We start from the raw sequence: 576,716 nt of genomic DNA, 5'->3' as shown, positions 1-576,716 counted from the left end.
AAATTAGTAATATATCAATTTAAAGGATGGGAATAAAGTTTAGAGTCAATCAAACACACTTTTTTAGTAGAGAAATATATATATTTACATAGAAAGAGGGACAAATGAGGAGGAAAGAGGGACAGAGGGACAGGGCTCCCAAAGAGGGACTGTCCTTCCGAAAAAAGGGACAGTTGGGAGCTATGTATGTTATCGAAAGTTTATATAGTTTACACAGCATATCTATCTGCATACAGCTTCAACAGTGTATGAATATTTATTCCTGTGATACAATGAGGGCAGCAATGTTCTGTTAGTCACATTGTCACAGGCTGAGAGCTGGAGATGCTATCAGCTTACCTGTGAGTAAATTCAGTCCCCTCTCCTCCTTCCTCCTCCCCTCTGCCTCTGAAATCAATGGCTAGTAACACCTCGCCCTCCACCTGCCTAGACTGAGCTCCTATAAGCCCTTGCTACTGTCTGAAAATGCCAAGGGAAAGTGAAAAGCTGTAGGCGAGGCTTGTTTAGTTTATAGGGAATTAGAGTATTAACCACTTCTCTACCACAGGGTTTTTCACCTAAAAACCACAGCAATTTTCACATTTAAGGGAGGCAAGGGTTAATGGGCTTAATGGGGGTATAATTTATTTAAAAAAAAACCTCACTGATGCTGATCAGTCACTAATGCTGTGTTAGTTATCTGAGATCCTCTCACGAGTGATCTCAGTAACTGTAACAGCATAGAGACTGATGCAATGTTTACACACATTCTGCATGAATGAGCACTGTCATTGGCTTTGTGAACACATGTTCACATCAGCCAATCATGGACCAGCGGGTGCCCGACGCGTATGCACATCCGCGTGCACGCGGACGCGAATGCGATCGCGCACAGCAGCAAAATAAACAGGAGTTGCCTATCTACGCCCCTGTGACTCAGGTGAAGTTTAAAGGGACGTAGATAAGCGTGGCAGAGGTTGTTAAGTGGTTAAAACAAAACAAAAAAAGCATTTGGCTTCAGGAATGCTCTATAAACTATATGAAAGGAACACAATTATGCAGTGAGTAAAAGTGTATGTCGGATCTACTTTAAGCAGTACATTATCCAGCCACTCGAAACCAAGGACATTGGTTAGACATTGGATATTGGTTGAACTTGAAACGTACTCTTTTTCATTTATGTTATCCAATAAATGGTATCATCCTGATTAAAAATGTCCTGTTTCTAGCTACTGTGGCCCATATGCAATTCCACTTTTCTCCTACATTTTCTCCTTGGAGATAATTTTTCATCTTCTATTTAAAATAATTTTCCAACACTTTATCAACTGAAAAATTACTAAAAAATAGGTTAAAAAATACTATCAAAATTATCTTGAGTGTTTTCTTGCTTGCCGGTGGCTTAAACGGCATTTTATTGACAAATTGAAAAATATCATCTAGGAGAAAACTCAGGTGAAAAAAGTGAATTGCATATGGGCCTGTGAGTCAAAACTACGAGGGAAATCCGTAAGGTTTACAGAGACTGCTAATTGGGCTTGAATAATTCAAAACTACCACTCTGTATTAGATTTGAAATTAATGTTTCATTATATATTATTTTATAGTGATAACATTGTCATAGAAATAAAGGGAATTTTTAAATGTATTGTTTATATTAGTAGAGCTAAAAGTGGTAACTGGATCATTCTGAAATGGAAAGACGCCAAACCTGAATGGCTTATGTGGGCCCATTTGTCTTGGACCAAAATAAAAAGTGTTGTTGTGTGACACAATGGGACTATACTCCCCTGTGTGTTTGATGCCCCCATTTTATTTACCGTAAGTATTCATTAATTATAAAAGGACTCACTTTGTTACTTATCATGCCACTTCATCTTTAATCAAACAATACTTCTGTTTTGAAGTTAGGCCAAGTAGTGTCCATGACTACGCAATTCACCTATTAGTAGTATTAGTAGTAGTGTGACTCAGCTTAGTTATTACATTGATAAATCATATTCAAACTATCACATTTAATTTATCTAGACATGTATGTAGTGTATTAAAATATAGCCTCCCAAGGTAGGGAACATGTTTTCTGAAGTAGTTTGCTTTGCTGTTGTAGGTTTGGGAACCGGAGCTCCACAACTACATAGCCAGTGGCAGTGACCAGAGAATTTCGGGAGGGTTGGTGTACATTTCATTTAGATTGCCATATTTAGCTATCTAAATATATTCTCATGGAAAAAAGAGCCAAAGCTGCTGGCACTGCAGTGGTTGGTGCGGTAGTTGTGACAGGATGGCAGTGTGGACAACCTGTTACTTCAGCAGTATACCCAAGCGTGCTCAGGATATGACAAGCAGTCTATGTAGGTAAAAAGAGAAAAGAAAGCCAGCACTGCTGATAACTGCTTTAATCCAATTGTGGCCTCCCGCAGCCTCCGTAGAAGCGCTCACAACGTGAAAGAGCTGTAAGGCTTCAGTGCCCAGCACCCACCGCCACTAAACTTTGAAACATCTCCTGGTATGTGAAATTTCGACTTTGCACATAGCTTGTTTGCACATGTGATGTATTGACACAATTGGATTAAAGCAGTTATCAGCAGTGCCGACTTAATTTTCTCTTTTTGCCTAAATATATTATCCTTTTCCTTAAATTTCCCTCTCTCTCCAGGAACACGTCATACTAAATGTTTTATTTCTTGCTTTGTGCCATTGCTGTAATTTCAGTTCATTCATTTACATGAAAAATGTTTTTATGGGTTTTTTTTTTGTTCTATCTGTGTACACGGCATAGAACTGACAGCAGAGTGGGAGGTTCTTCCTTTGCACATAGACATCACCTGACCACACCCACCTCCTCTCCCAGCTCTCTCCTGTGGTGAAAAGGGAGGAATTAAGCAGAGTCAGCTCTGTGTTCGCAGGAAAAGACAGGCTGGTGCTTCTCCCAATTCCTCAGTGACTACTTCCTGTGGGTGAAGGGGGAGGGGGAGAAGATTGGACGGGTCAGGAAATTTCTCCGTCTATTCAAACAATATCAGACATTAGCACAGGAAGTCATCTTTGCAAGCTCTGCAAAAAAATGAATAACGCAAAAATGATTTATGAGCGATACAAAAAATGTATATATCAAGTATAGTATCTCAGTATATTAACCACTTCACCACTGAGGGGTTTTACCCCCTGACCACCAGAGCAATTTTCACCTTTCAGCGCTCCTTCCATTCATTCGTCTATAACTTTATTATTACTTATCCCAATGAAATGAACTATATCTTGTTTTTTTTGCCACCAATTAGGCTTTCTTTAGGTGGGACATTATGCCAAGAATTATTTTATTCTAAATGTGTTTTAATGGGGAAATAGGAAAAAATGTGGGAAAAAATTATTATTTTTCAGTTTTCGGCCATTATAGTTTTTAAATAAAGCATGCTACTGTAATTCAAACCCATGAAATGTATTAACCCATTTGTCCCGGTTATAAAACCATTTAAATTATGTCCCTATCACAATATTTGGCGACAATATTTTATTTGGAAATAAAGGTGCATTTTTTTCAGTTTTGCATCCATCCCTAATTACAAGCCCGCAGTTTATAAAGTAACAGTGTTATACCCTCTTGACATAAATATTTAAAAAGTTCAGTCCCTAAGGTAACTATTTATGTTTTTTTTTTTAATTGTATTTTTTTTTTTTAATTACAAAAAAAAAATAAAAAAAAATTGGGGAGTGTGGGAGGTAATGAGTTAATTTATTGTGTAATTGTAATGTTTGTATATGTAAAATGCTTTTAGGGTGTAGTTTACTATTTGGCCACAAGATGGCCACAGAGTGTTTGTTTACATGCGACCTGTAAGCGTGCGGAAGGACGCTTACAGGAAGCAGTAGGAGGCTGGGAGACGCACAATGATCTCGCTGTTTCTGAAAGAAGCAGCAGATCATTGCGGGGGCTAGATCAACGAACGGGAATGGATTTTCCCGTTCATTGATCTCCGGGCAAGCGGGCGGCGGCGTGCACGAGCGGCGGGTGCGCACGCACGAGCGGCGGGAGCGCGGACAGCGGCGGTAGCGCGGAAGGTACGGATTTCTCCGTCCCTGGTTTTTTAGGAGGGAAAAAAGGGGCGGAGAAATTCGTATCGCTGGGGGTAAAGTGGTTAAATACTGACATATTTCACACTATATGTCTTAAAAAAAAAACACAAGCCTGAACTAACTGCTAGAGATTGGTTTTAAGAAAGAACTGTAAAAAATGAACTATACAATTATTTGACATACTCTTTGTATGTATACGTGGCCAAAAATATGATCTTAATATTCTCATCAATTCACAATTTATGGCAATTTTTGGGGGTTAAACAAGATAGAAATGTAAAACACATGTTTTCCATATCTGTTTTCCTTCACTCAGACTCCATGAGTTGGGAATGAATGAGTTGGAAATTAAAATCATACTTCTGGCCCATTAACATACATTGTTGTGCAAGGCAAAGACATTGGAAGCATTTTATTTGTGCAAATTTTCAACTAAAAATGTACATCTCAGAACTCCAGTAAACATAAAAAATGATCTGTTAGCAAGGAAGAGGCAAAGCAAGGCACCACTTCAATAAAATCCCTCCCCAGCTTCTTCAGAGACAGAATATCTGCCTTTGAAGAAGCTGGTTTAACCAGCGAAACGGCTGTCAGGCACTAGAATACCCCCACTGCTTTGTACCTGATCCCTTAACCGGAATAAAGGGATTTTATTGAAGCGGTGCCCCGCTTTGTCTCTTCCTTGCTAACAGATGTTCACAGTCGTTTGGAGTGCACGCTTCTTGTCTCTGCTCCGGTGGTTCAGCCCTGCTGCATCTGGTGCCTGGTATCGTTCCTCTCTCTTATTAACCATAAAAAATGAGCAGAATTGAACCCGTGAGATTAGGATCAATCACTGTTTGGAGTATTACCACCAACATAGCATCCTGGCAGGTGAATAGATGAGGTGATTGCCTGGGGAAACTCACCTAAGAAATGGCCTTTTCAGGGATATAGGTACAGACTAGGAGTGTGTACACACGCCCATTTTTTTCCAAAAATATTTTATGTGCATTTTTATGAGAAAAGGTTCCATTACATGTTTGCAGACGATATCAAGGCGATTACCCGTCATGTACAATATCTCTTGCAGTCTATTTGACGTACAATTGCAGAAACATCAATTCTCACATATAATTGCCCCACAAAATCAATCAATAATGACAATATTCACTGAATATCAAGGTTTAAAAGCTTGATTGGTCAGTTTTACAACTTTGGTGTACTATAAGGGGCAAGCCATAATATTTTTAATACTTTTAACAGATTGTGTAGGTAAGCTCTTATACTACATTGAAGAGGTAAGACTGGATAATCAAAACTGAATGTGTATACTTGACTTAAAGAGAATCTGTACTCTGAAATTCTTACAATAAAAAGCATACCATTCTATTCATTATGTGCTCCTGGTCCCCTCTGTGCTGTTTCTGCCATTCTCTGCTGCAAACCTGGCTTGTAATTGCCAGTTTTAGGCAGTGTTTACAAACAAACTAACCAGCTTCTAATAGGCTCAGCTAAGCAGAGTGTGTTAGTCACACAGAGCCTGCAGGGGGTGTGTACAGCTTCTAGCTAATCACAAGCAGCCCTGCACATTCCAGTCTGACTGCCTCAGCCTGACTGTGCCGACTATAGAGAGAAGATTAGATCATATAACAGAGATAACACAGCTACTGTGCAATTAGGAAAAGCTGCAGTAAGCCAGACCACATTAGAAAAGGCATAGGAACTTATAGCATAGAAGAAATAAAGATAAACAATTTGTTACAGAGTCTCTTTAAAGAGGAACTCCAGTGAAAATAATGTAATAAAAAAGTGCTTCATTTTTACAATAATTATGTATAAATGATTTAGTCAGTGTTTGCTCATTGTAAAATCTTTCCTCTCCCTGATTTACATTCTGACATTTATTACATGGTGACATTTTTACTGTGGGCAGGTTATGTAGCTGCTGCTAGCTGTTTTGGCTGTTAGAGACAGCTATAAACAGCTAATTTCTGTCTGTGAACCTTGTTACATTGTAACAAACTGCCAAAAGTACAGCAGTCCTCAGAGCTTCTTGTGGGAGGTGTTTCAGCACAAAATCAGTCATACAGCGCCCCCTGATGGTTTGTTTGTGAAAAGCAATATATTTCTCATGTAAAAGGGGGTATCAGCTACTGATTGGGATAAAGTTCAATTCTTGGTTGGAGTTTCTCTTTAAGTATGTCTGCTCTTCTTCCTCTTCAGATAAAGTATTGAACATTATCACATTATCACATCCTTTCCTTCATGTTGATTGGAGTCATCACTTGGTAAACCAAACCAGCTATGCTGTAACAGTTTCTCAGAGCCCTCTCAATTATCCATTGCTCTAGAGCAGGGATCTCAAACTCAATTTACCTGGGGGGCCGCAGGAGGCAAAGTCAGGATGAGGCTGGGCCGCATTAGGAATTTCACAATCGCGGCGCATCGCCGCCTCTGCCCGCCCCTCTCACTCTTCCTTCACAGAGAGTGGCGGGGAGAGGCGGCGATCCGTGCAGCGATTGACGTCAGGAGGGGCAGAGCTGAAGCTGAAAGCTCTGCCCCTTCCAGGAATGCCGGTGGATTGCCCCCCGGGCGATTTGGGGGCTCTGCAGCCCTCGTTTAGCGGCGGGATGTGGCGGATTACTTGGGAGCACTGAAGCGAACTATAAGGAAGCTTTTGCTGGGGAGGGCCACAAAATATTGTATCGAGGGCCGCAAATGGCCCACGGGCCGCGAGTTTGAGACCCCTGCTCTAGAGTGTTGGTGGGATTTGTCAGGAGAATGAGCAGAACAAGATGGCACCTGTAATTCAGATTGCCTTTTTAGAAATGGCCTTTTGGGGTATCAGCACAGACTATGTCTGTCTTCTCTTCATCCTCCTCCTTCACCATGGATAAAAATAAAAGGTGAATGTTAGATCTTCCTTCTCTCCTTCACATTGGTTAGAGTCATTACTTGATGAACCAAGGAATCATTACTTGATGGACAAACAAGTTATGCTGAAAAAGAGAACCCAAGCAATTTTTGTCTGCTTTGTAATAGTATGAGCATAGCATACTTGTATTACGTGAATAGACCAGATAAAGTACTTCCAATGATCAAATCCTATTAGAGATATGGGGCCACATTCTCCTACAATTGAAATAATTTAACAGGGTGGGTGATTCTGCAATCCTGACATGGATTCAGTAAAATGTTTGCAATTACTGTATTTAATGTATGACCATAAGATGCACCTAGGTTTAGAAGACAAAAACCAGGGTGAAAAAAAGATATACTAAACCTGGCCCCCTTGTACCTCTTGGGTCTCCCTGTGTCCTCCACTCACCCTTGTGTCCTTCTCTATGCCCCTTTGTGTCCCCCTTGTGTCCTCCTATACGCCCCTTTTTGTCCCCTGGTGTCCTCCATTTGTCCCCTTGTGTCCTCCTCTGCATGGGCACAGCACAGGGAGTCCCTGACATAGTGGCGGGTTGAAGGTTCGTATTGGCAGGCATTCACAAGTCAGACAGCTCCCTGCATTTAAATTGTAAAATGCAGTGACTTTTCTCCCCTGCTTTTGGGGGAGAAAAAGTTAGTTTTATAGTCCAAAAAATAGAGTATGTGACAAGAGATAGCAAACGTATGTAAATCCTACAGGTAAATAGAGAGGATTGCTAAGAATCAAGTTAATGAGATGTTGCGTGACTGCAGTCATATGCAACCTGGATTGGATTTTAAAAAGTTTTAGCTGTGAGGTGTATATTTGCTATTGCTATTTCTCTAATCTTCCAGCAAGACTTGCTATGGCCTGATTTAATGCATTTTAGAATATTTTTAGACTATGCTTGCAGGATGGCTTATGTTCTTTGAAGATCTTCAGCCCTGTTGAATATTAGTGAATCAGTTGCACAGACAGAGGCGCTGAGCTTTGCACCAGACCTGTATGAGCACATGCTCCATTTTTTGAAGCAGAAGATGCCTGCAAAACGCGTTGCACTTGCACTTTTTGAAGTATACAAATAAATCCTTGTTGTTTTGAATATATACAAAAGTCTCTTTGTGTGTCTGCTTGGAGGAGGTAAGTGTACTAATGGAGGAGGTAAATGTACTAACATTTTTAGTACATTTTATTCTTTTGGTGCCTCTGTTTGCATATACATTTCCTGTATCCACACTTGGTGGAGGGGTGATGCCCCATATTTCCTATCTACAGAGAGTGATTTCTTAATCCTGAGTGGGGACAGGTCTAATCTCCCCACCTACTGATATAGTGGTTACCTGGATGGTAACCCTTGTTTGTGACTATATCTGCATGTTCACCTTACATATCCATTCTACCAATACATACTACACTAGTGTATATTGGGCTCTCTGTGTCTCCAGCTTTGTGTTTCTTTACAAGACGCACAGTATGGTGGATGTATATATTCCAAGAACCTTATCACTGTATGTCATAACAGTAATATATGGAAATATTCAGTCAGTGACTACATATTCCATATATTCAATAATGAACTGACAAATGCAACAGGTAATTGTAAAGTGGCTAAGGGTTTGCCAGCATCCCGAAAAAGGATGAAAATGTTGATAATGACCCACAGCAAAAAAAAAAAAAAAAAAAAATGGCTGCTAAGGCAACCTGCCATGTGTGTAGCCTTTTCAAAATGGGAGTTACTAGCCTTCCATGCTGATGTTTTAATTCTGTCACTTCAGAGTCATACATCTGCAATAAGCCTTCACCCAATGACATCAAAGCCAACTCAGGAAAGTCAGATTCAGAACACCTGCTGTAACGATCGGTGTCAGCTCGCAGAGAGAATCTGATTATTGGTGATCTGCAGTATCACCAAGAATACAGATCTATACCTGATTATGGATGATCTGCAGAATCACCAATAATACAGATATAGTGCTAACCTCTGGACACCTCTAAATAAGTATATAGTGAGTGTTTGGTGTAACAGTATGACTTTGAGTAACCCACCTGAAGAGCAGGTGGCCCTAGGCAGTACAGGAAGTACTGCTATAGAGAGTACAGAAACCTTCCAGCAGCCTGAGACTCTCCAAGGGGTGGAGTCAGGCTGAAGGTAGGAAGGACACGAGAGTGAGTGACACCTGGAGGTGGATGTCACTGACTGATCTGGGGACTATCTCTTTAGTGGAGAGAGATAGCTCTCGAGGTCGGGCAAGCCAGGTCGGCAACACACGGACAGACAAAGTACAAAAGACAGAAGGCTGATTCGGTATCCAGGGCAGGCAGGGTTTGGCAACGGTATATCAGATATGCGTGGTACCGAATCAGAAAGCAGAGGGATAGTCAGGAAAGCAACAGGTCATAACAAATATCAAACTGTCTTGGGTGTGAGGTCCATGGTCTCTACACCCTGGAACTAGTCTGATGTATAACAGAATGATAACACAAGTTCCCTAGTCTTGGGTGTGAGGTCCGTGGTCTCTACACCCTGGAACTAGTCTGATGTATAACAGAATAATAACACAAGTTCCCTAGTCTTGGGTGTGAGGTCCGTGGTCTCTACACCCTGGAACTAGTCTGAAGTATAACAGAATAATAACACAAGTTCCCTAGTCTTGGGTGTGAGGTCCGTGGTCTCTACACCCTGGAACTAGTCTGAAGTATAACAGAATAATAACACAAGTTCCCTAGTCTTGGGTGTGAAGTCCGTGGTCTCTACACCCTGGAACTAGTCTGAAGTATAACAAAATAATAACACAAGTAATCTGGCTCAGTGTAAATTCCCAGGTCCTCCTGGTTCAAACACACTGTAGGATCTTACTAAGGTCTGAGTGCTTCCACGTAGTGATCGCAACGGCAGACAATTTGAGAGTGGCCAGCAGTAACCATATATAGAGCAGTGCTCTCTGGCGCCACCCTAAAGTGATCAACCAATGGTTACCAGCTCTGAGGTCAGGTGACCGGCCTGGTCAGCTGATCCCCCCTTGGCCATCATAAAACTTCTGCCTTTCAGCGCGCGCGCGTGTATTCCTAAACCTATGTGAACTAACAGGCTCAGCCACCCCAGCTGCACGCGCTAGACGCGGAACCAGCCGCCTCGCTATCAATACATGCGGCGGCTTTTCCGCGTTCTGCCATGTCACTAAATGCACGCTTCCACATGCAGACCGCTGCGTTGGACGCGGAATCAGCCGCCTTGCTGCTAGTACACGTGGCAGCTTTTCCGCGTTTTCTCACAGTACCCCCCCCTGAGGAGTGGACTCCGGACCTCTCCTACCCGGCTTCCCAGGATGCAGGTTATGGAATTCCCTTTTTAACTCCTCTGCGTGCATACGACAGTCTGGCATCCAAGTTCTTTCCTCTATGCCATACCCCTTCCAGTGAACTAAATACTGCACAGAGTTCTGCACAAGCCGTGAGTCCAGAATCTTCTCAATTTCATACTCAGGTTGGTCATCAATCAACACTGGGGGGGGGGGGGGGGGAGTGGAATCCACGTGCACTGCCGGCTTGAGCAGGGACACATGAAATGATCTCACACCTCGCATGCTGGTAGGGAGATCAATGGCATAAGTGACATTATTGATTTTCCTGGTCACTGGAAAAGGACCCACAAATCTAGGGCCTAACTTGGGAGACAGTTGTTTTAGAGCCAAATGTCGTGTGGACACCCAGACCAGGTCTCCTGGAAGAAATTCCCATTCTATGGAACGTCTCTTGTCAGCCTGTTTTTTCTGGTTCTGAAAAGCTCTCCCCAGATTTCTTTCAATTTGACCCAGTCGGTTTGTGCATCAGCAACATAACACCTTAGAAATTGTTCCAGAGACTGATTCGTTCTTTCGGTCTGGCCATTGGTCTGTGGGTGGTAGCCTGATGAGAAAGAAAGCTCCATGTCTAACTGATGGCAGAATGCCCTCCAAAACTTAGAAACAAATTGGACTCCCCGATCTGACACTATATTTTCTGGAATGCCATGCAGCCCGGAAAATATGCTGGATGAAGAGATCGGCCAATTCCTGGGCCGAGGGGAGTCCTTTCAGGGGGACAAAATAGGCCATCTTACTGATTCGATCGACTACCACCCAAATAACCGTCATGCCCTCAGACCTGGGGAGTTCGCCCACAAAATCCATGGACAAATGGGTCCATGGTTCACTCGGGACTGGCAGAGGCTGCAATGTTCCAACAGGTGCCTGACGGTAGGGTTTGCTCCTAGCACACACTGCACATTCCCTCACATACTCCTTGCAGTCAGTTCCCAATGATGGCCACCAAGTACATCTAGCAATGAGATCTTGAGTTCTGGTGGCCCCAGGATGCCCAGCATTCTTGTGGGAATGGAACAGCTGCAATATTTGTAAGCGGAAAGGCAATGGTACAAACATGACCCCGTCAGGCTTCCCCTCTGGTACATCTTGTTGGAACGGACCCAACGTGACAGTCCAGTCTTTCCAGGTCTCAGTGGCTGCCAGAACCATCTTTTGAGGAACAATGGTTTCTGGGTCTGAGGGCTGTGCTGTCTCGGGCTCAAAACATCTGGATAAGGCATCAGCCTTGATGTTCTTACTACCAGGGGTATACGTGATTACAAATCTGATTCTTGAGAAAAATAATGACCACCGGGCCTGTCGGGGGCTAAGTCTCTTAGCGCCTTCAATGTACTCCAATTCTTGTGGTCAGTGTAGACAGTAATAGTATGTTCTGCTCCTTCTAGCCAATGCCGCCATTCCTCAAAAGCCAATTTGATGGCTAGAAGTTCCCTATTGCCTATATCGTAGTTTTTCTCTGCGGGTGAAAACCTATGGGAGAAATAGGCACAAGGATGCAGTTTTCCTTGCAAACCAGAACGCTGAGACAGCACAGCCCCTACCCCTACCTCTGAGGCATCTACCTCCACGATAAAGGGAAAGGTAATGTCAACATGTCTCAGTATGGGTGCAGAACAGAACAGTTTCTTCAGGGTGGAGAAAGCAGCATGGGCCTCAGGGGACCAGTGGTGAGTATCTGCCCCTTTTTTGGTGAGACTGGTGATAGGTGAAATCATTGTAGAGTACCCCTTTATGAACCTCCTATAGTAGTTGACGAACCCCAGGAATCTCTGGAGAGCTTTCAGCCCCACAGGTTGGGGCCACTCCAAGACAGCTGAAACTTTTCCAGGGTTCATAGAGAGGCCAGAGGTCGAAATTATGTACCCCAGAAAGGCGACAGAGGTCACTTCGAAAATGCACTTCTCCAATTTAGCATACAGCATATTTTGTCTTAACTTTCATAACACAAACTTAACATGCTTTCTGTGTTCTGAGAGGTTGGACGAGAAAATTAGGATGTCGTCTAAATACACCAAGACGAATTTGCCCAATACCTCTCTGAACACCTCATTAATCAGCTCTTGGAAGACGGCAGGGGCGTTACACAACCTGAAGGGCATCACTAGGTACTCGTAATGCCCATCGGGCGTGTTAAAGGCCGTCTTCCATTCATCACCGTCCCTGATACGCACAAGGTTGTATGCACCCCTTAAATCCAGCTTCGAGAAAATCTTAGCATTGGTGACCTGGGTAAACAAATCGTCTATCAAGGGCAGAGGATAACGATTCTTTACTGTAATTTTATTTAAGCCCCGATAATCAATGCATGGACGGAGGCCTCCATCCTTCTTTTTCACAAAAAAAGAACCCGGCCCCTGCTGGAGACCAAGAAGGACGAATAAAACCCTTAGCTAAATTTTCTCGGATGTATTCTTGCATGGCTAATTTCTCTGGCCCAGATAAATTATAGAGATGACCTCTAGGGGTCATACAACCAGATCTGAGATCAATGGGGCAATCAAAAGGACGGTGTGGGGGAAGTTTATCGGCTGACTTAGGACAAAGCACGTCCGCAAATTCTGAATACTGATCTGGCAATCCCTCCATGTGAATGTTGGTTTCACCCAAGGTTACCTTCGCTAGACAATGATGATAACAATGGGTAGACCAGCTCGTTAGCTGACCTGTGGCCCAATTGATCTGAGGCGAGTGAAGTTGTAACCATGGCATACCAAGAATGATCGTGGAGGTTGTCATTCGCAACACTAGAAACTGTAAATTCTCTTTATGTAACACCCCTACTGTAACCCTTGGTGGTTACTCTGCAGGGGGCAGTCATCCACTGCAGTGACCAGAATCTGTTGCTTTAATGGGGAAATTGGAATCCCCAATTTCTTAGCAAATTTATAATCCATAAAGTTGACTGCTGAGCCAGAGTCAATGAAGGCTATATCCTTCCAGGATATAGTACAAGGAAGGATCAAACGTTTATCATCTAGAGGTAATGACTGCGCGCCTAGGGTATTACCTCCGACTACACCTAGGCGGCAGCGTTTCCAGACTTCTTGGGACAATTCTGCACTTTATGACCCCCCTCTGCACAGTTTAGACAGAGCTGCTCTGTTTCTCTGCGCCTCCGTTCCACCCGGGACAATCTTGATTGACCAATCTGCATTGGTTCTGGTGGAGGCGAAGCGAGTGTAGATGAAACAGATGGAGGCGCAGTGTAGGACACATATCTCACATTGTTCCTACCCCGAGTCTGCCTTTGGTAACGTAAGCGACGGTCAATCCTGATGGCCGATGAAATGGCCTCATTGATAGACTTTGGCTCAGGATGACCCAGCATAAGATCAGAAACTGCGTCTGACAAGCCTGACAAAAAGCAGTCTAGAAGAGCGAATGAGTCCCATCTAGCTGACACTGGCCATTTCCTGAACTCTGCAGCATAGTTGTCTACCGGACCCTTGCCCTGCCGCAGTGTCTTGAGCTTCTGTTCAGCGGTAGAGGCAATATCCGGATCATCATAAATTATAGCCATAGCTTTAAAGAATTCTTCCACCGAAGTTAGGGCTGGATGCTGCCCTAAGATTATATGCCCAAGTCTGGGAATCCCCTGACAACAAGGTCTTAATAAAGGTTACTCTCTGTGCCATGGTTCCTGACGAATTAGGCCTTAACTCAAAGTATGACAACACTCTATTTCTAAAATTCCGGAAGTCAGATCTGTGACCAGAAAACCTTTCAGGTACAGGCATGCGTATGTCTGTGCTAGGAGGAGATCGCACTGTGTTTACAGCCATCTGATAGACTTGTACAGTCCCAGACAAAGCGTTAATTTGGGTCTGGTGACTGTCCAGCACTCGGGTGTAATTCTCCACCGTAGTGGTGAGTGCATCAAGACGGCTGCCGAGTGCGTCCATTTGGGTTTGGTCTGCTGTTCTGTAACGATCGGTGTCAGCTTGCAGAGAGAATCTGATTATTGGTGATCTGCAGTATCACCAAGAATACAGATATATACCTGATTATGGATGATCTGCAGAATCACCAATAATACAGATATGGTGCTAACCTCTGGACACCTCTAAATAAGTATATAGTGAGTGTTTGGTGTAACAGTATGACTTTGAGTAACCCACCTGAAGAGCAGGTGGCCCTAGGCAGTACAGGAAGTACTGCTATAGAGAATACAGAAACCTTCCAGCAGCCTGAGACTCTCCAAGGGGTGGAGTCAGGCTGAAGGTAGGAAGGACACGAGAGTGAGTGACACCTGGAGGTGGATGTCACTGACTGATCTGGGGGCTATCTCTTTAGTGGAGAGAGATAGCTCTCGAGGTCGGGCAAGCCAGGTCGGCAACACACGGACAGACAAAGTACAAACGACAGAAGGCTGATTTGGTATCCAGGGCAGGCAGGGTTTGGAAACGGTATATCAGATATGCGTGGTACCGAATCAGAAAGCAGAGGGATAGTCAGGAAAGCAACAGGTCATAACAAATATCAAACAATGCCTAGTCTTGGGTGTGAGGTCCGTTGTCTCTACACCCTGGAACTAGTCTGATGTATAACAGAATAATAACACAAGTTCCCTAGTCTTGGGTGTGAGGTCCGTGGTCTCTACACCCTGGAACTAGTCTAAAGTATGACAGAATAATAACACAAGTTCCCTAGTCTTGGGTGTGAGGTCCGTGGTCTCTACACCCTGGAACTAGTCTGAAGTATAACAGAATATTAACACAAGTTCCCTAGTCTTGGGTGTGAGGTCCGTGGTCTCTACACCCTGGAACTAGTCTGAAGTATAACAGAATAATAACACAAGTAATCTGGCTCAGTGTAAATTCCCAGGTCCTTCTGGTTCAAACACACTGTAGAATCTGACTAAGGTCTGAGTGCTTCCAGGTAGTAATCGCAACGGCAGACAATTTGAGAGTGGCCAGCAGTAACCATATATAGAGCAGTGCTCTCTGGCGCCGCCCTAAAGTGATCAACCAATGGTTACCAGCTCTGAGGTCAGCTGACCGGCCTGGTCAGCTGATCCCCACTTGGCCATCATAAAAGTTCTGCCTTTCAGCGCGCGCGCGTGTATTCCTAAACCTATGTGAACTAACAGGCTCAGCCACCCCAGCTGCACGCTGCTGAGTGAAAACCGCCGCGCTGGACGCGGAATCAGCCGCCTTGCTGCTAGTACACGTGGCGGCTTTTCCGCGTTTTCTCACACCTGCTCTGCATACTTTGCTCTGGGTCCGTGTCTCAAAGTAGTAGAAGCAGAGGATCAGTAGTCTGACTCCACTGGCTGCATGCTTGTTGTGGGGAAATGACTCAAAAACAACTAAAGCCCAAAGCACACCATGACAGTCAGGCAACTGCAATTGTTTATAAGGGAATAAATATGGATGAATATGGCAGCCTCTAAATTTATCCCACTTCAGGTTCCATTTAAAGTGAGTCTGAAGAGCGTCCTATAGAGCCTTCCCATTCCTCCTATGGTGCCTGCGTTCCAGCACTGGATCTCCCGTTAACAGTCGCTAACTGATTTGTCGGAGACTCCTCCTTTCCGCTGCTGTGGAAGGCTTCGGCATCTTCGGGAGCCCAGTGCTCCTGAAAACAGGCCGCTCCGTACTCACGCATGCCCAGTAAGGACAGGCACCAAAGATCGCTGAAGCCTCCCACAGCCGCAGAAGTGAGCAGTCTACGACCCATGGGTTAGAGACTGGTAACGGGGGATCCAGCACTGGAACACGGGCACCGTAGGAGAAACAGGAAGGCTCTATAGGACCCAGAGCTTTCCCTCTCCTTAGGTATCTGTTTTTGTTCTTTGGAGTTTTTTTACTTACGCTTCAGACTCACTTTAAAACTGGCTAATAGATCTGCAAGAAAAAATTGTAGACTAGAAGCAGCTGGGTGGCTAGAGCTGGGGCAACTTGGGACGAGTGGAAAACAACTGCATCTACAGCATACAGCCTGTAAGCACATTCCCAGCCCAGTGTGCTTACAGGTTTCCATATTCCATATGCAGGGATCCCACTTTTTGATGTAGAGCAAGCTTCCTTCTCAATTGTTAACTCTTTACTTACATGTACAGCAGCACTCCAGTTTCATTTCCCACCTCCAATGTGTAACAGCCTCCCACTGATTCCATGTGCATTTCTTTTCATGTGGAACCTTCTATGTACAGACCTCCAGGTGCCCTCTTTTTTATTTGATCAGCAATATTCACCTGAGTATACTACCTGGCCTATCCTAATTAATGCTTCATGCTGATTCTAAATTAATATTCTCTGCATGTATTTTTACAGTATCTTGCTTCTACGAACTAATGCTGTGTTGGAACCATGTGTTTGACAGATTGACAAGTCTCTTGACTATTTCAAATTTATTTGATATCATATCCGCATTTATTAACCACCTTTGATGTGTATTATGAGTGTAGATTTGTGAGTGATGAGTGTATGAGAGTTGTACGGACAGGGGGGTTGGCCACTCCAATTTCATATTTTTTTGAATATTATTAGTTTTTATTATGAATAAAGTTAATTAATAAAGGTTTTTAAGAATAGTAAACATTGATTGTGTTTATTGACAAGTACACCCCTCTTCTTTCACCTTCCTCATACTTTTGGTCTCTTTTATGTGCTGTTCATGTTTGCCATTTCCCTCCCATGTACTGCCTGCCTATGTGCAGCCCTATATAAATATGCAGCTATCCCCCTTTACCATGCATAATACTGCTACCCTCCACCCTATGTGCAAAACCTTCCCTTGGCTATGACCATTATAGCCTTGCAGAAGTACATCATTGACAACAGATTTAGTAGCATGAGAGCAGAGCTGAAAGGCAGCTCACATGCCAGCACCCTGTAGGTGTTCTTATACATTCTGTTCCATCAGAAAAAAATGAAAACAAGAAATATTAGTATGAATGCTGAGTGCACCTGTTTCCTGTTGGTGATGGTGAAGTACTTGTATGTTTATAAAAATAATACCGTGTGGTGCATATTTGCTCTAGCAGTGTTTTTAGTGTGTACATAAGGAAATTCTAGCATATAGTTATCAATCACAGCTAATGCCTGCAGTGTTCTGCGTGAAGCTGTCTACACTGTAGTGCTGAAGTCTACAGCACAATACTGCATTGCTTAGTCTTGCTTTCCTGGATTATTGCCAAGAATAGAGATTAATGAGTGTGCTGCCACTGGATTTAAACCGTGAGACCTAGCCCAATGCACAGGAAATGGCACCATCGCTTTCCATTTATCTCAACTCCCATGCATGGCAGGATACTTAGTATACATTTATGTAGTGAAGAAATGTAATGTGAGCTGGGCGAACAGGCAATGCCCTACTAGCTTATACATTTTCTTTTAATGGGTAATTTCCTATTTACTTTTTTTTTCTGCTTGAGGCTTTTTTTCCTGCATACTATTATGTGACCTTTGCTTCAAAAACTAAGTAGTACATTAATTAAAGGACAGCTCTGGCAGAACCCCCTGGTTCTTGCATCTGAACTGCTCAAATTCACAATTTCATAAAGGAACATGGCTTTTGGGGAACAAGATACTTTTTATATTCTTTACAGACCTTCAAGTATCTTAACATGGGGCAAGAATTCAAATATCGGCAATATGTGAAACACTTGTCCTTCTCATCAGCTGTGTTTAGAGGCATTTCAGCATCGGCCCTGAGAATTACTGTATATGTTGTATAATTGGGGCCATTTTTTTTGTGTTTTTGATCGCAACCCTACAATAATCTTTTATGTGTTTAGCCTGTCTTGTGCGAGGAAGGTGGTTGGCTTATTTAAAAGAAAATCACAACAAGAACAGTGCCCCACCTAACAAAATAATAACACTATTAAAGGGTCTACAGTAAGGAGATCTAGAACCAACTAGAAATTTTGCAGTGGACTTAAAGTAACCTAATGGCCATAGGAATCCGCAGGAGGGGACAAGGGGGGTAATTTCTCCCACTCCCCCCCCCCCCATACTCACACAGCTGAATCTGGCAAAATTTTGCTGTAGACTGCAGTGCCGTGGGAGAAAAGACTTGTGAGATTGACTCTCTCCCTGGGTTGCGCTTGTGCCCGCCAACCCACTTCCAGAAGTTGCAGTCAACAGAGCTTTGATTGATCGCCACAACCATTTTTTGTGGCGTGACTTTTCTACGGACGCCTCTTTTAAAGCCCCTTTACTGAAAAAGCATTGAGTTTGTAGCATTACTTTTCAGAAAATAAAGCATCTACAGTTAATAACTGAAAAGCAGCACCTTGAATGAAGTGTGTTAAACAACACAGATCATTCATTTATACTCTTGTAAGGTGGTTTAAATCCATAGCCCATAACAAAAATATCATTTTGACTGCAAAATCAATTTCTCTAACATTTTATTGCAGGCCCTTACTTTTCAACAGTCCCTCCTCTTCCAGGGTTCTTCAGCTATTCCTGAAATCCAACATGGAGTGCCAGGACCATGTTCTTCATCAACAGAAGCAGAGATTCCAAAGTGTGCTCCCTCCCAAATTGTGCTCATTCCAGTAGCGGTAGAAAATGCAGACGCGCATCTGGAAGGGTACAGGCATGGCATGTGCCCCAAGCGACCTCCCTCTTCAAACAACAGGGGGGCGCAGTGCTGCTGACAGCATTCCTGAGTCTAAGGGAGTAATAATCATCCAGCAGCCTGACCGTCTCAGTCTTTGTCATATATCTACATTAGAAGCTATTGAGGGGTGAGCTCCGAACTTTTCCCTCTCTCCCTACCACAGATCATGTCTCAATCCCCTGAGATAGCAGCAGATGATTTTGGTCTGGAGGTTACAGGATCTCCCATTCATTCCCATCTCTGGCATTCACACATTCCTCAGCCTTATCTCAATGTGCTGCTTACTTACTTTTATTTTTGACACTCTCTGCACTTTAACCATTATTCTGCTGGTATCTCTGTGGCCAGTTTTAACAACTTCTCTATTCTGTCTTGTACAGTGTACCTCAATAGTTAAAATGCTTTATATTTCTAGCTCAGTATCTACTGATATGTAATAGGTTGTCAGGCTTTTATTATGTTATAATCGTCACTGCAAATGTTTCATTGCTTTCATTCATATGAGAGTGGTGGCTGCCATATTTATTTCCTTTTAAACAAATACCAGTTGCATAGAAATCCTGCTGATCTTTCCGGTCACTAGGGTCTAAATCACACACCTGAAACAAGCATGCAGCTAATCTTGTCAGATGTGTCATAGACATTTGATCTGCATGCTTGTTCAGGGTCTATGGCTAAGGCAGGGATTACACTTGTCTTTCAGTTTTCAGCTTGCCTTTTTCTGCGTACATTTTCTGCACACCAAGTATGTTTCTATGCAGAAAAACACATGTGGTTTTTTTCACAACAGCTAATGTAATTGTTACAGAAAACTGACAAAATTAGCAGAATTATCATGCAGAATGTCAGTTTTTTTTCTGTGCAAGAAAAACACATTAAGTGTGAACTAGCCCTTTGATTAACATGACTTCTTCTGTGCAAAAAAAGTGCCTGAAAACAGTCAAGTATGTTCCCTGCCTTAAAATATTAGAGGCAGAGGATTAGAAGGAAAGCCCAATTTATTTCATAGTGACTGTTACATTCTGGTATTTGTGTGTGCGCATGTGTTCTTTTTGCATGAAGGGGCTACCCTGTCCAAAAAGGTTAGACAGGATGCTGTTGATTTTAGGTGTGTGTGTGTGTGTGTGTGTGTGTGTGTGTGTGTGTGTGTGTGTGTGTGTGTGTGTGTGTGTGCACACGTGTGTGTGTGTGTGTGCGCGTGAGGGGGGGGAGGGGCGCAATTTTAGTATTTGCCATGGGTGCTATCTTACCTAGATATGCCACTGAGAAAATGTGCCCCCAGTATTAAGATTAAGAAAGTCTGTGCATAGAGAAACTGTGATTGGCTGCACAATAACATGTGACCAGTAGCTTTTGGGTGTATTAACTTTGTATTAAAAAATGTAATTTTACCTTGTAAACTGTTTGCCTGATGAAGGAGAGGGGATGATAACCCGAGGAAACGCATTGCAAGTTTGTCCTAAATAAACTATTCTACTCACACGCAGCATAACCTGCAATGATTCCTGGCATTCATACCATTAGCAGTCCCATGCTAACTTCAATGCTCTCACAAAGCTAGCCTTAACTCCATTCATGTACCTAGATTTGAGGTACAAGAAGGACCATCAGGATGACCTATCCAGGATCTCGCATGGACAGTGGACATCTACCCTTATGTCAAGTCCTGGGCAGAGAGGGACACAACCTCATATGCTGGGTCACCTGTATGGATTTACTAGCTTACAGATCAAGTGAGAACATTCGGCAGCCAGTTGCCGTGTGTGCAAACAATACCTCACAGTGTGCGGTCAATTTTGGTCTTTTTCTATTATTCCAGCCATACTATGGAACATAGAGCCTCTTGTGCCTTGGACCAGCCATGCACATTCCACTATCAGCTGTTCCATCCCCCCTTCTCTGCCACTGCTCTTCATAGACATAACATAACCAAGCAACCATTATTTGCCCATCTTGTTTATGTATGATTCCTCTATTTGTTTTCCATGAGAGCTATTACAATATACTGCATGTGGAGTTTCATTTCTTATCCCCATTATCTAAAAAATGTCAGCAAACTACCAACAGAGATCTTGGTCTCTCAGACAAGCTTAAAGTGGACCTGAACTCACAACTTCCTCTCTTCTCTAAAAAATACACAACAGCGTAATAACCTATAAAGAAAAACATTTATTTGCTACAGCTGATACAAATCCTGCAATACATCTGCAGTTTGGCTACTTCCTGCTTTCATGGAAGCAAAGTAGAAAAAGATGGTCCGCACCGATGTCTCCACAATCAATAATTTATTCAGGATATATCCTAGTACAGTTGAAAGCCATAGCTGACATGTTTCAGACTGTAGGTCCTTAATCATTTGCCACCATATGATTATGGACCTATGGTCCGAAACATGTCAGCTATGTGCTTTCAACTGTACTAGGATATGTCCTGAATAAATTATTGATTGTGGAGATATCGGTGCGGACCATCTTTTTTCTACTTTGGTTCTGCTGGGCCTGGTTGCCTTTGTTCCAGCACTGTCCCACATTGTACAGTGAAGTGGGAAACCTTGCCTTTTTCATGAATGCAGACATGTTGTTAACACCTTGTATTTATCAGTTAACTCTCTGCCGTGGCAGTCAGCTGACACAGCTAAGGGATCAAATTACAACTTGTGTTTATTCACAGATGAGGGGGAATTAGACAGGCGTAACTCTCTAAATACATACAAGGTGCATTTCTCTATGTTCTCCTTCTGTCCTGTGCAAGAGTTCAGGTCCACTTTAACACTAACTATGTCCCTTGGCTATAAGACTAGCTTTTCCATTTCTGCTATGCTAACAAATGTCCTTATGTCCTTATGCTAACAAATGTCCTTATGCTAACAAATGTCCTTATGCTAACAAATGTCTTTATGTCCTTATGCTAACAAATGTCTTTATGTCCTTATGCTAACAAATGTCCTTAACACTATTTATTTCACCTAACCCTAGCACTTTAAATCCCTACAACTAATCTACCATCTGAACTAAATTAGCATAAAGCTTCTATTTGATCCTAAAAACACACCTGACACTGTCTGTTAATAAATCAAAAGTCTAATGGTGCCCATACACGATACAATAAAAACATTTGATTTTACCGTTTATTCGATCAAATCAAATGAAAGTTGAAAATATTTTTTTCCTGATCAAGAAATTCGAACGATTATCCCGTTTTTTCGAGAAAAATCTGATTGGACGTGCTGGAAAAATCTTTATATTCGATCTAATGGAACAATCGAACTGAATTATCTAATCAAAAAAAAAAAAAAGGAAAAATTGTACCATGTATGGGCACCTTTAGTCTAACAGCAGGCCCTGATTTCATAACAATAGTTAAATTATGAGGATGGGAAGTTATTAAAATGATGTCTGCTGTGCCAATAAGAACGCATTGCCTCTAATGTCTTTAATTGAATTTGAATATCAGAATAATGAATAAATGAGCCAAATGAGACTCCAGAACTACTAGTAGGAGGTCTCTAAACATCAATACTATATATTATATGTAATGAAATATGCCTTTTTTATCAGATGCTGGATTCCACGTGCTTACAGCCTCAAAACATGATTTGGATTTCTAAGAGCTAAGTTTTTACTAATGCAAGGGAACACTCATCAGACCAGAAATGGAAATACAGAGGGATCTATTAATTCAGACATATGTGTGAATGAGTAAGCCAAGCTGCAGACCTATACTGTAACTCTGCCTAATGCTTTCCAGTCTATGACCTTGTAAAAAAAGCATTTAAAATGAATCATTGTTTAAAATGTCAATTGCAATGGCACATTTGCAAGTAAAATGGAGCCAAGGAAGGAAAAGCTGGATTCATACCATGTGTAATAGTCATTAATCTACCAATGAATATAGTTGTCTACAAGTTGTTTCAAGGTATAAAGATGAGTTACAATGAAAAACAGAGTTTCAGCATCAATGTGAATATTTTGTAACATAACAAAGATCAATTTACAAAATGCAGTAGCCCACAGCAGTCATGTAGAGAACTTCTAGGCTTTTTGCATTTGCTGTTTCCCTTAATTGCCCTTCAGACTGCCGACTGCCGGTTCCCGAGGCAATTGGCTCTCCCTTCTCGGCCTTTTGGCTAAGATCAAGTGTAGTTTTTGTTCTGCTAGAGGGGACCTTTGGGGGACCTGGAGGGATGGCACAGTGGCAGTGTGTCCCGCCTAGTCATAATTCCCAGAGGCTGGTGGAATGGATCTATACCATGGTCGAGGCTGAATGGCTGAGGGCTTTGCTTAGGCGTACTGCCCCTGGAAGTGGCGCTCCAGGTGCACCTGAAAAAACCTGAGATGTGGCAGATCTCAGGCGGAAGAAGGGTGCTTTGGTCTGTACTGCCCATATGCATCGCCAACTAACGCAGCTCCCCGGCCTTTTGGCTAGGGAGAGTGCGGAATTTTTATCACTCCGGCCGCAAGGCCGGGGCCAGCTTGCTGGCACCGGGGACTTCGGTTCCCACCCGGCTCCCTCTCGGGGGAGCCACCCGGACCATGTGGACACGGTTGCCACATGGCCAGGCCCTTTGGGTAACCACTGGGCGCAGTAGGGGTCCTCCTCGGAGGACCCCAGGATCCTCCAACCCCTCGGGTGTTGGAGGATGCCACCCCCTGAGCCGAAGGCAAAGGGGGAAGGTTCCCTTCGGGGAACAACCGGAAGGGCCCTGCTGCATTGTGGGGCCCGTGGCTACTCATGCACGTTTTGTGGGGGTGCTTTAGGGCACTCACGCTTTTTCCGTGCATGGGGCTAATAGCCTTGCTTACCCGGGACCTCTGTTGCATGCAACAGGGGCCAAGAAAGCTTAAAAAAAAAAAAAAAAATTGGCTCTCCCTCTCACTTGTACTGATCCAGTTAGTCCACTACTTGTTTCCCTTGGTGATGAGCACAGGCGGGTGTAGCACACGCACTATGTTGATCAGAGGCTGCAGACTAACATTTACATAATTCTGGCACATCTGGTGCCAGCATCCACGTAAGCATACTGTAGTATGGGCACAAGTGGTTCATTAATAGGAGTTTTGGTAACAAACTTTCTTTCTTGGCTTCTTACTCACAACCTTTTACTAATGCTTAGGATGACTGTGTATAATAAATGAACACTAGTTTATTAATCTTGTCAATATACAAAATGCTACACTTGTACAGGAATTACTTTTAATATATTTTAACTACAAATTTGTTAGTAATAATGTATTACAAGAGTAACATCAGTTTATCCCACAGAGTCCTGTGCTAAATGTCACTGTGGTATATATCTGAAATCTGATGAAATTCCACCAAATATGAAATAATAATACCTACCATAAGTGATCTCAACTTAGGAAAAGTAATTCATAGGGAATTTTAATCTAGAAGAAATATGCATCATATATCTATGTGTACACATGCATTATACATTTTACAGTTTTCTCTCATAGCCTTCCATGAATAGATAGACCACTGGTGTGCACAGTGAATGCTGTGGAACTGTGTTCGGATGTGCAAGACCAGTGTGCGTGAGCTCCTATTCATTGCAATAGACAAAGTGAAATTCGTCAGTTTACACCTTGTGCGCAATTGCAATCTTTGCTTGTCCTTTCTATGGCTGAAATAATTAGGCTTTCTACAGTACACTGTGTCTGAGACTTTAACTTTGACTTAATGTGTTATATGACAGCAGAGTTGAGAAGAGTCATTTTTATGATTGTCTGAAAGAGGCACCTTCCACCTTGCATAACAATGTGATTTGGTTATGGTGACCCGGGTCGGATTTATTTCCTGATTTGTTTAAAGGGAGGCTGCCTGTTTTTAATACCCTCAATATGCAGAAAATTACTTTTGCAGAAATGACATGTGCACTTTAATTATTTTTTTGATTGGCTGGCTCAAAGATGTATAAGTCGTGTTTGAATTTGAAAAGGCTGTGTTGTGCTGTCAAGTAGCCTTCAGTAGATTCCAGCATATCTGAACAGAAGTTTTCCAATTAGTGCAGTTTCTCCGAAAGAAACATGAAAAGCATCCCACTGACATGTTGGCTCCTACTGTATGACTCCACTAGTTGGTAGCTTTTGCACTACCGCATGGGGTGTCTTTTGTCTACAGTTTGGCCCAAATTTCATGGTTAAATTTACACATTAAGTAGTCTTGTCTGGAACTAAAATGATAAGATTAGAATAAATAAATATGTAAATATGTTTGGTCTAAGATATAATACACATGAAGTTGAATTTTACATGTTCAATGTCTGATCATTCTTTTTCAAGGATTAAATTATACAGGTGATATCAGATGCAAGACGTCGTAAAATGGATTCCTATGGACTGGAAGATCCCAAATTCAGTCTAAAATTGTACAAATAAAACAGAATATTCCCACACAATTGCAGTCTAAAAGCAGTACTTGAATTGTATGATAAAGGCTTCAGTCCATTCTCTGAAAACAGGAAATGGCTATACAGATTAACTACCAATTCACTTCCTCACAGGATCTTGACTAGTGTTAATCTAGACATCTGTGCATTTAGTCTCTGTTGTCATAAATCTGTTATGGAACCATATTTTGCTCCTCCAGTAATGCCTTATATTCCGCACTGCGGGAAATGACTGTATCAATACCATAAAATCTGGATGAATAGTAACGCCTGGGTCTTATACATCCATAGAGCACATATTTTCCTGCATATAATAATATTTATTTACAATAATAATCTATGTTGTATACTTTTTAAGCTGCCATTATTACCTAGTCTGAGAATATGACTTTGCCTTTCTAGTACATAAACAATTAAACTGATTTAAACTGACAGCAAGTTTTATCTTAATAGAAATCATTGGTTACTAACATACCAAATTGTTTTTGCTTTCAGTTTTTGATAACTTCATTCATTCTCTCCATTGTTCATTACAAATGTTTGCTTTCCTAAAACTGAAAGTATTTGTGATAATTCAGGTTGGAGTTAGCTCTGAGATGTCTCCCAGTGCATCACTGCTGAAATATGCAAATTAACCATTGTTGTCCTTAGAAGCTAAACACACCTCCAGATGCAATGATGTGTCAGCTGTTAATTGTACAGAGCCACAATAATCCAACATGCATACAGACTGTTTCAGACTGGTTGGTCTTCATCAGTGCATGGCATGGATTAATGTGGCTCTGTGGAGTAGGACTTGAAACCCCCAGAGGTACAGACTAACCAGCAAGCTCATGGTGAACCAGAACTCATTGGAGTGTGTAAGATGCTACAATGGTCCTAATTGTTCATTACATTTCATATATTTCTTCATCACGTTGTCATTAACCTTGATCTTTAAAGGAAAAATATTCTTTCAAATATTTAAAAGTATATACTATATGAAGTTCTAGTATACTAATTATATTAAAATAATACCTAAGGGTGTAAAGGTTAGGCACCACCAGGTAGGGTCTTAGGGTTAGGCATTGGTAGAGGGAGGGATCTGTGTGAGAGTAGGGTTAGGTTTAGCCATAGTAAAGTATCAGTAAATATTACCAATATTATATCATGGAAATTCAGTAGCAGGATATCACTAATTTTAGCAAGATTTTACTAGCGGCAAACCCTGCACCCTTTTTTCCAGGCATCATTTTTTTCTTGTATGCAACAATATGTACTGATTTATGAGGCTAAAGGGGGCCATACACTAGCCGACCAACCAACCAATCGACCATCCAATTAGATTATTATAATCAAATTGGATGAAAATTGGTGCTGCCAAGTGCATGCCGGACCGACAAAGCGACCAATTTTGGGACAGAAATTGACCGCAAGATTGCGCATGCTGGAAAAATCCAGGCCAAAGTTGGTTGGTCAGGTGAGCGGCGCTACGGCGGCCGAATTGCGAACAAGCGACGAGGCAATGAAATCCCCACTTCTGCAATGTATAAATGTATGTAGTGTAGTGCATTTATACATTACCTGTCCGGTGTCAGCCTCCACGCGGTTTCCGTCCATCTCGCTGGGTTCCGCATACACGCCACACAGCGGCACATAGTGTCTGATGTCAGACGCTATGTGCCGCTAGCGTGTATGCGGCTGTTACCCGGCGAGATGGACGGACACCGTGCGGAAGCTGCTACAGGACAGGTAATGTATAAGTGCACTACACTGCATACATTTATACATTTTGTTGGCAGCAGCCGGGTGGACGCAGCGGGCTCAGCCGATTCCCTAATGATTTCATGCTGAAATCGAACGGGAATCGGCCTGTAGTGTATGGGCAGATTCGACTAGAGACAAATTTATCTCTAATCAGATTCGATTAAAGATAAATTTGTCTCTTGGTCGAATCTGCCCATAATCGTTCTAATGTATGGCCACCTTAAAAGAAGTATCGTGCCTTTTCCCAACTAATACAGTATAAAATAGTAACATGAAAGATTTGATAGTAACATTTTGTTAAATCCTTGTAATGTCCACATTAGACTGACTTTGGGGGAATAGCTTTTATTTCCAAAGAAAAAAAAATGTTTTCTTTAAAAACCCAACTTCAGTTTAAAAATGTCTGTTTGCATTACATAATTAAGAGAAAGGCTTTTTGGGGCTTTTGCTTTTTGTTCACCAATTTTTATTGACACATTATAGTACACAGAGGTTTTTTACTGCTGCCCAATACTTATTGTTCTACTGTGAACTTCTATCTCGAGATTTCTATTGTTACCATCACTTCCTATTCCAGTACCACCCATGGCTCATATGAGAGGAAATGTAGGAACCAAACAAGCAACACGTCTATTTTTTTTCACGAAAATTATTCATAGGAAAATAGACATCATTTAGAAAAGCAAAGTAATCACCATTTTGTGTTAATGTATATTTGTCTCCTTTTAATTCTAGTTAGTATTTTTTGTTGTTGTTGTTGTTGTTGTCCTTGTTGTTTTTACATATACCAAGATTATAAAACACAGCACTTCTCAGATGTAAGATATACCCGTATTTTGCGGCGTATAAGACGCTCCGGCATATAGGACGCACCCATGTTTAGAGGGCAAAAATCAGGGAAAAAAATAATCGAAACCTGGTCTGGAGCGTCTATATATCAGGAGCATCTTGTACATGTCCTCCCCCAAATGGTGTCCTCCTATGTTCCTCATGTGTCCCCATGTGTCCTCCTGTATGCCCCATGTCTCCCCCTGTATGCCCCATGTCTCCTCCCTGTGTCCTCTGGTGTGACCCCCTTGTCCTTCCGTGTCCTGGACTCCCCTGTGTCCTCCTGTTAGACCGCTGTGCCCTCCTGTCAGCCCCCTGTGTGTTCCTGTCAGCCCCCTGTGTGTTCCTGTCAGCCCCGTGTCCTCCTGGCAGCCCCCTGTGTCCTCCTGGCAGCCCCCTGTGTCCTCCTGGCAGCCCCCTGTGTCCTCCTGGCAGCTCCTGGCAGCCCCCTGTGTCCTCCTGGCAGCCCCCTGTGTCCTCCTGGCAGCCCCCTGTGTCCTCCTGGCAGCCCCCTGTGTCCTCCTGTCAGCCCCCTGTGTCCTCCTGGCAGCCCCCTTTGTCCTCCTGGCAGCCCCCTGTGTCCTCCTGGCAGCCCCCTGTGTCCTCCTGGCAGCCCCCTGTGTCCTCCTGGCAGCCCCCCGTGTGTTCCTGTCAGCCCCCTGTGTGTTCCTGTCAGCCCCCTGTGTGTTCCTGTCAGCCCCCTGTGTGTTCCTGTCAGCCCCCTGTGTCCTCCTGGCAGCCCCCTGTGTCCTCCTGGCAGCCCCCTGTGTCCTCCTGGCAGCCCCCGTGTCCTCCTGGCAGCCCCCTGTGCCCGTTTGGCATCCCCCGTGTCCCCGCTGTGCCTGGCTCGTGTCCCTGCCTGCGCGTCTCCTCCCCCCCCCCTTGTGTCTCTGTGGCCCCCCCAGTGCAGCGGCGGCAGCAACAGCTTACCTCCACCATCTTGCCCGCGGCGAATCAAGACATCTGGCTTCTCCGTGCGGCTTCCTCTAGTGTCGGGCATCTAATGACGCGTCATCAATGACGCGTCATTAGATGCCCGACACTAGAGGAAGCCGCACGGAGAAGCCGGATGTCTTCAATCGGCGCGGGCAAGATGGAGGAGGTAAGCTGTTGCCACTGCTCGCACGGGGGGGCCACAGAGACACAAGGGGGAGGGAGGAGACGCATCAGGGGGGAAGCCAGGCACAGCGGGGACAAAGGCAGGGAATCCCCGATGGCGGCGGGTTGGCGGTTCGTATCGGCGGGCGTTCGTAAGTCGGGGATTCCCTGCCTTTGCCGTATAAGACGCAGGGATTTTTTCTCCCCACTTTTTGGGGAGAAAAAGTGCGTCTTATACGGCGCCAAATACGGTACATTCTATATATGCTAGGGTGGTTTTAAACATAAATGTACATACAGGAAACCACATCTGTCATTGTTATCTGTTTAATGTAATCTGTTGATGTTTGATGTTACCTGTTTTGTATGTAATCTCAACAGTTTTGAAATCTGTATTTTTCTTGGCAATTTTGATTTATTCTTCAACCATTGAGACTTTCCCAGAGAGATGGCCAGAGAGTTGCCATCAGAGGGCGACATTATTGTTCCACGGCATGGGTCGTATATGGACTGAAATACCCATGTGGGCTCATGTACGTTGGTGAGACCACTAGACCTGTTAGAACCCGAATACAGGAACATAAACGGGCAGTTACTAAATATGCAGAAGGGGAACGCAAGAATTATGATACGTCTGTGGACAGACATTTTTTTGAAGCGGGTCACAATGCCGCACAGTTGCGATGGTGTGTATTAGAAGCTGTGAATCCCTCCAACAGAGGGGGAAATTTAGAAAAATTGTTGAAGCAGAAAGAGGCAAGATGGATTTACTCTCTGGATGTAGTGGCCCCTAGAGGCATGAATGAAAGGCTGCCTCTTAAGTGTTTTTTATAGGGATCGTGCAATGTGATTTCTAGTGTATCTATTTATGATTACAGCAGGTATTGATATATTGTTATAACCACATGTTTTTTCCACAGGTGGTTCTATGGCAGTCCTTTTTCGGAAGTGCCAGGAGTACGGTCAGTTATTGATGTATTTTTATTGGTAGCCGTGAAGGAGTGCCAAATGACCACTTCATTTTATACACTTTTGAGAACTGGGACTTAAGAGTTAATCAGCTCCATGGGAGGAGCAAAGATGGGTGTGGTGCTCACATTAGAATGTGTATATATATATGTGCATTTGTACACTTCATTGCTGTTTAACACCTGAGGAAGGTTTATCCGTAACATGTAGTGTTTTTGTCCACTCAATACAGCAATAATTTTGCAGCCAGTGGTGTGCCGTCTCTTTTTCGTCCTTCCATCTTCATACCTGTGGTGTCTCTGTGACCTGGCGACATGTGTGCAACATCCTGGCAGGTAACAGGGACGGGAAGACGGAGGTAAAGTGCCTTCTGGACAAGTGAAAATGCTATGCTGTGCGCACTTTGGATGAAAGGCATGTGTGGGTGACCTCTTGTACGGCTAGTTGGGGGGTTTGGGGATACAGACAGTAAGTAAAACTGCTCATTTGGAGAGGGGGGTGATAACTTACAGCCGCTCTGCTGGATGCCTGAGTGTAAGATGAAAAGTGTACCGCGCAAATGGGGAGAGAAGCAAAGCATAAGTATGAAGCAATAATCTCGGAAAGAAGTAGTAAATGTACAAGAGTCAAAAGAAAAGTAATTAGCTGAAAGGAAAATCATGCAGCCACAATGGTTTAGAACAAACTGTGAGAGTTTGAGTCACCAATGTTATACAGCACTAAGAGCTAGTTATAAAAACTGTAAACACATATGCAGTCTATTTTTCACTTAAATATGGTTCAAAAACTGTTCATTATCCTACCTAGCTCTCCTCCTAGTAGTTCTCACTACCAAGTCTGTGCCCCTGCTCTCTCCAATCCCCAGTCACTCACAAGCAGCTGCTCCCTGATTTTCATCCCTCCCTTCAGTGACTGGGAGGTGGGGGCAGAGTAGTGCAGAACAGAGCACAGGCAGGCAGACTAAAATACAGCCTTTTCTGTCCGAGGGGTTAACTTACAGAGCCGCTCTGCTTCTTATCAGCAAGTGCAGATAGCTCTGTCATTTTCCCGCCAGCCGCTCCTGCGTGTGATCTCTGGCAGGAAATATCGCTCATGCGTGTGATCTCTGGCAGGAAATATTGGGAGGAGGACGAACAGCGAACAGCGTCTTCAGCACACATGTTGGGCACACACGGGCCCCTTAAGAGGGCGGGCCCAGTCACCACGGCGACCGCTGCGACCGCAGGCCCTACACCAGTGTATAGCTTCCTGTCCTCACTCTGGTTTGCTTCCTCTAGTATCCCGTGCAGCATTCCGAACTGGCCACTAAAGTTCCAGGCTTATTGTCAAGTGACCACAGTAAGCTTGGCGCTCTAGTGGCCTGTTCAGAAGCTGTACAGGACACTAGAAGAAGCAAGCTTGAGCAGGGACAGGTATTTATACATTCTAAAGCATGCTTGTACGAGCACTCTGCTCCCTTCGGTGCTTACAAATATGTGTTTTGCATGGGGTAGGGGCAGGACCGGGCCGAGGCAGAGGGGAGAGAGGCTCCAGCCTCAGGGTGCAGTGTAGGAGGGGGCACACAACTCACTCAGCTATCATTCCCCTATTGTGTTTGAAGCAGAGAGAAATAAGAAAAGGGATACATAGCAGTGACTACAAGCCAGATAACTAGAGATTAAGGTGTTGGGGGCCCTGGGGAGCCTCCTAGTCTAATAGCAATCAATGTGTGATGCTGGGATGGGGGGCGCACTTTGGTGTCTCAGCCTTGGGGGCTGGAGGACCTTGTCCCAGCTCTGGGTAAGGGGGGTTATTCGGCAGGTCATAGCTTTTGGTCTATTGTTTAGAACAAACATGGGGGGGGGGGGGGGTTGCCGCATGTGCAGGAGGGCTTATCCATGTATATATACAGTATTTATTTTCTAATTCTTTCATCTCTTTCTTAAGATGCCATGTTCATTTTATTCATCAACTCATCTGCTGTGGTACTGTTTGTAAAATTGTTCTGAATTGGATTCAAACACAACCAAAAAGCCTTGCTAGCTTCCAGAGATGGTCAGTGATATGCAAATAATCTAAACTTGCATGCAAATTGTACGCAGCATGCGATTGGACTAATAAGACTCGCTTCCTGCTGATAAATATTGCTCCAGTTTTAAATTGCATCCAATAAGCCTTAAATCTGCATGCAAGTTAAAATTATTTGAATCTCATTAACCATCACTGCTAGGTACAGTACAGGAAGTTCCATTAGCAGCCATCTATTAACAGGCACTCTAAACACAGAAATGAACAAACATTTTGCCTTAACCCTCCTGGCGATTACCCCGAGCTACACTCGGGGTAGCCACTGCAGAGGATTTCTCTTTGAATTAAATTTGCTTTATCCTTTGTAGCTAGCACTTCGCTAGCTACCATTGACCCCCAAGTCCCTCCGCTCTTGTTTGATCGCCCCCGCCGTTATACGAACCCCCCCAGATCCCACAATGGCGCAGCCTCTCCAATCAGCTCCAGGCTTCGCTACGGGGAGGATCAGAATTGCACATGACGTCATGACGTTGATGACGTCAGGTCCGATCAACGCCATAGCGACGACTGAAGCTCATTGGGGAGGTTGCGTCTCTCGCGGGATTGCGGCTAGGTAACGTATAGCGGCAGCGTTCGGGGGGGGGGGGGGGGATCAGAAGGGTGTGGGGAGGGGACAATGGTAGCAAGCTTAGTGCTAGCTACAAAGGGTAAAACAACTTTAATTCAAAAAATCCCTCTCGCGGATGCAGCCTCAGAAACTGCGTACCGCCAGGAGGGTTAAGAAAGCAGCCACTCAGTCTTATTTCTTTTCAAATGCAATACAAAAGTCAGTCCATTTATTTGCTATTAAACTGCTAATTGCCTGCATTACTAATGTCCAATCTTCAATAATCCCTTCAGTAAGGGCTGTTTCACATTGGTATTTTCAAGCCTAACAGATCTGGTAAAGCGGATCCGGTCGCCGCTTCACTGGATCCATAAGACTTGATCACACTGGCTAACAGATCAGTGACAACGGATCTGATCACCGATCGATCGGATCTGTTTCACTCTGTTGCCACTCCAATAAACGCAGATTGTGCGGAATGGATCTGTTCGAAGGGACGGATGTTAAAGGTTCCATAGGTTAACATTGGATCTTTTTGCATCCTTTCCATTTGTACAGTATCTGTTCCGTTCTGGGTACGGACCGTTTTTTTTTTAACGCAGGTATGAAACAGAGCAGACAGTTTTTTTCTCATAGCCCCTTAATTTGTACAGGACCCTTATCAGTTCGGTGCCTCTACAAAGTGCCGCTCTGAAATATTGCCTCAGGTCACATCATGGTAGAACTGCCTCTGGACGCCCCTAGCAGACAGCCACAAAAAGAACGTTTGTCCACAAAAGCACTTTCCAAATACTCCACCTTATAATAACCCAACAGCAGAAAACACACACAAAAAGTAAATTACAACTAGAAGCCTATTATAATGATCCAGATGCACTGTGCGTCTCTTAGCAGCATGTTATCTGGCCTCTATGGAATTTCTGAACATTTAATTGTTCCAAAGCATCCACACAAACACACAGAAACTTCTCACTAAGTCTTTTGGGTCAGAGATGATGAAGTCATAGGTCTGGGTAGAAGGCGGAAGCTAGGGATGTGTGGCTTTTACGAGACATTCTTGATATGTGAGGCATCTTACAGCCTTCCTTTTTGGTCTATGCACAGCATTGTACCCATGTGGCCTGTTCTATCCTACTAGTTAGAGATGTCCCGAACAGTTCGCACGCAAACTTATTCACGCAAACAACGCGGGTTCGCGTTCACATCGGATCACAAACTTTATGCGGGTTCGACCCACCCCCTATACTACATCATTGGTTAAACTTTGACCCTCTACATCACAGTCATCAGGCACATGTGAGCGCACATTGTTTTACATACCAGTCCGTGCATACCTTTTACTGCACCTGTGTGACCGACCGCATGCTGTTTTATATACCAGTCCGTGCATACCTTTCACTGCACCTGTGTGACCGACCGCATGCTGTTTTATATACCAGTCCGTGCATACCTTTTCTCTGCACCTGTGCGACCGCACTCTGTTTTATAAACCAGTCTGTGCATACCTTTCACTGCACCTGTGTGACCGCACACTGTTTTATATACCAGTCCGTGCATACCTTTCACTGCACCTGTGTGACCGACCGCACGCTGTTTTATATACCAGTCCTTGCAAACCTTTTCACTGCACCTGTGTGACCGCGCGCTGTTTTATATACCAGTCCATGCATACCTTTCACTGCACCTGTGTGGCCGCACGCTGTTTTATATACCAGTCCGTGCATACCTTTTCACTGCACCTGTGTGACCGCACGCTGTTTTATATACCAGTCCGTGCATACCTTTTCACTGCACCTGTGTGACCGCACGCTGTTTTATATACCAGTCCGTGCAAACCTTTTCACTGCACCTGTGTGACCGCACGCTGTTCTATATACCAGTCTGTGCATACCTTTCACTGCACCTGTGTGACCGCACACTGTTTTATATACCAGTCCGTGCATACCTTTTCACTGCACCTGTGTGACCGCACGCTGTTTTATATACCAGTCCGTGTATATCTTTCAATGTACCTGTGTGACCGCACGCTGTTTTATATACCAGTCCGTGCATACCTTTCACTGTACCTGTGTGACCGCACGTTGTTTTATATACCAGTCCGTGCATACCTTTTCACTGCACCTGTGTGACCGCACACTGTTTTATATACCAGTCTGTGCATACCTTTTCACTGCACCTGTGTGACCGCACGCTGTTTTACATACCAGTCCGTGCATACCTTTTCACTGCACCTGTGTGACCGCACGCTGTTTTATATACCAGTCCGTGCATACCTTTCACTGCACCTGTGTGACCGCACGCTGTTTTATATACCAGTCCGTGCATACCTTTCACTGCACCAGGGCCGTATCTCTTAAGAGGCACCCGTGGGCCGGTGCCATGGGCGGCCCCTCGGGGGGGGGGGGGCGCCCACCTGTTAGCTACATATTTTTTTTATTAATATTTTTTTTCTTTTAAAAATTGTAATGAGAAAAAAAAAAGTTGCCTGCCGAGGGAGGATGGGGGGGGGGGGGGGGGGTATTGTCTGCGGCAGAGCGCACAACCACATGGAGGGGAACTCGCCCCCCCCCCGCCTACTTCTACATTGGGATAGCCCAGCACGTCATCCCCTAGCCGCATTCGACTCTTCATTGCGGCTCTTTAGTGAGCCGGACTTCCCATCCAGCTAGAGACGAGTCTCTGCCAGAGAGTCTCTAGCAGGCTGCTCCTGCGACTCATGAGTTGACTCATGAGTCAAAGATTGCTGGCCTAGAATCTAGGGCAGCAATCTTTGATTCATGAGTCGACTCATGGAAGCAGCCAGAGCGAGCAGCCTGCTAGAGACTCTCTGAATAGCGTGGGGAACGGCTCTCCTCTCTGAAGGCTCAATTTGCGGTGGGGGCAGGGCGCCACGAACGGGAGCAGGACCAGAGGGGGGACGACCTATTTTTTGTTCTCCTTGGGCCCCCCCTCCTGTCACCATGCCCCTCCATAGCGCTGTGCTGTGGATGAGAAACCACGCTGCAGCGGAGCCCAGAGCCAGGGAAAGTGAGTGTGAAGCTGTTTGTAATGCAGCAGCAGCGCCATGGAGGATCAGGGTGGCAGGAGGGGGACCCCCGATGTGCCTCATAGAAGCCTCCCCCCCCTGGAGATACCTTAAACCCCACAGTAGCAGCCCCCCCTGGAGATACCTTCCCTCCCACCAACCCACTCCACAGTAGCACCCCCCCTCCCCCCACTGGAGATAACTTCCCTCCCACCAACCCACTCCACAGTAGCAGCCCCCTCCCCTGGAGATACCTTCCCTCCCACCCATCCCACAGTAGCAGCAGCCCCCCCCTGGAGATACCTTAAACCCCACAGTAGCAGCCCCCCCCTGGAGATACCTTCCCTCCCACCAACCCACCCCACAGTAGCAGCCCCCCCTGGAGATACCTTCCCTCCCACCAACCCACCCCACAGTAGCAGCCCCCCCCTGGAGATACCTTCCCTCCCACCAACCCACCCCACAGTAGTAGCCCCCCCCCTGGAGATACCTTCCCTCCCACCAACCCACCCCACAGTAGCAGCCCCCCCCTGGAGATACCTTCTCTTCCACCCATGCCACAGTAGCAGCCCCCCCCCCGGAGATAACTTCCCTCCCACCAACCCACCCTACAGTAGCAGCCCCCCCCCCCTGGAGATACCTTCCCACCCACCCATCCCACAGTAGCAGCAGCCCCCCCCCCTGGAGATACCTTAAACCCCACAGTAGCAGCCCCCCCCTGGAGATACCTTCCCTCCCACCAACCCACCCCACAGTAGCAGCCCCCCCCCCCCTGGAGATACCTTCCCACCCACCCATCCCACAGTAGCAGCCTCCCCCCCCCCGGAGATACCTTAAACCCCACAGTAGCAGCCCCCCCTGGAGATACCTTCCCTCCCACCAACCCACCCCACAGTAGCAGCCCCCCCCACTGGAGATAACTTCCCTCCCACCAACCCACCCCACAGTAGCAGCCCCCTCCCCTGGAGATACCTTCCCTCCCACCCATCCCACAGTAGCAGCAGCCCCCCCCCCCCTGGAGATACCTTAAACCCCACAGTAGCAGCCCCCCCCTGGAGATACCTTCCCTCCCACCAACCCACCCCACAGTAGCAGCCCCCCCCTGGAGATACCTTCCCTCCCACCAACCCACCCCACAGTAGCAGCCCCTCCGGAGATACCTTCCCTCCCACCAACCCACCCCACAGTAGCAGCCCCCCCCCCCCTGGAGATACCTTCCCTCCCACCAACCCACCCCACAGTAGCAGCCCCTCCCCCTGGAGATACCTTCCCTCCCACCAACCCACCCCACAGTAGCAGCCCCCCCTGGAGATAACTTCCCTCCCACCCATGCCACAGCAGCCCCCCCCCCCTGGAGATAACTTCCCTCCCACTAACCCACCCTACAGTAGCAGCCCCCCCCTGGAGATACCTTCCCACCCATCCCACAGTAGCAGCAGACCCCCCTCCCTGGAGATACCTTCCCTCCCACCAACCCACCCCACAGTAGCAGACCCCCCTCCCCCCACTGGAGATAACTTCCCTCCCACCAACCCACCCCACAGTAGCAGCCCCCTCCCCTGGAGATACCTTCCCTCCCACCCATCCCACAGTAGCAGCAGCCCCCCCCCCCTGGAGATACCTTAAACCCCACAGTAGCAGCCCCCCCCTGGAGATAGCTTCCCTCCCACCAACCCACCCCACAGTAGCAGCCCCCCCTGGAGATACCTTCCCTCCCACCCATGCCACAGTAGCAGCAGCCCCCCCCCCCCGGAGATAACTTCCCTCCCACCAACCCACCCTACAGTAGCAGCCCCCCCCCCCCCTGGAGATACCTTCCCACCCACCCATCCCACAGTAGCAGCAGCCCCCCCCTGGAGATACCTTAAACCCCACAGTAGCAGCCCCCCCCCCTGGAGATACCTTCCCTCCCACCAACCCACCCCACAGTAGCAGCCCCCCCCTGGAGATACCTTCCCACCCACCCATCCCACAGTAGCCGCCTCCCCCTCCCCTTGAGACACCTTAAACCCCACAGTAGCAGCCCCCCCTGGAGATACCTTCCCTCCCACCAACCCACCCCAAAGTAGCAGCCCCCCCCCCACTGGAGATAACTTCCCTCCCACCAACCCACCCCACAGTAGCAGCCCCCTCCCCTGGAGATACCTTCCCTCCCACCCATCCCACAGTAGCAGCAGCCCCCCCCCCCCCTGGAGATACCTTAAACCCCACAGTAGCAGCCCCCCCCCCCTGGAGATACCTTCCCTCCCACCAACCCACCTCACAGTAGCAGCCCCCCCCCCCCCGGAGATACCTTCCCTCCCACCAACCCACCCCACAGTAGCAGCCCCCCCTGGAGATACCTTCCCTCCCACCAACCCACCCCACAGTAGCAGCCCCCCCCCCCCGGAGATACCTTCCCTCCCACCAACCTATCCCACAGTAGCAGCCCCCCACCCCTGGAGATACCTTCCCTCCCACCAACCCACCCCACAGTAGCAGCCCCCCCCTGGAGATACCTTCCCTCCCACCCATGCCACAGTAGCAGCAGCCCCCCCCACTGGAGATAGCTTCCCTCCCACCAACCCACCCTACAGTAGCAGCCCCCCCCTGGAGATACCTTCCCACCCATCCCACAGTAGCAGCAGCCCCCCCCCTGGAGATACCTTCCCTCCCACCAACCCACCCCACAGTAGCAGCCCCCCCCTGGAGATACCTTCCCTCCCACCAACCCACCCCACAGTAGCAGCCCCCCCCTGGAGATACCTTCCCTCCCACCAACCCACCCCACAGTAGCAGCCCCCACCCTGGAGATACCTTCCCTCCCACCAACCCACCCCACAGTAGCAGCCCCCCCCCCCTGGAGATACCTTCCCTCTCACCCATGCCACAGTAGCAGCAGCCCCCCCCCCCACTGGAGATAGCTTCCCTCCCACCAACCCACCCTACAGTAGCAGCCCCCTCCCCTGGAGATACCTTCCCTCCCACCCATCCCACAGTAGCAGCAGCCCCCCCCCCTGGAGATACCATCCCTACCAACCACTCCCCACCCCCCACAGTAGCAGCACAGCAGCAGCCCCCTCCTTGGAAATATTCTCCCAACACCCCACAGCAGCAGCCCCCCCCTGGAGATACCTTCCCTCTCACCCACCCCACAGTAGCAGCTGCAACCCCCTTGGGGATACCTTCCCTCCCACCCATCCCACAGTAGCAGCAGCCCCCCCCCCTGGAGATACCTTACCTCCCACCCACCCCACAGTAGCAGCAGCAGCCCCCCCCCTTGGAGATATTCTCCCACCACCCCACAGCAGCAGCCTGGCCCCCCGGAGATACCTTCCCTCCCACCCACCCCACAGTAGCAGCTGCAACCCCCTTGGGGATACCTTCCCTCTCACCCACCCCACAGGAGCAGCTGCAACCCCCTTGCGGATACCTTCCCTCTCACCCACCCCACAGTAGCAGCTGCAACCCCCTTGGGGATACCTTCCCTCTCACCCACCCCACAGTAGCAGCTGCAACCCCCTTGCGGATACCTTCCCTCTCACCCACCCCACAGTAGCAGCTGCAACCCCCTTGCGGATACCTTCCCTCTCACCCACCCCACAGTAGCAGCTGCAACCCCCTTGCGGATACCTTCCCTCTCACCCACCCCATAGTAGCAGCAGCAGCCCCCCCTTGGAGATATTCTCCCAACACCCCACAGCAGCAGCCCCACCCCCCCTGGAGATACCTTCCCTCCCACCCACCCCACAGTAGCAGCAGCAGCCCCCCCTTGGAGATACCCACCCCACAGCAGCCCATTGAAGATACCCACTCCACAGCAGCCCCTTGGAGTTTCTCTGACCCCAGTACTAGGAGGAAGCAGTGTGGGATGGAGAGAGCAAGACTGCTGCTCCCGGGGACCTGTCCTGAGGCTGGCTGAGCCTCACTAAGGTAAAAAAAGAAACGGTAACTATTATTTTCTGCTGAAATGCTGCCCACATTGCGATTATTTTATGGTGATATGATGCCCACATTGCGATTATTTTATGGTGATATGATGCCCACATTGCGATTATTTTATGGTGATATGATGCCCACATTGCGATTATTTTATGGTGATATGATGCCCACATTGCGATTATTTTATGGTGAAATGATGCCCACATTGCGATTATTTGATGGTGAAATTCTGCCCACATTGCGATTATTTTATGGTGAAATGATGCCCACATTGCGATTATTTGATGGTGAAATTCTGCCCACATTGCGATTATTTTATGGTGAAATGATGCCCACATTGCGATTATTTGATGGTGAAATTCTGCCCACATTGTGATTATTTTATGGTGATATGATGCCCACATTGCGATTATTTGATAGTGAAATGATGCCCACATTGCGATTATTTTATGTTGAAATTCTGCCCACATTGCGATTATTTGATGGTGAAATGATGCCCACATTGCGATTATTTTATGTTGAAATTCTGCCCACATTGCGATTATTTTATGGTGAAACGTTGCTCCATTATGATTATTTGGCACCTATGGGGGGGCCCCATCCAAATTTTCGCAAGGCGGCCCAGTGATTTCTAGTTACGCCCCTGACTACTACCTAAGCTGGGGATACCTATAGACCTGGCTACTTATACTGTACTTATACTAATTATTTATATAGCGCCAACATATTATGCAGCGCTGTACAGAGTATTTTGCCTTGTCACTAGCTGTCCCTCAGAGGGGCTCACAATCTAATCCCTACCATAGTCATATGTGTATGTATGTATCGTAGTCTAGGGCCAATTTGTAGGGGGAAGCCAATTAACTTATCTGTATGTTTTTGGAATGTGGGAGGAAACCGGAGTGTCTGAAGGAAGCCCACACAGACACAGGGAGAACATACAAACTCCTTGCAGATGTTGACCTGGCAGGGATTGGAGCCCAGCGCTGCAAGGCGTGAGCGCTAACCACTACACCACCGTGCTGCCATACTACTGTACTATATTTTACTGCCATCTTCAGCAGTACTTCACAGAGTACGTAGTCATGTCACTGACTATCCTCTGAGGAGCTTACAATCTAATCCTGCCATAGTCTAATGTCCCACCATATCATTATGTAGTTATATAGCACTGACATCTTCTGCAGCACATTACAGAGTACACAGTCATGTCACTGTCCTCAGAGGAGCTCACAATCTAATCCCTACCATAGTCATAGTGTAATGTCCTACCATATTATTATTATTATTATTATTATTATTATGTATTTATATAGCAGTGACATCATCTGCAGCACTTTACAGAGTACATAGCCATGTCACTGACTGTCCTCAGAGGAGCTCACACTCTAATCCTACCATAGTCATAGTCTAATGTCCTACCATATTATTATTATGTATTTATATAGCACTGACATCTTCTGCAGCACTTTACAGAGTACATAGTCATGTCACTGACTGTCCTCAGAGGAGCTCACAGTCTAATCCTATCATAGTCATAGTCTAATGTCCTACCATATTATTATTATGTATTTATATAGCTCTGACATCTTCTGCAGCACATTACAGAGTACATAGTCATGTCACTGACTGTCCTCAGAGGAGCTCACAATCTAATCCTACCATAGTCATAGTCTAATGTCCTACCATATTATCATGTATTTATATAGCACTGACATCTTCTGCAGCACTTTGCAGAGAACGTAGTCATGTTACTGACTTTTCCCAGGGGAGCTCACAATCTAATACCTACCACTATTTTGTGCGAGAGAACACTGGCTGTGTGTTTTTTTGGGGGGTGGGAACATCTCCTACTTGCTTTTTTAGGGTCACTTTACTCATACCCGGGGAGAAAACATGGCCGAACCGACTTTGGGCTCCCACCCACTTTAATTGCTCCCACCCACTGTATGTTATGGACACGCCCACTGCATTCTGTGGACACGCCCATTTTATGCTGCGGCGCCATAGGTTTGGGGTGCCTAGGGGAGCCCAAACCCTAAATACAGCCCTGCACTGCACCTGTGTGACTGCACACTGTTTAATATACCAGTCCGTGCATACCTTTCACTGCACCTGTGTGACCGCATGCTGTTTTATATAGCAGTCACTGCATACATTTCACTGCATCTGTGTGACTGCACATTGTATTAGTCAAGTCGGTGCATACCTTTCACTTCATCCCCCCCCAATATGGACAAAACAACAGGCAGAGTCAGAGCCAGAGGCAGGCTACTCGGCAGGTCTCTTCGAGGTCGTGCTGTCATGATTTCGTGCGGCCCTCGACCAAAGAACAGTGTTCAGAAAAAGGCACGTGCCATCAACCCCCAATATTGTCAGGACGTAGTTGACTTTTTAACACAGAACACCTCATCTTCCTCATCTTCCGCATGGAAGCGTGACATATCTTCCTCCTCCTGCTTTGATTCTGGCACCCCACTTAACACTCAGTCGGCAGCCATCACCAGAATCAGAATCAGAATCAGAATCCTTTATTTCGCCAAGCATAACAGGGTTATACTCGGAATTGGATTTGGCACGATACATCGCTCAAAAAAAAGAAAGAAGACATACATAAAGGGTACACAGCATGCAGGAACATCAGCAGAGGAACAACGATAACCATTTACAGTGTTCGTTCAGGACAGATCATCCTGTGGTTCCTGTCCGCCCTCAGATCCTGTCTTACGTAGAGTTAGTCAGACTTGGGGGACGGACAGATCAGTTCAGCAGTGTCACAGCTCGGATCGTGATCCGTGATGGGGTTGTAGTGCTGATGGGAGTATTTGGAGGGAGTTTAGGAGGCTGACAGCTGAGGGGAAGAATGCATTCATGTGCCTCGCAGTCCTTGTTGAGATGGCCCGAAGCCTCCGGCCCAATGGGAGCAGGTTAAAGTAGCGGTTTCCTGGGTGGGAACGGTCGTTTGCGATCCTCAGTGCCCTAGATTGCAGCCTTGAGTTGTGAAGGTGGGCAAGTGAGGGGAGGGGTCTCCCAATAATCCTCTCCGCTACCCTGATGACCCTCTGCAGTTTGCACTTGTCGTTATCATTGGCGCCGTTATGCCAGACCAGGATGGAGGAGCAGAGAATCGATTCAATGGTGGCGGTGTTGAAGCTTGTTAGGACCTCCTGGGCCATGCCGAATTTCCGCAGTTGGCGTAGGAAGTAGAGCCTCTGCTGGGCTTTCCGCTGGATAGCAGTGATGTTGTCTCTCCAGCTGAGGTCATTGGAGATGGTGGTCCCCAAAAGACGAGCGCATGTTACTCTCGCAACTTCCATGCCGTCGATGAAGAGGGGAGGTGGGGTGGAAGCAGCCTTCCTGAAGTCTATGATCAGCTCAACAGTTTTTGTTGTGTTTAGCACTAGACTGTTCATCTTACACCACTGGCAGATTCTCTCCACCTGCTGACAGTACTCCTGGACATTATCCTTGGTGACCAGGCCGACAATGGTGGTGTCATCGGCGAACTTTATGACTTTAACAGAGTCTGCCTCGGATCTGCAGTTGTTCGTGTAGAGGGAGAACAGCAGTGGTGACAGGACACAGCCCTGTGGTGCGCCAGTGTTTGTCGTCACTACCCCTGAGTGGATATTGCCCAACTTGACGACTTGTGTCCTGTTGGTGAGAAAGTCTGTGATCCACAGGCGTAGGCCGGGATGGACACCAAGTGCAGTTAGATCATCCTGGAGGATGCGTGGGCAGATGGTATTAAAAGCCGAGCTAAAGTCCAGGAGTAGTATTCTGGCATACACATCTGTTTTGTCAAGGTGATCATAGATGAGCTCCAGGCATATGTTTATGGCATCGTCCGTGGACCTGTTTGCCCTGTAGGCGAACTGGTAGGGGTCGAGGAGGGGCAGGGTGGAGAGTTTCAGGATGGATAGGACCACACGCTCCAGGGTTTTCATTATGACGGACGTCAGTGCCACAGGTCTGAAGTTGTTAAGGTCGGAAACACCCTGCTTCTTGGGGACCGGTATGATAGTGGACTTTTTGAAGCATGCAGGGACCTTGCCTTTCTTTAGTGACCTGGAAAAGATGGAGAAGAGGACGGGAGCAAGTTGCTGAGAGCAGGTTTTCAGGCAGACAGGGGACACGCCATCGGGGCCAGAGGCTTTCCTGGTGTTAAGTGATGACAGGAGGCGCAGGACCTCGGTCTCTTCCACCACCAAGGGGGGGAGTTGGTCTGTGGCTTCGTTTGTAGGGCCCGGAGGGGGAGTGGTTGTTGTTAGGTGCTTCCCAGGTGTTGCCTGACCCTCAAACCTGCAGTAGAATTTACTAAGATCCTCCGCTAGTCCAGTGCTGGGTGGTGCCTGTTGGGGGGGAGGCTTGTAGTTTGTGGCAGCCTTTAGCCCTTTCCATACAGCCCGTGGGTCATTTGAGCGCAGGTTGTGCCGCAACTTCTCAGCGTACTCCTTTTTGGCGGCTTTCAGTTCTCGCTTAAGGTCGTTTCTCGCCCTCCTGTAATCCTCTTGGTTGCCGGATCTGTGTGCCGCCTCTTTGTGCCTCCGCAGTTGCCGTAGTTTGTTGGAGAACCACGGCTTGTTATTCGGGTAGACGTTGAAGGACCTGGATGGTACACAGGAGTCCTCACAGAACCTGATGTATGAGGCAACGTTATCTGCCCAATCGTCCAAGTTTGGCGCTTCCAGGGCCTTCCAGTCTGTGCAGTCAAAACAGGCCTGGAGTCAGAGTTTGGCCTCGTCTGACCACACTTTGGTGTACTTGAGGGTTGGTTTTGCCGATTCCAGACGCCTCCTGTAAGTTGGGATGAGATGTATGATACAGTGGTCTGAGGAGCCAAGAGCCGCTCCTGGCACCACCTTGTATGCATCTTTAAGTGCCGTGTAGCAGTGGTCGAGGGTGTTCGGGCCCCTGGTGGGGCATGCTACATGTTGATGATAGCGTGGCAACTCCTGGCGAAGGTTGGCCCTGTTAAAATCGCCCATGACGATGAACAGAGAGTCTGGGAGGGACGTCTCCCACTGTGAGATGGTCTCGCTGAGGGCCCGCAGGGCGGATTTGGCCTCAGCATCTGGGGGTATGTACACTCCGACCAGGACATAAGAGGAAAACTCCCTTGGCGAGTATGTCGGTCTGCAGTTTATGAGTAGTAGTTCAAGGTCAGGGGAGCACTTCCTGGCGAGCACTGCCGTGGTGGGGCACCATGAGGAGCTGATGTAAAAACAGATGCCACCACCCCTTTTTTTCCCAGAGAGAGCCGGGTCACGGTCCGCTCGGATAAGGTTAAAGCCAGGGAGATGGAGGGCAATCTCAGGGATGTCCTCGTGTAGCCATGTTTCTGTGAAACAGAGGGCCGGAGTGTTTACGCCAAGATCCCTCCTGTCGCAGAGAAGGCGCAGTTCATCAAGTTTGTTGGGGAGGGGGCGGACATTTGCCAGGAGGATTGCGGGGATGGCTGATCGCAGGCCTTTCTTCTGTAGCCTCACGCGGGCGCCCGCACGACAGCCCCTCCGACGCTGACTTACTCGTGATCCAGCCTCAGAAGCCAGTAATTCCTGGATGTCCTTCCAGACCCGGTCGGACAGGAGACTGTCCTCGGGGGACAGGGGGCTGCGTTTATCCCACTCAAGGAGCTGCTCCCTGGTGTGTGTGATGAGCTTGGCAGGTGACATAGATGGGCCATGGCTCAACACTTGAAGGCGAGGGGTGGTAGGTGACCAGCGAGGGGTGACAGAGCATGGCATTCCTCAAAGAGCAGAGGTGAGTGTGCACGGGTCGTCGGGCGGACCAGACAACAGCCCCAGGTACAGAGTTCAGCAGAGCTACAGAGATCAGCAGAGTCCAGCAGCAAGGGGGGGGGGGCTCGGCATAGCAAGAGTTAGTGGCTACTGGCAGGCAGGGGGAACAGCATGTGTGAGGGGTCAGGAAAAAGCAGCCAACAGTGGGGCAACATAGCAGCAAGCAGAGGAGAGGGTGCGTGCAGGACCTTACCCTGGCTGAGCATCAGGCTGTGGGAATGAGGGTCCCGAGGTCAGGAGTACACTGATGGTCGAGCATCGGTGGGTCCAGGTGTCCAGTCCAGGTGTGGATCTGTTTCCCGAAGGTGCCAGCCTGAGTGCAGCTGAGGTGTGTGGTGTGTGGGCCCTCCACTTGCTGGCGTGCAGGCCCTGCCTCCACGTGTAGGGCAGAGTGGCATCCGCTGGAGTTTGCCTGGAGATACAACTCCTATGGTCCTGAGTGGAGGAGGCCGATTTCACGCTGGGGGTCTGTTTTGGCCGCTAAAGCCACTCGTGGTGGCTGGAGGTTGCTGCTGCGGCGATCCTCCGCGCCGGAGAGAGTTCCACGTGGGTGGCCAGGGCTCCGGGGAGCTGTGCGTGCCGTGCGGCAGCAAGGAGGGACAGCGGGCGGCTGCGGCGATCCTGTGAGAGGAGTCCGCACCTGAGAGAATACCACGTGGGTGGCCAGAGATCCGGGGAGCCGTGCGTGCTTTGCTGCAGCAAGGAGGGACAGCGGCGCTGCGGCGATCCTGCAGGGGGTGTCCGCACCGGAGAGAGTTCCACGTGGCCAGAGATCCGGGGAGCCGTGCGGCAATGAGGAAGGACAGCAGGCAGAGCGGAGTAGTACGGATTGGGGAGCAGTACAGATCAGGATGCAGCCCAGGCTGGTAGCGGATGGATCGCTCCGTTCTTCTGTCGCTGAAAAGAGCCGGCTTCTCCACGTGTGTGGCCCAACAGTTCAGGCCGCATCGGACAGCTTGGTGGATCGTGGCCGCTGGCGAGCTAGTGGCGGGACCGCTACCACTGATCCGGGTTGGAGCCTTCCCTGCCTGCGGGGCTGCTGAGGCGGACGGTTGGACGGGCGGCCAGTGTCAGGTAGGCTTCAGGGGGGTCCGGCAGATCGTGGCCGCTGGCGGAGCTTGGCGGCGGGCCCGCTACCGCTGGTGGGGGTGGCCCAGGCAAACGGATCTAAAACAGATCTAAAGTAGCTGGCTGTCTGAACTACTAATACTATCCTAAACTTATACTATCTAAATTAATCTAAAAACTGTCTAAAAACTACCTAAAAACACTAAAGTAGAAAAGAAAGTTGCGGAGCTCTTGTGTGCCGTGGCTGCTAGTACAGCGCCATCATTCAAGGGCTCAGGGGTGTGGACATTTTTTGTTTTTTGTGTGTTTGGCTCAGATGAGAGCAATGCCATCTGTACTCTCTGCCACTGAAAATTGAGCCGTGGAAAGACCAAGACCCACGTAGGGACAACTACCTTACGAAGGCACATAATGAAAAAGCACAAACTGCAATGGGATGACCACCTGAGGAAAAGCAGCATACAAAAGCAAAGCCACACACCGCAGTGGAAGATATCAGGCCGCAATTATTTCTCAAAAAAGGCGATACCCAAACTGTACTGTGATGTTGAAAGGCAAGTGGTGCCATGTCTGGCACACAGCATTGGGTCAAGGGTCCATCTAACCACGGATGCCTGGTCTGCAAAGCACAGTCAGGCCTGCCCGAAGACTAAGTCCGTCCCCACACACAGCATCTTTGCCTGCACGCCGTGGGACTGCCTGCCCCAAGACTAAGTCGGTCCCCACATAGCATCTCTGCCTGCAGGCCGCTTGACTGCCTTCTCCGCCACCACCAACAGGGTCCAGGACTCCAGGTGGATTCCTGAATTTTTAAGACCGCTGCTAGCATAATAATGTTTTCTGGTGCGTGTACATGCCTGCCTAATTTTTCTGGCTGCACTGCGGCTGCAACAACAAAACAAAATGCATGTACATGTGTCAATTCCCCTTCGTGATCGTTACCTTGCCGCGGTGAAGGGGCTTGCATATCACAATGAAGAAATGACCGGCTATATGAGTGTGTTGGGGGGCACACCTGACCCAAGATAATAAGGTTGTTGCTTCATTGTGGACAGACCAAATTCGATCAGCTGGACACTCCGTCACTGTTGTTCTGTCATTGAGCTACCTCAGCCCGACCATATGGGCTTGAAAACCGCCATCTCCTGCACTCTCGCCATGGTGCGCACCATTCCATTCATGGCCATCACTACACAAACAGCTGTTTGCGGTGCGTTACACAGTGAGTTTAGTCTGTCAGTGTGAAACAGTACACTAATTACACTCCCTGATTGATGTATACACACGCAAGATGTTTTAAAGCACTTTATGTCTCCAATTTAGCAATGCAATGTGATTTCTGCCCTTAAAACCCTGCTGTGCATCAAATCCGGATTTTTCCCCAGGACTTTTGGCGTGTATCCCACTCTGTCATGCCCACCTCCAGGTGTTAGAACTCTTGAAACATCTTTTCCATCACTTTTGTGGCCGAAATTAGTGTTTGTAGTTTTGAACTTTCGCCTGCCCATTGAAGTCTATTGCGGTTCATGATGTTCGCCGGTTCGCAAATTTTTTTGCGTTCGCAACATCTCTACTCCTAGTACAGAGAGACAAATGGACATCTTAAAAAAAACCCATGGCAATCACAAGCCTAAAGTCCTGTACATAGTTATGAGGACTGATGTCTATAAGGATTGAGACTCAATCGCCGATGCCTGGTGCTGTACAGATGTGTCACTACCTTGCACAGAGGTGTCACTAGATTTTAGGTGACTTCAATTACTGTTAAGAAGCCAAGCTCAAAATTATTTTCCTGCTTTTTCCCAACTGCTAATTATAATTTTACTTTATATGCAAATACTATGTTGCGAGTCAGCATAAAAAAGCCAAGTTTGAATTCATGGATATACGTTACTCTATGGGTGGTCTGTAGTCCTACAGTCTAGAAAGTATAGTTTACTTTACACAAATTTGCAAATGTATCTCATTTGGTTCTTTTCCAAATGTATCTGGCACAGCACACAACACTTTGGAGAAAAGTAACGTACTGTATTCCTAGGTCCACTGGAGCATAAATTATTGACCTTAAGATAAATATCACATTAAAAATGTATATTAATAATGCTGTTCATCGTAAGTAATTAAGCTGAATGAGTTAACCATTTGTTTAAAAGTCCTTGTAATAGAAAAATAATTTCTGATTCAATTAAAAAATTCACAATTTGTGTGTGAAAAAACAGGATTAATAGTTCTGCTGGAGAAAGTAACTCCTATATAGTTCCTACAAACGCGTGTATCAAAAAAGGGCGCCTGGAAAAAATGGCAAGGGATATAGCCGAAATTATAAGTTGTAATTAAAAACAATATTTTTCGTTTATAGCTTATAAACAAAAATATAGTGCTAAATCGGTTCAATAAACGGAAATGAAACGTCAAAATACCGTCTATAACAACAAACGAATTCGGAAATGAAACGTCAAATAGCGTCTATAACAAAAAACGATATTTACACTTGTATTAAGCATAGTAATACAATGGTAGATTTTACAGGTATTTTACTGCAATTATACCTAACTGTAGGCTCTCCCTATCCCTAACCCCTAGACCCCCCCTCCGCCCCCCTTTGTGTAAATATACATAATTTAATAAATTGTGTATATTACAAATATTGTACTGTAACTATACCTATCCCTACTCTCACACAGAACCCTCCCTGTACCTATCCCTAACCCCTAGACCCCCCTGGTGGTACCTAACCCTAACCACCCCCCTGGTGGTGTATATTGTACTGTAACTATACCTAACCCTACTCTCACACAGAACCCTCCCTGTACCTATCTCTAACCCCTAGACCCCCCCTAGTGGTGCCTAACCCTAGCCACCCTCCCTGGTGGTGCCTAACCCTAAGACCCCCTTGGTGGTGCCTAACCCTAAGACCCCCCTGGTGGTGCCTAACCCTAACCACCCCCTGGTGGTGCTTAACCCTGAGACCTCCCCTGGTGGTGCCTAACCCTAAGACCCCTCTGGTGGTGCCTAATCCTAAAACCTCCCTGGTGGTGCCTAATCCTAAAACCTCCCTGGTGGTGCCTAACCCTAAATCTCCCCTGGTGGTGCCTAACACTAACCATCCCCCTAGTCGTGCCTAACCCTAACCATCCCCCTGGTCATGCCTAACTAACTCTTACCTTCCCCACTGCCCAAACACCCTTACACACATATAAACAATAATATATTTAATCCTTAAAATACTTCACTATAAATAACATGAATAGATTAATTTATATATTTGTAATAGAATAAATAGCGTTAAAATCACGTACACATTAATAATATTATAAATAGAAAAAGGTATACATATATAATTGAATAGGTAGCCTTACAACCACGTCCGCATTACAAATCTTAAAATAACGGTAATATTAAGAGCGATATATTAGAAAACTATAATCAACGCATTATAATTGTAAAAACCATAGTTAATACCAAAAGCGATGTATTTCCAATAGAACAAGGTGTAAACGATATTTAAGCATTATACGTATGTAAACCAATTTTAAATGATAAAATAAGTGTAAACGATAATTTACTTGTTACAGCCCTGAAAGCGAAATTTAAAAACTGAGAAATAAGTAAAAGCTCCTATAAGCGAAATTTAAAAACGAAAAAATAAGTAAACCACAACGTTAAAACGAACTTGTAAACGGTATTTGTAATAAACCTTATTCTGTAAACGAAAACTTTTGTTAACACGATCCCTGCAACCTCTATTTCTCGGGCGCCCTTTTTTCCTGTCGGGCGCCCAATAGCCGATATTTTGCATTGCTGTCTATGGCGGCGCCCTTTTTGTCCATTAGCCATATGTGCCCTTTTTTACTGGCCTGCCTACAAACAGCCATTGGTAATATTATTGGGCAGAATGACATATGACTATGGTAGGGATTAGATTGTGAGCCCCTCAGAGGGAAAGTTAAGTGACAAGACAATATACCCTGTACAGTGCTGCAGAAGATGTCTGCACTATATACAGTAAATACAAAATAATAATACTACAATGCATGGCCAACTTCATTATTTAAACCCATTCACACTTAATTGTGTTCATGTGGGTAAGCACATCTGTTTTACAGTATTAAAATGCATTTGAAGTACATTCCTTTATACTCTATGTGGTTGGTTAAAGTGGACCGGAGGTGCAAAAAAACTGATTAGATAAACAATTGTATCTATCCTCCTACTCCTGAAAATGCCTTTTTTAGTATCTTACAGTTTTATTTTAACTACCTTAAGACCGCTCCACGTCCATGGGCATGCCCGCGGCGGCAGCCCCAGGAGCGCCTAACCCTTGGCTTCAAGTCCTGGGGCTGCAGTTTGCAGGAGATCGCACGCAGGATGTGCACAAATCTCTTGCTTGGTGGCGGAGCTACGCTCCGCCTTTCAGTTTCGCCACTCGGAAGACTGTTAGACGGCATAATCGCCATCTATTTACATGTACGGTAGCAGCGCTGTACTGGGGACAGCCATGTGACACAGCTGTCCCCTCCATAGGCTGGGCAGTGATCGGCTGTCATAGGCTGAAGCCTATGACAGCTGATCACCCTGATTGGCTGGCAAGGGGAGGGAGGGAGCAGGGGAAAATAAATTTTTAAAAAAGCAACATTTATTAAAAAATAAATAAAATAAATATTTATAAAAAAAATAAACACTGTGGAGCGATCAGACCCCACCAACAGAGTGCTCTGTTGGTGGGGGTGGGGGGGGAAGGGGGAGGGAATCACTCGTGTGCTCTGTTGCGTGGCCCTGTAGCTTGGCCTTAAAGGGGGTGTAGCACTGTGGTCCTGGAGTGGTTAAAGTGAACCCGAGGTGAGAGTTATATGGAGCTGTCATATTTATTTCCTTTTAAGCAATACCAGTTGCCTGGCAGTCCTGATCCTGTGTCACTAATACTTTCAGCCATAGAACCTGAACAAGCATGCAGCAGATCAGGTGTTTCTGACATATTGTCAGATCTGACAAGATTAGCTGCATGCTTGTTTCCAGTGTACTTCAAACACTACTGCAGCCAAATAGATCAGCATGACTGTCAGGCAACTGGTATTGTTTAAAAGGAAACAAATATGGCAGCCTCCATATCAATCTCACCTCAGGTTCACTTTAAGTTTAAAAATGGTCTTAACTGAATGATGCAGTCTTTTACACATTTGGAAAGCGTTCTAAGCCAAAATATATGAACTATTGACCTTTTTTATTTACACCCTGCATCAATGAGGATCAAGCTATAGTCAGCCTAGGTCCTGACTGGACGGAAACAGTTACTTGCATTCCTAAATGTTTAACTCTTTCAGGCAGAAAATAAAGAAATGAACACAACTTTGTTATTTGTATGCTTGGCACTGTACACACATGTCTATCTTATCATGTCCTTTGTCACCACAGGTACACTTTAACTATTTACCCTGCAGCCTAGTGCAATTTTTAAAATAGGATTTACTACTTTTTGAGTTGGAGAAGAATAGTGGTACACCATTAATTCAGGAGCGATGGAAGCATGACTATAGCTTTGTACACATGTACAAAGCTGGGATTGGAACTAAATCCCTCAGGTGTAGATTAGAGGGCTGAGCTCTGTATAGACACATTGCTAGCCTGCAGGCTAGAGTTGCTATGCACAGGGTAGGCGAACAGTACCCTAGGGCTGCACTCGGCCAAGACAATCCGCCGCACTGAACTTTCACCAACACATTAAAAGGGAATTTGGGGCTACTGAACACATGCTACATTCTCTGCAAAAGTGGCCTCAACTTGCTGCCTCGGCCAAGAACCAAGTGCGTATACAAGGTTTAAAGGTAGCTAGCTAGCAGTCCACTATAATATCAATATATCATATATAATGATATAATATATAAGAAAGTATCCAAGATAGTCAGCAAATGAACAAGCACATTTTTGTGTTGCACCACTTAGTTTTAGTCAGTGTACTAGATTAAAAAAGGAACTTAATTTCGATGACATACATATTCTGATCCAAAGCAAGCACCATACATTATGACTATACGTTTGTTTATTTTAAAATCTTGGAATACAGTATTCAGACCATTTAACCACTTAAGCCAGAAGGGTTGTTTATTTTTTGCATCTGAGCAACTTTACCTCCAAATCATTTTCCAATAACTTTATCACTACTCATCACAATCAATTGGCCTATATCTTGTTTTTGCTGCCACCAATTAAGCTTTCTTTGGGTGATACATTTTGCTAAGAATTATTTTATTCTAAATCCATTTTAACAGGAATATTAAGAAATGGAAAAAAATCATTATTTCTCAGTTTTTGGCCATTATAGTTTGAAATTAATACATGCTACTGTAACTAAAACCCATGTATTTTATTTGCCTATTTGTCCTGCTTATTACACCATTTAAATGATGTCCCTATCACAATGTTTTTTTATTTAGAAATAAAGGTGAATTTTTTTAATTTGTGTCATCATTATTTACAAGCCCATAATTAAAAAAAATATATATTAATATACTCCTTTGACATGCATATTTAAAAAGTTCAGACCCTTAGGCAACTATTTATGTTTTTTTTTTTTTTTTATTGTAATTTTTTTAATTTTTTTTGTATAAAAAAATATTATGTTAGTAATTTTTGGTGTGGGAGGTAAACAGCTAATTTTAAGTGTAAAAAAGTATTTATTTATTAAAAAATGGATGTGTGTGTAGTTTTACTATTTGGCTACAAGATGGCCACAGTGAAAAAGTCCTGGAAGCGTGATTGCATGCTTCCAGGAAGAAGAATGAAGACAGGGAACTTTTTTAAATTCTGAAAAATGGCAGCGTCTCATGAGACGCCGTTGGCTTTTCTGCAGGGGGCTTCGATCAATTAAAGGGATCTATAATCCCTTTCATTGATCGCTGGGCTAACGGCCGGCGGCGGGAGCGCATGCAGGAGTGTGCGTGGCTCATGGGAGTGCGTGCAGCCCAACTGGACAAGAATGTTTGTCCAGTTGGGCTTAAGTGGTTAAAACATATTTGTTGTCCTGCATTGTATGAACGATATATCACCTCCGAAATCCGACCATAAACAGTTAAAAAAAGGCATTATAGTGGGAAACCCAGGTTTCAAAATACAGAGTGCTTCAGTGACTTAGGGTCGGTTCCAATTCAGTAGGTTTTCTACAGTGCAGCGACAAACATGCGAACCAATCCACTGTTAAAAATAGCTTGTTCTTATACTAGCTATTTTAGATTGATCTGTGTTGTAGTATACGCAAGGCAAAGTCCCATCCTGCTGCATTTTTCCAGACAAGGCATACGCAGCAGATGCAGACAGAGACAATGCAAGCTTATGCGAACGTATGGTATCCGTACCCACTACGATCTTTACTGCATCCGGTCCGTCATCTTTTTCTGTCTTTTCTGTCAACTTCTGCTTTCATTTGTCACCTTCTTCTGTGATCTTCTGCCTTCATCTGTGGTGGTCACCACTGCTGTTCAGGTCAACAATGCTGACAAGCACTTAAATACAAATGGGAGACTCAGTAAAAGCCTATTAAGCTGCTGGGGCTCCCTACTGGACATTAAACAGACCAATAGGAATCCTTGACGAATCCTCTTTGTCTGTTTCATGTCGAATAGGGAGCCCCAGCAGTTTAATAGGCGTTTGTTGGGGCTCCCAATTGTATTGCAGTGCTTGTTGTCAATGGCAACCTGAGCAGCAGCGACCTGAGTGGTGGAGGTGGAACAAAAGTGGCACAGAGGAAGTATTCATGATGGAGTACAAAAAAAAAAGATGAGATGGACTACGTGACTTATCTGGACAGATCTGCTGTAGTGCTCTTTTGCTGCAGAAAGTGAAGCCGGCACCATCCAAATCAATTTAATGCTCTTTTATTTGATATTAATGCATAGTATCAAGACAAATATAGCAATTATCCAGTGCGACGTTTCAAAGCTACCGCCTCTTTATCGAACTATTGCTGCATCATATACACAAACATGGTTTCCATGTACATTTATATAGGGTATGTAGAAGCTTTCCAGAGGCGCCAATAGAATAAAAGTCACTTAAACGAGCCTTAAACCGATGGGGCAGTGGTGGGCCTATCCCATCCATGCAGACAAAGCAAACAAAGGAAGGACTGTGGCATCAACAGTCAAACAACAATTTATTTATTATTATTATTATTATTATTTAGTATTTATATAGCGCCGTCTATATTGTGTAGTGTATGTATTGTAGTCTAGGGCCAATTTAGGGGGGAAACCAATTAACTTATCTGTATGTTTTTGGGATGTGGGAGGAAACCGTGAGTGCGCAATTGAGCGCAGGGCAATTGATTTTATGTCAAAGATTTATGCTATGTTTGATTTTACTTTTTTATGAGGTATTGGAATTAAAACCTTTGGATTTCATCTGTTGCTGAGTCGTTGGTTGTTGAACCCAAGCTTTAGACCCACCTGGATTTGAGGTGGTCTACGTTTGGTGAGCGTACATCTTTTAAGGGATCCTGTGGATTATTGGCACTTGCAGTGGAGCACTGACGGAGCACATACCGCACATTTTTTTGGGTGTCTCAGTATGATGTTAATTTATCAGTAATACACTATGTGCAGTTTTTCTTGATTCACAGGTGGCACACTACAACAAGAGGAGCGCTGTCTCAGTAAAATTACAATAGACTTTAAAGTGGACTTGATAGATAGCGAACACTCTGAAACTCAACATAGTATGTGAAGTGAGAACCAGTGGGCGCAGTTTGCTATAATTGTATTATAGTATAAATAAATTGTTGTTTGACTGTTGATGCCACAGTCCTTCCTTTGTTTGCTTTGTCTGCATGGATGGGATAGGCCCACCACTGCCCTATCGGTTTTAAGCTCGTTTAAGTGACTTTTATTCTATTGGCGCCTCTGGAAAGCTTCTACATATTGCTAAGTCTACCCTTGGTGGAGGGTTGTACCCATCTTCTTCCCATCTACAGAGAGCGACTTTTAATCCTGAGTGGGGTCAGGTTAATCTCCCCACCTGCCTTCACAGTGGTTGCCCAATGGTAACCCTGGTTTGTGAGTATAAAATTGTTATATTACTTATTATTAATTATCATCTATATAATATCACACTATTGGGCTCTTGGTGTCCCCCCTCCCTTTATTTATATAGGGTAAATCATCAGTGGATAGCCAATCATTCCAAACCTGTTAGGTTTGTCAAAATGGGTGTATGGGGGTGGGAGTGCACCGATACACTGATTGGGTCCCGTGTATCGGTGCACTCCCACCCCCACACACCCATTTTGACTCACCTCCGCCGCCCGGCTAGCCCATTCTACTCCTCCGCTCCCTCAAGCAGGCCGCAGCAAGCGGACCTGATGGGGAACTGTCAGAGTGACGCTTTGCGCATAAACGGCTGCAAGGTGACGTCAGCTGCAGGACCCAGCCACAGCCGCTCGTCACCAGATGTAAGGCGGGGAGGCGGTGGTGGCCAATAGAGGAGAACCTAATCATTGCTGCCTTTACTGGGAGCAACCTATCGTTTGTTTTGGCTGAAAATTAGTATATGTGAATTAACAAAGCACACATGGTCATATAGCGTAAGTATAGTCAACATCCATATAAGCAGAAGGCAGACATGGAAGAAGGGAGATGAAAGCGACTAACTGACCCAGCTGCTAATCAGTCATCGGGACACAGACCATGAGTGACATAAAGTAAAAAATAACAAGTGAAAACAAATATATATAAAGGAAAGGCTGGGTACAATGGATACTGGAGACAGTTCAAGTGAATGGAATTAAATCAAGTTCTCTGTTAAGTCCACGAGGCTCCATTGTGTCCAGCCTTTTGATCCAAAATGCCTCTCTACACAGTAGCTTTTTATTATGGTCCCCACCCCGCGTGAGGGTGGCCACTTGTTCTATTACCATAAATCTCAACTGGCTCACACTGTGTTTTGCCTGGGTAAAGTGATACGCGACCGCCTGATCAACCAATTGTTCTCTGATTGCATGTTTGTGCGACGACAATCGTTTTTTTTTTACTTCTGCGTTGTTTGACGGATATATAGTAGTCCACAAGGACATTTAAGTGCATATACACAAGTGTGAAACCCCCTAATTTTACATAAAACCTCGGTAGGGATGACATATTTCATCCCCCTTAGGGCCCGTTTCCACTGTAGCGTTACGAAATCGCCGGCGAATCACTGCAGGCAAATCGCATGCGGGTGCGATTCCGCATGCGTTTTTTGCCGCGATTTCGCATGCGATTTCGCATAGGTAAGGCTGTATGCGATTTTAACCATGTCACTGCCTGTGTGAATTAACATGGGTACCTATGCGAAATCGCATGCGAAATCGCGGCAAAAAACGCATGGGGAAAACGCATGCGATTTCCCTATTAAATACATTGTGTGCGATTCGCCTGCATTCCACACGCAGGCGAATTCTGAGGCCCCTACCCTGCAGATTTTTTCTGCACAGAAAAACGTGCGGGGAAACGCACAAGTGGAAACAGTCCCATCCACTTCTACTGACTGTGCGGATCCGCATGCGTTGCCCGCATGCGGATTCGCGATAGTGGAAACGGGCCCTACATCACTGAACTATAGTGGACATAAATGTGCAATACAATGCCTTTACAATGCAATAAATGTCTATTCTAAAGTACATGATGAAAAGCTGTTGCTAAAGTGAATGAAATAATTACTTTCAAACCATATCAAATGTAATTAACAATTAGCACTAATCTAAAAAAAATGGGTGCTAATTATTCTCAAAATAGATCATTGTTTGGAATAGCATATATAAAGAAGTGGTCTATACATTACCCGATCCACTAGTCAAAATGTAAGTATTCTTTGATTTTTGGTATGCATGAGGACAATGCAATGAAGTGGTGGGGCTCAATTTGTATTTCAGTATCCAAGACTAGCTTTCTCAGGAACTACAAGCAGATTTTTGAACATCCATCTAAGGAAAGCATATGTAATGTCACACACTATGACCTGGGAGCACACAAAGGTAGGATGGCAGAAATATACACATGCAGTACAGCAGGGGCGTAACTAGAAATCACTGGGCCCCCCTGCGAATATTTGGATGGGGCCCCCCCCCATAGGTGCCAAATAATCGTAATGAGGCAGCATTTCACTGTAAATTAATTGTAAAGTGGGCAGCATTTTACCAGACAATCGTAATGTGGGCCAGAAAATCGTAATGTGGGCAGAGTTCACCAGAAAATCGTAATGTGGGCCTTTAGAAAATCATAATGTGGGCAGAGTTCACCAGAAAATCGTAATGTGGGCACCAGTCACCAGAAAATAGTAATGTGAGCAGCAGTCACCAGAAAATTGTAACGTGGGCAGCATTCACCAGACAATCGTAATGTGGGCAGCGTTCACCAGAATATCGTAATGTGGGACAGAAAATCGTAATGTGGGCAGAGTTCACCAGAAAATTGTAACATGGACAGCATTCACCAGACAATCGTAACTTGGGCAGTGTTCACCAGAAAATCGTAATGTGGGCCAGATAATCGTAATGTGGGCAGCGTTCACCAGAAAATCGTAACGTGGACAGCATTCACCAGACAATCGTAACGTGGGCAGTGTTCACCAGAAAATCGTAATGTGGGCCAGAAAATCGTAATGTGGGCAGAGTTCACCAGAAAATCGCAATGTGGGCAGCAGTCACCAGAAAATCGCCATGTGGGCAGCAGTCACCAGAAAATTGCAATGTGGGCATCAGTCACCAGAAAATCCTAATGTGGGCAGCAGTCACCAGAATATCGTAATGTGGGCAGCAGTCACCAGAAAATCCTAATGTGGGCAGCAGTCAGTCACCAGAATGTCGTAATGTGGGCAGCAGACACCAGAAAATCCTAATGTGGGCAGCAGTCACCAGAAAATCCTTATGTGGGCAGCAGTCACCAGAAAAATCGCAATGTGGGCAGCAGTCACCAGAAAATCGCAATGTGGGCAGCAGTCACCAGAAAATCCTAATGTGGGCAGCATACACCAGAAAATCGTAATGTGGGCAGCAGACACCAGAAAATCGCAATGTGGGCAGCAGACACCTGAAAATCGCAATGTGGGCAGCAGACACCTGAAAATCGCAATGTGGGCAGCAGACACCTGAAAATCGTAATGTGGGCAGCAGACACCTGAAAATCGTAATGTGGGCAGCAGACACCTGAAAATCGTAATGAGGGCAGCAGACACCTGAAAATCGCAATGTGGGCAGCAGTGACCAGAAAATCGCAATGTGGGCAGCAGTGACCAGAAAATCGTAATGTGGGCAGCAGACACCTGAAAATCACAATGTGGGCAGCAGACACCTGAAAATCGTAATGTGGGCAGCAGACACCAGAAAATCGCAATGTGGGCAGCAGACACCAGAAAATCGCAATGTGGGCAGCAGACACCAGAAAATCCTAATGTGGGCAGCAGACACCTGAAAATCGTAATGTGGGCAGCAGACACCTGAAAATCGTAATGTGGGCAGCAGACACCTGAAAATCGTAATGTGGGCAGCAGACACCAGAAAATCATAATGTGGGCAGCAGACACCAGAAAATCGCAATGTGGGCAGCAGTGACCAGAAAATCGCAATGTGGGCAGCAGTGACCAGAAAATCGTAATGTGGGCAGCAGACACCAGAAAATCGCAATGTGGGCAGCAGACACCAGAAAATCGCAATGTGGGCAGCAGTGACCAGAAAATCGCAATGTGGGCAGCAGTGACCAGAAAATCGTAATGTGGGCAGCAGACACCAGAAAATCGCCATGTGGGCAGCAGACACCAGAAAATCGCAATGTGGGCAGCAGTGACCAGAAAATCGTAATGTGGGCAGCAGACACCAGAAAATCATAATGTGGGCAGCAGACACCAGAAAATCGCAATGTGGGCAGCAGACACCTGAAAATCACAATGTGGGCAGCAGTGACCAGAAAATCATAATGTGGGCAGCAGACACCAGAAAATCATAATGTGGGCAGCAGACACCAGAAAATCGCAATGTGGGCAGCAGACACCTGAAAATCACAATGTGGGCAGCAGTGACCAGAAAATCATAATGTGGGCAGCAGACACCTAAAAATCACAATGTGGGCAGCAGTGACCAGAAAATCACAATGTGGGCAGCAGACACCTGAAAATCGTAATGTGGGCAGCAGACACTAGAAAATCATAATGTGTGCAGCAGACACCTGAAAATCACAATGTAGGCAGCAGACACTAGAAAAAAAAATGCACCTGTGAAAAAAAAACAATTCACTTACCTGACAGAAGTCTTCTCCTCTCCCGGCATCTGGCTCGCAGCTCCCCGAGTCCTCCTGCAGCACATCTCCCGCGCTGACAGGCAGAGTGCAGGGCTACGGCAAGATGGCTGCCGAAGCCCTGTACTAGAGACACAAATAGTCTCCAGTGTAGGGCTTCTTCGGCGGCCATCTTGCCGTAGCCCTGCTCTGCCTGCCGGAGACTATGCAGGCTGCTGGTGGAGCGGGGCTGCGGGGAATGAACTGGCGCAGCGTCTATTAGACGCTGCGGCCAGTTGAGCACCTTGCTGGGGGGTCCAGAGCAGCGCTCCCCCCACGCACAGTGAGCGGGCCCCAGAGCAGCCCCGGGCGGCCGGGCCCCCCTGCGGCTGAGAGAGTCGCATCCCCGGTAGGTACGCCGGTGGTGACAGCCTTTCCTCCTCCGGGCCCCTGACTTGCTAGGGGCCCCCCTGCAACTGCAGGGGCTGCAGGGTCTATTCCTACGCCCCTGCAGTACAGGTAACTATGACAAACGATATGTATATTATTCTACATACAAGTGGGAGATGACTTGTGGTGGAGGACTTATGATGGATGGCACAGTGAATGATCAGACTTGCTAAAGGGTCCTGGTGGCCCAGAAACCTTAGCTTTTTGTTTAGTAGATTAAACAACACCATTACTGCCAGAAGTGTCTGTTTTTGGAATTTGTACTTCGTCTTGCCTAACTCAGCTATAAACCTTTCTGGTCTTTGAAGAGGTCTGAATGTGCATTACGCCTTATTATTGGACTACCTCTCAACATTCTCCCGCTCCCCCCACCACACGCACACCTTAGCAAGGATGGCCACCATTCCACCCCTCTTCCACACAGCAAGTTCGGCCACTTCTGCTGCCTTCTTTCCTACACATACCAAGAGCATAAGCCCTTACCCCATCCTATACTGTACATGTAAATGTAAATGGTTCTGCCGCCATGACAAGTACTGCCACTATTCAATCCTACTTCCCTCCTTCCCCCCATTTGACAAGTATACCACCCTCCATGTGCAGCTACAGCAGCCCCCCTTCCAATTCAGAGTAATACACAACAAGGTAAGTGTATAACTTGCTCTGGTGCCAGAGTTCCTCTTCTGTGCAGCCACCACTTCTGCTTTTCTGGGTCCTCTCTCATGTCATGTTGCATTATTTTTAGTCAATTTCTGCCCATTGTAAAATCCTTTTGCTCTCTCTGATTTACATTCTGAAATTTATCACTGATGGTGACATCTTAAAGTGGTCTGAAAGCCAGCATTTCTACTTTGCTCTAAAATATTCCTCACAGCTTGAAAGCTACTATCCCAGAAAAAACTTCTAGCAAAACATCACTGAAATTGTTAAATAAAGCACTTTCTTATGCTATTCAGCTTCAAATCCGCATCCAAACTGGAGATAACAGTATATTTTTTACTTGTTAAACACAAATGTTTCAACACTGGAATGTAAACAAACACTCTCTGAGAAGCTGTCTCTGCTTCAGGCACACACAGTGTTCAGAATAGCTCATTAGAAGATTTAATAATAATAAGAATAATATATAATAAAAAGCAATTATAATACAAGCAGAATAAAATGCAACGCCAGCTTTCAGGGTAAGAAAAACTACACTTTGGAAACTTGTAATTTGTAAACAGACAATATTACGTGTGCATAAAATCAAATATGATAACTGTATGAGTAATAAAAAGTAGGAAAACACATTTTTATTGAGTGTTATGTCAGAGTTTCAGACCACTTTAAGATCTGCCAGGTGATCTGTATGGAATGTTTAATACTGAGAGTTCTATTCAATTCCCACAGTGCAACGAGGTTCACGGACAGCACACTGTGGGAGGGGTTTCACCACAATTTTAGCCATGCAGACCTCCCTGCACACAGACCCCCTGATGATCTATTCGAGAAAAGATAAAGATTTCTTGTGGGAAAGGGGGTATCAGGCCATCGGCTACTGATTGGGATGAAGTGCAATCCTTGGTTAAAGTTCCTCTTTAAGGGATTTAACAGATGGCTACAGGGGTAATGCAGAATGGGGGAGAGGGAAACTGAGCCCCACCTTGTAGCTCTGAGGGTGCTGTTCCTCCTGCAGTTATACCATTGTCATGACAAACACAATCTTTCATAAAAGACTACAAGCAGTAATAATGTTGAGGAACGTAGACTAGTATGCAGGAAAAAGAAAAACTAGTGAGTGTGCCACAAAGGTGAGATGATGTAAATCAGAACATGTTCAGGCTCACATAATATTAAAGAGAAACTCCAACCAAGAATTGAACTTTATCCCAATCAGTAGCTGATACCCCCTTTTACATGAGAAATAGAATGATTTTCACAAACAGACCATCAGGGGGCGTTGTGTGACTAATTTTGTGCTGAAACCCCTCCCACAAGAGGCTCTGAATACCGCGGTACTCTGGGCAAACTGCCACAATGTAACAATGTTCACAGACAGGAAATGGCTGTTTAAAGCTGTCTGTAAAGCCAGAGCAGCTAGAAACAGCTACATAACTTGCCCACCGTAACAATGTCACCATGTAATACATGTCAGAATGTGAATCTGGGAGAGGAAAGATTTTACAATGAGCAAACACTGACTAAATCATTTATACATAATTATTGTAAAAATGTAGCACTTTTTTTTACTACATTATTTTCACTGGAGTTCCTCTTTAAGCAACCAAATCTCTCCAGTTCATATCCTGCACAGTAAAATATCTGCTATTTGCTTTAGCAAACACATTCCTACAGCGACAGATCTAGAGGTTTTATGTGGCTTGCGCCTTTAGCATTGCTTTTTCCTGTGCTTGTTCCAAATATAATAACAAGTGCTTAAAAGCAGCCAGGAATAAAGGCTTTTTAACAACCACTTGTAGATGGACTTAGTATAATGTATCACTAAAAACTCTTGCCGGGATCTGTCAAGTAAATTAGAGATTACCTTCATATATGTTTGCACTCTATAGGGAACTGATACTTTTAATTCACCATGAACAGGGAGCAATGACATATATAAATATAAAGGATGAACCAAAAGCATTACTTTATGAGAATGACATAGTTTCACATAAAGTTGCTCATAAAATCAATATATTTTCCCCTCCCAAGGAAACAGTTTGTTTCAGCAAAATATATGTGTTTGTGTCCCACACATCTGATGAGGATGAAAACGACATTGTATATTGCTGCACATTGCAGCCCACACAGTATTTTACACTATTTTTCTTGGTTAAAGAGAGAGGTAAGAGCAGACCATGTTTCTTCCATCTTACCCAGCTTTCAAGCTTTTCAGGTCTCTCAATCCAACTGCTTCACAGAGGCCCAAATACACATGGCAGAACATAGTGCAAAGCATTCCGTTTGTTTACTTCATTATTTGTCAAGGAAGCTGCTACAATTGAACAATATAGTAAAACAAATGTATAGTTAAGGTATTTATGCTAGAATGCTGCTTAATGGAGCTGCTGACTTTAGGAAAAAGTCGCCCTGTGTAATACAATATAACTATGGAAAGATGGATATTTTAAAGCTCTCTTTCTCCTCTTTCTGACGACCCCTAAATCGTCGCCCTACACCTTTTTGTTTTCTCTATTTTCGCAATTGAAATCGCAGCCGCTGCAATTTCAATCGCCAAAATAGCGAAAACTAAAAGGCGTAGGGTGGTGGTTTATATATCATTGGAAAGAGGAGAAAGAGGGCTTTAAAATGATATGCATCTTTCCATAGTTTTTGCACTGCTCGGAGTCCCTTTAAGCCTAACAAAAAAGAATTAGAATCAGCACGACAGCCAGACAATTTGCAAAAGTAAATAAATCTGTCAGCCTCCATATCCCTCTTAGTTCAGGTGTACTTTAAAGTGATCCTTAAAGAGACACTGAAGCGGAAAAAAAAATTATGATATTATGATTTGTATGTGTAGTACAGCTAAGAAATAAAACATTAAGATCAGATACATCAGTCTAATTGTTTCCAGTACAGGATGATTTAAGAAACTCCAGTTGTTATCTCTATACAAAAAAGCCATTAAGCTCTACGACTTTCAAAGTCGTGGAGAGGGCTGTTATCTGACTTTTATTATCTCAACTGTTAGTTAAAATTTTACTTTTCCTCTGCCAGAGGAGAGGTCATTAGTTCACAGACTGTTCTGAAAGAATCATTTTGAATGCTGAGTGTTGTGTAATCTGCACATATTAGAGAATGATGCAATGTTAGAAAAAACACTATATACCTGAAAATAAAAATATGAGAATATTTTCTTTGCTGCTAATCTTCTAGTAATTATTCGTAGTACACAACCAATTCATGATATCATATATTTTTTTTCACTTCAGTGTCTCTTTAAGCCTTAAAAAAGTCCTCAAGTCCTGTTAACTCCTTGTCCTCCATTAAGGCTAGTATTCCCTCAGGGAATTCAGAGTTTGTCAGCATGGAGCTTGTCATCTCCTAAGCAATATCAGCTCACAAAGCCCATAACACTGGGCAGAGTCTGCAAAGCCTTTCCAACCTTTGAAAAGCACCCTTGCCCAATCTTATGGCCAAGGGACCCACCCCTCACCTACAGAAGAGCTTCCCCCAAGCCCTATTAACTTTGACTGAGGCGTTACACCTGCTATTGCTGAAATTCTGTCTTGTCCCCATTTTTATTGCCTGATGAAGCGGGCTGGGCCTGCGAAACGCGTTGCACTGTTTTGGGGTACTAATTAATAAATGTGACTACTATTCAGACAGTCTTTCGTGTCTGCTTTATGGAGGTAAGTCCACCACTTCCTCCCAGCAAATTTTAAAGTTTTTATCCACTTTTATCCTGCTGGCGCCTCTGTTCTCCTACTGCAATACCGTGTCCACCCCTGGTGGAGGGGTGATCTACCCTCTTTCGCATCTACAGAGAGCGACTTCTTATCCCTGAGTGAGGACAGGTCTAATCTCCTCACCTGCCTATACAGTGGTTGCCTGTGTGGTAACCCATGTTTGTGAGTATAATTTTCTCACGATAACCTTTACTTCATTTATGCTTAACATACTACACTATATTGGGCTCTCGGTTTCTCTACTCTTTACCTATTAACTTTGTGTTCGCCATGCAAAAGGAGGAAAACAAAGCCACCTCCCCTTCCTTTACAGAGCTTTCTAGTCCAATGTGATGGATAGGGTGCCCATTTCCACCTCAGTGTCCAAGAGATGTGGGGTAACAAGCCAAATGTATGTGGGAGTAGGGCTGATGTAGACTTGTAGTCAAAATATGTGTGTGCCAACATTAATAATAAGGACTCCCAGCTGTCTGCCACCTCACAGGTAAAGCGGTAGAAAGGTTCACCTTAGGTCTGTATCACCCGTTCTTCTGTATTTGTGTGGCGGAGCGGAAGTCATGTAAGTCTATGGTGACGCACGTATTTTAAAATGACCGCTGCAAGTTTTATGCATCGTGCATGCGCGGAAGCAACTTTAGGCAATACGCTCCCGCGCACGTGATCACTTCGGCCACAGGAAGTGAGTGTCACTTCCTTTTTGGCCGGGTGCCAGACAGGGATTACCGCCTACTAACATGGTAATCCTCGAAGGCCTGTATTTGGCGGTGCAGTTCCACCCATGGGCCGCACCGCTACCGCCAATCCGCAGTGTGAAGCCAGCCTCAATCTCACCTGTCATGAGAAAACAACAATTAGAACAGTACAGCAGAAAACATGTCATCTGTTTACTATGCAAGAATGTCATTTCCACTGGAATTGTATTCTGTGTGGTAGTTTCTATCATACCAAAAATACAATTTTACTTCGCAGTCTTATATATCCTGCTCTATACTGCCTGTAAACCAACCAACTTGCTTTACAAGTGAACGCCGCCTATTATTTTACTATTGTAGATGGCTTAAAGGTTATTTTGTTACAGTTTAGATTGTTTTCGTGTACGTTCCCATAAATCATGTTTCCAGACTTGTTGGTTAGACAGTCAGACAGTGGTTGAATTGTACTCTATAAAATGGATGAGATGACGATTTAAAAAGAGCATAATCCACTTTTTATTTCTTTAAGAGGGTATCAGCCTAGGAGTAATATGTGTGGTTTTATTTGTATCCATTCACACTGCAAGATTAGAAAGAAGCTATTTTTCTTCCTTTTTATATAGAGTAAAGCTATTTTTCCTTTTTATAGAATATTTTAGTAGCTTATTGCCTTTCACCCAATGTAAGCAGGCATATGTCTGAGGAAAAAGCCACATCTGTAATTGGCATAAGTATAACAGTACATAACAATGGTAATAATGACTGAAAAGAAATGCTTTTGTTTTTACTACTTTTTTTGAGGGGGAAAAAAATAATATTTTCATTTTTTTTATTTTATTTATTTTGGGGGGCAAAAATGCAGTCAAAGTAAGATTGAAATAGAAAAATGTTCTTTATTTTTCTCTGTTTTTTCAGGATGGCAAATGACCTGAAATTACCAGTAATAGCTGTAGAAATTCATTGCAAATAGTCACAAAACAATCTCGGCAAAGACAGTAGGAAATATAAACCCAAAACTGGGAAGAAAATTAACATGCGCCAAAAACCAATACCCCAATAAAACTAGGTAACTTTTAGTGAGGTATAGATGATTTTTGGTCCATGTCAGTATGTCTTTCAGCTTTGGACCTTCTCAAGCCCCAAAGATAGTGGAGGTGAGAAGATTCCGCATATTCAAAGCAGTGACATTATGTTTTACTAGGAAAACTAAATGGATCTTTTATATAGTGTGCAATATGTCCTCCTAATTTGTGAGGAAGATCATGTTTTATCCACATTATTCTATATAACACCATGATCTTATCAAGTGAGAGAGAATATTGTACAATATGTGAAAGGTGCAAGTCTACTTCACCATATAGCATCACTTTCCCCAAAAAAGTAGAAGGTAACACTGTACACCATCAGTAAGGTCCATCTCAATTTATTGATATATTATAATGGTCACATAAACCTATGTGGGAACATGATACATTACATGAAGATCTAATTGCTTCCCCAAGAAATGTTATGAGGCACTCGTGCTTGGAAATATAATGTATGATGCGTACAGTACACAAGGGGCTTGATTCACAAAGCTGCGCTAACTGTTAGTGCAGCTGTGAAAACCCTTTAGTGCCCCTTAAGTAACTCTGCGCGCATTACTGGCCGCGCAGAACTACTTCGCGCACAGCCCCGCTCAGTGCGCGCACACTGCTGTGCGCCTGTATTGAACCAGTAACGCGTAAAAATGTATGTGTTAATGTTCCTGCACTAGCGGGAATGCGTAAAAATGTACGCAATGTGGCCCGCCGACCTCCGAGGTCGGCAAGCTGCCAGCGGGGGACTGGAGCAGCAGTGAGTGACTAGGAGGGCACAGGATGGCTGCATGGGGCTGGTAGAAGCCCCAGGTAAGTGAAACACATATTTTTATTAAGCTTGAACCATTCCCTTTATGCAATGCCAGACCAAACCTGGAATACATTGTTCTCCATCTCATGCCCACAGAACACCAATAGGAACAAGAAAAGAAATCTCCAAACATCACAGAATCACTGACTCCAGGAGATAATAAAAACAAAAACAATAACAGGAGGCATAAATATGTAAATACATTTGGTGACCATAAAATGTCCCTATGTTGCTGCTCATGTGGCCACTATACTAAAACCACTTTCATAATTTTTTTGTCATTGCAATATCTTTTTAAGTGATATGCTTACTATTTAATCATGAGTAAGAATGTGTCATGTTCAATGTTAGACAATATGACAACTACCACTCACCCGTTTTAAGGCTGACATTTTATAGTCTTGTCTAACCACTATCAATTAACACTTTATCCTCAACAGGGCCGGATTTCTGGCAAGGCCACATAGGCCATGGCCTAGGGCACAAGAATTTTAGGGGCGTCTCAGTGAGAGGGCAGTAAAGCTGTTCTATGCAGCCATCCCTATCTACAAAGACAGCTTTAACCTTTGAACTCTCTGTCCTGTACTTGTGTCGTCCCTGCAAGACCTGTAAGCTCTATCCTGCAGGTACACTTCAGCCTAACTCTCATGGTGACACAATGGGTCCATCATTAACGAGATGGCAAACATAACGGTTCTTAAGGAAAACATAATTTATAATCTATACGCGTATTAATAAAATAGTTATTGTCTGTGACATCCAATGATGGAAAGTAAGGAGAATTCTCATTGGGGCACACAGAGATAACAACCATACAGATGGTATAGTTGGCCTTGGGCGGTAAAAAGTACAAATCCGGCCCTGATCCTCAAGTGTCTTCTCCTTAAAACAGAGCCCAGATGTCGCTACTTCATTCTTTGAACCTCTTTAAAGGATAGAAAAATGAAAAGATGTAGCTTATAAGTTAAATATCTCCACCTACAAATGTATTTCTAGCCTTGGTAGTGTCTGTAGAAGAGTGGGTTATTTTCCAAATTAGCTTAACATCACAATGTCATATTAATCTTTAAAGACTGACCAGCCCTTACCGGGAAGAAATCTGTTTTCACAGGTTTTCAGTAAAGAACAACAGCAGATACAGATCCATAAATCTCACAGTGCAGAAACGCAGACTGAGGTACTGTCAGGCTTTCCTTCCTCCTGTTTGTATAGTCTGGCTCTGTGGTAACTGTGGAGATGGCAAGACGTTTGAGAATTCCTTACTGTACTTTTGCTTGTGGTTTTATTAGGATATACAATACCTCCAGGAAAAAAGCTTCAGTAAAACAGATCAACTTTCCTGGTGTCCACTCTGAAAAATAAAACAAATTGTCTATCTTCTCACTGCAAAAACAGCAATTACTACGCTTTATATAGCATGGCATTTGTTTAAAATGTTTAAATACATAAGTCACCCTTCCATGAATTGGGGGGATATGTCTGCTTTGTCTGCAGTATTTCCAGGAGAATATCAACCAATGTGCCATATAGCAGAAAAGTCTCCATACATTATATAAAATGTTGTCTGTTTAGCCTCTACTCAAACAAAATATATACTTTATATTCAGGATAAAAATACTAAGCGCGTCATCAAATATCTGGATAATCTCTTTCATTTCTGCATGGATCATCCAATAAACATTGTCTCATGGTAAATATAAGATGAAAAAATGATCTGAGGGAGGGTTACACCCATGCTGCCGTCAGCTTTAATGTGCTTTACTTGTGCATCACATCGCGTTCCAAGATGCGTCATGTCACTACCATGCTTCCTCCTTCAACCCGGAAGGAGAAAACATGGTAGTGATGTGAACGTGATATTGAATGCGACGTGGGACGCAATTGAAGCACATTAAAGCTGACAGTAGCATGGGTAAGTTAACCCACCCTCTTCCACCCCCTTAGGTGCTCAAATTAACGTTTAGAATCCAAGTGATTTTGAGTAGGTAGCTACTCGAAATCAATTCAGAGCTCATCCCTGTTAATAAACACCTTAAATTTTGGTTGGCCAATCACTGACAAATTTTACCACCTCAATGAAGTATGAGGATCAACAGATATTGAATAAAATGAGCAGATTGTGTAGGTAAACCGTCATTCTACATGGAGGTGGTTAAGTTGGTCAATGATTGGCCAATCAGAATTGAAAGTGTGTACCAGACTTAAAGGACATACGTTGTGAACATTTAAATCTGTTTTTTCATTACCTGGGGCTTCTTCCAGCAACTAGAAGTTTTCTACACTTGACCTTTACTACTCCTAAGATGCTGAGTATTTTTTTGCAGTACTTGACAAACATTTTTTGCAGTACTTGACAAATGTTCGAGGGTGTGTATTGTTGCCCACGATGTCTATGAGTTGTTGAGTTAGAAAACCTGATCAAGGCGCTAAATGAGCAGCTCGAGAAACTGAGATCCATTGATAATATGGAGAAGAGCCTTGTTCTCACTGAACAAGTATTGTAATTAATAAAATAAAATAAATTTACTCAGTTCAGGTTGCCTTTAACAAGCTCAGGGACTCGCTAAGACCGGTAGACTGGGAGTGTAAATTACAGGGCATGGATACTGAAAGTAAGCGCCAAACTTTTAAACAGGTTCTTAAAGAGAACCCAAGGTGTGTTTGTCAATCATATTAGGACACAGAGGCATGTTCTGTGTACATGCCCTTCTATTGTGCCTCTAGAGCCCCCGGGCTCTGCTGTCGCCCATTAAAAAGCGCCAGGCTAGCGACACGCAGACTGTCACTAGCCTGCTATTTACCTCAGCCTGTCACTCAACGACGCTCCCCCACCTCCTGTATTACACGGCTCCCTTGCCAGTGATTTGACAAACACGCCTCAAGTTCTCTTTAATGACTATTGTAGAATGTACATACCTTATGGAAATAAAAATTCTAGATCTGAAAAAAGGCCAGTATGGATAAATAATACTGTTTTAGACATGATTAAGTGTAAAAGGAATGCCTTTAGTACCCTAAAGAATGAGGGGATTGCATATGCACTAAAGAATTATAGGGAATGTAACAAAAACAGCAAAAAAGACTTGCAAAACTGGAAGCAGAAATAAAAGTGGCTAGTGATATAAAGTCAAATCGCAAAAAGTTTTACAAATATATAAACTCTAAAAGAAAGAACCTAGGGTCGTTCACGCTTGGTTAAAAAAACTTATCCGTGGCTCCGCTTTATGGCGCGGATCAAAACCCGAGCCATGGACACCAGTGTTTAAAATAGCGGCCGTCTTCACACACTTTAAAAAGCAGATGCATGGGATCCATTTTGAAAAACTGAATGGAGAGTGTGGATTTGCATGTTTTTCACGGACCCCGGATACACGGAGGGGTAGTGAAAGGCTACACAAAAACGAATCTCCCTCTACACAGAGAACTTTTGCACACAAAACAGAGGCAAAAAACGGATTGCCTACTGCCTTCTCCTCCCCTCAAAATCATCTCTTATCCAATAGAAACACACATGAAGAAAGGACATTCTTTTAAACGGATTGGAAATAAATGCTACAAAAGGACATTATTTTGAAAAATTGATCAGTTTTGCATCAATTTTTAAAAAAACTGATCCGTTTGAAACGGAACTGATCAGCAGCTGGACAAGTGTGGATCGAGCCGTAGAGAATATAGGACTTTAACAAGATCAGGCAGGAAGCTTGATTGTGGAGGACCAAGCTAAAACAGAAATTTTAAATGCTTGCTTTGTTTCTGTCTTTACCAAGGTGATGCCTTTAGCTCATAATATGGCCCTGGGTTGTTCCCAATCTATTTCATTCAGCATGAATTGCTGATTCCAAACACAGAAATAAGATTAAGATAGACAAGGCACCTGGCCCAGATGGCATCCACCCAGGGGTATTAAAGGAGTTAAGATCAGTTATCGATAAGCCACTTTGGCCTCAATTCACTAAGCTTATCTCCTGTCTTTAATAACGTTTATAGAGTTATCACCATGGTGATGAGGTATGTAGTATTCAGGAAACATTTTACCTCAGGCAAACCGAAAGTTAACTCTTCTGTCTTTAAGTTAACTCTTCAAGCCTCAAAATAACTCCACAATTCTAAAGTTAAAGTCAGGCTGTTAATTAACTGTGTGTAAAAATAACTACAGAGAAGGCAACTTAACTACAGAGGAGGTAACTTAACTACAGAGGAGGTAACTTAAGGAATGAAGATAACTCTCTCACTGTGCAGTGGCAAGTTTACTCTTGCTTTATTATCTCCAGCATGATGTTAGTGAATTGAGGCCATTATCTTATTTCTGTGATTCTCTTTCAAGTGGGTCAGTTCCTTATGACTGGTGTACAGCTGATGTTTTCCCCTTATTCAAGAAAGGGAAAAAAATCAGAGCCAGGAAACTATAGACCTGTAAGCTTAACATCAGGTGTGTGTAAATTGTTTGCAGTGATCCTACGGGATGCTATACAAAATAATGAAGCACAGAATAATCTTATTTCAATTTGACAGCATGGTTTTGCTAAGAACAGGTCCTGTATCACCAACATGCTCAGCTTTTATGAAGTGGTGAATGAAAATTTAGATCTTACGAAAGTTATAGATGTACTTTACTTGGGCTAGATATCACCCCTAGATAAAAAATAAATAAAGAGAGATTATTCATTTGATATCTTTTTGTGACTCAACCCCTATGTGACATCCTTGTGCCTATTTCAGAAATGTGTGAATGCAGATTTCTGATATGTGCTGTGAAATGGTTGCAGATGTGATAGTTTTTGTGACTTTACTATATGTAATAAACATTCTCCCAGTTATTTTAGGAATGTGCACAAACACAGACCACCTACTTGGTTCAAATATTGGAGGCTGTTTAAGTGTGGCTGTAAGTACTGCAGATATTATGTTTTCCAAAAGGTTACAACTACTGTATCTTCTTCTACTAATAATAACTGCTTTGAAATCACCAAATATATTATGGAGCAATATATGTTTTCACATTCTGGGTACAGTATTTACTTATAGTGTGTAGGTTGTACAAGAAGGCCTTTTCAGATAAGAACTGCAGTGCATTTCTGCATATTATGTTGAGTGGCTTTTACTCACCTTTCCACTCTCTCTTCTTTCCAGTCTCTTAATGCTTTGCCCAACAGCATAGTGGAAACACCTCTGGATTTCCATTCCATACTGTTTGTATTTGTTATTTTATGCACCCCAGCGCCTAGTTTGTCTGTCCTTGTGGACTCATTATTCTTTGTTTTCCTTCATCTCCATTTTCTCTTTTGGCTAAGACAACAGTATTATGACTGTTTGTATACAGCTTCACCTTTATATTGTTCTCTATTTACAATCATGTATCTACTTTAAATTATTCAGGATTAGACTGGCTCTAGCATTTTGACTTGCAGATATGTACATTTTTGTTCACTGTATTATGACTATATCTTGTATGGAAGGTGTTGCTTGTTTGTTGCATATAGTCAGATAGTTTGGTTAAAAAAAAGACTTTTGTCCATCAAGAACAACCAAATTGTAAGCTAATAGTAAGGCCCAGACCAGGTTTTAAATATAGTTGCCCTTTTGTGTTGTGGCCTTTTCACAGATGCCCTAGAATGGTATGCACAGATTTTCAGTGCTGGCACCCCCCACTTCATTGACAAGGGCTTGTCGAAGGAACACAGTCACACTTTACAGACGCAAATAGTTAGCGCCTGCACAGTATCACAGAGTCGACTGGGCTTTTTTCGCTGAGCTCAAGCACTCTTGCTCAGACTCGAGCCATCCTGCCGAAGCATGGACAAAAGCTTTCCGAGGGTCCTGGCAAGAAGCAGTGGTCTGTAGGAGGACATGGGAAGCCTCTGGAGGATTCAGAGGCTTCCCTCTACCAAGTAAAGTATATGAATTTTTTCCCTCAGTGAAAGTTATAGGTTTACTTTACAGTGAACCTGAAGGGAAAAGGGGCCCCTAGGGGGTACATACCTCGGCCACTGGATCCTAAAGAAGCTTCCCCCATCCTCCTCATCGACCCTGATCCAGCGATGGGACCCCAGAAAGTTCACTTGTTGCCACTTCACGTAGGCACACTAGCGACTCCACTGTGCAGGCATGAGCGGACTTGATCAGGCTCGGCTATTTCCAACGGAGCAAGAGCGGGAAGCGGGTAATGTTCCTGCATGCAGCGATGAATGTTATTATTATTGTTGATGTTTATTTTAGGGTGTCATCCACAGAGGTAGTTAATCAGCTCTGCTGAGACACTAATTACCTCACCTGTGAATGTTTGTGGTTTTCTGCAACACATGTACTATTGTTGGGCCTTGAGGACAGGGTTGGGGAACTCTGTTCTACAATGCAAAAATGAAAACTGCTTAAACTGACATTTTCACAGTGATGAAACCAGTACATTTTCTCTTTAAAGGAAACCTGTAAGGACTTTAAAAAAAAAAAGAGTTTCTACCAGCCCCCTGCAGATGTCCTGTGCCCGCACCGAGACAAAACGATTCTCCGGTCCCCTGCCGCGGCTCAGTTTCGTACTCGGCAGCTGAGTTTGTCGCCGGCCACTGCGCCTACGCAGCGCTGGCCGCGTGCGTCCTCGTTAGCGCTCCCTTCACCAGCTGCAACCTGCGCAGGCACAGTACAAGGTTTTCTCGTACTGTGCCTGCACAGGATGTGAACAAGGATGTGCACAGCCAGGGCCACGCAGGCGTAGTGGCCGTCAACTTGCAAGTCATCAATAACGAAACTGAGCCACGGTAGGGGACTGGAGGATCGTTTTGTCTCGGTGCAGGCGCAGGACGTCTGCAGGGGGCTGGTAGAAGCCCCAGGCAAGTGAAACTCTTTTTTTTAAGTCCTTGCAGGTGTTCTTCAAGGTATGAGTGTCATGCATGTGAATTGGATGATTTATTGAAGTTGCACCACTTTTACTTCTATGGCAGTTTTTACCATATATTCAAAAGGAGCACCTCCTTTCGTGTTTCTTAAAGAAAAAGTTATTATTTGCAGTGTTTTACTTTGTGAATGTGCTCTGTAAAATCTTGTTGAATATGGTGCGTTTCTATATCTTCTGTTTGCATCCCCCTTAGGCATTTGTTTCCAAGCCTGTTTTTATTTTTGTGGACAGCAGAAAGAGCCAGAGACTGCTTGTCATTCTGCTCAGCAGGGGATGTTAATTGTCTTGTTTCCCTAAGCTTAAAGGCACTAGGGCAATTTAAACTATCCATCCTATTATGCTCCCTATTAACAGAATGTAGTGGTACCATGCAATATTTAATGAAGAGCAAAAAAGGCAGACTATGACTTCAGCACACAGAACGACTAGACATAATTGTATGCAAATTTAGGCTAAAAGCTGTGTGGCTATTTTGGATGAAACAAGCAGATTTATCTAGACTAAAATATGTGGACTGAATTTGTATTCTGGGAGAGACTAGAACTGTATTTTGCTGCTTAACTGCAAGTGCAGATTTTGCTAAACTCACCCTAATGTCTCCTGATAGTCAGGACTGGATTAAAACTATACAGGGCCCCAAGCAGAGCAATAAATGTAGCCACCTGTAACGATCGGTGTAACACAGAGAGGGTCTGATCATTGGTGATCTGCAGTATCACCAAAAATGTAGATATATACCTGTTTATTGATAATCTGCAGTATCACCGATAATCAGATATATTACTAACCTCTGGACACCTGAGTGATATGAGTGTTTGGTGCAACAGTAATACTTTGAGGACAATATCTGGAGGACAGGTACAAAGGCAGTAAGGAATACTGCACTAGAGAACGAGTACCTTTCAGCAGCCTGTGAATCTCCCGCAGGGAGGAGTCAGGCTGGGAGAAGGAAGGACCAGAGCGTGAGCGACACCAATAGGAGGATGTCACTGACTGATCTGTGAACTATCTCTTAACTGGGGAGATATTTCTCAAGGTCGGGCAAGCCAGGTCGGCAACACACGGACATACAAAGTACAAAGACAGGAGGCTGATTCGGTAATCCTAAGGCACGCAGGGTTTGGCAACAGAGTATCAGATATAGCGAAGTACCGAATCAGTGAACAGAAGAGTGGTCAGGAAAGCAGTAAGTCATAACAGATAATAAACAATGCCTAGTCTTGGGTGTGAGCTCCGTGATCATCAACACCCTGGAACGAGTCTGACATATAACAGAATGATAACACAAGTCCCTAGTCTTGGGTGTGAGGTCCGTGATCATCAACACCCTGGAACTAGTCTGAAGTATAACAGAATGGTAACACAGATTCTGACAAAAAGGTCTGAGTGCTTCCACGTAGTGATCGCAACGGCAGACAACCAGTGAATGACCAGCACCCGGTATATATAGCACAGCGCTCTCCAGCGCCTCCCCTAAGTGCTGGACCAATGGGAACTGGTTGAATCATCAGCTGACCGGCTTGATCAGCTGACTCCCTTCTGGCTGTCATAAAATGTCTGCCACTCAGCGCGCGCGCGCGTCCTTCTGAACCTGTGTGGACTATCAGTCCCAGCCACACCAGACATGTGTTGTGTACCACCCGCCGCGCTGGACGCGGAACCAGCTGCACCTCTATCAGGGCATGCGGCGGTTTCTCCGCGTTTAGCCATACTGGCAGAAGTAGGCCTACGCGTGCAAACCGCCGCATTAGATGCGGAATCAGCCGCCTTGTTCTGAGCACACGCGGCGGCTTTTCCGTGTTTTCTCACAGTCCCCCCCCCCTGAGGAGTGGACTCCGGACAGCTCCTACCCGGTTTCTCAGGATGTAGGGCGTGGAACTCCCTCTTTAATTCATCCGCATGCATGCGGCAATCAGGTACCCATGTTCTTTCCTCAATGCCATAACCCTTCCAGTGAACCAAATACTGTATTGAGTTCTGTACAATACGTGAGTCCAAAATCTTTTCCACTTCATACTCAGGTTGGTTATCCACCATCACAGGGGGAGGAGGAGTGGAATCTACATGCACTGCTGGCTTAAGCAGGGATACATGGAATGATCTCACACCACGCATACTGGCAGGAAGATCAATGGCATAAGTAACTGAGTGTTGATTTTCCTGGTTACTGGGAAAGGACCCACAAATCTGGGTCCTAGCTTGGGTGAAGGCTGTTTTAGAGCCAAATGACGAGTGGACACCCAGACCAAGTCTCCTGGCCGGAACTTCCACTCTATGGAACTTTTCTTGTCAGCTTGACCTTTCTGACTCTGAAAAGCCTTCTCTAGATTCTTTTTCACAATTCCCCAAATGTTTTTAAATGACTTTTGCCAAGCCTCCAGAGCTGGAAACGGAGTAGAAGCTACTGGCAATGGGGAGAACCTAGGCAACCTTCCTGTTACCACCTGGAATGGAGAGAATCCAGAAGAAGAGCTTTTCAAATTATTGTGTGCAAATTCTGCAAACGGCAAGAACTTGACCCAATCAGTCTGTGCCTCCGCAACATAACACCTTAGAAACTGTTCCAGAGATTGATTAATTCTCTCGGTCTGACCATTGGTCTGTGGGTGGTAGCCCGACGAAAACGAAAGTTCCATGCCCAACTGATGACAGAATGCCCTCCAAAATTTAGAAACAAATTGGACTCCCCGATCTGACACTATATTTTCCGGAATGCCATGTAGCCGGAAGATATGCAGGATGAAGAGATCGGCCAACTCCTAGGCCGAGGGGAGTCCTTTCAGGGGCACGAAATGGGCCATTTTACTGAATCTGTCGATTACCACCCAAATGACCGACATGCCCTCAGACTTCGGGAGTTCGCCCACAAAATCCATGGACAAATGGGTCCATGGTTCACTCGGGGTGGGTAAAGGCTGCAATGTTCCCACAGGTGCCTGATGGGAGGGTTTACTTCTTGCACACACTGCACATTCTCTCACATTCTCCTTGCAGTCAGTTGCCAATGAAGGCCACCATGCACACCTAGCAACAAGGTCCTGTGTTCTAATGGCACCAGAATGTCCAGCATTTTTGTGGGAGTGGAACATCTGCAATATCTGGAGGCGAAATGGCAACGGTACAAACATGACCCCTTCAGGCTTTCCTTCAGGGACATCCTGATGGAAGGGACTTAAAGTTTCAGTCCAGTTCCGCCAGGTCTCTGTGGCTGCCAACACCACTTTCTGTGGGAGAATAGTCTCTGGGTCTGAGGGTTGTGCTGTCTCTGGCTCAAAACATCTGGATAAAGCGTCTGGTTTAATGTTTTTACTACCCGGGGTATACGTAATTATAAATCTGAATCTCGAGAAAAACAGTGACCACCGAGCCTGTCGGGGACTCAATCTCTTGGCCCCCTCGATGTATTCCAAATTTTTGTGATCAGTGTAAACTGTAATCATATGTTCTGCTCCTTCTAGCCAATGATGCCATTCTTCAAAGGCCAATTTAATGGCTAGGAGCTCCCTGTTGCCTATATCGTAGTTTTTCTCTGTGGGTGAAAATCTACGAGAGAAATAGGCACACGGGTGTAACCTTCCCTGCAACCAAGAACGCTGAGACAGCACAGCCCCTACCCCAACCTCTGAGGCATCTACCTCCACAATAAAGGGATAGGAGATGTCTACGTGTCTCAAAATGGGTGCAGTACAAAACAATTCCTTCAGGGTGGAGAAAGCAGCAAGAGCTTCGGAGGACCAGTGGTTAATATCTGCCCCTTTCTTTGTGAGGTTGGTGAAGGGTGCGATGACTGTGGAGCACCCCTTTATGAACCTTCTATAGTAGTTAGCGAACCCTAAGAATCTCTGGAGAGCCTTCAGTCCCACCGGCTGAGGCCATTCCAGAACAGCAGAGACCTTGGCAGGGTCCATAGAAAGGCCCGAGGTAGAAATTATGTACCCCAGAAAGGTGACAGATGTTACCTCAAAAATGCATTTCTCCAACTTGGCATATAACATGTTTTGTCTTAGCTTGCGCAACACAAACCTGACATGATCCCTATGCTCTGAGAGGTTGGCTGAGAAGATTAGTATATCATCCAAATATACCAGGACAAATTTGCCTAAAACCTCTCTGAACACCTCATTAATGAGCTCCTGAAAGACGGCCGGCGCGTTACACAACCTGAAGGGCATCACCAGGTACTCGTAATGCCCATCGGGTGTGTTAAAGGCCGTCTTCCATTCATCACCCTCTCTGATCCGTACCAGGTTGTATGCACCCCGCAAATCCAACTTTGAGAAAATGTTAGCATTGGTGACCTGAGTAAATAAATCGTCTATCAAAGGCAATGGATAGCGATTTTTTACTGTGATTTTATTCAGGCCCCGATAATCAATGCACGGCCGAAGGCCTCCGTCTTTTTTCTTTACGAAAAAGAAACCTGCTCCAGCAGGCGACCGGGAAGGGCGAATGAACCCTTTAGCTAAGTTTTCACGGATATATTCCTGCATGGCCAACTTTTCAGGCCCAGATAAATTGTAGAGATGACCTCTAGGGGGCATACAACCAGACCGGAGATCAATAGGACAATCGAAAGGGCGGTGTGGAGGAAGTTTATCGGCCGACTTAGGACAAAACACGTCTGCAAACTCAGAATACTGATCTGGCAATCCTTCCACGTGAATCTTGGTCTCACCCAAAGTTACCTTCGCTAAACAATGATGAAAACAATGGGAAGACCAGCTCGTTAGCTGACCAGTGGCCCAATTAATCTGAGGTGAGTGAAGTTGTAACCAAGGCATGCCAAGAATGATCGTGGAGGTTGTCATTCGTAACACAAAAAAAAAACAAATTTTCTCTATGCAACACCCCGACAGTGACTCCCACTTCTGGAGTCCGTGACAGAGGACTGTTACCCTGCAGAGGGGAATCATCTACTGCAGTAACCTGAATCTGTGGTTTTACCGGGGTGACCGGAATACCCAACTTTTTTGCAAATTCATAATCCATAAAATTAGCCGCTGAGCCCGAGTCAATGAAGGCTTCAGTGACTTCAGACCTATCTTCCCACGCAATAGTACAGGGAAGAAGCAAACTTTTATCATTTAGGGGTAAAAATTTCATGCCTAGGGTATTACCCCCGACTACACCTAGGCAGTACCGTTTCCCGACTTCTTAGGGCAATTCTGCACTCTATGACCCCCCTCTGCACAATAAAGACAGAGATGCTCTGATATTCTGCGTTTCCGCTTCACTTGAGACAACTTTGACCGACCAATCTGCATTGGCTCCGGTGGAGGTGAAGCGGGTGGAGGTGGAGTCACTGGGGGTGCAGCGTGGGACACCATTCTCACATGGTTTTTACCCCGGGTCTGTCTCTGATAGCGCAGCCGGCGATCTATCCTGATGGCCGATGAAATGGCCTCATCGATGGACTTAGGTTCAGGCTGAATTAACATAAGATTGGAGACCTCGTCTGACAACCCTGATAAAAAACAATCTAAAAGGGCAAATGTGTCCCACCTGGCCGATACTGACCATCTCCTAAATTCAGCAGCATAATCTTCAACCGGACTCTTGCCTTGAAGTAAAAGTTTGAGCTTCCGCTCAGAAGTCGAAGCAATGTCCGGGTCATCGTAATTTATAGCCATAGCTTTAAAAAATTCCTCTACAGAGGTTAGGGCCTGGTGACTGGTGGTAAGGCTTTACGCCCAGGTCTGATAATCGCCTGATAACAAGGTTTTAATAAAGGTAACCCTTTGGGCCATAGTTCTTGAAGAATTAGATCTTAACTCAAAGTATGACAACACTCTACTTCTAAAATTTCGAAAGTCAGATCTGTGACCAGAAAATTTTTCAGGTACAGGCATACGTATATCTGTGCTAGGAGGAGATCGCACTTCCTTCACCGCCGTCTGGAGGGTTTGTATAGATCCAGACAAAGCGTCAATTAATGTCTGGTGGCTGCCCAGCACTATATTGATGTTTTCCACCGAAGTGGTAAGTGTGCCCAGACGGCTGGTGAGTGCGTCCATTTGCATTTGGTCTGCCGTTCTGTAACGATCGGTGTAACACAGAGAGGGTCTGATCATTGGTGATCTGCAGTATCACCAAAAATGCAGATATATACCTGTTTATTGATGATCTGTAGTATCACCGATAATCAGATATATTACTAACCTCTGGACACCTGAGTAATATGAATGTTTGGTGCAACAGTAATACTTTGAGGACAATATCTGGAGGACAGGTACAAAGGCAGTAAGGAATACTGCACTAGAGAACGAGTACCTTTCAGCAGCCTGAGAATCTCTCGCAGGGAGGAGTCAGGCTGGGAGAAGGAAGGACCAGAGCGTGAGCGACACCAATAGGAGGATGTCACTGACTGATCTGTGAACTATCTCTTAACTGGGGAGATAGTTCTCAAGGTCGGGCAAGCCAGGTCGGCAACACACGGACATACAAAGTACAAAGACAGGAGGCTGATTCGGTAATCCTAAGGCACGCAGGGTTTGGCAACAGAGTATCAGATATAGCAAAGTACTGAATCAGTGAACAGAAGAGTGGTCAGGAAAGCAGTAAGTCATAACAGATAATAAACAATGCCTAGTCTTGGGTGTGAGCTCCGTGATCATCAACACCCTGGAACTAGTCTGACATATAACAGAATGATAACACAAGTCCCTAGTCTTGGGTGTGAGGTCCGTGATCATCAACACCCTGGAACTAGTCTGAAGTATAACAGAATGATAACACAAGTCCCTAGTCTTGGGTGTGAGGTCCGTGATCATCAACACCCTGGAACTAGTCTGAAGTATAACAGAATGGTAACACAAGTCCCTAATCTTGGGTGTGAGGTCCGTGATCATCAACACCCTGGAACTAGTCTGAAGTATTAATTACAACAGAGAGAAAATGTGTGCATCAACCAAGTGAACCTGACAAATCTGGCTTTGCAAATTTGGCCTATTGGCTAATCATGAGACATTGCTCATGCAAATATGCATTTGCTTTCGCATGCCTAAATATGCAGGGTCAAAAACCAAAAACCGCAAAACAATTGCCCTGCGGGAATTAGTTCATGCTACATAGCACTATCCAGGGGCGCCACGAGGAGGCTTCCCATTGCCCCCATACAACCGGGGGGCCGCGGGGGTCCCAGGCTCTCTCACCGCCTGGAACCCACACAGCGGCACCTCGAAGGTGGGGTCGTCTGCGCTACCCAGCCTCCTCCTCCGGGGTGTCGCTGTGGTCCCTAGGCAGTGAGAGAGCCTGGGGCCCCGCAGCCCCCCCCCCCCGGTTGTATGGGGGCAATGGGAAGCCTCCCCGAGGCGCTCCTGAAAAGTGCTGTATAGCATGAACTAATTCCCGCAGGGCAACCGCTTCGCGGTATTGGTTTTTGACCCTGCAAAGTTTGGCATGCGTACATTTTCTTGTGATTGAGCATATTTGCATTCTGACCTTTGGAGGCAGGTGGTGGATGGCTTGCTCTAGGAGTGGGCTGTCTGTGCCTGTCCCCCCCCCCCCTTCTGGAGTGATGTGTGTGAGCCAGCCCTGAGCCCCACAGCTCGGAGTGACCCATGCGTCACTCCTTTCCCATGCAGTGCCCCAAATCGATGCGCAGCAGCAGAACGCAATGGACGTTGAGGTAAGTGCCTGTTTTTAAATTTTTGGGAGATGGGTGCGGATGGCCCCCCCGGCACCGGCCACGCTTGGGGGGGTCGTCTGCGCTACCCAGCCTCCTCCTCCGGGGTGTCGCTGTGGTCCCTAGGCAGTGAGAGAGCCTGGGGCCCCGCAGCCCCCCCGGTTGTATGGGGCAATGGGAAGCCTCCCCGAGGCGCTCCTGGATAGTGCTGTATAGCATGAACTAATTCCCGCAGGGCAACCGCTTCGCGGTATTGGTTTTTGACCCTGCAAAGTTTGGCATGCGAAAGCAGATGCATTTCTGCGTGAGCATGTCTCATGGTAAGCCATTTTAGCCAGATTTGCACAGCTAGACTTGAAAGGGTTAAGCTTGGTGTTGAGCACGCATACATTTTCTTGTGATTGAGCTAGTCTGAAGTATAACAGAATGGTAACACAAGTCCCTAATCTTGGGTGTGAGGTCCGTGATCATCAACACCCTGGAACTAGTCTGAAGTATAACAGAATGGTAACACAGATTCTGACAAAAAGGTCTGAGTGCTTCCACGTAGTGATCGCAACGGCAGACAACCAGTGAATGACCAGCACCGGTATATATAGCACAGCGCTCTCCAGCGCCTCCCCTAAGTGCTGGACCAATGGGAACAGGTTGAATCGTCAGCTGACCAGCTTGGTCAGCTGACTCCCTTCTGGCTGTCATAAAATTTCTGCCTCTCAGTGCGCGCGCGCGTCCTTCTGAACCTGTGTGGACTATCAGTCCCAGCCACACCAGACATGTGTTGTGTACCACCCGCCGCGCTGGACGCAGAACCAGCCGCACCGCTATCAGAGCATGCGGCGGTTTCTCCGCGTTTAGCCATACTGGCAGAAGTAGGCCTACGCGTGCAAACCGCCGCGTTAGATGCGGAATCAGCCGCCTTGTTCTGAGCACACGCTGCGACTTTTCCGCGTTTTCTCACGCCACCCTGTTGTCTCCCCGGTACAGATAACTTCATATCACCCAGTAAAGAAAGCCAGATAGCCCCCCACAGCACAGGTAGTCAGATGAACCCCCAAGTACAGGTAACCAAGGCCAAATTCCCCCCAACCAGTGTCTGACCTCCAGGTTCCTGCATCATATCTTCAGCTTTCTCTATTTCTTTTGCCTAGTGTTCAGTCTTCATGGCTGCAGCCAATGACTCTCATCATGTGGCTGTCTGGAACCTACCAATGGGTCACATGATGAGAGGCCCTGGCTGCAGCAATGGAGAATGGACGCTAAACAACGTTAAAAAGAACCTGGAGAGGTAATAGGCCCTTTTTTCTGCTCCACTAGTACTCAGCAGTTTCCGATTAATGACTAAGCAATCTATAGGGGGTCTCCCACTGGGCTCCATAAGACCAGCGTTGCTAAACGGCCAGTGCACGGGAGCAGCTGACAGACTATGAATTCTCCACCTTTAGCCTCCTGTCTCAAACAGCCTTAAAGGTGTAGACAGCTGAGGGAGTTCTGGGTTGTTATCGGTCTAGCCATTGAGCAGAATTGCCACTAACCAATTAACAACATTTTTATCAAATGTATCCATTTTGTGAAACTAGCATTATAATGGAGACTCAATCAGACTAAACATCTAATCAATCGCAAACCAAATTTAAATGTTATTTTCTTTGTTGATCATAAAATAATTGTGCTAAATGTAGCTATACACTATGGGTTTTTTTTCTCAAAAAGTGTAGAAAAGGATATTAGAGGTGGTTCTAGAGATGATAAATTGCTAAGAAAAAAAGCTACTATGATTGCCCGGACCAATGCCTTGGGGAGCTGGGATTGAATGACAGGCATAAAGTTACGTATTTTTTTAAATTAAGGTCTTCCTGGGATTTAAATGGTATTAATATAATGTCCTTTTATCCATAGGGTGGGATCGCCCCATTGCACATGTATTCAATGGAGGCAGGTAGGAGGAGTGGTATGCCCTGTGTGGCCTGAGCAGGCGTTGAAACATGAAAGAGCTGTTTTCAAAGTCTTAAACTGCACAAGTGTATAAGGCTCCCGGCCACAGGCGGACGATCGAGAGAGGTGTGCGGACAGGCCCACGCATGCGCAGAAGCCTGCAACCACAGCTGTGGTCAGGGATCTTTCAGGGGGACAGCGGCACCCTAGAGGGCAGCAGAACTGGACCAAATAGACTTCTGGGGATGGGAAAAAAAACAGATAAGTAAAGCTTAACTTTTCTCTTTCAGCGCAAATCTCCTCTAACTATTGTAGCTGACAGGCTGAGGTGACCTCAGAACAAATTAGGCTAAAATGTGTTCAGTTATGCCTGTTGTCTGAATAACGCAGACGTCACCAGTAGCAAAGCAGAAACAATGCCGAAACAACAGACAGCATGAATCAGCTGAAAGAATGACTGTTACAATACACATTTGTACCTACCGGTATGAGCCTGATGTACAAACCACCAGTAATATTAGGTATGTAGGTAGTGCACTGAATCTTTGCCTTTACTAATGCAATGAGAGTACCAAACGTTGTGTTATTTGCGCTACCCATGGTACATGGGAAGCACAGTACATGGTAACATACATTAAGCAAGTATCCTAACACATGTTACCATAGCAATACTCACATTACCCATGTACCGTGGATCATGCTAACTGCTCAATGTACTGTACGATTCTGACATTAGCACTGGTAATACTATCTGGTTATGGCAATATTACTGGTGAAATGTGCATCAGTCCCGGGGCGTAACTATATGGGAGCTGCCCCTGTGATCGCGGGAGGGCCCAGAGCTGTGGGGGACCCCAACTAATAATCTTCTCTTCCTCCAATACAGGGGAACATCCTTTAGATCAGGTGTTTGTGGCTACACTTGCTATGGGTGTGAAGATCATGATGGCCATACTTGTTTTATGACTCTTGGGAGATGGGCCCCAAGGCTGTGAATGGGAGGCAAGGGAAAGGGTATGAACATTGGGGGCGGAGGGGTGGGGGGCTAGGAAAGATTACAAGTTGTCAAAGCAAGTCATCCAGATCTATGTCACTGTGATGCACATAGACACTGAGAAGACAAGATAAGAAGAGAGTCTACCGACCGCATATAATTTGTGTCATCTTTACTTTGCTCTGTCTTTCTGTAGCAGAGATGGTTCACTCCACACATAATTAAAATATGCAAAAAGATTTAACAATAGTTTAGGCTGTATCACTGGAATGCTGTATTACTGTAATGCAAATGCATCTTTAAAGGATACCACAACTGACATGTGGCATAATGAGATAGACATGGGTATGTACAGTGCCTAGCACACAAATAACTATGCTGTGTTCCTTTTTTTCTTTCTCTGCCTGAAATAGGTAAATATCAGGTATGCAAGTGGCTGACTCAGTCCTGACTCAGACAGGAAGTGACTACAGTGTGACCCTCACTGATAAGAAATTCCCCCTTTTTTATCTCTTTCTTGCTCTCAGAAGCCATTTTCTGCTAGGAAAGTGTTTTATAGTTGGAATTTCTTATCAGTGAAGGTCACACTGTAGTCACTTCCTGTCTGAGTCAGGACTGAGTCAGCCACTTACATACCTGATATTTACCTCTTTCAGGCAGAGAAAGAAAAAAAGAAACACAGCATAGTTATTTGTGTGTTAGGCACTGTACATACCCATGTCTATCTCATTATGCCACATGTCAGTTGTGGTATCCTTTAACAGGTGACCTGTGCATCATTACAATGACAGTGGTTTAATTACTTGCACCAGCTAGACAAAACTCATATTTCATTTTTTAACTTGAACTATAAAAATGTCAACTTGAATTGCTGTGAACAACATAGAAATTTTCTTTTCTCCAGATGTTATAGATGAGGACCATATGCTATTAGTCACTAAACTAAGAGAAACACAGAAATACAAAAAAAAAGTCTGACCATGATCAGCAGTCCAGTGGTAACGTACACCAGTATGAGTGGGGCAAGTACAAAGGAGTATCCATTTACACTAGCTGTCATAAGAGGAAAACAATGGCCTTTCTAGCTGACCCTTTTCCTACTCAAATGCTTAGTTATTTTCCATTATAATTACCCACCTACACTTACCACTCAGACACCATCTTAACTACATAGTGACCGCTTCACGCTGATGGGTATCAGGTCCTGGGACAGTGTTTTGCTGGCGATCCCCAGCAGTCTGTGCGGCCCCCCTCCGTCATCAGCCCGCCAGCCAATTAGCAGCTCTGGCAGGCTTTAAAATTAAGATCTGCCCTATAGAATTAGTATTATAGAGGTTGTTAAGTAAACAACCTGTATTATACTGGCTGCCTCCTCCTCTGGTGGTCCCTTTGCTCGATCGACCACCAGAGAGGATAGCAGCCCTGCGAGTATACACACACACGTTTTTAGTAACCTGACCCCCCAGATCGCCTCAGATACCCCTCTGATCAGCCCCCCCAGTGATTGCTTTTACCTGCTCTCCTCCCCCTAAGCACCGATCTAGGTTTTCATGGTGAGGCATACACCAGCAGTACAGCACATCCTGGACTTGCAACGAGTACTGCCGTATCACTTGGTGAAGTGGCAAGCACCAGCATGGCAGTTGAAACTGGTTCGGTGGCACATGCAGTAAGACCCCAGTCGCAGCCTCCAGAAACACGGGCCCATAGTACCCCTAGACTACCAGAGGTGCTGGCAAACCCTGATTGGAAGTCCCCTGATTCCGCCACACCCATAGTGCCCCCTTACACCACCCAGTCTGGAGTCCAGGTGGAGACAGATCATCTAGGATTGGCCTAGACCTTTTTTTATCTGTTCTACACCGAGGATCTCTATGACTTAGTCGTGGCAGAGACCAACCGTTACGCCACACAATATATCACTGCCTATCCGAGAAGCTACTATGCCCAGCCTTTTCGGTGGAAACAACTCCAAGTTTCCAAATTAAAAAATTTTTTTGAGCCTTCTCCTCAACATAGGTCTAACTATTAATACATCACATTCCCATGTACTCTGCTGCCATGTCCAGGGCATGGTTTAAGAACATCCTGCACTTTCTGCACTTCAATGACAACACAACCTGTCATCCAAGAGGCCACTCTGCTTAGGACCGGCTCCACAAAATTCGGCCCCTCATAGACCACCTGTCATCCAAATTTGCAGATGCTTACACCCCCGAACAGAACATCTGCATAGACAAGTCTCTGATACATTTTACCTGGCGCCTTGGCATTAAGCAGTACATCCCAAGCAAGCGCGCCCGGTATGGGGTCAAGCTGTATAAGCTCTTTGAAAGGGCCACAGGCTATATATATCCTTTTAGGGTCTATGAGGGAAAAGATTCAAAATTGGAGTTGGATAGGTGCCCTGACTACCTGGGGTGCAGTGGTAAGATTGTGTGGGACCTGGTGTCACCCTTGTTCCAGAAAGGGTACCATTTATATGTGGACAACTACTACACAAGCGTGGCCCTCTATCAGCATTTACAGATAGTCGGAATTCGCTGCTGTGGCATAGTGCAGCCTAGTCGGCGGGGCTTCCGCCAACGGCTCACTAGTACCCAACTTGCACGGGGGGAGAGGGCTGCCTTGTGTAACAAAGACCTGCTCGCGGTGAAACGGAAGGACAAGAGGGACGTTTACCTTCTGTCCACCATTCACGCAGACACGACAGTCCAAATTCAACGAGCAACTAACGTTGCTGAAAAACCCCTTGCCTTCCCCGACTATAACCTTAACATGGGAAGGGTGGACGCCAACGACCAGATGGTGGCTCCCTATTTGGTTTCCCACAGAACTAGACGCTGGTATAAGAAAGTGTCTGTTTATTTGATTCAATTGGCAATTTACAACAGTTTTGTTCTCTACAGTAAGGCTGGGAGAACAGGATCCTTCCTTGAAAAGAGATCGTTTTGGAACTCCTGTATCCAGGAGGGGCCGTGTCCCAACCCCCAGATGTAGTTAGCCGGCTACATGAAAGACACTATGCCTATGTATTTCCAGGTACCCCATCTCACCGTTCCCCAAGAAAACGTTGCTGTGTCTGCAGCAGGGCTGGAATAAGGCGTGACACCACTGTTTATTGTCCCACCTGTCCTGACCAGCCTGCCCTATGCATAGTAGAGTGTCTTCAGAAGTGCCACTCACAGGTACACTATTAGAGTAGGGAACGCGAGACACAGTAGTAGGCACACAAAGGTCACTCAAGGCTCTTTCACACTGGCACAATGCATTGCAGCAAGTTGCCTATAGAAAGTCCCAATTTGCGGTACCCACCACGCTGGAAGTTGTTGACTTAATGCTAGTGCATACCTACGTTACTGCGCGGCTGCTGCTGTGATTTGCGTCAGCCTGGAAGTCATGTTAGTCTATGGCGATGCAAAGATTACTTCCTACTTGGCCGAATGCCAGACAGGGAATACCATGTACTAACGCGGTATTCCCTGAAGGTCTGTTTTTGGCGATGCCATACGGCGGGCGCGACCCACCGGATATGCCAATATGCAGTGTGAAACCAGACATCAGTTTTCGAGAGACCCAAATACACAGGACTGCCAGAAACCTCTCCTTTCACTTGGGACAAAGTGCATAGTGTACTTCGCCACATCTCTATGCGATATGCGCTTTCCACACTGTCCCATGGGGAAGGCGAAGTTTGTCCTCGGAAGGTAAGTAAAAAAAAAAAAAATAGGTAAGAAAAAAAGTTAAAAGTTCCAAATGTTAATGTTTGGCTAAAAAGGTTCAATAAAGTTTATCAAAGTTAATGTTAATGTTAATGAATTTATTGCATCGCTGCTTGCTTGTTTTTTGTTTTTTTGGGGTTTTTTTCTATCTCTTTTTCCATCCTTTCCCCTTCCAGGTGGACCATGCGACCGACCGATCGACCAACCAGCTGCAGCACTGATGGTGCATCCTGAAAGAAGCATTGCGCGTGTGTCAGATTACACACGAGTCGGTGCATGCAGCGCTGCAGGACGAAATTTCTCCTCCCCAGTAAGATACGTTTGCCAAGGCATATGAGCTGAGGGGTCTTGCTTTGCTTTGGCAAGCACTTTGTATCAAAATTGGCAACGTTTTTTTCATCCACATCGATCGATGTGAATGGATTAATCGGGCTTGCCAGGGCATACGAGCAGAGTGGGTTTGGAACAGTTTGGGCGGTGTTCCTATGTCCTTCAAAAGCCATGCCCCTCCTTTTTTCAAAATTTTGGCACATATGTTTTCATCCACATTGATCAATGCGAATGAGAGAATCTTTGCCTTTCATTTTTCCTTTTATGGAAAAATGGGGCCCTTTGCACAGCTAGGCTGCAAAAACGTGTCACATATGTGGTATCACCGTACTCAGAAGTAGTTTAATGTGTTTTGGGGTTTCTTTCCACACATACCCATGCTGGGTGGGGGCAATATCTCTGTAAATGACAACTTTGTGTAAAAAAAAATCAAAAAGATTATAAATTTACAGATATTCACACACACAGGATGGGTATGTGTGAAAAGACACACCAAAACACATTATACTACTTCTTCTGAGTACAGCAATACCACATGTGTGACACTTTTTTGCAGCCTAGTCTGCGTGTGAATACGTGTGTGTGTAACTAGTGAATAGTTTGCATTGTGCAGTGTTGCATATTCAGAGGCACTTACTCAAATCCATTCACAAGATGGGAAAAAAGAAATTGACTATAGCCAGTTGCATAAGAGTGTGTACCTTTAAGCAGTTGCGTAGCTAGAAGTGACTGGGCCCCATAGCAATTTGTTTTATGCCTCCCCCCCCCCCACACACACGGTAAATTATATGCCCCCCCCACACACACACACACACACACACACACACACACACACACATTAAAGGAAATATCACATTAATATTATTGTGGCCAGTTACTTACCTGGGGCTCCTTCCTGCCCCCTGAAGTCCTTCTGGTCCCTCACTGTCATTCTGTGCTGCTCTGTTCCCCCTCCAACTGCTGCATGCAAGGCCCCGTGCCACGCACTTCCCCTATTGGGCTTCCGTGGCTAGGAGCATTCTGCTCTTGCACAACTAAAATTGCTAAAAATTGAGCAGAGCGCTCCTGGAAACAGGGAAGCAATCAAAGAGGTACACGGCTGCACAGCCGGCGACTGGCTGAGCTTTCAGAGGGGGACAGCGGAGGAACGGAGCAGCATGGAATGATGGCGTAGGAGCAGGAGGACTTCAGGAGCTGTAAGAAGCCTCAGGTAAGAACCTGGCCACATTAATATTCACAAGCAATACTGAAGTGAATTTCAAATAAAGAAAACAGATACTTATAGAGACTTCCCGTTCCTCTCCACTCGTTGTAGCGCTGTCACCCTCCGTTAGTGGCCACTGAAGGCTTCGGGAGCCTGAGTGCTCCCAAAGACGGGCAGCTCCATACTGCGCATGCGTGAGCATGCTCATCTGCACACTCGGCAGTATGGAGCCACCCATCTTCAAGAGCACTCAGGGTCCTGAAGTTTCCAGTATCAGCAGATTGTAACGGAAGTACCTTTCAGGTCGCGGCTTAGCTTCTGATTGGTGGAAGCACATGGAGGCGGGCAGCGGTGGGGACAGAGGCGGGGGAGCGCGCAATTATTGACAGGCTGCAGGTAAATAGAAGGCTAGTGACAAGGAGATTGTTGCTAGTCTGGCACTTTTTTCAGGGGGGGGGGGGCACAGCAGACCGTGGGGGGGGGGACTAGAGGCAGCAATACAGGGACACAAAGGCATGTAATTATGCACAGGACATGCCTCTGTGTTCTCTTAAGATTTAAAATACCCGCCTCGGGCTCTCTTTAAAAGATGAACAATATTGCTACAAGCTGAAAAATGATTAATCTATCAAACTGCACCCGAAAGCAGAGTAAACATCTATATTGCTCAATATCAAGTTATTTGTAAAGCTATGGCTGGATGCACACATCTTGGTTATATATTTAAGGTACAAAGTACATTCAACTGTGTAAACATATGTTAGAACCTTTTGTCAGTTCTACTAATTGAACAGGTCATGATATATAGATGAGTGATGCATCTAATGTGCCTTTTGTTTTTACAATTTAGGAAACAGCAATTTGTAATTAGTCCTTCTCTCTGGCTCCTTTGCTTTCTTTCTGCATAACGTTCCACAAAAGCAGAAACATCTGTCCCTCCTCCTTCAATCAGCGCTTGCCTTGAGTCCCAGATCCACTAGCAGTATCAGTTACATTCAGTAGACCTCGTTTCTAGGTCTGATTAATTGCTTACCATGCCCACACCCTTAAGGCATCTCACTTCCATCTATGTGTATGGAATTCAATTAAAAAAATTTGCCTTTATTAGTTTGACTTACTTGGCCTAGCCACTGTTACAGCATACTCAGAGGCTTCAATCTATGAATTAAATGATTTACCTGCATACATCTTTAGGCTAAATCAATTTAGGGTCAGATCATTCCTATTTTGTAACTATAGATGCCAACATATGAAACACCATTGTGCACTGACCCTCTGTAATAGTCTATACATCTGAAGGTCTTCTGAGCTTGTCATAACAAATAGTGTTTGCTTTGATGATGAAAATACAATTTCTTGGGGTTAACAATTACCGGTTTTATTAATGAGGTTAATTATTACAACATATTTTACATTGTAGAAAATTATATTTTAGTCAATGTTAAAATGTCATATAACACTTATTTTTCAGTTTACATGTATTTTAATAAGTTGTAGCTCCAGTATGTTATAGACTTCATATATTATGTACTGAACTGCTGACCTTATGATTATAATAATAACAATATAAACCACATCATCATCCTCATTCTGGGAGTAGGAAACCAATTCTGAATGATTTGCTATGGATTGTTATCGTTGCTCATTGTGTTGCCTTATTATTCAATGTTGTTAATTAACGCAGATGAAAATAAAAGCAATGCGTCCTCTGCACACAAACAAATAACACAATGAGCAGTTGCCCTAAAGGAAATCATATGTTTTATCCTTTCTAGTCTGATCCTGCTGAGTCAAGAAGCTCCTACTGCTGAATTCCTGTGTCAGGGGTCAGAAAGCGTCCAATGGTCACTCCTGCTGTGCCTCAGTACAGAAGACAAAGACAAATACAAACTTGTGTAAAAAAAGAAAGAAATAAACCACCAGTCCATGACATCTATTTTCCAGTAAAAAGTAGTGACTATATAACAGAGAAAGATAGGTAGTACTAGCAAATAACTACAAAATAAACCATCCTCACTCAGTTAATTTAAAAGGTTAAAAGTATAAGTTAGCCAATAAATGGTAAGTGAGCTGAGAACCTCATTCACACAAGAAATATTTACCTTTTCCCAAATAGATCATCAGGGAAGTTTCTGTGGTTAAGAATGTGGTGAAACCCATCCCACAGTGTAATGTCAGGATCATGGCCCTGACAGAGTCCTGTCTGTGAACCTCATTGCACTGTGGGAAAAATGATGGCTGTTTCCAACTGCCAAGCAAGTCTATATATATATATATATATATATATATATATATATATATATATATATATATGTATATATATATGTACCAGAGGTTGTAGCACACCAGGGCCTCCATTCACTAAAGCGTGCTAAGTGATAGCACGCCAGTGAAAAGGCACTTAGGACCAGTGCTGCTCAAGTACCCCTTTTCAAAATCCGAATTGAATTCGTATCGGATATCCGAATCCAAACTTTTTGGTATCCGAGTAAACTCGGATATCCAAACCCAATATCCTGGATATTCGGCCGGATTCGGATATCCGGATAGAAAACCGAAAGTGACCTGAAAATGGCTAAAAATGCTTCCAAAAGTCTCTTCAAATGGCAAAAAACCCCTTCGGAGGTCTCTCTCTCTCTCTCTCTTTCAGGGATTTTTGCCATGAAGGTGATTTTGGCTTCTGCTCGGATACCTGAACAAACTATCCACCCGGATTTCGGATTTCAGATGGGAAATCCGAGTTTGCTCAGATAGTGCTATTCAGATTTTAAAAAAATATCCGAATTGCTATTCAAAGTTCGGATAGTGGAAAAAGTTTGGATTATCTGGGTAGTTCCGATAGCTGAATATTGAATGAGCACCACTGCTTAGGACGTGAAAACGTGCTCTTCACACCCATATATGCGCACAAGCATTAGCGCGCGCCAAGGTTAGCACTGCGCGTGTAACGTTGCACCATCCACGTGCAAAATAGCCTGATAAGCGTACTTTGCAAGCGGACGTGCAATGTTTCGCGCGCACCGGTACAACATTTCATGCACACCGCACAGCACTAACCTTTGCGTGCAATCGGTAACTGCTATGCCCGTGCAAACTACTTAGCACCCTAGTTTGCACGTGCAAAGCTTTTAGGCGTGTTAACTATATTAGCACCCTTTAGTGAATCGAGGCCCAGCTCTCTTCATTATGGAGCAAATCAAATTTTGTTTACAGCAACAGTTTTGGCCATCCCTCCCTGGCCTTTATCAAGCTGTTGATAGCTTGAAAAAGGCCAGGGATGGCCGAGACTGTTGCTGTGAACAAAATTTGATGTGCTCCATAATTTGCTCCATAATAAAGAGAGCTGGTGTGCTGCAACCCTTTGTACTTTTGTTTATATTGGTGGACGTGAGGATCCCACCTGATGCGTGTACCCACCTATGTGTGCAGTGGTGCTGCCGTGTCCATGTGGAATATACATATATATATACATACATATATACACATATATATATATATATATACATATATACATATATATATTGTGGAGATATATTGAGGTGCTGATGATATTAGGGAGTACAGAAACCTATTCTATCATTTTTATGTCTGCTGTATATCTTTCAGAGGTGGAGGTCAGCCAGTATGACTTGAAGATAGTGGCAGCTAGCTTCATGGACTAGTAATGTGATTGTGTGTGGTGTCAATAGACAGACAAAGGGAACCTCATTACCTGTTTCTGGCTGTCCAGAGGAACTGTACGCTGTGATCTTTTGTATTGATGTAGACAGCTGCCATTGTCTTCAGTAAATGGACCAGTCCCCTTCAATGGGCAAGGAAGTGGGTATTGTCTTGACCATAGGAAATGCTTTGAGTTTCTGCTAATGGGATTATCTGCCTGGCTTTTTGAACTCAGGAGACGGCCCATTGTCTCAATACACAAAGCAAGCCTAGGCAGGAAAAGTCTAACACATGTCAACTTGTGGTGAAGAAACACTATTTCACTGTGAGGAAATTAAATTATTGGAGGAAGTCTTTTCATGTATGTGGGCTATAGTACATTTTTTGTGGATGTTAGATCTCTAGAAATCCAATTATGACTGAGGATGTAATTAAAACCTAGTTCCTCCCCTCCCCAAGGAAGTTGCAGCCTCCAGGCATGGCTCAGAGTATAAAAAGCAGAGGCAGAAGCCTAGTGGCTATCTGCTCTTGGAGTTAGCGCATAGCTAGAGTTGATCTCGACTTCTGGTCGAACAAGCGGCATGCTCCTGCCGACAACGTTGAGATCTTCAAGTTGGTAACGTTTTTTTTAATCCCCATTTTTATTTTACGCAAATATCCGTGTGTGTTATCTTTGTAACTTTTATCTTGTAACTATTTTTACTTTGTTTTTTGTAATCTTTTGTATATATTAAGTTCTGCATTGTTCTATGTTTTTCTGGAATATTAAATTATTATTTAATAAGCTTGACTTCTGCCGTACTAAACTAACACTCATAGCCTAGAAGAGACTGCAGTGTAACCGTGTATAAGTTCATGCCTAATTGTACGCTTGAGCAACACTACCGTATGAAATTGTAATTGCATTGTGTGTGGGGGCGTTTGTCATACGTTGGCCTAAGTGCGCAGCTGACCCAACGTACGAACAACGCCAGTGCGAGTAGCGGCAGCAGAGTGGCTAACAGTATCGTTCGGAACGACTGTTAGTGGGTCTTTGCTTCACAACAGTGTAAGATTGCAACTGTGTGTGTGTGGGTGCGTGGCGTTCCCGTATTCGGCCTAAGCGCAAAGCTGACCCAAATACGAAAACGCGGAGTGTGCGCTGAGGACTCGACAGCAGAGTGGAAGTGTCTAGCGAACAGCTAGTGGTGGCAGTGGAAAGTGTTTGAGGGGTTCCAGCCTTGTTTGTAGCTTAAATAAGGCTGTTCCCCGCTTAATCTGGTCAAACCCGCAGTCGGGAACCGTATACGCAGGCGTGCCGCGGGCTGGTTCCTGACATAATTGGCTGGCAGTGGTGGGAACGTTTAGTACATTAGTACGCAGTTTAGCTAAAGGCTGGAAGCTTGCTAGAAGCAACTAGCCTACAGAAGTCTACTCAGTGCAGAATCTATATACGTTTTTTTTGTTCAAAGATACACACGTGGTATTTTGCTTTCCCTTCCCCCCTTTTTTTCTTCTTATTTTTTGCAACACGATGGCTCAGAAAGCATCCAGCTATGCAAGGCAAAACAAAGAGATGCTACTCAACCTGTGTGAGCACAGAGGCATCGAGACGGCGAGCGGCCAGACGAAGGAGCAGTTGGTTCGTGCGCTCGAGGAGTATGAAGCAGAGCGAGCCCGTGCTTCAACGTCAGCGGATGCAGCTCACGACACGCCAGAGGAGGAATCGCTCCCGCCACAGAATGCGAGTGGAGACGATGTCCTGGATGATCCACCGAACACGGAGATGACATCTCTGGAAGCTGATCTACAGCTACTGAACTCGGCTGATCCTGAACTGTGCCTAAAGCTGATCCTACTGCAACGACAGGCAGAGGAGGGGAGAGCTGAACGGCGACGCCAGGCCGAGAGTGAAAGACGCCAGGCCGAGAGTGAAAGACGCCAAGCAGAGGAGGGGAGAGCTGAACGGCAACAGCAGCTGGAGCTGGCTAAACTTCAGCAGCAGAACCGGTCTGCTGGACCCGCAGAACGCGAAGGTGAGAGAGTCCACAGAATCCCCCTGGATAAGTTCCCTGCTATGGACAAGGACTCTGACATCGACACTTTCCTACAGGGGTTTGAAAGGACTTGTCGGCAGTATGGGGTGCCCCGTGAGCAGTGGGCAAGATATCTCACACCAGGGCTCAGAGGCAAGGCCCTGGAGGCGTTTGTGAGTCTCCCCCAGGAAGAAGAAACAGACTTTGAGGCAATTAAGAAAGCCATCATTGCGCGATACCACCTCACGCCAGAGGTGTATCGCAAACGTTTCAGGACAGTGCAGCAAGGTCCAAATGACAGCTACCTGGATCATGCTTGCAACCTGCGCACTGCCTTCCAGCAGTGGCTAAAAGGACTGTCAGTTAAAACCTTGGATGCCCTGCAGGAGCTGATGATAAAAGACCAGTTCCTACACACCTGTCCTGTTGAGGTCCGGCTGTTTGTGCTGGATCGAGAACCAAAGACAGTGGATAAGGCTGCGGAAATGGCTGATGCCTACACCGCCCATAGAGCACCTGAGTCCCGGAGGACTACTACGCCCAGCTGGAGAGGAGAACAGATTGCTAAACCTGTTTCACCCAGCACCCAGAGGAGGCAAGCACCGCTGTCTCCTGGATTCAAGCAACCTGACACTCGGAAATGCTTTGTATGTGACAGGGTGGGTCATATCAGCACGACTTGCCCAGAGAGGAAGAGGGAGGCCCCAAAATCCAGTGAGGCCTCAAACCCCAGTGAAGTCCCAACGGCTTTGTGTGCTACCAGGAATGCTACTGGCTATGCAGAGAATCTGCAGCTTGTCACGGTTGGGGGTACAATTGCCACTGGGCTGAGAGACACTGGAGCAGAAGTGACTCTCATACATCCCCAGCTTGTGAACCCGGAGCAGTACATACCTGGGAAAATGATTGCTGTCCGAGGAATTGGGGGTGTCACCCCAGCCATACCCACCGCCTTGGTCCACCTGAATTGGGGGGCCGGCAGCGGATTGAAAGAAGTTGGGGTAACAGACAAAATCCCCACCAACGTTTTGCTGGGTACTGACCTGGGACGGTTAGTGACCCGGTATGAGCCTACTCCAAAACCCGTGGAGCCCGCTTCCCCAGCAGAAGTTCAGGACTCTTGCAAGGTACTGTTTGATAATGCTGGGCAAGTGGGGAGTGCTGGTGAGGCCCCAGGGGCTATGGACTGTGTACTAGGAGCCAGCCCTAGTGATTCTCCAGTGCCTAGGCCTGGAGTGGGACATGTTGATACAAGGAATGCAGAACCGGATGATGTCATTTATGACGCACGGACTATCGATGCAATCGATGCTGGAACTGTTGATGCTACGGGTGAAGGGCTGAGTAGCAATGGGTGTAATGCTGCAGATAATGTTGATGTTTTATGTGATGTCCCAAATGACAATATATGTAGGGCTGATAATGCTGATGTCATATGTGTTGTGCTACATAATGCTGTGTGTCATGTGGACACTCCGTCAGCTGCAGGAGTAACCAGCGGCGCTCGCTGGGCTGCAGCAGGTGGACTGTCCACTGAAGGGGCAGATGGCACCAGGCCAGATCCTTCCCCTTCAGATGGTTTCAAGACCGAAGGTGATGTGGTTTATGATATGGGTAAGGTGGGCGCTCCCTCGGCTGCCGTGGTAACCCGCAGCGCTAGCGAGTCTACAGCAGAGGGACTGTCCACTGAAGTGACAAATGTTGCTGGGTCAGCAACATCCACTTCGGAACCTGGCTCTCAGGGCCCAGCAGTCTCTCCGTCTGCAGCCTTCCTAGAATGTGTGACAGGCAGCACTGAGCTCTCCGGGGCTGTTCGATTTGACAGCAGCCTGGAAGAGCTCAGGGGGCTAGCCAGCAGGTCACCAGCTGGGAGGGGCGGGCTGAGAGGGTTCTGGGAAGTTATTCCCTCGGAGTTGTCCGAAGTGGAGGAGGCAGCCCGGCAGAGAATCGTTCCCCAAAGGGACCGAGAGATAGCTCCTGCCACTATAGAGAAAGTGCGTGTAGCGACGGTTGGAACCCTCCCCCAACTGCAGCACTGTCTCTATGGTCGCGAATTCACGGTCGTCACTGACCCACATTCCCCTGGTTGGTTACGTCAGGTTGCCAAGGGCAACGACACATTGCAGCAACCTGACCTAGCTTTCCAGTCGTGTAGCTTGGAGCTAACTGACAGGTGGGGAACCCTCCTGAGGATGCTAAAGGGTTACCCCACCCGGCCAGGCCGTCAATGTAGGCTATGGCAGGATGATTCGTTAGAATCACCTGCCAGCGCTATCCGGAAGGGGAGCAATCATGGGAATGCTGATGGGCTGTCCCGTCAAGCAGAACCAACAGTGTAGGTGCAGGCAGGATGAACTGGGAAGATCATCTGCCTTGCACCAAGTTAACGGCGGAGGTGTGGAGATATATTGAGGTGCTGATGATATTAGGGAGTACAGAAACCTATTCTATCATTTTTATGTCTGCTGTATATCTTTCAGAGGTGGAGGTCAGCCAGTATGACTTGAAGATAGTGGCAGCTAGCTTCATGGACTAGTAATGTGATTGTGTGTGGTGTCAATAGACAGACAAAGGGAACCTCATTACCTGTTTCTGGCTGTCCAGAGGAACTGTACGCTGTGATCTTTTGTATTGATGTAGACAGCTGCCATTGTCTTCAGTGAATGGACCAGTCCCCTTCAATGGGCAAGGAAGTGGGTATTGTCTTGACCATAGGAAATGCTTTGAGTTTCTGCTAATGGGATTATCTGCCTGGCTTTTTGAACTCAGGAGACGGTCCATTGTCTCAATACACAAAGCAAGCCTAGGCAGGAAAAGTCTAACACATGTCAACTTGTGGTGAAGAAACACTATTTCACTGTGAGGAAATTAAATTATTGGAGGAAGTCTTTTCATGTATGTGGGCTATAGTACATTTTTTGTGGATGTTAGATCTCTAGAAATCCAATTATGACTGAGGATGTAATTAAAACCTAGTTCCTCCCCTCCCCAAGGAAGTTGCAGCCTCCAGGCATGGCTCAGAGTATAAAAAGCAGAGGCAGAAGCCTAGTGGCTATCTGCTCTTGGAGTTAGCGCATAGCTAGAGTTGATCTCGACTTCTGGTCGAACAAGCGGCATGCTCCTGCCGACAACGTTGAGACCTTCAAGTTGGTAACGTTTTTTTTAATCCCCATTTTTATTTTACGCAAATATCCGTGTGTGTTATCTTTGTAACTTTTATCTTGTAACTATTTTTACTTTGTTTTTTGTAATCTTTTGTATATATTAAGTTCTGCATTGTTCTATGTTTTTCTGGAATATTAAATTATTATTTAATAAGCTTGACTTCTGCCGTACTAAACTAACACTCATAGCCTAGAAGAGACTGCAGTGTAACCGTGTATAAGTTCATGCCTAATTGTACGCTTGAGCAACACTACCGTATGAAATTGTAATTGCATTGTGTGTGGGGGCGTTTGTCATACGTTGGCCTAAGCGCGCAGCTGACCCAACGTACGAACAATGCCAGTGCGAGTAGCGACAGCAGAGTGGCTAATAGTATCGTTCGGAACGACTGTTAGTGGGTCTTTGCTTCACGACAGTGTAAGATTGCAACTGTGTGTGTGTGTGGGTGCGTGGCGTTCCCGTATTCGGCCTAAGCGCAAAGCTGACCCAAATACGAAAACGCGGAGTGCGTGCTGAGGACTCGACAGCAGAGTGGAAGTGTCTAGCGAACAGCTAGTGGTGGCAGTGGGAAGTGTTTGAGGGGTTCCAGCCTTGTTTGTAGCTTAAATAAGGCTGTTCCCCGCTTAATCTGGTCAAACCCGCAGTCGGGAACCGTATACGCAAGCGTGCCGCGGGCCGGTTCCTGACATATATATATATGTATGTGTACACAAACACACACAATGTGTATATATATATATATATATATATATATATATATATATACACTGTATGTATATATGTATACACATACACACACCTTCTACTATCATTCAGTATAGTTCTTCTTTAAGAAGAAATCAAGAGAAAGGTTAGTGTTTGGGATCACTGAAAGGGTTAATAATTGACTTAGGGGTAGATGTGAGATGGAAGTAAGGAGGAGGTCCAGGTTCGTGTTAGGCAGAGAAATAAGGTAATTGGCTTTGGGGACAGGGAAGGAGGTGAGGAACACAGAAAAGTACCGGTAACAGGAGAGATCGGTGATAGTTTGCAGAATCCTGCATCCAGGTAAGGAGGAGGAAGTCAGCACTGAGGTTATACATACACACTTCAGTGAATTGTTATTAAATGGCATGTACTGTTATCCTCCAGCAATACTTGAATCAAGGTTCCTTTCAGGAAATCATCTTTCCACATATAGGGCTTGATTCACAAAGCGGTGCAAACTGTTTAGCATAGGTGTGATAAACAGTTAGCACGTGAAGTGCCGTTCGCGGACTTTTGCGCGCGCAATTTGCCGCGATTCGTGGCAAATTGCGCGCTCAAAAGTCTGCGATTGCGCGAGTCGCGGCACTTTGCGCGCGCAAAAGTCCGCGAATGGCACTTCACGTGCTAACTGTTTAGCACACCTGTGCTAAACAGTTTGCACCGCTTTGTGAATCAGGCCCATAGTATAAGATTTAGCAAGACAATCACTTAGGTGCAGAATGGAACCCAATGTCTTATTGTGGTTATAAGGACGGTCAAGATCTGGATCATTTGCTGCAAATGTCATAACATACACTTGTGTAAGCTTGCATTAGACAAGTCACTTACTTCTGAATGGTTAAGCTACACCTAAAACCACTTCAGATTCCACTTGCGAGGAACACGCTACAGGCAATTGACTTTTAAATGCCTGTTTATCACTTCCATTTTATGGAAATGAATGATATGTTTAAAACAGCAAAACATTCCCATTGTCAAGAAATGTGTTTGATCTGTATAAAACATGATAACCTACTTTATCATCACGACATCTGTTAGTAAGCAAGTCTTGCCAATGCAGAACAGAGGGAAAATGTAACTGTTTATTACCTTCAAAAGTAAAAACACAACCACTTTACTGCAATTCTTTCACTTTGCATAACATGAAATGAGTTATAATAATAACAGTCTAGATAAAGTGTTTGTTGCAGACACCCATGATGGATAGATCAAATCTGCAGTTAACTTTGAACCTTTACTTAAAAATTGTTAGAAGAAAAAACATTTTATGTAAGTCTTATATGAAAAAGTCTTATATGTAAGTCTTATATGAAAAAAATGTAAATCAAAATATGTAGCTGAATATGGGTATATAAATTGTAACAAGATGCATACTGTTTATGTTTAAGGCAAAATCAATATAATTAGATTTCCAGTACACAGGGATTAGTGGCTGCGTAGTTTAGATGGGAGCCAGTCAGTAGACACTGGCGACAGTCTACCGCAGGCCCTTGAGGGGTCCAGTTTACTAAGATTTTGCTAAGTTAGAGATAAGTGGAGAGCATAAGTGATGTGCCAGATCTGGCTTGGATTTAGAAAAGGCTCTTCTTGCGGGGTTCATACATGTGACTGTCATTGTACATTCACTTATCTTTCAGCAACACTGATAAAACATAATAAACCACCTAATACCAGAACATTTTTGATAAGCCTAGGCCAAGTTTGCAGGACTATTAATAGTCTCCTTTGATCTCCAGCTTGAGAGATTCTCAGTAAATAATGCCCACTAAGTGAGAAATTGAATGTGGCCATGTTAGTGTTTGGAGGGTAAAATAGCCCATGAGAGTTTCAATAACACGCACATTTTAAAATGGGATAAAACTCTGACATAAAATTCAATGAAAACGTGTTTTCCCACTTTTCATTATCCATACAGTTATCATATTTGCTTTTGTGCACAAGTAATGCTGCCTGTTTACTAGTTTCCAATGTCCATGATAATACAACATGCCACATTCGCTATTAAGTAGGGGATGCATTCATACAAGATATAAAGCACTCTGCTTCTATACCAACCCTCCTCATCTTTAGGGTCACTGCATATACCTTCTCTTTCCCTATTCGCTGGGCTCAGTGGCCCTTGAGTGACACCCTGCCATGGCCCTAATGGAAGTCCTCAGCCACTCACTAATCCAGGCATCTCCTGGATTACCAGTACTGGAGTCCAACTCCCTCCAGCACCTCAGCAGCTTCTCTGCTGCACACACACTTGGCACTTTCCCTGCTGCACAGCCCTTCATGGACTTAATAGCTGCAGCCTCTTATGCAAATGCAGCAGGTGAGTTTATTAACCCTGCCTCTGCCAAACTCATGCTTGGACTTGGAGCAGTGGCCATGTAAGGCCCACCCTTCTACCAATACACGCCAATCCGTGAATCTTTTCCTCCAAACCTTACACTACATATATTTAACAGCCATAACCTAAAGTCTGGCCACTTCTGGTTCTGCGTAATGGCCTGCTTATGCACAATATGCAAAGGAGCTTCGTGTTAAATTACATTTTAGGACCATGGCTGACCAAAATGGGAAATGACAGGATCTGGCCATAACACATATATATATATATATATATATATATATATATATATATATATATATATATATATATATATACATACACAGGATCTTGTCAAAAAATTAGCATATTGTGATAAAGTTCATTATTTTCTGTAATGTACTGATAAAATAGATTCAAATACACACAACTGAAGTAGTTCAAGCCTTTTATTGTTTTAATGGTGATGATTGTGGCATACAGCTCATGAAAACCCAAATTTCCTATCTCAAAAAATTTGCATATTTCATCCGACCAATAAAAGAAAAGTGTTTTTAAAACAAAAAAGTCAACCTTCAAATAATTATGTTCAGTTATGCACAATACTTGCTCGGGAATCCTTTTGCAGAAATGACAGCTTCAATACGGCGTGGCATGGAGACAATCAGCCTGTGGCACTGCTCAGGTGTTATGGAGGCCCAGGATGCTTCGATAGCGGCCTTAAGCTCATCCAGAGTGTTGGGTCTTGCGTCTCTCAACTTTCTCTTCACAATATCCCACAGATTCTCTATGGGGTTCAGGTCAGGAGAGTTGGCAGGCCAATTGAGCACAGTAATACCATGGTCAGTAAACCATTTACCAGTAGTTTTGGCACTGTGAGCAGGTGCCAGGTCGTGCTGACCTGGCACCTGCTCAGGTCAGCTTCATCTCCATAAAGCTTTTCAGCAGATGGAAGCATGAACCCACCCACTTTTGAACCAGAAACAGCGGCAGAAGCCCCTGACCTGGGCTACAGAGAAGCAGCACTGGACTGTTGCTCAGTGGTCCAAAGTACTTTTTTTGGGATGAAAGCAACTTTTACATGTCATTCGGAATTCAAGGTGCCAGAGTCTGGAGGAAGACTGGTGAGAGGGAAATGCCAAAATGCCTGAAGTCCAGTGTCAAGTACCCACAGTCAGTGATGGTCTGGGGTGCCATGTCAGCTGCTGGTGTTGGTCCACTGTGTTTTATCAAGGGCAGGGTCAATGCAGCTAGCTATCAGGAGATTTTGGATAACTTCATGCTTCCATCTGCTGAAAAGCTTTATGGAGATGAAGATTTCATTTTTCAGCACGACCTGGCACCTTCTCAAAGTGCCAAAACCACCGGTAAATGGTTTACTGACCATGGTATTACTGTGCTCAATTGGCCTGCCAACTCTCCTGACCTGAACCCCATAGAGAATCTGTGGGATATTGTGAAGAGAAAGTTGAGAGACGCAAGACCAAACACTCTGGATGAGCTTAAGGCCGCTATCTAAGCATCCTGGGCCTTGATAACACCTGAGCAGTGCCACAGGCTGATTTCCTCCATGCCACGCCGCATTGAAGCAGTCATTTCTGCAAAAGGATTCCCAACCAAGTATTGAGTGCATAACTGAACATAATTATTTGAAGGTTGACTTTTTTTGTTTTAAAAACACTTTTCTTTTATTGGTCGGATGAAATATGCTAATTTTTTGAGATTTGGGTTTTCATGAGCTGTATACCAAAATCATCAATATTAAAACAATAAAAGGCTTGAACTACTTCAGTTGTGTGTATTTGAATCTAAAATATATGAAAGTCTAATGTTTATCAGTACATTACAGAAAATAATGAACTTTAGCACATTATGCTAATTTTTTGAGAAGATCCTGTATATATACAGTATATATATATATATATATATATATATATATATATATATATATATATATATACTGTATATATAGAAAGAGAGAGTGGGGGAGAGAAGCCCAGGCCGCCACTTTTAACATTCCCAGCCCTGTATTGCTTCCCTGATGGTCTAGTAGCACTTTCCTGTCTATATACAGTTGCCCTGGTAGTCTAGGGGCCCACTTCCTTCTCCATATGACTTTCCTGATGGTCTAGTGTCTCACCTGATCTAGTGCTGGGTGACACTGAACTGGGTCTCCCATCTGATTCATCCTCCAGCAGATGCAGCTTGCTGCAAGCACAGGTGGCTGGATGGCAGATCCGTTGGAACACCCGGTGCAGTCATCCAGCACTGAATCAGGTAAGACTGTTCTTGAAGAATCTCCTCTGCCACTATTCTATTAGTGGATGTAGGGAGAGAAACACTAGACCACCAGGAAAGCTATATGGAGAGGACTATGGGCCACTAGACAACCAGAGGAGCTATATGGAGGAGGGAAGGGGCCACTAAACAACCAGATAAGTTATATGGGGAAAGAGGGGGGCCATTACACTACCAAGAAAACCATATGGAAGAGGAAGGGGGGGGGGGGCACTAGATTACTAGAAAAGCTATATGGATGGAGGCGGGAAGAGGGCTACTAGACCACCAGAGAAGGGATATGTAGCTGAAAATGTTAAAAGTAGCCTTGGTTTCTACCCTAAGTTTACACTCTAGCCAAACTATTTCTTCAAGGAAAATTTAAATACATCAGTTTATATCCAGATAGATTCATATTAAAGTATGTATGGCAATGACCAGGACTTGACTATCAGTTCCAGATTGGCAGCAGTGAACAGAGAGACCATTTAGCAAAAATCTTGAGTCACTTTAACAAAGTGACAGAAGGTTTTAAATGACATTTCCAGCCTTTCATTAGTGTTGGTGTTTGAATTTGGCAATATGAGGTTCAGAAGCACATGCATTCAGTACCATTTCAGCATGGAACCGCAGGACAGGTGTATTTCCCTTAACTCTGATACTTTCTTCTTCCACCTTTGAAAGAGGAAGTTTCGGAGTTAAATGAAATGGCGATGAATATGTGAGTTCAGGTTCCGAATCACGTATTGCCAAATTTGAACCAACAGTGCCTTACATATGTACAGTATCTACAGATTTCAGTGTGGATGCATTAGTTGAACTCATGCCTAACACGCAAGCTGTCATATACTCACTGCCACTCCAACAACAAATAACATTTGTAAGGCGCTTTTCTCCCGTAGGTCTCAAAGCGCATAAACATGGCTCAGACCAATAATTGGTTGATTGGAAAGTCATGATATAGATGAATAATTCTATAAGTCTGGAAATGCCAGGTTCCACCTTGCTCTGATCCAGTCTTTTCAGTGCTTACGCCATGCTGCTGGCCATCTTCTTCCAGGACAATTTTACTCCTCCAGTGTTCCATCCCAGCAGATGAATGATGCTGATCACTGACTTGGCCTCATAAAAATCTCTGCATTTCCGGGCATCCGGGCACCACTAACTGATTTGACACAGTGCAACAGCTATGTTGGAAGTGGTAAAACAGACATTGTACCCATCAACAAACATAATGTAACATTCTGTAGAGATGCAGCTGCGGGCAGTCAGGGTGCCCCCGCAGCTGCTTCGGTTTCCCTGTCGGGCGTTTCTCCTGTCCCTCCGGCATCTAGCACGGCGAGGAGGGGATTGTCAGTGGCTCATAGGGTGGCTTTGTCGCGCGCACAGACAGGACCTTTATGCGGGGAGGAGGCGCATCAGCTGACCTGCTGGTCGGCTGACGTCAGAGGAGACTCTCGGCAGTTCTGATTGGCTGATGGGTGTGGGCGTGGCCAAGGGGTCTCCACCGCTTCTTAAGCCTCCGAGAATCACTTGCAAACTGTCTGCTGTTGCGAATGCTTTGTGTGAGCACTCAGACCTTAGATGGTTCCGGTGTGCTTTGATCTGGGAGGAAACCAGGGATTTCACACAAGACTAGGAATTATTACTACTGTTATTATTGCTTGCTTACCTGTGTATGACTCTGGCCCTCTTCTGACTACTCTTACGCTAAACGATTCTGTACTTTAGCCCATCTGATCCTGTTGCTGACTCTGCCTGAAATATCTCTATCCTTTTGTCTGCCGATTTTGTACTGTATCCTCCTGTCTGTTGCCGAACCGATCTGTCTGACCACTCCACTCACCAGTGAGCCCTTAACACTGGTGAGGTTCATTACTGATAGTACCCACCAGCTCCTCTGGTGAGGTTCTGCCAAAACTAATCAGTATACTGTTGCACCAAGCACTATACACTTGCAATTACCTTGTTAGCTATACTTGCATTATTGGTGATTCTGCAGATCACCATATAATCAGGTATAGTGTCTGATTTATTGGTGATACTGCAGATCACACAATAACCAGACTTCTGTTTGCTACACCAATCGTTACACATAACAATTAAACTACAAAACACACACAATTTTTGTAACATTTGTCAGATGTTTATAGTTATTTTTTTCCTGAAAAATAAGCTCCCATGGACATTAAAATCCAACTTTGTTTTTAAGAAGATTACAGCCATAAACCAAGCAATCCAGGAGACTCCGTTCTGAAAAGTGACTTTTCTTCCACAGGCTTTTATTATTTTCCATTGAAAAAGAGTAGTAGATTGAAGCTGGATAATATTTTCCAATTATTAGTGATTTCATTTCCAGTTAAATCTGTTGCTTTTAGTCATGCCAAGTTTTCTGGAGACCACTGGTCCTTGTAATATGAGAAATACTGGCATAGACAGAGGGCTGCGGGGAAAATACAAGCTGAAGGCTCACGATATTCTGTGCCATGCATATTTCTATAATGAAAAGGTAGCATGCAACAAAACCTCAAACTGGGGTCACAGGAAGTAGCTGAGAAATTATAGTAATTAATTCAGAGAATAATATTCTGCTCATAAATTTTCTCTTACTTAAACTGCTAATCTGGTAATTAATATGTTGAATATTTGTTGACCACTAATACTATCCTTTGTCAAATGGATGCCCTTGTTTATTAATTTTACTATATTTATTTTAAAATTGTATACATTGTTCTCAGTGAACTTCCCCACAAAGCTGGAAAGTTCAACACAAAAAAAAATCTTTATTGGAAGTTCAAAGCGGGATTCTGGTTAACTTTCCAACATTGACTCACAGTACTATAGCAGTGTCAATGAAACTGCTATGGGTGTTCTTACAGAATGTTTATTTAACAAATATAGAATTTCACTCATTCAAACCTGGACTAAATTTTTCTTGACTTTTCTTGTTTAAAAAAAAAAAAATTCTTGACTTGAACCGGTTTCTGTGATATTTTGTATCTGTCTAGAGCCCTGATTCACCAAACTGTGGCAAGATTGCCGTGTGCAGGCAGTAATACCACTTCCCCCGTGGTACTAAAGCCATAGAAGCACCACCCATTAACTGCTGGGGAAGCACTGCCCATCAACCTAATAGCATAACACACGTGGAAACCTCTGAAGGCCTCTTAACAGTTTAAAGAGTCTCTAATTCCCAATTGCCTGCAGTGCATTCCCCACAATACTAGATTCCATGCAGGTTTTTGCAGAACAGAATTTGCTGATTTTACTCAGCTCTATATTTTACACAGAGAATGTAAAAATATAGCTTGCATTGCTATTTAAACATATTGCTATTTGACTGTCAAAACATGCACAGCCAACTGCAAACTGAAGAGAAAGATCATTTTAATTACTTTAATGTACAAAATAACTTTCAACCACTTATGTATGCTATTGAATGTTTATTTAACAAATGAAGAATTTGGCTCAGTAAAACCTGGACTAATTTTATTTTACTTGAACCAGTCTCTGTCATATTTTGTATTTCTTTAGGGCCTTGATTCACTGAAACTGTGGTAAGACTGGTGTGCGCAGGGAGTGCATGGCAATTTTACCACTACTAAAGCTGAAGGAGTGCTGCCTGTTAACCTATTAGTGCCCTATTAGGCGTAGCTAGGCTTTTCAGTACCCGGGGACAAAGACAGTTTTCGCAACCCCCTCTGGACAAATTTGGCATGGCCATACATCAGACTGTGGGTGGGGTCATGGGTGGAGCCAAATGTAAAAATGCGGTTTAGATAGCCCGATAAGCCCCCTTCCTCCGTTTAGATAGCCAAATGTGACCCCCTTTAGGTAGCCAGATGTGCTTCCATTCTCCTCATTTAGATATCCAGAGGTACCCCCTATAGTTAGCTAGATGTACCCCCCGTTGTTCTGCTGCTGTAAACACTTCTGCACCCCTCTGCAGAGGGGGAGGGAGAGAAGCAGGGGCACTTCGGCAACCAGAGAGCTGCATCTCACTCACTTGGGGGTGCGTTGACCATGCTCTGAGCCCCCTTACAGTGCTGCGCCTGGGGACATGTGTCTCCCCTTGCCCATCCATAGCTACGCCTCTGTTAGTGCCATGAGCATTATTGTGCAATAACATAGCAACATGCGATTTATCCAAATAACGCGAGTGATGCTATTAGGTTAGCAGGCGATACACCCATGACGTGAAGAGGCACAAATTTACATTATAGCATCTTCAGTTATCTGTCATAGCCCCTCCTGCAGCATTAAATAAGCACTGTTAAAGTATGCTGGACAAGACAAAAACCTCCAACGCATAATGCTTTAGTTCAGGCCACTGATCATATTACCCAGTAATCTATTGGGTCTTCTGATGTTATAAAGTCAAGCACACTTGTCGATGATAGTCAGTCAGATACCATCATGTCTATGTACTCCTTGGTGACTGACTGATGCTTTTGGTATTGAAAGAATGTCTACCAACATCCAAGAAATCAGCACATTGGGCAATGCCAGTTCTACTGCTTCTTGCACTGCCACCTGCTGTCTGCTGGTGGATTGGTGACACTTCAGCGGGCTGTACCTGGGGAAGGGGGCACCCTGGCCACCTACAGGGGAGGGGGACCATGGCCACCTACGTGGGAAAGGGCAACCTGGCCACCTACATGGGAGGGGGCACCCTGGCTATCTATATGGGAAGGGGCTGCCTGGCTTCCTATATGGGAGAGGGCACCCTGGATACTTGTATACAAGGGCAGAGGGAGGAGGCACTTTAGCTACCTAAATACTGTGGGTAAGGTTGGGGCACTCTGGCTAACTATATACTCCTCATTCAGCTCTTATAGCAGGAGTAATACATGGTGGTAAGCTAGTTGTTGTCAAAACTGTTATTATTTATTTTTAATAAGGTCTTGCCATAGGCATTGCAAAACATGGACATACATAATAACAAGTGACTCCCATTACCAATATACACTAGCAATGGTGTGGTCTTAAGTTCTTCCTCTTCTTCATACTCTTCTTCCATGTCCTTACAATTGCTCTCTCTTCATTAGGCAAAATAATCTCCTCAACATTCTTCTCTTCCTCAGGCAGGGAACACACTTGACTTTCAGTTTTCCGCGCGCGTTTTTCTGCATACTTCTTCTGCACACTAAGTGTGTTTCCATGCAGGAAAACGCACGCGTTTTTTCACAGCAGCTGATGTAATTGATACAGAAAACTGCCAAAATGTGCAGAATCAGGATGCAGAATGTCAGGTTTTTTTCTGCGCGCGAACAACACAGTAAGTGTGTACTAGCACATTGATTAACATGAGTTCTCAGTTTTTCTGTGCAGAAAACGCGTACGAAAACAAACAGTCAAGTGTGTTCCCTGCCTCAACCATCACCTCAATTACTCTTCCACTATTTCCTTGGGTGCAGATTGCCTTCTGGAGATCCTGCCAATCTCAGTTGCCTACAGTTACTCATAATCTTTATGAAGGCACATGCATGAGATAGGCTTGTTTTAGTGCATCTACGAGGAGCTTGCTACCCGCACAACTCAGAAAATTCCGATTGTGAGCTTGCATGGGGTCAAACAAATGTCCACTTAATTTTTTTCTAGACTGAAATACAGCCTGACAGTGTTTTGACTATATTACAAGGTATCTCAGGATATATTTGATTGGGGTATTTGTGGTCTCTGCCAATGTGCAAACATTGTGAAAGAGGAATTAGCAGCAGAGGAGGTGGATGTGGCAATGCAAGAGGAGTAGGATACATCAGGAGGTAGACCAAGATGAACTAACAGATGAAAATCTCATAACCAGTCCAATCAGATTGACGAAAGCAATACAATTTTCAGATTGATCCCATCAATCTCATTAGATCGGTTAGGAGATTTTTTTTTTTGTATGTTAGTGGTCCTAAATAACGATCGGTCGGCGAATTGTTTTATTAGTGGCTACCTTTAGTCTCTGTAACCTGGTTAGGAGTTATTATTATTATTGATTTATAAAGCACCAACATATTCCGTGGCGCTGAGTTACATCCTTTCCTGTGCCATTACAGCCCATTTGTAATAAATAGTGTGTGTCAGTTCATTGCTCTCTTGTTACATTAGTAGATGAATTAAATGTATGTTCCCTTTAACCTTATAGCAGCCAAATAATGTGAAACTTTATTTGGCTGCAAGGCCACATTTTTCCTGCTGCTGTGGAAATGTGCCTTCCCCAGCCTGACAGGCTAGACAGGGTATGCTGAGTGGGCAACAGTGTGCATTTATAGTTCCCTGCCCGGATAGCTGGATCAGCTTCTTCTTCCTCCACCACGGCTGCAATGTAACCCCGACATGTCTTCTGGAGTCCGATCACATGATATGACATGTATGTTATTAGGGTATATTACTGTTATTTTTGCAACTGAGACCTTGTAATTATTGATATAGTATAAAGAAAATAAAATGTGAGGGTTTTATCTACATTAGCACATTTTATTTTAAAACTATAATAGCTGAAAACTGTGAAATAATGAATCGTTTTCATTTTGTTTTCTTGTTATTACTTTTAAAATGCATATAAATTAATTCTTAGCAAAAAAAAAAAAAGTACCACCACCCAAACATAATTTGTGGTAAAAAAAAAAAAAGAAAACAACCAATGCATAGATCATTTTGGTGTGATAAGCAGCAATAAAGGTTTGGGCAAATGATTGGGAGGGGAGTGATGTAAGAAAATTGATCTGGTTTTTAAGGGGAAATAACCTGTGGTTAATCCTCCCTGGCCTCTCCTCGTTAAGATATTGTGCTCCTACTGGAAACTATGGGGGTGTGGCAAAATAAGATCACTCATTGCCAAATGACCACTGTTGGTCCACTGGCTACACAGCAAACATACAGTTGTCAAGAGGATTGTTTAGGCAAGATCTAGGACTTGGAATTATGTCTAAAGATACATTTGTGGGACTTGCAACAAATCAAAGATAAAAAATGAAGTATGCAGATCATGCAGGAGGATAGAGGACAATCTTACAGCAATCTGTGCATCAAAAGCACAGTATATCAAAAAATGACAAATAATAAATAGACTACTGAATTTAAGCCGGGCCAAGTGGAACGCAATAATGTCCTATTTTTGTGAAAGTAGATAGACTTAAAATTCCTTAAGAATCCAGAATCCTTCTTTACTGCTTGTTTGGCTATTTGGTGGGGAGTACTTGGGATATTGACATTGTGCACTCAGTATGAATTACACTGAAACAAACACCCTTTTCCAGTTGTGAATTGACAACGTTGCTTCCTATTATTTCCTTTTAAATTCTAGTGTCACTTGTGAAACAGTTAAAAAGGCAAAGAAGGTTAATCTACCAACACATTCCATCCTTGATTCAGCTTGACTGATACAGTAGCATAGAAGTAGCAGTGCTGATTAATTTTAAGTACCACAGTCATGTGTAATTAGGATTAACAGCTGAAAACTCAGTTAACATTGTCAAAAGACTGAAAGGGAAAATTCAATGAAAACAGATAAAACAGTACTTATGACTTATGGAGGTTTTCACGGCTATCTGCTATCATGGACCATCAGTCAAAAGTGATCATTTCTACTCTTATATGAAAGTTGGGTTGCTATGTATTTTGTTGTACAGTACAACAATTTTTGGCAACACAGTTTTCACTAAACTAGAAATTAAAGTTGGCAGGCCATAAAGTTTTACCACTAAATATTATTTTACAGTTAATATGAAGAAATAATAGGACTGGCCTCATACGTTTGTAAGGTTGCAGTGAAAACAGGGTAAACGTAATTTATAGTTATTCTCATTCCCGGTTCTAGATCTTTTGCTGCCTGAGGCAAACTTGTGAGAATGCGCCCACATTTTCACTCTCAGTATAAGCAGGTAGCCAGGTATAGTTACCCCCAGTATAGGTAGCCAGTATAGTTGCCCCAGTATAGGTAGCTAGTATAGTTGCCCCAGTATAAGTACCTAGTATAGTTGCCCCCTGTATAGGTAGTATAGTTGCTCCCAGTATAGGTAGTTAGTATAGTTGCCCCCAGTATAGTTGCCTTAGCATAAGTAACCACAGTGGTGTAGCTAGATTACGGGGCCCCATAGCAAAACTTGTTGTAGGCACTCTCAGTTGTAGGCACTCTTAAGCAATGCCACCTGCCTCTATCCTATGGATATGAGTAAATTGGGCAATTTACACTCTCACGCAGTCAACGCTGCATATAGCCCATGTACATAATCATAGGGTGGAGGAACACAAGAAAGTTAATGGTGAACACATCAAGTACCACCTGGGCCCACTCTGCTCCCGGGCCCCATTGCTACGCCCTTGAGTAGCTAGTATAGTTGCCCCGACTATAGCTAGTATAGTTGCCCCCACTAGTATAATTGTTCCCAGTATATAGGTAGGTAGTATAGTTGCCCCCACTAAAGGTAGTATCATTGCCCCCTGTATATAGGTAGTATAGTTGCCCCCACTATTGGTATTACAGTTGCCCCCAGTATATACAGTAGGTAGCATAGTTGGCCCCACTTTAGGTAGTATAGTTGCACCCAGTAAATAGGTAGTATAGTTGCCCCCACTATAGGTAGTATAGTTGCATTCAGTATATAAGTTGTATAGTTGCCTTCAGTATATAGGTTATTCAGGTAGGTGGCCAGCCTGCTCCCTCCTCCACTTCCTCCCTCCCCACGGCCGCCTTTTTGAGCCGGTGGTCACTTCCTATGCTAGTCCCTTGTCCCATTGTCATAGAAGTGTCAGAGCAGCGTGACCTGGCTGTTGTGTGCAGAGGAAGGGCGCTGCATTCACCATAAGAGCCTGTTTCCACTACACACAGATTGGACATAGAATTGATGCAGGAAAACTGACTCCAATGAATGCCTATTGCCCTGTTTCCACAAAACACAATTTTTCTGATGCAGATTTTCCCATAGGCATTCATTGGAGTCAGTTTATCTGCATCCAATCTGCGTGTAGTGGAAACAGGCCGTAATTGTGCCAGTCAGATTTGAATCCACTACCTGTCACAAGCTCAACCCCTCATTGCATAACTGCATTGAAGTAGCAGAAGAATATTGTACCGTGTAAAGGTGGCCACACACGATACAATAAAATGATCAGAAAAAATCTAAAGCTTTTTTTTCATTCGACTGAAAAATCCGATCGGATTTCCTGTTTTCTTCGATTTTTATCGATCTGGAATGCCAGATATTTTTCTTCAATCTTTTTAAAGATTGTATGGTGTGTGTTAGATTGTCAATTAATACACACACCTTAGTCATTTTCTCAGAGTTTCCAATCATTTTTATCATAATTGGGGAAAAATTGAACATAGGTGTGTGGTACATTGGTCAGATTTTTTAAATGTTACAATCAGTCAGAAAAATTGATTGCAATTCTTAAATTGAACAAATATTTTAAAAATTGAATGGTGTGTGGCCACCTTTAGCCATGTTTTAAATCAGGTTGATACCATTTACTGGCTAACTTTAAAGAAAAAGAGTAAGCTTTTGGCAGTGCAGTTTCTAGGTTAAATTTCTCCCAGGGCGAGTGTCAAAAAATACGCCCCCCTTTCTTTCATCCAACCTTACCTGGAGCTTCCTCCAGCCCCTGGCGGCCTATGTGCCCCTCACCGCAGCTCCGCTCCCGGTGTCCCCTCTGTAGCAGCAACCAACCTGACATTGTATGCGGCTTCTGCGCCTGCATGCTCCCATAGCCTGGAACATTCTGCACAGGCGAATACTTTTGCAGCTGCGCACTTGTGCAGGCACCACCGATGCTGTAATAGAGAAGACCCCAGGACACTGGCTGGGAGCAAAGCTGCGGCGAGGGTCACATAGGCTGCAAGGGGCTGGACAATGGGTGCTGGGCACAGAGATGTTCTCCTCCCCAGTATGTGCTTACAACCCCCCACACACACAATGGGTGCTGCTGGGCTCAACTCTCCCTCCCCCACACACACAATAGGTGCGACTCAACCCCCCCTCCCCCCACACAATGGGTGCTGCTGGGCTCAACCCCCTCACACACACAATAGGTGCTGCTGGGCTCAACTCCCCCTCCCCCCCACACACACAATGGGTGCTGCTGGGCTTAACAAATAATTCCCCCCCCCCCTGCAGATTTGTATACAGCAGCAGCCCTTCAGTCTCACCTGCTCCAGGGCCAGGCTGCAATTATCAGTGTCTCTCTTCTCCATCCTCCGTGTGGCCCCTCCTTCTAGTGCTGCGTTCTAGGCTGGGCTTAACCTCCCCCGGATGAATTGTATGCAGCAGCAGTTGCAGCGCTTCAGTCTGACCTGCTCCAGACTGCAATGATCAGCCTCTCTCTCCATCCTCCGCGCGCCTGCTTTTTCTCTATACGCCTGTAATCACGTGGTATGCAGAAGAATCAGGAAATGGGGAACGAGCGGCCACCGCAGAGAACGGAGAAGAGGTGCTGATTATTGAAGAGTGGAGCCTGTGCGTCACCTCGGCAGCCGACTGGGGACACAGGACTCTGCTTACTAATTCGGCCAGCAGCCCATAAAGCGGGGGAAGAGGCAGCCTGGGGGGGGGGGGGGGGGGAGCCTCCGGCCAGTCCGCGCATGGCTGCCATCACCCCTGCCCATCTTTCACCCCCCCCCCCTCATCCTCAGCACGCTAGTGGACGTCAGAGCGGAATTAGAAAGCCGCTGGACGCCCAGGAGGAATGTGGGAAGGATGGTGATCGCGCTGGTGTACCTGCACTGCGCGTCACCTGTTCAGCTGCTCCCAGCAGTGTCCTCCATCCTGCGTCCCTCTTCCTTCACCTGCTGGCCTGCGCTCAGTGCAGTCGCACGGCCTGCACGGTGGTAGAAACGGCCCTGGTTTTTGGCTACCAAGCCTTATTCCTGTAGATTGACAAAGTATTAGAACACACAACTTACTGGTATATGAATTTGAACACCAGATGGAGGTACACAAATTTTCTTGCATAACTGCCTCATCAGCATACAATTACAAGTGTGCATTGAAAGTGTAACATATAGCAGTGGGTAGGATTAAACATGTCTCTGTTTAATTCGTAGGCTGTTTAGCCAAACAGGTAGTAATGTCCTGGATTCAATAGCTCCCATGTTCCAAAGGAAGGAAACAGTGGTTTGTTCTGGCCTCTGTAGGACAACTAGAGCAGCCAAAATGCAATAAAATGGCATCGGAAACTCACATCATGTCTAATGCTATTTAAAAACAAAGGTAGAAGTATGTACACGGGTTGGGAGGCGCATTAAATGAAGCTTGGATGGCAAAATGGCTTTATAGGGTCCCTTAATCTTGCTCAAAATACAAATACATTTTTAAAGAATTGGCAGTTTTTGCTTGCAGTCTGAACATCAGAAGGTAGTAGTTTCGCAAGTGGTATAAGCTGTGCATTAGTCTGCTCCCCAAAATCCACTTGCTTCAACACTGGCAGTGGGAAGAAGGATGGATCTTCGTAACAAAACACTATCCAGGCTTCAGAGTAGTGAGAGTGGGCCACTGGAGGGGCTTTCTACTGCATACAAATGGCTATTCCAGGCCATATAAAGACAAAGCAAAGGTTCCATTGTGTAATAATGGCTATCATTGCTGACACTGATTTGTAGTATGGAGGATCTAAAACCATGGCAAAGGCATCTTACATGGTGTCTTCCCAAAAAATGAAAAAGGCTTTCAGAAGAATCAGAGGTGAGGCAGAAGGCTTTGGTAACACTAGCATCAATAAGATTTTGTCCATGCATTTTCTGATGCAGACAGTGCATGGTGAGTTGCATTATAAGGGCAAGATCACACTCGGCACTTTACCCTAATCGTGTTCACGAATGAGAATCAAAGCGTGATTATCACCATGTAACGCGTTATGGCAATCGCAAACACTGCAGGCGATCAGCAAAGCGCTGCAAAAGCGCTAAGTGTGAACCAGCCCTTACATGGATGTTGGTGGCGACAAAACAATACAACACGAAGAGAAATTGCGAGTGTTATGCGGAAAAATGTGCATATTACATTATATCGCCCAAGCGCGGGAATGCATACTGTACTACAGGGCCGAATTTTCCATAAGGCACTGTAGGCACGTGCCTATAGGCTCCTGATGATGGAAAGGCAGCCCACTCCTCTCCTTCAGCGCCTAACTCCCCCCTTCCCTATGCAGAGTACTCTTGGTATTCCACTGATGAGATCTCCCTTTAGTCAGAGGCACCTCTAGCTACTTAACCACCCTGGCGTTCTGATTAAATCGCCAGGGTGGCTGCGGGAGGGTTTTTTTAAATTAAAAAAAAACTATTTCATGCAGCCAACTGAAAGTTGGCTGCATGAAAGCCCACTAGAGGGCGCTCCGGAGGCGTTCTTCCGATCGCCTCTGGCGCCCAGAATAAACAAGGAAGGCCGCAATGAGCGGCCTTCCTTGTTTTGCTTACATCGTCGCCATAGCGACGAGCGGAGTGACGTCATCGAAGTCAACCGACGTCCTGACGTCAGTCGCCTCCGATCCAGCCCTTAGCGCTGGCCGGAACTTTTTGTTCCGGCTACGCTGGGCTCAGGCGGCTGGGGGGACCCTCTTTCGCCGCTGCTCGCGGCGGATCGCCGCAGAGCGGCGGCGATCAGGCAGCACACGCGGCTGGCAAAGTGCCGGCTGCGTGTGCTGCTTTTTATTTGACGAAAATCGGCCCAGCAGGGCCTGAGCGGCAGCCTCTGGCGGTGTTGGACGAGCTGAGCTCGTCCAGACCGCTCAGCAGGTTAATACTGAGGTTCCTCGAGCTATCGAATATTTTGGGGAACCTCTAGCTACTTAATATTGAGGGTTCTTCTGGCTACCTAATACTAAAGGGCCCCTCTAGCTGCCTAGTATGGGCAAGGGAAGTAACTGAGAAGTGACAGCTGAGACAGCCAGCACACTTGCGGTGCAGTTTGGTGGGGAGTTATAGGTTAATGGAGGAGGACATCTGTGCCTATAGGCTCCTGTGATGTAAATCTCGACCTGCTATATTGTGAATGGTAATATTAAATTCTATGTACTTTCATGTTACCATGCAGCACTGCACATAGTGTAAATGAGCCCTAAGAGTGCACTTCCTAAAAAAAAATTGAACTTTAGCTCTTTGGCAAAAGTGTTTGGGCAAGTCTTTCCAATGTGAATCAGCCAGTGATATATGCAGAGGATTTGCGCACAATTGATTTTTTCTTGATTCAGTAAAAATGGCAAGAATGGGCATTTTTTATTCTACTTTCCTGTGAATACTTTTTTATGGGAATCTTAATCCAGTGATTGACTGGAATGGTTATTATGAGAGCAGTTGATAGATGCGCTTTGCTACTTTTCTTTCTGTCATTTTTATTTCTCTCTGTGTCTCTCTTATCACACATTGGGCTTGATTCACTAAACCGTGATAACTCATATGATGGCCGTTTTTATGTTTGCGCACGGTCGCGAATTTTTGCGCGGAACCGCAAATTTTCATATGAAAATTCACGATCGCGCGCAAACGGCCGTGATATGAGTTATCACGGTTTAGTAAATCAAGCCCATTGTGCATACCACTGCTCATTTTTTAATATGTTTTTGGAGCTACCGCCTGCAGCCAACAGTGATGTTTGCAAATAAAAAGGAAAAAAGCTTAAGGGTCTTTTTCACACTTCATCTATTGTGCTCCTTTGGTATTATTAATATGATCACATCGCTACATGATGCAATGATATTCCTACGTTCACATTGAGTGTGGTGGGGCAGGTCCCATCAGGGTAATGTACAGTATGCTGTGTGTTTACCAGACGTGTGCATTTACAGCAGCAGTAAAGCATACTTTCATTGTACTGTATGTTTCACTGTAAAACCTAATGCATGGTGCAACTTTTCAGCACTGTTGCATTGCTATGCTATTGCAAGGCAAGATGCACAGTGTGGAAGGACCCTCTGTGGGCGTTATTTCCTATTCATTTCCTCAGAACTGATTTTAGCCCTATAACACCAATAAGCTAATGTAGCGACTGGAGGATGGTCCCATATGGGCCCCTCAGGCCCAAGGTCTCTGGTGCAGTCCAATCCTCAGTATGCCCTTCTAAGTAAGTATTGTTATCTCTATAATCATTAAGATTTCATAGATATTCATAATATACAAGAAAAAACCTTATCAGTAGGATACGATCTCAACTGGATTTTTATCTATATGAACTCAATAGGATCTCCCTCTGTATTTTCGTATTTTTTTCTGTAAATTGCAATGGAACATACATAAAAAAGTGTGTAGGGGAAATTGGGCAATTGGTGAAGCCACTAGCAGAATATTGGCAATACTGCTGATATTCTACTATTGGGTGCTGGATAATTATGATAATACAATACTGGGAATTTTACTGTTACTGATATTCTATTATCACTTTACCTAACCTTCCTCTTACACTAACCCTCCCTCTACCTAATCCTAAAGGTGCCCATACATGGTACAATTTTTCAGATTTTTTCCGATTACATAATTTAGTTTGATTATTCCGTTACATCGAATATAAAGATTTTTCCAGCATGTCCGATCAGATTTTTCTAGAAAAAAATGCATAATCGTTCGAATTTCTTGATCGAAAAAAAATTATTTTCGACTTTCATTTAATTTGATCATTTAAATCGAATAAGCGAGAAAATCGAAAGGTTTTTATTGTACCGTGTATGGGCACCATCTAAATGATCAAATCGAATGAAAGTTGAAAATATTTTTTTTTCTACCAAGAAATTTGAACGATTATCCCGTTTTTTTCGAGAAAAATCTGATTGGACATGCTGGAAAAATCTTTATATTCGATCTAATGAAATAATCGAACTAAATTATATAATCGAAAAAAAAAGAAAAATTGTACCATGTATGGCCACCTTTACACTGATCTCCCCTTACGTTCTCCCAACACTAATTCGGTAACACACATCTGCCACCACTATCTAAGATGCAATCTCCACTGATTTTGGTCTCTACATCTCCCCGGCTACATTTGTTGTCTCCCAGGCCTATATTACCCCCTGAGCGATGCTATAGTCACAATTAGGCCCGGTTCACATTAGCGTTGAAAAGCGGACTGTAATCGTAACTAATACTGTACAAATGGAACAGATCTTATGTTAACCTATGGAACCGTTCACATGCGTCCATTCGTACGGATCTGTTGCATACATTCCACTGAACAGAACGCAACTTTGCACCAATTTTTCCGGACTGCTGTGCCCAGCAGCCCAGAAACAGAAGATTCTTCACACTAATGAAGAAATGGACTATTCTAAGGCCAAAATCCACTGGAGGTGGAGGTATGGGGGGATGTGGGGACGCTCCACTAGGGGTGGGGGTCTGGGGGATGTGAGGACTTTAGACATCTGAGTAGGTGGGTAAGGGAGGGATTGTTTCTTACCCAAGCCTTCCGTCTCTTCCCGTTCACATCATGTGACAACTACTCTTCCTGGTAGTCACGTGACACGACGTGAAGTGGAAGAGATGGAAGCTTGGGTAAGAAACCCTCCCTCACCCGCTCAGCAGACTGGAGTGGCAACGGATCCAATCGACCGGTGATCCTATCTGTTTTTACTGATCCGTTTGCCAATGTGGACCAAGCCATATGGATCCGGAGAAAGCGGAGACCAGATCCACTTTACTGGATCCGTTTGGCTTAAAAATACAGTGTGAACCGGGCCTAAGTATTGTGTCTATGCAGCAACCAAGTTTCCGCGTACGTTAAAAAGGGGCGCTGGGAAAAAAGGGCGCCGGGTTTTTAACGATAAGCAGGGATAACGTTTAAAATTGTATTGTACTGTATTTCGTTTAAAATTAATGTTTTTTAAAGTTATAAATCATTAAATAATGTGCATTAAATCGGCAATAGTAAAAACGTTAATCTTTCGTTTAAATAGTGAAACGTATAATAACGTTTAAAAAAAGAATTACTAAGTAACCCTCCCTGTACCTACCCCTAACCCCTAGACCCCCCTGTTAGTGCCTAAACCTAAGACCCCCCTGTTGGTGCCTAAACCTAAGACCCCCCTGTTAGTGCCTAAACCTAAGACCCCCCTGTTGGTGCCTAAACCTAAGACCCCCCTGTTGGTGCCTAAACCTAAGACCCCCCCTGTTGGTGCCTAAACCTAAAACCCCCTGTTGGTGCCTAAACCTAAGACCCCCCTGTTGGTGCCTAAACCTAAGACCCCCCTGTTGGTTTTTCCGTTTAAAAATAATGTAAAAAAAAAAAAAAGTACTGTTTTTCGTTTAAAAATAATGTTTGGAAAAAAATATTGTACTGTTTTTCGTTTAAAAATAATATTTAAAATGTATAAATCATTAAATAATGTGTAATCATGAGAAACAGTAATAAAACATTAAGTCTCCGGGCGCCGCTTTTAAAACGTTAGTTTTCTCCGGCGCCCTTTTTTCCTATCGGGCGCCCATTAAACGATATTTATTATAGGAGTGAATGGCGGCGCCCGATTTGTCCACTAGCCTCAGGCGCCCGAATTTACTGTTTCCCAAGTTTCCTTTTGTTCAGAGACTCCCAAGTTTCCCACATCGCTCAATGGGATCTTCTACAGAAAAAGGACACTTTTAGTAAAACGAAAACAAATGTTTACGTTTCATTTCCCTTAATTAAAAGTGTTTGTTATGTATATGTATAAACTCTCTTGATAACAAAGACAAGATATTTATAAACAGTTCATTCCTTTAATATCTTTCAAGAGTACAGTACATAAAACGCTGAATCTTCAGAGGCTGAACAGTGAAATGCAGGCTCAGAAGAAAGCATTCTGTACTAGTACTGCTGAGAAAGATTCCTCTAATCTGAATTCAGGGTGTAGTTTTAAAACTGGGCTATATGAGCTGTGCTACGTCTGAACTTGGACGTCTTCCAGAGAGCCAGGTTATAAATCTTGCGGGGCGCTTCTGGAATTCCCAGACCCCTCTTCTTCAGAATGGTCACCTTGACCTGGCCAGCAGGGTCACGGCTGCACACAGCCAGAGGAAGGGAGAGCTCTTCCCAGCAGTCCATACCTCAACTTTCAGGGGAATTTCATTTCTTCCCTCTCTTCCATTGTTTTAATTGGGATCTGATGCTAGAAAAGCTCCTGGGGGTATTGCAGGAGTGAGGTAATACGGAGGGAAGGGAAGGAATCATGCCTGACGTGAGGGCTGGGAGGAGTTGTAGGAGGACTGCGGGCTGCTGATCCTCCCTCATTTGTCTACAGGGTATGGATGATGTTGGGACTGTACAGTGATGGTTATGTAGTGGATGTGTGTGCTTATCATAGCTGCCTATATCAGCGCCCACATAACTGTTTTCTGCCTCAGGAGAACAGAGCAACAAGTGAGGCTGCTGTGCCCTGCTTCATACTGTGGATGTATCATGATGATGAAGACTAGTTCTCTGTGACTGCAGACACAGCAAAGTGCTGTAAAATCTCTCCATGGAGCAACTCTGTCTGCCTGCCCATCTCCCCTCCTGTGGATTATAATGTCAGGGATCTCTCTGTATCTATTCACTGCCATCTGGAATCTACAGAAGAGCGTGCAGGGAAAGAGCTGCTAAGCATTGTTCCCTAATTCTCTTCACTCCTCTGGTGACCCTGCTGCCTATGGAGGGGTCCTGCCTGGCGGCTCGGCTGTGCCCAGTGGAAATGCTGTGTGATTGGGAGATGAGAGCATGAAGTCTCCAGGATGGGAGCGAACAATGGCAAGTACGGCAGTGAGGGTGAGTGACACTGCCCAGATTACTCAGACCTGAGGAAGGGAGGAGGGGGTGTAGCTGTCTTCCTTACTTCACTATTGTTTCACACAATCACTGCTGCTGATATGGCTTATACTACGTCACATCAAACTTTTCTGTTACAGGAAAGGTTTCCTATTGTCCCATGAACGTCTGCATAAACCAGCATAGACTGTTGGGGGAGGATAGAGCAGCAGTGTGCAAACCTGGAAATGGTTTAAAAATGATACTTTTATTATTCCAGAATCATATTAAAGTTGAAATTGGGGTTAGACAATGGTATGGTCACTGAGTGTGTGGTAAGGAATAGACAGTGAGGTCCTCTGAAGGATAGGCAGGGTTCACAGTTATCAGTGTGGAAACTGTAAGGGCTGGAACCCACAAGAGCGTTTTTTTAAGCATTTTGGCAGCGCTGCGATACGCTAGCGTTTTGCCAAAACGCTCAGCTGATGTTAATGGATGGGGCAACTTCCACAGGAGCGTTTGCGTTTCTGGGAAACCTGCAGCATTTTGGGAGCGTTAGCGCTTCAATGTAAAGTATTGAAACGCTAGCAGAAACGCTCAGCAAAACCTAAACTGAGCGGTTTTGCTAGCGTTTTGCGGTTCAGCACACTGTAACAAAATTAAAAATAATTCACAGGACCAATCAGGATAAAAACGCGAAACGCAAAACGCTACACAACCGCTGAGCAAAAAAATACACTGTTGCAAAACGCGACCGAAAACGTGCATGAATCCGCTTGCAAACCGCTCAGACAAAACGCTAGTGGTTGCGTTTTGCGTTTGCGGATTTCAGTGGGTTCCAGGCCTAAACGTTTTGTCGCACACACATTTCTGGCCACTGTCTGCGTTTGCATTTGTTTGCTTATTCTTCTAGTGTAGCTAATGAAAGCCCATGAGAATTAGCAGACGGTGTGCAAATGTCTGCTGCTTCTTTACGCATGCATAAATGTGTACGCAATTTCAATAATTTTTTTGTGAATTTCCATTGACTTATTGTATGTGTGGCAAACAGGTTTTCACAAATTTGCAATTCACATACAATTTTAGATAGGTGTGAACCCTTCCTGAGTAATAGAAGTTATTCAATGTACTTTTGTAAAGCACCATGGAAAGTATAAGCACTATATAAATGCATAACAATAACTTGTTTCTTGAACAAACTCCACATAACAGGATTTGGTTGGTATGCAAGGCATCAGTGAGTGATGAGCAGTTTGGGAGTGATTGTCATGCTGGAACAGTGCTGGTGTTTAGGGGAGCTGGCTGGTTGGCTGTTGTTAGCACTGCCAAGGTGCTTGTCCAATGGGACTGAGCTCACAGCACTACGTTTTAGTCTCAGGAAAGTCTCTAAAGGCTTGTTTTCTGGAGTATACGTGTGGAAAGAAACAGCTACTATAAAGCATACTTAAAACATATGTATACATAGCATTATATATAGTTTTATACTGCTCTGGTGTTTCTGGAGATCAGGATTTGGGAGAAATGTTGAAAGTGGTTAGCGCTAGACACTATTTGCATGGAGTTTGTATGATTTATCTGGTCACTCTGGTTTCCTCCCTCACCCCAAAAACATACTTATAAGTTCACGTGTTCCCTCTGCTGCACATTTTGCCTTAAACTATTATAGGGCCATAGACTATGACTATGGTAGGGTTTTAGATTGTGAGCTCCTCTGAGAGACATCTAAAGACATGTAATCTCTAAAGAGCTATGAAAAATATCAGCGTTCTAAAAATACAAATTGCTAATGATTGTTATAAAGTGTCCAGATGTTAGTCTTGCTCTGGAAACTTTTTGGAAATTGTGAGTGTGGCCAAAGTGGATATGTGCCTTCTATGTGCCTCCACCATAAACATAGTAAAAACGGGAAGTACCCTTATATGTCACCCACCCTCCTCCGCAGTGGAGCGGGCACCGTAGCACTGATCTCTGGCAACGTACACAGTAGCATCCTTTGAGTACACTTGGTATTTGGCAGTTCCTCTACTTCTGTAAATATGGTTGAATGCAAAATACTGTTTAAAGCTTAAATAAAAAAAGGTTTTGTAGTATTATGAACAATGTTCAAGACTGCAATGGTTGCAATTATTGTTTTCCACCTTCTACAGAGAGCAACTTTTTAGCCTGAGTGGGGACAGGCCTAATATACACTTAATATAATAAGTGCTTTAAGTGGTTGCCTGAACCCGGCAACCCATACTTGTGAGTATATTTCTATTTGCTGCTACCTTGGCATTTCTTTATCATCAATAATACACTATTGGGGGCTCTCGATTGTGGTTTTCCTTTCTTTTACAATGTTCAAGACTGAGCTGTCATATTATTTTTTATTGGACTTTATGAACCCTAAGGCCAGGTCCTGAAAAAAGAAGTTGCAGGGACAAGTCTCCAGGCCCAGTACTGCATAGGTTGCTGTACTTCAGCTGCTGGCATCCACATAGGAGAGAACACCCCTTCAGGCTGCTGATAGAACATATGTGCCCAATGTGATCATCAACTTATCGCAGAGTTATCTCCAGTATTTATATACTTCAGTGTTCTCAATTTTTGACAGTAGACTGCACTCTGATTTTCTGTTATAATTGTTCTGTTTGACTTTACATTGGCTTTATTTTTTGTTTAACTGCTTCTTTCCAGTAGCCTTTGGACGGTAGACAAAATAAAAAATACCAGTGGTCTAAATGTATTTGTGGGCTGGTAGATGTATCTCACTGATAAGCATTTCTTTGACATCTGTTCCGCTGGGTGCAGGAAGAATTGCACTGATGCAGCAGAAGCCACCAGGGGGTGCATATGCAAAGAGCGCTGCTTAATCTCCACCTCCTGCTTATGTCACATGGTGTGTAAAACAAAAATCAGTCTGTTTACATTTTTTGAGGATCACTGTAGTGGCCATGTGGCTGCTTTATCCAGTCCCTCTGCAATGCTGGAGAGCTGGCATGCTCCAGGCTTGAGAAGGGAATCTTAATGACATAGTGATCCCAGTGGGCAGCTGATAGCAAATTCTGATCCTCAAAAAAGTAAATATAATTTTTTACACTCAGCTGTGACACAGTGAGTGTTTGGGATTGCCACTTTGACAGGTAGCTGTTACCATAGATTGGGGTGGAATAATGTTTTTGTTTTTCAAAAGAATGATAATAAAGAGCATGTTACTTTAATTCATAGTGTGACTAAACATTTACTACATTTACCTGCAAGAATTAGTTTAGTTATGCAAAAATATTATATTGTGAACCTAACGATGGCCATACATGGTGTGGTGAAATGTGCGATCGATCTGAATGATCTTATATGGTGGTCTTACCAAAACAATATAAGTGAATGATTTGTTAAATTAAATGAATGAATGCAAATCAAATTAAGCAGGTTCATATCTTTACACAATCTGAAGACAATGAACAATCTTTTGACAACACAAGATTAGGTAAAACCTGTGGAGATCGATGAAGTGGTTTGCTGCTCCTAATTTGAGTGGTGCTGTGCTGACCTAATAAAACTTTCATATTGATCTGTCTTTTAGATTGTTTTGCGTGGCCACCATTTAGCAATGTTTAGGGCTGGTTCAGACGGACGTTTGGAGGCGTTGCGTTTGCTGGCGTCGCGTTCAGCAGCGTTCGTGTGCGTTTGGATGCGGTCGCGTTTTTTCTTCCCCTAGGGGGACATTAGCCGTCGCGGTTAACCTCCCCTGGAAGCTACATGTAGCTTCCAGGGGCTCCTTGAACGCCAGGGAAAATCGGGACCCAAACGCCGCGTTTGTGTAAACGCGCTTGAAAGCTTGGTACAAACGCTCCCATTCACTTGAATGGGAGCGTTTAACACCAAGCCCTGAACGCTGGCTGTAAACGCTCTGCAAGCGTCCGTCTGAACCAGCCCTAAAGGACCTAAAGAAGTGAAATCAAAGTCAACTGTAATCTACATTTTTAATAGATTAAATGTTCCTGAGCACTCTCAATCAATTTTCAATTGAAATAGCAATTGAACATCTGATTGATATTTCTGACAACATCTGATCTAAATAGAGTGGTGCACTATCAATCTTTTAATCAGGGACCTATGAATAGTTTCCCTTGTCAAGCATATGTTGTACAGTATTGTTCGTGCAGTATGTGAATAAATTGTTTGTTTCTCAAGTGACAGCTTCAAGTCCATTTTTGAGTGGCTGGTCCACCACCGCCACCCGAATGTTTTAAACATTTTAATATTTTTTATCCTGTTGGCGCCTCTGTACATCTATTATTATGTTGTACAGTGTGTGTCTACCTTAAAATGTACCTGAGATCGGAGGACTAGAAAAATATGATCCATACCTGGTGCTTCCTCCAGCCCCTTCCAGGCTGATTCCTCTCTCGCCATCCTCCTGCACCGCATGGATCCTCCGCAATTCGGCCTGTTAAAGGATACCCGAACTGACATGTGATATGATGAGATAGACATGTGTATGTACTGTGCCTAGCACACAAATAACTATGCTGTGCTCCTTTTTTTTCTTTTTCTGCCTGAAAGAGTTAAATATCAGGCATGCAAGTGGCTGACTCATTCCTGACTCAGACAGGAAGTGACTACAGTGTGAGCCTCACTGATAAGAAATTTCAACTATAAAACACTTTCCTATCAGAAAATGGCTTCTGAGAGCAAGAAAGAGGTAAAAAAGGTGAATTTCTTATCAGTGAGGGTCACACTGTAGTCACTTCCTGTCTGAGTCAGGACTGAGTCAGCCACTTGCATACCTGATATTTAACTCTTTCAGGCAGAGAAAGAAAAAAAAGGAACCCAGCATAGTTATTTGTGTTCTGTACATACACATGTCTATCTCATTATGTCACATGTCAGTTCGGGTATCCTTTAAAGAGTAACTGTCAGGCTGCAGAAGCTAATTTAAACCTCTATTCTCCTGTGTTAAACAGTTTAGAAGGAAGCCAAAAAGGCATTAGTGAAGATAAAAATCTCAGTTACCTTTGATGTGTGCTTATCAGCAAAGCTGTTATAGACCCAAGAGGACGCAAGCCGCATACTAAACTGCAAAGCATTCTGGGGCCCTCCCCTCAGCTGCTAATGAGACGTTACAGCAGCTTTTAATCAGTCCAGCGCGTAGCACTGATAAATCTCCGGGCAGAGTACACTGCAGGAGTCAGCTATTGTTCCTAGCCACATGGCTCATTAATATTCACTGCACACTGTGTTATTCAGTACGAGCTTTTCTGTGATCAGAAAGTAGGCAGGACATGACGACACATTTGACAGAAAAACATGGAGCCTGCCATGAGCTGTCAGGAGCATCTTTCTCTGCATATACTATATACAAATTCTGTGAAATCCAAACGTGGACAGTGAAATGCATATGTAATGTAAGTACAGCCAATCTTTAGCTACTGATATATGTGTTTATTTTCTCTGAGACCTTATACCTAACAGCTCCTCTTTAAGTCCTTCAGTCGGGGCCAGTCAGTGCAAGCGCAATCAGGCTGTGTGTGCTCCCCCGTCATGCTCCCGTGGCCAGGAGTGTTATGCAGGCGCAGGGTGCTCCAGGTGATGGAAGTGGAATGGGGGTGCGCGAGGCCAGGGGGCGCCTACAGACTGAAGGACTTCCCGGGCAGAATTAATATTTACTTGGGTAACGCATAAACTAGCCAATCACGCCAAGCTCAACCTTTCTTGCATTAGTTTGATAGTTTGTAATAGGGTTTGTCAAAGATCTATTCTATTTTTTTTAACTTTTTCAGTTTGCAATAATATACTGTATCTTTATTATAGCAAATAGTGAATATATGCATGTACCTGGTATGCTGTATAAAGGCACAAGAGACAGAGATCCAGACATTTTTGAGGTAGAGATGCAAGGCAGGCCATGTGTGGCCTGTTGATGCTCATTTGTTATTTTCCTTCCAATTTTTTTAAGTATAGATCATCTATTAGTGGTACTACCTGTATGTTTTTTTCTTTTTCCTTGCGTTTCCTGAGTCCACATTGTGTTCCTGAATGTACCAAGAGATTTGAGACACTATTCATCCAAGCAGGAGGAGGATTTCAGGTCTGTGAGATCTCTGAAGACTCTCCTAGCTCAGTGCAATCTACGAAATGTGTTTGGACAGTTGGTGACCGTGCCAGGTCAATATGGTTTTCTGTTTGATAATCTGGAGTGGTCTTCATGCATCTCCCTCTTCATAGCACCAATAGGAATGCTTGACCATTTTAAGAGCTCATGTTGGTGGGAAAGCCATCATTCCGATCAAGCAAGCATGCACCCATATTCACTTTTGTGCTTATGATGAATGAAGCTTAAATATATTCTGTTTGTGTGTAGAAATAATTGCTCACTTCTCCATCTCTCACCCCCCCCCCCCTTCCCCAATACTTATTCTGTATATTCAAAAGCACATTTATTTCCTCTTCAAAACAAATGTTTACAATTATGAATCATTTTCACATGGAGCATTCTGAATCTTGGGGTTTGGATTCAATTCATTTCTGGGGTAATTTAGAGAATAATTCATTATGACATTAAACAATACAGACTTGTTTGCCTGTATGATATCAACAGACACCTTAAATACTGCAAGCCCTTGCAACAGTCTTCCTCATCCCATGGTTCACATATATTTTTAGGAAAACATTTTCTACAGCATTTAGATAGCTGGGTGTGTTTTCATTCCTATCCTCAACATAACAGTGAATCTCTGTTGAATTTTGGTTGCTGTTACAAACTCCTGCATTTTCCCTCCTTTATTAATGCATGATGCCCAAAGTCCAGAAACCCGCTCATGGTTTTGTGTTTCTACCCAATTCAATGCCGTGGTTTATTTAAGAGAATCTGTACTGTCCGATTTGTACAATAGAAAACATACCGATCAAGTCACTGTGATCTCCTGGATCCCTCTTTGCTGTTTCCACCACTCCCCGCCACGATCCTGGCTTTTAATCGCCAGTTTTAGGCAGTGTTTAAAAACAAAAAACATGGCCGCTAACCAGGAAGTGATGTATGGATAAATATATATATATATATATAAATATATATATATATATATATATATATATATATATATATATATATATATATCATGTTACAGTATACTACAAGTTTTTATTACATAGTTGTCATGATCGCTGCTGCAGCAGGTATTGCTGGAAGTAGTAGTGCTGCAGCTCAGGCAGTTCTGATCTCTTTCCATGCAAGCTGCATAGCTTTGTCTGCCTTTCCCTGCTGTCAGCTTGTGACTGATTATCATTCACCTGTGTGGGAATCTGCATGTCTGCTCCCATTGGATGACCTCAGTATAAAGATCTGCTTCCTGCAGGACTCCTCGGGTTTTCATAGCTTCAGTTTAAGCCTGTCTTGCTGTCGCTTCAGCCCCCGATCGTGTTTCTTGTTCTAAAGATACTTTGCTGGTCTTTGCATCATATATTGGTTCATTGCCAATATATATGCATACCAGCACGTTTATTATTTTCCTTGTATTCGTGTTACGTTGATACATCAGTGTCGCTGATGTATACGTACACGAACTGTTTATATCCTGTGTGCAGTTAGTCAGCTTTCCAGCACGTTTTGGTAGGTTGCGCGTACCGTGATCACCCGTGCTGAGGTAGTTACCCTGCTCCTGGTTCTGTTTGTGGATTGCGTTCATCTCTGCGAAGAGATAACGAATCCTTCTGAATCCTGTTCTGTTACTGTTTGTGGATTGCGTTCATCTCTGCAAAGAGATTACGAATCCTTCTGAATCCTGTTCTGTTACCATTTGTGGATTGCGTTCATCTCTGCGAAGAGATAGCAAATCCTTCTGAGTCATGTTCCCTGTATTGCTCCAGTCTAAGTCAGTGTTCCTGCTTATGTCATATATCGGTTCATTGCCGATATATACATATGTTAGTCAGACGTTACAAATAGTTTCATTGATAGCTGTAATTGTAATACGCTAGGAAAACATACTTATTGTATTTTTGTCTGTGTTACGTTCATCTATCTTGATCCTGCTATTTCCTGACTATCCTGTCCTGTCTTTGTGAGGCACGCCATCGCTGCAAACGCATTGGCTGCCTCATTCCAGTCTGTCTTGTTGTGGACGCTTGCTGTCACTAAGTAGCGGCTAGCTAGCAAGCGTTCATTCTGTCTACCTGTCCTGATCTCCTCAGTTCTGGTTTATGCGCTCAGCGCTACCTTGCGCTGAGACGTTATCGCAAAAGTATTGTTTGTGGCTGTCGGATCTGCACCTGCTCTGTGCGCCACAATCTCCTTTTGGAGTCAGTCCTCCACTATACTAGGGATAGCCTGTTTCCTTGTGCTAGTGTGTGTACCTCCTCCACGTCAGCTCATGCGTTGCATGCTGACTGTGGAGAATACACCACCAAGCCTTACAATAGTGAAGTATCTACACTCCAGTCTGGGATTCTCAGAGTTTCTCAGCATGTGACAGGCAGCTCCCTCCCCCTTCAGCCTCACAGACAAGCTAAAACTGAGAGCAGAGACACTGTCTGTGAGAAATAAACAAAGCACACAGAGCCTGGAGGGGGCGTGCAGTGGGTGTGCATAACTGGTATTCATTACAACAGAAACAGCCCATTCCTCCCTGGGTCGACAAAGTTTGACAAAGAAAAGAAGATTAGATATAGTACAGAGACAGTGCAACTAGAAAAGGCTGCAGTAATCCAGATCACATTAGAACAGCTATAGGAACGTATAGGGTAGAAGAAATGAGGCTGAAAATTTTGCTATAGAGTCTCTTTAATGCTGTCTCCTGCAAATAAGCAGATGTTTGCTTTGCAAAGGTTATGTGAACCCCCATATAGTTCCTCTGATGTAAATTCACAGCTTCTGCAGACACAGTTAGTCCTTTAGCCGAGGCACTGTTCCTAACACTTAAATTGAATTCACAGTAGACCGCAGCCAAAATATGGACAGCCACAATGAACCCAATGTATGAACCATTGTGACTTTCCAGTTGTTTTCATGGTGTCCATTGTAACAGAAATGTTATTGCATACTATCTATTACATGTCCAATTTCCCTCTGTTATTCAGAAAAGTCATGTAGGAAGGCAGTTTGCATTCACCACAACAGACATGTTCAAGTGTCTCTGAACATAAAATTACAGGTAATACTTAAGAAATTAGAATATAATGTAAAAGTCCATTTATTTCAGTAATTCAACTTAACAGGTGAAACTAATATATGAAAAAGAAACCCTCTGCAGGTATTTTAGATTAACCAATTAAGCCTTTGGACATAGCTGCTACATCCAAAAGGCTGCTGCTGCACACTCCTGCAGTCAATCGCGCACCTGTGTGCTCCCGTGCTGCCGCACGGTGGTAAATATCTCAACAGATGTCAGTAAATGTCAATTCATAAAGCCTACAACTTGCGGTAAAGCCACTAAAAAATACTGTCTGCTTTGAAGTGGTGAAAAAAATGCAGAGTCTGTGTGAGGAGATTGTGCTGGGAGCCATGACTCATAAGCAGAAGCAGTGAGTGCTGTGACTGACAGGAGCAGAAAGCCAATAAAAACAGCCCCTGTTCTCCTGCAAGTCTGGAATGATGGAATCTGATAGGACACGCAGCCTTCTCGGGCAGGACAACCTTTCAAACCCCCCAGGCAGCAGCAGAGCGATCGGACCAAAACAGGCTTCCCCTAAATACCTTCGGCTGTTTAACCTCCTGGTTTCCGGTTTGAAGATGTGTAGAAACTAGTGGGGAAAATCACCTAAGCATGGCATGTGTAAAGTTTCTTGGATGTTCCTCTAAGCTGTGTCAATTAAATAGAATGTTAAAGAAAACCTGAACTGAAAATTAAAAGTCAAACTAACCATACACAAGTCATACTTCCCTCCTGTGCAGTCTACTCCTCAATCTCCTTCTCCTTTCCCGCGTCCTGTTTGTCCACTGTGATCAAGGGAATTCTCTGTCCTCCATTTTGAAAATGGTCATTTACCCCATAACCGCTTTCTGGTCAGCACACTGTTAAACTGTCATATCACCCACTTGAGCCATAGGAAAACATAGACATTACTTGGTACATCAGTTGTCCTCTCAGCTATAACTGACAGCAACTGATAAATAACTGACAGCAACTGATATATTTTAGTTCTGACAAAATGTTGTCAGAACTCGAAGCGATCACTGTCAGAAGAAAATGGTGAGCTTCTGAGAGGAACTAATAGCAAGGTAACTATATAATGTTCATTTGAAGTTACCTCCTGTTTATTTTAAATAATTTTACTCAGTACGGGTTCCCTTTAAGAAAGACGAATAGCTTCAGAGCAGATTCAGAGCAAGCAGAGGCAGTATAATAAAACTTAATGAGACCCCTTACACGGCCTTATATAAAGATACTTTCTACCATGAGGTATAAACTGCTCTGAGTTCAACTATTTAGAGGTCTTCATGACAGACCCAGTCTATGGCCATTGGCCATTGTTCACGACAGACCCAGTCTATGGCCATTGGCCACTGACAAACCAAGTTTTATATGTATATTTCTGGATGCAGATTTGATGTACGGATCTTTACTTTTGGTCCTAAGATGAGCAATTATTGTATGGTAATTTCCTTTTTAAGGTTTTCTTTTTAAGGTTTTATGAGTTCCCTGTTTTTATGCTCCTCCCCCTTCCCCTCTTTTTTGTTTTTGTTTCAGTTGTTCCTGATTGTATGTGCTTTTTTGTTTTTTGTTTCAGTTGCTCCTGATTGTATGTGTTTTGCCTGAGGAAGCGGGCTTGGGTCCCGTGAAACGCGTCGCAAACTTATTGTTATTGTTGGAGTACTAAATTGATTAAATTTACATTGCTAACCATTATAGTGGTCCTTTTTGTTGGAGATAGGCAGGTCCACCACTGCCACTCACAATTTTAATTGATTTTAATTGGTACTTTTTTATTCTATTGGCGCCTCTGTTTTTTCTCATTACGTGATATCCACCTGGTGGATGGGTGTGGACACCCTTTTCTTTTTCTACGCAGAGAGCGACTTCTTAACCTGAGCGGGGACAGGTTTAATCTCCCCGTCTGTGATACTAGTGGTTGCCTGGTCCGGCAACCTACACTTGTGAGTATAACTTACTACTATTAGTCATACGATTTAAACCTACAATAATACACTATTGGGGGCTCTCGTTTTCTCTCCCCTTTTTTCTCTTCTATAATAAAACTTGTACATCTAAGGGATGACGGGATCACTCGCAATGCCCTCACTGCACGGAACAGCTGGTAACAACACAGAGACACTCCACTCTGCTCTGCTGTTACCGCTAAGGTTTTTGTCAATGGGCGTCGGTATTTAACAGAACTTCTACCGCACCTGCGAACATTTTTATGAATTGGCACACAAAAGTCTAAAATCCCGAATGCAGTATTTTCCTGACTAGATTTTTTTTTCCGCACAACCTTTTATGAATCGACCCCGAAGTGTGAAAAGACCCTCACACTGGCTAGTATAAGTAGCAAATCCTCTTAATTTCGTAAAAAGAATTGCTCAGCTCTGTTAGCCTAGATTTGCCTCAGATTCACCCAGTGCCTTCATTTGCATTCTCCAGTTAGGTTTGTAAACACCAGCTAATGCTGCCAATTAATTCACATAAGCAGGTCTGCTTGGTAAATATAGCAGTGTTGTTGGAGCAATTTGTCTTTGCATGCATTTCAGTAACAGTAGAAGCTCCTCAGTAAACTGATATCTGATATTTTCTACTATGTAGAGTGCATTGCTCTGTCTTCCTCAGGATCATTATACTACTATTCATTAATTTCATTTCCAAATTTGGAGAAAGGAACTGTATTTCAGTGGGCTAGGAGCAGCATAAAAGGCAAGGCTGTGCCAAAAAGTGTTTCTGAGGTGATTATGTATCCCACAATTCCTAAATATAATGCACAGATCCTGCCTGCATTCCTTCCAGGCTGCGATAGACAAAACCCCTGGAGAGGGAGAGTGGAAGTAATGTTTTCCAGCTGCTTTGTAAATGCTACCAATGTCATTTCTACATGCATTTCTAGGGGATCAAATGGACGTTTCGCTTTCTAGGAGGGGGTGTTTTGGATGAGCTGCAGAAAATATAATTTGAGCATTTAGAAAGCTTTTATTTATCCCTTTATGAAGTAAAAATACATTAGTATTACCTTTATTCTTTTGTACCGAGGTACCTGATTATTTCGCCGTTAGAGATACAGTATTATGGTACCTTCTTTTCTTTCTTCGGTTTTGGTCACTTAATGTTTATTAGATCATATTTATAGCCAGATCAGGCTTTAAGCTTATGAGAAGAGGATTGTAGAGAAAGAGGCAATGCATAGAAGCCCAGAGGAAACTCACAAATCGTGGAGAACACATAAACTCTATGCAGATACGTTCCTGGTATCAACCTTGTCCCTGGTTTCTACCAAGCACCCATCCATAGCAGATCAGATTCCATCAGTAGTCTGATCTAATATCATCAGTGCTGCTGAAACTAGCTTTGTACTACTCCGTGCAGCACAAAGTAATGTGTCCACCGATCAAGTACTGCTGCTACGTATGTGACCACCCCACGTTACAAAGAACTGTATTCTGGGCACCAAATATTATTTTTTCTAAAAACATTAAAAAATGTATTGAAAATGTCAGAAGTGAATAGAAATCACAACTCCAGTGAAATACCAAGTACTTTCTGCCACTGGGCACCAACTATTATTAAAGAGGCACTAAAGAGAAAAAATAATAATTATGATGATTGTTATGTGTAGTACAGCTAAGAAATAAAACATTAGGAGCAGAGACATAAGTCGAATATTGTTTCCAGTACTGGTAGAGTTAAGCAACTCCTGTTGTTATCTATGCAAAAAAAAACATTGAGCTCCATGACGAAAGTCGCTGAGAGCTCTGTCTTCTGAAGCTTGTTATCTCAACTGTCAGTCACTGTATTTTCTTTTTCTCTCCAGAGGACAGATCGATATTTCACAAGACTACTCTGTAAAATCATTTAGAATGCTGAGTAGCGTGTAAACGGCAAATATTAGAGAATGATGCAATGTTATAAAAAAAAACTATATAACTGAAAATAAAAAAATCTGAATATTTTCTTTGCTACTAATCTTCTAGTAGTTATCCGTACTACACTACTAAACAATTAATTATATCATTTTTTTTTCGCTTCAGTGCCTCTTTAATCTTCAAATGAATCATAGCAGATCATTACAAGGATTTTTAAGATAAATTCAGTCATCATTGTGAATGCCCACAAATACATTTTTTAACGTCTCAAGGCTTCTTTGGGTTTATTACAAAAGCCTATTGTATTCAGCAATTTTCAGAAACTCTTGCTATAGTCTGATGTGTCCCAGGAGAGGGATGAAAACTGAAGTGAGTGCAGGCTCCCATTCCTGTATTTTACCTTCAGTAAATCTTATTATATTTTCAATGTGGAGCAACCCAAGAAAAAAAGGCATAAACTTCCCAATGTGCATTTTGCGTGAGAAGTCACACAGGGCAGAGGAGATAAAGATGGCCGAAGTGAAATCTCATTACTGATCTGCCAATGTCCAAATATAATGATGATAAGATAATGAGGCCGGTGGCCAAACTGGTGCGTGATGCCAAACTGACACTGTTTAAGTTGCTACTTTTTGTACCTTGCCTGAGGAAGCGGCGATTGACCTACAAAACATGTTGCAGATTTTATTAGAGTAAGAAATAGATGTTCTATATGTTTTATGATACACTAGTAAAAAGGCCCGCCTGTTAAAAAACAGGCGCTAGAACACAACCGCTACCCCCCGCAATGCACGCACATACGCGTCCTGCTTGCTCGTTCCCCACCACTGTCTGAAGTATATGCACACAGGGAGCTGCTTGCTTGGCAGTTGGAAAAAGCTGTCATTTCCCACAATGCAATGAGAACCACTGTGAACCACACACAGCAAACTGTCAGATCCTGCCCTGTGTCCTAACTGCCCTGGCTGCACACATGCTCAATACAAAAAAGCCAGGGACACACAACCATTCAGTTGATGACGCAGGGACACTTGCATTTTATTATATATGCATTACTGTTGTGTCATCTGTGGGGAGGTAGTCCACCAGTACTCACCATGTTTAAGCTGTTCTTAATATACTTTATACTACTTTGGCATCTCTGTATATACAAAATCACTGATTATGCATGTTACTTAAAGCGGACCCAAACCAAACTTTTTTTTTAATTTAAAATATTTAGTTGCACCACTCTGACAAATACAAAGATAAATAAACACTCCTTCAAACCTATGATAATTTTAGTGCATGCTTTTCACTCTTTTCATAACTAGGGTTATACAGGTGGCAGCCATTAGCAATTCCTCCATTGCCGGACACCATCTACTCCACCAGTTTGCCGGAAAAATCCCGGCAATTTGAAAGGAAGGGAGGGGTTCCTCCAATAAATGTAAAATATTTTATATTTGTCATCATGCAGCCGAAAAAAGGCTGCTATTTATTATTATAATTTAGAAAATAGATTTTATTTCTGAAATCTTGTATTTTTAATTTGGGTCCACTTTAAAGAGGAACTCCAGCCTAAACAAACATACTGTCATTAAAGAGAACCTGTACTGAGTAAAAATATTTAAAATAAACACATGAGGTAACTTCAAATGAACATTACATAGTTACCTTGCCATCAGTTCCTCTCAGAAGCTCACCATTTTCTTCTGACAATAATCCCTTCCAGTACTGACAATATTTTGTCAGATCTGAAATATATCAGTTGCTGTCAATAAAATATCAGTTGCTGTCAGTTATAGCTGAGAGGAAAACTGATGTACCAGGTAATGTCCATGTTTCCCTATGGCTCAAGTGGGCGATGTTACAGTTTAACTGTGTGCTGACCAGAAAGCTGTTATGGGTAATGACCATTTTCAAAATGGAGGACGGAAAATTCCCTTGATCACAGTGAACAAACATGACGCGGGACAGGAGAAAGACACTGAGGAGTAGACTACATGGAAGGTAAGTATGACTTGTGTATGCTTATTTTGACTTAATTTTCAGTTCAGGTTTTCTTTAAGTTACATTAGTTATGTGTGAGACAGTGCAAGGAAGCAGCCGCCTCTTCTCAGCGTGAGGCGGCTGCTTCCATAAACAATATGTCGGAGCGCGGAGGAGCAGCCGCCTCTGCCCAGTGTGAGGCGGCTGCTTCCATGCAGGGCATGGCGGAGCACGGAGAAACCGCCGCGGTGGATGCGGCGGTTAGCACGCAGGGCCCCCGTGCTGATACACCGCAGAGCGGTGTTAGTGTGGCTGGGACACGTAGTCCCTCTAGGTTTAGAATGACGCGCGCGCGCACACTGAGGCAGAGCATATATGACAGTCAGAAGTGAGTCAGCTGACCAGGCTGGTCAGCTGACTCTGACTCCACTCCTCATTGGTCCAGCACTTAGGGAGGTGCTGGAGAGTGGCCTGTGTATATATACTGCCGGCTGTTCAGTTGCTGGTTGTCTGGCGTTGCGAACACAACGTGGGAGCACTCAGACCCTTAGTCAGATCCTTAAGTGTGTCGGGACCAGCTGGAGCTGTAATCCTACACTTAGCTAGATTCTGTTGATAGCTAAAGTACTAGTTTGATTGTGATTATCTGTTATGACCCTTTGCCTGCCTGACTATCCTCCTGAACTCTGATCTTGTACCCTGCCATTCTGATACTCTGTTGCCGAACCCCGGCTCGTTCTTAGACTCTGCTTCTGCCTCCTGATTTTGTACCTCGATATATATATCTGATACCCTGTTGCCGAACCCTGCCTGTACCTTAGACTCCGCCTCTGTCTTTTGAATCTGTGCTTTATCTGTCCGTGTGTTTACGACCTGGCTTGTCCGACCTCGAGAACCGACCTTACTATTAGAGGCGGTTCCTCGTCCTGTTAGTGACACTTCCTCCAGAGTGTCATTCTCAGATATCCTTCCTACTCTCAGCCTGACTCCTCCCGCTTTGGAGAGTTCAGGACTTCGTGAAGGAATCCGTGCAGTACTCCTTACTGCTCTGAGGCCTAGTCCTCTAAGTGTTACTGTTACACCAAACACTACACTCTTCTCGGGTGTACAGTGGTTAGCTGGTATATCGGATTATCGGTGATACTGCAGATCACTTATAATCTAGTATATATCTGTATTCCCAGTGATACTGCAGATCACCGGTAATCAGATCCTCTCTGTGCTCCACCGTTCGTTACAGAACGCCAGACCCAAAACAAAATGGACGCACGCACTGGTCCTCTGGGGGAACTTGCCACTTCGGTGGAGAATGTCAATCGGGTGCTGGGTGAACACAAAGCATTGATTGAGGCTCTGTCAGGGTCGGTACAAACCCTCCAGACGTCAGTGGATGAGGTGCGATCCCCTCCTAGTGTGGACATCCGTATGCCCGTTCCTGAACAGGTTTCTGGCCACAGATCTGACTTCCGCAATTTTAGAAGTAGAGTGCTATCATATTTTGAACTGAGACCACGATCCTCGGGTACTGAGGCCCAGAGAGTCACGTTTATCAAAACTTTACTGTCCGGTGACTCCCAGACCTGGGCGTATAGCCTGCCCCCCGGAGACACAGCCCTGACCTCTGTAGAGGAATTTTTTAAAGCCATGGCAGTGATTTACGATGACCCAGACCTTGCCGCGACCTCTGAGCGGAAGCTCAAGCTTTTACGGCAAGGCAAGGGTCCAGTCGAAGATTATGCGGCCGAATTTGGAAGGTGGTCAGTTACGGCCAGGTGGGACACCTATGCCCTGTTAGACCGCTTTCTCTCTGGGTTATCGGATGAGGTTTCCGACTTGATGTTGAGCCAGCCCGAACCCAAGACAGTCGATGAGGCCATTTCATCGGCCATCCGAATTGACTGCAGACTGCGCCATCAGAGACAGACTAGGGGCAGTCAGCGTGTTAGGTTAACACCTTCGGCTGCACCTCTAGTCACTGCATCTTCTTCTGTCTCATCTTCTCCAGTCTTGCCTCCTCCTGAGCCGATGCAGATCGGTCGCTCGAAGTTGACCCAGGTGGAGCGAAGACGGAGAATGACTGAACAGCTATGTCTGTATTGTGGTGAAGGGGGGCATAGGGTACGAAATTGCCCCAACAAGCCGGGAAACGAGCTTGCCTAGGAGTAGTGGGGGGTGACATCCTAGGCACACAATTCTCACCCCTTAAGGAAAAAAAGTTTCTTCTCCCTTGTACCATTACATGGGAGAATAAGTCTGTAGCCACTGAGGCTTTTATTGATTCTGGTTCAGCGGCTAATTTTATGAACCATGAATTTGCTCAGAAATTGGGTATTCCTCTCACACCCGTGACACCTTTCATTCAAGTCACGGCAGTGGACGATTCTCCCCTGCAACGGAATCGTCCCCTCACAGACTCCAGAGGTGAAGGTCACTATAGGGGTACTGCATGAGGAACACCTACAGTTTTTTGTTTTACACATGTCCACCTCCACTATTATCCTAGGCATGCCGTGGTTACAGATTCATTCACCACAAATAGATTGGGCCACTGGTCAGTTAACAGCCTGGTCACCCCACTGTTTCCAACAATGTTTAGGGAACCTGACCTTGGGGCAAACCAGGGTTCAGGTGGAGGGTGTACTAGAACCGTACTCTGAATATTCTGACGTGTTCTGTCCCAAAGCCGCTGATAAATTGCCCCCACATAGCCCTTTCGACTTTCCCATTGATCTCCGTTCAGGTTGTATGCCCCCCCGGGGTCATTTGTACAATTTTTCTGGGCCCGAAAAATTGGCCATGCAAGAATATATCCGTGAGAATTTTGCCAAGGGCTTCATTCGCCCATCGCGGTCACCTGCCGGGACAGGGTTCTTTTTTGTTAAAAAGAAAGACGGAGGCTTGCGACCCTGCATTGATTACCGTGGCCTGAATAAGATTACCGTGAAGAATCGCTATCCGTTACCACTGATAGATGATTTATTCACACAGGTCACGAGAGCTAAGATCTTCTCGAAGTTGGATCTGAGGGGTGCATATAACCTGGTCCGCATTAGAAAGGGCGATGAGTGGAAGACGGCCTTCAACACACCCGACGGGCATTACGAGTACTTAGTGATGCCCTTCGGGTTGTGTAATGCGCCAGCCGTCTTCCAAGAGTTAATTAATGAGGTATTCAGAGAGGTGTTAGGCAGATTTGTTCTGGTGTACCTAGACGATATTCTGATCTACTCCGACAACCTCTCTGAACACAGGATCCATGTCAAATTTGTGCTGAACAAACTGAGACAAAATATGCTGTACGCCAAGTTGGAAAAGTGTATTTTTGAGGTGACATCCGTCACGTTTCTGGGGTATGTGATTTCTACCTCGGGTTTGTCTATGGATCCTGCTAAAGTCACAGCTGTCCTGGAATGGCCGCAACCTGTGGGCCTGAAAGCCCTCCAGAGATTCCTGGGCTTTGCAAATTACTATAGGAGGTTTATAAAAGGGTACTCCACGATCATTGCACCCCTTACCAGTCTCACAAAAAGGGGGCAGATACTACCCACTGGTCTCCTGAGGCTCAGAATGCATTTTTTACTTTGAAGGAATTGTTTTGTTCCGCACCAATCCTGAGACATGTTGACACCTCTTATCCTTTCATTGTTGAGGTTGATGCCTCGGAGGTCGGGGTAGGGGCTGTGCTGTCTCAGCGGTCAGGGTTACAGGGAAGACTACACCCTTGTGCTTACTTTTCTCGTAGGTTCTCTCCAGCAGAGAGGAACTACGATATAGGCAACAGAGAGCTCCTGGCCATTAAATTGGCCTTTGAAGAGTGGCGTCACTGGCTAGAAGGAGCAGAGCACACAATCACGGTTTTCACGGACCACAAGAATTTAGAATACATCGAGGGAGCTAAGAGATTAAGTCCCCGTCAGGCCCGATGGTCTTTATTCTTTACGAGGTTCAGATTCATAATTACTTACACTCCAGGCAGCAAAAACATTAAGGCAGCCGCTTTATCCAGGTGCTTTGAGCCAGAGACAGCACAGCCCTCCGTCCCTGAGACCATTGTTCCACAGAAATTGGTGCTGGCCGCAACCGATACTTGGGAAGACTGGAAGGAGAAGTTAAGCCCCTTCCAGCAGGACACCCCAGAAGGGAAGCCTGAAGGGGTTATGTTCATTCTCCTGCCCTTCCGTCTCCAGATATTAGCATGCGGACGAATTAAAGAATGAGTTTCACGCCTTACATCCCGAGAAGCCTGGTTTGAGCTGTCCGGAGTCCACTCCTCGGGGGGGATACTGTGAGACAGCGCAAGGAAGCAGCCGCCTCTTCTCAGCGTGAGGCGGCTGCTTCCGTAAACAACATGTCGGAGCGCGGAGGAGCAGCCGCCTCTGCCCAGTGTGAGGCGGCTGCTTCCATGCAGGGCATGGCGGAGCACGGAGAAACCGCCGCGGTGTTAGTGTGGCTGGGACACGTAGTCCCTCTAGGTTTAGAATGACGCGCGCCCGCACTGAGGCAGGGCATATATGACAGTCAGAAGTGAGTCAGCTGACCAGGCTGGTCAGCTGACTCTGACTCCACTCCTCATTGGTCCAGCACTTAGGGAGGTGCTGGAGAGTGGCCTGTGTATATATACTGCCGGCTGTTCAGTTGCTGGTTGTCTGGCGTTGCGAACACAACGTGGGAGCACTCAGACCCTTAGTCAGATCCTTAAGTGTGCCGGGACCAGCTGGAGCTGTAATCCTACACTTAGCTAGATTCTGTTGATAGCTAAAGTACTAGTTTGATTGTGATTATCTGTTATGACCCTTTGCCTGCCTGACTATCCTCCTGAACTCTGATCTTGTACCCTGCCATTCTGATACTCTGTTGCCGAACCCCGGCTCGTTCTTAGACTCTGCTTCTGCCTCCTGATTTTGTACCTCGATATATATCTGATACCCTGTTGCCGAACCCTGCCTGTACCTTAGACTCCGCCTCTGTCTTTTGAATCTGTGCTTTATATGTCCGTGTGTTTACGACCTGGCTTGTCCGACCTCGAGAACCGACCTTACTATTAGAGGCGGTTCCTCGTCCTGTTAGTGACACTTCCTCCAGAGTGTCACTCTCAGATATCCTTCCTACTCTCAGCCTGACTCCTCCCGCTTTGGAGAGTTCAGGACTTCGGAAGGAATCCGTGCAGTACTCCTTACTGCTCTGAGGCCTAGTCCTCTAAGTGTTACTGTTACACCAAACACTACACTCTTCTCGGGTGTACAGAGGTTAGCTGGTATATCGGATTATCGGTGATACTGCAGATCACTTATAATCTGGTATATTTCTGTATTCCTAGTGATACTGCAGATCACCGGTAATCAGATCCTCTCTGTGCTCCACCGTTCATTACATTATGTTAATTAAAATAGATAGGTAATATAATCTCTTACCCACCCTGTTTTAAAAGAACAGGCAAATGTTTGATTTCATGAGGGCAGCCATCGTTTTGGTTGAAAGGAGGTGACGGTGACAGGGAGCATGAGACACAGTTCCAACTGTCCTGTGTGCTGATCTCCCCTCCCAGTTGCTAGACAACGTGAATAACAACATAGGAAATCCCATCAGGCTTTGCACAGCATCAGGGAAATACCGCCCAGCAGTTTTCTTTGATGGGTGGAGCTTAGCTAAAAATGCAGCTAAAAATGATGCTTTGGTAAGAAAAACAAAGTTCTGATGCTGTGAAACTGTTAAAGAAACACCAAGCCTTTTCAGTTCTGCTGAGTACATTTTTAGTCCGGAGGTTCACTTTACTAAAGTTGAAACTTTTATGACTTTATTTTGTGCTACACAAATTACCATGTTTTCATTAGTAATACAGAACGCACTGTTCCTTGTAAACAAAACATACTTTTTCTAAGTTTAGAATATCTCAAACCATTATCCTGTACCACATAAATGATGCTAAAACAATACATGGATTTTATAGAGCATTGAGCAGTACATACTGTATTACGGTAGCGACATGCCTACTGTATGAGTGTCTTCAACATCATTTTGACATGAGAATACCTGATAGCTTTGAGGAGTACAGCAAAGCAATCCAACCAGTAAAATTACACAGTTCAATTTATGGCATAGGTACCTGCATCTAATCTAGAGAAATGTACAGAGCAAACTGCTTGTATTTTAGGGTGAGGCTCTGTAATTGATCTTTAATAAGAGACACTGAAGCGAAAAAAAAATTATGATCTAATGATTTGTATGTGTAGTACAGCTAAGAAAAAAAACATTAGCAGCAGAGACACAAGTCTAATATTGTCTCCAGTAAAGGAAGAGCTAATGCTGGGCATACACGAGTCGACCCGGCGGCTCGATTAGCCGCCGGATCGACTCCCGCCTCGTCCCCGCTCATCCCAGCGGGCGGCCGGATCGATTCCCGCTCGTCCTCGCGGGTGCTCCTTCTCTTCTGCTCGATTCCCCGCTATTGTCCGCCCGCGGGGATCGAGCGGGTTATCGATCCAGCAGGTCATCGGACCTGTCGGAAATTATCAATCGAGCCATCAGCTGCTCGATTGATAAGGGCGCATCGGCCCGTGCATGCCTAGGATAAGAAACTCCAGTTGTTATCTATGCAAATTAGCCATTCAGCTCCACGACTTTCAAAGTCGCAGAGAACTCTGCCAGACACTTGAGATAATAAGCTTTAAATGTATCTTTTTTTTCCTCTGCTGGGAAGAATTTTCCAGAGCAGGCTAGTGAACTTTTGAACCCATTTAGAATGCGGAGTAGTGTCTAAACTGCAAATATTAGAGAATGATGCAATGTTATAAAAAACACAATATAACTGAAAATAAAAATATTAGAATATTTTCTTTGCTACTAAAATTCTAGTAATTATCCGTATTACACAACCAATTCCTTATATCATAATTTTTTTTTCGCTTCAGTGTCTCTTTTTAACCAGTCAGGTTCAGGTTGTTCGATTGTCAGATTTCTGATCAGCCTGTTTTGCACTACACCACACTTAGACAAGGATGTTACTTGTATCCCGAAGTCCTGGTACCAGATTGCTGCATTTTTGTTTGCGTTGGGAAAACAATCTCAGCTGAATAACATTTTCATTGGTTATTTCATAAATTATTTAGGAATGGAAAGTGGTTGTTCCATTGATGAAACATCCTGACCCATGCACAGAAGCGGGAGAGAGAACAGTATACATCGCACTTACATGATTTACATTGAGTATTGATGATGCTTTCTAAGACGATGGATGATATAGAGCAGGGGTCCCCAAACAATTTGGGTCGAGGGCCGAGTCAACCTACTTCAGACTGCTGGGGGGCCGGAGTATACATAACATAATGTAGAAGTCTTTGTGCACCAGACAGTGAAGTATACCCAGGTGACAAGCTGCAGTCCAATTTCAACCCAAATAACTGTGTAATTGGACAATAGTGTCACCTGATGTGGAATTTGATTGAAAATCAGCGAATTACTGCTTTTTGGCTTCATTCTATATGCAGACCACTAATATTTAAAACTGTAGCTGCATCTATAATACATTTTGTGTGAAGGGGGGCCGGTAAAAAAGCCTGAGGGGGCCACATTTGGCCCACGGGCCTTAATTTGAGGACCACTGATATAGAGGATGAATGATTGGATTAAACTGCTAGTGGTAAAATCGTCCATTTGACATTCTGATTATTTGAACAGTAAATACTTTGGGCTTGATTCACTAAACCGTGATAACTCATATTACGGCCGTTTTCATGCGCATTTTCACGTTTGCGCGTGATCGCAAATTTTTGTATGCAATTGCATTAAAATTTGCGTGCAAAAACTCTAAATTGCGCGCACAAATTCACGATCGCGCGCAAATGCGAAAATTCATGCAGAAACTGCCGTGATATGAATTATCACGGTTTAGTGAATCAAGCCCTTTTTGTGAAATGGCTGTCTACTGTGTATGGCCACCAGAACTCCAGGTAAAGCTATTTTTAGTTTAGGTTACCACTATCTGTGTCTGCCTAGGAGGAATGATTTCCTTACACATCCAGTCATGTCTTGCCCCCCCCCCCCCCCCCCCCCCGACCATGTCCGTAAAAACCTCACTGATGTCACACCGGCAAAGATGTTGTTTCTGTGCCCTTGAGAGATTTTGTATCACTTCCTGTGTTGTGATCCAACCACTGGGACAGGAAGTAAACAGACACCCCCCCCATTCAAGGCACTGATAGTAGCAATAACCCTTCTTCTTTTGTCATAATCAAAGTGGGCGCGCTGATGCGTACCTGGCACACATTGATTATAACAAGACGGTAGCGTAGTCACGGTGCTGACCCAGCATACAGCGCACATTATGCAACCAGCGCCGACCATGTTAGGATACAGGTTTACAGGTGAACGGAGGTGGACACAGCCACAAGGGAGGTGCGGTAAGAGGCTGAACACTCCGATACACTAGTATACTGTTCTATTTTATACTCCTCAAAAATATAAGCTTTTCCTGAAAATAAGCCTTGGCAAGACAATGTCTTATTTTTAAAGGGAACCTAAACTGAGAGGGATATGGTTATTTCCTTTTAAACAATACCAGTTTCCTGGCAGTCCTACTGATTTCTTTGGCTATACAGTAGTAGTGGCTGAATTACACACCTGAAACAAGTATGTAGCTAATCCAGTCTGACTTCAGTCAGAGCACCTGATCTACATGCTTGTTCAGGGGCTGTGGCTAAAAGTATCAGAGACACAGGAGCAGTAGGAGAGTCGGGCAACTGGTATTATTTTAAAAGGAAAAATCCATATCCTCCTCAGTTTAGGTTCCCTTTAAGAAAACACATTAATAATATATCTTTTTTCACCCCTTGGTATAGGAGGAAAAGCTCTGTGATATACAGAGTGCAGTATAGTTCTTGTTTACATGTCAGGACTCAGGAGACTTTAATCATAGCTCCCAACTGTCCCTTTTTCGGAGGGACAGTCCCTCTTTGGGAGCCCTGTCCCTCTGTCCCTTTTTCACCCTCATTTGTCCCTCTTTCAGGACTTTGTCCCTCTTTCTATATAAATATGTATATTAATATGCTAAAAATGTGTTTAATTGACTCTAAACTTTATTTCCATCCTTTAAATTGATATATTAATCATTTTAAAATGTTACTATGAAGGAAAATTAACCAAGATAGAAAGGACCCGTGTGGTTTGAATTATAAAACAACATATTTTTCTTATGAAATCTTTATGGTATGCGTGACTAGGGGTGTGACAAGGGGTGTGACAGGGGCATGGCTTAAGTGTCCCTTTTTCTCATCTCAAAGAGTTGGGAGGTATGCTTTAATATTAAACGCAGGATCTGTGTCTCCAAAGATAGTGGTGATCATTCATCTAGAGGACTGTTTTGATCATCTTGAGGACAGTTGGCAAGTGACCACATGACTCAACTGTCTGCACACAGGACAAGAAATCCTAGGCAGAATTGTAACCGAAACAAAGCTAGATAACATGTGGTTTGGATCCCAAGAAAACTGTAATTCCCATTTGGCTGACATATGAATTTGAAGAACATAGTGAATGGAAGAGATACGGTTGCTGAGGTTCCTCTTTATAGTATGTAATTTCTTATGGAAAACAGACCTAGTGGCACGCGTTGTTTACAAGAGTGACTACATTTTTTGCAGTAATGAATATGAATGAAGAATATCTGTTTATAGGACAGATGTATCACCAAGATTCTAGCTAGTGAAACTGAAGCAGCACAGCTTAAAATCATGTAAGGAGTTAGACTATTAGGGCCCATTCACACTTGAGCGTTTTGCTGGCGATTTCGGCAAAATGCTCAAACATTAGCGCTTTTGAAAGCGCTAGTGTAATTAAACCCTATGGGCCCGTTCTTACTTGGGCGATTAGCGCTAATTGCCGCAAATCGGCCAAAATCGCGAAACGCAAACGCGTCCCCTGCATTTTCAGGTGATTTCCCCAGCGATCGCATTTCAGTGCTATAGAAGTGCTAAACGCGATCGCTGAAAAATCGCCGCAGTGTTCAGTGATTTTTCCACTGAAAATAAATCACGCAAAACGCCGGCGCTGTGCTTTCAAGTGTGAATGGGCCCTTACAGCAAACCTGAAGTGACCTGAAAAGAAAGCCTTATATACTCATCTAAGATGAGGGAAGGCTCTGGATCCGATAGAGTCTTCCCGGCTCTCTCTGCCTCCTTGTTCCCCAGCTGTCCCCCATTCAAAATTGGTGCCTTCAGGACTCCGCAGAAGTTTTTCATCTTCAAAAGTACTCAGGGAAACAAGTACTTCTGAAAGCTTCCCAAAGAGAGTTGAAGATGTATTTGACCTACAGGTCGCATAATTTCACCAGGAGGGCAGCACTGGAATGAGGAGATGGAGAGAGGAAAAAACAGACCGTGTAGGAGGCTCAAACTGCTGCAGTATAAACCAACCATGGAGTCAACTAGTCCACACCTGGATCCACACAAGGTGCAGGAATCAACAGCAGCAAGGAAGAAATGACTGGATAAATGCAATTATAGTACTATTTTATTGTACCATAGCACCTAACGATGATGGAGAGAGGACCAGGAAGTCTCTATGGTATCCAGAGCATTCCCTCTTCTTAAGTGAGTATCTAAGTCTTGTTTTCCCTGCTTCAGGGTTGCTTTAAAGGGATACTTAAGCCATGGATAAAAAAAACAGTTTTACTCACCTGGGGCTTCTACCAGCCCCCTGCAGCTATCCCGTGCCCTCACAGTCACTTGCGGATCCTCCTGTCCCACGCCGCCAGCTAGTTTCCTTTCACCAACAAGTCTGGCCATGCATAGCCTTCTTCACATTCCCGTCCGCAATAGCTATTGGCCAAGCCTGTGCAGGCGCAGCAAGCCTGTCGGTGGAGACGAAACTAGCTAGCGCCGGGGGACAGGAAGATCTGTGAGTGACTGCGAGGGCACTGGATGGCTGCAGGGGGCTGGGAGAAGCCCCAGGAAAGTAAAGTTGATTTTTTTATCCATGGCTTAAGTATTCCTTTAAGCTTGTGACTGGTGTATTGAAGTGATAAATATAGTGTTGGACAGTTATATCAGATGTAGGACTCAACTATACTGACCAATACTGAAACAACAGTAGTAAGGAAACTCAACAACTTAGCTAATCGAAGTTGGGTCAAGCAAGTAAACATGGCCCCTTATTGAATTCACTTTATCTCCTAAGTTTTCTCCTAAGAGATAATCTTCTGTTTAAAACAGCTTTACAATACTCTGCAACTGAAAAAGTACCAAAAAGTAGGTGAAAAAGTACTGTCAAAATTCTGAGTATTTTTTTTGCTTGCTGGTGGATTAAAAGGCAGCCCATATGCAATTCACTTTTTCTCCAGAGTTTTCTCCTAGGTGATATTTTCACAACTTCTCATAAAATGCTCTTTAACCCTCCTGGCGGTTTGTCAAAATCCGCCAGGGGGCAGTAAATACGTTTTTAAAAAAAAAAATTTTTTTTTTTTTATGTAGCGAGACGAGGTCTCGCTACATGATAGCCGCTGCTGAGCGGCATCCCCCTAGCCCCTCCGATCGCCGCCGGCGATCGGAGATCAGGAGATCCCGTTCAAAGAACGGGATCTCCTGGAGGGCTTCCCCCGTCGCCATGGCGACGGGGCGGGATGATGTAACCGACGTCATCGTTGTCGTGACGTCAAAGGGGACTCCGATCCACCCCACGGCGCTGCCTGGCACTGATTGGCCAGGCAGCGCACGGGGTCTAGGGGGGGGGGGTGGCTGCGGCGACGCGTATAGCGGCGGATCGGCGGGTAGCGGCGGCGATCGGGCACTGCACGCAGCTAGCAAAGTGCTAGCTGCGTGCAGCAAAAAAAAATTATGCAAATCGGCCCAGCGGGGCCTGAGCGGTGCCTCCCGGCGGCATAGCCCGTGCTCAGCACGGGCTTACCGCCAGGGAGGTTAAACCACTGTGCTGTGCTGAGGAAGCTGCTTGAATGTATGGCAAAATATCTTATGGGTTACTCAAGAAGTCCAAAGCCACACATTTAACATATGGAGCTGTACTATCATTTGCATTATTTGGATGTTTAAGAACTTCAGATGTGTCTATAAGCTATTGCTACCTCTCTTGTGAGAGCTCCAGGGCTCACTGTCATGTGGCCACAGTGAAGATTCCAGTGCTGCCATGAGGAGCTAGAAGCTGCAGGGGAGATGTGAAGGCTAGTGTTGGTGTCAGGAGACTTAGCTATAACTAACAAATCATGCAGTGGTGTAGCTAAGGAGTTAAGGTAGCCATACACTGGTTGATAGCCACCAGATCAACCAACAGATAGAATCTATCTCTGATCGAATCTGATCAGAGAGGGATCTATTGGCTGACCATACACTGTACACAGATTTTGAATCGATTTAAGCATGAAATTGATTAAAAACCCGTGGAGCTGCCGCCTGCCTGTCCTTATTCCGGCTCCCCCGGCCAGCATCGGTAATCTCACATGTCAGCTGGTGCAGGTCCCTGGGTCAGTGCTGTCACTTCTTCAGGCGTCCTCCTCCATGTCCTCTTCACTTCCTGTCCCATCCTGTGACAAGCGGAAGTTCAAACAGTAGAGTGAACTTCGGCTTGTCACAGGACAGGACAGGAAGTGAAGAGGACATGGAGGAGAAGGCCAGGCAGAAGAAGCAACAGCATGGATGTCAGGGACTTGCACCAGCAAACAGGAGATATTATTGCTGCTGCTATGCTGGGTCAGCTGTTGACAAATCGAATGCCACTAGTAACACACTCCTGACCCGCCGGCGATCGAGCAATATTTTCTGCCTGGACCGATCGACTGAATCGACCCGTGTCAGATCAATTGATATGGAGCACCAAATCCTGCCAAGGGCATTCACAGTATTGGAGAGATGTAAGCTGTCAGGAACTGGCCCCACAGCAAGCCTGCAGTTCCTGATGAGGGTTTTGACCCAAAATCGAGAGGAGGAGCCGCCTTATTGAAGCTAACACAAAGCTGTCGCCCCTCAACCACACTAGCAGTTGTCTGGGATGATACTGGCTAGACACTACGACAATTCCTACCTTGCTGTCGAGCAGCTTGCACACAGGCTGGCATTTTACGTATTTTGCCTTCAGGCTAAAGTACGAGAACGCCACACCACACAATGCAATCTCACACGGTAGCAATGAAGAATCCGAGCATACAATCAGGCACTGAACTTGTGATACATTTAAACTGCAGTCTCTCTCTAAGACATGTAAATCTCTGCTTAGTACTCAAAAGACTAGCTTATTAAATAAAGATTTAATATTCCCAAAAAGTGGAACAGGACAGAAAGAAATACATACAAAGATACTTACAAAAAAAAAAGTAAAAAGGTACAAAGACACACACAAGACAATTTGTTTATCAAAATAAAAAGGGAACAAAACAGAAATCAAACATTACCAGTGTAAAGGTCCAAACTTGTTTTTGTGGGAAAGACGCAGCTGATCAGAAATTAGGGTAGACCTAGGTCTTGCTACCTCCTGGGTGACTATAATTTCTAAATCGTGCAGCGGTTTCTAATAGACCGAAGTCTGCCCTGGGGCTACCCAAACGCCGCCTCCCAAAAATAATCTAATTTCCTACTATTATATAACAAAAGTTTGTCAAGATCTCTGGTAAAATCCAGCGTGCTGCTACATGCAAATGTAAGAGTTTGAGCCTCTCAACAGCAGTTTACTCTAGACAGTCCAGTTGTGTATTGGGACTATAGGGTAACTGAATGGGTAGCTGTGTAGATGTCAGGCTTAGCTGTCCTGGTAGGGAGACTTCAAAGGGATGCAAACACTCACTTCGTTTACTTCTGACATCATACAGACAGTTCCCCATACAACAAGTTAAATAAAATGGCTGCTATATCATTTATTTATTTTTTTATAAAAGTATTTATGTAACGCTGACCTATTACGCAGCACTGTACAGAGTATATTGCAATGTCACTAACTGTCCCTCAGAGGGGCTCACAATCTAATCACTACCATAGTCATATGTCTATGTATGTATAGTGTAGTGCAGGGGTGCCCAATAGGTCGATCGCGATCTACCAGTAGATCGCAACCGCCTATTTGGTATGGGCTCGTCACATTAAATTTTGCGGCCGGCAGCTGCGCGTCTCATCAGATTCTGCTGCCGGCCGCTGGCCAATCGGAAGGCAGGGTAGAGGCAGTGCAGCTGGAGAGGAGGAAGTCGCAACATCATAGCTGGGGGCGGCTCTGGGCACAATGCATCCATGCACGCTGCCTGCCGCCCCCTTCGCCCGCTGGAGCGTTCCTTCAGTCGCCCATCTGCACTAAAGGCCCCTACACCTAGCTATCGATACTGAAGGTACCTAACTACACTATACCTGGCTACCTATACTGAAGGCCCCTACACCTAGCTATACATACTGAAGGCACCTAACTACACTATACCTGGCTACCTATACTGAAGGCCCCTACACCTACCTATATATACTGAAGGCGCCTACACCGAACTATGCTATACCTGGCTACCTATACTGAAGGCCCCTACACCTAGCTATCTATACTGAAGGCACCTACACCGAACTATGCTATACCTGGCTACCTATACTAAAGGCCCCTACACCTAGCTATCTATACTGAAGGCGCCTACACCGAACTATGCTATACCTGGCTACCTATACTAAAGGCCCCTAAACCTAGCTATCTATACTGAAGGCATCTACACCGAACTATGCTATACCTGCCTACCTATACTGAAGGCCCCTACACCTATTTATCTATACTGAAGGCACCTATACCTATCTACCTATACTGAAGGCACTTATACCTATCTACCTATACTGAAGGCACTTATACCTAGCTACCTAAATGTTGGTAGATCTGGACTCTGCAAATTTTAAAGTAGCTGTATAGCCGAAAAGTGTGGGCACCCCTAATGTAGTGCATGTATCACAGTCTAGGGCCAAATTTTTTTTTTGTACGGGGAAGCCAATTAACTTATCTGTATGTTTTTGGGATAACATACAAACACCTTGGAGTTATTGACCTGGCTGGGATTTGAACCAGGGACCCAGCGTTGCAAGGCAAGAGTGCTAACTGATACGCCACCGTGCTGCATCATACAATATCACATAAGTGGCTGGACATGAATGTTTGTTAACCTCTATTCAAAACACGTATAGCGGTGTTCATTACCAACACATCAGCAATGGGGAAACTAATATAGCAGTTAAAAGAGGACCCCTGGTTGGTTAGCTGTCTATTCTATGGGCCATGGTGCGCAGGACTGTGGAGTTGGAGTTGGAGCAATTTTGGGTACCTGGAGTCGGAGTTGGTGGTTTCATAAATTGAGGAGTCGGATGATTTCTCTACCAAATCCACAGCCCTGGTAAGTATTAGACTAAGGAGTCGGAGTTGAGGCGTCGGAGCCATTTTAGGTACCTGGAGTCGGAGTTGGTGGTTTCATAAACTGAGGAATCGAATTTGGAGTCGGATGATTTATGTACCGACTCCACAGCCCTGCTGGTGCGGCCATAACCTCTGCATCTCCTTTTGCTAGTCCGCTGCAGACATGCTTCCAATTTTGCACATTAGGAGAACCTGCACATTAGCTGAATCTGCAACTTGACCCTCAAACAAGTCAATCCCAAACTTATAGCACTGATTTTTGTTTGTTTGTTTTTTAATTCAACAGATCTTTATTTATTTATGACTTAAAGGACAACTGTAGTGAAAGGTATATGGAGGCTGCCATATTTGTTTGCTTTTAAACAATACCATATGCCTGGCAGCTCTGCTGCTCTATTTGTCTGCAGTCATGTCTGAATTAGACCAGAAACAAGCATGCAGCTAATCTTGTCAGATCTGACAATAATGTCACCTGATATGCTGCATGCTTGTTCAAGGTCTTTGCAAAAAAGTATTAGAGGCAACAGGGAAGCCAGGCAAGTAGTATTCCTTAAAAGGAGGTAAATGTGGCAGCCTCTATATACCTTTCACTACAGTTTTCCTTTCATGCTAGGAACACACTATACAATTTTCTGGCAGATTTACCTGCCAAATCGATTATTTCCAACATGTCCAATCTGAATGTAGATTGATTTTTGATTAAAAAAAGGATTGGAAAATCGATCGAAATTCAGATGGGACTTGTTGGAAATAATCGATCTGGCAGGTAAATCTGCCAGAAAATTGTATGTTGTGTGCCTAGCATTAGATATCCAGCAGAGAAATAATGCAGCAAAAAAGGATAATCCTTTATTTGTGTAAACCTTGCTGATAATGAAGAGTTCATTAGAGATTCATGTCTCTTACATTCCATGCCCTAGATACTCGCTCTGCCTTTTAAATAGCTGGCACCACTTCACTCCCAGACCCAGACCAAACTTTATTCTCCAGACCTTCACTGCATATTGTTCCTAACACATAAAATACAAATAAACCTATTACTACTGTAGATCACTGTGAGTGCACTAGGTAAAATATGCTGAATACACTGTGTGCCCTGTAGTAAATTGATGTCTGCTGTCCTATTACTATGCAGTACTTACCGTACTTTTTGGAAAAGTCTAATCACCTTTTAATTCTGTTGTTAAAAGTAGTTAGTGTTTGCTGTTATTTCCTGTGATGTACACTGCTTTCTTCATCAACTGACTAAAGTTTTGATTAGTTCATAAAGACTTGTAGCACTATGTACCTGCAATGCAGGCAACTGAGAAGCATCAGGCCCCGAAAAATCAGTGGAATACTGAAATGGGCTTTTTTTTAACCTACTATGAGAAACTGTTGGCAGTTTTGGATGAGCTGTATCTTGTAACACTCATTCAGATATAACGCTCTGCTGGTTTCAATATTCAAATTAAATATCAGTTAAAAGCGTTACCACACTTTGGTGTTTATGATTAAATATTCAATTTCCGTAACAAGGAAGTAGAATATTATTTTGGTAATTTTGCTACCTAATATTAGTTGAAGCTGCATAGAATTCAGATATTGAAGTACAGTATTTGTAGAATATTACTCACTAATTTTCTTTTTCTTCTAACGACTCTTCTTGATTGCTAGTCCTTTTGAGAATTAGTGTGTGTGTGTATTTGATGGTGTTTCCTGAGCAGGATTGGTTCTGTATACACTATTCAATCCAAAAATCTGGCTTTTAATTTAATTTTAGCTTAATGGTTTTAGATTTACAAACCGCAAGATAGCAAAATTGTTGTGTTTACCTATTTTTATCCTTGTGTCCTTTTGAATGAAATAAGTTGACTGTGTATCTGTCTTTGAGCTTTCAATAAACATATTGGGTGTATGCACTAAACTGCTTGTGCAAACTGCTGCTCTATTATTGTACCCTGACAGACAGGCTTTGTATGACACTCATGACACTCACTGGGAGCCATCTCCCGCTCCCCTCTGTCCCATCTACACCCCACATTCATTACGCAGGGGCAGTGAAAAGTGTGGGGGATTACGAGGCAGCTCAGGAACATACCCATTCTAGCATTCTGATGGGAAAAGATGTGAGTGGCAGCTTGACCACACCTCCCCCCTTCCAGCATGCAGCAGTTCCCTACCTGAGAGCAGGGCCGGATTTGTACTTTTTACCGCCCTAGGCCAACTTTCACCAGCCGCCCCATGACCCACAGCACCCCACACACCACCCCCAGTATGACCTATATCCACCCCCTGCCCTGCACCAGGAAATAATTTTTTATTATGGAAATAATATTTTAAAGCTCTTGTACCTACTCTTAGTTATGTCTTTCCCTTCTAGTGATGCATCAGCCACATAAATGCACCTGATCTGTGCAGCTTTTCATTGGATTCTGTAGTGAGAGCGGTATGTGGAGGCTGCATTATTTATTTCCTTGCAATATCAGTTGCCTGGCTGTCCTACTTATCCTCTGCATTTAATACATTTAGCCACAGACCCCGAACAAGCATCATCAGATCAGGTGTTTCTGACATTGTCAGATCTGACAAGATTAGCTGCATGCTTGTATCTGGTCTGATTCAGACACTACTGCAGCCAAAGAAATCAGCAGGGCTGCCAGGCAACTGGTACTGTTTAACTTTAAAAGCAAATAAATATGACAGCTTACATATATCTCTCACTTCAGTTGAACTTTAACATAGTCAGTCACTGTGACGTCAACCTGTTCTGGCCAGATCAGGTCCATTTATGTGACTGATGCGTTACTAGGAAGGAGGAGGTGGGGAGGAGTGGTAGTGTGCTTGGCACTCTTGTACAATCAGACTGAGGAATCAGCCAGGTAGCTATTGGTTTATATTGAGATACATATACCACTTTAAATTTAAAGCGGAACTGAAGATAATAAAAAAAAAAAAAGTTTCACTTACCTGGGCCTTTTGCAAGCCCCCAGCAGCCGTCCTGTCCCGCGCCAGTCCTCCACGCTCCTCTGTTCCCCTCCGCTGCTCCGTTTCGTTCCTAGACTTGTAAGTCGAGGGGCCATTGCGCCTGTGCAGCCCTGCCAAGAGTATCATTTATTACCCGTTCCTGTCTGCAATAGCGCTATTGCGCACTGGAATAGGAAGGAGGATACGCAAGGCCAGAGCCGCGCAGGCACAGTGGGCCGAGGGCGAAACCAAAAGTAGCTGGCGGCGGGAGAACGGAGGATCGCAGAGGACCGGTGCATGACAGGACGGCTGCTGGTGGCTTGCAGAAGCCTCAGGTAAGTGAAACTGTTTCTTTTGCTACTATCTACTATCTTGAGCTCCACTTTAAGCTACGTACCCACAATACAAATTTTTGAACAATTTTTCTAGCCACTATTTTTTTGCGCAACAAGCGATCATTTCTGTGAGCTTGCATCGTAGGTGCATGATCAGGGAAAACAACGCTTTGCGACGCACGGTGATAATGATCGTCAGATCTTGAATATATACCCGACAAGACAACTCCCATGCAAAGTGGAGCGATCGTTTGAACTCTCGTTCAAGCCCATCGCGTGACATTGTATGTTCCCACGGGAAGGAAGATAAACCGGAGACCGCTTGTTGGCCGAGTAGAATCGCTAATCGTTCTCCGATCTATCTAGCAGTGAGTACAGGGCTTGAGAACACCTTGTCTGCGTGTTATACTGCAGAGATCAGACAGGACAACAGCTTAGACCAGAACTTCAGAAAACAGACAGACTCTACCCTGAGTCCCGGGAACTGCTCCCCCTCCTCCTTCCCTCGCATCCCCCCCAGCATTCCGCACAAGCAGGCCGAAAATTCATTACACACATTCTTACCCACACAGAGGCAGTCAGGTTGTAGTGATGATCCATTTGCACAGTGAGTGTCCCTCTGAGCAGTGGCTGTATGATTAGCCTGGGGATGCATTTTAAGATAGCAGCGGCGCTGGGGCAGACATGTCTGTGATCATGTGACACACAGACAGATAAAGGACACCTGGCTGGCAGGGAAGATCCTGGTGTGGTGGGGACACCGTACAACATCAACTGCTGCACAGAGGAGCAAAGTGTGCACAGCACTGGGGACATGGAGGAGCCTTGGAAGCCTGAGGACCAGACCAATCCCCATGCAGTCTCCCTGGCACTGGCTGCCGATTCCCACCTTGATCATGGGCGCAGGCTGACAGGCAAGTAAAAGCGCGCCCAGACGTTCAGAGCAGCATCCACACTTGCTGCTGTTGCCTCCAGCATTGTTCCAGCCTCGCTGGTTTGCTTGACCGTCATCTCCCCGCCCCTTGAAGTTTCACACGTGGAGGAAGAAGATCTGCTGTTAGATTACGAGTCAGTCAGCGCTGTGTTCCTCGGTCTCCAATTTCCCGGGTATCCTCTCCACTGACCTGCTCAGCTCCTCCCCTCAGTGTCAGAGTGAAGGAAAGGGGCGGGAGTGCATTGCATGCATGAGAGAAGCGAGGAGAAAGAAATCCGTTCTGCCCAGAGAAGCAATTAAGAAACAGCTGATCTTCGAGAGCTGCAGCACCGCCCCAGCCTTAGCTCCACCCTAGTCCCAGGCCTCGGTGGCCTGCTCACAAATCCGGCCCTGCCTGAGAGAGTGCAAATCCCAGCTCCGCTGTGCTGGGTGCAGGTCACATGACTCAGTTGCTCATAGGAATTCCAGGTAATACATATATATTTCCATCTTCATCACTGCAGACCTAAAACACACAGCGAAAGGTTCTATGCTATCATTAGTCACATGATGCAGAGTAACCAGTGCTGGGAGATTACATATAGAAATTGCTGCATTTAATTTGAGTTGGTTTAGCAATTCTTTGTACTGTTTCACTCCGTATATAAATAGCACTTATTCAAGGTACCGGACGAATAACAGGAGCCCAGTATTTAAGGCTTCTTAAAAAACTGGCTTTCAACTTTTACATTGCCCTACTGACTCTTTGGCAAGACAGACTGGCTGCTGAAGTCCATATTAATTTGTCTATTCAGACCTATACATTCACTCACATCTTTAACAATGTTTTATAACTAGGCTCCTTAGAGTTTTATGGTATATTGTTTAGTGCTAGAAATTACTTATCACTGTATAAGGGCCAGTTCTTACTATGGCCCATATTTTATTACCGTGACTTTTCTCCAAAGAGACAGAAATGGATTAAAATGTAATGGGGTCCTAGGCAAGGTAGTTGATTTAGCGCCACCTTGTGGTCCTTTTGGTAATCTGAAATAATGAAAGGCCAGAGAAGGTGGCCGGTGGGCCCCTTGACACCCAGTAGATCTCAGGCACCTTCCTATGTTGCTTGGTGGGTGATCCTGCTCTGCAAATAGATATTTTCAAACCTTACCAATAAAAAAACCGTGAAGCTTCAATCAAAGGAGAAATTATTGAAAAGAAGTGTTGAAAAGTTATTTCTTAGGAAAGATGAAAAATTATTTCCTGCGAGAAAACTCAGTAGAAAAGTTATTTAGATAAGACATTGTTCAGCACACAGCACAAAGATGACAGCAGGGAGTGCAGAGGGGACCCATTATATTAACCTCCTTAGCGGTAACCCTGTGTGTGACACGGGGTAAGCCGCCGGAGGGTGCCGCTCAGGCCCTGCTGGGCCGATTTACATAACTTTTTTTTTCAAACACGCAGCTAGCACTTTGCTAGCTGCGTGTTTGGTCTGATCGCCGCTGCCTGCCGCCGATGCGCCGCTACCCGCCTGCGGATACAGGGCCCCCCCCGCATACCCCTTGCGCAGCCTGGCCAATCGCCGCCAGGCTGCACTATGGGGTGGATCGGGACTCCCTGTGACGTCACGACGTCGATGATGTCACGCCGTTCGTAGCCATGGCGACGGGGGAAGCCATCAAGGAAATCCCGTTCAGAACGGGATTTCCTTATCGGCAAGCGGCGCCGGCGGCGATCGGAACGTACGGGGGGATGCCGCAGGGAGGGGGGAAGCATGTAACTAGCGCTGGGCTAGCTACATGCTAAAAAAAATAAATAAAAAAAGGTGAAAAAAACCCTCCCGCAGCCGCGGGAATTAAACCGCCAGGGGGGGTTAAAGCAGCTCTGTGACCCATATCAACTGAAATAAAACAAACATATTACCTGGTTTCTGATGTTCTCTGTACTTCATCCTTCTTGTTTTTGGCTCTCTCCACCACTGTATTTTAGTAATAAAATCATTATTTTCTTTAATCTTCCTCTCCCAAAATTGCCGCGACTCCAGAAATACTTAGTTCACGTGCTTAATGTATCACTGCAAATTCAGTAGCAAGTATTACAGTAAGTGCACCCGCATAACGTTCCAATAGCTGTTGTGGTACCGTACATCACGGTGGCTATATGGTGCTGCACTTGGAAGCTCTCCCTCTGTGCTGCCAGCACCGCGACACACAGGCACGAGTCGGGTGCTGAAGGAGCGTGCACAGAGAGAAAAGCCTTGCGTAATGACGTGCAGGGGCTGGCAGTGGGCAGAAAAGTGGAGGATCGGCATGTAAATCACTACTTCTTCCTGCCAAATTATTCAACTTCTAGGACAAAAAATTACTTGGCACCGCAGGACGGGGAGCAGTGGATGCAGGACAAGGAGCAGTGCAGGGACGGGTATGTAAATTTAAAAAGAACATTTGCATTAAAGGAATACTATCGATACCCAAGTGTTCTAAAATGACAATGTGCAAATAATGTCTAAGTAGCTGTGTAAACATTTTCCTACTTTTCATTTTAAATATCAGAGGCAAAAGCTGTAATTTATTGGGGGTAGGATTTAGCTATATTGGGACAAATCAATTGCAGAAGGGGTGTCTGCTTCAATGCACAGCCAGTGTTGCATATCAGACTACAGAAAGCAAATATCAAACATATCAAACTCTGAAAGCAAAAACAGTATGAAAAGCTGTGACAATTAATTACATTTCCTTTGCTCTCTTCAGACACGTCAGTCAGAAACACAGGACACAGGATCTGCAGCTGTTGGGAGCTCTCTTCTCTGTCACACACAGAGCTACACATAGAGTTAACTGATTAAGTGTGAGGGGAATTTCCCCTCTCCTCATGGCTCAGTCAGCCGTCAGTTTTGGCGTCAGTAAACTTTGAAAGTATTTTGCCAACAGTAAACAAAGAAGTTGCTACTAAAATGTATACACCAGTACTTAGCAGCACTTCCCAAACAATTCCTGTGTCAATTGAAAAAAATATGTGAATCGATAGTATTTCTTTAAGTAATTTTTCATTCTTTAACCACTTTACCCCCCCGCGGTACGAATTTCTCCTTCCATTTTTCCCCCCCTAAAAAACCAGGGACGGTGAAATCCGTACCTTCCGCGCTACTGCCGCTGTCCGCGCTCCCGCCGCTCGTGCACGCCGCCGCCCGCTCGCCCGGAGATCAATGAACGGAAAAATCCATTCCCATTCGTTGATCTAACCCCCCGCAATGATCTGCTGCTTCTTTGAGAAACAGCGCGATCATTGTGATTTACCCAGCCTCGTACTGCTTCCTGTAAGAGTCCTTCCGGACGCTTACAGGTCGCATGTAAACAAACACACTGTGGCCATCTTGTGGTCAAATAGTAAAACTACACCCTAAAGCATTTTACATATACAAACACATTAGTTTTACACAATAAATTAATTAATTACCTCCCACACTCGCCAATTTTTTTTTTTGTAATAAAAAAAAAAGATACAATGAAAAAAAACCATAAATAGTTACCTTAGGGACTGAACTTTTTAAATATTTATGTCAAGAGGGTATAACACTGTTACTTTATAAACTACGGGCTTATAATTAGGGATGGATGCCAAACTGAAAAAATGCACCTTTATTTCCAAATAAAATATTGGCGCCAAACATTGTGATAGGGACATAATTTAAACGGTTTTATAACCGGGACAAATGGGCAAATACATTTCATGGGTTTTAATTACAGTAGCTTGCATTATTTAAAAACTATAACGGCCGAAAACTGAAAAATAATAATTTTTTCACACATTTTTTCCTATTTTCCCATTAAAACACATTTAGAATAAAATAGTTCTTGGCATAATGTCCCACCTAAAGAAATCCTAATTGGGGGCGAAAAAAACAAGATATAGTTCATTTCATTGCGATAAGTTATAATAAAGTTATAGACCAATGAATGGAAGGAGCGCTGAAAGGTGAAAATTGCTCTGGTGTTCAAGGGGTAAAACCCCTCAGTGGTGAAGTGGTTAAAAGGCTAAAGAACGTTTACACTCAAGGCTGCTGCAGCACAGAATACACTGCTGAAAGCAATTTGTGTGCAGCAGGCATGTTGCCATCCATCATATAACAATGGCTGCACTGTTCTGCATCTGAAAAGACATACATTGCATTAAATTGCAAAACAATGCACATGTCTAGTGAGAATGTGTCCTATACGCAGTGTTCCCCAACCCTGTCCTCAAGGCCCACCAATAGTGCATGTTTTGTGGAAATCCACACAGGTAGTTAATCAGCGCTGCTGAGGCGCTAAGGGCTCTTTCACACCAGAGCCCGTTTTCTGCAGTGTAACGCAAAGTCCAAACTTTGCATTAACCAAGGTAAAATGAAAGTCCATAGACACTGCGTTTCGGTGCGTTGTGGTTCGATGCACCAAGGAGCTTTAACTGTCGGGAGCCAACATTTTGCCGTCGGGTAAATTAATAGCTACAGCCGCTGATTGCGTTGCACCGCAAAATCCCGATGACACGCTGCAGGCTATTCAACGCGTGCAGCAGAACAGCTCTTGCACGCATTGTTAGATGTGAAAGAGCCCTAATTACCTCACTTGTGAATGTTTCTGCATTCACAAGTGAATGTGAATCTTTTCTGCAAAACATGCACTGTTGGGCCTAGAGCAGGGGTGCCCATTAGGTAGACACGATCTACTGGTAGATCGCGAAGGACTTTATGCTCCTAAAATTGTACATAGGTAGATCATTTTGACTTGCTAATTCTGTAAAGTAGATCATAGGCTGAAAAAGTGTGGGCACCTCTGGCCTAGAGGATAGGGGTGGGGAACTGTGCTATACAGGACTGAGATGATAAGTTTCTTGTATTTCTTTTATTATTAGATAGAGGCTGGGTTATAAGAAATCTGAATTCAATTTATAGTAACTCTAACAAAATAGACTTCATTTAGGGTGTGTGTCTTATTTGTATAAAGCACAACATGACCGTTTGAGTTGACGTTCCTTAACCACTTCCAGACCACGGTAATTGAAATCTACACTATTTGTGGCTGCTTATTACTGCCAGGGCATAGATTTCAATTACGGGACCTGCCACTACCGCCGGTTGTACCGCTTACTCATCACCGCAGGCCCCTTGCTCTGCCGTCGCTATAATGGCAGAGCTGTGTGAGCCGGCCAGGAGCTGATTTCATTGGTTCCTGACCCCGTGGTCACTGTAAGCCAATCTCTCAAGGGCCTACAGCGATGGATGAACGGCGAGAGCGGCGGGTCTGTGCGGCAATTTCATCAGTAGGAGCTGTTTTTTTGGCACCAGCAGTCTCCGGTCCTTAAAGTGAACCAGAGATAAAAATAAAGTAATGAGATAAACAATTGGATCTGTCCTTCTACTCCTAAACATGACTTTTAGATATCTCAAGGTTTTATTTTATGTATAAACATTTTACAAAGCAGATTTAATGTTTCATAGTCTCTGCTCAATAGTCCCAGAGTGAAAATCCATGAACTATTTACCTTTTTATCTTTTCCACTAACAGTAAAAAGCCCAGGTATCTGTTTAGGAAAGTGTTTTATAGTTGTAATTTGTTATCAGTGAGTCCTGACTGGAGAAAAACTGTCAGTTCCATAGCTTATTATAAACTCTTTCAGGCAGAGAAAAAAGAAAAGGAGCACAGCATAAGTGTCTGTATGCCTGTCACTGTATATGCACATGTCTATCTCATCATGTCACACGTCCACTCTGGTACACTTTAAAGGGCCAGAGACTGATGGTACGCAAGTGGTTAATGTATGTGCATTGTCCTTCATTGTCAGTATTGGAAGTTACAGCAGTGATGTTTAGTGTTTATTATTCTTTATAACATGATTTTGCATAATAGAAATGGAAACTTTGCAAACTGTATGCCCAGATCTTTTATTTAACTGCCATTTGTTTATATGATGCTCAGTTTGCAGTTATTTTTGTGTCATCTTCTGCTAAACCAGAAATACAGTAGCTGTAGTAATTAATTGTAATCCCACATCACAAGCCCAACCAGTGTGAAAATATGTGAGCATGTGTAGATCCAGCTAAATAACAAAGGAAAAAAATCCGGATCTCAGAGCCAAATAACTCCCAGAAAATTTCCATTCTCACTAAGATTTTGCTATAAGCATGTATAAGTTCTACACTTTTTTTTCTTTTTAATGTTATTAAAAATCACCTTTCCATTTTATTTTGCATGTTTTCTGAAACTGACTGTAAGCACAAACGCTCCTACTTTCTGGAATCTGTACTCTATGTTTATAGTGAGTGTGAAGCCGAAAAAAAAAAAAAAGAAAAGTCAGATACTTACTTACAGAAAGGGAAGGGTCTGGATCCCACAGAACCGTCCTTGGCCTCTCTTGCTCCCCTCGTTCCAGCATTGTCACCCCCGTTGTGTGTACTGGACCATTTGGATTGGTTTAGAGTTAAAGCGGACCTGAAGATGTTAAAAAAAAAGTTTCCCTTACCTGGGCTTCTGCCAGCACCTGCAGCCATCCTGTGCCCATGCTGGGACCAAACGATCCTCCGTTCCCCCGCCGCGGCTGAATTTCTGAACCGCCGACTTAGAAGGCAAGGTCCGCTACGCCTGCATCCTTGTACACACTCCCAAGGGCAGGAGCGTCCTGCACAGGCATAGGACGAGAAAATCTCTGCTGCGTCTGCGCACTATGCTCAAGGCGATGGGAGCGTTAACAAGGACGTGTGCGGCCAGGGCCGTGCAGGCGCAGTGGCCATCGACTGGCAGAAGGGAAAGTAAGTCGCGGCGTGGGAACAGAGGATAATTTTGAAATGGCGTGGGCACAGGTCAGCTGCAGGGGGCTGGCAGAAGCTTCAGGTAAGTGAAACTCTTTTTTTTTACATCTTCAGGTCCGTGTCAAGGCTCATACACACGTACCAACAATCTATCCAACTATCTTCCACTTGTCTGTTGAAAGATAATTTGGGTGTGTGTACGGCTGGCAAACAACCATATGACTAAAGGTGGGTACACACATCAGATAAAAGTCTTTGGAAAATGAAAGATCACAGACCAATTTTACCCCCTTTTTATGTATTATGAGCGCATACTCTACACCAGGGGTGCCCAATAGTTTGATTGCGATCTACCAGTAGATCACGACCGCTTATTTGGTAGATCGCGCCGTTCAGCCGCGCCATGTTAAATTTTGCGGCCGGCAGCTGTCAGATTCTGCTGCCGGCCACTAGCCAATTAGAAGTCAGAGGAGTAGAGAGGCGGTACAGCGGAGGACGCCGCGACGTCATAGTTGGGGGCGGCGCTGGGCACAATGCATCAATGCATGCTGCCCCCCGCCCCCTTCGCCCACCGGACTGTTCATTTAGCAGCCCATCTGCACTCTAGGCATCGCGGGTGAAATAGGGGAGACTAGGAGGAGCCCCAGACACCAGAAATGGAGGGAGTTAAGTGGCACCTACACCTAACTACACTATACCTGGCTAACTATCCTGAAGGCACCTACACCTAACTACACTATACCTGGCTAACTATAATGAAGGCACCTACACCTAACTACACTATACCTGGCTAACTATACTGAAGGCACCTACACCTAACTACACTACACCTGGCTAACTATAATGAAGGCACCTACACCTAACTACACTATACCTGGCTAACTATATTGAAGGTCCCTAAGCCTAACTACACTATACCTGGCTAACTATACTGAAGGCACCTACACCTCACTACACTATACCTGGCTAACTATACTGAAGGCACCTACACCTAACTACACTATACCTGGCTAACTATACTGAAGGCACCTACACCTAACTACACTATACCTGGCTAACTATACTGAAGGCACCTACACCTAACTACACTATACCTGGCTAACTATACTGAAGGCACCTACACCTAACTACACTATACCTGGCTACCTATACTGAAGGCACCTACACCTAACTACACTATACTTGACTAACTATATTGAAGGCCCCTACACCTAACTGCACTATACCTGGCTAACTATACTGAAGGCCCCTACACCTAACTACACTATACCTGGCTAACTATACTGAAGCCCCCTAAGCCTAACTATACTATACCTGGCTAACTATACTGAAGGCACCTACACCTAGCCATCTGTACTAAAGGCACCTATACCTAGCTATACTATACCTGGCTTCCTATACTGAAGGCCCCTACTGCACCTAGCTAGCTGTACTGAAGGCACCTATACCTAACTATACTATACCCGGCTACCTATACTGAAGGCCCCTATACCTAGCTATCTATACTTCAGTCACCTATACCTATCTACCTATACTGAAGGCAGATACACCTAGCTACCTAAATGTTGGTAGATCTCCTGGACTTGGCAAATTTTAAAGTAGCTCGCGAGCCAAAAAAGTGTGGGCACCCATGCTCTACACAGTCTATTCTATTGAGCTGAACTCCCCATCAGATAAAAATCTTTGCAAGATGCTGTACACAAAGATGCTGTACACATGCAACAGATCAGTATCTGCAAAAGATCCGTTCCTGCAAAATGCATTTATAGTCTATGATATCTGCAGATCTCATACACACCTTGTTTAACAGACATTCATATGCAGATCAGACAATCATCTGCAGATCCAAAGATCCATCCTGGTGGATCTGATCTGCAGATGATTGTCCGTTAAACAAGGTGTGTATGAGATCTGCAGATATCATAGACTATGAATTCATTTTGCAAAAACTGATCTTTTGCAGGAATTGATCTTTTGCAGATACTGATCTGTTGCATGTGTACAGCATCTTTGTGTACAGCATCTTGCAAAGATTTTTATCTGATGGGGAGTTCAGCTCAATAGAATAGACTGTGTAGAGTATGGCTCTCATACTACATGGAAGGGGGTAAAATTGGTCTGTGATCTTTCATTTTCCAAAGACTTTTATCTGATGTGTGTACCCACCTTAACTGATAACTGTTTGTTTGCCAATCCAACCGGCCCAACTATCATGCAGGTTGGAACGTGTGTACAAGTCTTTTGAACAACTTTGTTGCTTTTAAAATGCGGCCATGTTGTGCAGTTTGACATCTAGCTTGCACGCATAGTATTTAATTGAGTTGATTGTTTAGTTGGTTGGCACGTATGTCCGTACCTGTCGTGTAAACAACTTGTTGTGTGGTTGGTCATGTTGTGCTGTTGGTTCTGCATTAAGTTGGACGTGTGTATGAGCCTTTAGATGTCAATGGGCCTGATTCACAAAGCGGTGCAAAGTGTTTGCACGCCAGTGAAAAGCCCTTTATCACGCCTAAACTCAGTTTAGGCATGATAAGAAGAAACTCGCGCGAATTTTCCGCGCAATCGCGCGGCGCACGGTGCAGCGCGCGCAATGCGCCCATTAAACCCTATGGGCGCTGCGCGCGGAGTTGCGCGATTGCACTTTGCGCGCGAAAAAGAGCACAAAACGGTGCTAACTCAGTGGTGCTAAGCTTATCACGCCTAAAGTCTTTTAGGCGTGATAACTAGTGATGGGCGAACATCTGGATGTTCGGGTTCGGTGTGGTTCGGCCGAACCCAACCCGAACATGTCCCTTTGGGGCCCCCTATAGGGTCCCAGCATAAAGGGAGAGCATGCCCCGAGCACGGGGGGGGTCGGAAATGCCCCCCTCCCCGCTAAGCTCTCCCTTCTGCTGGACCCTATAAAATTAAATCTAAGTCCCCCGAAGGTACCTTGCAGGCTGGCAGGAGGAGGGCAGGAAGCGGGCAGCCAGAGAGCATAGGCGCTAGTACCATCTGATACTTCCGCCCTCTCTCTGACGCACTTCCTGTTTACATTTGTAAGTCACATCAAGAGAGAGCAGAAGTACCGCGATGACGTGTACGAGGGTACGCGTCATCTACATGATGACACGTACCCTCGTATGCGTCATCGCGGTACTTCTGCTCTCTCTTGACATGACTTACAAATGTAAACAGGAAGTGCGTCAAAGAGAGGGCGGAAGTATCAGATGGTACTAGCGCCTATGCTCTCCGGCTGCCCGCTTCCTGCCCTCCTCCTGCCAGCCTGCAAGGTACCTTCGGGGGACTTAGATTTAATTTTATAGGGTCCAGCAGAAGGGAGAGCTTAGCGGGGAGGGGTGGGGGGCATTTCCGACTCACCCCCCCCGCGCTCGGGGCATGCACTCCCTTTATGCTGGGACCCTATAGGGGGCTATGTTCGGCCGAACAAAGAAGGCCTGTTCGGGTTCGGGCATGAGGTGTTCGGGGGGTGCCGAACCGAACCCGAACAGGCCAAAATCCGGGCGAACCCGAACAGTGGCGAACACTGTTCGCCCATCACTAGTGATAACTGAGTTATCACCGCTTTGTGAATCAGGCCCAATGTGTCTTTCTCGTCATACCAACTCTGCAACCCAAACAGTTACTATAGAGGAAGTACTTCCTCTAGCCTGTCCTGACATGCCATGCCTAATACAGAGACTGAATATTTCTTATGATGCTATTATTATGCTACGGGCCCAGTTTCCACTAGAGGCAGTGCGATGTGGCTACATAGCCGCATCGCACCGCGGTGTCCAGATCGCAGTATTCGACAATAGAACAGCTTCTATTGTGTGCATTGCATGTGGAGCGATCCAAGAATCTGCAGCATGCTGCAGATTCTTGCACAACCACATCCGCACGCAGCCACCCGCCGTTCCCTCCATATACTTTCGCATCGGGAGATGTGGAAGTGATGCGATGCAGCTAGGTAGCCACAATCGCATCACTTGTCAGTGGAAACAGGCCCTAAGTGTGGCCCAATTCACAGTTCCAACTTGAAACTGACAGGTTGCGGAAAGCATCCTCAGCCGCTGTGCATTTATGGGTTTCCATGTCTGTTCACAGTGAAATATGGACCTCCCTGTGGAGTTGTAGTTATGGCAGTTTTAGCCAGTCTGTTAGCAACTGACAGTTGTTTGCAAACATACATGGTTTTCTGGGTTTTTCCTTTAAAGCCGCATCTACACGAGTAGTTGCGGCCGCGATGCTGCTTATCAATCGAGCCGCTGATGCGGCTCGATTGATAAGATCCGACAGGACGGATCTCCGTACAGCCGATTCCCTGCTCGATCCCCGCGAGGGGACAATGGCAGGGAATCGTGCGGGAGATAAGCGGCGCCGGCGGGGACGAGCGGGCACGAGCGGGGAATCGAATGCGGCGCACGCGCGGCGAGCGGGGACGCGGCGGGCACGCGGAAGAGGCGATCCGGCGGCTAATCGAGCCGCCGGATCGCTACTGTGTCCCTCCGTGTAGATGGGGCTTAAAGAGAAACTCCAACCTAGAATTGAACTTTATCCCAATCAGTAGCTGATACCCCCTTTTACATGAGAAATATAATGATTTTCACAAACAGGCCATCAGGGGGCGCTGTGTGACTGATTTTGTGCTGAAACCCCTCCCACAAGAAGCTCTGAGTACCGCGGTACTCTGGGCAAACTGCCACAATGTAACAAGGTTCACAGACAGGAAATGGCTGTTTACAGCTGTCTGCAACAGCCAAAACAGCTAGGAGCAGCTACATAACCTGCCCACAGTAAAAATGTCACCATGCAATAAATGTCAGAATGTAAATCGGGGAGAGGAAAGATTTTACAATGAACAAACACTGACTAAATCATTTATACATAATTATGGTAAAAATGAAGCACTTTTTTTACTACATTATTTTCACTGGAGTTCCTCTTTAAAGGACAACTGTAGCAAGACAGATATGGAGGCTGCCATAGTTATTACCTTTTAAGCAATTACAGTTGCCTGGATATCCTGCTAATCCTCTGCCTCTAGTACTTTTAGCCATAGACCCTGAACAAGCATGCAGCATATCAGGTGTTTCTGACATCATTGTCATATCTGACTGAATTAGCTGCATGCTTGTTTCCGGTGTTATTCAGACACTACTGCAGCCAAATAGACCAACAGGGCTTCCAGGCAACCTGTATTATTTAAAAGGAAATAAACATGGCAGCCTCCACACTCTTCTCAAGTCAGGTGTCCTTTAACACTAATGTGAACTGTGAACCCAGCTTAAGTGGAGGGCTCTCTAGTTGTAGTGCTGGCTCGTTGGGTAACTAGCTTATCTACCATTTTAAGGTCAAACTTATATACACCACTGCTTGTATCAGTTTAAGAAGAGCTTTAATATTCTAAAATGAATGTATATTTTAGTTAATAGTGTGCAGAAGATTAATTGATAATGTTAGTACTTGAAGTTCCAAGGTAATGTGTAGTAAAAGATCCTGTTTCAGCCGGATATGAGCGTAGGAGTTTCCTTTCCTGAAGTGACCTTTGTGTGTTTGCTAACTGGAAGAACTTCAGACATCAATGACCATTAGATCAGACACTGATAAAACTAGCATTATTGTGTCTAGCATGTTAGTCCCTCACCCTGCTCATAAACACTAATTGCCATTAGAAGTCAATAAAAAATTAATGAGGAGTGGTTTTGCATTGTTTCCCATATGACCATTGTTAAGTGCACAATAGTAAACTGAGTCATTGCACCTAAAACCGTGTACTGGCCCTTCCTCCTAATATTTATTGGCACTTTATGGAACAACTTGTACCATGTCTATCTGTAGCCACTAAAATAGTGCAATATTGTTTTCTAACAACTATGCAATTACAGAAGTGAGAGGGGATGCAGCCTTGATGGCTGGTGGAACATTTTGTGGTCCCTCTCACTGTAAACAGTTGACCTGGGTAAGGCTGCGTGAAGGAGTGAGATGAACCAAAATCACTGGCTTGTCAAGACAGTTTTGGAATTTTTCTTAATGGTGAAATTGATATAATATAACAAGCTTTTAAAGCATCCACACATTTTATACTTGAACTCTAATTAATACAAGTAAAAAATATTTGCCAATCAAAAGGAGATATATGCGGTTGGCACCAGTTGCTGGCTGACAGAAGACACAATGTGGTCGCTCCCAGTTAGTAGCCGTGCTCACAATCCAGATTAACGTCCATAAGATAGTAGAAGAAAAAATGGAGCACCAGCTCTTGCTATTAGGGTTTATTTGCGTTCACATAGGCATTACAGGTAACCAGTGAGTGAGGGTAAAGGTACCGGCCTCACTCACAGGCCGGTACCTTTACCCTCACTCACTGGTTACCTGTAATGCCTATGTGAACGCAAATATACCCTAATAGCAAGAGCTGGTGCTCCATTTTTTTTTCTACTATCTTATGGATAAAAAATATTTGCATCTCTTCATGTCTGTTTGTTATTTCAACAATTTGATAAAACAAAAAAAAATGCTTAGTGAATGCAGTAATGGCAGCAAGCAGATAAATATGAAGAGTCCACAGCAATAACTATGTGTTACAAAAACAGAAATGTTAGCTGTTTACAAATTTACCAACTTTCTATAGAGTAAAGAAAGGTACCTGTGAGATCTTATTAATGTTCGAGTCATGTTTGGGAAATTCCTCCTGAATCCTGAATCCCTGCTTTAGTGACAAACAGAACTCTGAAACAGTTGCGCTGCTTTTAGCAGTTTGGAAATAGGTTAGCATTAGCACATCCTCGAGGTTTCTGTTGTTGCTCATATGGGCAGTGAGATATATTTCCTCATATCATGGTGTTGGTGACGGGGCAATTGACACAAGAAAGTGAGAATTCTTTCCAAAAAGTACAACCAGAAATAAAACCTCACTAATGTACAACTTCTTCCATGTCATAAATTATGACACTATGGCGAAAAATTGCAAAATATAAAATATGTGCAAAAACTGACAAATAAGAAGTACGTTTTATCCAGAGTAAAATGAGCCATAAATTACTTTTCTCCTATGTTGCTGTCACTTACAGTAGGTAGTAGAAATCTGACAGAAGCAACAGGTTTTGGAGTAGTCCATCTCTTCATAGGGGATTCTCAGCAAGGCTTTTACTCTTTATAAAGTTATTCCCTAAAAAAGATTTAAACAATGATGCTGGCCAGTTTCCCTGCTCGCTACACAATTTTTTGGCAGTTGGACAGAGCAACTGCCATTCACTAAGTGCTTTTTGAAAATAAATAAATCCCTGAGAATCCCCCCATGAAGAGATGGACTAGCCCAAAACCTGTCACTTCTGTTAGATTTGTACTGCCTACTGTAAGTGACAGCAACATAGGAGAAAAGTAATTTATGGCTCATTTTACTCCAGAAAAAAACGTACTTCTTATTTGTTTATGTTTACACATATTTTAAATTTTACAATTTTTGCCATAGTGCCCCTTTAACTGCATTACAGTACCACCCGGAAGGTGCTCAGTGAGCAGCAGATTGGCCATTGAGCCCATAGTGCAGCCGACCTTATAAAAGATTATACACACCATTCAAAATTCCAGACATAACAGAAGGATGACTCTATGCAAATGTGGGACAAGTGCTGCATTCCAGAGCAAGAACACCATGGATCTCTCTTCAACACTTGCCGCCCCATTTCCCCAAATGCCACCATTAAATACAGTAGATTTGCCAAACTACTTTGTTTTTCCTGTCTGTTGAAAACTCAGAGACTCTCTTGATAAGTTAGCTGGCAGAAGAATGATTACATTCATTAGTCAGGATGGAATGAGCAATGGGAATAGGGTATGTGCTAGAAGCATGGACATACTGTATCTAAGAGCAGGAAAATTACAGTTATCTAGAAATATATGAATCACTATGATATGTTCTGAGTAATTTTCTGAAAGATATAAGAAAAAAAGAACACTAAAGATTACCTAGGCCTAGATAAAATCAGATTGCTTCGCTTTGGTTTGAAGAATTTCTCCCATTTGCAGGTATCTCATTAGCTGTGTTGTCTTTAAACAAAGCCTAAATAAACAGGAAGCTCTTTCTCTTACGCATCATTATGCACAGGAAATAGTTGCATAAATTTGACTTGGATATTGTAATTGTGTTACATTCTTTATTCCTGGGGTTAACGGAAAGCACATCATGCTGGCTAGTGAGGCAAAACACTGGGAAAGCCAAGTTTTTCTCTTTGTTGATGCACTGGACATGTGGTTACAACTAAGGATGAACGAAAAGGCCTCTGACAGTCTTGTGAAAATTTCCTGGAACTTTGGGTGGTACCGCAAATTTTCAGCAAATCTATTTTACGAATTCCATTAAATTCAATTGGCTGTTAATAGCAAAGCATGTTAGAAGCACCAAATTTGCTTGGCAATGACATGTGCAGGAGAACAGTGGCAACAAGGGGAAAAGTGTGGTTTTCCAGAAAATAGCAGTTATAGTGACAACAGATAATTAGGAATTTTGTGTGATTGATAGCATACAGAAGACAGTGGAGAAATTAGGTCATGGAATTGTCTGGAACAACTAAAGAAATAAACAATATTTTTTTGCAATTGCCTGCTGCAAATCACTATTGGTGCAAGGATATGCAACAGGTCTGGAACAATTAAAGAAATGATCAGACAATATTTTTTATGCAACTGAGAGTTGAAATCAGTGTTGGTGCAAGGATTTGTAACAGGTAACTGTCTGGAACAATACAAAAAGAACCAAATAATATTTTTTATACACCTGTCAGAGGTATAATGTATGGGATGCAAGTTTGTGGAACATTGAAACCCGCAATATGTTACAGTTAGTGAAATGTCACAATGGAATGAATGAAATGTCAGTCAAGAATTAAATTGCATTCCACTGGATCTCCCTAAATTTATGTTGGGGGATCGCAACAGCAGTGGAGGCACTCCACTCCTAATACCACTAAATAGTTCAAAACAAGTTGCGCCTCTGCATCCATTTGCCTCCAAAGTAGAGTATAGTGGGACACCCAGCAAGTAATCAAACGTTGCACAGTGGCAAGTACTGCCAGTAAACTGCAACAGTAAACACCTCGTGTTGCACTCCAGCAGGACCACCACAATCTGTAGGAAACAGTCCACTCCAGAGATTACCTCCAAACATTTATTTACAATATGGCAAGCACTTATTCAGGCATGCGGGCACAGGACAGGAAGCCTCCAGTGTGCCTCCATATAGTATAATCACACTAGGGTATTTCGGTGACAACAGGCTCCCTTAGAGTTAGGGCCCAGGGACAGCCAGATCTCCCGCTTTTCTTATACGTATGCCAGTGAGTGTCTCTAGCAGGAATTGTACCAGGAAACCAGCACTGCACTTACTGCCCAGCCACAGTGCTCCCATGTGAGTGGGGTCACCTTTCAAGCTTATATATATAATGGGTGCCACCCTGTCTCTCATTTGCCATCTCATCTCATCTGCCATCATCTTGTCTGATCAGATTTCATGAAGTTGTACAATGCTGAGCAATACCTTCTATTTGACATGCTTATTTTCTAGAATGCCTGCATTGTATTAAATACAATGAAATACACAGTTTACTATATGCCATGCTTAAATAATCAAATATCCTCTGAGTGTTCAAGCAATAACATTGTCAAATTTAAACAAAAACAAAATTGACTTCAGATGTTATAGCTACAACTAAAATGTGAAGATTACACCCACGTCTCTCTCTATGGCCATTTTTCAGTTCACCTTTTTTCATACGTTTTCTCCTGGGTGATATTTTCCCTACTTATCAATAAAATGCTGCCAGCAAACAAGAAAATATTCAGAATAATGTTGACACTACTTTTTTTGACATTACGTTTTACCGTTTTAGGAGACATCATTTCATCTTCTGCTTAAAATAACTTTTCAGCACTCTGAAACTAAAAATGTACCAAAGTAGGTGAAAAAGCACTGACAAAATTACACACTGTCAAATAAATTAAATAAAGGCCAAATGATGAAAACAATATTTCCTAGTAGAAAACTTAGTAGAAAAAGTGAATAGGATCAGGCCTTCACTTCTGACTCTAAACCAAAGTCAATATTCTATGGCCCACTATATGCAATTCACTTTTTCTCCTGAGTTTTCTCCTAGGTGTTATTTTCACACCTTGCCATAAAATGCCTATTAAACCACCATCAAGCAAGAAAATGCTCAAAATAATTTAGTACTCTTTCAATGGTAAAACATTATTTTAAAGAGTTTAAAAGAATTATCTACTATTAGATAATTCAGAAGAAAAAGTTGTATATGGGCCCCTGGGTCATATCCTATTAATTTTTCTCCTGGGAGTAAAAGTGAATTGAATAAGGGCCTATATGTCCAGTTATCACCAAAAACTATCCTTAGTGACACCACTTAGTGACGCCACTAATTTGGAAGGGAAGTTCGGTTTTGGCCACTCCTCTCAAACTACCGTCAGGGATGGAGTGCAAGGAGGCTGGTATTCGAAGGGCATGGAACCAAACATGAATTTGCTCTTGCTGTGAGGATACCACAGTCTCCCTCTGTGATGTATTGGGTTAGCTGTGCTTAGAAAGTGGATCTCATGCCTTTTTTTCTTTATTTTGTTTGGCAAAGATATTTTTAAAGTCTTTCCCTGTAATATAAGAGAAGTACTTTTTCAATGCGCAATTTCTCATTTTTACCTGACACTCCCCATGCATGTAACTGTATGTTTGAAATGAACACTATATAACATCACTTGGCTGCTTTGTTTTTCTTTATTAAAAAATATTAAAGCCATTGGTTCAAAATGGTGTGGCAGGAGGCCTAGTGGATAGCACTTTGCAGCATTAGGGTTCCTGGTTCAAATCTAGTTTAGAACATTATCTACATAGAGTTTGTGTGTTTCCTCATGTTTGCATGGGTTTCCTCCTACACCTCAAAAACATACAAGTAAGCTACAATAAGAGATTAAAAAATACGCTGACTGGTGCTCTTCTTATTAATGAATATTACTGTAAGAGTAGGTTCACACTTGTATTAAAAACGTATCCGTGGCTTGGTTTTTAGGCCCAGATCAAAAACGCCATGCATAGCAATTTTAAAAATAGCAGCCGTCTTCATTCTGCTGCATTCTGGGGGACCTGTTTTCAAAACCTGAACGGAGGGTCCGGATATGCATGATTTTCACGGACCCCGGATACACAAAGGGGTAGTAAAAATCAATGGCAAAACGGATCTTCATCCACACAGGCGCATTTGGACACAGAAACAGATCAGTTTCTGTGTCCCAGCCTGTGGGAGGGGGCTACTATGCTGGAGGGGGTAGCAGCCAGGGCAGGGGTGACAGCGGGTGGCGGGGAGAAGGGTCGCCCCCCCTCACCTGGGTTTCCCGTCCCCGCTCCCCCTCCAGCTATTTGTGCAAAATTTGTTAAAATATAATGTCTGCAGCGAGTGGGGAAGATTACCTTTTCTCTACTTCCACCCAGGCCCGGATTTCTGCAAAGGCCGCAAAGGCCATGGCCTAGGGCGATAAAATCAGATAAGATCAGAAGGGCGGCAGGACTTGGAGAGAGAAGAGGTCATATGTCAAAGTAAATCATCTCCTCTGTTCCCGCAGCGCAGCCAGCCAGCGCCCTGTTCTGCACTAATAGATGAATTCCAGAGTTCCCCAATCCCTGCACCTCTCACTTCCTGATGTGTTATAACAATCAGGATCAATCATAACTGTCACCTGATGATCCAATTATTTATATGATCGACATACAGTACACGTGGATGTGAGAAATACCAGGGATTTACATTACAAAGCAGATAAAACTAAGTTCCGCTGAGTTCTAATGCAGGCATTCACAAACATTTCTGCTAGTTTCTTTGCCTTCTTTTTTACAGCTGTGACACTGACCCCAGCAGTTGTAAATTACACTTTCTTATCTAGGCCTAATTTATTGCTTTTTTTTCTTCCTAGCCAGTGATCTCGACTCTGCTTAAGTTAACTCTTTCCTGACTCATTTTCTGTCCTTCAGCTCCGACCATCTATGAGAACTGCTGCAGCCTGGAATAAAAATGCTGCATGCTTTCCTTCCATTGCTATACTGTCACTGTCACCTGAGCTGTTACTACCTCTATGCTAGTGTGTTTGGTTTGGCATCCTTCTGCTTTCCTGTAGCAGTAGAACATTGTACCATCTTAGCCATCAGCAAATGCAGAGAGTTTTGAATCAGGATGATACCATTTATTGGCTTAAAAGAAAAAGAGTAATCGTTCTGCTAATAAACCTTCTTCAGACTTTGTTCCTGTATACTGCCAATATGTTAGAGCACACCACCATATGTACATTCAGCATTCAAAAGAGATACGTAGATTTTTCAGCAAATATAAATAAATGTCATTCAGATGCTTTAAAGTGGAGCTGAACTCTTGCACAGGACAGAACTGAAACAGAAATGCACCATGTATGTATTTAGAGAGCCTTTCAAATTCTTCCACATCTGTGTCTAATCACAAACTTGATATATTCCCTGTGTCACCTGACTGCCACAGCATATAATCTTATTTTAAAGCACAAGATGTTAATATATTTGCTTCCATGAAAGTAGGAATTAGACACACTGTCTATTTATTGCAGGATTTGTATCAGCTGTAACAAAGAAATGTTTTTTCTTTAACCACTTCAGCCTACAGCTTCGAAAATCTTATGCATCCGAGCAATGTTCACCTCCCATTCATTCGCTAATAACTTTATCGCTACTTATCAAAATTAATTGATCTATATCTCGTTTTTTCCGCCACTTATTAGGCTTTCTTTAGGTAGTACATTTTGCTAAGAGCCACTTTACTGTAAATACATTTTAACAGGAAGATTAAGATAGAAATGGAAAAAAATCATTATTTCTCAGTTTTTGGCCATTATAGTTTAAAATTAATACATTGTACAGTAATTAAAACCCATGCATTTTATGTGCCCATTTGTCCCGCTTATTACACCATTTAAATTACATCCCTATCACAATTTATGGCGCCGATATTTTATTTAGAAATAAAGGTGCATTTTTTCAATTTGCGTCCATCACTATTTACAAGCTTATAATTTTAAAAAATTTAATAAGATACTCTCTTGACATGTATATTTAAAAAGTTCAGACCCTTAGGTAACTATTTATGTAGTTTTTTTTTTTTTAATTGTAATTTTTTTTTTTTTTTTTTTTTAATACAAAAATGTATTTGGGTAATTTTAGTTTGGGAGGTAAATAGCCAATTTTAGATGTAATGTAATGTATTTTTTTATTCAATACAGGTATGTGGGTGCAGTTTACTATTTGGCCACAAGATGGCCACATTCAAAAAATTCCTAGATGCGACCGATGTCGCATCTAGGAACTAAAAAGAAGAGAAGAAGTTTCCTGGGGGCAGAAATACCACGCTCTCTGATGAGAAAGCGTCGGTATTTCTGCCGGGGACTTAGATCGGTGAATGGAAATTATATTCCCATTCACTGATCGGGGGGGCAGCGGGAGGCAGCGGGAGCGCGCGCGGGCGCGCGCCCGATCGCGCACACCACACGGCTGCAGCACCACTGCCTATCTGGACGGATATATGCGTCCAGATATAGCGAAGTGGTTAAAGGTTATTATATTGTTGCGTATCTTTTTAGAGCAGAGAGGAAGTTCTGAGTTCAGGTCCACACTAATTACAACCAAACATCCAAAGTGGGTCTTGACAGGATGTTTGCTACTTACCTGTTCTCTGTTTTGGATGGGCTTCTCTCCATTGCTCTGCCCTGCCACCTGTTTGTGGTTCCGACTGCAGCCAGTCGCACAGAGGACAAAGAAGCAGTGCATGCTCTGGCCACTCGCGCTCCCTGTAATTTCTCGCTCCTGCCCAGATGTGCACAGCAACCGAGGCCAGTATAGTGTTATGCATTCTTGACGAGTACCAATCATACATCAGCGTCATTTCTCAAGTATGCATGCCCAGAACACAATCGGCTGCTGTGCACATTCGAGCAGGAGCGCAAATTTCCATTGTGAGAGGACAGAGCATCCACTGATTCTTTGTTCAATGAGGGGCACAGCAGCACAACTGAAATAAGCCCATTCAAACCAGTGATCGCTAGTCAGATAGTTGGACAGAATGTTTTTTGGTGGTGGTGGCGGGGGGGGGGGGTGCTTGGTGACAGCAGGCCTAGGGCACTGGTAAGTACAAATCCGGCCCTGCTTCCACCGCTTGCCTGTCACTTCCTGCAATGCTTCCCTCCGAAGTATAGAGGGCGACATGGCAGGAATTCGAGCAGCAAGCTGTGGAACACAAAGAGAGGAGGTAAGCATCTCCACTCGCTGACAATACTATATTTTAACAATTTGCGCAAATAGCTGTAGGGTAGCGAGGATGGGGGACCCAGGTGAGGGAGCGGGACGACAGGGAGGGGGACATTTTTTTTTACCAAACCAGATCTGTTTTAAACGGATCCAATCTATGCACAGACAAGTGTGGACCTACTCTCAGGGCCCTTTTCCACTAGCGCGTTTGCGCTAGCTGAATCGCAAAACCGCAAACCGCTAGCGATTTTACAATCGCTACGGTTTGCTTTTTAACATAGGAATCGCGGTAGGTCATTTCCACTACCGCGATTCGTTTTTTACTTGATCGCGATCGCGACTTTTGCCGCGATTTTGCTATGCAGTGCATAGCATAGCAAAATCGCGGCCGCAAACGTCGGGGAAACGGCGGAATTGCGATTCAGCAATCGCTAGCGTTCAGCGCGAACGCTAGCGACTGCTAGAGGAAAAGGGCCCTAATACTTTCCAAATATTGCAAAATAGAAAAAAAATAAAGGATGGCACTCCTCTCTGTCCCTAGTATTTTTATAACAAGCTCAGGAACAGACACACAGTGATTTCCTATGCAACAACAATAAGCACCCATAAATTATATGCGCCCTGTCAGTCCAGCAAAAACATCAGACCAGATGTGACACAAGGGTCTTAACCTAGTAAAGGACAACAAAGGAAAGGAAAAGAAAAGAAAGGGCAACTGTCCTCTGTAGAGTGTAGAGCACCATTCTTTACTTGTTATATGATACAAATAAATACGCGAGCCATTTCGCTTAACCACTTGCCGACCCGGGCTTTCTGCACTGATCGGTGCTGCGTGGGCTCTCCAGCCCGCAGCACCGATCAGGAGTGAGCCAGGGCGATCAGACTACCCCCCTTTTTTCCCCACTAGGGGGATGTCCTGCTGGGGGGGTCTGATCGCCGCCGGCTCTGTTCGTTTGGCGGGGGGGCTCCTCAAAGCCCCCCTCCGCAGCCATTTTCCGCCTCCGTCCCCCTCCGGCATTTCCCTTCCTCCTATGGGCAGCGCAGGACGGAGATCCGTCCTGCGCCGCCTACAACAGATGCCGGCGAATGAGAATGCGGCGATCCCCGGCCAATCAGAGGCCGGGGATCGCCGATCTGCCTTACGCAGCAGCGCCGTATGATGTAAACAGCGGGGATTTCTTCCCCGCCTGTTTACATTTTCCCGGCGAGCTGCGATCGGCGGCTCTCCGGCTGTTCACGGAGACACCCTCCATGAACTGACATGGAAAGGCCGCTCGTTTCCATGGTAACCCGCAGACGACCAGTTTACGCCAATCGGCGTTAGCTGGTCGTCAAGAGGTTAAAGGAGTATTGCTGAGAGATATATATGGCCTCAATTCACTAAGCTTTATCAAACACTTTCTCAAACGTTTGATAATCTACCTCATGGGTAAAATCTAATTTTGAATTCGCTAAGGTGGTATATATTTATTGAATGTTTTATCGATAAAAAATTCAATAAATCTATAACACCTTAGTGAACACAGAATTAGATTTTACCCATGAGGTAAATTATCAAACGTTTGAGAAAGTGTTTGCTAAAGCTTAGTGAATTTAGGCCATAGGGTTCACATGTGGTTGTTGGAGGAGCTGGGTGGCCACATCTAAAAAGCTTACAATGTGAGCTGGAAGCACTCTGATTTTGCAGGTCCATTACTTTGTGATACTATCCAACAGATGATATAATAGTAGTTACTTCTGACTTTGCTGTGCAAGTGAGTAGGTGCTATGCTGCTTTAAGAGTCATTATTTCCCCTTTTTTGCAGATTTTTTTTAAATACTTTTCTCCTTAAAACTTGATTTAAGATCAGTTTTTATTCCTGCATTGTTAAGTGATACCAGCTTCTAACATTACTGGCAGGTATAGCTTTGAGGGGAAGCATGGCTTTATAGCCTAACAGTCTGAGTAAAATGACGTACAGACCCATTAATATTTCCTTTGTGCCATAAAAGCCATACACAAAAGTCTAGGACAACTGCAAACAATTTAGGCCCTTAATATGTACCCTTACATTTACCGAAGAATATTATAAATTGCTGGTCCCTTTCCCTGTGTTTTGTGCTCTGCATACATTTATTTTTTTCCCATTTCTCTTTGATCTGTTATTAATATTTTCGAAGACAAGTTTTCATTTATCATTATTCTGTATTATCATGTAATTGTTCCTTAAAGCGCTTGTTTCATGTGGGTAAGATGATACTACTTGTGACTTACAGTATGTTGCTGTTTTTTTTTTTGTTTTTTTTTAATACTTATTTTTTACTGTTTGTTTCCTGTGTTGTGCTTACTAGCTTGCAATGGGACATTAAGGGGTTTGCTTTTATTAAAAAAATTAGTGACTGTAGTAATGATTAAAAAAGCCAAAGGCATTCAGGTATACATGTACTCAATGAATAGACTTTCTTCTACCAGTGTCAGTTTTGCAATTCTTAAAGGGACTCTGAGCAGTGCAGAAACTATGGAAAGATGCACATCATTTTAAAGCTATCTTTCTTCTCTTTCCAATGATATATAAACCACCACCCTACGCCTTTTAGTTTTCGCTATTTTCGCGATTGAATTTGCAGCGGCCGCTATTTCGATCGCGAAAATAGAGAAAACTAAAAGGCATAGGGCAACGATTTAGGTGTCGTCAGAAAGAGGAGAAAGAGAGCTTTAAAATGATATCCATCTTTTTATAGTTATATTGTATTACACAGGGCGACTTTTTGTCAAAGTCAGCAGCTGCATTCAGCAGAATGGAGCTGCTGACACTGGGGAAAGTGTCGTCCTCTGTAATACAATATAACTATGGCTTGATGGATATCATTTTAAAGCTCTCTTTCTCCTCTTTCTGACGACACCTAAATCGTTGCCCTACACCTTTTAGTTTTCTCTATTTTCGCGATCGAAATCGCGTCCGCGGCTATTTCAATCGCGAAAATAGCGAAAACTAAAAGACGTAGGGTGGTGGTTTATATATCATTGGAAAGAGGAGAAAGAGAGCTTTAAAATGATATGCATCTTTCCATAGTTTCTGCACTGCTCGGAGTCCCTTTAAAGCAGAAAAATGGTAAAACACTGTTAGGTGTACTATAAATAAATTGGCTTGTTAACATGGAGAGCCCGATTTACAAAGATTATCCAGACCAGAGATCACTAGAGGACATAAATGATCCTGCCAATCGCGCCCATAGTCATTAACCCATTAGGAGCCACATATAGCAAATGCTGGGCCGATATTTTTTTGGGGGCCTCTGGAGAAGTGGGCCTTCCCGATCCTGTCAGGTTGTGCAGAGTCACGTGGGGAGTGACCATATTCAAATGTCCCAATGGATGGATCGCCATTTCCTGTCCTCTGCTGGTGGGGCTTCAAAGGTGACATCCTCTTCGAAGTTCCAATCACATGATATGACATGTGATCGTAACCCAGGGGATGGTGTCTCTTCCATCACCCCTCTTCCATCTACCGGGCAGCGATGCACCACTGACACCAACCCATGAGTTATGATCACATGTCATATGTGATCAAAACTCTGAAGAGTATGCCAGGAGTGCAGCTCCGCCGGTGAATGAAGAGGAGACGCTAATCCAGCCGTCCGGAACAGGTAATTATAAAGAAACTCCCTGCATAGCTGCATTAGACAGTTAAACAGCAGATGTACTTAGGAGACACCCTGGCTTGCATTATCTGTCTCAAGATAATGTGCGCAGGGCTGCTAATAGGTTAAACCCCAGTTCCAGGAAGGGTGTTTACTTTAGCTTTAGATATGAGTTGGTCATTCTTTGGACTATAACATATTAGCTCTCGGTTGTCTGATAACCAAATTCATAGCCAAAGTAGTGTGCATTTAGGATCAAACCATATTCAGTATTTTGCAGGTCATGTGACTAATTTTCCTAATTTTTATCTTTGGCCAAAAACTAAAATCCTTCAGCAGAGTATAATTATGTATTCAATATAAAATATACACATGCTGGTCTAATGCTGGGAATACACGGTTTGTTTCTGGCGCTCGATTCTCCTCTCGATCGTTTTTGCCGCTAGATTCTGCAGTTGATTCTCTGATCTTTTGCTCGTTTTTCTTATCTTTTTCCATTCACTTCTATCAGAAATCAAGCGGCGAAAGGATCGAAAGGGAGATCGGACATGTCGGAAATGATCTATCGAACCATCTAATCACCTCAAAAACGAACCGTGTATTCCCAGCATTAGCATCCTAGCAACTAAATAGTTACAGTGAACTCCAGCTTATCTCTTCAACAAGTTTAGGGCCCGTTTCCACTATCGCGAATCCGCATGCGTTGCCCGCATGCGGATTCGCACAGTCAGTACAAGTGGATGGGACTGTTTCCACTTGTGCGTTTCCCCGCACGTTTTTCTGTGCAGGAAAAATCTGCAGGGTGGGGCCCTCAGAATTCGCCTGCGTGTGGAATGCAGGCAAATCGCACGCAATGTATTTAATAGGGAAATCGCATGCGTTTTTTGCGCGATTTCGCATGCGATTTCGCATAGGTATTAATGTTAATTTACACAGGCAGTGACATGGTTAATTTCGCATACAGCCTTACCAAAGCGAAATCGCATGCGAAATCGCGGCAAAAAACGCATGCGGAATCGCACCCGCATGCGATTTGCCTGTGGTGATTCGCCGGCGATTCCGCAACGCTATAGTGGAAACGGGCCCTTAGTCATTCAAAGTATAGATAAGACTTCCCATCACTGATCAGGCTGGAAGAGGGCAGGATAGGAAGCAATGCAGATGAAGGAAGTAAGCCTCTGCCTCTGTGCTAATGTATGCTCTTCATGCATATCTACTGCTTTTGAAGGACACTGGCACAGAATATATTAGCACACCTTCCATACACAGGTAAGCAGCTCTGCTTTTGTTGTACTTATTGTCGACTTTGTATACTAACTAGATCCTATTAAAAAAAACTGAGAGCCTTAGGTGGATAGGAGTGGACTGAGGTTTATTCACCCCCTATTTCTTCCCAAATCAGCTGTGCAGTCGGGACAGAGCAGAAGAATGCAAGTCACTTTTTGTGATGCAACTTCTGCTAATCAGCAGGATAATAAAATCTGACACTCTTCTGATAACCACCACAGCATTGGCACCATTCTCAATGTGATGCCCAGATTTCCACTGTTAACAGACCTAAAGAAGAATTAAGAAGTCAGGATAGTAATGATATTCCCTCTCATCCTTCCAATGTATGCTCTCCTCTTCCCTGATCCATAACACTCAATTACTGCTACTAGTCACACTCTGTGCACTGTTTTCCTAGATATCTTTCAACAGTTATCCTACTAAGCCCTGTTGCGTCCCCACTATGGGTTTTTCTCACTACCTATCCATGTGACCTCCACGGATATACAATGAATCCTTTTATTCTTAATGACAGAAATTGAGAGGCAACAATTAAAAACTCCGTAAAAAATACAAAAAAAAAAATTGTTTCATTTATTGCTTCCTAAGTCCCTGTATTGGAAAAGAAATGAAGGGATATTCTCCGAGATGGAGGCAAAGACAACAATAAAAACCCTGAAGAGGTTCTATCTCCTTTCCACATTATCTTAAACTAAAATACATTTTTTTCTAGCATTTACCTGTAAAACTGTCCATCATTAGTAGTGGTAAACAAAAAATTCTTGTTATATGCTAATTAGCTTTATCTAAGATTGCAAGTTGAGGCTAGCAAGTTACTAAAGAATACTACTGGTTAACTGGATCAGCTGCTGGAAGCAGTGATTTGATAATTACAACTTCTTGCTTTTGTTTGTGGATGAGTAAAATGTTAGAACTTTTAAGGGTATTTTAAGGGTATTAATAGCTGTACTCGCATCCACGGAGTACATCTCCTAGACATGCATCGTAGCACACGGGACCCTTCCAGGAATTAGAAATGTCAGCAGAACCTGCCGGTTGGGTTCAGAAGATTGCACATGTTGTACAGGCCGGGGCCAGAGGAGCAGAGCCCCAAGGTAAGTAATGGTGGTCCCTCCAACCTCCATTTTAATGCTCAATTAGCTTTAAGAACCTTTGTAAATCAAGCCTAACTAGTGCCATCTATGTAGTGATGGCATAATTTTATATTTTTTTTGTACTATAATAGCGCCTTATAATAATGTTTTAGTGCTTTCTTTTACATTTCACCGTACTCTCAAACATGGTTTGGAAGTTGCAATGTTTATAGACTCATTGACAATGGCTGTGGTACTGTTATGATCATGTCTGCAGCGTTTACTGCTGGCTGCAGTGGTATTGCAACCCAAGCAGTTCTGATGTCATTACATGCATTTTCTTGCATAGTTTGGTTTGCACTTAAACTAGTTGCTGATTCCATCTGCAGTCGCTCTGAAGTTAATGACAGTTTAATATGCTTTTGTGTAAACAAACATTGTCTGCTGCAATGGAGGGGCAATCCCTTTCCTGCAGGCTGCATATCATTGTCTGCCTTTTCCTGCTGTCAGCCTGTGATTAATTACCATTCACTTGTGTGGGAATCTGCAGGTCTGCTCCCATTGGATGACCTCAGTATAAAGAACTGCTTCCTGCAATGCTTGATGGGCTACCATAGTCTCAGATTCTGTCTGTTACTCTGCTCGTGCCCCACCTCGTTCCTAGTCCGTGTGGACTGCGCTGACTCCTGCGAAGGAGTCAGCGAGTCCTCCTAGTTCTGCTCTTGTTCTAGAAGTTGTTACTCTGCTTGTCTTGTGTCATATATTGGTTCATCGCCAATATATACGCATACTTGCGCATTTTGTTATTTTCCTTGTATTCGTGTTACGTTGATACATCAGTGTCGCTGATATATACGTACACGAACTGTTTATTTCCTGTGTTCAGTTAGTCAGCCTTTCAGCACGTTTTGGTGGTTGCGCGTATCGTGATCACCCGTGCTGAGTTAGTATCCTGCTCCTGGTCCTGTTTGTGGATTGCATTCATCTCTACGAGGAGATAACGAATCCTTCTGAGTCCTGTTCCCTGTATTGCTCCAGTGCTAGTCAGTGTTCCTGCTTATGTCATATATCGGTTCATTGCCGATATATACATATGTTAGTCAGACGTTACAAATAGTTTCATTGATAGCTGTAATTGTAATACGCTAGGAAAACATACTTATTGTATATTTGTCTGTGTTACGTTCATCTATCTTGATCCTGCTATTTCCTGACTATCCTGTCCTGTCTTTGTGAGGCACGCCATCGCTGCAAACGCATTGGCTGCCTCATTCCAGTCTGTCTTGTTGTGGACGCTTGCTGTCACTAAGTAGTGGCTAGTTAAGCAAGCGTTCATTCTGTCTACCTGCCCTGATCTCCTCAGTTCTGGTTTATGCGCTCAGCGCTACTTTGCGCTGGGACGTTATCACGAAAGTATTGTTTGTGGCTGTTCGGATCTGCACTGGCTCTGTGCGCCACAATCTCCTATCGGAGTCAGTCCTCTCCTCCACTAAACTGGGGATATCCTGATTCCTTGTGCTGGTGTGTGTACCTCCTTCCCGTCAGCTTATGCATCACGTGCTGACCGTGGAGAATACACCCCCAAGCCTAACATTATGGTAGCCCCATTACCAATCCCCATTGTGGGGGGGGGGGGGGGGGTTACCAGCAAAAATGACACTGTTTGTTATGGTTCCTGTTCCTTTAAGAAATTTGAGAAACTTAATTCTGAAACAGAAAATGAGTTTTTTTCTGAATGTACCAGGTTTTTGGCCAATCCTGAGCTCCAGGCTACTCCTGTTTCAACGTGGGCCCCCCAGTTAATTTATGTTTTGTTTAAGGGAAATTTGTTCCAGTGGGCGTACGATGTCTTGGATCATACTAATTTGAAAGAAAGACCACTGGAATTTCTAGCGTTTGTGATCCATAACTGGCTGCGCAAAACCGATTTGCCTAGCCCTTTTGATAAGCTCCTGGCAGCTTGTCAATCAGCTGCTCCTTCTACTGCCTACAAAAATAATCAGCAAGCAGATAATTGTTCTGATAACTTTTCTTCTGCTTTGAATAAATCACCTAAGGCAGCAGGGTCTAAAGCCAAACGTAAACGCTCCAAAAGAAAAGCGTTACAATCAGTGGAGTCGTTGCCCTTAGCGACTGCGCATCAGATCTGTAATGAGACTCCGCCATTAGCAGATAATGAAATTCAGTCACCATTCAGGGGAGTCAAATGGACCTATGAAACTACTAATGAACTTTCATTGCTAGCCAGGGAAAATAAAAGTTCTTGTTTAAATGAATTATCTGAATATGATTATGAAGATATATTACAGAGTATTGAACAGATCAATTCATTCGTGCAGCAAGGGAAATTTGCATACACTACAGTTCAACACTTGCTACAGGTATTGGAGATCCTTAGGAATAAGAAATCGGCCAATCACCTGCTAAATAACCCAATGTATGTTTCTGCCACTAACACATTTGCAAACTATGATCAGCCTGAATTCTCAGCTGTTAAATATGCATGGGATCCTCCATTTGAGAAAGGAGAGATGGAAGCCCTGGTCTATGAATGGAAGAAAGATGCAAGTTCATTTTGTCAGTTTTACAGTGCAAAAAGTGAATTAGTATTGAATGCATGCATTAAGTCGGCTTATAACCTAATAAAGACTGGTGTGTGTGGGTATGACTTTGTGGCTCCATTGATTGATGTGTGGAGAATGATTTTGGACGATTTTTATGCGATTCAATCAGTTGATACCAGGGAAGACAAACTGTCAATTGGAGATTGTTCCACTTCCTCAGTTCCTGAGGACTCGCCTGCTTCAGCACCCTTGGCTGATTCAGCGAGTGATTCAGAGCTCTTTTTGTGTGAAATTGAAGTTCCTGTAATTCCACCCTGTACCATGGATAACTCAGTGTTACTTCCCAGTAAGACAGAAATTACTAATACTTCCTTAACCTTGCCCTGCACAAATTTCTCAGCAGAGGACCCAGAGGTCCTGTTGACTTCTGAGTCCAGCCTAGCCAGTACTCATGAGTCTTTGTTCAGTGAAACAGACATTAGAAAACCGTTGCCTGCCTCTGCAAACACTTCTGTAGAATTTACCTGTGTTAATAAAGTTCAACTCCTGCCTGATCCAGCAGATGCCAATAGATGTACTACATTAGTTTCTGAGTCCCAGCAATCCTGTCTAGAAACCTCAGAACCCCAGCATCTGAATTTCCCAATTTTACAATGGAATCGTGATTCAGATGCACAAACATTGTGTCTTGATCTTCCTGTCTCTACACCTCGCTCTAGTTTCGTGAATGGCTCAGAGCATCTGCTATGTGAACCTGAAATCGTAGAATTATTACCTTGTTCAGAAAATGTTCCAGTAAATTTGCCCTGTACCATGAATTGTGCAGTAGATCTTCCCAATGAAGCTCAGCTCACAGAATCATTATGCTGTCCAGCAGGTGCTTCCAAGGTTTTGCCCTGCGATATGGCCTGTTCAGTGATCCTGTCCAGTGAAGCTGTGGTCGCAGAGTCTTATGCTTCACCCAGTACTTTGGATACTTCAGATCCTCTAGTAGAGGAGTCTGAGACACTGCTTACTTCAGTGGGTGTTGCAGTAGTATTCACTTGTTTAGCAGCTGTTTTGGAATTACAGTCTGCTCTAATAAAACTTGATGAATCTCTGCCCAGTGAAGCAGAAGCTATTGAAACATTGTCTTTGTCAGCAAGCGTTTTTGATACCTTGCCCTGTACACAGTCTGATTTAGCTAAAGATGTTGAGTCCCTCTCTGATATCACAGTAGTCAGGGAACTTCAGCCCTGTCCTCTGAATGTTTCAGAAGTATTGCCTTGTAACATGGATAATTCTGACTCGCTGGAAAAAATAATAGAAATCTCAGAATTTCAGTCCGGGTTAATGAGTGTTTCTGAAACCCAGCCCTGTATCCTGGAAAATTCTGGTTCTCTGGCCGGTGTGGCAGAAGTTCCAGAGTCCCCTTCCTGTCCAGTGAGTTCCTCAGTTTTGCCTAGTTCAGTGGGGATTGCTGCAATACTGACTTGTTTTGCAGCCCTTCATGAGCTCCAATCCAGTGTATTTGATGAGTCTCTGTCTAGTCCGGAAGAAGTTATGGGAACCCTGTCTAGTTCGGTGCATACATCAGAAGATTTGTCCTGTCTTGTAAATGCCCCTGAACATGGTTTGTTAATAACCTTGCTGGAATCAGAGACATTTAAGTCTGATCCTACATTTTTTAGTGAGAATCCAGTAACTGTGAAGTCTAGTCATGATGATTTTTTTTTGCCCAGTCCTGGTCTCGGTCCTATCTTGACTGACTTTGAGGTTCGCAGTTCCTTGACATGCCCAGAAGTCTCTCTTGTGCTGGTGTGCCCAGATGTGCTTCGTATGCCAGAGGGCCCAAGTGTGTCTGTGTTAGCGTGCTTACATGCTTCCCTAGTGGAGACATGTTCTGATGTTGCCAGTTGGCCTGCATGCCCGGAGATGGTTCTGGTCCCTAAAAGCCCTGATCTTGATGTTTGTCCTTGTGACCCTGACTCTAGAGTTGCCCTGGGTTCCATAGGGGTTCTTGATAGTTCTCCATGTGAGCCTAAGGAGCGTTCTGACCTGTGGGGATCTCTTTGGAGCTTCCAAGTGTTCTGGGAGATCTCTGAGGAAACTTGTCCTGGTACCTTGGACTGGTTCAACAGTGGGTTTTGTGTTGGTAAGGACAGTTCCGGTGGGCATTGCAAAGGCTTTGGCGTTTTTGGACAGTCCCTGGAAGGCGGTGGGTATCGCTCAGAGAGTTTCTGGTTTTTTTTTTCTGGAAGTCGTGGTTCTGATGGGTATCACACTGAGGCTTGTAGTGCTGACGGGCATGGTTCTGTAGGTTCTGGTTCTGATGGGTCCAGTCTTGTGGGGACTGATTCTGGAATTTGGTCTTGCCGGGCTGTCCCGGTCATCATGAATTATCAGTCAGATTGTTTTGTTGGGAATTTTAGTTTTGAAAAGCGTCTGGTATCCGCTTTTAAGGGGGGGGGGGGGTAATGTTATGATCATGTCTGCAGCGTTTACTGCTGGCTGCAGTGGTATTGCAACCCAAGCAGTTCTGATGTCATTACATGCATTTTCTTGCATAGTTTGGTTTGCACTTAAACTAGTTGCTGATTCCATCTGCAGTCGCTCTGAAGTTAATGACAGTTTAATATGCTTTTGTGTAAACAAACATTGTCTGCTGCAATGGAGGGGCAATCCCTTTCCTGCAGGCTGCATATCATTGTCTGCCTTTTCCTGCTGTCAGCCTGTGATTAATTACCATTCACTTGTGTGGGAATCTGCAGGTCTGCTCCCATTGGATGACCTCAGTATAAAGAACTGCTTCCTGCAATGCTTGATGGGCTACCATAGTCTCAGATTCTGTCTGTTACTCTGCTCGTGCCCCACCTCGTTCCTAGTCCGTGTGGACTGCGCTGACTCCTGCGAAGGGGTCAGCGAGTCCTCCTAGTTCTGCTCTTGTTCTAGAAGTTGTTACTCTGCTTGTCTTGTGTCATATATTGGTTCATCGCCAATATATACGCATACTTGTGCATTTTGCTATTTTTCTTGTGTTCGTGTTACGTTGATACATCAGTGTCGCTGATATATACGTACACAAACTGTTTATTTCCTGTGTTCAGTTAGTCAGCCTTTCAGCACGTTTTGGTGGTTGCGCGTATCGTGATCACCCGTGCTGAGTTAGTATCCTGCTCCTGGTCCTGTTTGTGGATTGCGTTCATCTCTGCGAGGAGATAACGAATCCTTCTGAGTCCTGTTCCCTGTATTGCTCCAGTGCTAGTCAGTGTTCCTGCTTATGTCATATATCGGTTCATTGCCGATATATACATATGTTAGTCAGACGTTACAAATAGTTTCATTGATAGCTGTAATTGTAATACGCTAGGAAAACATACTTATTGTATATTTGTCTGTGTTACGTTCATCTATCTTGATCCTGCTATTTCCTGACTATCCTGTCCTGTCTTTGTGAGGCACGCCATCGCTGCAAACGCATTGGCTGCCTCATTCCAGTCTGTCTTGTTGTGGACGCTTGCTGTCACTAAGTAGTGGCTAGTTAAGCAAGCGTTCATTCTGTCTACCTGCCCTGATCTCCTCAGTTCTGGTTTATGCGCTCAGCGCTACTTTGCGCTGGGACGTTATCACGAAAGTATTGTTTGTGGCTGTTCGGATCTGCACCGGCTCTGTGCGCCACAATCTCCTATCGGAGTCAGTCCTCTCCTCCACTAAACTGGGGATATCCTGATTCCTTGTGCTGGTGTGTGTACCTCCTTCCCGTCAGCTTATGCATCACGTGCTGACCGTGGAGAATACACCCCCAAGCCTAATAGGTACAAAAAAAGTGTACACTTCTCTTCAGTACCATTGCATGGGGATCCTTTTTACTAAAACATTGACATACACGCTGCCAGTGAACTATATAACTAGCTATCTGTTCCCGGCAGCAGAGATTTTAGTAGAATGTAGTAAATTATTCAGGATACCCACTTTTACTGTAATTTTGGTTTCAGTACCAGAAACACTTCCTATGTCTATATATTGCTGTATATCAAATATTGTAGCCCACCCTCCCAATGGTGTTTGCCTAGGCTGATTAGCTGTGCGGAACCCCCAACAGAACGCTATTTTTTATTTTATTTTTGTTATTTTCAATACAGTTCCACTTCAACAGTGAGATTAGCGCTACAGTTTGACTGCAGTCTGACTGCTGAAAAACTCTTATTTAGAGCCTTGGATTCTTAACCATAAGGGCCTATTTCCACTAGTTCTGCATCAGTTTTTCTGCATCTGCGTGTAGTTGAAACTGGCCCTTACCATGTGAAAAAATGGGAAACACAGCCTAGTTGTAAGCAGGATTAGGACTGTACATACTCATGTTTATTTCCTCATGTTACAAGACTTACAGGTTCCCTTTAACAGCAAGCAAGGCACAAATAGATGGTCTGGGTCTGGACAGCCACTGTTGAAGGAAACGACTGGCAAAGGGCCTCCACCTGACCAAGTGGTTAAACAAGGGTTATACATGGATAAAAGACAAGCTTTTCAGTGGAGTACTTTCACGGGGCTAGGAAAACATTTGTTCCTGGAGTCAGACTTTAAGTCCTGATTCAGATATGAATGTTAATGGTGTTGGCAAAGAATTGCTTGTAAAACATTGTAAGAGCTGAATATACTACGTAGTGTTTTGTGGTTACCTTATCTTGTCAGTGATGTTCTGCAGTTCTCATGAAATCATCTGGCAATAAATACAGTAAGTTCAGCATTTTACATTATAGAGCCTTGAGGGAAATGGCAAAATGTATAAAAACCTATAAAAGGTACTGATAGGGCCAGGGTGATGTAGTACCAATTATCTACTATTTTTCTGTACAGCACTGGCATAGATGCAAACAGGGATGAAGACCGTTTACTTTCACATTCTTATTATTGATTATGGAATTCAGCTTTCCAAATACAAGCACAAACTATTAGAGCAGAGGTAGCAGTTCAGTAGTGAAGTCAAGGATCCAGTATTGAAATAAATATACTGTAGATACATATCTAAGGTAGTAGTGTGATGAGCAGCACCTTCTGCATCTACACCACACTACTGCAGCAATCTGCTGGCCAGTGGTGAAGGGGGTCTGTGGAAGTACATCAGATGCAAATGTTTTTCATAATTTTAGGATGGTCTGAACTGTGTACTAAGGGAAGATCAGTATTCCAAAATCCTGGAGGAAAGGAAGCCTTTGTCTTGTGTATTTATAAATGGCTAAGCATTTGTACTCCATATGCATGTGTTGAAACCTATTCTGAAGTCTGACCTGGGTACTAGAGTCTCTAACTGTAAAATTATTAGGGCTAGAAGATAGGTAGAATTCAGTTTAATAGTACAGTAAAACCTTGGATTGAGAGTAACTTGGTTTGAGAGCGCTTTGCAATACAAGTGAACATTTTTGTGAAATTTTGACATGATATACAAGTGACGGCATGATATAAAAGCAAAAAACAGTACGGTATACATGCATCAGATCATCACACCTGAGTGATGCTGGTTCTCCCTTTGGCACTGCAGGATTCCACTTAATTGTGCTTAATCTGAGTGTAGGGACTGTGCAAAGTCACATTTCCCTGAAATCCTCAAAAGTGACTGTCATTGGATATGTTCCTTGTTAAAGCCATACAACATAAAAAGGTTGAGGCGAGCCAACAGATGGCAATAATTTTGTTAGTTATAGTGAAAGGCTTGTTGACATTTTTATTTTACACTATTTTACTATAACTGCTTTTGGATTGTGGAACGAATCAACTGGGTTTCCATTAATCCTGATTGAGGAAATTTGCTTTGATATAAGAGTGCTTTGGATTACAAGCATGTTCCTGGAACGAATTATGCTTGCAAACCAGGGTTCCACTGTAAAGTCAAATGAGCAGTATGTGCATTGTTTAGATAAGATCTGTGCATGTAGACTGTCACTTCTGTCCCCCATAATTATGGAAACCAGATAGAAATGTGTGCTAGAAAGGTGTGATCGCCGCTTGGAGACTGTTACATGGCGAAACTATTTACATTGTACAGCGCTGCGATCTACGGCAGCGATGTACTGGGTACAGCCGTGACACTCGGCTTTCCCCCTGGGAGGCTTAGAGAGCGATCGGCTCTCATAGGCTGGTGTCTATGAGAGCTGATCACTGGGAATGGCTGCCGGGGAGAGGTATAATAAACTAAATTAAATAATGGTATGAATTATTGGAAAAAAAATGTATTAAAAAAACCCGACAGCCTGCAGCAGTTATCATAGCCCACCAACAGAAAGGTCTGTTGGTGGGCAGAAAGGGGGGGGGAATCACTTATATGCTGAGTTTTACAGCCCTGCAGCGAGCTCTTGAAGCTGCAGTGGCCTTTAGTGTGAAAAATAGCCTGGTCACTAGGGGGGGTTTAAGCCTACGGTCCTTAAAGGGAAGGTTCAGGGACAGTTAAAAAAAAATAAAAATCCAAATCCACTTACCTGGGGCTTCCTCCAGCCCGTGGCAGGCAGAAGGTGCCCTCGGCGTCGCTCCACAGGCTCCCGGTGGTCTCCGGTGGCCGACCCGACCTGGCCAGGCCGGCGGCCAGGTCGGGCCTCTTCTGCGCTCCATTGTGAAGAACTACTGAGCCTGCGCAGTACAGCCCGGAGGACGTCCGATGACATCAGCGCGCCGGCGTGGAACGCACAATGGAGCGCAGAAGAGGCCCGACCTGGCCGCCGGCCTGGCCAGGTCGGGTCGGCCACCGGAGGGGACCGGGAGCCTGCGGAGCGGCGCCGAGGACACCTCCTGCCTGCCACGGGCTGGAGGAAGCCCCAGGTAAGTGGATTTGGATTTTTATTTTTTTGTTAACTGTCCCTGAACCTTCCCTTTAAGTGGTTAAACTACTCTCAGAATATCCTTATTCTGATAATCTGCTCCTCATAATAGTCAGCTGTGTATCACATGAATGAGGGTCTGAGCAATCCATAGCTTTTTCAGAAACTCTGAGATGTCTTGGGTAACGCTTGCTGCAGTGCCATAAACTGAAATGTAAAACATAGCCTAAGTTGTCGTCCAAATTTTTTAAGTAAGATTTGACAGTTATTGAACTAAGCAGCATAATTATAGTGACCATGAAGGGCAGCTTCTCCCTCTCCTGCAGAGTAGTGCAGTGGAGTACTTTAATATTTACCTCCTTCAGTGCTTCTTCAGGTCAGCCGCACGCTTTATACTGAATACCTCTAGCTCTCAGCATATGTCACGTGATCGGGAGCTGGAGGTGTGCAAGCATAAAGTGACTGGCAAGTACCGTATTTTTCAGAATATAAGACGCTCCTGCATATAAGATGCACCTAAATTTAGAGAGCAAAAATCAGGGGAAAAAAATAAATTAAACCTAGGTGCATCTATGGTGCAGGGGCGTCTTATGGACCTTTAACCCCCCCAAAACTATCTCTAGCTAAGCTACACTGCCCATCTACACTAAATCCTGCTACACTACACTTCACTTACCCCTGCTGCACCCACCAACACTTTACTTCACTAACCCCTGCTACCACCACCAACTACACTTCCCTAAATGACCCTTGCATCCAACCCAAACTACACTACACTTCACTAACTAACCCCTGCATCCAACCCAAACTTCGCTACACTTCCCTAACTGACCCCTGCATCCAACCCAAACTACACTACACTTCACTAACTAACCCCTTCATCCAACCCAAACTACACTACACTTCACTAACTAACCCCTGCATCCAACCCAAACTTCACTACACTTCACACCCTTGCAGCATCTCACCTGATCCTGTCACCGCGATCCTCCCTCTGACCGCCATCACCGAGGGTCTCAGCAGCCGTCATCCAAGGGTCCCAGGCTCCCAGCAGCAGTCCTCGTGAATCCCAGGCTCCCAGCAGCCGTCATCGAGGGGTGGGTCATCCAGCCTTTCCATCCAGGATCCCTGCTTGTGTGTCCCAGCCGCCTGATGATCTTTGTTGCAGTCTCCTACGCAGACTGCAGCCTTTCGGTAAACACGCGCTGCCCGCCGACATCCTCCATATTAACTGCGTCCTCTTCTTAGTTACAGTGCCTCCTTCTGTGTGATGAGCGGCGCACGTGCGCCGGGGTCACGCATGACGTCATGCTTGACCCCGGCGCACATGCGCCGCTCGTCACACAGAAGGGGGCACTGTAACTAAGAAGAGGACGCCGTTACTATGGAGGATGTCGGCGGGGCGGCAGAGCGTTTACCGAAAGGCTGCAGTCTGCATAGGAGACTGCAGCGAAGATCATCCGACGGCTGGGACACACAAGCAGGGATCCTGGATGGGAAGGCTGGATGAGCCTCGACAACGCTGCTGGGAGCTGCGGATGATGGCTGGAAGAGAGGATCGCGGTGGCAGGATCCGGTAAGTATGTTATGGGGCCAAAATACTGTACCTTTACAATATAAGATGCACCCACTTTTTCCCCCTAGTTTTGGGGAAGAAAAAGTGCGTCTTATATTCCGAAAAATACGGTAGAACACGAGAGACACCGATGCTGCATTAGAGCAGGTGAATGTTGCACTATTCTGCTGTGCTGGGGGGAGGGGGGTAGGAGGTGTATAGGTATGTGTTTGTTTTACCAGCCACACAGGAGGATTGCATTCAAGAAGGGAACCTCATTCTAATTATCCTGGGGGTGTTTAATGGGTGGTTGCTGTAACCCAGCTCAGACTGGCAGTGTTTCAACCAAAAAAACTGCCTTTCAGGTGCTCCTTTAGACAGGAGGGCAGTGTGCCATAATTCTTTTACTGCTTACAATGATGCACATTTGAAACTCAACACATGAAATGGCAAGGCGGGCCTGATTCGACCCACAGGCCTTGATTTAGACACCTGTGAAATAAACACATCAAGTCCTTAGGCCAAACAATAAACACGTAAATCTGTTAAATGATGTCATCTGTATATGTCTTGAAATAAAGATCTATTTCTCCTTGAGATAATCCAAAATCAGATTCATGAAGGATGCATTGGCCAAATTACCAATACTGCACTGTGAATCCGTCAAGAGAATTCTTTTTCAACCTGATATTGTTGCTCTCTACCAGTCTACAAACATTCCAAAATTAATTGGCTAGCAATTTTTTCCACAGTTTCAGATTCTTGTTACTTCACCATTAGGCGAGTCTATCAATCTGTCAATAAAAGGGTTTGTCTATGTGAAGAGTAGAGTAAAGGTGCCCATACACTCGTCAGATTGGCAGCAGACAGATAAGAAATGCATCTGATGATCTATCTGATGCGTTTTTAGAACATTTTTTACCAGAATAGAATTCCAATAGATTTCAGTTTGAAATCTGTTGAAATTCGATCTGATGGCATTTTTTTGCCATCAGATTTCCATTAAGGCCAATGCAAACTGATAAGCAATCTCATCAGATCGACCTAAATTTTCCACCCTGCAAGTTCGATGGAAATCCATCGAAATCGATCGAAATCGGCCGTCGATCGGTCGATTGGCCAACCGATTTGCGATCGATCGATCGATCGATCGACCGCGATCGATCGGTCGGCCAGAAAATCGGCTGAGTGTATGGGCTGCTTTAGAGTAAGATTCTTTCTGTAGTTTATTATTACTGTCTGTGTTCCCGGCAAACTTGCTTATGTATGTGCTGATCTCTGCTTGAAATTAGTTAGAATATCATCTTCTTCACTGCTTCTAAAGCCTTCCTTTCTCTTTTGTTTATTTGCACACCTTATTACCTCTGTTCAGTGCTTATAAGCACTTCTGCAGGTATGGAGCACGGGACTCCTGCTGCCATATACAAGTATTTTTCCACTATTTTAAAACAAGGATAAATCTAGAAAGCCATTATATTATATTACTGATCAATGCCTCATTTAAAAAAAAATGAATCACAATTAATATAAGTATGCTGTCATTTTGACTTATGCCAGACTGGGTGTATTCTTTGCAAATGCCTTCTGAATAAAATATAGGAAAAGACAGGAAAGGGCCTATTGGACCTTCATTCTGTTTTAAGTCCTGCTGGGCTAAACCTAGGGGTGCTTTACTGTTTTAAAGTGTGCCTGAGATGGGGCAGGAGAAAAAATGTATTCATACCTAGGGCTTCCTCCAGCCCCATCCAGGCTGATCTCTCCCTCACCGTCCTCCACTGCCTGCTGGATCCTCTGCTACAGTCCTGGTAACTTGGGCAAGTGGGTGCAGACACAGTGCGGCTGCGTGTGCTTCCCCGTCGCACTCCCACGGCCAGGAGCATTCTGCGCAGTAGTACTGCAGAGGTGTAGGACATTCCTGTCGACGGAAGTGCGAAGGGGAGAGCGCGCTGCTGGGCCACAAATGAGCAGTAAGCCCCGATTCCTGAAGTTACCGGGCCAGATTGCGGCAGCTGCAGGCAGCGGAGGAGGACGGCGAGGGACTGATCAGGCCGAAGAGGCCTGGTGGTAGCCCCAGGTATGTATAAAACTTTTGTTATCCCTCATCTCAGGTTTACTTTAAGAAAGCTGTTCTTATAAATGTAAAGGTGTGAGTCTTTAAAGAGAACCCGAGGTGGGAATTACTTTTACTATTGGGGCACAGAGGCTGGTTGTGCGCACTAAGACCAGCCTCTGTTGCCCCATCGTGTGCCTCCATGTCCCCCCTGCTCGCCGCTATACCCCCCGCATTGCTGGCTGTGTCGCCAGCTCAATGTTTACCTTGCGCTGTCAGTCAGCGCCGCTCCTCCGCCTCCTCCGCATCGGCGCCACCCGCCGCGTCACTTCCCTCCTATCAGCGGGAGGGAAGGGACACGGGCGGGTGCGCCGATGCGGAGGAGGCAGGGGAGCAGCGCTGACTGACAGCGCAAGGTAAACATTGAGCTGGCGACACGCTGCGTGTCGCCAGCAATGCGGGGGGTATAGCGGCGAGCAGGGGGGACATGGAGGCACACGATGGGGCAACAGAGGCTGGTCTTAGTGCGCACAACCAGCCTCTGTGCCCCAATAGTAAAAGTAATTCCCACCTCGGGTTCTCTTTAAAGTCTTTAAAGTCTGTTGTAGCCATCAAGAGGTGACACCCTTGAAAACATGGAACCTATCTTGGATTTCTTTTTGCGTGGCGCCTCCCCATATTGCATTAATAGTTACTAGATTGACTTAGAACATGTATGTAATTGAGACTTGTTAGAGGGATGCTAAAGAAGAATTACCTACGCTGATACTCTTCTGATTGAAGCCCTCTGTCTGATTTTAGGCCTTTTCAGTTACACCTTGAAAAACTTGTTGATTTACTCTGCTTGAAAAGTTTTAATATGACCAGATGGAGTCTAAGTATGACCATCATCAGTCCAAGCACATACAGCTTCCGTAATAGCTGGGAATTTTCACTTGACAGCCAGAAATGCCTTAGAAATGTCTTAGGAATTGCCAGTAAAATCTGTATTTGTTGCAACCTCGAGTTGTTTTACTTTCATCCTGGAAATCATTCTTAGATGACCTGTGTTATCTCAGATATGAAAAGTATAGCTATTCATTGAACCTTCAATATTACTGGTAATATTAGCCAAAATTAGAATTTGTATTACAAAGATCTAGAATTGTCTGTTACAGAGGAACTCCAAATAATTATGTTTAAATGAATAAGTCAGTGTTTGCCCATTGTAAAATCTTTCCTCTCCCTGACTTACATTCTGACATTTATCACATGGCGACATTTTTACTGCTGGCAGGTGATGTCAGTGGAAGTAGCTACTGCGTACTTTTTTGGCAGTTGGAAACAGTTTCCCACAATGCAACAAGGCTCCCACAGTGTGATGTCAGCACCATGGTCCTGACATCACACTGTGGGAGGGGTTTCAACACAATATAAGCCATACAGAGCCCCCTGATGATTTGTTTGAGAAATGGGAAAGGGGATATCCGCTACTGATTGGGATGAAGTTCATTCCTTGGTTACGGTTTCTCTTTAAACTAGCATTCTCTCACACCATTTGCTACGTGAAAGTGGCATGACCACATGATTGCCACGATCAATGTCCCAATTAGAGCATAATATAAAAAGATGTTTGCATTGTTCTTCCCCACCCAGCACCACATGCACACACCCCATCTAAATTATCCTTGCTATTAATTTGGCTTCAGTCTTTTTTGGTTTTCTGAGTGAAGTTATGATAGGTACAAACAATGAGATTTTCTAGCTGATTTACTGCCAGATTGATTATTTCCTGCATGTTCGATCTGATTTGCGATTGATTTTCCAACTGATTTTTCATTCACTTCTATGGAAAATCAGTCGGAAATCAGCTAGAACATGTTGGAAATATCCAATCTGACAGTAAATCTGCCAGAAAATCTCATTGTGTGTACCTAGCATTAGAGTTTCAGCTGTGCATAGCCATTTGGTTCGGTGATTCCGGTTTCACAGGCAGAGGTTCACCATGATAGCTAGTCAGCTGATATTTTACAAACAGGCAGGTTACATATTTATCTCACTATAGATTCATTTTAATATTGTTTTTGGTACAATCAGAAACAATTATTGTTGGCACGGTTTCATTTCTTTCTGTACATTTTTCCTTTGTTTCAACAGAGAAATGCCTTAACATTTTGTAAGTATTTTGGTATTTTAATATCTTTTTATGAGACTTTTTTGGCAGATGCGTATCAGAGTGCTGAAGACGTATAAATGGGCTAGCTGTTGTACTCTGTGGAAATTACCAGGAATTGAGATTTTACATACTATATTAAGTGTATTCATGCCAAGTTTTCAAGACACTAACTTGACATCATTGGGAGGTGTTTACAGGCTGTGCTTTACATTATAGTACTATACTAAAGCTAAATACCTATTATAGATTTCTTCAATAGCAATTGGCTGACCAAGATCCAACTTGGCGGACTGCTGCAGCAGCAATTGCAGACATTGTGAGACGCCTGTACAGAAAGCAGACTCTCTGACAAAACTATTGTTTTAGGTTATAAAAGTCTACCATGTATGTGTATGTACATGGTATAAGTCACAGTATAGGAACTGAATTCAACTTCATTTAGCAACCCTGAACAGCATAATGGCTCTGATTGTGACACCAGAGTCCCAGGTTCAATTCCAGGTCCTAGACACAATATGTTGGGAGTTAACATGAGTATGTTAAATGTATATTAACTGATTTCCCATAGAAAACTGACTATAGACTATGGCAGGGAGATTATGGTGTTGATTCACTAAACAACATTACAATTGTTGTGTGTAGTGCACTGCAATGTTACCATAGCCTATGCAAGGAACATGACATGCATTCGTTGTTTAAGGTACTTAACACAAGTTGTGGTGTGTGTGCAACACATTATATTGTTGGCATAGACAATGGTAAAATTGCTGTGTGTATTCTATACAAATAAAATTTCATGTTGTTTAGTGAATCAAATCCTATGACTGGAGTGTACACACGCAAGTACTCACACACACACTGGTGGCCACTGCTTTCTTTAGCTGCCATGCTCTTTGAATCCTATATAAATGCCTTGTCTATGTTAGCTCATTCGAATTTAGCTCATTTGCTGAGGCCTGCATACCTCTGTCTGCTGTTCTTTTTTTCTATAATCATGCCTTAGCTGGTAAGTGAATGTAGTAACTGTGTGTATCTATACAAAGCCAACACAGGCTTGTAAATCACAAAAGTCAAATCAGTCTGTCTCATTAGCTGTGCATCTGCTGTAACCATGCAAATGAAGCACTGTTTTGCTCTATTGTTTTAGTTTCTGGTGTGAATTGCTCTCATTTCTGCATGCTACTGGCTTTTAAACTTTAAAATGTACTTGAAGTTGGTAAAAAAAAATCTGTTAAAGTGTCCACCATCTTGTCATAAGGCTAGAAAGCATACAATTATACAGCATGGCAAACCAGATCTCCTTCGTTACCTGTCCCCAGTGAGCGCACACGTGTGATGCCATTTTCCCCTCCGCATGCCGATATCATCTTTGCTTGGATTCACAGTGGGGAAGATGGGTGAACAGTGACGTCACCCTTTGAATGTATTGGAGAGATAAGGAAGGAGATCCATGTTGCCATGTGCAGTTGTGCACAGCCTCTAAAACATTTAGGTATCAGGTGACTAAACAGGAAACAGGAGAATGCTGTGATTGACGAGGACAAGGTTGTGGCTCAGTGTGGGCACACTACATGTTTAACATGCTGACACGTTTGGTTCAGTAGTTTTTGACCCTCTTAAGGTACACCCTAAGGCATACATGTCAAACTCCGGCCCGCGGGCCAAATATGGCCCTCAATTGGTTTCCACACTTTGCATTTTGTTTGGCCTACTCTAGACCACCAGGGAAACTGGTGAAAAAGGTGAAGCCCTAGAACACCAGGGAAGCCATTTGGGGGAATTAGGGGGAAAGCACTAGGGAACTGTATAGGGTAGGTTGGGGGCCATTAGACACCAGGGAACTTTATAAGGTGGCCAGTAGACATTGAGGTTGGCCCGCGACTAGGTCCCAGTGTTCAATTTCGGCCCACTTTGTATTTGAGTTTGACACCCCTGCCCTAAGAGGAGAACTCAAGGCTGAAAAAGATAATGGAGTGTCTTGTTGTATCCTAAAAGTGGAGCTTCAAATCCAATTCAGTGTGGATAAATTAAAGACCCCTTATTTGCTATTTTGATCTACCGAGTCTGTGTTTGTGCTTTAGACTGCATTTATAGCCATTTGTTTTAATTTAACTGAAAAGACAACTATAAAAAAAACAAACCAAGATAAGGCAAACACTCCATGGCCCGTATGCAATTCACTTTTTCTCCTGAGTTTTCTCCTAGGTGATATTTTCACACCTTGCCACAAAATTCAAACTGCAACTGTTTTCCTGCCTCTTTATCCTCCTATCATGTGTTCACTGGAATGCTGTTTTCACCACATGGCAGTGTAGAGATGGAAAACAGGGGCGCCCATACTTTTTTGTCCCGAGGACCGATTTCCAGTGTGGATTGTTCCTGGAGGGGGGGGGGGGGGAGCAGACGGCGTAGAGTAGGGAAGGTATGTGAGAGTAAAGTTGCGGGAGGTGAATGTAGGTTATAGAAGGGGATAAAAGTGGGAGTTGTCAGGGCTTTTGTATATCGTCCAAATGAGATAGCAGAGTTATTCTTACAATGCAAGCAGAGTTTTTCTTACATTTCTGCGGTCTGCGGGCCTGGCTTCGCATCTCACACTCTCTTTCATCCAGATCAGCATGCACCAAGCATCACTAGTTGTGCTGTCGTCCTTTCACAGCCTTTCACTGTGCTGCACATTCCTTTTATGTCTCCTGATCCAGCTAAAAACAGCCTTCCGGACCGGTAGTGGGCCGCGGATTGGGGACCCCGATTTAATAGATCCCTTTAAACTTCTCTATTGGGGAATACAAGTGTCCAGGTTTGTAAGGGATTCTTTTGGTGGCAAATGTGTCTTACATTGCCAATGGACAAGTGCACTTTTGGTAAAAGCTTGTTTAAAAGGCCAAAACATGGTCAGAGAAAGAGATTGTAGAAATTATATGGTAACTTTATGCAAATGTTACAGCATCAAAATGGACTGATTAAAAACAGTGTTTGATGCATTTGATGTTTTTGATTTGTGTGAATTCAGGTTGCAAAAAATGCACAAAATCGCCATACTATTTGCATCAACTGAGAATTATTTGGATCTCATTGACTATCTCTACACAGGAAGGGGAGTGAGAGCTCTGAGCGTGCAATGTTTTTGTAACACATACTGGCCAGATTGCTTAGCATTCTTATCATACCCTATGTATCTGGGGTTAGGGCTTCCTGCCATCACAGGTGTAGACTTGTGGAGGAAAAATTCTGAGTTCTGCTACTCAGTAAAGCACTTTTGATCTCCGCTGTCTTCAAAATGACGCCATGGTTATTTAGAACATGTTTGATCACACTAGCTTTAACTCATAGACTTGCTGCACCACTAATGTCAAAAGGATGAGTTTTGTAACTCTGGAGAGTATGCAAAAATTGACCTAGAGCATGGTGTCTAAAGGAGTTATCAGGCAATATGACCAAAATAAGCGCTACTTACCCAGGGCTTCCTCCAGCCCCAAGCTCCCAGCACGACCCTTGCCGCAGCTCTCCCCACAGCCGTTCGGCGCAGCTCTATCCCGGTCCCCGGCGATGACGTCAGGCCGACCTCCAGAACTACGGTGCCTGCGCAGTCCGCTCCGGTCAATGTGTCGGTGATTGACAGCGCCGCTCACGCAGGTGCAGTACAGGCTGACCTGGAGGTCGGCCTGACATCATCGCCGGGGACAAGGACGGAGCTGCAGCGAATGGCTGACTGCAAAACTGCGGCGAGGCACGTGCTGGTAGCTTGGGGCTGGAGGAAGCCCAGGGTAAGTAGCACTTATTTTGGTCATATTGCCTGATAACTCCTTTAAGGCCTTTACTCACCGGAAGATGGATCACGTAAACCACAGGGACTAGACCCGACTAACAAGTGTTCCCTGATCCATATTCCTACCCGCGGGAACATGCAATGGCACACAATAGGCGTGAATGAGAGTTCAAACTATTGTGGCACTTTGCACAGGAGTTATCAGGGATCTTAAAGATCCAATACGCTGTGAAGGATGTAATCACTGTGTTGCAAAACATCATTGGTTTAATCGCATATACTTACCCACATTGCGGAAACGATCACCAGTTGCACAAAAATTTGCTAGACACTGGAAAAATCGCTTGAAAAATTACATTGTATATACATAGCTTAAAGGGATACTGTAAGGGGGTCAAGGGAAAATTAGTTGAACTTACCCGGGGCTTCTAATGGTCCCCCGCAGACATCCTGTGTCCGTGCAGCCAGTCACCGATGCTCCGGCCCCGCCTCCAGTTCACTTCTGGAATTTCTGACTTTAAAGTCAGAAAACCACTGCGCCTGCGTTGCCATGTCCTCGATCCCGCTGATGTCACCAAGAGCGCACAGCGCTGGCCCAGTATGGTCTGTGTCTGCGCAGTACACTCCTGGTGACATCAGCGGGAGCGAGGACACGGCAACGCAGGCGCAGTGGTTTTCTGACTTTAAAGTCAGAAATTCCAGAAGTGAACTGGAGGCGGGGCGGAGCATCAGTGACTGGCTGCACGGACACAGAATGTCTGTGGGGGACCATTAGATGCCCCGGGTAAGTTCAGCTCATTTTCCCCCGACCCCCCTACAGTATCCCTTTAAGTCTTGATCAAGGCTGCATGCAGATCTGTACTTATACCTACTGATTCATTTTAGGCTTCAGCTATCAGACAGGCTTCAACTACTCTTAAAATCATCTGTTGCAGTTTGTCTGGCCTTGGTTATACCCCAAAACAGAATGGCCTTGTTTGGAGAGTCTCACATAATTCTGAATTGTTTGGAGACACTTTGATAGCTTCAGTACCTCTGCATCTGGGTTGGGGCTACTTGGGTCTAATTTGAAAGTAACACACATAATTTTTCTGTTTTCTTGCAGAGTAGAGTCGCTATGGTCAGCATTTTTGGTCTGTTTCATATTTAGTCAGTTTGGAATATCTCAGTTAAAAGCTGTGTAGAAGCCTTCTTTATACCTGTGTGAGTCCATCAGCTGCTTGCGCCCAAACATACGCCCTCACATACAAATCCCCAACACAGTCATACTTCTGCATTTACGACCAGTTAGGGTTCATGTACTGTTCAACATGAATACTATGTTTCCCACAGGGATTTGCAATCCCTATTTTGTGTATTTATATATACCATGTCTAAAAGGACCATATGTAAACAAAGAAAATCATTACATATTGATTTATTGACACGCTAACTGCAATAGCACTTACATTAGAATGTAAAGCTTTTGATATAGCTAATTTACAGTTTATTGTGTTTGTTTAGTAACTTAAAAACCTGTTTAGATTCACTGAAATGTTTAAAAAGAAACTATCGTCTTGGCCTTGGGCCTGGCTGCAGATGTTTTCAGTGTTTTTTTATTTTATGTCATAAGTTTCCAAGACTTCAGATCTGGGCATTTTGACAACCCTTTAGTGCCAGGTATCTAGAGGCGTCTGAAAGGCAGCTTAACAGTGAGATTCATCATACATTACAGACAAAATTAAGGTTGCTAGATAAAAAAAATGTAGCACAAACCATTGCATTGTCTGTCTCTTGGGCTCATCTTGGCATTAGTGCTGCACAGGCTATAGGAAACGGACAGTCCATATGTACAAGTCTCTACACATTTTGGTAATTAATATACTGGTAATAACTTCTGTGGAAGAAACGCAGGAGGAAGTTCTTAGCATTTGATCTGGTTCCACTTCATCCATCTTTACTTGCACATCAAAAACAATACAGAGGAACTGAGTTGAAAAATGAATGTAAAACACTTCTCAAATGGTTTAGAAATGCTTGAAAACATTTACAAAATTATTTCATTTGTCCAAATGACGGCATTGCGTTGCTGTTACAAGCTTGTGAGCGGTTTACAGCCAGGAAAAAGGAGGCTTGGTTCACGCTAGTGGTAGCGTATTCCTATAGTAACTTGCATGACATCTGCAGACTGCTGTACTTCCTGGCAAAATAAATACTGTACATATTAACTGGGTTGCAGATTGGGATTGGCACCAAACAGATGCAGTCTAAATTTACAAATCAAGAACAGAAGAAAAGACTACGGAAATAAAGAACCAGATTATATTGCTAAATTGTTTTGGGGTTTTTTTTTCTCAAACAATTTTTATTGCTATTTAACAGGCAGAAATACAGAAAGTGCCAATGACAAGGTAATGTACAGGGAGGGCCATTTATATGTATACACCTTAATAAAATGGGAATGGTTGGTGATATTACTTCCTGTTTGTGGCACATTAGTATATGTGAGGGGGAAAACTTTTCAAGATGGGAGGTGATCATGGCGGCCATTTTGAAGTCGGCCACTTTGAATCAACTTTTGTTTTTTCAATAAGAATAGGGTCATGTGACACATCAAACTTATTGGGAATTTCACAAGAAAAACAATGGTGCTTGGTTTTAACAGGGCTGTGGAGTCGGAGTCGGGGCAATTTTGGGCACCTGGAGTTGGAGTCGGAGTCGTTGATTGCATAAACTGAGGAGTCGGGAGTCGGATAATTTTTGTACAAAATCCACAGCCCTGTTAAGTATTAGACTAAGGAGTCAGAGTCGAGGAGTCGGAGAGTCGGAGTTGGAGTCGGAGTCGTGGTTTCATAAACCGAGAAGTTTGAGTCGGAAGATTTTTGTACCGACTCCACAGCCCTGGGTTTTAACGTAACTTTATTCTTTCATGGGTTATTTACAAGTTTCTCTTTATTTACAGCCATTGACATGTCGCCAAAGTCAACACGTTGAGGAGCGGATAGACATTGTGTTGATGTCTGGTGAACACAGTAACCGGGTCATTGCAGCAGATTTCAGTGCAAGACACCCTATCAGGCCACCCATCTCCCATGCTACAGTTAGCAAATTGCTTGCTAAGTTTCGTAAAACTAGGTTCAGTGTTGGATTTGCCAAAATGTGGATGCATGAAATCTGTCATGAATGAAGAAACATCAGTGGCTGTCCTAGCTTCATTCAGCAAGAGCCCATAGCGTAGCATTCGCCACATGTCACTGGAGAGTGGCATTAGTTGAACATTCCCTTAGCTACTCACAAATGGCACCCTTACAAACTCCAACTACTGCAGCATCTCAACGAGGATGACCCAGATCAGCGCACTGAATTTGCAGAATGGGCAAAACAAAAATTGAAACAGGACCCTCAGTTTACGCAGAAGTTTTTGTTCAGTGATGAGGCAAACTTTTATGTAAATGGTGAAGTTAACAAACAAAACCACCGCTATTGGTCTGACACTAACCCACATTGGATAGATCCCTCCAAGACTGTTGGAACAAAAATATTGATGGTATGGTGTGGTATATGGGGTACAAAGATAGTGAGGCCATTCTTCATCAATAGAAACCTCAAGGCCACTGGATATGTGAAATTGCTACATGATGATGTGTTTCCCTCTTTATGCACTGAAGCTGGCACGTTCCCTGAGTTTTTCCAGCAAGATGGTGCACCACCACATTATAGGTGTCAGATCAGAGCATTCCTAGATAAACAGTTTCCTGGAAAGTGGATTGGTCATCGTGGGCTAGTTGAATCGCCCCCAAGGTCTCCTGATTTGAACCCCTTAGACTTTTATCTTTGGGGTCATCTGAAGGCAATTGTCTATGCTGTGAAGATATGAGATGTGCAGCACCTGAAAATGCGGATACTGGAAGCCTGTGCTAGCATTTCTGCTGTGGTGTTGCTATCAGTGTGTGAAGAGTGGGGGAAGAGGAGAACAACATTTATTTTCGCTCCTCAACATGTTGACTTCGGCGACATGTCAATGGCTGTAAATAAAGAGAAACTTGTAAATAACTCATGAAAGAATAAAGTTACGTTAAAACCAAGCACACCATTGTTTTTCTTGTGAAATTCCCAATAAGTTTGATGTGTCACATGACCCTCTTCCTATTGAAAAAACAAAAGTTGGATTCAAAATGGCCAACTTCAAAATAGCTGCCATGGTCACCACCCATCTTGAAAAGTTTCCCCCCTCTCATATACTAATGTGCCACAAACAGGAAGTTAACATCACCAACCATTCCCATTTGTTAAGGTGTATCCATATAAATGGCCCACCCTGTACAATCAAAAAGTAGTTTTGTGAGAGTTTGGCAGGTTGTGCAGTTTCATAGCTAAAAACGTAACAATTAGAACCCCCCCCCCCTTCCATGCCCCTACCCCCAATGCTCTGTTTTAATAAAATGCTGTAAAAACCTTTGTGCTGTTTTCATTAAAAACGTTTACAATGTCTGTATTTTGTTTACTGTTATCTCTTTAGGGTCTATTCAGGTATCCTTTAATCTGTCCATTGTATAAAGGGGAACGCCACACTTTTTACTTCTCTGAACTAATTTGTTCACCATGGCCCCAGGATTTTAGGGCTTTTATTAACAAGATGATTCTGAAGCAGTATTTTTAGCTGCTTCAATCCTGGCTGTGTTCTTCTTTTTCATTATTTGAATGTTTTTGTATTTTCTTGCAAAGAGGTATTTAGCATAGTAGTTTGCATAGAGGAACATAATAATAACATTGAGAACATACTAGTCGGTGGAAAAAAAAATCACAAAATAATCACTCTTCCACCATCGCTACACTCAGCTGTGTCAGATCTCTAAATGTCAGATAAGCATTATTGTTCTATATTGTTCTCCCCACTGCGGGCTGCTGCTCACCAGCCTGCTGCGTGTCCACTGCTTGTTTTCCCACCTAAAGATTTTTTTTTGTTGCCCTTTCCTAATGTCCACATCTCTGAAATGTTTCCAGTCCTTGTAATCCTCAGGGGTAAATGGAAAATCTTGCTAGGAGACCTACTGAGAACTATCCACTCCTCCCTACAGCGATGCTATGCTAATCTGAAAAGGAAACCCCTGTATAGGCATCCTTGCATCATGGTTCATTGATCAGGACCAATGAGACCCTTTGATTGCTGAAAATCCCTATTGGACAGATCAGTGGATAGGGAAATCTTGTGGGAAAGCAAAAAATGTTTTTGCCAGAGCTTCCTTTTCAAACCAGTATAGTGGCGGGGCAGCTGGTCATCCCTGGGGTCGTGTCAAGCAAGATTCACCCGAGAACCACAATGATTTAAGCTGCTCCTTAGGCCCCATTTCCACTGGAGCCGAATCGCAACAGTTTCCCGTACACTATTTTGGATGCAGAAACACTGCCTATTGAAATCAATGGCTGCAAACGAATCAGGTGCGGACAAATAGAAATGCTGCTTGCTGCAGTTTTTTGCAGAATGCATTTTGAATGCCCATGCATGCATGGCACGGCTATAGCAATTTGGATTGCATCAGCACTTGTCCCACGTCCATTTCGGAAACGGATGTGGCAAGCAGGGGAAACCTGCCCTAAGACTTTGATTAGAATAACTGACTAGAAGAAAAACACATTTTCTTCTTTAATAAAAAAAAATGTTATTTTTTTTAATTAAAGTTTTTTTTTTCCCTCTGTGACAATCAGCTGAACAGTAAGGCTAGATTTTCCACTCCTACATTACACGGGTGAAATAATATCTCAAAGTTAGTAAAGAGGCTTGAGTATAGCTGCCTAACCCATTTCCAGATCGCGAAACACATAAATCCTCCATTAGTTCTTCCTCAAAACGAAATGGACTTGTGCCGAATATCTGTAGGGTATTGTTCATTGCATCATTCAACAGTCATTATAAGCATAGTGTCTCCCCTCATTAAGTAAACATAAATACAACTGAACTCATTTTCACAGACACAAGTAAATAATTTACTATTCTCGTCTGCCCAAAGACTTGACATAACTAAACTATTTACACAAAAGCTAGAGTCACATCATTTGTAAAATGTCTGCTTACATTCTCCATTTGAACAAATAAGAGAATTAAATGCCAGTGGACTATATTTGGTTTGTCACGATCATGTTGCTTACTTTATACCATTAAGCACTATTGTCTAATTTTCCAGCGCATGCTGTACTTCTCCCAAAACACTCCTGGTGATTATTAATGGTGTACGGTTGAGGAGGTGTGAGGTATAGCTCTCTTTTACATTATGACAGCATCTTTTAAAAATGTTTGCAGATGCATCTATTGAAGATACTCGCAAATGTGCTGGAGCTTATAAACTCTCCGCATAGGCTTTTTAGTCTGTGTTTCTGGCTCAGAATCAATATGATATGATCTTATAGGATATGCTTTTTCAGTTGACTTCAAAGAATTTTACCATAATGTAATGTGCAGAATGAAATAATAAGGAATTGAACAAAAATAAAATATACAATTAAGAAACATAGTGTACTTTAAGATGCATGATTTGACAATGTATGTTTTTATTATGGGAGACTTATCTTCTACAGGTTTTTCTCAGGATAATTTCATACGTTGTAGCTCCATTTAATTTTGGGTGGAGTGGAAAAGGGTTAGGTCTTCTGGCAGACTATCTTTGGCCTTTAAGATATTTCTGCAGATAACTACAGGGACACATAAAACCATTGATATTTGTAGTGCAAAAATAGCTGTAATGGGTGATTTATTTTTTGTTTCTGCTGGGTATCCATTCAGTAGATTGCCCTTACTTCTGGGCCACCAAGAACAGTTAAGGCTAAATCTCTCCAGTGAGGGTCACAGAAAAAAAGTGATTATTTGACAGATTTCAACTCTTACTAATCTGTGCAAAAATGGAAATAAACTGTTTTGGCTAAGTTGTATTCTGATGTAGCATTTACAAGTTACTTCCTTGTCTTTCTTTGTCTTTATAAATACAGTTATATCAGTACAATGAAGGTAACTTAACCAGAAGCACATTTACCATTTTGTTGCTATATTGCAGACTCTTCACATTTGCCTATCTGCATAGTTACATAGTTACATAGTTATTTTGGTTGAAAAAAGACATACGTCCATCGAGTTCAACCAGTACAAAGTACAATTCCAGCCCGTCCCCCACATACCTCTGTTGATCCAGAGGAAGGCGAAAAAACCCCCACAAGGCATGGTCCAATTATCCCCAAAAGGGAAAAATTCCTTCATGACTCCAGATGGCAATCAGATAAAATCCCTGGATCAACATCATTAGGCATAACCTAGTAATTGTAGCCATGGATGTCTTTCAACGCAAGGAAAGCATCTAAGCCCCCTTTAAATGCAGGTATAGAGTTTGCCATAACGACTTCCTGTGGCAATGCATTCCACATCTTAAAGGGGAACTGATAGAGAGGTATATGGAGGCTGTCATGTTTATTTCCTTTTAGACAATACCAGTTGCCTGGCAGCCCTGCTGATCCTCTGCCTCTAATACTATTATCCATAGCCCCTGAACAAGCATGCAGCAGATCAGGTGTTTCAGTGGTTCAGACTTATAAGTCTTATCTGACAAGACTAGCTGCATGCTTGTTTCTGTTTTTAATCAGATACTACTGCAGAGAAATAGACCAGCGGGGCTGCCAGGCAACTGGTATCGATTAAAAGGAAATAAACATGACAGCCTCCATATACCTCTCTCTTCAGTTCCCCTTTAATCACTCTTACTGTAAAGAACCCTTTCCTAAATAAATGGCTAAAACGTTTTTCCTCCATGCGCAGATCATGTCCTCTAGTCCTTTGAGAAGGCCTAGGGACAAAAAGCTCATCCGCCAAGCTATTATATTGCCCTCTGATGTATTTATACATGTTAATTAGATCTCCTCTAAGGCGTTTTTTCTCTAGACTAAATAAACCCAGTTTATCTAACCTTTCTTGGTAAGCGAGACCTTCCATCCCACGTATCAATTTTGTAGCTCGTCTCTGCACCTGCTCTAAAACTGTAATATCTTTTTTGTAATGTGGTGCCCAGAACTGAATTCCATATTCCAGATGTGGCCTTACTAGAGAGTTAAACAGGGGCAATATTATGCTAGCTTCTCGAGTTTTTATTTCCCTTTTAATGCATCCCAAAATTTTGTTCGCTTTAGCTGCAGCGGCTTGGCATTGAGTACGATTATTTAACTTGTTGTCGATGAGTACTCCTAAGTCCTTCTCCAAGTTTGATGTCCCCAACTGTATCCCATTTATTTTGTATGGTGCTAGACCATTGGTACGACCAAAATGCATGACTTTACATTTGTCAACAATGAACTTCATCTGCCATGTATGTGCCCATATAGCCATCCTATCCAGATCCTGTTGCAATATGATACTATCTTCCTGAGAGTTGATGATTCTGCACAATTTTGTATCATCTGCAAAAATAGCAACATTGCTCACTACTGCATCTACTAGGTCATTAATAAATAAATTGAAGAGCACTGGACCCAGTACAGACCCCTGTGGGACCCCACTGCTAACAGTCTCCCATTTTGAGTACGATCCATTGACCACAACTCTTTGTTTTCTGTCCATTAGCCAGTTCCCTATCCATGCACACAAACTCTTCCCCAGTCCTTGCATCCTCAACTTTTGCACCAGACTTCTGTGGGGAACAGTGTCGAAGGCCTTTGCAAAGTCCAAGTATATCATATCTACAGCATTCCCAATATCCATATTAGCATTCACTACCTCATAAAAGCTGAGCATGTTAGTCAAACAGGACCTGTCTTTAGTAAACCCATGTTGATGCTGAGAAATAAGATTATTTTCTACTATGAAGTCATGTATAGTATCTCTTAGTAACCCCTCAAATAGTTTGCATACAACTGATGTTAAGCTTACAGGTCTATAATTTCCTGGATCTGATTTTTTGCCCTTCTTAAATAATGGGAAAACGTGGGCTGTACGCCAATCCACTGGGACTCTGCCAGTTGCAAGAGAGTCACAAAAGATAAGATAAAGGGGCTTAGCTATAACTGAACTTAATTATCTTAGGACCCGAGGATGCATGCCATCCGGGCCAGGTGCCTTGTCTATTTTTAATTTATTTAGTCTTGCCTTTACTTCTTCCTGCGTTAAAGGGACACTTAAGTCAAACAAAAAAAATGAGTTTTACTCACCTGGGGCTTCCAATAGCCCGCTGCAGCTGTCCGGTGCTCTCGCCATCTCCCTCCGATCCTCCTGGCCCCACCGGCAGCCACTTCCTGTTTCGGTGACAGGAGCTGACAGGCTGGGGACGTGAGTGATTCTTCGCGTTCCTGGCCACAATAGCGCCATCTATGCTGCTATAGCATATATCATATACCATATAGCAGCATAGAGGGTGTTAATGTGTCTGGGAACGCGAAGAATCACTCGCGTCCCCAGCCTGTCAGCTCCTGTCACCGAAACAGGAAGTGGCTGCCGGCGGGGCCAGAAGGATCGGAGGGAGACGGCGAGGGCACCGGACAGCTGCAGGGGTCTATTAGAAGCCCTAGGTGAGTAACACTCATTTTTTTTGTTTGACTTAAATGTCCCTTTAAGTATTTAATATTACAGTTAGAAGATTGAGACTCTTCTGCCCTCTTCATTTTATCCCTAACCTTTCTATTCATCCATAGAGGCCTTTTTTTATTCCTAGACATTTTGTTTCCATATGGGATATACATACTACAATATTGATTGAGAATAAGTTTAAAAGCTTGCCATTTCCCTTCAGTGTCCTCCCCTTGTAGTACATTATCCCAGTTCACCAAACGTAGTGCCTGCCTAATTTGATTGAACTTTGCTTTTCTAATATTCATAGTTTTAGTGGCCCCGCTGCCCCGTGGCCTATCAGTCACCAGATCAAACGTTATCATGTTGTGATCACTATTTCCCAAATGTTCTTGAACCTGCACATTTGATACATTATCTGGTCTATTAGAAATGATCAGATCCAGCAACGCATTCCCCCTAGTTGGTTCCGTTACCATTTGAGTCAAGTAATTGTCCTGTAGTGCTGCCAGAAATCTGCTGCTTTTACCAGAATGGGTAGTCTCAATACCCCAGTCAATGTCTGGAAAGTTGAAGTCGCCCATAATTATGACCTCATTTTTACTTGCAGCTTTTTCAATCTGCTGTAGTAATCGCAGTTCTGCAGCTTCATTAATAAGGGGTGGTCTGTAGCATACCCCAATAAGCAATTGGCAACTTTTATTTCCACCATGAATATTTACCCAAACGGACTGCGCTTTGCAGAACCTTAAATGCACACCTCCAAAGGAAGAAGCAGGGACGATGCTTAATTTACATACATGTTTGTTAAGCAGCAAACCCCACCCATGAAAAAGATCTCTGAATTAAAGTTTTTTTTGCTCTGAGGTGGATGCGATTAGGAGTTGGTGCCATAAGCATTGCAGTTAACTGTTAGTTTTATAACCCAATACACAGTCTACGTTTTTGGTCATTGTAAATGCCTCAATGTAAAGCATAACAGGCAGTTCACATCAGAGGTAAAAATAAATAGAATATGCAGCTTCCTCTATTTCCTCTATCTCCTCCTTTATGATATCACTCTGTGGAGCAGGTGTTTCCTCTAAGGCAAAGGGCGGAGGAAACACTTGTATGATCTTAATTCTCCTTCACAGGCTCCCAGCTAAACACCACAAAAATATCATTTTCAAAGAAAACATTTATTTTAATTGCATTCCTTGCATGGAAAGTATTTGTCAGTCACTTTGATTCCATTCTTTAACTTAAAAGGAAACTGAAGGGGTGGAAAGAATGGAGCTGACATTTTTGGTGAAGATGCAGACTTCTAGGGTCGCCATTTTTTTTTTTAAAGATTCTTTATTTTTAGAACAATTTTTAAAGAGTAACAGAAAATAGTAGCTGTTCACAGTATCTTCAATATGCAATACAAACGTCTCACAAAACAAGGGAAAAGAATACAGTTTACACGGCCAACCAGTGCCGTGAAGAAACGTCCATACCTGTAAAGAAATCTAGCTATAGGTAAAGAAAGCAGTACCCAAAGAACACCAAGACTAAAAGTATATCCATGGCCGGGGCCAAAGGGGATCTTTTTTAATAGCTAACTGAGTAGAGGTGGGATGCTTTAGTCATAGGCATATGACAGTTTAAACGTTATGCTAATGACCAGACTGAGGACCATGAAGATAGTGATAGTAAGGGGGACTCAGGGCCCAGAGGGATAATTTCCCTGAGTCACAACCCAACTTTATTGCTATAGTGCAATCTGGGAGCATATACACAATTCTCCATCCAGGGTGAACCCGAGACACCGCTTGTTCCGTAGATACTTCATTTATATACCTTTACCCAGAGAGGGTATAAGAGATAGAAAACAGTAAAGGACAGTATAGTATAGAAAAGAGGGAATAAGAAAGGAAAAGAAAGCAGAAAAAGATTAGTAATCCAGAGAATGGTGCTCAGGGAGGTGGGCATGAAGGCTGCTAATGTATGGAGAGAACTAGTGTCCCATCCATGGAACTATTTGTTGTGTCTTCTCAACGCTCTCATCAGGGGGAGAAATCAATACACTGCTCAGATTCAAGAGTCTAGGCCATCAAGTGTTTAAAGTCATCAGACTCCTCATACTCATGCCAAGGCGCCCAGGTACGACTAAATTGTTCGTCACGTTTGTGCATTGTTTGTGTAATAGATAGCGGAGATACCGCCACAGAGGCAAGCGGCATGGCGGCTATCTCCGCGTATCAGCCGTCCGCCTCTGCCGCGCAGTTACATGCTGCTGCTCTGCCTGGTCTTTCTATTGCACATAGATTGAGGGCTACGCGCGCGCCAGGCAACAGGACCTTTATGCGAATAGAAGGGGAGTCAGCTGATCTGCCAAGTCAGCTGACTTCAACGGTACTTTGGATTGGCTGAGTGATGGGGGCGGCGCTGCGGGGCATCTCTGTATATATAGTACTAGTCTGTCAGTTGCCCCGTGTCTGCTGTTGCGAATGCTAACGTGTTAGCGCTCAGACCCCAGTCAGATCCCAAAGTGTGCTAGAACCAGCTGGAGCTGGGGATCCACACTTAGCCAGATTCTGTTGATAGCTTAAAGTACTAATTGCATTGTATTATCTGTTATGACCTTCTGCTTCCTTTGACTATCCTCCTGCTTGTTGATTCTGTACCTTTGCCCATCTGATTCCAGTTGCCGACTCTGCCTGAACGTGACACTGAATAAACCTTCTGTCTTTGTACTTTATCTGTCCGTACATTGCCTACTCTGCTTGTCTGACCTTCCTGTCCTCACCGGTGGGCCTAGCCACTGGTGAGGGATCTCTAGTAGCTTTCACCTACTCCTCAGGTGAAGCTCAGCTGCAGCACTGTCTGTAACACCTGCTCCTCAGGTGTCCACTAGCTGCAGTATAGTATTAATCACCTGCTCCTCAGGTGATCAGCCTTTGCAGCACTGTCTGTAACACCTGCTCCTCAGGTGTCCACTAGCTGCAGTATAGTCTTAATCACCTGCATCTCAGGTGATCAGCCTTTGCAGCACTGTCTGTAACACCTGCTCCTCAGGTGTCCACTAGCTGCAGTATAGTCTTAATCACCTGCTCCTCAGGTGATCAGCCTTAGCAGCACTGTCTGTAACACCTGCTCCTCAGGTGTCCACTGGCTGCAGTATAGTCTTAATCGCCTGCTCCTCAGGTGATCATCCTTGCAGCACAGTCAGTGGTCCCTGCTCCTCAAGTGTCCACTGGCTGCAGTACAGTCTGAATCACCTGCTCCTCAGGTGATCATTGGCTGCAGTACTGTCTGAGTCACCCGCTCTTCGGGAGATCTCCTCTTACTCTTTACTGTTGCACCAAACACTATCTCACATTGGTTGTCCTGTGTCTGGCTATACTAGCACTAGGTGATTCTGCAGATCACCATTAATCAGAAAATATGTTTTGCTGACACCAATCGTTACAGATTGTGTAAGGTTTTCCATCAACTTAATATGTTGGATCTCTCTAATCCACTCTGCCACAGGTGGAGTCTGAGTCGATTTCCAATGGCAGGCGATGATCAGCCTCGCCACATTTATCATATGTTTAGAGAGAGATTTCTTATATTTACCAAGCCGTCTTGGGGTGTTCTGCAAAAGATAGTATGATGGGTCATCTGATGGGTCAACTCCCGTGACCTTTGAGATAATCATTTTAGCCGTGTCCCAGAAGGGGATCAACCTTGGGCAATCCCAGAAGTAGTGAACTATGGTACCCCTATGAGATAAGCAGCACCAGCATTGAGGGCTTGAGGATAGAAACATTCTTTGTAATCTATCAGGCGTCAGTAAGTTATAACCAGACTCTTGCAATTTAGCTGAAATAGAAGATTTCTGCGATAAGATAAGAATCTTACGCCACTGGTCATCAGAGAAAGTTTTATGTAACGCCTGCTCCCATCTCAGCCTCAAGGCGTTGGCCATACTTGGTTTAAAAACAAGCAAGGAGTACAGCTGCAATATCTCCCTCGTTACAAAGCCCTCACCATTACATAATCTTTCGAACTGGGTAAGATTCCTAGCTAGAGAACCTCTAGGGGCCAGGCCAAGGACATAATGTTTAAATTGTAGATATGACCAGTGGTCAAGTGCTGGGGCTTGTAAGCGAGTGTGTAAGGTTGAGATATCCAGCCACTCACCATTGTCCAGCAAGTAAAATGCCCTCAGCCGAAGGGGTCCCCTCCAATGTCTGTATGCCTTATTGTTTGTACCCAAGGGGAATCCAGGTGTAACATCTGCAACTATGGCGGCCGCGGACACGCAGGGTATACCCGCAGCCGCTTTTGTTCCCTGTTCTCAGGCCTCATCCGTTCCGTCGGCATCTAGCACGCCGGGAACGGTACTGTCTCGTGCTCATAGGGTCGCTGTATCGCGCAGTGACCCTATGAGCACGAGACAGGGCGCGTGCAGAGACAGGACCTTTATGCTGGAAGAAGGCGCGTCAGCTGACCTGCCGGACGGCTGATGTCAGAGGTGACTCACGCCGCTCGGATTGGCTGATTAGCAAGGGGCGCGGCTGTGAGCTCTCCTCGGCTTCTTAAGCCTTCACTGGTCATTTGCAACTTGTCCGCTGTTGCGAATACACTCGTGTTAGCGCTCAGACCTTAGACTAGTATCCGGTGTGCTTTGATCTGGGAGGAAACCAGGGATTTCACACAAGACTAGGACTATTATTATATTGTATTACTGATTACCTGTGTATGATTCTGGCTATACCCTGACCTTGCTATTGCTCATCGATTCTGTACTTCTGCCTATCTGACCTTAGTTGCTGAACCTCTGCCTGATAACTCACTACTCTTCTGCCTCACGTTTCTGTACTGTATTCGCCTCTCAGTTGCCAAACCTTGCCTGTCTGACCTCTCTACTCACCAGTGGGCCCTTGCCACTGGTGAGGTGCTCTTTTGATTAAATACCCACCAGCTCCTCTGGTGAGGTTTAGTTTAAATTACACAGCTCCTGTGACTGATAGTACCTTACCAGCTCCTCTGGTAAGGTCTAGTTAAACTATTCAGTCGCTTGTGCTGATAGTACCTTACCAGCTCCCCTGGTAAGGTTTAGCCAAACTTTGTTATCACTCTTATTGTTAGTTCTTTACCAGCTCCTCTGGTAAAACCTATTATTTATACTACTGTTGTTGCAGCTAGTATCCACCAGCTCCCCTGGTGAGGGCTAGCACTGTTATTGCAGCTAGTACCCACCAGCTCCCCTGGTGAGGGCTAGCACTGTTGTTTCAGATAGTACTCACCAGCTTCTCTGGTGAGATCTATCCATTAAATCTACTGTTGCACCAAACACTTTACACCTCTGTTCCTCAGCCGTCTATACTTGCATTATTGGTGATACTGCAGATCACCACATAATCGGGTATAGAGTCTGTATTATTATTTATTTATTTATTTATTGTATTTATAAAGCACCAACATATTACGCAGCGCTGAACATTAATTTAGGTTACAGACAATATTTAGGGGTGACATACAGCCATATGACAATACAGGAATACAAGAAAACCAAATTACACAGCACAGTATGAGTACCAGGTAATGCTTAGTCAGTCACTGGATGGAGCATGGAGATTAGTCAAGTTAGGTTCACTCCGATGCATAGCATGTGTTCACAGTAATGGAGGTGCATGATCAGGTGGACACAAAAGGAGGAGGACCCTGCCCAAAGGCTTACAATCTAGAGGGAGATTATTGGTGATTCTGCAGATCACACAATAATCAGACGTCTGTGTGCTACACCAATCGTTACACCAGGGTTGTCTAGTAATTAGATCATTGGGGAGGGCCATGGGGAGAGGTGGAGAGAGTCATTGAGCCTAAGAAAAAGGCTCACTGTGTCACCTATCAGAGGGTGCAAAGTGCCCAGAGAGGAGGCAAGTCTTTCTACCCAGGGTAAATGCTGCAATTGGGAGCCGGCTATGTCTTTCTCCATCTCTACCCACCACTTAAATTGACCATGTCGGTGCCAGTCCACAATGCGTAATAGAACTGCGGCAGCGTGATATAATGCCATATCAGGCACCGCCAATCCACCCATGCTCTTTGGTTGTGTAATCAGAGCGTGCTTAAGTCTAGGTGCTTTACCTCGCCAGATGAACCTTCTGAAGCACATTCTGATTTCCTTGAAAAAGGAAGCAGGGGCTTGCATTGGCAATGTCTGGAATATGTAGAGGAACCGGGTGAGCACATTCATCTTAATGATATTAACTCTACCAAACCATGTGAATTTGGCCACGTCGCATCTCTTAAGGTCCTATTTAATCTTAGTTAGTAGAGGGGCATAGTTGAGGGAGAAGAGTTCGGAGGGGTTGCTCGAAATTTTGGAGCCTAGATATGTAATAGCCTTAGTTGCCCATTTAAAAGCGAAGTTGTTTTCTAGTTGTGATTGTTGAAGGGGGCTCAGACCTACGTTTAGTGCTTTGCATTTTTCGTAGTTTATCCTAAGGCTTGCCAAATTGCCATGTGATGAGAATTCCTGCACTAAGTTAGGGACTGAGATATGAGGGTTGGTGATAAAGAAAAGAAGATCATCAGCATAAGCTGCCACCTTATGCTGAGAGGTGGGAAATTATAAGCCCGAGGTGTAAGGATTGGCCGGGATAGTGCAAAGCAGCCGTTCTAGGGAAAGGGCAAAAATAAAAGGAGATGGGGCTCCCCTGTCACGTACCATTATAAATATGTAAGGGTTCATAGAGTTCACCATTAATCTTTATCCTGGCAGACGGTACCTTATATAGCGCCATGCTGTGTGTGATCATGGGCTGTGGGAGTCCAATATGACCCAGAGTTCCCTCTATAAATTCCCACCGGACACGATCGAAGGCCTTCTCCGCATCCGTAGATAGTAGCATCATTGGTGAGGCCCTTGATCGTGCCCAGTGCATTGCCGACAGAGTCCTCAGGGTATTATCCCTGGCCTCTCTCGTTGGAATGAATCCCACTTGATCATAGTATATCAATTGAGATATAAAGGGGGATAAGTGATTCGCTAAGATCTTAGCATAGGCCTTAAGATCAATATTAAGCAGTGAAATGGGCCTATAGTTTGCACAGGAGAAGGGATCCTTACCGGTTTTATGGATTACAGTAATGTGAGAGGACAGCATGTCATCTGGGAAGGTCGAGGGGGTGTCCGGGTCGGTCAGGGAATTCAAGGCTTTAAGTAGAGGGGATTGTAGTGTGGGCAGGTACAACTTATAATAATCAAGTGCAAAGCCGTCAGGCCCTGGGGCCTTACCTGTAGGGATCTGTGAAAAGGCCAACTGTAATTCTGTCAATGAGATGGGCTCTCCTAGCTCCTCCAGCTCTGTTTCAGGAATAGAGGGCATCCCTGATTTTTGAATGTATTCCCGTATATGCTGCGGTAGAGAAAGGTCTGCTTGCTTATGGGCACGATCATATATAACATATAACTTTTCATAGAAGCCTTTAAATATACGTGCTATTGATTGGGATTTATGGCGCTTTCTTGAGCTAGCGTTGTTAATATGCGAGATGTAATTTGTCGCCTGCTGAATACGGAGTGCCCGTGCCAGAAGACGCCCACACTTATTGCTCAACTCGTAATAATGCTGCTGGCATCTAGAAGCTGCATAGCGTGCTTTAAAGAACAAGAGAGCTTTAAGCTTTTCACTTTCAGCAGTAAGTACGGTTAGGTCCGTATCCAACAGTGAGCCCTGATGCAAAAGTTGCAGCCTGTGTATCCCCCTAAGAGAGTTTCCAATGGCTTAATTTCTTTCGCGTTTGATTCTGCGACCTTCCTTGATCAGTACCACCCGAATGACACACTTGCGGGCAGCCCATACAGGCATCGGGGAGACCCCCTCCACAATGTTAGTCTCAAAGTAATTTGTTAGAGCCGTTTTCACTCTAGTCAAGTCGCCAGGTGTATGGGCTTCGTCTGCCCTCCCAATATTTCTAGCGACACCGAAACCGCCGAGTGATCCGACAGCACTCTTGGAACTACTTCTGCACTTGACACTCGCGGGATCAAGTTATGTGAAACTAAGATATGATCTATGCAAGAGTAAGTTCCATGGAGAGCAGAATAGAATGTGTACTCTCTGCCTGTCGGGTCCCGGATCAGCCATATATCCACAAGTTGTCTAGCTCTCAGAGCCAGTTTACATTTCAGGAGGATTCTATGGGGGATATCCGATCTGCCTATAGAAGTGTCAAGTGAGGGTTTTAGTGCCACATTCATGTTTCCACCCAGGACTGGGCTCCCCTCAGCAAAAACATCCTGCTCATTTAGACATTTTCCAGAAAGGTGTGCTGTCCCATATTAGGAGCATCGTAAGAATCAAAAGTAAACATTTGGTTATTGATCAGGCCCTTAACTAGGAGATAGTGTTCATCAGTGTCAGAGCTCTGTTGGATTTGCGACATGCACACCTTTTTAGAAAACAGGATGGCAACCCCCTTTGTTTTTGAGTCTGGGGCACTGCTGTAATATGCCAAGGGAAAGTACTTATTATCTAATCTAGGGTGTTCTGTTCCCTTAAGATGGGTTTCCTGTAGAAACAACACATGGGCACTAGATCTCCTCATCTCAGCTAACCGTGATGACCTCTTCTCTGGTTTGTTTAGCCCCCCTTATATTGAGTGTTCTAACATTAAGTGATGCCATCAGCTCCTGAAGAAAGATCAAATAGGTCTAGCCCCCATGCCCGGGCCTCCACACCAGCCTCCAGGAAAGAAAGGAGAAGAGAGAAAGGATTAGGAAAGAACATAGAAAGAGCAAGAAAAAAGAGAAGAAAAAGAAGAGAATACCTCCATTGGTGCAACTCTCGTGGAGAAAATCTCCCAGGTTGCACCACTCCAGTTAGGCCAGCCCTCTCCTTCAAATTTGAAGAGAGGAGGGTAAATATAACGCACTGGCCCAGTAGGGAAAGGGAAAGGAAAAAAAACACGTAACCGTAACCTCCTAGAGCTCCCGTCTCCCATGGTCTACACATCAGCAAAAAAATAGTGGTTGTTCACTCCATTCTCTTTCCCAATATCATTCTAGCATCATAACAACAATGGCTCACTTACATAATTTCATCATATTATAGTGCAAGTCCCTCAGAGGTATGCTCCTCCACCCCCTCCGCCCAATTTTTCCCGCCCTCCAACCCTAAAATTCCCCATGCATATTATACTCATTCCCCCTTCAATTCTGCGTTTTGGTGGGGTCGGTTGAATCATGGTGCTCCAAAGATCCCATGACATTGGAGTAAAAGTCCACGGTGAAAATGTGCTTGGGTCAACTCTGTGTACAACTAATGACAAAAGTATATCACTGAGTAAAGCACGTTACGGTGAATTATTAAGGAAGAGAAAAGTATTTAAGCAAAGAACCAAAGGATAAGTCCGATAGTCAGCTACTAGCAAACCCTTTAGGCATCAGCATCAGGGGGAAATCTGTGATCACAACAGCGGCATGGGGAGGGGGGATGCACAGTCTGCTGCTAAATGGGAGGAAGGGGTCACACATCAGGTTCATCACAGTAAGAACGTAGGGATGTTAAGGGTACTTCTATCATGCATCTCTGGAAGGGGAGCCTCTCGATCTTCGCTCACGCTGAGGGAGGGCATACTCCAACGAGTCCGGGTCCCATTCAGGCACAGAGACTGGCAAGATCACAAGGGTATTAAAGAAATTTGCTAGGTCTCTGGGATGCTTAAGAGTAGCCGAATGGGAACCCAAAGTGGCGTATAGTTGAAATGGAAAGCCCCACTTGTGCTCCGCTGCAGCCTGGTGTAGAGCCTGCAGGATAGGTTTCAAAGCCCGCCTTTGTGCCAGGGTTGATGGCGCCAGGTCTTGATAGAAGGATATAGTGGTGTCATCTAAATCATACGACCCCACCGATCTGGCTGCAGACATGACAGCTTCCTTTAGAGGGAAATTGTGGATTCTGCAAATTACATCCCTCGGGGGGTCAGCTCCCTTGGGCATTGCACGCAGGGCGCAGGGTGCTCTGTCCAGCTTGACTGGAGTACCCACTGGTCTGTCGAGTAATCCATTAAAGATGGCCTGCAGGGTTGCCGGAAGGTCGTCAGCTCTGGTGGCTTCAGGAAGACCGCGCACTATCACATTATTTCTTCGGCTCCTATTTTGTAAATCCTTGATCTGAGAGCACATCTGGCTTTGCCGGAGCTCCATCTTGTCCCTGTTGTCTTTAAGGGCCACGATTTCAGTTTTGAGCGCTGTCACATCGGCTTCTACACTGCTTATCCTCTGTGTCGCAGAAGTTATGTCCGCTCTCAGCACGGCTATCTCCTCCCTCGTAGATGCTGTTGCATGTCAGCTTTCATGGGCATGTCCCTCAGATAAGTCCATAGCTCTTCCATTGCACGTGCCTTCCCCGAGGAGCCAGGAGAACTTGCAGGAGAGGCGCCCAAGGCCTGGGTGTTGGTCTTCTTGGATGTCGTGCTTCGGGTGACTCTGGGGGATAAATAGTTGTCTAACGACTCTCTTGCTCATCTAGGGGTCTTGCTGCAGGATGTTTAACCACGGGAGCGATTTCCCATACCATACCGGGTAGAGAAGGAGCGATTTAACGGGAGTATAGATTATGAAAAAGCTACATGTGGTCGGAAGCTCTTCTACTTCACGTCCTCACACGGCCATGCACCGCACGTACCCATGTCGCAAGATTGCGGAAACGATCTCTCGTCGTGCAAAAAAACACAGGCCATCTGAAAAATTGCGCAAATATTTATGCTATGGATACGAGTCTTTAGAGCGCAAGACAGATGGAAGAAACTGTGCATCATCATTAGTACTTAGTGTCTGTGACCACTGATATGTAATGCCTGTGATGAAATATGTAAGGATGGGCAGGAGATACAAGCGACGCTTGAGCGGAGTATGGAACTAGTTGATGTTGCAGAGATCAAAAATTAAGAACATTCTGGAAACTTTCAATGTTCATGTTAAACAAAAATGTATAATTTTACTTTCATCAAAATTCGCAAGTACGATTTTGATCACATTTGCGCTTAGCTGAGTATATATGCTAAAATTTAAGGGCATGAATGCGAAAATACAAATTCACCAAATGCTTTGAAGTCAATGGATATGAAAAAAAACACATTTTCACACAGTTGAATATTAAAACTGACAAAAAATAAAATCTTCCTTGAACTCACCATACTCCTAACAGAATATCTTGGAGTGTTGTCTTTCTAAAATGGGGTCACTTTTGGGGTTCCTAAACTGCCCTGGCATTTTAGGGGCCCTAAACCGTGAGGAGTAGTCTGGAAACCAAATGCCTCAACATGACCTGTGAAATCCTAAAGGTACTCATAGGACTTTGGGCCCCTTAGCGCACCTAGGCTGCAAAAAAGTGTCACACATGTGGTATCGTCGTACTCAGGAGAAGTAGTATAATGTGTTTTGGGGTGTATTTTTACACATACCCATGCTGGGTGGGAGAAATATCGCTGTAAATGGATAATTGTGTGTAAAAAAATCAAAAAATTGTCATTTACCTGGAATTTTAGCACCTCATGAAACATGACAGGTGCTCAGAAAAGTCAGCGATGCTTCAAACTGGGGAAATTCACTTTTTGCACCATAGTTTGTAAACGCTATAACTTTTACCCAAACAAAAAAAATCCAATAAGTGTCTATTTATTGATCAAAGACATGTAGCACAATAAATTTAGACAAAAATGTATATAGAAATGTTACTTTATTTGAAAAATGTCAGCACAGAAAGTAAAAAAAAAAATCCTCCGGGAGGATTTTCTCCGCCGCCGTGGGACCGAGGAGGACGAGGGAAGCCTCAATAGAATCCGGAGGCTTCCCCACCTGAGGTGAGTAGCCCCCAGGGGAGTTTTTTTCATTACAGATTTTCTTTAAGGGGTTTCAAGACTGCAGTCCTTAACCACTTCGCGTCCCTGGGGTTTTCCCCCTAAAAATTCCAAGCAATTTTCAACATTTCACATGCTTCAGCACTTATCACACATAAATGATCTATACCTTGTTTTTTTCCCCACCAATGAGGATTTCTTTGGGTGGTACATTTTGCATGTATTTTAAAAGGAATAAGGAGAATAAAAAAATGAAAAAGTCATTATTTCTCAGTTTTCAACACTCACGGTTTGAAAATAAAAAGTTTTACTGTTTTACTGTAGATCAAACCCACACATTTTATTTGCCCATGTGTCCTGTTTATTTCAACAATTAATTTATGATCCTAGTACAATGTATGGCAACAATATATTATTTGTAAATAAAGGTGTATTTTGTAAATTTTTTTGCATTGCAGTTTATTAGTAATCACAAGCTGTATTTGCTGAAATAACTAATATACGCTGAAGGCATACATATATTAAAAAAACTAAGCCCATTTATTAGCTCCCACCACCGTAGTTAGCCAGATGTGCCCCTCCCCCTCCATAGATAGCCAGGTGTGCCCCTTTAATCCCCCATCCCCCATAGATAGCCAAGTGTGCCCCTTTTATCTCCACCCAGTAGAGATAGCCAGATGTGCCCCTTATTAGCCCCTCCACTATATAAAAAGGCCAGATATGCCCCTCTGTTAGCCAGATATGCCCCTTTATACCACACCATTGTCAGCTAGGTGTCCCCTTTGTTCTCCCCCCTCCAATAGACAGCCAGATGTACCCATCTAAAAACAAGGAACACCAAGAGCCCCAATAGTGTAATATATACTGGTAAATGGTTATTAAATAGAGTAAATATTAATACTCACAAACCAGGGTTACCATTAGGCAACCACTGTAAAGGCAGGTGGGGAGATTTTCCTGACCCCACTCAGGAATAAGAAGTCACTCTCTGTAGATGAGAAAAAAGGGGGTTCAACCCTCCACCCAGGGTGGACTCAATATTATGCAGGAGAACAGAGGCGCCAAAAGGATAAAAGGGGCCATATGCAATTCTCTATTTCACCTGAGTTTTCACCTAGGAGATAATTTTTCATCTTTGATTTTAAATAACTTTCCAATACTTTTCAACTAAAAAAGTATCAAAAAGTTGGTGAAAAAGTACTATCAAAATTATTTTAATCATTTTCTTGCCTTCTGGGGGCTTAAAAGGCATTTTATTGACAAGTTTAAAAATATAACCTAGGAGAAAACACAGGTGAAAAAGTGAATTGCATATGGCCCTAGGAAGCTAAATGAGCTTAAAAACCAAATTCTTGGTAAATAGAGGAGGTAGTGGTGGACTTACCTCCTCCAAGTAGACACACAACGACTGTAGTAAAGACAGTCAATATATTTTATTTATGAACTCCAAATATGCAACGCGTTTCGCAGGATTGATCCCGCTTCATCAGGCAATAACAACGGAGCAATAGCATATGTGGTCAGTAGAAGAGCCAGGCACCTCTGTGAGGACAGAGGTGCCTGGCTCTTCTACTGACCACATATGCTATTGCTCCATTTTTATTGCCTGATGAAGCGGGATCAATCCTGCGAAACGCGTTGCATATTTGGAGTTCATAAAAAAAATATATTGACTGTCTTTACTACAGTCGTTGTGTGTCTACTTGGAGGAGGTAAGTCCACCACTACCTCCTCTATTTACCAAGAATTTGGTTTTTAAGCTCATTTAGCTTCCTTTTATCCTTTTGGCGCCTTTGTTCCCCTGCATAAGATGTACCCATCTATTCCCCCCACCAGCCAGGTGTGCCCCTTTAACCCCCTCCCCCCCCCCCCCAGTATAGCCAGATGTGCCTCCATTAGCCCCGTCCCCATATAGAACGCTACATGTCCCTTTGACCCCACCCCCCAAAAAAATTGCCAGATGGGCTGCTTAATTCCCCCTTCCCCCATAGATAGCCAGATGTCCTGCATTATTCCCCCCTCCCCATAGATAGCCAGACCCTTTGCGCCCCCCATAGATAGCCAAGTGTGCCTCAGCCCCCCCCCCCCCGCCCTATAGATAGCCATGTGTCACCCTTTTGTGCCACCCCCCCAGATAGCCATGTGTGGCAAAATGCTAACCCCCCCAACCCTCCCTCTCTTCTTCCCCCATGCTGCAATCGAGGATTAGCATGTAAACAGCTCACCTCGCCTCGTTCCAGCGTGCGATCAGCCTCCCCTCCGTGCAGTACCGCTGCCTGTGTCATTATGCCGAACGGATCAGGTCCCGCGCTTGATGACGTCATAAAGCCGGGACCCGATCCGTTCGGCATAATGACACAGGCAGCGGTACTGCACGGAGGGGAGGCTGATCGCATGCTGGAACGAGGCGAGGTGAGCTGTATTGCACGGAGGGGAGGCTGATTGCATGCTGGAACGAGGTGAGGTATGTTGTTTTCATGCTAATCCTGCATTGCAGTATGGGGGAAAAAGGGGGGGGGTGCTCAAATACACAGGATCGAGCGGGGGGTGGGAGGAATGGACCCACGGGAGGGAATCCTTAATTAGTGTAGTTAGAGAGAGGGGGGTAAATGAGCCCAGGCGCGTGCCAGCACAAACGCTGTGCTCATTAAAGTGAAGTAACTTATATTCACATCGTGTGGCTTTCATGAGCCACTTACAACGACGTGAATATACTGTAGTTAGGACGTGAACTGGTTAAGTGGTTAATGGGCAAGTCAGCGGAACACCCATGTCATCTGTGTGTAGGTGGGCTGAGTAACCTTTCTCCTTCCCTGACCTGCCTATTGATATCCATATAAGTCTACTGATACACTACGCTGGAAAAAGGAATAAGTGAAGAGCTGAAGGAAAGTAGAAGAAGAGACGCATGCCTATCAGTTTGTGCTATTACAATGGGCACACTCCTCTAGCAGTGGTAAACTCTAGCTTTGAAAAGTTGGCCATAACTCAAATGTCCACTCTTTTGCGTTTAACTTTCTTTGATTACGGGAAACATAGACTGTTCATCTTTTTTTGCGTTCATGAGATGGTGAGGATAAATAGAGCAAATGTGCAACTTGTTTTTGGAAATTATCCATTCTCTTTATATATCATGCATTGTTACTTTGTATCCAAGTATTGTGTTTGCGGGTACTTGTGCTCAGGGCCTGTTCAGACTGAACGTGTTTCCAGCCGCGTTTTGGAAACGCATGCAGGAGGCCGACACGCACGACATCAGACATTGCATAGAGTGCACTGTCTGATGTTCACACTGCATGCGTTCCGGACCTGTGCGGTCCGGGAACGCATGCTGCACGCAGATTTAGCAAAAACGCGCGGCTGTCCCATTCACTTTTCAGTGATGGGATCAGCCACGCAACACATACAAACGTGGATGGCGTGTGTTCGTACGAGTTGCGTTCCGCATGAGTGGCCATCCGTGTTTGTAATGTGAACCTCCTACTTTCCTAATTTTTTACACCGCTAAGACTTTTTATTGTGAACGTATTTCCTATTCTGAAGAGTCACGTACTGCTTGCTATAAGTATTTTAAACATTTAAGAAAAGTGTATGATTTAATGTGTAGCACAATCATTTTTTTAGCTATTCACATTTTTATCATTTGTTTTGTGCTACAGGCAGACAATAATAAGCATTGGAAAGTTACTTCTATGCATGGCATGCATGTTTTCAATTATCATTAAGAATTATAAGTCATGGACCTAAAGCCATACAGTGCAATACGATCATCCACTGTGAATATCTGCACATATGCTTGTCATTTAAATTGAACTTTGGGCCAAATCTGATCTGCATACTAGGATATATTGTGTGGCAACGTAACTTAAACTTGTTTAGCTTAAAGGGAACCTGGTATGTTAAAAAATATGTTTGAAATTACAAAAAAACGTGGTGTGATAGAAACTAAATTATTTGACTTCTGCATGTAAAATTAACCTGCAAAGTATATTGGAAGAACCCAGAAACACACTGATCATTTCCACTATCTTTATTGTGGGCATCAGCATCTCTGCAGTGAATTAGGAAACAGTGTATAGTGCCCATAATCAGATCCCCAGGCATAACCATTAGAGAAAAGGGCAGGGATGCTCATAATTATACTGAAATAAATGTAAACATCAGATAAGATTTAATGTATAACTAACAGTGTATCTGGGAACTTTATCCTCTCATTTTCACAATATTTTAAGAAGATATAATTAATCCCAAGCAATCTATTTGCTGCTAAAATTCCCCCCAAATAATTGTCACCTACTTTATAATACAAGATTTTACCAATTTATGCCACCATAGAACTGAACTATGCAAAGAGTGGTATCATTTTTCCCCCACATATTACTATTTTATAGAGCTGGTCTTTTTTAATTTATTTCTTCTCAATATTGAAACTTTTCCATTTCAGTTTTATTGTGATCAGATCCCATGCATGGCCTCTTTAACTCCGACTGAAGGGAAGGCATGGCTTTTACCACAGTGTCTTTCTAAAAAGAAAATGGAAGCCAAGCACTATACTTTGAAAAAGTGCTTCCTTATTTTGATCTGCAGTATAATCAACAAAAAGGTTTATCCTGACGCTTTGAAGTCACAGTTAATCACCAACTGCGCCTGGCTGTCGGGTTCTTTGGATCCCACGCACCCACCTGCTATATTTATACACTGTTTGTTGGTGTTTATACAGCGGATCAAATTAAAGAAGAAACTTCTTCAAGGTACATTTTGCCACTTTCATTGTCTTTCAAAGACATATTGTTACTTCTACACTGTCTGCAAAGTTGTATGTTCACATTCTAATAAGTGGGAGGAGGCTAACTGTGAATAGCTGGAAACTTTAGGATGCCTCCTCCCACCAATTTGAGCTTGTTCCCCTAGCTAAGGGTCTCTCCTGTGTTATTAGATCTGGAGGGTTATGTTTGATTTTTACGGAGTGCCTCATCATACTGCAAAGAAGATTCCTCTATATCCACATGGAGACTTAATTCTCCCCATGCCTGTTACAGTAGTTGACTACACTATGTTTGCGCTCCTGGTTTCTCTTCCTTTTTTCTTATTCAGTGTCTGGTGTTTATCCTTTGAATTTCATTCACCAGATACACCCAATGTGCACCTTCCAGCTGTCCAGTTACATTTAGAGTTATTTGTATAAACCCTGAGTAGCCCACCTCCAGGCAGTTAAGACAGACCTGTACCCTGAGGTGATTTCCTCTTACCCATTACATAGCTGTTACATCCCCTAACCTCCCCCAGTACATTAGTCAATGGGAGGCATGAGTGTTGAGGTTAGGGAGGAGTTGGCTGATCAGCTCTGAATTGTCTCTGAGTGACTTTGGGCTTCAAAGTCCAGCTAGGTCTCGAGTAGAAAAAAAACTGTCACTTGCATACCTGAATGTTAACTCTTTCAGGCAGAAAAAAGGAACCCAGCCTAGTTATTTGTATGCTTGGCACTGTACATACACATGTCTATCTCATCATGTCACATGTCACTTCAGGTACACGTTCGGTATTTATACCCAAAACCAACTACCCAGGCAGTGCATGGGAGCAGCTGACAGGAAATTAATTCACCACCTGCAGTCTACTATGTGAGAGAGGCCTAAAGCTGATATCTTCCTAGTATTGATGTACCACCTTTTAATTATTAATAGCAAATCAGATTAATTTTCTAATTTTAAGAGTTATGTAAAAAAAAATCACATTTTGGATACTTGTAGTCCATAATTATTAAAAATGCCTTGGTTTTTCAAACTTTAAAGCCCCACTATGTCTGCATATCTTTCTAGGTAGTTACTCTCTAAACATGGATGTTTTCAGATAGGAAAAGAGGTAGGAGACCATTATAATGGGAGCAGTCTACATCTGTCAGTGAACTTGTGTTCTGCATAGGACAAAGCAGTAATGAGTATATGGCTGTTGGAATATTGAAGAGGATGGACTCTGACTTTGAAGCATTGTCAGTATCTGTTTTTACATACGTCAAATAGAGAGCTGGCAATATCCAATGCAGCCTAAGGTACCGTGCTTGTATAAGCTGTTTATGCACTTTGATGGTGTTTTGTGTAGTTGCTGGACTGTGCTGATGTCAGGTGATATCATCAATGATATTTTGATAAATTTAGAATGGATTAATGGCCTGATGTTTTCATCCAGTTTTGATCTATAAAATAGAGTTTTAATAACTTTCTATGTGCCACCTTAGCAGTACTGTATTCCCTTTTTCATTGTATCTCTTTTGGTATTGAATAGTGAAGCTCAGTCCATGTATATTTTTTATCTCTAGTTTCAAATAGCTTATTCACAACCCCAGATTGTAGAAATGAACATAAACAGCTAAGTGTATATAAATTGAATAATATCAAAACATTTATTCGACCATGCTACAGAAAAGATTAATGCCAACAAATGACCTGTGAAATATAGCATGCTTACTGAACCGTGACGTTATAAACTTCTACAAAAGGAATTGCTGAGCTGTACATACTTCTCCGCAATGTATTTACACACTTACATAAGCTTTAAAGTATGCTAAAAAGGAAAGATACTCTTTTAATATGCTGTATAAATCACCTGTATCTCTTTATCTTGTGGGTATTCCATAGCGTGTAGGTTTATACATGGCATGATGTTGTAGAGTAATAAAGAAAAGCATGATTAGAGATTTGTATTTGTCCTGTCCACTATCAGAATGAAGCATAGCAGACAAACCACAAAGAATGCTTAGCTGGAACAGCAGGCTAAGGAGGCTCCAAACAGCATTCCTATGATTTCAGACTTTTTGAGATCACAAAACATTCCACAATTTTATTATGCAAGTCAGATAATGGAAGAGACATTCAAATCTTACTTGAACTATTTATCGCCAAAATGCACTTGTTGTTTAACGTATGACTGTAAAAAGAGTGAGCAGAAGTAGCTAAACAAATGAAAAGATACATGTCAGAGGTTATTTACAGTGAATGCAGCACAGAAAAATAATAACTTGTTCTGGGGAGACAGGCCAAAGCAGGCAATTTAGGAGCTTTGCTTGCCTGGTAGATTGGGTACCACTGTAAGTCTTATGCAAATAGTAGCTATGGCAGTGCCTATGGGGTTATTCTGGCACTAGAGGCACATGACAGCTACAGGGGCGGTGGTACGCTGAGCAAGTTGCAGCTGCTATAGTGAGCAGTGGAGGCATGTTTTGCAGCTAGACTGTCAGGCATTGCAGCTATAGGTAGCTGCAGTGGAAAGGCACCAGGTGAATTGTGGCTATGGACAGCATCTTCGCTTCAGGAGAGTAGGATTGTGGCAGTGAGTTTGGCTTTAGTGTTAGGTGTTGGAAGGGGGGAAGTTAGTGTTAGATGCAGGAAGGGAGAGAATAATGTTAGGTGTAGGTAACATTAACCTCCTTCTATCTGTTTTGACAGCACTATACTTTACAGTATATGTGTGTGTCCATGCAGTGTGACATTTTTTCCCTAGAAATGCCCCATGTTATCACTCCCACATTCTCCTGGGCACCAGAGGTGAAGAAGAACCCCCTGTTCATAACAAGGGTGCTCTGTAAATGGAGTCTCCAGAATTCTGCAGAATACTCCCTAAAGTAGTGGAGAATATGGGCTGGTATTGCTCAGAGAGAAGAGCCCCATACTTGTGGACGCCCTGGGGAATACTAGCCTGCATGGCTTACCAAGGGGTTAGTAAGGCTTGGGGGATAGTGATGTATGCTCTTTTGATATGTAGATTTTTTTAAATATACATTGATGAAATGTTTTATACCTTTTTACCTGCCAAAAGTTAGTATATATTTAAATATATATTTTCACAGCAACCTTGTGTGTTCTTTATCTGGTAATTACTGCAGCTGTGGCTGGCTACACTGCGGTGATCTTAGTGAATTCCCATAAGGTGGGCCACATGCATATTGTGCTGCCATCTTGTTTTGTAAATGCACAGTTGCTCGTTTTTGGCTATCACTTATCTACTTTTACTTAATGAAGCACCTGCCACCTGTTCTAATGTAAATTGTTTTATCAGGCAAAATCACAAAAATTGGGCACAGCAGGTTTTTTGTAGGCCACAAGATTGTCTTTTGTAGGAGTCTGTCTCTAATGTGAAGTATTCAGGCTTTGTTAAAACTGTTGAAGCAACTAAGCACTTGTTCACTGTGAAATTTTTACACATGATCTCCATCCTCTGGGAGTAAAAAATGATGTATGTTATGCCTGTGAAGTCAACTGACATAAGAATTCAGAACATTTTTACTCAACACATCAGAGTTCTTGTAGATTAATGTCACACACATGTCTGTCTTCATTGCGCCATTAACTCACTAAATGGACCATTCATCCAGGCATTGTATGACTTCTTAATAAGCAGACTTTTGACCTCAAGTTACACTTTTGTGTGTGGCTTTTTTTATCTGTTAATGTTATTTTGAGAGAATAAAGCTTTAACTTTAGTTCTGTTAGGATGTGGAACGGTACAGTCTCTTTCAGGTTTTATTGCTGTCAGCATCCCTGCTGGAGAGAATTTTCCTTACTTGCTGTACAAATGTGTACATCTTCTTAACAGGAAAGGAGACAGCAATGCACAAAGAAACCTTTTACAGATCTGGGAAGAGGTGTAAACCGTGCATAGCTTGTATTCTGGGGGAATCCTGGCACATTGTTCTCCTTCTGACTAAAGACACAGTGACAAGGGGCCATATGCAGTTCCTAAACTCACAAGTGTTAAGCACTGGTGAGTCTTAAAATCAGGTGATGGGACTATGCCTGATTCAACTGTTAATAAGATCCAGTCATTAAGAAATAACATGCTTGCCTTGCGAGTTTTTTTCCCCATATGCAATTTTCACTTTTATGCTGCTGGGAAGCAATTTCCAAATTTTTCACACACAACACCTTTCCACTATAGCTTACTGCAATTCCCCCTGACGCTCAGCTGCAGTATAGCTGAGCACCCACACTTATTGTCTTTCATGCTACGGGAAGATATGTCCAAATTACTCACACTACACCTTTCCACTATTCAAGTGGCATAGCTAAGGAGCTGTGGGCCCCGATGCAAGTTTTACAATGGGGCCCCCAAGCACTCTATACATAACAATTGATATGGCGCACCAAAACCTGCCAATGGCAACTACAGTGTCAGAGGTGCAAGAAGGGGATGGGGAACAGTGTGTTGATGATTACTACTATTCAAAGTATCTATAGAAGTGATTATTTTGAGCTCAGGACCAATAGAGAGCCAATACTGCAGTTGAGGGAGGGCCCTTCGGGGCCCCTCTGGCCCAAGGGCCCTGATGCAGTCGCAACCTCTGCAACCCCTATTGCTATGCAACTGCCACTATTAGTTATTACAATCCCACGTGGCACTCAGCTGCAGTATTGCTGAGCACCCACACTTAATATCTTTCATGCTACGGGAAGATATGCCCAAATTACTCACACTTCACCTTTCCACTATTAGTTATTACAATCCCCCTGGCGCTCAGCTACAGTATAACCGAGCACCCACACGTATTGTCTTTCATGCTACGGGAAGATATGCCCAAATTACTCACACTTCACCTTTCCACTATTAGTTATTACAATCCCCCTGGCGCTCAGCTACAGTATAACCGAGCACCCACACGTATTGTCTTTCATGCTACTGGAAAGATATGCCCAAATTACTCACACTTCACCTTTCTACTGTTATTTATTACAAATCCCCCCTGGCTCTCAGCTGCAGTATAGCCGAGCACCCACACGTATTGTCTTTCATGCTACTGGAAGATATGCCCAAATTACTCGCTCTACACCTTTCCACTGTTATATATTACAAATCCCCCCTGGCGCTCAGCTGCAGTATAGCTGAGCACCCACACTTAGGGCTTGATTCACAAGAGGGTGCTAACATAGTTAGCAGGCCTAAAAGCTGTGATTGTGCAAACTAGGGCGCTAAGTAGTTTGCACATCCAAAGCTGTTACTGATCGCACGTTAAGTTGGTGCACCCGAAACGTTGCACCGGTGCATGCGAAACGTCGCACCGGTGCGCGTGAAACGTCGCACCGTTTGCATGTAAAATAGCTTTTCAGCGTTTCAATGTTTCACATGCAGCGCTAACCTTTGCTCGCCCAAACACTTGCGTGTATATTAGCACCTGAAGCGGCCGTTTTTGCGTCCTTTTCACTGGCGTGGTAACACTTAGCACCCTTTAGTGAATCAAGGCCTTAATGTCTTTCTTGCTACCGGGAAGATATGCCCAAATTACTCACACTACACCTTTCCACTGTTATTTATTACAAATCCCCCCTGGCGCTCAGCTACAGTATACGGTAACTGAGCACCCACACTTAATGTCTTTCATGCTACCGGGAAGTGATAACCAAATAACTTATGCTATACCTTTCCACTATTAGTTATTACAGTTCCCCCCTGGCACTCAGCTGCAGTATATAGCCAAGCACCCATCCCACACTAAACCTCTATGCACTCTCTATCTCCAGCGCACTACAGTGCTCTGCTCCTAATCTGAGCATTTATAAACCTGGTCAAAACCTCCTCAGGCTGACAGTTTATTTTTTAGTTTTACTGCAAAGAAAAATGAATTGCAGTGGCATGCGAATGATGTCATGCGGTGGGCAAAATAAGAGGAACAATGCTCTCGGCCAGCGATCGGCCAACTCAATCCACCTGGCAGATTGCTGGCCGAGGTGTCAAGGGATACCATGTACATGGTAGATTTAAACTATTTAAGGCCTCCTCTGCCAAGTTTAATCCAGCATGTGTTTTGGGCTTTACGGTTATCACTCCAATCTCATCAGCAAGTGTCACATTAACAAGTGTCAACTACATATAGCAGCTATTGCAAAACAGTAACTAGAGGACTCAGGCAGTGTGTCTGCGTAATACAGCATGATAAAATATATGACATGTGCCCGTTTTTGGGTTTTGGAGACATATTTTCATTGGGTATCTTTACTTCGTTCAGTGCTTCTTTATTGTAGTCAGTTCTACAGCAAATACAAAGCACATTCCACCTATGCTAAACTAGATTTTTCTTCATTAATTCCAGTGGTTTTGACTTTTCTTTTTGTTTTACATTTTAGGCAAAGGCAGCTCAAGCATCTCATCCGACGTGAGTTCAAGTACAGATCACACACCGACTAAAGCCCTGAAGAATGTGGCTACTAGTGAAGGTACACATCTGGTCCTCATAACTATATGCTTCTGTCAGCCCCATTAGCAAAGACCTTGCTCTCTCTATACTGGCAGCGGGCTGCTGTTTTGCTCATTAAAATGGATATCTAAAGAATGTATCTAAATTGTTTATTTTGACTCACAGTTCTGATAATAAAATTGCTACCCTAGTGAGGATCCACTTATTAACATTCTGTGATAGTCCTCATTAGGACTGGCTTCTTTACCGTAGCATTGCTTTATTCTGATTTTGCTGCAAAAGTTAGGACATTTTGCTTTTTAAGTGTTATGTAAATAATCATTAGAGATGATCAAATCCCAAATAGGTTATTTCTTTAGATCAGCCACAGTACTGGAGAAGTAATGACCCTACAGTGTTTGTATTTTTTTATCTTTTATAAACTGTGTTTTGGTATAAAAAGGGAAACCTCTTGCAAGGTGCCCAAAGCAACAGCCTGATAATTCGGATATCAGTGGTGTAAATTGACAAGGTTTGAAGAGACCCTGCTCCCAGGAGATACATTTTTATTACATCTACAAAATCATTTTTTAACAACTTGCAAGTAAAAAAAAGTACTAAAAAACAGGTCAAAGGAGGCCATACACTAACGGATAGATGGTAACTACTACACACTACATACTACATAGTAATTAATAGTTGTAGATGATTGGCTATGAGGTAAGTTTTAGGCACTTACCAGGAGGGTTGGAGTTCAGGTTTAGGTGGGGGGTGCTCAGTTAGGCATCTACAGTGGAGGGTTCAAGTGAGAACTGGTGTTGAGTACTGTATAGTAAAATATTGGTAATCTAAATTACTGACATTTTACTACTAGTGGCACCACTCAGTGTCCAACTCATGCACTGTCTTTAGGTTACAGGATTATCATCAAAAGGTCAGAACTTAAACAAGCCCTTTTGCAGCAGCACGTTTGGTGCTTTTTGCATAGCCGAATGGTGAAATAAAGAGTCCTATCACCATGCTTTTCCATATTTTTTTGTGTTGTCAAATAAGCTGTATTAAATTAAAACAGCTACGGAGACATTCCAGACTTCGGAAGTACTTTTGTAATCTTGGGGACTTTCGGAACTGCAGGAACTCCTAAATAGGACATTCTGCAGAGGGTAAAGTGAGTAAAACTACATCTTACTTTACTCCTGAACCTGCTTCCCATTGTGAATTCCCTCTATGCTGAGAATGCATATTTTTCCTATTTAAGCTCTTTCTGTTTACTACCAAACACTCAGGTCTTTTTTACATTAGGTAATAGTGACCCAGGAGCACAGAGGATACAGTACAGACATAAGGACATTTACTCATCCCCCCCCCCCCCCCCCCTCTATCAAAGGAATACAGAACATCCTTAAGACAGTGTGTCTCCTCAGTTTCTTTTTTAAAGACTTTTGGAATTTTGGAAAAATAGCTGCATGGAAGAGAGCCAGCTCACTGGCTGATTCACAATGGCTCACAGCCAATCTCTGTTTAAAACAATTCAAGAATGTTATTTGTTTAAATTTTTTTTGCCTTTGCTGTCCCCACTTCCCTTTCTCCATTAGTGCTGTGCTGGCATAGAAAAGGATGAAATCATTTTATAGTGACCTTTTAAGTACCTCCACTAACAAGCCAAAACCCTACATAGTGAATTACTGGTTACATTGTTGCTGTCACTATAGGATGTATTTACAGCCTGATTGATTGTGTCTAACATTCATGTAACCCGAGACTCTGATGAAGCTGCCATAGGTAGAAAGAAAACCCTAATTGTAGGATTACTAGATTGCTATATGTAAAAAGTAGACAGTAAAGATAAACACCCTTATGGGTTTCTTCTGATGAAACATTCCTTGTTGCCCTGGAACCACACAATTCTGTAGAAAATACAGAATGCTGAGATTTGTCAGCAACATGACATTCCGTGTATTAACTCCTCCACTTGCTGAAGCATGTACATTCTGTTGAAATATCAGTAAACCTCTGGGCAGTCCTGGTTTTAGTCAGACTGTCATAACCTGAAGGTCCTAAAAGAGGGAAGGCTTGGCAATAATAGGCAAGTACCAACAACATGCCACTTTGCTAGGAAAGGGAGGGAGAGGTCTTATGTTGGGTCACAATTGTTATACGTAGGAGGGTCTTCTGGGACCTGTACATAAGGGTTTCATGGTAGCTGCACTTGTTTTGGCATAAGAAAAGGATTGGTAGTCTGTTAGTGGCCAGACTTGTAAAAGAGGGACTGTAAGAATTTCCCAATGGCCACTAGTTATAAGGGCCAGGGTTCCTAAATTATTTTTGTTGATAACAATGGCCACACTATTGGTGAGGCCATGATTTGGGGGGCATGAGGTAAGGTGAGGTAAGGTCAAAGTAGCTGCTCTTGTTCTATGATACCTGGCAGATCGGGCTCTCTGGCCTTTGAGTTGTACAAATCCAGAGAAATGGGGAACCACTGAAGTTTTACTGGGGGGTTCCATAGTTTGTAGTTATGCCATTTGTCCTACTGCAAATGATGAGAGCCAGTCAGTGGAATATACTGTATATAAGAATGGATATAGTAAACTAAACATAGAATACTACTTCAACAGCACCTCCCTGGGCAGCACTGTATTGATTATGAAGTATAGTTGTGCTAAACATTGATGAAAAATGAACATTCTTGTTCACATGTTTGTGATGGGGCTCCTCTCTTTAGGGGTGTGCCAGACACCCAACTACACCCTCTGGGGGCCTGGTTGACTGGGGTGTGTCCCCTTACCCAGGCCATTCCCACCTCCCATAGGTAGCTGCAAAAGGTTGGAGGAGGAAGCCCAGCCATTTCTCCTTCAATAGTTAGCTGTAGGAGGACAATTATGTTTCTGCCAAACTGCCTCCCATAGAATACTGCAAGTTGGGACGTTTGTGATAGCTTGGGTCACATTTTCTTCCAGTGAACAATAAGGGATGCTAAGGGTTGCTGTGATGTTGCAGCACCTTATCTCCTCCAGGGAGGAAATCAACAAAAGAGTGCAGCCTAGCCTACCATACCATGAAGTTTAACCACTTCACCCCCATGCTTACGAATTTCTCCGTCCCTTTTTCCAATCTTTAACCCCCAGGGACGAAGAAATCCGTACTTTCCGCGCTCCCGCCGCTGCCCGCGCTCCCGCTCGCTCTAGCGCGCACTCCCACGGGTAAACACGCCGCCCGGAGATCAATGAACGGGAAAATCCATTCCCGTTCATTGATCTAAGCCCCACAATGATCCGCTGCTTTCCGCTGCTTTCTCCGAAAGCAGCACGATCATTGTGGGAAAAAAAAAACTTTCTCAGCCTCCTAGTACTCCCTGCAAGCGTCCGGAAGGACGCTTGCAGGTCGCATTAAATAAAAAGTTACTGTTGCCATCTTGTGGCCAAATAGTGAAACTACACCCTAAAACATTTTTTACATACAAATAAATCAGTTTTACACAAAAAATTAACTCCTTACCTCCCACACTCCCCAATTTTTTTTTTTTTGTAATTAAAAAAAAAAAAATTACAATTGAAAAAAATACATAAATAGTTACCTTAGGGACTGAACTTTTTAAATATTTATGTCAAGAGGGTATAACACTGTTACTTTATAAACTATGGGCTTGTAATTAGGGATGGACGCAAAACTGAAAAAAAATGCACCTTTATTTCCAGTTAAAATATTGGCACCAAACATTGTGATAGGGGCATAATTTAAACGGTTTTATAACCGGGACAAATACATTTCATGGGTTTTAATTACAGTAGCATGCATTATTTAAAAACTATAAAATAATAAATTTTTTCCCACATGTTTTCCTATTTTCCCATTAAAACACATTTAGAATAAAATAATTCTTGGCATAATGTCCCACCTAAAGAAAGCCTAATTGGTGGCGAAAAAAACAAAACAAGATATAGTTCATTTCATTGTGATAAGTAATTATAAAGTTATAGACCAATGAATGGAAGGAGCGCTGAAAGGTGAAAATTGCTCTGGTGGTCAAGGGGTAAAACCCCTCAGTTAGGAAGTGGTTAAAGATTAATCCAGCTGGTATGGAACAGATATATAACAAATACGGTAAGAGGTCTTATATCACTTATACCATAGAGAGACATTAACCTTATTTTTATACACCACTTACTTTTTGGTCAGTTTTATGTTTCAACATTTAGGATGGCATAAGAGATGTTTGCTTTGTCCATTAAGATGCATCTTGAGGTGGTTATACCTTTTCAGCCACAATCTCTTATCTAAAGTATGGCCTAGCCTAAATCAGTGATACCACTTTTCTGTGATGCCTTCTATTCAGAAAATGTAATTTATTGATGACCATGACCAATCTCAAAGTACACTATAGTAAAATATATCCTCATTTACAATTTGCAATGGGCCAGTTGTGAAAGCCAAATTAACAAGGGTCATCTGTGAGACCTTGCTGGAGATGCCCTACTTCTACCTAAGCTCCTTTGACAAAGTACCTCATCTCATTTGAGCATTAACAGGAATTCTCTTCAGAATTACAGGATTTAGGTGCTAGCACAGAAGATCATTTTGCTTATTGCTTAATTTGAAGCTGTGGCATATTTAACCAAGATTAACTTAATAGATATACTCTACATACATCAGATTACATTCCACACACAGCACAGTTTTAACAACAGGCCGAAAGCTTTAAACCAAGTGCCAGGGAAGGATATCAAAATCAAATGAATTCTCTCCAGGGACGCATGCATTAATACCATCAAGCTATTATTTTACTTGTCTAGGGTAGAGCAGGATATATTTTCAGTACATTTAGGCCTTGCAGATTTTCTACATCAGTACCACTATATGATAAGAGAACAAAAAGGTACATGATCTGTGTAGTGGCAGATAAAGAATGTTTATCCTGAGGATCACATTGCAGGCATTGAATTGTAAGGAGCGCAGAGGATTTATTAGTGTTATCTTAGCTCCGGCATCAGTGCTTATGCACGTTACGGAAGTGCTGCTGCCCAGCAGCACAGTCGGGAAGTATTTCAGAATCAAATAAATGTAACCTAAGTATAATGTTTGTAGATGTCAAGCTGTTTCATGTTTTTTCCTGATCTTCCATGCTGGGGAGAAAGCAAGAAAATTAACACAGACTTATGCAACAGTGCATATTTGTGTGTTTAGAACTAAGATTTGTGTTTTGTTTTTGCAATGGTCTTTTTATCAAGCACAACGGCACTTATAAGTGTACATACGCTATTATAGCGCCATGCCTGTGAGTAAACACGGTAAGTCCATGGAGATATAAATACTCCATAAACAACATTGCTGCTGATCTGTCCTTTTAGACAGGCGTACGTTAAAAAGGGGCGCTGGGAAAAAAGGGCGCCGGGTTTTTAACGATAAGCATGGATAACGTTTAAAAATGTATTGTACTGTATTTCGTTTAAAATTAATGTTTTTTAAAGTTATAAATCATTAAATAATGTGCATTAAATCGGCAATTGTAAAAACGTTAATCTTTCGTTTAAATACTGAAACGTATAATAACGTTAAAAAAAAAAAATTACTAAGTAACCCTCCCTGTACCTACCCCTAACCCCTAGACCCCCCTGTTGATGCCTAAACCTAAGACCCCCCCTGTTGGTGCCTAAGTAACCCTCCCTGTACCTACCCCTAACCCCTAGACCCCCCTGTTAGTGCCTAAACCTAAGACCCCCCTGTTGGTGCCTAAACCTAAGACCCCCCTGTTGGTGCCTAAACCTAAGACCCCCCTGTTGGTGCCTAAACCTAAGACCCCCCTGTTGGTGCCTAAACCTAAGACCCCCCTGTTGGTGCCTAAACCTAAGACCCCCCTTTTGGTGCCTAAACCTAAGACCCCCTGTTGGTGCCTAAACCTAAGACCCCCCCTGTTGGTGCCTAAACCTAAGACCCCCCTGTTGGTGCCTAAACCTAAGACCCCCCTGTTGGTTTTTTCGTTTAAAAATAATGTAAAAAAAAATGTACTGTTTTTTGTTTAAAAATAATGTTTGAAAAAAATATTGTACTGTTTTTCGTTTAAAAATAATATTTAAAAATGTATAAATCATTAAATAATGTGTAATCATGAGAAGCAGTAATAAAACATTAAGTCTCCGGGCGCCGCTTTTAAAACGTTATTTTTCACCGGCGCCCTTTTTTCCTATCGGGCGCCCATTAAACGATATTTATTATAGGAGTGAATGGCGGCGCCCGATTTGTCCACTAGCCTCAGGCGCCCGAATTTACTGTTTCCCTTTTAGGCTGCCTCCTGCTGGCTTGATGCTAAAGGCCAACTCTTCATCTGCCATCCATTAGTTGATGCTAATGGAAAAGCTGAACTACTAGTGTGGTACTGCTGGATGCAATGCAGTATTATCTGACCATGCAGTCACACTTTTGGTAGAGAAACTGTCTGAAATCAGTCAGGCTGCATTTCCACTTGTGCGGTGGGAATCGTCGCGGGAAAAATTTGCATGCGGATGCAAATTTCGCATGCGGGTCTATGCGAATTTTCATGCGAATTCGCATGGATGACGATGTATGCGAATTTAACCATGGCAGTGCTGGTGTGATTTTTCCATTGTTTCTATGCGAATTTGCATGAAAATTCGCATACCCAAACCGCATGCGAATTTCCTATTAAATACATTGTATGCGATTAGCATAGCGGTATGCGGTATGCGAATTCTGATGGCTCTGCCATGCGATTTTTTTTTTGCACAGAAAAACGCAAAGGAATCCTGACAAGTGGAAACAGTCCCATTCACTTGTATTGCTATGCGTATTTGCATGCGAAAAACGCATGCGAATTCACGATAGTGGAAATGGGTCCTCAAAGTAATTTCAGCAAATACGTTGTGAGCAATAGAGTTTCAGAAGATTCTATCAAAGTGATCGAATTAGCTTGAAAAATCCATGTGTATGTTTAGCTTTAAGGGAAAGTGAAAATAAATGTATGAAATAATACATTGTATGTGTAGTACAGCTAAGAAATAGTTGAAAAGAACTAAGTTTCATATTGTTTCCAGTACAGGTTAAGAAACTTCAGTTGTTATCTATGGAAAAGAGCTTCTCTGAGCTCGTGGACCCAACTTGGGTCTGATACAATGCCATTTTCTGGAGCACTTATACATAAAAGAAACAATGACAGACAGCTTCAGAGAAGGTTTTACTGCAGGGAAGTTCAAAGAGTCATTAGCTCTGCTTTGTTTCATAGTTTAAAATACAGAGTGTAGTTTGTAAACTGCAAATATTAGAGAATGATGCAAAGTTAAAAAAATAAAAAGCTATATAACTGAAAATACAAATGAGACTCTTTTATTTGCTACTAAAGTTCTATAAATTATCCGTACTACACATACAATTTGTTATATCATAAGTTTTTTACATTTAACTTTCTTTTTAAGAGGACAGACTGCCTCCCCCCCCCCCCCCATCCACCATCCACTATCGTATCTAAAAGTAGAAATGCCAGTTTATTTATGTTGTACAGCACTGTGATTTACAGTAGCACTGTACTGGGGACAGCCCTGTCACTCGGCTTTCCCTGGAGCAGCTCACAGAGCAATCGTTCTCATAGGCTGATGCCTATGAGAGGCGATCTCCTGTGATTGGTTGTCGGGGGGGAGGGTGGGAGGGAAAATTTAAAGACAAATAAAAAATTTTAATACATTAAATTAACAATAAAATTAATTACAAAAAAAAAGAAAGAAATGTTACAGCAGCAATCAGATGCCGCCAACAGAAAGCTCTGTGGCAAGAAAAGGAAGTAAACTTAATTTGTGTGCTAAGTTGTATGGCTCTGCAGTGAGCTGTTAGAGCTGCAGAGCACTGAATTGTAAAAAAAATAGCCTGGTCACTAGGGGGGTGTTAGCCTGCAGTCGTTAAAGCGGACCCAAACCAAACATTTTTTTAATTCAGAATATTTAGTTGCACCACTCTGACACAAGCTGAGATCATCTCCCCTGTGACCTCATCAGTAGCAGCCTGTGTTTTGTTTTTGTTTTTTTATCTCCTCCACCAGTCTAACGGATTCTGTCCCGGCAATATGAAAAGAAGGGAAGGGTTCCTCCAATAAATGTAAAATATTTTATATTTGGCAGCTGAAAAAAGGTTGCTATTTATTATTATAAGTTAGAAAATAGATTTTATTTCTGAAATCTTGTATTTTTAATTTGGGTCCACTTTAAGTGGTTAAATAGCAGTATGACATGATAGAACTGTTGTTGTTTTTTTTTAGCTATTTATTGGTACCATTTTTCTTATAGGTTTATGCCATTAACCGATTTAATTTTTACAGTCTGAATGAATATCAGTGTTTTAAGTTAAACATTATAATACACTTTTAGTAACACTAAATTGTTAAATAGTGGTATAACTGTTTTTTTCCTCCAATGAAAGAGGAGATTATTCAAAAAATGCAAATGCATGAAAAAGGCAATTGCATATAAAAAAGCAGAAAGCACGTGGCAGAAACTCATAGTTTTCTGCACAGACAGGTCTGCTCCAAGCTATGCCCATCAGTGATACAAACTTGGTAGTACAATCTTACCACTTCTAGGTAATATGAAGGACTACTTCTGGTATCCATTCAATGTATATTCTCTCTGTTTACCCTTATACTGCTTAGATTTGGTAAGATTGTACAATCCAGATTCTTTTATTAGTGGGCACCTTTACTCACTACAAACATATGCTAACCACCTTTCTGCTAGGCAGTGAACAAAATAATATCACAATACTTGTCAGTGCCACCACCAGCTGCTGCCTCTAAACACAAAACATTCATTTATGTTTTACAAAAAAAAAATTAAATATTTATTTTGGTCAAAACTGATATGTGCCACTACACATACAGTATAAAAGAGAACAAAGATCAGAACCCAATAAGTTCCCTTTTATATAATGCTGTGGGCATTTGCACTTCCCCATAGTAAAAATGTCTAGTGACAGTCAGTATTTCAGAGGCAGGCAACATATTGGCTCCATAACCACAAGGCTGAAAAATAGAAGCTTACTAAGGCTGAGCTGGGAGAATATAAAAAGTATCAGTACAGATCTCTTCACGCCTTGCAATTCCATGTACTTTCTAATATTTTACAGTATTCTTAACTTGTAAAATATTATCTTAACTTCTAATTACTATAATAGACCTGGATTTCTAAATCTTTGACAGTAACAAATTACTGTTACTGGCACATTTGCCCAGGAAGAGCCATTACGATATAATTAATCTCACTTGCTGAACCAAAGGGAGCCAGATGGTCTAGTGCTGGACTTGACCTCTAGACTGCACACTAGTTATAATCACTAGTTTACTATTGTTAATACTCTTATCAGTCTTGCTCTTCTGGAGAAGCCCATTAGGTTAATTAAGGTAGGACCTAAAATTAAAATGTAGTGCAATTAGATGCTGCCATGAAGGAAAGGATTCTCACAGCCTTTATTATCTATCTCAGTGTCAGCTGTGTACAGCTCACAGCCTTTAACATCTAGCGTTACCTAGCGACATCAGGGTGATGATAATGCAGGCAGAATTAGGCACCTTCATATACACATATACTTGGTGTAGCCTAGTGTCAGTGTTTATGCTTATGGAGTCATACAGATCAGGAAGCAGACAGAGCTATTGCCAATTATCACTTGAGGAAAACAGATATAGTGGGTTCTATAACTGCCTGAGTAATTGCTTCCCATGCCACAGTTGTTAAATTGTTTAAAAATCTTATGTAAATTGCATGGACACATTTAGTTGTACACCAAACATAGTACATAGAAAACGTGGCACCCGGCGTGGGGTATCAAAATCAGATTGCTCCAACCATAGGCAATAAAATTAGTATCTCACCTGTCTTCTCCTTTAAATCAAGCCCTAATGAGATGTGCTCATAGTAGCAAGGAGCGAAGAAATAAACATAGTTGTTTGCAAAGAAGATGCAGACTGGGCACTGTCTCACCGTTAGTTAATTGCATCCATATATATTACAGCCATCAAAATCTTCTTCAAATGTTCATCCATATGTGCATCGGCCGGTCAGTGGAGTGGCAGGTGGAATGAGGTGGGTGCAGGGGTGAAAGGACTGGCACTCTTGCACCCACCTCATTCCCCCTGCCTCTCCACTGACCACCTGATGCACATGCGTATGTATGTTTGGAGTACATTTTGATGGCTATAATGATGATGGAAGCAATAAACTAATGGTGAGACAGTGCCCAGTCTGTGTCTTCGTTGCAAACACACTTAGGTGTGAGTGTGACTGCTTGCATCATCATATGCCCCCTGCATTTTAAAGCACTATGGTGTGGAAAAGCCAACCCCATTGATGTAGACCTTAGCCCCAAAATTTCTCCAGCTATCCTATCATTTCCAGTCTTGTTTTTGGGCCAGTGCTGTGATGAAATTGTGAATTGCAGGAGAGGCAGTGGAACAAGTATTTGATTTTTTTACTCAGAAAGCTATAAGATTCCTGGCTATTTGGGAGGTTTGTGAACATGCTTGCGGGCAGGTTTAGGTATCTGTGTTTGAAAGTGAGCCTGTAGTGAGTCCATGCACAGGAAAACTCTGACATATCCAGAAACACAATTGTCTCCTGAAAGCCCACATGCTATTTCTTACGTTAAATGTATTTTATTTTCTTTAATGCTGGGAATACACGGCTCGATTAAGAGCCATTTAGATGGCTTGATTGATAATTTCCGTCACGTCCGATCTCCCTCCCGATCATTTCCGCGCTCAATTCTGAACGGGAGACAATGGAAAAAAATAAGAAAAACGAACAAAAGATAAGAGAATCGAGCGCAGAATCAGGCGCGGAATCGAGCGCAAAAATCGAGCATTAGAAAGCCAAATCACACTGAAAGTGAAACTATAGCTCAAATCAGCTTGCTCCCATGTCATTACTGCTCATCCCCACCCTTCTGACTGTCTCAACCTAGACAGCATGAGTCATCAAAAGAGAGTGGTGAGGAGTGATTGTGTGGAAGATAGCAGCAGTCAGGCTAGACTAAGCTACATTTCAATTACACTGCATTTTTGATGTGACTGTATAGCGGGAAGGAGTGACTATCAGACTAAACTAAACAGCCATTGTAGCTTCATAAAACAGTTGTGTTTCAGGGTATACCGGATAATTTGTATGCATGGACTCATTACAGTGTCTTTTAATACAAGCCACAATGTGGGCAGCCACCTCATCTCTCCTGTGGCATGGTGGCATAGTGGATAACACTCTGGCCCTGTAGTGCTAGAGTTTTAGATTCAAACCTCTGCCAGGACACTTTTATGTTCTCCCCATGTATGTGTGAGCTATCATCATGTGGGAAATCCTTTTTTTTTCCCCCACATTTAAAAAACATACTGGTAAGTTAATGTTCACCTAAAAATGGCCTTAAGGTGCCCATACATGGTACAATTTTTCATTTTTTTTCGATTAGATAATAATTTAGTTCGATTATTCCGTTAGATCGAATATAAAGATTTTTCCAGCATGTCAGATCAGATTTTTTTTCGAAAAAAACAGGATAATCGTTCGAATTTCTTGATCGAAAAAAAAAAATATTTTCTACTTTCATTCGATTCGATCATTTAGATCGAAAAAATGGGAAAATCAAACGTTTTTATTGTATCATGTATGGGCACCATTAGACTACATTAGGAATGTTGGACCATGACACAATAGGAATTACATTGTGAGCTCCTCTGAGGGACAGTCTGTGACATAGCCATGCACTCTGTAAAGAGCTGTGGATGATGTCAGAGTTACATAAATGCATAATAACAACATAATAACAGGTTATGCGTCTGAGGAAGGACGGAAGTCCGTAACATGTAATGCAGTGCTTTGCTCCATAATACACAGCAACAGTTTTGCAGCCAATTGTGTGACGTCTCTTTTTCATTTGTTTATATAAATGCATAATAACAATGTCTGCTTCAACAGAGAGCCCCAGCTGACTAATGTCAAGCAACAAAACATCCATGAGGCAAGTCTGAAAACTGTTCAGTTATTTTTAATTTTTTTTGCGATAATTGGTATGTAGTAGAGCTTGACAGGTTTCTGAATTACAACAGTCTGTACAAATTTCTAAGAATAAATTTATATACACATCTGCCATTGTGGTGAGGATATTGCAGTTCTTATAAGTTGCTCAGCTATTCTTTGCAGAATGGGTGAATTCCTCATTATCTGTGTGTGGCCCCTACAAAATATTTTTAGATTTAATTGTTTTACTTTTTATTTCAAGGGAGATTTATTGTCACCTGAGAATGATTCATGTTAGACAGTTAACAGTCTAGCAATAAAACTTTGCAATGTAAATAACCTGAAAGAATTATTGCAGAGACATTTTTTTCTTTAAAATAGTATATAAGTTCTTGGGAGGTTATTGGGTCATATTCACAGTCTACTGCCATAAATACTGCGTATAATTTACTAGTGGGCTGCAGAGAATCATGGGAGTTGTCTTATAACAGTGGACCACTGTATCTGTCCTATTCTTACAGAGTACAGAGATTTATGAGCAGCAGTAAATATGGCATGCAGATATCCAATTTACTGTTGATTGGCCCTGATCATAGTGCTGCAGGCTTTGTGGGAGGTAGTCTTGCTCTTGTGTCTCACAACAATGATATAAATAGCTCAGTAATCACTGTGGATATCTGATATGCCAAATGGGACACATTCAGATGTCAAAACTATGTGCGAAATTTGATTTGGCTTATTGCCACATGCCATAACAATCTATTTATCTACTATTCTCATTAAAAATTAATTCAGATATGTTACAGTTTAACAAGTAAACATAAAGTGCTCAAAGACTGTTTACCCTCTTCAGGAACCATATTTGCAGCTTTTGTTTTGTGATTGTCTATACTGTATATAGGGCAGCAATTTGTCAAGCACATCTCCAGGCAGATGGGGATTTCTTGAGAAAGAAACAGTGGGAAGAAGTAAAGAGGCTGTGGGTGGCATCGCCTCATGGAGAAACTGTGCAAAGTGGCACCTAATTAAAGTAATTATTGACAAATTGTTGCGTAAAGCACAGCAAAACCTAAAGTTTAAAAAGTTGTAGAAAGGTGCAAGTCCTCTTTCACATGAAAGCCTGAACTGCGCACTTTGCATGCAGTTCAGCTTCCAATCTGCCTGCCACCGAGCGCCTTTAAGCTGCAAATGGACTTTTAATGCTTTACTACACTTGAAGCAGGTTGGAATTCTGCTGAGCTCTACTTGTGGTGCTGGCCACAAAGAGTTTCTCAGCAATAGAGAGAGAAAGGGGATGGAATCGGGTGAACTACCCTGCTGAGAAAATAATTTCCACTCTTCTAGCAGCACCGTATTTTGGGAATAGATCTCTGACTCATGTGGCTGACTTTTATTCTAGAATTGCTGCATCAGAGTAATGGCGTAGAGCCCTGTTCACTGTTACTACTTTTTGCAGTAATTATTTTGAAAGGAGAGTGGATGAGCTTCCCGAGCTGAGCTGCTCAGTTTCCTGCTCACGTCACTCCTCAATGTGTAATAAAGCATTCCTTTCCACACCCACCCCACACACCAGGCTGCACCATAAGTACGTTTGCTTCATAATCACATGATACAGGTCACCAAAGAATTCTTTCCAAGGACAGCCACTGTCAGAGAGAGGTGTAAGAAGAGGAAAAGAAATGGTTTGTTAAAGGACAACTATCAATAAAAAAAGTGTTTTGTTTTTTTAAAACACTCTGCATAAGCATTCACATTACCATTAGTGCTAGAAGCACTTTATTTATTGTCTGGATGATTTTACAGCAGAGAGGCAGAGCTGTGTGAGGAAAGAATTTAGAGAAAGTACTTGTGGTAATGTGTGCCCTAACATACAGCATTTAAAGAAAAAGTTGCTTTAATCAAAAGATGTCCTTTAATTATTAACACTATTCAAAGCTATATAGTGGTGATCTTTCCCTCTGCAGCACTAATAAAGAGTTAATGCAGCAACTTGATGAAGGCCCCGTGTGGACTCAAGGGGCTCTGGTGTAGGTTTAACCTCTGCATCCCCTGTTCTTATGCCACCTGTAAAAGCCATGTATACTTTTCAAAACTGTGCCCTGCTTCCAACAACAAACCATTTTATAATGCTCTTTTATTTAACCCTTTACACTAGGCTGGTTGTGGGAAAGGTTTATTGCTTTGTACACAGTGAGCAGCTACAGGGAGGTAAAAGAGATGAGGTGAGCGAGGTCAGGTGATCAGCTCTGTGCATATATGGAAAGATTAGCTGGTACGTGGTGCCAGCAATGGTAAAATAAGGGGAGGAGTTTGGACTACAACCAGTGACATAGACAGACCGTCTAATAAAACTGACCTGTCATCTCAACAGGAAATAAAAGTACAGAACCCAGCAAACAAGCATGGCTGAGATTTTTATGAACTAGTGTTGTGCTATCGCAGTTACATACTGTACAGCTACCATAGCAAGACTTAATAAATATAGAAAAGGCTGCATTTATTCAAATAAAATGATCTCAGTGTGAGTGCCTGCATAAAAATGCAATCACGTAACTGCTAATTTACAAACATTGCAGCATTTCCCATTCTCTACTGTTGCTTTTGTAATTTCTGGAAATGTTTGGGGATCACTGGAGTTGCCTTACTAAATCAGCCACTCAGTGTAAAGAATGTTAAAAGTTTTAGCACCTTCTAACTTTAAAAAGAATCTCAATTGAAAAAATGTTATATAAATAAACATATCAGCCTGTTCGGCGACATCTCTCTATGACATTTTCGCCACTCTCTCTGCTGCAATATTGGCGATAAAATAACAGTTTTATAAACTGTTTTGTAAACAGTAAAGATGGCCGCCGAAACAGGAAGTATACTGAAAAGAAAAAGGATGTATACTGCCTTATGTTTGCATGACAAGTTTTTATTATTACACAGTGAATGCAGCCTTCAGATGTTATGTGCAAGTTTAGAAAAAGTTTTACCTTCTGCCTCTGCAGCTCTGTGCAGCTGAAGCGTGACAAGAATCCTCAGACTCCTTTATAAACACAGCTGTTTCTTCTTAGCTAGTAGTCTGGGCTCTGCACTTGTGTCTGGGTAACAAATTGTCAGCATGTGCCAGGCAGCTACCTCCTCCCACAGCCTCACAGACACAGCTGAGACTGAGAGCAGGGACCTGTTTATGAGTGAGAAATAAAGCACACAGGAGTGCGCCTGCAGGGGGCGTGCATAATTTGTCCCTATCACAGCAGAGGCAGCTCCTTCCTCTCTGGGCTGACAAAGCTTGACAAAGAATAGAAGATAAGATATATTAGAGAGACAGTGCAACTAGAAAAGGCTGCAGTAAGCCAGATCACATTAGAACAGGTATAGGAACTTGTAGGATAGGAGAAATAAGGCTGAAAATGTTGTTAGAGTCTCTTTAAAGGTCAAGAAATCTTTAAAATGTATGAACTCAGATATTATTGTTAACTAGTGACCAATCCAGTAGAGCTTAATGGCATTTTTCTGTACGTTAAACGTTTCTCTCTTATTTTAGTACTCAGCAAATAATTGTATGTCTCCCCAAGTCACAAGTAGATTTACAGCTCACCTTAAAATATTAACTGTAAAGTAATAAAGTAAGATGCAAAGGAGAAAAGAAAAAAACTTGGACTGCAAAGTACTGACACTAAAATGCAAGGATTACCTGCAAGACTTCTTGTGAAAGTTATTTGTAGTCATACGTGTGAGTTGTTATCCAGAGAGGGATAATAGAAAACCCAAAGTGATCCTAAATCTTAAAGAATGACACCAAACACTTAATTATTCTACCAGTGAGCAAGTTATAGGCGTGTAGAACAGCCACTGCTCTTGCAATTACATGAGCACAGTTGTGAAATGTATTTTAATGTTAAATTAATGTTAACAATCATTTAGAACAGAGATTGAATGATCCAAACCAGTATTGGCTACAATTGCAAATCCATGTCTTTGTTGGAAGGATGAGTGCTGATTCCCTTCCAGCATACTGAAACTAAAGCTGAAATTAAAAGACTGTCTCACTGCAAGATGTGTTCTGGTAAAATGCACTAAAATGTTAAAGCCAAATAACATTAATCTAGAGAAAAAGTCTTGCAAGTGATTCTTTCTACATGTTATAAGATTTAAAGGATACGTGTATTTATTGTGTACACTGCCCTATATGATGACATGGACCCACATGTGAGAGTGCTGGGGATGTAGTCGCTGATAGTGGAGTTTATTTATACAACAGTTATATGTGGGCCAGCTCACGCAGCAAAAGAAAACACATCTCTTCCATACTTTGCCCTCCCACCTCACTCCCTCTTCTAATACTAGTGTAGGGAGTTGGACCTTTTCCTCAGCACGTGTCACATACTCCTCCCTGCCTGGCTGCGTAGTCCAGTCACACTTTACAGGTGAGAATAAATGATGGCAGGAGACCAAGCAGAGGTTTAAAGGAAGGAGGCAGTGATAGTGGACCTTCCCTGGATAGACTGTGCCCTCATTACAAAGAGCCTTTCATTGGCAAAGACCTGGACAGTCTGTGCCTACAATCAACCTTGGGCCCTTTTCCACTAGCAATCGCAATCACAAACGCCAGTGATTGCGATTTTTCATTAATTTTGTTATGCGATTGCAATTTTCATTTGCATTGCATTATCCCTCTGAAAATCGATCCAGAAAGCGATTGCAATTTGCGATTTACAAATCGAATCACTGTAGTGGAAAATACTTCTCATGATTTCTATCATAAAAGTAGCAACCCTAGCAATTTAAAAATCACTAGCAATTCGCGATTTTGCGATTCAGCTGTGTAGTGAAAAAGGGCCCTCATGTGCTGTCATTGGTCTCTAGTAAATAGATATCCTGTATGCTTAACCGCTTGCCGCCCGCGTCACGCCAGTAGGCGTGGCCGCGGCGGCAGCCCCAGGACCAGCTAACGCCAATTGGCGTAAAGTCCTGGGGCAGCAGTTTACGGGAGATCGCGCGCACAATGCGCGCGCATCTCCCGCTTGGTGGGCGGAGCCGAGCTCCGCCTTCAGTCTCTGAGCGGCGATTGCCGCTCGGGAGACTGTTACACGGCGAAACCGCCGTGTATTTACATGTGCAGCGCTGCGATCAGCAGCAGCGCTGCACTGGGGACAGCCGTGTGACACGGCTGTCCCCATGGGGGACAAGAGAGCGATCGGCTCTCATAGGCAGAAGCCTATGACAGCCGATCGCCGTGATTGGCCGGCTGGGGGGAGGGAGGGGATTTAGAAAAAAAAAATAAAAGAAAATGTCCAAAAATATTTTTAAAAAAAACAAACAAATATTTATTAAAAAAAAAATAAACACAGGGGGGGCGATCAGACCTCACCAACAGAGAGCTCTGTTGGTGGGGAGAAAAGGGGGGGAGATCACTTGTGTGCAGAGGTATACGGCCCTGCAGCTTGGCCTTAAAGCTGCAGTGGCCAATTAATGTAAAATTAGGCTGGTCACTAGGGGGGTTTACCACCATGGTCCTCAAGAGGTTAAGGGCCTTTTTCCACTACCCTGCAATTTGCAATTTGATTCTGATCACAAATCGCAAGGTATATTAACCATTTATGCCTCCAGGACGTAGTACCTACGTCCAGGAGGCCATGTGCGCGTCCGCGCGCTCCCGCGGCCGATCGCGCGCGTGCACGCGCACTCCCGGCAGCGGATTCGGTAGCCCAGGAATCAATGTATCGGGCTATGGTGCCCGATCACTGATTCCTCTCCCCCGCTGAAAAAGCAACAGCTTCTCTCGGAAGCTACGCTTTTTCTGAAGCTATGTCACTCTAAGCGTACATTGTACGCTTAGAGTGACGTCATGTAAACAAACTCAAGATTGCCATCTTGTGGCCAAAAAGTAAAACTACAAGTAAAGGTAAAAAAACATTACAATACACAAATATTTCCCCAAATAAAACACTATTTATATCCCACCCTCCCAAAAATGCCCACATAAAATGTTTAATAAAAAAAATAAAAAACATTACTATTAAAAAAACAAACAAACAAGTAAATATTTACCTAAGGGTCTAAACTTTTTAAATATCTATGTAAAGATGAAATATTTCTCTCTATTTTTTTTTTTATAAGCTTGTAAATAGTGATGGATGCAAAACGGGAAAAATGCTCTTTTATTTCCAAATAAAATATTGTCGCCATACATTGTGATAGGGACATAATTTAAACGGTGAAATAACCGGGACATATGGGCAAATACAATACATGGGTTTTAATTATGGAGGCATGTTTTATTTTAAAACTATAATGGCTGAAAACTGACAAATAATGAATTTTTTCATTTTTTTTTTCTTATTCTTACTGTTAAAATGCATTTACAGTAATGTAGCTCTTAGCAAAATGTACCCCCCCCCCCCCAAAGAAAGCCTAATTGGTGCGGAAAAAACAAGATATAGATCAGTTCATTGTGATAAGTAGTGATAAAGTTATAGGCTAATGAAGGGGAGGTGAACATTGCTCAGATGCATAAAGTGAAAACGACTGAAGGCTGAACTGGTTAAACTAATGGAAACTGCAACAGCAATTTCCATTAGTGCGATCCGATTGCAATGAGATTTTGGTCAAAGCGCAATCGTCGTCCTGCTGCGTTTTGCATGCGATTGAGCTATACTATAATGAGTATAGTAGCTCAATCGCAATTGCATGGTGGAAATGGAAACGTGAACGCGATCGCATTTCATAGTGGAAAAGAGCCCTAAGGATGTTTGTAATGTCTTTTGAATGGAAAGGTTGCATTCTCAGTGATGTCACTAGCCTCCAATAAATAGATGAGATGTGTGCAAAAGTGCTCAAAGTGCCCCAGGTCTATTAAAACACCAGCAATACCCCTGCTTTGGGAACAGTTGTTAATTCAGCTAACCAATAGATTCATTGGGACAGCTGTTACCGAGTGTGTGCATGAAGCTTAATGGTCAATTGAGCATACAGTATAGCAATCATTTTTAATCTTTGCTCTTAGCTTTTATATTTTATGATGTCATATAACATAGACAATACTGTAATACAGCAAAGCAAGAAATAATGAAAGCACAAAAGAGGGAAGGAAGGAGAGAAAAGCATAGAAAGGGTGACACGATTGTTTAGAACATATGAATTTACAGTATTTTTTCAACTGGATTTGGCAACTGATGACTGCCGGGACAACTTTAAAAATACAGGCCTGACACTACTGAGGGAAAATGTGATCTGCTGAGTTGGATTTTCTTGGCTGATAACTATACCTAACACTTCCCTCCCCCCACTCTTGTAAATATTATGCCAAACTGTTTAGTAGCTGAGTCACCAGCGTTTGCTATCTTCAATGCGGAGGTCTGTGAGATCTTGCCTCATTTATCACAGCAGTTTTGCATGCATGCTCTGAGTAATTGTCTTAAAGAGCATCATTCTAACAATATTTGTGAACAATATTTTGTACTGATAAATGGAACTGAACTGAGTTCAGTAAATAAACATCTTTTACTTCTTTAGTTGTACTTGAGATTACAAAGGTTTTACCAACTGTAGTTATGTTTGCTTGAAATTTCATACAAAATGATTCCACTATCCATTAAAAAAGACAATTAAGAGACAGCATCTGGAGTAAATTGTTTAGTAAATATGATTTTTACTAATGTTTCATTAGTTTCACTTGTATTGCTTCATCAGAAAGAATTTGAATCTGTCAACTTCGTGTCTGCTCCAATTATTATAACACTATTATAACTTTTAGTAAATCCCTTGATATCTAGCATCTTAGTCAGCTACATTTCTTCGGCATGTGAACTCAAGCCAGTCACTAGAACTAATCGTTCTACCAGATGGTTCCTTTTTCAGGATTTTTAATGTAGATATTTTTCTTTAGTCCCTTGAGGAACAGCCAGAGCAGATGAGATGTAAAATCTTGCTCAGGAACATAAAGTAGTGCCGTGCTAAGTGCTAACACAGTCACACCATCCTCCATGACCAACCTGAAGCTTTATCTCCTGGACTGCAAAAGGCTCTGTAGTGTTTTGTATCAGTGATGAAGCAATCTGCAGTGGCAGTCCTTCCATTAAAAGGCTTTCAATACAATTGATTTTTTTATTTTGTGAATGATATTATAATGAACTGTATTCTGCATAGTGAATGTTTGCAGAACACAGAGGTATTAATAATGAACCTGAAACAATGAAGAGCTTAATTGGTATAATAATAGCACCTACCACCCCACAGTTATGTTAATCAGATCATTATGCATATGCTAACTGGGGCCCTGATCCATATTTTAGGAAATACTCGGCTATCTTGAATGGTTTGACTTAAAGTTCAATTACAGTTTTTGTCTCGTGCCTCCCATCATGCAACTGGTAGCTGTGTGTAATAATTTCATTAAAAAACAGCGTGCTTGGCGTGTTTCTAGTGTGCCTTCTCCACCAAATAGTGCTCTAGCCACCTGCCTTGTTTGCCTATGCCTAAAAGCATATCAGCATATAGTACAGTCTCTCTCTGCCCGTGGCCATTGAGGAGTTTTATTAATAGAATGATCTATTCACAATAATTATGTTAGTGAATACAGTCAAATACACATAACAAGAGTACCATTTCCCTTTATAAAAATACCAATTAATAGGAGCCCACCATAATTAAATACAGGAATCACTATACAACCTATAATAGCGTTAAACCATTATATACATTACAGGGGTTGCTCAGGCATTGAGCTATATACATTTCTTTGAATGTACAAAACACAGAGCCCTCTTTTTCTATGTGGTATGGAAACTACACATAAAAAAAAAATAGCATCCGGGTGGTGTCATTGAATCCAGGCCATGAAGATGTCAGAAACATTAATATATTAGCAACCCTTGTATATAATGGAATGAAAATCAGCAAGCTGATGTGAATTCTTCATGTCTTCCTAAAGGTCATCCACTAGAGAAAAGACCCCAGAAATGCTGTATGATATGATTATTATTTTTGATCTATATAGCACCAACATCTTCCCTGGTGCTTTGATATGGTGTGGGTTCTCCATATTTATGGAGTGTATGAAGGATTCACTGGTACTGGTGAAAGCTGAAGTGCAGGTGAATAACCACATTCATCTGTGACAGTTTGATGAACATCTTCCCAGGACAAAGAGATTGTTAACAATCTGGCATGGATGCACACTTCTACCTCTCCAGTGTTTGTGTTATTCAACGGTCACTGAAAATGCTATGAACATATGAACATACAACAATGATGCACAAGTCATTTTTGTAATTTAATGTTATTAAAATCATGTTTCTGATTCCTATTTTCAGTCATGCGTGATTTTACCTGTTTTTTTCTCAATGGAGAATCATGAGTTTTTCACTTCCAGAACTCATTAGATATTTCTCCCACCCTAGTCTAGTGTTTCCACACTAGCAGAACAATTAGATATAAACATTGTCTCATAGATGAGATGATAACATTATCTCAAGTTATTCACATAAAACAGTTATTTATTGAAATCACATTAAAAGGACATAATGTACAACTAAGAGGTACATAGTTCCCACAATACATTTAGCTCAAATATACAAATGCACGTCTCATCCTATTTATGGGGTCCTCAGCTGCTGGTTCCTCCCACCATATGTCAGTGTTGCCCCTGTTTCCAGTACACACACCCCTCCATGCTTGACCAAAGGAAGAAGGGTAATGGAATGGCAGGTCAGGCTTTGTCCCATAACCTTCTGCTCCAGACCCAGTATCCATTTTAGGAGTAAGGGTAAGTGGTAGGTGCAGCTGTATCCCCAGGCAGGAAGGCAATTGGCTGATCATTGATAACTTCTGCAAGAAGACACTGTGAGTTGCTGGAACAATTTAAAGATATGGTGCCCTCCTCCAAAAATTGTGGGGCCATGCTGGATTTTTTGGAGTGATATTTTCATGGGACTCTTAGTAAGGTGGAGATGGGTTTTCCAAAACAAATTATTCTTTACTGAAGGATCAGGCATAACTGTATAGAGTGTAGCAGTAAGGAGACTGAGCTTGCCACACCAAAGGGAGTGTGAGGAGAAATATGGTTTCAGCATGTGTGGGCATTGCCACCTATATGTAGCTCTACCATCAGCTCCTCAACTCGTGTAACTTGGACCAAATGTGTGTGTACAAACTATATATATATATATATATATATATATATATATATATATATATATATATATATATATATATATATGTATATATATATATATATATATATATATATATATATATAGCCAGAAGGCTGTTAAAATATTAACACACTTTGATAAAATATTTACATTAGGATGAACACACTCACATACGTAACTGAAAACTTTAAAGACTATAGATTCCCTTTTTAAATGAAGTACTCCTTGTAAAAATAAGAAATGCTGGATGGACTTTGCGGCCATAAATGGTAAAAAGCAGGTCTGATTCTCTGCCAAAAGCCTCAGCTGAGGGAGTACGGTTTTCATTTACAGGAACAGAAGAGTCGGGTCTGAGTAGCAAGTTTGAGAACTGCTATATGATTGTGATTATTGAGGGATTTAACAATGGAATGGCGGTATCACTCTAAAAAAATGCTCATATAAGAAAGGTTTTATATTCTGAATGTTTGAAACCATTGTATCAGTCAGCAGGATTTCAGCTGCAGCTGTCTGAGTTTATTTCGTTTTGTTTTTAAGAAAACAGCTCTTTGATTATGTTCACATACTGATACAGTCCAAATTCAGAAACACAGTGTGCTATAAATATAATTCTAATTTTCAAACCTGTTCCAGGTATCTGTGCTGAGATGTGCCGGGATTTGGGTGACCAGGGTGGGGAGACTGCACTATGTCGTTTCGCGCCTGACTGGCGCTTGTTCACGTGCTTGTGTCTTGTAATCATCATAGCGCCGTGCGGCTTCCTGTATACGATCTGGAAGCCGCACCCTCGGCGCTCGTGATTGGCCTTAGACCAATTACGAGCGCCGAGGGTGCGGCTTCCAGATCGTATACAGGAAGCCGCACGCGCTATGATGATTACAAGACACAAGCACGTGAACAAGCGCCAGTCAGGCGCGAAACGGCGTAGTGCAGTCTCCCCACCCTGGTCACCCAAATCCTGGCACATCTCAGCACAGATACCTGGAACAGGTTTGACACTATCAAGAGCTGCAATTATGTATGTATCATGTTTGGCATGAAGATGACTTAAAGCGGAACAAGGTGACAGTTGCCCGGCTTGTTTTGATGTACTCTATGTATGATGACTTCTTACTAGTGATATGCACCGGTTGCACGTCCTTTGGCTTCTGTTCATATGCTGCTGTACAGGAATGCTTTGAGGTGAAGTTTTGTGCCGATAGAAGAGACTTATGCCGGCTGCTTTTTCTGTTCCTCCTCAAGATATATATGCTGAGTGCCGAGTGGCGTGTATCTCTAAAGTGTACTACATAAATCTAATTTTCAGTCATGGTATTCATAGTTCAAGAGAAAAATCCTACATGTGGAGGAGAAAGACACAGGTTGTATGATTGGGCACTGTCCACTTCTTTAGAAAGACACGCACAGATGTATTTTTAGGATAACTACTGTATGTTCATGCAGATTGAGTCTTGGCTGGAAAGTAAGTTTGTTCAAATGAAAATAATTTTACTTTTAGATCAACACAAAAAGTGTTGTAATCATTCTGTTTGGTGAGCAATAGTGTTGGGCGAACAGTGTTCGCCACTGTTCGGGTTCTGCAGAACATCACCCTGTTCCGGTGATGTTCGAGTTCGGCCGAACACCTGGTGGTGTTCGGCCAAACTGTTCGGGTTCGCCCGAACGGCTCAATGCCTGGCCGAACAGGGCCCCTGTTCGACCGAACAGGGCCCTGTTCGGCCGAATACGGCCCCCTATGGGGTCGCAGGCATAAGGGGGGAGCATGCCCCGATCACGGGGGGGGTCGGAAATTCCCCCCACCCCCTCCGTTAGCGCTCCCCCCTCTGCCCGCTTCCCCATACAAAAGTTTAAGGAAAGTAAAATAGTACCGGTGGTAGTGGCTGGCAGTGGCACTGTGAAGTGAGTGAGGAGGAGAAGTCCGGAGAGTGACGCGTTGAGGGAGGCCGGGCAGCGGGCGGTTCAGCGGTAGTACCCTTGTGGTACTTCCGCCCTTTCTCTGACCTCACGTCCTCTGCGTGATGACGCATATGAGGGTACGTGTGACGCGTACCCTTGTATGCAGAGGACGTGAGGTCAGAGAAAGGGCGGAAGTACCACAAGGGTACTACCGCTGAACCGCCCGCTGCCCGGCCTCCCTCAACGCGTCACTCTCCGGACTCCTCCTCCTCACTCACGTCACAGTGCCACTGCCAGCCACAACCACCGGTACTATTTTACTTTCCTTAAATTTTTGTATGGGGAAGCGGGCAGAGGGGGGAGCGCTAGCGGAGGGGGTGGGGGGAATTTCCGACCCCTCCCGCGATCGGGGCATGCTCCCCCCTTATGCCTGCAACCCCATAGGGCCCCCAAAAGTGGGATGTTCGGGGAGTTCGGGGTTCGGCCCGAACATGCCGAACATCGCGGCCATGTTCGGCGAACGTTCCCGAACCCGAACATCCAGGTGTTCGCCCAACACTAGTGAGCAATCATCTTGCAATCCAAAAGAGGTTGGACAGTGGTGTGTTTCCAGTACTGGTTATGTGCTGTTAGTATAGCAGTGCTTGAGTGTGCAACATATTCTCCTCTGACAATCACTGAGACTTACAAACTTCCTGTATTTAGAGGGCCACTATCACAAATGTAAGGCTAATGTTATACTGGCATAATAAGAAAAGCAGTATTTCAATATGCATCACTGCATCTTTTTTTCAGTCAGAGAACAGCCTTCCAGTCACAGAGCTGAATTCCTGTCACTTATCAGCTCAACAGTCTGATTCTGTGACTAAAGGTTCCCATACATTACTCAATTTTCCTGTAGGATCAATCATTTAAATCAATCATTTTATTAGATTGAGGGAGAATCGATTATATTTCTTTCTACAAGATTGATGGAAATTAGCCACTATCTGGTCGAATCAGCTAATTTACTAGTTCAGACAGGATGGAAAATATTGAAATATCGATTTTTGGTTTCAGAATATGAAGGCACAATATTGTTCAGATTGATTAGTGAAGGAGAATAGCATAGGATCTTGCTTGTAGTGTGTAGGCCATTAGTCAATCAACTTTCAATCAACCACACCGTAGCTAATCACCCAGTAAAGTCAATTGCTTAATCACTCAATGGAAAATCGAGTAATGTATGACTACCTTAAAGTGTACCTGAGATGAATCAATACAAAAGTTTTATCCATACCTGGGGCTTCCTCTAGCCCCCTCCGCACCGATCGCTCCCATGCCATCTTCCTCTGCCTCCTCCTTCTCCCGGTAGAAGCCCCATAAGTTTGGCCAGTTGGGACCAGTTGGCGCATGCATAGTGCGGTTGCACATGCCCCCCTGTCTGGCTGCCACAGCTGGGAGCATTCTGGGCCAGTAGCACTCGATGCGCACGCGGCCGGACTGTGCATACACAGTGCGACCTGACTGGCCAAGCTAACAGGGCTTCTACTGGAAGGGAGAGTAGGCGGACGAAGGTGGCGTGGGAGATATCAGTGCAGAGGGGGTGAAGGAAGCACCAGGTATGTATACAACTTTTATATTGATTCATCTCAGGTTTCCCTGTAAAGCGGAACTGTAAAGAGTTTTTACACACATAGGGCTCGATTCACAAAGCGGTGCTAACCCAGTTAGAGACTTTAGGCGTAATTGCCATTGCACCATGCTGGTGAAAAGCCAATTTAGGCGTGATAAGTTTAGGCGTGATAAGTTTAGGCATGATAAGTTTAGGCGTGATAAGTTTAGATAAGTTTAGATCGTGCGCAAAGTCCCGCACGCAAGCAGCGCCATTAACCACTTGAGGACTGTGGGCTTTACCCCCCTTAAGGACCAGGCACTTTTTTCCCATTCAGACCACTGCAGCTTTCATGGTTTATTGCTCGCTCATACAACCTACCACCTAAATGAATTTTGGCTCCTTTTCTTGTCACTAATAAAGCTTTCTTTTGGTGCTATTTGATTGCTGCTGTGATTTTTACTTTTTATTATATTCATCAAAAAAGACATGAATTTTTTCAAAAAAAATGATTTTTTTAACTTTCTGTGCTGACATTTTTCAAATAAAATAAAATTTCTGTATACATGCAGCATGAAAAATGTGGACAAACATGTTTTTGATAAAAAAAAAAACATTCAGCCTATATTTATTGGTTTGGGTAAAAGTTATAGCGTTTACAAACTATGGTGCAAAAAGTGAATTTTCCCATTTTCCAGCATCTCTGACTTTTCTGACCACCTGACATGTTTCATGAGGGGCTAGAATTCGAGGATAGTATAAATACCCCCCAAATGACCCCATTTTGGAAAGAAGTCATCCCAAAGTATTCACTGAGAGGCATAGTGAGTTCATAGAAGATATTGTTTTTTGTCACAAGTAAGCGGAAAATGACACTTTGTGACAAAAAAAAAAAAGTTTCCATTTCTTCTAACTTGCGACCAAAAAAAAAATGAAATCTGCCACGGACTCACTATGCTCCTCTCTGAATACCTTGAAGTGTCTACTTTCCAAAATGGGGTCATTTGTGGGGTGTGTTTACTGTCCTGACATTTTGGGGGTGCTAAATTGTAAGCACCCCTGTAAAGCCTAAAGGTGCTCATTGGATTTTGGGCCCCTTAGCGCAGTTAGGCTGCAAAAAAGTGCCACACATGTAGTATTGCCGTACTCAGGAGAAGTAGTATAATGTGTTTTGGGGTGTATTTTTACACATACCCATGCTGGGTGGGGGAAATATCTCTGTAAATGACAATTGTTTGATTTTTTTTACACACAATTGTCCATTTACAGAGATATTTCTCCCACTCAGCATGGGTATGTGTAAAAATACACCCCAAAACACATTATACTACTTCTCCTGAGTACGGCGATACCACATGTGTGGCACTTTTTTGCACCCTAACTGCGCTAAGGGGCCCAAAGTCCAATGAGTACCTTTAGGATTTCACAGGTCATTTTGCGACATTTGGTTTCAAGACTACTCCTTACGGTTTAGGGCCCCTAAAATGCCAGGGCAGTATAGGAACCCCACAAATGACCCCATTCTAGAAAGAATCCGCCGTACTCAGGAGAAGTAGTATAATGTGTTTTGGGGTGTATTTTTACACATACCCATGCTGGGTGGGAGAAATATCTCTGTAAATGACAATTGTTTGATTTTTTTTACACACAATTGTCCATTTACAGAGGGATTTCTCCCACCCAGCATGGGTATGTGTAAAAATACACCCCAAAACACATTATACTACTTTTCCTGAGTACGGCGGTACCACATGTGTGACACTTTTTTGCAGCCTAGGTGCGCTAAGGGGCCCAACGTCCTATTCACGGGTCATTTTGAGGCATTTGTTTTCTAGACTACTCCTCACGGTTTAGGGCCCCTGAAATGCCAGGGCAGTATAGGAACCCCACAAGTGACCCAATTTTAGAAAGAAGACACCCCAAGGTATTCCGTTAGGTGTATGGCGAGTTCATAGAAGATTTTATTTTTTTTGTCACAAGTTAGTGAAAAATGACACTTTGTGAAAAAAAAAAAAAAAAAAATCAATTAACTTTTGACAAAGAATAAAATCTTCTATGAACTTGTCATACACCTAACAGAATACCTTGGGGTGTCTTTTTTTTCTAAAATGGGGTCACTTGTGGGGTTCCTATACCACCCTGGCATTTTACGGGCCCAAAACCGTGAGTAGTCTGGAAACCAAATGTCTCAAAATGACTGTTCAGGAGTATAACCATCTGCAAATTTTGATGACAGGTGGTCTATGAGGGGGCGAATTTTGTGGAACCGGTCATAAGCAGGGTGGCCTTTTAGATGAAAGGTTGTATTGGGGCTGATCTGATGGATAGGAGTGCTAGGGGGGTGACAGGAGGTTATTGATGGGTGTCTCAGGGGGTGGTTAGAGGGGAAAATAGATGCAATCAATGCACTGGGGAGGTGATTGGAAGGGAGTCTGAGGGGGATCTGAGGGTTTGGCCGAGTGATCAGGCTCCCACACGGGGCAAATTAGGGCCTGATCTGATGGGTAGGTGTGCTAGGGGGTGACAGGAGGTGGTTGATGGGTGTCTCAAGGTGTGATTAGAGGGGGGAATAGATGCAAGCAATGCACTGGCGAGGTGATCAGGGCTGGGGTCTGAGGGTGTTCTGAGGGTGTGGGCGGGTGATTGAGTGCCCTAAGGGCAGATAGGGGTCTAATCTGATAGGTAGCAGTGACAGGGGGTGATTGATGGGTAATTAGTGGGTGTTTAGGGTAGAGAACAGGGGTGATTGATGGACGATTGACAGGTGATTGGCAGGTGATCAGTGGGTTATTACAGGGAAGAACAGATGTAAATATTGCACTGGCGAATTGATAAGGGGGGGTCTGAGGGCAATCTGAGCGTGTAGGCGGGTGATTGGGTGCCCGCAAGGAGCAGATTAGGGTCTGATCTGATGGGTAACAGTGACAGGTGGTGATAGGGGGTGATTAATGGGTGATTGATGGGTAATTAGTGGGTGTTTAGGGTAGAGAACAGATGTAAACACTGCACTTGGGAGGTGATCTGACGTTGGATCTGCAGGCGATCTATTGGTGTGGGTGGGTGATCAGATTGCCCGCAAGGGGCAGGTTAGGGGTTGATTGATGGGTGGCAGTGACATGGGGTGATTGATGGGTGGCAGTGACAGGGGGTGATTGATGGGTGATTGACAGGTGATTGACAGGTGATCAGTGGGTTATTAAAGGGAAGAACAGATGTAAATATTGCACTGGCGAATTGATAAGGGGGGGTCTGAGGGCAATCTGAGCGTGTAGGCGGGTGATTGGGTGCCCGCAAGGGGCAGATTAGGGTCTGATCTGATGGGTAACAGTGACAGGTGGTGATAGGGGGTGATTGATGGGTAATTAGTGGGTGTTTAGGGTAGAGAACAGATGTAAACACTGCACTTGGGAGGTGATCTGACGTCGGATCTGCGGGCAATCTATTGGTGTGGGTGGGTGATCAGATTGCCCGCAAGGGGCAGGTTAGGGGCTGATTGATGGGTGGCAGTGACAGGGGGTGATTGATGGGTGGCAGTGACAGGGGGTGATTGATGGGTGATTGACAGGTGATTGGCAGGTGATCAGTGGGTTATTACAGGGAAGAACAGATGTAAATATTGCACTGGCGAATTGATAAGGGGGGGTCTGAGGGCAATCTGAGCGTGTAGGCGGGTGATTGGGTGCCCGCAAGGGGCAGATTAGGGTCTGATCTGATGGGTAACAGTGACAGGTGGTGATAGGGGGTGATTGATGGGTGATTGATGGGTAATTAGTGGGTGTTTAGGGTATTGAACAGATGTAAACACTGCACTTGGGAGGTGATCTGACGTCGGATCTGCGGGCGATCTATTGGTGTGGGTGGGTGATCAGATTGCCCGCAAGGGGCAGGTTAGGGGCTGATTGATGGGTGGCAGTGACAGGGGGTGATTGATGGATGATTGACAGGTGATTGATAGGTGATTGACAGGTGATTGACAGGTGATCAGGGGGATAGATGCATACAGTACACGGGGGGGGGGGGGGGTCTGGGGAGAATCTGAGGGGTGGGGGGTGATCAGGAGGGAGAAGGGGGCAGTTTAGGGAATACAAAAAAAAATTAGCGTTGACAGATAGTGACAGGGATGGATTGATGGGTGATTAGGGGGGTGATTGGGTGCAAACAGTGGTCTGGGGGGTGGGCAGGAGGGGGGTCTGAGGGGTGCTGTGGGCGATCAGGGGGCAGGGGGGGGGAATCAGTGTGCTTGGGTGCAGACTAGGGTGGCTGCAGCCTGCCCTGGTAGTCCCTCGGGGACACTGGGACCACCAGAGCAGGAGGCAGCCTGTATAATACACTTTGTATACATTACAAAGAGTATTATACAGTTTGTATGCGGCTATCCGGGTGCTAGTAACCCGCCGGTGCTTCCGAATGGCCGGCAGTGTACAGCGCGAGGGGGGCGGAGCTAGTCCCCAGCGGAGGATCGCGTCACGGATGACGCGATCGCTCCGCCCATGCCCCTACAAGACGGTCCTTGCGGGATCCACTTTCCGGCCGCCCCTGTGCAGTGGGCGGTCGGTAAGTGGTTAAACTCTATGCGAAGTGCACCAGACTTTGCTAGCGCAAAACTTTTGATCAGCTGTGCACTGCGGTGCTAACCCAGTTGGTGCTTAAACTTATCACGCCTAAACTTATCACACCTAAACTTATCATGCCTAAACTTATTACACCTAAACTTATCATGCCTAAACTTATCACACCTAAACTTATCACACCTAAACTTATCATGCCTAAACTGAGTTTAGGCGTGATAAAGGGCTTTTCACCAGCGTGCTATCTGTTAGCACCGCTTTGTGAATCAGGCCCATAGTTTCACTTACCTGTGGCTTCTGCAAGCCCCCAGCAGCTGTCCTGTCCCGCATCGGTCCTGCCCGAGCCTCTTTTCTCCCGCCGCCGTGCCGTAGACTTCTAAGTCGACGCCAGCGCAGGCCTGGCAAGCGTATATTTTCATCGCATTCCCCTCTGCAATAACAGGGGACGCGAAGAAAGGATGCGCGTGGCCAGAGCCGTGCAGGCGCAGTGGCCCGGCAGCGAAATCGAAAGTAGCTGGCGGCGGGAAAACAGCGGCTCGGGCAGGACCGGCGCGGGACAGGACGGCTGCTGGGGGCTTGGGGAAGCCCCAGGTAACTTAAACAATGTGTTTAAAAACTCTTTACAGTTCCAATTTAAGTCAGAACTGACCACGTTTAGCCTAGGTATATAGAAGACAGATTAACTTCTTTATGTACAGAACAGGAAAGAAGCTAGTTGCTGTTTTTTGTTGTTTTTTTGTTTATTTGATTGTTTGTTTGTTTGTTTTAATCAGTGACAAAGTAATTTATAATGCATTTTAGTGCGGAAAAAAATGTGCATTTGTGTGTATGTATTTTAAATTTTCCAATTTTTCAAAATACTGGTCCTTTAGGGTAGGCAAAAGCTGGCCAAACACATTTTCATTGTGATCATCTGATGTTTTCATTCATTAGAACAGTCACATCTGTGCAAAGTCAAACCAACTAGAATAATCACTTAATTGTAATAATTTTCATGTGATCAAATAGGTTTTATCAAATGGGAGCAATGGAAAATTTAGATCTAATTGAATCAAATTAATATTTTTGAAACACAGATTCATTTGCAAGAGCTGTAAAATCAGCAGCTCAAAATGACTGCATTACAAACTATGTCTGCAGCCAGAAATACTATTTTCTCCTTTTGGAATGAGGCTTAAAGGACTCCTGAGGAGAGATAAAAAAAAATTTTTTTTACTTACCTTTGGCTTCTTCCAGCCCCTACAAGTCACCTGTGTACTTCGCCGCAGCTCCAGTCTTCCTCCGTCTCCAGCTGGCAGCCTCTGAAGATCGCTGACCCCCAGATGGGTCGACGTCTCCTGCACATGCGGGGGAAACACCGGTGACTTGTAGGGGCTGGAAGAAGCCCCAGGTAAGTAAAAATAGTTGTTTTTTTATCACCTCTGGAAACCTTTAAAGATGGCACTACTGAATAATATTCAAAAGGGATAACTTTCTTGAACAATATATTGCATATATTCAGCAGTGTTGCTCTGGGAGGCTTCTCAAGCTCACTCCAACCTGAATTATCGCAAATTCTTTCTGTTTTAAGAAAGCAAACTTTTGTTTTTATTGAACAACTCATAGGATAACTTATCACATATCACTTAAAAAGTTAATATTTTTTTCCAGTCTGCATAGGAACAATGTAACTAAATATTTAAATATAGAGCAGCACAACTTATATTTATATAAATGACTGATATCTATGATGGTTCCGTGGGGACTCCACCTGGATAGAAACCAAGGTTTCTGCAGCCAGCAGATCATGCACCAAGAGTAGCTAATATTAATATTATCTTTTATGTATAAAGCACCAATATACTGTATTACACAGCTCTGTATCAAAATAGATGGCGCAGATGACAAACCTGCATGTACAATATAACAAGTATCCATGTCTCTACAATGCAAAATATTTATATGTGAGTTCTCCCAAACTTCACATTTGACTGGAATATAAGGATTGGAATAAATTCCAGAAATTGTACCCACACCGTTTTCCTGAGAGTATAAAAAAAACAAATACACAAGAAATGCTTTAATAAATTTTAAATATAAAAGTAATGTACATGTGGAATTTATGCAGTACTCTGGATTAGATGGAGCAGGCATTTGATGTTATCATTGGCTTGTCCCCTTAGTATGAATACAGTCTGATCTTTCAATATCAGTTGCATTAAAGCCTGATTAAAACAGGTTGCTAAAATTCTTGCCAATATTTGTACATTCTATATTTAGGAGAGAAACAGGCCTAAAATTAGCCCAGAGTATTGTGTTCCAGTCAAGCTTTGAGACCATGCATACACCCGTTGCATGCATATAATTATCCAAGATTTCTCTCTTGAGAACACTGTTAAACAATTTAGTCAAGAAAGGAAACATAAAATGTGTCAATTATTTTGTAATATTGTACAGGATAACCATTGGTGCCTGGACACTTTTTAGGCAGGGATGACACTTTCAAGGAATTTAAACCCTAGTGTCATCTATACTTGGCCTTAAGATTCATGAACACCTGTAATGGCTGCCAACCCTACCCTTTAGTGTTTAGATGTGATCACTAGGGTTACAGTTCAGAAACCCTATGCTGTAGAGATGTAACCCATGTTTTGTCACACTTACAATGAACACAGTTTTGATCCATGTAGAACAGGTGTTGGTAACAGACTTTAGCCGTATAGAAACATAATTTGTTGGGTCCATTCCACTTTCTCAGGTAAAGTATTTCATTTTATGCAAAGAGACAGTGTGAAGCATTTGAGTAGACTTTTATTCTGCTACACTGTAATAATGTAAATTACATGCTTTACCATGTCAGGCCCCCCACCATGGGCATCCTCAGAAAATTTTCCAGGGGGGGGGGCAAAAAGGAGGGGGAGAGTGGTGCGGCGCGTGTAGCGCGCTGTGCCATAAATTGGGGGTACGTTGCTGAAAAATGGGTGTGGTCATGGACCAGAATGTGGGTGTGGTCACGGGTGGAGCCAAATTTACATGAATTTAGCAATGGTGGGACATTAGACTGCAACCCAAAAGTAACTTATCTATCGCAATAAGGTTAGAGAAACCGAGAGCCCAATATAATGTAGTATGTTCAGCATAAAATTAGTAAAGATAATTAGTGATAAGAGTATACTCACAAACGTGGGTTACCACAAAGGCAACCACTGTATAGGCAGGTGAGGAGATTTGACTTGTCCTCACTCAGGATTAAGAAGTCACTCTCTGTAGATCAGAAAAGGGGTAGATCACCCCTCTACCAGGGGTGAACACGGTACAGCAAACCTTTAAAATTTGCTTGGAGGAAGCGGTGGACTTACCTCCATAAAGCAGACACGAAAGACTGTCTGTATAATAGTCGCTACTCCTGCTACTGCTGAAATTCTGTTTGTCCCCACGTTTATTGCCTGATGAAGCAGGCGTGGCCTGCGAAACACGTTGCACTTTTAGGGTACTATATAATAAATGTGATTACTATTATACAGACAGTCTTTCGTGTCTGCTTTATGGAGGTAAGTCCACCGCTTCCTACAAGCAAATTTGAAAGGTTTTATCCACTTTTACCCTGCTGGCGCCTCTGTTCCCCGTTTTCTCTACTTATCTATCACAAAGTGCCAACACGGCAGTTTAAACTAAATACAAACGTTTTAACTCATGAACATTATGGAAAATCCAAGTTGAAAATAAACTGAAGATAAACAATTTCATCCATCCTACTCCTGAAAAATGTATTCATTTTTTTAGAACCTCCCAGTTTTAATGTTCTGTTTTAAAAAGCTAAAAAAGTAGGTTTAATGCTATTGTCTCATATGATGATGATGATTCAGCTTTTCCCATAGTCTCGCAGTTAGCAGTCATGTGACCCCCAACAAAACAAATTCAGCAATCATGAGGCCCCCAACAAGACAAATTCAGCAACCATGAAGCCCCCAACAAGACAAATTCAGCAATTATGAGGCCCCCAACAAGACAAATTCAGCAATCATGAGGCCCCCAACAAATCATGAGGCCCCCAACAAGACAAATTCAGCAATCATGAGGCCCCCAACAAGACAAATTCAGTAACCATGAGGTCCCCAACAAGACAAATTCAGCAGTCATGAGGCACATAAATAGACAGCATTTTACATAAATAGGCAGAATGCCCCCTTAATATGGTAGACACCTCTCACCTGGCTTCTGAATTATCCTCTACTGGCTGCTGTGCTTGGCTGGCCTGGCAATACTGGCTGCTGTGCTTTGGCTGGCTTGGGGATGATGTGTGGGCCGAAAGGCCTGGCAGTGATGTTGTGGCCTGGCTGGCGGTGATGCTGGGCTGGCCTGGCTGGCAGTGATGCTGGGCTGGCCTGGCTGGCGGTTGATGCTGGGCTGACCTGGCTGGCGGTGATGCTGGGCTGCCCTGGCTGGTGGTGATGCTGGGCTGACCTGGCTGGCGGGGATGCTGGGCTGGCCTGGCTGGTTGGAGTACATGCTGGCCTGACTGGTGGTGATGCTGTGACCTTTTTGGCAGTGATTCTGGGCTGGTTTTGGTGGTGGTGATGTTGGGTTGGCTGGCCTGGATAGTTTAGGTAGTGACAGGTGCCCCCTAGTTTAGGTAGCGCCAGGAGCCCTCCAGTTTAGGTAATGACAGGGCCCCCCAGTTTAGGTAGTGACAGGTCCCCCCAGTTTAGGTAGTGACAGGTGCCTCCTAGTTTAGTTAGTGACAGGAGCCCCCGAATTCAGGTAGTGACCGGGACCCCACACTTTAGGTAGTGACAGGAGCCCCCCAGTTCAGGTAGTGACAGGGACCCCACAGTTTAGGTAGTGACAGAAGCCCCCCAGTTCAGGTAGTGACAGAGACCCCACAGTTTAGGTAGTGACAGGAGACCCCCAGTTCAGGTAGTGACAGGGACCCCACAGTTTATGTAATGACAGGAGCCCCCCAGTTCAGGTAGTGACAGGGACCCCACAGTTTAGGTAATGACAGGAGCCCCCCAGTTCAGGTAGTGACAGGGACCCCACAGTTTAGGTAGTGACAGGAGCCCACCAGATCAGGTAGTGACAGAGTCCCCCCCAGTTCATGTAGTGACAGGAACCCACCAGTTCAGGTAGTGACAGGGACCCCCCAGTTTAGGTAGTGACAGGAGCCCACCAGTTAAGGTAGTGATAGGGACCCCGCCCGTCTTGCTAGTGACAGGTGCGACCGGTAGGGACAGTGGCCGGGAAGAGGGACGTCTCCTTCCCCTTCCCTCACCTTGGGGCTCACCCTTCCTCGGTTCCCCCTCCATAACTAAGCGGCTGGCAGCGGGCGGCAGTGGAGCGGAACACTTCCTCTATTCCTTGCGCGAGAGGGAGATCTGTGTGTTGCTGGTTTGACGTCACTGACTAGACCAGACCAGCTGTGCACAGAATCTTCCTCGCGTGCAGGGAATAGAAGAAGTGTTCCGCTCCGCTGCCGCCCGCCGCTAAATTATGGAGGGGGAAGCAAGTAAGGGGGAGCCCCAAGGTGAGGGAAGGGGAGACGTCCCCCCTTCTCCGCCACTGTTCCTGCTGCTCCCCCTCCACTGTGCTGAGTCGGGTGGGGAGGTTACCAAGGGGCGCCACCACTAATTCGGTGGGCGGGAGGGGGCAGCGGTCGGCCAGGGGGAGGCAGCCGCCCCAATTTGCACGACGTGCGGACGCCCGTGCCCCCCATCCCCATTCCCCTCTATTTTCTTGCCACTACTAACTGGCTATGTAGTGTGTGTCTTGGGTTTCTTTTTTATTTTCCTTTACTCCAAGTTTAAAGGGTGACTCCAGTTTAGAAAGTGAAGCAAGTCAGAAAACTTTGTAACTGTGAGATGACATCTATGAGGACACATTGATTTTATCTAGTACCAAATATTACTAAGAACCACTGATAACATCAACCCACTGAAATAGCAATTATATTGCTTATAGCAACCAATGTCTAACCTGCAATAACAAAATTGTTATGAAAATTCAAATATTGTTTTAAAGTATTTTTTTTTCTTAGAAACTAGAAGTAGGAAAACAGACATGCTCTGAAGTATAGACTAGGCATAACAGCTCATAGCTCACAGACAGGAGACATCTGGCTAGAATTTTCTTACAGATACCATCAAAAAGACTAAAACAGGATCAAGTTTCTACTTTCAGTGTATGAATAGTAACAGGTCTGGTGCTGAAAGGTGGTCTCTGAATCAAGAGAAGAGGATAAGATGGTCTCCCAGGGACCAACATGCAATAAGGACTCTCTCAAAACATAGAAGTCTCACGCTTGTAGAAATGATAAATATCCCGCAGTGGGACTAGACTGATTAAAGGAAAAATTTACATTTTTTTCTAAGGTGCATAGGAATTGAAAAAAAAAAACCTTTATAAGGTATTTGAAGCGAAAACGGCCAGGTTTGTTTCCTCTTTAAAGAAAACTTGTACTTGCCTGAGAGAATGATTCCTGATCGTTGTGGGCAACAGTAATTGTGTGTATGGTATGTAGAAGCACCTTAAGGACTGACCACACCAACCGAATTTCTGTATTACCTTCTTGGTCACTCATATCATTGTGGAAGAATTTTAACCCACTCTACTTTACAACATTACTTCAGTTCATTTAAGTTTGTGGACATTCATTTATGCACAGCTCTCTTAAAATTCCACTACTGCATTTCAACTGCATTAAAGTCAGGACTTTGACTGGGCCATTGTACGTTGTGATTCTTCGACTTTTCAGCAATGAAACTCTGGAGTTGCTGCTGTGTTTTGTACCATTTTCCTGTTGCACAATCCAGTTGTTGCCAAACTTTAGTTGTCCCACAAATGGTTCCAGATTTAACTCTAAAATACTTTGGCATAAGGGAAGTTAATGGCTAACCCAAAACTTCAATATGTCCAGATCCTGTGCCTGCAAAACAAGCTGAGATCATCACCCCTCCACCACCATGCTTGAATGTTGGCATGAAGTGATTGTGCTGATATTCTGTATTACATTTTCACCAAATGCAGTGGTGTACAACATCTTAACTCTAGTTTAGTCTGTCCAAAGGAGATTGTTTTTAGAAGTTTTGTAGTTTATTTAGATGCAACTATGCAAAATTAAGCTGTTCCTTTAAGAGAGAACAGACTTTCCCATGGCAACCCTTCACAACAAGCCACACTTGTCTACTTGTCAGCCATACTTTATGTAGTTCCTATGGGCCTTGCTCTGTGTGACTTTGAGATGAACTTGTTGGGGCGTCCACTCCTGGGAACTTAGCAACTGTCTTGAATGATTTCCACTTGTGAAAACTCTTTCTCACTATGATGGACTGCTAATTGTTTGGAAATGGTCATATAACTCTTCTCCAAATAATGGACGGCAAAGGAATCCTTCTCTAAGCTCATTGCTGATATCTTTCCCACTTGGCATTGTGTGAAAGGAACATGGAGGCAGCCACCTTCATTCTCTTATAAACAACACCAGTTGCCTGACTGCTGTGCTGATGCTGTCCCTCTAATGGCCCATACTCACGGGCAGCAAATGTTGCCTGTCGCCAGCACACGTGAGCGTGTGGGCGACAGGCCGGCGACAGCTCCTCGCCAGGTCCCTCCGCGTACACACGCGGAAGAGGGACCAGCGGCATGACGGAAGCTGTCGCGACGTTCCTCCTCCCTCCGCCGGAAGCTCTTCATACCTCAATGGAGGTTGCTGTCGCTAGTCCGTGTACTCACGCGGACTAGCGACAGCTGCGGCGGAGTTGCGGCGGCGACTGTCGCCAGGCGATTGAACTTTTCAATCGCCTGGCGACATCAGCGACGGGCGACAGTTCGGGGTGCGCGCACGTTGCGGGCGACAGTTTGGGGTGCGCGCGGCCCATACTCACGGGAGACCTGTCGCCGCAACACGCGCGCGCCGCGTGTTGAGGCGACAAAAGTCCCTCGTGAGTATGGGCCATAATACAAGCCACTGATGAAAAAGCATGCAGATCAGAAGCCCTGCCTGGTCTGCATGCATGTTTTAAGTGTGTGACTCAAACAATTTAAGACAAAAGCTCAGCATGGCAGCCAGGCATTTGGCATTGTTTATAAGGGAATGAAGATGGTAACCTCTGTATTTCTTTCACTTCAGGTTCCCTTTGATGTACATCTGAATGTTCCAGAGCAGCAAATTTGCTGAACTTCTGCTTTAAAAGAGACAACCACATTTGCTAATGATCGAATAGTCAAGTGCATTTGATTAGCATCATACGGCTGCTTCTGTCTTACAGAATAGTTGAAAATGCTGACACAAATGAAGTTCATACATACTTAGTAATGTCTCCACGTCAGGATCACTGCCTCTGTTTCCCCGCCGCCAGGCACCATTTACCTGCAAAAATCCCCGGACTAAGCCCCGACCACCAGTGGTTGGTTGCCTTTGAACATGATATTCTTCTCCTGTGCATGTGAATATTGCTCTTTGACACCGCTCTGGCCACACTCCCAGCATCACATGTGCTGTGAGTACACGCACCGTGATCGCAAAGACACTGGGAGAGCATCCAGAGTGGTGTCAAAGAGAGAACTGCGTATACACATGAGAAGAATATCTAGTTCAAAGGTCACCAACCACTGTTGGTCGGGGGCCTAGTCCAGGCTTAGTGCAGGGAAATGGAGCCCGGTGGAGGAAAACAGAGGCAGCGATCTGGTTTGGAGACATTTTATTATTATTACTGATTTATAAAGCACCAACATACTGTATTCCGTGGCACTGTACAAAAAGAAAACAAACAAGGGGTGCATAATGATACAGACAATGATATACATCAAATATGAATACTGGTACAAAATACAGAATTACAATGACAAATGTAACATGAGGAATAAAATATATAACAGAGTGAAAGCTATGAAATGGATAGCTAATTCCAAGAAACAAAGGGGTGAGAGCCCTGCCCTTGCGAGCTTACAATCTAAATCTACAGTCTTCCAATTACTTAAAGTATTTGTGGGCTTTAATTGTGGCAAAACTTTCAACTCGCTGCGCTGCGTAATATGTTGGCGCTTTATAAATACAATAAATAAATAAACTCGGATAACCTTTAATAGCTATGGAAGTGGTAAGTGAGCACTTATTTGTTCACATGGTGATTCTGCATTTTGATTTAGTCATTCTTAAACAATGATAAAATGTAATGTTATGTGTTCACCTGAAATTCTATTTACTTCCTTGGCATCTTATGATTTCTTTTGTTGTCTTGACACTTGAAAGAAGGCAAACTTTCTTTTCTCATGACTGTATTTGTGCTTTCACTTTCAGTGCAGAATTTCAGTGGCACTGCTGTTCATATAGTATCCACATGTTTGCCAGTGGCAGCTGGATTGCATTATACTACTATATGTGTGGGTGCAAGAAAAGGATTAAGATGAAATGTGAAATGGGGCCCTAGCAAGAAGACAGCTTATGCCCACCACTGATGGTCACCTGGCTTTTTTTTTGTATGATTTGTTGTGGGGGGAGGGGGGTTGCATCCACTAGGCCCCTAGACTTTCTCCAGGTACTAGGCCACTGCCTGACAGCTTTAGTTTTGTCAGGTGAATATGCCGAATGTTTGTTTACCGAGGGCTCCAAGGCCAGTACAAGATAAACCCGGTCTCCCAAAATTCCTAGGGGGAGGGGGGAGATCTGGGTGGTAATATCACATAGTTAACCAGCCTAGGCTAAACATCCCTGGGTGGGCAGTGCTACGTTCCATATCAATATATATAGATAGCAAGTGTTTCTGATGCTGAAACCAGGAAAACTACCATAAGAGCGGATATCCTAAATAATTTACTGCATTCTACTATAGGTCACTACAGTGCCTCTTGCATTTATTTTATAAGGTATTTAAATATTAAGGGCAGAATACAAATGTCGCTTGGAAATCCATTTTGATTGGAAGGAAGTACAAAATAGTAGGACAATTCGACTAACAAAAAGCAAAGTGATTCATAATCCAGCTTGTCTTAGATACATAAGTTATTTCCAGATGTTATAAGAGAAATGTCTTACTCAAATTATTTATCACAGCAGATTCAGAGTTGTCTCTCCTGCACTAAACGACTTGGCTGCGCCGGGATGCTTTTGGACAACCTGCTCAAAGGAGCTCATGTCAAGTGAGGAAATGTGAGCTGAACAAGATCAATACCTGGCAGCTGCCGACTCCCGTGATGGAGTGCAGTCATACAGCACGGGCCACATTTCATTCTGCATGCTCACTGCTATTATCAGAGCTCACAATAGGAAGGATTTGGACGGGAGAATAGATGTAGGACCACTTTATAACTTTTATTCGCCATCCCTCAGTCACTGCATTTACATGTCATTGAGTTGGAAGAAACCAAAATCACATGGTCTGCATGTTCAATCCATGATCGGTAGAAAATACAGTATATGTTCTAAAGAGAAACATTATACACAGTATATTTACAGTGTTATGTTGGATCAAACTTAATTTCAGTAACTATTAATTTTCTTTTGATAAAAATATGCTGTTGCAATATTTAAAAATGCATTCTGCAGTTTAGGGGAAGAAATGTATTGTTAGTTCCTGTCTTCTCTGGTTTCTTCTCATCTGCCATTATCTTATTTTGCCCATTTGTTTGCTGAAAGCTTTGTTCCTCACTACATTAACACATGTGTGCTGCCCTACTCAGCAAGTGTGTGTGTATGTGTGTAAGGCTGTGATCCACCTGACTGCTTTTATCTGTGCTGACATACTGGCACAAGGGAACAATACATCAATAGTCTGACAACTTCCTTCCCTTAATAGACATCCCATGGATACAAATCCCTGGAGGTAGTTACTTGTTCCCCATATCCCTGATTGTGTTCAAAACCACACTGGGTCCTAACATATGCATTTTTTCAGTGATTGTAGTTAAAACCACAAGCATTGAACATCAAATACCTTACAAACAGAAGCCTTACTTTAATGTGCAGTTTGTTAATTAATTGGAAGGGTCAGGCTTTGACAGTGCACTGGTGGAAGGCACACTTACTGGCTTCTGTCACTTCTGCCATTAGCTTGGCACATGTTGTTGTTCTGAACAAAATAACTCCAAACATCTTTCTGAGAAGCTTGTAGTGCTGTAGGGATGATGCCAGTGGTGGAGGCTCTCTTATGGGTGTTAGTTACTGCGGAATGACACAATGCATTGCACTGCTGTGAAGTTGTAACCTACTATATAGCTTCCTGGCCATAACCCTTTTACTTTCTATTATAAGTTGTTTGTACTATGGTAAGCAACACTTTCTATTGTTTTGTTGAATGGTTCTATTTGCTCAGCTGTTTCTGTAAGGAAAAACGAATTGAAAACCGTTGCACAAGAATTACATTAAAGGCCTGTTACAGGCCTTTAATGTAATTCTTGTGCAACGGTTTTCAATTTGATGATGGCCATGATCTGATGTCATTGGAGTACAGGCCGCCTGTACTCCAATGACATCAGATCATGGCCATCAACTATTCTGTCAATAGTGCTGAAAGAAACCATTGATTACTTAACATGCTTACCCAACCATTTCTCTGTTGCTCTTCCTTTAAAAGTTTCAGATTCACTGGTTTTAGAACATCAGCATGCTTGTTGCAGGTCTATGATGCAGATACGTCTGAAACAAAATGATTACGGCCAGGCAAGCATCATTTATAAATATAAGAATTCATAGGAAGGACCCAAATTAATTATTTAACACGACCCCTAAGGAAAGAACCAAACATTTAGATTACATTTAATGTCAATGAGTAATTATTAAAAAAAAGTTTTCTTATATACTTTTGGACTCTAGTTTAGGCCTCCCCACAGGACCTTTTAGAGGATAGTCAATTTGTAGAATGCCCACAGTCTGCACTTGTCCCCCCAGACCAAAAAGCTGATGACCACAGGAGTGCAACCTATAATTTAACACAGGTTAATCTAAATTTGATGCTACACTATGGAAGTTGTTTAAACTTTCCTGGTCCTAAGTAATTGAAATCTACACCCGTTTACTGCCTCTCATGCCAACCAGGCCATAAATTTAAATAATTCATCACCACACAATCCCATAGTTCTGTCCAGGGGTGTCGCTAGCCCCAAATATCAGTGGCACGTGCCCCGAATCTATTCTGGGGTGCCCCGAATGTCCCCCAGACTGTGGTGCCTCAATGGCGGGCATGCTTGGAGCTGTGGCACTTCAATCGGGGGTATGCTGGGTGCTGTGGTGTCTCTATGTGGGCATACCCGGGTGCTGTGGTGCCATGCCGGGCGCTGTGATGCCTTTATGGGGGCATGCTGGGAGTTGTGGTGCCTCAATGAGGGAGGCCTTTGGACGCATGGGAGGGGAGTTCACTAGAAGGTAAGGGAATGCTATGGGGGGACTGCCAGACAACCTGGCGGCAGGCCAGCCCACCCAGCAGAAAGCCAGACCAGCCAGCACAGAAGACCGGTAACCCTGCCTAGTTATGTTTATGTGACACTGCCTATTTAAGTTTGTTGCATTTTTTTTTTTATTAATCAAGAGGGATTTCATCAAACATTTTGCTAGGCAAGCCTACTAAATTTGGCTCCACCCAAGATCACACCTTCACGCACATTCTGGTGCGTGGCCACACCCATTTTCCGGCTGGAGTGCCTAAAAGTCTCCCGGATCTCTTAGAATCCTAGCAACGCCCCTGGTTCTGGCTAATGACAGTTGAGGTCCATACACTGGTCAGAAGCTAATTTTATTTGCTCTTTACCCTGTTATCACTGTGAGCCAATCACAGAGATCTCACCATGAATTCTGGAAAACAAAAAGCCTCTGGTCCTTGAGGAGCCAGATCCTGCCGGTGCTAAAAGGGTTAAGAGAGGTGCTTAAAGGGATACTGTAGGGGGGTCGGGGGAAAATGAGTTGAAGTTATCCGGGGCTTCTAATGGTCCCCCGCAGACATCCTGTGCCCGTGCAGCCACTCCCCAATGCTCCGGCCCCGCCTCTGGTTCACTTCTGGAATTTCAGACTTTAAAGTCTGCAAACCACTATGCCTGCGTTGCTGTGTCCTCATTCCTGCTGATGGCACCAGGAGCGTACTGCGCAGGCCCAGTATGATCTGTGCCTGCGCCGTGTGCTCCTGGTGAAATCAGGGGAAGCGAGAACACGGCAACGCAGGCGTAGTGGTTTTCAGACTTTAAAGTCTGAAATTCCAGAAGTGAGCTGGAGGCGGGGCCGGAGCATCGGTGAGTGGCTACGCGGGCACAGGATGCCTGCGGGGGACCATTAGAAGCCCCCGGTAACTTCAACTCATTTTCCCCCGACCCCCCTACAGTATCCTTTTAACCACTTGAGGACCCACCCTTTACTCCCCCTTAAGGACCAGCGCTGTTTGTTTGGATCTGTGCTGGGTGGGCTCTGCAGCCCCCAGCACAGATCCGCGGCCACACAGAGCGATCAGATCGCCCCCCTTTTTTCCCCACTAGGGGGATGATGTGCAGGGGGGGTCTGATCGCTCCTACCTGCAGGCATGTTGCGGGGGGGGCACCTCAAAGCCCCCCCCCTGCGGCGACATTCTCCCCCCTCCCTCTCCTACCTGCTCCCCCGGGAGATCTGGGCTGCACAGGACGCTATCCGTCCTGTGCAGCCAGTGACAGGACGTCCCCTGTCACATGGCGGCGATCCCCGGCCGCTGATTGGCCGGGGATCGCCGATCTGCCTTACGGCGCTGCTGCGCAGCAGCGCCGTACAAATGTAAACAAAGCGGATTATTTCCGCTTGTGTTTACATTTAGCCTGCGAGCCGCCATCGGCGGCCCGCAGGCTATTCACGGAGCCCCCCGCCGTGAATTGACAGGAAGCAGCCGCTCGCACGAGCGGCTGCTTCCTGATTAATCAGCCTGCAGCTGGCGACGCAGTACTGCGTCGCTGGTCCTGCAGCTGCCACTTTGCCGACGCACGGTATAAGCGTGCGGTCGGCAAGTGGTTAAAGGGTTCAATGTAATTGTTACACGCACGCTTCAAGAAGGCATTGTTCAGCTTGTGATTTACTTAGGGCCAACATAATTTGTCATGAGGAAGAGAACAGTTAATTCACTAAACATTTTGAGCTTGGGCACTAAAACTTAAGAAAACAAAAAACTGAAAGTGGGTCAACCTTTCTCTTTTCCATCTATGGTCGGTTTTGTCAGGTGTTACTATATGTTTCTGTATTCCTAGATAGAAATAGTGCCCAATTTGTTGCTACACTTATAACCCGAAGGTAAGCTAAAGAAAAATAATACATTAACATTATTTTATGTACACAGTCTGACCAAAAGCACAAACAAGCATGCCATCATTGCTATTTTTAATGTTTGGTATGCTGTTCAGTGATTGGTGATACAATGATTTAATGTAAACCAATTACCTATCTTCTGGACCTTACCCATCTTCTATGTAATGATATACAGATTGATACATGATTATTCCCTAAAAAATCCTATTTTGACCCTTCTCCATTGACCTCTAAAGTAAGGACCTATTCACGTATGCAGTGGTTCCAAGCAAAGCGCACTGTTCAACAGTACTGCCAGCCACTCTTTCATGCAGTACTGCATTTACCTGTTCAACACAAGTGAATGACAAAATCCTGTCTGCTTCAGTTTTATCATAGAGCCAAAATGTCATTAGTGAGATCAGCTGCCACGCAAGTCAAGAGAAGACCCATGGCTAGTGGGGGGAGGCCGCAGCACTGGGTACCACTCTCCATTGCTACTACTGTGAATGGGCACTCATATTTATTTTACTTTTTTAAGTATTTATATAGCGCCAACATAAAGCGTTGTACAAAGTATATTGTCTTGTCACTAACTGTCCCTCAGAGGGGCTCACAATCTTGTAGTTTGGGGATGTAGGAGGAAACCAGAGTGCCCAGAGGAAACCCACGCAGACACAGGGAGAACATACAAACTCCTTGCAGATCTGGCTGGGATTTGAACCAGGGACCCAGCGCTGCAAGGCGAGAGCACTAACCATTACGCCACAACTCTGCCCATATTCCTATCACTTTATTAATGTCTAGTTCTCTGTCTAGTGGGTTTCCCCACTTTCATATGCATTATAAGACCCTTTCATGAACTTCATCCTGGAGTAAACATTATAAAAGCTTTATTCTATGCTTAAAATAATATCTATCTGGAGCAAAGTTCCTTACTTAATAGAACAATATGTTAACAGATGGTAAAAGTCTGCTTTTTATCAAGCCTTTTACAGATCCATTCTTAGCAGATCAGTTCTCTGCAGATAAGACCAGGATTTCATATATATTTTTGGTATAATTTGTACTGACCTTGACCAAATATCCTCTGATTTTTCAGCTGTTCTGCATAAGATAAAAAAAAAATCTAAATATTTGTATGTATGTTTATAATTTACAAGTGCAGAATTTGTATATTAAAGAGCTAATCTAGGATCCTTAAGCTGATAGAGTGTTTTGTATGGTACTAAATGTCATTAAGTCATCTGTTTTTCCTCTTTCTTAATGAATGCTTAGCTGACTTTTTCAGAATCCTTTCCAGGATGTCTTTGCCAGGTGTACAAGTTCAGTGAAATTGAACACATTTATTATATAAGTGCCAAAAATAGAATGATAGCATTTTCTCATATTTATATTGCAAGCTTCTACTTCTTACATTAGTAAAATTAACTCCTGCTATACACAGAGGGAAATATTGTACAGTGTGAGTAATATCTAAGTAGTTATGCTGTAATATGTTAACAATGTATTTTACATGAAGGGTCACACATTGACATGTTTAGACATACTTAACCTGAGGTGAGAGTGATATGGAGGCAGCCATATTCATTTCCTATCAAACAATGCAAGTTGCCCCTGATCCTGTGTCTCTAATACTTTTAGGGCTTGATTCACTAACCGGCACTAAGCCGGTTAGTGTGCCCTAAGTGTTAGTGTGCGCAAACCACGGCGTTAGGTGGTTTGCGCCCACACAGTTGAAACAATCCCGCTCACTGCGCAGCGCAGGTAATAGTGCTCATTGCTGGCCCTTAAAAGTCGCACCCGATGCACCGAAAATGACGCATCGGGTGCCTGTTAAGCAGCGCTATGATGCACCCGATGCATCATTTTCATCGCATCGGGTGCGACTTTTAAGGGCCAGCGGGTGCAACGTTATTGTCGCACTGCGCACTAATATCGGCGCGCGCAGTGCACGGGGCCGCACGCAAAGTAGCTTTGCGCACACTAGCGGCCAAAAAGGGCTTTTCACACCAGCGCCTGTTAGTGAATCAAGCCCTTAGCCATAAAATATGAATAAGCATGCAGATCAGGTGTTCTGATTAAAGGAACACTATCAAACTATAAACTGTATTAAAATGACAATGTACAAATAATGTCTAAGTAGCCGTGTAAACATTTTCCTACTTTTCATGTCAAATATCAGAGGCAAAAGCTTTAATTCATTGGGCCTGATTCACAAAGCGGTGCAAAGTGTTTGCACGCCTGTGAAAAGCCCCTTATTACGCCTAAATTCAGTTTAGGCGTGATAAAATGAAATTCGCGCGAAATTCCCACGCGCAAACTTTTGCGCGCGCAATCGCCCGGTGCAGTACGCGCGATGTGCCCATTAAACCCTATGGGCGCTGCGCGCGGAATTACGCGATTGCGCACTTAAACTTTGCGGGCAAGACTTTGCGCGCGATAAAGAGCACGAATCGGTGCTAACTCAGCGGTGCAAAGCTTATCACGCCTAAAGTCTTTTAGGCGTGATAACTGAGTTATCACCGCTATGTGAATCAGGCCCATTGTGTGTAGATTTTGGAATGTTTAAATTGCAAAGTTGAATCTCTGCTTCAAAATTACACTGTTTTTTGCATGTCAGACTGCAGAGTTACAGTATATGAAAAGCCTTATGTGGCACATAAGATACATTTGCTCTGCTCTCTGCAGACTGCTCATTCAAAGACACAGGCAGCCGCTGGCACACACAGGGTTAACAGATGTAGTGTGAGGGAATCCCCCTCCCCTCATGATTAAGTAGTCCGTCAGATTTGTCAGATTTGGCTGTCAGTGAAGTGTGAAAGGACTTTGATAACAGTAAACAAACACATAAGCAGTGAAATGTATACACCAGCACTTCCCAAACAATTCCTACCTCAATTGACAAAAACATGTTAATCGATAGTGTTCCTTTAATGTATGAATGACTGGATTAGCCACATGCTTATTTCAGGGTTGGGAATAACACTACCGATTAGCATGTGGCTAATCCAGTCATGATCAACAGCACTGGTATGTTAAAATGGAAATAAATATGGCAGCCTCCATATCACTCTCACTTCGGGTTCACTTTAATCACACTCCCTATGATTTACTGAAACATTTGCTATAGATAAAGAAGTCTTGAAGGACGTTGGTTTATTTTTTTTGTACAAAAATAGAGTTTAACTTGAAATCACTTCAGTTTCTGTCCCAGTATATTTCTGACTTTGTGGTAAAATATACCTCCAGCCACTACATCTGCACATCCCAGAACAAATAATTTACTCAGCGACTTCTCTAGAGCAATGTATGTTTGGGAAATTGGGATATTAACTCAGGACTCTAGGGCTAAAAGCCAGGAGAGGCTTGCTGACTACCTTGTTCTTAGAGTCAGAAGAAAGAGACACAGGAAGTGAGAAGGATACATGGAGGAATAAAGCGATAAACCAAGTAAGAGAAATGGAGGGAGAGAGATACACACACATGAAAGAATGTCTTCATCAGTCTCCTTTTGCCTTTTTTTCTGCTTTCATCTGTCACCGTCTTGCTTCCTTTCACTCAGTGGACCAAGGAGAACCTTCCCTGGAAATGGAGGGTTTCCATTGGTATGTTTCAATCGAATAGGGAGCCCCAACAGTTTATTAAAAAGGAACTGTAAGAAGGAATAAAGATTCCTTAAAAAGCAGTATATGACAGTAATTTAAGTGTATAAATAAGAGGGCGTAACTAATAAATCTCATAAACCTGTCCGCAAGGTGCTGAAAAATGCCAAATGCAACCTGGGAGGATTCCTGCTTACTACTGGCAGGATTAGCAAGTTTGTTTGTTCTTCATCCCAGCAGTTGAAAACACGCCCACAGTAAAGGTTGTTACACCTCTCCTTCCCCAACTTTCTTTTTTTTTTCTTCCCTAACTGACATAATTTGCAGAAGCCCAGGAAGTGTAATATGCACACGTGTAAAAAGAAGCAGCCAGGGAATGAGCTGAAGATGCTGAGTATTGTATTGTAATGCAGATGAATAGCAGAGGCTTTCAAACCACTGGCATTACAGTCTGAAGCACAGAGCTGTCTACAAAGGCACTGTCAATTTTCTGGCAGTACAGAAAAAAAAAGTTTATTTTCCATGTCTCGAGAGACTGAAAACTAAAGGTAGCTATACATCAGGCAATGATGGGCAGATTCAACCAAGAGACAGAGCTTTCTCTAATCGAATTTTATTAGAAAGAGATCTGTTGCCTGCCCATACACCACAGTCCAATTCCCGATCAATTTCAGCATGAAATCTCTTGGAAATTGTCCAAGCCTGCCGCCTCGCCGCTGTTCCTCTATGTATAAATGTATGTAGATGTATGTGTATTTAGACATTACCTGTCCTGTCTTTCACCACTCCTCCCTATAAATGCCGGCCAGCGTGAATTCGCACGCGTGCCAGCGTGATATGCGCCGGCAGCAAGTATGGGAAGTGTACCAGCGGATTTATGAGAGGGGAGGGCACTGCGACATAGGACAGATAATGTGTAAATACACATACACACATTTATACATACATAAACAGCGCCAGGAGTTTCGTCACTCACCCCGATATCGCTTGCCTGTACCGCCATGCACCCGACCAACCACCATAGCCTGACAATTTACAGCATTTCCGATTGACTAATGTGACCAATTTCAGCCTTAAAGAGACACTGAAGCGAAAAAAAATATATGATATAATGAATTGGTTGTGTACTATGAATAATTACTAGAAGATTAGCAGCAAAGAAAATATTCTCATATTTTTATTTTCAGGTATATAGTGTGTTTTCTAACATTGCATCATTCTCTAATATGTGCAGATTACACAACACTCTGCATTCAAAATGATTCTTTCAGAGCAGTCTGTGAACTAATGACCTCTCCTCTAGCAGATAAAAAGAAAACTGTTCACTTACAGTTGAGATAATAAAAGTCAGAAGACAGCCCTCTCCACTACTTTGAAAGTCGTAGAGATTAATGGCTTTTTTGCATAGAGATAACAACTGGAGTTTCTTAACTTTTCCTGTACTGGAAACACTTACACTGATGTATCTGATCTTAATGTTTTATTTCTTAGCTGTGCTACACATACAAATCATAATATCATAATTTTTTTTCGCTTCAGTGTCTCTTTAAATTAGTTGCATTGTCGATGGGGCATGCACTTGGCGGTGCGATTTTAATCCGATTTTATTATAATAATCGAAATCAGATGGTCGATCGCCCGCCAAGTCGCCTGATGTATGGTCACCTTAAGTGTGCAGAGAGAACAAGCTTTCTGTCCCCTGCACAATTGTGGTAATGACTGCATCTGCTCGGCCACTGATGACAAATACAAAGATTTGTAGACAGCCCCTATTCAGTATTCAGCAGAGTCTTGAGTACAGCACTAGTGATGGGCGAACATCCAGATGTTCAGGTTCGGGGGGGTTCGGCCGAACATGCCCCCGATATTCAGCATGTTCGGGCCGAACCCCGAACCCAACCCGAACATGTCCCTTTGGGGCCCCTATAGGGTCCCAGCATAAAGGGAGAGCATGCCCTGAGCGCCTGTGATCGCCGGCTGCCCGCTCCCTGTCCTCTTCCTGCCAGCCTGCTACAGGTACTTTGGGGGACTTCTGTTTAATTTTATAGGGTCCAGCAAAAGGGAGAGCTTAGCGGGGAGGGGTGGGGGGCATTTCCGAACCCCCCCCCCCCCCCCCGCGCGCTCGGGGCATGCTCTCCCTTTATGCTGGGACTCTATAGGGGGCTTTGTTCGGCCGGACACGGCTGTGTTCGGCCGAACACAGAAGGCCTGATCGGGTTCGGGCAGCATGCCCGAGCACCCTCCCGAACACCATGAGGTGTTCGGGGGGTGCCGAACCGAACCCGAACAGGCCAAAATCCGGGCGAACCCGAACAGTGGCGAACTCTGTTCGCCCATCACTATACAGCACCCTGCCTTCAGCAATTTCACCCCCCCCCCCCCATCATCCCCAAGAGCTTTGTACTGTAGTGACTCTGGAGCAGTCTGCAGAGCCAGCTATCAGAGTAGGACAGATTGGGCCCATTCACCCTGGGGATCACAAAATGCGAATCGCCCCAGTGTGAATGGGTCCTGAAGAGCAACACTCATCTGACTTCTTCTGCAGCACTGTACAGAGTACATAGTCATGTCACTGACTGTCCTCAGAGGAGCTCACAATCTAATCCTACCATAGTTATAGTCTTATGTCCTACCATATTATTATTATGTATTTATACAGCAATGACATCTTCTGCAGCACTTTACATAGTCATGTCACTAACTGTCCTCAGAGGAGCTCACAATCTAATTCTGTGTCATAGTATTTTATTTTTTTTGGGTGGGGATAAATATCTTAAAGGGAACCTGAAGCGAGTAAAATTATTTAAAATAAACACATGACGTAGCTGCAAATTAATATTACATACTAACCTCACCGTCAGTTCCTCTCAGAAGCTCACCATTTTCTTCTTACAGTGATCCCTTCTAGTTCTGACAATATTTTGTCAGAACTGAAATATACCAGTTGCTGTCAGTTGTATATCAGAAGCTGTCAGTTACAACTGAATGTTCAAGGTAATGTCCATGTTTCCCTATGGCTCAAGTAGGTGATATTACAGTTTAACAGTGTGCTGACCAGGAAGCTGTTATGGGGTAATGGCCATTTTTAAAATCCAGGACGGAGAATTCCATTGATCACAGTGGACAAATGGGACTCAGGAGAGGAGAAAGAGATTGAGGAGTAGACTACACAGGAGGAAAGTATGACCTGTGTATGGTTGTTTTGACTTTTTATTTTCAGTTCAGGTTCTCTTTAAAGAGAATCTGTACTCTAATATTCTTACAATAAAAAGCACACCATTCTATTCATTATTTTCTCCTGTGCCCCTCTGTGCTGTTTCTGCCACTCTCTGCTGCAATCCTGGCTTGTAATTAACAGTTTTAGGCAGTGTTTACAAACAAACTAACCAGCTTCTAATAGGCTCAGCTAAGCATAGTGTGTGAGTCATTCAGAGTATGCAGGGGGCCTGCAGAGGGTGTGTATCGCTTCTACCAATCACAAGCAGCCCTGCACATTCCACACAATCAAGCTTTAGCCCGACAAACAGGACAGAGGAAAGATACATTGATTTATTACAGAGACAGTGCAGTTAGGAAAGACTACAGTAAGCCAGAGCAGATTAGAACAGGCATAGGAACTTATAGGATAGAAGAATTAAGGCTGAAAAATGTGTTACAGAGTCTCTTTAAGGCATATCTAAGGACAGCAGGAGAGGTAGCTCTGCACTTTCTTTTACTTTCTGAAGCAAAGCACAGGAGACACAGCAGTGTACAGCATGCTGGCAGCCTGTCACTGAGCCTGCACTGCTCTCTGCTTTGCTTCTGAACTCCAAGTAAACAAAGTTCAGGGCTAAGAAGTGAGACCTCTCCTGCTGTATCTCCCCCTCCCCAGATGCATCAGGCAGCTGGTTTTCACACTGTATACATGTCATTAGATGCTGGAGATTACCTGTTGCTTGCTATGCCTGGGGGAGAGAAACAGTGAGGAAGACAGTGGATGAGTGAGCAGACTGCTAGATACACGCTGCTCACTCTCCTAAAAGCTGCCTGCACTAGACAGAGATTTGGAGGCGTGGCTGGCTCACTCTGCTGCCTGTCTCTTGTTGAAGGAGACTTTTTTTTTTAAACACGAGGTGAGAGCTTGTGATGTCACTACCCAGAAGGCACTGCAAGTAGGGTAATTAATATACAGCCGCGGATGTAGTTAGTGTGGTGGGCGTGGCTTACTGTTTAAAGCTGCAAAAAGCAAATAAATTTATATTATTTACTAGGAAATACTTGTTTTTCCCCTATAAAGTGGACGTGATCTACACACTGGTGCTGAGTAGATTAGGATGTTATAGTTCCTCTTTATGGTTTGGCTGGGGATCCTAATGGTGTTATCATGCTTTTCCCCAGCCACAGCTGTAGATCTGAGTGGCACTTGTCCCTGGTAGCAGCAGAAGTGGCGACCCAAGTAGCGGCAAAAGTGGACCCAAGTGGTGGCAGTAGAACCCTAGCAATGTGTGTCAGCAAATGCCCAAGGGTACCAGTGTGACTGAGTCACAGACGCGGAATCACTGAGTGCGTACAGTCAAAAAATGGCGTGGGGAAAAAATGGCGCAGTGATAAATCTTTTAAAACGGTATTTATAGTTTTAAAGATATGCAGTAACTTTATTTAAAACGCTATTTATCGTTGGTCTGACCCCCGCCCCTCATGTCCTGCGGTCTCCCCCGGTTCCTGTCTTCTGCCTCCCCAGCCCCCATCGCACGTCCAATTTTGTCTCCCAGTGATTTCATCTCTGCCCCGGACTGGAGTGTAATGCTACAACAGTCCTACCTAATCAGATCTTACGAACAGCTGGTGGATGTATCTGCTCGCTGCCGCTGGAGACTTTCTGATGCACCAATCACGCTGAGGGCGCTGCTCCAGAACTGCCAATCACCGCTGCTCATTTCTCTGCTCCGTCTGCTAATTGGACGCGATGGTCTCGGAGGCGGGAGCATTGGGTCCAATTAGCAGACGGAGCAGAGAAATGAGCAGCGGTGATTGGCAATTCTGGAGCAGCGCCCCCAGCGTGATTGGTGCATCAGAAAGTCTCCAGCGGCAGCGAGCAGATACATCCACCAGCTGTTCGTAAGATCTGCTTAGGTAGCAGGACTGTTGTAGCATTACACTCCAGTCCGGGGCAGAGATGAAATCACTGGGAGACAAAATTGGACGTGCGAGGGGGGTGGGGGAGGCAGAAGACACTAAGACAGGAACCGGGGGACACCGCAGGACATGAGGGGCGGGGGTCAGACCAACGATAAATAGCGTTTTAAATAAAGTTACTGCATATCCTTAAAACGATAAATACCGTTTTAAAAGATTTATCACTGTGCGCCATTTTTTCCCCACGCCATATTTTCCTGACCCGCACTGAGTATCCTCACAGAATACAATGTGAACACTCCTACTGATTTTGTTCCTACAAGGAAGTATGACAGGAAGCCACAGTCAGATAATCCTCTAGAACAGTGCTTTTCAACCCATGGTACGCGTACCATCAATGGTACTTTAACTCTGGCCAGGTGGTACGCTCTGGGGAGATGAAAAGGAAGTGTCTGTGGGCTGCAGGGAGATCAAAGGGAAAAGTGATTTAGGGCTGGTCCAGTGCCTGGTGTTTTCAGGTTTGTTTATGTATAACAATGTGAAGCACTAGGCTAGCTGATAAAAGCACAATTACAGAGCAATTAGAGGGTGGGCAAGCTGGTAAATATACACAGCATGATGCAGAGCTTGCCTGGAGGGTCCATAGGAAAAAAAATCTGTCTGGTCTCTCCCCATTGTTATGACTGCATGTGTGGATATGGTGTTAAACAGGTTGAAAAGTTTTTTTGACAGTCCCTGGACTCCAGGAGGGCTGCTTTCTGACTTGTGTGACACTGGCAGGGACAGGAGTCCTATTACAGGCAAGTAGCCTGTCTGATGTGGGACTACAATACAGATAAGCTCTCTGCTCCATCTCGGGCTATTCTCAGTCTCACTCCTCTCTGGGCTAGTGCACGGGAAAATCGCAATAGCAATCACTAGCAATTTTGTGAAGTGATTTTCAGAGCGATTTTTTTTTTTTTATGAATCTCTCAAAAAAATGCTACATGCAGCGTGTTTGCGATATTAAAAAAATCACAACGCTGCTGTGAGAACACCGTCATAGGGTAACATTAGCCAAGCACTTTTCAAATCACTGGCGATTTGAAAGACGCTCAGAAGCACTCTTGGTGTGCACCAGCCCTCCCTCATTCAGATCTTACATACAGAGCCGGGACCAGGTTCTCCAGCACCCAAGGCTGAGACACCAAAGTGCGCCCCTCCATCCCTCCCACCCCAGCCGTCACACACTGATTTCTAATAGGCAAAGAGGCACCCCAGGGCCCCCAACACCTTAATCTCTAGTTATCTGGCTTGCGGTCATTGCCATGTAACCCCTTTTCTTATTTTTCTCTGCTTCAAACACAATAGGGGAATAATAGCTGAGTGAGTTGTGCGCCCCCTCCTACACTGCGCCCAGAGGCTGGAGCCTCTCTTGCCTCTGCCTCGGCCCTGCTTACATATGCAGTGCTAGGAGTGTAGCGACTGCTCTGCACAGCAAGCAACAAGATTAGAAGCGCTCTGCCTCTGCCCTGTGTGCTGCTTGGAACATTATGCTGGGGGCAGGCAGCTCTATTTAGATATTCATTGAATGGGGAACTTCTTAAGGTAGCCATACATCAGAAGATTATGGGCAGATTCGCCAAAGAGAAATTTATCTCTAATCGGATCTGATTAGAGAGAGATATGCACCCAGAAGTGTGAGGGGGGGGGGGGGGGGAGCTATTGTAGCTTTACTGCCATTTGGATCCACATACTTGTGCGAGAAGGCATTTTCTTCATTGACATGTATAAAAACTAAAGAAAGGAACTGTCTTCAGATGTATTCTGACTTGATTCTATCAGTAATCACGGGCACAAATGGAATATTGGTTAACACTGTATGTATCCTTAATTATTGGCCAGCCCTGCATAATATGTTGGCGCTTTAAAAATACAATAAATAATAATTAATAATAGTACATACTTTATCCTTCTTCTTTTTTTCACTTATTGAGTTATTGACATCTTACAGAATCACTGGTGGTACTTGAAAATTTTCATGCGATAAAAGTGGTACAATTTCTGAAAAGGTTGAAAAGGCTGCTCTAGAAGAGCTTGCTGAACCTGGGTGCATTGAAGTGTTTCCTAAACATTTTAAGCACTCAAATACTGATGTTACTCGTTGCCTAGAGGTTTTTTTTTTGTTTTTGCTTTTTTTTAAATACTGGCCATACCAGCCGTTTTCCACATGAAGATAAGCAATTAGATATTGCAAGATATAAACACAAGCACCAACTAGTTATCGTGCAGAAATCAGGAAAAATTGTAATAATGATTATGTAACTGTAACATTTTCTATAATAAATGAAGATTGATCCGCTACATATAACTCAGGATGAAATACCAAGTCACAACCTAACACAGGCAATGTAAGAAGGACAGCCAATGTATTATACAGAAAAACTAGCAAAATAACTAACAGTGATTGCTTTGTTTATTAAATGGGGATTTTGTTTAGCTGTTTTGAAATAACATTGATATTTTTAAAATATTTGAATTTCAATCACTTCTGCTTCAATGAAAAGTTACAGTAAACTTGGTAAGAACAGGCAAAGTCTTAGGCACTAGCAATAGCAACACTTAAAGAGAACCTGTACGGTGTAAAATTATTTAAAATAAACACTTGAGATAACTTCAAATGAACATTAAATAGTTACCTTCCCATCAGTTCCACTCAGAAGCTCACCATTTTCTTCTGACAGTGATCGCTTCGAGTTCTGACAACATTTTGTCAGAATTGAAATATATCAGTTGCTGTCAGTTATTTATCAGTTGCTGTCAGTTATAGCTGAGAGGACAACTGATGTGCCAAGTAATGTCTATGTTTTCCTATGGCTCAAGTGGGCGATATGACAGTTTAACAGTGTGCTGACCAGAAAGCTGTTATGGGGTAATGACCATTTTCAAAATGGAGGACAGAGAATTCCCTTGATCACAGTGGACAAACAGGAAGCGGCAAAGGAGAAAGAGATTGAGGAGTAGACTACACGGGAGGTAACTATGACCTGTGTATGGTTATTTTGACTTTTTATTTTCAGTTCAGGTTTTCTTTAATGCTAAAATGACATTATAAACTCTATCAATGTTATATCTGCATATGATGTCATAGGCATACCATAAAATATTTATTTAACTGCAGATGTTTATTTGACCTCATCACAGTGAAAGCATCAGTCATTCGCCAACCTTAGAGCATGGCGAAAGCTAAAGCTAAATCTTCTCACTTCCACAGCGAGTTACAATCATTCAGTTGGTAGAAGATTGATAGAAGCTGTCATTGACTTGACAGTTTGTTTGAATGGCTCTCATTACGACAGCATGACCCATTACTACAAGCAAAGAAATTGCTTTAAGTCAGCTTTTTGAAATTAGCATGCATTAATGATTCCTAATAATGAATACACTAAGTGAATTTAAATTGTCTATAAGGTAACATAGCCAATGTGATCATATAATTGGAATGTGTTATAAGAAGATTTAGTTGCCCTTATACTTTCAGGCAATAGCAGCTGTAATAATAGTAGGTTAATGATCTCTTAAGAAGTATGGTGTGGATGCAGTTTTCTTTTTTACCTACGTTATATCATTTACAAGAAATGGCCATAACAACATAAAGGACATCTGAAGTGAGCAGGATAAGGAAGCAGCCAAATGTATTTCCTTGTACACAATGCAGATTGTCTGGCAGTCCTGCTGATCCTCTGCATGTAATACTTTTATCGATGAGAAAAGAAACATGTTCCATCAGGCACTGCAGTTGGTTCAAATTTATTCAAGGTTCAAATATAGTGTGAACCACAACATGTACATTTCTTGTATTCATTGGTAGGTGCATAAGTCATAAGCAAAACAACTCATTCTAAGATGACAAAGTCAATATTTCTGAGTAAGATGAATGTCCTACCATATCAGAGGGTGGTGGTGGGTGCAGGGCAAACATAGTAGCCTAACGGCGGTTTTGCACGGCGATGCTTTTTCCATGGTTAAAGAAGCCCCGCCGTGAGAAACCACCGTTAGGCTACTGTTTTTGCCCTGCACCCACCACCACCACCCTCTGATATGGTAGGACATTCATCTTACTCAGAAATATTGACTCTGTCATCTTAGCATGAGTTGTTTTGCTTATGACTTATGCACCTACCAATGAATACAAGAAATGTACATGTTGTGGTTCACACTATATTTGAACCTTGAATAATTTGAACCAACTGCAGTGCCTGATGGAACATGTTTATTTTTTCATGGATCCATGCTTTGTATCTGCTACCAACATCATGAGCATGCAGCAATTCTAATCAAGGTGGTGTCTGGATGTTTCATTTCTCTCCCGCCTCTGAATCAATACCCCCATACCAGACTTGTCATTTGAAGGACTGTAAGTATTGTAGTGCCGGCAGACCATACACTCTTAGAATTGATCCATGTAATACTTTTAGACATACCTTGAACAAGCATATGCAGATCAGGAAATCTGACTAAAGTCCAACTGGATTTGCAGCATTCTTGTTTCAGGGTTGTGACGCAGACACTACTGATGCCAAAAGATCAACAGCACAGCCAGGCAACGTGTATTGTTTAATAGGAGATATATGAAAAATAGGAAATGACAGCCTCCATATCTCTCTTACTTCAATTCCCTTTAATAGATATTGTAATTTAATACAACAGAAACCATGATATGCAGTCTTGAAAATGATGTGTTGTAAGGCTCCAAACTGTATTACCGGTATTTTACTTCTGAAAACGTCTATGGAACTAATGTCCAGTATACACATATTCTTCTACTGTAATGTAACATGGATATTTTAGTAATCTTTTAATGATACCACCAACTTGTTAGTTATAACACCACTGCATTTAATGACTGTTGAAATCCTATGAGTTATACAATTTACATCACTATCTATTTCTTTTAATATTCATTAAGGCTAAGGTACAATATTAGATTGTATCAGATAGCCTCCATATTAGTAACATAATCAATGTCCAACTGATACTGCCATATACCATTCTCTTTCCCATACGATTTCTGCAGAAATCTCATGGAATATGCATTTGACTACTCCCGCTAGCTTTGTACTACTACTGTACACACTTTGCATGTTGATCTGAATAAAGAATGGACTTTCCCAATAAATACATTGATGAACAGGGATGCAGTCTTTTATAGATTCTTGGTACATTTTATGCATTTTATTAAATCTAATTTTTAAAGGGAACCCGAGGTGAGATTGATATGGAGGCTGCCATATTTATTTCATTGTAAACAATGACAGTTGCTTTTCAGCCCTGTTGATCTTCTGGCATAAGTAGTGTCTGAGTCAAAACCCTGGAACAAGCAAATGGCTAATACAGTAAAGCCAGAGTCAGCTGAATCAGAGTATCTGATCTGCTGCATGCTTGTTCAGGGCCTATGGCTAAATTTATTAGAGACACAGGATCGGAAGGACTGCCAGGAAACTGGTATTGCTTAAAAGGAAATAAATATGGCAGCCTCTACATCACTTTCACCTCGGTTCCCTGTAATACATTAGCAATATCTAATAGTGTATGATAGCCTTTAGCTAAATCACAATCTGGTTTTAATCAATGGAAAGGAAAGCCTTCTGCCTGTGGTTCCATCAAACACTTTCTTGACAATGGGGTGTATGCACTAAATGTCATAAACATCTGTACAGCATTGTTACCCTGAACTGTTGTCCTATCAGTTGCATCCAATCACTATGGGAGGCAGTCATTAAGGGTGTTTAAACAGGTACATAAGCGATTTATAGGCTAGGTAGGGGTTAAAACTTTACTTTAAAAAAGTTAAATTTTTCACTGTGACCGTCACTTTAATCAGCTTTTTTTTAAAACATTGAAAACTTTTTTTCCTTAACTTTTAATGAACGATTGCTGCTATTTTCTATTTTCCCAGCAATCATTTATTTTTGAATGGGTACGCGATCATACATGCATGTGAACATCAGCTTTTAAAATCCAAAAACCTACAGGGGAATTCTTTAGACTCTATGTCCAGGAAGGTTAAGCAGTTAAAAAATATCTGCTGAATTTGTGGGTTTGAAAGGGAATGTTTTTTTTTATAGTACAGGTAGTCCCCGACTTACGAACGCCCGACTTACGAACGACCCGCTGATACGGACGGCATAGATTCAGTGTTTCCATGGGAACAAGCCACATTTTTCAAATTGGACTTGTAGTTTTTTAGAAAATCGATATTAAAATGGCTTTTAAACTTGTATAAGCAGGCACAAAGGGCAGAGGTGACACAGAAGGGGACACTGGGGGCACAGAGGAGGTACAGGGGACAGAGATAGCACATTGTTCCGACTTGAAATGTAATAACCACATACTGTATTTGTCAATGATCATTGACAAGAGAAGGCTAAGACAAGGAGCCGAGATAAACCATACTTGTAATGCACGATATTAAAGCTGTTGTGTTTATGAATGGATGGACTTAAAGAGAATCTGTACTCTGAAATTCTTACAATAAAAAGCATACCATTCTATTCATTATGTGCTCCTGGTCCCCTCTGTGCTGTTTCTGCCATTCTCTGCTGCAAACCTGGCTTGTAATTGCCAGTTTTAGGCAGTGTTTACAAACAAACTAACCAGCTTCTAATAGGCTCAGCTAAGCAGAGTGTGTTAGTCACACAGAGCCTGCAGGGGGTGTGTACAGCTTCTAGCTAATCACAAGCAGCCCTGCACATTCCAGTCTGACTGCCTCAGCCTGACTGTGCCGACTATAGAGAGAAGATTAGATCATATAACAGAGATAACACAGCTACTGTGCAATTAGGAAAAGCTGCAGTAAGCCAGACCACATTAGAAAAGGCATAGGAACTTATAGCATAGAAGAAATAAAGATAAACAATTTGTTACAGAGTCTCTTTAAGCTCTAAAATTCTGTCATCTCATGTTGTCTCCCCTACAAAAGGGTTAAATGTGGTAGGACAAGAGCAGTTCAGTGACAGATGGTTAATGTCTATAGCTAAGTACACACATTTCATTTCGGGGATTAGGAAATGATGCCTTGGGGGACAATTTGGGTCCCGATCATCTGCTGAGGAGGTCGTTATCAGCAGTTTCAGTCGACTTTTATCTAATGTGTGTACATAACTTATGTGTTCAACTGCAGGCCGCTTTTGCAGCTGCTTTTCTTTGCATGAATCACATTTGAGTTTGTTGCTTTTGATGCATACGCATCATAGACTTCATAGCCATTATGGTGCAGAGAGAAGGTACAGCTGACCATGGCCTCATCCCTCAATGATCACTCACAGAAAGTGAGATTTAATAAGCCTTCTCATCTAGCTGAAGGCTGTAGATATATTCCAGTCCTGTGGGCTGTAGGCAGTGGCTGTTGCATATATTGTTTTACTAAAAATATTGACAATCTTTTGGGGTATCAGGGTGGTTATATAATGCTTACATGAATTACTTTGAGTCCTTCACAAATGTTGGGCGAAAATCAGACACGTCTTAACAATGCTGTATATTCTGAACAGTATAGACTTTGATAGTAGATCTGGTAAATAAAAGGTTTGGCCAAGTCCAAATATACAGATTATGGTAAAGTTGAATTGCTGCAGCCACAAGAGATGTTAAATATTCATTCAACAAAGGCTGGCTATCCAAACTATAATTATTACTTTTTTTAGCTCCAAGTTGGCTAAATAATCTCCAATAATTTTTCATAGAATTCATCTTTCCATTCACTTTAAGCCTCTGCGGATTATAAGGAAATCTCTTATTAAGTACAGTGCTTTGCCTTACTTGCCTGCTTTTCGTGGATTAACATCAAAGAGTGGAAATTATCCCCTATTTCTTTCAGTAGACTTATTTATTTAATGTTTATTTTTTCCAAGAAGAAGGAAGAATCAGTAGCATATTGTGTAATGTTTATGAACTAAAATAGAGAGTAGAATGTTGGAATACAACATACAGACCTGTCTATGTTGTCCATTTAAGACTTAAACGGGCTCCTCCCAGGTATTGTGTTACATTGAATGTGTATACAGTAGAGTGCTGTGTTAACCAGCATGTTGCTTCTCATTCCCCTGTGTTATACTTGTGGCTTGGCGTTGAGTGGGAAACAAGATTTTTATTGCAATACCAGCTGCAGGCTAGATTACAGAAAAGTATTTGTTGATTAACTTAAACTTGATAGCGTCCTGTTTGTATTATTTATGTTCTATAGTTATAAGAAGTCAAGATCTCTCATTTGTACTCATGATAATGTCAGCATTAGAGGTATTTTTACCATTATTATGTAATCTATTCTATAAGCACATATTTACAAAGGCTTAAAACTGCCTTTCAATCAAAGCTTCTTTCATTTTGCATTTTCATTCAAATTTACTACACAATGAAAAAGTAATAGATTTTAATCATAGTTTTGTCTTAAAGCCAAAGTGTGCCAGACTTGTTTGTCAGTAATTTCATCTTTTTATGCAATGACAAAAACATCTGTTTGTTAAATAAGTGTAAACAATTAATGAAAGCTGATGAGGTGTGGGGACTAAATGCAGAAATGTTTTTATTAGTTCAGTTTGGGGCTCTGCAGCTCTGTGTAAGGAGGGGCTAGGAATCACACATTCGAACTCTCCAACCAGTAGTCTAAAGATTCTTGAACGAGGCTTCGGGAAATATCCCCAAATGTGTACACATTTAGATGCACTTTGAAATACTTCTGGTTGCTCCAGTTTCTCAGTTTTTCCCATTTTCTACCCCTTCCTATTGTATCTTTTGGTATGCAATCAAAGACTTGTGTGACTTGTGCCACTCAGAGACAGAGTTACATATATCTAAATATAGGATTCTCTTCAAAGAAGAAACACAACACAGGTTGGTGCTAGCCTCCATTACTCTTTACAACATTTGCTACCTCACTTTCATCTATTGTTAAGCACTTCCTGTGGAGTTCAGTAGCTGGCAATAGATGTGGACATATCCAAGGGCCCCCACAACTTCTTCTGACCCCAGCTTTCACATATCCTCAGGTGCTGACACATCCCTCTTCTATTAGAAATGCATGAAACTGCATCATTAGTGCTAAGACAATCCGTGATCAGGGAGACGACAGGGAGGAGAAGGGAGTTGAAGATTAGTATTTCCCATCAGGTTGTGCATTGTCATGAAAGTGCTGAGATGTTTTGTCATGGGGCCCTTTCAAACATTACACTCGCACCAGCAAGTGGGTGAGTAAATGAACCCTTCATGTGCCAAATTCTTTACATAATGTATTTTACCGTAATTTTAAAAGGTGCTGTATGCAGACTTTAGGTACTGTACAAGAAGAAGGGGGTTAGGGTTAGGCATAAAACATCTAAAAAATATCTGCTGCAGTTGATCTAACCTTGCACAGGAAACAGATAAATTGCAATAGTGTACCCTTATTCTACTTTATTTAGATTACTGCAACACCCTCCTGAGCAGCTTACCTGGTAACTTATCATGTCCTCACCAGTTCTAGTCTGAGTGACTCATCCACTATGTGTTCCTCTAATTCTGCTCCCCACTGTCGTACTCTGCACTGGCTCACTATAACAAAGAGAACTCAGTTTAGTATTCTAACTCTATAGTTTATAAAGCTCTATATATTGCAAACAACTCATATATTACTGAACAATTCTCCAGACACCACCTAAACCGTAATCACAACTTTGTAAATTAATATGTTCTCTCATTTGCCTTTATCATCTTCTGCCACACCCGCAATTCAGGACTTCTTGTGTGCTTTTTTGCTTTTTTCAAACTCCCTTTCATAATCCATACAGCACTCACCATGTGGGTGCTGTTTGTAGATTAGACTCTTGGAGCAACATCTGCATGTTTGTATTGTTTTTCACCTTTGTGTCAATAAAAAATGTTATATGAGATAGGAACTGTAGTGAAAATAATGTAATTAATACAATTGCTTATTTTTTATGATATTCATATAAATTATGTTTTTATTGATATACATATAAATAATGTAATCAATGGTCTGCTGGATAGTGTATTAGTAAAATTCAAGTAAAAAAAATGTCTTTAGCAGGAACACAAGCAGCAAAGCAAACCTGCAGAGGTTCTTCCCCTCCACTCTTCTACAAACAGTGCATGTACTGCTATCTCATTGGAAAACAGAAAATTGTTTAAAAAAAATAAATAAAAGTGTTGGCTTGAGTTCTATTTCAACAAGACAAATACATTACTTACATTTCTTATCTGTCGGTATACTTTCAAGTCTCTTTATTTAATTCATCTAGCGTGTTAGCTTAGTAGTATTTTAATGTCCTTGGACAAAAGCTACGCTAGGTAATGGTAGAGTATTTAAAAAAGAAACTGATTGACACAGCTGAGTGAAAGATGTATCCACCACAATTCCCACATTTTCCAGGAAGCTGTAAGTATCTATGCGGATCTGGCATAGGGTTTTGATGTACTAAACTAAAACACTGTGGAAAGTATTACAACACATATAGGATTTCCATAACTTGTAAACATTACAGCAGTGTCTGTGCTATCATTCCTATTTCCATTGTAAAGAAATTAGTAATAAAACCAGGAGTTGTATATTTTTGAAGATAGACATCTGATTACTTTAGAAATAATAATGCCATAGTTTATTATGCTGCCAATATTTACGGCATTGTACGTTTTTACAGAATCCTACAACTGCTAGTAGTACAGTAACTCTGCTCTTTGCACTTTCTGTTGTGGCGGAGCACCTGTCTTTCTTAGTTACGTGTATCAATTAATCAACTGGTGAGAAAGTAAGTAACAGTTGTCACTGAATATTGGGAATAGGGCTTAGGCTCCCTGCACACTGCAAGTGATTCCGATTTTTAATCGTTTTTTACATCTGATTCCGATTTTTAATCGCTACAGCATGCTGCGTTTTTTCCTCCGTTTTTCTGTTGATTGCATTCAGGGAAAATCATAATTGCAAATCGGAAAAGGAATCGGAAATTGCAAAATGGATTTGCAGTGTGCAGGGAGCCTTACAAAGCCTATCCTTTGAAGACTGCTGTATCAATCCTCCCTGGAGGCAGTTGTATGTGGGTATTGAATATTTCTTCTACTAGGAAAATCGCATTAGGCCTGCATCACCAAGATCAATATTGGGTTTTATTGGTAGAACATTCCCAGTGCCCAAAGAGAGCCTATATCAGAAAGATTTTGATGTACTGAAATTAAGTTGTGTGGCAAAGAGGCACAGAACATGGCCTGACTAAGTGGGCAGCATGTGGTCAGGCCCCGGACTATTGTAACGGCTTGGGAATAACATTAAGTGCTGAGTCATAGCTCTGTGTTAACAGATTGTTGTGCAGACACTGTTATTTTTCAATTCTGTAAGGTAATAAAATGGTATAATATGTGGTGTGTTCATTTTGATTAGTTTGTACTGCATTCAGTTGTTTCTTTAGCAAATCAAAACTTTTATTTGGTGTTGTAGTGTGGTTACTTCTGGGTACTGCCATTTTTCAATCGGTTTGCCCAACACTAAGATTATAGCAGTTTGCAGCCTGGCTCATTGCAGCCAGGGCAGACCTACCATGAAGCCACCCGAATCACGTGATTCATGTGGCAAAATCTAGGGGAGGCATTTGGACAAACAGTTTTAGCCACCTGGCGCCTTCCTTCTCTCTGCTTTCCCACCCACCGTGCTGACACACACACTACCCTCCTCATCCACGCATCCCCAAATCCCTGCCCTCATTCAACCGGTGGCATCTTCCGCCCTTCCCTATGACATCAAAAGCAGGTGAGGTGTCGATATAAGCCTCTTATTGAGGGATGCAATGGTAAAACCCCATCACTGGTGACAGATCACATAGCCAGTCAGAGGGGAAGGTTTGGCATGCGACCAGTCAGTAAGGGGGTGCTGGCACCAAACCAGCCAATCACAGCCACCCATTGCTCATTTTGCTAATTGGTGCCGAAGGTCTCGTGGGCAGAGTCTAGGAACCGGTACTAATAGCAGCCGCTTACTGTTGTACAAAATCCAGCCTGGTGCTCATAGCAACAGAAAGATAAGCACAAATGCCTATTTAAAAAAAGAAAAAAAAAAAACAGGCCCTAAGTGTATCCTGCACTTTCCTGTAGACTACACATAAAGCTAGTTAGTCTTTTACACTAACTGTACTTACAGTCCAACATTATTATCTTATTGGTAGCGGTGTCATTAAGAACCTATTTTGTATTACTGGGTACCAAAAATATGATGGCCGAATAATTGTACTATTTAAGTTTGATGTTGAATTATAAATATGATGATCATTACTTTATATTGGGCAACTATCTTTGATACTGTACAATCTTAAGTGATACAAGCAATATATGCTTACAGTTTATGTGATGCAAACCAGAGTAATAAATCTCCCTTCTCTCTTCCAGCTCCTTCCCCTTCTTCTCTTCTCTTCCTTCCAAACACTCACTCCGCTCTTGTAAATGAGGGAGAGTTGGGAGCAATGAATGAAGATGTCGCATTTATGTAACTTGGAAACAGCTTACTATCAATTATTTATGTCTAGTTTGCACTGATTTTATAATTCCTAGGAAAGTGCTAGCTGCTACATAACCACTGCAGATGCCTGGAAAACAGCTACTGTTTTCCAGGCATCTGCAGTGGTTATGTAGCAGCTATACAGGGCTTTTAGTCATTCTCATCCCACAGCTCCAAAGTGAACTCTACAGCACATTAATAGATACTCTTTTGAAGGTCTATCCTGCATTCAGCATTTTTTTGACCGCCTTCAACTTTGTCACCAATACCTATGTAAACTGCCACTTGGAAGTTGGCATGAATGGGATTTTCAAACATGCGTAATTGGAGTGTGGGAAAGCCCAGCAGTGTACAACAAGAAAACTTACTGTCTAAATGAGACCTTAAGTTGAGAATACTGCTCGAGTTAATGTATTGAGATTTTGGAGTGCTTATTTATTGGGCATATACCAGCAATGCAACTACAAACAAGTGTCATATCAGCTATAGCGGGAGAATATTAAAATATAAGTGTTTTGGAATGAATGGATTAGCCGATGCATACCTGGTCTTTGATGTACAGTGACATGTGAAGATTTAAATACACAGCGAATGTTTAAGTGCCTCACGAGGACATTTCCTGTGATGTTTTTCCAAGCGCTGCTCCCCAAAGATCTCTCACAAAAGCCACATAGACCTCTGGGTGAGAAAGCAGACAGTGTACAAGTATATAGGCTACCTGTATTCATTCTGCTGCTTCCAAAGTGCTGGCCCAGAAATTTAATGTGGAAAACAGCAGTGCAGATGACAGGCACTGTATCAAAACCAGCTGAGAATCTTGGACATTGAAGCTGAAGTCTTTGTATAAATGATTGAAGGTCGAGTTTCAGTTACATGAGCAGGTTTTCCAATTTCAGCTTGAAGGTAAACTCAATATATTACATCATTACATTTACAAGAAGTTTTTACCATCAGGATCCGAAGTAAATGTGAGGCATCCAGCATTTAGGAAAGCGCTCTGATCCTGAAGGTTTTTTTTTTCTTTGTAAAATATTCTTTTCCTTGATGTTGTTCAGTCTTTGAAGGCTATCATTCTAATCAGATGCATAGATTTCAGCAAGAGCCTTTCAAGGTCAGCCTTAAAGACACTCTAGATTATAATTGCTCCTGCTTCAGAATACAGTACATGGTTTTAGGAGATCGTGGGTGTCAAAAGCTCATCAAGGTCACGGAGAGTTTGTTTTGTTAGACAGGTCTGTTAATTAATCGAACGGTGCATTCCTGCAGATATTTGATATTCTGATCATTCCAGCAGTGTTTGGGTTGTTTACTTTTTTGCTGATAAGTCGCAGTATATTAGCAATGCACTCAGCTCCCCTTTCATTCTTTGTAAAGTTGGAGGCACATAGTAAACTTTTTAAGGTTCAGTCACGCCTCTGAGCTTCCAAATGCATGTGCCTGGTAGGAGTCTTTTACATGTACTGTACTTGCACTTTTTATAAGCTTTACAGGTGCTTTCCATGCATTTTCTATCTGCTTTCTATTGAAATCAGTTGTTCACATTCGTTTGACTCTGTTTTGATGCAACAGAAAACAGCTCACAAGTGTATAAGACCCTAAACTGTTTTTTTATTTGGATTTTAGCTCCTTAATTAGCTGATGCACTTTGCAAGTATTTGGTTAGAAGCCAGATCCCCAGACTCTTCCTGCATCTCAGACCACTGCTGTAGGTTTCAGGGAGTTCAGTCTATGCTTCTCTTCTTTTACAGTCTGAATAGAATTATGATTGAAGCCCAAAAAGCAACAGCAGGGCCACCAAATTCCTAAGCTCTGCTGCTTCATGTCTTGTAGCCAAAGGTTTAACACAAGATTTTTATTTCACATAATCAATATGATTATTATGCTTTTCTGCTGTTATGTACAATGAATAATTCATGTCGCTAACACTTTCTGTGCAAAAAAAAAGCAACTCTAAATAGTAGAGATGGCCCGAACGGTTCGACCGCGAACTAGTTTGTGCGAACTTCAGTGGTTCGCGTTCGCGAACAAACACAAACTTTATGGGGGTTCGACCCGCCTCCTATACTACATCATTAGGGTCAACTTTGACCCTGTACATCACAGTCAGCAGGCACATTGTAGCCAATCAGGCTACACTCCCTCCTGGAGGCCCTCAAACCCCCCCCCCCCCCTTATAAAAGGCAGGCAGCTTCAGGCATTTTACTCACTCATGTGCCTGCAGTAATTAGAGAAGGGAGAGCTGCTGCAGACTCACATAGGGAAAGCTTAGTTAGGCTCTTGTAGGCTTGTTAGCTTGCTCCTTGCTGATTCTTATTGCTAAAAAAAAGCACCACTCAACAGCTCTTTTGAGAGCTAATCTTGTTCTTGTGATCTATTTTTTTTTGTGTGTGTGTGGCCCACTTGCATTATATACAGCCCTGTCAGTCAGTCGCAGCTGGCCTTTGGACCCTTGGTGGTAATTCCTACTGTGCCACTGCCAGGCCCAGCACATTCAGTGACTACCTGTGTGTGTGACAGGTGCAGATTTGTAATACCCATCACTGCATATAACTACCTGTTGTTTACAGTGCACCCACCTACCTACGTGAGCACACGCAGTGTCACTGTGCCTGTTTGGTACCTGTGTGTGTGTGACAGGTGCACATTTGTAATACCCATCACTGCACATACCTATCTGTTGTTCACAGTGCACACACCTACCTACGTGAGCGCCCGCAGTGTCACTGTGCCTGTTCGATACCTGTGTGTGTGTGTGACAGGTGCACATTTATAATACCATCACTGCATATACCTACCTGTTGTTCAGTGCACCCACCTACCTATGTGAGCGCACGCAGTGTGATATTTAATACCACCAGTAAATGTACCTGTTCATGGTACGTGTGTGTAACAGGTGCACATTTGTAATACGCATCACTGCATATACCTACCTGTTGTTCAGTGCACCCACCTACCTACGTGAGAGCACGCAGTGTGATATTTAATACTACCAGTCACTGTACCTGTTCATGGTACATGTGTGTGTGTGTATGTGTGTGTGACAGCTGCACATTTGCAATACCCATCAGCACTGCATATACCTACCTGTTGTTCAGTGCACCCATCTACCTACGTGAGCGCACACAGTGTGATATACCATTCCGTGCATACCTCTTAACTGCACCTGTGTGACTGCACATTGTATTAGTCAAGTCAGTGCTTACCTTTTACTTCATCCCCTCCAATACGGACAAAACAGGTAGAGGCAGAGGCAGACCCAGAGGAAGGCCACCCGGCAGGTCTGTTTGAGGTCATGCTGATGTGATTTTGTGCAGCCCTGGACCAAAGTACAGTGCTCAGAAGGAGGCATGTCACATCAACTCCCAAGATTGTCAGGACATGGTTGACTATTTAACACAAAACACCTCATCTTCCACAACCACCAGCGCTACTACTAGCACCACATCCATTCCATTTGACACTTTGCAGGAGTTATTTGGTGGGGAATTAACTGATTCACAGCCACTACTGTTACAACAAGATGAGGGCGCTAAGCAAGTTACACCACCTCATATGTCTGAGTTAGGCAACACTATGGACGTAAGGTGTGAGGAGGAGGATGATGAAGTACCTGCTGTTGGTGCAGTTTATGAGGTGTCTGAGGCGAAGTGAAGCTGGGCAGGATGACTATGATGATGACGATGATACGGATGTCACTTGGGATCCTAAGAGACAAGATGACCAAAGGGACAGTTCAGAGGGGGAGTCAGAGAGGAGTAGGAGGAGACGAGTTCCTGAAAGAAGCAGAGGGAGCTTGTCCTCAGAAACAGCTGGTGGCAGTATCGCCACATATGTACAGCCAGCCAACATGCCCTTCAACGTCAGCTGCTGATGCCACCATAGTGCCATCACCCCAGGGGGGCTCAGCGGTTTGGAAATTTTTTAGTGTGTCTGCCTTAGATCAGAGCAATGCCATCTGTTCTTTCTGCCTCCAAAAATTGAGCCGTGGAAAGGCCTACAGCCACGTAGGGACAACTGCCTTATGAAGGCACATGAAGAAAAGGCACAAACAGCAATGGGAAGAGGATCAGAGGAAAAGCAGCACACAAAAGAAAAGCATCAAGCATCATCTTTGTTATAATTTAAGTAGGCCTCAGTTATTTGGACTGAGTTTTAGGTAAAAGGCTTGTTCGCAGAGTATACCTTTAAATAGAGGTTTTCGTAATGCAGGCAGAAGCATCTCAGTGTCTGCTTGAAGCAGATGATACAAGCAGATACTGAGAAGATGTTCCTAGTCCAAGGTCTTAGGCCTACACTGCCCCAGACAAATGGACTACGGGAACAATCAACATGGGCCATATTTATAAAATATTGCATTCCGGCAACTAGGGCATAATATCTTATAGAATATTAATCGAGTAGGTGTGTGTCCTGACATCACAAGGGATCTGAACCAATCATAGATGGATCAGATGGGGTCACATTTAACTCTTTCTGGTTCATATAAAACCCACAGCCGGAGTAGGGAGTAGCACTCTCTTTTCTGTCTTGCTACCTGTCCCTGTTGGCTTAAGCCTTTATATAATCCATTTCTGTTCTGAAATGATGTATGCTGTGCATAGGTAGTCTAGAACCAAGGTTCTTAACGTGTGGTATGTGTACCCCAGGGGGTACTTCTGATGATTCCAGGGGGTACTCCGGCTTGATATAATTAACCAAGAACAACAATTTTAGAGTTTTAGAAGTTGATAAATCTTATTTAGACAACACAAACTTAGTGTTTTAGCTAATTAAAAGCAATAGTAAATGCTTGGAAATTGTTTAGACCCAATTATCATGTACTACGATTAAATATTATTTGTCAAGGGGTACTTGTGATTATCTTTACTATGCTAGGGGGTACTTTATGAGTACAGAGCTTTAAAAGGGGTACATACCAATAAAATGTTGAGAAACACTGGTCTAGAAGATGTAACGCAGTCTAGAAAGAAGATAACTGACTAACATTCAGGAGGAAGATTAGTCAAGAGCTTGTAACGCAAATGGACTTAAAGAACGATTGCTTCGCTAAGCTGTAACGACATGTAGAGATGAGTATCTGTATATCTATGTACCTAATAAACTCCATCAAACTTTGAAGACGCCTAAGAAAGTCTATCTCCTGCTTGCTGTGATGAGTCGTGTTTGCAACTCTTCTTGCTGATGAGTTTGCTGGTGCCGGAGCAAAAGGTGATTTATAACAATCTTCAACCTCTTTCTCCCTTGCACCTTCACAATCACAGCCACCCTCCTCCACTCCGCCTCTCACTTTGAGCGGTTCCCGCTCCTCTGCCCACAGCAGCAGTCAGGTGTCCGTGAGGGAAATCTTTGAGCAGAAGAAGCCAATTTCTGCCAGTCACCCCCTTGCCCAGCATCTGACAGCTGGCTTGGCGGAACTGTTACCTCGCCAGCTGTTACCATACCAGCTGGTGGACTCTGAGGCCTTCCGTAAATTTGTGGCCATTGGGACACCGCAGTGGAAGATACCAGGCCGCAATTATTTCTCAAAAAAGGCGATACCCAAACTGTACCGTGAAGTTGAGAGGCAAGTGGTGTCATCTCTGGCACACAGCGTTGGGTCAAGGGTCCATCTGACCACGGATGCCTGGTCTGCCAAGCACGGTCAGGCAGGTACATTACTTACACAGCCCATTGGGTCAACCTGGTGACCAATGGCAAGCAGGGAGTATGTGGCTGTGCAGCGGACCAACTTGTGACACCACCACGGCTTGCAGGCAGGCCTGCTGCCACCTCCTCTCCTTTTCCTCCTACTCCTCCTGCTACATCCTCTTCGCTGTCGTCGTCCTCCTCCTCCTTGCTTGAGTGTCAGTGCAACTCTACTGGCGCTGCGATCTCCTCTTCAGCTACACAGCCCCAGCTCCCCAAGGCCTATGCTGCATGCCAGGTATGACGGTGTCACGCCATCTTAGGCATGTCTTGCCTCAAAGCGGAGAGTCACACTGGAGCAGCTCTCCTGGCTGCTCTTAACAAACAGGTGGATCAGTGGCTGACCCCGCACCAACTGGAGATCGGCAACGTGGTGTGTGACAACGGCAGCAATCTCATTTCCACTTTGAATTTGGGAAAGCTAAACACATGTACACTGCACGGCACATGTGCTGAATCTCATCATTCAGAGATTTGTGTTGAAGTACCCAGGCTTACAGGATGTCCTGAAGCAGGCCAGGAGGTTGTGTGGGCATTTCAGGCGGTCTTACACTGCCATGGCACACTTTGCCGATATTCAGCGGAGAAACAACTTGCCGGTGAAACGCCTGATTTGCGATAGCCCGACTTGCTGGAATTCAACCCTCCTTATGTTCTCTCGCCTGCTACAACAGGAGAAAGCCGTCACCCAGTATCTCTACAACTACAGTAGAAGGACACACTCTGGGGAGATGGGGATGTTCTGGCCTAAGAACTGGACACTCATGCAAAATGCCTGCAGGCTCATGTGGCCATTTGAGGAGGTGACCAACCTGGCGAGTCGCAGTGAAGGCGCCATCAGCGACTTGATCCCGTACGCTTACTTCCTGGAGTGTGCTGTGCGTAGAGTGGTGGATCAAGCTGTGGAGGAGTGTGAGCAGGAACAGGGGGAAGAGTTGTGGGATCAATTCTCATCAGAACCAGATGTTTCCTCAACACCTGCGGCTGCACAGAGGGGGTAGGAGGAGGAGAAAGAGTCGTGTGGGGAAGAGGAGTCACACTCAAATGATGAGGAAGGTGTTTTTTTCGGAGGAGGAGGCGGCGGCAGAATAACAACCGCAGCAGGCATCGCAGGGGGCTTGTGCTGCTCAACGTTCTCACGGTATTGTTTGTGGCTGGGGGGAGGAGGAGAACTTACCTGATGTCACTGAGGAAGAGCAAAAGGAGATGGATAGTACGTCTGAATCCAAATTTGTGCAGATGGCGTCTTTCATGCTGTCCAGCCTGTTGAGGGACCTACGTATAAAAAAACTCAAGGGGAATGAGCTGTATTGGGTGGCCACGCTACTAGACCCTCGGTATAGGCACAAAGTGGCAGAGATGTTTCCAAATCACATGAAGGCAGAAAGGATGCAGCACTTGCAGAACAAGCTGGCAACTATGCTTTACAATGCGTTTAAGGATGATGTCACAGCACAATGCAATAAAGGTACCACTGCCAGTAATCCTTCTCCCATGTCCACGCAGGCAAGGACAGGACGCTCCAACAATCTCATGGTGATGTCGGACATGCGGACATTCTTTAGTCCAACGCCTCGCCTTAGCCCTTCCGTATCCACCCTCCACCAAGACCTGGACCAGCAGGTAGCCGACTACCTGGCCTTAAGTGTGGATGTAGACACTGTAAGCAGCGATGAACCCTTGGACTACTGGGTGCGCAGGCTTGACCTGTGGCCAGAGCTGTCCCAATTTTCCATCCAACTTCTGTCTAGCCCTGCCTCAAGCGTCCTGTCAGAAAGGACCTTCAGCGCAGCTGGAGGCATTGTCACTGAGAAGAGAACTCGCCTAAGTCACAAAAGTGTTCAGTACCTCACCTTTATTAAAATGAATGAGGCATGGATCCCGGAGGGCTACTGCCCGCCCCAAGACTAAGTCAGTCCCCACACACAGCATCTCTGCCTGCATGCCGTGTGACTGCCTGCCCCAAGACTGAGTCAGTCCCCACACACAGCATCTCTGCCTGCAGGCTGCTTGACTACCTTCTCTGCCACCACCAGGACTCCAGGTGGTTTCCTGAATTTTTAAGGCTGCACTGCAGCTGCAACAGCAAAACAAAAGGTATATGAGTGTCTCGGAGGGGGGGGGGGGGCACACCCAAGATAATAAGGTTGTTGCTTCATTGTGGACAGTCCAAATTCGATCAGCTGGACAGTCACTGTTGTTCTATCGTTGAGCTACCACAGCTCGGCGACCATATGGGCTTGAAAACCGCCACGCCAAGTGCGTTACACAGTGAGTTTGGTGTGTCAGTGTGAAGCAGTACTCTAATTACACTCCCTTATTGATGTATACACATGCAAGATGTTTTAAAGCACTTTAGGCCTCCAATTTAGCATGCAATCTGATTTCTGCCCTTAAAAAGCTGCTTTGCTTCAAATTCAGATTTTTCCCCGGGACTTTTGGCGTCTATCCCACTCATCCATGTCCCCCTCCAGGTGTTAGACCCCTTGAAACATCTTTTCCATCACTTTTGTGGCCAGCATAAATGTTTCTAGTTTTCAAAGTTTGTATCCCCATTGAAGTCTATTGCAGTTCGCAAAAGTTCTCGCGAACCGAACTTTTCTGGAAGGTCGCGTTCGAGGTTCGCGAACCAAAAATCGGAGGTTCGAGCCATCTCTGCTAGAGTGCACCACCCGATTATGGATGGATAATATAAATTGCAAAATGTGCATTTAGGAACAACTATCCATTGACCAGGAAGAAGAACAAAAAAACAAAAAATGCACCGAAAATAAACAATCTTTATAAGACAAATATGTAAGGCAAAATTTAAAACCAGAGAAATGTGGGAGATGGGGGTATACAGCTGAAGTATCATATGACAATCAATGGCAATGCATCAGGCAAAAATCGCAAAAATATTATTATCCAATGCAGGATGGTGTGTAAAAAAGGGGGGCTAGCACCATACATTGTTAACAAATCAGTAAATATTACTATATTCTAAACACTTAAAGAAAACCTGAACTGAACATTAAAAGTCAAAATAAGCATACACAAGTCATACTTACCTCCTGTGTAGTCTATTCCTCAATCTATTTTTCTTCTCCTGTGTCCTGTTTCTCCACTGTGATCAACGGAATTCTCCGTCCTCCATTTTGAAAATGGCTATTACCCCATAACAGCTTTCTGGTCAGCACACAGTTAAACTGTAACATCGCCTACTTGAGCCATAGGGAAACATGGACACATCAGTTCTCCTCTCAGCTGTAACTGACAGCAACTGATATATAACTGACAGCAACTGATATATTTCAGTTCTGACAAAATGTTGTCAGAACTGGAAGGGATTATTGTCAGAAGAAAATGGTGAGCTTCTGAAAGAAACTGATGGCAAGGTAACTATGTAATGTTCATTTGAAGTTACCTCATGTGTTTATTTTAAATAATTTTACTCAGTACAGGTTCTCTTTAAGTGCAATGTGCTATTTAAGGTGCTCTATGGGATCTTCTTTGTGGCTGCGCTTCCCTCTGTGTATGAGCATGGTGCACTCCACCTATGCTAGTGCTGTCAGCACCTGCACAGCAGTACAGAGCCACTTGTACACTGCTTTTTCCTCTGTGCATGAGTTGCACAGACATGGACAGGACTCACACAGGTGCAGTGCAGCTGCGCTCACATACTGGGCACTTAGCCACATGAGCAAATCCAACAAACCCTTGTTGGATATGCTTAGAGGGTTGGGGTGCTGTATTTCTCACTACTAATCAAAATAAATTATCTATATCTTGTTTTTTTCTCCACCAATTAGGCTTTCTTTTGGTGATACATTTTGCTAAGAATTATTTTATTCTAAATGCATTTTAAAAGGAATAATACAAAAAAAATTGAAAAAAAATCATTAGTTCTCAGTTTTCGGCCATTATAGTTTTAAATAATGCATGCCACCATAATTAAAAGCCACGTATTTTATTTGTCCATTTGTCCTGGTTATTACACCATTTAAATTATGTCCCAATCACAATGTATGACGCCAATATTTTATTTGGAAATAAAGGTGCATTTTTTCAGCTTTGCGTCCATCACTATTTACAAGCCCATAATTCAAAAAATAACAGTAATATGCCCTCTTGACATACATAATAAAAAAGTTCAGTCCCTAAGGTATCTATTTATGTATTTTTTTTATGCAAACTTTTATTTGGATAACTATGGTAGAGTGTGGGTGGTAAGGAGTTAATTTTAAATTATTTGTAGGTATTTTTATAAAAAAAAATGTATGTAGGTGTAATTTTACTATTTGATCACAAGATGTCCTCAGTTATCTATTTTCTAAGCGTTCTGTAAGTGTACTATGTACATTTACAGGAACTAAAATGTGAACGTGTAACTTTTTTTCAGAATGTCAGCAGCTTCTCATTAAAGCTGGCAATCATTGCAAAGGGGACTTATATCAATCTCGGGGCTAACAGGCAGCGAGTTGGCACACGGGAGCACACGAGTGAGCAGGAGCGCGGAGAGCAGTGGTCACAGCGGAAATGCGTATATCTACTCCCCGGGCGGTGAGGCGAAGTCTGCTGGGGCATAGATATACTGTACTGGGGCGCGCAAGTACTTAACATAACAATTTTCATGATTCAATCAATGTCAGGAAGAGAGCAATACTAACTTGTATTGTTAGAAAGCATTCTTATAGTAATAGCACAAAATTTCTGGTGAGCTTTTCTTGCTGCCTCACCAGTTTGGAAACTGTGATTATTTTGAAATCTATCCACATGTGGTCACCTTAAAGCTACCATCAGTAGATCTTCCATATCTGAGTTTATAATTTCTTAGATTCCTTCAGTTTACAATTTGCTGGCCACATGCAATCAAAGCCTGCGCCATGCACATCATGGTTTGGAAACACAGAAACACTAGAAGGAGTTTGAGTGAAGGCAAGGGAGAGACAGGCAGGGAAAGGAGTAAAGGTTAGCACGTGCGGGCTTTATGTTTCATGAGTAAGGGTCCGTCTGGGATTGTATTGATTGGGCATGTGCTCTACTGCTATATTTGCACGTTACTCTCAAGGCTATAAAAACAGATTTTTATTGTATCCTGCCAAACCTCCTCATTTTCTCTTCAGACAGGACTGCACTGATAAGCAGTACTTTTGGCTTGCCAATGCTGGAACTCTAGTTACAATATATTACATTGCCTATTAACTGCTGTCCGGCTATTGATACCAGCTCAAACAATTGCAACATGATAATCTGTGAGAAACAAACGTTGTACAAATGTCATCAGATATTTTTTTTTTGTGTCATAGGCTTTTAATCATCCTGCTTTACTTAAAATACAACTTTTTTTGTGGAAGCAAAAGAAAAAAACTGAATAACAGAGAAATGTATTTCTTTTAAATCATGCAGATATAAGTCTATTTGGGTTCCCTTCAAAATGGAGTCAAATCAAAGTACATTCATCAAATGCATAAGAACACAACAGCGATAACTGTTATATGTATTGCTCTGCAAGCTCTCGGATAAGAGGATGGCTATCTAGATAACATAATGTGATACTGTATAGTACATAATATATTACATACAGTATAACTCACTACAAAATGCAGTTTAACTTTTTAGTAAAGGTATAGTCAGGATAATAAAATTCACCCAAAGTCTACTGGTCTTACACTTAAAGAGACTCTGTAACAAAATGTTCAGCCTTATTTCTTCTATCCTATAAATTCCTACACTTGTTCTAATATGGTCTGGCTTGCTGCAGCCTTTTCTAGTTGCACTGTCTCTGGAATAAATCTAATCTTCTTTCCTTTGTCAAGCCTTGTTGAGGCAGAGAGGAATGCACTGCTCTGCTGTGATAGGGAGAAGTTATACACACCTCCTCCACGCCCCCTGCAGGCTCTGTGTGTGTGCTATGTGTATGAGTCAGACAAGGTCTCTGCTCACAGCCAGCATCTGCAGGCCCAGGAGCTGTGACCTTGCAAACAGCTGTGAGTGCAGAGAAATCAGTGCAGAGCTCAGACAAGCAGCTAAGGCAACAAGTGGTGTAACATTCCAGCAATCAAATCAGATTTGAGAGGAGCCTCTGCAAACAGGCACCTGCTCTGATGATGAATTTCCTGTTTGGCGGCCATATTCATTGGTTACAAAAACAATGAATAAAACAGTGATTTTATCAACAAGAAAGTGGCAGGGAGCAGTGAAAATGTCACAGTGGGGGCTAGGAGAAGACAACAAACAGGCTGGTACGTTTATTTATGTAAGATTTTCACAGTACAGATTCTCTTTAAAGAGTAGCTACAGCATACTTACATAATAAAAGTGATTTTTTTTGTCTGCTATAACGCCTCTACCTGGACCACTAAGCCACAGAAATGTCATATCCGTAGTGCCAAGCTAGCCCAGCTCCCTTCCCCCCATGCATGTGGCTGTCCCCTTCCCATCCACATGACACTGCTCCCACCTTCATCATTGGTCCTCATTCTGAAAGCCTCTGAGTGTACTACTAATAATGACTTAATTGTGCTGAAGAGAAAGCAGAAAGAGCACAATGGTAAAGCAGGAGGCCATGGTGTGGTCCTGAAGTTTTGTGGGGGGCATTTCATAAGCAGCCTTAGTATTCACTGAGAGGATGTAGTTACTCTTACTTTGATAACATTTTATAAATGGTAGCACAACTTATGATTTGGTTGACTACAGTTCTTTAGTATAGACCTGTCCCTCCTCCCTCATCCATATATCCAAACATGTTCAGCTGTTGCCTAGTAATGCACCTGTATAGCATTCTGGCCTCGCAGTGTCACAAACAGCATCATGTTTGATGGTGGCAGGTGACACAAATGGAGGGGAAATTGTGCAAGTGTACACACCGACAGTTCAGTGCTAGGATAAGATAGATCCCATCCTTTGAATAAAGGATAAAATTACTTTAAACAAAAAATGGATGTCATGATCAGCTATTCATTTAGAAGAGCGTTTTCAGTAGTGGTGATATATCTCTCAAGTATTCAACTTGTTGCTGTATTTAAAAACGTGAGTGTATGGTGTACTTTTACACATCTAAAAGGCATTTCACAATTTATGAAAATCTTACAGCAACACTAATAGTTTTTCCATTACAGTCACAGCAGAAGTTATTGTTTTAAGATTTGTCTGATCTCTTTGTATTATTAGCAGCCACCTTAGTGACAGCTGTATTATTCAGTACTCCCAACACAAATGACATTGAAATAAAGAAGAATAATGGGACACAAGTTGCTTAAATGGTCTCACTATTGTTTCTTTCTTCTTTTCTTTTTTTTTTAGCTCCTAAGACCTTGTCTGCTAACAAAATGTTATTTATTTTAATCACAATATTGCTATGAAATATTTGGAAATAGGAAGCTAGCTTGTTTAGTGCCAAGTGCCGAGATACACCATAGCCTATTGTGTGCAAAGATAAACATTGCTTCTGTTTATTGTATCAATAGCCATGTACAATTTTAAATTCATTTATGCTTCTATGTGCTTTTCATTGTACTGTCATTCATCTGCAGTATATAGATGTGGACAAATTAGATGGTACTCCTCCAGAAAAAGAACAAACACATTTGTCTCTGAGATGGGATCCAATGGGATCAAGAAAGTATCTTGAATTTTTAGCTTTTAGGACTTTTCCGGTGCTGCTCCTTTTCCAAGAATTTCAGAGGATTTGGTGTAGACCAGCTGTAGAGAGAGACAAAATAAAGCATTCTGTGGTGAAGTACCTTCTAGCTTCCGCAATAAATTTCCACTTGAAGTGAAAAGTTTTCATATAGTTTAAAAGCCAATCTGACAGGGTTCCCTTTCTCCACATCGAGCCTGTGGTTACAAACGTCCGGAACGTTTCGGGGTGGGAGTTGGGTCCCTCGGTGCTGGCTTCATGTACTGAATCGACTACGCGTTTCGATGCCCTGGGTTTATCATGATATTGACGAACTCTTACTGCACCAGCTGTGTCAGGTTTGAATACTGCCTTTTCCAGACTACATGCTCTAGTTCCTCCCATGGATGTTCAAAAGGATTAAAAATTAAGGCTTACAGACTGCTAATACAGAGTAATGTGTTTAATTGTGTTTTTGTTTTTTGGGGAGGATGGGGGCGGGCATTATCCTGTCTGAGGGTTTAACAAGTGTGACTGCGACAGATCTTCTTGACATTGGGCAGTACAATACTAAATGTTTTAATTGTCTTGAGATTTTATTGTTTCCTGCTCAGGCTCAATGTCCCTGACAATTTTAGAATATGTTTGTTGAATATCATAAGTATTACTTAAAGGTAACCAGAGAGGAGCAAAGAAAGCTGTTATATATACCTGGGGCTTCCTCCAGCCCCATACGCACAGATCGCTCCCACGCCACCGTCCTCTGCTGCCTGGATCCGCCGGTACCAAGTCCCGTCATTGCCGCGAGTCGGCCAGTTGGCCGGCGGATGCGGCCGATTCTCTGCATCACACGGAGCTCCCTCTATACAAGGCTTGGTGTACAGAGGCGCCAGAGTAGAATAAAAATGTTTAAAAACCGTCTAAAAGAGGGGGATGTTCAGGTGGACTTACCTCCCTCAAAAATATAGAACTCAATTGAGTCACAATATATCAATACAAAAAAAACGTTTTATTTAACTCCACTTAGTGCAACGCGTTTCGCAGGTGTGGTCCTGCTTCATCAGGCAAACAGGAGTATAACTCAATGGGTGTAGATGCAGAAGTGAGCGCCTCTGTCAGAGCGCCTCTGTCAGACAGAGGCGCTCACTTCTGCATCTAGACCCATTGAGTTATACTCCTGTTTGCCTGATGAAGCAGGACCACACCTGCGAAACGCGTTGCACTAAGTGGAGTTAAATAAAACGTTTTTTTGTATTGATATATTGTGACTCAATTGAGTTCTATATTTTTGAGGGAGGTAAGTCCACCTGAACATCCCCCTCTTTTAGACGGTTTTTAAACATTTTTATTCTACTCTGGCGCCTCTGTACACCAAGCCTTGCTGAAATCTTGAGTCCACCCTCGGTGGAGGGGTGCTACCCCGTTTCCTATCTACAGAGAGCGACATCTTAATAACCTGAGTGGGGTCAGGTTCTAATACTCCCCACCTGCATTTGAAGTGGTTGCCTATGGGCAACCCATGTTTGTGAGTATATCTTAATATTTTGCTTTAAACCACAAGCAACTTAACAATACTACACCATATTGGGCTCTCGATTTCTCTTTGTTCTTCCAAGCACACTCCCTCTATACAAGTACGCATGAGGCTGCCTACTGCGCAGCCGCATGCGTATGGGTATGGAGGGAGCCCCTGTGATGCGGACAATTGGCCGCGTCCGCCGGAAGTGACGGGCCCGGTACCGGCGGTTCTAGGAAGCGGAGAATGGCGGCGTGGGAGCGATCCAGGCTTATGGGGCTGGAAGAAGCCCCAGGTATGTATAAAAGCCTTTCTCTATTTCCAGGCTCCATTCCTCTCTGGTTCCCTTTAATGTATGTCCAGCAAGATCTCATATAATGCCAGAGATGCCAGCAGGCTTAGGAAGCTGCCGTTAGGGGTCAAAATCCATAATGCATAACTTGCTTTCAACAGTTTTGGCACAGTACTTGCACGAATTACTGATTTGTGTGCAATTACCATTTAGTTTTTTTGTTTGGTTGCATTTGGAGGTTATTCTGTCCCATTTTTGTTAGGCTGGCTTCACACCACAGTCTAAAGCAGTTTGATTCATGGAGTGGAGCACAACTTAAGAATGGACATGAAGAACATGTCTTAATGGATCTTATGCTTAACAATGGTACTGTTCAGACATGTCCATTCTGTTGTGTCCCTTGCAGTGTTCCAACCTGTACGATTTTTATGGACACCAGACATGTCATAATTAGGGATGATTAAAAATATGCAAATTCTTATGAGTTGATGCACATGTATGCAAATGTTATATTATAATAATTTTGGAAGTATTTGCATCTCATTGATAGCAATAGCAATTCTATTATGATCAAAGCATTTGAACAAGGGTCTTTTTCCGTGGATGGGGAGGCCAAATGTGCTGTCACCATCCAGGGCACAAACCTGTCATAGTGTGAGCCAAGCTTTAAGGTTACATTTTTATGGAGGTTGCTTTTTTCAAGCAAGTGTCTGTCTACTGTGTACGTACACATTTTATGTTTCTTACTCTGTTATGGTGACAGTCATTCCAGTCATTCAAAGTGGCAGCAGAGTATATCTACTATGACAGCTACTTACTGCTATGGTTGAGCAATTCAGGGGAAATAATGTGTATGCATATAGTGGCTGGATAGTATAATGGTTAATTAAGGTTTCTGCCTCTGACACAGGAGACCAGGGTTCAAATCTTGGCTCTGCCTGTTCAGTAAACCAGCACCTATTCAGTAGCTAACACCGCTACTGCCTATGTGTCCTTGTGGCTGCAGCTCTGGCGCTTTGAGTCCGCCAGGAGAAAAGCGCAATATAAATGTTCTGTGTCTGTATGAAGTAAAATAGGATCTTTCCTATAGGCCTCTGTGTCTAAGGCTCAGTGCACAATGTCACAAACAAATGGTCCATTTAGCGGAGCTTAATGGGCCGGATCCTTAACGGAACTGAATGGATTCTATGTTAATCAATAGGGTCTGATCACATTGCTCAATTAGAACGGATGCGATATTTCTGCAAAGACGTTTATTTCCAGAAACGGAAAGGGTCAAAAACTTATGCCAAATAAAAATTGATCAGTTTCACAGATGAGTTTTTGATCCGTCCAGTGTGAACCAGGCCTTAGAGGGTTGTTAGTAGTCAGTGTTAGGCTAAGGACCACATTTTTTATGGATGTGAATACTACAAGCACACAGACTACACCATACATTAATTTCCAGACCTTGCTTTCAGCATTGTTCAGATTTAAAGGGATACTGTAGGGGGGTCGGGGGAAAATGAGCTGAACTTACCCGGGGCTTCTAATGGTCCCCCGCAGACATCCTGTGTTAGTGCAGCCACTCCCCGATGCTCCGGCCCCGCCTCCGGCTAACTTCTGGAATTTCTGACTTTAAAGTCAGAAAACCACTCCGCCTGCGTTGCCGTGTCCTCGATCCCGCTGATGGCACCAGGAGCATACTGCGCAGACACAGACCATACTGGGCTTCTGCTATACACTCCTGGTGACATCGGCGGGAGCAAGGACACGGCAACACAGGCGCAGTGGTTTTCTGACTTTAAAGTCAGAAATTCCAGAAGTGAACTGGAGGCGGGGCCGGAGCATCGGTGAGTGGCTGCGCCAACACAGGATGTCTGCGGGGGACCATTAGAAGCCCCGGGTAAGTTCAGCTCATTTTCCCCCGACCCCCCTACAGTATCCCTTTAATGCAAGTCAGTGAATAGTGGTTTTAATGTCCATCAGTCTTTTTATGATGACATAAAATTGTCAGCCATATATTAATCATTGTTTATGCACTAGCTTAAAGGTTAATATTTCAGAAACAAGAATTATACACCTCTTTTTATCCTGTAAGGGATATAATTGCTTTTCCAGCAGCAGAGGCAGGTTACTTGGCGCTAGCTAGCTTTACACATTCGATATGTGCCATTTCTGATTTGTAGTCTTAGGAACAAAACCAACCAGTTTTTATTTAGAAGAAAAACGGCCAGCCAGTCACTGAATGGCTTTATGTAGTACTGGTCTTTACATTGCTACTTTCTATCACTTCATTTCCTGGCTTAGACCATTGCTTCTGGTAGTGGCAAAGACTGCTTTACTTTATGACATACCATATATACAGTACTTGATGATAAACGAATTTGTGTCTAAACTGAGCTTCTCGTTTTTACTTGAGAAACCAGGTGAAATGGTTGAGATTTAAACCAAAGGGCCCTTTACACAGCAACTTCCAGTCCTGCTACCACTCTGGTCCACATATGACCTAACCTCTCCCTACTTTCACACTGACTGAAATATCAACTAGGAAGAAGCTTTGGAGAAAAAGTGAATTGAATATGGGCCATCATATTTCACTTACTGATCTTCTTGCCATGAAATCCTAATACAGTACATCAACTATGTGTTGGGCAGTCATTGGTTGCTGTCAGCATTGAAAAAAGCATGCTTTTAGATACTTAAAGGCAAACTGCAATGAGAAGAATACGGAGGTTGCCATCATCTATTCCTTATAAAGCATGCCAGTTGCTTGGCTGACATGCTAAGCTTTTTGCTTTAATTGTTTTTGAGTCACACAAATGCAACAAGCATGCAGCAAGTGGAGTCAGACCAGAGGCAAACCACATGATCTACATGCTGATTCTGGGCCTGTGACTTAAAGGATTCAATCAACAGGTACAGCGAATCTCCTCACCTCGGGTATAAACCAACAATAAGTCGGGCTTAGTCGGCCAGCCGGTGCTCAGCGTCCTGCAAGCACACCACACCTGCAAACAAACGAGCCACAACAAAAGGAAGACATGGCACTCAGAGGCTGTGTGCAGCAACAAGATAGGAAGGGCTCCGCCCGAAACATGTAGTGTACTGTCTGCTTCAATACAGCTTGTTGCTGCACACAGCCTCTGAGTGTCCTGTCTTCCTTTTGTTGTGACTTAAAGGATTAAAGGCAGAGGATCAGCAAAAACTCAAAGAGAATGGTAGCCTCAATATTCCTCTCATTTCAGGTTCCCTTTAAAATGTTTCTAGTAGTCATATAAATGGATTGATATCATATAATTCCACAGGTAAAGGTGTCATGGTTATCAATGTCTTAGTAATGTCTTAGTAATGGCTATTTATCTGAACTTGTGCCATACTTAGGGACAACAGGAAGCACTTTGCTGACATCAAACTGTCATGAACATGGAGGTTAGTGTAAATATTTTACATACCTCCATTTTAGTGTTTTGACACTAGTCTCCTGTCATTCTGATAATCCTAACCAATCTCCTTAACATTAAACTCCTTCCTGACAGCTAACTCTGCCTCCCTCTTCTACATCATAGTTCTATTCCTGATGCGCCCTGCCCACCATTTCTTTTTCCTGTAGTCCAAAACTAACCATAAAAACTAAATCTAGCTTCTCCTTATCCTATCCTAATTTATGGCTAGCCTTAACCCTAACCAATGAGGAGTCCAGCACTGGCATGGTACTTCCATCCCAGAAAGTCACATGAGGCAAGGGGAGAGTCTGAAGCAAAAGAGAACCAGGCATTTTTGCAGCAAAGTTAAGGTGAATGTGCTGCATGTTCCGTTCTACTTCATATTGTCTGGACTTAACACGTAATAATTCTCTAATGTTTAGTTGAATGCTCTGCCTGATCTACAGAGTAGGACTAGGCAACTGAAGAGAATGGGCCTGATTCACAAAGCGGTGCAAAGTGTTTGCACGCCTGTGAAAAGCCCCTTATCATGCCTAAACTCAGTTTAGGCGTGATAAAATGAAACTCGCGCGAAATTCCCGCGCGCAACGGCCTTTTAGGCGTGTTAACTGAGTTATCACCGCTTTGTGAATCAGGCCCGATGTGTGCTAATATGTAGGTTAAAAAAATTATTGAAATTTTTTGTCAGAATTTTAAGTGATTTTTTATTTCAACCATTTATTATTATTGTAATTTATTTATAAAGCGCCAACACTTTCCCTGGCACTGTACAGAGTAAGAAACAAACATGAGGTACATTATTATATAGACAATGATACATAATTGGTAGACATTGTATTACAGTGACAAATGTAGTATAATAAACAAAATGTTTAGCACTTTCCAGGACACAGAAGGGTGAGTGAACCCTGCCACGACAAGCTTACATTCTAAAGAAATAGGGAGGAATAATTACACGTATTGTTGGTAAAAATCTTTTTTAATGCAAATGTCAGCAGTTGACTTGTGTATTAATAAGTTACAGTTCCATATAACAGCATCAGTTAATTATATTTTTCTTAATAAAGTCTACTTAAAAATGCCTTGTTGGTTGCATGCCTCTAGGCATTATGTTCTGCAGGGTATAATTAAATCAGAAACTTCTAAGTGTTGCCAGGTACATATTTTAACAGATTTAGTTTGGTTAAATAATGTTGAATACTCAGAAAAGCATTGCTAAGTCTGTGTGGTTCTTAGAGGTATGACTAGGATCCAACAGGAAGTGTTATATCCTAGCATGTTTAGAACACTTAAAAGGAGTAATAGCAGTATTGTACCATGTTAGCCATCAGTAAAAGCAAGAACTTTTAAATCAGGATGATACCATTTATTGGCTAACTAAAAAGAATAAGAATATGCAAGCTTTTGGCTTTGCAGTCTTTGTCAGGCTTAAAGAGACACTGAAGTGGAAAAAAAATTATGATATTATGATTTGTATGTGTAGTACAGCTAAGAAATAAAACATTAAAGGCCCACACACACTTCGGATTTCCGCGAACGACGGGTCGTTTGCACACCCCGCCGTTCCGCCGTTCGCCCGCTAAATCGGGCGTGTGTACAGGCTGTCGTTCGCTTGATAAGGGTGAGTTTGAGCGATCCGCCGGGCAAACTCACCCTTATCAAGCGAACGACAGCCTGTACACACGCCCGATTTAGCGGGCGAACGACGGAACGACGGGGCGTGCAAACGACCCGTCGTTCGCGGAAATCCGACGTGTGTATGGGCCTTTAGATCAGATACATCAGTCTAATTGTTTCCAGCACAGGAAGAGTTGAGAAACTCCAGTTGTTATCTCTATGCAAACAAGCCATTAAGCTCTCCGACTAAGTTAGTCATGGGCTGTTATCTGACTTTTATTATCTCAACTGTAAGTGTACTGTTTACTTTTTCTCTGCTAGAGGAGAAGTCATTACTTCACAGACTGCTCTGAAAGAATCATTTTGAATGCTGAGTGTTGTGTAATCTGCACATATTATAGAATAATGCAATGTTAGAAAAAACACTATATACCTGAAAATAAAAGTATGAGAATATTTTCTTTGCTGCTAATCTTCTAGTAATTATTCATAGTACACAACCAATTCATTATATCATTTTTTTTCGCTTCAGTGTCTCTTTAAATTCTGTTTCAAACAGACCATGAGCTCTTATATGACAAATGCAATGACTATGAGCCGCTGGTGATAGATGTTTGTGACCATGAACTCTTGTATGACAAATGCAACAATCATGAGCCCCAAGTGATAAATGCAGCAACATTCCCCAGATGACAATGCAATGACCACGAGCTCTCAGATGACAAATGCAACATTCATGAGCACCCAAGTGGCACATGCGGTGAAGATGTGACCCCAGATGACAAAGAAGGAGACTAAGAGTCCCAGGTGACAAATACTTGTGACCATGATGACAAAGCTTTGTGACCAGGAGCCCCCAGAAGACAAACACAGTGACCCTGAACTCCAGGTGGCAAAGCAGCCATGGACACCAGGGTACAGGTGCAGTGGTCATCAGCCCCCAGTGGACAGATACAACGATCATGAGCCCCATATGTCAAATACAGCCATTAAATGACAAATGCAGCAATGACTTTCCCAGCTAAAACATTTTCTCATTAATACAAGTATACCCATACGCCTCCCCCATTATGAGAACTGGTGTGCTCCTTTATAATATTTCTAGCCTCTATAGCCCCCTTTTAACAAGTGCAGTCTGTGTCCCCTTTATAATTGCATCTTTGTAAGTTCTGTCTCCTTTTTAGTTAATGCAGCCCCCTACCCACTTACAAAATAAGTGCCCCGATAAGCTTTAGTGTTCCATAGCAATAGCCTTCAATACCCCCCAACAACCTATAAAAAAAGTTCCCCCATAAACATGTGTATCTGTTGTCCCTCTATTCAAAAAAGTGCCCCACTAACATTGCTGGTTAGCAGTGATTAAAAAAACCTGACCATAGTTGACCAGTCACACTGCAGTCCTTCTCAAACTCGTAGACTGAGCTGGAACTAAGCAGCTGGCTTCAGTAGATGTGGCTGCAATGGTGAAGGGATACTCAAGACTGAGAGGTGGGACTATCTTGTCCTGCAATTTCAGGGAAATGGGACTATTTTGTCCTACATAAGTGTCATGAAAATAACATGGAACCCATAAAGGGTTCCTGGAAGTTAGCTACTTTAGACCTGGAACAAGCATGCAGAGCAAATGTTTTGTCATAGTCGGATGTGGAGGCTCACAGCCACACCCACTTTCCCCTCCTCTCCTAGAGACTCCACCCCTACCCTCCCACTAGATTGTAAACGTAAACAGGTAGAGTATTTCCTTAGTGTTTACTGCTTCTGCTGTTGGAGCTATATACATACAAAATAATTGATAACAATAATGTTATGATTTAGCTAGTTTCTGCACTTTTTCTCCAGTCCTCTGCACCTGTCTGCCATTCAGCCCAACCAGATCTCCAGAGGAAGATGATATTGTTAGGATTTACTTTTGTTAAATGTCAGAACAGCTAAATGATGACTTCTTCATTTTAGGGCATTTGTATAGTAACTACAAGGCATATTATTTTGCTGTTTCATTTTATATTATTCCCTGAGAAATTCCAGGGAGTTTGCATTGGCCATGTATGCTTGTTTTTTTAGGCATACATTTATAGTTGTTTTTATAACAGCGTTTATCCTAAATCTAAAATCTCAGCTTTGGCCTCTTAAAGTTGGCTTTCGTCATTATAATACCTTTATGCTGTGTTCAGGCCTGTAAAGTTTACTTAATTCACTCAAGTGTGATATTTGGCCGCTGGCATAATCTCCAGCTTTATTTCACTAAATAAGTTTGCATAGTAACTTTGCAATTTGCATAGGAGTTTTTCTTCTAAGCACACTGCAGAGATTGCTAATTCTTTCGGAGTTTTAATACATGTAGAGCATGTTGTGTGCCAATAATTCACAATTTGGAGAAAAGTAGAATACATGATTTATTGTTGGGTTCATTTAATGTACAGGGAGAATACAGAGGTTACAGTTCTCCAGCAGACATAGGCTAGAAATGGCTTAGAATGCCGATTTCTATGTTGGCCCCATACCACATGTATAATTATATACTGACAGTCTTACTCCACCTAGCATCAAATGTCATGCCTCACTTCAGCCAGAATATTTAAACCAGGTGTTTTCTCTGTATTCATTTATTTCATACAACAAAACCTCCTTTTCACGGAACAAAATGTTCTCAACAAATCAATAAGTTAACTGTACAGATGGGCTGAAAGCTAGGTAGAAAGGGCCAAAGAAGAGTTAAAGGAACACTGTCTTCAAAAATGAAAACTACTTTTCATATATAGGAGCCTTAGGAGGTATCATGGATGCTTTGTCTATATTTTATAATGAGTTTTCATTAACATGTTATGTCTAGTGATATATTAGTCAATTAGATTAAATCTGATTACCTCTACCCCAAACTCAGCAACTAATTTAAGCTTTGTAGGCAAAAGCTTTGTCTAACATATTATTATATGACACAATTTTTTTCTGTGACACTTTACAATGTACAATACAGAGAATAGTGGGGACCAACAATGCTTTTATAGTAAGCACAGTCCAAGTATGATAACACTAAGTAATACGCATTGTGTGTCTATTTGATAGAATAAGTACGATAGAGTTAAGAAAAAACAAGACTGTCTTGGGAAATGGAGCCTGGGAGTCTTTAAGCTGAGACGTTAAAAATGTAGGTGGGATGGAATCTGGAAATTATTGAGACAAATGTATGAGGACAGCTTATGGAGAGGGTTAGTAATTTGAACTGCATTTTCTCTGTATTTGACAGCCAATAGAGAGATAGGAAAAAGAGGCAGCAAAAGAAAAGCATGATAGACCAGAGCAGCAGAAAGCTTCCTCATGACAGTTCCCAGTTATAGATAGCTTTCCAATGATAGACCCCAGTAACAGAGATCCCTCTCATAGTGGACTCCAGTAACAACCTTTCTTGACAGTGACAGACCCCTAGTAACAGACAGGTCCCCAGCAGTAACAGGCAGAATCCCACAGCAAACCACAGTAACAGCCTCCATGGCAGACCATAAAGGGAAGGTTCAGGGAGGGTGGGTAAAAAATCAAAATCAAATTCCACTTACCTGGGGCTTCCTCCAGCCCGTGGCAGGCAGGAGGTGCCCTCGCTGCCGCTCCGCAGGCTCCCGGTGGTCTCTGGTGGCGCGCCCGACCTGGCCAGGCCGGCTGCCAGGTCGGGCTCTTCTGCGCTCCAAGGCCCGGAACTTCTGCGTCCCACGCCGGCGCTCTGACGTCATCGGACGTCCTCCGGGCTCTACTGCGCATGCGCAGAACTACTGCGCATGCGCAGTAGAGCACGGAGGACGTCCGATGACGTCAGAGCGCCGGCGTGGGACGCAAAGTTCCGGGCCTTGGAGCGCAGAAGAGCCCGACCTGGCAGCCGGCCTGGCCAGGTCGGGCGCGCCACCGGAGACCACCGGGAGCCTGCGGAGCGGCGGCGAGGGCACCTCCTGCCTGCCACGGGCTGGAGGAAGCCCCAGGTAAGTGGAATTTGATTTTTATTTTTTGCCCACCCTCCCTGAACCTTTCCTATAAGTAATAAGTGCATATACATTTATGCATCTCCAATGCTAAAAAATAATGCAACTTGTTAAAGCCATGGGATTGAGGCATTACCATCGGCACAGAGATTTGCATAGTTCAAGATCGTCTAGGTTCAATTTATTGTAAGTGAGATGATGAAATTGTGATTTTATGAACAGAAATTGTTATTTTGGATTTGCTATTTTTTTTATAATACAGTGGAGTCCAAGTTATTCAACCAGTCTCAACTAACCAGCTGTCAGCAGGGGGAGCTATGGGGGGCATGTATTTTGCATTTTGCAGAGCAGCGTACTGCGTAAACTACATACAAAAGCTCCCAGCAACGGTCATCTTCTTTTCTACAATTGCCTACTGCTCTGCTGCATTCTCGTAACTCTCCTGATGTGTCACCTGACCTGCATGGGTCACATGCACGCATCAGGAAACCTAAAGAGCCGCACAAAGCAACAAAGCAGCTGGAAACTGCAGGAAGAGAAGAGGTCTGGCGCATGGAGCTTTTGTAAGTAGTTTAACCCATTCAGGTTCCGTCGTTTTCACGTGAGAAATGTTCACCTCCCATTCATTAGCCTATAACTTTATCACTACTTATCACAATGAACTGATCTATATCTTGTTTTTTCCGCCACCAATTAGGCTTTCTTTGGGGGGTACATTTTGCTAAGAGCCACTTTACTGTAAATGCATTTTAACAGGAAGATTAAGAAAAAAAAGGAAAAAAATCATTATTTCTCAGTTTTCAGCCATTATAGTTTTAAAATAATACATGCCTCCATAATTAAAACTCACGTATTGTATTTGCCCATATGTCCCGGTTATTACACCATTAAAATTATGTCCCTATCACAATGTATGGCGACAATATTTTATTCGGAAATAAAGCTGCATTTTTTCCGTTTTGCATCTATCACTATTTACAAGTGTAAAATAAAAAAAATATAGAAATATTTCATCTTTACATTGATATTTAAAAAGTTTAGACCCTTAGGTAAATATTTACATGTTTTTTTTTTTTTATTGTAATGTTTTTTTTTTTATAGTAAACATTTTATTTGGGTAGTTTTGGGAGGGTGTGAGGTAAACAATAGGTTTGTAATGTAAATGTGTGTTTATTTTAATTTTTTTTTATTTTCAGCTGTAGTATTACTTTTTGGCCACAAGATGGCGGCCATGAGTTTGTTTACATGACGTCACTCTAAGCGTAACACACGCTTAGAGTGACGCATCGGGGAGGGAACAGCCAGAAAAGGCGCAGCTTCCGAGAGAAGCTGTCGCTTTTTCAGCGGGGGAGAGGAATCAGTGATCGGCACCGTAGCCCGATTCACTGATTGCCTGGCTACCGAATCCGCGGCCGGGAGCGCGTGTGCACGCGTGCGATTGGCCGCAGGAGCGCGCGGTACCGCGCATGGTTCCTGGACGTAGTTTCTACGTCCAGGAACCAAAATAGGTTAAGCTTTGTTGCTCTATGGGAGTAATGGCCCATAATCACGGGCAACTTCTAGGGCCTGTCGCCAGCACACGTGAGCGTGTGGGCGACAGGCCGGCGACAGCTCCTCGCCAGGTCCCTCCGCGTACACACGCGGAAGAGGGACCAGCGGCGCGACGGAAGCTGTCGCCGACGTTCCTCCTCCGCCCGCTGGAACCTCCGTATACTTCAATGGAGGTTGCTGTCGCTAGTCCGACAGCTAACGACAGTTGCGGCGGAGTTGTGGCGGCGACTGTCGCCAGGCGATTGACCACGCCAATCACCCGGCGACATCAGCGACGAGCGACGGTTCAGGGTGCGCGCCCGTGCAATGCCGCATACTCACGGGCGACCTGTCGCTGCAACACGCGCGTGCCGCGTGTTGCGGCGACATTTGTAGCCCGTGAGTATGGGCCATTAGTGTTATGTTGGGGGCCCTGGTTGCTTGAAATCTCAAGTTACCTGGAAAGGACACATACTGTATCTAGCCTCAGCCAATCCCTGCCTATGTCAGATAACAGAGACTCTACTGCAGTATCAGATATGCCCTATTTACTGCATATCGTATGCTGGAGAGGGTTTTTGTTTGGGGTGAATTGAGGTATAATAAAACTGGGAAACTGACCATACTTCTTACGTGAAACACTATTCTTGCAATGAAGAAAGACACTAGGTCCTGTTGATAAAAGAGCAAACAGCATTTTTCAGATCACCATGATTTTAAAAGTGAAGGTCAACTAAAATGATCAAAAGTGTAAACACTCTATTTTCCCACTATATATCACCACTTATCTCATACTGTAGACAATGGATTCACACTGTGGCATCAGATCTAATCGCCACTTTATAAACACTCATGGAGACCACGCATGCATGAAAAAAAAAGCCGGGAAAAAAGAGCTTAGGAGATTGCCGCTAGTAGAATATTGCTAAAATAAAACAAAAGAAAAAACAGGGCACCGAGAGCCCAATAGTGCAATATAGTTTTAACAGAGAAAATCTGTCTAGATAGTTCGTGCAGAAATATACTCACAAAAAAGGGTCACCAGCAGGCAACCACTTGAAAGGCAGGTGGGGAGAATTGGTACCCGACCCCACTCGGGTATAAAAGTCGCTCTCTGTAGACAGGAGAAAAAAGGGGGCGTACCCCTCCACCAAGGGTGGATAAGTAATATGTATCAAACGCAGATAGAACAGAGGCGCCAAAAAGAGTAAAAACACTATTATTTAAAAACAGTAAAAAGAGGGAAGGTAAGGTGGACTTACCTCCCTCTAGCAGTGGAAAACAAAACTCTGAGGTAGAGTAGAATGCATTTATTAAACAGTGTAACTCCTAAAGATGCAACTTTATCCAATCCAAGTATTGAATGAGCACCTCTGTGCAGAGGTGCTCATTCAATACTTGGATTGGATACAGCTTTTTTGAACTCCTGTATAGCCTGAGGAAGCGGTGCTGTGGCCCGCGAAACGCGTTGCATCTTTAGGAGTTACACTGTTTAATAAATGCATTCTACTCTACCTCAGAGTTTTGTTTTCCACTGCTAGAGGGAGGTAAGTCCACCTTACCTTCCCTCTTTTTACTGTTTTTAAATAATAGTGTTTTTACTCTTTTTGGCGCCTCTGTTCTATCTGCGTTTGATACATATTGCTAAAATAAGCGATATTCTACTACTGGATTCTGATACTAAAATGTCGGTAATATTTACTGATAGTTTACTATGGCTAAACCTAACCCTACTCTCACACGGGGCCTATGCCTAATCCTAACCCCCACGTTATGGCTTAACCTTACCACCCCAGTGGCACCTAACTCTAGCCCACTATCTGCTGTCAGCAGAACCCTAACCCCCCCAGTGGTGCCTAACCCTGACCCCATCCCTGGCACCTGTACCTTAAGCCCCCCTTCCCCCAACCGCAGAGCTGCGATTTCGGTGCCCAGAAGCGCTGCCGCAAAACCCCCAAAAAGGTACATTTCGGTGCCTAGAGGCCCAGATAGCTGTGTGTCCAGATTTTCCTTCTTTGACACAAATCATGGGTTTTATAACAGGTACCTCTGTCCATGCCCTTTTATCGGTAAGGGCTCCCAATTCACCGCAAGCATGCCTCTTTTGCTATATTCTGCAATTTAACAAAAACAGTATGTGGGAAGAACTAGGGGTCAAGTGGCAAACTGTCAGTTCTCCACTCTTCATTGCAAATCAGTGGGGCTCTTTACTGCTTAATGTCAGTACTGGAATTCTCTTCATCAGAATTGCTGACCCCTAAGGAACAAAGCCTGTTCCTACTCAGTAATGTGGCATTATACCATCAGAGATTCCATAAGCTGGAATCTTATACTTTATAAAAAAATGTGGCATCCAGAAAAAAAAAATGTCGACTATTTTTAAGCTGCAGACCATATGCATACTAGAATGCAACAAACCGTGTACAAAAAATATATACAAAATATTTTCTGACTACACACCTAATCATAAACCGTTTACTACTTCACAGACTATAATTCCTGATAGACTTGTAGTTATCTCTTTCCCAGATGAACGTGGGATGCAATTGGTCAATCAAACTTTTCTATAAGCGTAATAATAATGCCTGCCCGCTATAAATCAGTAGCAATTCTCCTGTCATCACTAATGTGGTGCCTGTATGCAGTGCAGAGGCTCATGCTGGGAGGTGATCTTATGAGAATATTTTAGGGAGTTATAGTTTAGCAATTCTGCTTTATGTTTCCTGCTTTTCATATCTGACATATCTAATTTGTAAGACATAAATAAACCAAACCTCCTAGCCTATGGTTATTTCACAAATAGTAGCATTTTTCATTGGGGACCACTAACAAACTGTACAAGGCACAATGCAATACATGCAAAGCACAGTGGCTACTGTAACCAGTCAGAGTTCAAGTAAATTTAAAAGGTAAACCATGTGTTCCTATGAACACTATGAACCTTGGAACATTTACAAAAAATTAGCCTCAAAGCATACCTAATCTTAGGTATCTTAGGTTTACTTTATTTTCTTAGCTGAATAGTGTACATTATTTATTGATGAATAAATATACCATATTTTTGGACCATAAGACGCACTTTTTCTCCTCCAAAAGTGTGTGTATGCAAGAGTCCCTGCGTCTTATGGTCTGAATGCAACATTTAATGTGTCCCCTCCCACCCCCCCCCCCCCCCACATCATGACTCGAATGCACATACCCAGTCACAATGCAAATTCGCATACCCGATCACGACCCGTACCTGCCTGTCCCTCTGTGTTCCCTTCTATCCCTCCGTGTTCCCTTCTGTCCCATCCTCCCCTTTCCCCCAAAATGCTGCATATTTCTGGTCCAGTCCGGACCCGACCTCGGTGTATTAAACCAGCACATGCACAGTTTGAATATTGTACAGTATTCACCACACACATGCACAATTTATCTTATAGGTGTTGGTGACCGGGCACCTGGCAACCTCAAGATTCTAACAGCACATGTGTGGGGTGTAATACTTTTGGTTCACAGGTCCCAACTGCCAAGGTCAGGGCCCAAAGCGGATCAGACAGAGGAAATATAGAGCATTTTGGGGGCAAATGGAGGATGGGATCCAACACTGCTGGCCTGGCCTAAAAGGACTAGGTATGTGTTTTTATACCACCAATTTGCCGGATGGATCCTTTAAGATGAATCCTAAAAAGGCTGCATAAATAAAAACTCTTGCCGTGGGTATGTGCATGTGGCTGCAATTGCACAGCTTCTAATGCTCTAACGTCTCCAGTACCCCATCTGTGGCCAATATGATCCAAGTGAGAGATGCAAGCTATTAACCTAGTTACACTTTTTTTCACAGTCCAGGCCTGATTACACAATAATTTATTCCTATGTTCTTCAGTCTAGAGAACTTAAGTAAATCAAACCCATCTTTCTCCATATTCACTGAAATTTCAGAGGTGTGAAAACACTGCTGCCATCTTTCAAAATTCATTACTAATAATAACCTTCAGCACCCAAGCCTGGTGGTGGAGCTGACACCTAAAGTTTTCAGGCACCTGTAACGATCGGTGAAGCACAGAGAGGATCTGATTACCGGTGATCTGCAGTATCACTGGGAATACAGATATATACCAGATTATAGATGATCTGCAGTATCACCGATAATCCGATATACTAGCTAACCTCTGGACACCTGAGTAAAGTGTAGTGTTTGGTGTAACTGTAACACTAAGAGGCCTAAGCCTTAAGGCAGTAAGGAGTACTGCACGGATTCCTTCCGAAGACCTGAACTCTCCTAGGAGGGAGGAGTCAGGCTAGATAGGAAGGACTCTCTGATAGTGACACTCAGGAGGAGGTGTCACTAACAGGACTGGGAACCGCCTCTAACGGCAAGGTCGGTTCTCGAGGTCGGACAAGCCAGGTAGTCAACACACAGACAGATAAAGTACTGATTCAGAAGGCAGATGCGGAGTCTAACAGGCAGGGTTCGGCAACAGGGTATCAGAAATATCGAGGTACAGAATCAGGAGGCAGATGCAGAGTCTAAGGACGAGCCGGGGTTCGGCAACAGAGTATCAGAATGACAAAGTACAGGATCAGAGTTCAGGAGAATGGTCAGGCAGGCAGAAGGTCATAACAAATAATCACAAACAAACTAGTACTTTAAGCTATCAACAGAATCTAGCTAAGTGTAGGATTACAGCTCCAGCTGGTCCCGGCACACTTTAGGATCTGACTAGGTCTGAGTGCTACCACGTTGTGTTCGCAACGTCAGACAACCAGCAACTGAACAGCCGGCAGAATATATACACCGGCATCTCTCCAGCACCTCCCTAAGTGCTGGACCAATGAGAAGAGGCCTAGCCGTCAGCTGACCGAGCAGGTCAGCTGACCTTTTTCTGGCTGCCATATATGCTCTGCCTCTCCGCGTGCACACGCGTCACTCTGGATCTAGAGGGACTATGAGTCCCAGCCACACCAGCACCGCTCTGCGGTGTCTCAGGGTGATGCGTCCGACGCGGCGGTTTCTCCGCGCTCCGCCATGCCCTTGAGGGTAGCAGCCGCCTCACGCTGAATAGAGGCGGCTGCTTTCCCGCGATGCCTCACAGTACCCCTCCCCCCCCCCCCCGAGGAGTGGACTCCGGACAGCTCCCACCAGGTTTCTCGGGATGTAAGGCATGAAACTCCTTCCTCAATTCGTCTGCATGCATACGACTCCTCGGTACCCATTCTCTCTCCTCAATGCCATACCCTCTCCAATGCACTAAATATTGTACCGAGTTCTGTACAATGCGTGAGTCTAATATTTTCTCCACCTCGTATTCGGGTTGGTCATCTACCATCACAGGAGGAGGAGGAGTGGGACCCACCTGGACCGCAGGTTTAAGGAGAGACACGTGAAAAGATCTTACGCCCCACACACTGGCCAGAAGATCTACAGCATAAGTGACATTGTTGATTTTCTTGGTCACAAAAAACGGACCCACAAACCTGGGACCCAATTTGGCTGATGGCTGTTTCAGGGTCAAATGACGTGTGGAAACCCAGACTAAGTCCCCTGGTTGAAACCTCCATTCCAGAGAATGTTTCTTGTCCGCTTGACCCTTTTGACTTAGAAACGCCTTCTCCAAATTACTCTTAACAATCCCCCAATTGTCTCTGAGTGACTTCTGCCAAGCCTCCAGTGCTGGGAACGGAGTGGAGGCCACTGGCAATGGGGAAAATTTAGGCAATCTCCCGGTCACTACCTGAAATGGAGAGAATCTCGAGGAGGAGCTTCTCAAATTATTGTGCGCAAATTCAGCGAATGGTAAAAACTTGACCCAATCGTTCTGTGCTTCAGCCACATAACATCTCAGAAATTGTTCCATTGACTGATTGACCCTCTCCGTTTGCCCATTGGTCTATGGGTGGTAGCCTGACGAGAATGACAGCTCCATGCCCATTTGATGACAAAATGCCCTCCAAAATCCAGACACAAATTGGACACCCCTATCTGACACAATGTTTTCCGGAATGCCATGCAGCCGGAAAACGTGAATGATGAACAATTCGGCCAGTTCCTGAGCCGAGGGGAGTCCTTTCAGGGGCACAAAATGGGCCATTTTGCTAAAGCGGTCGACTACCACCCAAATGACCGACATGCCTTCAGACCTGGGCAATTCCCCCACAAAATCCATGGACAGGTGGGTCCATGGCTCACTCGGGGTGGGCAAAGGCTGTAACCTTCCCACAGGTGCTAGCCGCAGCGGGAGGGTTTACTTTTAGCACATACCACACATTCCCTGACATATTCCTTGCAGTCTGTTGCCATAGAAGGCCACCAAGCACATCTGGCAATCAGATCCTGCGTTCTGGCAGCTCCAGGGTGACCAGCATTCTTATGGGCGTGAAACATTTGTAGAACCTGTAGACGAAACGGTAATGGGATAAACATAACCCCCTCAGGTTTTCCTTCAGGGACATCCTGCTGAAAGGGACCCAGAACATCTGCCCAATCTTCCCAGGTCTCTGTGGCTGCTAACACTAACCTCTGTGGGATGATGGACTCAGGAGCGGGGGGCTGTGCTGTCTCTGGTTCGAAACATCTGGACAGGGCATCTGCCTTGATGTTTTTGCTGCCTGGAGTGTACGTGATTATAAATCTGAACCTCGTAAAAAATAAAGACCAACGGGCCTGACAGGGACTTAGTCTCTTAGCCCCCTCGATGTATTCCAAATTCTTGTGATCAGTGTAAACCGTGATCGTATGTTCTGCCCCTTCTAACCAATGGCGCCATTCTTCAAACGCTAATTTAATGGCCAGAAGTTCCCGGTTGCCTATATCGTAGTTTTTTTCTGCCGGTAAAAACCTACGGGAAAAATAAGCACATGGATGTAATCTTCCCTGCAACTCTGACCGTGGAGACAGCACCGCCCCCACCCCAACCTCCAGGGCATTAACCTCCACAATAAAGGGAAAGGACGTGTCTACATGTCTCAAAATAGGTGCTGAGCAAAACAATTTTTTCAGGTGAGAAAAGGCTGCCACAGCCTCAGAGTACCAGTGGTTGGTATCTGCCCCCTTTTTTGTGAGACTGGTAAGGGGGGCAATTATCGCGGAGCACCCCTTTATGAACCTCCTATAGTAGTTCGCAAAACCCAAAAATCTCTGCAGGGGCTTCAACCCCACTGGCTTTGGCCATTCCAAAACAGCTGTGACCTTGGCAGGATCCATTGACAGGCCTGAGGTGGAAATCACATACCCTAAAAACGTGACAGTGGTCACCTCAAAAATACACTTCTCCACTTTGGCATAAAGCATATTTTGCCGCAATTTATACAACACAAATTTAATGTGGATCCTGTGCTTGGAGAGGTTGTTGGAATAGATTAGTATATCGTCGAGGTATACCAGCACAAATCTACCCAACACCTCCCTGAATACCTCGTTGATTAATTCTTGGAAGACGGCTGGCGCATTGCACAACCCGAAGGGCATCACTAAGTACTCATAATGCCCGTCGGGTGTGTTGAAGGCCGTCTTCCATTCATCGCCCTTTCTTATGCGGATCAGGTTGTATGCACCCCTCAGATCCAATTTTGAGAAGATCTTAGCGTTTGTGACCTGCGTGAATAAATCGTATATCAATGGTAACGGATAACGATTCTTCACCGTGATTTTATTCAGGCCACGGTAATCGATGCAAGGTCGAAGACCTCCGTCTTTTTTCTTGACAAAAAAGAAACAGGCCCCCGCAGGCGACCGGGAGGGGCGAATGAACCCTTTGGCTAGATTGTCACGGATGTACTCCTGCATAGCCACTTTCTCTGGTCCAGACAAATTATACAGGTGACCCCTAGGGGGCATACAACCGGTACGGAGATCGATGGGGCAATTGAAAGGGCGATGAGGAGGTAATTTATCAGCAGCCTTGGGACAGAATACATCCGAGAATTCAGAGTACTGCTCGGGAACCCCCTCCACATGAATCTGGGTCTGACCTAAAGTCACTTTCCCTAGACACTGCTGGAAACAGAAGTCTGACCAACTGGTTAATTGTCCTGTAGCCCAACTAATCTGTGGTGAATGGAGCTGCAGCCAGGGCATTCCTAAGACAATTGTGGAGGTAGTCATATGTAATACAAAAAAACTTAAACTTTCCTTATGCAGTACCCCAATAGGGACTTCCACCTCTGGTGTCTGTGACAGCGGACGGTCCCTTTGTAGCGGGGAGTCGTCCACGGCAGTAACCTGAATAGGTGGTTTTACTGGGGTGAGTGGAATGCCCAACTTCTCTGCAAACTCGGAACTCATAAAATTAGCCGCGGATCCTGAATCAACAAAGGCCTCCGTGGCTTCAGATTTGTCCCCCCACGTAATCGTACATGGAAGGAGCAAACGTTTTTCTTTTAAGGGTATGAGTCGGGCGCCTAGGGTGCTACCCCCTACAACTCCTAGGCGGTAGCGTTTCCCGGCTTATTAGGACAGTTTCGTACCCTATGCCCTCCTTCAGCGCAGTACAGACAGAATTGCTCAGTCATTCTCCGTCTTCGCTCCACCTGGGTCAATTTTGACCGACCGATCTGCATCGGCTCAGGAGGAGGCAAGACCAGAGAAGATGAGACAGAGGAGGATGGCGTTACCAGGGGTGCAGCGGGAGGTGCCGTGTAAGATGTGTACCGGACACTAGGACTACCCCTGGTCTGTCTCTGATAACGCAACCTGCGATCAATGTGAATGGCCGATGAAATGGCCTCATCGATCGTTCTGGGCTCGGGCTGACTCAGCATCAGATCGGAGACCTCATCAGATAGGCCTGACAAAAAGCAATCCAACAGGGCATAGGTGTCCCACCTAGCTGTAACTGACCACCTTCTAAATTCAGCCGCATAATCTTCGACCGGACCTTTGCCTTGACGCAAAAGCTTGAGCTTCCGCTCAGAAGTCGAGGCAAGATCCGGGTCGTCGTAAATTATTGCCATGACTTTAAAGAATTCCTCCACAGAGGTAAGGGCTAAGTCACCAGCAGGCAAATTGTAGGTAGTCACCAGATAGCAAGGTTTTAATAAATATGACCCATTGGGTCTCAGTCCCCGAGGATCGGGGTCTCAACTCGAAATACGATAACACTCTACTCTTAAAATTCCGGAAGTCAGACTTGTGGCCGGTAAATTTATCAGGTACGGGCATACGTATGTCATCACTAGGAGGGGATCGCACCTCATCAACTGACGTCTGGAGGGTTCGCACAGAGCCTGATAGGGCATCAATTAATGCTTTGTGCTGGCCCAGTGCTTGATGGATGCTATCCACCGAAGTGGCAAGCACACCCAGAGGGTCAGCGCGTGCATCCATCTGTTTTTTGGTCTGGCGTTCTGTAACGAACGGTGTAGCTCAGAGAGGATCTGATTACACTGCTGCCATCTTTCAAAATTCATTACTAATAATAACCTTCAGCACCCAAGCCTGGTGGTGGAGCTGACACCTAAAGTTTCCAGGCACCTGTAACGATCGGTGAAGCACAGAGAGGATCTGATTACCGGTGATCTGCAGTATCACTGGGAATACAGATATATACCAGATTATAGATGATCTGCAGTATCACCGATAATCCGATATACTAGCTAACCTCTGGACACCTGAGTAAAGTGTAGTGTTTGGTGTAACTGTAACACTAAGAGGCCTAAGCCTTAAGGCAGTAAGGAGTACTGCACGGATTCCTTCCGAAGACCTGAACTCTCCTAGGAGGGAGGAGTCAGGCTAGATAGGAAGGACTCTCTGATAGTGACACTCAGGAGGAGGTGTCACTAACAGGACTGGGAAGCGCCTCTAACAGTAAAGTCGGTTCTCGAGGTCGGACAAGCCAGGTAGTCAACACACAGACAGATAAAGTACTGATTCAGAAGGCAGATGCGGAGTCTAACAGGCAGGGTTCGGCAACAGGGTATCAGAAATATCGAGGTACAGAATCAGGAGGCAGATGCAGAGTCTAAGGACGAGCCGGGGTTCGGCAACAGAGTATCAGAATGACAAAGTACAGGATCAGAGTTCAGGAGAATGGTCAGGCAGGCAGAAGGTCATAACAAATAATCACAAACAAACTAGTACTTTAAGCTATCAACAGAATCTAGCTAAGTGTAGGATTACAGCTCCAGCTGGTCCCGGCACACTTTAGGATCTGACTAGGTCTGAGTACTACCACGTTGTGTTCGCAACGCCAGACTACCAGCAACTGAACAGCTGGCAGAATATATACACCGGCATCTCTCCAGCACCTCCCTAAGTGCTGGACCAATGAGAAGAGGCCTAGCCGTCAGCTGACCGAGCAGGTCAGTTGACCTTTTTCTGGCTGCCATATATGCTCTGCCTCTCCGTGCGCACGCGCGTCACTCTGAATCTAGAGGGACTATGAGTCCCAGCCACACCAGCACCGCTCTGCGGTGTCTCAGGGCCATGCGGGCTAACCGCCGCGTCAGAGGCGGCGGTTTCTCCGCGCTCCGCCATGCCCTTGAGGGAAGCAGCCGCCTCACGCTGAGTAGAGGCGGCTGCTTTCCCGCGATGCCTCACAGCACCCTGATTTTCTTTCGAGGCTCTTTCCCTTAGCCTTTGGAATTCCACTTCTATCGCAAAGCGGCAGTGCTGGTTTATGGACGGCCCTGTATTACCCCAGTACTTGGTATATCTAGCCAGCGTTTCTTGGTCTGCCACCAAATAAGGCTTTTGAAGGGACACCAGTCACTCCACAGTCTTGGCTTTAGCCATCGTGTTCAGGGTTAGTGTCAAGTCTTCAAGGCTACCGTAGCATCTCGAGGCCCACAAAGTCCCCACCATACTTCACCCCAACACGCAATCCCCTACTTAACATTGCCCACCATGAGGAGGTAGTGAGCATGGAACCTTACTAATAAAAATAACAAATAATAACTATTAAAAATAAAATCTTTATATTAACTTTTTAAGTTAATTCTCATGTAATATATCTCAGACAGGTCCTCTTAAAAAGTTTGCTTTGGAATGGTTGTGATGTTTAGAATTGTCATCGTACAAGTTATTTACAAGGTCACAGCTTGGCCCATGTTGATTTAATCAGGCTGGCTGAAGTTTATTATTAGTATTTTAATGTAATCTCAGCAACTTGGTTTCACATTAAAATTGACTTTTTCTTTTAAGAGAACGCTCGCCAGAAAACCTCTTTGGCTCGTATTATTTTGTTTACAAATCCTGTCTGCCAAGGCATTATTTTCTCCTTTGCTATGACTGAAAAGTGAGGTTATTTAAAAACGTAAGTGAAATGAGAACACATGTGCACTGCCAAAAAATGTAAGGAGAAAAACAAAGCATGGGTAATTTGCAGACTAGACATAAATCTATTTATTTTCACTCACTTTCAGAATCCAGGATCTATTTTCTGCAGGTACTGCCCTGGATTTTTCACTTGGAAGCACTATTATGTAAATATCACAGGTGCAAGCAATTTCAAACTTTGAGATTCCGGACATCTTTCAATTGCAGTGGCTCTCATCTCAAATGTCCTTTTATTATTGGTTTCTTCATGTAACATGTGTTTTTTATTCCTCTTGTTTGATTGTTACCTTCTTCCTAAATAGTAAGGCAGCCAACCTACATTACAGGAGAGTTTAGCTAGCATAGGCTGTTTGATTTAGCTCCTTCCACAACCAAGTTCTAACCTTCATGGTGGCCACATATGAAACGATCTAATGATCTTGTCTTGCAGCGCTGCGTCCCTGTTTGGAATCCCAGCCAGGACACTATCTGCAAGGAGTTTGTATGTTCTCTCCATGACTGTGTGGGTTTCCTCTGGGCACTCCAGTTTCCTTCTACATCCCAAAAACATACAGATAAATTGGCTTACCCCTAAATTGGCCGTAGACTATGATAATTAATTACACAATACATACTGTACATAGACATATGACTATGGTAGGGATTAGAATGTGAACCCCCTGAGGGACAGTTAAGTGATAAGACCATATACTCTGTACAGCACTACGGAAGATGTTGCCGCTATACAAATACTAAATAATAATATATATTATATTTCACAAATTTTATGAACAAATATTTCCTGACTGATATTCTATTCTCTTAATTAATGAATTGTAAAATAAACCATTTCAAAATCTTCTTTTGTGTTGCCACCTTTAGTTTCCGGCAGGTGCACCCATGTGTTCAGGATCTCTGTACACCGTACATTTGTACATGTACTTTACAATGGATTCTTTAGACGTTAGCTGTTTTCAATGTTATTCTAACACATATCTTAAAATCCGCCTTATTTGTACTCCCATTCTCTAGAGCCTTTGCATGACTTCATACTATTACTAAAAGATCAGCAGTAAAAACATAGTAAAAAATGTGAAGCAGGCCAGTACTGCACCAACACAGCTTTCTCAGGTGAAGGGTAATATTTTTAGGAACTCAACAGATGTAAATATTTTAGTCTAGTAGTTGCAAGCATCATCTGCTATTATAATCAGCCTTATGAAACGTTGGTAATGATGCAGGTAAAGAGTTTATGGGCTGAGTAAAGGAAAATGTCACAATATATATAACACTGGACAAGGAGTCTCTGTAGGGTAGGGTTGGCTTTATCACCTTTTTGCGCAGAGTGGTCCCAATGTTGGATCATGTGGACTGATACTGCTCAGAGACCAACTTTGTGGGCTGTAAATTCCCTGGGAAGTAACAGCCAGCACAGGGAACCAGGAGGTTAATAGGGATGGGTTCAATTTTAATTTAAAAAACACCCCTCCTATGACACACATCACTAACCTAACCATTCAAAATTTAAAACTGGAAAGGCTACTATGGTCCAGGCATAAGCTCTTAGATCAGAGATTCAACATGGAAATTAGAGCCCACACATAAAACTCCAAAACAGCTATTACTCAGTAAACTAACCAATCTCCACAGATGGAGACCCTGAGACTTCCTGTCTATTTCACTGTCAATGTTATGGGGTTTGTTTTGTTTGTTTTTTTGTTTCTTTCTGCTTCTATTATCTATGTTCCTAGAGTAGATGCTCAAGCAGAAATATATTTCGCTTAATTATGACAATTGTTAACAGTAAGCAACGTAGCTTGGCTTTGCCAAAAGGAAATCTCACACCACACAGTTGTCAATAAGAACTGCTATTAATACGTTAAGTGCATTACTATGCTGTTAAATTGTATGCACCTTGTTCTCAATTTTTTCAAACCATGTAAGCTGCTTTTATATAACATTGTAAACACCTATTGTTCAATAAAAATTTACAGTTAAAAAAAAAAAAAAAATTTAATTTAAAAAGAAAAGACAGAAAAACTGTTGCAATGTGCTCCCTGTATAACAAGAATGCAATGCAATGGAACAAAAAAGTTGTGCCGCACATTACGGCACACTGCATTGCATACAGTGAACCATACAGTCATTGAAAAGTATGCTTCACCGTACATGTTAATGTACGCGTTTTGCCATTACCATACCACAGTCCGTTGTACAGTTGTTACACTGCACCGCAATGCACCACTGTGAACAAGGCCTTTTGTTTTTTTCCTCAAAGTCCCACCTTTGACACTTGTACATGGTACATCACTAGCCATCGTACTGCCCAGCCACAGCTATTTTATAGGCTTTTTATAGGCTGCAGTAGTGGCTGAATCACACACCTGAAGCAAGCATGCAGCTAATCCAGTGTGACTTCAGTCAGAGCACCTGACCTGCATGCTTGTTCAGGGGCTGTAGCTATAAGTATTAGGGCCTGTTTCCACTACACGCAGATTCTGCATGCAGAAAACTGACTCCAATGAATGCCTATGGGCCTGTTTCCACTGAACGCGATTTTTCTGATGCAGATTTCCCATAGGCATTCCTTGAAGTCAGTTTTCTGCATGCAGAATCTGCGTGTAGTGGAAACAGGCCCTAAGAGACACAGAATCAGCAGGAGAGCCAGGCAACTGGTATTATTTTAAAAAGAAAAATCCATATCCTTCTCAGTTTAGATTCCCTTTAAAGGTTAAATCTAGTGAATATAATTAATGAATAAATGTGCTTATTTTTTTACAGTTTCACTTTATAAATTGCTTAGTCATTGTTTGCCCACTGTAAAATCTTACTTTACCTACACTTGCTTATAGAATAGTTACTCCCATCCAGGAATAGTCAAGGAGATGTTAATAATTCCAAGATGATGCAAATTGTATCTTAAAGTGGACCTGAACTCTTGCACAGGACACAAGGAAATAAATACACCCTGTATGTATTTAAAGAGTTTAGCCTGTGTAATCCCCCCTCATTTGTGTCTAATCACTAGTTGTAATTTGATCTCCCCCTGTGTCACATGACTGCCTATGGCAGATAAGCACATAAGGCCATTTGAAAGCACAGGCTGTGAACAATATTTCTGCTTCCATGAATCAGGAAGTAGAAACTGTGCAGATTTATTTTAGGATGTGTATCAGCTGTAACAAAGAAATGTTTTATGGTTTAAAGTTATTATGCTGTTGCTTATATTTTAGAGCGGAGAGGACTTCTGAGTTCAGGTCCTCTTTAAGCATCTTGAAATTGGACCAATATAATGCATGCACTGCAGCAGATGTGAATCATATACTAAGGCTCTCATTGTATGAGCTGTTGAATAATTATAGTTAAGGCTGATACACACGGGACACCGTTGTTACTGTTGCTAGCACACAGGAGACGTGTGTGCAACAGCTCGGCGACAGCTCCGCCTGAGCAACAGCTGTCTACATGTCTCTGCCCAAAAGGCGGAGACGGGGCAGAAGCTGTCGCCTAAAGTTTCGTCCCCCGCCAGAAGCTCCCTTCTGGCTGTGGTTAGCCGTCGCTAGTCCGCACATACACACGCAGTACGCGTGGCGGACTAGCGACGGTTGCATGCGACAGCCAAGTCAATTGGCCAAGTCAATCGCCTGGCGACAGCTCTGAGTAGCGACAGTTCGTGGCGCGCACCTTATACACACGGAGAACCTGTCGCCGCAACATGCGCGTGCCACATGTTTGTGGCGACAGTTGTGCCCCGAGTGTATGGGCCTTCTGGAGCTTATGCTAGGCATACACAGTCAGTTTATGCGCCGGTATAGAGTCATCGGCTTGATGCCGGCGTGTCACCACTCGTCCGCGCGTGCGCGCGGATCGATTCCTGCTTGTCCCCGCTGGCATGCCTTATCAACCGCTCGATTCCCCGCTATTGTCCGCCCGCGGGGATGGAGCGTGGAATCTATCCGGCGGGTCATCGGACCTGTCATATATTTTAAATCGAGCCATCAGCGGCTCGATTGATAAGGACACAAACGAGCCGTGTATGCCTAGCATTAGATTTGTTTAACTGCAAGACAACAGCATGACATTTTTTATGCAGAAACTCAAATGCTCTGTGATGTAAATGCCTTTGCTGGGAGCGATAAGTAAATGTGTAGACGTCTCACATTGTTGTACCACACAGAAACGTGTATCTATTGGCAGCATGCCTTTATTTTCATCTTATTGGTCAACAGCCACTCTCAGAAAATGCTCTCACATTCCAGAAGGTTTCTGGTAAGAGCAGTCCTTGTAAGAATTAGGAAGACTGCATCATACAAGAGCCATAAAAAAAAATTCTTGAACACCTTCCAAGAATTACAAAAGCCTTGCAAGTTGGAACCCTAAAAATGTAAGCTATGCGATAATGTTCTATAAATACACTGATTAGAACAATATTTTCCCTAAAATAATTTATGTATTGATCTTTTTATTCTTAACTGCAGTGAATGATTTAAAAAAGCAAAAGACGTACAGAGACTTTGCTAAACCTAAAGGTTATTTATGTGCTCAGAGTTTCTTTTCTGTGTGTGAAACACAGAATAGTATTATAAAACAGTTATTTGAAGTTTAATTGTATTGGGCATTTAACAAGAATGGCATTTGAAATGTATGTATTTTTTCCATAATAATTTGTTCTTGCAAAAATCATCCACAAAAAGTTTCACTATTTCTTAAAGAAGTTATCAGGCAAATAAAAAAAAAAAACCTTTACTGACCTGGGGCTTTCTCCAACCCCTTGCAGCCGACTGTCCCACGCCGACTGCTCCACTCTGCGCCACCGTCCCGGTCTACCCACGCACGGTGCAGAGGCCGACCCCGAAGGTCGTCCTTACTGTGCCTGCGCAAACTGCCGCTGTCAATCAAGCCCACGTTGTACAAGGCTTGCTGCGCAGGCATAGTAGTTCTGCACCGTGCGTGGAGACCGGGACGGTGGCGGAGAGCAGAGCAGTCGGCGTGGGATAGTTGGCTGCAAGGGGCTGGAGAAAGCCCCAGGTGAGTAAAGCTTTTTTTTTTATTTGCCTGATGATTCCTTTAAAGGACAGCAGTGGTGAAAATAACTGTATCTATCTTCCTTCTCCTAAAAAGGACTTTTTTTTTTTACCCAGTTTTATTTTATATTTAAATCTACTTTTTAAGTTTTTCCTGTTTCATTGTCTCTGCTCAATGACACTTTTGTTGAAGTATGCCAGAGCTCAAACCTGTGAACTACTGACCCTTTTTATTTCTCTTCTGCTCTCAGAAGCCATTTTCTGCCAGGAAAGCGTTTTATGGTTGTAATTCCTTATCAGTGAGGGTTATACTATAGTCCGATCCAGTCCCTACCTGGACAGAAACTATCACTTGCATACCTGATGTTTAACTCTTTCAGAAAGAGAAAGAAAAAAAGGGGTACAGCATAGTCAAGTGTGTGCTTTGCACTGTACATACACAGTCTCATCATGTCACATGTCACCTCGGTTGTCCTTTATGGTATAACACCTAGGTTCTCAACATGTGTACCCCAGGGGGCACTTCTGATGGGTCCAGGGGGTACTTGGGCTTGATGTATTTAATTATGTTTAATAAATCTATGGTTTCAGAAAATAATAACTCCTATATAAACAACAGCAAAACTAGAATTTCAGCTATTTTAAAACGATAGCAAATGCTTGGAAACAGTTTAGAAACCATTATCAAGTACTACAATTAAGTGTATCTGTATCAAGTGGTACTTGAGATGGTCTTTACCATATCAGGGGGTACTTGGCCAGCACAGGTTTTCAAAAGGGGTACATACCAATAAAATGTTGAGAAACACTGGTATAACACAATAAAAACGTATTTCCATACTCTTTATGGCCCATACAGTTGAGATTTTACACAAATATTATTATTTGTGCACATGAAATAGCACTGCTAGGAGCTATCATTGCTTGGAAATAGTACATCATTCAATTGATTTGTCTGTAAAGAAAAACAAGCTCTTCTGTGGTTATGAATTTTGCATAAACTTAAAGGACCACTATTACAAAAAAATTGTAAAACTTAAAATACATACATATAATAGGTGCATTTTTCCCAGAGTAAAATGCACTTTAAACTACTCTTTTCCTCTCTTGTCACTTATTAACCTATTTTGGTTCCTGGCCGTAGAAACTACGTCCAGGAACCATGCGCGCTACCGCGCGCTCCCGTGGCCGATCGCGCGCGTGCACGCGCACTCCCGGCCGCGGATTCGGTAGCCACGGAATCAATGTACGCTTAGAGTGACGTCATGTAAACAAACTCATGGCCGCCATCTTGTGGCCAAAAAGTAATACTACAAAAATAAAAATTAACACACATTTACATTATAAATCTATTGTTTACCTCCCACCCTCCCAAAACTACCCAAATAAAATGTTTACTATAAAAAAAAACTATTACAATAAAAAAAAAAAAAACATGTAAATATTTACCTAAGGGTCTAAACTTTTTAAATATCAATGTAAAGATGAAATATTTCTATATTTTTTTTATTTTAAACTTGTTAATAGTGATAGATGCAAAATGGAAAAAATGCACCTTTATTTCCAAATAAAATATTGTCGCCATACATTGTGATAGGGACATAATTTTAACGGTGTAATAACCGGGACATATGGGCAAATACAATACGTGAGAATTATGGAGGCATGTATTATTTTAAAACTATAATGGCTGAAAACTGAGAAATAATGAATTTTTCCATTTTTTTTTCTTATTCTTCCTGTTAAAATGCATTTACAGTAAAGTGGCTCTTAGCAAAATGTACCCCCCAAAGAAAGCCTAATTGGTGGCGGAAAAAACAAGATACAGATCAGTTCATTGTGAAAAGTAGTGATAAAGTTATAGGCTAATGAATGGGAGGTGAACATTTCTCACGTGAAAACGACAGAACCTGAATGGGTTAAAGGTATTACAAATCTGGACTCGTTTATCACCTCATGGGTGATTCTCATGGTTTTGTTTATTTTCAAAAAGCACTAAGGGCCCGTTTCCACTATCGCGAATCTGCATGTGTTTCCTGCATGCAGATTCGCATAGCCAATACAAGTGAATGGGCCTGTTTCCACTAGTCAGTTTTCCTGAGCGTTTTTCTGTGCAGTATTTTTCTGCACGGCAAAGCCCTCAGAATTCGCCTGCGTGTGGAATGCATGCGAACCACCGCTAATGTATTTAATAGGGAAATCGCCTGCGGCTTTGGTATGCGAATTTTCATGCAAATTCGCATGGAAATCAATTGAAAAGTACACCGGCACTGCCATGGTTAAATTCGCATACAGCGTCATCCATGCGAATTCGCATGAAAAATCGAATGCGAATTATTACCGTGGCGATTCGCACCACACAAGTGGAAACGGGCCCTTATTGTATGGCAGTTGCTCACTCAAACTGCCAAACCAGTGTTTTTGGCATGTTTGTGTGTGCACCTTAGATGTTAGTGGACATCAGCAGGGCCGGATTACCGACCAGGCAACAAAAGCAGTCGCTTGGGGCCCCATTCAGAGTCAAAGGGGCCCCATCAGCACATAAACCAGCCCTCACCATCCTGTCAGCGGTGGCTGGATGGTATAATGGTTAAAGGGACTCTGAGCAGTGCAGTAACTATGGAAAGATGCATATCATTTTAAAGCTCTCTTTCTCCTCTTTCCAATGATATATAAACGGCCACCCTATGCCTTTTAGTTTTCGCTATTTTCGCGATCGAAATCGTGGCCACAGGATGACTTTTCTCCAAAGTCGGCAGCTCGATTCAGCACAATGCAATGAAATATAAGGAACCCAGGGGGATATAATTCCAAACATCATGCTGGTAGGTGTGAGGATGTAATTAATTAGTTGTGGGTATGCTTAAAGGCATACCCACAGGCGCTGCTCGGAGTCCCTTTAAGGGCTCTGCTTCTGACACAGAAGACCAGGGTTCGAATCTCGGCTCTGCCTATTCAGTAAGCCAGCACCTATTCAGTAGGAGACCTTAGGCAAGTCTCTCTAACACTGCTACGGCCTATAGGGCACGGCCTAGGCGTACGAGAGAGAACGGCGCCGGAGACTTGGGCGCAGGACACAGCCAGTATATGGCTAATCCTGCTGCCGCACAAGTCCGGGCCGTGTTAATTACTATTCCCCCTCCAGGCCGACATGGATAGTGGGGGAATGAAATAATTCGGCTTCCAGCAACAGCTGGAAGCCGAATTATTGTTTTAAAAGCAACTTCAGATCCGTCTTCTGACGGCGCTGAAGTTACTCCATGTGCCTGCGATAGCCGTAGTTCCTATTACGGCCTATGGTGGCGCCGGCTGCGCCCAAGTCTCCTGCGCTGCTGCGCCCAAGTCTCCAGCGCTGGATTTACCGTGTTCGCGGCCTAGTGGCTGCAGCTCTGGCGCTTTGAGTCCACCAGGAGAAAATTGCGATGTAAATGAAATTTGTCTTGTCTTACCAAATGATGCTGTGCGCTGCTGATTGTCTTCAGAGCCAGGCTCTCCTCCTAGGTCCCCCGCCTGCTACTGTGCGCTCTGCCGCTGCCCACTCCGCCCTCCCTTCCCACAGAGAACCACAGCTGCAGCAAGAATGATAGCAGCAGATGGCAAACGCTCACTTACCTATCCATGATCCAAGTGATAGAGATCCCGTCATCTGAAACCCATCTGTCTCTTCTACAGTGCAGCCGCTCGCTCTGAACTTCCTGATTCTCAGATCAGACAGGAAGTAGGAAGTAGTAATAGTAGTAGTAACAGAGCGGCAGCACCCTAGAGGAGACAGATGGGCTCCGGATGATGGGACCTCTATTTCTTGGATCGCAATAGGTGAATGTGAGTCATCTGGTGCTGTCATTCTCCCCCGCTGCGGCTGCCTTCTCTGCTGGACTATCGTATTCACTGGGATGGAGGCTGCATGGTGGCTGTCTAGTTTGGGAGGAAATCGGTTGTTCGGTGGTGGGGGTGGTTATGTAATTCTGTCTGGGGAACGGCTTCCGGTTTTGTGGTGTCCAGAGCTTTCTGCTATTGCCAGGCTGGAGATGCAGGGGGAAAGTGCTGCTGCTGTGATATCTGGCGCCCTCTTCACAGGGGTGCCCCAGCCCCTGAGTGCAAATGTCCCAGCCATTCATCTCTGCATGTTGCTGTGCAGCTGCATCTTCTTATTCTATTACGACATGATGGGGGGGCCCAAATCAGTTACTTTGCTTAGGGCCCCATTTAGCCTTAATCCGGCTCCACATCAGTAGTGGCTAGATAGTGTACTGTTTAAGGCTCTGCCTTTGATATTGGAGACCAGGGTTAAAATTCTGGCTAGTGTCAGTACCTATTCAGTAAGAGGTCCTTTGGGCAAGACTTCCTAACACTGCAGGTTGGCCCCTTGAGAGCGCCCTCAGTGGCTGCAGCCAGTGGCGTAGCTACAAACCTCTGGGCCCCGATGCGGAATCTGGATGTGGGCCCCCCCCCCCCGGCAACAACAGCCCCCCCTCCCCCGACAACACCCGACGGATGCACACACATATCAAAATCCCTATAGCCAGCTATAGGTACCCCCAGTATAGGTAGTCAGGCATAGGTAAGCCAGTATAGTTGCCCCCGGTATAGGTGAGATAGGCAGGCGCCGCCGGTATAAGTTAGATAGATAGGTGCCCCCAGTACAGGTTAGCTAGGTGGGTGCCTCTAATATAGGTAGCCAGAATAGTTGCCCCCAGCGTAGGTTAGATAGGTAGGTGCCCCCAGTATAGGTTAGTTAGGTAGGTGCCTCCAATATAGGTAGCCAGTTTAGTTGCCACCTGTATAGGCTAGCTAGGTGCCCCCAATACAGGTTAGATAAGTAAGTGCCCCCAGTATAGGTTATATAGGTAGGTGCCCCCAGTATAAATTAGATTAGGTCGGTGCCCCCTAGTATAGGTTAGATTAGGTAGCTGCCCCCCAGTATAGGTTAGATTAGGTAGCTGCCCCCCAGGATAGATTAGGTAGCTGCCCCCAGGATAATTAGGTAGGTGCCCCCCAGTATAGGTTAGATGAGGTAGCTGCCCCCCAGGATAGATTAGGTAGCTTCCCCCCAGGATAGATTAGGTAGCTGCCCCCCAGGATAGATTAGGTAGCTGCCCCCCAGGATAGATTAGATAGCTGCCCCCCAGGATTAGGTTAGAATAGGTAGGTGCCCCCCAGGATAGATTAGGTAGCTGCCCCCCAGGATTAGGTTAGATTAGGTAGCTGCCCCCCAGGATAGATTAGGTAGCTGCCCCCAGGATAGATTAGGTAGGTGCCTCCCAGTATAGGTTAGATTAGGTAGCTGCCCCCCAGAATAGATTAGGTAGCTGCCCCCAGGATAGATTAGGTAGGTGCCCCCCAGTATAGGTTAGATTAGGTAGCTGCCCCCCAGGATTAGGTTAGATTAGGTAGGTGCCCCCCAGGATAGATTAGGTAGCTGCCCCCAGGATAGATTAGGTAGGTGCCCCCCAGTATAGGTTAGATTAGGTAGCTGCCCCCCAGGATTAGGTTAGATTAGGTAGGTGCCCCCCAGGATTAGGTTAGATTAGGTAGGTGCCCCCCAGGATAGATTAGGTAGCTGCCCCCAGGATAGATTAGGTAGGTGCCCCCCAGTATAGGTTAGATTAGGTAGCTGCCCCCCAGGATTAGGTTAGATTAGGTAGGTGCCCCCCAGGATAGATTAGGTAGCTGCCCCCAGGATAGATTAGGTAGGTGCCCCCCAGTATAGGTTAGATTAGGTAGCTGCCCCCCAGGATTAGGTTAGATTAGGTAGGTGCCCCCCAGGATAGATTAGGTAGCTGCCCCCAGGATAGATTAGGTAGCTGCCCCCCAGGATAGATTAGGTAGCTGCCCCCCAGGATAGATTAGGTAGCTGCCTGTCCCCATAATGGAGGGGGGGCCGCAGCCGCGGGGAGGGCAGCCCGACCTCTCCCTCCCTTCCTCTCCCCGGGGCCCCCCCTCAGATGCAGAGTAAGCGGCTAACGGAAGCGCTATAGGCAGAACTCACCTCCGTCCCTGGTTCCAATCGCCGCTGATCTCCTCTCTGGCTGGCTCTGCATAGATGCTTACACACGCAGCTTCCTGTTTAGCCGGAAGCTGCGTGTGTAAGCATCTATGCAGAGCCAGCCAGAGAGGAGATCAGCGGCGAGTGGAACGCAGGGAGGTGAGTTCTGCCTATAGCGCTTCCGTTAGCCGCTTACTCTGCATCTGAGGGGGGGGGGCCCGGGGAGAGGAAGGGAGGAAGAGGTCGGGCTGCCCTCCCCGCGGCTGCGGCTCCCTCCTACCAGCGCGAACGGGCGCATGGCCCTGCAAACGGAGATGGGCCCCCCGGGCCCCTCCCCCGCCTCCTCAGGAGCCGGGCCCGGTCGCCAAGGCGACCGCTGCGACCACGGGCCCTACGCCCTTGGCTGCAGCTCTTGAGTGCAACAGGAGAAAAGCACTATACAAACGTTAATATCTGTACAGTTCTGCTGCAACCGTGCTCAACTGCAAAGCAGTCCATTGCAAGTCTGTTACAATCACTTACAAACTGAACTGTATAATAGACACGGCGCTCGGTGTTCAAGAACTGCAGTCAACCATTGTATGACTGCTCTGGGATAACTACCATCATTTTTCCATCATATGCAAATACATATTTACAAGGCCTCATTTCACTAAGACACATTCAGTACAAAATAATAGGTTGTTAAAATACTGCATTTGGTATTTTAGAAGTCTAACCGGCTGTGCAGTAGATCTCTGCAGCAAGTGGATGTTCTCCCACTTCTGCCCAGAGTTGCCATGATTCTTCTGCTACAGAGCCATTCATTTGCAAGTTGCTGCTTCTAATAGATACAATAGTAAAAGGCATCCTCAGTGTCCCCTTAGACTGCGTGACTTTGCTTCACTGTATTAGTCTATAAATGTTCACGTCTAAAGGGATACAGGGTAGCCTCTATGAAGGAGCCCTGCTCCTGCATCATATTTTTTTTTTTACTTTCTGATGTCCCTTCCAACAGTATATAGGCACCACTAGTGAGGAGTAGGATGGCTTGGCTCCTCCTATTGGTTGTCTCCATGTCATTTTTTAGAATGTCTGATTGTTAGTTACTGACAGCTCCATACTGGTCTTAAAATACCAAACATCTCACTTGTTTTATGGAATGCTCTAATCTTTGTGAATTTACATTTATTGACGTATTTACCGCACAAGTCAGTAATTTACCTCACTAATAAATCATTTTACTTTTCCATCCGGTATCAGTTTTAGTGAATTGATCCTTGACTACATGTTCAGTAAAATCGTAGTGAATTGCGGCCATTGTGTCAATTACTATATGGATGGTGGCTATCTATGCATTAATATAAAAATTAAATGTATTTGAGGTTGTGGTGCTGTTTTGACAAGATCTGTGCCTAAAAAAGCAGCCGCCCTAGGTCAAAGGCATGCAAAAAATGTCCAACTTGGTTCAGTTTTTTTCTAATAATTTTGAAAATTGACTAATTAAATGTTGCTGATGCAGCCTTAGATTCTACGAAGGAACCATGGAAGTCTTCCCAACAGGCTTACCCTGCAATATAGTACATAAAACACAAAGCTTGTCTAACCCCTGCTAGACTTGCTAAATTCTTTAGTAAAAAACTCTTGAGCCTTCCAAAATGTTAAAGTGTGGATGCATCCTTCATACATCTACTCTGGTCTAGCTTTCCTACGGCAGATTATCAGAAGCAGACAGTTGTATGGCTCTTTGACCAAATTTAAAGTCCTATAATACTAGAATCTAAACCATCATCTCCTTGGTATAATGTCTAATGTAATGAGGACAACCCAAAGCCTGATTAATTTGTCATCTCTGAAACACTATTTGATGTCAGGATGATACTGACCAAGAACTGAATTTCTGCTTCTGTGTCCAAAATAATTTAAACTCACAGAAAGGAACCCAAAATTCACCCAAAATATGGGACAGATGGCTGGACAAATAAAGTCAGTTATCTCTGGTGAAACCACTTTCTGCTTGTGATGTCACTACAAATATATCCCCTAAGATGTTAATGACAATTGCTGATACTACGTGATAATGTATATGACACATGTATAAACATTTACTGTAATCTTTTTAATTAATTTTGCTGAGTTTCTAAAAAAATTCCATGATTGGGAATTTTGCCGCAACAGTAGCACATCAGGCTCAACTGTTTTTTCAGCTTTCTTTATCATTTTTTCACCTCAGATGACAAAGTGCAGAAAGAGTATTCCTAGAGTGGCTACTTTATTAGAGCAGTGTGGACATTTTGAAGTTCTTCTTCAAGTGCTTCTTGACAACACCCACTTTTCACTCCTACAGATATGGCACAGGTATCACTAAACTCTGAAGGCTTCTTTCATCTTTAGCTACCACTAATGCCATATTTCCTTCTGTTACAATGCTGCTTATTATTATTACATTTTCTACTGAAACTTAAAGGGATACTGTAGGGGGGTCAGGGGAAAATGAGTTAAACTTACCCGGGGCTTCTAACGGTCCCCCGTAGACATCCTGTGTTGGCGCAGCCACTCACCGATGCTCCGGCTCCGCCTTCGGTTCACTTTTGGAATTTCAGACTTTAAAGTCTGAAAACCACTGCGCCTGCGTTGCCGTGTCCTCGTTCCCGCTGATGTCATCAAGAGCGCACAGCGCAGGCCCAGTATGGTCTGTGTCTGCGCAATACACTCCTGTTGACATCAGCGGGAGTGAGGACACGGGCGTGCAGGCGCAGTGGTTTTCTGACTTTAAAGTCAGAAATTCCAGAAGTGAACTGGAGGCGGGGCCGGAGCATCGGTGAGTGGCTGCGCCAACACAGGATGTCTGCAGGGGACCATTAGAAGCCCCGGTTAAGTTCAGCTCATTTTCCCCCGACCCCCCTACAGTATCCTTTTAAGTCACATTCATATTTACAACATGTGAGCAATGAATACAAGCTGACAAACTTAAACTTGACTCTGATGAGAAGTTCAAATACTGTATAATTGAGTGGTGTTTGAACTTTTTCCTCCACGAAGAGATAATGAGAAAATTATTTGGACATTTCCTACAAAATATTAACATGGGAAGTGTCACAACTGTGTATACGGTATGTTTAAGACAAATAGCCTAGAAACAGCCATCTTCATAGTGTACCCAAGGTAACATGACATGATGAGATAGACTTGTGTATTACAGTTCCAAGCATACAAATACCGTATATTCCGGCGTATAAGACGACTGGGCGTATAAGACGACCCCCATCTTTTCCAGTTAAAATATAGAGTTTAGGATATACTATCTGTATAAGACTACCCCTCTTCCAATGCACACCAAATTAAAAAAAAAACATCATATACTGGTGCTATGTATGAACAAATACTGGTGCTGTACTGTATGTGGTACCCAGTATATAGCAGTATATAGGCGATTGACTGGTTGGATTGGTCACCTCTCCCTAAGTGCATAGGTCAGATCTCCTTGTCTACCTGTTTATCAGAGCGGTATGGAAGAATAGATGGCACTGTGCCAATAAAACACGTCTTTTTCACCCTTCTGGCCCAGCCTTGTATCCTATTTACCTCCTTCTCTGCCTCTCAGATCTCACACATGTGCGCCTGTCTGTAACAGGATAGGGCATATCACCTGGCATCAATGCTACCCGGCGTACAAGACGACCCCTGACTTTTCAAATGATTTTTAAGGGTTAAAAAGTAGTCTTATACGCCAGAATATACTGTAACTAGGCTGTGCTCTTTTTCTTCATTTTCTGCAAGTGCAGTTTCTCTCCAGCTGGGACCTAGTCAGACTATGGTGTAACCCTCACTAATAAGGAAATATATTTTAGCTCAGGGAGACTGTGAGAAAGACTGTATCATTCATATGAAACAATACAACATTAAACCTACTTTTTTCATTTTTATAATGAAAATAAAACTGGAATTTAATAAAAAAGAAGTCATTTTCAGGAATAGGTCGATAGATACAATTGTTTATCCATCAGTTTATTTTCACCTCGGTTTGGTTTAAGTATTTTATTTAATATAACTTTTCTATGTTTTAGGCCTCTTCTCCACGGGCAGTTGAACGGTGTGCTCAGCAAGCAGTTGCCAGGCAACAGTGAGCAGTTGCCAGGCCGCAGTGAGCAGGCACCAGGCAGCAGAGAGCAGTTACCAGGCAGTAGCAAGCAGTTGTGAGAGCTTGAGAGGCATTTCACTGTCTATCAACTGCTAGTGGAAAAGAGGCTTTAAACGTTCGAGCTCCTAAACTCTGTGTTCAGTCGAGGGATTAATTAAAAGAAAATTCACATTTTTTAATGCCTGTATATATAGTTTTCAATAGTGTAACAGTAAAATAATATACCCTGTTAGCCAGTGAATAAAACACAAAGCTTGAAATGAAAGATATGTATAGCTGTTTTCTACTTAACCACTTCAGCCTACAGCGTCGAAAATCTTAAGCATCCGAGCAATGTTCACCTCCCATTCATTCGCCAATAACTTTATTGTTACTTATCACAATTAATTGATCTATAGCTTGTTTTTTCCGCCACTAATTAGGCTTTCTTTGGGTAGTACATTTTGCTAAGAGCCACTTTACTGTAAATGCATTTTAACAAGAAGATTAAGATAGAAATGGAAAAAAATCATTATTCCTCAGTTTTTGGCCATTATAGTTTAAAATTAATACATGCTACAGTAATTAAAACCCATGCATTTTATGTGCCCATTTGTCCCGCTTATTACATCGTTTAAATTACGTCCCTATCACAATTTATGGCGCCGATATTTTATTTAGAAATAAAGGTGCATTTTTTCAATTTGCGTCCATCACTATTTATAAGCTTATAATTTAAAAAAAAATAATAAGATACTCTCTTGACATGTATATTTAAAAAGTTCAGACCCTTAGGTAACCATTTATGTAGTTTTTTTTTTTTTAATTGTAATTTTTTTTATTTTTTTTTAAATACAAAAATGTATTTGGGTAATTTTAGTTTGGGAGTTAAATAGCTAATTTTAGATGTAATATAATGTATTTTTTTTATTTAATTTAGGTATGTGGGTGCAGTTTACTATTTGGCCACAAGATGGCCACATTCAAAAAATTCCTAGATGCGAACGATCTCGCATCTAGGAACTATAAGAAGAAGGTGATGTTTCCTGGGGGCAGAAATACCGCGCTCTCTGATGAGAAAGCGTCGGCATTTCTGCCGGAGACTTAGATCGGTGAATGGGAATTATATTCCCATTCACTGATCAGGGGGGCAGCGGGAGGCAGCGGGAGCGCGCCCGATCGCGCGCACCACACGGCTGCAGCAGCAGTGCCCATCTGGACGGATATATCCGTCCAGATAGGGCGAAGTGGTTAAAGAGGAACTGTTGCGAAAATCTTAAAATTTAAAACACATACAAATAAGAAGTACATTTCTTCCAGAGTAAAATGAGCCATAACCCATAAATAACTTTTTTCCTATGTTGCTGTCACTTACAGTAGGCAGTAATCTGACTTTACCAACAGATTTTGGGCTAGTCCATCTCTCCATATGGGATTCTCAGCATGACCTTTATTCTTTATAAAGACATTCCCTAAAAAAATCTTTATACAAAGATGCTGGCCAGCCTCCCTGCTTACTGCACACTATTTTGGCAGTTGGACGGAGCAACTGCCATTCACTAAGTGCTTTTAAAAATAAAGTAAACCCTGCTTTCTGCTACCTACTGTAAGTGACAGCAACATAGGAGAAAAGTAATTTATGGCTCATTTTACTCAGGAAGAAATGTACTTCTTATTTGTATGTGTTTTAAATTTTAAGATTTTTGCGACAGTTCCTCTTAAACTCCAATGTTTTATTGTTATCATTATTATTTTTTGTTTTTCACAGCACCAGAAAATGGAAATACATCCACTAGGCCACTTATCTTATTTTCTGTGATTCTCTTCCAAGTGGGTCAGTTCCATATGATTGGCATACAGCAAATGTTTTTCCAATTATTTTAGAAGGGAAAAAGTCTGAGCCAGGAAACTATAGACCTGTAAGCTTACCATCGGTTGAGTATAAAATGTTTGAATATATCCTAAGGGACACTATTCAAAATCATACAGCTCAAAATAATCTCATTTCACATCATCAACATTGATTTACTAAAGACAGGTCTTGTATGACTAACTTGTACAGCTTTTATGAAGAGGTGAATGCAAATTTAGATTTTGAGAAAGCAATAGGCATTATTATATTTGAACTTATTCAAATTGTTGACTCACTCACTGTTCCCCACGGTAGCCTAGTTAAATAGCAGAGGATGAAGTGACTAGGGGAAAATGTGTGTGCATGGATAGAGAACTGGGACAGAAAAGGGACATAAAGCAAAGGTTTGTAGTAAATTGATCATACTAAAAATGGGAATTATTTGAGCAGTGGGGTGCCACAAGGGTCAGTAGTTGTCCAGACCTCTTCAACTATTTATTAATAATGTAGTGATGTTTTCATCTTGGCAGGTGATACAAAATAAGATAGAAGTGTCAACACAGGACAATGTAGGATAGTAGCTTTGTTCCAATGGATCTTGACAGCATGGCTGTAATATAAACACCCAAGGGCAATATTAAAGCTTGGCCAATGTACTTTTTATGCATAGGTCTGTAGAAAGGGCAAGGGTACATAGAAAGGGTAAAGGGTGCATAAAGTCTGCATGAAGGAAAGGAGGTTTTACCACATATTTAGAAAAGGTTTCCTCACCGTAAGGGTGATTAATATCCTATTACAAGCAGTAGTTATTGTACGTTTTATACTTGCATTAAAAAGGGGGCGTACCTTGGACACTTTGCCTTGAAGGGCATCCACAGCTATGACTATGTAAGGTTTGGGAAGGTCATACCTTGATCCAGCCAGAGAGTGTATTCTTTTGTGGCCCTCTGCATTGAGGTGTAGTGTGCCTCAAGGTTTGAACTTCATGAACATGTCTTTTTTAATTTCAACTATGTAACACGCATGATGACAGAATACTCCAAAGTTTCCTATATTCACTACCTTTAAATCTTCTCAGACATTAAAAACTCTTCCAGTTGCCCTACCCATCGCATGCTTTCTGCCTGCATGTAGTTAACAACAGCTGGCAGAACACTGTATCCCTCATAGCACACTGAGTGTGAACAGAGAAGTATTACTACTAGTATAACTGTGACAGAGGATGATGTGGAATTCTATATATTATAAAATGGTAGGGTAGCTGCATCTTCTGTCTGTGCTGATGTCAGTGTCTACAGTTGAGAGCATGCACAGGCAATGGATCCACAGCCAGCAGCTGGTGCGTAGGTCATGTGACTGAGGCCTTGATCCGATAGCATCGGGTAAGCTGGCGGCGTCTTCAGAGTGAGGTGCCACCAGTCAAGAGTGAAGCGGCGGGAGGTACCAGTGCTTAGTGTGTGTCTGCAGTGACTGGGTAGAGGATGCGAGGCATCGAAGAAGGCCTCCCAAGAGGCCAGTGGGTGAGGTTCTAGTGCTCGTTATTGTAATAACTGGCCTAATGTCTAGTAACTATAATAAAAGTGGCAGAAGTGTCAGTGTGCTGCAGCTCTATGTCATGTTGGAGAAGTGGGTGGCACTAAGATGGAGGTTCACCAATACTCAATTACATTTACAACTTCTCTGTGCTCTTTCTATATGCCAGTGGATTGTACATGGCAATAAACTGTAATCCTAGGTACACACCATACAATTTTCTGTTAAATTTTGTGTTAGATTTACCTGCCAGATAGATAATTTCCAACACGTTCAAAATTATCTATCTAACCATCTATCTGCCTAGCAATTAAGCATTGTTCTACTCAGCAGGAGATAACCAGAAGACAATGCACCAGAGATAATGACCAGTCTCTACCAGTACTTTCCAGAAAATAATCTACCGAAAAATCTAACAGAAAATTGTATGGTGTGTACTAGGCATTAGAATCAGTTAACAGCACAAGTAGGTTAACAGGGTATATAATCAAGTTGTTTTTAGTATCCATAAACCTTCGGTTGTTCAGTTTATGAGTGAATCAGCATGATTTAAACTACATATTGGTTTGCACAGATATATTTTTTAACAAGGCTTTGACTGTAATACTCATTAGTACATAAGTTTCATAATGTGAGAATACAGTAAATATACGGTATTTGTTTCCTCCAACCTTTGGTTCAAACTGAACTTCCCATTCTTCTTCTTTATATAAACCTGATGAAGACTGAAGTGCAAGTGTTATGCATGTAAATTTCACTAATACATATTAACTTTTAAAGTGAAGTGAGAATCCTACATGTAGCAGCACAGTCTGTTAAGGTCAATTAGCTTAACCCGACTTAATATAGATAGAAGTAAACCAACAGATTAAGCTCATATCTGGTTTTAATTACAAGTAATGTTGCCAGTGCAACATACGTAATCTCTAGTGTTACTATAAGGCCACCCAGGAACAGTCTGTGTCCTAGACCTAATGGAGCGTTTCCGTAAACAAAATAGACTTTATCATGAACTAACTGATATACAACTGTAAACACTGACAGAGTCCTGAGACAACTGTGAAAAAGAGGAATTAGCTTGCTGCTGTATCAGATTGTTCTGCGGATTCTATAGCTCTGACAAGCTCTGTCCCTCATCAATGCATGGAATCTGTAAACCCTGCATGATTTTCTTGATTTTCTATTGCTGTCGCTGTATACTGTTACCAACAAAATTGCAAGAGATCGACTGTTTGTACTGTGAGATATTATTTGGATTGCCTGCCAACATTTTCAATGTCAGCATTAAATTATATTGAAGCTTATGTGAAGGTGGCTGGATTCTTGCCCAAGATGGCCAAGAACAGATGCCTTGTCTGGGTTCCATCTATTGTCTGTGTGAGAATCTATAAATTGACTTTAACCTCCTGACATTTGTGAAGCTATTCCAGTCATAACCTGCAAAGTGTCACTTGTTGCCCAGACACAAGATGTGGCAACTTAAAGAAAACCTGAACTGAAAATTAAGTCAAAATAAGCATACACAAGTCATACTTGCCTCCCATGTAGTCTACTCCTCAGTGTCTTTCTCCTGTCCATCGTCCTGTTTGTTCACTGTGATCAAGGGAATTTTCCGTCCTCCATTTTGAAAATGGGCATTACCCATAACAGCTTTCTGGTCAGCACACAGTTAAACTGTAACATCGCCCACTTGAGCCATAGAGAAAGATGGACATTACCTGGTACATCAGTTTTCCTCTCAGCTATAACTGACAGCAACTGATATTTTACTGACAGCAACTGATATATTTCAGATCTGACAAAATATTGTCAGAACTGGAAGGGATTATTGTCAGAAAAAATTGTAAGCTTCTGAGAGGAACTGACGGCAAGGTAACTATGCAATGTTCATTTGAAGTTACCTCATGTGTTTATTTTAAATATTTTTACTCAGTACAGGTTCTCTTTAAGGTCTAGCACACACAAGCCACTGTTTATGTAATGTATGATCAATGAATGATTCAATCAGAATGCAGTGAATTCCTATGATGTTTTATCTAAATGATATTTTTATCAGTTGAAATATAACATATGCTGGTAAAGAATGAATGGTCACACAGACATGCTCATGTTGCACCAGGTACATATGCAAACGACCGATCGGTGTATTATGTCAAGAACTGGAACCCCCAATACATTTTTGTAACAAAAGATATGGCAGAAAAGCCATTGTACATGTGTGTCTGCTGATTTGACAGTCCCAACCAATCAATTACCAAAAAATTGATCAGACGTCTGCTTGTTCTGTGAGCCAGCACCTATTCAGTAAGGAGACCGTGGGCAAGACTCCCTAACACTGCCTGCTAATCATGCCCTAGTGGCTGCAGCACTGGCGCTTTGAGTCCGCTAGGAGAAAAGCGCGATATAAATGTTTCTTGTCTATCAAAATGCCTTGTATTTATTGGGCCTTAATAAACAGCCAGCAATGCTGTAACATATTTTATTTAGTTTTAATCTTAAGTATATAAAATTACCACTGCTTTTAATGTGCAATCATCAAGATAAGCCTCTGGAGAAAGTTATTGAGAGGAAGTGCTATGTAGGAGAGTCTGTCTACTCAAATCAAACAATTAGTCTCAGGTTTGCAAAATGAGATATTTTTTTCATCTTCATTTTAAAATAATTTTTTTAGCACTTTCTGCTAACCCAGAATAGTGCATAGCGCCATCTTGTGGCTAAAAAGTAAAATGAAAGTGAGAATACATTAAAAAATACACTTAATATATTAATATCCCCCCCCCCCCAACCCCAGTGAGAAAGCAACAAAAGAAAAACAGAGTAAATAAACCTTTATTTACAAATAATATATTGCTGCCATACATTATACTAAGAACATAATTGAAATGGTTTGATAGCCAAGACAAATGGCAAAAAAAATGTGTGGGTTTTGTCTACAGTTGCATGGTTTATTTTAAAACTGTAGCGGAATGAATTGAAATGGTGTATTTTTCCTTGTTTTTCTTTGTAAAATGCATAGAGAATAAAGTAATTACTGAAAACAAGTATCACCCACAAAAAAAACTCATTTGTGGTGATCATTTAGGTGTAATAAGCAGTGATAAAGTTATGGTGAAATAAATAAGAAGAGCACTGAAACATAAAAATGGCTCTTTGCAGTAAGGGTAAAATAACCTGCGGTGTAAAAGCAATTTATTGATAAGGTGTGAAAATATCACCCAGGAGAAAACTTAGAAGACAAAGTAAATTGAATAAGCATACTGTACTGCAAATGAAAACCATTAATGTACAGAGTTGTTAGTACAGCAGTTATATGACAACCTGTAACAAACAAAATCTTTTTCAAAACAGAACTAATAGAACAACCTGCTATCTTATATTTTACACTTGCCTCCACCATGGTCAACAGGAAACATACTGTGCACTGAAAATCCATTCTGTCCAGCTGGTGTATCTGCGTGGTAGAGGGTATTTACTGTTCCTTGCCAGTGTCATGGAGCACAAGTATGGTAGAAACTACTTTAAACACATTATCACTGTAGTCACATAATGCAGAACAGTTACTTAGCTATAGCAAGAGTGTGCTATGAATACCTGGCGTAGAAGCAGGTAGTGCATCAAATACATATTTTCACATATTAACCATAGTGGAAACTTTCTGTAGCATGTGAGATTGGGCAGGACAGACACCAGTAATAGGTTCTTTTCTCCAAATACTTAAAGGAATACTATAGATACCCAAGTGTTCTAAAATGACAGTGTGCAAATAATGTCCAAGTAGCTGTGTAAACATTTCCCTACTTTTCATGTTAAATATTAGAGGCAAAAACTGTAATTTATTGAGGGTAGGATTTAGCTATATGGGGACAAATCAATTGCAGAAGGGGTGTCTGCTTCAATGCACAGCCAGAGTTGCATATCAGACTACAGAAAGCAAATATCAAACATATCAAACTCTGAAAGTAAAAACAGTATGAAAAGCTGTGAGAATTAGTTACATTTCCTCTGCTCTCTTCAGACACGTCAGTCAGAAACACAGGACACAGGAGCTGCAGCTGTTGGGAGCTCTCTTCTCTGTCGCACACAAAGCTACACATAGAGTTAACTGATCAAGTGTGAGGGGAATTTCCCCTCTCCTCATGGCTCAGTCAGCCGTCAGTTTTGGCATCAGTAAACTTTGAAAGTATTTTGCTAAGAGTAAACAAAGAAGTTGCTACTAAAATGTATACACCAGTACTTAGCAGCACTTCCCAAACAATTCCTGTGTCAATTGAAAAAAATATGTGAATCGATAGTATTCCTTTAAACTAGTACCTATCATTTACTTGTTTATTTATTAGCTTAACCCAATGTAATATTATATTATCCTTATGTATCAGCTGAACCCAATGTATTATTATATTATCTTTATGTATTAGCTTAACCCAATGGCAGCTTCAAATGAGATACCTCGTTTGAAGCTGCTTGTGCAGCGTAAACCTCTGACAGGATAACTTGTTTGGCCTAGTGCAGCGAAACAAGTGTGAGGGTGTAAGGATTTATATTTACCTGCTCCGGGTGGCTTCTTCTCTTCCTCCACCGGTGGCTCTGTAGGTCTTCTGGGTCCTGGTCACTCATAGTTATACCATGTGATCGGAACTGAGGAGACCAGCCAGGAGTACATCGCCGTCGCAGTGGAAGAAGGAGAAGACAGATATGTATGAGCACCCCCTGCCGTCACCCCTACCCTGCCACCACATACCCTGCCGAGCCTGCCAGGCTAAGGAAGGCACACTTCCCCAGCAGCAGAAAAAAATTGGCCCTGCAGCCAAATAAAGTTTTAATTTATTTGGCTGCTAAAGGGTCAAACTGTGCTTTTGATAAGTTATGGCAGTTGAGGAATGCAAATCTCTTTTGAAAATTAAAATTGAGGATCATCAGACTATTAAAAGCTAAAGTTCTATCACTAATCATTGCACTCTGTATAGGATACCCAGACTCACAATGCATTCACGTAGGAGTACATGTAACATTTCGCTGAATTCTTCTGTGATTTCATGATTAACTAGCCAATCTTAGGAGTTCAGTTGCATGCCCTAAACATGATTAATGCAGTAATATCCTGTGAATAAAAATAAAACAAAGTTGAGACTTCCAAGCAGTTAAAGGACACGTTCTGCAGACTTTGTTCCAGCCAGCATGGAGAGCAACGCAAATCCCAACAGACCAAATTGTCACATGCTCAGTATTATGTCTTGTGTTTGTGTAGCCTCAGTTGGACTGGAGAGATCATGCTTCAGCAGAGCATGCCAGCAGATTATAGCTATTTAACGACAAGTTTCCTTTTGTGGAAAATAACCTACTAAAATAGCTGTGTTTAAAATGCAGCTGTCAGCATTTTTTCATTATTGAATAGTATGAGAGACCCGGTAATTTAATTAAAACAGAGTCTGCTACGCTATTTTTAAAGTTTTTGTTGACTTGATGCATACTGCTTCTAAAACGTGTTCTAGTGGTATTGGAGGTTGACCTCACTAGACTGTACAGTGTGAAGGCTGAGCTCATCTATACATGCTGTGTAAAGCATATTGGATAGCCAAGAGTCTGGCAACTTATGCAGCCACTTGTTCTGTATTTATCTATTAACAATTGTGTATTGACCTCTCAAAGTATGCTATGCACTAAACTGCTTCGAGCAGAATTACGGGGGCAAATGCATAATGTTTAATGCATACACCCCATTGTTTCTGCGGACTTTGAAATATCTGACAAATGGATAACAGGTAGTGTATTACAGAATGTATCAGTGGTTATGATTAAATCAGACATCAACTCTATAGTTGATGTTTTAAAAATAGATAAGGCTTTCTTCTAGGCAGTCTTACCTTACCAGTATGTTATGGTAAAATACAGTACAACCTAAGCCCTGGTGGATACTTTGCATTCAATGAAGGAATTGTATAAAGGTAATGCCATGGTGATAGCCATAGCAGATTTATAATTTATGAAAAACAGGAACACTTTTGGGTATACTGAAGCAAAAAATCAATTTGAACTATATTTGAAATGTAATGATAGTACATAACTATTGGAAAGTCCTTAATCTAGAATAATAGGTGTAAACAAGCTGATCAGATGGCTTTGTCATGGAATACTTCCACTTTGGATCAAACAAGATCCTGGACATTTCAGGAAAACCCAGTGTCTGCATCTAGCAAATAAATAATCTTCTTGATTTGCATTTGCAATAATAATGTGAGAAGGCATTTATGAAGTCACATGTGACTTTCACCTTATGGGAAAACTCCTTCTCAGTAGCAACTGCAAGAAGAGGATAACTGACTAGAACTTACTAAACTAACTAAAACTAAAGCTATAGTTTTGCAGACCTTCTGCAGATCTTCCACTACACAACAAAAATATATTGGGAAAGTATGACAGCAGCTAAAAAAGGGACCCAAAGAACCCCTGGAGTGAGGGCCTTGTTCTAACTGCCATTGCCATGATCCCTTTTCCAAGGCTACTGGTTCCTACTTTTATTCATTCCTGTAAGCATGATTCATATTTAATGTGTCAGAGTGTTTTTAATTGCTGTTCATAAAACAGCTGCATTGGCAAATCATGCCAAATGTTAACTAAACATAGATTAGGTATTATTATCCCCATTTATTTTACTGTGCTTAACAATTTTTAAGATAAGATAGGTTGATAAAGAGAGTAACATTTGAAAGGGTTAAAAAATTAGTTCATAGTGAATTGTTTAACGTTTGGTCAAGTAATCACAATCCACTCAGTGGTAAGTGATGTGACATCGCCCAGAACGCTGAATCTAAAGAGCCCTCTGGTCAAGCAGCTTTCCGGCAAAATGACCAAACAGCATTTATGATGGACAACCTCAGTTCTATGCATGGGTGATCAGTTAGAAGTTGGTTCAAATAACTGAGGTAAAGCCAATGCAACAGGACACACATCATTGGGGGTACCTGGAGGTTAATCCTCTGCCTGATACTAGGGTGTGGAGTGCCACCTAACCATATTGGGCTTGATTCACAAAAGGGTGCTAACATAGCGCGCCTAAAAGCTTTGGACGTGCAAACTAGGGTGTTAAGTAGTTTGCACGTCCAAAGCTGTTACTGATCGCGCGTTAAGTTGGTGCGCCAGAAGCATCGTACCGGTGCGCGAAAAACATTGCACCGTCCGCGTGCAAAGTACGCTAATCAAGCTATTTTGCATGCGGACGGTGCGACGTTTTGCGCACACCGCTCAGTACTAACCTTTGCACATGCAAATGCTTGCGTGCATATTAGCCCGTGAAGAGCCCGTTTTCGCGTCCTAAGTGCCTTTTCACTGGCATGCTAATAGTTAGCACCCTTTAGTGAATCGAGGCCATTGTGTCTTATGTCTTTATGCAAGGGTGAACAACCACAAGCAAGTGCACACAAGTTCATTCCCACTAACCCGACAAGGATGGCTTTACACCCCAAACTATGGCCATAAGATTACAGGCAGGAATGTGAACACACAGGACAATGCTGAATTTGGGAGCACTGCGAGTTTTGTAACACAAGTACTCGACACAAAGTACCATACGCTTTAAACTTTTTGTACAGACTTGTATGATAGGGACAGAGTTCCATAACTCTGCTATTTTCTGCAGTGCTTTGCAGAGATCATTGAGCAATTACCTTGTGCTCCAGGGAGCGGACAGTGCAATACCTCTACCACAGTCATATATACACTTATGTGAAAAACAAATAATCTTGTTTTGCTGGAATGCAAAATACTAATGAAAACCTCATAGGAATGAAAAGAAAGTTTAAAACTCAGTAAACATTGTTTTGATGTTGGGGATTGAACAGAGAACTTGAGCACTGCTAGACTATGACCCCCAATCACAAAGACACTGTGCTGCCTATTCATTGACACAGAGTAGTTAGAATGTGAGTAGTATGTTTATTTGACAAGTATTCCTGAAACTTTCAATGCCTGGGGTTTGACATAAACTCAGGAATAGGTTTTATATGACATTGCTGGAATGTAAAATAAGTCAACATGTTCCTGTCTATTTAAATTAAATTAAACTGAAGAGAAGAGCCTGGAGAAGAGAAGGTGTGGAATGAAAGAGCATTGTTGGGAACAGGTAGGCAGCACTCTGTACAGTACACCACTGACAGATACAAATGGAGGAATTTATGAGGCAAAGACTTAGCAGTGAAAGCAGCTTGTGCAGCAATGGTCTGGAATGATGATTGCTAACACTTGTATAAACTGCTATACCCAGAATGGGTGCTTTATATTGTATACCCCACCTTCAGCCATTTGTGACTTTTTCTGTAAAGTATAGATTTCAAAGACTAATGTAACTGGCTGATCTGATGGTAACTTAATAAAATAATGAAAATAGCACACAAGAGTGACGTTATTGTGTTTGTTTTTGTATTAGGAAATGTCCAAAGAAATCTGGAGTGTTCACAGCAATTGCACATGGTACATGAAGGTATCATATACTGTTTGTGTAAAATGCACCTGTTGGTTCAACTACTCTGGGCAGCATGGTGGAGTAGTGGTTAAGCGCTCTTGCCTTGCAACACTGGGTCCCCGGTTCAAATCCCAGCCAAGTCAACATATGCAAGGAGTTTGTATGTTCTCCCTGTGTCTGCGTGGGTTTTCTCCGGGTACTCCGGTTTCCTCCCATATCCCAAAAACATACAGATAAGTTAACTGGCTTCCCCCTAAATTGGCCCTAGACTACAATACATACACTACACAATATAGACATAGAACTATGGTAGGGACTAGATTGTGAACCCCTCTGAGGGACAGTTAAGTGACAAGAGAATATACTCTGTACAGCACTGCGGAATATGTTGGCGCTATTTAAATACTAAATAATAATAATAATTTCTATTAGCACCAAGTTACCAAATTTCGTATGCCTTCATATAATGACCCGAGGAAAAATGCTATTATTACCCTTAACAACTCATCAGGGTGTCACACAGTAGTTAACCCAGTCCAAGACCCATGGTAAAAGCCCATACTACACAGATAATTAACCATACTTATAATTCTTTAGCTAAAATGAGGAGAGGCAAAACAGTCCAATTGCTAGATTTCTTGAGGGATCTAAACCATACTTTGATACAAAAATACTCTACATTGCAGTTTTGCATACTACTAAGGAAGATAAAAATCAATAATAGTAATAATAATTGCAGCAACAACATCATCATCGATATGCAATTAACTTTTTCTCGTGAGGTCCTGTTCTCCTAGGTAATATTTTCAAACATGTTAATAAAATGTCCTTTAACCGGTTCAGCACCGCAGTGCCGAAAATCTCATGCATCCGAGCAACGTTCACCTCCCATTCATTCGCCTATAACTTTATTGCTACTTGTCACAATGAATTGATCTAGATCTTGTTTTTTCCGCCACTAATTAGGCTTTCTTTGGGTAGTGCATTTTGCTAAGATTTATTTTTTTCTAAATCCATTTTAACAGTAAGATTAAGAAAGAAATGAAAACAATTCATTATTTCTCAGTTTTAGGCCATTATAGTTTGAAATTAATATACGCTACCATAATTAAAACTCATGTATTTTATTTGCCAATTTGTCCCGGTTATTTTACCGTTTAAACGATGTCCCTATCACAATTTATGGTGCCGATATTTCATTTAGAAATAAAGGTGCATTTTTTCAATTTGCGTCCATCACTATTTATAAGCTTATAATTTTAAATAATATAATAGCATCCTCTCTTTACGTGCATATTTAAAAAGTTCAGACCCTTGGGTAACTATTTATGTTGTTTTTGTTTTTTTTTTATTGTATTTTTTTGTTTTTTTAATAAAAAATGTATGTGGGTAATTTTTGATGTGGGAGGGAAACTGTTTATTTTACATGTAAAATAATAGAATTCTTTAATTAAAAATGTATGTGGGTGCAGTTTACTATTTGGCCACAAGATAGCCACAGTGAAAAAATTCCTGGATGCGAACGATCTCGCATCCAGGAACTAAAAATCGGAGGAGTTGTTTCCTGGGGGCAGAAATACCACGCTCTCTGGAGAGAAAGCGTCGGTATTTCTGCGGGGAGGTTAGATCGGTGAATGTGAATTTTATTCCCATTCACTGATCGGGGGGCTAGCGGCGGGTGGCGGGTGCGGGCGAGGGAAAGCTGCAGTGCCTATCTGGACGAGGAAGCTCGTTCAGATAGGCCGAACTGGTTAAAACCACTTGCCAACTGCCCAACGCAGACTGGCGGCAGCAGAGGGGCTCTGTTGTTCCTCCAGGTCACCTTATGGCGTCATCTTGCGAGGAGCAAGATTTGATGGGAGAGTGGCTGATCAGTGCTGGCAGGCTGTTTTTTCTGCAAACGTAATTTAAATGTTTATATAGCGCTGCCATCTTAAAGGGGTTCTTCCGCGAATGAGGAAAAAAATAAAAAGTGGTTTATGCATAAACTATTAAACATCCTTCTAAAATAGTGTAAAAAGTTTTTTTTTTAAAAAATGAATGGTTTCATCAATATAACATGTATTGTAAATAGTGACTTATGACTGGGAGGCTAATCCATTAGGGGTGTTTTTTTACTTTCTTTTACAACCATAACTGCTGCCTACATAGTTTTCAGTGGTACAACCCACTTATAGCAGGAATGGCCATTATAACCCTAACTGCTAAGCTCTGCTGAGCTGCTGAATATGTGTTTACATTGTTGCTAGGCAACCAGACCCTGTGCAGAGACTCGTTTTGTGAAAATAGTCATAAGCTGCAGGGAGAATAAGTCCCATCTACACCATATGATTCTTTGTCAGATTCGATTCAATTTGTTTTGATTCATTGATTTGATTTGATTCAATCTGTCATGTCCGATTCAAGATTCGATTTAATTTGAATCAAATTGAATCGAATCATGAATCAGACATGTCAGATTGAATCAAATCATATCAATGAATCGAATCAAATTGAATCGAATCTGACAAGGAATCATATGGTGTAGATGGGGCTGATTCTCCCTGCAGCTTATGACTCTTCACAAACGAGTCTCTGCACCCGGGGTCTGGTTGCCTAGCAACAATGTAAACACATATTCAGCAGCTCAGCGGAGCTCAGCTATTAGGGTTATAACGGTGATTCCTGCTAGAAGTGGGTTATACCACTGAAAACTATGTAGGCAGCAGTTATGGTTGTGAAAAGAAAGTAAAAAAAAAAACACCCCTAACAAATGGATTAGCCTCTCAGCGTCATCCGTCACTATTTACAACACATGTTATATTGATGAAACCATTCATTTCTTAAAAAAACTTTTTACACTATTTTACAAGGATGTATAATAGTTTATGCATAAACCACTTTTTTTTTTTCCTCATTCGTGAAAGAACCCCTTTAAGCAGCGCTGTGCAGAGTATAGACTTGTCACTTAACTGTCCCTCTGATGGGCTCACAATCTAATTCCTATCATAGGCATATGTCTATGTAAGTGTAGTGTAGTGTATGTATCGTAATCTAGGGCCAATTTAGGGGGGTGGGGGGTGTTTAAAAAAATGCTAAAATGTTGCTCTTTTTTTAATTTAAAAAACTACAAATAGCAGCAGCAATCAAAGTGCACAGAGAGAAAGCTCTATTTGTGAGAAGAAAAGGAGGCAAAATTAATTTGGGTGCTTGGTCGTATGACAAGCAATAAACCGTTAAAGTTGTGAAGTACCGAATTGTAAAAAATGGTTTTCTCAAGCAGGGGGGTATAAACTTCTGGTCCTCAAGTGGTTAAACCACTAGCAAGCAAGAAAATACTAAACATAATTCTGATAATTCTTTTCCACCTAATTTTGATATTTTTCAACTGCAAAGTGCTGAAAATGTATTTTAAAATAGAAGCTGAAAAATGATCTCCTATGAGAAAACTGAGGAGAAAAAGTGAATTTCATATAGGCCCCAGTTTATTAAGATTTCTTATAGGAGAAGTTGTCTTCTTCTGTTTAAATTAACTTTTGCACTCTGCAATTGAAAAAATACCAAAAAGTGGGTGAAAAGGCAATGCCAAAATTATTCTGAGTATTTTCTTGCTTGCTGGTGGCTTAAAAGGCATTTTATTTATAATGTGAAAATAGCACCTAGGAGAAAACTTCAGAGAAAAAGTGAATTGGATTGGGCCCAGTTATAGAACTGCGGTAGTTAATGGGAGCCTATGGCCCATATGTAATTAACTTTTGTCTCCTAGGTGATATTTTCAAATTTGTCAATAAAATACCTTTAACCTGCCAGCAAGCAAGAAAATACTCTGAATAATGTGAACAGTATTTTTCATGTACCTTTTGGTACTTTTTCAGTTGCAAACTGCTTAAAAATTATCTCCTAGGAGAAAACTCAGGAGAAAAAGTTAATTGCATATGGGCCTATATGTGAGTCACTTTAATAGCAGGATGTATAAATCAGAATTAATTAAATGTGAGATTTGCAGAAAGGTGGTTTTCTTATTCCCCTTATTTCCCTTTCTTTAACCCCCTGGCGGTATGACTCCCGCGGCTGCGCGGCCGCGGGAGGGTTTTTTTCCCTTTTTTTTTTTTAGCATGCAGCTAGCCTAGCGCTAGCTACATGCTTCCCCCCTCCCTGCGGTGCCCCCCCCCCCCGTTGTGTCCGATCGCCACCGGCGCCGCTTGCCCATAAGGAAATCCCGTTCTGAACGGGATTTCCTTGAGGGCTTCCCCCGTCACCATGGCAATGATCAGAGTGACGTCATCGACGTTGTGACGTCACAGGGAATCCCGATCCACCCCATAGCGCAGCCTGGCGCCGATTGGCCAGGCTGCGCAAGGGGTATGCGGAGGGGGGGGCCATTTATCGCGGCGGGTAGCGGCGCATCGGCGGCGGGCGGCGGCGATCAGACCAAACACGCAGCTAGCAAAGTGCTAGCTGCGTGTTTGAAAAAAAATGATGTAAATAGGCCCAGCAGGGCCTGAGCGGCACCCTCCGGCGGCTTACCCCGTGTCACACACGGGGTTACCGCCAAGGAGGTTAAGCTAAAATAAAATAAAGCTAAGAATTGACTTGTGGCTGTATGTATCTGTCTTTACATGTCACCTTTGGGATCCTATGGGGATGTTTTTTTCTTTTTCTCTTCTTTTCTGGTATGAATTTCTTATCTCTTGAGAATCTGGAAACTCTCCCTGTCTACAGTTTGACATATAAATTGAAGTGTTCTTATTAAATTATAGAACCAAAATTGTAGGATGTTTGCTGACTGTGCACTGTAAATTGTTATTTTTCTAGGGTTTTTCTTCAACCTTATTTTCCCTGAGTTATTTAACTCTAAATATATTAATCCTTTCCAATCTTTTAGCAATCACACACGTCTAACTCAGTTTTTCCTTCCGTCCGGGAGGGCACTTTGGTTTTGGTCAGGAGGGCCTAATGCCATTTCAGACTGGATCCAACAGCAGCGCAGTCAGCGGCAGCCCAGTTCTTTCTGCTGGACGTGGTCTGATATCAGGAGTCTGACAGCGGAATGGATAGGGTTAATAAATGTACAAGACAGTCATGGTTTTTATCCTTCTATTTTAATTTTAGTGTTTTAAATGTACTATATGTAATAAGTGATGGCCAGCAGTTCCCATCAGCAGGCATATTACGGCGAACATTTAATGCAAACTTTACGCGAAGTTCATGTTTGCCCTATTCTTTAACATGGAGCCATATTTTTACCCTTCAGCCTTAAATAAGGTGGAATTGTAAATCCCATTAAGCATTTTTACCAAACGGGCCCCACCGTATGAAGGAAATGAACCTGGCAGCCATTTAGTAGTCTGCGTGGAGTCAGTGTAGGGAGAGCTGTGCTATTGACTGAGGGACAAATAGGTAGCATGCTGACATTGTTCTGTGTTATCCAGTGCTGTCTAGCTGCTTCCATAAGTGTTCTACTCCTTGCAGTTCACCAATGTGAGGAATGATCCTGCAGTTATTTTGTTGTTGTTTGTGGTGTGGTGTGTAGCTAGCTTATAGTAAACCACACCAGCCATGTAGTATTGTGTAGTGGATGGCTGTGTCACTGCAGCCTGCTACTGTGCTAAAATAAATCGATTTTGTGATTGCATTATACTTTAAAAATGTTGTGTCACATCCCCAAACAAAGTGTTTCACATCACTGTTGGGTTTGTAGTGCAGTGTTAGGCCCACACTGCGCAAGCAGCGATTTTTCACATTTACCCATAAAAAAGCCCTTGCGAAAAATACGTATTTCAGTGGAAGGTTTTGCCCTTGATCCCCCTCTGCCACACCACTGCTCGTGTTTTTGGACAGTTTTGACACCTTTTTCAAAAGAAATTGTGGCTGCAAATATGCCCTAAAGATCATTGAAGTTTGCCTGCTATTAAACTCAATGGGGTCTGCCGTGAACTTTCATTTACCACACTGCCATATCCATCCTGTAATTATATATTACATGTTAATGAGGATAGTTTTTGGACTTGTCTTGTAAAGGATTAAATAGGAGGAGTTTGCTTTTGTGTAAACAGTAGCAATGTGAAAGAGCAGTCAGGATTGTGGGCCCTGGTGAAAAGTGGTGTAATGAGTGAAATCCTGGCTAGGCTTGCATGTAAGTGATCTGCTGTTGTGTTTGAAGGAGAGCTGCTGTCCTATGGGTAGAGCTACACTATCCAGCTGATCAGATCTTCAAAAACAGCTGAGTGTCCCCAGAAGGTGGCCACACACCATACAATTAAAAGATCCAATTTTATGCCAATTCAATAAATACAATCGGTTGTCCCAAAAAATCGAAAGCTTTTTTTAATTCATTTGAGAAAGCTGATCAAATTTCCCATTTTACTTCAATAAAAGAAGGTTGAGATTGCTGAATTTTTCTGATCAATTTATATGAAAATTGAATGGTGTGTGGTATATTGTCAATTACTTGATATACAGACTCAAGCATTTTTTTTCTGAGTTTTCTATCATTTTCTTATAATTGGGGAAAAATGTAACATATTTGCGTGGTACATTGATCTCATTTTTGGAATTTTACAATCAGTCAGAAAAATGTATTGCAATTCTTGAGTTAAAAAGATATTTAAAAAAATTGTGGTGTGTGGCCACCTTTTGACTTAAAATCGAGGAACCCAGCTGATTAGTATATAGGGTAGCCTATTATTTATGTTGTCTGACCATATCAACTTCATAGGAAATTATGCTTTTGCTTCATGTCTTTCTTCTGAAAACGTGGTAAGCATGGTCTGTGATTGATTAGTATTGATCACAAATAAGCTTGAATTTCTCCTGGAAACTTTCACTGACTTAAAAGTAATCCCAGTCACTACTGGTTAATTATCCAGTAGCTACTGGACTATAAAGTCAGTTGAAAATTACATGGTAAGTAATAATTCAAGCTTGTCTCTAGTAGCGGTCTACAGTGCAGCCAGCTCAGTGGATCTCTATTTTTTTTTTTTATGGAAAAGCCCAAGGTTGGTTAGCACAACAGAGTACATTTGTAGGAGTATTTATTCCTTATTGCAAGTCAACACATAGTTTGACAATTCTTTTGGGGCCACGGAGGGTCCCCTTCATCACAATAAGATTATATGTCTGCACTCCGTGACCCGCAACAATGGTCAGATCAGATGATGTGTTGACTTGTATTAAGGAATAAATGCTTCTATAAATTGTGTGGTGTGCTTGTTACTTGTACTAGGTGTTTTGCTTGGCACCTTGGTTATGCACCCACCCTGCATATGGTAAGGTGTGACACTTCCAAAACCCCTTACTACTTTTTTTAAATGGATAAATCTACAAACTATTTATTTCAATATATATATATATATATATATATATATATATATATATATATATATTGGCAAGTGGAAGATTTCAACTCTCCAATGATTCCAAATAGCCCCTTGCCAGTGCCATCAGCATTTCCAATACAAATTCAGTTTTGAAAACACTGTCAATTGTTCTGTTGTATATCCTGGGACTTCCTGCCAAGTTTACATTCTGAAAAGGCATTTTACTCTGTGTTTATTCCTGTTAAGAAGAGACAAGCGCTTGGGATTTCCTGCAAGCAATCCAAAATAGCAGACATTGTTACCTAGGGAAGAAAATGAGGAAGATATGATCTATTTAAAATGATCTATACAAGCAGCCTTGTTATAGGGAACATATGGTCACCATCATTGTAATTCCAAATGTTATTGAAGACGCAGCCAAAAATATAATACGACTATATCCAAAGGAAATATAACGGTATGTTTGCGTACTAACATTGAAATGTGATATCCTGAAGAATATGTTGCCGATCTGCTGAAAATAGGAACTAATAACATTTGCTTTCTTATAATAAATTGATGTGCATCAAAAGAACATTACATTGCTTATTATTAAAAGAGAACCTGGCAAAAATAAAAGACTGGTTTGCTTGGTGCCACAGTTAAAGCGTGGCATGTTTTGGTGGAATTTTACCTGTTTGATACGCCACAAACATTTGGCTAGCTCTTCTAACCTACATCACTAACCGACATCACTTTGCATTCCAGCAGTTCTGGAGGTGTAGTGAGCTTACACGGACATCAAAGGATGATTTGCATATTCAGCAGTGATGCATTGTGGGATACATCATGTCCTCAATCCAACCTGAATTATTGCAAATACCTTCTGTTTTAAGAAGGCAAACTTTTGTTTTCTTAACATTTTAGTATGAGCGCTTTTTTGGTCCTTTTTAGCCCCTTACACACTCCTAGGAGTTCTGGTTCACCATGAGCTTCCTGGGTAGTCTGATGCATCACTTTGGATATACTTAAAGAGAACCTGTACTGAGTAAAAATATTTAAAATAAACACATGAGGTAACTTCAAATAAACATTGCATAGTTACCTTGCCATCAGTTCCTCTCAGAAGCGCTCCATTTTCTTCTGACAATAATCCCATCCAGTTCTGACAATACTTTGTCAGATCTGAAATATATCAGTTGCTGTCAGTTACAGCTGAGAGGAAAACTGATGTACCAGGCAATGTCCATGTTTCCCTATGGCTCAAGTGGGCGATGTTACATTTTGACTGTGTGCTGACCAGAAAGCTGTTATGGGTAATGGCTATTTTCAAAATGGAGGACGGAAAATTCCCTTGATCATAGTGAACAAATAGGACGCAGGACAGGAGAAAGATACTGAGGAGTAGACTACATAGATGGTAAGTATGACTTGTGTATGCCTATTTGGACTTTTATTTTCAGTACTGGTTTTCTTTAAGTCTAACCTGTGCCCACCCTACAGTATTCGCCTAACCTTAATGTTTAAGTTCTCTACCATTTGTACTTCCTCTAACCTCATTCTCATATTGATACTTTGACAACGGAGCCCCAGAAATGTCATTTCATGTTCCATTTCTCTACAAAAATGACTCGAATAAAAGAGGGCTTGGGTATTTAGAAACTGTGGGACTCATTTACTACTGCAAAGGCACCATGTTTATTTTATTTGCACTGCAAAGGCACTTGTCCAGCTGCAAATGCACCCCAGTTATTTATTCATGTATCAGTTATTAGAGTGGATCAAACTAGTGAAGATAAAAACACACAGGGACGCCGGGAGCCCACTATCGTGTATTAACGTACCAAAAAATTGGTCAAAAATAAAGGTATCGAAATATAGTCACAAACGTGGGCTGCTTTTGACGGCAACCACTTTGCTTTGCTTGTGGAGAAATACCGTCTCCACTCGGCCTTGACGGTCGCTGCTCCAAGAAAAAACTCTGCCCTATAGCTATAGTGGCGAAAACCTTACTATGTAGGGTGAGATTTCAACAAATTGGAGGCGCACTTCAGAGTTAGGTGTATCTGAATAAGTTACAGTATATGGTAAGAAAATGAATTTCTTACCTGGCAAGAAGACTCGTAGATCAATGTTAAAAAGTTGAGACACTTACTACAATAGCACCTTATTTGACCTGATGAAGCAACCATACGGTTGCGAAACGCGTTGTCCTGTGCAGATCTATATATATAATAGAGTAAGTGCCTCAACCTTCATGCAAGAAGAAGAAGTAGCGCCCTGCCCCTAGGGCTGGTCCAAGCAAGAAGAAGGGGCTGGTCCAAGCAAGAAGAAGAAGTAGTGTCATATCAAACCAAGGGCAAAGAGGGATAATTTGCATATTCAGTAGCAGTGCATTGTGGGAAACCACAAATGTTCACTTATAGCTGAATTATTGCAGATTTGCTTCTGTTTTAAGAAGGAAAATTACACCAAGCTTTGCTTTTTTTAGTAGGAGCGCTTTTTGGTCTCTTTTATCCACCTATACATTCTTAGTAGTTTGAGTCACCCTGAGCTGCTTGGTTACTCTGTTGTACTGGTCCAAGCCCTATATCATACAGCCATATCAATCTCTGCTATGTACTGCTGAGGCCCAAACGTCTGAAATAGGCTGTCACATGTGGATTTATTATGGCTGTGTAAAACTTAAAGCTATAGGCTTGCTTGGCTTACCAAGCGTAAAAAGGAATAATTTGCATATTTAGTGGCGGTGCATTGTGGGTAATTGTAAATGTTCACTTAGAGCTGAATTATTGCAGGTTTTCTTCTGTTTTAAGAAGGCAAATTATACCAAGCTTTGATTTTTTTTAGTAGAAGGTCTTTTTGGTCCCTTTTATCCACCTATACATTCCAAGTGGTTTGGAACACCCTGGGCTGCTTGATTACTCTGTTGTACTGGTCCAAGCCCTATCTCATACAGCCATATCAATCCTTGCCGTGTACAGATGAGGACCAAAGGTCTGAAACAGGCTGTCACATGTGGGTTTGATATGGCTGTGTAAAATTTAAAGCTATAGGCTTGCTATACACCAGTGGTTCTGGATGCTTGCTTGGCTTACTAAGGGTGAAAAGGAATTATTTGCATATTTAGTAGCAGTGCATTGTTGGTAACCACAAATGTTCACTTATAGCTGAATTATTGCATATCTCCTTCTGTTTTAGGAAGGCAAATTACACCAAGCTTTGCTTTTTTTCAGTAGGAGGTCTTTTTGGTCCCTTTTATCCCCCTATACATTCCGAGTGGTTTGGGTCACCCTGAGCTGCTTGGTTATTCTGTTGTACTGGTCCAAGGCCTATCTCATACAGCCGCATCAATCCTTGCCATGTACTGATGAGGACCAAAAGTCTGAAACAGGCTGTCTACATGTGGGTTTGATATGGCTGTGTAAATTTAAAGCTATATGTTTGCTATACACTAGCGATGGGAAGTTCGGATCTTGTCAATGATTCGGATGATTCGAATCGGATCATTGATCCGAATCTTGGATCATTTTACTAGGGAAGCGTTCGGGGGTGAAATGACTAGCAGGACAGGACTTTCCCTGCAGTGGACAGAGAAGTGGAGGGAGTGGACAGAGAAGGGAGGAAGGACGAACAGAGACCAGAAATGTTTGTTTGCACACAACACCCACATGCTGCAATCATATGCTTTACATATATTTCACCTATATGTTCATCTGTATACTTTGAATGCAAACGTCCCACAGTGAAAGCATTCCCAGAAGTGAAGTGCAGCTGTTTAGAGCAGTGCAGGAGGATCATATTGCCCTGCAATCACAGTGCCTGCCCTGTCCTAGCCCAGCACGCTGTCTACAAAGTTACTGAGCTGTGCTTCTGAGCCAAAAGTTTCCCATTTGTTCACTGTGCACAACTACGGAACAGACAGCCTAAAATGAGCAGCACATTGCAGCCAGTACGTGTGCTCTACACATATCTGGCAGTGGCACCCATTTCCCCTCTTTCATCTACCTATCCCTGTAAGGTTGGCTCCCCTCCAACTGAGCGATCCATGATCTCTGCTCTGCTTCCAGGACCCCCCTGCCCGCTGAGAGGGGGCGTGCCGCTCCTGGCCCCGCCCCCATTGTGATCCGAATCACTCATTTTGATGATTCGGATGATTCGACTCACAAAAGAGATTCGGATCAAAGATCCGAATCGTTCATGATCCGGACAACACTACTCTGGATGCTTGCTTGGCTTACCAAGGGGGAAAAAGGGGTAATTTGCATATTTAGTAGCAGTGCATTGTGGGTAACCACAAATGTTCACTTATAGCTGAATTATTGCAAATTTCCTTCTGTTTTAAAAAGGCAAATTACACCAATACAGTGTGCGGCATTGCAGGAAGTGACGAAAGTGGAACGCACGATGGAACACGGAAGAGGTGAGTCATCCCCGTCCGCTGCCTTTTACTAATAGTGGCGGCTGCTACTGTGCTTAAGCAGGAGGGGAGCGCACATGGGGGACCCAAGTGAGGGGGGGGGGGTCCTGCTGAGCTTAAGCTGGAGGCAGAGCACACATGGGGGACCCAGTTGAGGGGGGGGGTCCAGCCCCCCTCCCCGCTGCTGTGCCCAATACCCCCTTCCTGCCCTCTACCCTCTTATGCGGCGTATGCTACGCCGCGGGTCAGCTAGTACTTAATAAACTGTAAGAAACTTTTTAACATTGATCTACGAGTCTTCTTGGCAGGTAAGACATTCATTTTCTCACCATATACTGTAACTTATTCAGATACACCTAACTCTGAAGGGTGCCTCCAATAGTATAATTTGTAGTCATTAGAGTGGTCCACAGTACTGTAGTACTGTAGTACTGTAGTAAATTCAGCTGTCTCAAAAGGCAAAAAAAACCCTCAGCTTCTGATTTCTCTGCAGTCAGAATTCAGATAGATAACGAGATTACTGCAGAGTTACAGGCTACCCAGCAAGCTCATGGTGAACCAGAACTCATAGGACAACAAAGGATGATTTGCATATTTAACAGTAATTCATCACTGGAATACATCACATGCTTACTCCAACCTGAATAATTACAAATACTTTCTGTTTTAACCTCCCTGGCGGTAAGCCCGTGCTGAGCACGGGCTATGCCGCCGGGAGGCACCGCTCAGGCCCCGCTGGGCCGATTTGCATAATTTTTTTTTTTGCTACACGCAGCTAGCACTTTGCTAGCTGCGTGTAGCATCTGATCGCCGCCGCTACCCGCCGATCCGCCGCAATTCCTCTCGCCGCGGCCGCCCCCCCCCCAGACCCCGTGCGCTGCCTGGCCAATCAGTGCCAGGCAGCGCTATGGGGCAGATCGGAGTCCCCTCTGACGTCACGACGTCGATGACGTCGGTGACGTCATCCCGCCCGTCGCCATGGCGACGGGGGAAGCCCTCCAGGAGATCCCGTTCTTTGAACGGGATCTCCTGATCTCCGATCGCCGGAGGCGATCGGAGGGGCTGGGGGGATGCCGCTGAGCAGCGGCTATCATGTAGCGAGACTTTGTCTCGCTACATGAAAAAAAAAAAAAATTAAAAAAAAAGATTTGCTGCCCCCTGGCGGATTTTTTGCAAACCGCCAGGGGGGTTAAGAAGGTAAACTTTTGTTTTGAGATTACTGCAGTATTTTAGAGTGGTCGAGAACACTTTTAATATTTCATTCATTCTATGGGGTTTGAAATAGTAGGACAAAAGGAACCATAGTTTTCTTAGTTTTCATAGTTTTCTAGTGGCCAAATAGTAAAATTACACCCTAATACATCACAATAAAAATTCATAAAATACCCCATTAATTAACCATTTACCTCCCCTCCCATGGTTACCAAAATAAGACACCTGTATTAAAAATAAAAAGTTACCTTAGGGACTACTTTTTTTTATATGTATGTCATGAGGGTATACTACTGTTATTTTTGCAAATTAAGTGCTTGTAATTAGTGACGGGTGCAAAACAGAAAAAATACACCCTTATTTCCAAATAAAATATTTTCGCTATACGTTGTACTAGGGACATATTTTAAACGTTGTTATAACTGGGAAAAATGGGCAAATAAAATGTGTGGGTTTTATTCCATAAAATGCATTTAGAATAAAATAATTCTTAGCAAACTGTACCACCCAAAAAAGCCTAATTGGTGGCAAAAATAAGATATAGAATTTTTGTTGTGATAAGTAGTGATAAAGTTATTGGAGAATGAAGGGGAGGCGTGTTGAAAGGTGAAGATTGCTCTAGTCCATAGAGGGAAAAACCCCTCAGTAGTGAATTGGTTAACATCATTTGGTTAGAAAATCTTGATTGTTTAGTGATGACTTGTTATATAAATGTTTGTACTAAAAAAAGATGACCCCTTTTTTTAATAATACATTTATTTATAATTTTTTTTGAGGCGTTCATCTTTCAATGGCCATGTATGACAAAGTCACGTATTACAGATATGGCTACCAGATTTCTAAGGGAATGTTGTTAAGCCAGCAGGACGGTCAGTAAATATTATCCATCTTTGGTTAGTAATAGAAAATATTGGCTGCTAGATGATGTAAAGAATCTTATTAAATTACGGCTCATAAGAATAGCACGGGAAGTTACTGTAATGTGATTTGGAAAGTTAGACAACATGTATTGCATGTTACAGGAAACTCAATGAAGTGCAAAGATTCCATCTACCAGATTATATAAGAAAATAAACATTTCAGGAGAAAAAATGTTTCTGTGCTGCAGATTGCTCTGTTTAATAGCTAACATTTTCCCTGACTGATTTCATGTTGGAAAATGTCAAAAGCAGAGGTCTGGGCCTGGCCTTTATGTTACCTTGCTTCTGTCCGGTGACAGCATTGTGCTATGAACTTGTGCATAAGAAACACAGGCTGTGTAGTGTATACATTAAAGCGGAATATAACCCTGCATTTCAACTTTGCTCTAAAACATTATTTACAGTATATTATATGCAACCAGCATTTTTTTTTTACTAGACCAGCATTGGAAGGGTTACACAGGGCTTTAAAGTTCCTTGAGATTTCTGCAGACGCATCCGAACCTGAAAAACATACATTTTGTTTACATAAATGTATCTAAGTGTTGAATGTGACTCATCTCTCTCACTGAGAAGGAGCTTGGAGGACAGCCAAAGAGTGTGTAACTGTTTATCAATAGATACATAGAATGTAACAATCTGAACTTCTGCATATCTCTTCATGGAACTTGAAACGTCTGTGTTTAACCCTTCCAATGCTGGTCTAGTAAAAAAAATGCTTTTTGCATATAATATGCTGTAAATAATGTTTTAGAGCAAAGTTGAAATGCAGGGTTATATTCCGCTTTAAAGATTATACTCAAAATTACATTTTTGCTTCAAAACATTAAACACGGTAAAAAACAAATATAAAACACTACAAAACTGCTCTGACGTAATTTAAATTACAACTCACAGAAGCTAACTGATATCATTGCTGGCTGTAGCACAAATTATGATATAGACTTGTAACTAAAGGGAATCTTAAGTGAAAATAAACTTATGAGAAAAGGAATTGAATGTTTAGTACAGCTAAGAAATAGAACATTAGTAGCAGAGATATGAGCCTCATATTGTTTCCAGTACATGAAGAGTTAAGAAACTTCAGTTGTTATCTATGCAAAAGAGCTTCTCTGAGCTCTCCGACCCAACTTGGGGCAAAGGCATCGAAAGACATCGCTGTTTTCAGAAGCACTTCTGAAGAAACTGTGAAAGGTAGCTTCAGATAAGGTTTTACTGCAAGGAAGTTCAAAGGGCCATTAGATCTGCTCTGCTTCACAGTTTAATACTGAGTGTAGTTTGTAAACTGCAAGTATTAGAGAATGATGCAATGTTATAAAAAAAAAGCTGTATAACTGAAAATCTAAATATGAGACTCTTTTCTTTGCAACTAATGTTCTATCAATTTCCATACTACACATACAATTCATTATATCATAAGGTGTTTTTTTATCGCTTCAGTGTCACTTTAAGTAATTGTAAGTAGTGATGGGCGAACAGCCCGGATTTTGGCCTGTTCGGGTTCGGTTCGGCACCCCCCGAACACCTCATGGTGTTCGGGAGGGTGCTCGGGCACGCTGCCTGAACCCGAACAGGCCTTCTTCGTTTGGCCGAACACAGCCGTGTCCGGCCGAACATAGCCCCCTATAGGGTCCCAGCATAAAGGGAGAGCATGCCCCGAGCGCGGGGGGGGGGGGTCGGAAATGCCCCCCACCCCTCCCCGCTAAGCTCTCCCTTCTGCCGGTACCCTATAATTAAATTTAAGTGCCCAAAAGTACCTGAGGAGGAGGAGGGCAGGAAGAGGGAAGCCGGAGTTTTTGGGCGCTAGTACCATCTGGTACTTCCGCCCTCTCTTGACGCACTTCCTGTTTACATTTGAAGTCGCGTCAAGAGTGCGCAGAAGTACCGCGATGACGCGTACGAGGGTACGTGTCATCATGTAGATGAAGATAGATCATGCAAACCTAAAAGAGTTTCCTGACATCCTTCCTCTCTCTGTAGTCACTGAGATACCCAAAACAGTCAAGGTATTTACATGTGACAATACGGTGTTTGCATTGAACTTAGCTTAATAATTCCTACGGGCCAGGATTTTTCAGACAAGTGTGCGATTAAATGTCATCTGCTGGCTGGGTTCAATATTTACATGTCATTATGTCTAGACTTCAGAGGGTATGCAAATGCTTACCCCTTTGCATTGGAGATGGAGAGTCTTCCCTCTCTCCAAATGAACTACAAAAAATGGACGCCATACAGAAAATGGACAAAATGGCTGCTATAACATATACTACATCACAAGCTCGTATTGTACATTCCAGCTATGCTGCACTGCAGACATCATGGAGTATAAGCTTGTATTGTTTCTTTTTGTAAAAGTGCTTCTATAGCAGTCTGGGATATCCTCATCCTGGCAGTTCTGCTGTCCTTTCAGTTTTAACTCAGTATCCTCTGTTAGATTTCAATTACATGTCTTCCAGCCCAGTAAAGGATTTATAGTGGCCAACAGCGAGGTCTTACTGAATGGGAGGACAGGAGAGGCAATGTCAATATGTATTACTGAGTTGAAATGACAGATTGAGCAGGACAATGGAGATACCCCAGTAAGTTACAGGTAAAAGCATTCCATCCAGGCTTCCAAAAGTGCCTGTGTCCGAGTGACGTTATTACCAGTAACGGATTAAGTTAAATTGAACCCTAGACAAGATAGCAGCTTTGGCCCACCCTAGCTTGTCACCGTTTTTTGTTTTTTCCTGTAATTCATTAAGGCTGGGGCAAATAGGCCTCTAGAATCTCCCCAGGCCCTAGGCTCATGCCTAAATTGTGGTGTGGATGATTTGGCTATGATTATTACATTCTGATCAATACATTTTTATTACATTTTTAACACTGAACATACATGCAGTAATATACGTTGCATACTCAATACAGACAGTATACTCTACATAGAGTTTTAAAAACACAAAACCCATAATACTATAAGCATAGTTTACATAAAATTAGAAATAAACTTCTTCAAGATAAATGAGATGTTTGAGCATGATCCCAAACCCTACATACAACTGACAAACTATTAACCATAAGGTTATAAATCTCGAATTATGGTTGGCTTTGAATTTAACAAAGAGTTCCTAGTTTCTGTATGATTATTACATTCTAAAGCTGATGGTTTCCTCTAATTTTCTGTTTTGCGGTAAAACTAAAATCTGCATCTGATGACGTTGATGGAATTTCTATTCCAAGCCAGCAGTTCTTCCTAAACTTACACTTTCTACATTCACTTCACATTTACTCACCTACAAAACTATCTTCTGTCCCTATGTCTCCTGCTGGTTAACAAGCCTTCAACATTTCTTACTAAATTTCTGCCAGATTGTGCAATGGTAAATGAAAGCCAAGAGCGTACACTTCTAGACTTGAATGTGCTTTACTTCAAGTGCAAATTATCTTTTCTTTGGCCAGTTGCTCGGTCTATTAAGTTTACATATAACAGCACACATATCTAAACGTATTTTGGTTTATGTAGCATACTCATAGAACTTGTACAAGACTGCCTAAACTATGAGTGGATGAAATGAGCAGCTTCTCCCTCTTCTTCTGCTTAACTTTTTGGGAAAATGAGACACATTAAAAAAAAATATTTTGAAACCTGTGAAATCATTGTAAAGAGTCAGCCTTTATAGAGGTCATAAAGTCGTGCAGCATCAACACTTTTTTTTATTTATAGCTACCTACAGACTCTGTAACCGTACCTGTATATTCCTATGCAGGGTGATAGTGTCACCATCTGCACAGGCAACACATTAGTGGTCACTGCACTGAAACTCTGACACCTGATTTTACCTGTTCACGTAAAAGGAACAGGGACTTGAACAGGAATCGGGCTTGGCCAGAACTCAAGAACTCAAAGGGCCTAGCAGCTTAATATTCTGGCATCTTCTTTAGGGAAGAAGCAGCCCATATAAAGGAAGCCCTCATGTGATACAAAATTATTCCCCATGCTAATGAGGAATACCTGCAGATGGAGAGGTTTGTCTTCACAGTGACTCAAGCTCCTGATACCACCCCCAGGGGAAACATGAGACACAAGTTTGGGTTCTGAGTCTGTAGGAGGCCACTTGCTGGTGGTGAAGATGCAAGTTTACAGTAATCAGAGTCCATTATACCATCATCAGGTGAAACAGGAAACTACAAGTCATCTACAAGTTTGTAAAGGGAAAGGGATCACCTGCTGGTGGACAGTGGAATTTCATAACCTAGTTATATACTGCCACCATCAGGTGAAACAGAGTGTTGCACAATAACTGACAAGGCAAACAAATTTTTCAAATCAGCTTTGCCCAACAACTTTCAAGGTCATACTCCTCTTGTGTAGACTAGTGACTTACATTGTGGTGAAACAATATAAAGTTTGAAACACTGATTGTCAAGTAGTTGTGGCTAGTCAGAACTTAGCATTCTGTACTGTGTCACAATAGTGATGCAAAGCAAAGCTGAGATCACTTGGACAGTCTGCTAAATTATTCTCATGGTATTTCATAGATAAAGAGTCTATTAGACCTCCTGCAACTATGCATAAATAAACATAAAATAGTTTATAGCTGTCACTGTGACACCTTTTTTACCTACCGCGGCCAGGAGCGTTGTATGTTATGCGCATGCTCCCGGCCGCGGTTGCGCGCTGTAGTATGCGCCCAGCTGAGCCAGAGCAGGTGCAGTGATTTCCGATGCAGGCACCCGGTAGAGGGTGCCGGAGGGCATTTAGAGACAGAGGAGGGGCAGAATGGAGAACAGAGGGAGCAGTGAGCATCAGGACAGCTCACCATACATGCCTGTTCCACCTGTTACCAATACCAATTTTGGCTCTGGTATCCTTTAACCAGTATGCTATCCAGCTGACCTACAGTTGTGTTCAAAATTATTCAACTGAGTGTTTTGGCCAGTTTGACATTGATTTTGATCATTTCAGTCATTTTGTTTACAATTAAATCAAAGAGGCACTTGTAAGTCAGACAAATATAACATAACATTTATAATGAAATAACCACAAATGTCTTTCTGTGTTCACATCATTATCAGTTTTATTCAACCCCCAAGTGACATTCATTCTTAGTACTTAGTACAACATCTTTTCCAGTTATAACAGCTTTTAAACGTGAAGCATAGCTTGACACAAGTGTCTTGCAGCGATCTACGGGTATCTTAGCTCATTCTTCATGGGCAAAAGCCTCCAGTTCAGTCACATTCTTAGGGCCCGTTCACACTTAGAACCGCAGAACGCCGGCAGTGAGAACACTGCCACTCGCTACATTGTGTAGCGGTTCTTGAAGAACCGCTAGCGGTTTGCCATGAGCGGGAATCGCGCGATTCCCGCTCAGCTGAGAACGGGCCCTAAGCGATTCCCGCTCAGGTGAGAACGGGCCCTAAGGTTTGCGCGCTGCAACTGCTTTCTTTAAGTCCCACCAGAGGTTCTCAATCGGATTTAAGTCTGGTGACTGCAATGGCGACTCCAAAATGTTCCATCCTTTAATCTGCAACCATGCTCTAGTGGACTTGGAGGTATGCTTGGGATCATTGTCCTGTTGAAAGGTCCAACGTCTCCCAAGCCTCAGGTTTGTGACGGACTGCATCACATTTTCATCCAATATTTCCTGGTACTGAAGAGAATTCATGGTACTTTGCACACGCTGAAGCTTTCCTGTACCTGCAGAAGCAAAACTTCCACTGAAATTGAGAGTTTTGGCCAGTTTGACATTGATTTTGATCATTTCAGTCATCTTGTTTACAATTAAATCAAAGGGGCACTTGTAAGTCAGACAAATATAACATAACATTTATAATGAAATAACCACAAATGTCTTTCTGTGTTCACATCATTATCAGTTTTATTCAACCCCAAAGTGACATTCATTCTTAGTACTTAGTACAACATCCTTTTCCAGTTATAACAGCTTTGTAAGCGTGAAGCATAGCTTGACACAAGTGTCTTGCAGCGATCTACGGGTATCTTAGCCCATTCTTCATGGGCAAAAGCCTCCAGTTCAGTCACATTCTTAGGGCCCGTTCACACTTAGAACCGCAGAACGCCGGCGATTACCGCTGGCGTTTTGCGGGAGTGATTTTCCCGCGACTAGCGCGGAAAAATCACTGGACACTGCGGCGGTTTTGGAGCGATCGCGATTAGCGTGCTGTGCACGCTAATCACGATCGCTAATCGTGGAACGCTCGTTGCCGGCAAACCGCTGCATGCAGCGCGGTTGCGGTTATCGCTAACAGTGTGAACACTGCCACTCACTACATTGTGTAGCGGTTCTTGCAGAACCGCTAGCGGTTTGCCGTGAGCGGGAATCGCGCGATTCCCGCTCAGGTGAGAACGGGCCCTAAGGTTTGCGCGCTGCAACTGCTTTCTTTAAGTCCCACCAGAGGTTCTCAATCGGATTTAAGTCTGGTGACTGCGATGGCCACTCCAAAATGTTCCAGCCTTTAATCTGCAACCATGCTCTAGTGGACTTCGAGGTATGCTTGAGATCATTGTCCTGTTGAAAGGTCCAACGTCTACCAAGCCTCAGGTTTGTGACGGACTGCATCACATTTTCATCCAATATTTCCTGGTACTGAAGAGAATTCATGGTACCTTGCACACGCTGAAGCTTCCCTGTACCTGCAGAAGCAAAACAGCCCCAAAGCATGATTGACCCCCCCGCCATGCTTCACAGTAGGCAAGGTGTTCTTTTCTTCATAGGCCTTGTTCTTCCTCCTCCAAACATAGCGTTGATCCATGGGCCCAAACAGTTCTAATTTTGTTTCATCAGTCCACAGGACACTACCACAAAAGTTTTGGGATAGTTTTGGGGGTTGAATAATTTTGAACACAACTGTAAATGCAAAAACACTGTGATGCAATTGCAAAAAATTTTAACTTTTTTTATTTGCCATTGCACTTGGGTTTGTGATTTTAGATATTTTAGATTAGATTGACTAGGGAATTGCATTAACATGGGCAAATCACAAGAAAAGAATATAGCTTGGCATATGTACACTTTATAATTTAATTAACAGCACTTAACTTATAATTAAAGATACTCACACTTATTGGCCATTTATAGGCCGTTTTTTTTGGAGGATACCAGAAAACAATACACCCGTTTTAAGCAACTTTAAACTTCACACCAAGTGCTTGGTCACATGACTAAAGTAACCACCATAAGTCTCCACCATAAAACCCACCATTACATCACATAAATAAGAGACACTACCCAACACTTTCCAAACCTCACCTCCTCCCCCAACCCCCCCTCCCGCTAATATAAATGGGGGGGGTCCGAAGTTCATAGCTCTCTAACTAGGCAGATGGAATAGGGATACGAGATAACTTAAATGAATTGTGATTTGAAGATCACTTCTTAAGGGAATATTGGATCATCCAATCACAGGTAACCACCACTTCTAAGCAACCTCAATAGCTCCCCATCCTGAAGTATCTCACAGCAACAGCATCTTCTGGAAGGTGAGGGGTATCTTCATCCTGAAATTTGAAAAGGAACAGCCCAAAAACAGCACAAGACATTATCACACTATATCACTTAGGTCCACAGCAGTCCCATGTCCTGCCCATTGAACATTACGCAAGCACTTTAAAATCTGCAGCAGGCAGGGCATTTGTGTTTGTGTTGCATTCGTGGAAATGCAACACCGTGATTTTTCATTAATGCGCCAGTGTTGTTACAGTTGGAAAACCGTATGCAGTCTAAAAACTGAATCAAAACGCATGCAGTGGAAACAGGCACTTAGCTCTGGATTTGCTGACTGGAATTCTGCTTTATGATGTTTTTCTCATGTAATCTCTGTCACTATGACAATCTCTCCCCCAAGACTTTGACACTTAGATTCCTATTGTTTCATCTCTTCAGTATGGCAATTTGTTCTACATGACTGTTGTAGCTGTCTCCTACAGCATTCCACAGAAGAAATTGTTCTTTTACTAGAACAAAAGTTATAATTCATTTTCTTGGGAATGTTGCTCAATAATCTTTTAACATTCCTTCCTAGCATTAGAGAGTACACCTCCCCTCACTCAGAGCTAATATAGCAGCCTGCTGGAAAGGTGCTGACAGCACATAAACAAGCACAATTTCTTAGCACCCCACTGGTGTGCAGGCGAGAATTGCCTTCAGCTGACATAGCTGTGCCACTTCACAGGGATCGTCTTAGCAGATGTCTTTCATTCCTTCATCTGCTCAGCAGAGAATTTCTACGATTTGTGAGTTTACATCAGTGATAAGCCCACCACTAAAAGGAAAGTTTGCAAACATTTCTTGTGAGAAACACAAATGTGTTAAATAAGCTAATTTAAGTAGTTATTGATTTAATCCTCTGATAGCATGCCACTAGACTCAGACATTCCCTGGTTTGTTTAAGTTCATAGAATGCACTCCCTTCACTGGCTATCTATAAAGTGGAGGATCCTATTCAAGATCGGCCTACTGACATTTAAATCATTACATAATCTAGGCCCTGGACAGATGAAAGAAATGTTACAGCTGCATAGCAATCCATGCAATCTCAGATCCACAGGTTCTAATAATCTAGTCATACCCAGAGAGAAACTTTTGGTCCCGGAGCCTTCTCTCATGCCGCTCTTACATTATGGAACTCCTTATATCTGCAGATCAGGACTCTGGACGTGTTTAAATCCAGACTGAAAACCCACCTGTTCAGTTTGGCATTTGCAGAAATATAATTTATGGTGTGTGAATACTTCATCCTACCACCAATTACTAAATCTGAGAGAGCCTAAGCGCTTTGAGTCCTATGGGAGAAAAGCGCTATAGAAATTTTATTGTTATTGTTGTTATCTGCATGAAAGAAATTCTTATAGACTACTTAGTGTGCTTCCAAAATGGAACGTATATTGATGCTGTCTGAAGTAACAGAACATTCTTAAGGCTCGTAAACATGTCCAAAAAAGGGCATGACCAACCTGACAACATGACCAACCACATGACAACCCGTTGACACAATCTTTCCACACAGCCACACCAACTAAACGGCCAACTGATTTACAAACTTCGCATGTAAGTGGAACGATGATCTGCACCATACAGCCACATCCAAATCAAGTACAAGTCATTCAAATAACTTGCACATACATGGCCAACTGCACAATATCAGCCCAACAGCTGTGTGAGTTGAGTTGCATCGGGCAAACGGCCTGTTTTCAGTCACTTGTCTAGTCATTTGTCACACATTCTCATGGCCAACTATCATCCAACAGACCAAGTTTGGACAATAGTTGGGCGGAATAGTTTTACATGTGTATGAGCCTTTAGAGAGGTGCGTTAGGATAAGGGATGGCTGAGGCTGAGGTAGCGCAAGCCCACAGTCTAACACTGCTGGCCACAGTCTAATGCTGCTGACAAATTTTTCAGTTGTGATGGGTCAATGGCACTTTTGATCAAATTCAATGATGGCATTTAAGCGAAATCCAGCTGACAAGTTAAGAACAGTTAACTAAATATGATCATTTTAGATCACATGCAATTGTTTTCTGAAACAGGAGAGCTGGAAAACTTAGATTTAGTTTAACTAATAAATCATTCTAAAATGTTGGAATTATCTTTCGGATTCTTTGGCGATTAAATTGATGGTCTAAAACACAGCTGAACTGTGAAAAACAAAGTTGATTTTTACCTACCTGGATTTGCGAGAATAACTGTACGGGTGTATCTAGCATTAGAGGGAAGTGCTAACCCTTTATTATTAGTGTGTGTTATATCATTTACAAATTTCTGCTTTTTAGTGGTTAGGATCTGCTACATCAGGTCGTAGTGATGGTTGTGGAGTTAGATCTACTGGTTGTGTGATTGACCAGGCAAGGCCAATAATCTTTACCACATAAGGAAAAAAAATCCAGTCCAGGTTTGCTGGATCACTGATGATATCCCCTTGAGAGCCCCGGAATTGGCACAGTAAATCAGGCTCATTGTGCTGTAATGATCTGTTTATTAGCGGTACATTCGCTTTTGGTGGTGATAATCCTTATGCTCAGATCTGTTGAACAGAAGAGGAGCCATGAAAACTGTATAGACTAGAGTGACAGGTCCTAACCTGGATAGGAGTAAACAAGTCATTATTACTGAAGACACAGTAGTTGTGATATGCTACCCTCCTCTCTCTCTACATCAGCATCCAGTGCCAGCAGAGCCAGACAGATAGATGGACGGATGGAGGCGGCTGCCTGAGCTGTGCTGCAGGGACTGGACTCTGCGGGGGGAGCTCACTGCACGGGGGGGGGGGGGGGTAGAGGAGGCACGGCACATGGGGAGAGGCACAGAGGAGAGGAGGCACAGCACATGAGAGTAGGATTAGGTTTGGCCATATTAAAATATTGGTATTTAATATCAATATTTTAAGTTTTAATAGTAAAATATTGATATTAAATAACAATATTTTACTATCGGCCCTAACTACACGCCCAAATTTCCAGGTGTCCTTCATTCACATATGTTGTAGCACAGTGTGTTGTAGCATTGTGCTTATCTGAAACAAGTTTTCATGTACTGTAAGTTGTATACAATGGAAACAAGCTGTTTTATATGTCACACATCATTTTCTTACCAGTTATTAAATATGTTTATTCAGCTCATTCATACAGCTGACTAGGCTCAGAAAGCATCAGAACAAAGATTTTGGCACTCTTTGATGCTGTACAGATACTTACACTGTCTCACTGCTATGTTTACAATATGTTACAACTGCTTTGAATGTCATCAGAACTTATAATAGCTGTTATCATGCTTCTTCCTACCAAATCCTAGCTGGAGCCAAGTATGGTCAAAAACACATTGCAAGTCTTAATTTATTGTTTTCCAGATCACTGGAAATGGCTTATTAGTAAACATCTTTCATATACAAGACAAGCAAAATGCTTATTATACTACAAAGCAATATATGTCAGACTGCGCCCCAGGCTTCATAATTACATAACATTGCTACACAGCCTGCATAAAACATACATTACTTATATCATATGAGTGTGTGGGTGACTGTATCATTGTGTGCGGCTTGAGTCTGTATGCAGCATTGTGAAAGGCATAAATCACTGTGCAGCATTGTGGAGGGCTTCAATCACTGTACAGCATTGTGTAGGGCTTCAATCACTGTGCACCATTGTGGAGGGCTTCAATCACTGTAGAGCATTGCGGAGGGCTTCAATCACTGTGCAGCATTGTGGAGGGCTTCAATCACTGTGCAGCATTGTGGAGTGCTTCAATCACTGTACAGCATTGTGGAGGGCTTCAATCACTGTGCAGCATTGTGGAGGGCTCCAATCACTGTGCAGCATTGTGGAGTGCTTCAATCACTGTGCAGCATTGTGGAGGGCTTCAATGACTGTGCAGCATTGTGGAGGGCTCCAATCACTGTGCAGCATTGTGGAGGGCTTCAATCACTGTACAGCATTGTGGAGTGCTTCAATCACTGTGCAGCATTGTGGAGGGCTTCAATCACTGTGCAGCATTGTGGAGGGCTTCAATCACTGTGCAGCATTGTGGAGGGCTTCAATCACTGTGTAGCATTGTGGAGGGCTTCAATCACTGTGCAGCATTGTGGAGGGCTTCAATCACTGTACAGCATTGTGGAGGGCTTCAATCACTGTGCAGCATTGTGGAGGGCTCCAATCACTGTGCAGCATTGTGGAGGGCTTCAATCACTGTGCAGCATTGTGGAGGGCTTCAATCACTGTGCAGCATTGTGGAGTGCTTCAATCACTGTGCAGCATTGTGGAGGGCTCCAATCACTGTGCAGCATTGTGGAGGGCTCCAATCACTGTACAGCATTGTGGAGGGCTCCAATCACTGTGCAGCATTGTGGAGGGCTTCAATCACTGTGCAGCATTGTGGAGGGCTCCAATCACTGTGCAGCATTGTGGAGTGCTTCAATCACTGTGCAGCATTGTGGAGGGCTCCAATCACTGTGCAGCATTGTGGAGGGCTCCAATCACTGTGCAGCATTGTGGAGTGCTTTAATCACTGTGCAGCATTGTGGAGGGCTTCAATCACTGTGCAGCATTGTGGAGTGCTTCAATCACTGTGCAGCATTGTGGAGGGCTTCAATCACTGTGCAGCATTGTGGAGGGCTCCAATCACTGTGCAGCATTGTGGAGGGCTTCAATCACTGTGCAGCATTGTGGAGGGCTTCAATCACTGTACAGCATTGTGGAGGGCTTCAATCACTGTGCAGCATTGTGGAGGGCTCCAATCACTGTGCAGCATTGTGGAGGGCTTCAATCACTGTGCAGCATTGTGGAGGGCTTCAATCACTGTGCAGCATTGTGGAGGGCTTCAATCACTGTACAGCATTGTGGAGGGCTTCAATCACTGTGCAGCATTGTGGAGGGCTTCAATCACTGTGCAGCATTGTGGAGGGCTTCAATCACTGTGCAGCATTGTGGAGGGCTTCAATCACTGTGCAGCATTGTGGAGGGCTTCAATCACTGTGCAGCATTGTGGAGGGCTTCAATCACTGTGCAGCATTGTGGAGGGCTTCAATCACTGTGCAGCATTGTGGAGGACTTCAATCACTGTGCAGCATTGTGGAGGAATTCAATCACTGTGCAGCATTGTGGAGGACTTCAATCACTGTGCAGTACCAAGTATGGCTTCAATCACTGTGCAGCATTGTGGAGGGCTTCAATCACTGTGCAGCATTGTGGAGGGCTCCAATCACTGTACAGCATTGTGGAGGGCTTCAATCACTGTGCAGCATTGTGGAGGGCTCCAATCACTGTGCAGCATTGTGGAGGGCTTCAATCACTGTGCAGCATTGTGGAGGGCTTAAATCACTGTGCAGCATTGTGGAGGGCTTCAATCACTGTACAGCATTGTGGAGGGCTTCAATCACTGTGCAGCATTGTGGAGGGCTTCAATCACTGTGCAGCATTGTGGAGGGCTCAATCACTGTGCAGCATTGTGGAGGGCTTCAATCACTGTGCAGCATTGTGGAGGGCTTCAATCACTGTGTAGCATTGTGGAGGGCTTCAATCACTGTGCAGCATTGTGGAGGACTTCAATCACTGTGCAGCATTGTGGAGGAATTCAATCACTGTGCAGCATTGTGGAGGACTTCAATCACTGTGCAGTACCAAGTATGGCTTCAATCACTGTGCATCCTTGTAGAAAGCTTGAATCAATGCACAGTGTTATGGAGGGCTTCAATCACTGTGCAGCATTGTGTATGGCTTAAATACAGTATATACTCGAGTATAAGCTGTCCCGAGTATAGGCCGATCCCCCAACTTTTACCTTAAAAAACATGAAAAATTGATTGTCCCGAGTATAAGCCGGGCGTGGGAAATGCCATAACCACACCACTCACAACCATGACCGGCCACAACAATACACGGGAAAAGCAGCATAAAATCATCAGATAGCAATAATACCAGCCGGCTGCTGGTGCCCGAATTCTCTATTTAGCACATTATTTCCTAGACCTGTGGAATATTACCACCATTTCTGAGTCTGACAGTGACTGGCTGAATGCAAGTTTAGGATATCCAGTAGAATTGAAGAGAAAAACGGGGCACCACTCCTTTAAAAGTCCCTTGCCTGACAGCTGTTTCGCTGGTTTAAACCAGCTTCTTCAGAGGCAGCATGGTATTTCGCTGGTTTAAACCAGCTTCTTCAGAGGCAGTATGTACCATACTGCCCCTGAAGAAGCTGGTATAAAACAGTGAAACAGCTGTCAGGCACTTGATACCCCCACTGCATGTACCTGCTGTCTTCCCCACCGGAATAAAGGGATTTTTAAAGGAGTGGTGCCCCGTTTTTCTCTTCAGTTCTACTGGATTACAAAGTTGTCGGATGAGCACGCCCTCTGTCCCAGTCCTGGTGTGTCTGCCCTGCAGCGTTTGGTGCCAGGTACTGTTACTCTTCTTCCATTTTATACAAGTTTAGGATATAGTGGAGCTAATCTCCCCCTCCCCAACACACAAGTTTCTTACCCCCTCAGATCCAGTGAAAAGCAGCATAAAATCATCAGATAGCAATAATACCAGCCGGCTGCTGGTGCCCGAATTCTCTATTTAGCACATTATTTCCTAGACCTGTGGAATATTACCACCATTTCTGAGTCTGACAGTGACTGGCTGAATGCAAGTTTAGGATATCCAGTAGAATTGAAGAGAAAAACGGGGCACCACTCCTTTAAAAGTCCCTTGCCTGACAGCTGTTTCGCTGGTTTAAACCAGCTTCTTCAGAGGCAGCATGGTATTTCGCTGGTTTAAACCAGCTTCTTCAGAGGCAGTATGTACCATACTGCCCCTGAAGAAGCTGGTATAAAACAGTGAAACAGCTGTCAGGCACTTGATACCCCCACTGCATGTACCTGCTGTCTTCCCCACCGGAATAAAGGGATTTTTAAAGGAGTGGTGCCCCGTTTTTCTCTTCAGTTCTACTGGATTACAAAGTTGTCGGATGAGCACGCCCTCTGTCCCAGTCCTGGTGTGTCTGCCCTGCAGCGTTTGGTGCCAGGTACTGTTACTCTTCTTCCATTTTATACAAGTTTAGGATATAGTGGAGCTAATCTCCCCCTCCCCAACACACAAGTTTCTTACCCCCTCAGATCTCATTGATCACTCAAACCTAAGTGCTTCCTCCTTCCCTGCCAAAAGCATGTGGATTAATGTAACGGCTACAATCTTTGTGAGCACCGCTGATCTCTGGCTGCAGTGCATATCATCTATCTCCCCTTAGTGCCCCGAGTGTCTCCTTGTCCCCCGCCATGTGCTTTCCGGCTGATTCTGATACAATTTGTGAGTGCTATGCCACGTGTATCTTTGTCACCCCCCGAATCTCTCCCTTGAGTCTCTCCCCCAAGCCAGAGCAGATTGATATACACTCTTACCGGTGCAGAGTCCGATCGTTATGCATAGAGGTCCCGCATAGCGTTCAATCACCGGACCGCACTGGATGTAGGCGTCTCCTGTCTATGACGTCCTACAGCAGCGTATGTAATTAAAGGCGCCACTAGAGGGCATCATATACAGGAGACTCCCACATCCAGCGTGGTCCAGTGAATTAATGCTGCGCAGGACCTCTCTGCATAACGATCTGACTTTTCATCGGTAAGAGTGCATGCCGCTTTGGCTTAGGGGAGAGACTCGGGCGAGAGAATCGAGGGACGGCAAAGATGCACGCGGCTCAGGGCTCACATAAATTGTATCGGAATCAGCCGAAACACATGGCGGGTACACAGGTGGGGGTCAAGGAGGCACTCGGAGCACTAAGGGGACATGGATGATATGCACTCGAGGGGTGGCAACTCGAGTATAAGCAGAGACCCCCACTTTTGGTCCACTTTTTTGGACCCAAAATCTCGGCTTATACTTGAATATATACGGTAACCTGTGCAGCTTTGTGGAGACCTTGAATCATTGTGCAGCATTGTGGAGGGCTTCAATCACTGTGCAGCACCATGTATGGCTTCAATAATTGTGCATCCTTGTAGAGAGTTTGAATCACTGTACAGTGGTGTGGAGGGCTTCAATCACTGTGCAGCATCATGTATGGCTTCAATAACTGTGCATCCTTGTAGTGAGCTTGAATTACTGCAGCATTGTGGAGAGCTTGAATCACTGTGCAGCATTGTGGAGAGCTTGAATCACTGTGCAGCATTGCGGAGGGCTTGAATCATTGTGTAGCACTGTGGAGGGCTTATATTACTGTGCAGCACTGTGGAGGGCTTATACTGTATTAAGGTGCATCATTGTGGAGGGCTTTTATTACTGTGAAGCATTTGTGAAGGGCTATATTACTGTGCAGCACTGTGGAGGGCTAATACCGTAATAAGGTGAAGCGTTGTGGAGGGCTTATGTTACTATGCAGCATTGTGAAGAACTTATATTACTGTGCAGCACTGTGGAGGGTTATATTACTGTGCAGCATTGTTGAAGAAAGAAAGGACGTGAATAATTCAATGCTCTGTTAATCTATATCGCTCATGTCAACTCATAATGCCAGCAGACAGAGTTTAATGTAAAAAAATCACATTCAATTCATTGCTTTGTTTGTACAAGAGATGTTTAAATCCTTGGCTATTTGTCCTAGTGTAAACCGGAAGTAGCAATAAAAACGCCTTAGCAGATTAGTTCAGCAAACCAGTACACTTGTCCATCATAACATCTGTGCATTCTATCTGCAGTCTTCTTTGAGAATTCTTTTTTTATTGCAAGCTGTACTTCCATGCAGAGGGAAATAGGGAATGTCTCTTCAGTGTGGACAGCTGAAACAACCTGAGACGTTAAAGTGTACCTGTAGTGAAATTGTGCCCCTTAAATAAAGAAAAGCCTTGAATAATCCAATGGCTTCCCCATCCCTCTACTCCCCACCGTTCCAGCACTTGGACCCTCCGAAACCCGTCAACAAGGGCTTGTCAATGGAGCTCGGCCATACTAGACAGGTGATCTAGCATGGAGCCGAATAAGCTTGGCTCTATGTGTTGAGAACACAAGCAGCGGCACCGTGCTACTGCACAGGCACAAGCTGTCCTGCACTCGTTCTCATATGGGAGTGCAACCGTGAGCTTCCGGGGGTCCAGAGCTCGACCAATAAGGGGGGATGGAGACTGAAGAAGCCTCTGGAGGATCCAGAGGCTGCCCTCTACTGAGGAAAGTATCTGACTTCTGGTTTTTTTTTAAATCTCACAGGTTTGCTTTAACCCCCTGACCTTTTCTACCTGACTAACTTCTTTTTAATGGCCCCATTGAGTGCCCTTCCACACATCCCGCAGTACTTCGCCGTGCAGTATGTTCTCTATAGAGACTTTCATACTTACGCAATGTATTACACTGTGCCAGAAGTAGTCAAATCACCGCAATCACATTGCAAACCTCCGCATGATCTGTGCCTACCACACTTATTATGCAGTAATGCAAATCATTGGTGACACAGTAAGTGCGAACGTCAGAGAATGCGGGGACCGACGGGAATACCAGTGACATATTTCCTGTCCAGCAGGAAGTACGTCACTGAGCGGGGCGGCGGGCCTGTGCACATTACCCTGTCTGTGCTGTCTGCACAGGGTAATGTGAAAGGGGTTTTGGTGCTGTGGGATTGTCCTGTGGCAGCCTCTCTCGCTGTAGGAGAATCGCACCCCACAAAGTGTAAAACCATGCTAAATGCGAGACAGCGAGTATGTTTTCAATTCATGTATTTAAACATAAATGTCTTAGAATGCTGATAAGTTTTGTTCCAGCATTGTTGAACAGCTTGTTACAGCAACTTTAATATTGAAATCACTTCACAATGTGTCTGTTGTTGACAATCTATTTGTCTGGCTCGGTCATTTTATGGAAAGCTGTGGTTTCCAACATTTATGCACTTGTAAATCACTCAAGTTGTACAGTAAAATGGAGCCCTTTACCTTACATGGCTTCTGGGATGATGCACTTTATAGCCCTGCAGTACCATTCCTTACAAAATGACTTTTCTCCAACAGTGATCTTTTTGTATGCCCCTTGGTCTCTGCTAACGACCAGCTCATGCCATTTTCACCCATTTTTTGGAAGCAAGTAATAATGGCACCTATTAAAAAGGGCACCCCATTCACATCAATACAAATCTTTTCTTTATTGGCGCTGAGTGTATAAAAATGGCGTCACGTAAATATAAAAACTCTCTATCGCTTTCATTTCCATACCAACGTTATCGATTACAAAACCCCATTACTTAACAAATACCGTAGTCATTTCCCAACTGTATAATGGTCTCTAAAACTGTTCCTTATACTTTCTCAGTAAAAAATAATTTACATTTTAATTTTTGCACCACTATGAGCAGCTTCCTTTATTCTCACCTGTGTTACAAATTATCATTTTTTAAAACACTTACTTAAACTTATGTATTAAAAAAGTTTATTATTACGTTTTGACTCCTCAATTATCATTTCTTTTTATGTTACATAAAACCATAAACGATCATATAATACGGTAATTCATATTACACAAACAAAGCGGGGGATTAAGGTTAGGCGCCACGGCAGGGGGGGGGGGGTGTTAAGGTTAGGCATTTGACATTTGACATTTATGTGAAGCAGTATGAGCATAGCTAAAATACCACATTCCCGCAGCAGAACAATGTAATTAAACCCCCCCAAATCCCCGGGTAAAATTCCACGACTTTCCAGGTCGTGAAATTTGCTGACCAGGGGAGGCAGAGCTTAGCGCTGTAGCTCTGCCTCCAGTACAGTCAATCTCCGTGGATCTCCGCCTTTCCCCGTCCCTCTCAGTGAAAGAATGCTGAGAGGGACGGGAGGAGGCGGAGATCCGCGGAGATTGACGTGAGTAGTGACAGAGCTATTGCCCAAAGCTCTGCCTCTACCAGGAAGGAGACCCGAATTTTGCCCCCAGAATTTGGGAGGTTTAATTACATTGTTCTGCCACGGGAATGCAGCATTTTAGCTCTGCACATATTGCTTAACATAAATGTCAAGCAAAAAGAGGATTTTTTAAGGCTTCAGACTCTCTTTAAGTTTAGGCACCACCAGGAGGGGGGTAAGGTTAGCTACCCGCAGGGTGGGGTGAGGTTAGGCACCACTGGGGGTGGGGGGGTGTTAAGTTTTGACACCACGGAGGGGGGGGAGTTAAGGTAAGGCACCACCAGGAGGGTTAAAGAGAGTCTGAAGCGAGAATAAATCTCGCTTCAGACCTCATAGTTAGCAGGGGCATGTGTGCCCCTGCTAAAATGCTGCTATCCTGCGGCTTAACGGGGGTTCTTTCACCCCCAAATCTCCTCGGTGCAGTGGGGGAGCGCTTCCTGGTTGGGGCAGGGCTAACCGCCGCAGCCCTGCCCCACCCGCGTCTGTCAGCACGTATCTCTGCCTCTCACCCGCCCCTCTCAGTCTTCCTTCACTGAGAGGGGCGGGGGAGAGGCGGCGATGCGCCGCTGATAGACGCGACTGGAGGCAGGGCTGCAGCCATTAGCCCTGCCTCCAGGAGCGACCAAGTCTGCGACCAAGTGTTGCAGTGGGGGGTTTGGGGGTGAAGGGACCCCCGTTTAGCGGCGCGACAGCGGCGGTTTAGCAGGGGCACACATGCCCCTGCTAACTATGAGCTCTGAAGCGAGATTTATTCTCGCTTCAGAGTCTCTTTAAGGTTAGGCACCAACATGGGAGGGTTCTGTTTGAGAGTAGGGATAAGTTAGGTATAGTAAAATATTGGTAAATAAAATATATTTTATTATATGAATGAAGTAGTACAGTATTGGTAAATTAACCCATATTTTATCACTTTTACTAGTGCCCATTTTACTAACTTGCATATTGTTTATATTTGGAACCCTTTTTAACAGGGGCCTTTATTATATGCATGCTATTTTTTACCCTTTAATCAAATTGCCAAATATGGCATAGACTTAGGCCTCAATTCACTAAGATCATGCTGGAGATAATAAGGCAAGAGAAAACTTACCTCCACACGTGAGAGAGTTATCTTACCTCTTCATTCCTTAAGTTACCTCTCCTGTAGTTAATTTACCTCCTCTGTAGTTAATTTACCTCCTCTGTAGTTATTTTCACACGCAATTAATTAACAGCCTGTCTTTAACTCTGGAGTTATTTTAAGGATTGGAGAGTTAATTTAAAGACAGAAGAGTTAACTTTAGGCTTGCCTGAGGTAAAATGTTTCCTGAGTACTACATGCCTTATCACCATGGTAACAACTCTAGAATAGTTATTAAAGACAGGAGATAAGCTTAGTGAATTGAGGCCAATGTGGCAATGCAAAATATAGTATAACTGTACAGTTAAACTAAGGTTGCAATGACACCAATTGATTCCATCTATTCCATTTATATAGCTTAAGCCTGGCACACAACTAAATTTACATGGCTGCAGCATAAATTCTAAAGGCAAACATCCTCTACAGTTTTTTCTAATAAATTGGATTTTTGATTCAATAAAAATCATTGAAATTAACAAAAAATAAAAAAAATAAATAGGACTTGGGGTGATCAGTTGCAATTACATTATAAGTTACAATTAACACTGATTTGGGAAGACTTTTCTATTAATAGTGTTTGGGGAGGAGCCCTGGGGGATCAGCAGCCACATAACTACATTGAACAGTAAACATCCTAATGACAAAGAAAAGTGTAGCGGTAAGTTGTAACCCCTGGAGGGTATAAAATGGTTGGTACAGAAAAAGAAGCATCCAGAAAATGTGCTGACTGCTGCTTCTCCTGTCAAAAAATCAGTTTGTTAGAGAACTAAAATGAGTACAAGATAAATAAAGGCAAAAATGCATTACAGCAAAACAACTAACATTATAGTGAATATGCAGAGGGAGCTGGCTTATAAGAAACCCGAAATGAGGCATATAGCAGCAGAATTTTTAAAAAGAAATAAATATATCAGTCCCCATATGTCTCTCACCTGGCCTGTATACTGGAGGGCCCTGGAGCGCTGAATCACTCGCCCCAAGGTAGAAAGAGGTTTCATGGGAAGAGAGAGAGGCTGCTCAACCAAACACAAATCAATAAATGTGGATGTGGTTTAAAAGAATTGTAGTGCACCTGAGTATGAAAGCTCATGGAAAAGCATGTAATTAGTTTGGTCAGCTGATAGATTTGCCAGGCTCTGATTTGCTGTCTTCTCCACGAGTTCATCTATGCACGAGCTGCATCACTGAACACAATTAATTCATTAGGTTATGTTTTCATTAGTTTTAATACATTTTTCATATAGTCTCTGTATTTCATTCTTGAGGGTTGTTTATTTAGATATTAAATTCTATTTAACTATAAAATGATTATGGTAACATCAGGGATAAAAATGCTTTCTCATATTTTGCCCATTGGGAATAGATACTTTACCTTTGGATTGAATTCCTGGAGAGATAGGAGTGTTCAGTGCCCCCTGCCAGTGAACAGTGAATGTATACAGATGTGCCTGGCTTGAGCAGTAATCCAGAAACTGCTGAACTTGAGACAGGCCACCCAGGAGGTGATCCTCCTGACAAGGCAAATTATTGGAGAGTAGAGGAGATTATAGCTCTGGAGGCTTAGCTACATTTATACATATGATCCTTGTGTTATCTCTCCTGTAATGCCCCATGGAGAAATTCCCAAGTTTAATGCCAGTAGCTGTCACAAAGATCATAAAACAGCTTGCAAAAATATTTATTCCTTCACTGTCAGTTTGACAGGCCAAACACTTTGGGGGATTGTTAAAGACTTGTTTAATGATTTAGGAGTAAAATATTGTTTATTTTCTTTTTTTATGGTAAATGAAGATGTACTGAAGACCTTGGTTCCAGTCTATTGACTGTGTGTGCAGATTTACTATTCGTTTATAGCTTGTCATCATTCCAGCACAACCTGTACACAGTCAATCTTCTGACCAAAACATATTGTTAATCTTGAGTGACATGGAAGAATTCTTACATAAGCAGGTAGGATTACTGCTTACTGGCAAGGTGGAACAACAGACTTACAGGGACATAGAGGCCTATTCACAAAAATATGTTGAAACTGCTGTACAGAGGCAGCAATTTTTCTGCTACTTACATCAATTACATAACTGGTATTGGTATTCACTGTATCAGAGTTCATTCTCCTATGAAAGCTGATGACTGAGGATTGAATATGCTTTTGATATTCAAAATATTTTAATTTCTAATCAAATAAATTGTCTCTTTCAGACTCGGACTTGAGCATGCGAACTCTCAGCACACCAAGTCCAGCACTTATATGCCCTCAAAACGTGCATAGCTTCCAGAATGGGAGGGGATCATCTACATCCTCATCATCCATCACCGGAGAAACTGTCGCAATTGTCCATTCTCCACCACCTACACGTCTTACTCACCCGCTTATACGTCTGGCCTCAAAGCATCAGAAGGAACAGGCGAACATTGACCGTATGCCAGATCAATGCATCATACAAATATTTTCTTACTTGCCTACAAACCAGCTCTGCCGCTGTGCCAGAGTGTGTCGTCGCTGGTATAATTTAGCTTGGGATCCTCGACTCTGGAGGACTATACGTCTGACTGGTGAAACATTAAGCGTGGACCGAGCCTTGAAAGTGCTTACCCGTAGACTGTGTCAAGACACGCCCAACGTCTGTCTCATGTTGGAGACAGTAATTGTTAGTGGCTGCAGGCGGCTCACAGACAGAGGGCTATACACCATTGCTCAGTGCTGCCCTGAACTGCGGAGACTAGAAGTGTCCAACTGTTACAACATCTCAAATGAGGCAGTATTTGATGTGGTATCATTATGCCCAAACCTGGAGCATCTGGATGTGTCAGGTAAAAAACATATTTCATTTCTAACTTTGTGATGTTAAATACGGGAGATGCAAATAATTTCAAGTTGATGCAGTATTATGCAAATTTTGAATGCAAATGCATGCAACTTGAAAATGAACCAATCAAATACTCCTGAGGTAAAATTTGATTGATTCATTTTCATGCTGTATAAAGTTGCATACAAAATTTGCATAATCATGCATTAACTCAAAATTATTTGCATCTCATTGACCATCCCTAATGTTAAACACATTAAAGTGAAATTTATGCTGAGAAAGGAATTCCTCCATATCAGATGTATCTGTATTGCAACCATCTCAGTAAAGAATGTTTCAGATTCTAAGGCTTTGTTTCCACTTGTGTGTTGTTAATTGCATTTTCAGCAATGCGCAGTGATGCGATCCGCAAGGACATCGGAAGTGCATACACTGCGCTGTCTGATGTCCCTATCCATGTGATTTACTAAGGAATCGCAACACATGGTTGCATGCATTTCTGCGCATTTGCGGGGCTATTCCATTTCAAATTATTAGGATTGCAACTGCATCCGGGTAAAATCGCAGAGCAATGCAGTGACAAAGATACTGGGACCCCTTACGGAAGATCAAGGAGGGGGGATGGCGCCGAGGGAGCGATCAGGCCGGAGGGGGCTGGAGGAAGGCCCAGGTATATATGATTTTTGCAGCAGCTTGGGAGCAATCCCGAAGCAATTGCATCAGTGGCTACAGTAGACAAATTGCTCCTGGGAATCACTGTGCAAATAGTATGCGCTTTGTGATTACTGCAAAGTGCCCATAGTGGGTCCCAGCCCTTATGATCTTTTCTTTCCACATAAAAGCATTTCTCACAGGTCTCTACTTCCTGTTCCTTCTCCAGGAAGACAAAAAACTATATTACAACATTAGAGTAATGCTGATGCTACGGCTATAGTAGGAAGAGTGTCAGAACTGCTTTGACTATTATGTAGCTAAGTGTTTCAATGTCACGTTGCAGTGCTAAGGTCTCAGGACACTATATGCACAGAAATTGTGTGTTCTCCCTGGCAAATGGCTGCTCAGGTCATCCCCAGATCATAGCTGGAGACAGTGGCGGCGCTACATTGGGGCTTACTGGGGCTCAAGCCCCAGCTGAGAAATTGTGAGCCTCCCTGTCAGCCCCCCCAACCTGACTTAATGCAGTGAAAGGGGAGCAGCGGGCACAGTGGCGGAGAAGGGGGGCCCTCTCCCCCCTTCCCTCACCTTGGGGATCCCCCTTCCTCACTCCCCCCACCCCTCCAGAATTGAGTGGCTGGCAGCGGGCAGCAGGGGAACACTTCTTCCTATTCCCGGCGCGAGAGGGAGATCTGTGTGGTGGTGCTCTGGTCTAGTCAGTGATGTCACTGACTAGACCAGACCAGCGGCCGCGTCGGGAAAAGAAGAGGTAAGTAAGTTCCTGCCCGCTGCCAGCCGCCCACAATACTAAATTCTGGAGGGGGGAGTTAGGAAGAAGGAGGAGGGGGTGGCCCCCCTTCTCCGCCTATGTGCCCGCTGCTCCTCCTTCACTGCGCTGCCACCCCTCCTGCTAGGGGGACAGCTACAGACCTGGCTATGGCTACCTATTCTAGGGACACCTATAGACCTAGCTACCTAAATTGGGACACCTATAGATCTGGCTACCTATTCTGGGGACACCTATAGACCTGGCTACCTATTCTGGGGACACCTATAGACCTGGTTACTTCCACTGGGGATACCTATAGACCTGCTTACCTATACTGGGGGCACCTATTTTGGTGGAACTGTTGCCAGATCAACTGTATTTTTGGGGAACTGCTGCTGCCAGAATAAGTGTATTTTGGGGAACAGTTGCTTCCAGATTATGTCTGTTTTGGTGGAACCACTGCCATATTATCTGTAGTTTGGAGGAACCTCTGCCAAATTATGTGTATTTTTGGTAAAATGCTGTCAGATTACATGTATTTTGGGTGGAAACACAATGGCAGAGCTCAAACTTCCCTGGCAGACCTTTTACACCACTGCTATGGTCAAGTTTATTTGGCCCCACCCATGACCAAGCCCACATTTTGTTGCATGGCCACACCCATTTTTCCACGCGAGCCCCGCCTGCTAGCCATTGAGCTCCCTCAAAAATCTGAAACTGGAGCTGCTACTAGCGGGAGATTAACCGAATTCCCCCCAAATTGCCCCAAGACTGTAGCAGAGACACCAGACTGTGAGCCACAGTTAGTAAGCCATGGGACTTTTTTCTGTTCACTTTGCAATGAGCAACGGAAAGTGAGTTAGCACTCTGTAAACATGTAGGATAAATAAAAACTTGATCTGCTTATTTGTTCCAAACAAAGTATTACAAGCAAAGAATCAACATTACAGCCTGGAAACTGGCATCTTTTCTTATCACAGGCTTACTTTTTACTTTTCTTTTATATCACTGCTAACCATAACTATTCTTTACATGCAGCCATAACTATTCTTTACATGCAGCCATAACTATTCTTTACAGGCAGCCATAATTACTCTTCCTAGAGTTGGGCCGAACCTCCGATTTTAGGTTCGCGGAACGTTCGGTTCGCGTTAAAGTTCGCGAACCGCAATAGACTTCAATGGGGATGCGAACTTTGAAAAAAAAAATTATGCTGGCCACAAAAGTGATGGAAAAGATGTTTCAAGGGGTCTAACACCTGGAGGGGGGCATGGCGGAGTGGGATACACGCCAAAAGTCCCCGGGAAAAATCTGGATTTAACGCAAAGCAGCGTTTTAAGGGCAGAAATCACATTGAATGCTAAATGACAGGCCTAAAGTGCTTTAAAACATCTTGCATGTGTATACATCAATCAGGTAGTGTAATTAAGGTACTGCTTCACACTGACACACCAAACTCACCGTGTAACGCACCGCAAACAGCTGTTTGTGTAGGGACGGCCGTGCTGGACTGGTGCGCACCATGGCGAGAGTGCAGGTTTTGGTGGCTTTACAGCCCATATGGTCGCCTGGCTGATGTAGCTGAATGACAGAACAGTGACTGTCCAGCTGATCAAATTTGGTCTGACCACAATGAAGCAACGACCTTATTATCTTTTGTGTGCCCCCCGAGACACTCATCTAGGCGCCGGTCATTGCTTCATTGTGATACGCAAGCCCCTTCACCACGGCAAGGTAATGATCACGAAGGGGAATGGGCGCATGTACATCCCTTTTCTTTTGTTGTTGCAGCTGCCCGCAGTGCAGCCAGAAAAATTAGGCAGTCATGTACACGCACCAGAAAAATTATTACAGCGGCCGCTGCTAGCAGCGGCCTAAAAAATTCAGCAATCTGCCTGGAGTCCCGGACCCTGTTGGTGGTGGGGGAGAAGGTAGTCAAGCGGCCTGCAGGCAGACATGCTGTGTGGAGGGACTGGGAGCGACTTAGTCTTCTTGGGGCAGGCCAGGCAGCCAGTCACACGGCGTGCAGGCAGAGATGCTGTGTGTGCGGGGACTGACTTAGTCTTGGGGCGAGCAGCAGCCCTCCGGGATCCATCGTCGGCTACCTGCCGTTCCAGGTGTTGGTGGAGGGTGGATCCGGAAGGGCTATGGTGAGGCGTTGGACTAAAGAACGTCCGCATGTCCGACATCACCATGAGATCGCTGGAGCGTCCTGTCTTTGACTGTGTGGACACGGGAGGAGGATTAGTGGCAGTGGTACCTTGCTGGCGTTGTGCTGTCACATCACCCTTAAAGGCATTGTAAAGCATAGTTGACAGCTGGTTCTGCATGTGCTGCATCCTTTCCACCTTCAGGTGAGTTGGTAACAGGTCCGCCACTTTGTGCCTGTACCGAGGGTCTAGTAGTGTGGCCACCCAGTACAGCTCATTCCCCTTGAGGTTTTTTATACGGGGGTCCCTCAACAGGCAGGACAGCATAAAAGACGACATCTGCACAAAGTCGGATCCAGTACCCTCCATCTCCTCTTGCTCTTCCTCAGTGACGTCACGTAAGTCAACCTCCTCCCCCCAGCCGCGAACAATACCACGGGAAGGTTGAGCAGCACAAGCCCCCGGCGACGCCTGCTGCGGGTGTTCTCCTGCCGCCGTCCCCTCCTCCTTCTCCTCCCCCAAAGAAACACCTTGCTCATCATCCTCTGAGTCTGACTCGTCTTCTGCACACGACTTCTCTTCTTCCTCCTCCTCCCCCTCTGTGCTGCCGCAGGTGTTGAGGAAACAGCTGGGTCTGATGAAAATTGGTCCCATGCCTGTTCCTGCCGTAACGGTTCCTGGTCACGCTCATTTGCAGCTTCATCCGCCACTCTACGCACAGCACGCTCCAAGAAGTAAGCGTAGGGAATTAAGTCGCTGATGGTGCCCTCACTGCGGCTCACCAGGTTGGTCACCTCCTCAAACGGCCGCATGAGCCTGCATGCATTTTTCATCAGTGTCCAGTTGTCGGGCCAGAACATCCCCATCTTCCCAGACTGTTTCATTCTACTGTAGTTGTAGAGGTAGTGGGTGACGGCTTTCTTCTGTTCTAGCAGGCGGGAGAACATGAGCAGGGTCGAATTCCAGCGAGTCGGGCTATCGCAAATCAGGCGTCTCACCGGCATGTTGTTTTTCCGCTGAATTTCCGCAAAGCGTGCCATGGCTGTGTAAGACCGCCTCAAATGCCCACAGAACTTCCTGGCCTGCTTCAGGACAGCCGCTAAGCCAGGGTACTTTGCCACAAATCTTTGAACAACTAGATTCATGACATGTGCCATGCAGGGTATGTGTGTCAGCTTCCCCATATGCAAAGCGGCAAGCAGATTGCTGCCGCTGTCGCACACCACGTTGCCTATCTCCAGGTGGTGCGGGGTCAGCCACTCATCCACCTGTTTCTTAAGAGCAGCCAGGAGAGCTGCTCCAGTGTGACTCTCCGCTTTGAGACAAGACATGTCTAAGATGGCGTGACACCGTCGTACCTGGCATGCAGCATAGGCCCTGCGGAGCTGGGGCTGTGTAGCTGGAGAGGAGAACTGCCACTCAGCCAAGGACGAAGAGGACAGCAAAGAGCATGTAGCAGGAGGAGAGGAGGTGGCAGGAGACCTGCCTGCAAGCCGTGGAGGTGTCACAATTTGGTCCGCTGCGCCCTGCTTGCCATCATTCACCACCAGGTTGACCCAATGGGCTGTGTACGTAATGTAGCGGCCCTGCCCGTGCTTGGCAGTCCAGGCATCCGTGGTCAGGTGGACCCTTGACCCAACGCTCTTCGCAAGAGATGACACCACTTGCCTCTCAACTTCACGGTGCAGTTGGGGTATGGCCTTTCTCGAAAAATAAGTGCGGCCTGGCATCTTCCACTGCGGTGTTCCGATGGCCACAAATTTACGGAAGGCTTCAGAGTCCACCAGCCGCTATGGTAACAGCTGGCGAGCTAACAGTTCCGCCACGCCAGCTGTCAGACGCCGGGCAAGGGGGTGACTGGCCGAAATTGGCTTCTTCCGCTCAAACATTTCCTTCACGGACACCTGACTGCTGCTGTGGGCAGAGGAGCAGGAAGCGCTCAAGGGCAGAGGCGGAGTGGAGGAGGGTGCCTGTGAAGGTGGAAGGGAGAAAGCGGCAGAAGCAGATGATGCACCTGAAGGAGGAAGAGGAGAAGGAGGGTGACTTTTCTTTTGTGTGCTGCTGCTGCTTTTGCTCAGGTGGCCATCCCATTGCTGTTTGTGCCTTTTCTCCAGGTGCCTTTCGTAAGGCACTTGTCCCTACGTGAGTGTTGGCCTTTCCACGGCTCAATTTTTGTTGGCAGAGCGAACAGATGGCTTTGCTCCGATCTGAGGCACACACATTAAAAAATTTCCACACCGCTGAGCCACCCTGGGATGTGGGCACTATGGGGACCTCAGCAGCTGATGCTGAAGGGCAAGTTGGCTGGCTGTACATAGGTGGCGATACATGGTGCCGGACACTGCCACCAGCTGTTTCTGACGAAGAGCTGCCCCAGCTTCTTTCAGCAACTTCTCTCCTCCTACTACTCTCTGCCTCCCCCTCTGAACTGTCCCCCTCTTCATCTCCTCTATTGGGAACATACAGAGGATCCCTATCATCGTCATCATTGTAATCATCCTGCCCAGCTTCGCTTGCCTCAGACAAATCCAAACATGCACCATCAGTAGGTCCTTCATCCTCCTTACACGTTACATCCATAGTGTTGCCGCGTAACTCAGACATATGAGCTGGTGAAAATTCATCTGGCTGTAACAACAATGGCTGTGCATCAGTGATTTCAACACTAAATAATTCTTGCGAAGTGTCAAATGCAGCGGAAGTGGTGCTAGTAGTAGCGCTGGTGGCTGAGCAAGATGAGGTGTTCTGTGTCGCTAAATACTCAACCAAGTCCTGACAATCTTGGGAGGTGATGGGACGTGCCTTCTTCCGAGCACTGTACTGTGGGCCAGGTCCACACGAAATTACATTTACACGACCTCGCGCAGACCTGCCGGGTGGCCTTCCTCTGGCTCTGGCACTACCTCTTCCTCTACCTGTTTTGTCCATATCGGGTATGCACGGAGTGGTATATCACACTGCGTGCACTCACGTAGGTAGGTGGGTTCACTTAACTGCACAGGTATTTGCACTGATGCGGTGGGTTCACTGAACAGAACAGGTATACAGTGGCGGGTTCACTGAACAGTACAGGTATGCAGTGGCGGGTTCACTGAACAGTACAGGTATACAGTGGCGGGTTCACTGAACACAACAGGTATGCAGTGGCGGGTTCACTGAACAGAACCGGTATACAGTAGCGGCTCCACTGAACAGAACCGGTATACAGTGGTGGGTTCACTGAACAGAACAGGTATACAGTGGCGGGTTCACTGAACACAACAGGTATGCAGTGGCGGGTTCACTGAACAGAACAGGTATACAGTGGCGGGTTCACAGAACAGAACAGGTATACAGTAGCGGGTCCACTGAACAGAACAGGTATGCAGTGGCGGGTTCACTGAACAGTACAGGTATACAGTGGCAGGTTCACTGAACACAACAGGTATGCAGTGGCGGGTTCACTGAACAGTACAGGTATGCAGTGGCGGGTTCACTGAACAGTACAGGTATACAGTGGCGAGTTCACTGAACACAACAGGTATGCAGTGGCGGGTTCACTGAACAGAACCGGTATACAGTAGCGGCTCCACTGAACAGAACCGGTATACAGTGGCGGGTTCACTGAACACAACAGGTATGCAGTGGCGGGTTCACTGAACACAACAGGTATACAGTGGCGGGTTCACAGAACAGAACAGGTATACAGTGGCGGGTCCACTGAACAGAACAGGTATGCAGTGGCGGGTTCACTGAACAGTACAGGTATACAGTGGCGGGTTCACTGAACAGAACAGGTATACAGTAGCGGGTCCACTGAACAGAACAGGTATGCAGTGGCGGGTTCACTGAACAGTACAGGTATACAGTGGCGGGTTCACAGAACAGGTATGCAGTGGCAGGTTCACTGAACAGAACAGGTATGCAGTGGCGGGTTCACTGAACAGGTATACAGTGGCGTGTTCACTGAACAGAACAGGTATACAGTGGCGGGTCCACTGAACAGAACAGGTATGCAGTGGCGGGTTCACAGAACAGGTATGCAGTGGCAGGTTCACTAAACACAACAGGTATGCAGTGGCGGGTTCACTGAACAGGTATACAGTGGCGGGTCCACTGAACAGAACAGGTATGCAGTGGCAGGTTCACTGAACACAACAGGTATGCAGTGGTGGGTTCACAGAACAGGTATGCAGTGGTGGGTTCACAAAACAGGTATGCAGTGGTGGGTTCACAGAACAGGTATGCAGTGGCAGGTTCACTGAACAGGTATGCAGTGGTGGGTTCACTGAACAGGTATGCAGTGGTGGGTTCACTGAACAGGTATGCAGTGGTGGGTTCACAGTACAGGTATGCAGTGGTGGGTTCACAGAACAGGTATGCAGTGTTGGGTTCACTGAACAGGTATGCAGTGGTGGGTTCACAGTACAGGTATGCAGTGGTGGGTTCACAGAACAGGTATGCAGCCAGGAACAAGCTAAGCCTAACTAATATTTCCCTATGAGAGACAGTCTGCAGCAGCTCGCCCTACTCTCACTAATGCAGGCACACGAGTGACCGTAATGGCCACCGCTGCCTGCCTTATATAAGGGGGGTGGGGCTCCAGGGGCTAGTGTAGCCTAATTGGCTACACTGGGCCTGCTGACTGTGATGTAGAGGGTCAAAGTTGACCCTCCATGTGCATTATGGGGCGAACCGAACTTCCGCAAAGGTTCGCCTGCGGGACGCGAACGCGAACCATGGAAGTTCGCATGAAACCGTTCGCAGGCGAACCGTTCGGCCCAACTCTACTCTTCACATGCAGATGTGTAACGTTATGGTTGTTAGAAAAAAAACCTTTGCTATCTGATGTCTCTGAAAATAAATTTCATCACACTGTTCATTTAAGAAGTTTACTGAAAAATAGTAGGGGGGGGGGGGGGGGGGGCAGAGGAATGAATCAATACATTGCAAAGTGGGAAGTTAAAAAAAATAGAGGAGAGATAAAGAATTGATTGATGTTCACTATGTAATTTGTTCATGATGTTTGAGCCACAATTTGCCTGTAAGTCATCATTTTTACTACTGGCGGACAAGAAAAAAAGTAGATAGCACCAGCTGCCATTATCTATAACCACACCCATTAACAATGTAGTAGGCTAAAAGGTTTTTTGTTTTGTTTTGTTTTTTTACATATGCACAGGGGGAGATATTGGTTGCTGGGCAGTTGGAAACTTTATTTCCCACAATGCAACAAGGTTCACAGAAAGGAAATTGTCATGACCGTGGTCAAGTTCCTCTTTAACAGACCTGGGCCCATAAGCAAATAACGTTTTCTCCTGAGTTTTCTTCTCGGAGATAACTTTTCAACTTCTTTTTAAATTAACTTTTCAGTACTTTGCAATTGAAAATGTACCAAAAAGTTCTAAGTACATAATTACAATTTTTTTGTGTGTGTATTTTCAAATTTGCTAGTGGTCTAAAGGGCATTTTATTGATGACAAGGTGTGAAAATAGCACCTTGGAGAAAACCCCGGAGAACATGTTAATTGCCTATGGACCCTGCTGTTCTAGGGCAGAGGATGTCATTATTTAGAGGTCTTAAAGCAACTTTTTCACTTTCACACGTAATGAACTGACCATGGATTTGTTTTTCATTTTCCAACACTTTTTATTGTATTTCAAATCACACAATATAGCGGTATCCCTAGTGGTGCAGATGTTCAAAGAAACTAAAATCAAATGTGCTATTGCATTTTCAAACATCCACCTCTAGAGAGCATATAACACAGCCTGTAAAGGTGAAAGAAAAGAAATCTGTGTCTGCTATTGGCAATAGCAACATCTAAATCTCCCTTCAGCTGATGGTCAATGCCTCTAATCTGTCACCCTCAGCCACTCACACCTATGGTATGGACTGGTATAATGCATTTCAAGGTCCTTCCCCTTCATTAGATGACAGGGGCTATTCCTAGCCAGCAACTTAAAGGGGAACTGAAGAGAGAGGTATATGGAGGCTGTCATGTTTATTTCCTTTTAATCAATACCAGTTGCCTGGCAGCCCTGCTGGTCTATTTCTCTGCAGTAGTATCTGATGAAAACCAGAAACAAGCATGCAGCTAGTCTTGTCAGATCAGACTTATAAGTCTGAACCACTGAAACACCTGATCTGCTGCATGCTTGTTCAGGGGCTATGGCTAATAGTATTAGAGGCAGAGGATCAGCAGGGCTGCCAGGCAACTGGTATTGATTAAAAGGAAATAAACATGACAGCCTCCATATACCTCTCTCTTCAGTTCCCCTTTAAAAGGTGTGCATGGGCATAGTTTAACTTTACATGCACTTGGAATAACAAATAATTGAAAGTACTATGCCATCTTGTGGTCAAATTCTAAAATATCATCTTGATAAAAAGAACAATTATTACACGTCTATAAAACTTCCTTAAATCATTGCAATCAAACCATATTAAATTAATTATTGTACTTTTTTTAATTTACACTAGATTAATAATAATTAAATGTATTACTAAACCTTGCTTTTTATACCAGCCTTATATATGGTGTCTTTATAATATGGAAAACAATGTATGGGGTTATTACAATTCCAACACACAAGGGACCTATTTCACATGTCTGTGACCTCTAACAGTATTTTTAGATCATGACCTATCACATGGCAACACCATTCAAAACCCAAGTCAAACCCACTGGAGGCAATTCATATTTACATGCTGTCAGGGCCGTGCAGAGGGTCCTTAAGTGGGGGGTGCTCAAATTTCAAAAAGGGGCCTCACACCCCCCCCCCCCCCCCCCCCCCACCACCACCACCAAACAGACCGGAATCAAGTTAAAGTGTACCTGAGACGGGGGTTTATACAAAATTTACACACATCGGGCTTCCTCCAGCCCCCCCCCCCCCCATCCCCAGTAGTACGTCTAGTCGGCGCAGGTGCAGTCCGCTGTGCGTGCTCCCCTGGCCAGAAGTGTTTTGCACTACTGCACAAGAGCAGAACACTCCTGGCCAAAGGAGCACACGGCCAGGCCACGCATGCACAGTACCGGAGGACTTTCTGTGGCAGAAGCTACAGGCAGCGGAGGACGGCGGCATGGGATCGATAAGGCCGGAGGGGGCTTGAGGAAGCCCCATGTATGTACACATTTTTTTCTATCCCCATGTCTCAGGTTTACTTTAAAGTCAGTGCCTCCCTCCTTCTCCCAGTCCCACCCACACCATAGACACCCCACCTTCCCTTCCCCCACCCCTGAAAAAGCACATTACCAGCCAGGCCATCATCAAGATTAAGTGAAAGTCAGGGCCTCCCGCTTGCTCCCAGTCCCACCCACATCGGAGCATCAAGTATTGAAGTTAAGTCAAAACCCCCTTTAGCTCTCAGCGTGAGGACGTCATCAAGCCGCATGCCCTGGTAGCATGGAAAGAGGAGACCAGAGCTGGTGGTGCGATCTGCACGGGCGAGAGGCACAGTGAGTAACAGCATGGGCTGCCCGCTATCACTGCAGGGGGGGGGGGGGGGAGGAAGGATACCGGCCACTGCAGGGGGGAGTAGGTTTAAAAAATGCAGCTTTGACGACCATGTGATCGCCAAGGCTGGAATCGCATTTTTGATTTTTAAACGGCGTTGGGCAGAGCTGGATTAAGACTGAATTGGGCCCTAGGCAAAGTGGCAACTTTGGAGCCCCTGCTCCTATCCCTGGTTAGAACTAGTCCATATGAAAGATTTAAAGAAAATTAAACATGATGGTGACACATGGGGTGGCTCAAGGGTTCTAATGTGACATGGGGGGGGGGGGCACTGGATCTGACACAGGGGAAGGGCACTGAATGTGACATGAGAGGGCATAGGGGTGCTGAATGTAACACAGGGAGGAGGGTGGGGGTACTGAATGTAACACAGGTAGGGAGGCACTGAATGTCACACAGGGAAGGGGGCACTGAATGTCACACAGGGAGGTGCACTGAATGTCACACAGGGAAGGAGGCACTGAATGTCACACAAGGGGGGGGGGGGCACTGAATGTCACACAATGGGGGGGAGCCCTGAATGTCACACAATTTGGGGGGAGCACTGAATGTCACACAGGGAAGGGGGCACTGAATGTCACACAGGGAAGGGGACACTGAATGTCACACAGGGAAGGGGGCACTGACAGTGGCGTAGCTAAGGAGCTGTGGGCCCCGATGCAAGTCTTACAATGGGGCCCCTCAAGCACTCTATACATAACAATTGATACGGCGCACCAAAACCTGACAATGGTAACTACAGTGTCAGAGGTGCGAGAAGGAGATGGGGAACAGTTTGTTAATGATTACCACTATTCAAAGTATCTATAGAAGTGATTATTATGAGCACAGGACCAATAGAGAGCTAATACTGTAGTTGAGGGAGGGCCCTTCGGGGCCCCTCTGGCCCAAGGGCCCCGATGCGGTCGCTACCGCTGCACCCCCTATTGCTACGCCCCTGGGCACTGAATGTCACACAAGGGGGGGCACTGAATGTCACACAAGGGGGGAGCACTGAATGTCACACAGGGAGGGGGCACTGAATGTCATACAAGGGGGGGGCACTGAATGTCACACAAGGGGGGAGCACTGAATGTCACACAGGGAGGGGGCACTGAATGTCACACAGGGAGGGGGGCACTGAATGTCACACAGGGAGGGGGGCACTGAATGTCACACAGGGAGGGGGACACTGAATGTCACACAGAGGGGGGGCACTGAATGTCACACAGAGGGGGGGGGGCACTGAATGTGACACAGGGAGGGGGGCACTGAATGTCACACAAGGAGGGGCACTGAATGTCACAGAGGGAGGGAGAGAGAGAGAGAGAGAGAGAGAGAGAGAGGGGGGGGATAGAAGCTAGAAGAGAAATAAGCACATGGTGACACAGGCTAGCTAAGTAGGGAAATAGACAGGGAGGTAAACAGCCACACACTGAGGGAGGAAGAGAAGGAAATAAATGCTACACATTAGAGTACATACATTTCTCAAGGTGGGGGTTGGGGAGAACTTCACTCACTGTCTGCAGAGGACCTTAATTCTGCCATTCAGCAGCCAGAGTACGGAGCAGCCCTGAAGGAGATCCTCACAGAGATAAGAAGCAGCAGGGTAGCTGAATGAGGCATCATCACTGATAAGAGAACTAGCTGATCTATCCCTGTCCCCTCACTGTACTCAGGCTGTGGCGTGCTACGCTGTGCTCTGACAGCCAGTATACTCCAACCGGAAGCTGGGAATATGAAGCAGCAGCACAAGCAGCAGGACAGGAGAGCTGAGATCTCATGTAAAGTTTGCGCTGTGTGCTGATCTTTCTGCTCCTAATTGCTGTCATGCTGTCAGACTCGTAACTGCCACAATATGCTCCGGCTTAAGGGGGAGAGGGGCGCGGGCTCGGGTCCCTTCACTCCAGTGTTAGTAGTACCCCACATGACTGCGGCACTGACCTTCCAGCAGCAGCAGATCTGTTACCTGTGAGCTGCGGATGGCTGCTCACTCATTGTGCAGTCACTGAGGGCACCGTTACCTGCACCGTTTGTGCAGTGGGGAAAAGGGGCCACATGACGGGGAATTTCAAAAGGGGGGGTGCTCAAGCATCCCCAGCACCCCCCTCTGCACGTGCCTGCATGCTGTCATCACAGAAAATGGATTGGGAATATAACAAAAAGCCGTATCAGATATAATTGTACCCAACAAGATGATTTATGTTATACAGAGTCAACATCTCAAAGGCAATTTACTTGAAAAGGATACATTGAGGATGCCCTGCACTTAGGATTTGAAAAGCATTTTGAGGAAAAACTCCAATCTCAGTCCACATGTCAAAAACCTGAGCGGTTTTTGCCTTTTTCATGATTGCTAACTCAGTAAAGGACCAGCCCTTAAAGCATTGCTATCATATAAATCCAGCATAGTGGGGTCTGAACCCTCTATAACAGTAATTATAGATTGACGGTATACCTTGAAATGAATCAGAGCACTCAGTATATGATTTTATATAAAAAAATTGTATTTGCTTATCATACAGCATATATATAAAATATGAACAGTTCCAAGTAGTGTTTCCTTATAACAGTATTCTATCTTATCAAGGCTTTATAGCCAAGCGATCATCAATCATCTAAGTACATTCAAAAAAGAATATAACAGTTGTGTTATGTAGAATAAGATCAAAAGTAGTCTCATCTGTATCAATAGCTGTGTATCTAGTAGCTGTGTAAAACTTGTAGTAATCTTCTTAAAGAAATAGCATAAAAAATAGCTTCTAAAAAACTTCTTGCTAACATCTTAATAAAACTTAATTGTGAAAAAATTAATAAAGTAAATCACCAGAATATTAAGCATATTACCCCTTCTCTGTCATCTCTTCAGCATCTAGAACCATTTGTGGGAAGGTAGCTTCTGCCTCATGTGTCTTCTCAGGAGATTGTTGGGCTTCTGCAAACTATGAGTTCTTAGCCCCTACCTTTATAGGGGTAGGAAGCAATATGGCTGCCTAATCTGGACTTTCCCTGAATCCCAGACTCTGATTGGCTAAAGCTTCCGTGCGTCAATGCTTTATCATTTTTTGAATACCTAAATCACAATATTATTGTTTATAAATTCTTAATTACCTTATCTTGTGGGAATTAACGTCATTTGAAGTGCTTGACATTTTGTTTAGGTCATTTCTGACGCACGTAATTAAAAATAGACGTCAACAGCCATCTTGTCTGTTGGCTGACCCAGACATGGAGACTAAACAATGTCATTCATGATGCATTTCTGATAAAGTGTTTCCTGTTAATTATGTTGGAATGTCTTGGTACTTTCCCAGGTCAGATTGACACTAACACAGACCTGCAAGAACCTTCAGCAATTTAAGGCTTATTAAAACATACAGGGCTTCTAATATACTTATTTAAATATAAAGCTTATTATATAATTCTTCTTAAAACAATTAATCATATAAGGAATAATTACATATTAAATCTTAATAATATAAAATCAATGTCTTTCTTATAAAATAAATATAATGTCCACCGGCAGAGGTCAGCATTTCATAACAAATAACAAACAGTATTAATAATGTTGTGGCATCATTGAATCATGTTTAACTAATTGGGAAAAACCCTTGTTTTATATTTTATATCTCTCATATTTTGACTTTCTCTGTCTGGGAAATGTTTTGCTGGCCTTGGCCTTCAACCAAGGAACATGTAAACAAAATTGTCTAGAACCAAAACAATCCCACAAGAGTGTTTTACTGTCTCAAATTATCACTAGCTTTTAAATATATTTCACAGTATTAAAGTATATTATATAGGGTTTAACAATAACTATTTATTTCTTTGGAAGGACTGTATTGATTATTAATATTTATATATACATACACATATGACAGTTTTTCCTGCATAAATAAAACCGCTAGAATTCTGACACACACCCACCAGGGAGGACAAGTATTTGTTTTTCAGTATCACTCACAGTAGCAAATCTTCACATATCAAAGTAATTTTACAGAGGAACTGGCACATGTGTGTTGAAAGACATATATTAGGTCCTACTTTGCCACCACACCATCGTGCTCTGCAAGGCTTGATATTTGAAATAGCCACAATCAACATTTCACTAGGCCCCATAGCTATGCCCAGAGGTAGTCCACTTCCAGTTATCACAGAACTACTGATGTTGTAAAGCCTAGGTTCTCAATGTGGTACGCGTTCCCCAGGGGGTACTACTGATGGTTCCAGGGGGTACTCAGTCTTGATACATTTAACCAAGAATAACAAATTTAGAGTTTTAGAAAATGATAAATCAAAACCAACACCAAATTAGTGTTTTAGCAAATTAAATGCAATAGCAAATGCTTGGAAATGGTTTAGAACCAATTATCATGTATTATGATTAAATATATATTTGTCAAAGGGTACTTGTTTACTATGCTAGGGGGTACTTAGTGAGTACTGGGTTTTAAAATAGGTACATACCAATAAAATGTTGAGAAACACTGTTGTAAAGCATGATGTATCAGTTTTCCATATATTTCCAATCAATTGAACTTCTTTGTCAATGTCAAAGATTATAATATAGTAAAAAAGTTTCCAGCCGCACTCCCCTTCGTAATTGAGGTGCAAAGATCAAGTCCCCAGAACACAAGGTTATATTCAATATATCTCAAATCAACAGAAGAGCAGCACACTCCAAATTAAATGCAAATCATTGTGACTATTTATTGTACAAACAGTCCTTCACATAGAGAAGTGTCACAGACAGGTCCCGGCAACTTGCATTACATAGGAGTCATGAGACCCCCATAGTCCATCAAAGGCATTCCAGCACAAACCTGTCAATAATCAACAATTGCATAGTCTGAAGGATGAACGAGTCCAACATGCAGCTGCAACAGTGTCTGTTGCAGCTTTTTTAACACGTGTGCATGTTAAAAAAGCTGCAACAGACACTGGCCGAGAGCTGTTTTGGGCATAATGCCTGTCCTCAAGCTGTAAAACAGGTTTGTGCTGGAATGCCTTTGATGGACTATGGGGGTCTCATGACTCCTATCTAATGCAAGTTGCCGGCACCTGTCTGTGACACTTCTCTATGTGAAGGACTGTTTGTACAATAAATATTCACAATGATTTGCATTTAATTTGGAGTGTGCTGCTCTTCTGTTGATTTAAAAGATTAAAATATACACATACAACAGCTTATTAATTCTAACTTTAACTTTTGTGGGTGCACTCCCAGTAAGTCCAAGTAATTTATTTATTTTTCCTCATGATCTTAAAGAGAACCCGAGGCAGCAAATTTTAATAGAAAAAAAACACAGTACCTGATCCATGGGGCTAGTCAGATCAGGTAGCCACAATCCCCGCTGCTATCTGATGCTCACTTTTACTGACCCCTGGGGTCACAACACTGGAAGCTCTGCTCTGTGTCTCTCATCACAGAGCAGAGTGCAGGGAGGTGGGGGATCAACATGGGAGAGGCAGAGCTGCCCTATTAGAGCCTGGGAAGGGGTGTTAGAAACCCCCCAGTGGGCGTCTTACAGGAGTGCCTCTCCTGCTAGGGACTCCCCTTCCCCCTCGAGATGCCGACAAGCTGCATGTCGGCAAATTTGAGGGCTCACAATGCGGGGGGAGGAGGGGGTTGGGTCAGAGAGCGGTGCATAGGCGACACAGAGGCATGTCAGGGCCCAGGAAACATGCTTTGTGACCCATCTGCATGACCCTCCGCCCCCTCGGGTACACTTTAAGGAGATCCAAATGAATCTATGTTGGTTTAGTACTTCCTCCTTTCCATTTCTCCACCCTTTCCCAATCTATCGCTTTTTCCATTCCTTTTCCCTTTCTTTCTTTCTTTCTTTCTTTCTTTCTTTCTTTCTTTCTTTCTTTCTTTCTTTCTTTCTTTCTTTCTTTCTTTCTTTCTTCTTCCTTCCTTCCTTCCTTCCTTCCTTCCTTTCTTTCTTTCTTTCTTTCTTTCTTTCTTTCTTTCTTTCTTTCTTTCTTTCTTTCTTTCTTTCTTTCTTCCTTCTTTCCTTCCTTCCTTTCTTTCTTTCTTTCTTTCTTTCTTTCTTTCTTTCTTTCTTTCTTTCTTTCTTTCTTTCTTTCTTTCTTTCTTTCTTTCTTTCTTTCTTTCTTTCTTGAATTCAGCCCCCTCTCCTTCTCCTTTCCCTCCCATCTCCCTTTCACATTTTTGGTACCCAATTTTAGGAACGCATTGGCTAATTGATCTTGGTGCACATTGCTCATTTTTCACACCTCTCCTTCCCAGGCTTAGTTCAATCCTTCACCATTTTGCATGATTTTTATTATCATTTACTATCTCAATATTCATGTTCATGGTTGTTCACTGATAATTACACATAAGATTCAGCAGTAGCAGGAATATCAGATCCCAACAGTCTTGGAGGATCAGGATAGGTCACTGCTGCACTTCTTTAAGATATGGTATTCATATCCCAAGATGTTCACCTGACATACAAAGTTTATACTTTTCACATTTCAAAACTATATTTACAGTATTTAATTATTTTATCATTTCATTTTCATTTATTATTTATTTTCGATATATTATCAGTGTTATATTTTAATTTGAACACTGCTTATTTTAAAGATTTTAGGTTTCTAAAGGAATAATTAATGTGTTTATAGTGACTAGAGATAGTAAGATGCAAATTATTTTGGCTTGCATGACATCTAATGCAAATCATTTGCACAGATCAGAGCAGGACACTGTCTGGGGAGTGGAAATTTGTACACAGAGCTGGAGGGAGACCAAAGCAGGACACACAGTTGAGGAGGACCAGAGCAGGACAAAGAGTCAAAGATCATTGCAGGACTCAGAACTGGGTAAGGACGGGCAGGATCAGAGCAGGACACGGAGTCCAAGATCAGAGCAGGTTACAGAGTTGGGGGAGACCAGAGTAGGACACAGAGCTGGGGGAGATCAGAGCAGGACATGGAGCTGAGTGGACCAGAGCAGGACACTGAGTCAAAGATCAGAGGAGGACGTAGAAGGCTAGAGCAGGGCATAGAGCAGTAGGGAGGAGGGGAAACATCAAGCAGAGTGGGACACCGAACGCAATGATCCAGGATTTTGCAGGAAAGAACAGTGATAGGAGTGGAATTTTGCTGAAAGACTGCAACACATGGTACTTAAAGTGATTGTTGGCAAAAGCCAGGGTGTAACAATAGACCCTGCAAGGGATACAGCCGCAGGGGGGCCCAGAAGCCACAAGGGTCCTGTGGGGGGAGATTTTTTTTCCCCTGTCCTGAAAGTTTGACAACTAAGGGCACAGAGAGTAAAAAACTTTCTGCTTTCTGCACAATTGTTCTTATGACTGCATCTGCTCAGCCACTGATAAGGGATCATACAAAGTTTTGTAAACAAAGATTTGTAGACAGTCCCTATTCAGTGTGCAGCAGGCTCTAGTGTACATCGACCAGCCCCCAACCTCCCTAAGTGCTGTGTACTGTAGTGATGCTGGAGAAGGCTGCAGAGCCAATTCTGCTCCATCAGAGATAGACAGAGGGAGTGTAATAAGCAGAGGCTGGGAGCACACTCGTCTGTCTGGTTTCTGCATGCGTTTGCTGCACACTATGGGCTTGATTCACTAAACCGTGACAACTCAAATATCACACCCTATCAAATATCACACCTTATGAAAAGATATCACACCTTATGAAAAGATATCACACCTTATCAAAGATATCACACCTTATCAAAGTTAACGCTCCTTATCAGAGTGCATAGAGAACGCTACGAAGTTATGCCTGCTAATTGGCAATGGCACTCGTCCTGTCCTGAGCCCCTGCGGGTTCGTAGCACTCGCTATGCTACTCTGATAAGGTGTGTTAACTTTGATAAGGTGTGATATCTTATCATAAGGTATGATATCTTTGATAAGGTGTGATATTTGAGTCATCATGGTTTGGTGAATCAAGCCCTATGTGTCAGGAAAAGAAAAAAGATATCCCCATAAACAGCACCAGACTAATAGTATTCAAAAATATAAATCTTTATTGTTTTCCAAAAACCATCAGTTATAAAAACACCTAAAAAGGTCTTTTTAGGTGTTTTTATAACTGATGGTTTTTGGAAAACAATAAAGATTTATATTTTTTGAATACTATTAGTCTGGTGCTGTTTATGGGGATATATTTTTTTCTTTTCCTGATACAATTAAGTTCTTTCCCCCTAGCACATTCTAATTGTTGTCTTATTATAAATATTATATCCAAATTGTCTTGCATGGTGCTGGCCCCCATCTTTTTGAGTGAATCAAGCCCTATGTGTGTCTGTATGTGGGAAAACATGCACATTTATCACAGAAGCTAATATAATTGATAGAGAAAATGCATGCAGTGCTTCACTGCTGTCTGTTTTTATCTGCATGGGGAAACACATTCAAGTGCGCACTAGCCAATTGAATAATATTGGTTCTCAGTTTTCCTGTGCAGAAAGCAAGGGAGGGGCATCCAAAGTTTCGCAGGGGAGCCCAGTGATTTCTAGTTACGCCCCTGGCAAGAGCGTCCTGTGCAGACGCAGTACAAGGTTTTCTCTTACTGCGCCAGCACAGCACGCTCTCACCGACGTGAACTGTGTGCATGAACATAATCCACACGGACAGGGCCGCACAGGTGCAGTGGACCATTTACTGATCAGTCAGCAGAATCAAAATTAAGCAGAGGTGGGGGAATGGAGGATCGTTGAGGACCGGCGCGGGCACAGGACGGCTGTCTGGTAGAAGCATCAGGTAAGTTATGGCCCATACTCACGGGCTACAATTGTCGCCGCAACACACGGCGTGCGCGTGTTGCGGCGACAGGTCGCCCGTGAGTATGAGGCGCAACACTGGCGCGCACCCCGAACCGTCGCTCATCGCTGCTGTCGCCAGGCGATTGGCGCGGTCAATCGCCTGGCAACAGTTGCCACCGCAACTCCGCCGCAACTGTCGCTAGTCCGCGCGGGTATGCGGACTAGCGACAGCAACCAGCGGGGAATACCCTGAGCTTCCGGCGGGGGGAGGAACATCAGCGACAGCTTCCTTCGCATTAGTTGCCAGGTCCCTCCGCCGTGTGCATGAGGAGGGACCTGGCGACAAGCTGTCGCCGGCCTGTTGCGCATACGCTCCCGTTTGCTAGCGACAGGCCACAAATGTAGCCCGTGAGTATGGGCCATAAAACTCTTTTTATTTACTACAGTTTAGGTTCACTTTAGTAGGAGGTAAGATAAAGTATTTGCAGAAGACGGGTAGGTGTTATTGTGGGTAATGAATGTGCACTTCAGTAAGATCGGGAGGGTTCTTGGGGGCTCAGGGCTGGTCATACAGATGTGATTGTGAGCTCTGTGCAGGTTTACTGTGTGTGGGTTATAACTGCTAAATATTCATGATGTCATTACGTTTACTTAGCTTTATTAAAGTTGTCTGGATGGCAGTGAAAATAAGAAAGAGAGTAAACATCTTTTTACAGAATTGTACTTGCGGGTTACATTTATATGTTGATGTTTTTCTTATACTTAAACAGCAGAAGATTCTGGAGTGTGGAACATTTGTTGCACAAATGTGAAATCCAATACAAATATAATGAGACTTTCTTTTTGTATTAAATAATATCTTTCTCTTCATAGGTTGTTCTAAGGTGACGTGTATCAGCCTGACCCGCGAAGCTTCCATAAAGCTGTCTCCTCTGCACGGCAAACAGATATCAATCCGTTTTTTGGACATGACAGACTGTTTCCTGCTGGAAGATGAGGGACTGCACACTATAGCAGCCCACTGCACTCAGCTCACTCACCTCTATCTGCGCCGCTGCATCCGCATCACTGATGAAGGGCTGCGATATATCATGATATACTGCACATCCATCAAGGAGCTGAGTGTTAGTGACTGCCGCTTCGTCAGTGACTTTGGCCTGCGTGAGATTGCCAAGTTGGAATCACGTCTGCGGTACCTAAGCATTGCCCACTGTGGAAGGATAACTGACGTGGGCATCCGTTACATTGCCAAGTACTGCAGCAAGTTGCGCTACCTCAATGCTCGCGGATGTGAAGGCATCACAGATCATGGGGTGGAATATCTTGCAAAAAATTGCACAAAACTGAAATCTTTGGATATTGGAAAGTGCCCTCTAGTTTCAGACATTGGATTGGAATTCTTAGCCCTCAACTGCTTTAACTTAAAACGCTTGAGTCTTAAATCCTGTGAAAGCATCACCGGCCAAGGGCTACAGATCGTGGCTGCCAACTGCTTCGACCTACAGATGTTAAATGTCCAGGATTGTGATGTGTCTGTAGATGCTCTACGGTTTGTCAAGCGGCACTGCAAGCGTTGTATCATTGAACATACAAACCCTGCCTTCTTCTGAAAGAGGCTATGAGTTAAGGCGCATAACAGTCTTGCACAATCAGCAGCTTGTTCATACGAGGTTCTGCTTTTTTCTTTCTATAACAACAAAAGAGTTAAGCGTTAGTATTTTTTCCTGCAGTTCAGATATATAGAAGTTTGGAGAAACAATTATGCATTCAATATCAATGTGTTCATATGTGCTTTCCTCAGCTAAATCACAGTGATTAGGCCTCTAAAATACCACATGAAAGCCATTTGTGCCATTGTGAATGTGTGAGCATGCAAAGTGCAGCATTTTGTAGAACATGACAAAATGATGTGATATACTTCAGATAGGAGATTTTATATGACGGAAAAAGATAGCACTTTTTTGTTGCAGTAATTTGTTCTAAAGAGAGGGAAGCATAAATTCACTGGTAAAATGTTCATTGTAATCACACCCTGCTACCACCTATGTTGTATTAATAATAACCTTTTTATACTTACTTGATATTTCTTCCTTAAACAAGAATTTAAATAAAATAAAAAATCGCCACATATTTCTTTTGGCTTTTTTTTTTACTTCGTTTCAGCTGTTATTTATGGATTAACGTGAAAGAAGACCATCAGACAAAGCTGTGAGTTGTATTTGTCAGAGAATAATCAGGGCTGGCTGTATGCACAATAATCACACTATTGATTATTGTTGTTCTGATGATCTCCATCCTTGGTGTTCCTGAGAATTGGAATTGACCCTGGGCTTTTCATCTTCTGCCTTCCTGCAGTAAATGCATTACTGTGAGTTTTTCTTTTCTCTTGGCTCATGTGGCCATTGGCTGAGTATAAACAAGTCATGTAATTATTTATATGTGTAAAGTAAATGAAGGAAATCAGTCGGGTAACAATGCGTAATGTGTAAAGTCTTACATTTTAAAATGGTGACATTTTAAAAAACAAAATAGCTCAGTGCTGCATGTCCTGTTAACCACTTGAGGACCGTGGGCTTTACCCCTCTTAAGGACCAGGCACTTTTTTCCATTCAGACCACTGCAGCTTTCAAGGTTTATTGCTCGCTCATACAACCTACCACCTAAATGAATTTTACCTCCTTTTCTTATCACTAATAAAGCTTTCTTTTGGTGCTATTTGATTGCTGCTGTGAGTTTTACTTTTTATTATATTCATCAAAAAAGACATGAATTTTGGCAAAAAAAATGATTTTTTTTACTTTCTGTGCTGACATTTTTCAAATAAAGTAAAATTTCTGTATACATGCAGCGCGAAAAATGTGGACAAACATGTTTTTGATTAAAAAAAAAACCATTCAGTGTATATTTATTGGTTTGGGTAAAAGTTATAGTGTTTACAAACTATGGTGCAAAAAGTGAATTTTCCCATTTTCAAGCATCTATGACTTTTCTGACCACCTGACATGTTTCATGAGGGGCTAGAATTCCAGGATAGTATAAATACCCCCCAAATGACCCCATTTTGGAAAGAAGACATCCCAAAGTATTCACTGAGAGGCATAGTGAGTTCATAGAAGATATTAATTTTTGTCACAAGTAAGCGGAAAATGACACTTTGTGACAAAAAAAAAAGTTTCCATTTCTTCTAACTTGCGACAAAAAAAAAATGAAATCTGCCACGGACTCACCATGCCCCTCTCTGAATACCTTGAAGTGTCTACTTTCCAAAATGGGGTCATTTGTGGAGTGTGTTTACTGTCCTGGCATTTTGGGGGGTGCTAATTTGTAAGCACCCCTGTAAAGCCTAAAGGTGCTCATTGGACTTTGGGCCCCTTAGCGCAGTTAGGCTGCAAAAAAGTGCCACACATGTGGTATTGCCGTACTCAGGAGAAGTAGTATAATGTGTTTTGGGGTGTATTTTTACACATACCGATGCTGGGTGGGAGAAATAGCTCTGTAAATGACAATTTTTTAATTTTTTTTACACACAATTGTCCATTTACAGAGATCTTTCCCCCACTCAGCATGGGTATGTGTAGAAATACACCCCAAAACACATTATACTGCTTCTCCTGAGTACGGCGATACCACATGTGTGGCACTTTTTTGCACCCTAACTGCGCTAAGGGGCCCAAAGTCCAATTAGTACTTTAGGATTTCACAGGTCATTTTGAGAAATTTCGTTTCAAGACTACTCCTCACGGTTTAGGGCCCCTAAAATGCCAGGACAGTGTAGGAACCCCACAAATGACCCCATTTTAGAAAGAAGACACCCCAAGGTATTCCGTTAGTAGTACGGTGAGTTCATAGAAGATTTTATTTTTTGTCACAAGTTAGCGGAAAATGACACTTTGTGAAAAAAAAACAATAAAAATCAATTTCCGCTAACTTGTGACAAAAAATAAAATCTTCTATGAACTCACTGTACTACTAACAGAATACCTTGGGGTGTCTTCTTTCTAAAATGGAGTCATTTGTGACTCCCACCCAGCACCCACCCACCCAGCATTTCTCCCACCCAGCATGGGTATGTGTAAAAATACACCCCAAAACACATTATACTACTTCTCCTGAGTACGGCGATACCACATGTGTGACACTTTTTTGCAGCCTAGGTGTGTTAAGGGGCCCAACATCCTATTCACAGGTCATTTTGAGGCATTTGTTTTCTAGACTACTCCTCACGGTTTAGGGGCCCTAAAATGCCAGGGCAGTATAGGAACCCCACAAGTGACCCCATTTTAGAAAGAAGACACCCCAAGGTATTCCGTTAGGTGTATGGCGAGTTCATAGAAGATTTTATTTTTTGTCACAAGTTAGTGAAAAATGACACTTTGTGAAAAAAAACAAAAATCAATTTCCGCTAACTTTTGACAAAAAATAAAATCTTCTATGAACTCGTCATACACCTAACAGAATACATTGGGGTGTCTTTTTTCTAAAATGGGGTCACTTGTGGGGTTCCTATACCGCCCTGGCATTTTACGGGCCCAAAACCGTGAGTAGTCTGGAAACCAAATGTCTCAAAATGACTGTTCAGGGGTATAAGCATCTGCAAATTTTGATGACAGGTGGTGTATGAGGGGGCGAATTTTGTGGAACCAGTCATAAGCAGGGTGGCCTTTTAGATGACAGGTTGTATTGGGCTGATCTGATGGATAGGAGTGCTAGGGGGGTGACAGGAGGTGATTGATGGGCGTCTCAGGGGGTGGTTAGAGGGGAAAATAGATGCAATCAATGCACTGGGGAGGTGATCGGAAGGGGGTCTAAGGGGGATCTGAGGGTTTGGCCGAGTGATCAGAAGCCCACACGGGGCAAATTAGAGCCTGATCTGATGGGTAGGTGTGCTAGGGGGTGACAGGAGGTGATTGATGGGTGTCTCAAGGTGTGATTAGAGGGGGGAATAGATGCAATCAATGCACTGGCGAGGTGATCAGGGCTGGGGTCTGAGGGCGTTCTGAGGGTGTGGGCGGGTGATTGAGTGCCCTAGGGGCAGATAGGGGTCTAATCTGATGGATAGCAGGGACAGGGGGTGAGTGATGGGTAATTAGTGGGTGTTTGGAGGAGAGAACAGATGTAAACAATGCACTTGGGAGGTGATCTGACGTTGGATCTGCGGGCGATCTATTGGTGTGGGTGGGTGATCAGATTGCCCGCAAGGGGCAGGTTAGGGGCTGATTGATGGGTGGCAGTGACAGGGGGTGATTGATGGGTGGCAGTGCCAGGGGGTGATTGATGGGTGGCAGTGACAGGGGGTGATTGATGGGTGATTGACAGGTGATTGACAGGTGATCAGTGGGTTATTACAGGGAAGAACAGATGTAACTAATGCACTGGCGATTTGATAAGGGGGGGGTCTGAGGGCGTTCTGAGGGTGTGGGCGGGTGATTGAGTGCCCTAGGGGCAGATAGGGGTCTAATCTGATGGATAGCAGGGACAGGGGGTGATTGATGGGTAATTAGTGGGTGTTTGGAGGAGAGAACAGATGTAAACAATGCACTTGGGAGGTGATCTGACGTCGGATCTGCGGGCGATCTATTGGTGTGGGTGGGTGATCAGATTGCCCGCAAGGGGCAGGTTAGGGGCTGATTGATGGGTGGCAGTGACAGGGGGTGATTGATGGGTGGCAGTGCCAGGGGGTGATTGATGGGTGGCAGTGACAGGGGGTGATTGATGGGTGATTGACAGGTGATTGACAGGTGATCAGTGGGTTATTACAGGGAAGAACAGATGTAACTAATGCACTGGCGATTTGATAAGGGGGGGGTCTGAGGGCAATCTGAGCGTGTAGGCGGATGATTGGGTGCCCGCAAGGGGCAGATTAGGGTCTGATCTGATGGGTAACAGTGACAGGTGGTGATAGGGGGTGATTGATGGGTAATTAGTGGGTGTTTAGGGTAGAGAACAGATGTAAACACTGCACTTGGGAGGTGATCTGACGTCGGATCTGCGGGCGATCTATTGGTGTGGGTGGGTGATCAGATTGCCCGCAAGGGGCAGGTTAGGGGCTGATTGATGGGTGGCAGTGACAGGGGGTGATTGACGGGTGATTGACGGGTGATCGACAGGTGATTGACAGGTGATCAGGGGGATAGATGCATACAGTACACGGGGGGGGGGGGGTCTGGGGAGAATCTGAGGGGTGGAGGGTGATCAGGAGGGGGCAGGGGGGGGGGGTAAAAAAAATAGCGTTGACAGATAGTGACAGGGAGTGATTGATGGGTGATTAGGGGGGTGATTGGGTGCAAACAGGGGTCTGGGGGGTGGGCAGGGGGGGTCTGAGGGGTGCTGTGGGCGATCTGGGGCAGGGAGGGGAGAAATCAGTGTGCCTGGGTGCGACATAGGGTGGCTGCAGCCTGCCCTGGTGGTCCCTTGGACATTGGGACCACTAGGGCAGGAGGCAGCCTGTATAATACACTTTGTAAACATTACAAAGTGTATTATACACTTTGTATGTGGCGATCGCGGGGTTAACATCCCGCCGGCGCTTCCGTATGGCCGGCGGGATGTTGCGGCGGGTGAGCGGAGTCAGGCGCCGGCGGAGGATCGCGTCACGGATGACGCGATTGCTCCGCCCAGGCCCCTAAAAGGACCACCGCCTCTGTGGGTGAGCTGGTCCTTGCGGGCTCCACTTCCCGGCCGCCCCTGTGCATTAGGCGGTCGGGAAGTGGTTAATGAAGGCCTGAATTGCTGTTGGTCATCCAGCTGTCACCCCTTACCTGTCACTGGGCCTGTGTGCACAACATCCCCATCCCGTTTTACTGCGAGAGACAAGTGAATTGAACATTTGAAGGTATTCTGCTGATTTGTAAAATTGAATAATTTTAATGTCTGGTACACACCATGCAATTTCCTGTCAGATTGAAGGGTCAAATCGATAATTAGACTAAAACTACCCTGGCGGTGCCTAACCCTAAGACCCCCCTGGTGGTGCCTAACCCTAAACCCCCCTGGTGGTGCCTAACTCTAAGACCCCCCCTGGTGGTGCCTAACACTAAGACTCCCCTTGTGGTTCCTAACCCTCAGACCCCCCTGGTGGTGCCTAACCCTAAGACCCCCCTGGTGGTGCCTAACCCTAAGACCCCCCTGGTGGTGCCTAACCCTAAGACTCCCCTGGTGGTGCCTAACCCTAAGACCCCCCTGGTGGTGCCTAACCCTAAGACCCCCCTGGTGGTGCCTAACACTAAAACCCCCTGGTGGTGCCTAACCCTAAGACCCCCCTGGTGATGCCTAACCCTAAGACCTCCTGGTGGTGCCTAATCTTAAAGAGACACTGAAGCGGAAAAAAAAATTATGATATTATGATTTGTATGTGTAGTACAGCTAAGAAATAAAACATTAAGATCAGATACATCAGTCTAATTGTTTCCAGTACAGGAAGAGTTAAGAAACTCCAGATGTTATCTCTATACAAAAAAGCTATTAAGCTCTACGACTTTCAAAGTCATGGAGAGGGCTGTTTTCTGACTTTTATTATCTCAACTGTTAGTTAACTATTTACTTTTTCTCTGCCAGAGGAGAGGTCATTAGTTCACAGACTGCTCTGAAAGAATCATTTTGAATGCTGAGTGTTGTGTAATCTGCACATATTAGAGAATGATGCAATGTTAGAAAAAACACTATATACCTGAAAATAAAAATATGAAAATATTTTCTTTGCTGCTAATCTTCTAGTAATTATTCATAGTACACAACCAATTCATTATATCATATATTTTTTTTCGCTTCAGTATCTCTTTAAGACCCACTGATCCCCGCTTACAATAATATGATAAATAACAATTTAATTGCAGCCGCCCGCTGAATAGCGTAACGACTATCAAGTTATGATAAATAACAATTGCGCCCATTTTTGGCGCACTTTTTTTAACTGCTCCTCCAATTATCCCAGCATGCATTAGGAGTATATGAATTATTATATAACGAATAATTATGTACAGTATAACAATCTCTCTCTTTATCTATAAATATATAGGCTGCCTGCATTGCTGTGATACAAGACAGTTGCTGGAGTTCTAACCACAAATAAATAAATCTTCGCTGCTACTTTACATCTATTTCCAGCATCTGGTAAAACCAGGCTGATGTACAAACTCAGCTGTATTTCTACGCAGGTGATACAGTAATGATTATTGATGTGTTACAGGCATGTATTTCCTGCTCATTACTTTCACATACAACTGCATACAGGCAAAGTGGTCAAGTCATTATTTCTAGCTCTTGCTTAGATTGGGCTATTGTTTTCCATTGTATAATACACAATATAACAGCTTTATGACATTGTTGTAATAGTACAATTCATGACTAAGGACTACTTTAAAGGTAACCCAAAGTGAGAGACATATGGGCCTTGATTCACTAAAGGGTGCTAAATGTTAGCACGCCAGTGAAAAGGCACTTAGGATGCGAAAACGGGCGCTTCACGCAATAATATGCGCACAAGCGTTTAAAGCGCTGTGCAGTGCTAAATGTCGCACGTTTCGCGCACACCAGTGCGACGTTTTGCTAATCTTTATGTGCGATCAGTAACAGCTTTAGACGTGCAAACTACTTAGCACCCTAGTTTGCATGTCCAAAGCCTTAAGATGTGCTAACTGAGTTAGCACCGGTTAGTGAATCGAGGCCTTGGAGGCTGACATATTTATTTCCTTTTAAAGCATGCACATTGCCTGGCTGTCCTTTTGATCCTCTGCTTCTAAAGCATATAAATTGACATGTATGGCAGTTACATTTACACCCAGAAGGGTTGGGGGTTCGCCAAGTTATTAAGAATCAGATTTATTTGGCCAAGTACAATAATAATAATTCCTATATTTGTATAGTGCTTTTCTCCTGTCTGACTCAAAGCGCTTGTGAAGCAGCCACAAGAGTGCACTCAGTAGGCAGTAGCAGTGTTAGGGAGACTTGTCCAAGGAACTCCGTACTTAATACCTGCTGCAGTAGACAGTGGGATGTGGGGGGATGGGTGGAAAAACAAGGGGTGGGGGAGAGCGCACTCAGGTTGTCATTCAATAAAAATGGCAAGCCGGCCGTGGAATATTCTCACCTGGATCTGTGGCTGACTGTCCCATACGGGGTGGCCAGCAGAAAGGCTTTGTCCCACTTGGAACGGGGACCAAGTCTTGGCAGAAGTCCTCCTCCACAAGGCGTGAAGACGATAGCCTCCTTCAGAGCTGTAGTAGCAGGCTGCTGTTCTGGTATATTTTCCACCTAGCCTGAGTGCTGTGATGCCACTATAGGCGGCTGCACTGTCAGGCAGTCGTGGGTGGGTTAAGAAATTTGAGTTTAAGCTATGGAATTCAACACCATAGCTTTATATATGTGACAATATATGGCATGACCCATTTCTATGTATTATGAGCCATAGATGTCATATTATATAGTTTAATGATGTGGCACTAACACATGACATAATCCATATAAAGTGGGAAGTTCCTCAATTATCTAATTAAGTATTCAAAGCATCCATTTACCCATGGATCTCTATTTGAGAACATCCCTTCCTTTCCTTTTAAACCCTTCTTGCGATGAGAATAACCCACTCACAGTGACTTCATTTTAACTACAATGCATCATGGTCCACCAGCATATCAGCACACTGACGTGGGATTGGATAATCTCCCACTCCATGTCACACCAATCAATGAAGAGTGCAGTGTATATAAACCCATCTCAATTGTAACAATATTTTAGCCTGATGAAAGAGGGTTGAGCCCTCTGAAACGCGTTGCTTAGCTACAATAAAAGTTTTTACTTTTGATTCACACGGCAGCCACCGTCTATTTCCTACTTGCATACACTTGCACTGGCAAATCGCTTAACCCACCCACGACTGCCTGACAGTGCAGCCGCCTATAGTGGCATCACAGCACTCAGGCTAGGTGGAAAATATACCAGAACAGCAGCCTGCTACTACAGCTCTGAAGGAGGCTATCGTCTTCACGCCTTGTGGAGGAGGACTTCTGCCAAGACTTGGTCCCCGGTCCAAGTGGGACAAAGCCTTTCTGCTGGCCACCCCGTATGGGACAGTCAGCCACAGATCCAGGTGAGAATATTCCACGGCCGGCTGGCCATTTTTATTGAATGACAACCTGAGTGCGCTCTCCCCCACCCCTTGTTTTTCCAGCCATCCCCCCACATCCCACTGTCTACTGCAGATTATATACCACCTAGAGTGGCACCCAAGAGAGCAGCACCCTTCGATGACAACTACACAGACTTGCACAGTATTGTCAAGATCGCTCCCTCTGTCCAACACAGGGGTTTAGGCTCCTTTCCTCTTCACTGAATAGCTGCTGGCTTACTGAACATGGGGGAATTGTACCTGGAATCGTTTTTTTTTTGGCAATCACAAGTCCGGTGATGGTACAATGCAAAAATACAGGATTGGTACAATAAAATACACATAGGGTAGGCATGGAATACGCAATACACATAAAACAACATAGGTTGAGTAGGACTAGAGGAGGGTAAGCCAAATGCTCTATTGCTGGGGCTGTCATCTTACATCGCCATCAACTGCTCTATGGCAACTCAGTGCTACGCAGGTCAGATCCTGAGGGGCACATAATAGCATAAAGTCTTATGTATGCACAGCTTGTAAGCAATTTCGGGGGGCACAACAGAGGGAAGGGGGGACAGAGAACAGTGCAGAGAGGATACAGAGGCATGTCACTGAGCAAGTGTCCCATTTGTAATATACTATCCTCCACAGGCACACTTTAAATGAGAGATGTGTCTGTTATGTATGCCCTCTTGCAATAGGTGGTGCTATACTGTATGGATGGCTCTGGGAGGCACAGTGCTGGGCTAGCCCAGAGCTGGGTCATTGTCATATTAACATGAGCAGCGTGGTGGAGTAGTGGTTAGCGCTCTCGCCTTGCAGTGCTGAGTCCCCGGTTTGAATCCCATCCAGGTCAACATCTGCAAGGAGTTTTATGTTCTCCCCGTGTCTGCGTGGGTTTCCTCTGAGTACTCCAGTTTCCTCCCAAAACATACAGATAAGTTAATTGGCTTCCCCCCAAATACATACACTACATGATAAGACTATGGCAGGGATTAGAGTGTGAGCCCCTCTGAGGGACAGATAGTGACAAAACAGTATACTCTGTACAGCGCTGCAGAAGATGTCAGTGCTATATAAATAGAAAATAATAATAATTCGAACCCTGGTTTTCCATGTCAAAGGCAGAGCCCACAACCAGTAAACTCACCAGTCACTGATGAACTGATTTTTTTCCATTTTCTACAGGCATACTTCCAGTAAGGTTAACGTGATCTTTACTGAGAAGCGCTAGGAGAGTTAGTTATGTCTGCATTGAATGGATCCATCTGGTACTGTCTCACAGATTGTACACTGGTGCCAATAATAATAAGTACTTTTTTCTATATTATAGCTTTGTGCACACACTAGATCTTGGCCAAGGCAATCATTTCATTTTGTGCAATAATCTATGTATACAGATTTCCCACAACATCTCTAGTCATTAAAGATTTTAAGCAGCATCGACAAACTAGTGATGGACAAACACATTCTTCTCACACTGTCCCCGCCTCTTAGCTACAGCCAAGCGAGGTCCCAGTACAGCTTCTTCCACACAATGTCGCTTTAATGGGCAAGAACGGTCATTACAGGCAAAACAGGCTGTGCGTGTGTGTATATCTTTAAGGAAAAAAGATTATTCCTCTGAACTTGTACTTGGTTTTTATCTGGCTAATTGAGATGCATATACCGCTAAAGTGGACCTGAACTCTTGCACAGGACAGAAGGAAAGCATAGAGAAATGCCCCCTGCATATACTTAGAGATTTTAGCCTGTTTAATTCCCCCTCATCTGTGACTAAGCACAAGTTGTAATTTGATCCTGCAGCTGTGGCAGCTGACTGCCATGGCAGTAATTGGTAATTGGTAAACACAGGATGTTAACAATATGTCTGCTTCCATGAAAGCAGGAAGTAGACAAACTGCAGATTTATTGCAGAATTTGTATCAGCTGTAGCAAAGAAATGTTTTTCTGTAAAGGTTAATATGCTGTTGCTTATCTTTTACAGCAGAGAGGAAGTTCTGAGTTCAGGTCCCCTTTAAGAGCATCTATAGAAACTAAAACACAGCAACGATCCAAGTTATTCGCTGGACTGCCAAGATTAGTCCAAAGCTAAACAGTTATCCAAGCCACCGATAAACACATTGTAACCTTGAATATTCTCTGGAACACTCCTATGTCTCACATTGCCGCGCTAGACAAAACAATCATTTGATAATGCTTACTGTCAGAAAAGACAATAACACATTTTCAGGCCTCATATTGCAGGAATACATTTCAGAAAGCCTAATTCCCATGTTTATTTGCTTTGCGTTCTGGAAACTTTATTGTGCATTGCTCCGATTATTTTCCTGCCTGGATCTGTTTCTCGGCTTGCGTTGTACATTTAGCGGTACACAGAATTTTGCATGTAATTATCTTGACATTTGAAAGGTCATATGTGTTTTTCTTCACATATTGATGTCTTATCTGTAGTGCATTGTTCTGTGAGATTTTGCTTTTTCCAAAATATCAACGCAGTACACAACACCACAAGCATCAGAAAAGTAAATACCACAACCACAAAGAAATTGCTTTTGTTTTGTTTGTCTTGTGTTGTTTACAAAATTGAACTGTTATGGAGGCAAAGCATGCTACAAATGGTTCAGCTTCGAATATGTAAATAAAAATTCTTTACAGGGTCCCACTGAGGTATTATGGAAAATCATGAACTCTGTGCATTCACTGTTATGTGTTAACGACAGGACCTGCTGCCAGAATACGAGACACACATCTGCCCTCAAGCAACATTCTGGAAGGGCAGCAGCAAGTCAGTGACTCCATTTAGTCTGTCATTTATGAAGGCACAGAAAGCTATAAAGTCTCTTATCACAAGACTCAATATTTACAATAACCTTTGTAATATTTCCAGCATTTTAAAGCGGTGCAGGGAGATTTCCTTGTAATTCGGGTCGGATATCATTAAAGAGACACTGAAGCAAACAAAAAAAAATATTACAAAAAAATAATGATTTGTATGTGTAGTAAAGCTAAGAAATAAAACATTAGGAGCAGAGACATAAGTCTCCTATTGTTTACAGTACAGGAAGAGTCAAGAAACTCCAGTTGTTATCTGTGCAAAAGAGCCGCTGAGCTCCACAACTTTCAAAGTCGCAGAGAGCTCTGTCCTCTGAAGCTTGTTATCTCAACTGTCATTCACTGTATTTTCTTTTTCTCTTCAGAGGACAGGTCAAAAGTTTTTTGGCCTGCTCTGTAAAATCATTTAGAATGCTGAGTAGTGTGTAAACTGCAAATATTAGAAATTGATGCATTATTATAAAAAACACTATATAACTGAAAATAAAAATATGAGAATATTTTCTTTGCTACTAATGTTCTAGTAATTATTGGCACTACACAACCAATTCATTGTATCATAAAAATGTTTTCGCTTCAGTATCTCTTTAAGTCACCAAGGAGGAGTCTCCTTGGCAATGGCGTACCTAGGGAATTTGACACCCAGTGCTGATTATTTACAGAACACCCCTTCCCCCACACACACCCCACCCCCAATATCCTGCAAAACAACCAATTCTCTCTACTCACCCTGCTGCACTGCACATTCGCTTGCTGCAGGCTGTGTGTAGAGAGCTGAGAGACACAATTTCCATGAGACGGAAAGGGGTGCTACATCTAGTGCAGGAAGTAGTACAGTCCCCTGCACTGCCTGCTGCTATTTTCCCAAATGTTGCCAGAACTATAAAAAAAAGGTCCTAGGTGGAAGAACCTCTCTTATTGGCTTGCTGGCTTTATTGATGCAGCTGACAAGTAATTGTATGTGACAACAGTGGTGCTCCCCGCCAGGTCGTGATCACGCTTACGCGTGGATTCACGACCATTTTGACGCATTCCGCCTCGGACACGAAAATCCGTGAATAGATTTTCAACCACGAAAATCTACTTCGGCTTCGCGTGAATGCGAACAGAAATCCGCATTCACGCTCGTGAAACCCGGCGCTGAAGTCGTGGTTAGCGGAAATGCATCAAACTATGCGGAAGTGACACATTGCAGGCCAATCAGAGTGCCCCAGCCAGGCCCTAGCAACCAATCACAGGAGGGGAGCTATGCCCTCCCCTCCTGAATATAAAGCGGCGGCCATGATGGAAAAGCTCTGTCCTTGCTAGACTGTGGTGCTGAGAGGATTATCTCCAGGCCATTGTTGTTTGAGCAAGTGCATTTATTGTGTTAAAAACAAAGCGTTTTTTTTTGCTAACACTGCTCTTATACTGTACACAGTTAGCTAGTCAGTGAGTGATTGCTGTAGTTAGTTGTAGTCAGTGTAGTGTAGTGGGAGTGTGGGAGTCTAGTGATTATTTAACTGTGTGTAGTGCAGGCAGGTTCAGTGCTGCAGTGTAGTCAGTGTAGTGGGAGTGGGGATTATCTGTGTGTAGTGCAGGCAGGCAGGTTAGTGCAAGTTAACTGCAGTGTTCACTTGTATATTCCAGTGACAGTTATACACTTGTACTATTTGCAGGCAGCCAGTCACACCGCCGGCGCCGCCACTCTCTGCCAGCGCTGTTCATTCATTCTGTCAGTGACCTTATGCCGTGCCCAGTGCCCACTGCTCGCTCGCTGGCATATGAGCATCTCATTACACAGTGTGACATCCTTGTGTGCCCACTGCATCCTTCAGTGACCTAGTTGTATATCCAGTGCCCACTGCTGTGCCCACTGCATCCTTCAGTGACCTTGTACTGTGCCCACTGCATCCTTCAGTGACCTAATTGTATATTCAGTGCCCACTGCTGTGCCCACTGCATCCTTCAGTGACCTTGTACTGTGCCCACTGCATCCTTCAGTGACCTTGTACTGTGCCCACTGCATCCTTCAGTGACCTAGTTGTATATCCAGTGCCCACTGCTGTGCCCACTGCATCCTGCAGTGACCTTGTACTGTGCCCACTGCATCCTTCAGTGACCTTGTACTGTGCCCACTGCATCCTTCAGTGACCTAGTTGTATATCCAGTGCCCACTGCTGTGCCCACTGCATCCTTCAGTGACCTTGTGCTGTGCCCACTGCATCCTTCAGTGACCTTGTACTGTGCCCACTGCATCCTTCAGTGACCTTGTACTGTGCCCACTGCATCCTTCAGTGACCTAGTTGTATATCTAGTGCCCACTGCTGTGCCCACTGCATCCTTCAGTGACCTTGTGCTGTGCCCACTGCATCCTTCAGTGACCTTGTACTGTGCCCACTGCATCCTTCAGTGACCTTGTACTGTGCCCACTGCATCCTTCAGTGACCTAGTTGTATATCCAGTGCTCACTGCTGTGCCCACTGCATCCTTCAGTGACCTTGTACTGTGCCCGCTGCATCCTTTAGTGACCTAGTTGTATATCCAGTGCCCACTGCTGTGCCCACTGCATCCTTCAGTGACCTTGTACTGTGCCCACTGCATCCTTCAGTGACCTAGTTGTATATCCAGTGCCCACTGCTGTGCCCACTGCATCCTTCAGTGACCTTGTACTGTGCCCACTGCATCCTTCAGTGCCGTTGTACTGTGCCTGGTGCATCCTTCAGTGACCTTGTACTGTGCCCACTGCATCCAGTGATTCATTACTAGCAACATGTCTGGCAGGGTTTCGCGGGGTGAGAGGAAAGGGAGTTCATTTGCCTCAGCCACTTCTGGGACTGCTCCACGTCCAGGGAGAGGACGCCCAGCTGTACGTGGTCGTGATGCAGCAGAAAGGGGGGCAGCAAAGCCTAGGCCGAGTCAGCGGACGCCATTGTCCAAATATTTTAAAGTTTCTGGTCCCCGTGTGGTGGTTGAGCAAATGGAACCTGACGTACTCATGGACATCATGACTTCCTCCCAGACCTCTACTGTGAGCACCACCCCAAGCAGCAGCAGCAGCAGCAGCCAACGTCCCACGCTTGTTGTGACATCCACCCCAGCACCCACTGGTCAGCAGCCCTCCCAGGATGACAGCGTTCTGTCCCTCAGTCCGGCTTCTGGGAACCTGCTGATGCAAGAAGCTCAGGACTTACTGGGGACTGATGTGGCAGAGATTGAGATCGGGCCACAATCACAAGCGTTGTTGAGTTCTGGTGATGAAGAAGAGGGGTCTGTGTCTGGGGATGTAGGGACAGAAGAGGAGGCGGTGGAGTCAGAGGAAGAGCTGGATTATGAAGATGCTGCTGATGATGACGACGTTGTGGACCCTAACTATGTGCAGCCTGCTGAGTCCGTGGAAGAATGGTCAGAGGCAGAGCAGGATGACGAGTCACCTCGGCCTAGGCAAGGATATCGCCATATGTCAGGCAGGGGCAGGGGCATCGGCAGCAGTGGGCGTGGAGGAAGTAGACAGGACACTGCTTCAGCCGGCACCACCACCATGCAACCCCCGGCAACTACTACCACACATTGTTCCGCTGCACCCTCTGCTAGTGGGGGCCGCAGTAAATTAAAGTCACCAGTGTGGGATTGCTTTGAGGAATGTACTGATGACAAAAGGTATGCGGTGTGCAGGTTATGCAGCAAAAGATTGAGCCGTGGGAAAAGTCTGAGCAAGATGGGTACCTCATCCCTCCAGGGCCACCTGAGAAGCCGCCACTGCCGCGAGTATGCGGACTTTAAGAGGAAGCAGGCACTGCTGGCAGGGGTTCCTGAGAGCAGAAGGCCCACCAGCGCAGCAGCATCATCCCTCCCTCAGGGTCGTGAATCCCCCACAGCAGCAGCAGTAGTAGCACGCAAGCGCTCTTCCACCTCGGCTATTAAGGACACAGACATTGAGGCTGGCAGCCAGTGTTCGTCTCTCTCCTCTGTCTCCCCTGCATCCCAGCGTTGTCAGACCCTGCTGAGCGACACCTTTCAGGGTCTGACCAAGCCTCTGCCTCCAAGCCACAGGCGGATCCGCAAACTAAATGGCTTGCTGGCCCGGGCCATGGCATCACAGCTGCTTCCCTACTCCCTGGTGCAGGAGGGGAGCGCCATGCGGATGCTGCTCCAATTTGGCATCCCCGAGTGGCAAGTCCCCAGTCGCCACTATTTCAGCAGGAGCGCGATCCCAGCACTCCACAAGTTTGCGGTGGAAAACGTGGCCCGTTCCCTGGACTACTCTGTGGGCAAGCGGGTCCACGTGACCATGGACTCGTGGAGTAGCAGATTTGGGACAGGTCGCTACCTGTCCTTTACGGCCCACTGGGTGACACTGATGGAAGGGAGGGAGGACAAGAGCGCATCAACCCAGCTAGTGGTGCCACCACGCGGGATCAGGGGGGATGCAGAAGGGTCCTGTCACGAAACTCCCTCTGCACCCGGAAAGCAAGCCCGCCTCGGCAGCAGCAGCAGCGCCAAGCCTCGGCACTGCCAAGCCCTTTTAAAATTGGTGACCCTGGGGAAGGAGAGGCTTACGGCCACCAACGTCCTGGCCGCCCTCAGGAAGCAGGAGCGGAGGTGGCTGACCCCCAGAGGCCTGGAAGTGGGGTATGTGGCAGCCGATAACGGGGCCAACCTGGTGGCAGCAGTGCAGCAGGGAAACCTCCAGCACATCCCCTGCTTTGCCCACGTGCTCAATCTTGTGGTGCAGCGCTTCTTGCGCACCTACCAGGGGATGAGCGAGCTGCTGCAGGATGCCCGGGCGGTGGTACGCTTTTTCCGCCTGTCAGCCACTGCCTCTGCACTCTTGTCCACCTTACAGCAGCAGTATGGAAGGCCACAACACCGGATGATCATCGACATGCCAGTTCGCTGGAATTCGACTCTGGCCATGTTGGAGCGGCTGTGTCAGCACAGGCTGGCTCTTAGGGCCTACATGCTAGACCCAAGTGTCCCCAGCAACCAGCAAGCCCCCATGATTACTGCCACTCAGTGGACACTGATGCAGCAAATATGCCTGGTGCTGAGTCCCTTCCTGGAGGCAACCAAGATGGTCAGTGAGGAGCGGGCCTCTGTGTGCCAGTGGGTGCCCTTGGTTTGTCTACTGGAGCAGGCAATGGACAATTTAATTGAGCGTGGGGATGAAGCCCTGAGGCAGTTGGAAGAACAGGAGCAAATGGCAGCACAGTCCAGCTCAGAGGAGGGCTCACAGCAGGTAGTGGAAGAGTTGGAGGTCCCTAACCTGAATGAGGAGGAGGAGGAGGAGCAGAGTGCAGCAGGCGTTGTACGTGGATGGCGGTTTGAGGAGGACAACGACATGGCACAGGAAGAGGACAGGCATGCGTTATGGGACAATGGCGAGGACGAGGAAGATCTTGCTGGCAGGGCCCACTTGTTTCCCATGGCTGTGCACATGTTGCGCTGCCTTCGCAGGGACCCCCGGGTGATCCAGATGCATTCAAGGGAGGACATCTGGATTACCTTGATGCTTGATCCCCGTCTGAAAGGGAAGCTGGGAGACTTAAAGGGGAACTGAAGAGAGAGGTATATGGAGGCTGTCATGTTTATTTCCTTTTAAGCAATACCAGTTGCCTGGCAGCCCTGCTGGTCTATTTCTCTGCAGTAGTATCTGAATAAAACCAGAAACAAGCATGCAGCTAGTCTTATCAGATCAGACTTATAAGTCTGAACCACTGAAACACCTGATCTGCTGCATGCTTGTTCAGGGGCTATGGCTAATAGTATTAGAGGCAGAGGATTAGCAGGGCTGCCAGGCAACTGGTATTGCTTAATAGGAAATAAACATGACAGACTCCATATACCTCTCTCTTCAGTTCCCCTTTAATGACGCCATCCACCACCGAGCAACGCACAAGGGAGTTGAAGGAGGCCCTTGTGCGCAGACTACTGGAAGCATTCCCCCAGCCTTCCACCCCCACTGTAACTGCTCTGCCAAGCCAGCAAGAGGTGCCTGCCATTGCCACTAACAGCACAACAACAACCACCAGCAGCAGCAGCAGCAACTGGCGCCCCGGAGACCTGAAGAGCCTAAGCAAGAGCCTGTATGCAGTGCAGCAGCCCAGAACAGAGGTGCCCGCCACAGCATCCACCACCAACCAGCACAAGCAACGACTGACCACCATGGTGTCTGACTATATGGGGTCATCCAGCGGGCTCAATGACACCGACAGCCCCGTGGACCCCTTGGAGTACTGGGTCAAGAGACTGGACATCTGGAGCGAGCTTTCCCAGTACGCCCTGGAACTCCTATCCTGCCCTCCTTCCAGTGTCCTCTCAGAGAGATGCTTTAGTGCGGCCGGTGGCGTGGTCACAGAGAAGCGCTCTCGGCTCTCCCACGCCTCTGTGGACAAACTCACCTTCCTGAAAATCAACCAGGCTTGGGTGGAAGGTGAGTTCCTGGCCCCTATTGTCGGACACAGGGGGACATGAAGTGGCTGCTGCATGTGCTGTTGTTAACTATGCCTGCCTTTATAAAGACAGTTACTACCTGCCTAGTGCCTACCTTGGTTAATTTTTTGGTGTTATGGTACTACTACCAGTAAGTTGCCATGGTCCTCCTTCTGAGCTGCTGAACTGACCGCCCGCTTTGTCCTCCTGACTCAGTCGCTACTACACTCTGCGTTCACACTGCCCGGGTCACTGGGTGGAGTTAATTTTTTGGCCAGCACTATGACGCTGTGCTGCTACTGCTACTACTACCACCAGTATGTTGCCATGGTCCTTCTGTGCTGCTGCTGCTGAACTGACCGCCCGAATTGTCCTCCTCCTTCTGACTCAGTCGCTTCCCGCTGCTGCACTCTGCGTTCACACTGCCCGGGTCACCGGGTGCATTTAATTTTTTGGCCAGCACTATGACGCTGTGCTGCTACTACTACCACCAGTATGTTGCCATGGTCCTTCTGTGCTGCTGCTGCTGCTGCTGAACTGAACGCCTGCTTTGTCCTCCTCCTCCTCCTGACTCAGTCGCTACCACGGTACCACCAATGTACTCTGTCTGCGTTATCACTGCCCGGGTCACCGGGTGCATTTAATTTTTTGGCCAGCACTATGACGCTGTGCTGCTACTGCTACTACTACCACCAGTATGTTGCCATGGTCCTTCTGTGCTGCTGCTGCTGCTGAACTGAACGCCCGCTTTGTCCTCCTCCTCCTCCTGACTCAGTCGCTACCACGGTACCACCAATGTACTCTGTCTGCGTTATCACTGCCTGGGTCACCGGGTGCATTTAATTTTTTGGCCAGCACTATGACACTGTGCTACTACTACTACTACCACCAGTATGTTGCCATGGTCCTTCTGTGCTGCTGCTGCTGATCTGACCGCCCGCATTGTCCTCCTCCTCCTGACTCAGTCGCTTCCACCAATGTACTCTGTCTGCGTTCACACTGCCCGGGTCACCGGGTGCATTTAATTTTTTGGCCAGCACTATGACGCTGTGCTGCTACTACTACCACCAGTATGTTGCCATGGTCCTTCTGTGCTGCTGAATTGACCGCCGGCATTGTCCTCCTCCTCCTGACTCACTCGCTTCCACCAATGTACTCTGTCTGCGTTCACACTGTCCGGGTCACCGGGTGCATTTAATTTTTTGGCCAGCACTATGACGCTGTGCTGCTACTACTACTACCAGTATGTTGCCGTGGTCCTTCTGTGCTGCTGAACTGACCGCCCGAATTGTCCTCCTCCTTCTGACTCAGTCGCTTCCCGCTGCTGCACTCTGCGTTCACACTGTCCGGGTCACCGGGTGCATTTAATTTTTTGGCCAGCACTATGACGCTGTGCTGCTACTACTACCACCAGTATGTTGCCATGGTCCTTCTGTGCTGCTGCTGCTGCTGCTGAACTGAACGCCTGCTTTGTCCTCCTCCTCCTCCTGACTCAGTCGCTACCACGGTACCACCAATGTACTCTGTCTGCGTTATCACTGCCCGGGTCACCGGGTGCATTTAATTTTTTGGCCAGCACTATGACGCTGTGCTGCTACTGCTACTACTACCACCAGTATGTTGCCATGGTCCTTCTGTGCTGCTGCTGCTGCTGAACTGAACGCCCGCTTTGTCCTCCTCCTCCTCCTGACTCAGTCGCTACCACGGTACCACCAATGTACTCTGTCTGCGTTATCACTGCCTGGGTCACCGGGTGCATTTAATTTTTTGGTCAGCACTATGACACTGTGCTACTACTACTACTACCACCAGTATGTTGCCATGGTCCTTCTGTGCTGCTGCTGCTGATCTGACCGCCCGCATTGTCCTCCTCCTCCTGACTCAGTCGCTTCCACCAATGTACTCTGTCTGCGTTCACACTGCCCGGGTCACCGGGTGCATTTAATTTTTTGGCCAGCACTATGACGCTGTGCTGCTACTACTACCACCAGTATGTTGCCATGGTCCTTCTGTGCTGCTGAATTGACCGCCGGCATTGTCCTCCTCCTCCTGACTCACTCGCTTCCACCAATGTACTCTGTCTGCGTTCACACTGTCCGGGTCACCGGGTGCATTTAATTTTTTGGCCAGCACTATGACGCTGTGCTGCTACTACTACTACCAGTATGTTGCCGTGGTCCTTCTGTGCTGCTGAACTGACCGCCCGCATAGTCTTTCTCCTGACTCAGTCGCTTCCACCACTGCACTCTGCGTTCACACTGCCCGTGTCCACTGACAACTCTGCTGCGATGTCATTGCTAATTGCTGCAAAAAAAACAAAAAAAAAATTACAAAAACCTCTCTGGGGCCTTTTTGGCGTCAGCCACTCATCCTCCTCCAGCGGTACCTTCGCCGCCAAGTGCCATTGAAACTCGCCTTCACCTCTTTGACTGCTTAACGCATATATCCCTTTTTAAAACCACTTATTACCAATTAATAGCCCCATTTAAACTGTTGATTTCACTTTAAAATCCATTTTCTCTAGAAAAAAAAATGTTTAGGAATTTTTTATGTTGAAGTTATGTTGCCCCTTATCACCTCGATAATCCATGCAATTTGGGGGATTGTAGCATGTATGGGGGCTTTGTTATTAACGTTAAAAGAAAATCCGCCCCCGGGCGGGAATCCACGCGTGATTACGCCATTCACGGCAGAAAATCCGCGTGGTTGCGTGGACGCGAACGAAAATCCGCATGCGGCGGGGCCGAATGCCGATTTTTTTTTTCAACCACGCGGATTTCCGAATTCGTGGATGAGGCACATCCGAGCATCCCTGTGTGACACCCCTTACTCATTTGAATGCTTATTTGCATTTTAACTTGACTGTTCCCCATCAGGTCTGCTGCATGACCCGTCCAGAAGGACACTGATTGGTGTCTTTGCTGGGGGTGGGGTATTTAAAGTGTTTGTGGACACTGGGTGTTTGATGGCTTTATGCAATTTGAAAAAGGGCGTTTAAGCCCTTAACAGCATCTGTCATTGCTGCTGTTTTGATGCAATAAAAGAGCTGAAGAATCTTATCCATGTGGTGCTGACCCATCTTTTTGGTTCTGAAGCTTCACAATGTCTGGCTACAAGAAAGGCCACTGACCGCCACTGGATCAGGTAACAATTACTGACTGCTTACTGTGCCACTCTGCATGTTGACATTGGGGGGCACAAAGGCTGCCTAATACTGATAATGGGAGAGGTTTAAAGGCTTCCTAATAACTCTACCTGAGATGGGGGGAAGGGGGGTAATAAAAGATACCTAACACTGCCATCTGGGGGTGGCAGGGGGCTAAAAAAAAAGCTTCTTGATGCTGTTTTGGGTTTGACTAATAAAGGCTACCTATCTTGGTGGGGGCACAAAGACTACCAAAAACCATCATTTACAGATAACTGGGAGTAATGGGGCCCTATGCAAAATTGTGCTGAGGCCATGTAATTTCTAGTTACACCCCTAAACACAGTTTTTCTTCAATATCCAGTCTTTAGCTAAACAGCTCTGTGAAATGCTTTGAGCATCCCTTCCAGAATAGAGGGAGATTAGGTAAAATAATAACTTTACATTTGCTCAGAGGTCACCTTTATTCCTCTCTGAAAAATTAAAAATGTCATGAAAAACACACTAGCGGCTATTAAAATGTAGTCATTTAAGAAAAACATTGGTACCAATACAAATGCTATATCAGAAAATGTATATTAATAGCAACAGGGGAAAGTTTTGATGGAAATTTGTTGTATATTATTTTACAGTATATAAGCAAAAAACTCAATGTAAAAAATAAATAAATCAGCTTTCCCTAAAACACTTGCAAATATTTTAGAATGCAGTGCCATCTGCTGGCCAAAGATGGAAAGTGACTGATAAAATTGACAATGCTTGTCAAGAAACTAAACATCAATCAGTAAACTGAATGTAACAATTAATGGTACATTTGAACAATAGCATTGAATATGGAAGCAGGCTGTGATACTCTGGACAGCAAAGCAAAGGCAGGAGCAATGTGTTCTCCTCACTGAGACATCCATGCTATTTGGGGTTGCAACAGCGTTTTCAACTGATTTTTCAGTGCATCTATCCTGTCAATCTCCTGATTCACTTAAAATAAAGCCTCTTGCCAATGCCTAACTTTACCCTCCCCCTTAACATTAACTCTTTGTTGATGTCTAAAATGGACCTCCCCTTTTACCTTAATCATTTCTGTTGCACCTAACCCTCACCCCTTAAGGGGCCGTTCACATTACAAACGCGGACGGCCACGCGTGCGGAACGCAACGCATGCGCTGCATGGCTGATCCCATCACTGAAAAGTGAATGGGACAGTCGCGCGTTTTTGCAAAAAACGCGTGCAGCATGCGTTCCCGGACTGCACTGGTCGGGGAACGCATGCAGTGTGAACATCAGACAGTGCAGTCTATGCACTGTCTGATGTCGTGCGTGTCGGCCTCCCTCACGTGTTTCCAAAACGCGGCAGAAAACGCGCACAGTGTGAAAAGATTCAAATTAGGTGTCAGGAAGAGGTTACAGTAAGGCCCCCTTACTCTAACCTCTTCCTGACACCTAATTTGAATCTTTTAACACTAGCAACTGTTGCCAACCTTGCTCAATCCTCTCCTAATACTAACCTTTCTAGTTTCTCCCTAACCTGCTAGACATAACTCGGCAGATGCGGCCGTTCAGTACTAGCTAAGTCAAGAACCTAGCATGAGCAATGGTGTCTTCTACTTCCCTTAGAGATAAATTAGTGTACTTATCCTATGCCTCGGAAGCTGCTACATCATGCACTGCCGCATCATCCCTCCTCCCCTTCCATGAACAGTACAAGCCACATAGATATAGCTACCTGAACAATGTTTTTGCATAGTGTTTGTCAGACCAAACAGTAGTAAAAAAGTTGCAGTCAAGCCTAGCAAACAGGTTTCCCTGGGTGAACTTGAACTCTACTAACTGTTCTCCTTTGTTGTTTTCACAGACATATAACTGTGAGTCACCTGTTAGTACCTCTCACCTTGTTGGCAACTCACCTTTGTAGTTGCTGTCAGCTTTTGTGGGGTGTATGACCACCCCTCACCACTCTGGCAAATTTCCTTTGAAACTTTTCCAAGGAACCCCTCTGTAGCTGCTACACTTCCAAATAAGCCAATGTTCCTCAGTTGGTGGCATCATGGTACCTTCAAGTAATACAGAAAAGTCTAATAGTGTAAAGAGTATATTTTATTATATAAACCATGTACGCAAAACGAAAGGATGCATGGATAAAACCAGGTTTGGCTGAAAGGGAGCCGCTTGCTTACAGGCAGCCTGCACCTGCTTATCCCCTGCTCCATTTGGTCCAGCCAACTCCACCAGCATGCACCCCAAAAGCGTTGAATAGCCTTTGCTGGCCACTACAAAGAGGAGTCCCCAACTGACAGGGGAGATACTAACAGGTGAATCACAGTTATATGTCTGTTACTAGAGTCAAGTTCACCGAGGAAAACATGTTTGCTAGGCCCTAGATTCTCAACATGTGGTATGCCTACCCCAAGGGGTACTTCTGATGGGCACAGGGGGTACTTGAACTTGATAACGTTATTACATAGTTTGAGCTTTAGGAAATTTCTGTATTACTTATATGTAAACAAATCTATATATGAAGTTTAGATGACGAAAAGGGAAATGATTTACACACAATAAAAGGGTACAGTAATGGTAATAAATGTATATGTACCATACATAAGGGGTACTTGAGATAACATTACTAATACCAGGGGGTACTTGGTAAGCACAGGCTTTCATAAAGGGTACATACCAACATTGAGAACCAGTGTGCTAGGCTATCTGTATATTGGCTTGTAAGTAGTGCACCACCATGATGCTGATAAGCAAATCATTGAACTTTTTGTGTTTTCAGACTGCTTAGTCATAAAATCTGGTTAATAACTAGTGTGTGGAGGGTGTAGCGCTTCAACCAATTTATTGTTTAGTGTTTGTGCCACGTACGATCAAGCAAGATCTTTAACGACAAGATTATGTGTGTTTTACCAGTTCCCATGATTAGTTATGACAGAGGCTTCTTTCACTAGTTGTGCTGTTTTTGCTGGATATGGCCATTCACAATCACATCGTTGCCCTGAAGATGTGAAGCATGAACACTATCGTGATTTTTTTTCAGTAGGCTTTGATTATATTGCACCCTGGGCTGTATGATTGTACAGTACTGTGACTCATTTTCTTCATATAATTATTGTGTTTAACACACACACAAGCACACATTTGTGTTACAACCCCATGTGGCCTACAAACATTGATCAGAAAAACATTTCAGCTAAGCTATCAAATAAAAGACTATACACATAAAGACTGATATACTAATCGAGTAGAGCTTGTTTCCACTAGGGGCGATTTGCAGCATTTCCCTGCACAGGAATTTGGACAAGAAATTGCAACCTATTAAAATCAATAGGCTGCTTCTGAATTTGCGTGCAGGGAAAAAAAAGTGCTCCCTATAAGGGACCAGCCTGTTTCTGTTGTTGTTCCCGCCAAGACCCGGACGGAATCCGTTGCTTCTGGGTTTCGCCGCTTGTTCCCCGCTGATGACGCTGCTGCTGAGACACAGGCCGCACATTCTGATAGGCGAAGGGCGTGTTCTCAGTATGCCCTCCGCAGATGTAAACAATAGTCAGCTAACTCTGGTCAGCTGACAGTGCGGTTTCAGCTGACGTTACAGCTGACACCTAGGTAGGTGTACTACTGTGTGATTGGATGTGTGGAGTGTGGCCAGCCACTGATTGGATGAAAGCTGTATTTAAACCTGCAGAGTGCTCCCAGTCATCGCCCGTGATAAGCATAGCTTTGGCTAGTTGCTGGGTGCGCACTCACATTGTTAGATTACTGGATCTTGACCTTTGGCTTGTATTGACTATTCTTGTCTGCTGTGATTAACCCTTGCTTTGATTCCTAGATACTCCTGCCTGCTGCCTGGATCGACCTTGCCTGTTACAGGATATTCTTGTCTGCTACCTGGACTGACCTCTGCCTGTTAACTGGATACCTTTGCCTGCCGCCTGGACTGACCTCTGCCTGTTTATGGACACTCTTGCCTGCCGTCTGCACCAACCTCTGCCTGTTTACTGGATACTCTGGCATGCTACCTGGACTGGACACTAAGTATACTTGAACTAATCCTTGTCTGTGCTTGAATAACCTTGCATGCTGCCATTGCATGAACTCTCTCACATATTACCTGTATCATCTATTACCTGTTGAATAACCTTGCATGTGAGCCTTGCATGAACTCTCTCATTACCTGGATCATTTACTTCCTGTTGAATAAACCTTGCATATGGACTTTGCATAAACTCTCTCATATATGCCTGGATTCCTCACTGCCTGTTCCTGATACATCTGTCATTACTGGCAATAAATGCTGAGGGCCTCATCCTCCTGAATCAAGGTAATAGCCCTGTGTGATACTTATAACTATTGAACTGTGTTACTAGCTTCATTGGGGTTTTGGTGGGTTATTGTCCTCTATTTCAGTCTGTATGCCTTGCACATGAAGACTTGGGGGTAACCGTAGTCAGGAGACAAATAGCATGTCCTGTTCACAGGGGGAGGGGAGGTTGTCTATAGGTGAAGACCGTGGGCTGGGGTCAGAGCAGTGGCAATAGATTGGGGTATAGAGACTGATTGGAAACATAACCTGTCAGGCCTGACACTGCAAGCTGCATATTTGCACATACCGCATCTAAATAAGGATAACTGTGCACAGCTCGCATCAGCACATATGCCAGTGTCCACTGCAGACATGGATGCACATATGGAAATGCGGATTTAGGATTAACGAATAGGGGATTTAGGATTAACGAATAGTGGTGTTGTGACTGACTGGTTGTGCAGCATCTGTAGCAAGAACTTTTTCTCCCCAATTCTCACCTGTATTTCTTTTTATTTATTTATATTTCTCTATGTAAGCGTTTGACAACCCAGGGCTCTAAATAATAGTTTCTCCACAGACAGACTGAAGTCAAAGTGTGGCATAACTCTCACTGATAACTAATTAGAGGTTATAAAACTCCTTCGTGGCTGAGAAAAATCTTATCTGAAAGCAGCGAACAGGTAAAAAGTTAAATACTGTAGTTCAAGATTTGTCTGTATGCGATGAATAATATTAAAGAAAAAAAAAAGTATCTAAAAAAGAATGACAGGAAAGTCTTATTAAATTTTAGAGTTATATGTACAATTGTTTACCAGAGACACAGTCTTTCTGTTCCTCAACAAGAGACTGAACACGATTAAAAAAATTGACAAACTACAAACAAGTAAAGAGGTAGTAGGCATACCCTTATTATTCCTCATTTTGTCTGGACATTCAAGCTTATTGCTGTTACAGGATTGCTTTAAATGCCAGCACCACAAGGTGAGTACAAATACCTTTATTAGACTCCAGATGGCCCTGATTAATCTAATTGTGGTATGATTGCCATGGGTAGGTAGCACATAGCAATTTTACCAGTACTAATGTAGGGGGAGGGTCATACACAGAGAGATAAATATGAAAAACTAAGGGGCAATCAGAAGTGTAGTCTAAGTCCAAGCAATAGGTCAGTCCAGAGAGCAATCCAATGGGAGTTCAATATACAGGCAGAAGGTCGGTCCAGGCAGCAATTTAAATGAGTGATCAGTAATCAAGCAAAAGGTCACAACAAGGGATCAAAGGAAACACAGTAGCATGCCCAGTGGCTAACAAATACTAAAGCTATCACGGGCAATTAGTCCAGACTGAAGCTAGATTATATACTGTCACTAACCAATCAATTCAGCGCCAGCCACAAAATTAACCTGCCAATCCTGATACACTCTCTGTACTTTCCGGAGAATCTCCTCAATGAGCTCAGTAACATGCAGCTGTCAGCGCTGGAGTCTCAGAACATAGGATGGATGTGTGGCCAAATCCTACAGAGCCTCCAGGACGTGTGTGTGCGCACTGCCACAGGGATGCCACTAGTGCTGAGCCAGTAACTCCCCTGCTCAAACCGACTCCCGGAAATGCCAAGATCGCCGCTGGTATGAGTGTCAGGTGAGTTCATGAAACTTCATTACATTTCTAACTGTACACACAATTTAGAATGGGAATGGGGCTTTAGGGAGTCTGCAAAAGTCCACACTGCACAGATTTCTTAACTCCTGACTTGGAACTCTGCTAAACCCATCCTGCTATTCACAAACAGGTCAAATCATCTCAGTTGCTAATGTACTGGTTCTCATTGGTTTGTGGGCAACGTCAAGAGATGGTGCATAGCTATGATGCTACGTACGTATTTAAAACCTTTGTTGCCTAAAACAATCATATAGTGTTAGGCATAGACCATGTAGTCCCAACAAAGCCACCCCTCCAGTATTGCCATTTACCACCACACTGTTTTTATCTCCCATTTTTCCTACGGTACAACCATGTCCCCCCAGGAGTGTCTTTTCCCTCTATTGCAGACCTCACTTCTTGCAGAGTGCACAGGGAGGCACAGGCGCGAATGTTATATTTGTTTCACTACATGGAGCTACAGTTTTCTCCTCCCAACTCCCTTTCCTGGGTATGGTATGGCGGGATGACATGGTATGGCAGGAAGAGATGGCAATACTGGAAGGGCATCACTTTTGGGGCTAAATTGGGGGTCGCGGGGTTGGATACTGGGTGTGGTGGGCCCCATAAACATTCTGCTGGAGGATACCATGAATTTATGCTCCTATTAGAAGTGTTCACACAACTTCATTCATTATTATCAAAACTATGTTCTGTGTGCCTTATTTCAAATTTCAGGCCTATGCAGATTGGCGGCCATAACTTCTTACTTACACTATATACACATTCTTTTTGCTTTAGAGCAGGGATGGCAAACTCCAGTCCTCGAAAGCCATATCCATGCTACTGTTTAGGATGGACAGAAAAATGGAGAAATGTGTATTTCTTGATGAACTACACCTTTCCTGAATTAATACCATCAATAAATTTAAGCTATACCATAAAAAGGGAGTAGAACCTCAGCCCTTAAGGCCCGTGAGTTAGACTTCCCTGCTTTAGAAGTGGTCACCATTGCTTCAAGTTATCCCCAAACCAATGAGAACACAGTTATTAGAAACTGAGGTGATCTGACCTGTTTGTGGAAGGACTGTGGACCACACTGGCACCACAGTTACATGTGTTTATGCACATTTTAAAATTGTGTTCATATTCTGTTCACACTTGCATTTCTATTGCAGGAATACTGAAAAAAACGCACAATAATCATGTTTATGTGTGTTTAGAAAAAAAAATGCAATGCATAAGTGGGAACAATATAATGGGTTCAGGAAGACAGTGCATTTGCATGCATTTTATATGCACTGTGGACCACAATGGCATCATGTTTGAATGTGTTTATGTGCATTGGGAATTGTGTTTGTATTGTGTTTGCATTTCTAATTAGGGAGGAATGAAAAAATGCACAGGGATCACATTTGTGCATGTTTTGTATACAAAAATAAAACAACAACAAGCATAGGTGGGAACAGTGTAATGTGGCATTACAATAAAGCACGTCCTCTTTTTCGAAACCCACATTAAATAGGAACTGTAACCAAGGACTGAACTTCATTCCAATCAGTACCTTATACCCCCTTTCCCATGAGAAATGTTAACCTTTTGTCAGGCAGATCATCAGGGGGCTCTGTATAGCTGATAGTGGGCTCTATTCACAAAGCATTATCGCATTCGATAATGCTCAAAACAGCTGATTTTACTGATCACCTTTCCAAGTTACAATTCACTAAACCCATCAATGCACAGATAATCACTGTTCCCGACTAGTGAGGTAAATTACCGACTTGTGCAGTAATTACTTCTGGAAATGTGAAGAAATGTCAATTTACAAAGTTTTCCGCACTTCATTTACCAGCCAAAAGTGTTTGGAATTTTTCTCCTGCTCACGGCAGCCGATAACTGGCTCTCCCCATGCTGTCTCTGTGCAGTAACTTGACAGACAGCCTTTGAGGAGAGCCAGGCAGCCAATAGGTAAAGCCACACAGCCTGCTTCTTCACCCTGATTTGACGCAATGGAGTATCGGGTGGGTCTTTCAGTGTAAAATCACAAACACTGGTTTGCATGACAGCTGGGGGCCCCAGTCTCTCTCACTGGCTGGGGCCCCCAAACCACCATGCGATACCCAGAGGGAAGTGCGGGCGGGCCCTGGACCTCTCACCACCAGGGAATGCACCCCCACTGCCTCTGAACTGAATGCTAACAGCAAAACACACAATAATCGGATCGGATCTACGATTACGTCCAACTGAAGCCTCCCACCTGAATGCTAATTTATGCAATTCCTGCTAGATCTGGTACAGCAGGCAAAGGGTGTATGACAGTATACCTGATTGGCTGACTGGCTCCTGCTGACCAGATAAAGGTAGGAAAGTGCTTTAGCTGGGAGTGAGCAAATTGTGTTTTGCAGTTAGTATTCAGTTTAGAGGCAGTGGGGGTGAATTCCCTGGGGGTGAGAGGTCCAGGGCCCGCCCGCACTTCCCTCTGGGTATCGCATGGTGGTTTGGGGGCCCCAGCCAGTGAGAGAGACTGGGGCCCCCGGCTGTCATTCAAACCAGTGTTTGAGACTTAAAATTTCTTTTTTGCAGCTTCCAGCATGCGGTTGACAGGTGAGTGGTTAGGAAGGGGACACAAAGCGTCACTGTAACAGATGCAATCTATGATTGCGTCCAACCAAAGCCTCCCACTTGAATGCTACCCAATTTATGAAATTCCAGATAGATTTGGTACAGCAGGCAAAGGGTGTATGACAGTACACCTGATTGGCTGACTGGCGTCTGCTGGCCAGATAAAGGTAGGAAAGTGCTTTAGCTGGGAGTGAGCAAATTGTGTGTTTTTCAGTTATCTTTCAGTGTAACAAAGCAGATTAAGGAAAATTTTCAAAAGGCATCCCTGTATCCCTTTATATGTACATATTTCAACCATGGCAGCTATCATACCTATGTAAATGCTGGAGTGAGGTCACTCGTGGCCTAGGTCACTCATGCCATTTAATTCCTAAGTGCCATTTATTACAAAGTGCTTTACAACTTACCAAGAATTTACCAAGAATTCACCCAGGAATTCAAACAGGATTCAACAGCCACAAGACTCTACTGGAAACAACTACTCTGCATCCAGAACTGCCTCCAATGCTGTTGTTCACAATGCCACTGCTGGATATATGTTGCACAGCCAAGTAGACTCTTTTTATGTACACAGGTTTGCTTGCACTAACTGCGTACTCAGGCGCGGACTGGCCTGGGGGGATGGGGGGAAATTGCCCCCCCCCCCCCGGCCGCCTCTTGCCCCTGTATTACGGGCCGCGGCCACCACATCAAAAACACTGGCCTGTATTGAGCTGCGGAGCTGTGTCATGCTCTAGCAGTTCTGCACTCCATAGCCACGCACAGGATGGAAGTCAGCTAAGCGCTCCGCCCCCTCCCCCGGCAGCTGCTTCAATCCTACACACACACACAGGGGAGAGTCACTGCTGCTATCAGTGTGCTGTATGCTTCATCCCTTTCTCTCAGCACATCCCGGAGACGCTGAGAGAAGTTTGTAATGAGCCTCTGATCTGCCTGGCATAAGCGGTAAGATGGGGACTGGCTATAAGGAAAGCCATTTCCTGCTGTGTGACAGTCACTGTATGTAACTTTCAGGATGCCCCACACTGATTCTCCATGTCACTGTCTGCTTTGCTGTCCTCCATCACAGTATCCCCTGCTCTGCTCTTCAATACATATGTATTCTGATTATGATTAGCACATTGTAAGCAGTCAATAGTGCTGTACTGGGCAGGACTCAGGAGGTGTTGGCAGGCAGCAGCCAGATACCAATCATTAATAAGGACAGCTCAAGCACAGTGACAGGAATAGGCAGAAGCTCTGTGTGAAGTTCAGCAACTACTTTGTACACTTTCAGGTATTCCTGTTCTGTGGCTATTTGTTTACTGACTCTCTCCACTCCTTCCCCCATGCCCCTCTCCCTCCTCACATCTCTTCCCCATATCCCTCTCCCCCACATCGCTCCCCAATGCCCCTCTCTCCCTCGTCCCCATCGCCCTCCCCCACATCACTCCCCCATGTCCCTCTCCCTCCCTCGTCCCCCAACATCACTCCCCCATGTCTCTCTCCCCCTCGTCCCTCTCTCCACCCCTCCCCCACATTACTCCCCCATGTCCCCCTCCCCTACATTGCTCTTTCATGTCCCTCTCTTTCTCTCCCCCCCATCGTTCCCCCATGTCCCTCTTCCCCTCTCGCTCTCCCATGTGCCTCTCAATAGGAAATCTATTGAAAATGAATTAAACGACAGCATTGTATCGTACTGCATTGATCTCCCACCCCAATCAAAAGTTTCTGTCCAATCGATTTTGGACAAAAAGCGATTGAAATTGCTGTCTAAAGGTGCCCATACATGGTACAATTTTTCTTTTTTTTCGATTAGATAATTTAGTTCGATTATTCCCTGAGATCGAATATAAAGATTCTTACAACATGTCTGATCAATTTTTTATAGAAAAAAAATGGGATAATTGTTTTTTCTTGATTGAAAAAAAAATATTTTTTTCAACTTTCATTTGATTTGATCGTTTGCTCGACCATAAGTGAGTTATAAAATGAGTGATCAAATCGACAAGTGTGTAGCTGCCTTTAGGGTGCATACACACGTCCAGCTTTACCAACTCAGGCCCAGTGCACACCGAGCGGTTTTAGCAGCGATCCACCAACCGCATCCGCCTGTGAAAACGCTAGGCTAATGTATTTCAATGGGATGGTGCACACCAGCGGTTTGAGGTTTTTAGCAAACCGCAAACGTGCCTTCCGCTGCACGTTTGCGATTTGCAGAAGCGTTTCTGCCTCAATGTGAAGTATAGGAAAAACGCAAACTGCTCTGAAAAACGCTAGATCAGAGAATGCCAGGCGTTTTTGTTACAGAAGCTGTTCAGTAACAGCTTTTACTGTAACAATATATGACATCTGCTACACAAAAAACGCTCCCAAAAACGCTAGGTATGTTTAGAAAATGTCTCTAAACATGCCTAGAATCGCTCTGCAATCTGCTCCGAAAACCGCTAGCGTTTTGAGGATCTGCTAGCGGTTTTGGTGTACACTGGGCCTGAATGTAGTATAAGAGCCTACAGATTTTTAATACTATGATGAGATTGTGTAGGTATGATCTCATACTGTATGGAGGTGGTAAAATTGGCAAGACACACTTTAATCTAATCTGTTTTTCAGATCGGTCCCATAAACCTGATAGGATCGGTCATTGGGAATTTGGCTTCTGATGGGAGCGTGAGTGATTGTTTTCAATTAGTTACCGCAGGGCATCAAATCGGTTGTTGGGGGGAGGGGGGGGCAGTGTAACAGGATTTCTTGCCTTGGGCATAAAATAGGTCACAGCTTGAGATCTGATGACTGTGGAATTGGAGAGCACTGAACTCATTGTGATTGATGCATGTGTACACAGGAAAACTGCATTTGGTTTGGGGCAAAAAAGATATGGATTTGGGCTGGGGCTGCTATGAACGGGCCTCTAGGTTGTGATTTCCCCCCAGGCCAAAAGGTCCCAGTCCTCCCCTGTGCGTACTCATATAAACTGTCTAGTGGTTGGAAATTTCCTGCTGATAATCAGTAACACTTACCATGTTTACTGCACTTTTTCTTATGTTCTGCCTGTTTGTTAACATCTACCAGTTGCATTGCAACATGCATCCTCCCAGTGTACCAAACTCCATATTCATTTCACCTGCTCTGATTTCCTCACCTTATTCAGCTTCTCATGAACTGTTAGCTCTCCTGAAATCTCTCTCTCCCCCCAGCAGTTCAAAAACCTCACAAACATTTAAATCCCATTCACATTTGCTTACTCTCTCCCTCCTACTCTTACTTGCAGCTGGTGATATATCACCTAACTCTGGGCCTCAGCTTGCTGCCGGACAAGCATCCCCTGCTTGCCTGCTTCACACACTTTACAGCCCTCCATCCACAAATAACCTCAACATTCATCCTCGCCCCAACCTTATTTCCATGCATCCCACCCACAAACACTTGCTCCCCCTACCCTGCGGTCTCTGGAATGTCAGATCCGTCCGCAATAAACTTACAGCGGTCCACGACCTCTTCCTCTCCAATTCCTTTACAATCCTCGCCCTCACTGAGACATGGCTCACCCCCTCTGACTCTGCTGCAGAGGCTGCCCTCTACTACGGGGGGCTTCACCTCAGTCACACCCCCAGACCAGACAACAGGACCGGGGGAGGGGAGGGTCTGCTCCTCTTCTCATCCTGCACATTCTGTTTCCCTTACTCCACCTCCCTTCCTACAATTCACATCATTTGAGGCCTACACTATCCGCCTCTACAATCCTTTCCCAGCCATTGCTGCAGTCTTATACCGCCCTCCGGGCTCCACATGACAATTTCTCGACAACCTTGCCTCCTGGCTCCCACACATCCTCTCCTTTGACCTCCCCACCATCATCCTCGGGGATTTCAATATTCCCATCGATGAACCCAAGAACTCTGTTGTGACCCGGCTACTCACCATAGCCAACTCACATGGCCTAGTACAACACACCAATGCCCCCACTCACACTGCAGGTCACACTCTCGACCTTATATTCACTAAATCCACCACCATTGCGGACCTCGACATCGCACCATTTCCACCCTCAGACCATCACCTTCTCACCTTCAACCTCCTCATGGAAGGCACCTCCAAACTACCCGCCCACCCACCTGGTCGATGGCAGCGAGACCTACGCAAGCTCAACCCTAGCGTCCTTGCTGACCCCCTCCATGCCCTCTCCTTCACTCTCCCCACCCTAACCTGTCCTAATCTTGCTGCAACTCAATATCGCCAAACGCTCTCATCAGCCCTAGAGAAAGCTGCTCCACCAATATTTCGCCGCAACCGCCCCCCTAACCCCCAGCCCTGGCGCACTACACATACTCGCAAACCTCCAGAGGGAAACACGTGCCACTGAGCGAAAGTGGAGGAAAACTCGACTTAACCAGGATTTCCTACAGTACAAGACTAACCTGCTGCAGTTCCACACTGCCCTTGCTGATGCGAAGCAGGAATACTTTACCAAGCTCATTGAAACACAAGCTTCCAATCCCCGTCGTGTCTTTGGCACCTTCAACTCCCTGCTTAAACCCCCGCCCACCTTCCGTTTCCTCCCTCTCTGTCACAGATTTAGCCACCCACTTCACAAACAAAATAGTCTCCATCCGTCAGGAAATATTCAGTCTTCAATCTTCACCTCCCACCCCCTCACAACCAACTCCTCCTCCACCCTATCCTCCCCTCACCTCCTTCACTCCTACTACCATTGAGGAATTCAACCACCTAATGCAGTCTTCCCATACCACTACCTCCCCCCTTGACCCCATCCCTTCTGATCTACTTCAGCCTCACTTCACGGATTTGGCCCCAGTCCTCACCACCCTGTTTAACCTCTCCCTATCCACAGGCACCTTCCCCTCAGACTTCAAGCAGACCACAGTACTGCCCCTGCTCAAGAAACCCTCCCTCGACCCCTCGCTACCCTCCAACTACTGCCCTATCTCCCTCCTCCCCTTTGCCTCAAAACTCCTTGAGCGTCTGGTTCACAAACGCCTGACCCAGTACCTCAATGCCAACTTACTACTAGACCCACTGCAATCTGGATTTCTGCCTGCCCACTCAACCGAAACGGCTCTTGCCAAAGTGGTCAATGACCTTGCCTTAGCTAAAGCTGAAGGTAAATACTCAATTCTCCTCCTCCTTGACCTTTCAGCAGCTTTTGACACAGTAGATCATCCCCTACTCCTCCAGTCCCTCCAGTCCATGGGCATTCACGATCTCGCCCTGACCTGGCTTTCATCCTACCTCTCCAACTGCTCCTTCACAACCTCCTTAAATGAGTCCTTCGTCCACCCCCAACCACCTCTCAGTGGGAGTCCCCCAAGGCTCGGTCCTTGGCCCCCTACTGTTTTCCCTATGCACATCCTCCATTGGCAAGGTTATCTCCTCCATGGGTTTTAACTATCATCTGTATGCAGATGACACCCAAATCTACCTCCACACCCCTGACATATCCACCACTACCATGGACAAGGTCTCCTCCTGCCTATCAATCATCTCCTCCTGGATGTCCGCTAGGTTCCTGAAACTAAATCTAGACAAAACAGAATTTATGATCTTCCCACCCCGGTCATCCCTGAACCTCCCAGATGTACATGTCACACTACCATTCGCCCTACCTCTCAAGCCCGCTGTCTGGGTGTCACCCTGGACTCCGCACTCTCCTTTACTTCCCACATCCAAAACCTCACAAAGTCCTGCAACCTTCGTAAGATCTGTAAAATTTGCCCTTTCCTGACCTCTGCCACCACCAAACTCCTCATTCATGCCCTCATAATTTCCTGCCTCGACTACTGCAATGCCCTTCTTTCTGGTCTCCCTATGACCCGAATAGCCCCACTGCAGTCCATCATGAATGCGGCAGCCAGAATTATCCAGTCCTCCCATGGCTCCCCTCCGTGAATCCCTCCACTGGCTTCCTATCCAGTCCAGAATCGGATTCAAGATTTTGAACTGACCTACAAATCTGTCCACAAAACCTGTCCAAATTACAATTCTGATCTTACTCAGAGATACACACCTAGCCGCTTACTCCGCTCCTCCAATGAACTTCGCCTGACTGTCCCCCGCATCACCCAGTCCCATGCACGCCTTCAGGACTTCTCAAGAGCCGCTCCAACACTATGGAACTCCCTACTTCCATCCATTAAGGCAGCCCCCTTCTTCAACACCTTCAAGAAGGCCCTCAAAACTCACCTTTTCACTCTGGCCTACCACCCCTCTTAATTTCTCTAAACCCACAGCTGAACTTTGGTCCCCTACCTTTTGTGTCCCTACCTCTCCCTCTAGATTGTAAGCCTTCGGCATGGTCCTTCTCCTTTTGTGTCCTACCTGATCATGCACCTCCATTACTGTAAAATCATGCTATGCATTTGAGTGAACCTAACTTGCCTAATCTCCATGCTCCATCCAGTGACTGACCAAGCATTACCTTGTACTCATACTGTGCTGTGTGATCTGATTTGCTTGTATTCCTGTATTGCCATATTGCTGTATGTCACCCCTAAATATTGTCTCTAACCTAAATTAATGTCCAGCGCTGTGTAATATGTTGGCGCTTTATAAATACAATAAATAAATAAAAAGAATATTTGTATTGTAGCTTACAGAAGAGCTCCCCCTGGTGGGGGATAACTGAGATGCACAGGACAGAAAACCTCACGCAGCTCCCTGCCTGCCCTCTGCCCTGCTAGAATTCTGGTAAGTGACACTTAGCGAGCAGGACTTAGTGGATTGTTTGTTCGGTAAATTACTGAACTTCTGCCTCATGTGGGAAAACTTTAGTGAATTTGGAAAAAAAAAAGTGTAAAATGCCACATGAGGTGTTTTACCATGCAGAATGATTTTACTGAACTACCCATTGTGAATAGAGCCCATTGTGGTGGAACCCCTCCCATAGCGTGATGTCAGCACCTGGGTACTGACATCACACTGTGAAAGCCATGCTGCATTGTGGGAAATAACAGCTGTTTTCAACTGCCAAAAAAGCAGCATCTCCTTCCACAGAGATCACCTGCCAGCAGTAAAAATGTCGCCATGTGATTAATTTCAGAAAGTAAATCAGGGAGAGGAAAGATTTTACAATGGGCAAACACTGACTAAATCATTTATAAATAATTATTGTAAAAATTAAGCACTTTTTTTCATTACATTATTTTCACTGCAGTTCTTCTTTAAATTTGTGTCAGTGCTTCACTATGCACTCGGAGTGGCAGTTACCAGGTGAGCAATGCATGGGACACCTGACCTCGGGTCCTTCAAAGCTGTAGAACCTGCTTTCTTGGCAGTTACACCAATGCGAGCACCATCTAAGGGTCCTTCCACACGGCATGCTTTGATTTTCGAAGAATAGTTATTGCAGTGCCCTGTACACAGTGGTGCGATCTGTTTTACACCTAATCACAAACCAAGTGCCTACTGCATTTCTCTTTGTCTGTGATTAGGTTAACTTCTCTACGACTGCTCACGCCAATGGGCGTGGCCGCTGTGGCAGCCCCAGGACCGCCTAACGCCAATAGGCGTCAAGTCCTGGGGCTGCATTTTGCAGGAGATCGCGTACAGGCTGTGCGCGCATCTCCTGCTCGGGGGCGGAGCTTCACCCCGCCTTCAGTCTCCGACTGTTAGACGGCGTAACCGTCATCTTTACTGTTAGTACAGCCCTGCGATCAGCAGCAGCGCTGTACTGGGGACAGCCGTGTGACACGGCCGTCCCCCTGGGGGACAAGAGAGTGATCGGCTCTCATAGGCAGAAGCCTATGACAGCCGATCGCCAGGATTGGTCGGCTGGGGGTGGGAGGGGTTTAAAAAAAATGAAAACAAATAGTAAAAAATAATACAAAATATCAACATAAATATTTATATAAAAAAAAAACACTTGGGGGGGGGGGGGGGGGCAATCAGACCCCACCAACAGAGAGCTCTGTTGGTGGGGGAAAAGGGGAGGGGGGAATCACTCGTGTGCTGTGTTGTGCGGCCCTGCAGCTTGGCCTTAAATCTGCAGTGGCCAATTACAGAAAAAACAGCCTGGTCTTTAAAGAGACTCCGTAACAAAAATTGCATCCTGTTTTTTATCATCCTACAAGTTCCAAAAGCTAATCTAATGTGTTCTGGCTAACTGCAGCACTTTATACTATCACTGTCTCTGTAATAAATCAATGTATCTTTCCCCTGTCAGACTTGTCAGCCTGTGTCTGGAAGGCTGCCAAGTTCTTCAGTGTTGTGGTTCTGCTATGAACTCCCCCTTCCAGGCCCCGTTCTGCACACTGCCTGTGTGTTATTTAGGATTAGAGCAGCTTCTCTCTTATCTTTTACAAGCTGAATAAATCGTCCTCTGAGCTTGGTGGGCTTTCACATACTGAGGAATTACAAACAAGGGCAAAGCTGTTTGCAGGAAGAAAAGAGCAGCCTGAAACGTCAGTGCATGGGGGAAAGAAACACACAAATGATCTCTTGAGATTCAAAAGGAATGCTGTATACAGCCTGCTTGTGTATGGATGTATTTTCTATGTGTGGACATGCTGTACATCAACCTACTTCCTGTTTTGGTGGCCATTTTGTTTGTTTACAAACAAACTTTTTAAAACTGTTTTTAACCACTTTTAATGCGGCGAGGAGCGGCGAAATTGTGACAGAGGGTAATAGGAGATGCCTGCGAACGCACTGGTATGTTTACTTTTGAGCGATTTTAACAATACAGATTCTCTTTAAGGGGGTTTAGCACTGTGGTCCTGAAGAGGCTAAATGAGTAAGCGGATGACAATCGCATAAGAAATGGAATGCTATGCAATTTGCTTTGCAATCTCCCATTTAAAAAAACTTCCCCCAGCTTGTGTTTTCCTTGTTGGGAATCATAATTGCGCCTTGCAATCGCAATCCATAATGGCAGCGAAATACACCCTCCTAAACTACTGAAAATGACATTGCACTGCGATAGCGATCACAATTACACGATTTTAGTGTGAAAGGGCTCTAACTCACTATAGCAACATAATTTTATAAACACTAAGAAGCCTGGCAGGTTTGCTGTAATTCTACTGGCTGGCTCTGTGGCTCTATAATTAGGAAATAGTCCCCTAACGTTTCTAGGTTTGCTAGAAGCATATTCATAGTATTATCACAAAAAAAGTTAATCTCTCCGATTTATAGTAAAGAAGAAAATCTCTGTGCTGAGGACACCGTAGACAGCCCCATGCAGGAATGTCAGTCTATAATTATCTATGACCTTTTCATTATCTGGAAGCAGCTCATAATGATTGTCCGCTAATATGCAAAAGGCATGTTAATATTTCACAAAATTTACTACCTTTGGGTAAGTGCCACTTTCTCATGGATTTGATCAAAATCACCCTTTTTATAATTAGACTTCACAGCTTGAATGAATTAGCTTCCAAGAACTGTCAGGAAGATTAAGAACAGTGCTCATAAAAAGATGGATTCATCCTTGCTGTGAATGCTGTTTCCTTCCAAACCCCTAAAGAAACACATTCAGCTCAAGCAGCTCCCTGTCCAAATACTTACACCGTCTTGTTTAGATGAATTCTGCATTTCCAGGAATTATTTGTTGTCATTAAGGAGAACTCCTCCGTGACTTAAAATTACATCACTTTATGACTACTAATTTTCAAACTGCTTTCCTTGCTTATGTTCTGCCTTAAAGGGACCCTGAACAGAGGCTGGGGGTATGCTTTTAAGCATACCCACGTCTATTTGTATACACTCACCAGTCCCTTTGGTACTCCTTTTCGCCTCCCGCTTTGCCTGCTACAGATTGTATTGAAACGGCGACTCCTTCAGAAAGTCGCGCTGTTTGACTCAGGAAAGGAAGTCTGGGGGTCCTTACAGTGGATGTGCATGCTTGGATTACCTAGAATATTAGAACTAGACAGCTTAAAACTCTGGTTCCAGATCATGACATTTTTGCTTGCTTGCTGACTGGTGTGGGTAAAGTATGGACCCTTTTAACCTGGAGGGAATCTCAACGCTGGTAAAAGGATTTAGTCCAGAATGCTTTTGAATGAAAACCATTATGGAAGTGAATATCCTCCATCAGTGCAACTGAATACAACTTGAATTGAAGTTGTTTTTATCATTACTGAAGTTCCAGCTTGCTGTGAGTGTCTGCGTACAGGGGGTTAATGATTGTTTGCATGTACATAGCTTTAGTCTGTTCCTAGCTTGTGTAAGATCTTGATTGATAGAGATATTCCTAGTTAAAGTGTACCAGAGACGAATAATACTTACCATTTTATACATACCTGGGGCTTCCTCGAGCCCCATGTGCACGGATCGCTCCTACGCCACCATCCTCCAATGCCCGTAGCTCCGGTACAGGGTCTCGTAACTTCCTACAGTCGCGGCCAGTCTGCGCAAGAGGAAGTGCGCTCTTTACATATTCCCAGCAGCTCCCACGGTGGGACAGGTCCTCTTCATTACCCATCAGTATTGCCATTGTGCAGCCAATCACCTAGCGGCTCCCAACACTGTGAGCTGCTAAATGATTGGCAGTATGGCGGCAACAATGAAGGGGAAGTGAAGAGAATCTATCCCGCCACTGGAACAAGGAGCAGTATGAAGCGTGAGCTGCCATGCTACTCTGCACCCAGGACTGGACCTACTTAGCCCCCCAGCAGGGTTTAAGTTACACCCCTGCATGGTAATAATAATAATTATTTTTTTTGTATATTGCTTTTCTGCTGTCGGATTCAAAGCGCTTGAGAGGCAGCCACTAGAGCACACTCAGTAGGCAGTAGCAGTGTTAGGGAGTCTCGCCCAAAGAACTCCTTACTGAATAGGTGCTGATTACTGAATAGGAAGAGCAAAGATTTGAACCCAGGTCTCCTACGTCGGAGGCAGAGCTCTTAATCGTTACTCTATCCAGCCACCAGTGAGGCCTGCGCAGGTCTAATTTTTCAGACATGCACCCGACCCACAACCACAACTGCCTCACAGATCACCAGACCCGCGACCCGCTTTTTCTATTTTATCATAAATTATACATTGGTAGTCTCATTAGAAGGCTGTAAAGTAAGTGAAACCTATTTTTTATACACAAACCAAAGCCAATGAAGTGTTTAAGATCTTTTTTTTTTTTTACTTTTGACTAAATTATGACTAAATTAGTTCTGTCAAGCTATGAAAAAACATCTTCAGTCACACACTTGCATGATCCCAGTTACCCTTGGATACTAGTATGGGGGAAGGGGGAGTCCCACGTTGGGAGCTGGAAGGAGTCTGCTGGTATTAAAGATTAGCAGCAGCAAACAAATAATTAAGTATTCGGGTTCCAGCAGCCATTACAGATTTTGGGAGGCAAAAGACACAGAATTATCTCATACTTGCTTGCTTACGCAGCCCGCTACCCGCAACCCGATTGAAAACGTGTACCCGCACCCGACCCGCATTTCGAGAAACCCACAGGTACCCGACCCAATGCAGGCCTCTCCATGATGTCAGCTGAGGAATCACAGCAGTAGCTCAGGACAAAGTAATTTGGACAAACTTAGCATCAGGCATCCTTTCTAGGTAATTTCATCATACGGAAATACTATTTGTAATGCTTTTGGTATAAAAGATTGAACTCTGCTTACTCTTCTCTTTGTTCCTCTAAAGGAAATCCCAAAACTTACCTCTGCCAAATGGAGAGCTATAAATGGACTTTCATAATGCCGAGAAAATGCATATAAAATATTCAGGAATAAAACCAAAATATAAAGAGACAGTATAAAGAGATGCATTTGATATATAATGATTGAGAGTATGCGCAACTCCGAAGACACAAACAACATTCCTGATTGAAGATAGTGGAGTTCTAGGAGCTTTTTTTTCTTTTTTCGCTTAAGGCAACTGGCCTTGTCTAGATGTAGATGTGTTGAATAAAAACAGACTTCGAATTTTAGAATACAAAAAAAGCAAGCAGCTGTAAATAGCAATATTATAATGCAATTTATGGAGTTACATGACATCATGCACCGCAGGACTAAATTTAAACCAGCAAAGCAGTTGAAGATTTATAAGCGCTTGGATTTCATCTTCACAGCTCCAGGAGAACGTTCTGAAGAACATTTCTATTGAAAGAATCAAATACTTTTGTCTCCAGTAAGGAAACTGATCATTTGTGTGCAAAATCGGAAATATGTTGGCAGAGCTGCGTAATATGTTGGCGCTTTATAAATACAATAAATAAATAAAAATAAATAAATAAATAAGACTAGTCAAACATTTATCACAAGTTGGAATATATAAAATGGCTTCTAACCTTATATTTGGTGAAAGTACTAGGAGCTTACCAGAAGAAAAAAGCATTGTAAAGGTAGGTGGTATTCCTATAGAAGACTGCCAGATGTTACTAGTAAACCTTTTTTTAACCTAAAAAGGACAATATTAAAGACATACCGTATTTTTCGAACTATAAGATGCTCTGGACTATAAGACGCACCTAGGTTTAGAGGGCAAAAATTAGGGGGGGGAAATACTAAACCTGGTGCATCTTTAGTGCAGGGGAATCTTATGGACATTTTCTCTAAGCTACACTGCCCAGCTACACTAACCCCTGCTGCCCCCACCAAGTACACTGCTCTACACTTCACAAACCCTTGATGCCCCACCAGTTACACTGCACTGCACTACACTAACTCCTGATTCCGACCAGCTACACTACACTACACCAACCCCGGATGCTCACCAGCTACACTACGCTGCACTACACTAACCCTTGCTGCTACACTACACTACACCTGCCGTGGAAGATCTCACCTGATCATGCTGCCGCGCTCCTTATCCTCTCCTCCTTTCATCTTGCCGCTGTACACACTCCAGTCCTCCATGGGCGCTGTTCTTCACATTGCACAACCCGAGCTGTCTACCCCTCAGTCTTCGTCTGTAGTTGCCTCACATCCTGCTGATGTACACCATCCTTTCTGGTTATGCCATCGTTCCTCATTACTTCTTGGTTACTGTTGCCCTGTTACTGTGTGACCTGACGTGCACGTGCGCCAGGGTCACGCATGATGTGCGATGCATGTTTGCTGTCAGGTCACACAGTACTTGCAACAGTAACCAGGAAGTAATGAGTAAGGATGACGTAACCAGGGAGAATGTTGCGTGTACAGCAGCAGGATGCGTGGAAGCTGCAGAGGGACACTGAGGGGGAGATGAGAGTGGCGGCTGGGGTCGTGCAACGTTAAAGAGGGCGCCCTCGGAGGACCAGATACAGTGTACCATGGCAAGATGAATGGAGGAGAGAAGGCAGCTAGAACAGTAAGAGCTAACCTGCGCACTCTGCATCAGTACATTCAATTTATAAGATGCACCAACTTTTCCCCCCAGTTTTGGGGAAGAAAATGTTCGTCTTATATTCCAAGAAATAAGGTTTGTGTCCCACTACAATAAAATGACAGTGCTTTTGAACCACTTCAGGACCACAGGCTTTACCTCCCCTAAAGACCAGGCCATTTTTCACAAAAATGGCCACTGCAGCTTTAAGGCTTTGCTGCAGGGCCATACAACTCAGCACACAAGTGATTCCCCCCTGCTTTCTCCCCACCAACAGAGCTCACCCCCCAGATGTTTGTTTATTTTTATATAAATATTTATGTCTATTTTTTATTTTTTTTGCTGTTTTTTTTAATTATTATTATTTTCATTTCCCTCCCCCCGCCTGCCTATCACAGCGATCGGCTGTGATAGGCTTCAGCCTATCACTGCCGATTGCTCCTGTGTCACACGGCTGTCCCCAGTACAGTGCTGCTGTAGATAGCAGCACTGTACTAACTAAATAGACGGCGGTTTCGCCATCTAATGTTTCCAAGCGGTAATCGCCGTTGGGAGACTAAGCAGAGATGCGCGCAATCTCCTGCAAAACCCAGCCCCAGGACTTGACACCAATAACTTCAATGAGAATGACAGCGCTGGAACGAGGACAGCGTGAGATCTAGAGCCTTTCCTATCCATAGGTGAGTATTTTTTCCTATGTCAATTCTGTTTTACTTTAATAGCACGTTTTAGGTATCTCCAGAAATTTCCAAGCATCTCCAGCTGGGATATCAAAAACTATCATTTAAGCCTGGGCAATTTTTTTTTTATGGTTATTAGATGCTAAACAAAACTGCAGCCCTCACTTGGGTGATATTGAAGCACAGTAAGGGCTTGATTCACAAAGCGGTGCTAACTGTTAGCACGTCTGTGAAAACCCCCTTAGCACGTCTAAACGAGCTTTTCGCGCGCAAAACTTTACGCGCGCAAAACTTTATGCACGTAAAACTTTACGCGCGCACTGCACAAAGCGCAGGGCGCTCCGCACGAAGTGCCCATTAAAGCCTATGGGACTTAGCACGCGCATAGGACTCTGCGCGCGCAAAGCTTTGCGCGGTACTTAGCGCGCGATCTGATTGAGAAAACCGGTGCTAACCTACTTAGCACCCTGGTTAGCGCGTGTAAAGACTTTAGACGTGCTAAGTAGGTTAGCACCGCATAGTGAATCAAGCCCTAAGAGTTCCTGATTGCAGAAAAATTAAGTAAACTGCGATGAAGTGATCACAGCCTAATACACATGTATGTACACAGCGAAAAGTGTTTTGTTTTTTACCCAGACATCCTGGATTTATTGAAAGGGGGGAAACAAATCAAGATGGTCTACACACTTCAGTTACACATTCACTAATTCATAAACCTCTGATACATCTCAGATGAATATAGCCAGCACAATCAAGCAATATTTTAACCACCCTGGCGTTCTGATTAAATCGCCAGGGTGGCTGCGGGAGGGGTTTTTTTGAATAAAAAAAAAACTATTTCATGCAGCCAACTGAAAGTTGGCTGCATGAAAGCCCACTAGAGGGCGCTCCGGAGGCGTTCTTCTGATCGCCTCCGGCGCCCAGAATAAACAAGGAAGGCCGCAATGAGCGGCCTTCCTTGTTTTGCTTACATCGTCGCCATAGCGACGAGCGGAGTGACGTCATGGACGTCAGCCGACGTCCTGACGTCTGCCGCCTCCGATCCAGCCCTTAGCGCTGGCCGGAACTTTTTGTTCCGGCTACGCTTTGCTCAGGCGGCTGGGGGGACCCTCTTTCGCCGCTGCTCGCGGCGGATCGCCGCAGAGCGGCGGCGATCGGGCAGCACACGCGGCTGGCAAAGTGCCGGCTGCGTGTGCTGCTCTTTATTTGATGCAAATCGGCCCAGCAGGGCCTGAGCGGCAGCCTCCGGCGGTGATGGACGAGCTGAGCTCGTCCATACCGCCCAGCTGGTTAATAAATCCAGTCCAGCATTACAGGTTCACTTGTATCTGTACTGGAGAGGCTTTGAGATCTCTAGATATTCCCTAGTTAACCACTTCCCGACCGCCTAACGCACAGCGGCGGCCGGGAAGTGGAGCCCTGAAGGACCGGCTCACCCACAGAGGCGGCGGTCCTTCTAAGGGCATGGGCGGAGCGATCGCGTCATCCGTGACGCGATCCTCCGCCGGCGCCTGTCACCGCTCGCCCGCCGCAACATCCCGCCGGCTATACGGAAGCGCCGGCGGGATGTTAACCCCGCGATCGCCGCATACAAAGTGTATAATACACTTTGTAATGTTTACAAAGTGTATTATACAGGCTGCCTCCTGCCCTGGAGGTCCCAGTGTCCGAGGGACCACCAGGGCAGGCTGCAGCCACCCTAGTCTGCACCCAAGCACACTGATTTCTCCCCCCCCTGCCCCAGATCGCCCACAGCACCCATCAGACCCCCCCCTGCCCACCCCCCAGACCCCTGTTTGCACCCAATCACCCCCCTAATCACCCATCAATCACTCCCTGTCACTATCTGTCAACGCTATTTTTTTTTATCCCCCCCCTGCTCCCTGCCCCCTCCTGATCACCCCCCACCCCTCAGATTCTCCCCAGACCCCCCCCCCAGACCACCCCCCCCCTGTTTACTGTATGCATCTATCCCCCTGATCACCTGTCAATCACCTGTCCATCACCTGTCAATCACCTGTCAATCACCCGTCAATCACCCGTCAATCACCCCCTGTCACTGCCACCCATCAATCAGCCCCTAACCTGCCCCTTGCGGGCAATCTGATCACCCCCCCCACACCAATAGATCGCCCACAGATCCGACATCAGATCACCTCCCAAATCCATTGTTTACATCTATTCTCTCCTCTAAACACCCACTAATTACCCATCAATCACCCCCTATCACCACCTGTCACTTTTACCTATCAGATCAGACCCTAATCTGCCCCTTGCGGGCACCCAATCACCCGCCCACACGCTCAGATTGCCCTCTGACCCCCCCTTATCAATTCACCAGTGCATTAATTACATCTGTTCTTCCCTGTAATAACCCACTGATCACCTGTCAATCACCTGCCAATCACCTATCACCCATCAATCACCCCCTGTCACTGCCACCCATCAATCAGCCCCTAACCTGCCCCTTGCGGGCAATCTGATCACCCACCCACACCATTAGATCGCCCGCAAACCCGCCGTCAGATTACCTCCCAAATGTATCGTTTACATCTATTCTCTCCTCTAAACACCCACTAATTACCCATCAATCACCCCCTATCACCACCTGTCACCGTTTCCCATCAGATCAGACCCTAATCTGCCCCTTGCGGGCACCCAATCACCCGCCTACACGCTCAGATTGCCCTCAGACCCCCCCTTATCAATTCGCCAGTGCAATATTTACATCTGTCCTTCCCTGTAATAACCCACTGATTACCTGTCAATCACCTGCCAATCACCTATCACCCATCAATCACCCCCTGTCACTGCCACCCATCAATCACCCGCTGTCACTGCCACCCATCAATCAGCCCCTAACCTGCCCCTTGCGGGCAAACTGATCACCCACCCACACCAATAGATCACCCGCAGATCCGACATCAGATCACCACCCAAGCGCAGTGTTTCCATCTATTCTCTACCCTAAACACCCACTAATTACCCATCAATCACCCCCTGTCACTGCTACCTATCAGATTAGACCCCTATCTGCCCCTAGGGCACTCAATCACCCGCCCACACCCTCAGAATGCCCTCAGACCCCAGCCCTGATCACCTCGCCAGTGCATTGCTTGCATCTATTCCCCCCTCTAATCACACCTTGAGACACCCATCAATCACCTCCTGTCACCCCCTAGCACACCTACCCATCAGATCAGGCCCCAATTTGCCCCGTGTGAGCTCCTGATCACTCGGCCAAACCCTCAGATCCCCCTCAGACCCCCTTCCGATCACCTCCCCAGTGCATTGATTGCATCTATTTTCCCCTCTAACCACCCCCTGAGTCACCCATCAATCACCTCCTGTCACCCCCCTAGCACTCCTATCCATCAGATCAGGCCCAATACAACCTGTCATCTAAAAGGCCACCCTGCTTATGACCGGTTCCACAAAATTCGCCCCCTCATAGACCACCTGTCATCAAAATTTGCAGATGCTTATACCACTGAACAGTCATTTTGAGACATTTGGTTTCCAGACTACTCACGGTTTTGGGCCTGTAAAATGCCAGGGCGGTATAGGAACCCCACAAGTGACCCCATTTTAGAAAAAAATACACCCCAAGGTATTCTGTTAGGTGTATGACGAGTTCATAGAAGATTTTATTTTTTGTCAAAAGTTAGCGGAAATTAATTTTTATTGGTTTTTTTCCACAAAGTGTCATTTTTCACTAACTTGTGACAAAAAATAAAATCTTCTATGAACTCGCCATACACCTAACGGAATACCTTGGGGTGTCTTCTTTCTAAAATGGGGTCACTTGTGGGGTTCCTATACTGCCCTGGCATTTTAGGGGCCCTAAACCGCGAGGAGTAGTCTAGAAAACAAATGCTTCAAAATGATCTGTGAATAGGACGTTGGGCCCCTTAGCGCACCTAGGCTGCAAAAAAGTGTCACACATGTGGTACCGCCGTACTCAGGAAAAGTAGTATAATGTGTTTTGGGGTGTATTTTTACACATACCCATGCTGGGTGGGAGAAATTTCTATGTAAATGGACAATTGTGTGTAAAAAAATCAAACAATTGTCATTTACAGAGATATTTCTCCCACTTAGCATGGGTATGTGTAAAAATACACCCCAAAACGCATTATACCACTTCTCCTGAGTACGGCGGTACCACGTGTGGCACTTTTTTACACCCTAAGTACGCTAAGGGGCCCAAAGTCCAATGAGTACCTTTAGGATTTCACAGGTCATTTTGCGACATTTAGTTTCAAGACTACTCCTCGCGGTTTAGGGCCCCTAAAATGCCAGGGCAGTATAGGAACCCCACAAATGACCCCATTCTAGAAAGAAGACACCCAAAGGTATTCCGTACGGAGTATGGTGAGTTCATAGAAGATTTTATTTTTTGTCAAAAGTTAGCGGAAAATGACACTTTGTGAAAAAAAACTATTAAAATCAATTTCCACTAGCTTGTGACAAAAAAATAAAAACTTCTATGAACTCACCATACTCCTAACGGAATACCTTGGGGTGTCTTCTTTCTAAAATGGGGTCATTAGTGGGGTTCCTATACTGCCCTGGCATTTTAGGGGCCCTAAACCGCGAGGAGTAGTCTTGAAACAAAAATGACCTGTGAAATCCTAAAGGTACTCATTGGACTTTGGGCCCCTTAGTGCAGTTAGGGTGCAAAAAAGTGCCACACATGTGGTATCGCCGTACTCGAGAGAAGTAGTATAATGTGTTTTGGGGTGTATTTTTACACATACCCATGCTGGGTGGGAGAAATACCTCTGTAAATGACAATCTTTTGATTTTTTTACACACAATTGTCCATTTACAGAGGTATTTCTCCCACCCAGCATGGGTATGTGTAAAAATACACCCCAAAACACATTGTACTACTTCTCCCGAGTATGGCGATACCACATGTGTGGCACTTTTTTGCACCCTAACTGCGCTAAAGGGCCCAAAGTCCAATGAGTACCTTTAGGATTTCACAGGTCATTTTGAGAAATTTCGTTTCAAGACTACTCCTCACGGTTTAGGGCCCCTAAAATGCCAGGGCAGTATAGGAACCCCACAAATGACCCCATTTTAGAAAGAAGACACCCCAAGGTATTCCGTTAGTAGTATGGCGAGTTCATAGAAGATTTTATTTTTTGTCAAAAGTTAGCGGAAAATGACACTTTGTGAAAAAAAACTATTAAAATCAATTTCCGCTAGCTTGTGACAAAAAAATAAAAACTTCTATGAACTCACCATACTCCTAACGGAATACCTTGGGGTGTCTTCTTTCTAAAATGGGGTCATTAGTGGGGTTCCTATACTGCCCTGGCATTTTAGGGGCCCTAAACCGCGAGGAGTAGTCTTGAAACAAAAATGACCTGTGAAATCCTAAAGGTACTCATTGGACTTTGGGCCCCTTAGTGCAGTTAGGGTGCAAAAAAGTGCCACACATGTGGTATCGCCGTACTCGGGAGAAGTAGTATAATGTGTTTTGGGGTGTATTTTTACACATACCCATGCTGGGTGGGAGAAATACCTCTGTAAATGACAATCTTTTGATTTTTTTACACACAATTGTCCATTTACAGAGGTATTTCTCCCACCCAGCATGGGTATGTGTAAAAATACACCCAAAAAAACATATTGTACTACTTCTCCCGAGTATGGCGATACCACATGTGTGGCACTTTTTTGCACCCTAACTGCGCTAAAGGGCCCAAAGTCCAATGAGTACCTTTAGGATTTCACAGGTCATTTTGAGAAATTTCGTTTCAAGACTACTCCTCACGGTTTAGGGCCCCTAAAATGCCAGGGCAGTATAGGAACCCCACAAATAACCCCATTTTAGAAAGAAGACACCCCAAGGTATTCCGTTAGTAGTATGGCGAGTTCATAGAAGATTTTATTTTTTGTCACAAGTTAGCGGAAATTGATTTTAATTGGTTAAGTCATTTGTGAGGCTGCTGCACCCTGCTTGACTCATAATCATGCAGTTCTCATTGCAATGACTGGTAAGGTCAAAGTGGTCAGCCAACCTATCGGTATGTTCTCAAGTACTGGAGCACTGGTAGTAGATCCAATCAAACAGTGGAAGAACTTAACCACTTGAGGACCTAGGGCTTTCTACCCCTTAAGGACCGGCCACTTTTTTTCCATTCAGACCACTGCAGCTTTCACGGTTTATTGCTCGCTCATACAACCTACCACCTAAATGAATTTTGGCTCCTTTTCTTGTCACTAATAAAGCTTTCTTTTGGTGTTATTTGATTGCTCCTGCAATTTTTACTTTTTATTATATTCATCAAAAAAGATATGAATTTTGGCAAAAAAATGATTTTTTTTAACTTTCTGTGCTGACATTTTTCAAATAAAGTAAAATTTCTGTATACATGCAGCGCGAAAAATGTGGACAAACATGTTTTTGATTAAAAAAAACCCATTCAGTGTATATTTATTGGTTTGGGTAAAAGTTATAGCGTTTACAAACTATGGTGCAAAAAGTGAATTTTCCCATTTTCAAGCATCTCTGACTTTTCTGACCCCCTGTCATGTTTCATGAGGGGCTAGAATTCCAGGATAGTATAAATACCCCACAAATGACCCCATTTTGGAAAGAAGACATCCCAAAGTATTCACTGAGAGGCATAGTGAGTTCATAGAAGATATTATTTTTTGTCACAAGTAAGCGGAAAATGACACTTTGTGAGAAAAAAAAAAAAAAAAGTTTCCGTTTCTTCTAACTTGCGACAAAAAAAAATGAAATCTGCCACGGACCCACCATGCCCCTCTCTAAATACCTTGAAGGGTCTACTTTCCAAAATGGGGTCATTTGTGGGGTGTGTTTACTGTCCTGACATTTTGGGGGGTGCTAAATTGTAAGCACCCCTGTAAAGCCTAAAGGTGCTCATTGGACTTTGGACCCCTTAGCGCAGTTAGGCTGCAAAAAAGTGCCACACATGTGGTATTGCCGTACTCAGGAGAAGTAGTATAATGTTTTTTGGGGTGTATTTTTACACATACCCATGCTGGGTGGGAGAAATATCTCTGTAAATGACAATTTGTTATTTTTTTTTACACACAATTGTCCATTTACAGAGCTCTTTCTCCCACTCAGCATGGGTATGTGTAAAAATACACCACAAAACACATTATACTACTTCTCCTGAGTACGGCGATACCACATGTGTGGCACTTTTTTGCACCCTAACTGCGCTAAAGGGCCCAAAGTCCAATGAGTACCTTTAGGATTTCACAGGTCATTTTGAGAAATTTCGTTTCAAGACTACTCCTCACGGTTTAGGGCCCCTAAAATGCCAGGGCAGTATAGGAACCCCACAAATGACCCCCTTTTAGAAAGAAGACACCCCAAGGTATTCAGTTAGGAGTATGGTGAGTTCATAGAAGATTTTATTTTTTGTCAAAAGTTAGCGGAAAATGACACTTTGTGAAAAAACACAATTAAAATCAATTTCCGCTAACTTGTGACAAAAAATAAAATCTTCTATGAACTCGCCATACTACTAACGGAATACCTTGGGGTGTCTTCTTTCTAAAATGGGGTCATTTGTGGGGTTCCTATACTGCCCTGGCATTTTAGGGGCCCTAAACCGTGAGGAGTAGTCTTGAAACTAAATTTCTCAAAATGACCTGTGAAATCCTAAAGGTACTCATTGGACTTTGGGCCCTTTAGCGCAGTTAGGGTGCAAAAAAGTGCCACACATGTGGTATCGCCATACTCGGGAGAAGTAGTACAATGTGTTTTGGGGTGTATTTTTACACATACCCATGCTGGGGGGGAGAAATACCTCTGTAAATGGACAATTGTGTGTAAAAAAATCAAAAGATTGTCATTTACAGAAGTATTTCTCCCACCCAGCATGGGTATGTGTAAAAATACACCCCAAAACACATTATACTACTTCTCCCAAGTACGGCGATACCACATGTGTGGCACTTTTTTGCACCCTAACTGCACTAAGGGGCCCAAAGTCCAATGAGTACCTTTAGGATTTCACAGATCATTTTTGTTTCAAGACTACTCCTCACGGTTTAGGGCCCCTAAAATGCCAGGGCAGTATAGGAACCCCACTAATGACCCCATTTTAGAAAGAAGACACCCCAAGGTATTCCGTTAGTAGTATGGCGAGTTCATAGAAGTTTTTATTTTTTTGTCACAAGTTAGCGGAAATTGATATTAATTGTTTTTTTCACAAAGTGTCATTTTCCGCTGACTTGTGACAAAAAATAAAATCTTCTATGAACTCACCATACTCCGTACGGAATACCTTTGGGTGTCTTCTTTCTAGAATGGGGTCATTTGTGGGGTTCCTATACTGCCCTGGCATTTTAGGGGCCCTAAACCGTGAGGAGTAGTCTTGAAACCAAATGTCGCAAAATGACCTGCGAAATCCTAAAGGTGATTTTTTGTAGAAAAAGCAGCGGGTTGGCACTACTGTGAGAGCTGGCGTCCTGCGGTGGTCTTGAATCTATCCCACTTCTAGCATAGCGTGCTCTGGTGTATAGAAATGTACCAGGTGGCAGAGGAGGCAAAGCAAATGGATACCGGCACTGCTGTAAGCTATATTTAATAAATATGGTGAATACAGTACAAAAAGCATACGAAAATTCAGGTTGCTGTAGCTGTGTTACAAATTCATAGCATATCAGGTGGGATACCTTGTGGTGCGGTGGGTGCCGGGTGAGGTTAAGCCTGACGGCCGTTTCGCGCACGTCTGCGCATCTACGGAGGCTGCAAAGGCGGGGGAGACGGATTGCCGGTATTTGTAACCAGGCGCGCACAGCGGTGACGTCCCGCTTCTCGGCTCCGCCCCTAAACTTCCTTCTCAAGTCTACAGACGGCTGGAGCGCATAGCGCACCAGCAACGTCTGACGTGATGGCAGCGTGGATACACTGAATCAGTTGATCAGTGTAGCGTGCATTACGCTTAGTCACGCGCCTGTGGTGCTAGTTGGGCCGGTCTGGCACCATCTAGTGCTAAAAAATGAGAAAGCACCTCCGATGTGGTTTCAGGGTAGAATAGTGGGAAATGAGGATGAAAGGCATAAAAACAGGTAGCAAGAAAAAGTGGGAGTGACGTTTAGCATGGTGAACATGTATAGTGCCCTAATTCCACATCGTTAAGTGCTGTCCCTGCAGCGGAACTGTCGCCCCAGTAGTGGGCGACTGTGTCGTGATAAGTGACAGTGTGTCACTAAATCTACCTAGACTAAAGAACGGAGTTGATTAAAATCATTGACAAGATTGGTTGCCCGATGAATTGACCCCATAAGGGGTCAAACGAGGGGTCAATCCAATCTCTTAGAGAGGTAGGGAGGGGTATGGGGAGCTAGAAATGGACAGCCACTGCACCAGCATCAGATAAGTTTAAATATAGGGGAAATAGGTCAAAGGAGATGTAATAACTCTAATTGGCATTCTAAGGTTAAAAAGAGACATTCAGTCTAGGGGTCCAAAAAACAAGAAAGATCCGTGTAGTCATTTAGGCCTAAAGGGCCCATTGCATTGGTCCGTAGAATCAATAGGACTTCTTCACGTTTCAATCTTTTTTCTCGATCGCCCCCTCTAGTAGGAGGTGGGACTTGTATTAAGCCTGCAAAAGTAAGTGCATTTGGATCACCCCTATGATTGTCTCTTATATGTTCCACCACTCTGGGTGATCCCTTGCCGGAGCCTATAGAATTGTAGTGTTCCCGGAATCTTTCGCCCAGAGTTCTGGTAGTCTCTCCGATATAGAATCTGCCACAGGGGCACCACAGGGCATAAACCACAAATCTGGTCTTGCATGTCACAAATGTGCGTACGTGCCGTCGAATTGGTCCTACTTGTACATCTGTACCTGTCACCATCTGCTTACATGACTTACACCGACCACACCTGTGGTTGCCCTGTGGTTGGCCCCTGCGCAACCAGCTACTCCCATCAGGGGAGCTAAACTCACTTCTGCTAACAAGGGAACCAATAGTTGGAGATTTTTTAAAAGAAAGCAGAGGTCCCTCCTCTACTAAAGGTCTGAGACTGGCATCCTTTGTTAAAATGTCCCAGTGATTGATTATAGATTCCTTTATGACATCCGACATGGCGGTATATTCAAAAGTAAAGGGGGTTGTTTTCCTCTCATATTTCCTTTTGGCCGTCTTTCTCTGGAGGAGGGTTTGTCTGTCTTGGGAAAGGGCCTTTTTGAAGGCTTTCTGGATTAACTCCTTCTCGTAACCTCTGGCAGTTAGCCTAGACCCTAGTTCCTCGGATTGGCGACGAAACTCAGCGTCGCTCGCGTTGTTGCGGCGAAGCCTGAGGAACTGGCCATAGGGTAATGCCTTGGTCACGTGTTCAGGGTGGAAACTTGTTCTGTGCAACAGGGAATTGGATGCGGTGGGCTTCCTATAGCCCCTTGGTATTAACCTATCATTCTCCACTTCCAATTCCAGATCTAAGAACGCCACCTTTTCATAGCTGGTGGTGGCTGTAAAGATCATGTTACATTTATTTTGGTTAATGTAGCCTAGAAAGTCAAAGAATGATTCACAAGTCCCGGACCAGAATACGAGGACGTCGTCCACGTACCTGGACCACGTCCTGAGTTGTCGCCTGAAAGGATTGCACGTGGAGTGGATATGCAGCTCCTCCCACCATGCCAAGAATAAGTTAGCATAGGTGCAGGAGACTGCTGTGCCCATGGCAGTGCCAGAGACCTGGTGGTACCACTTTTTATCGAACAGGAAGGCATTGTGTGTCAAGACAAACATGAGACACTCACAAATGTATGCCTTCCATGCCTCATTTCTATCAGTTCTGTTCAAGAAGAGCCTAACAGCCCCTGACCGAAGACCCCACTATCCGTTATCAAAATTCCCTAAGGTCCCTCCTGAAGAAAGGAGTAGAACAAGGAATACTCACCTCCACGCTAGCCAATGGGCTGCTGCCCACTTGCCCAACAAAGCCAGTTTGGTACCATATCCCAAAGGTTCACAAGTCCCGGACTAGTCCTCCGGGTCGGCCCATTGTCTCTGGCATTGGGTCGACGACGGAGAGACTGTCCAGGTACCTGGACCACGTCCTCAGGCCACTCATGGAGGAGATCCCCTCCCACCTTTCCGACACGGTCGACGTTTTAAGGGGCCTCGAGGACCATACGTGGCACGTAGGTGACCTACTGGCGACGATCGACGTTGAGAGTTTGTACAGCCGCATACCCCATGATCTGGGGGTGCAGGCTGTTAGGCTCTTCTTGAACAGAACTGATAGAAATGAGGCATGGAAGGCATACATTTGTGAGTGTCTCATGTTTGTCTTGACACACAATGCCTTCCTGTTCGATAAAAAGTGGTACCACCAGGTCTCTGGCACTGCCATGGGCACAGCAGTCTCCTGCACCTATGCTAACTTATTCTTGGCATGGTGGGAGGAGCTGCATATCCACTCCACGTGCAATCCTTTCAGGCGACAACTCAGGACGTGGTCCAGGTACGTGGACGACGTCCTCGTATTCTGGTCCGGGACTTGTGAATCATTCTTTGACTTTCTAGGCTACATTAACCAAAATAAATGTAACATGATCTTTACAGCCACCACCAGCTATGAAAAGGTGGCGTTCTTAGATCTGGAATTGGAAGTGGAGAATGATAGGTTAATACCAAGGGGCTATAGGAAGCCCACCGCATCCAATTCCCTGTTGCACAGAACAAGTTTCCACCCTGAACACGTGACCAAGGCATTACCCTATGGCCAGTTCCTCAGGCTTCGCCGCAACAACGCGAGCGACGCTGAGTTTCGTCGCCAATCCGAGGAACTAGGGTCTAGGCTAACTGCCAGAGGTTACGAGAAGGAGTTAATCCAGAAAGCCTTCAAAAAGGCCCTTTCCCAAGACAGACAAACCCTCCTCCAGAGAAAGACGGCCAAAAGGAAATATGAGAGGAAAACAACCCCCTTTACTTTTGAATATACCGCCATGTCGGATGTCATAAAGGAATCTATAATCAATCACTGGGACATTTTAACAAAGGATGCCAGTCTCAGACCTTTAGTAGAGGAGGGACCTCTGCTTTCTTTTAAAAAATCTCCAACTATTGGTTCCCTTGTTAGCAGAAGTGAGTTTAGCTCCCCTGATGGGAGTAGCTGGTTGCGCAGGGGCCAACCACAGGGCAACCACAGGTGTGGTCGGTGTAAGTCATGTAAGCAGATGGTGACAGGTACAGATGTACAAGTAGGACCAATTCGACGGCACGTACGCACATTTGTGACATGCAAGACCAGATTTGTGGTTTATGCCCTGTGGTGCCCCTGTGGCAGATTCTATATCGGAGAGACTACCAGAACTCTGGGCGAAAGATTCCGGGAACACTACAATTCTATAGGCTCCGGCAAGGGATCACCCAGAGTGGTGGAACATATAAGAGACAATCATAGGGGTGATCCAAATGCACTTACTTTTGCAGGCTTAATACAAGTCCCACCTCCTACTAGAGGGGGCGATCGAGAAAAAAGATTGAAACGTGAAGAAGTCCTATTGATTCTACGGACCAATGCAATGGGCCCTTTAGGCCTAAATGACTACACGGATCTTTCTTGTTTTTTGGACCCCTAGACTGAATGTCTCTTTTTAACCTTAGAATGCCAATTAGAGTTATTACATCTCCTTTGACCTATTTCCCCTATATTTAAACTTATCTGATGCTGGTGCAGTGGCTGTCCATTTCTAGCTCCCCATACCCCTCCCTACCTCTCTAAGAGATTGGATTGACCCCTCGTTTGACCCCTTATGGGGTCAATTCATCGGGCAACCAATCTTGTCAATGATTTTAATCAACTCCGTTCTTTAGTCTAGGTAGATTTAGTGACACACTGTCACTTATCACGACACAGTCGCCCACTACTGGGGCGACAGTTCCGCTGCAGGGACAGCACTTAACGATGTGGAATTAGGGCACTATACATGTTCACCATGCTAAACGTCACTCCCACTTTTTCTTGCTACCTGTTTTTATGCCTTTCATCCTCATTTCCCACTATTCTACCCTGAAACCACATCGGAGGTGCTTTCTCATTTTTTAGCACTAGATGGTGCCAGACCGGCCCAACTAGCACCACAGGCGCGTGACTAAGCGTAATGCACGCTACACTGATCAACTGATTCAGTGTATCCACGCTGCCATCACGTCAGACGTTGCTGGTGCGCTATGCGCTCCAGCCGTCTGTAGACTTGAGAAGGAAGTTTAGGGGCGGAGCCGAGAAGCGGGACGTCACCGCTGTGCGCGCCTGGTTACAAATACCGGCAATCCGTCTCCCCCGCCTTTGCAGCCTCCGTAGATGCGCAGACGTGCGCGAAACGGCCGTCAGGCTTAACCTCACCCGGCACCCACCGCACCACAAGGTATCCCACCTGATATGCTATGAATTTGTAACACAGCTACAGCAACCTGAATTTTCGTATGCTTTTTGTACTGTATTCACCATATTTATTAAATATAGCTTACAGCAGTGCCGGTATCCATTTGCTTTGCCTCCTCTGCCACCTGGTAGAAATCCTAAAGGTACTCATTGGACTTTGGGCCCCTTAGCGTACTTAGGGTGTAAAAAAAAGTGCCACACATGTGGTACCGCCGTACTCAGGAGAAGTAGTATAATGCGTTTTGGGGTGTATTTTTACACATACCCATGCTAAGTGGGAGAAATATCTCTGTAAATGACAATTGTTTGATTTTTTTTACACACAATTGTCCATTTACATAGAAATTTCTCCCACCCAGCATGGGTATGTGTCAAAATACACCCCAAAACACATTATACTACTTTTCCTGAGTACGGCGGTACCACATGTGTGACACTTTTTTGCAGCCTAGGTGCGCTAAGGGGCCCAATGTCCTATTCACAGGTCATTTTGAGGCATTTGTTTTCTAGACTACTCCTCGCGGTTTAGGGCCCCTAAAATGCAAGGGCAGTATAGGAACCCCACAAGTGACCCCATTTTAGAAAGAAGACACCCCAAGGTATTCCGTTAGGTGTATGGCGAGTTCATAGAAGATTTTATTTTTTGTCACAAGTTAGTGAAAAATGACACTTTGTGAAAAAAAAACAATAAAAATCAATTTCCGCTAACTTTTGACAAAAAATAAAATCTTCTATGAACTCGTCATACACCTAACAGAATACCTTGGGGTGTCTTTTTTTTCTAAAATGGGGTCACTTGTGGGGTTTCATATACCGCCCTGGCATTTTACAGGCCCAAAACCGTGAGTAGTCTGGAAACCAAATGTCTCAAAATGACTGTTCAGGGGTATAAGCATCTGCAAATTTTGATGACAGGTGGTCTATGAGGGGGCGAATTTTGTGGAACCGGTCATAAGCAGGGTGGCCTTTTAGATGACAGGTTGTATTGGGCCTGATCTGATGGATAGGAGTGCTAGGGGGGTGACAGGAGGTGATTGATGGGTGTCTCAGGGGGTGGTTAGAGGGGAAAATAGATGCAATCAATGCACTGGGGAGGGTGATCGGAAGGGGGTCTGAGGGGGATCTGAGGGTTTGGCCGAGTGATCAGGAGCCCACACGGGGCAAATTGAGGCCTGATCTGATGGGTAGGTGTGCTAGGGGGTGACAGGAGGTGATTGATGGGTGTCTCAAGGTGTGATTAGAGGGGGGAATAGATGCAAGCAATGCACTGGCGAGGTGATCAGGGCTGGGGTCTGAGGGCATTCTGAGGGTGTGGGCGGGTGATTGAGTGCCCTAGGGGCAGATAGGGGTCTAATCTGATAGGTAGCAGTGACAGGGGGTGATTGATGGGTAATTAGTGGGTGTTTAGGGTAGAGAACAGATGTAAATACTGCACTTGGGAGGTGATCGGACGTCGGATCTGCGGGCGATCTATTGGTGTGGGTGGGTGATCAGATTGCCCGCAAGGGGCAGGTTAGGGGCTGATTGATGGGTGGCAGTGACAGCGGGTGATTGATGGGCGGCAGTGACAGGGGGTGATTGATGGGTGGCAGTGACAGGGGGTGATTGATGGGTGATTGATAGGTGATTGACAGGTAATCAGTGGGTTATTACAGGGGAGAACAGATGTAAATATTGCACTGGCGAATTGATAAGGGGGGGTCTGAGGGCAATCTGAGCGTGTAGGCGGGCGATTGGGTGCCCGCAAGGGGCAGATTAGGGTCTGATCTGATGGGTAACAGTGACAGGTGGTGATAGGGGGTGATTGATGGGTGATTGATGGGTAATTAGTGGGTGTTTAGAGGAGAGAATAGATGGAAACACTGCGCTTGGGTGGTGATCTGATGTCGGATCTGCGGGCGATCTATTGGTGTGGGTGGGTGATCAGTTTGCCCGCAAGGGGCAGGTTAGGGGCTGATTGTTGGGTGGCAGTGACAGGGGGTGATTGATGGGTGATAGGTGATTGGCAGGTGATTGACAGGTGATCAGTGGGTTATTACAGGGAAGGCCAGATGTAATTAATGCACTGGCGAATTTATAAGGGGGGGGGGGGTCTGAGGGCAATCTGAGCGTGTGGGCGGGTGATTGGGTGCCCGCAAGGGGCAGATTAGGGTCTGATCTGATAGGTAACAGTGACGGTTGGTGATAGGGGGTGATTGATGGGTGATTGATGGGTAATTAGTGGGTGTTTAGAGAAGATAACAGATGTAAACAATACATTTGGGAGGTAATCTGACGGCGGGTTTGCGGGCGATCCAATGGTGTGGGTGGGTGATCAGATTGCCCGCAAGGGGCAGGTTAGGGGCTGATTGATGGGTGGCAGTGACAGGGGGTGACAGGGGGTGATTGATGGGTGATAGGTGATTGGCAGGTGATTGACAGGTGATCAGTGGGTTATTACAGGGAAGAACAGATGTAATTAATGCACTGGTGAATTGATAAGGGGGGGTCAGAGGGCAATCTGAGCGTGTAGGCGGGTGATTGGGTGCCCGCAAGGGGCAGATTAGGGTCTGATCTGATAGGTAAAAGTGACAGGTGGTGATAGGGGGTGATTGATGGGTGATTGATGGGTAATTAGTGGGTGTTTAGAGGAGAGAATAGATGTAAACAATGGATTTGGGAGGTGATCTGATGTCGGATCTGCGGGCGATCTATTGGTGTGGGTGGGTGATCAGATTGCCCGCAAGGGGCAGGTTAGGGGCTGATTGATGGGTGGCAGTGACAGGGGGTGATTGACGGGTGATTGACAGGTGATCAGGGGGGATAGATGCATACAGTACATGGGGGGGGGGGGGGGGGTCTGGGGGGGGGGGGTCTGGGGAGAATCTGAGGGGTGGGGGGGGTGATCAGGAGGGAGCGGGGGGCAGGGGGGGATAAAGAAAAAATAGCGTTGACAGATAGTGACAGGGAGTGATTGATGGGTGATTAGGGGGGTGATTGGGTGCAAACAGGGGTCTGGGGGGTGGGCAGGGGGGGGTCTGATGGGTGCTGTGGGCGATCTGGGGCAGGGGGGGGGGGGGGAATCAGTGTGCTTGGTGCAGACTAGGGTGGCTGCAGCCTGCCCTGGTGGTCCCTCGGACATTGGGACCACCAGGGCAGGAGGCAGCCTGTATAATACACTTTGTAAACATTACAAAGTGTATTATACACTTTGTATGCGGCGATCGTCGGGTTAACATCCCGCCGGCGCTTCCGTATGGCCGGCGGGATGTTGCGGCGGGTGAGCAGCGCCAGGCGGAATCGGAGGATCGCGTCACGGATGACGCGATAGCTCCGCCCATGCCCATACAAGGACCGCCGCCAATTGTCAATACGGCGGTCCTTGCGGCGTCCACTTCCCGGCCGCCAATTGTATATACGGCGGTCGGGAAGTGGTTAAATGCAGATACTGTGCTGTCATATACAGGTAGAAAACAAGCCTTGCCGCTGCATGCCCACACAGAACTAGGATTAGATTTCTGCTGAGAGCTGAACTGAGAGGGGCATGGAGGCTGCCATATTTACTTCCTTTTAAACAATACACGGGTTTTGAAATAGTAGGATATATTTGAATTCTGTGTCACATGCTGACATCATCTGCTTATCTGAGATTCTACATTGAAAAACGTTCTTACTGTGGGGTACCCGAACATATGGGACCCCCAATCTGAGTGTTTTAACCTTTCTACCCTTTTAACATCTTTGGCCTCGATTCATAAAGCATTCCCGCATTCGGAAATGCTGAAAACTGCTCACTTTACCGACCACACAGCAAAATCTGTATTCATAAAGGCTTTTTCCGCATGAAAAGCCGACATTCGCGAGCAGAGTGATCAATCACCGCCTTGCGCGGTGATTATCATAGCAAAAGTAACAAGTAGTCAATTCATAAAGATTAGAGGTAGCGGTATGCGGACGGGTATTACCGCTACCTCTGATGTGGCGAGAAGCGTGCGGAATACATTGCACTGAATGGGACAGACCTCCCAAGCAGCTGCAGAGAGAACACCGCACGGAGGGATTCCGCCTGCTTCTCCTGTTTCCGCATGTCTCCTGACAGCCTAACGCCTGCCTACAGCGGAATATCTCCGCACGCCTGTCACAACTAGCAAAATTTTTATGAATTACCACCCTGAAGGCGGAAATACCGACAGCGGTGTTTCCCCGCTCGACGTTACCTTCCCGACAGCACTTTTATGAATCGAGGCCTATGTTATTACCTTGAGAATAATTGGCAAATTTAATTAGACTACAGTTAGATCTTTTGTTGTTTATTTATTCCCTCACCCAATTTTGACGACATACAGTACCTCGAGAGTATTTTCCATCTACTGCCCACAGAGTGTTATTCATCTGCTATTTCTGGGATTACTCTGGTTTCCATTGATGTTTGTCACGTACCTGGAGTAATGCCCGTCCTGCTGTGGATTTACACCTCACACTTTGACACAACCTTATAATTGTAAGGCTTGGTGGTGTATTCTCCACAGTCAGCATGCAACGCATGAGCTGGTGTGGAGGAGGTACACACACCAGCACAAGGAAACAGGCTATCCCTAGTATAGTGGAGGGGAGGACTGACTCCAATAGGAGATTGTGGCGCACAGAGCCGGTGCAGATCTGACAGCCACAAACAATGCTTTCGTTATAACGTCTCAGCGCAAAGTAGCGCTGAGCGCATAAACCAGAACTGAGGAGATCAGGACAGGTAGACAGAATGAACGCTTGCTAGCTAGCGGCTACTTAGCGACAGCAAGCGTCCAAAACAAGACAGACTGGAATGAGGCAGCCAATGCGATTGCAGCGATGGCGTGCCTCACAAAGACAGGACAGGATAGTCAGGAAATAGCAGGATCAAGATAGATGAACGTAACACAGACAAATATACAATAAGTATGTTTTCCTAGCGTATTACAATTACAGCTATCAATGAAACTATTTGTAACGTCTGACTAACATATGTATATATCGGCAATGAACCGATATATGACATAAGCAGGAACGCTGACTAGGACTGGAGTAATACAGGGAACAGGACTCAGAAGGATTCGCTATCTCTTCGCAGAGATGAACGCAATCCACAAACAGTAACAGAACAGGATTCAGAAGGATTCGTTATCTCTTCGCAGAGATGAACGCAATCCACAAACAGTAACAGAACAGGATTCAGAAGGATTCGTTATCTCTTCGCAGAGATGAACGCAATCCACAAACAGTAACAGAACAGGATTCAGAAGGATTCGTTATCTCTTCGCAGAGATGAACGCAATCCACAAACGGTAACAGGACAGGATTCAGAAGGATTCGTTATCTCCTCGCAGAGATGAACGCAATCCACGAACAGGACCAGGAGCAGGATACTAGCTCAGCACGGGTGCTCACGATACGCGCAAACTACCAAAACGTGCTGGAAAGCTGACTAACTGCACACAGGGTATAAACAGTTCGTGTACGTATACATCAGCGACACTGATGTATCAACGTAACACGAATACAAGGAAAATAATAAACGTGCTGGTATGCATATAAATGGGCAATGAACCAATATATGATGCAAAACCAGCAAAGTATCTTTTAGAACAAGAAACACGATCGGGGGCTGAAGCGACAGCAAGACAGGCTTAAACTGAAGCTATGAAAACCCGAGGAGTCCTGCAGGAAGCAGATCTTTATACTGAGGTCATCCAATGGGAGCAGACATGCAGATTCCCACACAGGTGAATGATAATCAGTCACAAGCTGACAGCAGGGAAAGGCAGACAAAGCTATGCAGCTTGCATGGAAAGAGATCAGAACTGCCTGAGCTGCAGCACTACTACTTCCAGCAACACCTGCTGCAGCAGCGATCATTACAATAATATAATAATATTATAATAATAATATAAGACTGCAAACAATATTTTGTTTCTGAAAAGTGGATTTAATATAACAGCTCCTATTAAAAAAGACTTAAGTTAAAAAAATGTTTTAATATATATTTAAATACTTTAAAAGTGCTTTGGGTTCATCGCACCAACATTCAAAAATACTGTCCACATGTGGAGGAATGTTTATTGTCTTTTCAGAAAAGCCCTTTCCCCACCTCATACTGAAGTCACTCTCATTACAACCTCGCCAGAATTATTGTCTTCTATGGAGTCCTCTGGTGGAGTTCTCATTCGACTGAACAAATGCAGCAAGACATATCCACATTGTAGTCGTGGAGAGCTTAGCTGAGTCGGGTGAACTAAGGTCCGGGGGCGGAATGCAGTCAATGGTAACCATAATGTCCTACTGGTTGAAGGCACTGCACGACTGCTCTCTTCTATGTCGGTGGCTTTGTCGTAGTTCAGTACATCCCAATCCAGGTTCACTGCTCTCCATCTTCTGAAGACCTTATACACAGCAGCTCCTTCATGGATGATCAAACCTAAAGATCATAGAGAATATATGATGTAAGGTATGTGAATTTCATTTCCTAAGGAATTTGTAAAATATGCTGTCAAAACAATAATCACCCTATTTCAATTCAAAGGTTTTGTGTACTAGGACATAATAGAAAATACCTGGTACTTTGCAGCTCTTAGAATTTGGTAAATACAACTTCAGATGAACACAAACAACATATGACACATTACACATTGTTATTATCTATTTAATAAAGACTAAGTCAACATACAGAGGAAGTAAAAATTTATAAGTACACCCTTACCAATTACATAGGAATTAAGAGGGTAAGTAACAGTCATGTGACGTTAATGCTGGGGTACACAATGAGATTTTTCAGCAGATTTACTGTCGCATCAATTTTCCGATTGATTTACCGATCGTTTTTCTGATAAATTTACATTCACTTCTATGAGAAATCGATCAAAAAAATGATCAAAAATCAGATCGGACCTGTTGGAAATTATCTATCCAACCATCTATCTGCCAAAAAATCTTATGGTGTATTCCCAGCATAATTTAAAGCACCTCTATAAAAGGTGACCACCTCTATAAAAGCAGAGGTTTTTGGTACATTTGCTGGTCTGGGGCATTCTGGTGTGTGGTAACACAATGCCAAGGAGGAGAAACATCACTAATGATATTAAAGAAGCAATTGTTGTTGCCTATCAATCTATGAAGACGTATAAGACCATTTCCAAACAATCTGAAGTACCTGTACATCATTCTACTGTGAGAAAAAACATTGAATGTGCCCATACAGCAGATGATGTATGGGCAGGTCTGGTATATCACTTTATATTTGTATCAGAGTGAAATGCACCATCATTTATTTTTTTCTGTTGATGCATGCTGTCACTTAAAATGCTCAAACACTTATCAATTTTCCTGGCAGATTCAAACAGAGTTATTGGATCTGTAAGGGATTGATTAATAAAAAGAATTCCTTCTTTTGATTGATTACCAGTTGTTTTTTAACTAAAATGATCAATGTGATCAGATGGAAGATTTAGGTAGATCAGGGGCAGGGCAGGAGCGTCAGTCAACTTGTGGTGTTGCACTGTATGGAACAGTAGGGCTGTGTTCCCACTTGAGCGGAGAATGGGCATTTTTTGTCCGTTCTCTGTTTATCACTAAATGGACAGTGAACGGCTCCTATTTTATAAATAGGAGCCGTTCTGAGGTGTCACTCTACAACGGATCCGTGGCATCCATTGCGGTAAGTGGGCTGCACTTCTGAACAGTCTGCGATAATCCCATATAGCCTATGGGGGTAACTCATCTACCTCGGGCTACAGCCGGACCATCAGATAGGACATTACACTGTCCACTCCCGCTGATCCAGCACAAGAGGGGACCGAGTGACAGCAGTACAGATAAAACTAAATGTAAAGTGGATTTTACGCTTAGACAAATGCACATTTCATATATATGTATACACACATAGTTTGAATGTTACAATGTTTTCTTTAAGCTATTCTGAAATGACTCTTGCCTATTTTCTTTTTATTGTTATTGTCATTGCATCCTTTCTGAGATGCCTGGCTTTAAAAATGTGTTTAATACAGTGTAAAGTGGGAAAGGCCTGCTTGTTTACCCAGGCTTGTTATTCCCCTCGGCGGTGGCTGTTTATTGATGCTTTCTGAATGAAATGTAAATGTTACTTGAATGGCCTGCAGTAACTCATGTCCTTCCCATGATTTTCTCTTGCCCAGTATTGTAATTGCTAATGATAATCTAAGAGATTTAATGATGTATGTATTGCTGTGGAAATGTCAATAAATGTTGCACATCGTCTTTCCAGACTAAGCTCTAATTAATGATATGAGTGTATGATGAAGCAAATGTGACTTGTAAATACATATTTGTGCATGTGTCATCGACTGCTATAACCCCAGGCTTCATACAGAAACACACAGCCTCATCCACTGTAATGGGAGAAAAGATATGACCATACATGCTCTATTAATAGGAAAAGACTGCCAAATGGTATTAACTACTATCATACCTATACACAATGAAGCGAAAACAGCTCAAACCTTAGGGATAGTCCTGACAAAAAAAAAATAAAGCCAGTTCCAAAGCCCAAAAGGATAAATATCCAAAAAGGATCTTAAAGAGGAACTATACTGATATCCAGAGCAATATATAGATAGATATAGAGCAATAGATATAGATATAAAACAGGATAATTAACGTAAAACTGAGTATCCTGAATAATTTACTGCATTCTACTATATTTCACCATGGTGTCGCTAATGAACCTGAGATGGGAAAAATCTTGTATTTATACTTATCTGGGGCTTCCTCCAGCCCCTGAGGACCCTGGGATGGGAGCATGGCAGGGGTGCGTGCATGGCTGAGCCACGCATGCGCAGAAGCCCAAAACTGGCGGCAACTGACCGGATTACCCGGAGTTGTAGCACCATAACAGAGGGGCCAAAGAGGATAGCGAGGGAGGCCCTGGAGCTCATGGGGCTGGAGGAAGTCTCAAGTAAGTATAAATAAGGCCCAGTGTACCATCCCAGGTACACTTTAAGTACTACTGCTTGTTTATAATTATTGATTTGATATTATTTATTACATTTAAAGAGACACTGAAGTGAAAAAAATATATGATATTATGATTTGTATGTGTAGTACAGCTAAGAAATAAAACATTAAGATCAGATACATCAGTCTAATTGTTTCCAGTACAGGAAGAGTTAAGAAACTCCAGTTGTTATCTCTATGCAAAAAAGCCATTTAACTCTACGACTTTCAAAGTCGTGGAGAGGGCTGTCTTCTGAATCTTATTATCTCAAGTGTTAGTGAACAATTTTCTTTTTCTCTGCCAGAGAGGTCATTAGTTCACAGACTGCTCTGAAAGAATCATTTTGAATGCTGAGTGTTGTGTAATCTGCACATATTATAGAATGATGCAATGTTAGAAAAAAAACACTATATACCTGAAAATAAAAATATGAGAATATTTGCTGCTAATCTTCTAGTAATTATTCATAGTACACAACCAATTCATTATATCATATATATTTTTTCGCTTCAGTGTCTCTTTAATTACATTATACATTTGCAAGTGCAAAGAGGATAACAGTTTGTAGACTCCCTTTGCAGGTGAAACTGAAAAACTGAATCAATTCAGGCAATAACCATAAAAGCCATAGTGACTGCAATGGGACCCTGGGGCAGGTGGGATCCCTGTTCATTCAGCCATAACATGCCCTTTTTATAGTGACATATTAACAAGTACACAAACAGAAAACAGAACCAAAAATACAACAGCTGCTGAGAGCAACCAATGTGGTTTTGGTTGCTAAATGAGACCAGGATTATGGGTACTCTAATCAACTGTTCCACTTTCATTCTTGACAAATCATGAATCCTGGCATACAGTAAATTCTTGAATATATACTCAATCAAGTATACACCAAGCCTTATATGTTTAACTGAGAGAACAGCAGAAGTGATTAATTCAACTAAAGACCGAGGGAACCTTTACTCCATCCCAATGACACGCTATTCCTTGACTGACCCTACTGCCAGGGTGGTTTCTGTCTCCAGTGCAGAGGGACCCCCCACCCACTGCAGCCACTGGTAGTACCCCGAAGATGCTCTGCTCTCTGCATCCCAGCACACAGGGGGGGGGGGGGGCAGTGACAGTGGCAGGGGGGTGTAATTCAAGTTGGAAACTAACGGACCTTTTGACATTCTAGTACTACTACCAAGAGTAAGTAAGAGTGGCCAAATGAGGAGGTTAACAGCCCTGCTGACAGATGAAGAGCTCTCATATAATTAAGAAAGGAAACCGTATTATTGGACTAATATTATATGTTCTAATCGCTATAGTTAAAGTAATAAAAAATTAGAAGCTTCCCAGATGAGAATGAGATGCTTATACAAAACGGTCCAATGGCTCATAAACCCTGGTGCAAGAGCATTGCTTACGGAATCATAAAAACCTAAGCTGAAGTACCCAACCATATGATTAGTAATCATGCACCTTGATTACCTTATCGATCCCAGTATGATTGTCATTTTGTATTTATGCCCATGCCCTGGGATATTTATAAATGATATTACTACGGTATGTTTCTTGAGTTATATTGCCATGACCAAAAGGTAGTCAAGTAGTGTAAATTGTGTCACTTTGTTTATGTAAGTATATCAATCTTCTCAGCTCCAAGTATTCTGTACTAAGCCACCATAATAGTAGGTAACATGAAAATGCAATACGTACTCAGACAAGGAGTCCTGCCCACATACTGCATGTCTTAGAAGCACAACGCATTCCATGCAGGACTCAACCCTCCAAGGATGTAATATCCAATGTTATGTTTTATTCCATAATAGCCGACATAAAAGTATACAAAAATGGCACGATGTTTCGGGCAGTGGCCCTTTCTCAAGTGCTTAAACTTCTGACATGATCATACAACATATATAGACATAAATAACACACCACACCCAAGGCATTGGGGGGCGGGCACATGCTTAAAAGATACTTAACCCTTTCCAGGGCACAGAGTGGCTATACCTGTCAAAGGAAACATCTGAGACTATAGTCTTCATTGAGGCCATTAGGTGATTGTGTCCCCAGTCGCTCCATCCAAAAAGTCTCTCGTCTGAGGAGGGTGTTCCTATGGGGCCTACCTTCCTGGAACTTAACCACCTCTAATATCTGCCACCTAAGCTGACTGACATTATGTCTATGCTCAAAGAAATGGCGTGCAAGGGGGGACACTCTATTGCTATCTAAATCACCTTCTCTAGCTTTCTTGAGTACCTGAATGTTACTCTTGTGCTCATTGAGCCTGGTTTTAACTTCCCTAGTGGATTGCCCCACATATCCTAGGCCACAAGGGCACTTGATGTAATATACCACACCCTTAGTATCACATGTGGCGTAGTCTTTTAATGAGATGGGGGCCCCTGTGCGTGGATGGCGTACTTCAGTCCCTTTAATGATATTATTACAATGTTGACAGTGTAAACATGGGAATGTCCCCACCTTGGGGGGCCCCAAAAATCGTTGAGTCAACCCTACGGATTTACCAATATCAGATCTCACAAGGTGGTCCCTAAGGGATTTACCTTTCCTGTAGACGTAGCATCTGAGGTATCACAATTAGATAGGGAAACATTAAGGGAGTATAGGGTGTCAGAGCAAGATCAAACTGATGAGGTGTATTTTATTACTACCTATTGTAGAGAATCAGCACTGTTAAGAGACGTAATGTTGAAGTTTTGGCCCGTGATTGAGACTGATCACCAAGTCGCTGCGATCTGTAGAGTGCCACCTAGATTTGTTTACAGGAAAGGTAAATCCCTTAGGGACCACCTTGTGAGATCTGATATTGGTAAATCCGTAGGGTTGACCCAACGATTTTTGGGGCCCCCCAAGGTGGGGACATTCCCATGTTTACACTGTCAACATTGTAATAATATCATTAAAGGGACTGAAGTACGCCATCCACGCACAGGGGCCCCCATCTCATTAAAAGACTACGCCACATGTGATACTAAGGGTGTGGTATATTACATCAAGTGCCCTTGTGGCCTAGGATATGTGGGGCAATCCACTGGGGACGTTAAAACCAGGCTCAATGAGCACATGAGTAACATTCAGGTACTCAAGAAAGCTAGAGAAGGTGATTTAGATAGAAATAGAGTGTCCCCCCTTGCACGCCTTTTCTTTGAGCATAGACATAATGTCAGTCAGCTTAGGTGGCAGATATTGGAGGTGGTTAAGTTCCAGGAAGGTAAGCCCCATAGGAACACCCTCCTCAGACGAGAGACTTTTTGGATGGAGCGACTGGGGACACAATCACCTAATGGTCTCAATGAAGACTATAGTCTCAGATGTTTCCTTTGACAGGTATAGCCACTCTGTGCCCTGGAAAGGGTTAAGTATCTTTTAAGCATGTGCCCGCCCCCCAATGCCTTGGGTGTGGTGTGTTATTTATGTCTATATATGTTGTATGATCATGTCAGAAGTTTAAGCACTTGAGAAAGGGCCACTGCCCGAAACGTTGTGCCATTTTTGTATACTTTTCTGTCCGCTATTATGGAATAAAACATAACATTGGATATTCCGTCCTTGGAGGGTTGAGTCCTGCATGGAATGTGTTGTGCTTCTAGGACTGTATACACTGAGAGGTGTGATGGACCCCTCATCCTAGTAGGACTCCCCAAAGAATTTGCATCAGAAAGTCTGAGGCTGGTGGACTATTGTTTTTCCATTTGGTCACATACTGCATGTATCATGTTAGAGGTCACAGTGGGGTAAAAACATTATTTTACAGTCTCTATCAGAAGTGCTGCAGCTTCCTATTCTACTTTCTTCATTGCGCTGTTTGAGTATTGCATTGCATGTGTTTCTACTGGTGACCAGTGAATGTCTCCATACACTATCTGGCAGTAAATTAATAAGGAGAGATGCTCACAACGTCTCTGAAAACTCAAAATGTAATCCGCCATTTCAGCAACATCACATCCAGCTTAGTTGCTTATGGTGTTACTGAAGGGTGGGATAAAATAATTCCTTTTACCAGACATTGGGCAGTTCTCTCCTGTGTAACGGGCTAACTGAAAGTTGGAGCTTCCTGGCAGTTGTTTGGTGGAAGTGGCTGGTGCTCTCTCCTTACAGCGCTTCAGTCCCAGGTGAATCTCAGCCAGGATAATATCTACATGGAGTTTACATCCCAGCAGAAAACATATATAAAAGTTAATTGGATTTTGTTAATTTCCGATTTAGAATAATATTAGCCAGTGACTCATCTAAGGAACATTAGAGCTCCTGTGGGACAGTTGGTGATATGATTTGTAAAACATACTCTGTAGAGCCTCCACAATATGTGTCATACAATAATAAATCTGTTTATTGTACTATTGCTACAAATCCCGTGGTGAACTCCATTTAACTAATTATGTAACTCTGGAAAACAACTGGCTGGGCAGGTAACGATAAAGGTTGGTCACATTAAAGAGGGTGGATACTTATGTAATCAGATATTTTGTGTTTACTTTGTAATCAGATATTTTGTGTTTTTAACTTATTAATGTGTTTAATCACTTGAGGACCACAGTCTTTCTACCCAATAAGGACCAGAGCCTTTTTCTCCATTCAGACCACTGCAACTTTCACGGTTTATTGCTCAGTCATACAACCTACCACCTAAATGAATTTTACCTCCTTTTCTTGTCACTAATACAGCTTTCTTTTGGTGCTATTTGATTGCTGCTGCGAGTTTTAGTTTTTATTATATTCATCAAAAAAAGACATGAATTTTGTCAAAAAAATGACTTTTTTAACTTTCTGTCCTGACATTTTTCAAATAAAGTAAAATTTCCTATACATTTGAGCGTGAAAGTTATTCTGCTACATGTCTTTGATAAAAAAAAAAAAAACATTCAGGCTAAGTTCACAGTGGGACGTTAAAGTCGCGCGTTAAAACAGCATTTAACGCAGAATAACTCACTGCAATGAAAAATCAATGCCCTGTTCACAGTGCACACGTTGCGTTGGTGTCTAACGCTGCACGTTAAGTAAAAGTACTGCATGCAGTGCGTTATACACGTTATTAGCTGCGTTGGACTGTTTGCACATGCTCAGTAATGACTTGGAAGCATACTTTTCATTGCCTGTATTTTTTACTGTATCTGCTGTATGCGACAGTAACGTTGCGTTTGCCACTTTTTGGGCGCGTTGCGTTGTAAGCTTGCGGTGCGACTTTAACGTGGCATGAAAACGCAACGTCCCACTGTGAATCTAGCCTCAGTGTTTATTTATTGGATTGGGTAAAAGTTATAGCGTTTACAAACTATGGTGCCAAAAGTAAATTTTCCCATTTTGAAGTATCTCTGACTTTTCTGACCACCTGTCATGTTTCATGAGGTGCTAAAACTCCAGGATAGTATAAATACCCCCCAAATGACCCCATTTTGGAAAGAAGACATCCCAAAGTATTCATTGAGAGGCATGGTGAGTTCATAGAAGATTTTATTTTTTGTCACAAGTTAGCGGAAAATGACACTTTGTGACAAAAAAAAAAGTTTCCATTCCTTCTAACTTGTGACAAAAAAAAATGAAATCTGCCACGGACTCACTATGCTCCTCTCTGAATACCTTGAAGGGTCTACTTTCCAAAATGGGGTCATTTGTGGGGTGTGTTTACTGTCCTGGCATTTTGGGGGGTGCTAAATTGTAAGCACCCCTGTAAAGCCTAAAGGTGCTCATTGGACTTTGGGCCCCTTAGCGCAGTTAGGCTACAAAAAAGTGCCACACATGTGGTATCGCTGTACTCAGGAGAAGTAGTATAATGTGTTTTGGGGTGTATTTTTACACATACCCATGCTGGGTGGGAGAAATATCTCTGTAAATGACAATTTTTGGATTTTTTTTACACACAATTGTCCATTTACAGAGATATTTCTCCTACTCAGCATGGGTATGTGTAAAAATACACCCCAAAACACATTATACTACTTCTCCTGAGTACAGCGATACCACATGTGTGGCACTTTTTTGCACCCTAACTGCGCTAAGGGGCCCAAAGTTCAATGAGTACCTTTAGGATTTCACAGGTCATTTTGTGACATTTGGTTTCAAGACTACTCCTCACGGTTTAGGGCCCCTAAAATGCCAGGGCAGTATAGGAACCCCACAAATGACCCCATTTTAGAAAGATGACACCCCAAGGTATTCCGTTAGGAGTATGGTGAGTTCATAGAAGATTTTATTTTTTGTCACAAAAGTTGATTTAATTGCTCTTTTTCACAAAGTGTCATTTTCCGCTAACTTGTGACAAAAAATAAAATCTTCTATGAACTCACCATACTCCTAACGGAATACCTTTGGGTGTCTTCTTTCTAAAATGGGGTCATTTGTGGGGTTCCTATACTGCCCTGGCATTTTAGGGGCCCTAAACCGTGAGGAGTAGTCTTGAAACCAAATGTCGCAAAATGGTACTCATTGGACTTTGGGCCCCTTAGCGCACTTAGGGTGCAAAAAAGTGCCACACATGTGGTACCGCTGTACTCAGGAGAAGTATTATAATGTGTTTTGTGGTGTATTTTTACACATACCCATGCTGGGTGGGAGAAATATCTCTGTAGATGACAAATTTTTGATTTTTTTTTTTACACACAATTGCCCATTTACAGAGAGATTTCTCCCACCCAGCATGGGTATGTGTAAAAATACACCCCAAAACACATTACACTACTTCTCCTGAGTACGGCGATACCACATGTGACACTTTTTTGCAGCCTAGGTGTGCTAAGGGGCCCAACGTCCTATTCACAGGTCATTTTGAGGCATTTGTTTTCTAGACTACTCCTCACGGTTTAGGGCCCCTAAAATGCCAGGGCAGTATAGGAACCCCACAAGTGACCCCATTTTAGAAAGAAGACAACCCAAGGTATTCCGTTAGGTGTATGGTGAGTTCATAGAAGATTTTATTTTTTGTCACAAGTTAGTGAAAAATGACACTTTGTGAAAAAACAATAAAAATCAATTTCCGCTAACTTTTGACAAAAAATAAAATCTTCTATGAACTCGTCATACACCTAACAGAATACCTTGGGGTGTCTTTTTTTCTAAAAAGGGGTCACTTGTGGGGTTCCTATACTGCCCTGGCATTTTACGGGCCCAAAACCGTGAGTAGTCTGGAAACCAAATGTCTCAAAATGACTGTTCAGGGGTATAAGCATCTGCAAATTTTGATGACAGGTGGTCTATGAGGGGGCAAATTTTGTGGAACTGGTCATAAGCAGGGTGGTCTTTTAAATGACAGGTTGTATTGGGCCTGATCTGATGGATAGGAGTGCTAGGGGGGTGACAGGAGGTGATTGATGGGTGTCTCAGGGGGTGGTTAGAGGGGATAATAGATGCAATCAATGCACTGGGGAGGTGTTCGGAAGGGGGTCTGAGGGGGAACTGAGGGTTTGGCCGAGTGATCAGGAGCCCACACGGGGCAAATTAGGGCCTGATCTGATGGGTAGGTGTGCTAGGGGGTGCCAGGTGGTGACAGGAGGTGATTGATGGGTGTCTCAAGGTGTGATTAGTGGGGGGAATAGATGCAAGCAATGCACTGGCGAGGTGATCAGGGCTGGGGTCTGAGGGTGTGGGCGGGTGATTGGGTGCCCTAGGGGCAGATAGGGGTCTAATCTGATGGGTAGCAGTGACAGGTGGTAATTAGTGGGTGTTTAGAGGAGAGAACAGATGTAAACAATACACTCGGGAGGTGATCTGACGGCGGGTTTGCGGGCGATCTAATGGTGTGGGTGGGTGATCATATTGCCCGCAAGGGGCAGATTAAGGGCTGATTGATGGGTGGCAGTGACAGGGGGTGATAGGTGATTGGCAGGTGATTGACAGGTGATCAGTGGGTTATTACAGGGAAGAACAGATGTAATTAATGCACTGGCGAATTGATAAGGGGGGGTCTGAGGGCAATCTGAGTGTGTGGGCGGGTGATTGGGTGCCCGCAAGGGGCAGATTAGGATCTGATCTGATAGGTAACAGTGACAGGTGGTGATAGGGGGTGATTGATGGGTGATTGGTGGGTGTTTAGAGAAGAGAACAGATGTAAACAATACACTTGGGAGGTAATGTGACGGCGGGTTTGCGGGCGATCTAATGGTGTGGGTGGGTGATCAGATTGCCCGCAAGGTTAGGGGCTGATTGTTGGGCGGCAGTGACAGGGAGTGATTGATTGGTGATTGACGGGTGATTGACAGGTGATCAGGGGGGATAGATGCATACAGTACACAGGGGGGGGGGGGGGTCTGGGGAGAATCTGAGGGGTGGGGGGGTGATCAGGAGTCCCCAGGGGGCAGTTTAGGGAATTAAAAAAAAAATAGCGTTGACAGATAGTGACAGGGAGTGATTGATGGGTTATTAGGGGGGTGACTGGGTGCAAACAGTGGTCTGGGGGGTGGGCAGGGGGGGGGGGTCTGAGGGGTGCTGTGGGTGATCAGGCGGCAGGGGGGCAGATCAGTGTGTTTGGGTGCAGACTAGGGTGGCTGCGGCCTGCCCTGGTGGTCCCTTGGACACTGGGACCACCAGGGCAGGAGGCAGCCTGTATAATACAATTTGTATACATTGCAAAGTGTATTATACACTTTGTAGCGGCGATCGCGGGGTTAACAACCCGCCGGTGCTTCCGAACGGCTGGCGGGTTGTCGTCGCGGGTGGGCGGAGCCAGTTGCCGAGGGAAGCGCACGTCATCAATGACACGATTGCTCCCCCGGCATGCTGAAAGGATGCAACGCCCATGGGCGTATTGCGGTCCTTTCGCCGTCCACTTTGCCGCCACCCATCGGCTGTGGGCGGTCGGCAAGTGGTTAAAGAAAGGCATTGGTAAAGAAATGTATTGTTACTTTGACATGAAATAGTATACTTCTGCTGATTAATATTTAAAAAAATATGTAAACAAACTACAACAAAAAATCATTCCATTCCACTGGTAAACATACTTGTGATGCAAAACTGCAGTTAATGATAAAAAAACTGTTCATTATTTCATGCATGTATTCATTATTATTATTCTTGTTTATATTTATATAGTCCTGACATATTCCACAGATTCCAGTCTCTAAATTCAATAAAAAGCATCTAATGTATTTCTATGTAATCTAGATAACAGTTTGATCTCTACAAAAGTACTTAAAGAGAAACTCCAACCAAGAATTGAACTTTATCCCAATCAGTAGCTGATACACCCTTTTACATGAGAAATAGAATGATTTTCACAAACAGACCATCAGGGGGCGCTGTGTGACTAATTTTGTGCTGAAACCCCTCCAACAAGAGGCTCTGAATACCATGGTACTCTGGGCAAACTGCCACAATGTAACAATGTTCACAGACAGGAAATGGCTGTTTAAAGCTGTCTGTAACAGCCAGAGCAGCTAGAAACAGCTACATAACTTGCCCACAGTAACAATGTCACCATGTAATACATGTCAGAATGTGAATCTGGGAGAGGAAAGATTTTACAATGAGCAAACACTGACTAAATCATTTATACATAATTATGGTAAAAAATGAAGCACTTTTTTTACTACATTATTTTCACTGGAGTTCCTCTTTAACTGACGTTGATCATAAAGTCCTTAAAGGGGCACTATGGCGAAAAATGTTAAAATTTAAAATATGTGCAAACATAGACAAATAAGAAGTACTTTTTTTCTAGAGTAAAATGAGCCATAAATTACTTCTCTCCTATGTTGCTGTCACTTATGGTAGATAGTAGAAATCTGACAGAAGCGACAGGTTTTGGACTAGTCCATCTCTTCATAGGGGATTCTCAGCAAGGCTTTTATTCTTTATAAAGATATTCCCTAAAAAGGATTTAGACAATGATGCTGGCCAGCTTCCCTGCTCCCTACACAGTTTTTTGGCAGTTGGAAAGAGCAACTGTCATTCACTAAGTGCTCAGATCCCTGAGAATCCCCCATGAAGAGAAGGACTAGTCCAAAACCTGTCGCTTGTGTCAAATTTCTACTACCTACTGAAAGTGACAGCAACATAGGAGAGAAGTAATTTATGGCTCATTTTACTCTGGAAAAAACGTACTTCTTATTTGCACATATTTTAAATTTTGTATGTGTATATGTTTAGACATATTTTAAATTTTACAATTTTTCGCCATAGTGCACCTTTAATAAAGAAGAATGTAGTCTGTTACAGCAGAAACTCTAACAAATACTTAAAATAGTCTACAAACAGCTGCAATATCATTGAATTCAGAACAAAATTAAGAAATTCAACAAACTCAAACTTGATTCTGTATAAAAACACAAGGGAAAAGATAGGCTGTCATCCGTAGTTAACCAGTCAAACTACAACCTGAGCAAAATAGAATTGGATGTTCTCTCCAAGGAACTCACGTTTTGTCTCATATAACAGGACAGGCAGTGACATGGAGGAGTTTTTTCCCCGGAGATTACAAGTAAAAGGATTCTTATATGACAAACAGAATAGTCTACTTTGTGAACACACTGAGCCTGCAATAGCCAAAACTATAAAGGAACAGTACCTTGAGGGCTGGTTCACAGTGAGAAGTTATGAAGCAACGTAAGGGAGGCATTGCAATGAAGAATGACACACTGCAATGATAAGCGTCAGTGCGACATTAACATTGCGGTGTAACGTGTTGCGCCATGGTAACACACTGCTGCAGTAAGTTACTGCTAAACCCACACGTTAACAGGTACAGGGAAGCATACTTTTCACTGTCTGTATGCTTCACTGTACCTCACTGTATGCAAACTAATGCGGCCAAAACGCGTCGTATGACTTTTTCGTTCTGTTGCATTGTGTTCCTGTTAAAACAGGAACACAATGCAACGTTCCACTGTGAACCTAGCCTGACAACACAGTCATGGTGGGGGGATGACAAGAACCTGGAGGAATACAGACAACTTTAGGAAAACAGATAAAATGAATATACTGAAAAAGCAAAAAACAAACACAGTACAATCTCAGAAACCAAAAAGTACAGAAAACCTTTTGTTGGCAAAATTATATTTAACTAGTTAAAAGACCCACCCACTAAAAAGCGGTCGCTAGGCCTCATCCGAAACCTCCCTTCCACACCCTCCACATGGCTGCTTTCCCGGTGCAAGCACGGCCCCGACACACACACACGAATGCATGTGCACACGCCCATTCCCTTTTGGCCGTCCACCTCTACTCTTTGGCAGTAGGAAGGATTGGTTAGCACACCAGCTTCTCAAAGAGCATATATTTATTATTCAATCATGAGTCGGACACCATAAGTTGACAACTGTTTTGGGGTCACGCAGGGTCCACTTCCTCAGAACAGTGCAGACAAATATTTGTCTGAGGAAGAGGACCCTGTGTGGCCCCGAAACAATTGTCAACTTATGGTGTTTGACACATGATTGAAGAATAAATATATGCTCTTTGAGAAGCCGGTGTGCTAACCAATCCTTCCTACTGCCTAATTGTTATAGGATGTTGCTCAGCGTCCCTGGGTATGCACCCAATCTAACATGGAAAGGTGTGCCTCTCCTCACCTCCTACTTCTGTGGACTCCTCTGCTCTTTGGTATGAATTGAAGGAGTCATGGTGTCTGTATGTAAAAGGAGGTCATGCTAGCCTGGGTTGTTAAATGACTCCTGCCGGTTGGGTTTCCTTCTATGCAGGTCAATTCTATGGGGGTGGGGGGGGGGGGTTGAACATGGAGGAGGATCCATCAACATTTGCTGGATCTCCATGATTTGTAGTTACACTCTTGCACATGTAAAAAGACCCCATGCTACAGTACACAGAAGAACTGAAGGAAATTGGAAGTGCATTGCCCTCAAAGTCATCCTTCACAATAGATTTATTATCAGACAATCCTAAAATGTTCATCTTCCATGTCACCTATATTATACATTATCATCCGGGACACTAATGATCTCCTAAACACACTTTCCGTAATGGGTCAGTTTTCAGAGGGCCCTACTTGGCTACAACAGTTACTAAGCCCTCTAGCCTAACATGTGACATGAGGATAGTATTGCATAGTGCTAGCACATCCACCACCTGAACAATCTGCCAACAGAGCCCACACTGCAAATGGTCAGGTATGAACTGACTCATAATTTCTTTTGTTTGAGGAAGAACATTCGTATTCATATATAGAAACAAAAATTGCAATAAAAGGCAAAGTATCATGCTACCCAACCCCCAATATGCAGGTTTATTTATAGCTATATTGGTGAAAAGTTTCTGGACAGCCTGTGAAACTAACCGTGGGTTATGTCCAGATTATAGATGATATCCTACTAATCTAGACAGCATCAGGGGAAGAAATAGTACAAAAACTTTTCTGAGTGCCACCATAGTATAAAGTCCACTCTAACCTTTTCATACTCAAGTGCCAGAAAAACTCTTGAAATATAACTAAAAAAAAAGTCCTACTTGTGGTCACCTACGTCCCACAACTAAACACACTAATGTCTAATGGCTTGTAACACATTTTTCATTGCACAAAATATAGCTATAAACCAGACACTTTGTCTCCAGAGGTCCTTGCATGCCAGTGCTAAGTCTCCAGTGGACCACCACTCCATTCCATAGTATCAAATAAAGAGATGGGCGTGGTGATTTTGCTTGAAAGAATAATTTATTGAAAGAAACATTACACAAGTAGATTGGAATCTTCATCTTTATTCAGATGTATAACCCAATACTTCATAAAGACAGGTATCTAACTGCCTATCCAAAGCCAAAAATGAAAGATTAGTACCAGATCTTTCAGGGCCTTTTTCCACGAAGAAATGTGATTGCATTGCGATCGCATTTCTTTATATTTCCAGTACCGTGGTTATGCTGCAATCTAATCACAAAGTGATCTGTCAGGTGCACAACAGCAGAGCCGGGACAAGGTCCTCCAGCACCCAAGGCTGAGGCACCAAAGTGCGCCCCTCCATCCCTGCCACCCCAGCCATCACACACTGATTGCTATTAGACTAAGAGGCGCCACAGGGCCCCCAACCTCCCCAACACCTTAATATGTAGTTATCTGGCTTGCAGTCACTGCCATGTATCCCCTTTTCTTATTTCTTTCTGCTTCAAACACAATTAAGAATGACAGCTGAATGAATTCTGCGCCCCCTCTTACACTGCGCCCTGAGGCTGGAGCCTCTCCAGCCTATGCCTCGGCCCGGCCCTGCACAACAGGATTGTGGTTTGATAGCGATTTCCAGAGGGAGGGAAAAAAACTCGGAAAATCAGTTTGAATTGCCAAATTGTGGGGAAAATTGCATTGCGGTGCGATTGCTATGACATCTTCCTGCACTCCTGTACTATGAGAGCACAAACACAGCAAAAATGCAGCAGTCTGTGCCGGTATTTTGTAGAAAATACTTTTTAAATTGATATATAACAAATATTTATGCAGTAAAATATTGGAAAGCTTACCTACGCACACAAGATCCATAAAGCCATACATTCCATAGCAGATCTGGAAAAGAATGTCTCTCCTTTGCCATACTGCATAGGGGCTGAATGCTGACCACAACAGCCATGTAACACTAGATACTAAGAATAGAGATCCCAGGATGACCGCAATCATCTGAACCTTTTCCACCAGCGTCACTGTGATGCGCTGCCACTGAAATATAACAAGATTCATTTTAGCAAAGAGTGATAATACAAAATAGTTGATATGCACATCCGTATTACTACATAAACCTTTTCTAAAGCGTTAGACATCTACTCCTTATTTAAAAGAAAATGTTCAAATAATACAAACAATCTGATACATTTTAAAGCTAATTGTTTCTTGTTCCTGGATGCACACTCATTTGAAGAAAAGGTAGTGTTCCATTTCAAATTTACTCTACTAAACCATAAAAGCCTGCCCATAATACAGAGATTCCTCCCAAATGCCTTTAGTAGGTAAGGTGTAAAGAAAGTTACTCCAGCTGAACCTTCTCCCTGAATTTAGCCTGGACAGGGCCGTCATCAAGGGCCATCCACCCCATCCATATGGACATCAAACAAGGATTCGCACAACAGTATTTTGCTCACTCAGAAATGTTATTCAAAATCAACAGGCAGGGTACACAAATGTGAGCAGCTCTATCGAGTTTCACACCCCAACAGGTGGACCCTACGAGAAAGCACCTATTTGGGGTTAGATTAGTCTCATTCATGTAACCCGCCTATTTATTTTGAATAACATTTCTGAGTGAGCAATGGACAGTTGTGTGGATTGGTATAGGTGTAGTAGGGCAGATTTCCAACCCGCCACCCCCACACACTTATGCACTCAAGGTAGGTGCCTCCTCTGCCCAGCCCCACACTTGGCCATGGTGTTTGGGGCCTCATCGCAAAAGGATAAGGAGAATAGTGAATCCAGACTAGGAAATCCTGCAGCACAAGACACAGAGCATGCAAAGCCCACAGGTGATTTAACTCCCTTGACTCAGCACATAATTACAATATTTGAGATCATCACTACCAGTGGTAGTCTCATATTTGTTTTTTATACAGTTTATATTTACTACACCAAGGAATTGTACTGCTCAATTTCTTCAATCAACTCTGATTCTAGAGCAGCTCATCTAGCTGGCACCAGACTTGCTCTTGGTCTAAACAAGCATCGGCACCAATTCCAGAAACTTTAGCTCTTACTCTAGACCAGTCTTTCTCAACCATTTTTACCCTTTGTGGTGAGTTTCCCCAGCTGGCAGGTTGAGAAAGTTTCAAAATGTATGTCCCTAGCTTCTCAATGTCACCTTTACTCGTTTTCTGCCCATCCTAAATTCTAGCTTCCCTTCTTGCTGTTCACTGGTGGAATGGCCATGGGACTGTTATGACACCTTATATTGGTGATGAATAAAATGTGGCATGTCAGATGCCAGAACTAAGAATGCGTGTGCAGCAGATGAAGAGGGAAGAGAAAAAAAAAATAATGCTGGGCAAATATAATGGGGAGTGCAATGATGGAGGGCATGGAATGGGTGCCTTGTAAAGGAGAAACGTGGAATGGGGACTATTGCAATCATTGTGTTGGACCTCACCCACTTTTAATGAGCAATTTTACTGTAAAATAACTTCCCTCTCCTTATGTTAATGCAGGTGTTTCCTGGCATCCGAAAATTATTTTTAGGGTTCCTCCAAGGTAAAAGGTTGAGAAATACTGTTCTAGGCTTTCACCGGATATTACAGTCTTGACTACAAAACTGCTGTGAAGAAACTCTGCAACACAAAACTCACAACATAGTGGAGAGTGAAGCTTCTGTAGACGTAAATATAATTCAGCTTGGTCAACATATGTGCTACAAACAGGTGAGGTTGAGACTTTCTAGACTTAGCTCTATACCATAAGGCAGTGGTGCTGAGCTGACAAAGGCAGTAGACAAGAAATATGTCACCAGGACCTTTCACAAAGAACCCTTTTCCTCTGTAAGTCTCAAAGCCATTCCTTAGATCAAACTACATCACTGTCCTGTACGAAATAAACTTACCCATCTCACATGGCATGTCATGCATATTTAGGACAGTATGATAGAAACATTAAACTTATCAGCACACATCAGCCATCAAACACAGTTCTCCCCTTAGATAGAAATGATTGGCCTCAACTGACACTTATCTCCCAATCAAACCACTGTTCCAGGAACCTTCTCCTTCACAGGCCAGAAATGGCTTATTTGGAGTTTCTAAAACCTACCAGTTATTATAACAGGAAACAGACTGGCTTTGAGCAAGTATTATCAGGCCAGAAAAAATAGACCATTTATTATCAGTGACACATGGGATGCTGAGGAGAGTATAGTAAAGTGCACTACCTTAGGTCAATGGTTGAGAGGTAAGCCAGCTATGTCTTTTAGTGGTGAATTGTTTTATATATTTTTTTTTTACACCTCCTACTGCGTAGTTTATTCAACTTTGTTGGAAGGTTGATATTTTTTGAATGTGAGAACCCTTGTCCCATAGATATTGCTACTGGACTGCAACCAAGTTTAAATGAACCCGAGTGGTAATGGGCATTCACCACACGTAACCCGTACTGGTAAATATCATAACAACCACATTTTGTAACATCCATTCATTTTCTCAACTTACTTTTGGTCCCTAACATACTTCTCTATCTGAGCTCCTGGTTTTCCTTTGTGTTTGTTTCAAGGATCCTCAACCTTCTCTCTCTCTCTCTCTCTATTATGGAATTATTTAATTTAACTTGGCACCACAAAACACTGGTCTATTTACACTCTTACAACACAAAAAGGGAGATTCTCCTGAGATGGGATAAATCATCTTTCCCTACAGTGTCAGCACAAGCAAAGGTGAAAAATGATGTACTACCCTTTTACTAACTGGCGTTCAAAAATAGGAACTGCCCCACAAGTTCCACAACATTTATGAGGACTGAATGCACATGTTCTTTTGTATTTAGCCCATGGTTGCCTCAACTGGAAATGAAGCTACTGTATGCAGCCAAGCTCTGATTTATACTTTCTCTGCCCATAGACCAACTGTCTTGTGGCTCTCTTTGCAGATGCAACAGCTGTGCTTTCATTCCATGTGCAGCCCCCTCTTCTATGTGTAACATTCATGTACAGCAGCCCCTCTCTTTCATGTACAGCTCCCTTGGATATCAGCTCTTCTATTTCTTGTTTTGCTACTCATTTGCAGCCTACTTTCTCATATGCAGCCATGCCACTTCCATGTCCAATCGGCCCTTTAGGCAGCAGCCACCCAAACCAGGGCCAACATGGCCTATCCAGCAATCCGTCCCTACATGAAGCCAGCAAGGTACATTCAAAAGTACAGACATGCAATGCACAAAACATTATGCACAACTAATTAATGCAAATATATTATCAGATGCAAAAATAGGAGGTTGTAAAGGGGTTTAAAACAAAGGTCCAGTTAGTAGTTTCTTCCAATTGTGAAAAAGTATTTTCTACAAGGATCAGGGATCTAGCTGGAGTTCACAAAAAAACACCTGTGGTTTTCTGCACACTTCAGCCAACATCCAGCAGGACAGCAGCTGACTGTCGGCAATAGGAATCACAAGGGCTGTGTAAAAAAATACAACAAAGCCGATATTTTTTTTCAATAGCATAGATTGACAGGCAGTTATTAACCAGCTGACAGCCCATTGTTTCGAACAACAGTTCCTTTTTCCAAGCCAAGTGGGTGCTGTTCCAAGCACAGTTTGTGCTGTATTTTTTTTTCTGCATGTCGAAAACCGCACATTTACACTTCTTGACCACAAATTTCCATAGGGAAGCATTATGTGCATTTTTGCATGCGATTCCCCCAAGTGTGATCCCTGCCTAAGTTTTGCAAAACTGTGCAGATTGTAGTGCTGTATTTGTTCATCTGCAGCCTAGAGACTACAGTTTTCAGCAAGTCTATAATGTGCCTCAAGCCAGACCTTGAACTGTCTATGCATCCTTGTAGATTTGGCCAGAGTGACCTTCTTAAAAGGCAATCTTATTCCCCTGCACTGCATCATGTCAGCCTTTCCAGGACGGCATATTCTGCTCAGTTCAGAAACACTTAAATGTGGAAGTCAGACAAGCTCTGCTTACCTGGCATGGTTTCTTCATTTTAATAGCTATGACTTGGTATCTGTAGCAGCAGAGTTCACAAGTCCACGATCCTCTCTCACTAATCCACTTTAGAAGGCAAAGATGATGTGTGTACCTTACTGATCCATCACAGCGGCAGGGATTAAGCAACTCACCCTTCAACAGAAAAAAGATAATAAATGAACAAATGTAAATATTCAACATTTGTGACAATAACACAGAAATAAATTATTTAAGCTTTATTCTGTAGATATTTCAGCAATGGGAGAACAAAATAATGGTTGTAGGAAAGGAAGAACCGCACACCTGGAGTGTGGGTGCTGGATTCCTGGGCTGCTCAAATCATCAATTCAAAAAGAGGAGTCCGCACAGACTTGCTGGAACACTGTGCAAAAGTTTTATTGTCCCATCACATACATGTGCAATTTACATCTGACCAGAAGGCTGACGATCGTTTCGGGTCCACAAAGGGTCCTCTTTATCAAGGCATACGGCAGAAGAAAAATGTACACCATTCAAGTGCAAAACACATAATAAATAACCACATAATGCAGCTGGCCCTGCCCCCAGGGCGTGTAAACAACCAGAAAACCGTTTCAATTAGGGTATGCACACACCCAGCATTACATCAATTCAAAACAATAGGCTCAATGGCGTGTTCATCATCTTACCTGAATGAATGACAAGATAGTCACATCCATGTTCCAATGATGGGGAATGGCCGCAGGGCTCTCATTATCTCACACACCATACCGGCAAACTTAGAAGGGGCGTGGCACGTGTGAATCTCCACTATATGCATGACGTCAGGGGGCAGTATCCACAAACAATGAGGACCAATACCCAGCGCTGCGGCGAGCGAAGCGCCGCTATGCAAATGACATCGGAGGGTCGGTACCGTGGGTCACAATCCAAAGGGGAGTGCATAGAGATATCACATCCTATGACGTCACATTCCGTCACGCGCCGCATGTTGCTGGGGCAACACCGGGAAGCCACAGGTGCCACACTCGCGTGGCCGAGCCCACCCAATTGCCAAGGGGAAGATACGTCCTCCCATCAAGCAACATAAGGGTTGCCGTGGATACAATAATTGTTGCTTTTGTATCCATGGCAACCCTTCTGTTGCTTGATGGGAGGATGTATCCTATATCCAAGCCGGAAGCAGGAAGTGCGAGTAGTGAGTCTTGCAACGCGTCCAATAGGATGCATGCAAGCCGTTTGCAACGCATAGAGGGCTGTGGACTTATGGGTAAGTAACCCCCTCTCTCCCAGCTGCACACCTCAGGCAATCAAGCCTCATTTTAATCACGGATTTGAAAAGCTCACTACTCATGAACTCATCACTGCTAAGTAGTGCTGTGATATGTATATATGGCCACTTGTCACTAGAGGGCAGTGTGAGACATTAACAGAGGACTTCTATTTCAGTTTCTATATTTTCTACTAGTAGAGAGATATCACAGCATTCCAAGAATATACTGCACAATGAGTTCTGCTGACTGAGGTTAAAAACAGCGCACTATTGAGAAACTATTGAAGCTGCTAATGGGTTAAGCAAGTTTAATCAATATATTAGCCTGGTTACTTTCAAGCTGGGATGTTGCATACATTGGCCTCAATTCTGGTAGTGTTATCAAACAAATTACCTCATGTGAGGTAATTTACCTCATGAGGTAATGACATTTAGCGATTCTGGGAGGGTTTAGTCATGTTTTACCTTTTGAGGTAATTCATGAGGTAATTTGCATTAAGTTTACCAAAAATAGCTATTCTCATTGAAATTAGGGGGCACGTTAGCACATAATTTACAGATCAGTTTAAGACCTGCCTGTACCTGGAGGTAAAGTCAATTTGTATGCATTTTGCAGCATTAAAGAGACACTGAAGCGAAAAAAAATTATGATATTATGATTTGTATGTGTAGCACAGCTAAGAAATAAAACATTAAGATCAGATACATCAGTGTAATTGTTTCCAGTACAGGAAGAGTTAAGAAACTCCAGTTGTTATCTCTATGCAAAAAAGCCATTAATCTCTATGACTTTCAAAGTCGTGGAGAGGGCTGTCTTCTGACTTTTATTATCTCAACTGTAAGTGAACAGTTTTCTTTTTATTTCCCAGAGGAGAGGTCATTAGTTCACAGACTGCTCTGAAAGAATCATTTTGAATGCAGAGTGTTGTGTAATCTGCACATATTAGAGAATGATGCAATGTTAGAAAACACACTATATACCTGAAAATAAAAATATGAGAATATTTTCTTTGCTGGTAATCTTCTAGTAATTATTCATAGTACACAACCAATTCATTATATCATATTTTTTTTTTTCGCTTCAGTGTCTCTTTAAGTGGAGTTCCTATTGCTGTTTTGGTGTCGTTCCTATTCAGGCTGTGTAATAGAAAAGAATAGTAGAAATAAAACTCCAAATATTTACTGGATTTTACGGATGCCTATACATATACTTTTCATAGGTTGCTACATAATCAAATACACCTTCCCCCTTCAAAAAAAAAAAAAAAACATCTTCCAAAGACTATCCTAACTTATGGAAGACAATTAAAGACTATTATTTATTTACTGCATGCTTACTGCTGAAATAACTCATGTTTTACATCACTTAATGCATTTACCTCATGTTTTTTCTCATGTTCGGAAATGGAGAAAATCTTTTAGAATTGCTAAAAAAGAGGAAAATACCACAACTTTCAGTGTGGTCAGGCTGAAATCCTACAGAATACTATTATTAAAAACTGTTTTCATTACTCAAAAATTCGTTCTATTCATATAGGATCCAATGATGCCAGATCCAGGTTTCCACATGAATTCTCTCTCAATGGGTCTGATGCATAAAACATTAGTAATACTGCTGGCACATGGCAATATTACCTTTACTTCAGCCTGCACTGTGAGTTACTCTATTAGCATGACTCGCAGTACTTGAGTAGCCCAACCCCCAGGATAAAACATGATTGCCAAGTGCGTCTGGTGGCACTATAATATGGCAGCCTGGGCTCTTGGCGCTTTCGGATGTTGTCCTCCCCATCCTTCCAGAACCTGTATAAGCCAAAACCAAATCCGGGTACAACAAATGATTCTGATGATCCGGGGCAAAATAAATGATTCTGTTTCTATGGTAACACGTGATACTAACAGATACACTCTTTAACGTGCATTATCGTAGCAATGGTCAAGCTACTCAAGTACCGAGAGTCACATTATTAGCATAACTCACGATAGTGCGGGTGCAAGTAAAGGTAATCCTGCCATGCGCTAAGTATGACCATTACTATGGTAACGCACGTTACCGATGTTTTGTGCATTAGCCACAATAAAACAAGTAAGAGAAACTAACTCTAGATTTATCTCTTACTGCTGGGCTTGGTTTAAGCCTCATAAACACGCTAGATGAAGCTCGGCTGAGGCAGCCAATAACGACAGCCTCTGCTGAGAATCTACCATGTGTACAGCAGCCCTAGACCCCCCTCGGATGCTCAGTCAGCGATCTGCCTGGTGGATCAATTCAGCTAGGCAATGGCCGAGGGTATTGTTTTCTTCACTTACTCTGTCTGCTGCATGGCATCACTCAAGTGCCAATCCATTGGCCCTCCACCCACCACATAGCAACAGAACATGTTGCTAGCCTGCAGGTTAGTGACTTGTCTGTGCAGTGTCGGCTCTGCAGTGGTGCCCAAGGAATCAAATACCCATGGCGGCATGGCTCCTACACACATACAAGCCTTTATCACTCGGATTTAATTTGCATAATTACCTTCTCAATAGGTCTGTTTGTGATTTCAGGTAAAAAACAAATAATAAGTAAGGGAGAAGGTAATCTGGAGGACATAAGCAAAACGAGGACACAAGTTTCTGAGCTTTCCTAAGATCACTTCACAGCAAATTTAGGCAATAAATAATGTTTTCTGGAATGTTTATTTCTACCATTACTCTTTATATAATCGATAGGTAGACACTTTATAAAACAGTCCATACAATATAAGGCATTCTTAACCTCCCTGGCGGTAAGCCCGAACTGAGTTCGGGCTATGCCGCCGGGAGGCACCGCTCAGGCCCCGCTGGGCCGATTTGCATAATTTTTTTTTTGTTACACGCAGCTAGCACTTTGCTAGCTGCGTGTAACCTCCGATCGCCGCCGCTACCCGCCGATCCGCCGCTATACGCGTCGCCGCAGCCGCCCCCCCCCCAGACCCCGTGCGCTGCCTGGCCAATCAGTGCCAGGCAGCGCCGTGGGGTGGATCGGATTCCCCTTTGACGTCACGACGTCGATGACGTCGGTGACGTCATCCCGCCCCGTCGCCATGGCGACGGGGGAAGCCCTCCAAGAGATCCCGTTCTTTGAACGGGATCTCTTGATCTCTGATCGCCGAAGGCGATCGGAGGGGCTGGGGGGATGCCGCTCGGCAGCGGCTATCATGTAGCGAGACATTGTCTCGCTACATGAAAAAGAAATTTTTTTTTAAAAAAAAAACGTATTTGCTGCCCCCTGGCGGATTTTAATAAACCGCCAGGGAGGTTAATGAGTTTGGTTCCTTTCCAGGATTAACCATAGACTGGCAACAATCTCCAACGGAGCCAGTGAATATCCACGGGTTACAGGCAACAGTGATAAATAGTTATAACTACTGTCAGGCAGGGGTCACACTTGTCTTTCAGTTTCTACACTTTTCAGAAAACTGAAAGACAAGTGTGTCCCCTGCCTTACAGCAGCTAATGTAATTTATAGAGAAAACTGACAAATTGCACAAGATGTCAGTTTTTTTTCTGCGCGCGAAATCTGTATTCAAGTGTGACCTAGCTCATTGATTAACATGAGTTCTCAGTTGAAAACAGTTTTTCTGTGCAGAAACTGCGCACGAAAGCAGACAAGTGTGACCCCTGCCTCAAAGATTCACCTTTGCAAAATCCATATCCACTTGTAGTTCCCCTTTTCGGTGACAGGTAGGATGAATCTGGTCAGATTTATTTTACTCCCAATATTCCTGCATATATGAGAGTACTATATATACTGCTTAAAGAGAATCTGTACTCTAATATTCTTACAATAAAAAGCATACCATTCTATTCTTTATTTTCTCCTGTGCCCCTCTGTGCTGTTTCTGCCACTCCCTGCTACAATCCTGGTTTGTAATTAACAGTTTTAGGCAGTGTTTACAAACAAATTACATGGCTTCTAACCACAGTATCATAGGCTGTGAACAGCTATCTGGTGTGACTCATGCAGACCTTGGAGGGGGTGTGTAAAGCTTCTGCCATTGACAAGCAGTGCTGCACATTCCACACATTCCAGCCTTAGCCCGACAGACACGACAGAGGAAAGGAGATAAGATTTATTACAGAGAGAGTGCAAGTAGGAAAGGCTGCAGTAAGACAGACTACATTAGAACAATAGGGGGGGGGGGGAAGACACCGAGAGCCCAATATAGTGCAGTATGTTGTGTAAATGGATGGAAAGTAGTATAATGAGATTTATACTCACAAGCGTGGGTTACCCTCCAGATAACCACTATATAGGCAGGTGGGGAGATTAGACCTGTCCCCACTCAGGAATAAGAAGTCGCTCTCTGTAGTTGAGAAGAAAAAGGGGCCAAATCCCCTCCACCAAGGGTGGACAAATTATTGTGTAGCAAGGACACAGAGGCGCCAATAGTATAAGAAACGGATAAAAGTCTTAAAAACGGGGAGGTGATAGGTGGATTCGCCTCTCCCAAAGTAGACACAAGATAATGTTGATTTTTCAACACAAAACAATTTTAATCATACACTCCAACAATTTGCAACGCGTTTCGCGGGTTCAACCCACTTCATCAGGCTATGGAACGGAGTATAACACTATAAAGAACGGGAGAAAAAAAAGAAAAAAAATATATGTATATATATAGCCACTAAGCATCCCAATACAGTATTATCATGATAAAAATTAATAATAGTCAAAAGCTCAATAAAAAACAAAGTTTACAAAATAATTTCTCCATTGAGACAAGATCATACTCATGATACTATAGACAGAATTTGGCTCACAAAAACACATGGACATGGGTTGTAGTTTAAATACACAAGAAATTGATTATTCCTAATAGTATTAGTATTGTAGGGTTAGTTAAAAGAAAACTAACCAAAAGGAAAATATAAGATATATGCAATCGCACTTATTGACAAGATAATATATATATACACATCTCTTTTTACCATGTTTGGATGGGGTAGAAAGCGTTAAGGAATTAATTTGGCTGGAGTTCTTACCTTGTATGTAGGATTCGTCAGCTTAGCGCCTCTGTGCCGAGCAGACGTTTCCTGCCACTAATATAGTCTCAGTAATTGAATTATTGGTTACAATTGTCCTATCGGAGCTGCTGCTTTGTCTGATGTTATCATAGGGCGCCGGGCACGGGCCGCGCGTTCAATGACATCGGCCTACTTTATGTTCTCATTGGCCGCAATGTAAAGGCGGATGCGCCCGTTGGAACGCATACGCATGGATAGATGTGTCGATTCACGCCCATGCGCGTCTCCACAGGAGATGTTAAGGAAGCCATTTTTATTCAGGGACGGCACGTCCTTTCGTTCTAAGCTATGCCTATGTACGCCGGAAGCGGTCTTTCGGCCATCTTAACTAGGGGCCAGTGTGCCCATTTAACTCAGCGCTGTGTGCTTGTGGCATAATTTAGTTTCTTTAATAATAAGGAAAAAGCGAAATTAGTTTAATATATGCAAGGGAAGAGTAACAATGTATATACAAACACGTGTATATATAAATGCAGAAGAGATGCATACATACATATGGCGATCCTAGGTACACGTTCATTGGTTGCCATAGTGATATGTATCTTTATACATTTGTGTCAATCTGTTGAAACAGAGGATTAACTACATATAAAATAAAATGAAAAAGTTAATCATACATGTAAAAATAGTTTAAATAAAATAAAATCAATTGGGATATTCCTTATAAATATTAATATATATCATAGCTTAAAACTTCATAAGACGTGTCGCAACATAAAAATTACTTGTGTAGACATCCATACAATTAAATACAAAATAATGATGTTAAAAGTATATATATCTGATGAACAAAACCAATATGTACATCATCTGATCAAATGGGCTGGAATTGTACATAACCCAGTCATCTGTATGTACACACATATATAGTTGTACAATAAAAACATTTTTTTATCTACAGTATGTCATATATCACACAAGTGACGCACATATGAAAAATAGGGATAAAAGAGAGGACCATTAAAAATATATATGCACTGTAATGATTGTTAATTAATCTTTTCCAGCTGTTCGTTCAAGCCAGCTGGAGTTAGGGTTTTTAGAATTTGTATCCAGTACATCTCTCTTTTTTTTAAAGTTTCAAAGATCTCTCGGCAGGCATTAGAAACTTGTTCGATTAAGGTGATAGTGAGCAAATCAGGATTACTGTGATGGTGAGTAGTGAAGTGTCGTGATAGACTAGCCAAATTAATTCCTTAACGCTTTCTACCCCATCCAAACATGGTAAAAAGAGATGTGTATATATATATATTATCTTGTCAATAAGTGCGATTGCATTTATCTTATATTTTCCTTTTGGTTAGTTTTTTATAACTAACCCTACAATACTAATACTATTAGGAATAATCCATTTCTTGTGTATTTAAACTACAACCAATGTCCATATGTTTATGTGAGCCAAATTCTGTCTATAGTATCATGAGTATGATGTTGTCTCAATGGAGCAATTATTTTGTAAACTTTTTTTTTATTGAGCTTTTGACTATTATTAATTTTTATCATGATAATACTGTATTGGGATGCTTAGTGGCTATATATATACATATATTTTTTCTCTTTTTTTTTCTCTCCTTCTTTATAGTGTTTTATATATATATATATATATATATATAGTGTTAGGTCGGGGTAGGCATTGCAGAGCTTTACCTTAGGTTTTGGAGTCCCGCGCGCGATCGTGCTGCGCAGCGGGACTCCAGCCTCTCTCCCCGGCAGTGTGGGGTCTTTCCCTGGCCGCCGGGATCCCCATGTCCCCGCTATTCTTCCGGGGACCCGGCAGCCAAGCAGAGCAGCAGAGCGGTGGTGGCAGCGTGACGTCATCGGGGGTGGGGCTAATATGTAAAACGAACTTCTCTATATTAGAGAAATATAGAAAAGTTTGTTTATATGTATATTAGCGCCATCTTGTGGTGAAAGTGCAAACTGCAGCAGCGCTGGAGCCCAGGAAGGTAAATTTTTTATTCTGTTGCACATCTCCCTGCCAGAATGATTTTTTTCAGGTTTTAGGGTCTGAAAGAGTGAAAAAAAATGGCACCTCTTTTAGACCCTAAAATTTGGAAAGAATCAGAACGGCAAGGAGGTTAAAGTGCCTTGTAAAATGCTCAAATGCCTTTAGAATATAATTACTGCTCAGACCAGCTCCAAATGCTACTAGGTTCTCTTATGCTTAGTACACACGAGGAGATTTTATGGCAATTTCCTGCCAGATCTATTATTTCCAACATGTCCGATCTGATTTCCGATCAATTTTCCATTGAAGTGAACGGAAAATCGATCGGAAATCAGATTAGACATTTATTTATTGTATTTAGAAAGCGTCAACATATTACGCAGCGCTGGACATTAGCTAAGGTTACAGAAAATATTTAGGGGTGACATACAGCAATAAGACAATACAGGAATACATGCAAACCAGATCACACAGCACAGTATGAGTACAAGGTAATGCTTTGTCAGTCACTGGATGGGAGCACGGAGATTAGGCAACTCGAGTTCACTCAAGAATTCACTCAAATCCATAGGATGGGTGTACAGTAATGGAGGTGCCTGAACAGGTAGGAGACATAAGGAGGAGGACCCTGCCGAAAGCTTACAATCTAGAGGCAGAAGTGGGGACACGAAAGGTGGAGACCAGAGTTCAGCTGCGGGTTTAGAGTACTAGTGGGGGGGGGGGGGGTTGGCCAGAGTGAAAAGGTGAGTATTGAGGGCCTTCATGAAGATGTTGAAGGTAGGGGAAACCCTAATGGGGGGAGGTAGGGAGTTCCATAGTGTTGGAGCAGCTCTTGAGAAGTCATGGAGGTGTGCATGGGATTGGGTGATGCGGGGCAGTCAGGCGAAGTTCATTGGAGGAGCGGAGTGTGCGGCTAGGTGTGTACCTCTGGGTAAGATTGGAAATGTAGGATATGTTGGAAATAATCAATCTGGCAGGAAATCTGCCAGAAAATCTCATTGTGTGAACCTAGCATTACATGGACACACATATCTGAGCTTCAAAGAGTTAAATCTGCCACCTGTGGGCTTGTGTACAATAAGCACCTGAAATAATCATTACGGCTTCACACCCGGACAGGTTAATATCAATAGACATAGGGTTAGGCAGGTTGTGTTCTCTTATGGCTCATGGGAATTTAATGTTCTGTTCAAAGTGAACCAGATGCTGAGATAACAGCACTGAGAAGAGATGTATGATAGCTTACCTCTAATCATTGCTTCAGTCATAAGAAAAACACAGTATATTATTCTTAGCCTTTTATTGCTATCTTCAACTGAGATATGCATTAAACTTCCAATATGAAAATGAAATTATAGTATCTAGCTCCCAGGTAATGGGTATTCTCAGATCTTATAGCTTAAAGGGTTTCATTTCCTTGCCTTATACACATTTACCACAATATAAATTAAACTCCACCTTTTTATATGAATAGACAAATGGCACTTCAAAATATGTAATCTAGCTGTAAGTGGTTTAAATCCTGTCTGTATCTCCAGCCGAGCACATCTTACACTGGAAAGCAGAAGGGTTGCAATGTTATGGAAAATAAGATGCACATCCTAATCACCCTGTTTCTATAGCACTGTGATTCCAGACTCAACAGACTCCAAGTCTGTTTTCATCTCATTCCCTAGCCAATCCAATCAAAATTGGAAAAAGCAACACCAAATGCAAATAATCACACAAAAATCCCCACAAGTTTAAAGGACCACTAATGTGAAAAAGTAAGCAGTTTTAAAAACATTCCGTGAACGGCAGTTGCTCAGTTTGACTGCAAACAGTGTGCAAGTGAGTAGGGAGGCTGACTGGCATCTTACTATTTTGGCAGTTTAAATGCCATTCAGGAAATGCTTTTGAAACAAAGAAACCCCTAAGAATCCCACATGAGGAGATGGACTAGTCCAAAACATGTTCGTTCTGTCAGATTTTAACTGCTTACTTTTTTGCTGAAGTGGGCCTTTAAATTTGCAGAAATCGCAATTGCATCACAGTATGTTTGTACATGCGTTTGCGATTTGCTGTAGAATAACGTGCTAAGACAGAAAAGTCATGGTAATGGGTAATAACACACCACATTTACCTAACCTGTCAGTTCCATATAAAATGGCTGTATAGAAAAACAGATGCTGTCTTTAGAAAAGTGGCAAACATTGGTAGGTAACATAAAAAGCTTTGAGACCAGCTTTACTATTTTTTGCCCTGAGGTGGGGAGTCAATGCAACTACCGCATCCCACCGCAAAGCAAACAATGACAAACAAATGACTCTGAGGAAGAGTGTGCCGACAGGATCATATGCTGCCCCTTCCTCCCAAAGGCTTCATCACCATATTGAGAAATGTTGCTCGTTACTTATACTTGGCATTCTATACTGGGGGGCTATTTATAAGGTGGGCACTTGACTAATTACTTATGATGGGAGGGCAACCTAAACTTGTTGACTACCTATACAAGAAGGGCTACTTCTCGATATCTATCCTAGGGAGCGACCTCTGGCTACTTATACTGGGCAGCTAACTCTCGATACCTATACTGGGGTCTACCTCTGATTAACAATACTGGGGGGCTAATTCTCCCTACGTATACTGGGGGGGTACCTCTGGCTATCAATACTGGGGTGGAAACCTCTGGATATCAATATTGGAGGGACACCTTCAGAATGCATAAAGGGCACCATTGATATGAGGTGCAATTTCCGTGTTTGCCATAGGCGCTATATTACCCAGATACGCCCCTGATGTAAATACTGTATATATAAGGCTTATTACATAATAGCAACCTATAGAACTGTCTACAGCGATTACTGCATAAAATAATTTTTTAATATTTTGATGACATCATTTTTTTAAATCTCCACTGCACTGGATAATGGGAGGGGTTGATGTATTTTGTACTAACTTCCCGTTGGACACAGAACTACATTTCCCATGATCCCTTGGGATAATCAGAACCTGCTGATATCCAGCTGACAACGCTGAGCCCTGAGGGCTGATGTCCTTTTGTAATGCTGCTGATCATTGTGTGACAATGGAAGCACTATATTCACAGTAACTCCCACTAGTGCCATGACAAACCAGGCAATGAAGCCATATTTATTGTTTCAGCTGCTTCTGGAGGAAAATATGAGTTAAGAAAATGAGGAAAAGTGCAAAAGCTTCATTTAAATTTAAAAGTATGCGTAAGCCATGTGTTTTTTTAACATTAAAGTAGAAATAAACGAAGAACGTCCTCTCTGCTCTGAAAAATAAGCCACAGCATGATAACCTTTACGGACAAAAAAATGTGGTGCTTATGTATTATGCCGTCGACAAATTTGACAGCCATTCAAATAATGATAATGTTTAAATAATATTTGCTCCCCTGGCGCGTTGGCCTTGGCTTTCATTTGCACTGGATCCCCATTCATTTTAATGCACCGTTCCTGAATTATGCAGTGTTAAAAGAGCGGAGTACATTGCACCTGACTGCTCTGTGTACTCCTCTGCCTGGATGTCGCAGAAGTGCCAACTGATGCCCTCTGATTTAAGAGTTGGTGTAGCAGCTATGTGGGCCAAAACGAGGAGGAGGTGGTGAAGCTCGAGCTGGGGTTTGCCTGTGAGTGCAATAAAGCTTTTGGAGGCAACAGGCTCATCTCCAGGTTCCTGAAGCAAAGTGCAGTGCCCCTCGGGTCCCGTTACCTGCCGCAGTGCTTTCTGCAGTCACATACACAGCGCCTTACAAGTCATTTGCATGTGCTGCTGCTGTGCCTGAGCCTCTAGACATGAGGAAACTCCTCCTCGGAGCTGTTCGGACTCATCAACAGAGCAGTGGAGGGCATCAGCTGCACTTCTGAGACATCAGGGTACAGAAATGGACAGAGCAGCCAGGTGCACTGGACAACCCTCTTTCAACACTGCATAAACTGGGAACAGTGCATAAGAACAAGACGGCACCCAATGCAAATGAAAGCCAAGAACTTTGGCTTTCCAACGATGGTTATAACTTGCCAGGGAAGCAAATATAATTTGAAATTCTTCATTACAATTTATGCACATCCTAACAAAAAAAATGAAGTTTAGCACTTGGGTTCATTTTTCAGGGTGTTGGAACAGCTCCTCCAGTCTATTCACAGCTGCTGAGGAGAACTTATTAGACATTTGGTCAGAACGCAGAAGTAGATTTCTTCAGCAATTATACAGTATGTGGAATAAAAAGAAACAGGGGATAGAGGTGCCCGAGGGTATTGTAAAACGTTGTTAAAACCAATTAAAAGGAAAAAGAATAAGGTGGCTTACCTCAATGACGACAATTAAAAAATGTAAAAAATGAATTTCGATATGCACTGACAACGCATTGTGCGGGACTGTGCCTGCTTCCACAGACCAATTAAAGCGCCAGAGTTGTATCAGAGCCAGGTACGTTCAGAGCCAGTAAGCTCTCATACTACATGGAAGTGGTAAAATTGGCCATTCAAAATTGGATGTGTGTACTAGGCTTTACACTAACAGTGCACTACTGATTTAGGTTTTCTGATGTGTTCCTGAACTATGCATTTACCAGACTTTTTACTACAAGTCTTCTGCCTGTGCCCCTTTTGTTTTTGCCCTGCAATTTTTCTTCTAATTACAAGAAGGAATGATTGACCAGTTTGCCCTTAAAATGACTTTCTCTGTTTTATTCTTCTGTGCTACTTCTATTTTTATCTAACTATGGGCTTCATTCCTAATTCAAGATAAACTATAATTACATGAAAATGAATGTTTCAATAGAAAATGACGATATAACAAAGCTAGCTACATATAGCTTTTCCAATGCTTTGTAAAGGACTATGCATTTGAATGAATGCCACAACACAGTATCATGCCAATTTTTATCTGTCAAATATGGAAATTTTACTCACTAGTAGTCAGCTATTTAACAAGTCAATAAAGCAAAAGCTGTTTACAACCACTAATTAAAATTCATAATGTAAAACACTAGCTAAATGCTATATACAATCATATTTTCTCGCTCTTTGTTCCCCAGGGAAATTATAAACACAGCTAAAGCACTTACTCTAAAACCTAGTAGGATGCATTTGTTGAGCATTTGCTGTTTAACATGAACAGGAAATGTAAAAGTAAAGGAAGGTCACCAAGAGATTTACAAATAGCAGCACATAAATATAATAAAGGCAACAATGCTTCAAAGAATGACAGTGGGTATAGGGAAGAATACCCCCTTCAGAATATTCACATTTTGTTGCTTTGTAGCCTGAAAGGATGCAGAAAATAACGTGTGCAGCTGTATTTTCTCAACACAACTTATAACAGTGAAGTGGAAGCTATAACAGCAACAGTCCAGAAAATAAAAATAAAATGTAAGGATAAACGAGCATCTCCTCTTAAAAATACTTGTAATCTCAATCAGGCGTAACCATTCATCATCCCCATTGCACAGCAAGCTAATTGGCTTCCACCTGTGATCAGTTTTTATTAATTATTACGTAATTTATTAATTACATTGATTAGCACAGCACAGAAACCGCTATTTCTGGAGCACTGAAATGCTTGGTAATGCAACTGAAAGCAAATAATCAACCATGAGTCAGGAGAAAAATGTCAAAGTCGAGGAGCACAGCAAAGTTTATTAGTATTTGTTTCCACAGTGTGGTGCGACGTGTTTGGTACAACAAGGACCCTACTTGGAACTAGTTTGTCCATACTGGATGGCAGAGCAGGAAGAAAGCTGGTCAGAGAGGCTACCAAGAGTCATATGACAAATTTAGAGCAGATACTGGAATTTATGACAAAGAGCTGTTGTGTATATGTGAGATTACAAAATGTGCTTCAGAAATATTTTTCTATATGGGGGGGGGAGGCAAGAAAAAATCCACTCCTCAAGAAAGGCCAAATTAAAGTGCACCTGAATCAACATATAACATATTGAGATTAACGTACGTAGTGTATTAGTCCTACTAATAACTTGTCCGACATCACTTTCTATTTTATTTTTTTTTTCATTGCAAGGGTTAATAAACTAGCACTGTTATTTATGCAAATGAGGAAATCAAACAGCAATCAAATTCAGCTGTGAGCTCTTGAACAAACAGAGCCACCCCAAATGTATGATGCTTATCAAGGGCTGTGTGTTATGGTTTTATACTCAAACACACACTTGGCAATTAATGGTGGCTCAGTGAAGTTAGGGTGGGAATAAAGCATCAAGAAGGGTGGAAAACCTTGATCAGGTTATACAGGGTGTCTCTGTATACCACCGTCCATTGCAACTGCCCATTTCTGTAACTGTATCCCTGCATTGTTTGGGCATAATGTATTCTAAACACTCCTTTCACAAAAGAGCAGGCAACCTTATTTTATCAGCTATCAGTAGGAAGTGACAGGCATCGCAGGCAGCAGAAATGCCCAGTCATTCTGACTGACTTCACCAAAGATATTGGGAAACACTCCAGAGTACAAATCTAATTTTCAAAGGATAAGTCTTAGCAGACTGCAAGATGCATTAAGCTAATGCCTAATCATTACCAGTGTTTGAGTCTTTGACTTCATTTTACTTTATTAGGAAGCCAAGAATCTATTTTCTCTGCTCTTATAAAACAAATGTTACCTATATAGAATCCCTGTGATGTAACCTGAGGCTGCAGCACACCAAGCAGGTTCACAAAGAGGTAATCAGCACAGATCAAGCCTGAACCAGAAAAGTGCCTTCAATGAATGATGCCGAACCAGCAAAAATAAAAGATTATTCATTACAATTCATAAAAGAAATGACAGCACTCTTTGTAAGCACATAAAATATTTCTTAAAATGGCCCATTTAAAAACGCACATTAATAATGCATTACCGTTACATACAGTAGGTACAGTAAAGCATACAGGCAATGAAAAGTATGCTTTCCTGTACCGGGTAACGTGTGCGTTTAGAGATAACGCACTGCAGCAGTGCGTTACCATCACGCTATACGTTACAATGCTAACGTCGCACTGTGAACGGCCCATAGCATTAGCATTGCAGTGCAGTAAGCTGCGTTATATAACAGTTTATAACACAGCTCCGCAATGTCCCACTGCGAACCTAGCCTTACATGAAATTAGAATGCGAGATGAAAGTATTTGTTTCGCATTAATCATTCATCCCTAAGCACAATATCCAAAATAAAGCATGGAGGATTTCTTTCAGTACACTGCAATGTAGAACACGTGTGAATGAGCAATATATTTGGTTAATGTTTTAATATTTTCAGTGTATATCGAATCTTGGCTCTGATCATCAGTGAGACAGCACAGAGGAGGGAGCAGTAAAGCCCTCCTGCAAGTGGAGGTGGTTTCTTTAAAGGTGGCCACTAGCAGTCCAATTTCTAGCAAAAAATCGTTCGAGCGATCAGAAATTCTGATCGGATTGGTTGTAAATAATCTCCATTGGTAGACACAATCAATTATGAACGAGTGAAAAAAATGTCGCCCGAATGAACTTTCGTCTAACCAAAATTTGGATTTTCTGTTTGGTTGTGATAGATAGGAAGCAAAGATTGGTTCGTAGATGGTGTAGTGAACGATTTATTAGAATATTTCACTTCCGATCAGAATTTCTGATCGCTCGAACGATTTTTCACTAGAAATTGGACCGTTAGTGGCTACCTTAAGACTTTTAGAATTGATACCTTATCAGCATAATATTGCCACCTGGAGATACCACCTGCTCAAAATCCCCATTGGGGTGCGCAAGCACTACACACACACTACACACACACTACACACACACTACACACACACACACACACACACACACACACACACACACACACACACACACACACACACACTACACACACACTACACACACACACACACACACACACACACACACACACACACACACACACACACACACACACACACACACACACACACTACACACACACTACACACACACACACACACACACACAGACACACACACACACACACACACACACACACACACACACACACACACACTACACACACACTACACACACACACACACACACACACACACACACACACACACACACACACACACTACACACACACTACACACACACACACACACACACACACACACACACACACACACACACACACACACACACACACACACACACACACACACACACACACACACACACACACACATTTACAAAATAATCCCCTAAAACTTACATCAATAAAACCTGCCCCGAACTAGTCCAATATATGAGCAATAAATATGGTTGCCCCTGCATATAAATTTGCAATTGTTACACAGAAACAAGGCTTTATTTACAATATATTGATCCCTTTACCATTTGTATCTAAACTATATAAAGAAAGCAGCTACAAGGTATAAGTACTGCCAAATGTGGGGACTATTATATATGCTCCAACTGGCTATATACTATATAATATATACTATGTATCAGGCATCCTGGGTGAAAGAAGAGCAGTAATGATGACTCAAATGTCAATTCTATTCATCTGACTGATGTGATTTTCTAAGAGATAAATATGTATGTTTTCATTTCCTCAGTGACTGTAGAATTTGCCATAAGCACAATACAGCATGATCTTTGTGTTCATTAAATGTGACATTCAAATACAGAAACTCAATAGATGAATTATATTGTCCTACTGCAATTCGGGAAGGCGGTGAGTACAAACCTTAGCAGAAACGCGTCTAGTGAAAAATGGCGCCGGCAAAATAATGGAGCCCCCTTCTGCCCGATATATGTTTAAAACGATATTTATCGTTTTAAAGGTTAAAATAGTGCAGACCTTTAAAAACGAAAATTATTGTTTTAAAACTTTTTTTTTGTTCTGCCTGAACGATATTTATCGTTTTAACCCCTGCTTTGCTGCCGTTTGAAAAAAAATATCTGCCCGCCGGCTTTAATGTTTAATAGCAAAGCCCCCTTAACCACTTTCCGACCGCGTCACGCCGATGGGCGTGGCCGCGGCGGCAGCCCCAGGACCGCCTAACGCCGATTGACGTAAAGTCCTGGGGCTGTAATTTGCGCGCATCTCATGCTCGGAGGGTGGAGCTCCGCCCCCTCTTCAGTCTCCGAGCGGCTATTGCCGCTCGGGAGACTGTTAGACGGCGATCACGCCGTCTATTTACACGGTGCAGCGATGCGATCAGCAGCAGCGCTGCACTGGGGACAGACGTGTGACACGGCTGTCCCCTTGGGGGACAAGAGAGCGATCGGCTCTCATAGGCAGAAGCCTATGACAGCCGATCGCCGTAATTGGCTGGCTGCGGGGAGGGAGGGAGGAAGAGGGTTTAAAGAAACAGGGATTTTTTAAAAACAAAAACAAACAATAATATTTATTATGAAAAAAACAAACATGGGGGGAGCGATCAGACCCCACCAGCAGAGAGCTCTGTTGGTGGGGAGAAAAGGGGGGGGGGGGAATCACTTGTGTGCAGTGTTGTGCGGCCCTACAGCTTGGCCTTAAAGCTGCAGTGGCCAATTTTACTGAAAATGGCCTGGTCACTAGGGGGGTTTAGCCCTGCAGTCCTCAAGAGGTTAAAAGTTAAAAACACCAAATTTGCAGGGAATGTTAAGAAGAAAATTGTGAACAAGAGGAAAATTTTTTTTTCAAAAAGACCTTACAGTTTTTGAGAAAATCGATTTTGAATATTCTTCTTCTGACCGTGGGAAATTTAAATGCCCGCCGATTTTAGCGGTTAATAGCAAAGCCCCTTTAAATGCCAGAAACACCAAATGTGTAGGGAATGTTAAGAAGAAAATTGTGAACAAGAGGAAAAATTTTTTTTTCAAAAAGACCTTATAGTTTTTGAGAAAATCGATTTTAAATCTTCAAAGAGGAAAATGTATCTATTTAAATCGCGTAATGACATTTCCGTGGCGGAAACAATTCCCGCCGACTTTAGCAGTTAATAGCAAAGTCCCCTTAAATCCTAGCAACACCAAATTTGCAGGATATGTTAAAAAGATACTGGGAAACATTTTTTTTTTTTTTAAATTGAAACATTTTATTTATTTTTTTTTAAATTTAAATTTTTGAGATATGTACAGAGTGTGGGAAATTTTTTTGAAAAAAATGACGTGGGGTCCCCCCTCCCGAGCCTCTGTAACCCCTTGTCCCCCATGCAGGCTGGGATAGCCAGAATGCGGAGCCCCGGCCGACTGGGGCTTCGCACCCTGAGCTATACCAGCCCGCATGGTCCATGGTATGGGGGGGCTTCGGGGGGGAGGGGCGGCCAAGCCTTCCCCTCCCCCCCGGAGCCCTTGTCCAATCCATGGACAAGGGGCTCTTCCCCACCTCCGGTGCCCCAGGAGGAGGCGGGGGCGTCGACTCCCTGCGGGGGGTTCATGGTGGCATCTGGGAGTCCCCTTTAAGAAGGGGAACCCAGATGCCTGCCCCCCTCCCGGGAGTAATGAGTATAGGGGTGCACCCCTTACCCATTTACATAAAGGGTTAAATGAAATAAAAACGCAACAATGATATAAGTCCTTTAATGTTCTAAATTAACCAGAAATACTTACCTGTACCTTTAAGAAAAAAATCCGAAGCCAATTAGGTCCCACGACAGCAAAAAGCATCTTTAAATTTTAGCTCCAATGGTCTCCATTGGTTCCCTAACAGACCAATGGGGATCAGGAGGATCCCCATTGGTCGATAAGGAACCAATGGGGAGCCTTGGAGCCAAATTTTAAAGATGCTTTTTGTTCTCAGCTATACTAAGTATAGCTGAGAGTGCATCAGACGCATTAGCGCTGGCTGCCGCTGCCCTCCCTGCCTCTCTCACACCTGTCACCCTCACCCATGCTGGCACCCATGGGTGCATTGGGTGCCAGCATGGGTGAGGGTGACAGGTGGGGGGAGGCAGGGAGGGCAGCGGCAGCTAGCGCTAATGCGTCTGTATAGACGCACTCTCAGCTATACTTAGTATAGCTGAGAGCAGTGCGGCGGGGGGCGGCGTGTGTGGCGTCGGAGATCTTCAATCAACATGTATCAGAAGATCGCAAGATAGAGGATACTGTCGTGGGACCTGGTTGGCGTGGGATTTTTTTCTTAAAAGTGCAGGTAAGTATTTGTGGTTAATTTAGAACATTAAAGGACTTTTCTCGTGGTTGTGTTTTTATTTCATTTAATCCTTTGTGGAAATGGGTAAGGGGTACTTTGTACCTCTATACTCATTTCTCCTGGGAGGGGGTGGGCATCTGGGGGTCCCCTTCTTAAAGGGGACTCCAAGATGCCACCATGAACCCCCCCCCCCCGGGAGTCGTCGCCCCCCGCCTCCACCTGGGGCAAGGGAGGCGGGGAAGAGCCCCTTGTCCATGGATTGGACAAGGAGCTCCGGGGGGAGGGGGAGGCTTGGCCGCCCCTCCCCCCCGGAGCCCCCCCCATACCATGGACCATGCGGGCTGGTATAGCTCAGGGTGCGAAGCCCCAGTCGGCCGGGGCTCCGCATTCTGGCTATCCCAGCCTGCATGGGGGACAAGGGGTTACAGAGGCTTGGGAGGGGGGACTCCACGTCTTTTTTTTAAATTTGGTATCAATTTTTATTTTTTTAATGTTCTGAGTGTGGGAAATAAATTTAAAAAAAAAAAACCACGTGGGGTCCCCCCTCCCGAGCCTCTGTAACCCCTTGTCCCCCATGCAGGCTGGGATAGCTAGAATGCGGAGCCCCGGCCGACTGGGGCTTCGCACCCTGAGCTATACCAGCCCGCATGGTCCATGGTATGGGGGGGCTCTGGGGGGGAGGGGCGGCCAAGCCTCCCCCTCCCCCCCCGGAGCCCTTGTCCAATCCATGGACAAGGGGCTCTTCCCCACCTCCGGTGCCCCAGGAGGAGGTGGGGGCGACGACTCCCTGGGGGGGGGGGGTTCATGGTGGCATCTGGGAGTCCCCTTTAAGAAGGGGACCCCCAGATGCCCACCCCCCTCCCAGGAGAAATGAGTATAGGGGTACAAAGTACCCCTTCCCCATTTCAACAAAGGGTTAAATGAAATAAAAACACAACCACGAGAAAAGTATTTTAATAATCTTAATTAACCACAAATACTTACCTGTACCTTAAAAAAAAATGTTCCCACGCCAATATATCCTCGGAAATGATCCAACGAATAACAATATCCTCTTATCTTGCGATCTTCAATTAACTTGATTGAAGATCTCCCACGCCAATTAGAATACTATACCATACAATGCGTCCTGTGTAGGGCCACATAGCACGGCTCCCGCTGTCCTCCCCGCCTCCTCACCTGTCACCCTCACCTAGCCTGGCACCTGGTGCACCCATGGGTGCCACCCTAGGTGAGGGTGACAGGTGCAGGCAGACGGGGAGAGACAGCGGAGCTGGCAGCATCCTAAGGTATAGTAACCGGCTCATAAATGAGCCGGTTCTTTTTGTATTGAATCAAATGAATCGATTCATTTGATTCAATACAAAAAGAACCGGCTAATTTATGAGCCGGTTACAATACCTTAGGATAGTAACCGGCTCTTTAGTAGCCGGTTCCTTTTGTATTGAATCAAATGAATCCTTTCATTTGATTAAATACAAAAAGAACCGGCTACTAAAGAGCCGTTTACTATACCTTAGGATGCGTCCTGTGCGGACGTATAGCTGCCAGCTCCACTGTCTCTCCCCGTCTGCCTGCACCTGTCACCCTCACCTAGGGTTGCACCCATGGGTGCACCAGGTGCCAGGCTAGGTGAGGGTAACAGGTGAGGAGGCGGGGAGAACAGCGGGAGCCGTGCTATGCGTCCCTACGCAGGACGCATTGTAAGGTATAGTATTCTAATTGGCGTGGGAGATCTTCAATCAAGTTAATTGAAGATCGCAAGATAAGAGGATATTGTTATTCGTTGGATCATTTCCGAGGATATATTGGCGTGGGAACATTTTTTTTAAAGGTACCGGTAAGTATTTGTGGTTAATTAAGATTATTAAAATACTTTTCTCGTGGTTGTGTTTTTATTTCATTTAACCCTTTGTTGAAATGGGGAAGGGGTACTTTGTACCCCTATACTCATTTCTCCTGGGAGGGGGGTGGGCATCTGGGGGTCCCCTTCTTCTTGGCCGCCCCTCCCCCCCAGACCCCCCCCATACCATGGACCATACGGGCTGGTATAGCTCAGGGTGTGAAGCCCCAGTCGGCCGGGGCTCCACATTCTGGCTATCCCAGCCTGCATGGGGGACAAGGGGTTACAGAGGCTCGGGAGGGAGGATCCCACGTTGTTTTTTTTTTAAATTTATTTCCCACACTCAGAACATTAAAAAAATAAAAATTGATACCAAATAAAAAAAAAAATGACGTGGGGTCCCCCCTCCCGAGCCTCTGTAACCCCTTGTCCCCCATGCAGGCTAGGATAGCCAGAATGCGGAGCCCCGGCCGACTGGGGCTTCGCACCCTGAGCTATACCAGCCCGCATGGTCCATGGTATGGGGGAGCTCCGGGTGGGAGGGGCGGCCAAGCCTCCCCCTCCCCCCCGGAGCCCCTTGTCCAATCCATGGACAAGGGGCTCTTCCCCGCCTCCCTTGCCCCAGGTGGAGGCGGGGGGCGACGACTCCCTGGGGGGGGTTCATGGTGGCATCTGGGAGTCCCCTTTAAGAAGTGTACCCCCAGATGCCCACCCCCCTCCCAGGAGAAATGAGTATAGAGGTACAAAGTACCCCTTACCCATTTCCACAAAGAGTTAAATGAAATAAAAACACAACCACGAGAAAAGTCCTTTAATGTTCTAAATTAACCACAAATACCTGTACCTTTAAGAAAAAAATCCCACGCCAATCAGGTCCCACGACAGTATCCTCTATCTTGCGATCTTCTGATACATGATGATTGAAGATCTCCGCCGCCCCAACGCCACACACGCCGCCCCCGCCGCACTGCTCTCAGCTATACTAAGTATAGCTGAGAGTGCGTCTATACAGACGCATTAGCGCTAGCTGCCGCTGCCCTCCCTGCCTCCCCCCACCTGTCACCCTCACCCATGCTGGCACCCAATGCACCCATGGGTGCCAGCATGGGTGAGGGTGACAGGTGTGAGAGGCAGAGAGGGCAGCGGCAGCCAGCGGTAATGCGTCTGTAGAGATGCACTCTCAGCTATACTAAGTATAGCTGAGAACAAAAAGCATCTTTAAAACTTGGCTCCAAGGCTCCCCATTGGTTCCTTATCGACCAATGGGGATCCTCCTGATCCCTATTGGTCTGTTAAGGAACCAATGGGGACCATTGGAGCTAAAATTTAAAGATGCTTTTTGCTCTAAGCTATACTTAGTATAGCTGAGAGCAGTTCGGCGGAGGCGGCGTGTGTGGCGTCGGGGCGGTGGAGATCTTCAATCAAGATGTAACAGAAGGTCGCAAGATAGAGGATACTGTCGTGGGACCTGATTGGCGTGGGATTTTTTTCTTAAATGTACAGGTAAGTATTTCTGAAGATCGCAAGACAGAGGATACTGTCGTCGTGGGACATAACAGATTATAGTGTGGGACCTTTTCAGAGGATAATGGCGTGGGATTTTTTTCTTAAAGGTACAGGTAAGTATTTCTGAAGATCGCAAGATGGAGGATACTGTCGTGGGATCTAATTGGCTTCGGATTTTTTTCTTAAAGGTACAGGTAAGTATTTCTGGTTAATTTAGAACATTAAAGGACTTTTCTCGTTGTTGCGTTTTTATTTCATTTAACCCTTTATGGAAATGGGTAAGGGGTGCACCCCTATACTCATTTCTCCTGGGAGGGGGGCAGGCATCTGGGGACTCCCAGATGCCACCATGAACCCCCCCCCCCCCAGGGAGTCGTCGCCCCCACCTCATCCTGGGGCACCTGGAGGTGGGGAAGAGCCCCTTGTCCATGGATTGGACAAGGGCTCCGGGGGGGAGGGGAAGGCCTGGCCGTCCCTCCCCCCCGAAGCCCCCCCATACCATGGACCATGCGGGCTGGTATAGCTCAGGGTGCGAAGCCCCAGTCGGCCGGGGCTCCGCATTCTGGCTATCCCAGCCTGCATGGGGGACAAGGGGTTACAGAGGCTCGGGAGGGGGGACCCCACGTAATTTTTTTCAAAAAATTTCCCACACTCTAAACATATCCCAAAAATTTAAATTAAAAAAAAAAATGTTTCAATCTTTTTTTTTAAATAATGTTTCCCAGTATCTTTTTAACATATCCTGCAAATTTGGTGTTGCTAGGATTTAAGGGGACTTTGCTATTAACTGCTAAAGTCGGCGGGAATTGTTTCCGCCACGGAAATGTCATTACGCGATTTAAATAGATACATTTTCCTCTTTGAAGATTTAAAATCAATTTTCTCAAAAACTATAAGGTCTTTTTGAAAAAAAAATTTTTCCTCTTGTTCACAATTTTCTTCTTAACATTCCCTACACATTTGGTGTTTCTGGCATTTAAAGGGGCTTTGCTATTAACCGCTAAAGTCGGCGGGCGTTTAATTTTCCCACGGTCAGAAGAAGAATATTCAAAATCGATTTTCTCAAAAACTATAAGGTCTTTTTGAAAAAAAAAATTTCCTCTTGTTCACAATTTTCTTCTTAACATTCCCTGCAAATTTGGTGTTTTTAACTTTTAAGGGGGCTTTGCTATTAAACATTAAAGTCGGCGGGCAGATATTTTCCAAACGGCAGCAAAGCAAGGGTTAAAACGAAAAAAATATCGTTTGGGAGCAATACAAATATAAATATAAAATGAAATATAAAACGAAAAATATTGTTTGGGAGCAATACAAATATAAATATAAACGATAAATTTTGTTTTTAAAGCCGGCGCCGTTTTTTAGCTGTCAAAAACGAAAAATAACTAGCGATAGTGGTTCTCTATGGGGCGCCGTTTTTTAATTACGATAACTGGCGCCATTTTTAACGGACCCCAGCAGAAACTATTTCAAGGAAAACCCAGTCTGCTGTCTTAAGCCTAGCACAAATATCCAATTTTGAAGCTTACCTACACAATCTGCTTATGATTCATGAAGGTGGTAAAATTGGCCAATCAAATTGGAAAGTGTGAACAAGGCTTTAGATATCCAAATGTAAGACAAATATCTAAGTTTGAGATGTGTGGAAAAGAGAAGCTCTGTCCAAGCACCCTACCACTGCCACCCCTAGGTGCCTGCAGCCGCCCACAAATGCTAGCTGTCACACTGAAGCAGGTGACAGGCAGGGAGAGAAAGTTGTCTATTTCCCCCTCTGGATACAGCAGACACGTTTCTGCATTCTTTATACATTTATGTATTAGCTGAACACTATCTGATTATTTCACGCCACGGCACTCTTATCATTTAGCTTATGATTGCAGTAGAGGAAGGAGTATTAGCCCTTCCAGTAGCTCCATTTATATATTTTTTTACAATTAGTTTTATGGTATGTGTAATGCTTTAGATCAGGGGTGTCAAACTCAAATACAAAGTGGGCTGAAATTGTAAGCGGCCAACCTCAATGTCTACTGGCCACCTGCCTCCCTTATAAAATTTCCAGGTGTCCAATGTCCCCCCCCCTTCAAACCCTTATACAGTTCCCTGGTGTCTGGTGGTCCTCCCTCCCCTGTACAATTCCCAGGTATCTAGAGGCCCCGCCCTACCCTATACAGTTCCCTAGTGTTTAGTGCTTTCCCCCTACCTCCCCATATGGCTTCCCTGGAGATCTAGGGCTTACATAGCTTCTCTGGTGGTCTAGAGTGGGCCAAATATAATGCAAAGTGGGGAAACCACTTGAGGGCCAAATTTGATGGATCTGAGGGCCAGATACGGCCTGCGGGCCAGAGTTTGACATCTATGCTGTAGACCATACATTAAATCTGAGTTTCATTGCACTTTATGTTTTATAGTAATGGACTGAGTAAGCCGACCTACCTCATACGTGAGTAGAAGAAACCCCTGTAGCACTGCTGACTGTTATCAAATCTTAATACAAAAGAACTACACATCTTGCAGTGACTACTGACTTAAAACTGAAGTGTTTCTGAAATACTGACTGTCACTAGACATTTTTACTATGGGAAAATGCAAATGCCCACAGCATTACAAAAGAGGGAACTTATTGGGTTCTGTTCTTTGTTCTTTCTTATATGTGTAGTGGCACATATCAGTTTTGAACACAACAATTAAATATTTATTTTTTTCTGTAAAACATAAATAAACGTATTGTTTTAGGAGCAGCAGCTGCTGGCGGCACTGACAAGTTTTGTTGATATTTTTTCCCTGCCTCGTAGCAATGTGGTAAACAGATGTTTGTAGTGAGTAAAGGTACCCACTAATGATAAAATCTGGATTGTACAATCTAACCAAGTCTATGCAGTAGAAGCAGGGCCGGATTTAATTTACAGCTCATAAATTTCACCATTGTGAAAACTAAAGACCCAGGCCTACTCAGATATTGCTAATTTTGTGACATTTGGACTGATGCAGTTTTTTTGAATTATGACCATAACTTTGAAAATGACATTTTTTATGTTGGATTGAGTTTGTCCCTACCTATGTTTTATGTGACGTGAGTCAAAGCTTTAGAACACAGCAAAACAGATTCTACAGCCGGTCATGTTTAAAATGATACAACATACAGTATACCTCACTTAGTAACAAACTGTTGGTGGAACAAACCATAATACCAAGGTACACTATTTTTTCCACAAATTCTTACAGCACAATTGTTTGTTTGTATAGCTTCAGAAGATTTTATACATCAGAATAAGGCCACAAATGTCCCATTATGGAAAGCTAACAACCAGGGCTATTCAAAAGTGGGTGTTTTGTGAGCTACCTGCACATGTAGTTTTGCTAAAACTTTCCCAAGTGTAATTAAAATGTAAAAATGATTTTTTTTTTTATGTTGGATTGAGTTTGTCCCTACCTATTTTTTTATGTGACATGGGTCCAAGCTTTAAAACACACCAAAATGTATTTTACAACTCGTCCCAGTTAAAATGATACCATATGGGCCTCATTTAGTAATGGAGGAAAAACGTTTTAGCCATCTATGTAGGAAAGGATTCTTTATAGTAAGAGTGATTCAAATGTGGAATGTATTGCCACAGGAAGTAGTTATGGCAAATTATATATCTATGTTTAAGGGAGGATTAGATGCTTTCCTTGCATTGAAAGACATCCATGGCTATCATCACTAGGTAATGCCCGCTGGTTTTGATCCAGGGATTTTATCTGATTGCCATCTGGAGTCGGGAAGGAATTTTTTTTTCCTTTCGGGGCTCATTGAACCATGCTGAAAGGAGTTTTTAAGCCTCTGGATCAACAGGGATATGTGAGGGTGCAGGTTAGTGTTGTACTTTTTTCTCTGGTTGAACTTGATGGACGTATGTCTGTTTTCAACAAATAACTATGTAACTATGTAAACTGGTGGTGCACTCTCCACAACTACACTGGGCGTATATGTCCAGTTGTCATTACGGTAAGTGGTTAAAGGACAACTGAAGTGAGAGGGATATGGAGGCTGCCATATTTATCTCTTTTTAGGCAATAACAGTTGTCTGGCACCCTGCTGATCCTCTACATCATAAGCCCCATCTACACGGAGGGACATTGTAGCGATCCGGCGGCTCGATTAGCCGCCGGATCGCCTCTTCCGCGTGCCCGCCGCGTCCCCGCTCGCCGCGCGTGCGCCGCATTCGATTTCCCGCTCGTGCCCGCTCGTCCCCGTCGGCGCCGCCTATCTCCTGCACGATTCCCTGCCATTGTCCCCTCGCGGGGATCGAGCAGGGAATCGGCGGTACGGAGATCCGTCCTGTCAGATCTTATCAATCGAGCCGCATCAGCGGCTCGATTGATAAGCAGCATCGCGGCCGCATCTACTCGTGTAGATGCGGCTTAAAGGCGCATCCACACGCCGGATTTTTTTTTTAAACTACGGGTCGTCGTTTTTTTTAAACTATGGGGCGGTCGTTCTGACGACAGTTTGCCTGTGAGTACAGGCTGTAGTCAGCCTGATAAGACTGTTTTTGACTAATCCTCAGAGCGAATCAGTCAAAACCAGCCTTATCAGCCTGACGACAGCCTATACTCACAGGCAAACTGTCGTCAGAACGACCACCCTCGGGCGGGTCTGATGACTCGTAGTTTAAAAAAGCCTGGCATGTGTACGCACCTTAATACCTACAGTGGGTTGCAAAAGTATTCGGCTCCCTTGAAGTTTTCCACATTTTGTCATATTACTGCCACAAACATGCATCAATTTTATTGGAATTCAACGTGAAAGACCAATACAAAGTGGTGTATACGTGAGAAGTGAAACGAAAATCATACATGATTCCAAACATTTTTTTTACAAATAAATACCTGCAAAGTGGGGTGTGCGTAATTATTCAGCCCCCTGAGTCAATACTTTGTACAACCACCTTTTGCTGCAATTACAGCTGCCAGTCTTTTAGGGTATGTCTCTACCAGCTTTGCACATCTAGAGACTGAAAAAAGTTTTCAGATCTTGCCACAGATTCTCGATTGGATTTAGATCTGGACTTTGACAAGGCCATTCTAACACATAGATATGTTTTGCTTTAAACCATTCCATTGTTGCCCTGGCTTTATGTTTAGGGCCGTTGTCCTGCTGGAAGGTGAACCTTCGCCCCAGTCTCAAGTCTTTTGCAGTCTCCAAGAGGTTTTCTTCCAAGTTTGCCCTGCATTTGGCTCCATCCATCTTCCCATCAACTCTGACCAGCTTCCCTGTCCCTGCTGAAGAGATGCATCCCCCGAGCATGATGCTGCCACTAGTGTTGCAACGGTATGAAATTCCACGGTATGATAACCGTCAAAAAAATACCACAGTATGACGGTATACGGTATTATACAATTATTTGGACCCGGGACCCCCCCTTACATTAAATAATGTGCCTGTCCACCCCAGTGTGGGGTTCCCCACTCCCTCTGGAACTGTAATATGGCTCACCCTGCTCCTGCAAAAGTCCTGGTGGCGTAAGACATAGGTGTAGCCAGTAGTAGGTGGCCATAGCATAGGTAGCCAGGAATAAGTGTAGCCAGTAGTAGGTGGCCATAGCATAGGTAGTCAGGAATAAGTGTAGCCAGTAGTAAGTGGCCATAGCATAGGTAGCCAGGAATAAGTGTAGCCAGTAGTAGGTGGCCATAGCATAGGTAGCCAGGAATAAGTGTAGCCAGTAGTAGGTGGCCGTAGCATAGGTAGCCAGGAGTAAGTGTAGGCAGTAGTAAGTGGCCATAGCATAGGTAGCCAGGAATAAGTGTAGGCAGTAGTAGGTGGCCATAGCATAGGTAGCCAGGGATAGGTGTAGCCAGTAGTAGGTGGCCGCAGCATAGGTAGTCAGGAATAAGTGTAGCCAGTAGTACGTGGCCATAGCATAGGTAGCCAGGTATAGGGTGTAGGCAGTATTAAGTGGCCGTAGCATAGGTAGCCAGGGATAGGTGTAGGCAGTAGTAGGTGGCGAAAGCGTAGGTAGCCAGGCATAGGCAGGATAGGTGGCGGTAGCATAGGTAGCCAGGGATAGGTGTAGTCAGTAGTAGGTGGCCACAGCATAGGTAGCTAGGAATAAGTGTAGCTAGTAGTAGGTGGCCGCAGCATAGGTAGCCAGGGATAGGTGTAGCCAGTAGTAGGTGGCCGCAGCATAGGTAGTCAGGAATAAGTGTAGCCAGTAGTACGTGGCCATAGCATAGGTAGCTAGGTATAGGGTGTAGGCAGTATTAAGTGGCCGTAGCATAGGTAGCCAGGGATAGGTGTAGGCAGTAGTAGGTGGCGATAGCATAGGTAGCCAGGCATAGGTGTAGGCAGGATAGGTGGCGGTAGCATAGGTAGCCAGGGATAGGTGTAGTCAGTAGTAGGTGGCCACAGCATAGGTAGCCAGGAATAAGTGTAGCTAGTACTAGGTGGCCACAGCATAGGTAGCCAGGGATAGGTGTAGCCAGTAGTAGGTGGCCGTAGCATAGGTAGCCAGGCATAGGTGTAGGCAGGATAGGTGGCGGTAGCATAGGTAGCCAGGGATAGGGTGTAGGCAGTAGTAGGAGGCCGTAGCATAGGTAGCCAGGAATACGTGTAGCCAGTAATAGGTGGCCGTAGCATAGGTAGCCAGGGATAGGGTGTAGGCAGTAATAGGTGGCCGTAGCATAGGTAGCCAGGGATAGGTGTAGGCAGTCATAGGTGGCACAAGTGGAAAGGAAAGAGTGCCGGCGATGTAACACTGCCTAAAATGTGCCCAGCTTACCAGTCCTGTTTGTAGAGCTTGGACCGGGCAATGAGTGGCAGCAGTATAACGATGAATGGCAGAGGGATATCAGAGAACATTCAGCGCTTCAACGCGCAATACTGAAGAGGCAGATTTGATAGGCTGTCTCTTGATTGGCCGTGATGGGCGGGACAAGAGCCCCGTTACTGAGCCAATCACTGCTCTCGCTCTTCTACTGCGTGTGCGCTCCAGCCGATGGGGGAGCAGTCTCTGCATTCCAGGTGCGTCATCATAGGACGCGCGTCCCATCCGGCACCTGCGCAGTGCATCAGCAAGCCTCCCGCAACCAGGAAATAGCTTCAGGAGCTTGCTTTTCATGGAGGTAGACAGGGAAATGTGACCGGCGGCGGTGGCGGCGATGCAGAAGTGACGATAATGCGGAAGCGGCGAAAGACAGCAGGAAAAAACGGTATTTGCAAATGTGCATGGTATGATTACCATGCACATTGAAACCGTGATATACTGTAATACCGGTATATCGCGGCAACCCTAGCTGCCACCACCATATTTGACAGTGGGGATGGTGTGTTCAGAGTGATGTGCAGTGTTAGTTTTCCGCCACACATAGCGTTTTGCATTTTGGCCAAAAAGTTCCATTTTGGTCTCATCTGACCAGAGCACCTTCTTCCACATGGTTGCTGTGTACCCCACATGGCTTGTGGCAAACTGCAAACGGGACTTCTTATGCTTTCTGTTAACAATGCCTTTCTTCTTGCCACTCTTCCATAAAGGCCAACTTTGTACAGTGCATGACTAATAGTTGTCCTATGGGCAGAGTCTCCCACCTGAGCTGTAGATCTCTGCAGCTCGTCCAGAGTCACCATGGGCCTCTTGACTACATTTATGATCAGCTCTCTCCTTGTTCAGCCTGTAAGTTTAGGTGGACGGTCTTGTCTTGGTAGGTTTACAGTTGTGCCATATTCCTTCCATTTCTGAATGATTGCTTGAACAGTGCTCCGTGGGATGTTCAACGCTTTGGAAATCTTTTTGTAGCCTAAGCTTGCTTTAAATTTCTCAATAACTTGATCCCTCACCTGTCTTGTGTGTTCTTTGGACTTCACGGTGTTGTTGCTCCCAATATTCTCTTAGACAACCTCTGAGGCCGTCACTGAGCAGCTGTATTTGTACTGACATTAGATTACACACAGGTGCACTCTATTTAGTCATTAGCACTCATCAGGCAATGTCTATAGGCAACTGACTGCACTCAGATCAAAGGGGGCCGAATAATTATGCACACCCTACTTTGCAGTTCTTTATTTGTAAAAAATGTTTGGAATCATGTATGATTTTCGTTCCACTTCTCATGTGTACACCACTTTGTGTTGGTCTTTCATGTGGAATTCCAATAAAATTGATTCATGCAGTCTGGGTATGATTCTGTCTGGGTATGATTTTCTACATTCTCAGCATGCATGAGTAGCGTCTGCTCACGTCCAGTAGAATGAAGCTGCATCCACATGGCTTTTTTCCTTCGTACATAAGTGACTTAGTTCTACTGGGCATGCCAGGACCTTACCTGTACATGCCCAGTATGGAGAAGCAGAAAAGGATCCTGTACAGCAGGTGTCCCCAAACGTTTTGGGTCGGGGGCCGGGTCAACATACTTCAGACTGCTGGGGGGCCGGAGTATACATAAAATGATGTAGAAGTCTTTGTGCACCAGACAGTGAAGCATACCCAGGTGACAACCTGCAGTCCAATTGGACAGCAGTGTCACCTGATGTGGAATTTGATTGGAATCCAGCGAAATACTGCTTTCTGGCTTCATTCTATATGCCGACCACCAATACTTAAAGATGTAGCTGACCGCATCTATAATACATTTTATGTGTGTGGGGCCGGTAAAAAAGCCGCGGGCCTTAGTTTGAGGACCACTGCTGTACAGCATCAGTGAGGTCGAAGAGGTTATGGGAAATGTCTGGGCTATCCAGAGGCTAACCACTCCTTGGGTAAGGATATATAACGTTTAACCTTTTCTTTCTTACAGGTTTACTTTAAAGGACAACTGTACTTATGTATGAAAACACAAGTTATCTGACTTTTACTCAAATGTGCATCCAAAAATCTAAATTGGACCTCTTACCTAGAGTATCTAGGTACAGAGCTCTGGCCACTGCAGCCTAGTGCTTTTATGGTCCATGCTTACAGTTTTAAACAACAGTAACATAATTTCCTGAAAACTCAAGAAGCTAGGAGGTAGACAAGAGATGGAGCTTCTGGTGACTGAAGGTAGAAATACTTCTAGTCAGAAAGGGGCTTTCAGCAGTACAAACATAGGGGTTGATGCAATAAACTGCGTTAAGCAGAATTACGTGCATTAAATGATACCCTAGGTGACGTGACATGATGAGATAGATATGTGCATGTACAGTGCCAAGCACACTTATATCGATGCTGTGTTGCTTTCTCTGCCTGAAAGGGTTAAACATCAGGTATGTAAGTGGCAGTTCCTGTCTGAGTCAGTACTAGGTCAGACTACAGTGTAACCCTCACTGATTAAAAATTACAACCATAAAACATTTTCTTGGCAGAAAATGGCTTATGAGAGCAGGAAAGAGATAACAAGGGTCAATAGTTCATAGATTTTAGCTCTGGGATACTTGTCTGATGAATGTGTCTTTGAGCAGAAACAATGAAACTGTAAAAACTTAAAAAGTAGATTTAAATATAAAATAAAACTGTGGGATATCTAAAAAAGTCATTTCTAAGAGAAGGAAGATAGATGCAATAGTTGATCTCATCAGTTTTTTTTTAACCTTGGGTGTCCTTTAAGTCTTACCGCATGATGAGTGGTGCAGAATGTAATACATTACATGCAATGTATTACGCTGTACTCATCGCGCGTGGCCATGACTGCAAGGAGAAGAGCTGTGCTGCTCCGATGTGGAGAGGGGCCATGGTTAGCAATGGGGGGCCGCGCTCAGCATTGGGGGGCTGCTGCCGACCGAGGGAAGCCTCAATAGGATTCTGAGGCATCCCTCTTTTAAAGGTAATATATTTAATATCAAACCCGATCTTGGGCTTGGGTTTGCTTTAACACAGTTTATTGCATACACCCCATTAACTCTTATTACTCCACTCCCTGCCATTAGAAGCCCCACCTCCTGTCTACTTCCTAAATTCTTTCGGTAGTCCGATAGAATACATCACTGCTGTTTACTGCCAGTGTGGATTTAAGTGGCACAAGGCTACAGTGGCCAGATCTTTGTATCGAGATCTCTTAGATAAGAGGACAGATTTACTTTTTATGTCGCAAAAGGGAGACAAGCAGCATTTATATGTGTAAGTACATTTACCCTTTAGCAGTGTTCCCCAACCTTGTACTCAAGGCCCACCAACAGTGCATGTTTTGTATAAATCCACAGAGGTAGTTAATCAGCTCTGCTGCAACACTAATTAATCCACCTGTGCATGTTTGTGGTTTCCTGCAAAACATGTACTGTTGGTGGGCCTTGAGGACAGGGTTGGGAACTCTGCTTTAAGGAACTACTGAAGTGAGAAAAATATGGAGGGAGCTATAATGATTTCCTTTGAAACAATGTCAGTTACCTAGCAGTCGTGCTAATCTATTTGGCTGCAGTAGTGTCTGAATAACACCAGAAAAAAAGCATGCAACTGATCTTGTTAGATCTTACAATAATGGCAGAAATACCTGATCTGCTGCATGCTCAGGGTCTATGGATATACAGTGGGTTGCAAAAGTATTCGGGCCCCTTGAAGTTTTCCACATTTTGTAATTTTACTCCACATCAGAAAAAAATCTTTGCAAGATGCTGCACACACAGATGCTGTACAGACACAAAAGATCAGTATCTGCAAAAGATCTGTTCCTGCCAAAAATCCATTCCTGCAAATTGCAATGATAGTCTATGAGATCTGCAGATCATCATACACACATGATTTAACTGACATCATGGTTAATCTATTAGTTGCAATGATATATAAAAAAAAAAAAAAACATGCATCAAAAGTGCAAAACCTGCTCCAAGGTGGTGTACTGGCAAACTGCACATTTCAATGAGAAGCATACCGTATATTGTTCAATGAACTATACCAGTTATCAATATGTTACTGTGGTCTGGCACTGAGGTCTCTAGCAGACCTCTGATGTAGCCAAACGGCAGCAGCATCCTGCTTCAAGTCAACCTATATTCCATGAACACAGAGATGGAATAAACTGACATGGGACCCTAGGTAAGGTAGTATGTGGATCCCACCCCGTTTGATAATTTGAGATGGGAGAAAGGTCTGAAAAAGTGGCAGCTGGACCACTTGACATGCACTAGGACTCAGGCACCTGCCTAGGTTGCCTTGTGGATGATCCTGCTCTGCATGCACAGGATTACAGTGACACCCATCAAGTTGCAGCACCGACATGGTGGAATTACACACAAGACTACCTTCACATCAAAGCATCAACATTTAGAACAGGAACTGAAATGCCTCTGACTAGAGCATGTTACAGCAGCTAGGATACCATAAAAGCCTCGCTAGGTGAGTTGCACAAGGTGTTTCATTTCTTCACTACTTGAGTACAGGCTTGTTTCTCAGTGCACTGCACTTTTTTCTTTGCCCAAAAATGCACTGACAGAGGCAGGGAATCCCTGGGACTCCCTTGCTCCATCATTGATGTCAGTGCACACTGGAATGAGGAAGTGATGAGAAGACACTGTAAAAAGATGCACTTCTCGTCACACTTTTCATAAGGCATAGGATTTCTCACAGTGCATAATAAATATGCCACACATATTAAAGTGAACCCGGGAGTGATATAAAGGCTGTGAGAGTGATATGGAGGCTGCCAAATTTGTTTGTGTCCGAGTCACACCAGAAACAAGCATGCAGCTAATCTTGTCAGATTTGACATGTCAGAAACACCTGATCTGCAGCATGCTTGTTCAGGGTCTATGGATGAAAGTATTAGAGGCAGAGGATCAGCAGAACAGCCAGGCAACTGGTATTGCTTAAATTAGAATAAATATGACAGCCTCCATATAACTCTCACCTTGGGTTTACTTCAACAGTTTAAGAATTAGATTTTTGTTTCTATTACTTGTTTATGCTCTGTTTCATTCTTTACTGAAATCATTTTACAAAAACAAAAAAATATATATCATCACACAACCAAAATGCTGTCAAACTAATTACCGGTTTTCATTAAATACTGTATAAATGTATTTTCTGTGGCACAGAGTCGGTTGAGATACTACCCTGAAAGCTTATCAAGCCTTGTAATTAATCCTAACACCTGAGCAATTTGTAAGCTGTTGTATATTGGCTACTCCAAATCGTGTCACACACAGGAAATGTTAGACAGATGAGCAAAGCATGAGCCAAATACCAAACAGCTTTTTTATCATATGAAAGGTCATTGTATGGACATGATTCTGGACATGGCCTGACAGTATGTTTATTTCTATGGAGAAGGGAGAGCGAGATGAGCAGGTGTCCTTCTAACACTGCCATATCTCACAGCAATAGGATAGACCTCGACAAAAAACATTCAGAATAGGTTATCCTTTCTCACTGACAAGATTCAAGCAATAGATTAGGAGAAGCCTATACAGCTATGCAATTGTCACCTAATCAGACTGTTAACGAACTATTAAAGCTAAAGTATAGGAATTTTAATTAGTGGTTCCCTGTCTGCCATTTTCCCTTCCTAAGTGACCCACCTCCTCCACATGACCTCCTCTCTGAGTGAACTCATAGCTCCTCTATGCATCAGCCGTTTGATCCTAGCATCAAATTACCATGCTCCATGCTGCATCCCACAATTCCCCTCAACACATAAGCGAGTGGCTGCCATAACCTTCTTCACCCACTGGCCAATTCTCCACATGCCTCAATTCCCTGAACACTGCATGAAATTACATGATGTAGGAGAACCGAAGAAGAGAGTGGGTGGTTGCTGTGCAGGACGGACCAGAGACACAACACTTGAGGATGTGAGATGCTTTACCTCATGCCATTGCTGTGATTACCACACCTATACTGAGAGGGAAAGGCAGGATGGGGGCCCTAAGGCCCGGTTCACATCTGCATTTTTTTGCGGACCTGAAGCAGAACGTATACTAATATTCCGGACTAATATTCCTAATTTTCCGGACCGTTCTGCCCAGAGGAACGGACAAAAATTGCTGATGATTGGGGGCAATGGGGAACCAAACGTTTCTTCACACTAGTCAAACTAGTCCATAGGGGGTGGGGGATAAGGGGACGCGAACCTGAGCAGTCGGTGGGTGAGGGAGGGTGCAGCAGCCAAGCGGGTGGGAGAGCTAGGGTAAAATACACACCTAATGCTCTTTTTAAGCTGGCAGTAGAGGCTTCTGTCTTTTTCTGCATCATGTGACACATCACGGCTGGCTGTCACGTGACCGCTCCGGCGGGACTATATCTATTCGGCGTTGTGCCCCGGTTTGTTACTGGATCCACCTCTCTTGATAAAGCGGTGTGACTGCCGCGACACTGGTAGAGAAGTCTGCCAGGGGCTACCTTGCTATGCCGGACACCTCGCAGGCCATCCTGTATATCCTGGGTCACCTAAGCCTCTCTGCCTAATCCGCATTACCCCCACAGCGGTCCCAGCATCATCTCACCCACATATGGTATTTGGCATCCATGAGCTATATAGGTTTGAATATGTGATTTATGCACTTTTGTTCACAGGTCTCCACTTGTACTACTGTATATATTTTGTGTATTTAAAGTTCTTTTCATATGCACACTGACAATTTTTGGATGCCCTATATCCTGCTATGCACTTTTTTTGCACTATAACATATGAGGTATACTGAACCTCAGAATCAGAATCAGAATCAGAATCACTTTATTCGCCAAGTACGACAGTTGTCGTGCCTGGAATTGGTTGTGGTACACATGGCATAGGCATTCTTACATAACAGACAATACAAGAACAGACAGGAATATACAACGAGACAGGTATAGTCGCATAGATTGTGGAAACTGGGGAACAGTTCATTTGAGAGCACTGGCAGCTAGAGTGAAGGGCAGTACTGCCCAGAGTGGTGAGAGTTCAGGGATCCGAGCATTGGCTAGGGGCTAGGTGCTGCGGACGGTGACGGAGGGAGGGTTGGAGTTCAGGTGGAGGACAGCTTGAGGGAAGAATGTGTTCCTGCACCTGGTAGTTCTGGAATAGATGGTCCTGTAACGTCGGCCTGTTTGCATAAATTTGAAGTAGTGGTTCCCCGGGTGAGAGGGGTCCTGTGAAATCTTGGAAGCCCTCGACCCCAGTCTCGCTGTGTGGAGGAGGTCCAGTGGTGGCAGGGGCGAGCCTATGATCTTCTCCGCCGTGTTAATTACCCTTTGGAGTTTGTACTTGTCCTTGGTGGATGCCCCTGCATACCATACAATGACGGAGGAGCAGAGTATGGATTCCGTGGTAGCGGTGTAAAAGCTGGTCAGCAGTTCGCGTGGCATACCGAATCTCTTCAGTTGACGCAAGAAGAATAGCCTCTGCTGGGCCTTCTTCTGTATCCTGGAGGTGTTTTGCTCCCACTTAAGGTCCTTAGTTATGGTTGTACCGAGGAACCGTACGTCGGACACCCTGGAGACTGTATCTCCATCAATGAGGACTGGGGAGAGTGTGGAGGGGTGCTTCCTGAAGTCTACAATGAGCTCAACAGTTTTTGTCGCATTGAGAACGAGCTTGTTTCCCTTGCACCAATTGCTGATCCTCTCAATCTCGCTTCGGTAAGCGTGCTCACCTCTGTTGTCGATAAGGCCGATGATAGTGGTGTCGTCTGCGAATTTGATGACTTTGACGGAGTCTGCAGATGAGGTGCAATTGTTGGTGTACAGAGAAAAAAGTAGCGGGGACAGCACACACCCTTGCGGAGCCCCTATGTTGGTGTTTTTTTCGTGGGAGGAGCAGTTTCCGAGCTTAACCCGCTGCGTTCTGTTGGAAAGAAAGTCGTTGACCCACGCACACAGGGTGGGATTGACTCCAAGCTGCCTAAGGTTATCGAGCAGGATGACAGGGCAGATGGTGTTGAACGCAGAGCTAAAATCCAAGAACAGGATCCTAGCATAGGAGTCTGGTTTGTCAATCCCAGTGGCAGCTCTTATCTTGAGCTCCTCAGGTGATCTTGGATATTTAGATATTTTATAGGTACTACTATTACAGTGATTATTATGATATACTTATTTATATGAGGTGTCTGACTTGGTTTTAGAGCTTTTTATTGATTCTATGATGCTTTACGAAGATTGAATAAATTGTTATACTTTTTGCATTATATACGTGTAGTGCTGTATATGGTCATATCCCTTCTCTTTGTAATATGCATGGGGCAATGGTGTGGCGCAATCATCCTGCCACGGTCTCTCCTGCCACAGGACGATCGCACTACTCAAATGTGAAACTAGCCAAAAGGTGCATATTTACTAAACGAAATTATGCATAGCAATAAAATCTTGAAATATATATACAGGGAAATGTAACAGAGGAGGCGTGTTTTGTACACCAAACACATAATGTTCATATAGTTGCAAAGAAAAACATTTTTAAATCTGTTGGTATGCGTAAGAATTACCGATGGCAACAGATTGAAAGCAAAAAATAAATTTTAAATAGCACTTGATTCCAATATGGTTTATGTTACTGTAATGCTGGGGGGTCATACTTTCTGACCACCCAGCACAACAAGGCTAAGAGCTGGATAATGGAAGAGGCTACACAGGCTGCCCAGAGCAACTGCAGCTCTGGGCTTCCGATATCGCTACGAATAAAACACAATGGCAGCGCAGTGCGATGTTGCGCTGCTCTAGTTCGCACTGTGCTGCCTTAGCGATAGCAACTATTCAGACAGGTACAAGACAGGACTATAGATTGGAGCGTAACTAGTAGCAACTGCAGCTCACAGTCACGTCCACAGAAGCAGAGCAAGCAGGCTAACAACAGTCACCAGCAAGCATCCACCCAGGCAAGACTACAGGATAGAACGTAACTAATAGCAACTGAAGCCTATAGTTACGTTCCCAGAAACTAGAATAGCAGGAATACTACCAGTCACCAACGTGGTGATGGCAGAATCCAAGCTATCTGAATAATGGACTTTACTGATCCACCGTGGATGCAGCGAAAGTCCATCAAGCATGGAACTAGGCAATACACAATGATAAGAAAAAAAAAACGCTCAACTAACGGATAAATATATATTAGCAAGTCTGCATATATATTTATCAAGAACTAGCTAAAGCACAAGTAATAAGGTCGCATAGAACTACAATAACAGAACTATACAGCGTAACAAGGTTCCCAGCAGATCAGCGTACTGACCATTATGTCAGGCGGGGTATGAAATGGGAGGCAGACTTTTATGCTGGCATCAGCCAATGGATGCAGGTATGCACATCTCCACACAGCTGAATGGTAATCACTCAATCCTGAGCTGGCTTGATTACCATTTGCTAGCTGGCTGTGAATGCAAAGGACCCCCATAAAAAATACATGCAGAATTATGTAACAACATGCATGCAGGAAATCCAGGGCTATCTAGCCGCAGCTCAACTGCAACAAGCATCTGGTGGAATGATGACAGCATCCTGAGCTGTCCAAAACTGCAGAGCGATTGCAAATGACAATGAGACCCATTGCAAATGCACAACTGAATGCAAGCAGATAAGCCAGAACTGTCCGTTTGCAGCTCCACTGCAACGGACAGAATATGCTACAGGAGGGATCCTTACAGTTACACTTGTATGTAGTTATTTAAAAGAGTACCAAAAGTTAAAAAAATAAAACAATAAATGTACAACAAAGAAGTAGGATCCACTTCTGAGCACTATGCAGGGGCCCCAGGAACCACTATACACCTAGGTAAAGACCTGGAGGGCCCATCAGCCAGCTCTGGAGGGCTTGGGAAATTTCCCAGTTTGACCCTATGGATGCGCAGCCTGAGACTGCAGGCTAGCAATGCGTTCTGTTGCTATGTGGGTGGAGGAGGGCCGATCGAGGGGTGCACAAGTTAAAGGGTGCACGAGTTACAGGGTGAGTACGAAGAACAATGCTTTTGGCCAGCGCTCGGCTGAGTTGATCCACCAGACTGATCACTAACCATGATGTCATGGTATGTTGGGGCTGCTGTATAGATGCTAGATTCTTGTCCTTATTGGCTGCCTCGGCCGAGTTTTACCTAGCATGGGCACACAGCTTAACAGTTTATGTGCAATATGGCATCAGTATACTATATATTATCTATCTTTTTGTCAGTTCATAGAAAGTTCCTCACTGTTTTTACTCATAATCATGCATAACTCCCAGCTATCTCTTTTTTGGAGGGACTGTCCCTCTTTGGGAACCAAATCACTCTGTCCCTCTTTCTTCCACATTTGTCCCTTTGTCAGGACTGATGTGCAGATATATGTAAATATATGTATTTTTCTACTGAAAAAATGTGTTTAACTGACTCTAAACTTTACTTTCATCCTTTAAATTGATATATATTTTAATGTTAAATGTTATATGAAGGAAAACAAATGCTTATAGAAAGGACCAGCTTTTTACATTCTAAAATTACATATTTTACTTATTAATTTTTTGTGGTATGCGTGACTAGGGTTGTGATGGGAGTGTGATTAGGCGTGTGGCAGGGGCATGTCTTTAAGTATCCCTCTTTCTGATCTCAAACAGTTGTGACGTATGATCATGGTACAACAAAGTACAAAAAAAGCTATGTCTGTATACTGCACTTTAATATGGTGAAATTACAGTACAGTACAGGGTGAGTTATTGTGCTCCGGTGGGTATATTATGTAACAATGCCAATGTAGTAGGACATCTTCATTTAGATTTGTGCCGTGTGCTGTTTTGTGTGACAGCTGGAAGATAATCAGTTACTTAAGTCTATTTGCTTTCAGTGAAAGACTATTAACAGAGCTGTGCTGTTAGAAATGCAGGGAGGTAAGAGGATTGGTGGAGCACAATCTTCATGCTGCATTAGTAAGCAGGAAGCAAAGAGCACATCTGTAAAATCAGCACATATTACTGTGCCCCAAGTACATAAGCAGCATAATGAACAATACAAACAGAAGGAATTACATTAATACATTCAAGGTAGCTGATTGCCTCCCATTTATCATATTCATCAAACTGATTTCATGCAATGAGCAAAAGACACATCTTGATTTACAACTAAATTTAGTGAAATAGATGCAAACTGTTTAAAAAATGTGTTTGTAAAAATGAGAGACACACACCAAAAGAGCCAATGTGCTTGTAACCTCTGCAGAGTTGTCACAGGTTGCTTGTACACCTACCTCACCAGCCTCCGCCCTCACACACTTTTGGTGCACCTGTTTTTGGCAGACTCGGGCTACATGCACAGTGGTGCATTGCAGTGCGATGTGAAGTGAAAAGTCACACTGCAATGCACCACCTACGCACTTCGCACAGTGTAGCCAGTTCAATTTAGCCGCGTGCAGCATCCCAACACACTGCCTGCAGTGCGGTACAACAAAACGCATGCGTTAACAGTGACGGTAAAGCATACTTTTATTGACTGTATGCTTCACTGTATACGACAACACAGGTATAATGTGATGTGCGTCTTTTACAGGGAATGCAACGACCACTGCGAACCTAGCCTTACACACGTCATATTCTAGTTAAAGGGAACCTAAACGGAGAAGGATATGGATTTTTCCTTTTAAAATTATACCAGTTGCCTGATTCTCCTGCTGATCCTGGGTCTCTAATACTTTTAGCCACAGCCCCTCAACAAGCATGCAGATCAGGTGCTCTGACTGAAGTCAGACTGGATTAGCTGCATGCTTGTTTCAGGTGTCTGATTCAGCCACTACTTTGGTCAATGAGATCAGCAGGACTGCCAGGCAACTGGTATTGTTTAAAAGGAAACATCCATACCCCTCTCAGTTAAGGTTCCCTTTAACTTTCTTCATTACATGGCTAGGCAGTCTATAACGGTATCACTGAAACTGTCAATTTTATTAAGAATAGGTCATCTATATTTTGCATACAAAACAAGACAATTTGCCATGATCCTCGCAGAGGTAATCTGCTCTCTATGGCTGCATTGTTTAGGACTACGAGAAAACAATGACAAATACGACTATTTGATAAGACTTAATAATAATGTTTTGCTGTTTCTGGTATTCCCAGATATGGGAGGAGTCTAGGATATGACTGACCACCATTGTAAGCCTACCCTTATGATGTGTGCTCTTCCTTACAGCTCCTGTTGCTGTCTAGAGTAGGTGGCGTACTGATAGGAAGGACTGTATTCGTTTCAAGAGTTTATTCTGTGGATGACACCCAGAACCATAAGCAGGCCAGTGCTTTATACACTATTCATTTATACAGGTACTATTATTTATTTATATAGTGCTGGTATCTTCCTCAGCACTTTAGAGAGCACATGCTCTTGTCACTGACCGTCCTTATGCTGGATACACATGGTGCGTTTCCGCACTCAATGAATCTTTAGGTCGATTTGACATACTTTACATGTAAATCAACCTAACAATCATCGAAATGGGCTAGGAAATAATCGAGTCGACACGAATCAACGGGCGCATCGAGTATCCAGCATAAAAGGAGCTCACAGTCTAATCTCTATCATAGCCATAGTCTACTATTCTTACTATAGTTAAGACAAATTTTGGGTGAAACGGAGACAGGACCTTTATGCGGGCAGAAGGCGCGTCAGCTGACCTGCCGGTCGGCTGACGTCACTAGTGACTCTCGCCGCTTGGATTGGCGGATTCCGTGGTGGGAGTGGCTGGAACGTACCTCCACTTCATAAGCCTCCAGTCTTCATTCATTCCCTGTCTGCTGTCGTGAATACTTTGTGTAAGCGCTCAGACCTTAGACTAGTGCCAGGTGTTGAAACCAAGGACTTCACACCAAGACTAGGATTATTGTTATATTGTATTTGCAGACCTTAGACTAGTGCCAGGTGTTGAAACCAAGGACTTCACACCAAGACTAGGATTTGTTAATTGTATTTGATTACCTGTGTATGATTCTGGCTATATCTCTGACCTTGCTTTCTGCTTAGCGTTTATGTACTTCTGCCTATCTGACTAGTTGCTGAACCTTTGCCTGTCTACTCGTTATCCTTCTGCCTTACGATTCTGTACTGATACTACCTCTCTGTTGCTAAACTTGGCCTGTCTGACCGTCTACTCACCAGTGGGCCCTCGCCACTGGTGAGGCACTATTGGCTTGCCAGCTTCTCTGGTGAGATAGTCTCTTATTGCTCTATTAGTGACTGATAGCACCTTTCCAGCTCCACTGGAAAGGTCTGATCAAGTCTATACAGTCACTCACTCCACTAGTACCTTACCAGCTCCTCTGGTGAAGGACTAGTCTGTATATTTCTATTCTCTTTCTGTTTGTACCTATTCCAGTCCTCTGGAAAGGTCTGTGCTATTTTATACATTCAGTATACTGTTAGGACCTTACCAGCTCCTCTGGTAAGGCCTCTCAATGCTAATAAAGTTATGGTTGCACCAATACACAGCTCTCTCAGTATCTTGACCAGCTATACTCACATTATTGGTGATTCTCAGAAGACAAGAAAGCAGAAAATCACTGGCTGCAATAAACTTTGCTGTATTAGAACGAGTACACTACATGTTACGGATATTACATCCTTCCTCAGGTGTATACCAACAACTGAAGATACATACAGCTTTATACACATTCAGGGCGAGTCACCACACCTCCTGTGGTCAACCACACCCATTCTCTTAACCCATTGTGCAATGTCCATCAATACGTCTTCACGGTCATATGGCACTCCTTAATGGCTACCAATAAAACAAAACGTAACTGACCGTACTCCAGGCACTTCCCTCAATGGACTGCCACTGACCACCTATGAAAAAACATGCAATACACAACATGTATAAAATTGCCGCAACATTAAAATTCACACATATTATTAGAACCAGCAGAGACATCAAAATATCATAAAAAGCATTTAAGAGGTAACCTCTCATTCATGCCCCTCAGGGCTACCACGTCCAGCATGTGAATCCATCTAGCTTTTTTCTGTTTTAATGTTTTTTCTGTATCGCCTCCTCTGTTAGATGGGCTCATAGATTCCAATACGCACCATCTCAGCTGCGCGGCACCATGCCCCATAGCAGCAAAGTGCCTCGCAACTGAGGTGTCATAACCTTTGCGTTCGCCCTCTGCATATTTGGTGATTGCCCTTTTATGTTCCTGTATCCTGGTTCGGACTGGCCGGGTGGTTTCACCTACATACATAAGCCCACATGGGCATTTCAGCCCATAAATGACCCAGGATGTGGAACAATAGTGTCTACCTCTAATGCCAATTTTTCGGCCAGTATGAGGGTGACACACGGCCTCACCTTTAATAATTCCATTGCACACATTGCAATTGAGGCACGGATACGTCCCCTCTTTTCCTGTATTAAGCATTCTTGGTGTGGGGGCAGTATCAGTATGTCTCACACTATCCTGGATAGTTTTGCCTCTCCTAATGGCAAACACAGGTTCCTCTTTAAAAAGTGGACCTAGCTCTTTGTCTGTGCTCAACAAGGGCCAAAATCTACGAATGGACTTTTTGATCAATAGTGTTTTTACCAAAATTAGTGACAACTGGTATCCCCTTAATCTTTTTCTCTTCAGCTACTCTATGCAGCAAGGTGGATCTATCCATGGCTGACACTTTTCGTTTGACTTTCTCAACCTTAGCAGTGTTATACCCTTTCTGTTCAAACTTCCGACTTATGGCCTGACTGGCGCAATTATAATCATCCTCTTTGGTGCAAATACGTCTGGCCCTAAGGAATTGCCCCCTCGGTATGGCTTTGACCACATGGCCGTGATGATGGTTATCATATCGCAATAAATTATTGCGATCGGTAGGTTTGCGGTACAGCTTAGTGACCAACCTCCCTTCAGATGTCTTGATGGAGACATCCAAAAAATTAACGCTCTCTGCGGATTAAGGGGATACCAGTTGTCACTGATTTTGGTAAAAACACTGAATTGATCAAAAAGTCCCAACAATCACATTCAGCGCTCACAGCTAGCTTATATGTTAATGGCAATGCAGATGAGAGAATCCTCTCTGATCAAACTTGATCTGCTTGATCTGATACTCTGCTTGCTGCTTGAAGTAGTCTATATCAAAGTTCCGGGGTGCTGCAAGATCTGCCTAATGGTTATAGGCCAATATAGTCCAGAAAAACAATTAATCTCTGCGCTCTCCCTTCTTCCACAATGTATAGCAGCACAATCCCCTTGCGGGTACAGACTCACCAGATTCCAATGGCCTCTGATGAGCTGTTAGCAGCGAAACACGTAGGGCAGAGCTTGGGAGTGACGTAAGCGCGTGGTGGTGTGACGTATGACGCGCACGCAACCATCTTGGAGCTAAGCGGCGTCACTTGATGTGATCCCTAGCACGGATTTTTTATATGCAGCGGCAACGGTGCACGAGGAGGCAGCGGCGGTGAGTTAGGCAGCCACCCGGGAGCTAAGTCCCTTACCAGCCAATGCCTGTACCTAGAAACCGTAATCACTGAGCTGCTTTGTTTTTAACATTTTTAATAAAGGAGTAATACACTATTAGAGGCGGGTCCTCTCTCCTTTTTATCTTTCCCCACATCATTGAACTACTTGAAGCATACAACAGACGGAGTAAGCAGGAGACATCATCTAAGAGCCAGAGAGGCGACGGGGGGGCCCACACCCCCGAATGCGTGACTTGGTCGATCTGGCCATTGGGATCTGGTGAGTCTGTACCCGCAAGGGGATTGTGTCACTGCTATACATTGTGGAAGAAGGGAGAGCGCAGAGATTAATTGTTTTTCTGATCAAAAAGTCCATTCGTAGATTTTGGCCCTTGTTGAGCACAGACAAAGAGCTAGGTCCACTTTTTAAAGAGGAACCTGTGTTTGCCATTAGGAGAGGCAAAACTATCCAGGATAGTGTGAGACATACTGATACTGCCTCCACACCAAGAATGCTTAATACAGGAAAAGAGGGGACGTATCCGTGCCTCAATTGCAATGTGTGCAATGGAATTATTAAAGGTGAGGCCGTGTGTCACCCTCATACTGGCCGAAAAATTGCCATTAGAGGTAGACACTATTGTTCCACATCCTGGGTCATTTATGGGCTTAAATGCCCATGTGGGCTTATGTATGTAGGTGAAACCACCCGGCCAGTCCGAACCAGGATACAGGAACATAAAAGGGCAATCACCAAATATGCAGAGGGCGAACGCAAAGGTTATGACACCTCAGTTGCGAGGCACATTGCTGCTATGGGGCATGGTGCCGCGCAGCTGAGATGGTGCGTATTGGAATCTATGAGCCCATCTAACAGAGGAGGCGATACAGAAAAAACATTAAAACAGAAAGAAGCTAGATGGATTCACATGCTGGACGTGGTAGCCCCGAGGGGCATGAATGAGAGGTTACCTCTTAAATGCTTTTTATGATATTTTGATGTCTCTGCTGGTTCTAATAATATGTGTGAATTTTAATGTTGCGGCAATTTTATACATGTAGTGTATTGCATGTTTTTTCATAGGTGGTCAGTGGCAGTCCATTGAGGGAAGTGCCTGGAGTACGGTCAGTTACGTTTTGTTTTATTGGTAGCCATTAAGGAGTGCTATATGACCGTGAAGATGTATTGATGGACATTGCACAATGGGTTAAGAGAATGGGTGTGGTTGACCACAGGAGGTGTGGCGACTCGCCCTGAATGTGTATAAAGCTGTATGTATCTTCAGTTGTTGGTATACACCTGAGGAAGGATGTAATATCCATAACATGTAGTGTACTCGTTCTAATACAGCAAAGTTTATTGCAGCCAGTGGTGTGCCGTCTCTTTTGTTTTGTGTGGAAGATACCCTGAAGCCGTAGGAGCAATCCGGCTGAGACAAGGCACCGGCTCCGTTGAGGTCCAGAGGACCCTTCAACAGTGTTCTCCAGGCATCCAGTGTGTTTGGCTAAGAGAGCAGAAAAGTCTGGCACTATAGTTTAATGATAGGCAAAGTGACACAAACAAATCCTCTTGATATAACATCAATAAGTGCTAGAGATTTCTAGAAGTGTCCAAAGCTGTACCTGGGTGTTGGTGGGAGGTAGCGGGTGTGGGCGCCAGTAAGGTGCACGGCCTAACGACCGTTTCGCATAGGTTTACGCCAAGCTTCTTCCGAGGTAAGTGCACAGTGTGTTAGAACACTGACGGAATTAAATGCGCGTCTATCGTATGACGCGCATCCGGTCCGCCAAGGAAGACCCGCCCCATGTGCGCGCCGGCCCAAAGGAGTCCAATGTCCAGGAAACGCTTGGTGGAACGCACGGTCGCGTGAGGGCCGCGTGCATGCGTACGAGGTGACGTCATTGCACAGCAGTCCGCGACAGCGAGCCCACCAGCGAATAGTGGAGATAGAGGATGGTTGCCATGGCTACTAGAAAGTCACGCCCGCAGTAAACAAAACTGCATGGCATGACCACAAGCCACGCTGCGCAAAAATACTTGCAGGATAAACATACAATATATAATGGCGCATACAAGGGCACATTGCAACAGATGCCATATAAGAAAGGCATCAAATGCTTAAACCCATGTCTATCCTCTAGTCAAGAAATTGGACACGGAGCAAAGCTCACGTGTCCGTGCTTATTAGCACCATAACTGCCACTAAAACGGAAAAAAGGGGAACAAACTACTGCCAAAGTGTCAAAAGGAGGCGGGATGACAAAGTGTGCCAAAGGAAAGGTGAAGGTGAAGAGTGAGGGAAGACAAGGGGAAAAGAAAGAAGAAAAAGAAGGAGAAAGGAAAGAGTGAGAGAGAAAATTGGAACACTAAGATGTCAAGAAAAAGAGAGAGTGGGGTTGGAATATATCTAGAGAACAGGCACCACAAAGTTGGGGCAACAATTGGGTCCAACATGGCTTACAAAATACATAGAAAATAGCATACCTTTATTTAGAAAAATGTCTCTAAAAATTCAAAATATTTATAAAAATATTTTAAAAAATTGTTGTTTCCCTCTAGGCATGCACTATGGCAAAAAGAGTCCTAAATGGCCATGGTGGGAACCAAAAGGGCAACAATAGGCGGTCCAGAGATGAACACAATGACACCAGGAATATTAAGGATCTAAGAAACAGGCAAGGTCGACATAGTCATTAAGACCCAAGGCTCCCATAGCATTTGTGCGCAAAATCCAATGTGCTTCCTGTCTGAGTAAAAGTTTCCTCCTATCTCCGCCCCTACGTGGGGCATTGCAAACATCAATGCAGGCAAAGGAAAGAAGATTGGGGTTGCTATGGTAAGCTGTGGACATATGCTCAACGATCCGTGGACAACCTTTATTTTTAGGAAGGAGGCAAATGTGTTCCAAAATACGTTCTTTGGCCATCCTGGTTGTCTTGCCAATGTAAAAACGTTGGCATGGACACCATATGGCATATACGACAAACTTAGTTCTACATGTAGCAAAAAAAGGAACATTGCACTGTACAGGGCCCAACTGAAAAGATCTACCAGTCTTCATTAGGGGACAGGCTTTACAAAAGCCACAACGATGGTTCCCTGTGGAGGCAATATCACTCACCCAGGTGCGCTGTGGAGTTTCGCGAAAATCGCTGTGCACCAGAAGATCACCAATAGTGGGTGCCCTCTTGAAAGATACAAGTGGTTGAGATGGTAAGATATCTTTCAATATTGGATCTTCCAATAGAAGGGACCAGTTCTTACTGAAGGTCCACTTAATTTAGTTAGCCATAGGGGAGAATTCAAATGAGAATACTCCCGGACCTTTTGAAGGTTTGTTTCGTTCCTTTCTTTTGACTAACTTAGACCTGTCTCTATCGGTTGCTTTTCTAATAGCTGCATTGAGACTGTTTTCATTGTACCCTCGGGCAAGGAGTCTTAATTTGAGCTCTTCTGCTTGTTTGATAAAATCCTCCAATTTGGTATTGTTTCTGCGTAAACGCAGAAACTGGTCAAAAGGGAGGGATTCTGTAACATGTTTGGGATGATAACTATTACAGTGTAGGATGGTATTGGAAGCAGTGGGCTTACGATAACCCTTTGTTCCAACACCATCCTGTGTGACAACCAATTCAAGATCGAGGAAGCAGATATTCTTCTCTGACCACTCCATGTTAAACTGCATATTAACTTCGTTCTGATTAACCACTTCCCGACCGCCTAACGCACAGAGGCGGCCGGGAAGTGAAGCCCTGAAGGACCGGCTCACCCACAGAGGCGGCGGTCCTTCTAAGGGCATGGGCGGAGCGATCGCGTCATCCGTGACGCGATCCTCCGCCCGGGATCGTTACATGGGCATTTTGTCTCCGCTCGCCGGCCACTTAGCAGAGCCGGCGAGCGGAGGAATCAGCAGAACGAGCCAATCAGGGAGTATAAGGCACTTTGTTAGGTAAACAAAGTGCCTTATACGTGCTTCCTCCTCGCCTCGTGGTCTCATTGTTGCAGAGACCACCAGCGAGGAGGAACCACTTTGTGAGTATCCAGCACACATTGTTTTTTTTTGCTCAGAGTCCCTGATCTCCCACCCCAGCCTTCATACCCCCCCCTGATCACCCCAGCAGACCCCTGCCAGCACCCTTGCACCCCTGCAAAACCCCCACCCCCCCCACCTGCCACTAACTAGCGACGCTGCCCTTTAGTTTAGGTCCCTAACTGCCACCTAATCACCCCTGATCCCCCCCCCTACCTTTAGATCACCCCCAGACCCCATCCCAGACTACCCCCCTGTATACTGTATACATCTGTATACAGCTACCTTATCCCCTGATCCTCCTCTGATCCCCCTCTGATCACCTGTCTATCACCTGTCCATCACCCCTTAGCACCCCCACCCATCAGAGCAGACCCTAACTGCCCCGCGGGGGTAACCGATCACCTGCCCAGGCCCTCGATTGCCCTCATACCCCCCTTCTGATTACATCCCCTGCTCTTTGTTTACATCTGTCCTCCCCAGCGATCACTAACTGATCTGCGATCAGTAACCCCCTGTGTCTGCCTCTCATCAGATCAGGACTCAGTCTGCCCCGTGCAGGCTCCTGATCAACCCCCCACCCCCTCAAATCGCCCTCAGACCCCCCCCCTAATCACCGTCCAAGTGCATTGTATTTGACTGTGCTGCGCTTGTATTCGATTGTGCTGCGCTTGTATTCGATTGTGCTGTAATTGTATTTGATTGTCCCGTGATCGGCTTCGATTGCCCCGTGATTGTTTGATTGCCTGAGACCCCACTTCCCACCACACCCAACCCCACCCTCCCCCCCACCACACCCAACCCCACCCTCCCCCCCCCCCCCCCCACCACCTTCCGAGTGCATCAGATTTGCTTGTGCTGTGATTGGAGTCGATTGTGCTGTAATTGTATTTGATTGTCCCGTGATCGACTTCGATTGCCCCGTGATTGTTTGATTGCCTGAGACCCCACTTCCCGCCACACCCAATCCCACCCTCCCCCCATCACCTTCCGAGTGCATCAGATTTGCTTGTGCTGCGCTTGTATTCGATTGTGCTGTAATTGTATTTGATTGTCCCGTGATCGGCTTCGATTGCCCCGTGATTGTTTGATTGCCTGAGACCCCACTTCCCACCACACCCAACCCCACCCTCCCCCCCCCCCCACCACCTTCCGAGTGCATCAGATTTGCTTGTGCTGTGATTGGAGTCGATTGTGCTATAATTGTATTTGATTGTCCCGTGATCGACTTCGATTGCCCCGTGATTGTTTGATTGCCTGAGACCCCACTTCCCGCCACACCCAATCCCACCCTCCCCCCATCACCTTCCGAGTGCATCAGATTTGATTGTGCTGTGATTGGATTCGATTGTGCTGTAATTGTATTTGATTGTCCCGTGATTGTTTGATTGCCTCTGAGACCCCACTTCCCACCAACCCCAATACCTCTCAAATACTCCCTTTTTGCTAGGTAGGTGCTCTTTTTTTCTGGGTAGTCTCGGAGGAAACCCCCATAAATTTAGTAATCCACAATGGCAAGAAGGGGGCTTTCCGATGACGAGGTATACAGGTACATGGACCAGTCGGATGAGTTCTTTTGGGAAGAATCATCCGTCGAATCTTCCGGGTCCGAATTTGAACCTGTAGAAAGCAGTGGTTCCTTGACCGAAAGTGATGACGAGGCTATGGTCCCGGCTAGAGCCAGGCGTACCAGACCCCAAGTCGTTAGACCGCAGGTGGCGCAGGATCTGCCTCAAGGGCAGCAGGGTGGTGCTAGCGCTGATGATAGTTTTCTTGGTGAGGCAGGCACCAGCAGCGCAGCATCTCCTAGACTTAGTGCCAGTGCTTCCGTAGACCCTGGCGAAGTGGTGAGCGTCAGCATGGAAGTTGAAACTGGTACGGTGGCAAGTGCAGTAGTACCCCCATCGCAGCCACCAATAAGAAGACGGGCCCGTAGTACCCATAGACTCCCAGAGGTGCTGGCACAACCAGATTGGCAATCCCCTGATTCCGCCGCACCCGTAGTGCCCCCTTTCACCGCCCAGTCTGGAGTCCAGGTGGCGACAGCTCATCTAGGAACGGCCCTAGACTTTTTGCAGCTGTTCATCACCCAGGTTCTCCTGGACTTAATTGTGGTTGAGACCAACCGTAAAGCCACACAATTCATCACCGAGCACCCGGAGAGCATGTATGCCCAGCCTTTCGGGTGGAAACCAGTCCAAGTTTCCGACATTAAAATCTTTTTGGCCCTTATCCTTCACTTGGGACTAATGAAACAGAATGTACTGCGGTCGTATTGGTCTACGAACCCAGTAAATCATGTTCCCTTGTACCCTGCTGCCATGTCCAGGACACGATTTGAGTCCATCCTGCGCTTCCTGCACTTCAACGACGACAAAACCTGTCATGAAAAGGGCCACCCTGCTTATGACCGGCTCCACAAAATTCGGCCCCTCATAGACCACCTGTCATCAACATTTGCAGATGCTTATATCCCTGAACAGAACATCTGCGTAGACGAGTCCCTCTTACGCTTTACCGGGCGCCTTGGCATCAAACAGTACATCCCAAGCAAGCGCGCCCGGTATGGGGTGAAACTGTATAAGCTCTGTGAAAGGGCCACAGGCTATACATGTCGTTTTAGGGTCTATGAGGGAAAAGACTCAAAATTGGAGCCGGTCGGATGCCCTGACTACCTGGGGAGCAGTGGAAAGGTTGTGTGGGACTTGGTGTCACCCTTGTTCCAGAAGGGGTACCATCTTTTTGTGGACAATTATTACACAAGTGTGGCCCTCTTTCAGCACTTAAAGTTAGAAGGAATCCGATGCTGTGGCACTGCGCGGCCTAGTCGCCAGGGCTTCCCCCAACGGCTCGTTACCACCAGACTACAACGGGGGCAGAGGGCCGCCTTGCGTACTGAAGACCTGCTCGCGGTGAAATGGAGGGACAAGAGGGACGTTTACTTTCTGTCCACCATTCACACAGACACGACAGTCCAAATTCAACGGGCAACTAAGGTCATTGAAAAGCCCCTTGTCGTCCACGAATATAATGTCAACATGGGAGGGGTGGACTTCAATGACCAGAGGTTAGCGCCCTATTTAATTTCCCGGAAAACAAGACGCTGGTATAAGAAAGTGTCTTTTTATCTGATTCAATTGGCAGTTTACAACAGCTTTGTTCTCTACAGTAAGGCTGGGAGAACTGGATCTTTCCTTCAATTTCAGGAACAGATCGTTCTGGACATCCTGTATCCAGGAGGTGCCAGGCCCCCCCCCAGATGCAACTAGCCGACTGCATGGAAGGCATTACGCCTATCAGCTTCCGTGTGCCCCAGGTCAACGCATCCGAAGAAAACGTTGCCGTGTCTGCAGCAGGGCTGGAACAAGGACTGACACCGTTTATTATTGTCCCCGCTGTCCTGACCAGCCTGGCCTATGTGTAGGGCCGTGTTTTGAGAGGTACCACGAGCAGGTACACTATTAGAACCTAGGGAACTCCAGACACAGGAGTAGGCACACACTCAGTGGTCTTTCGCACATTGTCGCAGGGAGAGGAGAGATAAGCTTGAAAACCAAACGGGTAAGCATAAAAGTGGCAAGAAGGATCGGTTTCCATGCTTGATATTGCTGATCTGTCCTGGGTTGGCGATATAAGACGGCATGTTTGAATTTCCCTTGAGTGTGGACACCCCCGGTTTATATGTGATTTGGGCCTATGATGATGCTTTAATGCCACACAGAGTCATCTCTATTGGCAGGCATATTGCTGTATCCTACAGGCATAATGCTGTATACTAAAGTTCTGAGGCCCAGTCACATAAGTTGGTGGCTCACCCTGAGTGCAGGGTGGCACGGGGTGTCTCTCTCCTGAGGTTATCACTGCCATTGATGTGGAGGAAGATCTGCCATTGATGTGGAGCAAGGTATGTTTGCCGTTCATTTTTCCTTTCAGCCCAGAGTGCATTACCCGTATACCCAATATAAGGAGTATAGCAGAAACGCCTAATACTGGCCATACATGTAATGATTGCAGAGACCCTAAAATGCCAGGACAGACTTCACAAATGACCCCATTTTGGAAAGAGGACACCCTAAAGTATTATGTGAGGTGCACGGTGAGTTCATAAAAGATTTTAGTTTTTGTCACAAGTTAGCAGAATTTTTTTTTAATTTTTTTTTCTAACAAAGTGTCATTTTCCGTTTACTTGTGACAAAAAATAAGATTTTCAATGACCTCACCATAACCCTCATGGAATACCTTGTTGTGTATTCTTTCCAAAATGGGGTCATTTGTGGGGTTTGTTAACTGTCCTGGCAAGTGGGCGGGGTGCTAAATTGTGAGCACCCCTGTAAAGCCTAAAGGTACTCATTGGACTCTGGGCCCCTTAGCGCAGTTAGGGTGCAAAAAAGTGCCACACATGTGGTATCGCCGTACTCGGGAGAAGTAGTACAATGTGTTTTGGGGTGTATTTTTACACATACCCATGCTGGGTGGGAGAAATACCTCTGTAAATGGCAATCTTTTGATTTTTTTACACACAATTGTCCATTTACAGAGGTATTTCTCCCACCCAGCATGGGTATGTGTAAAAATACACCCCAAAACACATTGTACTACTTCTCCCGAGTACGGCAATAGCACATGTGTGGCACTTTTTTGCACCCTAACTGCGCTAAAGGGCCCAAAGTCCAATGAGTACCTTTAGGATTTCACAGGTCATTTTGCGGAATTTGATTTCCAGACTACTCCTCACGGTTTAGGGCCCCTAAAATGCCAGGGCAGTATAGGAACCCCACAAATGACCCCATTTTAGAAAGAAGACACCCCAAGGTGTTCCGTTAGGAGTATGGTGAGTTCATAGAAGATTTTATTTTTTGTCACAAGTTAGCGGAAAATGACACTTTGTGAAAAAAACAATTAAAATCAATTTCCGCTAACTTGTGACAAAAAAATAAAAACTTCTATGAACTCACCATACTCCTAACGGAATACCTTGGGGTGTCTTCTTTCTAAAATGGGGTCATTTGTGGGGTTCCTATACTGCCCTGGCATTTTAGGGGCCCTAAACCGTGAGGAGTAGTCTGGAAATCAAATTCCGCAAAATGACCTGTGAAATCCTAAAGGTACTCATTGGACTTTGGGCCCTTTAGCGCAGTTAGGGTGCAAAAAAGTGCCACACATGCGGTATTGCCGTACTCGGGAGAAGTAGTACAATGTGTTTTGGGGTGTATTTTTACACATACCCATGCTGGGTGGGAGAAATACCTCTGTAAATGGACAATTGTGTGTAAAAAAATCAAAAGATTGCCATTTACAGAGGTATTTCTCCCACCCAGCATGGGTATGTGTAAAAATACACCCCAAAACACATTGTACTACTTCTCCCGAGTACGGCGATACCACATGTGTGGCACTTTTTTGCACCCTAACTGCGCTAAAGGGCCCAAAGTCCAATGAGTACCTTTAGGATTTCACAGGTCATTTTGCGGAATTTGATTTCCAGACTACTCCTCACGGTTTAGGGCCCCTAAAATGCCAGGGCAGTATAGGAACCCCACAAATGACCCCATTTTAGAAAGAAGACACCCCAAGGTGTTCCGTTAGGAGTATGGTGAGTTCATAGAAGATTTTATTTTTTGTCACAAGTTAGCGGAAAATGACACTTTGTGAAAAAAAACAATTAAAATCAATTTCCGCTAACTTGTGACAAAAAAATAAAAATTTCTATGAACTCACCATACTCCTAACGGAATACCTTGGGGTGTCTTCTTTCTAAAATGGGGTCATTTGTGGGGTTCCTATACTGCCCTGGCATTTTAGGGGCCCTAAACCGTGAGGAGTAGTCTGGAAATCAAATTCCGCAAAATGACCTGTGAAATCCTAAAAGTACTCATTGGACTTTGGGCCCTTTAGCGCAGTTAGGGTGCAAAAAAGTGTCACACATAGTGGTATTGCCGTACTCGGGAGAAGTAGTACAATGTGTTTTGGGGTGTATTTTTACACATACCCATGCTGGGTGGGAGAAATACCTCTGTAAATGGCAATCTTTTGATTTTTTTACACACAATTGTCCATTTACAGAGGTATTTCTCCCACCCAGCATGGGTATGTGTAAAAATACACCCCAAAACACATTGTACTACTTCTCCCGAGTACGGCAATAGCACATGTGTGGCACTTTTTTGCACCCTAACTGCGCTAAAGGGCCCAAAGTCCAATGAGTACCTTTAGGATTTCACAGGTCATTTTGCGGAATTTGATTTCCAGACTACTCCTCACGGTTTAGGGCCCCTAAAATGCCAGGGCAGTATAGGAACCCCACAAATGACCCCATTTTAGAAAGAAGACACCCCAAGGTGTTCCGTTAGGAGTATGGTGAGTTCATAGAAGATTTTATTTTTTGTCACAAGTTAGCGGAAAATGACACTTTGTGAAAAAAACAATTAAAATCAATTTCCGCTAACTTGTGACAAAAAAATAAAAACTTCTATGAACTCACCATACTCCTAACGGAATACCTTGGGGTGTCTTCTTTCTAAAATGGGGTCATTTGTGGGGTTCCTATACTGCCCTGGCATTTTAGGGGCCCTAAACCGTGAGGAGTAGTCTGGAAATCAAATTCCGCAAAATGACCTGTGAAATCCTAAAGGTACTCATTGGACTTTGGGCCCTTTAGCGCAGTTAGGGTGCAAAAAAGTGCCACACATGCGGTATTGCCGTACTCGGGAGAAGTAGTACAATGTGTTTTGGGGTGTATTTTTACACATACCCATGCTGGGTGGGAGAAATACCTCTGTAAATGGACAATTGTGTGTAAAAAAATCAAAAGATTGCCATTTACAGAGGTATTTCTCCCACCCAGCATGGGTATGTGTAAAAATACACCCCAAAACACATTGTACTACTTCTCCCGAGTACGGCGATACCACATGTGTGGCACTTTTTTGCACCCTAACTGCGCTAAAGGGCCCAAAGTCCAATGAGTACCTTTAGGATTTCACAGGTCATTTTGCGGAATTTGATTTCCAGACTACTCCTCACGGTTTAGGGCCCCTAAAATGCCAGGGCAGTATAGGAACCCCACAAATGACCCCATTTTAGAAAGAAGACACCCCAAGGTGTTCCGTTAGGAGTATGGTGAGTTCATAGAAGATTTTATTTTTTGTCACAAGTTAGCGGAAAATGACACTTTGTGAAAAAAAACAATTAAAATCAATTTCCGCTAACTTGTGACAAAAAAATAAAAATTTCTATGAACTCACCATACTCCTAACGGAATACCTTGGGGTGTCTTCTTTCTAAAATGGGGTCATTTGTGGGGTTCCTATACTGCCCTGGCATTTTAGGGGCCCTAAACCGTGAGGAGTAGTCTGGAAATCAAATTCCGCAAAATGACCTGTGAAATCCTAAAAGTACTCATTGGACTTTGGGCCCTTTAGCGCAGTTAGGGTGCAAAAAAGTGTCACACATGTGGTATTGCCGTACTCGGGAGAAGTAGTACAATGTGTTTTGGGGTGTATTTTTACACATACCCATGCTGGGTGGGAGAAATACCTCTGTAAATGACAATCTTTTGATTTTTTTACACACAATTGTATATTTACAGAGTTATTTCTCCCACCCAGCATGGGTATGTGTAAAAATACACCCCAAAACACATTGTACTACTTCTCCCGAGTACGGCGATACCACATGTGTGGCACTTTTTTGCACCCTAACTGCGCTAAAGGGCCCAAAGTCCAATGAGCACCTTTAGGATTTCACAGGTCATTTTGCGGAATTTCGTTTCCAGACTACTCCTCACGGTTTAGGGCCCCTAAAATGCCAGGACAGTATAGGAACCCCACAAATGACCCCATTTTAGAAAGAAGACACCCCAAGGTATTCCGTTAGGAGTATGGTGAGTTCATAGAAGATTTTATTTTTTGTCACAAGTTAGTGGAAAATGACACTTTGTGAAAAAAAACAATAAAAATCAATTTTCCGCTAACTTTTGACAAAAAAAAAATCTTCTATGAACTCACCATACTCCTAACGGAATACCTTGGGGTGTCTTCTTTCTAAAATGGGGTCATTTGTGGGGTTCCTATACTGCCCTGGCATTTTAGGGGCCCTAAACCGTGAGGAGTAGTCTTGAAACGAAATTTCTCAAAATGACCTGTGAAATCCTAAAGGTACTCATTGGACTTTGGGCCCTTTAGCGCAGTTAGGGTGCAAAAAAGTGCCACACATGTGGTATCGCCGTACTCAGGAGAAGTAGTATAATGTGTTTTGTGGTGTATTTTTACACATATCCATGCTGAGTGGGAGAAATATCTCTGTAAATGGACAATTGTGTGTAAAAAAAATTAACAAATTGTCATTTACAGAGATATTTCTCCCACCCAGCATGGGTATGTGTAAAAATACACCCCAAAACACATTATACTACTTCTCCTGAGTACGGCAATACCACATGTGTGGCACTTTTTTGCAGCCTAACTGCGCTAAGGGGTCCAAAGTCCAATGAGCACCTTTAGGCTTTACAGGGGTGCTTACAATTTTGCACCCCCCAAAATGTCAGGACAGTAAACACACCCCACAAATGACCCCATTTTGGAAAGTAGACCCTTCAAGGTATTCAGAGAGGGGTATGGTGAGTCTGTGGCAGATTTCATTTTTTTTGGGTGCAAGTTAGAAGAAATGGAAACTTTTTTTTTTTTTTTTCTCACAAAGTGTCATTTTCCGCTTACTTGTGACAAAAAATAATATCTTCTATGAACTCACTATGCCTCTCAGTGAATACTTTGGGATGTCTTCTTTCCAAAATGGGGTCATTTGGGGGGTATTTATACTATCCTGGAATTCTAGCCCCTCATGAAACATGACAGGGGGTCAGAAAAGTCATAGATGCTTGAAAATGGGAAAATTCACTTTTTGCACCATAGTTTGTAAACGCCATAACTTTTACCCAAACCAATAAATATACGCTGAATGGGTTTTTTTTTATCAAAAACATGTTTGTCCACATTTTTCGCGCTGCATGTATACAGAAATTTTACTTTATTTGAAAACTGTCAGCACAGAAAGTTAAAAAAATCAATTTTTTGCCAAAATTCATGTCTTTTTTGCTGAATATAATAAAAAGTAAAAATCGCAGGAGCAATTAAATAGCACCAAAAGAAAGCTTTATTAGTGACAAGAAAAGGAGCCAAAATTCATTTAGGTGGTAGGTTGTATGAGCGAGCAATAAACCGTGAAAGCTGCAGTGGTCTGAATGGAAAAAAAGTGGCCGGTCCTTAAGGGGTAGAAAGCCCTAGGTCCTCAAGTGGTTAAGATAGTCCAAAAAGCACTGAAGGAGTGGGGCACCCACTGACCAAAAAGCCAGGACTTTGTCCACATACCTGGACCACATCCTCAAAGCTGAACGGAAGGGATTATTATCAGAATGTATGTAAATTTCTTCCCAAGCACCTAGAAAGAGGTTGGCGTACGTGCAAGCAACCGGGGTCCCCATTGCAGTGCCCGACACCTGCTGGTACCAAGTATCCCCGAATAAGAATGCATTGTGTGTGAGAACGAATTGTAGACACTCGCAAATGAAGGCATTGTAGGAGTCGTCTTTATTCTCCCTATCCAAAAACATTCTCACAGCACCAATACCATCAGGGTGTGGAATCCTATTATAAAGGCTTGTAACATCAATGGTTACCAGCAGGTCGTCTCTACACCACAATGAGGACCCAAGACCCCCCAAGACATCAATAGTGTCACTGAGATGTGACGGAATGTGTGTCAATAATGGGCGAAGGATATGGTCCAGGTACCTGGAGAGTCCCTCCGTGACCGACCCCAGGCCCGACACAATGGGCCGGCCCGGAGGGTCGGTCAGGGATTTGTGAATCTTTGGTAAACAATACCATACAGGTTTAACCGGAAAGGAAGGCAGAAGGTTATTAGCCAAAGTGGATGTTAGGAAGCCATTGTCTACCCCTCTACGAAGGAGAGACCTCAAGGCAGAATGATAACTAGCCGTGGGGTCTCCCCTGAGGGGTCTATAAGTTGTAGTATCCAACAGTTGTCTAAGGGCTTCCATCTTATATTTTTCAGTTGAAAGGAGTACAATGGATCCTCCTTTATCCACCTTTCGAACAGTCAAGTCTGGACGACTTTTCAGCCACTGTAGAGCTCTGCTTTCTGTAGGAGAAAGATTAGGGACTGCTTTGGGATAAATCAAGGCTTTAACCTCGCTGTCTACCTGTTTCTCAAAAAGGTCAATACAAGAACCAGTTTGTGTAGGAAAGGGCATGGTGGACTTGCATGGTTTGAAACTGGTGTTATCAGACTGTGGTACATCAACCAAAGCTGATTCCACCAAAAGCTCATTCAGAGCTGTAATTTCTCCAAGTTCCTTGTCATTCCATGACCCTTCTGGGCTAAAATCTAGAGTACCTACAAAAGATTGATCAAGTTTTTGTGGACCTAACAGGGACAAAGTTTCTTCTATTTTCTTCTCCCCAAAGTGATGCTGGATATTAAGTTTTCTGATTCCTTTATACAGATCTACTTTAAATTGTGAATAATTAAATTGTTGAACCAAAGAAAAGTTCAGCCCTTTATTAAGGAGACTCTCTACTCCCTACGGCAGTTCCACAGTGGTCAAGTTCACCAAACTTGTTTTAATGTTGAAGGCATTGTGGCTAGTAGATTTTCCTCTCTTTGCCCTTCCCTTTCGGTTTGTCCTCCCAAGTGACTCTTGTCTCTTGTTCCTTCTTCTCCCTCGCCTGATGCGCCGCCTAAAGGGGCATCAGTCGGGTTAGCAGGGGCTGGCTTTCTAGGGTTGCGTTTTGGACGTGGTTTGGGTTTTGGAGTATCCTCCTCACTTGAGTCGGAATCAGTAGTCCAATATCCCTTGGGCTTTCTAGGTGTAGATGGTTTGCCTCTTGGCTTGGAACCTGGAAGCTGTGCCCAGGCAAAAATTCTCCCAAATTTGTAATCCTCCTTGTCCCAAAGAAATTTGTGTAACTTCCGTGCTTTGATGTTATCTTGCACTGATGCCAATTTTTTGTCAAATTTGTCGACTGTTTTTAAATTGCTCCTCCGTCACCAATTTCTTATATTCCGATTTGCTCTCAGAAATGGCACTCGTGAGTAAGTCTAGTTCAATTTTGCTTCTGTTTAATACAATTTCCTGTAACCGAGCTGAGTGTTCCAAAATTCCTGCTTCCAGGTTTCCACGAACTTAGGGTCCTGCCTGTATTCAGATGGTTCCTAGTATCTTCTGAACCCTCTGGCCACCAATTGCTCTCCCTTGCACCTCTCTAAAGTGGTGACTGTCCAAAAGACTCCCATTTCTCTTTCACATAATCTCCCCAAATTTTGTTCCAACACCTTGGCGCCCACAGAGCAGTTCGAACCGCTAGATCCACCGGTATTGGTAAAGAAAACTGGTGAGATCAGACCTCCCTGCTGTAACGTGATCACCATGTACAGTTGTCAACTGGTCAGCGATGTCTAAATCTTCAGGAGGGCTATCCTCCCCAGAGGCAGACATAACCGGTGCTCAATGCCAAAAAGCAAAAAAGAATTGGTACAAATTGTTGTGGGAGAGCTGGCAGGCACACGGGTAAACGCTGCAGGTGGCAAGCAAAAACAACACCCGATTAACTATGTGCTCACGACAGATACTAGATCATTTGCAGAAGACAAGAGAGCAGAAAAGTCTGGCACTATAGTTTAATGATAGGCAAAGTGACACAAACAAATCCTCTTGATATAACATCAATAAGTGCTAGAGATTTCTAGAAGTGTCCAAAGCTGTACCTGGGTGTTGGTGGGAGGTAGCGGGTTTGGGCGCCAGTAAGGTGCACGGCCTAATGACCGTTTCGCATAGGCTTCCGCCAAGCTTCTTCTGAGGTAAGTGCACAGTGTGTTAGAACACTGGCGGAATCAAATGCGCGTCTATCGTATGACGCGCATCCGGTCCGCCAAGGAAGACCCGCCCCCATGTGCGCGCCGGCCCAAAGGAGTCCAATGTCCAGGAAACGCTTGGTGGAACAGCCCGGTCGCGTGAGGGCTATAAAGGTATGCTATTTTCTATGTATTTTGTAAGCCATGTTGGATCCAATTGGTGCCCCAACTTTGTGGTGCCTGTTCTCTAGATATATTCCAACCCCACTCTCTCTTTTTCTTGACATCTTAGTGTTCCAATTTTCTCTCTCACTCTTTCCTTTCTCCTTCTTTTTCTTCTTTCTTTTCCCCTTGTCTTCCCTCACTCTTCACCTTCACCTTTCCTTTGGCACACTTTATCATCCCGCCTCCTTTTGACACTTTGGCAGTAGTTTGTTCCCCTTTTTTCCGTTTTAGTGGCAGTCATGGTGCTAATAAGCACGGACACGTGAGCTTTGCTCCGTGTCCAATTTCTTGACTAGAGGATAGACATGGGTTTAAGCATTTGATGCCTTTCTTATATGGCATCTGTTGCAATGTGCCCTTGTATGCGCCATTATATATTGTATGTTCATCCTGCAAGTATTTTTGCGCAGCGTGGCTTGTGGTCATGCCATGCAGTTTTGTTTACTGCGGGCGTGACTTTCTAGTAGCCATGGCAACCATCCTCCATCTCCACTATTCGCTGGTGGGCGTGCTGTCGCGGACTGCTGTGCAATGACGTCACCTCGTACGCATGCACGCGGCCCTCCACCAAGCGTTTCCTGGACATTGGACTCCTTTGGGCCGGCGCGCACATGGGGGCGGGTCTTCCTTGGCAGACCGGATGCGCGTCATACGATAGACGCGCATTTAATTCCGCCAGTGTTCTAACACACTGTGCACTTACCTCGGAAGAAGCTTGGCGTAAGCCTATGCGAAACGGTCGTTAGGCCGTGCACCTTACTGGCGCCCACACACGCTACCTCCCACCAACTCCCAGGTACAGCTTTGGACACTTCTAGAAATCTCTAGCACTTATTGATGTTATATCAAGAGGATTTGTTTGTGTCACTTTGCCTATCATTAAACTATAGTGCCAGACTTTTCTGCTCTCTTGTCTTCTGTAAATGATCTAGTATCTGTCGTGAGCACATAGTTTATCGGGTGTTTTTGCTTGCCACCTGCAGCGTTTACCCGTGTGCCTGCCAGCTCTCCCACAACAATTTATCACATGATCAGGTATAGTGTCTGTATTATTGGTGATACTGCAGATCACCTAATAATCAGACGTCTGAGTTGCAGCACCCAACCGTTACAGGTGATAGGCTGCACAACTGAAGGGGCATAGGGAGGACCTGTCCTGCCTCTGGAACTAGGTAAATTATGAAGCTCCACTGTGACTGCTCTGCAAGATCTGGGAGGGGGGTTTGTGAGCTGCACACATGAAGGGGACAGTGCACTAAAACCAATTTGTTTTTTTAACCACTCCACAGGTGCGGCGAGGAGCAGCATGCAGAATTTCACTGGGGCCTATCAAATTTAAAGGGAACACAAGGTGAGACCGATATGGAGGCTGCCATATTTATTTCCTTGTAAACAATGCCAGTTGCCTGGCAGTCCTGTTGATCTTCTGGCATATGTCATGTCTGAGTCAAAACCCTGGAACAAGCATAGGGCTAATCCAGAAAAACCTGAGTCCGCTGAGTCAGAGTACCTGATCTTCATATGCTTGTTCAGGGTCTATGGCTAAAAGTATTAAAAACACAGGATCAGCAGGGCTGGCAGGCAACTGTGAATGTTTAAAAGGATATAAATATGGCCATATCACTCTTATCTCCAGTTCTCTTTAAGCCCTGATTTATCAGTATGTTTTTTAGGAAACACAAATGCCCAAAGAAATCAAATGCAAACATGAAGGACATACAAACACCACAATGATAGTGTTAAAGAGAACCCGAGGTGGCTTTGTATAACGTTAGTGGGGCACAGAGGCTGGTTGGGCACACTAACACCAGCCTCTGTTGCCCCATGGTGTGTGTCAAAGACCCCCCTGCTCGCCGCTATACCCCCGCAATGCTGGCGACACGCAGCGTGTCGCCAGCACAATGTTTACCCTAGCGCTGTCTGTCATCGCCGCTCCGCCGCCTCCTCCGCATCGCCGCTACCCGCCCTCGTCCCTTCCCTCACGCTGATTGGAGGGAAGGGACGAGGGCGGGTAGCGGCGATGCGGAGGAGGCGGGGGAGCGGCGCTGACAGACAGCGCTAGAGTAAACATTGTGCTGGCGACGCGCTGCGTGTCGCCAGCACTGCGGGAAGGATAGCGGCGAGCAGGGGGGTCTTTGACACACACCATGGGGCAACAGAGGCTGGTGTTAGTGTGCCCAACCAGCCTCTGTGCCCCACTAACGTTATACAAAGCCACCTCGGGTTCTCTTTAAGCCTCATCTACACGATCCGATTCTTTATACGATTCTATTAACGATCCGATTAAATCCAACATGTCCGATCGGGATTCGATTTGATTCAATTCGATTTGCCATTGTTTTGCAATGGCAAATCGAATTTAATTGAATCGAATCCCGATCGGACATGTTGGATTCAATCGGATCGTAAATAGAATCGTATTCGAATCGTATAAAGAATCGCATCGTGTAGATTGGGTTTAAGATTAGAGCCTGCAATCTCTGATAGAGGTCTGGGAACTGCCACACATTGCCAAATTAAAATTTTTGCCATGTGTTACACTTGAACTGTTCTCCAAGATATATTCAGAGATTTGTGAATGTTTTTGTATGCATTCCCTGATTTGTCAATTACTTTCACTTAGTTGCTTGGAGTGTCCATGGAGGAAATTATGCCATGATATGAACTCACCCAATACATTTGCATTTATACCACAGGCCTTAACTATACACAAGGGGCCTCTAGTCAAGCTATGTGACTTTGGAAAGCAGGTGGCCATGGCAGTAATGCTTTAGGAGAGCCATATTAAAGAGTTTGGATATGTGCTGTAAAGGTGCCCATACACTCGTCAGATTGGCAGCAGATACATAAGAAATGCATCTGATGATCTATCTGGTGCGTTTTTAGAACATTTTTTACCAGGACAGAATTCCAATAGATTTCAGTTTAAAATCTATTGAAATTCGATCTGATGGTATTTTTTTGCCATCAGATTTCCATTAAGGCCAATGCAAACTGATAAGCAATCTCATCAGATCGACCTAAATTTTCCACCCTGCCAGTTCGATGGAAATCGGCCATCGATCGGTCGATTGGCCAACCGAGTTGCAATCGATCGATCGGGATCGATCGGTCGGCCAGAAAATCGGCTGAGTGTATGGGCCCCTTAAGTAGTCAGCCTTTTGGAGTTTTTTTTAAAGGAGAGCTTTCACATTAACATAAGTAGAACATTTCTGTTCAGCACTGTAAATAGAAAAAAAGCTCAGCGATTCAGCATTCCATGACAAATAAAAAATGGTAAAAAGCAATGAACATGTTGTGCAGGTATTGTATTTTGGGGAATATGTTGTTATGTTTACATTTTCAACCCAATACTAAAAAACACAGCAATGAACTGCAGAATACAATCCACATGCCTACAGTGCCAAGTCATCGCTCTCCTCTCTCTCTCTCTCAGCCATCACATGATACTGAGGACTACCAATGAGGGTCTGACAGATCGTGAGAGTCTGGAAAGACAGGAACTAAACTCATTATCTTCTCTAAAGGACAACTGAAGCGAGAGAGAAATAGAAGCTGCCATATTTATTTCCTTTTAAGCAATACCAGTTGCCTGGCCATCCTGCTGATCCCCTGCCTCTAATACTTTTAGTCACAGACCCTGAACAAGCATGAAGCAGATCAGGTGTTTCTGACATTATTGTCAGATCTCACAAGATTAGCTGCATGCTCAGCGGATCGTTCAGAAACAGCCTTATCAGTTAAAAATATGCTGAACTTGTGGCTGCCTAAGCTTCATTCGGCGTAGTCTTAACAACAGCTGCTCCGGAGCATGAGACGCAATAGTGCGTCCCTGCCGGCACAGTTCCATCCGTTATGATTGGCTCCTGACATCCAGATCACAGTGAGCATATCACAGTGATCGGAAAGTGAATAAAGAAAAAACAAAGCCTCTGGTCCTGAAAGGGGTCAGAGGCTGCGGTCTGCATGAAGTTAAAGGTCGGACACTCAGAATCTACTCACTGTCAGTGAATGAGTCTAGTGATTAACTGACGATAACATGATACAATAAACTTGGCCTCACACATGTCACAGCTTGGCTCTACCTCGTAAGAGGCTACAAATCACAGCCAATGAGACAAACCAAAAAAAAAACCAACATTGGAGGCTGTATCTCACCCACACAGGACATAATGCATAAGGCTGAGAGGCCTAAGCAACACTGCAAACAAAGGAGCGCAAGTTCTCTTCAGTTGTTCCTATGCTGTTAGAGGGTGTGTGTCTTACAAATACACTGGAAGAACCATGGGGTATAATCTCTAAACTGCAATAAGCAGAATAACATGCGTAAAGTTTTACCATATGATGAGAACAGCACAATGCAACTACAATATATGCAATGCATTACACTCTACTCATGGTGTGGTAAGACATATGCACGTTACTCTGCTTACTGCAGTTTAGTAAATATACCCTCATGTCGGATGTACTTTGTAAGTAAACTATTATTATTACAGATTATGCATTACTGACTGTTGGTTCATTGTTTAGTTCTCACTGATTTATATGAAACGTGATGTTTTATTTGTGACAGTTAAATCTCATTTCACCCCCTTCCCCTTTTCAGGATATGAGATACAGAGGTTTCCCAACATCTATGCTGTTGGAGCCAATCCCATATTTTACATTGTGAAACCTATTGCTCTCTAACCATATTGCATATTTTATAGGTGTAATTTCCCAATTTGTCTGCAGAGATTCTGAATTTCCCCATGAATGAAAGATAATGCTTCACTGTCAGGAACCAATCACATTCCCATAATAAAGGGTAATATACAGCGAGGCGGTGTTCCAATTGAAACCATCTCGCCTGTTTTCCTCCTACTTCAATATAAACGTAAACATTGTGAGTGATTTACTTAGGGATTTTTCAGCAAAGAACACTGACAAGAAGCTGTGTTGATTTCAAACATTCAATTACGTGTCAAGAAGTTTCTGCTTTATCCAAATCCCCTACTATGATTAAGAGCTGGGAGTGAATAGAGCTTGGCTCCACTACTGATCTCCTAGCAAATCACCCACATAGTACTGTATGTGTGAAGATAAACCACAGATGGAACTGCTTTGTATATTTGATTGCATAAAAAATGCAATGCAAGATTTTTTTTACAGGTGCTGTAAGTAAAGTCTGCTTCTTCCCTCCTGCTGCAGAACCCTAATCTGGAGTCTCTTCTTTCCCAGTGACTAGCAATATTTATCTGTAGCCTGCAGGGTTTGTGTGTGACTCCTCCGAGAGCTGTCCCTGGTGCTGATATTCAGCAACCTGCCATTAGGGCTTGTCTTATTTCTCATGGTAGATTTCTACATTATCTGTTTCATATACATTAGCCAGCAGAATCAGACAACTGCCAGATTCCCGTTGCCCAGTCACATGCCAGACTGATACATACACCATATAAGCAAAGGACAATGATTGCTATGGGGATTACTATTATTATTATTTTTTATATGATGTAGATCTATCAGATTTCAGTCACACCTTTTCTATGCATTCCACTCAAAGTATAAAAGTGGAGGGTCAAAATAAATAAGTATAGATGAAGTAAAGGCATGGTCACTGCAGACAATTAATCCTGTGGAGGATGAGTTCCTTTTTTAAAATCCCCTATATATGATTGCATGCTTTTACTGAATGTCCCCTTTAGTAGAAAGAAGGAATGTGTTCATCAGAAATATATACTAAGCCATAAATACCAGGTTGGCAGTCTTTGGCCGTGCCATATCACATGGACTGGCACAGGTAAAACAAAGATATTTGTGGATTTAAAGTGTAGCTAAGACAAAGGAAAAAAACTTTTAGACATATTTGGGGATTCCTCCGCCCGGTAATTCAGCGCATATGCAGTCCGACCGTGCATGCTCCCACATCGCGCTCCCACGACCAGGAGCATTCTATACCTGCACAGTAGTACTTCACAGACCTGGCCGTGCATGCGCAGTAAGCACCCTACTCCCCAAGTTACCGGGCCAGATTGTGGAGGCTGCAGACAGCCGAGGAGGATGGCAAGAATCTAATCAGCATGAAGGGGGCTGGAGGAATTCCCAGGTATGTATGAAACATTTTTATTCCCTTATCTCAGGTTCACTTTAATCATAAGCCTTGCCATAAGAGGGTGTAGTAATTTTGATGTTATCTTAAAGGACACCTGAAGTGAAAGGGATATGGAGGCCGCCATATTTATTTCCTTTTAAGCAATACCAGTTGCCTGGCAGTCCTGCTGATCCTTTGCCTCCAATACTTTTAGCCATAGACCCTGAAAAAGCAAGCAGGAGATCAGGTGTTTCTGAATTTGTTGTCATATCTGATAAGATGAGTTGCAGGCTTGTTTCAGGTGTTATTCAGGCACTGCTGCAGCCAAATAGACCAGCAGGGCTGCTAGGCAACTGGTACTGTTTAAAAATAAATAAATATTGCAGCCTCTATATTATTCTCACTTCAGGTTGCCTTTAAATAGTAACTTGCATATGTAAAGAGCCACACAGAATTAGTTATATGCTAACATACATAAGTCACTATTCCCTTGCACTATTTGTAAACTGTTCAAGTACCACCGGATGCTTCCAGTACATCTTCCTACTAAGGAACCAGTCACAGAAGAGAAGGCCTCAGCACAATTTACAGCTCTGCCTTGGAGGCTTCTGGGAAAATATCATTGATTCTACAAGAGTACTCTCAGTCACTTTAGGACACCTTCACTTAAAGGGACACTTAAGTCAAACAAAAAAAATGAGTTTTACTCACCTAGGGCTTCCAATAGCCCCCTGCAGCTGTCCGGTGCCCTCGCCGTCTCCCTCCGATCCTCCTGGCCCTGCCAGCAGCCACTTCCTGTTTCGGTGACAGGAGCTGACAGGCTGGGGACGCGAGTGATTCTTCGCGTTCCCAGACACATTAGCACCCTCTATGCTGCTATATGGTATATGATATATGCTATAGCATCATAGATGGCGCTATTGTGGCCAGGAACACGAAGAATCACTCGCGTCCCCAGCCTGTCAGCTCCTGTCACAGAAACAGGAAGTGGCTGCCGACGGGGCCAGGAGGATCGGAGGGAGATGGCGAGGGCACCGGACAGCTGCAGCGGGCTATTGGAAGCCCCAGGTGAGTAAAACTCATTTTTTTTTTGACTTAAGTGTCCCTTTAATACTGAATTGGAGGCACATTTTGTATTGAGAAAATACCACATGCATTATAAAATGTATGTATGTGTTAAAGTGTGACAGATATCTTATAATTGTGGTGAAACATTAGAATTATGGTATGTAAGGTAATCTTTCTGGTCACTGGAGAGGGAAATGGCCATCAAGTTCACAAAGGTCATGGTGTGAGTCACAGCGACAGACTGAATTTGTTATACAGTCAATACATTTTCAGTAGATTTTTTTTTTTTTTTTTACTAGGAAGGATAAATATGCAGCCCTCTCAGAGATATCACTACAGTCACTAGACTAATTTATTCCATAGAGTTCCCACTAACAGCACAGCTTCAGGCAAGTTACCACAGCTGTCAATAAGTCATGGTGTCATTACTTGCCATTTATATAAGCATTTCATTTCATGTGGACACTGGAAACACCTCCCAAAAGAACTATAACGTGACAAATGAACACAGCCAATCCTAGCATGCTAGAGGCCGCTGTCAAGACTGGCCTCCCTCCACAGTAGCTGTGAAGGATAAAACCAGTCTCAGAACTTTTTTTCTAAGCAGAAGCCTAGTTCCTCCACCTACAATGGACAGATTTCCAAGTTACCACTGTGAAAGTATAAACAAACATTTATATTGTATTTCTTAGTTGTCTAAAGTTCATCTTTAAAACTAATTTCCAAGCCTAATTCAAAATGATCATCAAATACCTTAATTATCACAGTGCTCAAATGTTAAATTTGTTGTGTTTAAAAGGATTCTGCAGCTAAAAAGAGTACAGGAGTCTGTTTTCAGGCTCTGTGGCTGCAACAGCTGCTTGAATTGCCTGGTCTCCACAGTTCAGACTGCAGGGGGTGGGGCACAGACTAAATTGCTCTTAGAAGATTTCAGCCTATAGCATAGACAGTCTGTGGTGCTGGAAGCAGCAAGTACCTGGGCTCCTGGCACAGTATTTTACAATTGACTTATTTGACATCAGCTACTAAAAGAGCTTACAAGCAGACATAAACAAGTTCTACAACTGAGTTTCTAAACAGACCAGGGGGAAAGTCATTTCTGTCTGCAGTGTGGCCAAAAGTATTGGTGGCAATCTAGAAATATTATGAGACCTAAAGGGTTAAACTGCATTACACATGCTACATCTTCCTCAGCAAAGTATCTGTGTGTTATGATTCCAGGCAACAATCAATTCAAGTGTCGCTGCACAATCCACACCAGCCCAATAGTTGCTTCCAACACATCCAGTGCTTGTAATTCATCTTAGGCCATGTTCACAGTGGTGCGTTGTAACCGCCAATTTGTAACGCAGCTTACTGCACTGCAATGCACCACCTATGCGATGTTCACACTGTGGCGGGTGATTTGCAGTATAATGGGCTGCGGTATGGCACTAATTGCGCGTGTCAATGGTAAAAAGTGAAGTATATTTTTAATTGACTGTATGCTTCCCTGTACCAGATGCAAGGCACGGATAATGTATGGTGCCACTGCCCAATCCACTGCAGTGCTTTCCTTCTGTCACAGAGAAAGTAACACAATGGCCACTGTCAATGTAGCCTAACCCTCACCATAGAACAGCATGGTCTAAAGTACAATTCACCCTAAAACTCTCACCCACAGCATTCATAAATGATTGATCTAAACAACAGTAACTCAGCATCTGTAGGCTTCTTGAGCTTTCAGAACAAGGATGTGCTTTGAGAGTAACAGTGTAACCATCATATGAAAACTGTCTAATCATCCAGCAGTATAAATGACATTTGTTTTCAGAAATGCTGTTTCTGATTTTAAGGTAAATTTGGACAAGTAACTGCGTGTCTGATTACTTCCTCATATTCTTTCTAGAAAAGCAATAATAACACATTTCAGGATCAGCATACTGGACATGTGTGGCAGAGCAATATATAAAGGAAACATACAGGTGGGCATTGTGACTATAGGTGAGATAGGCTTGGTGTATGTATGAAATCAGAGCGTTGTGTGAACATCTATGTTACAAGCTGTCAAGAAAAAAACTACAAATGTACATTTCATAAAGTTGAGTAAAATGCAGTGGATTTTGCTGTGGCTTTGGGCTGCTGTTAGTGTGAAAGGAAGTGGTACTAGTCTAGAATGGTAGGTGTGGGACATCATGCCTTACAGCAGAAAATGTGAGAATGCAGAAATACAAGCTGCACACACATTCTGGACAATTTGGCTGGGGATGCAGAATACCCCCATATTATCTCTGCTATGAGCACATCATACAGATGGACTGCTCCTCATGGCACCATCTCATGAGACATCTATGGCATGCCTTCTGCAGTCAGCATGCTGGACAGCGGCAGAGGCAGGCCAGGAGAGACAAGCCCATGGCTGATGGTTCTATGATGTCGCTAGTGGTGATGTCAGTGGCAGCATGTGACAGTTACCTGCTCGGGCCCCTGGAAGCAGATCTTGCAGGCTGGGGGGCTCGGGGTGTCACCGCTCTCCACACTCTCCGAGTCGGTGCCGCTGGGGTGACTGGATGCTCCGGCACACACCGGGGCTGCCTGCTGCTCCTTCTCCTCCGGCTCCTGCGTGTCATCCCCCGGCTCGTCCTCTGGCTTGTCACCCCCCCTCTCCTCCTGCATCCCGCCCGCTGTCCTCTGCTCCGTCCGTGCAGGAGATGGGTAATGTGTGTGCACAGGGGGGTCACCGTGTGTCCGGCTCCATCACTGGAGGAGGCTGCAAATCATCTGAGGAGGAGGAGGAGGAGACTGACTGCTGACACTCCACATTGCACTAATAACAACACTCCTTCCCTATAATGTGCTAATCATCCATACATATCAATGCTGCTGCAAGTCTGGAGCATCCCCATCCTGTGTGTACACGTGTGTGTGCCTGCCTGCCCGTGTGTGTCTGTACACTCATATATGTCTGTATGATTATCACTCACTCTACACATACATGTATGTGTGCTCCTCTATAACCCCAAAATGTAGTCGTTTCACCTGTCCCTATTCGGGTCAACCCGCCGGTCTTCTGTGTGCTGCGGCGCCCTCTGCTGGCAGATCAGGGAGGGGTTGTTTTAACCGTCCGTGGTGCGTATAGCACACGCCGTGTGCAGCGGCTGCCTGCAGGTCAGTGGAGGCCAGTTAGCAGCCTCCCACCAGTTATTCAAATAATTTGAATAATACTGTATTTGTGTTGTCAATATTATTTCTTGACAGTTGAAAAAAAGGATCCAGTACGTGAAATATTTTCCCCCCAACAAGCCTCTGCTTGCACAGCAATATACAAATATTTGATTATTGTGGCTCCAGGGACATGGAAATGACCACTCAGGAATAGTTTGAGGCCTGATGCTGCACAGATGCATCGCTAGCCTTCAGGCTACCAATGCGTTCTGTTGCTATGGAGGGGGGGCAGAGCGATAGTGGCGCACAATAGAGGGGCTTCCACCTTTAGGCTACATTCACAGTGGAACATTGCAGAGCTGCGTTATAAAGTCTTATAATGCAGTTTACTTCACTGCAATGATAAGCCTATGGGACGTTCACAGTGTGACGTTAGTATCACATTGTTACGTGTAGCGTTATGGTAACACACTACTGCAGTGCGTTACCTCTAATCGCACACGTTACCGGGTACAGGAAAGCATACTTTTCATTGCCTGTATGCTTTACTGTACCTACTGTATGCGACGGTAACACAGCATTAATGTACGTTACCAACCTTTTTTGCGTTGT

General features: G+C 43.9%; 2 protein-coding genes across 3 annotated transcripts; one reads left to right on the top strand and one right to left on the bottom strand.

The window, feature by feature from the left end:
• The first annotated feature begins 121,060 nt into the window (after positions 1-121,060).
• Positions 121,061-421,973, top strand: FBXL7 (F-box and leucine rich repeat protein 7). 2 transcript variants are annotated; one of them, XM_068234588.1, is made up of 4 exons: positions 121,061-121,543; positions 234,447-234,536; positions 399,444-400,055; positions 420,717-421,973. In XM_068234588.1, the coding sequence occupies exons 1-4, from the start codon at positions 121,528-121,530 to the stop codon at positions 421,451-421,453; spliced, it is 1,455 nt and encodes a 484-aa protein (XP_068090689.1). In that variant the 5' UTR covers positions 121,061-121,527; the 3' UTR covers positions 421,454-421,973. The 2 variants fall into 2 exon arrangements, with proteins under 2 accessions (XP_068090689.1, XP_068090688.1); XM_068234587.1 differs by having other exon boundaries at positions 121,061-121,561.
• Positions 421,974-484,155: 62,182 nt separating this feature from the next.
• On the bottom strand, positions 484,156-576,067 carry MARCHF11 (membrane associated ring-CH-type finger 11). The gene is made up of 5 exons (XM_068234586.1): positions 575,979-576,067; positions 575,415-575,720; positions 504,753-504,908; positions 500,623-500,815; positions 484,156-484,665 (listed from the first exon to the last, which is right to left on the bottom strand). Exons 2-5 carry the CDS (start codon positions 575,613-575,615, stop codon positions 484,340-484,342), a joined length of 876 nt encoding a protein of 291 aa, XP_068090687.1. The 5' UTR covers positions 575,616-575,720; positions 575,979-576,067; the 3' UTR covers positions 484,156-484,339.
• Positions 576,068-576,716: the final 649 nt, after the last annotated feature.

The sequence above is a fragment of the Hyperolius riggenbachi genome, chromosome 5 (genome assembly GCF_040937935.1).
Source record: "Hyperolius riggenbachi isolate aHypRig1 chromosome 5, aHypRig1.pri, whole genome shotgun sequence".
NCBI lineage: Eukaryota > Metazoa > Chordata > Amphibia > Anura > Hyperoliidae > Hyperolius > Hyperolius riggenbachi.
This window is presented reverse-complemented; position numbering and strand designations above follow the sequence as displayed.

Coding starts and splice junctions, on each gene's coding strand:
- FBXL7 (XM_068234587.1), top strand. CDS start 121,528: ATGGGAGCGAACAATGGCAAGTACGGCAGTGAGG. Junction 234,537..399,443: donor GAATGTGGCTACTAGTGAAG/GTACACATCTGG, acceptor TGTCTCTTTCAG/ACTCGGACTTGAGCATGCGA. Junction 400,056..420,716: donor GGAGCATCTGGATGTGTCAG/GTAAAAAACATA, acceptor TTCTCTTCATAG/GTTGTTCTAAGGTGACGTGT.
- MARCHF11 (XM_068234586.1), bottom strand. CDS start 575,615: ATGCAGGAGGAGAGGGGGGGTGACAAGCCAGAGGACGAGCCGGGGGAT. Junction 500,816..504,752: donor AAATGAAGAAACCATGCCAG/GTAAGCAGAGCT, acceptor GTTATATTTCAG/TGGCAGCGCATCACAGTGAC. Junction 484,666..500,622: donor TATGGATCTTGTGTGCGTAG/GTAAGCTTTCCA, acceptor TATGATCTTTAG/GTTTGATCATCCATGAAGGA.